This window comes from Monodelphis domestica, chromosome 3, assembly GCF_027887165.1.
Source record: "Monodelphis domestica isolate mMonDom1 chromosome 3, mMonDom1.pri, whole genome shotgun sequence".
NCBI lineage: Eukaryota > Metazoa > Chordata > Mammalia > Didelphimorphia > Didelphidae > Monodelphis > Monodelphis domestica.
The window spans coordinates 264,589,845-265,166,560 of record NC_077229.1 but is presented as its reverse complement, the minus strand read 5'-3'; the positions used below and the strand labels follow the sequence as shown (position 1 = coordinate 265,166,560).

General features: G+C 35.6%; 3 protein-coding genes, 2 long non-coding RNA genes and 1 pseudogene across 59 annotated transcripts; 2 read left to right on the top strand and 4 right to left on the bottom strand.

The window, feature by feature from the left end:
* Positions 1-2,989: 2,989 nt before the first annotated feature.
* On the bottom strand, positions 2,990-4,644 carry LOC100015208 (protein kinase C zeta type-like; annotated as a pseudogene).
* A 62,952-nt stretch (positions 4,645-67,596) lies between these two features.
* AKAIN1 (A-kinase anchor inhibitor 1) lies at positions 67,597-166,126 on the bottom strand. 7 transcript variants are annotated; one of them, XM_007487666.3, is made up of 6 exons: positions 129,160-129,606; positions 92,337-92,419; positions 90,819-91,036; positions 71,128-71,288; positions 70,355-70,427; positions 69,131-69,665 (listed from the first exon to the last, which is right to left on the bottom strand). In XM_007487666.3, exons 3-5 carry the CDS (start codon positions 90,844-90,846, stop codon positions 70,380-70,382), a joined length of 237 nt encoding a protein of 78 aa, XP_007487728.1. In that variant the 5' UTR covers positions 90,847-91,036; positions 92,337-92,419; positions 129,160-129,606; the 3' UTR covers positions 69,131-69,665; positions 70,355-70,379. The 7 variants fall into 7 exon arrangements, with proteins under 7 accessions (XP_007487731.1, XP_007487728.1, XP_056679720.1 ...); XM_007487669.3 differs by lacking the exons at positions 69,131-69,665; positions 92,337-92,419; positions 129,160-129,606 and adding exons at positions 67,597-68,756; positions 104,087-104,570; XM_056823742.1 differs by lacking the exons at positions 92,337-92,419; positions 129,160-129,606 and adding an exon at positions 166,037-166,126.
* Positions 109,438-110,130, top strand: LOC103095406 (uncharacterized). Its single transcript, XR_464811.2, has 2 exons — positions 109,438-109,656; positions 109,940-110,130. It is a non-coding gene; the product is annotated as an uncharacterized LOC103095406 (long non-coding RNA).
* A 58,862-nt stretch (positions 166,127-224,988) lies between the features above and the next one.
* On the bottom strand, positions 224,989-284,796 carry ZBTB14 (zinc finger and BTB domain containing 14). 3 transcript variants are annotated; one of them, XM_056823737.1, is made up of 4 exons: positions 235,695-235,988; positions 234,482-234,581; positions 229,243-229,327; positions 224,989-227,637 (listed from the first exon to the last, which is right to left on the bottom strand). In XM_056823737.1, exons 3-4 carry the CDS (start codon positions 229,243-229,245, stop codon positions 226,294-226,296), a joined length of 1,347 nt encoding a protein of 448 aa, XP_056679715.1. In that variant the 5' UTR covers positions 229,246-229,327; positions 234,482-234,581; positions 235,695-235,988; the 3' UTR covers positions 224,989-226,293. The 3 variants fall into 3 exon arrangements, with proteins under 3 accessions (XP_056679715.1, XP_056679716.1, XP_007487733.1); XM_056823738.1 differs by lacking the exons at positions 234,482-234,581; positions 235,695-235,988 and adding an exon at positions 284,778-284,796; XM_007487671.3 differs by lacking the exon at positions 234,482-234,581 and having other exon boundaries at positions 235,695-236,081.
* On the top strand, positions 235,629-276,711 carry LOC130458386 (uncharacterized). The gene is made up of 2 exons (XR_008917674.1): positions 235,629-235,761; positions 276,247-276,711. It is a non-coding gene; the product is annotated as an uncharacterized LOC130458386 (long non-coding RNA).
* On the bottom strand, positions 284,718-527,907 carry EPB41L3 (erythrocyte membrane protein band 4.1 like 3). 47 transcript variants are annotated; one of them, XM_056823691.1, is made up of 26 exons: positions 527,641-527,907; positions 460,499-460,701; positions 446,071-446,268; positions 396,603-396,707; positions 395,326-395,368; positions 390,527-390,602; positions 387,435-387,653; positions 386,953-387,040; positions 384,789-384,941; positions 381,317-381,414; positions 380,218-380,393; positions 377,072-377,292; positions 366,850-366,903; positions 364,465-364,500; positions 364,239-364,304; positions 363,554-363,745; positions 358,884-358,958; positions 358,395-358,487; positions 356,757-357,491; positions 356,120-356,239; positions 354,737-355,138; positions 353,385-353,516; positions 350,416-350,514; positions 349,736-349,816; positions 319,695-319,802; positions 284,718-284,891 (listed from the first exon to the last, which is right to left on the bottom strand). In XM_056823691.1, the coding sequence occupies exons 2-26, from the start codon at positions 460,688-460,690 to the stop codon at positions 284,799-284,801; spliced, it is 3,855 nt and encodes a 1,284-aa protein (XP_056679669.1). In that variant the 5' UTR covers positions 460,691-460,701; positions 527,641-527,907; the 3' UTR covers positions 284,718-284,798. The 47 variants fall into 47 exon arrangements, with proteins under 47 accessions (XP_056679669.1, XP_056679673.1, XP_056679674.1 ...); XM_056823692.1 differs by lacking the exons at positions 284,718-284,891; positions 319,695-319,802; positions 356,757-357,491; positions 527,641-527,907 and adding exons at positions 346,774-347,859; positions 349,357-349,473; positions 524,082-524,287 and having other exon boundaries at positions 354,737-355,135; XM_056823694.1 differs by lacking the exons at positions 284,718-284,891; positions 319,695-319,802; positions 356,757-357,491; positions 364,239-364,304 and adding exons at positions 346,774-347,859; positions 349,357-349,473 and having other exon boundaries at positions 354,737-355,135.
* Between the last annotated feature and the right edge of the window lie 48,809 nt (positions 527,908-576,716).

Genomic DNA, 576,716 nt, shown 5'->3' with positions numbered 1-576,716 from the left:
CATGTGTCTTGGAGTTTGCAGCCTCAGCATTTGTTTTCCTGGAATTGATCTATGTAATTTGGGGGCACTTTGTTTTCTGTGTTCAGAAGTTCTGGTCAATTACCTTATATAACTTTTGACTTGTTATATTCTTCTGGAAAACCTATAATTTTAGCTTGTATCTATACATCCTATGTATGAGAATATTTTGTTTTGCTTGTACAGAGTCAGGAACAGAATCAAGAGAGAAATGAAGTAACGAATATGGCTATCCTGAGTTCCAATAACAATTGACCAATCAGAAAAAATGAGCGACAGAGAAAATGGATTTTTCCAGCTAAGAAGGCTCATTGGATAGATAAATGCTTCTTCCATGTTGAAGGTGGCAGGAAAAGAATTCTGGAAAGTCTGAAGCAAAGCAATGAAGTAGAGGCATATAATTGACTAAAATACACAAAGAATATAAGATTCCACTGTGCTTTTTGTTAAATAATAATGTGAAATTTTGATTTTGATTTGATTCAATAGAAAAAAAACTTTTAATAATTCCTTTCCAACAAGCTGTGTAAAAACATCACACTAGATTTCTAAAAATAGAAAATAGCAAATATACCTTGAAAAAATGAACCTCAAATTATTATTATCAAAGAGGCTTGGATGCTTGCCACAAGTGTGTTTCATGGTTTTGAAGGTTGTCTATTAGGTGGTCTAAATGGAAAAGAGGTTTCCTATAGACAGTGAAGTCCTCCAGGTGTATCTATTTAAAGATGACATAGTAATTTTTTCAAGACTTAAAATTCATAAGAATCTCCTTAATGAGAGCCACAATCACACAAAAGAGTTTGCCAGAAGTAGCCACATAGCAAAACCTATTCAGTAAAAGGATACAGTTAACTGGCAATCTTTAGATCTGGCACATACTTAGTGCATATAAATTTCCAGTAGTATCAAATTCCAATGAAAATAGGATCTCTACCTACTGCATATTAATTTAGAAAACCGCAAATTAACATTAACCATGATATATATTGTATTTGATTTCTTTTAATAAATATTTCCCAATTATATTTTAATTTGTTTTAGGCTACACTTGGCAGTTGTGTAGGCTGCTTTGATCATGAGTTTGAGAACTTTGTAACTTAGATGGATTCAATTTGTAGATAATAAACTAAGACTAGAAATTGAATAAGAGTAAGGGACCTATATTGCCTTTGATAAACTGTATAGCACTTTGAATAACTCTAAGCTTCTTTCTGAAATAAAAATTCATTTTTTTCACCAGTAATGTTTTATTATATTTTCTGAATTATATGTACACAATTTTTTAACATTTGTTTTCTGTCATTCTGTGATACAAATTCTCTCCTTTCCTCTCTCCTCCTTTCTTGAAGCCATAAGCAATTTGACATAAGTTACACATGTGCTATATTATGGAATGCGTAGGTCAATATTGATCATGTCATAAAAGAAAACAACACAAATTGAAGGAAAAGGTCATGAAAAAAATAAAATGAAAAATTGGTATGCTTCAATTTACATTCGGACTCCATCAGTTACTTCTCTGGCAATGGATAGCATTTTTCATAATATGTTGTCTTGAATCATTGTATTTCTTATAAAAACTAAGTCATTCATGATTGATCATCATACAATATTGTTGCTACTGTTTATGATGTCCTCCTAAATCCTCTTACTTTACTTACCTCAGTGGATTGTATCCCATCACAATCATTTGCCACAACTTGTTTAGCCATTGCCTAATTGATGGGTGTCCCTTCAGTTTCCAAGGAGGGTATCTTAAAGAAGCACATGTTAGAGCAATGTGATTATATTTTGAGACCTGGAGCATGAGTTTGGATATGTTCAAAATTGAACTGTAGAAATAATCCAAAGTTATAGAGAGATTGCCCCCCCCCTTTTTCCCTAAATGTCTTAGTTCTTGTTGTCATCCATTGAACTATACTGAATGATAGTTTTAGAACCTGAAGAGACACTGTGACCAACTAGACTAACTCCATTTTTTCAAAGATCAGAAAACTCACAGAGGCTCACAGAGGTGCTGCTATAAGGGTTATACAGTATGGTACAGTGAAGAGTATTGACTCTGGCATCAGAGTACATGAGTTCATCTTCTGCCTTTGATACTAATACTCATGTAACCTTGGAAAAGTAACTTATTCTCCTTTTGCCTAAATTTTAAGGTGGAGGGGAGGGTATAATAGATGGTCTTTAAGTCCTAAATCTATGATCCTATGCCTTTATAATATGTTATTTGAACTTATCAAATCCAAATTTAGTATTTTACCCATTGCACCATGCTACCTTACCACTTTAAATCCGTACAGAATCCCAAAAGACTTATTTTCCAGTTTAGTTGAATTTATTCATTAGAAATACTTAAAAATCCTTCACTGTGTTATTTATGGACTTCAGTTTGGGACTTTGGTATTCCTCTTCCCCTATTGACATTATTAACACAATTTATCATAAACTCCATACACAAAGAAACATAATACTTTTTTTTACTTCCTCTGTATTGAAAATAATTTTCTACCATAATAATACTAAAATGTATCCTCATGCATTGAAATTATTCTTCTAATTTTTCCAAGAAATTTATTTCTAGAGGTTCAATGCTACTGCAATATTTTATTTTTTAGAGTGCTACATTAATTCTCTTTAATTTTCAGTCATTGCATTATTTTGTTTTGTAGAAAGTTTCCACCTTCAAAGTCGTTTGAATTTTCCTTTCCTGAGGATGTAATGAACATGAGATTCTACAGTGAAGCAGAGGAATGTACATATTCCCTCAGAAAAGAAGCCAGTCAGGTCAGTGCCCCAATGCTTAAAAATCAGTGTTACTTTAAGGAATACACCCACCAAAATCTGTTTTCTTCTTTGATTTTCATCAACAATTTTAAAAATCATTGACCTCTACTAAAAACCTTACAGCCTTGCATGTACATACTGAAGTTAGGGATAAATTTAAAAGTTTATTCACGTAATTTGTTCACAATGGAATGCCATCACCTGAGATTAGCTGCACAGGTTCACTGATGAACTGTGCATTGAAGTTTTCCAGACCATAATCATTGGTTATCTTAGAGTGAAATAGAGGGAGATCTTGCTTCTTCTCCAGCAGACCCCAATCTATACTGTGGAGGAACATGTGAGACTTGATATCTGAAAATTCCATTTGTTGTTGGCAGCTAAACCTCTTTTTAGGATCCTTATTTTAAAATACTTTTAAAATGAAAGAAACTTTGACAGAGAGAAATCTTGGGATTTGAATAGGCTTCTCAAAAAGAACTTGGAAGGGGTAATCTTCAGTGTTCAAGTCTGGATAATCGGTGATTATATCAAATGGCAGTCTTCCTGCCATCATCTCAAACATCAAGGGGCAGGAGCCCTCCAGTCCACACTGTATCCATATTCTTCTCCCCTTAGTATTTCAGGTGCAATATAACTTGGTGTCCCACAGAAAGTGCTAACCATGTCTCCTGGGTCCAATCCTTCCCTGTGCTTGTCATAATCTATTAAATTTATGTGATCTTCAGCATCCAAGAAGAGGTTATCTAGTTTTAAGTCTCTATAGATAATTTTTCATTTGTGGATGAAATCTAGTGCAAGATGTATTTCAGCAACATAAAACTTGGTGTGCTCCTCTGGAAGCTTTCTTGGAAGGATGAGATCCTCTCTATTTGCATACTCAATGACAAGGAATAACCAACTAGTAATTTGGAAGCAGGAGTGGAGACCAACAGGGAATGGGTTACCAGAAGCCTGTTCACATACATGCTTCTCTGTCTGCACACAGTCAATTTCTTTGTCATCATGTACCAAATGTTTTTCACTACATTCAAGGCATAGATCTGGTCATTCTTTTTCAATGGCAGTATTGGCATAACTTCCCCAAGCAATAACTCTGATTAAATCAATGTCCTGCAGCCCAGGTCCCCAAGATATTTTAATTCTATCCATTCCATTAATACCTGGCTTCCAGATCCCCAAGATATTTTAATTCTATTCATTCCATTAATACCTGTCTTAACATCCTCAGAATCATCTTGTAAGGCTACCACGTTTCTGGGTTTGATGGAATATATAACCAGTTCAGGTGTTTCTTCAGATGAAGATCATCTTCATCATTTTTATAATTTATTTGAAGTCTTTGGGAAGATATCACCAAATCCATATGGCTTTTGCAGGTCAATGGTACAAGTATATGATACCTATATAGACCCCATATCATTTCACTGCACGAGCTACAGTACAGCTCTTCTGTTAAAAAGTTTGCCTTGAAAAGAAGCCCACTCACTCAGTAGAACTTCCCCCATCTTCTAGCGCCCCCCCCCAGCCAATCTTCACCTGGGCATAGCATTCCTGGCTTCTCTAGGATGCTCAGAAAAACATGATGAGTCCTTCATCTCTTTATTGACAGTACAGGTGAAAAGCTTCTTCCATTTCTATCTGAGATGATATGGTATATGACTCACCTTCATAAGCAATCCATTTTAGGATAATCTGCTACAGTTGGTATAAACTACACATTTCTCTCACTTCTTTGCAAAGTTCATCAGAGGTGGTCAATTAATCCAGGTTTGTTTTTAGCCTGTCCCCGTTGTGATGTGCTTTGATGCTGATGGTCTCCTGGCCCACATTCATCTTGGACCCAATCCTGCATTAATCCCAAGTAGCTGAGTCTGTATCCTAAGATACCTGGCTCCCAAGGGGCCACCAGCATAGGCTTTAGTGCTTGGGGCTAGGGACCAGGGCTCAGAACCCAGGCTGGGGACCAGGAGACTCTTCTCATTTCACCACAGGGCCCACTCAATGAAATAGGAACACCAGGGCAGAAACACCTCCCCAAAAAGGTATTCCTGGGACCAGGCATTGATTATGCAAGGACTCTGAGCTGATCTTACAGAGCTTCTTATACATCTTAAATATATAAATTATTAAATACATCTTAATTTTATTGAACAACAGGAAGAAACTCTGTTTCTTATATAATTAGCAGTAAAATGTTTCATAACATCTCCAATAGAATTAAGAATCACAAAATAAATTTTCCTATTAAAAATGATAGGTCCAAAATGGAGAAAATAGTCATTGTGAAGCCTGAAGCTGTGATATAATATGAGATCTTTTCTAATAGATAAAAGTTTGAGAGGCGGCAGTAGTATAATGGATAAAGAGCTGGTCTTTACTTCAGGTAGATTTCTATTCAAATTCTGTTTCTGACACCTACAATTTTTGTGGTGCAGGACAAGGGACAACCTATATCACTCAATCCCCAAGGAACTTTTTAAGGCGTGCTCTACAGTTCTTTTTACAGAGGCAAAGAATTGGAAAGCCAGGGGATACCCATCAACTGGTGAATGGCTGAATAAGATATAGTATATGATTACAATGAAATGTTATTCTGTAAGAAATGATGAGCAGGAGAACCTCAGAAAAACCTAGAAAGACCTACATGAATTGAAACAGTGAAATGAGGAGAACTGGGAAAAGATTGTCCATAGTAAAAAACTTCTATATAATGAACAATGTTAGTTATTCTCAGCAATACAGTGATCTAAAACAATCCCAAAGAGCTCTTGATGAAGAATACCATCTGCTTCTAGAGAAGGAACTGATGCAGTTTGCTTTCTTTCTTAAAGTTTTTTTTTTATTCCTTCTACCAAAGAATTAATATGAAAAAATACTTTATATGGTTGCACACGTAAAATTTATCTGAGATTGCTTACCATCTGTGGGGAAAAAGGGAGAGAATTCAAGAGATTCAATATTCTTTTTAAAGTTTTGAAAATCATTATTGCATGGAATTGCAGGAAAATTAAATTAATTTTTTAAAAAGATTAATTCTTTACCCACTATTCCACTTAACTTCAGATATGGTTAGAAAACAGCAGAATATAGAACTATTATATCCTGACTACAATCTGGAGTACTAGCTACCCTATCTGGTTCTAATTTATCTGCAAATTAGATAAGCATGATGATCAATTTCAATAAACACAACATGAAGGACCTGACATTTTTCCTGAAATATGACTGTATCTGCCCCATTCATGGACAACAGTTCCCATATTCTGAACTGAGTTGTTATCTAACATAATGAGACATTCTAGAAGTATATGCTTTTTAATTCTAAGGAGTTTAGACCATGGATTTTTTAATTCACTTTTCATAAATTTTGTTAATTCTTATATATTAGGAAGAATTACTGTGAATATCTGAGTCTGAGGTCTGGATCAGAAATGCCATCTAGTCTACTGCTTTTTTCATTTTCTTTGTCCTTTGGAATCCCAAAGAACGACTTCCTTTTCTGCAGAATTTGGTTAATAAATGAAGGAGAGAAGGGTTCTTTTCCAGTGGATGTAACTGTCCCCCTGTAGGGGTTTGGGGAAGGGCTGAAGTCTGATGGATGTCCCCTTAATTAGCTATTACCAATTAAAGATGTTTGGGGATGGTCAAAAGAGGGGCTGAATAATTATCTCCCAAAAATCTATTTATCAACTCAGGTTCACCCCTGGTCATGAGAGAAAACCATGTCATTTTATTGGTTATGATGCTATCCTATCCAGTAAACCTGATATATTATCACCCCAAAATCAGACTCTAGAGATCATTCTAATCAGAACAGAATGAAAGAGTTAAAGAAAGCATTTTGATCTTGGAGTATTAAAAAACACATTAATATAGACTATTGTAGTATATATATATGCATATATATATATGTATATATATGCATATATATATATGCATATATATATATATATAAAGTAATAAGGTAATAAGAGTTCTAAACCACGTGCAGTGGAAGACCATCATGTTGTATCCTGGCAAAAAGAGATATATTTGGATGTGACAACAGTACCAATGGATGCCACCCTGTGCTGGATTAATGTGCAGTTGTGATACTGGGGGTGGGGAGAAGGACACATGCCATATTAGGTCATGTGTCAGAGGACAAACTACAAACTTAAGAATCTAATTTTTAAAAATAAAGAAAATATATAATCATTTCTTGAGGGGGGAAACACTGATCATGTTGTCTAGCCAATGTTATACTATGTAGCTCAGTTACCTATTTTTTCATCACTACAATAAACCTCCCTACTTGTACCAAATAGAAACTAGTGAAAGGTTAGAAAAATAGAATACTGTCAAAGTAATGGAGTTTTACTCCTAAAAACAAACACTGCTAACAGAACCATTCCTAATAGAAATTCTTAGGGAACCTGCTTGAAGGAACAGATGAGAGTGATTTGTGAATATCTTATCATCTGTATGATTAAGTGACCATGGAGGTAAATAGTCTTCCTCAAGTCATCTTTGTTTCCTCTATGAAAATGCAATTTGCTCCAGCAAATTGATGGCATGCAAGTAAACTTCAGCCCAGTCCCAGTGGGAATGATCACATTCCACATCTGAATTAATTAGATTTCATCTCATTGTGCTTAATTTGCATGGTTCCTACACAGCTTGTGCTGCTATAGGGAAATCATGTCAATGTTTTCCCCTTGCCTTCACCTTTGAGGAATATTTTTGTAAGTGTTATTGCAAAGGTTCACTATACAGTTTAATTAGGATTACAATAAGAATGGCTAGTGCTAGACTGTTAAATGTCAGGATTCAACAATTTCTCATTAATGGGGAGCATGAAGTAGCAGCTACCCAGGATAGTCTCTTTGGCCTTAATCTGATGCTACACAACTCTCACATCCCAGAAGGAAAATATTAGAGCAATGAAGTTAAAACTGAGGAGAAAACAGACTAGCTCTTGCTCAAAAGGCTGAGAGCCACTATTATGGGGAAGATTATCTCTTAAATCAGGAAGATCATTCCATTTCTTTTTCTAACTTTCTAGGGTATTTCTTCTTTGTTTACTTCATGGAATAAAGTCTGTGAATGCCCACTTAGCTAGCACACCAGGTAAAAGGAGTCAGACGCATTAGCTCAAGAAAAATACAGAGCCCACAAGGTTAAAGCATGGATACATCAGTTTCCATTGCAATGAGGAGATAGGAATAAAAGTTGGATGAATAGTGGAACTTGGTAGGCTTATGAATATGCCTACTTATTCAAAAAGGAGGAAAATCTACAATGACATATGCTAAAGAAATAGGGAAAGGTAACAGTAGCTAGGTAAGCTAGGTATAGGATAAAGGTTCAAATCCTGGGTCCAAAAGTTGCTACCTGTGTGATTTGAGGCAATCATATAAATACATGGACTCAATTTCCTTAATTAAAAAAATTAAAGGTTTAAGGCTTGAGGAAGTCTAAGATATTTCAATAGGGATTTTTAAACAGGGGATTAATATTGTTATACTTATGCCTTAGGGAAAAATAATTTTTGGCAACTGTTCAGAAGATAAATAGAAAAAATGGGTAACACAAATCATTTACAACATTGAAAATGCAAAGCAACTATGTAATATTTATATGATATCATATTCATAAAATTCAATTATGCTCTTCCACCAGTTCATAATATCTATGGGGAGAGTGTTCAAACACCTAAAATTGCACATATATAGGGAACACATTTGACTGGGCAACTGACAAGTTTAGAATTATAGACATCAGTTTCTTCTTTCTATCTTGGGAACAACCTCTAAAGTTCCATGATCTGGTGAATATGGCTTTTGGGTCAAACAAATGCTTCCACTGCTAAACCAAACTGTGTTTCACTAACACCTCAGTGGACACAAAACCTCAGCTGAAGCTTCTCTGATTCTTTTCGTCCAAGTTTCTTTGCTTCCAAGATGTTCCTTTGCTCAGTTGGATTAATTCCTCGACAACCATTGCAGTTTCCATCACTTCCAACTTTAGACTTAGCAGATATCTTCAGCTAAAAGAGTATGGCCATTTTTTAAGGAAAAGGTAATGACCTATAACCTCAATTTGGCAAAATATTTTCTATTTCTACTTTGCTTCAAGATTCTTCTTCTCTACCACTTAGCAACAATAGGTGACAGTAGGAAGGAGTGATTTTCTGCCTTTTGGGCAACAAATCATAATAGAAAGCAGAGTATATTTTTTCTATTTCTTTTTCTGAGCAGCAGGTGGCAGAAGAGACATCATTATCTCTCTTTGCCTTATCAAGCGGCCCCAAATGAGTGATATTTCCTCCCAAGAATTATGGTCTCTTTTCACATGATTCTGAATTCTGTCCTTTGATCTTTGTATCTCCTATCTTCTTTTCTTGGTTCATGAGCATTTCTTTCTAAGTAATCCCTCCCAATTTTTCATCCATCTATAATCAGTTGTATCTTATCCATTTATCCTATAATCATAGAAAAATTCTAGTGTAGCTATTTCAACAATCATTTTTTTAAACCTCACCCTCTGTCTTAGAATCAGTACTGTATATTTGCTCGAAGGCAGAAGAATGGTGAGAGCTAGGCAATGAAAGTTAAGTGACTTGACCATGGTGGCTCAGCTAGAAAGTTTCTGAGGTCTAATTTGAACCCAGTACTTTCTGTCCCTGTGCCTGGCTCTCAATCCCCAGAGCCACCTATCTGTCCCCTGTTTCCCCAATTGTTCATCTAAAAATTCTCAGATTTTTTTCATATGCAAATCATTGAAGTAAACTATATAGTCCATTTGCTCCATTGTTCTACACTTTTTCATATGCAAATAAGCAAACACTTTCTCAAAACAAGTCCCAAGCTGGAATCAACTAAGCAACCACTTTATTTAGAACTCTAAAATATGCTCCAAACAAGTAATCTATCAAAGGCAACCCCTCTCCCCATTTATTGATAATTTACATAGAAAATTGTCAAATAAGCATTCAATAAGCATACATTCAATGAAACCAGGGAAATAAATAACAGATGATTCAAACTATTAAAAATTTTAAATGACAGCATAGCATCCACTAGGTATGAACTTACCCTAATTGCAAAACAGATATCCAGAAATGAACAGTCATCTTTGCCTAGCCAAACCTTAAAATAGATGGCAACCATCCCACATTTAAAACTTTCTCCATTGATATTCATTCATGGATATTTCTTGAATCATTTATTGTAGTAATTTTTATAAGAAAAAATATCTAAAGAAGAATGTAAAGTCAATGAGTAGGGCACCTAGGTGGCACAGCAGATAGAGTGCTGACCCTGGAATGAAGAAGATAGATTCCTGAGTTCAAACCCTGGGCAAGTCACTTACTCCTGTTTGCTTCCATTTCTTTATCTATAAAATGAACTGGAGTAAGAAATAGCAATCCATTCCAATATCCCTGCCAAGATATCCCCAAATAGGGCTAGGAAGAATTAAATACAAATGAAAACAACTCAACAACAATCAAAAAATTCTTGAGAATATTTCTTTATATATATATATATATATATATATATATATATAAATACTTTATATAATACATTGCATATGGTATTGGATTAATATAGGTTCATTAGTTGAATCAAATCTGGGCCAGTTAAATTGCATATACTAAAAGACAAAGAAATGAGCTAGATGACAGACACCCTATTATTTGATGGGGGGTTTTTTCCCTTCATGTTCCTTTTGTGAAAAAATATAGTTTGAAGGGCCAGCTGGGGGATTCAGTAGATTGACAGCCAGGCCTAGCTAGAGCTGGGAGGTCCTGGGTTCAAATTTTACCACAGACACTTTCTAGCTGTGTGATCCTAGCAAGTCACTTAACTCCCATTGCCTAGTCCTTACTGTTCTTCTGCCCTGGAACCAATACACAGTATTGATTTTAGAATAGAAGGGAAGGAAGGAAGGAAGGAAGGAAGGAAGGAAGGAAGAAAGAAAGAAAGAAGGAAGAAAGAAAGAAAGAAAGAAAGAAAGAAAGAAAGAAAGAAAGAAAGAAAGAAAGAAAGAAAGAAAGAAAGAAAGAAAGAAAGAAAGAAAGAAAGAAAGAAAGAAAGAAAGAAAGAAAGAAAGAAAGAAAGAAAGAAAGAAAGAAAGAAAGAAAGAAAGAAAGAAAGAAAGAAAGAAAGAAAGAAAGGAAGGAAGAAAGGAAGGAAGGAAGAAAGGAAGAAAGAAAGGAAGAAAGAGAAGAAAGAAAGAAAGAAAGAAAGAAAGAAAGAAAGAAAGAAAGAAAGAAAGAAAGAAAGAAAGAAAGAAAGAAAGAAAGAAAGAAAGAAAGAAAGAAAGAAAGAAAGAAAGAAAGAAAGAGAAAAGAAAAGAAAAAAATTTAATTTGAAAGAAGAGACACAATATAGACAAAGTACTCTTGCCTATGATACAACAGTGAAAAAATCACTTGCCTCTTGGAATCAAGTTTACCAAAAATTGTGCCTCTATGATCAGGAACAAAATTTTCAGTCTCCTCAATGTGGACATAACTGAAGACAAATACATTTAGTATTTGTGGATATAGCACAAAGAAATAAAGATTTCTTATTCAAAAAGCAATGGATAGAACAAGGAATAATGGGAAAAATGGAAGGTAGGATAGCACATGAAGTTGGCTGTACTAATCAACTATAGATATGAATGCCTAACTAACTGTGATCTTCAACAAGTGAGGGAAGATAACATACTATTGTATAAAGGAACAGTCTTGGAGTCAAAGGATCTGGGTTTAAATCCTGGCTTTGCTACCAAGCACTTCAAACAATGCCTAGCATGTGATATGTAATTAATAAATGTTTATTGACTGACTTAGTGTTTATGCCTTCCTTATCTCAAAATCATGGGTTTTGATCTCTAAAATCTCTTCCAAATTGAAATCTATGATTCTGTCACTTAATCCTTTGATGCCTCAATGTCTTTACCTTTAAAATGGGTATAGTAATATTTGTAATACCTATCTCTTGGGTTTTTTGTAAGGATAATACTTGGTAATTTTAGTGCTTTTTAAAAAAAGGGTGAGTTATTTGCCTAATTCATTGAGAAAGTGAAGAGACATTGATGATTCACTGCTCTGAATATAAGCATGAAGGCTCTAAGGGTGCTGAATATGTATTGCATTGCTCCAGAAACCAACAGAACTCCAAGGCTTGATGATTTATGAAGCCAATAGCACCACTCACTGGAGTTAGGGTTGCAAGTTTCAGCACCAGCTATCCACTCCCAAGCCTCCTGATCAAAGGGACACATGGAGAGATCGATGCCCTATATCCCTGAACAATGTTAAATGTGTTTTGAGACATCTACTAAAAAAAAGAATCATTGATGAATTCTGTATTTTATTTTATTTATCTGGACTGTTCTCTTGTGTACAACTTGTGAAAGGTCACTAGAGAATTTAAATCAAGCAAGTATTAAAATTGCCTTCCCCATGGAGGATATTTCCTTCATTTAGGAAAGAGAGATGGAGGTGAGAGAGACAGAAAGGAATTTGACTAACACGTGCTTACAAAAATGGTTGAACTAAAAACTTATTTTCATGACAATTTCCTAACCAACTTCCTAATTAGCAAAAGACCATTCCCCCTTCTCTGAATAGCGACTTTTTTTTTTGTTTTTACTTAAACATACTAATTGTTAAGTAAAAGAGTACATAGTAAGATGGTAGGTCACCTCCTAACTGCATGACTTGCTCCTCAGCTTTTTTTGCTGGCTCATCACCCATATCATGGCCCCTAACTGTGGCAATGTAGTTCTTCTTTATGGTTCTGGCATAGGTCTTTTTCCCCTTCTACTATCTCTCTTTCTCTGACTGTCTCTGTCTTTATGTCCTGTCTATGTCTCCATCTCTTTTTCTGGTTTGTTTATCTTTCTCTGTCTTTCTGACTGTTGCTGCCTGTCTGTCTGTCTCTGTGTCTGTTCATCTATCTCTCTCTCTTTTTTCTTCCTTGCTCCCTCTCTCTTTCCTTATCAGCTCTGGTGGATTTAACTATCATCTTTATGCAGACAACTCCAAGATCTGAATATCCTACCCCAATCTCTCAGTGAAGTGAATAAAGTAAGACTAGTGTTGCAAAAGCCAAGAAAGTCGAAGAGTAACCTGGAAGGGAATCAGGTTGACAGTGCCAGATGTTTGTTGCAGGTAGATCAGAAAGGATTAAGACTGAAACTGACTACACATTCTCCTTATAATCATTTGTAACCTGAGTTCCACACATAACCAATCTGCTGAGATAAATATTTTTAAGCTGCCCAACAATCTCTTGATTTCAAAATCCAGTGGTCCTTGTTCAGTTTAACTTTCCTTGACCTCTTTATCCATTTTCACACTGTTGATCACTGTCCTATTATATCCTCTGCTACAGGGACATCATCATCTCCTGAAGGTCTTCCTTTTTTTCTAACCATTACTCCTACCTCCTCATCCTCTTCCTATCTCCTTTTGAAGTTCCCAAAAATCTAAGCATTTCTGCTTCTCTTCCTCTCTTCTATCTATGTCTTCTTCTTTGGAAATCTCATTTATTCTTACAGCTTCGAATACTATTCATACAGATGTTCACCAAGTCTATATACTCAGCCCTGATATCTCTTCTGAGTCCCAGGTCCAAATCTCTAAATATAAACCAAATATCTCCATTCCCTCTGCTGCTCAAACTCAATAGGACCAAACCATAACTTATTATCTTTCACCTTAATCTGTTCCTTCATCCACCAATGAATTTTAAAAATGGATTAAGTACTTAGTACTTGCTGGACCCCTCTTCTGGTCCCCTACAATATTTGTGCCTTCCCTTTGAGAATGCTTACAATGGGTCCTGTAAACATCTTATATTTGCATAGTTGTTTGCTTGTTGTCTCCTTCATCATTCCTTAAGGTAAGCAGTCAGTGTTTTTGCCTTTCTTTATACACCCAGTATATCACACAGTGTCTACAGAGTGAGGACCTAATAAAAGCTTATTGAATTGATTTACCTTGTCATACCCTAGGGATACAAAGTCAAGAACAGAACAGTCCTTGCTGCCAAGGAGTCTATATTCTATCCAAGGAAATAATATGTGTGCACAGGAAATAAATATGAAATATATGAAGAGTAAATGCAAGGTAATTTTGGGTGCAGTAGGAGAGGAAGGGAGGATCCTGGCAGCTAGGGGGGACTCAGACTGGATTCAGGTTGGAGGATCTTATCTTTTTATGGTGGCAAAGATTTGGAAACAAGGGGAAAGGATGCCCATCAATTTGGAAATGAATGAATAAGTATGTGAATGTAATGAAATGCTATTGTGCTATAAAAAAGAATGAAAAAAATGCATTCAGAAAAATCTGGGGAAACCTCCACAAGTTGATGCAAAGTGAAGTGAGCAGAACTAGGGTAAGAGCAAAATTATAAGAAACATCAACTGTGAGAGAACTCTATTGAATATAAAGATTTAGCACAACCACAAAGACTCATGATATAAAATGTTATCCACTTACAATGAGAGAAGTGATAGACTCAGATTGCAGATTGAAGCATTTTTCTCTTTCTTTAATGGTCTATTTTTAGAACATGGCTAGTGTGGAAGTATGTTAATACATTTTGCATGATTATAATTGTAACTGAGCATTCGTGGCCTACTCAGTAGGTAGGGGAAAGGGAAAGAGAGATCCTTTGGAAAGACTCTAACCCTGACCTTGTAAAATTAGGAGAAAAGGCTTGTTCGCTCTCAGATCAAGTGACCTAAAGGGATCAAAGTCCTTCTTGAGGCTCAGAATGGTAGCGGCAATGATGGGGTGACAGGGACCTAGAAACATCGGAGTGTATTCACAGAGAAGGAACTGGGGGACAGCTGTGAGTACTGTCTTGCCTGGATCACTAATCTTTGTAGTCTGGTGCACCCTGTAGTCAGCACCCTGAGAGAGTTTTCCTTGGGTGCACACTCACATGTACACTCTCGTGAGCCCTAAAGAGGGACAAAAAGCATGCAGAGACTATTGATCTCCAGGTACTTTAACCAAAGTGAGAGCTGCTGCTTGTATTCACACTGTTTCCTTTACCCTTATCTGACTAAAAGTGGCTTTTACAGGGAGCTTATGGACTAAGTCAGGCAAACATAATCATATGAGTGCATTCAGACAAACACTAATTAGATCATGCTGTCAGAAAGCAAGCACTGGCCTATTTTATTTATCAAACATTTTGAAGCATCTACTAGGTGCCTTCTATATGTAAGGCACTGTGCTAGTTTCTCTGAGAGAGCACATAGAGGATTCTTTCTCTACTTTCTAGGAACTTTTTGTCAGAAAGTAGGGAGACATAAAAAGGTAAGAAAGAGTTTAAGACTGTAGGATTATAGATTTTAAAATGACAGTGGCCTTACCTAGCCAAAATCTCACATTTCACAAAAGAAAAAACAAAGATCCGAGGAAGTTCAGTTTTATTCAACAGTCAATCAATATTTATTAAGTTCCTAATTGATGTCAGGCACTATGCTAAGTGCTGAGGATACAAAAAGACAGTTCCTGCCTTCAAGGAGTTTAGGATGGAAAGGGGGAGACAATATGCTAACAAATATGTACAAATCAAGCCAAATACAGGAAAAATAGAAAATAATTATCAGAGGAAAGGCACTCTAATTAACATGGATAGAGAAAGGCTTAATGCAAAGGATAAGGTTTTAGTGGAAACTTCAATAAAGCTAAGGAGATTAGCGGATGGAGTGAAGAAAAGAGCATTCCAGGCATGAGGTACAGATGACAATGTATCTTGGATGGATGGGTAGATGAGTTGTGTTAAATTAGAGAAAATGATTCTCTGTATGTTATAGGGCAGGATCTTCACCCTTGAAGGGACGAAGGAACCTTGTGTTACCATTCAAATATAAAATTTTGACAGGTACAATCTCATTCCCTCAACCTCCAGGAAGAGCTAAAAATCAAGGTGAGGATTTAGAGAAGGAAATTATTACAAGCCATAAATAGTGAAGACATATGTTTGAGACCTGATAGAAGCCAGAAAGGCTACATAATTTTCCTCTCTGAGTTAGCAGTCTTGAGAACAGGTTTCTTTTCCACTTGCAGTAACTTTTTAAGGAAAAATTTAGGGTCCTTTTTGAAAATAAAGACCACATGAATGATCAATTGTGATAGGCTTAGCTACTCTCACCTATACAATGATCCAGGACAATTCTGAGGTTCTTAGGGCAAAGAATGCTATCCACCTCCAGAGAAAGAACTGTTGGGATGGAATACAGATGAAGAAATATGATTTTTCACTTGGTTTTTGTTTGGGGGTTTTGTTTTTCATAATTATTATCTTACAGAAATGAACAATAGAAAATGTGTTTTGTATGATCATACATGTATATCCTAGATCAAATCCCTACCAGCATCAGGAGGGAGTCGACAATTTGGATCAAATAACTTTGGAAAACTTATGTGGAAATGTGTTATTACATATAACTGGAATAAAAGAAAAGAAAATAAAAACCCCATGGCTAACCTTTCCTCTCCCTCTCTTCTCTTTATGTTTCTTCTGTTTCTCTCTTCTTCTCTTCTCTTTCCCCATCTCTCTCTCTCTCCTTCTGTGTCTCTATCTCTGTCTGTCTCCTCTCTCTCCTTCATACTTAGCACAAGGCTCTGGGGAATGCACTACAGAATAATAGCAGAAGTCTACATTTCTCTCCTTTTATAACTTCCAAACCTCTGGACCTAGGATCTTTATATCAGCATAGAGGAAACAAATAAACATATTTAATATGTAAGGAATATTGAGGATTAACTTCCAAATTAGATTTTCTACACATTAAAATCATTTTGGTAAATCAGAATTTTGTTTTTTTCTAAAAACATATAATTATAGAATTTCTATCATAAAACCACAGAATTTTAGATTTGGAAGTGTTTCAATGTCTATCTAATCCAACCCATACATTAAAAGGAATTCTTTATATAGCATACCCTATAAACAGTCATCCAGCCAGGCCTTAAAGACCTTCAACGAGTAAGAATCAACTATGAAAGATATTCTATTCGATTTTCAGGAAGCTCTAATTATATAAAGCCAAAATCTGCCTCTGCAATGTCTACTCAGTGTACCTAGTTCTTGCCTCTAGGGCCAAGATGTACAAGTCTAATCCCTCTTCTAAGTGACAGCCTTTCAATTACTTGAAGCTATTCTGTCCTCTCAAGACTTCCTTTCTCCAGACTAAATATCCCCAGATTATCCTATGGCATTAATTCCAAGCCCTTAACTAGTCTGGTTACTCTCTTCATATGCCTTTCAGTTTATTAATATCTATCTTAACATGTGGTATCAGAAGCTTTCATAATACTTTGGATACCCAGGCACAGTACAAGGAACCTATTTCCCCCTTATTCCTGGAGGTTGGGTCTCTCAGTGTGGTCCTGTCTGTTCTATAAACAGAGGTGTGTGTGTGTGTGTGTGTGTGTGTGTGTGTGTGTGTGAGAGAGAGAGAGAGAGAGAGAGAGAGAGAGAGAGAGAGAGAAAGAGAGAGAGAGAGAGAGAGAAGGAAAGAGACAGACAGACACAGAGAGACAGAGACAGACAGAGACAAAAACAGAAAGACAGAGACAGAGACAGGCAGACAGAGAGAAAGAGAAAGAGATAGACAGAGAGAGACAAAAAGAGAAAGAGAGTTCAAGGAGGTGAAAAAATACTCTGTTGACAAAAATACTTGGGATTTCAAGAAGACACTTAACTAGGGACTTGAGGGTAGAGTGAGGGATTAGAAGTAAATAACAATATTAGGCATAACAGATCTCTATTTTGTGTCAGGTACCAAAGAAGAGTATGAGGACTGGATTTGGTTTGGGGGCAGAGGTGAGGGGGGGATATTCTACCTTGTCAAGGAGTCAGCAGCCAAGATCTGCATGAGTTACTAAAGGAAGAAAAAAATGGCCTGTGTTTCATCCCTACTCTCTGTGATAAATGTATTAATTTCCTGTTTTCTTGGTAACATTTGTGCCCGGAATGGAATGATTTCAAAGGCATTTGACATACAACATTCCTACATTTAAATATATGTATATATATTACATATATAAGCATAAAGAGGATTTTGAGACAAGTACAAAAAATGGTTAATATTTTGTTAAAAATTTTATGCCAGTACTTTAGGTAAAAGCAGAAAAGCAAAATAGATGCCCAATAACTGGGAAATGGCTAAATAAGCTGTGGTACATGAACATAATTAAATTCTATTTGTCTCAGATGAAACAATAACTAGAACGTGTTCACAAAAGTATGGGAAGACATATAAACTGATGCAAAGGGAAGTGAGGAAGACCAGGAAAACAATGTAGGCAATATCAAAGGAAGGAACAATGACAAAATAACCAGTAATAGACAACTTGATCTTAAAGAAGAGATATAATACCTCCCATCTATTTTTGCATAAAGGAGCCCCTATGGATGAAGAACATTGCATAGGCTATCAGACTTGGCTGATAAATTGTTCGCCTTTGTTAGGCTACTTACCCCCCTCTTTTTATAAATTTGTTGTTATAAATAATTACTCAAGTAGTTGGCCCCAAGACTGGAGGTCCTAGGTTCAAATTTGACCCGAGACAAATGCTAACTATGTGAGCCTGGGAAAATCACTTAATCCCCATTATTCAACCCTTATCACTCTTCTGTCTGGGAACCAATACACAGTGTTGATCCTAAAATGGAGGGTAGAGGTTTAAAAAAAAGAAAAGGGAAAAAGGGGGGGAAACGATGATTCTAGATGGGAAAGAATGGATGGATATGTTGGGAAATGAGGATTATGTAAAAGTAAAATATAAAGTTAATTTAAAACACAAAAAATAAGTAGAGGAAGATGTGTGGGAAGGGAGGGAGTCCATGTAAACTAGAGATTCACCTGCAGATTCACTCTTGCAGTCACTGCCAGAATCCTAGGAGGCCAAAGAGTCGTGTTGGCAAGGCTTGAATACTATAGGATCAAAAAATCCAATGCCAAAGCCAATCCCAATTTAGATCAAGTTCGTCTGGCTTCATACCTTTTCAGACTACAAAGACTATCTCAGGTTGTTTGACCTCAAATCAAAGACAAAGGGAGCAGGGTATATAATAAAGGAAGTACCTGGAATCTAGACCACCTGAAATGAAGGTTCTAATCATCCCTTTGCTGCCATCTAGTTGTGTAACACTGGGGTAATTCGCTTTCCATCTGGGGATTACAGGTTCATCCCTCAAGTGAAAGGTAGATTGAATTAAATTCTAAAAATCTCTTTCTACTTGAGCATACTCTAAGTCTTCTGCTATGTAACTATTTCCCCAAATCTGTGATCTCATCGTAGTGGGTATTTTCATCCACAGCTCCTCATCTAGAGTGGTTCTTGTCTAGGTTCTCCTCCCATAGATCAGGGTGGAAATGAAAAAGGCAAGGAACGTTCTTGTAATTCAGGATCTGGTCACCAGATGACAGCATCCTACTACAGAGTTTCAGAGTTCTGCTTCCATTTTAGTAACTAACCCAACTATACTCATGAATTTAAGATTTAAGGCAAATGGGGCATCTCTGCTCCTTTTTCTGTTCTCATTTTCATGCTGTTGTTAATAACGAATCTTAGGGTCATATACCTAAGAGATGGAGAAACCTTAGAAACCAATGAGTCCAACCTCCTTGTTTTACAAACAAGGATGCTGAGGCTCAGAGAGAGATGATGACCTATCCAAAATCACAAGGGGAATAAATTTCAGTGATAGGATTTGAACTCATCTTCTCATGCCAGGACCAATGATCTTTCCCACTATATCCCACTGTCTTCCCAAGAAGTTTGTGAACATGATGTAATTTGTATTTTTTTTGTATTTACACAAAATTTTTGTTCATTCGTTTTTCAGTTGTGTCTATCTCTTTGGGACCCCTTTTGGACTTTTCTTGGCATAGATCCTGGAGGGCTTTGTAATTTCCCTCTTTGGCTCCTTAGACAGATGGGGAAACTGAGGCCAGCAGGGTTAAGTGACTTTCCCAGAGCTAGTAAATGTCTAAAGTCAGATTTGCATGAAAGAATTTGAGCCTTCCTGATTCCTGGTTGCAACTCTATCCACTGTACCCCATAGCTATCCATGTACACATATATAATAATCATCTAAATGTCAATAAGTGATTTGTCATGATGAGTAGTAATATTTTCTTGACTTTTTTTTTAACCCTCACCTTCTATATTAGAATTAAGCCTAAATATTGGTTCCAAGACAGAAGAGCAATAAAGGCTAGACAATTGGGATTAAGTGACCTGCTCCAGGTCATTAAACTAGGAAGTATCTGAGGCCAAATTTGAACCCAGAACCTCTCATGTCCAGATGTTGCTTTCTATCTACTGAGCAACTTAATTGCATCATTTTCAGGGAAGATGTTATATATTATTGCTTCAAGCAGGAGGTAGGGAGGCAACAAGCATTTATTAAGCACCTATTATATTCCATGAGCAGGACTAAGTGGTTAACAAATATGACCTCATTTGATCCTCACAAATACCCTGGGAAAGAGATGTCATTTTTATTCCTGTTTTAACTTGAAGAAACTGAGGAAGACAGAGATTAAACAATTTATCTGGTGTCCCAGAGCTAGTAAATGTCTGAAGTAGGATTTGAACTTAGGTCTTCCAAGTGCCAGGGATACTGCTTTCTCCACTACTGCCTCAAACAGGAGGTCTTGAATCTTCAAAGAGGTACAAAATCATTTCAAATCCCTTGACATTCAAAGGGAAAGCCAATGAGTGCATCTATTATATTTTTACTTCTGGAAACCATATTTTAAGAAGGAAATTGGTAAGCTAGAGAATGCCCACAGGAGAACAACAGTTCCTGCTCTATGAAGACAATATAAAGGAGCTAGAGATACTTAATAACAGTGGGGAAGGAAATGGCAAACTGCTCCAGTATCTTTGCCAAGTAAACAATGAATGAGGTCACAAAGGGTCAGACAGATGTAAAAAATAACCCAAAAAGGCATTTTAAGGGATGTCCGGGTGACTCAGTATATTGAGAACCAGACCTAGAGATGGGAGGTCCCAAATTCAAATCTAGACTCAGATACTTCCCAGCTGTGTGACCCTGGGCAAGTCATTTAACCCCTATTGCCTAGCTCTTTCTGCTTTTCTGCCTTGGAACCAATACACAGTATTGATTCTAAGATGGAAGATAAAAGTGTTTGGGGTTTTTTAAGGCATTTATATAGCACTATAAAGTTTGCAAAGCACTTTATAAATATTATATTTAATCTTCAGGAAAGCAAGGTCAGGGTGGGAGGAGGGAGAACAGGGAAAAATCTATTATCATTCCCAATTTACAGTTGAGGAAACTGAGACAGACAGAAGTTAAATAATTTGCCCAGGGTCAACAGTAAATGTCTCAGGCAGGATTTGAATTCAAGTCCCCTGACTCCAAGCCCAACAGGCTACTTACTGTGCTACCAACTGCCTCTCATATGAAGAGTAATATCAAGAAGGAGAAAGCACTTAGATCTGCTCAAAAAACAAAACAAAACCATAAAGGAGGTCGTAGTCCCAGGGTCAGTGCTCTCTGCACTCTTCTGCCTAGCTGCCATCCCCTATAATATATGTGACCTAAAGAAGAGGAGACCTGGAGTGTGGGAAGGGAACCTAATGATGATCTTCAAATATTTGAAGGATTCTCATGTAGAACTGTGATTAGATTTGTTCTGAGTTACCTTCTGGCATCCTGATTATTGTTTAACATTGATTCCTTTTTTTTTTAACCCTTACCTTCTGTCTTGGAGTCAACACTATGTATGGGCTCCAAGGCAGAAGAGTGGTAAGGGCTAGGCAATGGGGGTCAAGTGACTTGCCCAGGGTCATACTGCTGGGAAGTGTCTGAGGCCAGATTTGAACCTAGGACCTCCTGTCTCTAGGCCTGGCTCTCAGTCCACTGAGCCACTCAGCTGCCCCCTTAATATTGATTCTTAAGAAAAAATGGGCACCCACAACCCACTTTTAAGTTAAATGTCTCATTTTAACATGTCCTCATCATTCTCTTAAGTGTAGACATTAACAAAATAATTATTAATAATAATATATTATATAGTTTATATAATACATAATAATACATTAAATCCTGATTTGTGGCATTTGCTGTTTTGTGAGATGTAAATGTTCACACTGAAAATTTAACAATTAACTTTAGAGAGAGAGCAAGAAAGCTCCAATATGCCCCCTGGTCTGGTCTCAAATAAAAGTAAAATGTAAGACTGATGTTAGGAAAATTTTCCCAAGTTGGGGCATGGAAGTGGATTCCCCCTTATTAGAGATCTTCAATTAGAAGCTAGACAATTGATAGTAAGATATGCTGGAGAAAGGATTTGTATAATTAGATTTTCTCCCCAAGACTCTAAATCCCAACTTCCTATGTTCCTTCTTATATTTTGTGCTAATGTAGGAAGGATAGAAGTTTTGTGTAGGTCCATCCTCTCACTCTTGCTTTCTCTGATCACGGCTGGGAAAGCAGACTTTATGCCCAGCAGGAGAATATACACACATGGGTTTACGTTTTGTTAGATAATTATGTTTGAACTTCTATTTCTTTTAGTTTATTTTCTTTCTAGTTCAAGTGATTATTAATAAAATTTATAAAATATAATACTTGGAGTTTGAGGATATTGATTTAAATCTTACAGATTCTTTTCCAGGTATAGGTCAGAGTGATTGACCACTGAGATCTCTCTCACTTCTGAACCCCTGTGTTCCTAGAAGTTGCCAGGGGAGTTCAATATGTGTTCCATACTTTACCTGGGACATATTATGGGTGGGATGGGGGGGTGGAGGAATTAGCTGGTTACTCCCATTATAATTTTCAGAATTAAGGGAATCTAACACCATAAGAAACACCATGATGAGTAAAGGCACAGTCATGTTCCTCACTCAGTAAGAAGACCAATATGACTAGAGCAGTGAAAGCATTTGCATAAATTATAGAAAACACAATCAGCTTATCTTGGTGGAATGAGATAATGAAAGGTTTAGAATGCCAGGGGGAGGATTTTAGGTTTCAAAGAACCCCAAAATTAGAAGATAGCTCAGATGATGACTAATCTAACCCAAACCTAAACAAAAATTCCCCCTACAAATAAAAATAAAATTCATCTGGAAGAACAAAATATCATGAATATAACAGTAATCGATGAAAAAAAAATATAAAGATGGCTTAGCAGTACCAGATTTCATACTGTATTACAAAGCAGTATTCATAAAAACAATCTGATACTGCCTAAGAAATGGAGTTGTGGATCAATGGCATATTTTTAAAAACAAAATATTACAAATTTTTGTTAACACATAATTCAAGAAAAAAAACTAAAATTGTGAATTAAATGAAAATTGAATGTTAAAAAACCTTGTTTTGGTTTTAAGGATTACTACAAAAATAAATAATAAAAGAAATAGGCTTTGAGTGGTAATATACATATAACCCAGTGGGATTGCTTGTGAACTCTGGGAGGGGGAGGGAGGGGTCAAGGGAGGGAAGGGGATGGAAGGGAGACATGAATCATGTAACCATGGAGGGGAAAATGTAAAAATAAGATTAAAAAAGCTTTTCTACAAAATCCCAAACAAATGATCAATCAGTCTTAATTTGATAACTCTTACAATGATGGAGGTTTACTATCTATTCATGTAGTCAATATTACTTTTACACAGCTTTAATAGTTAAAAAGCTCTTACTTATATTGAATGGCAGTCTGGTTCTTTGAAACTTAAACTTTTTCAGCTCTCTAAGGCCAAGCAAAATCATTCTGATCCCTTTTTCACATAATACGCTTTCAGACCCTTGAAGTTGTCTTGTACCTCCTCATCACCAAAAACACCAAACTTCTTCCTCAGGTTAGTAATGAAATCTCCAAATTCCATCAGCTGATTATTATGTGATAAGGCTTTAATTCCTTCCCAGTCCTATTTTTACTTCTCTGAATGCACTCCAGCTTATCAACATCTTGTCTAAAAATTGATGCTCAGTAAAGAAGAATTAATAGTAAGCAATGATCCTCATAACAACCCTGAGAGGTAGGTGCTACTCTTATGCCAATTTTACTCTTGAGGAAAGTGAGTCAGATGGAGATTAAATAACTTGCCGGACTTGCACTGCTAATAAATGGCTGAGGTGAGATTTGAATTGAATCCTTCTTGACTCTAGACCCAAAGTTCTATCTACTGTACTACCTAGTTGCCTCTGATATACATAGTAACTTCAAGAAGGAGAGAGCACTTAAAACAGGGGGGAAATCCATGTACGAGTTAGCACCTGAGCAGAGGGCTTGGAAAGGATTTAAGATTATAAGAGGCAGAAGGAAAGGATTATACTGTGGACACAGGGTACACCAGCCCAAATTCATGGAATTGGGAGATGAAATATTTGTACACTGGAAACACCCAGCAGTTAGTTTATTTTTGGTTGGAGCAGAGGTTATAAGGAGAATGATATGAAATGTCAGGAAAAAATCTATTGGGATCATATACCAAAGTGTTTTAGATCCCAGGCTGAGCATTAGACAATTTATTTTAGAGACAGTAGGGACATATTAAAGGGTTTTGAGAAGGGGAGTGGAGTCATCTCTCATAACCAGAAAGTCATCTAATCCAAAACCCCCATCTTTACAAATGAGGAAACTGAGACTAGAGAAGTTGAGCAACTTGCCAAGATTACAATCCAAAAAGATTAGCAGATTTGAGGCTTTCTGGACTCAGGTAAGGGGCAGAGGTTAGAGGAAAAGGACAGTATATTAAGGGTGCAGATGGTGAGAAAATATATTCTTGTTCTTTTGTCCCTGTACCCCAAGCGTGCATACACAGAGACCACTTCAAGGTTATTATTTAACAAGTCCCCAATGTAGAGCACAGGCTTTTTTCTGAGTGCTTTATTACTGTGGAATCAACATTCAGCAATGATGGGGTTAACTGTGGTACCCATCCGGGCGACTGTAAGTTGGACAGCTTGGGATGGTAGCTGCTTGCTGGACCGCCTCTGCCTGGAGGGTGTTTGCTGACCTCTCTTCTGCTCTGTTTCCCAGCACCTCACCACGAATCTCAATGTGCTCTGCTGAGTTGTATATGGCTGACATTTTCTAGCCAAGCCCCATGTTTTTTCTCCTGATGAACAAATGTTGAATAGTGGGTGGATTTGTAAAGAATGCTTTCTGTCTGTTTGAATTATCCTTCTGGGCATATGGGCTTCTAGTTAGACTAACACAAGCACCTCCAATGGCTCCAAGTGGGGTTTGCTCAGTGGATAATCAGGGGTCTCTCAGACAGCATTTTCTAAGGTTGGCAGCATCTGAGACAGTCTCTTCTCTGAGGCTTCTACCAACAAAAATGTTGCTGTTATATTGAAGCACTAATGTCTTTCTATATAATAAGGTGCCCGAGGTGGTAGAAATTGCCAGGGTGGCAGCTCACAAGTGTTTCTCTGGCCATACTGGTCTTTGGGTGGAAAAAAATCTCCCAGGGAAAGGATTCTGTCCTTCTGCAGGAGTTAGCACATCACCAGACACTCTAATTTCCACAAAACACATACTGTGGCATTTTGTCTTTATAATGTAGCTAAAGAAAAAATTCAATTTGATCTCCTTTCCAAAAGGAATTGGACATTTTTCACTGTGTTTGTGAGAGTTTTTGGGCAGGAAGCGATCTCAGTGAATAGCACTGTAACGGAGAGCTCCATTCTGATTCTTTCAAAACATCCTTACCTTCTGTCTTAGTATCCATTCTAAGAAAGAAGAGTGGCAAGGGCTAGGCAAGTGAGGTTAAATGACTTACCCAGTGCCACACGGCTAGAAAGTATCTGAGGTCAGATTTGAAACCAGGTCCTCCCAACTCCAGGCCTGGCACTCTATCCACTGTGCCACCATGATACCACTATATTGAATTTTATATCCCAATTCCAAAAGGAATCATACATCTACAAATCTCCCCAAAAATAAAATCCAAAGCTTGGGGCAGACCAATTATTCTCATTTCTATTCAAACCAGAGCTTCTACAAAACAACTTCAAAGATAGAGGCAGATGTTTTAAATAGAAGGAAAGATCTCCTGGGAAAAATTATTTATCTACAAGGAAGTAAGTGCTCTCCAAGCATTCACAGATGGCTCTGTGTTGGTTGCCAACATCAAATCCTCCAAAAGCATTAGCTCCTAGACCATCAGAAATTAAACAGCTCTGGGAGAACAGCCAAAGCTGCTGGGTGGGTTTCTCGATGGCTGAACCACAGGTACTACCACCCAAAAGCCTGCTGATCTTTCACACCTAGCAAAAGCTTTCCAAATTTTCAGTCATTGCTTTATGTGATCTCAGGGTCCAACAAAGGAATGGTTTCATGATTCCATGGAACAACAAAAGACATCAAATACAACTTCCCAACAGAAAGGAAAGAAAGATAAAAAGAGCAGAAATTCATAGCCTTTATTCCATTACTAGGCTATAGTATTTCAGCCAGTTCAGCTGATTCAAAGTCAAGGCCTACATTTTATTTTATTTTATTTTTAATTTTATTTATTCAATTTAAAACATTATTCTTTGGTTACAAGAATCATATTCTTTCCTTCCTTCCCCTCCCCCCACCTTTCCACTACCCATGCACAATTGCAGTGGGTATTACATGTGTCCTTGATCAAAAAATATTTCCATGTTGTTGATGTTTGCTCTAGGATGTTCCTTTAGAGTCTGCATCCCCAACCATATCCCTTCAATCCATGTATTCAAGCAGTTGTTTTTCTTCCATTTTTCTACTTCCACAGTTTTTCGTCTGAATGTGGATAGTGTTCTTTCTCATAGATCGCTTCAGATTGTTCAGGATCACTGCATTGCCACTAATGGAGAAGTCCATCACATTCGATTGTACCACAGTGTATCAGTCTCTTTCTATAATGTTCTCCTGGTTCTGCTCCTTTAGCTCTGCATCAATTCCTGGAGGTCATTTCAGTTCCCATGGAATTCTTCCAGTTCATTATTCCTTTGAGCACAATAGTATTCCATCACCAACATATGCAACAATTTGTTCAGCCATTCCCCAATGGAAGGGCATCCCCTCATTTTCCAGTTTTTTTGCCACCACAAAGAGCACAGCTATGAGTATTCTTTTACATGTCTTTTTCCTTATAATCTCTTTGGGGTACAAACCCAGCAGTGCTATGACTGGATCAAAGGGCAGACAGTCTTTTATCATCCTTTGGGCATAGTTCCAAATTGCCCTCCAGAATGGCTGGATCAGTTCACAACTCCACCAGCAATGCATTACTGTCCCGACTTTGCCACATCCCCTCCAGCATTCATTACTTTCCTTTGTTGTCATGTTAGCCAGTCTGCTAACTTTTTTTGTGGTGGCAAAGAACTTGAAATTGAAGGGATATCCATCAACGAAGGAATGGCTAAACAAGTTATGGCATATGATTATAATGGAATACTAATATGCTATAAGAAATGCCATGTTTCAAAATTGAGACTTTAATACACTGCTTGTGGAGTTATGAATTGGTCCAACCATTCTGGAAGGCAATTTGAAATTATGCACAAAGGACTTTAAATGCCCATCCTTTGATCCAAACATACCACTTTGTACTTTGTACTTTGGGGCTTTGTACCCCAGAGATAATAAAGGAAAAGATTTGTACAAAAATATTCATAGCCACACTCTTTGTGGTGGCAAAAAAATGGAAAATGAGGCAGATTCTATTGATTGGGCAATGGCTGAACAAATTGTGGTATCTGATTGTGATGGAATATTATTGTGCTGAAAGGAATGATGAACTGGAGGAATTTCATGAGAACTGGAATGACCTCCAGGAATTCATTCAGAGTGAAAAGAGCAGAACCAATAGAATATTGTACACAGAGACTGATACATTATGGAACAATTGAAAGTAATAGACTTTTCTACTAGCAGCAATACAATGATCCAGGACAATCCAGAGGAACTTAGAGAAAGAACACTATCCACATCCAGAGAAAGAACTGTGGGAACAAAAAACACAAAAGATAAACATATGATTGATCACATGGTTTGACTGGGATATGATTAGAGTTTTGATGTTAAAAGATTGTTCTACTGTAAAAATGAGTAACATGGAAATAGGTTTTGAAAAATGATACATGTATAACCCATTGGAATTGTTCATCAGTTCCAGGATGGGAGAGAAATTTGGGGGAGGAGGGATCATGAATCATGTAACCATGGAAAAATATTCTAAATTAAAAAAAATTTTTAAAAAATTAAATTATACTGGTGAACTCAGGAGTGTTTCATATTTTATGCTTCTGGACAATTACTAGCTATATCCATTCAGTTTAGATTTAACTCAGCTCCACAAATTTTGAGTGCTTACATACTCTGAATGAAACACTCACCTCGGAACTTGGAAAACAAAATTGAAAAAAACAGCACAGACCCTGTCCTCAAGAAGTTTATAGTATAATAGGAATGAGTTGTGTCATAAGACTAGAATAGAGGACTAGAAATAAAGAACCACAGACTCAAAATTTAGAAGGCTTCAACAATTTTATCGATTGTCTAGAAAATCTTTCCATCTTTCCTAGTATATTGTTCTTTTTAATCCCTTCCTGACAATTCAAGTCTCTTCAGGTCTTTTCTTTATTTTGAGCCTAAAACACCGAATTTAAAAGAAAATTTATCACTTTCAGCCTCCTTAGGGCTTAAACACAAATGACCATAATAGTGCCCAAAAGGAAAATGGATCTTTTTTAGTAAGGGATGATTCATCTGACCTTTAGTGACTAATCAGGCACAAACTTTTAAACTAGAGTGTGCCAGTATATTAATACTAGACTGTAGAAGGGGATGTTTGTTCTGAATTAGAACACTAATCAAAAAGATCACCACTATTTCCCCATTCTCTGCTATTTCAAGCTTCCTCCCACTCCCACTTCCTACCCTTCACCAGGTTTCAATAACCCAGAAACCAAAAGAGTAAAAAATCTCATTTGACCTCATTGCTATTGCTAATATGACCCATATACAAATGTGGTGCCTAAAGATCTCTCTTCCCTGATTCCTTCCTCCCCTTTCCCTCCTTAGAACCTTTCTCCTACCTACACACACTCCTACCTATTACTCAGATAAGAACTCTGTTACTAAATCAAGGACTAAGAGTAGGAGAGTTACCCAGTTTTCTATAATAGAAGAGTTCACCAAAAATCATAGATCAAGATCTAGAAGGAGCATAATCAGGTAGTCCAATACACCCATTTTAAAGATGAGGTAACTAAAGCCCAGGGCAAGTCACAAATATAGCAAACATCAAAAACAGCATTTAAATTCATATCCTCTGACTCCGGGACAATTGATTTCTCTGTTATACCACACAACTGCCTTTCTAGCAGTTAGAGGGAAGGATTCAGGACTGTAAGCTTTCTGTTTCTGGGTGGCTTTGAATTCTTATGCACCCTGTGAATGAGTCAAAGATAGGACGCCAACAATTTAACATGACACAAAATTGTGTCCTTGAACACAGCATGAACATCTGTGGGTCATAAATCTTTAGGGAAGAGTTGTCATTTCAGAGCCTGTACCAGATGAGCATCCAGCTGGAGATTCCTTTTAAAAGCTTTCCCTCCTAGAAACCTAAACTTCAGAAAACCCAAAATATCAATGTCAGGATGTAAGATGAGAATGGTTGGGTCCAGGGAGTTGGTTGAGAGGCAGCTGTGTACTTTTTGGATTTGGAATCAGAAAACTAAGAGTTTGAATCCAGGTATACAGCTGATGGGTAACCTCTCTAAGTCTCAACTTCCTTACCTACAAAATGGAAGTAATATTGGTACTTCCTGTCTCATTTCATTGTACTAAAGACTGGATAAAAAGCATATATAAAGTAATTTATAAATCACAAATGACCATAAAAAGATAAGATTCTTTATTGAATCACATTCCAAATATTCTCTCAACTCAAATATGCTCTTTCTTTTCAGGCATAAGTGGTTTAAAATGTGGCAACTTAAATGTAAATTAAGTAGAGAAACCAAGTTCTCTATTGTAGCATAAGATTATGAGAGAGAAGTTGGATTCTTTGCTCCTTATAGAAGAAGAACAATTTTAGTCTACAATTCATTTCCTTTCTTGCCAAGGAAAATAACCAATGAATTAAGCAATATTTATTAAGCTAGTACTGTACCAATATCAGGTCCCATACAAGGTTCTGGGGACACAAAGACATAAATGATGTTTGGAGGTAGACCATTTGTGGAGGATGGCTAGATCAAGAGTATAATTACATAGGACTGAAGTATGGTGGAGAAGTAGATTATGGGAGATGAGTAAATTGAGGAACTGAGTGGCTGGAGTGTTTGAGGAAGAATCAATATGTATTGTTGAGGCACCCTAGTATGGGGGCAAGAGTATAGAAAATTTTTGAATCAGTTATTGAGCTCATTAAGGAACAAAGTGACCTGGAGAACTATAGATAACAGTTACCAGTACTTTCATTTGGTATTCTAATGAATAGTATGGACCTCAATGGAGCAAATGTTACTGGATGAAGGAGGTAGGATGAGAATATTAAAGTGACACCAGAGAGAAAGAAATGATTCAATTCTACTGCTTCAGCCAATGAATGAAGGAAAATGGGGGAATGTATGGTCAGTAATAGAAAGGGTAGCCAAAAAGGGTGTGTTATTTGGGGAGAACCAAGTTTCAGTGCTATCTAGATGAAAGGCGTGAGGGGGAAATTTAGGATGAAGGGAAGTTTATTATCTATGGAACAGGCATTCTAGGCATAGAAAGCATTGGTGGTATTTGGTTAAAACTGTAGGTTGGGAATACTGAGGGGAATGGGGAAAGTAATAATGTGCTGAGGGCAGGCAATAGTGTTTGGATGATGACTTACAGGGATTCAAAACCACTTGCATATGAGAGGTATGTTGTGAGAAAGTCCATCATTGAATAGAATTCAATTTCTTTTCCCAAAGGAGACTGAAGATTAAGTTGGAGGAAAGATCAATAACAAAATAAATGAAAATACAGTGCAACTTAGATAATGGGAATTTGTGGTTTTCTAAGCCAATGAATTTTCTATTTTAGTTTAACACTACTATTCTGAAATAACAGGTCTTTTTTCTGATAAACTGATAATGTCTCACAGATCTGGGACTTTGGAAGTAACTTTTTTGACCAATGTATAAAACAATATTCACTCTTATTCAGATATTCAAAGAGCACAAATTGGTTTACTTTTCTATCTGTATTTCCAGCAGTTAGTAAAGTGCTTTCCAAATAAAAGCTTTTAAATGCTTTATTCATGCAGCTGAATCTTATTAAATTCATTCTGATATCATAGCCTATAAAAAATATTTTTTAGAGTCTGAATAACTCACACATTAGTAATTCCTCACAGTTGTATGTTATCTGAAAATTTGATGACTATGCCACTTGTAAATAATAATCTATCATTAATAAAAATCTTAAATAGCAAAGGGCTGAGCTCATATTTCTGCCTCTTCTAGAGATATTCTTCATCCAAACTGACATCAAAGTATTCATGTTTATATAACTAGTTTAGAATCCAATTACTACCACCTGTCCCCATATTTATTTTTTTAAAAGAATAACATGGTAGACTTTTTGAAATTCTTTGCAAAAACCTAAGTGAAATATATTATGGCATTGTCCCAGTCTACTAGTCTAATAATTGTCCCAAAAAGCATACAATACAAGAGTACACTGGTAATGTTTAATAACCAACTCTCTGAAAAGGTAAGACACTTTTAAGTTTTAAGTGCATTATTATTTTCTCCATCACATTCTTAAGTCTAGATAATCATGAAAACAAGCAATTAGGCTCTGATTTATATTATTTGCTATTTCCTGAGGTATAAATGCTTATACTGAAAATTAACAATTAGGTTTCCCAAACCTATAGAAGCTGGCTCCAGCAATACCACTAAATATCTACCTATTCTTAGGACTGCTTAAAGCTAAATGAAATCTCTAGACATAATTTTGGCCAGCATCTATTCAAAACCACAGCTCTTGACCCAGGCCCCCTTCCAATATTCCCTTTCTGTCATACCAAATGAAAGGAAATACTAACTCCAACAGAGATGTCTAATTAAGCAGAATATCAAGATAAATAACAGAGGAGACCTGTCTATCCTCTCCCCACCCACTCACACATATAAGGAAATATTCCATTGAAAGACAAAAAATAAATAACCTGGGTAATGAATATTCTTTTGGTTGAGTGCCTAGCAGAACATTCCTCTGCCCCCAAAACTGTTGCTTACTCTGCTAATATTTAGCCAGTATATGTTTATCTTCTGGGCCTCTTCTGAATTTCTACTGTCAACTACTGACCCTCCGCTGAATTACAACTGAGGTTTCTCCTCTTTAAAGGAGTACTTTTGGGTTTTTTATAAGTACAGCCCATAACTGAGCACAATGAGAGTTGCTTAGGTTAAATATGTCTGTTGCATCGCTCTGGCAACTCTTCTAGATCCACTTGCTATTCAGATGAGAAAATATTTTCACTCTTCATGCCCAAGAACCATCATTACAGCCCTGCAGATTACCCATGAGGTGATAAGAGATAGGGTCAGAGAGGGCTGTGGGTACCTAGGAACTTCCTGACCTCCAATTCTACAGAAATTACTGTCAACCTTAAAGGAAAAGAGGTTAATCCTATTATGATCTGTTTGATTAAAAACATGCTGCTTCTCTGTAATCAGTACTTCCTTTTGTAGGAATCATTTCCACTCATAGTTTCCTTTATTTATACTGTAATAACATATTCTGGTACTCAAATCCAAAATATCAGTCTCCTTGTTTGTTCCTCCATCTTTTGATGGTGGTGTTATTGCAAGAAAATCTAGGAAATTAATAGCTTCTCTACTTTTGGAAGAGAAATTCAACAAACATTCAGATAATCATAAGCCTCCATCACAATTACATCATATTTCTGTGTCCAAGCTTATTATCTCATTTTATAAATTCTTCATCTATTTCCTCCTTCAACCCAGGTGGTCTGTAGCATACTCATATATTTCATATTTTTCCATTGATTGTAACTTTAAATGTGCTTCATTATACCTCTTACATTCTGGTTCCTAGGTTTTCTCATATGTATTATTATCTTATTATGTAGTATGTAGTGCAACTCTGAGCACTCCTCTTTAACCTATCAGGTTCCTTTCACACAAGGTGTACTCTTCCATAGTCATAGCACAATAATTCTACAGAGTACAAAATATATCTAGGTGGGAAAGTTTGCTCCCTTGCATTAGAGTATTTGGTTCATTTGGGTCATTAACTCAATAAAAATATTCTAACAATTTATCCTGATGCAGGAAGAAGTAAATTTACATGCTAATATTTTATAATCAGAGAACATTAATGACTTGATAAAATTCACCTTTATCCCAGATGCCTGGAAATTTCTTGGCAAGTAAATGAGTCAGAGAAAATAACTAACTGCCTAGATGGTCCAGAAAGGGGAAAGACTCCAAGGAGGCAAGATTTTTGATACCTTAAAGACACAGGGGAAGGAGAGAAAATAAGAGAGGGTGCTAAGGAGATAGAGAGATTAAAAGAGAGAACACTGAAATAACACATTATAGTTCTCTCAGCACTAAGTTAAGAACGTTTCTTCATAACTACTAAGGAAAAGCAGAGAATTGTTTAGGACTACAAACTTACAGTACAACATTGTTTTTCAATCCATCAAATCCAAACTTAAAATACCTTGCTAAAGAGGGCTAGAAGAATGCTTGGAGAGTGTGATTATATAGCATATAAAAGTCATAAAGACAGCAGGTCCAGATGGTGTGCATCCTAAGGTAATAAGTAAACTGGCAAGTACCCTCACTAAAGCCCTTGCAGTTCATTTCAGACAATTACAGTGAATGGAATATCATAGATTGCAAAGAGGAAATGTGTCTAAATTTTCCCAGAGGGGAAGAAAGACAGATAGTAAATCAGATGCAAAATGATAGAAAATTTGGGGAAGATGGGTGAAAATCTGTAAAGACCTAAGAAATAGTAAGATCATGAGCAATTAAAACTACAACTCTATTAAGAATTAATCATGGGAGACTAACTTTCATAGCTTTCTTTATTAAGAATGATTTCCTAATTTGGATACAAGAATTAACTAGGGGTAACATAAAAACTCTACTTAGTAAGAAATTGGTGTCAAGAGCTCTCTCGAGTTCCCAGTTCTGGTGGGAAGAGATCTATCTTTTAAGAAATGAAAAGAAAGATAAGCGATGTTGAGGAACTATTAGCTGGGGAAATTAGTGGCTTCACAGTGGGATTTTAAGCATTGATTTGAAGGTCACTTAAGACATAGAAAGCTGATGGTTATGGCCTGCTCTGGAATTGAGAATCTGTCACCAGAGCTATCAGATCAGCTTGTCAAGAATAAGTATGAATTTGATTAGTTATCTCTGGATCAGCTACAAAGGCAAACAGCGACATAAGGAGTCCAGCAATGAAATACATTTCTTTTGTAGTAATTTTGCCACATTTTTCTATATGACAGCATGATGTTACAGAAAGCACATTGGATTTAAGAATCAGAAGATCTGGAGCCTTGGCTCTCCCACTGACCCGGGCAAAGTCACTGATAATTTCTATCAGTCTTCCTTTATTCATGTATAAAAGAGAGGTAGACTGGATTATCCCCATTGCCTCTCCTAGCTTAAAAAGTCTATGATTTTGTATATCAACACAAAAGGACATATTCTGAAGGTTGGCCTGAAAATTGTCAGTAGTAAAGATCATAAAGTCTGGTACTAAATACTTACCAAAGATAATAATTCCTTCTAGAAGTGAAAGTGTCATAGTACTGCATAAGTTCAAAGGAAAGACAGCTTCTGGCCACTTCTTCCTTCTAGCCTTGATATGGCATCATATAATTTTAAGATTTCATGTTAAAGGTAGAGAAATGTGCCTTCTCTACTCAAGTATCAAGGTCACCTTAGTAAGGCAGCAGCTACTATATATAGACTCAACTAGACCAATTTGCTCTTTGGATGGCTTTTTAGCTTTTGGGGTTTTTTTCCCCTGATCTTAGGTGAATAAGAATTCCAGGACGGTGATTTCCAGGCATGGAGGTAACCTGGTGAGTTAGAGATGCCCAGAGGTCTAGGGCATAGATAGAGTGCTGCCCCACCCCACCCCCTAGACCCAGTGCTGTGCCACCCCCACAGACAGGGAATTTATATATAATATCCCAGACAGGGAAGAAGGGTGGAAGCACTCCCATTGGGCTTCTGGGAAGAGGAATGGGGGAAGTGAGAAATGTCTTCAGACTCATGGATGGGGAAGGGGAACAGCTCCACCCAAGGCCCTCTGGATTTCTAGGAATAAACTCTGGCAGGTGAATGTAGGTGTGCTCACAGAGAGGGCTCTGCGTGCCCTTTTTGGCAAAGGTGCCATAAGTCCACCATCACTGTTCTACGGTACTTCTAATCAGAGCTAAATGATAATAAGGGGAATACCTGGGACCTATTTTAAGTTCTTGGAGAAGACAACCACCAACAAAGGAACTGGCTCAAGTCTGGCCTATTTTAACAGAAGACATGTACTGGGAATTATTTGCATGGTGCAAAGATAAGGTAAAATGCAAAATTCCTAATCAGCAAACCCACAAGTTATTAAGATTATTTAAGTAGCAACATTCAAACTAAGTATAACAGGTCTTAACATTGTTACTTTTTTAGATTTGTCTTACTGCCATTACGAACATGTGAGTCTTTTGTATTTGAATATTTTTATGTGTAGAAAAAATACCTTCCTGTTATTGATTCATATTATTAATTGAATATCTATTATGTCCTGTTCAGAAGTCTTAGACTTGAGACTAGACCTAAGCTATTAGCAAATCATCTCTGAATCACCAAAGAGAGGTGGGGTTAATGACAGAAAGAAAATATGAGAAAAGAGAATTTAATCCCCTATCATTAGAGTCCAAGGTATTCCAGGTATAGACCACATTACAGAAAAGTTGCTAAGAAGTAGAGTTTGTATAATAACCACAGTCCTTGTGGGGTCTATAGAACTCTTTAAATATTATGCATGTGTATATACAAATATGATTATGTGCATATACATGTATATTATATAGAGATACATAGATACATAAATTCATTGATACATAGATAGGTAGGTAGGTGGTTATGTAGGTTGGTAGATGATAAATACCTGAAGTGAGATGGTAGCTGTGTGAATAGAGAGAAGGGTCAAATGTCAGTGATGTCATGTTGGTAAAAACAGCAAGCTTTGGCCACTTATTGGATCTGCAGGGTGAAGGACAGAAAGTTAATCCAGGAAAATAAACTTAATTATGAACCTGGAATTCCAGACAGATGATGGCATCTTGAATAGAAATAAGAAAGTTTGACAGTGGGAAGGTGTTAGAGAGAAAGATGAGTTCAGAATTACAGATTATGATATCTTTAGGACATGCAGTTTGAAATGTCTAATATGCAGTGGGCAGTCAAACTAAATCCCACAGGTGATACTAGAACTGGATACATGGAACTGAGATTCATTTGCATGGAAACAATTGAACTCATAGGAGCTGATGAGGTCACCAAGAGAAAGAATGTAAAGAGAGAAGAAAAGAGGACCAAGATCAAACTTTCAGGAACACTCATTTAGGAGTTGTCATGTAGAGGATCAACCAGCAAATAAGACTGGAAGTGGTCATACAAGTCTGATATGAACCAAGAAAGAGCAGCATTATGAAAATCTAAAAAGGAGAGGGTATCTAAGAAGGGAGTGTAGTCAACAAATACCAAAAACAGTAAATAGATCAAGAATAATTAGGACTAATATATATCAAGTAAAAATAAAAAGGTAATGTTGAGAAATGTTTGGGTAGAGGAATAAAATCATAAGTTATATAACAAAAGATTAAAGAGTGATTGAGGAGAGTGGAAGCAGTGGATGCAAACTATTTTTTCAGAAAGTTTTCCTGAGAAACGAGAAAAGATAGAGCTATAACTTCATAAAATAAAAAGGTCTGTCAAGATGTTTTTCAAGATGGAAAAACTGATATGTTTGAAGACAGCAGTGAAAGAAAGAAGTGTTATGGAGTTTTTGAAGATTCATGGGAGTGGGCATAATCAAGGGTGTAATCAGCTGGAGAAGATGAGAGTGGCTGGGATCAAATGTGGATGAAGAGAGACTGGCCTTGGCAAGGACTAGTGCCATCTATTTGTCAGAAACTGAAAAACAAGGAGATAATTTGGAGGGATTTTGAGATAGAAAGAATGGGAGAGACAGAAACTCACATCAAATATAATTTTATTCAGTAAAGATGAGAGATCATCAGCTGAGGATTGGGGTGCAAATCAAAAGAGAAGATAGTGGACTTGAGAAGCCAGGATTTGAAAAGGAAAAAAAAGAGATTCAGCATAACTTCTATAGAGAATCAGATTAGGAATCAACTAAGGAAGATTAAAAAGATTGCTTTGCTTCAGTGGCAGCACATTATCATTGAAGATCCTTCAAAAAGAGTCCAATTTTATCTGTAAGGATCTTGGACTTTTTGATTATTGCAGATGATGTAAATAAATGGTAAATTTGCATATCATGAATCAATAATATATACAGTCAATGAGGTTATGAAATATCTTCCAGCTTTATTTACACTTTATAAGAGTTGAATAGGTCAATTAAGTGGGGTGAAATCCAGAGCTGAGATATGGTGAGAGAATAGTGGCAATAGGAGTTAAAAGCAAGATATTTATGAGCACAGGGCACAAGTTTATAACTTTAAAGTTAAGCTACATTTTGATATTCCAAGTGCATTTTCCAGTACATTTACTTTTCTCCTCTTTTATTTGATAGTATTTTATTTATTATTATCAAAGCATTTAGCCTATTCATTCAACCTTTAGCATTAGCAGTATGACTAACAGCCAACATCACTGCGGGACATCACTAATTCACAAAGTTTATAACTGAAATGATTAACTATTTTAAATACATATTTTATTTCATTAAATATTGCCCAATTACATTTTTATTGTGTTATGTGGCATTTCTTTAAATATTTTGTGACACTGTAAGATTGCGGGGCAACCCTACAGACCAATGGGATATTGAAGACTCAGATTCCGCCTCCCTCCAGCCTCTCCCTCCCACTTTCAGTTAGGTTTCAGATGGAATCCAACTAAGATTCAGTAATGAGTAAGTTGCCTGATTTTGTTTGATATATAACTCACCCACTCTTTACTTATTGGAATAAGGGTTTATTTAACAAAGGGAAGGAAGGGTATTTGGATGGGAGAGAGAGTTTAGGGTTTCCCTGATCTTGAGTAGTCTTAAACAGAGAATGAAATGATAAAGTCCTAGATGAAGACAGGGCTAACAGGATTGAGGATCTTTGAATTCTTCTCCAAAGGAAAGTCAATAACATTCAAGGGCCAAAGAAAAAGTCAGCAACTTTCAGGTGTAGGGAGAGGAAAGACTCAGCAATCTCTAGGTGCCAAGAGCCAAGAGATAAAGAACCCAAACCTCAAGGCAGTTCGGATCTCATTTAACTGCTTCTTCTTGGTGACATTTTCTTCTGAAATGCTCCTTGATTGGCAGCTCTGTAAACTTGCACCTCCTTGCTTCTGTTTGCAGGATTTCCTCCATTTTACTTTTCCATAATGTTCAGTTTTTAACTTCAAATTCCAAATTCTCTCCCCTCTTCCTGCACCCTCCACCTTGATAAGACAAGCAATATATTGACTACATATGTGAAATCATGCAAAGTATAGTTATATGTTACTCATATTGCAAAAGAAAACACACAAAAATAAAGTTTTTTCAAAAAGCACTTTTCAGTCTACATTCAAACTTTATTCTCTCTTGAAATATTAGATAGCACTTTTCATCATGGGTCCTTCGGAATTGTCCTGAATCACTATCTTGATCAAAGCAACTAGGTCTTTCACAGGTGAACATATCTACAATATTGCTGTTAGTGTATGTAATATTCTCCCAGTTCTGTTCATTCTATTTTCCATCAGTTCATATGACTTGCTAAGGTTTTCTGAAACCATCCAGCTCATCATTTCTTATAGCACAAAATTTCCCATCACAATTATATACAATAGCTTTTTAGTCATTCCCCAATTCAGGAGCATCTCCCCATTTTACAATTCTTTTCCAAGACAGAAAAAGTTGATATGAATATTTTTGTACATATAGGTCTTTTCCCTTTTCTTTGATCTCATTGGAATACAGACCTAATAGAGGTATCACTGGGTCAAAGGGTATGCAGTTTTATAGCTTTTTGATGAACTATTGGTCAGAAATTGATGAGGGTGGAAAATGGCATTAGAGCATATTGAGTGGTCTAAGAAAGAAATGAAGGATGGAGGAAAATTAACTCTCAATAAGGATAAAGTACAGATGTAGGAAGCCTGAAGCACAGGGAGAAATTGAAAAGGTTAGATTAGACAGGGAAAGTCATAGTTTCTCATTAGAGAAATGGAACAATTTTAAGAAATGGCAAGATCTAGCATATAAGCATCTCTACACAGTTTAGGTGTGATAAAAGAGCAGGTCAAATGACTTATAGGAGTTGAGAAAATAGTTCAAGAGTTTGAGGGAGGAGCTACAATTCATGGGATTTGAACCTGGCACCTATAGGAAAATTTCAGGGAGTCTGCAAATTGCATTTTATCTCTTCTATGGCACTGTGAGCTCAGTGACAATAGGTACTATTTTTACCTTCCCTGGCAAATAGGAGATGCTGAATAAATGCATGTTAGTTCAATTTTTCAATAGTTTAATAACTATATTTCAATAATTACTTCATTGATGTAAATATATTATTCTTAGAACAGGTCCTCAGGATTTGCTGAACGTCCAAAGGAGTATGTAACAACAACAACAAAAAACCTTAATCATCTTTGATTGGCATAGAAAATAAAGTTCTATAACCTAAGAGCAAGAGTTTCAGAAGAAAGGAAAATTGTGAGCCAGGTGCTGTACTTAAGAAAAGGTTGGAGGGGAGGAAGTCAGTATATTGTTGCATATTGCTCAGTTGTTTCAGTAAGCCTTTGTGACCCCATTGTGTTTTTCTTGACAAAGATACTGGAGTGGTTTTCCATTTCCTTCTCATTTTATAGATGAGGAAACTGAGGCAAACAGGATTAAGGAACTTGCCTAAGGTCACACAACTTGAAAGTGTCTGAGGCCAGGCTTGAACTCAGGAGATGAGTCCTTCTGACTCCAGTCCTGACATTTTATCCACTGTATCACCTAGCTGCCCCAGTCAATATATTATAGCTGTCATAACACATATGTAGCTAACATAACTTAACATTTCAATAATTAAAATTCATTTGTATTTTATATCTCTTGAGACAGTTGTATTTCAGTATCCTAAAAGTCATAACTTAACTTTAATTCTGATCTTTGGTAATTATTTGCAATTTTAGATAAAATAAAGATTCAAATGGGATATGATAATAATTAAAAGGCACACTCTGTACAGTTTTCAAAGAATCTTCCTTGCCATTTCACAATGAGTCAGGCATTGTTAATTGTACAATTTTCATTTTCAAATGAGAAAACTGAGATTTATGAGAGGTTAAACACCTTGTTGAAGTGATATTGCTCACAGATGCTAGAGTTCAGAGTTAAATACAGTTATTGTGATGTGACATGTAGTATTTTGTTAATGAAATAACACAGAATCTCTCCTTCAATGACAGTCTGTTTTGAATTCTTTCAATTAGTTTTAATTTCTAGAAACAAGGATACCATACTATGCTAAATTTTAAAAATAAACTTAAAACATACATCAATACTTTAAAGCAAAACAGGAAGATATCTTATTAAACTTACCTAATGATATGCATCTAGAGTATATATTGAAGAAAAGAAATACTAATAGATAGATAGATAGATAGATAGATAGATAGATAGATAGAGCAACAAAAAGATCAGGCAGAGGAAAAAGTCTCCACTGGCAACCTGCATGACTGGATTCCAGTGAAGAGTGACAACGGGTGTTTTTTAAATTCATTCTGTTAGTTATTTCAAGAGCAAAACACTTATAGCAGCTAAAGTGACACTCATTGCTCTGCTGGAGAATTGAGTCAATATTGAATTAGAGACAAAGCTATTTCCCCCATTGATTCATTAAAACTTTATCTTCAAGTGCTGGTCTTCTGGTCAAGTATTTACCAAGACTGAATTTTCTCATTTCATCTAATCTAATAATTTGTTGTTGCAAAAAAAAAGATGCTATTTACCTTATAATTAAAGGGTACCCTTCTATTGAATATAATAGAAGGCAGCAATGTCTAATAACTTTAACAGTAAATAATGCTAACAATAATAAACAATAATAACACTTCTTATGGAAAGTTTAGTGATATCAAAAGATTATTTGGTCTCAATAATTATAATATTCTTAATACTTAGCAAAGAATAATAGAAAATGAAAGCAATGAGCTTGAATTCACAGACCAAACTTTAACAAAATATAAAGGCAATATTTTAAAATCCCTTGCTATTCTCTAGACAAGATATATCAAATAAAACCTGTTAAGGAAAAAAGTCATGGATTTTTATGTTTAAAGACTTACTAGTATGGTAAAATCAAGGATGAATAGAAAGATGCATTTAGCACAATTAACAGCTACACAATACTCATTTTAACATGTACTTTTGGAAAAACAAAATGAATGACAAAGGACTTGGTTCAAATTATATGGTCTATATCTCCAAGGCAGATATGGAAAAATTAATACATCCATAGATAGAGGGGGGGAAGAAGGTGGGGAGAGAGGGACAGAGAATTGATGTGTATTTTCAGAGTATATGATAATTGGGTATAATTACATTACAAAAATATTAATGGAACAGCATCACACAAGAGAGAAATAATAAAAGATTTTTTCAAAAGGTATATAATACTGAATTTATCAAAAGATATAAAAAGTAGCTTACCTATAGATAAAACATATTAAAAGGCTAAGATCCAAGAGTGGAATCAAAATATCCTCCATCGATGACATACCCATGAGCTTTACCAATAAAATTTTGAGAATGAGGCATTGAATAAATGGTTGAGTTACATGAATTTAACATAAAGAGTTTATGATGGCAACATAAAACTGTCATTGTTACCAAAATATTACATAAACGTTACCCTTAAAGATCTAGATATAGAGCTGCAAATATATTTGAAAATTTCAATAAATAAACTATCTGTGCACTAGCAGTGACAAAACCACTGCATATATATTGCTATGGTTAGCAAGCCTCTCTCCTGAAAGCAAAGAACTATAGCTTTCAGTTCCACTTTTTCCTAGCAACAATTCAATCTTTCAGTGGCTCTCTAGGTATTTCACAAACATTCAAATGAATGATATGAGGCTCTGGCCTTATTTTTTCTCACAGCAAAAAAAAATCTTCTCTTACCCCTTTAGGTTTCTAAGGGTAGCCTTGAAGGATTGGAGAAATTTCTTCCTAATATTATCATCAGTTCCTTCTCCTCCATTCTAGTGTGTTCTCCTTATTACTGAATGTCAAGGACTGATATTTCAGTTCCACTTAGCTAATTAATATTCAATAACTTTTACAAAGGAACATTTATTAACAAGACATAACATGAACAAATCTTACAAAGTACCCCCTCCCAAAAAAGAACTCATGAGGATCATACTTTCCCATCTATTATCTCAGTTCCTAGAAAGAATGCACTCACACATAAAGAATTTGCTATAAAACATCCTTTCTACCAAGTTCTTTTCCAAATATGATAAAAGAAAGTAAGATTCTTGTCTGTGCTATTGGTGGGCTTGATCAATGAGGTTGTTCTTCACTCTTTCAGTTGCTATATCACATGGGCTCCTGAACAGGTTTCCTCTGGCACTCACTAGTCTGATTTTTCAGTGTTCATGATGGTCTGTCTCTCTACAACATGGTTAGGATTTCTGAACTACTTACAAGATGTCTTACCAGATCCATGTCCACCAGATCCCTGTTAAAAATGAATGAATGAATGAATGAATGAATGAATGAAATAACATTTGTTAAATACTCACTATAAACTAGGCATTGTGCAAATATAAGCAATTGAGGGAGAGTTCTTATCCTCGAGGAACTAATAGTCTACTGGAGAAAAAAATTGAATTTATGTGGGAGAGAGAAAAGGAAGATGGCCAGAGTACAGGCAGCATGGTTTAAAAATGTCTTGGAAGTGATGTGGAAGCCTGATTCCAAGTAAGACAAGGCTTTAGTGTCATACTGGCAAACCCATGCCACACATGCAGAGGTTGGGCTGCTCCCTTTCCCCCCCCCCTTCACTGAGCCTGAGGACATTCTCCCATCACCCCCCTCTGGCCAGTAGCCCAATGGAAATGCTTCCTCCCTCACCTGTTTGGGGTAAAGCAGGGGGCTCAGAGTTGCAGTTTGTGCCCTCAGTCTCTAAAAGGTTTGCCATCACTGGCCTAGAGTCTCAGGGGCAGAGTACAAAATCTGACCATCAAAATTGGCCAAAGTCTTCATGATATCAAATACAGAAAAGTCTGTGTTCTTTATGTTGAACTTCAAATTAAGTCTAGAAAGGACTAATAAAATGCATGAATAACCTGATAACCCCAAAAGTCATAATATTTGCTAAGAGTTCTTCAGATCTATAACCACAGGGCTGCTCTTGCAGTTCATAAGTATGTTTTTTTCATCAGTATTCAACCATCATAGTTTTCTCACCTAAATTCAGTATAACTTGCCCAGCCATTACCTAGACACAGCTGATGCAGTATGGCCTCACTGGCCTCTTTGCCCAAAGAGAGAAGAAAGAATATGTAGAGAGGAAAAACTAGAGGGAGTGATGATGAGTCCATTAACTGCAATTCCTGACACCTATGAAATTCTATTGACACCAGCAATCTTTTTTATCTGATTATCTTTGATTGTAGTTTTCTAAAGGTGTCTGGGGTTTGATTAACCAGGATTGGCACATTTATACAAAACTTTATCTCCTCCTGTCTACCACAGTATAAAATTTTACATACTCTAAGCTCCGGCTTGCTCCAACCAATTGGCAAAGTTCTATGCAGGGCTGCTTGCCTAAACCTATCATGTGTGCTCCTCTTCTCTCAGAATTGAAAATAAAATCAGGACCTGCACAGTGGTCAGGTGATTAGACATATGAATCTTCTATATACTTTGTCTACCAAATCAATTTGTATGGCTTCAATAAACACTATAGTTAGGTCCACTGAGCATGACCCTTTGTCTCTATATCATAAATTCCTGGGCCATACTGATAGAATGAAGTTATCAAAGTCATAAAATTCCCTAATTTCAGATTCCCTAATGATAAAAAGAAGAGTTGGAGCTAGTTGATTTCTAAGATCCCTATCAGCTCAAAAATATTAGAATTCTGGTTATAATAGCTATAGTGTTATAGCATATAGATTATGTTCTGATTAAAACTGTGTAGATTTAATTCTGAAGTGAAAGACATAAATATTCAAATTACAAATAAATGTTAGAGTCAAATAACAGGTTTGGTTGTGGGTTGAAAGAGGTGAAAGAAAACTATCTGACTGTGATCTTTTTAAAACTTTATTTTAAAAAATCCCACCAGGGTTCCCTAGCTATAAAATTAACTAACCCTGCTAAACCCAGAATCTTCTCAGATTAAAGTTCATTCCTAGCTACTGGATTAGGACCAATCCAGTGCCCAAAAGTAGGGGGAGGGGGAGCATGTCACCTCCCTAGCATGGGATTGGTCCAACTCAAGACCAATCCCACACCAGAAAGTAGGGGGTGTGGTCCCTTCCCAGCACAGGATTGGTCCATTCAAGACCAATTCCACACCAGGAAGTAGGGGCCTGGAGCATGCTAGGGGATGCTGTTCCCCAGCCACAATATTTTAAAACCCACAGGTTTCAATGACTATTCCATCCACTCTGCTTCCTTCCCAGCAATTGAAGCAAAGGAAAATTAGAAAATATGACTTGGCTACCTCTTATAATATAAATCTCAAAAACTAAGAATGTCCCTCAATTTCCCCCCCCCATTCATTTAACAAAATATACTGGATCTGCAATCCTTGGAAGTTGAAGGAATAGGTAGTTAGGTGGTACAGTATATAAGGGTATTGGATATAGATTCAGGAAGGCTTGAGTTCAAATCCTATCTCAGACACTTACTAGCTGTGGGATACTAGACAGATCTCTTAAACTCTTTCACAGCCTTGGATCCTAATCCTTAAAATGGAGGAAAATAATAGCACTCACCTCCTAGGGCTATTGTGAGGATTGATTGAGATAATACATATAATGTTCTTAGTATATCTTAAAATACTTTATTATTACTAGCTGTTATTAATGATAGAAGTACTAGTGTTTTAATCTAGGTGAGCAAGTTCATGTTAATGCAAAGTGGCATGGTATTGGATAAGATTTAAAGTTGGAAGGAGTCTTAGTATTGTCCAAATTCCTTATTTTGAAAATATAGAAAATAAGATTCAAAAAGATAAAAATGTTCTGCCTAAAGTCAATCAAGTGGTATGTATATGAATTATCCATCAAGATTGGATCCTCTTTAGACTGCTGGTGATGCAGTAGTTAGAATGCTACGCCTGGGGTCAAAAATACCTGTGGTCAAATCTGGCCCCAGATGCTAACTAGCTGTCAGACACTGGGGGAGTCACTTAACCTCTGTCTGTCTCAGTTTCCTCATCTGTAAAATGGAGTTGACAAGATCAAATTATATCACATTTATAAGTGTTTAACACAGTGCATGGCACATGGCTTATTCTCCTCTCTCCCCCTTACCTCTCCATACCCCACTCCAGACCCTGATCTTTGACTCCAAATCCAGGAGACAGAAAAGTCTGGGAAAAAACCTAAATCCTTGTTGGTGGGGATAAGATACCAATTATCAAACTGAATGTTTTAATTAAACAGATTAGTTTTCCAAACTTCCTCTCATATCTGAGACACTGAGATCAGTTCCAAAAGAAAAGAGAGGAGATGAGCTATCCTGAAAAGATAGCATCATTCTATGTTACTATCAATATCCTCCAATTAGCATTTAAATTAGTAATATACACTCCAAGACTCATTAACACTATACTTTACAGTGGAGCAAAATGCTCTAAGCTCAATCGCCTTGAGTAATCATGATGTATACCTCCTATTAAATTAGCATTCAATCTTTTTAGAAAGAAGACTTTTTTCCACTCTTGATAAAATTCCTACCTCTACTACAACTTCTCCCTACATCCAACTGTTCCCTCAAATTAAACAGTCCATAAGAGGTACTCGAAGAGCAAGGTGACAAAGGGGATAGAGTGTTGGGACTGGAGACAGGAAGAGTCATCTTCCTGAGTTCAAATATGACCTCAGACAATTATGAATGTGCTACCCTGGCCAAATCCCTTAACCCTGTATACCTCAGTTTCCTCATCTGTAAAAATGAACTCAAAAAGGAAATGGCAAACCACTCCATAGTAAATAGCACAAAATTTTCCAAACTTCCTCAGGTATCTGTGATACTGAGATCAGTTCAGTGAGGAAGGAATTCTATGTTATTATCAACAACTTTGCCCAGAAAAACCCAAATGGGTTCACAAAAAGTCAGACACCACTAAAAGCAACTAAACAAGGAATGCTCATTGTGCCGCTTAACTACCAAAAAGAAATAAAACCCCAGTATGTTCCCCATCCATTCCCTATCTACTTACTTTCTGAGTAACAAACAACCATAAAAATTAGATTCTTTATTGAATCACATTCCAAATATTCTCTCAACTCAATTATGCTTTATTTTCAGGCACAAGTAGTTTAAAATGAGGCAACTTAAATTTAAATTAAGTTTTGTTGTTGTTTTTTTTTTCTTGCTGGACCTCTGATTTACTGTTTGGGGGAAGTCTAATCATGTAAATATGCATCTGTTCTGAGTTGCTCAGGATTCTGAGAAATCAAGGAACATACCCAGAGTCAGGCCATCAATATGTATCTAAGGCAGGCTTAATTAAATCCAGGTTGTCATACACAGAGACCATTTTCTATTCATTATGCTATGAGTTCCTCTCATTTAAATATTTAAGCACTTGTTTCCCCCCCCCCCATCATGAATTCACTATCCTACTGGAATCCTTCCATTCATGCGCTAGTTACCAATTGGCAATGAATACTTTTTAATATAAACAATTCATACCTCAGAATATTTTATTTCATTTCCCTCACAACCCAAATAGCAGCTATCCCTAGTCATTTAAAGCTAGATGTCACAAATTGATCATAACAAGCATTATCACTTTCTCCTCTCAGACTGCAAAGGAGGGATCCAATCAAGTGTTCTAATGCACTCACCCCATCCTTTATGAATAGAAAAATAAATATGTGTCAAGCAGATAAAGGGCTCTCTCTCTTTAATTATATTTAGTGGGCCTGAACCTCTCTATAGTCCACAAAATAGGATTATCAAAAGCTCTTCCATTCTAGAGTGGTCAGAGGCAATATTAAAAGGTAAAAGCTAAATATGTTACTAGGAGACCCAGAATATAAGATATTGAAAAGATTTTTTTACTTAAAAAAAAGAGCAAAGAAATTTAAGCTAGCTATTTAATTATGTCATCTTGTATTTGAAAAGAGCTTTTTCTTTCTCAAAGCACTCTTGTACATACTTTCATTGTTTTATTGTTTAGTTGTTTTTTTAACAATTCCCAACAGTTTTACTAAATAGTGAAATTTTATTCCAAAATCTTGGATCTTTACCTTTTTCAGATACAAGGTTTCTATAATCATTTTTGATGGTTTGCTGTATGTCTATTCTGTTCCACAGATCTACTTTTCTATTTCTTAGCTAGAACTAGATAGTTTTGAAAGTTATTGTTTTATAATATTGTTCAAAATTTGGTACTAGATTTTGACTAGACCTTAACACTTTTTCATTATTTCCTTTGATATTTCTACCTTTGTTTTTTCCAAATGAATTTTATTATGATTTTACATTCAACTAAATACTTTTGGTAATTTAATTAGGATGGCATTGAATAAGTAAATTAGTTTAGGTAAGATTGTAATTTTAAATATATTGACTCTGCCCACCATGAATAATTAATATGGCTACAATAATTTAAATCTGACTTTATTTGTATAAAATATTTTAGAATTATGCTGATATACTTTCTGGATTTGTTTTGGAATATAGATTCAAAGAATATTCTTAACCAGAGCATCAAAAGTGGAGCAACAAGGATAATGAGAATGCTAGAGACCATGTTTTTCCAAGGCTAAGTTGAGGGAATTGGAGTTCTATACTTTGGAAAAAAACAAGACTTAACATGAATATAGTAATGGTTTTCAAATGTGTGTGGTACTATCATAAAGAAGAAAAAAGAGTTGTTTTCCTTAGCCCTAGAATAGAACTATGAGCAGCCAGTGAAAACTGACAAAAGGAGATAGATTTAGAATTGGTATAAGGAAAAGCCTCTGAACAATTATTTCCATCCAACTATATTGTACAGTGGATAGTGCCAGGCCTAGATTCAGAAGGACCTGGGTTCAAATCTGGCTATCCTTAGATACTTCTCAGCTTGGTAACCCTGGGTAAATTATTTAATCCCAATTCCCTAGACCTTATTGGACCCTGTTCTTCTCTCTTAGAATTAGTACCGAGACAAAAGGTAAGGGTTGTAAGGAGGAAAAAGGAGGTTCTTATAAAAGGTTGGACTGGATTATTTAAAAATGAGGTGGTCATGAATTTAATTAATTCCAAAAAGATTTTATTTATAATTTATTTACAAAATATAGAAAGATTGAAGTAAGAAAATCAGAGAGAGGATAGGGTAAGATATCTAGCCTAAGCACTAAGTATTTTGCTCTGTCCCTGGCTCAACCCAGGCAGGGGAGAATTAGTCCATCCATAGTCAGAGGGACCTCAGCCCTTGTAGCCAAGTACCTGAGAATGCAGGGAGGCTCTCTCTAAGAAGATAGGTCTCTCCTGAGGATAGTCCCTGCAGAAATCCAGGGAAGGAGTCAGCTCTTTCACTCACCACATGTCAGTTCAAAGGGAGAGATTTTTTAACAATCTCACCAAGTACAGGGTCTCAGGTTCAGTCAGTAGCTTCTTCATCAGCCTCCAACTTGAACTCAGAACTCTAGAAGAAGACAAAGTCCAAATTGAACTATACTCAGGGAGTTATAACTCCCTTTTAAAGACACTTTTTTTGTCACTTCCTGTGCCTTCCCCTAATTTTACATCTACCAATCACAGTTGAAGCTATGCTTTAGGACTGCCCAGGGGCAGTCAGTTTGATTCTGATTCATCACCCACAATTGCGTATGTGAGTCACAGTCCTCCCCCACACAAGTGTGAATGGGGTGTTTGCACCTTTGTTGATTAAATCTAAAAATGGGTAGATCTCCCCACTCAACTTTTAAGTAAGATGTTTACACTTTTGGTGATTAAATCTAAAAATAGGCAGGGGTTACAATTTAATCTTCACAATCAGGGGAGAGTTAATTAATTTCATTTTCACAGTTAGGGGAGAGTTAAATTTAATCTTTACAGGGTTCTAAAAAAAGTTACTCATGTTCAAAATTGGAATGTACTGTCTCTGGAATAATGTGCTCCTCCTCAGGAATCATCATAAGAAGTTGGACGAGTATTTTGGGGAGATGTTGTTATGGAGGATTCTCTTCAGATATAGAGAAGATTAAGTAGTCTATAAGATTCATTCCAACTTTGAGGGATCACCATTCCCTTTTCTATCTCCAGACTCATTCTTAGATTTGATGACTCTGAGACTTCTATCTTGGCTCAATATAGGATCTCTTTTAACCCTCTTAAGTCATACCTTGAACCATTCCATTTTCCTACTCAGATTCTTTCAGAGAATGTTAAATCTAAAATTGACCATTAAGATTAATCAATTTTACCTCATTTTACCAATGAAGAAAGGGAGTATAAAAGATTAATTGATTTGCTGAAAGCTACTGTTAGAGCAAGGACTGAAACTCGGGTCTTTTGATACCAAATAAATTTCTCATTTAATGCATTTGTCTTGTTAATGATAATTCAGGAAAGACAACCTAATGACAATCTTGAATGAGATTTATACTTTTGATACATCTATTTATTTAAATGTTAAATATATTCCCCACCTAGTAAAAATATATTTAGAGAGGGAGGGGAAAATGACAGTACGAAGTGGCAATTAGAACTATCCTATTACAGAGGGGCAGCCAGAAGCTTTGTATCAATAAACACTGGGGTTTTGTGCCAAAATTCATAAATTATATTTCTTTTCCTCATACTTGCTTGCTGTATGCTTGTTAATTAAATTGTCTTTGTCTGCCTTCCTGGCAAACCCAGCCTACCTAAAAATGTGATGAAAACTGACAACCTCGACAATGTGTACCCCTCAAACACTGGCCAATTGAAGCAGGTATCAGATCAGTCTTCTGCTTATCCCTAAGGAGCAGCATTTACAAGAGCATATGAATGCTTCCTGGTATCTCCCAAAGTCAGACCCTCCATTGTCTCATTTGTGGAAGAAAAAAAAGGAAAATACTACCACCATTCTAATGGGACGTTGGGGTTAATAATTGATTGTGAACATTTATACCCTCTTTTTAATTAAGAAGCCTATTATTTATGGGAAAATAGTTTCTCCCCCTTTACTTAGCCATGTGTTTAAAATTTTGAATAATTGCTAATAGTAGTATATTAAGGCAAACTTCAAATGCTTGCAATGAAGATTTTCCTACCAAAATTCCCACCTATATGAGTTCCTGAAACTATATTGAATGTTTCCAAGCATAATGCCTTAGGTTCTTCATAGCTTGACTCATCTATCCAACTTGCATCCTGAGAGTCACTAGTTTTGAATGTTTTCTATGTCACCTCAGGAAAATAAGAGCATATTCTAAAAATGTTAATAATTCAAGAAAGTTCCCTTCACATTTACATGCAGAATCATAGAATTTAAAAGTTCGAAGAGATCTTAGTGGCCCTCTCTTTCAACTTACATATGTAAGGAAGACATTATAATATACCAGACAAGCAGTTGCCCAGTCTGTGCTTGAAGACCTCGAATTAAGGGGAACCCTCCATCTTCAGAGGAAGCCCATTCTACTTTGGGTAGTTCTAAGCATTGGGAAGTTATTCCTGCCATCAAGCCAAAACTGTCCTCTTGCAATTTGATCTAATTCAATGTTCTAGACTTGGCCCTCTGGAGCCAGACAGAATAAGTCTTCTGTTTCATTAACAAATAGTCCATCAGGCACTTGAAGGGACCTACAACATACTCTCCCTCTCAGACTTCTCTACTCTAGAGTAAAGTATCCATTTCCCTCGATCAGTCTTCATATGGCTAGAATTCAAGACCGTTCAGCATCCTTTTTGCTTCTTCCTGACCATTCTTCAACTTATCAGTGTTTTCCTAACCCTGCAGTTCTCCCAGCTGAATATCATAGTCCACTTGGGACCTGACAATGTTCATAAGTCTTTATTTGCCTCTCTACAACCTCAAATGACTTTGTATTTATATATCTATTCACATGAATCCCTATTCTTTTACCAAGCTTCTGACCCAAGCCTAACTTCCTATTGTACCTCTCCCCTTATAATTGCTATTATTTTATGAATGTATTTTTTCTACCACCAAAGTACTATTCTGCTGCTTCACGGTATGGACGCAACTTTGGTTTCTATAAGCTATTCCAATGAAGAAAAAACTCTAACAGAAGTAACAAATTTGTAAAGGCTTGGAATATTGGCCTGGTGATAACATTGCATTCTGGAAACCATAGTGGTTCTTTTAATGTGGCTTCATTGACAGAAAGCAGTCTCCCAAATGATAATGAAAATCATTATTTTAAGGTAAAAAGGATTAGACCTTTAGAAGAAGGATGATTTTAACTTTCTTTGCTTTTGAATCCTGAGTATGTATTACAGTGATGTGCAAAAAGTAGAATTTTAAAGATTCTTATTAGATTTTATTATTGCTGATCAAAATGACAGTGTTATCTATAGATACTTGTTTGTATTTTAAAACATCAATTAAATGTCTTCAGATTACACACATTTTCTGAAATGTGGAACAGAAATAGTGACATGCAACTAGTGATACTTTCCATCATAGAAAATAATAAATGGTCTCCAGTTGCAGGCAAATTAGATCTCTTTTTGCAGAAACGCTTAACTCATCAGGCACAAGTTGGTACCTACTGATCAAAACAAATCATAAATGTCATATTATGTGGGTGAGGTTAAAAACCACATATATGTTTTTCATTAAAGGTATATAATGCCATTCTAAGAATAGCTAATGGTCAGAAGACTGTCACTAGGTCATACAGTTTCTGAAATCTATGGAACACAGATTTAACATCCAGAAAACAGATGTCAAAGTTGATAAAAGAAAATGATTTGTAGTTCTTTCCCTGCAGAAAATCAATTTCTTTAGAGAATTGCATCTTGCCTATTTATTTTGTCACTGGTGAGGACTTTTTCTAGTTAGTTAAACTTCTAAATGAAGAAAAATAAATCCTATTTACACAAATTAAATTCATGTGCTCATTAGGTTAGAGATCCCTAATATCATGGTATAGAAGAAAAATAATTAGCTTTAGGGTTTGGAAGATGGAAATTCTGGTTCTTCTGCTATATCTAGCCATGTGGTCTTAACTAGTCATTTAACCCATTTCCTCATCTATAAAATATAGTTGGATGATATAATCTCTAGTGTCATTTTAGTGTCATGGTTCTAGAACTATTTACTGAAGCAAAATAAAATCTCTGTTTCCTGGCTTCCTTCAATTCCCAGCTAAAAATCTCAATTCTATGAGAAGTTTTTCCTATTGTCCTTAAGGCTAGTGTCTTCCTTCTCTCTACTGATTATCTCTAATTGATCCTATAAACATCTTGGTTGTTCATAGTTGTTTGCTTGTTCCCTATTAGATTGTGACCTTCTTGAAGGCAAAGACTATCCTTTACCTTTTCTTATATCCACAGAGATTAACACAGTGTCTGGTGCTTAGTAGGTGCTTAATAAATGCTTGCTGATTCAATGAAAAAATATTTAGAACCATTTCAAAATTTCAAAAGATGTATGATGTCAGGCATCCATCCTCCTTGCCTTAACAGGTCATTTCATGGGTACCCTTAGTCAAAATATACATTAAAAAATAACCATTTATTAAGGACCTACTAATGTGGTAGACACTGTTCTAAGTGCTGGGGAAACAAAAAGATGTAAAATATAGTCCTTAACCTCAAAGAATTTATAATCTAATGGGGGAAATAACAGGCCAATAAAATATATTAAAGCTACATACAGAAAAAAAACATGAAATAACTACTTGAGAAAAGGCATTAGAATTAACAGAGGTTGAGAAAGTCTTTTTATTTTAAAAAATAGTTTTTAGTTGAGGAAGATAGGGAAGTCACTAATTGGAATATTGTTAAAGGCTTTCTCCAGTGATATAGTCTTATCAAGTCCATGGTTATTTTCAAAAAGGAGGTTAGGCAGAAAACAATAAAATTTTACTATGTCAACTTTGAGACTGATTGTAAAGCATCCAATTATGCTTGGATCAGAATTTAATATCTTTTTTATAATTATTTATTTACTTGTTTGTTACATTAAAATCCCCAGGCATCTCTTTCCTTCTCTTCCCCTCCCTACACTTGAGGAGTAATTTGACAAAAAGATACATGTACATATAAAACTATGTTTTTTTTTCCTCTATTTATCAGCTCTTTATTCCCTTGGAATATACACAAGTTATTCTTCAAACAATATTTCCCTTGCTGCATATAATGTCTTTTTGGTTCTTCTTGTTCAGTTTTTTTTTAATTTCATGTAGGTTTTACTATGTTTTTTAAAATCAACCTACTCATCATTTCTCATGCTGCAGAAATATTCCATCACAATCATATGCCACTATTTGTTCAGTCATTCCCCAAAATAACACAAGATAAATCCACATAAATCATTAGCACTCTAAATGTCACCAATTAAGTCCTGAAAGAAGAGATAACCCATTTAAGATATATATTAAGATATATAAGATATAACCCATTTAAAATAACCATGGATTAAATATAAAATACTTATGAGTACACATGCCAAAACAAACCCAGGAATTATATGAACATAATCATAAGAAACGTTTTATACAAATAAAAACATATTTAAGTAATTGGAAAATATTCATTGTTCATGGATGGGCAGAGCAAATAGAATTAAAATGGCAATCCTACTTAAACTAATCTTCTTATTCAATGCCATCCCAATTAAATTTTGAAAATCCTTTATTAGACCTGAAAAATAATAATAAAATTCATTTGGAAGGACAAAAGGTTGAGAACATCAAGGGAATTGATGAAAAATATAAGGGAAGGGTGTCTATTAAGTATCAGATTTTAAACTGTATTATAAGTCAGTAACTATCAACTTATCTGGTACTGCTAAGAAATAGAAAAAATAGATCAGTGAAACAGAAAAGATATAAGATAAACATAATAATAAAATGTTATTTGTTAATAACGAAAATGTAAAAATAAAATTTTGTGTTTAACAAAAATAAAGATGCAAGCTTTGGGAGTAAGAATTCACTATTTGATAAAAATTGTTGAGAAAACTAGAAAGCAGCCTGACAGAGACTCTATATAGTCCAATATCTTATACAATTTACCAAGATAAGATCAAAATGGATAAATGTTGCAGACATAAAGGGAAGTTTCATAAGCAAATTAAAGCAGGGAATATATATTATCTATCAGATTTATGGATATGAGAATATGATAATACTTTACATATGAGAAGAATTATAAAGTACTGTGGATGTTAATTGGGTAATTTTGGGTACATTAAATTAAAATATTATATATAAATTCATATCCTAAATGTAATTTTATTTTTTCAGTTGACTTAGAATAATAATAAAGTCCAGAGTAGACTTTGAGATGTCCTTTCATTCTTTTTCTCTTATCTGCAAGACCAAAATATAACTATTCTAATGTAATCATCATCATATCTGATATTTATGTAGAATTCAAAGGTTGAATGCTTATCTTATAAATGCCCTTTGACATGAAAACTATGTATATTCCTATTTCCAAATGAAAAAAGAAGATAAAAGGAGGAAAGTCCAATGCCTTTTAAATGTCCAAGCCAGGATTTGAAGCCAATTCTCCTGACTCTAGATCCAGTATTCCCATTTTACCAAGTTGTTTGCCAAGGTAATTAGCAGAAAACACCTACCCTAAGGATATCTAGTTCTGGTAGCAGTTACAGATTCTTTTCTTAGCTCCATCCTTAAGATTGTTATCACAATGAAGATTAAAACAGAACATTGCTATGTCTTCATTTCCCAAGGCACAGGAAAATAAGTCAACCAGGGTGCTCAACAACAACAGCAATCATTTCTATAGCCTTTAAGATTTGCAAAGCACTTTATATGTTATTTCATTTGAACCTTACAGCAACCCTGGGAGGTAGAGCAATTACTGTTGATTGCTCTTTTACAGAGTAGAAAAGTGAGACTGAGAAATATTAAGTGATTTGCTGAATGTCACCTCTACTAAATGTTTGAGGCAAGATTCTAACTTGGACCTTCCAGACACCAAGTCTAGCACTCTATCCACTGTCACCTACTTATCTCAATACTGATAAATGCTATAGGACTTAGACCATTGAAAAAGCACAAAGATTGTCTTGCCAATAAAACTACAAAATAGTTATTTTATCGAACTAGGAAAAAAATGATAACAAAATTCATCTGGAAAAAACAAAAGATCAGAATATCAAGGGAATTAATAGGGGGGGAAAGTGTGAAGGAGGGTGGCCTAGGAGTGCCAGATCTCAAACTGTACTGAAAAGCAGTAATCATTAAAGCAGTCTGGTACTGGCTAAGAAATAGAGTGGTTGATCAATGAAATAGATAAGATACACAATATAGAGGCACAAATGACAAACCTAAAGAATCCAACTTTTGGTATAAGAACTCACTATTTAACAAAAACTGCTGGAAAAAATTAGAAAACAGCATAGCAGAAAATAGGTATAGACCAATATCTTACACCCTATACAAAGATAAGGTCAAAATGAATATAGGACACAGATATAAAGAGTGATACCATAAATAAATTAGGGGAACATAGACTAGTTTACCTGGCAGATCATTGGAGAAGGTAAGAATTTATGATCAAACAGGAGACAGAGAGCATTATAAGATGTAAAATGAAAAAAAATTTTGGAAATATTTATTTAATCAGTTAATTTAAAATATTTTCCATGGTTACAATATTCATGTTCTTTCCCTCCCTTCCCCCAAACCCCTGTAGCCAACACACAATTCAACTGGGTTTTAAATGTCTCATTGATCAAGACTTATTTCCATATTAATGATATTTGCACTAAGTGATCATTTATAGTCTACATCCCCAATCATACTCCCCTCGACCCATGTGATCAAGCAGTTGTTTTTCTTCCGTGTTTCTTCTCCCACAGTTCTTCCTCTGAATGTGAATAGCATTCTTTCTCATAAGTTCCTCTGAATTATTCTGGATCATTGCATTGACACTAATGGAGAAGTCCATTACATTATATTGTACCACAGTGTATCAGTCTCTATGTACAATGTTTTCCTGGTTCTGCTCCTTTCACTCTGCTTCAATTCCTGGAGGTTGTTCCACTTCACATGGAATTCTTCCAGGTTTTTATTCCTTTGAGCACAATAGTATTCCAAAACCAACATGTACCACAATGTGTTCAACCATTCCCCAATCAGAGGGCATCCCCTCAGGTAAAATGAATAATTTAAATTATATTGAATTAAAAAGTTTTTGTACAAACAAAACTATCATAAACAAGATTAGAAGGAAAACAACAAACTGGGGGGAAATGTATAATACATTTCTCTAATGGTCAAATTTCTCAGATTTATAGAGAACTAAGTCAAATTTCCAAGAATTCAAGTCATTCCCCAATTGACAAATGGTAAAAGGATATGAACAAGCACTTTTCAGATGAATAAAATAAAGTCATCAATAATCATATGAAAAAATATTCTAAATCCATCTTGAATAGATAAATGCAAATTAAAACAATACTGAGGTATTACCTCATACCTCTTACAATGATCAATAATACAGTAAAGGAAAGTGATAAATATTGCACAGGATATAGCAAAATTGTGACACTAAGGAATTGGTGGTAGAATTGTGAATTGATCTAACTATTCTGGTGGACAATTTGGAACTATGACCACAGGGCTCTAAAACTATGTGTACCCTTTGATCCTGTTATACTACTACTGAGTTTGTATCCCAGTCAGATTATAAAAAGGGATAAGACCTACTTATACAAAAATACTTTAGCTATTCCTTCTGTGGTGGCAAAGAATTAGAAATTATGGGGATGTCCATCAATTGGGAAATGGCTAAACAAATTGTGATACATGTTGGTAATGGAATACAATATATTGTGCTATAAATTCAAAAATAGCTGAAAATATCTACATTAATGGATGCAGAATAAAATAAGCAGAACCTGGAGAATATTGGTCATAGCAACAGCAATATTGTACAATGATCAACTGTGAAAACTTGACTACTCTCGGCAATGCAACAATCTGGGACAATCCTGAACGTCTTATGATGGGGAAAATTGTCCACCTCCAGAGAAAGAACTGTTGGAGTTGATTGGAAGCAGATCATAATATGCTCTTTCATATCAGTGTATTTATAGTTTTATTTTAGAGGTTTGATTTTCTATGAGTGTGCTATTACAATAATGACCAATGTTTTGCATGATCATAGAAATAAAAGTTTTAAGAAAAAGACACTTAAAGATCCATCATTTCAAAGATGAACAAACTGAGATCCAAAAAAGATATAATTTGCCCAAAGTCATAAAAGTTGGAGGTCTGATTCCAAATCCAAAATGTTTTCTACTGTCACATGTTGCAGAATGGTCAATAGTCAACTTGGGCAAGGGGAAATCATAACTGCCTCTGTACCTGTAGGAGTGTTAACTGTATCTGATGATTAAGTGTCCACCCTCAAAAGCTCCCTAGAAAATGCTGGCTAGGATTTATGAAATAGTAAATTAAAGGAAAAGGCCTTTTGGGGGAAGGTCATAGATTCAAGGAGGGGGTGGTAAGAGAATACATCTAGATCTTTGAAGAACTCTAAAAAGTAGAGGGAAGCATATGATTTAAATGGAAAATATCAGGTTAAAATTAGGTAGTCCCACTTCTGGGAAAATTGGAAGACAGTATGGAAGAGATTAGATTTGGATGAACAACTCACACCCTACACCAAGGTAAACTCAGAATAGGTGAAAGACTTGAACATAAAGAAGGAAACTATAAGAAAATTAGATGAACACAGAATAGTATACATGTCAGATCTTTGGGAAAGGAAAGACTTTAAAACCAAGCATGAGCTAGAAAAAATCACAAAATGTAAAATTTGATTACATCAAATTAAAAAGTTTTTTTTTTTTTTACAAACAAAACCAATGCAACCAAAATTAGAAGGGAAGCAACAAATTGGGAAACAATCTTCATTACAAAAACTTCTGACAAAGGTCTAATTACTCAAATTTATAAAGAGCTAAATCAATTGTACAAAAAATCAAGCCATTCTCCAATTGATAAATGGGCAAGAGTCATGAATAAGCAATTTTCAGATAAAGAAATCAAAACTATTAATAAGCACATGCAAAAGTGCTCTAAATCTCTAATAATCAGAGAAATGCAAATCAAAACAACTCTGAGGTATCACCTCACACCTAGCAGATTGGCTAACATGACAGCAAAGGAAAGTAATGAATGCTGGAGGGGATGTGGCAAAGTCAGTACATTGATGCATTGCTGGTGGAGTTGTGAATTGATCTAACCATTCTGGAGGGCAATTTGGAACTTAGCCCAAAGGGCACCAAAAGACTGTCTGCCCTTTGATCCAGCCATAGCACTTCTGGGTTTGTACTCCAAATAGATAATAAGGAAAAAGACATGTACAAAAATATTCATAGCTGCGCTTTGTGGTGGCAAAAAAAATTGGAAAATGAGGGGATGCCCTTCAATTGGGGAATGGCTGAACAAATTGTGGTATATGTTGGTGATGGAATACTATTGTGCTCAAAGGAATAATAAAGTGGAGGAATTCCATGGAGACTGGAATGACCTGGAATTGATGCAGAGCGAAAGGAGCAGAACCAGGTAAACACTGTACACCGAGACTGATACACTGTGGTGCAATCGAATGTAATGGACTTTTTCCATTAGTGGTAATGCAGTGATCCTGAACAACTTGGAGGAATCTACTATGACAAACATTATCCACATTCAGAGGGAAAACTGTGGGAGTAAAAACACCGAAGGAAAACAACTACTTGAACACATGGGTTGAGGGGATATGATTGGGGATGTAGACTCTAAATGATCATCCTAGTGTAAAAAACAACATGGAAATAGGTTCTGATCAAGGACACAAGTAATACCCAATGAAATTGCAAGTCGGCTGTGGGAGGGAGGAAAATAATGTGATTCTTGTAACCAAGGAATAATGTTCTAAATTGACTAAAGTAATTAAAAAAATTTTTTTTATCGATGACATGGGGAAAAAAATAGGTAGCCCCAAGGTGAGCATAATGGCACTAGGTTATTGAAACCATAAAGGCAAGGGAAATGACTAAAGGGAAAAGGTAAATTTTGTACCAAGAGAAGATGTTGGACATGAATTTTTGAAGTGCAAAAGAGAGTGATACCTTTATTGCTGAAAGAAAAAAAAAACATTTCTTGTGTGTGTGTGTGTGTGTGTGTGTGTGTGTGTGTGTGTGTGTGTGTGTGTGTGTGTGTGTTTTGGCTGTCCTAAAATTCCAATCCAATACACCAAATGCAAAGTACCTATTTCTGTCAAGAGAGTTTCTCTGTATCACTCTCCTATGAGTTCTATTGAATATATTACACTTCAGTTGATGATAGGAGTCTAAAATGGATTGGTGACTATAGGCCAAACAATAGTCTGAGGTAGGACAATTGGTATAATGGGGTTAGGGTGGTGAGGATTGAACTTGGAGTCAAAACAACTGGGCTTGAATCCAAAGTTCTGATATTTACTAGCTATGAGACATTAAGCAAGTCACTTATAACCCAAGACCAAAAAGATTTAAGAATTTTTAGACTCCAAGCTCATGTGAATCAGTAATTTCAGGTAAGAGCCAAGAAAATACATGGGATTTTAGACTGTATTGAGAGGCTTGGGTCTCAGGGAAAAGACAATGGTGATCCTTATACTCTGACTCATGCATGACTATGTTTGTTTGAGTATTGTGTTTAGTCCTGGGAATCATGTTTTAGGAAGGACAGAGGAAGGACTTTTGGTTTCCTGACATATACAGATAGATAAGGAAACTAAGGTTTGGGGAAGAGATTGATGTAACTGAATGCAAAGACATTTTTAAAATTCCTTTTATGTGCCTAGCACTCTGCTAAGCATTGAGGATACAAACAGAAAATCAAAAGAGTCTATTCTCTCAAGGAGTTCTCATATTCAAATTAAAGGAAGACAACATATAAAGGATGATTCATATTTATGTGTATTTCATGGCAAATAAAAAGGCTAGGTAATACTTTGCATGTTGGAGTGGTTAGAGAGCTAGCCATTAAGAAAGAAAGATATGAATTAAAGTCCTACCTCTGACAATAATCATTCACTCAACTTCTCAGTTGTGTCTAAGCAAATCTTTGACAAGTGTTCTTTTATTTTTTGTGTCAAAAGAACTAATATTGAAAAAATGTTTACATGATCAGACATGTAAAATCTAAATCAGATTTCTTATACCATCTCAGGGAATGGGGAGGGATAGGAAGGAGGGACATAGGAAGGGTGGAAAGAAGGAAGAAAATTTGGAACTCTGTAAAGATTAAAATTTAGGGGAGACTGAGGCAGGTAGAAATTAGTTTCTCTCTGCAAGGAGTATTATATTTTTAGAGTTGTATTTAAGATAAGGAATTTAAAAATATACAAGTAAGAGAAGCACGTGCTAGGTGGGCCAAGAGGCCCATTCAAATTTCACTCACATCATGAAACACATCTGCTCCTAAGCAGAAGTAGGAAAGAGACCTCAGTAGGCGGAGAACTCCTTTAAATAATAATTTGTGATCTCGCCCAGGTGAGAATTCAGTGCAATTACAAAGCATTCTGGGAAGTGAGCAAGGACTTCTGTGGACTGGAGTCCTGGATTCAAGTCTCCTTTTTTACAACTCAAAATTTAAGAAAAACAATGGTAAAAATTGTTTTCATGTGTAATTAAAGAAAATTAAATATAATTATAATGAATCTATTTTTGTGCCACAGATCCTTTTGTCTATGTGGTAAAACCTTTGAACCCCTTTATAAAAATGTTTTAAAATAATTTTTAAATATTAAATTTTAATTAGAGATGAGCAAAAATTAAGGGTTTTTTTCCCATTCAAATTTAAGAACCCTTTGAAATCTATCCACTCACCCTTGCAGGTTCATGGACCTTAAGTTAAAGACTGTCTGCTCTAAGATCATACCATGCAGAAAATTTGCCACTCACTTTTAGGAGAGATATTTTCCTCAGAAGTTCCAAATGCAAATGAAATCATAGCTCCAGTTTTTACATAAAAGCACATAAAGGCTGATGGAGTAGACCATGGCAAGTTTAGAATAGTGCCCCCTTTACAAAGGAGCAAAGGAGAACTTCAATATATAGACAAGATATAGGGGAGGGGGAGTTGGAAAAATTAACAAAAGACGAAGAAAAAACCTCACCTTAGAAAGTTATTTTATTGAGAGGGAAGATCAGAACACAAGCTCAGAATACAACAACAATGCCAAAACAGAAACATGTGAAGACTCAAAGGCAAGAGTGAAAGAGTGTCAGGCCCCAAAAAATCCCTGAAAGAACTTGAAAGAAAGTTTGTCTGTAATTATTTTACATGGAATTCCACCTGCATTTTTGTTAGTCGTATATTGAAATTCTAATGATTTACATATGTTTATTTTGTATCTTGTAGCTTTGCTGAAGTTGTTGTTTCAACTAGTTTCATTTATTCTCTAGGATTCTCTACATATATGATCATATCACCTACAAAAATGATAGTTTTGTATCCTCTACATATTTTAGCCATTTAATTGCTTTTTTCTATTTTATTGTTAGAGCCAGCATTTGGGGAATAAAATTGAATAATAGTAATGATAATAGACACCCTTGATTCACTCTAAATCTTTCTAATATCAAAGCAACCTTGCATTCCTGACATAAATCCCCCTTGGTCTTAGCACATGATCTTTGTAATATACTGCAATAATCTCTTTGTCAGCATTTTATTTAAGATATTTGCAACAATATTCACTAACGAAATTATCTATAATGTTCTTTCTCTGTCTTTGCTTTCTCTGATTTGGTATCAGCACCATAATTATGTAAAAGGAATTTGGTAGTAATCCTTTATTTTTTCAAATAGTTTATACAAAACTAGGATTAAAAATTACTTAAATGTTTGGTAGAATTCACTTCTGAATCCATCTAGTCCTGGGGATTTTTCCTTAGGGAGTCAAAGATGGCTCATACAATTTCTCCTTTTTTTTAACCATTGCATTTATTTGTTTGTTTGTTTGTTTGTTACATTAAAATTCCCAGGTATCTACCTTCCTCCCTACCTTCCCTACTGTGGATCTTGAAATTTCTCAGACTTGTGAATGTTAAAAAATTCCCCATTGGGGAATTTTTCATTGGGACAATTCCCTATTGGGACTATTCCCCATTTTAAACAGTGAAGCTACTTAGATCTAAAATGTGAGAACTCTACTTAGATCAGAAATGGGAAGACCTTTACTCCACCCATACTTAAGCCTGCTTTAGGGGAGAAAACTCCTTGCTGAACAATGAAAAATACTTAAACCCATACTTAAGCCATGCCTATTTTTAGAATTAATACAAAGGGGTGCTAAGTACCTATAAAGGTCAGGCAACTTGTGAACTTACAAGGAGCAAAGAGGAAAAAACTTACTCGGAGATTCTAGCCTACTCAGGTGTGGATTACTAAAAGGATTAGTCTACTCAGGTGTGAATTCAGAATGGGCTGTCCTTTGGAAAACGTCTACTGTGATTGTTAGATGGAAGAACTTAGGGGAGGTGACATAGGACAAAACCCCCTATATAAGAAAAGGACAGGCTGTTGAAAAGATATAGAGGTCTCTGATCAGTCTCTAAGGAGGCATTCAGATTCAGGATTGAGCTGGTGAAGTCAGCTGAGATGGAGCTGGCCTGGTGTCACCAGAATCCTTGCTTAGACAGATCTTGTGGTGAGTGATAAAAGACTGACTGATCTCTCTCTCTTAAGACTCAGGTCTAGGCCATGTTGGCTTAAGGCCCTTCATACTTATTCCTTTCTTACTCTTTCTCTCTTTCTTTAATTACTCATTGTATTATTAATTAAAGTCTCTATAAAACCCAGTTGACTTAGGTATATTCATAATTGGGAATATTTCCCTGATGACCACCTTAAATATTGATTTAAAACAAGACACTGTAGTGAAAATATATTTCCTGTGGTCAAAATTTACTCACCCACTCTTATATCTACTATAATTTATATTTTCCACTATTTTACTCACTACAGTTTACAACCTCAACCATTTTAACTCTTACAGTTAATGGCATCCACTATTTTAACTATACACTACACAAGAGAAAGGATCATTTAAACAAATAATTAAATCTATGTATAAAAACATGTTGTGTGTGTGTTAATCAGTTCTTTCTCTGGAAATGAATATACATAAGTTGTCCTTCAAACAATATTTCTATTGCTTTATATAATTTTCTCTTGGTTCTGTTCATTACACCAGCCATAATTTCATATCTTTCCATGTTCTTTTAAGTAGTCTGCTCCTCATTTCTTATGGTGCAATAGAATTCCACAACTATCATATGCTACAACTTGTTTAGCTATTCCCCAATGGACATGCAGCCCCTCAATTTCTAGTCTTTGTCTCCACAAAGAGAGATGCTAGATATACTTTTGATAAGTTTCCCCCCCTTTTTTTCCATGACCACCTTTGGAAACAAACCTAATAGTGGTATCAATTTCCTTTTCCAAGTTAGGGCTATTTAAATAGTTTATTTCCTCTTACATTAAACTGGGCAATTTGTATTTTTATAAATGTTTGTCTATTTCACTAAGAGTGTAAGTTCTACTGCTATAATATTGTGCAAAATAACTCCTAATAATTGCTATAATTTTAATACTAGTAATACAGTTTTATTATTTCTATTTAAACATAAAATCAAACAACACTGAACCTATTTTTATGAAACCAGTTCCTAGCTTTGCTTGTTAATTTCAAATTTGTTAATCTCTCCTTTAATTCCCAGAATTTCAATTTTGGTATTTTATCAGGGATTTTTAATTTAATTTTTGCTGGATTATTTTACTTGCATGTTCAATTCATTGATCTGTTCTTTCTCTTATTGATGCATTATTTAGACATAAATTTTCCCCCAAGTTCTGATTTTGCTGCACCCCCATTTTTTATTTTTGTCTCACTGTTGTCATTTTCTTTAATGAATTTTTTTTATTGATTTTATGATTTGTACTTTGAGTTACCCATTTTTTAGGATTACTTTCCAATTAACTTTTAACCTATGCTTCTTTGGCCCTTAATTTAATGTAATTTATTGCATTGTTATCTTAAAAGGATGCATCTATTTTTTTCTGTTTTTCTGCATATGCCTGTGAGGTATTTATTCCCTAATACATGATCAGTTTTTCTGAAAGAGCTACACACTACTGAGAAAAAATGTACCCCTTTCTATTCTTATTACGTTTTCTCCAGAGTCTATCATATCTAACTTTTCTCAGATTCTATTCATCAATCTCCTTGACTTCTTTCTTATTTATTTTCTGGTTAGAGTTATCTCTGAAAGAAAAAGTTAAGTTCCTCACTTATATTTTATATGCATGTATATGTATGTGTGTATTTATATACATTGTAGAAAGGAAAACTGAATCAGGATTTGGATTTCTGTCACTGAGGTGGAGACAGCAGTTGGAATTTTAGAGTAAAGATTGATGGACAGCAATGACAGTTGGTGGGGGAGGGGTGACTTGGAGAGTGACAGTTGCTCTTGACGACTCTCTTTCTTTTGGCCCTTGGACTGGAAGGAACACTCTCTCCCTGACTCTGGATAGTGGTACCTCTATTCCTGGATTTTCCCAACTGTGTGCTCTACCTGTATTCCTGTGATTGTGTCATCGAACAAAGGGATTTAAGGGGAAAGGTTTGAACTTAAGGCTGGTCTTTAGGGGCATTATCCTGAAGAGACAGGCCCAACCAGCTCTGAAGGTCAGAATCTTTTCTTCTTCTTGCTGTCTACTGCTAAAGACTTTGAACTTAAGAAATTTAGCATAGATTAGCATAGACAGGAATAAAAGAAATCCTCCACCAGGCTATGAGGCCAGGCCTCAGCTCAAGATCTGAGAAAGACTCAAACCCAATCTGGGGAAAAGTATAGGGAACCCCTCTTCCCTCTACCCTGATACTTTCCCAATCCAAACTTGCTATTAAATGCATCTTTATTTAAATAACCCCCAGTCAGATAAGAGAACTATCATTTCAGGGGAACATAGAGGGAACGGAATCTAAGGACAGCCATTCAACCATAAACAATACTTATTGGACCCCCCTGCCATGCAACCTCGGTCTGGGGGAAGGTTCGTCCCTCAGGATGGTCCATACTTACCTGCCTGGGGTATCTTCAACATCAATCAATAGAGAAGACATCCCCTCAACCGATCATAGTTGGCCCATTTCTCAGGAACCCCATTTTTAAAAGATAGCCTCTCAGTAGCATCCATATTCCCTCTATCCCTTCAAGTCCTCTATTCCCTGTTACAAAACCTTCTTTATCCTCTGTACCTCTTCAATCATCTGAAATTCCTTTAACTATTACAGTTTTTGTATGGAAATAGTAATTAGTATGGATATTACTTGTCTATGGTTTCCCCACTTATCCCTTTTAATTAGATCTATTTTTGCTTTGATTTGTCTGAAATTATGATTGGTAATCCCTGCTTATTTTTTTAACTCCAGCTGAAGCATAATAGATTCAACTCTAGCCTCATTTTAACTCTCTGTGTGTCTCTCAAGTATTTCTGGAAAACAACATAGATTCTGGTTTTTAATCCATTCTGTTATCCAAATTCCATTTTATGGGTGAGTTCATCCTGTTCACACTCACTGTTATGATTAGTGACTGTGCATTTCTTTTGGTCCTATTTTCTTCTATTTCTTCTTTTTTTAATCCTAAACTTTCCTCTAAACAATGTTTTGTTTCTGACCACTGCCTTTAATATGACCTCTCCTTTATCATCCACCCTTCTATTACCCCGTATCCCTCTTTTTTCCTTTTGGATAAATTAAATTTCTATTACCAATTAAATAGATATAAATGAAGAGATATACTAGATAGACAGATAGATAGATAGATAGATAGATAGATAGATAGATAGATAGATAGATAGATAGATAGATAGATAGATGTAGATAGTAGGCAGGCAGGGAGGAAGGGAGGGAGATATTCCCTTTTGGGGAATTTTAGATTTTAAATTTTTATTTAGATATGAGTTTCAAGCATTGTTGTCCCTCACACATAATTTTCCCCTCCACTGTAAATGTTCCCTCTTGTATGACTCTTTTATGTAAGATAATATTCCCCTTTATTCCTCCCCCTTCTCCCAGATCATGCCTTTTTATTGCCTATCATTTTTTTACATCATCCCAACATGATCAAATTCACTCTCACACCCTCTTCCTATGATGAATATTTCTGAATGCCTTAATATTATTCATCTTAAAAGGCATATATTTGAGTGTATATATACATATATATATATATAATCTTCCCATATAGAAAAGTAAACACTTTAACCTTATTGAATATCTTATTATTTCTTTATGTACTTTTTTATGTTTCTCTTGAATTTTGTATTCAAAAGTCAATTTTCTACTCAGCTCTTGTCTTTTCATCAGGCATGGTTGAACATTCTCTATTTTATTAAATATTCATTTTCCCCTCAAAGGATTATAATGTTTTGCTAGGTTGGTTTTTCTTGGTTATAGTCCCAAGTCTTTTGCCTTTCAGAATATCATATTCCAAGTTGTCTGCTCCTTTAATGTGTGATCCTCACCGTAGCTCTAAGGTATTTGAGTGATTGATTTCTGGCTACTTGAAGTATTTTCTTTTTGATCTGGTAGATATGGAATTTGTCTATAACATTCCTAGAAGTTTTTATTTAGGGATCTTTTTCATGTTGTGATCAGTGGATTCCTTAAATTTCTATTATACACTCTGATTCAAGGATATCTGGACAATTTTCCTTCATAATTCTTGAAATATAATCCCTAACCTTTCTTTTTGTTCTTGGTTTTCAAGTAATTTTTTAAATTATCTGTCCTCAATTGTTAGGTATTGTTTTTCTATGGGTTATTTCATATTTTATTCTTTTTTGTTCTTCTTACTTTGTTTATTGTTTCTTAGTGTCTTGCGGAGTTATTACCTTCTAAATTTCCAATTTCCCCCCTTGCCCAATCTAATCTACAAGGCATTATTTTCTTCAGTGAGTTTTTGTATCTCTTTTACAGTTGGCTAATTTTGCTTTTAGAGAGTTATTTTCATTAGAGAATCTTTATACCTCATTTTTCAGTTTTGCAAATTCTGTTTTTAAAGATTTTATTTCCTTTAGTATTTTGTGCCTTTTTTACTAAATGGTTGTCTTTTCATAATTTTCTCTTTTTTTACTTTAATTTTCATCTACCATTCTTATTTGATTTTGAAAATTATTTTTAGATATTTTGGGAATTCTTTTACAGCTTCTATCCAATTCACCTTTTTATTTGAGACCTTGCTTGTAGCTGTTTTGACTCCATTGTTTTCAAAGTTTGTGGCTTAATCTTCCTTGTAAAAATAGTGGAATTTTTGTCAAATTCTTATTTGGTGATTTTTTCCACCCTATTTCTTGATATGAAACATTTTGTTAATGTTCTATTTTGTTTCCCATGTGAGACAAGGGAACAAACGAAGGTGACTATTGTGTACTGCTATTTTCAGAGCTAGCTATAGAGAATTGGAAGTTTTCAGTGCTTCAAAGGTGGTATGATCTTGGAAAATGTTTAGTCATTTTTTTCCTGGTCTGAACTCCTATTCTTACCAGGAAGGGTCCCTGACCTCTTGTGATACTGTTCCTCAGGGTCCCTGATCCCTTGGGATTACAATCTCTAATGTTCCTTTAGGATCACTGATCTTTTCGGACCAGAAGTGATATTTCCCCTCAGTACTCCAACTCTCTCTTGAATGAAAGGGCTCTTCTTTGGATCTAGGTAATGGAGTTGCTAAATGGTATCTGGTCCTACATGCAGTGCTTGCACAACGGTCCCCTTGTACTCTCTGATTCACTGCCAGGTCTGTTTACCATCTCCAGCTTGAGGAGTTCCTGAAGCTATTGCTGGTTCTGTCACCACCATCTAGTCCCACTAGTGATGGAACATCCATGTGAGCTCTGCACTAATCTCTACCCCTATGTCACAGATATCTCTCTCTGACCTTATAAGTTGTCTTTAACTAAAAGAAAGTCTCACTCTGAGATATTTTGTTGGTTCTGCCACTCCAGAATTTAATTTGAGGCATTATTTTAAAGTTTTCTTGGGAGGTGAATGGTAAAAGAGCTAGCCTGAGTACTTCTCTACTCCTCCATCTCTGCCAAATGACGTTCTCTTGATAAGATAGCTTGGTGGTACATGGATAGAAAGCTGGGTTTAGAGTCAGGAAGAATAGGGACTGAATCTTGGCTCAACACATGTTTATTTTGTGACCTAAGGCAGTTTACTTAAATTTCTCATCTTCAGTTTCCTCGTTTTTAAAACCTTCTCAGCTTTAGTTCCTTCATCTAAAAAATAGGGATAGTAAAAGGGCCTTTGTCATAGAGATGCAGTAAAGGTCAAATGAAGTAACACATTCAAAATGCTTTTCAAACTTTCAAGTACTAGAAGTCTAAGTTATTAGGCTTTGTTGACAGCCTTGAGGAAATAATTGCCTTCTTAAGGTCATACAATAGTACCTAGGATTGAGTGTTGCACATATTGCCAATTCTTGTTTGTTGAAAAAAAGATAAAGTGGCTTCTTAGCATGTGCTCTCACCCATTTGGATTACCCTGATTATGATTGCTTAGGGATCCCTTTGCAGACTCCTGACACAGTAGGTTGAAATACTGCATCATAGCGATGACATTTCTTAAAAACAAACCATCAAAATGCTGCCAATAAGGACAAAGTATTTAATTACAAACAACATTCAGATACAGAGGTTTGAGCATTGTCATATTGAGCCATAGAGATGTTCCCAATTGCCTTGGAAACATGAACATAAGTACACATCAAACAGGAAAAGTGACTGATAGACTTAATTCCTAATAATAAGACAGACACTAACAGTATTTAAATGGAGATGCTTTCAGAGAAATAGATTACACCAATTTATTTTCAGGCTACAAGCACAGGCTACAAGCATTTATTTATGTGTATTTCCTCAAAATATTTTTATTTCCACTATGCAATATATTCTCACAGCACACACATCTTCCTATAGAAGTTCTTAAATTTTGACTACCACCCATTTTGCTATAAAATGTTGTGGATCTTTGGGTTGCAAGCTAAATTTAAATTAATCCTCTTTTGCTGTGACTTTATTCCATCTGTGCACTGTAGGAGACCATCTAACAGAGCGGAGAAGAGATTGTCTTCATTCTTCTGCTAGTATCTACCCCATCCATCACAGAAAGTATAGCACATTGGGATTCTGAAATCAAAATCTTAATATCAGTCACTACATCCTTCTGCAAAATCTCGGCTTTTCTAGTTCATCTAAACAATGTGCCATTACTATCAAGGGGCCAGGAATTGTGGTAGAGAAGTTTAAGCAAGGGTAAAGTAGCTTTTGTGTCCCCTACAGTTCTTTTTACCCCAATCACAGACTGTTAGAGATGGAAGGGACTGTAATCTTAATATTTTATAGATGGAAAAGCCATAGGGACTATGGAATGTTTTGCCATATCTTTAATGGCTTTGTTTGCTGAGTCACAAAGAGAAATTATTTCAGACACACATATACACTTTAGGTTACACAGTCACATAGGGTGCCTTCACAATTAAGTGTCCAGGCTTCAAAACACTGAAAAAGAATTAAATGACACAGGGGTGGAAAATATCCAAACAGGGTAGTTTTTATGAAACATTAAATAAAAAAATGCAACAGGCTTGTAGGTAGAATAAGCTTTCCCAATGTGAGTAAGGTATTAATGAAGACGTACTACCTAGAATTTCAATTATATCAAAGAGTATTTTTCATACCTTAGGGCTCCTCCTTAGAACATGGGCTGAGGGCCAGTCCTAAATAGAATTGCCTACTGTATAGGTAAACCTCATTTTTAAGTCCAAGAATTCTGGCTGATGTTCATGATGATAGTAAAGGAAAACAAACAAGAGTACCTCATGATCACAGGACCTGATTATTTCAAGACTTGAGATGGTGATAGGAATGCTTGGTGTCTCCAAAGGATTTCTGCATAGAAGAGGATAAATATCATCCACCACTACCCTGTGATTCAGAAGAAATTAGCTAAAGACTTGCTCTTGGGAAATCCCAACTGTCTTTTATAAATAGTGATTTTTAAAATACACTTTTACCCTAGCAATACTCTAGGCTCAGTAGGATCCACAAAGGGCTGCTCTCCTAGCATTTTGCTTTGTTTGCCTCTAACCCTTGAGAGCATCTTCCTTTAGTTTTCAAAGTAATCTGAAAAGATAATACCTCCCTTTCTCAAATCTTGTTTGTTTTATTTTGTTTCTGGTGACAGGGAGGAAGAAATTTGGGATTCCACATTAGTCAAAGTCACTTCCACACAGATGCAAAAAGGAAGAAGTGTGCAAAAAAAAAATAAAAAACTAGAATACTAAGCCCCAAGAAATTGTGCTTCAAACTATATTTGCAAATTCAATGTCACTTTTCTTCCTCTGTCATGTTTAAGAGAGAGGCACTGCCAAAATATAGACTTGATCACCTAATGCTCTTGATAGCAATACTCGTCATCTACTATGGAGGCACCCTACACCCCTAGGTGCTAATTGCGCTTTGGTTGGCTTTGTTAGTAACATTGCTGTGGGATATATTAGATTCTAAGAAGGCTGGAAATGGGGCAGTACTAAGGAAGATCAGGGTAGCTCTGTAATTTCTTTTCATGCTTATTCGCAAGCATCACCACCTCTAGCTGCAGCCCGATCCTGTTGATTGAGGCAATTCCTTCCTTTTTTTGTTGGATCTCCTGGGAGACTTGTTGTACAGCTCGAAGGATGGCATTTTGGACAATCTGCTTGCTGACTTTCTGCAGTTTTACTTCTTCTGATTCTGATCTAAGTTTATTACCTAAGAAATTATAACAAGGAAAAAGAAAAGAAGTTAATTCCAAAAGAACTATTGCCATATAATCACAATAAAAAAATATCAAATATCTATTATGTGCCAGGTGCTATAGACAAAAATGCAAAGAATAAAACTGTTCCTATCCTCAAGGAGCTTATATTCTAAAGGGAAGATGACAATTATGTTTAAATACAAGCAAAATAAATATGGATAATTAAAAAGTAGTTGAAATACAAGTTATTTACTCCAGAGGATATTCAGCTATTCATATAGGGAGGGGCTCTCACTTTTTCAAATATTATAAGATTAGGAAACCAGTAATTAGTCTATTCCTTTGGCATACAACCATCTCTATGACGTTAAAACAATGGTACTCTAATTTTCAACATATATAAAGACTTCAACTACTGGGAAAAGGATTCATTATCTGAAAAAACTGTTAGGAAATTAGACATCAGCATGGTAAAAACTAGATTTGGATCAATACTTTTGACATATAAATATAAGTTTCAAATGGGTACATTACCTTGTTACAAAATTAAAAACACAGAAAATTTAGAAAAATATGCAAAAAATTACTTTTCAGATCTCTAGATAGGAGGAAAAAATGTATAGCCAAAGAATAAAGAGAATCATGGTTGGTTACATAAAATTAGAAAGTTTTTGCACAAACAAATTCAGTATAGCTAAGATTAAGAGACTGTAAAATTAATTGGTAGAAATACCTTTGAAGCAATTTTCTCTGGTACAGTATTATTTCCAAAATATAAGGAACTGATTCAAATTCACACGAGTAAGAGCTGCTCCCCAATTGATAAATGACCTAAGAATATGAACAGGGAGTTCTCAAAAAAAATTGGCTTACCCATAACCAAATGATAATATTAATCTGTAAGTATTAAGTCATAGAATCTCAGAATTGGAATAGACTTGAGAAGCCATCTAGATCAGAGGTGTTGAACACGCCACTTACAATATTCCTGAGCAAAGCCTGGGCAGATTAAATGTAGTTAGAATTTGATTTTAATGTGTTGATAGAGCTAGGTGGCATAGTGAATAGAGGGCAGAGTCTTGAATCAGGAAGAACAAAGTTCAAATTTGATTTCATATACCTACTAGCTGTGTGACTCTGGGCAAGTCATTTGACTGTTTCAGTTTCCTCATCTATAAAATCAGCTGGAGAAAGAAATGGCAAACCACTCCAGTGCCAAGAAAATCCCAAACAGGGACATGGAGTTGGACATGACTGAAATGAGTGAACAATGACAACATTAATTTTAAGAAGAAATATATAAATAGGTGTATACATAAGAAATTATATAGAGTACATAAGAGGCAATCTCAGAGGAGAAGACATCAGCAACTGACAGGGGACCAAGGACTCAGGAAAACCTCCAGCAGAAGGTGAGATCTGAGCTGTACTTTTTTTTTCTAAAACCCTTGCCTTCCATCTTAGAACCAATAATGTATATTTGTTCCAAGGCAAAAAAGCAGTAAAAGCTAGCCAATGAAGTTAAGTGACTTGCCCAGGGTCACACAGCTAGGAAGTGTCTGAATTCAGATTTGAACCCAGGAATTCCTATATTTAAGCCTGACTCATAATCCACCAAGCCACCCAGCTGCCCCAGGGAACCCATTTCTTTATCCATTTTCCATAGCCTCTATGCCACCATCTTGGCTTCAGGAAGGCTCCATTAGCAAAATACCTGAAGGTTTCAAGCTTGTGTGGCCAACACCAGGTTAAATAAAGGCCTAAATTTAAACTCAATATTCTTGAGAGCCTAACAAGTTATTAATAAGAAGTCAGATAAAGATTCAGGCAGATACTTTCATGGAAAAACTGCTGTAGGACAGAGCTTTCACCTGAAGGTGAATTTGAGGGCAATGATGACAAGGTCAGAGCTGTAAGGAAATCTATGCTATACTTGAGGTTAGAACAAAGTTTTAAAGATCAGAGCTCTGCTCTTGGAAACAGTCTCATAACCGAGTTATATGATTGTTAAAACTAAAGTATCATAGAATTTCATATCTGGAAAGGACCTTAACGATCATTGAACGCACCCCCTCATTTTGCAGTGAGAGAATGCGAAGTCCAGAAAGGTCTCAAATAAAATACTTTCTCTGCAGTGTGCAGATGGGTTTGGGAGGAACAAAGAATAAAGCAAACAATAACAACAACAACTAGGTTAGCTCTTTAGTAATAGAGAAAAAAATTTGCTCAATTTTTCTTCAACTGCATGTTTCAGTGATATCAGCAAAGCCAAAACAAATTCAGATGGAGGAGGAGAAAGAATAGAAAATGAAAAATCCTCAAGGGCAGAAACTAACCTAAAAAACTACTAGCCCTGTACATGATGTGCAGATAACCACATGGTCCTCTTTTCATGGTCTTGGAAAATTGTCATGGAGATCAGTGATTTGTGTAGCAGTGTGTTGATACACACTTCATTGCAATACCTAAAAGGTAAATGACAACTAGGCAGAAAGCAGGACTATCTGTAAAAGGATCAAGGCAGTCACACCATTATGATCTACCAGAAGCTCTGGAACTGCTTAGATTTAATCCAAAGAATCAATGAAAAAATAACCTAAGATGATGTGTATATTCTATTTCCTAGCTGAAAATTATAGACATAATTTATTATATCCAAATAATTAGCCCTTCTATGGCCATTCACAGATACTCTTAAGAATGATAGATTTAATTGCATTTCCACTTTCAATGCCCTACATAAATGCATATAAGGAAAAACAAGCCATAGACAAAGGCATGAATTTATTCTTAACAACTTTGAAGTTCTTCTTATCCCCTCTCCCAGTATGTCATCATGGAACTGGCATACCATACTCACAAATTTTTCCCAGCAACAAATTTTCACCATGATCATCCACAAGTTCTCACAACTGACAGTATTAAAGACCTTGGTCAGGTCTCCACAGACTTTAGTTCTTCTCCTGGTATTTTTTCTAAAGTTATCAGGCAGTAAAAGCCATGGTCCTTTCTGAATCCCAGCTGGCTCTCAGATAGATGACCATTTTCCAAGTGAGCAATTAGTGAACAAAGGAAGATGAACAAAAATCTTGTCACCCAGGACTAAGAGACAGAGTCCTCTGATTCTTCACAGGACTGCCTGTTTCCTTTTCCTTTATAGAGATGGGCAATAGAGGCATCCTTGATGTCCTGGGAGAATAACTTTCTCTTGCTATATAACTTGAAATATTTCAGTCAGCTTCAGTGGAGACCCTGCCTTGTAGATAGATCTCTGCTGGGATAAAAGCAGCACCAGGCATTTTGCCAGTCAAGAGGAACCTAATGGCACTCAATAGCTCTTCTTTAGTTGATAGTTTGGCTAGTGATTTACTTCACCCTGAGGCATATGGTCAATGGTTTCACCATTGGTTGAAAGCAGTCTGTTGAGAATACTATGGAAGTATTCAGTCCATTTCTCCAGGATCATTGTCCTTATCACTAATCAGTGTAACCCAATCAGGGCTGAGTAATTAAGATGCACCAGAGGTCTTGCCCATAAATAGCATTAAGGCATCATAGAAGCAGTTTGGATATTGTTATATGAATTTCATCAACCTTCTTAATGAACCTAGAATCCTCCATCTCTCTAAACTTTACTTGCACTTTACTTCTGATTGAGTTAAAGGCTGCCTTCTTAGAGATAGACAAACCATCCTGCTGGTGAATCTGCTAGTTCAGATGAAGGACAATGCTTTCACACTTTCCTAGTGAGCAATGGAGTGAAGCAGGCCTGTGTGCTTGCTCCTAAGCTTTTTAGCATGAAGTTTTCCTCAACATTGTCAGACACATTCAACAAGTATGAAAATGGCATCAAGGTCAACTAACTACACTGCTGGTAAAATTATTTAACTTGAAAAGACTATGAGCCAAGACTAAAGTGGAAGGAAATTTGGTGCAAGACTTTTTGTTCATAGGTGATTGTGCACTCAATACAGTCTCTGAGACTGAGATGCAGCAGAGTATGGATGGATTATACCTTGTGCTAATTTTGTCCTGAAAACCAACACCAAGAAAACAGAGGTTCTCAACCAGCCCTACATAGAACCATCCATTATTTTTAAAAAATGATAAATTTTGAATGCAATGGATAAGTTCACTTACCTTGGCAGCATACTTTCCAGGGATATCCACATCGATGAATTTGATATATTCATTGCCAGATCTATCTTAGCTTTTGGGAAAATCCAAAAGAAAGTGTAGGAGAGAAGAGGCATTAGGCTGCTTACCAAACTGAAGGTCTTCAGAACCCTTGTGTTGACTTTACTATCATATGCCTGTGAAATCTGAACATTCTACCAGCACTATGTCAGAAAAATGAACTACTCCCATTCTGAATTATCTTAGGAAGATTCTGCAAATCATCTAGCAATAGAAGATACCAGAATATGAGGTCCTTTCTCTAGCTGAACTGCCAAAAGCATTCAAACTGCTCCAGAGAATTCAATTTTGATGCACTGGCCACATAGTGCAAATGACAAATGTATGTTTACCTATAAGGCTATATATACGAGAACTCTCACAAGACAAGCACTCAAAGAGAGGTCAGTAGAAACAATATAATGGCACTCCAAAGGTCTCTCTGAAGAGCGTAGTCATCATTGTGAGACATGGGAAATGCTGGCATGGGACCACCTACCATGGCATGCCAGCATCAAAAAAAGATGCTGTACTTCATTAAGCAGAATCACAGTAGTCACAAAGGAAATATGAGATGTACAAATTTAGAAATATTTCTAATGTCCAAATGTTCTAAGAGATTATCTGTGACAAACTAGTGGAAGAACCTCCCAAACTCATATTGGACTGATCAGTCACAGTCAAGCACACTATATCCTGACCCCAACATCATGATGTCATTGGTCCCCTTCAAAAACAAAGGACAAATAACAATCCCCTCTCAGGCAGTATGCTTGCGCTCTCTCTCTCTTTCTCTCTTCTTTTTTTCTTCTTTTCAATCCTTCTCTTTCTCTAACTTTTCCTGTTCCTCTTTCTCCTTAAACCTTTTAGGTTCACTTTCTCCCTCTCTCTGTCATTCTCTTTCCCTCTCTGCTTTTCCATCTCTCCCTCCCTCTTCCTTTCCTTCCCCACACTTGGCTTCCATATCCTTGTGTCTCTAAGGGGGCAGCTATTAGCTGCCACATAGTAAAATTAAAAATCATGTTATAATAATTTTAATGACTAATAACTCAATGTGTTTGCCTTCATGTTTATCTTCATTTTAAGAGACTAACAGTGTCTAGCTGGATTTCTGAAAAAATCTATAGAAAGTCAAGAAGTATTATAAGCAACAAGAATTGATATTTCTAGAATATTCTCAAATTTGTGAAGCCTTTATATAAATTCTCTCATTTGATCATTAAAACAAGCTATTGAGGAAAGATTTATGATGCTAAAGAAACAGAGTAGAATAGAGACAAAATGACTAACCTTGGAGCACAAGTAATCAACAGGCCAGTCTTCCTAAAGTCCAGAATTCTATCCACTACAGCATGTTGCCTCTCAAGAAAGATCCTTGAAGATGACCTTTGTTAGATACCTTAAATCACACCAGCTAAAGAGCTGTCCAACTGAAGTTTTACAAAAAGTCAGCCATATTATAGACTTTTTTCACTCCTGTTTCAGTTTAAAGCTAAGGACAGAAAAAATAAACCACTTAATGATTGCTAGAATAGCCAGGATGAAAATGAAATCCAATAGCTCTAAGATTGCCACTGCATCTTCTTCACACATAAAATGGGAAACACCTTGAGATAAATGAGCAACCAAAGTTAACCAAATGTAATTTCTGAAATTCCTTCAACTCTACTATAATATTGTTCCTATTTTTAAAAATCAATATGAATCTGATTGATTTGAATCAAATATGGATTCACCTGTAGCCTCATTCTGCTAATCTTCAAAGGAACTTTATCCAACTCTGAGGTCAACTGTTGACCACCACCCATATTAATAGCATTTATTTTCCCAAGAATTAAAAGCATTTTCACATTTATTCTCACACTTCTATGATGATACAGAGTCAATTGGAAGAAATGTAGTCTATTTTTCCTTATTTGGAAAATAAGCCTAGTGAAAGTCATATTTTCCCAATGGTTTTCTCAGCAATGGTAGAGCTAGAACAAGAACCATGGTTCTCCAAAAATCTTTGCTTATTCGATATTACAATGTTGAAAATTCCCATAAAAACAAAAAGTATAAAGGATTTTTTTTACACAAACATTCATGGAATCCTCCTGCAATGCTTCATCTCAGCATAATCTTATGCTTCTATATGTTTATAGAACATAAGATATGGCTGGTCCCAAAAGATGAGAAGACTTTGGTTATAAGCCCAGTCAGTAATGAAATTTATCATCTAAAGAGAATTCTGAGTAAGTTTGAAGAAGCATGTTATCCATACGTTTAACAGCAGGGGAAGAAATTTTCTCAGCCAAAAGGCAACTTGTGAACTCTTTATTAAAGGCAAGACAACCTATGATGATGAGGAAATCCTGGCAGTGATGAGATCACTCATCTTTCAAAATTCAAAAACTACCAAAGAAACCCTAAAATAAAAGTTCATGCCACCACTGAGGATGGCCAGTTTAGCAGAAAGCCTCGTCTACTTTTTTTTTTTTAATTTTTGTTTGTTACATAAAAATACCCAGATATAATTGTAATTCCTTCCCCTTCCCCCATTATAGAAGGCATAATTTGACAAAAAGATATAGGTACATATAAATTTATGTCTGCTTAATTCCATTTATCAGTTCTTTCACTAGAGGTGGATATATACTAGTCATTCTTCAAATCATATTTCTGTTGCTGTATATAACACTCTCTTGATTCTGCTCATTTCATTCTTCAATATTTCTTATAGGTCTTTCCATGTTTTTTAAACTAACCTACCCATCATTTTTCATGCCACAGTAGTATTTCATTACAATCATATGCCACAAATTTTTTAGCAGTTCACCAATTTATGGGCCTTCATCTTCTCCTTCCTCTTCTCTAAGTAAAAGAAATTGCAAAGCAGATGTTACTAGAGGCTAGCTGTTTTCATTTCCACAAAAAGAGAAGACAAACACGTCTCCTTTTCTCATAAATGGGACAATAACGACTATAGGATTTTTCTGTGAGACATGTTGGAATTTACCTGCATTACTTCCAGTTCACGGATGTGTAATGAAAACTGCTTCAAGTGCACATAGCACCTTCCAAGTGGAGAAGCTAGGGACCCCTGCTTCCAGGAAATACCTGATAATGTACAATGGAAGTGCCTTGGAGATACTGGAGAAGGTATAAGCATTCCTAAATGTCACTTTCTGACAAGCTCTTACCTGAAAATTTGCATTTATAAGAGCCTATAATATATCTCCACAGAAGCTGCCCAAACTCAATTCATCTTTTCTCCAAAATCTTTTTTTTAGATTTTCCCATTTGAGTTGAAGTATTATCCATGCTCTAAAATTTGGTGTTATCTTTGACCCTCTCAATCTCAACATTTCTAATTAACTTGTCAATTCACACTGATTCTATTTCCAAACTCTCTTCCATATCCATTCCCTTTCTGTTCCAAATTGCCTTCTAATCAGTCTTTGCATTTTTGGCACGTAAAGATTTCATGTGCTTTGATCAGTCACTATTCTGATTAAAAACTCTCACTTGTGGCTCCCAGTAGCTGCTAGCATGCAGCAGCGGCCACACCCCGGGCAACAGCTTCAACAGGCTGGCTAAACCTTGTGAGGGTAGCCATCGGGTCGTCGACCCCTGGTGAACCAGGGCTTTGCTCACCCAGCATGTGAAGACTGCTTCAGCAGAACAGACAGAAGAAACCAATAAGAAGGTTCAATGGCTGAGAGGGCGACGCAGCAAAGCACTGTGGAGTGCTCAAGGCGTGTTGGAGCACAAAAGACAACACGGCCATCCAATGCAGTTGAGGAAGTCTCCAGATGTAACGACTTTTCGTGCCACTGGACCCAGGCTTCCAATACCAAGAGAGTAGGACTGTCTCTGTGCACCGACTCTTCCACTTAAATCTCCTTCACGCACAAGTGTCTTTGTGCTATACTATATACTATTCTGATTAAAACTCTTTACCAGTTTCCTATTGTGTAGATTTAATATAAACTATACCCCTTATTCCTTTTGAAAACCCATTTTTGAGCCCCAGTCTTTGATAGAACACACATGTGTACTATGGGAGGATGAGGCCTTTGTTCCCTGGCCCCCAGGACAGGCTACTTTGGAGTTCCTTGTGACTCCTGGCCATTTGGAAGACTGAAATATCTGACCCAGACTGAGGTGAACTCTATCCAACCAGAGAAACCCAGGAGCAATATCAAGGGCTTTATAAGAGAAAGGACGGAGAAGGTCTCTTTTGGGGTGTTTGGCTCTTGGCTCACTTAGACTGGAGACTTTCTGGCACTGCTGCTTTTGGCTGGCAAATGGAGATTAATTCAGTTTCTCTTTCTCCTTTATTAATAAATAATTATAAATTAACCTACAGTCTCCAGAGAATTTTAATCACAATTCTAGTATATATTCAGTGAAGTCCAAATATCTTAACCTGACATTCAAGATTCACTTTCCTCTGATTTTATCACACACTACTCTGCCTGCTGGATACTAAATTCCATCTCTCAAACACCTCAAAAACATTTTGCCTTTCCCATTTCTGTGCCTTGTCCTATGCTTAGAATTCTCTTAAGCTATAATCTCTACCTGTTGAAATCTCAGCAATTATTATTCACTCAGCTCAAATGCTCTCTCCTCTCTTCCTCCTGTAATGTAAAATAAGCTCTCCCTAACCAACTTTCTTATAGTTGTATGTATACTTCTCTTGTACACTATTTTCATTACATGATCAATTCTGTAAATTTACTTTTCTGATTCTATGAACTTTATCAGCATGGCCATTTGTTTTTTCTCCCCAATCTTCCCTTTTCATCTCCCTTTTATGATTTATCTTCCCCATTTGGAATGTAAGCTCCTTGAGGTCAGAGATCATTATTCTTTTTGCTTTTATTTCTATCCCCAACAGTTAGCATAGTGTTTAGTACATGATAATGCATTTAATAAATGTGTATTGACTTGACATGTTATATTATCAAGAACTTAGAAGTATCATCATTCCACTTGTTCTGGCTCACCTGCAAAATTCCTAAGTGAACATAAAAAAGATTAAAATATAATTGGGTAATGTTTAACAAAAATAAAAATAAAATAAAATATAATGTTAGTTTGTGCTTTTCTAAGTAAATTTCTATTTGAGTTTGATATTATTGCTTTAGAAGTCTATAATCACCGTGAATGCAAGGAACAGATGAGATGTTCTTTCTTTTTTATATTTCCTAGATGCCTATCCTCAGTGTTCTGTATTCAATAGATGCTATTGAATAGACTTGTTATATAATTGAAGAGACTTGTTAACACAATGGATTATCTAATATTTACCTATGTAGTGTTTTTGTGAGAAAAATCTTTTGACCTGTTTTATTCATTCATGTGATAAATTGTATGGTAATGGGGATGAAGGGTACAACAGAAAATAATTAGCTGTCACAGTGGTGTCAGACTTAAATGGAAATGGGATCCCCGTAAACCATAAATAAGAATCCCTATAGTGTACATATTGATTTAGAAAACCATATACATACATACATACATACATATAATATACAGAGGTATGTGTTTATGTATATATATTTAATATTTTATTTACTCTGTCAAATATTTTCCAAATACATTTTAATCTTCTGCTTTTGGCCACATGTTTGTCATCTCTGAGCTATCGCCATTGTTTGGATGATCACTCAGTAAAGTGAGTATTAGTGAGTAAATTGAACTAATGTACAACAGGACAATATAACTCCAAATGCCCACTTTTTAAATGGAGAAAATTAAGTATACAGTGGTTTGGTTGAGAACTTTATACTTTTGCCAGCCAATACTCCCATGATCTCTCCCATATTAAGGTAAGTGTATAAAAAGAGTTAGGAGATGGGAGATTTTGACCTAACTTTGTTATTGTTAATCAGATTCTGTTGGATCCCTAGATGTAGTGGACTTTTAAGTTAGAAAAACTTTATTTTAAAGAAAAAAATCAATCTTAAGGAAAATGCTATTGCTATATTTCACAGCTGAATTGCTTTCTCCTAAAAGCCTTTCTTGCCAACGCTTTAAAGAAAAAAGAAAAGACTCAAAGGCAAAAGGTGTCAGATTCCCTCTTGACGTTGTCTATCATTTCCAACACACAGGGGAAAGAAATGCTTTCATTTGATGGGAAATGAAGTAGGGAAGATATTCCCCAAAGTGTCCCCTTATACATACTTCAAGTAACTTAATCAGTTGAAGAAAATGTATTATAATGGGAGTAAGGAGAATTTGGTAGAAATAAACCTAGGTATTGAAAAGATAAGGAAAAGGATCTGGGGAGCCAATACCAACTTTTCTAAGCTCCTTTTTCTAAATAATTTACTTTCATATCTTCCCAAATGATTCTTCTTCTCCCCTCCCTCAACTATATTCTAGATATAAGCTGGTGGAAAGAGAGTTAGGTAGACATCAACAGGAATATTCAATATAACAAAAATAGCCCAATCTGAGTAATGCAAAATCTTCACAGAATACCATTGGAAAGAAAGACATAAAAGATCAGCTGGTTGAACTCTTATCTGAATAGGAATTTCATCTGGTATCTAAAAAGATGCCATGAAGATTTGAAATGAAGACCAACAGAGAAGAGGAGGTCACTATTTTCTTTTTTTTAACCCTTCTTAGAATTAATACTCTGTATTGGTTCCAAGGCAGAATAAACATAAGGGCTGTGCAATGGAAGATTAACTGATTTTTTCCAGTATCACAGAGCTAGTAAGGCTGAGGTCAGATTTGAACTCAGGACCTCCTGACTCTAGGGCTATTTCTCAATCCACTTCACCACCTAGCTGCCCCCTGGAACTCACTACTTTCCATGATATGAAGTGTTACTTTTAGAAAACTGATTGTTAAAAAGCACCGCTCATTCATGCTTACTTTCCCTATGTGTAGTGTGTCAGTTTGGCCTATAGAAAGGAAAAGCAAGAGATGAAGTCATGATATACAATTAGAACAGAGATGTTATAGAAGAAGAGAACTGAAAATCAGAGAGAAACATGAGGGTACTTCCACTTGGTCCACTCACCTGGCTCTAAAGATAGGCTAGGCATGGTATGAATTTGTTGAAAATTCCTTTTAGTGACAAGAACGAAAAAAAAGACAGAAAAAGGCATGGGCCCTCAATTCACATCAGATCCTGAGACCAGGATGCATCTGGAGAAGGTTCCTACATCTTGAGTTCCCGGTTCTTTATGTTTTTCCCTGCTAGAAGTACATGTGTGAGATTTGTGTATTTTTGTCTACCATGCTTTCTTTGCCCGCTCAAAAAAAAGGAATTGCCTTGAGGGTTAAACAAATTGAACTGTACATTTCCTGAAAGTCCTTGGTTGATGCAGCTTACATATTTTCTAGAGATTCAGGATCTGGGAGATACTTTTAGGTAATATGATTAAAATTCTCTGCAGACTGTATATTAATTAGAAGCTGCTTTCATACCCACAAGCAAGCAGAGGCTGAGAGATAATCCAGTGTTTGCCAAGAATAAAACACTCCAGAGAAGAAAGAGGGTGGGATGAGTATCCAGCTTCCTCGGGTCCCTCTCTTATAATATAAAACCAGTTTTTGCCACTCTTCCTGGAACTCTGTTTAGACAGGCTTAACCTAGTTCGAGGTCAAAGTCCTCACTTTTGGTCATGCTACCAGTCCAATGGGAACTTCCTCCAGCCCCCTTCCTTATGTTAAGTCACCAGCATGACAGGTAATCAAAGGGTGGGGCTGATACTGATCAAAGACAGGTTTTCAAACAGAAAAAGGTGGTATAATTTATATTAAATTCATAACTAGGAAGACAAAGAATTGGAAATTGGAGTGATGTCCATCCATTGGGGAATTGGGGAATGGCTGAACAAATTGTGGTATATGTTGGTGATGGAATACTATTTAGCTATAAGAAATGACAAATAATTTCAGAAAAAAAGCTGAAAAGGTCTACAGAAACTGATGCAGAGCAACATAAGTAGAACTGGGAGAATGTTGTACACAATAACAGCAATATTGGACGATGATTGTCTGTGAAAACATGGCTACTCTCAGCAATACAATGATCTGGGACAATCCTGAAAGACGTACAATGGGGAATATTATCCACCTCCAGAGAAAGAATTATTGGAGTCATCTTTCACATCAATATATTTATGATTTTATTTGGAGGTTTGGGTTATGTGTGAGTTTGCTCTTACAACAATGACCAATATGGAAGTGTGTTTTGCATGACAATAAAAAAGGGAAAAAATTCATACTAAGATCAAAGCTGAGCAATATATTTTTAATGCATGGCTTTATCATTATGCAATTGTTGTATTATTTTAATTTATTCTATTTAAAGTAATCTCTATGGTATCTAAGAATGCCATCTGTCACTATGAGGAACCACCTCCATCATACCAAGACTGTGTGACAAGGGTTTACTGAAATATAGTAACTACAGAGAATAGGAGGGATTTATCAGAGCTGAGGGCTCAAGAGCTGATTCCATTTGATAAATCAATGCCCCCTAGATAGACAGTCTGCACTGCCCCTCACTTAGTGATGAATAAAAGGTTATAGACTCACAGAAAACTATAGCATTTGGCATTCCTGCATGGTGGTGTAGCTATGCACAACCAAGCAGAATGAATATGAGATAGCTAGCATCAAATTTTTCTTAAAGAATAGAAACAGTAATGTGTCTTTTATTGATAATGGTAAAGTTAGGTACCTTTCCCGTATATTAAGTCAAAAATCTCTCTCTTAGCAGGCAGCTAGACTGAACAATGGAGCACAAGACTTGAGAGTCAGGATAGACCAAAGTTCAGGATAGACCAAAGTTCAAATCTGGCCGCGTAACCAGCTGTGTGACCTAGACAAAGCATTTTTCCTCAGTTAACTTGAGTTCCCTCATCTGTAAAAAGGGGATAATTGCATCTACTTTCCAGAGTTGATGTGATGATAAAATGAGACAATATAAATAAAACATTTTGCAAAGTTTTAAGTATTATATAAATGCTAACTAGTACTAGTAAGTAGTAGTTAGGTCCCGGTTCTTATGAATAATGAATTCCCTAAAATGGTTGCACTATTCCAGTTTATACTGCATATTTCCATTGAGCTAGAACCAATTATCATATTTCACAGTTATAACTTTAAATAGTAAAAGTTTGAAAATGCACACATACTTGAAGGATCTATTATTTGCACTAATAAGGACCTAGCTATAGTTGACTTTCTAATGGTTGCTCATGGTTTTGCTATATGGAGCTAATTATATACTTAATAGCAATAATCCACATTTACAGAACAATTTAATGTTTACAAAAATCTTCTTAAACCTGTGATAAGTTGGGTCTTAATATTGTAGATAGGGTCTATTAGTGTTATTTGTAATGACAAAGCTGTTTTTACTGTGTGTTGCAAGCCTGCATTGGGATATTAAATATAAAGCTCTCTCTGGATTCTGGCTCCAAGCCAGACCATAGTGAAATATCCTCAGAAAGCAAGCACACCTAGATGAAGCATCCTCAGGCAAGTCAAACCAACAACTCCTAAATGACCACCTCTCCTCAAACCCAGGCAGACACAGTCCCCGATCTAAAGACCATGAGTTTCAGGAACTGGAGTGCCCTCTAGATCATTAACCCTTATCCCAGCTCAGCCTCTGCAGCATTCAGTAAGAGAAAAACACTTGTGGAGAAGAAATATATCACCAGAAACAGCCACTAACCAAACGCCAAGTCAGAAAAGCCCCAAAGTCCCAGGAAAAGCAATAAATCCCAGAATACCAACCTGCTAACACCTTATTCCTCCCCACAGCCATCATTATTAAAGGCAAACCTGGACAGGTTGCAGCTCAACAATTGCCTCCACAGGCACTACAGAGCCCATCTGCTCAGTAGATACAACTACTGAAGACCCAGAAGAGAAAATTCTTGCCACCAAAGTCCTTGACATTATCCAATGGCTCAACACCAGAAATTCATAGAGTTCTATCAGTGGAAATAATAGTAACTCTGACCAGCACAGTGAGCAGAGCATTCAACCTAGTGTTGGGAAGATCCAGCATCAAATCCAGCCTTACTAGTTGTATTACCCTGGGCAAGTCACTTACTCTCTATCTCCATCAGGTTGCACAACTGTAAATTAGGAAGAATAATAATGGCAGTTACCATTATTGTTGTACCAACCATATACCATGTCCCTCTTTGGATTTACCTATTCCTTCCCTTGCTTTCACTATGCCTTCTCCGTAATGAACAAGCTTGCTTTCATCTTGATTATTATTCTCTTTCTTTTTTTAAACATTTATCTTCTGAATTAGAATCTATACAAACTATTGGTTCCAAGGTAGAGGAGTGTGGTAAGGGCTAGGAAATTGGGGTTAAGGTAGAAGTCTACCTAACTCCTCCTATTATTCTCTATCACCCTCTTCCCTCTTCTGATAGTGACTAAGAACTGGCTATCTCTTGGTAACACTAAACCTTGAATACCTTTTTCTAGTACTGCTTGAACTTTCTGTCATATTCCCTCCCTTTGGTTCACTGGGAAGCTCTACTGGTATGAGAAATGAAATGTTCCTCGTTCTCCATTTGTATTTCTGTATCCTCTCTCCACCTCAATCACTCAACAACCTCACCTCCTTTGAAATCCATACTACTCAAAATTTATCACACAAATCATGTATAACCTATATCAAACTGCTTAGTCTCAGGGAGGAAGAAGGGGAGGAAGAAGGGAAGGGAGAGAATTTGGAACTTGAATTTGTTAAAATGAATGTTTTAAACTGTTTTACATGCAATTGGGAAAAGTAAATATTATTTTTAAATGCAACAAAAAATTATTATTCAATATAGATCCTCTGGACTGTTATCCATCAATGCCTATAGCATTCTCCTTCTTTCCCTTCAGTGCGTGGCTCATAGTCTTTCTTGAGCACTAGGGGACCTCAGCGTGAAAATATATATTTTGTTAAATGTATCTTAAACTTTCTGTTCTTTGATATATTCATTTTTCATGACCTACTTATACTTATTCACAGAGAAGTTTGATCATAATTTGATCTTACCATCAACCCATGAATGTTCTGCTGTATTCATAGATGCTGAAATGTTTTTATCCTATCATCATCAATCATATCTAACCAAGCTTCAACTTCCTCCTTCATTCATTGTTAAATGGAACTGGAAGAAGTCAGGAGACCATGCTAACTTGGTTCTACTACAAATTTATATTAAATAACCTCAAAAATGAAAGAAATCCAGAAAAAGAGGAAAGAAAATGACCCATTTCTTACTACCAAGGAGTTCACACTGTGAGGGAGATAACATGAAAATAATTATGTACAAATAATAAGCAGGCTTAAGTAATTTTCATTTTAGAGGGAAGGTGCTAGCATTAAATTGGATAAGAAGTTTTCTGTGCAAAATGTGATATTGTCATTGGGTTTGAAAGGAGATGAGGAGAGAAAGCAGTCTAGACAGTGAAAGGGCATGAAGTCACCAAGATTGAATATGTTATATTTAAGGATTAACAAGTAGGCTAATGAAACTGGATCATAGAGCAGGTAAGGTAGAAGAATGGCATGATAGGAAGAAGCCAGGTTATTATGTGCTTTAAATGCCAAGCTTCTAGAACATTTTTATATTTCATCCTACAGGTAACAAATAAGAAGTCATTGGAGTTTTAGAGAGGAGTATGATCAGACTTGCTTTAGGAAAATCAGTTTGGCTGCTGAATGAAGGATAGACTTGAACAGGAAGAGACTTGGGGCAGAGAAACCAAACAAAAGACTTTTATAATAGTCCAATGTGAAGTTATGACCTTAACATCATGATGCCATTGATCCTCTTAAAAAAAGGACAAAACAGCCAAAAAGGGGGAGACAGGATAGTTACTATAAGGGATAGTAATACTTTTAAAGAGGAGGAGAAAATGGTCCTACATCTGATGCTGCCTATTGCAAAATCTCTTAACTGTCTATATTAAACTCAACATGTCTAAAACTGAACTCATTATTTCTCTAAAACCCTCTCTTCTTAACTTCTGCATTATTATCAGGACTCTTAGTGTACTATTATCATTGGTCTTCCAGTCAGTTTGCAATCTAGTATCACCTTTCACTCCTCACTCTATCTTAATCCCCATTTCCAATAAGTTGCCAATTCCTGTTAATTCTACCTTTATAACATGTCTTGTGTAACTTTCTTCTCTTCCATATCTCTGCTTCTGAACCTCATAACTTCACATTAGACTATTATAATAGTCTTCTGTTTGGTTTATCTGCCCCAACTAACTTTCTATTATACCTAGGATAAAATATAAAATATTCCACTTGCATTGTATATATCTAATATGTGTATGAAGTTGTTTGCATGTCTTTTTGCCACTAGAATATGAACACTTTGAAGTCAGAACAGTGTTACTGCCATTCTTGTAGTCCAAGCCTTTAGCACATTCCTGGCACATAGGAAACACTTGACAAACGCATCGCTAAAGAAGTTGAATTACCATCTGCTTTGTCACTGAATCCCAGAAACCACTAGACTTTTCCATTGGATTTATAGTTAAAGCCTTCAATAAATCTTATCTTCTCTTCCTCTTAAAATATAATTTGGAAAATAGTGATTGCTACTTTTCTATTTGGATTCCTAACGTTTAGCACATAGCAAGTGCTCAATAAGTGCTTTTTCATTCATTCATTCAATAAGAAGTAAACTGAACCCTTTATCATATAAAACATCCCAGCATAGGGTTATACTATAGATCATTCAATGATCCTTTTCTCAAGGGAAAGAATAAGGAAATAGGAATGCCATATGACCCAAAATGGACATGGATCCTATCCTACACTTCCTCACCTGTCTAATATGGTTTTAACCAAGTCTCCTACAAAATAAGTCAATTGTAACATAGTCTCATTCTCTCTCTCTCTCTCTCTCTCTCTCTCTCTCTCTCTCTCTCTCTCTCTCTCTCTCTCTCTCTCTCTCTCTCTCTCTCTCTCCTTCCTCTCATCTTTCTCTTGCTCTGTCTCTGTCTCTCTCTTTGTCTCTGTTTTGTCTCTATTTCTCTGTCTGTCTGTCTGCCTGTCTCTCTGTCACTCTCTATCACTCTCTCTCCCCTACCCCCATCAGAGGAAGGATCCAATATAAAATAGAGGTAAACTAAGACATGACTGGTTATTTTTAAGAGATCAAAGAAACTTCCTTTAAAAGGAAAAATAGGTCAGTCGATCTGGATAGTGGGGACTGGGCATGGCAGATGTATCCCTTGTTGAGTCTTTTTTTAACCACATTTTTGAGGCTTCCATTTACCATCACTAATCCCCTGTGTCTCACTTCAGGCCTAAGGTTTGAACAAGCCATTACTACCATTGACCTTACACAAGAAGATGGGGAAAGATTTGTGTTTTTTTTTTTTTAAGAATGTGGGATCATGAGTTAAGAGACCAGGGCTCTGAGGGAGGGTGAGAGAAGGAAGCAGAGTCAGAAAAGTAAGCAAACAAATGGGAAAACCAGAAGTCAGTAGTGCTAGAGGGAAAACTAATTGGCTGTATAGGAAAGCATTCCCTGGACTCTTAGAGGAGGGGCTCTCCATATGTCAGTGGAGGTTAAAGGAATAGAGAGGAGTAAATGTCCTGTGTCTGAGTAGGAGGACACTTGCTCCCTACAGGGAATTGCCAGCTGGCTGGCTAAGCAGGGTGCTCCTCCAGCTCTGGCTGGCAGCAACTCCTTGAGGAGACCTCAGTTCCATGGCCTCTGCTGCCCCTCTGTGGCCACTGTTCCTGAGGCTGCCCTCTATTCCCTCCCTTTCAGGGAGCCTGTGATTTAGAAAAGATGGAGGTCTCTTCCTACAAAGTTGGCAGCCCTTTTTCTGAAAACAAAGCAAGGGTTGTGAATGACAGGGGAGGGTCAAGGCAATCCTCCTTATTAATGATGAGCACACAGATGTCTTGCCCATCACTTGGACATTTCATAAAGATTCTTGCTGATTCATCTTCCGAAGCAGCTCCAAACAGTGGGGAAAAGGTATAATATGGCCAAGGGGCTGCCTGACTCCATTAATATAATGATCATGTACCAATATTACCAAATAATCTTATATTGGAATAAATGATTCAAAATCAGTTTTGTTATCCACCATTCTCCCCCATAAGAACCTCTGCCTCCACTCCAACAGCAATATTGTCTTTAAAAAGGAACACAGAAATCAATACAAAAGGTTCATTTGCCACAGACACTGGGTCCCCCCATACATCCCTGAAAGTGAGGAGGGAAGAGAAAAGAGTAGCCAATAATCACTGTGACAAGTTGCCAAAACAGTCAAAGTTTAGTAAAAATTTCTCAAGAGTATCTCTTAATCAGTTCCAGGATAAGGCCATTGCACAGGGCACAGGGCAGCTGGTACCTCTAACTCAGTGCTTCCGGTTTATCTGTCTACAGAGATTTCTCTAATAAGAGAATTGAAAAAGAAATAACAAAAAATGGAAATAAGTTACTAACTCATGGTATAGAATGTAAGCTCTTTGAAAGCAAAGACTATTTCATTTTCATCTTTAATCCTCAGTGCCTGGCACATAGTAGACAATTAAAATCGTGTTGATTCATTTCAGTGGAATGCATTCTAGACTCAGCTTCAGATTTTGGTTCACATTCTAGGTCTGCTGCTTAAGCAACACTTACCTCTCTAGTCCTAGAAAGTTGAAAGAGTTGAAGATGTTCTCAAAAGTCACTCCCAGCTCAAAATACAAACTTTTAGGAACTCACTTCTCCAGATGAGTTTCCGGAATAGTAAGTAAAACATGACTGGAAGAAGTCGATTGCCTATATCCCATTTTTGCCCAAAGTCAGATTCTTCTCTGAACACATGTTGGCTCTTCCATTACAATGGAATCTCTGAGATCAAAGACTATTTTTGCCTTACTTTGTATTCACACCTCTTAGTTACACTAAAGGCTGGAACAGATTATGCATATAATAAATGCTTATTACCTTAAAAAGGAAATTTTAATGAATATAATAATACAATTTTAATCACCAAAGAAGCAAAATTTTTGGTTTATGGTTTTTAGGAGGACATATGGAGAATAAATGTCATTTTCCAAATCATCTAGTTCAACCCAATCATTCTAAAAATGGGAAAAGGGCAACTAGAAAAGGCAAGTGATTTACCTATGGCCACACACATAATTAGTCACTAAGGCTGAACTCAGACTTTATGACTCCCAGTTCAATGTTCTTTACAATAAACCACATTTCTTCTCTCTCACTCAAGAGGGGAGAAGTCATCTTTTAAAAAATGAGAATTAATGAAGAGGATAGGGGGAAGCTAAGTTGGCCAGCCTCAGAGATCATTTGCTTCTTTAAAAAAATTCATTAAGTGCATGTAAAAGTACTCACCAGGTTTCACTTTTGGCTTGGCCTCCATAAACTCACTTCCTATATTCTTATGTCTCAAATTTGTCTTCTTTCCTTTTCACTTTAGTCTCTGTCTCTGTATCTTTCTTGTTGCTTTCTGCACTCTGCCCCTTCCCCCAGGTGTATTAACTTCTCTGCTCTGATGAACTGTAAAGCATAGGACTCAATGGCAGATGGGGTCCTTCAGATACCACTAAAACCTGATATAGACAACACAACAGAGTAAGAGAATTGGGGGAGAGTAGAATTTTCAACTTTAAGGTCACTTTTAATCACTATTTTCAAAGTCGTTTACCTAAAAACCAAAAAGATTTCTCTATCCCTCCTCCCTCCCACCTCTTTCAGATCACTAAAAATTATAGAGTATATGCTAAACACCACTGATGGAGGTAGTCTCTTACTGAGAGCTTCCTTCACGGTTGAAATAATTGGCTTTATTTACAAATAATCTATTATCACATATATAACATACATATATTTACCTATGAATCTATGTATATGTGTGTATACTTTTTTAAATATGAATGACAAAGATGATTTAAAGTCCCATTTCAGGCTGTTTGCCTCAGGTGGTGAAGGTACTGGTGATTATTATCATTACTCCACCTCTGGGAGAACTTCATATATTCTAAATATGCTTGAAATTGGAAGATTAGCTTTTTTATTGTTTATAGAGATCCATAATCTATGAAATCTTTTAAATATGCTTGAGATTGGAAGATTTTTTTTCTTGTTTCACAGAGATGCATAATGTATGGAACATCAGGCTCCACTTGATGAGTTTACAAGGTTTAAGATCTTTATTCAGTGAGAGTGACGCTAATCTTTTGCATTTATAAAACACTCGATTTCCCAAAGAATTTTCCATTTTATTATCTTATTTATTAAATCCTCATAAGCAACTTGTGACACTCATAAAACAAGTTTTGCCACACACATTTGACAAGTGAAGAAACTAAGGCAAAGAGAACCAGTATGTGTCCAAGGTGCTACTTGGACATAGGTCTTCTTGTCTCCAAGGCCAACTCTCTATCTATCTCTCCAACTCCACAGGAAAATAATTGTGGAATTGACAGTCAGTTGAGTGGAAAGAAAAAGTAGTTACAAAAGTGACTTAAGGAGGTGGGGGGGGAGAATAATCTCAGAAACTGAAGGAGACCTCATTGATGCATCCATCCCTTGGGATATGTGTTCCGGCTTTTTTTACTCTAGCAGAGAGACTTCAGTAGGTAATGCAAAAATAGGGTGCTGGGCTTGTAGTCAGGAAGACCTGAGCCAAAATCCAGTATCAGATATTTACTAACTGTGTGACCCTGGGCAAGTCACCTGACTTCTTTTTACTTCAGTTTCCTCAACTATAAAATTGGTGAAATAATAGCAACTACCTCCCAGAATTTTGAGCATCATATTCCTAAAAGCAAATGCTTATTCCCTCCCATCCCTTCTATTCTCTTTCACACTGAATGCAATGGACCATGTAAAGCTGAAAGTAATCCTCACCCTTTGAGGGAAGTATTACTCTTTGCAAAGAGAGGACAGAGAATATTGGATCCACTTGAAAGGGTAAGAGAATCGAGGAACACCTGGGAAGAAGAGAGGAAAACATGGGACTGGGCACATTAGGAGAATCTATATGATACAGGAGATGGAAGGTGCATAAAGAAGCATTTTCACAGATACTCAGAGATCCTAGTTTCCTTTTCCTACTCCTTGGCTCACACTTTCCTCAAGGCCTGGTCTATTGACATTAAAAATGTTTCCACCTTAGGGAAAGCCTGAATGTTTATGCTCTGACTAGAAAAACAGGAAGCCAACTTAGGCTAACTAAGGGTGATAAGATTCTAGGTCTAGGGTTGGATGGGACTTTAGAAGCTACCCAGTCCATCCTACTCATTTTACAAATGAGGAACAAAGCCCCAGAGAAATTAAATGACTCACCCCGTCTCACAAGTTGTAAAAGTACCAGAGCCATGATAACAAAACAGGTCCTTGACTCCAAAACCAGTGCACTTTCTCTTGTACTTTCTTACTTCTTAAATAGGAACCTCATAGCTAATGTCATTCAGTCCCAACTCTTCATGACCCCATTTGGGGTTTTCTTGGCAAAGATACTGGAAGTAGTTTGCCATTTCCTTCTCCAGATCATTTTACAGATGAGAAACCTGAGGCAAACAGGATTCAGTGACTTGCAAAGAGTCACATAGCTTGGAGTTGTCCAAAGTCAGATTTGAACTCAGAAAGAAGAGTCTTTCTGACTCCTAGCCTGGTATATCTATTGTACCACCTGGCTGCAGAGGTAATGGAAAAAATCTACAGGAGGGAACCATGGAACCGAAAAGGATAAAATCCCGGGGATAGCCATCACTCATTGTACTTGACTTCTAGTCACAACCATACCTTGTGCCTGGGTGGCATAAGTATGCAATTATTTAGCTGACTGGATTAATATAAACAATAAAACAAAGGACTGAATCCTCCAAAGTCCAATTCTTGACTTCTATATTGATCAGTTTAGCTATATTATCACTTTAAATCTCCACTGTCCAAACATAACTTCTAATTATTTTTTGACAAGTGACCTTTAAGTATTTGAATGTGACCTTAACAAAAATTAGTGATTTCTAACTATCCTTTTGACCTTTGCTGAATTATAAATGCTAATCAGAATTCCTTTGCACTTTCTCATCTAGCCCCAATAATAGTCAAAGGCTTTTTTTTTTTTTTGCTAATATTTGTGTCTTCAGATACTGATTTCCTAAGAATAAAATAAAAGCTAAAGTAAAAGGCAAAATGAAGTTAGTATAATCTTAATCTTTGTATAATACAACAAAGAAGTGATTTACAGTAATGAGGATTTATTTTCTGCCTACTACATTAAGTCTTATATCAGGGCCCTAGAGTAGAAACGCTACAGACCCTATATATTTAGAGAGAATTCCTTAGTCAAAGTCTTGGATCTCAGGTGCCATCCAGTCTACAGATTTTTCTATTTTCCTTGTCCCTAAGAATATGTTCTTTTCACAAAGTCTGGCTAATAGGAATATTTTATAGTGATTATGTATTATCCTGTAGGGATGGGGAAGGACTGAGTGTGTGATAGACTACCTCCTCTTAGCTATTTACCAGTTAGAGTTATCTTAGGATGTTCACGGGAGGAGTTGAATAATAAGCTCCTAAAAGTGTGTAGATATCCAATCCAGGAACTTTGAGGTCTTTGATCATCAAGAAGACCAATGGCCTATGCCACTTTAATGGTTATGATGCTGACTTAACTGATATCCTTGCCCAAAAACAATCTCTCAAAATAATCTTAATCATAATAAGGTATAATATATTCCAAAAGCTTCAGCAGTCAGATACAGATGAAACTGATATGATTTCTTCTTCATGAATAAGTTCCTTCTTGTGTGTAAGAGGCTGCTTTTAGGAAAGGAGGGGGAGTTGGTCCCTGGAGAATCTGCTTTTTCAAAGAGGTCATTAATCCTGACATTCACAAGTCCCCATCTTCTGAGCTCCTCATCAATTATTAGCCATTAAGATTTAATTAACTCTTTATTTTTTTATTTTTATCTTTTTTTTGCATATACATGGTCACTGGGTAGAGAAGAGTAGACTCAGACTTTTTATAGAACACGTTTGGGCAAAGGATAAGCTCACAGTTCTTGATGATTGGAAGTCTATTTCTCCCTTCAACAATTGCTTATGAAGTTACCCTTAAATATGGTTCTCTTCAGGAGACAGCTAAGTAGTTCAGTGGATAAAGCGATGAGCCTGGAGTCAGGAAGATTTGAGTACAAATAGAGTCTCAGGTCCTTACTGTAGTATCCCAAACAGGTCCCTTAATCCACTGGAGAGGGAAAGGGCAAACCACTCACTCCAGTATCTTTGCCAAGAAAACAGGATTACAAAGATTAGGATATGATTGAATGACCACATAGCTCTCTTCTGGGTTCTTAGAGTAAATACCTTCATAGAGTCTTGAGGTTGCCTCTCCTTGGACTATTTAATTTATTCTCAAGGTATTTTCCAACTCCAACTTGAATTGTCTTCTGCTTACATAGTCTCACCAATGATGTGGTCAAAGAGGGAGGTGGGAGTGGAATCTCTCTCACACTCTCTCTCCCTCTCTCTCTCTCTCTCTCTCTCTCTCTCTCTCTCTCTCTCTCTCTCTCTCACACACACACACACACTCTCTCTCTCTCTCTCTTACACTCTCCTTCACCTTCCTTCCTGCTCTATCATATAGATATATAACAGTTTGCTTCCTTGAGGTACTCCTGAGCCTGGAGGTTCCTGATTCTGGATTACTTGTCTACTGGATATTTAACTTTACAACTGGCTTGGGTGAGTTTCATTCTTTCATGAGTCAAGAGATGTTTCTAATTTTCTTGGCTAATTATATTTTACAATAAAATGAAAATTTTTGGATTAAAAGACTAATCATCTCCTAAAGAGATTGCAGGGTATAAGCCATATTGTTTACATATTTAAAACTTCATCAAGTTTGTTGATTAATTAATTGGAAAAGGGTAGAAAAGCCAACTGTTACATAATGCAAATTTTTAGATTTTTCTATATTTAAAACTCAAATTATTTTATCCACTTTGCGGAATTTAAGGTATTCATTTGGAAGCCCTAACTAAAGATTATCGAGACAAACTTGCCAGGAAGAAGAAAATCAGAGTACATATTTCCAAGTTCTATAAACATGGTCAGGTGAACCAGTGCAAAACATTCACAAATAATTTTTAATTAGTTGGCAGATATTATGAGCATGTGTGTTAAAAAGGCTGAACAGGATGACTCAACATCTTTTTCATCCATCTGTTTTACTTATATGTATCACATTATGTACTGGGCAGTTTATTTTAAAATTCTAATTGCAAAATGATCTTTTAAATTGCTTTCAAAATTATGACTAAATAACAAATGGAAAGAGGAGAAAAATTTTAAATATTCTATAAGATGATTATTTGTGTTCAGAAAAGAGATTATTAGAAATTATAGAATTTTAAAATGTTAGAAATTATATATTCCAACTCTTCTGTTTTTTGATGAAGAAACTGAAACCTTAAGAGTTCTAGTGACTAGTGACTAAGAAACTGAAGCCTAGACAGTTGAAGACTGCACAACTATGAGATGTCATCTCATATACATCAGCCTATTAGATTGGCTAAAATGATATAAGGGGGAAGTAACAAACAATGGAGGGAATGTGAAAAATGGGAACACTGATACACTGTTGGTGGAACTTTGATCTGATCCAACCATTTTGGAGAACAATCTGAAATTATGCCCAAACATTTACAATTCTGTAATATACCCTTTGACCCATATATACTATCAATAAGTCTGTTTCCCAAAGTTATCACGGGGAAAGGAAGAGAACAAATATATTCTAAAATATTTATAAGCAATTCTCTTTGTGGTAGCAAAGACCTGGAAATTGAGGGAATGTCCATAATTTGGGGAATGGTTAAAAAAGTTGTGGCATATAATTGTAATGGAATACTATTCCAGAATAAGAAGCAATGAGCAGGTTGATTTTATTAAAAAAAAACATCAGAAGACTTGCACAAATAATGAAGAATGAAATGAGCTAAACCAAGAAAATGTTGAATACAGCTACAGCAATTTTTTTGAAGAATAACTGTGAATGTCCACCTCGGGGGAAAATGCTTATAAATAGAAATATGCATGTTAAATTTTACCTACATATGTAACACCATATCATGCATTTGTATGTGTTTTTGTCAAATTGTGCCATCTCTAGTTCAGACAGTAGAGAGATATGGAGAGAGCCAGCTTAGAATTTAAAATGTAACTAAAAATAAATAAAATAATAATACCTGAAAGCTATTGCAATAATCCAGGAATCAGGTCTTCTGATTTATAAACCAGTCCTTTTTTTTTTACTATACCCTGCTCCCATATCCCCACTCGCTTTTAATCTCCCAAATCAATGATAACTACTGGCTACCCAAAAAATCTCTATATCCCACTTCCCAAACCCCTTTCTCTGTCTGTCCCTTTCTTTGCTTTCTTACCTTGTCCTACCTCTACAATATTCTGCTCCAATATGAGTACCCCCTTCTACTATGCCCTTTAGGATGCCTACTCACTAATTTAAAACATCCTTGTATCTTAAATTTCATCTTCTCTTTTGCCTCATCTATTTTCTGGCACTCAAGGAGTTGAACAATTCCAACTTTATTGTAGCCTCTTTATTCAAATCTCTTCACCCTTTGTCAGTTAGGTCTCTCATCATGCTTTTCCAGAATCTAACAGTATTAATTCTCTGTACTGACATCCTTCACTCCTACTCAAGTGCTGCTACTAAACCAAGATGGAAGGAGTAGTGAAACCATGTTTTCAAGATTCACTACAAATTTATTATCTAATATCAACTTGTATCCCCACTTCAGGCAAATAATCCTTCTACTTCTCCTCAATCAACTCTCAATCTCATTAACCATAATGGCTGTTCAAAATGTCTCTTTCTCTCCTCAAGCATCCCAATGGCACCACTTCTATTTATCCTCTCAGCTAAGCATCAGACCTTATTCTACACCAAAAAAATCTTAAAGACCTTGCTAGGGGGCTCATTTTTCTAACTTTCTCATCTTACCTGTCTCTAATATCATGCTATGTCATCCTTTACATCAGTCTCTGATGAAATATTTCTTCTCCTTTCCAAGATCAAGCCTTATATATGTGTCCCTGATCTCAACTCTTCTTTCTCTAGGATATTGCCTCCACAGTCATCCTCATTTTCTATTTAATCTTCAATCTCTTTTAATCTACTTATTTTACTTCCATGTTGTCTATGAACACTCCCAAGTTTCCCCGATTATTAAAAACAATTCACTAATTATTATCATCCCCACTAATTATTGTCTGTATCTCTCACTTTCTCAGTTAAGTCCCATAAAAAGCTATCTACTTATAGAACATTTAAAATTTATGTCTTCTCTTTCCATTTGTTAGTTATAATTTCATGATTTAAAAGACTCAATGGCATTACAGGCTTTATCCATCATGAAGGTCAATGGCCTATTCTATTTCTGTTGGACATTGTGAAGATAATATCATTCACCTGCTGAATACAGTATATAAATCTAAGGAGAAAAACTTAAGACAAAGAGACTGGTTAGAAGACTACCAGGGAACCAAAAGAATGCTATAAATAGCAATAACAATATTGTAACAATGATTGATTGTGAAAGACAGATGCTCTCCTCAAGACAGTTAGCCATGACATTTCTAAAGAACCCATGATGAAAAATGTTAGCCATCCCCAGAAAAGGAACCAATAAACACTGAATGCAGACTGAAGCAAACTTTTTTTACTTTACTTTTGTTGGATTGTGTGTGTATTTTCTTTTGCAACATGGCTAATATGGCAATATGTTTCTCGTGACTTCCTATGTATAATCAATATCATATTGCTTTCCATATGAAGGATTAAGGGAGGATATGAAGGGAAGGAAAGAATTTGGAACTCAAAACTTAAAAGAATGAATGTTAAACAATTTAAATGTAATTGGGAAATATGTAACAAAATAAGTAAAAAAAAGACAATAAAGAAGACTATGGCGACAGTTCGACTGAGACAATATGAGGATCTGAAAAAGGGTGGTAGATGTGTAAGAAAGTTGGTGTATAATTGAAAATCTGTTACCCTAAAAAAAAGAGCTACATTTCCCAGGAGCCCACTGACTTCCTGTCCTTACATACTTCCTGTAGAGGATATTTGGCAAGGACCTGAAGGGTTCTACCTCTTTACTTCCTGTCCCAAGCTTGGTGGTGGTAAGGCGGGCTTTTGAACTGACTGATCAGTCATTAGCACGTGGTCTTTATTTTGTATCCCTCTTATTACTCTATTTCTGATGATCCTTTAATAAATCTCCTAAAATATATTTTTTTATTATTTGAGATTTAATTTTAATTTTTTACAAAGGGAAGTATTTAAGTATATTGAATAATCACCAGCTCCATTTGATTTTTTGCTATGCAAACATAGCCTCTAAGCCAATGTTAATATATCATCAAAATGTACTATATTTGGTGAAACAACTGAACACAAAGTGAACAACAAATTGGTGTCTAGGGACAGTATGGTAGTTTCTTAATACTACAACAAGATTATCTCCACAAAATGTTCTATCAAACTTCTTATTTTAAACCAATATATACTGTGATATGTTTGGGAGATTTCCAGCCAAGACATTTAGAAATTAACTAACAGGCAATGAGATCTGTAAAAACAAGCTCTTTTCCCTCCCCTCCCTTTCTGTTTGCCTCAGAACTGACTAGTGGCAAGGTCTGACTAATGGACAGCTGTTAACAATCCATAGGCTATAGAGAAGATGAATGAAATCACAAAGAAAGCATTCAAAAGTACACATAAAATCTCCTTTCTACTATACCCTGGATCCCCTCAATTTCTGTATTATTAGGTCATAAACTTCCAAAATTTATTCTAAAATCTATTCTATGACTTCTCCCAGATTAACTGAATGTCAGTCGAGTCAGGGTGCTGAAGAGAAGCTTTTTCAAAAGCAAGGCACTAAGGCTCTTTGCAAGACACCATTACAACTGACAACCCAGTCTTATACATGCTATCTTGAAATCAAGTATATAAACATACTTCCTCCTCAAAACTAGTCAAATAGGACTAGGGTATGTCACTCCTGGTTTATTGCCCAATCTGATATCACAGATCAAAAAAATGTTGCAAGTGTCCACCAGTGAACTTTCAAAAAATAAAACCAAGACATTTTGGCAAAAGCATTCATTTCTTCACAACTACTCCATTTCATTATCTACTGAATAAAAAAAGAAATGCCAAGAACCCCAAATAATTAATTTGGCTTAAATAATGCAGTATTTTTCTATGAAGCAAATATTTTTAACTTTTCCTGAATAGAATACTTCATAAGTAATTGGAAAACATTTAAAGTTGGAGGTTAAAAATGCTTTGAAGATAAAAGATATTATATTACATTTTCTTTTTTATTAAGTTTATTTTAAGATGAATAAGAACTTAGAAATTATAATAACACAAAGATGATCAATTAATACTCTTAATTACTGATTAGTGAGGGAAGAAAAATATTTTAATTATATGATTGGTACCCTGAAGGGCCATATTGGTTGGCACCAGCATACCTCATTCATTATGACTAATATGACTGATAATTATTAACAAATGACTAGCAAATAAAATTCTCAACACCTTACAGCAAGGAACTTTGTTGTTTTTGTTTTTCTTTTTTTTAATCAGTGTTGTTATTTTGGTTTATCATTCAAGGACCATATTAGCTAACTTCAGATGTACTCCTCACCAGAAGGTTGGCCAGTAGATCATGGATTCCACAATTTATGAAGATTATCTAAGGAATCAAGGGGTTATAATTTGCACAGATAGAGGGAGCACTCTCAATGATGAAATCATAGATTCATGAGTACTGAAAGTACTATTATCTAGCTAAGAGGTAAGTGGTTTCTTTGTTCTGAAATATTATGAGGGTAATAGCTTCTGCTTACATATAACTTTGGGATTTACAGAAAGCTTTGTGTATAATGTCCCATTTGATTTTTATAATAATCTCATGGGGTAGGAATTTTTTTAACATTCTTCTTTCTTACTTTAAGTTCTTAGTTTCTCCCTCCCTCCAGACTCTCCTTCATCCATTAAAAAGGCAGCCAATATGATACTCATTATACATTTGAAGTCATTCAAAACATATTGCTATATTACCCATGTTGCAAAATATTAAAAAGAAAGAAAATAAAATGAAAAAAGTTTCAATCTTGATTCATTTCGTCTTTTCTCTCTGGAGGTGATAGCATTTTCATCATGAGTTCCTTGGAATTGTCTCTGATCATTGGGTTGATCAGATCAGGTAAGTCTTTAACAGTTTGATCCTTATTAAAATATTACTATTACTGCATGCAATGATTCTGTTCATTTCACTTTTCCTCAGTTTAGTTCATATAAGTTTCCCAAGTTTTTTGAAACTATCTACCCTCATCATTTCTTTTACCACAATGGCATTCCATCACAATCATACATCACAACTTGTTCAGTCATTTCCCAATTGATGGGCATCCACTCAATTTCCAAATGCTTTGCCACCATTAAAAGAACTTCTATAAATATTTTTGAACATATACATCCTTTTCCTCTTCCTTCTATCTCATTGGGAAAAAATCTAGTAGTGGAATTGCTGGTCAAAGGGTATTCTAGGTAAGCATTTTTATTATTCCCTTTTACAGATGAGAAAAGTGAGAGTGTGATAAATGATCTGCCCAAGAATACACAGTTACTAGGTACCTTTCTAATTAGTCAGATATCTCCAGATAACAGCTAGCTTTTCATCCTCTTATTGTTAATAGTATTTATTTTTGTTCCTTTTCTTCATCTTTTCCTTCTTCTTCTCCTCCTACTTATTAAAGTTATCATTTTATTTTAAACCAATATTAATATTAATAATGTTGATAATAATAGAAGAGAGGGAGAATAAAAAGAAGTCCTCACTTTTTCAAAGATCAATGAATTCTCTCCACAATGACACATCATAGGCCCTCTATGACTTAATATTCAATGTTCAGGTATTGCTGCAGCCAAAAACTCATTACCTGCCAGCCAATGTAATGTGGTGATAAACCTTTCTCAAATAACTAGACTTGTCCTCAGGCAACAAAAATTCAGTCTGTTGCCATTACCAGCCATGTGTACAAAGACTTTCTAGATTGATAATGCCATCCAGAAACCAAACTCTTCAGCCTTCAAGAATCCTCTCCAATTTCATCTCCATATTATTATGAAGCATTAAAGTAGGAATTCAGTGGATATTCTTATTATAATAAATATTTTCATAAAATATATCTTTATCACAATTCAAATATTTATATATTTTATAACCTAGACTTGCTTACAATGTATTATAAGTATATTGCAGACACTGAATGAGTGTCAAAGTTAGAGAATGTTAGGTAGCATGAGGTACAGCAGGGATTCTTTGTTCCCTTAGATTCCTATGGTATCTGCAAAGACCTGGCGAGGACCACCAAACATTAGTTAATTGTGTCCTATTGATACCACTTATTGAGTTAGCACACCAGCCGGGACAATGCAACTACTCTACTCTCTCTTAGGTAATGAAGTTTCAGACTAGCTCTACTAAGAATGTCAGCTTGACATGGAGACCAGAAAACCAAGTAACATTCTACCGTCACAAGGTAATATATAATGGAGTAATTAAAAAAAAAAACACATTAATACCCTACCTCCCAGAAATACTTCAGTGCAAATGACGATGACATACATTAAGTTGAGTAAACTTCAAGTATGCATGAAGTGGCCTGATGACATGAATGTTTTAATTAGGCACCAGTACTATACCATAGCAAAAGTAGAAACAGATCATACAGGCAAGGGCATCACAATGCTTTTTGTCAAGAATATCTTTGGCTATACAACAATGAAGTAAGGCATTTAAAAATTTTTTTTCAATCCTAAACTAATCTAAAATTATGTGAAAGTAAACAGAAATTTAGGAGTTATTTAAATCTAAAGATGGGATAGCTAAAAAACTTAAAATCTTTATAAATCTAAACTTAGCAAAAACACTAGCAATGTTACCTATTAATGAAATGGATAGCAAAAATAATAACTATAATATCAAATGATCTTGAAGAGGAAATAAACATTCATCAAATGAAATTGTAAGAAACATTATTTTGAGTTTGATAGCATGAATCCAATAAACAAAAACTACCTCTATGGTCATAAAACCCCAAATGTGTTCAATCTTATTTAGTAACAGAAACTGAGTCAGGCCTGGTGAGAACGTTGACAGGTGGTACATGGGAATTCCAAGTGCTGTAGGCTTTTCCTTGGGCAGCTAGGTGGAATAGTGGATAGAGTGTTGAATCTGAGGTCAGCAAGACCTAAGTTCAAATCTAGCCTCAGACAACTTAATAACTGTGTGGCCTGGGCAAATCACTTAAACTCTATCTGCCCCAGTTTCCTGAGCTGTAAGATGGGATTAATAATAGTATAGGGTTATTGTAAGGATCAAATGAGATGTTTTTAAAGTACTTAGTACAGTACCTGGCAGGTGTTTAATAAATTATTCCCTTCTCTTCCCTCAAACATAGTAATTTTTAAAAGCCAGAATCTGCTACAAGATTTTGCAGATATTTCACAATATCCCACAATATTTCACAGAAGGCACATAGACTTTTGAGCATTATAGTATAATAGGATATGCCACAGTCATTGCCCTGATATGGACCACAGGTAGATGTATTTCAGAATATTCCTAATAGAAGGTATCACTTGTCCCCATGGCAGTAGCAACTTACAAAAATATTGAAAACATGCAGTAAGGCATTTTGGAAGATTCTTTCAATGTTGAGGCATTATACGTAGTAGAAAACTTACATATTGTGTTACCTATTTAAAAACAATGAAAAAGAAAGTTATGGAATGGAAACTGGAAAATAAAAGTAGGTCAGAAGTATTCAATATCCATAACCAACAATTTGAGGCCAAGCCAAAAGGTTAAGATATTACATGTAGTCAAAGCATCTCATTAAAAAAATAAACAATTTCATCAGTCATAAAATATACTTTAAATCTGGAGAAACAAAGAAATTAGAGGGAAAAAAGAGACTCTCTAAAGAGAATAATGTAGACATTTTCTGATCACATGTGATCAAAAGAAGTCCAACACAACAAAATTTCAAGATTGAATGAGAAAAAGAAAGCTTGTACACCATTAACATATTGAATGACTGAATGATGAAGAAATGGTAAATAACAACAACAACAATGAAACCTAGCTTCTCTACAAAACTTGAAAGTGGTAACTCTCAATGAGAGCCCTAATTATTGGCTAAAAGCCAAAGTGACACCTGGATTGCTAGCAAAGCACTTTTCCAGCATTCTCTGTGGTGAGTGTGACCCCATCAATCTTGACAGGAGGAACTACAAACATATTACCAAAGGACAAGAACACTCATGACCTCTCCAAATAGAGGCCAACTTTTGTGTACTTTACACAAAGCATTCACAGCCTGCCTCATCCCCCAAAATCTATATAAACTTTCAAGAAATCTATATTGAATGAGGAGAAAAGCAGGGATGCCCCACACTTTTAGGAGTGTAAAGATCAACTCATTATTGATTCAGTAACTATTGAACAAGCCACCCCAAAGCACTATAACATCCACTTTACCTTTATCGATTCTTGAAAAGTTTTTGACTTATTCCATCACTCCTGAGTTATTCACGTTCTCCAAATATAGGAAACAAATCCAAGCACAGTGAGAGTGCTAAAATATTCTAGGTCCACATGGGAAGCTTATTATCTATTTAAACCATGCCACCAACACAATAATGTCAAGAACAATCTACACAAAATAGGACTCCTGGGGACAAAGTTATGGTTGCTATAACTCCCTGGCCTTTAATGTAATATCCTCATTGCTAACTACAACTGAGCATGGCTTTAAGGCCAAAGACAGAGTAAAAACAAAAGGTCATATCAATCACTCAATGTGCATGTATGACATCACAGGTGGTCCAAGGGATAAGTGAGTGTCACAGGGCCTGGAGGCAGGGAGACTCATCCTCCTGAGTTCAAATCTGGCCTCAGACACACTAGCTGTGTGACCTCATGCTAGTCACTTAATCCTATTTATCTCATTGTCCTCATCTATAAAATGAGCTGGAGAAGGAAATGGCAAACACCTCCAGTGTCATTACCAAGAAAACCCCAAAGAAGATCTCAAAGGATAAGAAATAACTGAAATGACTGAATGACAACATTTGTAAAGCACGTATGTGTTAAGAGTTTGACTGTTATACTGACACTGAAGTCAAAGCTTAATAGGAAGAACATATTTAGTTCAACAAATACACTACCTATATATATATATATACACACACACACACACACACATATATATATATATATATGTTTGCCACAGTAAAAATATACATAGTGCTCTAAGATGTTAATGAAATACAAGACTCATCATTCCAAAATAACTATAGGAAGATTAATAACTCCTCATCAAAAAAGAGGAAGATTGATATATTCTCAGCATACATGATAAGCAGGTTAAAACTTAAAGAAATCCTTTGGGGAAGCTGTAAACATTTAGTATGTCAGAGTGAAATAAGCAGAACCAGGAGAACATCATACATACGCAGTAACTGAAACTTTGTAGGACAGATCAAATGTAGACTCTGCTAATGCAATGATCCAGGACAAGTCTGAGGGACTTTTGAGGAAGAATGCTATCCACATCTAAAGAAAGAATTATGGGAATAGGAATCCAGAAGGAAATGTGTGATTTATCACTTGTTTATATGGATAAATGATTTAGGGTTTGGTTTTAAAAGATTACTTTATCACAAAAATGAATAATATGGAAATGGGATTTGAGTGATAATATATGTATAACCCAGTGAAATTGCTTGTCAGCTCTGGGAGGAGGGAGGGAAGAGGTGATAGAGACAACAAGAATCATATAACCATGGGGAAAATTTAAAAAATTATATATATACATATGTATATATATAATTTCAATAAAATTTAGCATCTACTAGATACGTGGAAAGAGGAAACCAAGTTGCCGGAATTATACACAAGAATCTAGCTATCCTTCATAATGACAAATCTCTGTTTTGTCCATAGAAATTCAAAATTACCTTGAGAATTCAACAAAGAAACTATACCAGAACTAGAGAATCATTACAAATAACTTTGGGCCACACACACAATCACATAGAGACAATATTTGGCCTGTAAAAACATTTAAACCTACATAGAAATCACCATACCCAGTACATGTAATCTTTGAACTATAGGAAATGAGAAGGTTTTGAAAGAGAAATAATTAATAGGAGGAACAGGAAAAGATACCCATAACTCCCTTCATCCTGTTTGCTACTGCAATTTTCCCAAAGAAGATTTTAATAAATCTACAGAAGATTGCAAATATTAAAACACAAAAATCACTTTATTCATTTGTTCCACAATGAGCAGAATATTGAATATAAAAGAATGACAGCAAAATTGTGATGTATTTCATATAAAATCTATTTAAAGAGAAGAAGTGAGCAAGATAGCAATGAGAATGAGGAGGAGGAGGAAAAAGAAGTAGGAGAAGGAGGATATTGAGGAGGAGGAGGAGGAGGAGAAGGTCTTTAAGCCTTGAAAATTTCTTTCCTCATCCTGTAGATTGTGCAGTATTTACTATCATTTTAAAGATAAGAAAACTGGAACCCAAAGATGTATTCTGACTTACACATCAATACCCAACTGCTGTTGAACTCAAAACCTGAATTCACTTCTCCTGATTGATATTCACTGCTCATTCCTCTACACAGTTTGTCTGTAGATCTTGCCATAGGGAACCTGAAAACATTCTAAACCTTTTAGCTTTCTTTTACTCTCCCAATTGAACCACTGAAATCTATTCTCAGCTAATGCTTCACAGCAGTCTTTGGTATTAGAAGACAAAAATTCAAAGATGAAGCTTTGAAATCTGTGTCTAACCTCTCGACAGCTTCAAGATGAAGACTGTACATACACTGAAGATACAAAAACATTTCATTAGCCTCATCTCTTTGTCTGGCATATGTGTATGGAATGATCACTAAGAAAAAAAAAAGAATCATTGGAATATTTATCAGACTGGATAGGGATGCTTATTCAAAAATTGTGGGATTAAATGATGAGACTTATTTCACTATAATCAATCTGTCAATCAACAAGAATTTATTGTGTTTCCTATGTGTCAGGCACTGTGCTAAACACCAAGAATTCAACAAGGAGTAAACCAGCCTCTGCCTTTAAGAAACTCAAATTCTATTTGAAAAAAAAAAAACTGTGTATGGCTATAGCTGCATAAAATATGTAGAAATCAAATGTAGGTATAAGGAGGTTTTAAGTACAGCTGGTGGGACCATGAAAGTTTTCATTATTTCCTAGAATAGCATTTGAACAATTTTTCTCCAGTGTTTCATGAATGTCTTTTATAGACTTAAGAATGCTAGAGGGAAGGTGAGATGATGTGGAGAGAGTCATCTCTAACAACAGAAAAGCAGAAATCCTACTTTTCTCAACCATCCTTTGCCAAGAAGTCATGGGTTTTCACTCCTGAATGCTCCAACTAGATTTACCCCATGCCTCAAGCTACACTCCTCCTTAAACCTCAATAGCTATCTTCAATCAGCCAGTCATTTCTAATTGTGCTCAGCACTACCTCAGAAATAATTGGTATACAGTGCTTTAACTATAGTCAAGAAGATCTGATTAAGCCTCCTGAATTTTCACTCATATTATCATTAGCTGTATTACCCTGGGTTACATCCCTTAATCTCTTACCTTCAGTTTTGTCATCTGAAAATTGAAAATCATAGTACCTACTTTCTAGGATGCACATACACACAAAAATACACATACGTAGATACTTATACAAGTGTTTTGTAACCTTAAAGATCTATATAAATGTTAGCTATTATTATTTTTCAGGAATGGGATTGGCAATGAAAGTGTGTGGACAACCTTGGCCCTATTCTTAAATTAACTCAAATCTCATAGGCTATTGCTGATCAACAAGTATCATATTTGGTGAATAGATCCAGAAATACTATATTTGCAGACTATATAAACCTAGAAGGGTCAGCTCATACATTATACAACAAGAGTCAGGATAAAGTGATCTTGGCAGGCTAGCTAGAATATTTTCCTGAATCTAACTGAGATAAATATAAAGTATTACCTTGGTTTAAGTTTCAAAAATCAAGAGTTTGAGATTGTACTCATACAGAGAGTTGAGTATGCCACACAACTAAAAGGAACATTCCCTTTTCCTTCTGGATAAGGGCCAGTGGGAATACTAGACCCAGAGTATACTAGTACAACCTGTCTATTCTCTATGCATCCCAATGATAAATTAACGAATAACATGATATGGTCTAGTTACCATATTCTTAATATGAAGTTAATGCAATCTTTGGATAAATTGAAAAGCTCTTCCCTAGAAATGAAGTTGATAATCCTACAGTACTTTTCCTTTTTCAGGCCACATATGGAGTAGTGTGTTAATTTCTAAGATGCAAAGTTTTAGGAAGGACAAGCCTAAAAACATAATAAAGAAGGCTCACCAAAATGGTCAAGGGCCCCAAGTTATATAAGATTTCTCATATATAAAATACAAGAATTGTGGAGAGCCATCATCCCTGCTGTCTGACACAGACACAGTCTGGGAAAATGGAGACTGCAAAGCAGCACCCAGAAAATAAGGCACCCACAGAATCCCCTCTGTCTGACTTCTTTCTCTAACTTCCCTTACTAGTGGAATTGCTATGATTATTGTTCTCTCCCAAATATAGGAGAAATAATTTGAGAGCAAATACTTATAGGGTTAAAACACATAAATCCCACCTTAATCCCACCAGATTATTACACTAAAAGATTACATTCACAGAATTAAAGTCTAAAGATTGTAACCCATTAACCCCCTCCTTTCCCTTTCCACAGAGTTACATTCGCTCCCATTACAAGCCAAGCAAGTCAAGAACATAAATAAATAAATAAATGACTAAATGAAAAAACAAACAAACAAACAAATGAATGAATGAATAAATAAACAAATAAATGTCTAAGGCCAGACTTGAAATCAGAATTTTCTGACACCAGGCTCAGGATTACAGAATGACAGAATTTCAAAGAAGACAAAATTTAGATGGAAAATGACCACTCTCATAAAATATTTGAAGAGTCATCCTAATAGAGTAAAATTAGATTAGCCCTGTTTGCTTTTGAAGAACAAAACTAGAAGTAATATTAGACATTACAGAAGAAGTAATTTGAATCTAATATGCTGAAAATGGAATGAATTGTGCTGGGGCAGATTGACTAGGGCCCTATTTCTCTTTAAGTCTTCAAAGGAGAGTTTGGATAGTAATAACTGTAAAGGTCATAAAGTATTTGACTAATAATAACAATAACTAGCACTTATATAGTAATTTAAGACTTGCAAAAGTCTTTACTAATATCTCATTTTGTCCTCCCAACAACCTCAGGAGCTACATGCTATTATAATCTTCTCTTATAGACAAGGAGTCTGAGACAGATTATAAAAATGGTAACAGATATAAAGTATATGAGGATGTATTTGAACTCAGGTCTTCCTGACTCCTGGCCCTGCACTTTATCCTTTACACAAGGGGTCCCAAATTTTTTTATACAGGGGGCCAGTTCACTGTCCCTCAGAACATTGGAGGGCTGTACTATTAAAAAAAAAACAACCTATAAACAAATCTGTATACTGATGTCTGGAATAGTGGAGGCTGCAGCTCTGGCTGTGATGGACCTGTCACACCTTGAACAGGCTCATTACTGCCACCACTATACTGGGCAGCAGTATACACAGCGTGGAATCCCTTGCTCACCATGCTGACATCTTCCATTGTGCAGTCACATAATCCTTTGTGTGGTGCCTCATTCTCCTTCAGTTACTCTCAGAACAAGGCACCAGGCAAAGGATTATGTCACTGGAAGTAGTACTGTAAGTGAGCGACACCACATACAGTACTCCAGGAGCACAGGATGAGCTCCTCCTGTGCTCCTCTCACTGATCACCAATGAAAGAGGTGCCCCTTCCAGAAGTGCAGTGGGGGCCAGATAAATGGCCTCAGGGGGCCACATGTGGCCATAGTTTGGGGACCCCTGCTTTATACCACCTAACTATCTCTGCTCTTACTTGGTCCTTAGAACTACAATGTAAGGTAAATAATGCTGGATAATCCCTATGTGGCAGATGAGAAATTAAGGATCAGAGAAGTTAAACAACTTGCCCATCTTTACTTAGGTAATTGTCCCAATTTCTAATTAACTTCTGGTCCAACATGGTTTCCATGATGCCACACTACCAATGGATAGTCATTTGTTAGAAATAATTACATTAGAAATTATATCTAGAAACATAAAGATGGGATTAATTATTTGAGTGGATATTTGGATGACTTTGTAGCCAAAGTTCCTTCCAATTATGTCATTCTATATTTCTAGGAGGATAAACATTATTCTGCAGTCATTCGTCATTTACTCCTTAGTGGGAAAGAAGAAATGAAAATAAGTTTGAAGGTGATAAGAAGAGAACCTGAGAATCCTGGGTATTTGGAATGAGAAAAGAGCAGAATCATAGGGAAGAGAAGATAAATAGGAGACTGGAAATCCAAAATAAATTACCTAATTGACAATTTTCCCAGGAGCTGTCTTTCATATATAAAGATAACACTACCCAGCAGCAGAATATATAACTCCCTTAAGAATCCCTGACCTTCATCCTGCTCTGCTACATATCAACCCTCCAAGTATACCCCAAAGGCCACTGTCATTAAATACCAACATCATTAAGCAGGTATTCCAGGTCTCTGCTGCTCCTCTTTCTGCATTATCCTGAAAAAAGCTTAATGAAGGAAAAAGAAACAGGAAAGAGAATGTAGAGGGATGACCCAGGAAGCAGAAGAGGTTAGCTCTCTTGATCTCATCCTTATTCCAATTGTTATGGTTCTGGTACCAAACAATTTCACCCTAATCTCTTTCTGAGACTCCCACTGGTCCCAAACCCACCCCCACTTAAGAAATTCTGGATTAACTGAAAAACAGAAAAATGCCTTCTCCACAATTTCCATTTTTTAAAAATCAGGTTTCAAAATCATCCAACTATGCATCTTGCCAGGAAATAAATGAAAACTATATCATTAAAATCTATTCAAATTAACTGTCTATAATTGTTGCTGATGCTCGGCAGACTATATTTACCCTTCACCTGCAGCAATTCAGTGCTGTATTAGGGGCAAGTTTTAATAACTAGAGCTATTAGGAATCTTACCGGAGGTACAATTATACTAGTCAGCAAGCCTGGCACTGGCTCCATATTCCTAATTCACACATTTGGGATATTCAAAAATATTCTGATTTTAAACAAAAATATGGCCCATTATGCATTATGTGCTAAAATATGTTGTGCTGGTAACTTTGGCAGGAAGTCATCTGAGCATGTCAGACACACACAGAAAAACAACCTTTCAAATATGAGTACAAGTATCATACAAATTAGTGATTAAGATATTCCATTATAATCAGGCCTATTCTTTACCCTGATTTTAAAGGCTCACAGAGAATGAGATGTTCACGATTTACTCTGTTGAATTCTCCAGTGCGTCTGTTCTTCCTGGCATTGAAATTATAAGAAAAGAAACATTTGGTTCATTTCTCTTCCTCTTATCATATCCTGTAGTCTGAGCCTAAAAAATAAGTAGCCATACCTTTGGATTCATCCTTTTTTTGATCCCAGGCGATAATTTTATTAGCCATCCTTCATTTTTGCTTAGCCAAATTATATTCAGCTGTTCTATGATCCATTTAAAAATCAGTTTCTTCCATTTTTTTAATTGTTCTGGGTTGCTTATCTTATACCTCCACTTGACTGAGTTTCCAAGTGAATGGCAAATAGCCTCAGTCATTTACTGAGATTTTCATTGTAGCATTTATCAGCATCAATAAAAGCTATAACACTGCAAGGAAGTCTCCTTGCAAAACCTTTTCTGAAAGAAAGTGGCAACTAGCTAGTCCAATATTCTCTAAATAAAAGATACTTTTTGTGGGATCATTTGAAAAACTCTTATCCCTAAAAGTAATGGGGACAGAATATCTCTCTTCTTGTATAATATCAGGAATTGACTGGACACAACTACTTTCTCCTTTATAGGATCTGTCATTGACCCTGCAGATTCCTAAGAATGATTTTAATTCTGACTTATTATTCAGTGTTAAATGTAAATGAGACATGAATATAATTTCCCCAAGAAAACATCTTTCCAAACAGTTCTTGATGAAACTATTATAATTTCTCTAGTAGAAAGCAGGGGGAGGAGGGGAGAAGATGAATTATTTTTTGTCCTTTCCTTGACCTGTAATCCTTCAACCCCTTGGTTTGTTTCCAGGCCATTATCCCCTTCATGAGTTCCACTTTCTTCTCTTCCCCATCTTGACCCCTTGGTGAACCAATTTGACTTTACCCTGTTCTCTTTAGGTCCTTTGCACACTTTTCCTGTGTCTATTCTTGCCACACCAAGCCTTATCCTTAGATTACTCCCATCTCTGCTTGTGTTCCCAGCCATGTGCTGCTGAAAGAAGGTGAAGAAAATCCTGAAACAATTCTGACCTGAATCACAGAAAATTTATGTTATATAATTTCATCAGAGCCCACACTGGCTGAATGGATGTGATGACCCCTCTCCTTTCAGACAAATTAATTAGATAAGGAGCTTCTACCATGTGACTGGAATTTTCTTTAAAATGACTTGCTCTCATTCTCCTCAGTAGCACAAACCTTCTTGAGCTTTGGATAATTTGTGACCCAAGACTCACCGAGGCTATGGGTTCATGTTGAGTGGGCCAGACAAAAGGAATATTTTTACACTGTCTCATTACCTCTTTCTTCCCTCCATTGGGGAAGGTGCTGAGTGGGCTTTCCAGACATTATCCAAATCCATTCTTGGAACATTCCCATGATATCAGGAGCAGTTCGTTTGGATGTGGCAAGGGAAATCAATTAAGCAAGAAACCCAGTTATTCCCTAATGAAGTGGGCATTTCTAATGACACATAGCTCAAAAGAAGGTTTCTGAACATACTATATGTGGAATATTATGAACGTTCTACAAGTTAGAGTCAGGCACTGTGTAAACCATGGTAAACATTAGCAAAAGCCTTTGGCTGACATCTTCAAAGGAAACTGAAAGGTGAGGCCAGCAAAATGTTGGAGGCTCTGACTGACCACACCACATTTTGACAGTACTGAGTGAAATGAGTTGAACTAATTTTTTTGTCTAATATATATATATATATATATATATATATATATATTTCCCCCCTCATCAAACTATTATGGTCTAAAAAGCTAAACTCTCACTTCTAGTTATCCCTCTCTTGAACCTTATATTTTTTCTTATTTTTATTTTTCTTCTGCTTTAGACACTGTCTCAGACCTCTGGTCCCTTTCAGCTCCAATAATCTCAATTCCTGCTTCTTCATATTGACTTGTTTGGGCTGATTCTCCCAGGTCCTATCTGCAGAGGAATTTCATAGCTATGGTGGTATGCTCTATACCTGTAGTTCCCCTAGTTGTAGAACTTCCTTAAGTCATCACTGGGAAAACCAATCACCCAGAGCCCTCAGCAAAGGGAATTGTACAAAATACCCAGTTAAACTCACTAAGATGAACTAATTTTAAAAAATCACTGGATCTTTGAATTGAAAGGAAATTCTGAGGCTCTCTAGTCCAACTTGTATCTGTTCTGGAATGGTTTTCTGACCCTAGATACATCATAGGATGATAGATTTAAAGTGAGAAGAGACCTCAGAAGCCATATAGTCTGTGTTCAACTGGGGGCTAGGAAAAAGAGGAAAAAAAAACAAGTCTCCACTTGAGGTAGATCAATTCAGATTCCCAAGTAGTTCTAAAAACTACTTAAGGAAGTCTTTAGAGTGAATAAACAAGTAATGTTGGAAGATTTGCTGGATTCACATGCAAATGGACCTATACTATTACCTTTCCAAGCCTCCACACCAAACAGAGCTTGGGCATTTAAGTTTGTGCCTAACTGCAAACACAAGAGGTGAAAGACATGGTACCAGTGTTACCCAAGATAAGCACATGAAAAATTTCCTTCTATGGATTTATGATTCTACTCTATATTCATAACCTCAAGTTTAAATTGAATTCTTGTATATGAATGGAATAGAATATTATTGCACTATAAGAAATTAGGGAAAAGATCATTTTTATTAAAAGAAAGTTTATTTTCCCAATTACATATAACTTTCAACCTATGTTTTCTGAAATCATAGAACAGATTATTTCAAAGAGGTAAGGAAAGACTTGCATAAACTGATGCAAGTGAACTTTAGCATCAATATTACAAAAATTGAATGAATTACAAAAAAAAGAATGAATAATTCTGAAAGACTCAAGAACTCTGTTCAACTAAGTGGTCAGCTATGATCCCATAAAACTTATTAAAAAGGATACTGCCCAATTCATGGATTCAGGGCAGAAAGATTTTAAAGTAAAATGTAGAATAAGAAACATTTTTTAACACAACTAATAAAGAAATTTGTTTTACTTAACTATGCTTATGTGATACAAGAGTTCTGTATTTCTTTTATCCTTTTTTTCCACCTGTGGAGGAGCTGAGGAAATGGAAGTTAAAAACTGATGGTTATTAATCATTACTTAATATCATCTTCATTGCTGCCTGGTCATACCTAAATGTAGATAGATAGATAGATAGATAGATAGATAGATAGATAGATAGATAGATAGATAGATAGATAGATAGATATAGTTAGATGGATGGATGGATAGATAGATAGGTAGGTAGGTAGAGAGATATGGAGGATATGGGAACTTATTCCAAAATAAAATTATTGGTCCTTTAAAATATTTACATTGGAAATAGACTATGTTTATTGACATTTCTAAAAATTGCCACCATTTATACAGTCTGCCACATCTATGTATTAACCATATTATAGTATAAAGACTTCTGAATTGCAAGTTAGAACACTTAGTTTTGAATCTCTGCTTCACCGTTAACTGCATACTCATGAACAAGTCATTTAATCTCTTATTCTGAGCTTCCTCGTCTGTAAAATTGGGATAATAATACTTCCTACCTACTTTACTGGGTTGTTGCAAGGAAAGTATACTTTGTAAAACCTTGGGACACTATGTAAATGTATGTCATTTTATTCCCTTAGTTTTTTAATTTTTCATACTATTTTTAGATGATAAGATGCTGGAAGAATCAAGTTGTCTTTTTGTCTCTTTACAAGTTACTAGGAAGAAACAATTCAAAAAACATGGAGCTATAGTCAGGATCATATAAAATTTCGCAATGTCCAAGTAGAGGTCTTGAAATGATACTCCAGAAAGAAAAGGAGCTAGAATTACAAGCAAGAATAAACCAGCCAGCAAAACAGAGTATAAATCCTTTGGAGGGTGGAGAAATATTTAATAAAATAGAGAACTTTCAATCATTCCTGATGAAATTATCCAAGCTCAATAGAAATTTTTAAATTTAAACATAAGACTTGGGAGTGTAAAAAAGGTAAACATGAAAGAATAATCACAAGTAACTCAATAAAGTTATAACTCCTCAGAACTTTATCATTCTTCAGGCAGTTAGGAGTCTACACAGACAAGAGAGCATGAGTGGACAGCTAGTATGGAGATACATTGAGAAACAGGCCTAGAGATGAGATGTTCTAGGTTCAAATATGACCTAAGATATGTGCTAGCTATATGACCCTGGGCAAGTCTTCTAACTTCATTTGCTGAGCCCTTGCCCTTCTCTCTTAGAGTTGTTACCAGGATAGAAAGTAAGAGGTTTTTTTTTAAAAAGAAAGAAATGATACATGGTGAAGGAGTTGAGAGAATAGGTATATGAATTAACTGTTGGTAGAATAATGAACTAGTCTAATTATTATGGAAAATAATCTTGAGCTATGACCAAAAGCTATAAAAATACATATTTTTGACCCAGCAATACCACTACCAGGTCTATATCCCAAAGAGATCAAAGGAAAAGGAAAAGGAGCTATATGCTAAAAAATATAGCAGTTCTTTTTGTTGTGGAAAAGAATTGAAAATTGAGATGTTTATCAATTTGGGAAGGTCTGAGCAAGCTGTGGCATATAATTATAATGGGGAACTATTGTACTATAAGAAATTATAAGTGGTCTGGTTTCAGAAAAATTAAATGATGAAACCTATTTGCATTGATACAAAGTGAAGTGAGAAAACCCAGATCATTGTGCACAGTAACAGCAATGTTGTAATGATGATCAACTATGAAAGGCAGGGTTACTCTGAACAAGACAATTCCAAAGAGCTCATGATGAAAAAAAAAGCGACACAGAAAGAAAACTGATGAATTCTGAGTGCAAATTGACAAATAATATTCTCACTTTCTTTTTTTGTTTTTGTTTTTTTGTGTATTTCTGAGATAAAAAAAGAATACACAAAGTTTTTTGTATGAATGTCTCATCAAAAGATGCAGCATTTTGCTCTTATTACCATTTCTTCTCCTCTAATGATGCAGCAAACAAAAGCTCCATTGATCCAGAAGAAGGATCCCAGTTTGACTCTAAAATTGTTGTCAAAAACAAGATGACCGTTAATTATTACACCATGCAGAACAGAAGCAGTGACATGGAATTTGAAACCTTATCTATTTAAAAGTTCATTTAAGTCCGTTGATAAGTCAATCAACAAGTGTAGATTGAGAACATATTATGTACCAAGAACTATGCTGAATGTTGGGGATACAGATGTAAAAGGGCATTTTCATTTCTGCAAAGTAAAGGAAGGAGCATTCTTGTGAATAATGTAGCCTGAGACAGTTCTGAGAGCCTTAGAGAAAACTTCCCCTCAGAAGAACGATAGGCAGAAAGCAGCCCAAAGACACAAATCGCGTCTGCAGGTGAGGATGGCTGCGGTGCATTGTGGTCCATAGATCCCTTTTACCATGGCTGTTTACAGGGTTTTGAAGGATGTAGCTAATAAACTAGAAATCCAAACTTTTACAAAACGACGAGAAAAAAAATGTTGTCCTATTGGACTGTGTTTTCTAAGTTTGTCCACCTGAGTTAAAAATAGATCACTACTTACTTGTAAAGTGGCCTCATTGGAGGCGTCACGTGTTATAGGACGATACCCAGGTTTCAAGGTAGAGGAAAGACATCCGCAGAACTAAAGGGCAGAAATTCCTAAAGACAAAAGCCGGCAGTAGTGTTTGCTGCCCCCTGCTGTTTGAAGGACGAAGATCAGGGGAGGTTCAATAAATGGGAGCACTTTGTTGGTTATGTAAGTGTGTGAAGAGCTGACTGGCCTAATTGCTGACCTCTGTGTTGGCCCTCTACTGTCTTTTCTGGGCTGAGCAGAGTCCTAGGAACACACATGAAGAATCCTGCAAGTCTTCAGCTTAGAGGAATCACCTGCCATTGAAAATACCTTAATGATGCTTCCACATTGGTCCAAGGAATAGATGGGGAAACTTAATAGAGATCTCAGTATTAAGACTACTATTTCACTTAATAATGCTGCTTTCAATACTTAGTACCTTGCACATAGTGGGTGCTTCGTAAGGGAAAAGAGTAATATATATCCACCCCCTAGAAGGAATTTACTTAAATCCAATGCATGTGCAGATTAGGACATCATGCCATGACATCATCGACTCTTTTTGAAAATGAAGGATAGACAGCAACAGAGAGGCAGAGATGCTTAAAAGAAAATAGAACATACAAGATGTATATGATTACTTTAAAGGACCACCACCAGGAATGATCAAATGTGATAGACTTTGCTATTATCAGCAATGCAATGATCCAGAAAAATTCTGAGGGACCTATGAAAAAGAATGCCAAACAACTCCTGAGAAAGAACTGTAGGAGTAGGAATGCTGAGGAAAACATATGATTTATCACTTGTTTATTCGGGTATCTGATCTGAAGTTTTGGCTTTATGAGATTGTTTGTTTAAAAATTTTAACTTAAAATTTTTACTTAAAATAGATAGGTGTGGCTTAGTGGATTGAGAGCCAGGAACAGAGATAGGAGGTCCTGGATTCAAATCTGACCTCATACATTTCCTAGCCTTATGATCCTGGTCAAGTCACTTAATCACCATAGCCTAGCCCTTATCACTCTTCTGCCTTGGAACCAATACACAGTATTGATTCTAAGATGGGAGGTGTAAGAGTTGAAAAAAATAAATTATATGGAAATATTTTATATGATAATATATGTATAACCAAGATTGAACTGCTTGCCAGCTCCAGAGTGGGGACGGAAACAATTTGGATTTTATAACTTTGGGAAAACTTGTGGAAATTTGTTGTTAATTTTTTTGGTTTTGAAAAAAAGTGACTTAGCCAGGGTTACCTAGCAAATAAGATCTGAGACCGGATCTGAAATCAGGAAAACATCTACCTAAATGAAGACTCAGCAGTCTGTCCACCTCACTACCTCCCTGAGTGTAGTATAATATTGTACAGTATATAGTATAGTACTGTAAAGTGTAGCATAATATAGTACAGAATAATATTAGTATATTATAATACTGGTAATGTATAGCATAGTATGACATAGTTTAGTATCATATATTTAGTATATTATATTATATCATACCATACCATATTCATGTCACATCATTATATTATATTTCAGTGTATTGTATTTTATATTTTATTGCACTATATTGTATCATATCACATCTATTTTATTGCTATCCATCTATTTTATATTGTGTTGTGTTATATCATGTTATATTGCATGTGTAATATATATATATGTGTGTGTCCGTGCATGTGTGCATGAGTGCACACATGTAAAATTCCCTGGATGTGCATAGCCACAAAATGTACTGCACTTTTGGCTCGGTATATGTCCAGAAGTTACCTCGTTTATCAGCTGCTGCTCAATCATAGCTATTGGCCCACCCAGAAGACCAAAAACGACTATCTGAGAACTCCGATTTAATTTAAGTCTCTTCAATACCCTAGAAACCAACAATCTGCCATCCTAATTTATTAGTCTCTTCTGCTTTCTCTCCTAAGAATTAATTTCTCTGCTTGTTTTTGTTCTCTTTGTTGTTTGCCTTTCCTGGGCTTTGCCATATACTCCCAAGCTAAGTTTTCTCAGCACCTCCCTAGCAGACCCTACCCCAAGGTGGAAACTGGGAGCCCAAACCTTGCCTAACATCACAGTTAAGTAGGTAGAATGAAGCCCCATGCTTAATGAAGATTCTGGGAGCTGAAGAGAGAAGAAAACAAGACTTTGAGGTCCAACGATAAAAGCTGTCTTTAAGCCCTTGGTGGCAGAGGGACAGATCTTTCTTCATAGGGTTCCATTGTTCTACATCTCTCCAAAATATGGAAGGATTTCTCTGTCTGGGAATATATAAGGGTAGGTTTGAGGACTACACATGTGATTTCATTGCCATAGAGATCTAGTTAAGGAAATTCTCTATTCCTGCAGATCAGCACCCTTTGGTCAATTTATAGTCTTAGAGAGTTGCCTAGACTGCTTAAAAGTTAAGGGACTTGCCCAGAGACACATAGCTAGTAATGTGTCAGAGGACTAAGTCTCACAGGTTTTATGGCTAGTTTTCTTGAGATCCTCAAGAATATCTATGATACCTTTATGATAATGAAAGCAAAGTGGTATAGTAGAAAGAGCACTTGTTCGAGAGTCAGAGAAGTTTTGAGTCAAACACCAGCTCTTTAACTTAATGAGCGTAACTGTGATGTTAGATAAATCATTTAGCCTTCCTGGGCCACAGTTTCCTCATTTTTAAATGGGAGGATTGAGTCAATCAGTCGATAAACATTTATTAAGTATATGGATGTTCAAGGAGATCTGGCACCTTTGGTATTCTTTTCAGGGCTGCTCATGCATCTTTTGTGTTCACCTGGCATTCAATTCTTACCTGTGGCTCCAAAAAGCTGTAGATTGTGCAATAGCCCCACCCCTGCCCTACTCATTAGATGGACTAAAACTATACTGAGAGTCACCAATAGGCTGCAAACCATCAGTGAGTTGGGGGAGTGTCTACTCCAAGTAGGCAAAGACTTCCCCTGGTAGAATTGGCAGATGAGAGTAATTTTTTTTTGTAATAGCCATGAAAGCAGCTTAAATAGGCACTATGGAGCTTGGTTAGACACTGAAGACACCAAGGTTGTCCCAGGTCATCACCACCCATGTTGATTTTTTGTCTTGTCACTGGACTTCAATGACTAGAAGAAAGAGTGAAGTTGACAACTTTCTGCAACTCTGACTCTTTTAAATCCAATTCATGTATTAGTCAAAATTCATCAGTGATGTCATTGGTCCTCTTCAAAAATGAAGGATGAACAAGAATAAGTGCCTGCTACAACAAGTCACTGTTTTAAGTAGCTAGAATACAAAACGAAGCAAAAGGCAGTCCCTTCTTCCAAGTAGATTATAGTCTGATGGGGGAGAGAATACTCAAACGTATACATAGAATGCTATGTATAGGATAAATTGTAGATAATTGCCAGAAGGGAATTAAAAGGATTTGGGGAAGGCCTCCTGTAGAAGATGGGATTTTAATTGAAAATAAAAGGAATAAAGGATCACAGTAAAAGAGGTAGAGTATTTCAGAAATGAGAGTCAGACAGAGAATATTGCCCAGATCTGAGAGCTACAGTATCTGTCTGATGAACATTCAGGGAGTCACTGTCATTGAGGTAAAGAGCACATGATGAGAAACAAGATATAAGAAGAAGACTGGTAAGGTAGGAGGGGGCTAGTTTACAAAGGACTTTGAATGCCAAAGAGCATTTTTTATGTGATCCTAAAGGAGATGATAAGGGCCTGAACTAGAATGGATCAGATAATCTCTTCATTTACTAACAGTTCTAAAGACTATGATTCCTACTCTCCAAGAAAAAAAGATTCTAAAGAGAATATGAGAAAGAGCTGATACTAATTTCCCACTCCACACAAACACATACTTCCCACATGGCACTATATTTTGTATGTTGCTATGTCCAGAGAAGATTCAAGGATAAGGTTGGGAAATCTATAAGGATAGCTCCAGGGAGAAATATGGTAGAAGCATTTCCCCACTCATGCCTAGACTCCATGATTGTTTGTAGGATATTCTTACCTCTCCGCTGTCATCCAACACCCAACATTAGGAATACTTCTTTTTAAAATCATGTAATAATAATAATGAATGTTCTCATGTTGTCTATACAATCTGAATGACACTTTGAACTAGGAATTTAGGAAGAAGAAGTCTTACCAAATTAACACAATACTCCCAATCTAAGACTAGCACATCACAACCAAAAAGGGCATCCACAAACCAATTGGATAGACATTGAAGATACCAACTGGTCGGTCTGAATGGTTCTAGTCCCCCACCCACTGAAACCACTAGAATTTAACAATAATTTAGTAAACTCATGCTACTAAAAGCTTGGTATGCCCAATCACAATTTGATACTATAATAGAATTTCCACATACATGTCTCTTTAAGTATAATTCCTCACTTCATCCTAGGGTATTCTGAGCCTCCTCTTGAAACCTTGCCCCCTAGCTTTACAGAAGTTTTTGCTACTATGGGAATATTGTTGTTCAGCATTTCCTTGCAATGAATTTTAAAATTTGAAATTCAGTTGCCCTAAGTGTTCAATGCCAGACTCCCAAACACACTAATTCTTCTCTGACTCTTTGGAATTCCTAATACCATTACTTTCATTTTGCTACTGCCATTTTTTCTCACTTCTCACTCTGCCATTACTACGCCAAGGTTTAATGCAATGTCAGGACCTGGGGCCGCTCCTAGCACATGAAGATAATTATAATCATCTGTGGTGGATGAATAGAAGGCCATAGAAGCCTGGGGTCCCAGAACCATAGATTTAGAACTTCAAGGACCACAGAATCATAGATTTTGAACTGGAAGGGATCTTAGAAGCTACTGAGTGCAAGACTTTATAAGACCATTTAGTCAAATTCCTCAGTCTTATAGATGAGGGAATAAACTATATAATGAGTAAATGGCAGACACAATATTTGAACCTAAATTCTCTGACTCCACATCCATAATGCTTTCTACTCCACCACGAGGAAGCCCCTCGTTTTATGAATATGGAAACTGAGAACTGAAAAGAATAAGTAACTTACCCACAGTCACATAGAAACAGAATAGAAGAAGGAAGACTTCCATCTAGGTCTTCTGACTACAAATACAAGTACCCATATCAAAGGCAGAAATTCCTAGTTCCATATGAGTTCTGTAGCTAGCATTTCATTGTGGAAAAAGAGAAAATATGACCAACAGCAGATAAAATGCATATTAAATGAGCTATGTTACGGCATATTTATTTAGAGATGGTCACTTTAGGAAAAGAATTATTTATTGATATGATTGTGTTCTGATGAAGTGGTAAATTTACTTATTTTTAGGCATGAGTCACACAGTAATTACATCCATTGGGAACTCATTTCTAAATTCCCTTATTTGTGTGGATTAAATTCTGCCTATAAAATTATAATAAATGGCTTCTCATTTTAAAATTCCCCCAAAATTTAAATGGGAAGGCAGAAATGTCAGATTATAAATGTTAGAAATAAATTCTAAGGGAATAAAATTAACTACTTCTGCCTGGCAACAAAAAAAAATTGCATCCCATGAAGGCCTCCTGTCCAAATGTCATACGGTCACATCTCACTGAGTTTATGAGAGGTGACCAAAACATTGACTACTGCAGTAGAACTATTGCCTTCATAAATAGACTGTGGATATAGCTGGAGCATACCGAGCACTATCTTTACTGCCTAAAAAAACAGAAGACCTGTTCATTTATGAAATGGAGGCATTCAATGTTATCCTTTATGATGGTAAAATATTTAGTCTTTTATCCACATTCTTCTCTTCTGAAAGGAAAGTAAGGATTTTTTCAAAATGCAGAAATACTCAGTGTCAAAGTGTAGTAAAGGCGACTGTTTGATAAGGAAGGAGTCTGAAAGGCCATGAAACTGACCTCCTCAATGTCAAGCACTAAACCAGGTTCTCTCCTGAGCCCTAAACTAGTGCTCTTGCTTGTAGGCCATGCTGCTGTCTCCCAAGCAATTCTTGTGACTTTTCTATAATGTTTAAATATTAGTGAATCTTTGAAATGAATATGATTAAGTTTTTGCTTCAACTGCCTATGAGTGTAGATGTGGTTATAAGAAAAGATGACAAAGTGGTAGGTATGCCAGGGCCCAGTAGAAAGAATGGAAAATATTAAATAAGGACTAAAATATTGCCCTAATGATTAAAAGTGATTATATGATGCTTCCATCCCAACATTAAAGTATAGTAGGTGCTTTTATATTATCATCAGACCTTTTAAATTTAGACAAGGTTGGGGCTATTTAGCTCCATGAAGAAGCCATCTGCTTTCAAGCATGCAGATGCTAGCCTTTCAATTGTGACTTTATATGATTCATAACTTATTCATCCCAGGGTATACTCAGACATCTGCTTCATCATCATTTCAACTTGTCATATAAAGCTGAAAAGCTTTATAAACCCACCACACAGGTGACATAGTCAAAAGAATAAAGAAAGTCTTCTTTCATGTCACAAGAAAGGGGATAGATATGATATTCTTTCCAAAACAGGGGATACCAGTTGAAGCATAAACACAGAGTAATGATGCACTTTTAATCTTTTCTATTGTTAAATGTTATTTGGTACACCTTACACAGTGGAAGAAAAAACTTCCTCTCACTACTGGAAGTTCCACCATGTGTGGTGATGATGGAGTGGTATGGGAAAGAGAGTTGCTTATGGAATTCACTGAGACTTAATCCAAGGACAACATAAATTGTGAACTTTCTATGGAACCCTTATGGACATTTTGAAGCAGTCTCTGATTTCTTACTTGGCTATTGTCCCTTGTAGTTATTGTCTCAGTTTAAGTAAAGGCTAGTGAGAGGGAAAGATAGAGGGAAGGCTCAACGCCTTCTTTGGTTCTAAAGAACAGAATTTTATGTATTTGAAATCCAGAGGAGAAAATAGGGCCTATAAAAAGTAATTATGGTATTGTAGAAATAATGCTGAATTTAAAGTTAGAAAACTCTGTGTTTGTCAATTATTAGAGGAATGACTTGATTCTTTGAGCTACAGTCTCCTCATTTTTAAAATAAAGAATCAAACTAGATAACTCCTGAGGTAACTTCTACCTCCCTCTCTGATCTTTTAGAAAGAACCAGCTCTCTCCAAATCATTCAGTCCATTTGCCCTATCTCTAACTGCAATATGCCAATGCCATGTGCATTTGGTATCTGTTCATTTAATAATGGTTTCCAAATTTAAAAAAATCTGAAGCTGATGGCACTATTTCTAAAATGTGATGCCCATTACATGTTCATATTTTCTTCCAAAATGTAGTTTTATTCTGTGGAAACTACTCTCCCTGTGTGCCTCAAGATAAAATTGTGCTTTGTAAATAGTAATTATGAGTCTTGAAAATTCAGTAATTACAAGAGGAAAGAATCTAGACAGGCAGGACTCGATTCAATCTACCTTTAAAATTATCTTCTAACAGTTAAAATGTATTTGGGTTGACAGATTGTAAACCTTTCCTTAAACCAGTATGTGGCAGTTACTTATTCATCCAATGATCTCTCAGGAATTGGTGGGACTTGAACATAAATAGAGAAAACTATAGCTGCCTTGAGATAAATAAGACATTCTTCTAAGCATTTTTGACAGTTATCTCTGGTGGGATCAGTGTTAAATGTTTGGGGAGAGGGATGGAAGAAGCAATATCTGTCTACACACTTAATGTACTATTTTTATTTCCTTTTAAAAGTTTTCTGTAACATTGACTTCCCTAATTTGTACACAATATAAATTTCATCCTGTTTCCTCATTTGTAGAAAATTCTTCCCCATATCAAATAAATATATTAGCACAGATGAAAACTAAATAATTTGAAAGAATCTGTTTGTCAATCAACAAGTATTTATTGAGTCCCTGTAGGGAGCATACTAGATGCTGAGGGAACTCAGAATCTGAGACCTATAGGGTTGGATGTATCCTTAGATTTATGCAATTCAATTCAATTACACTAACATTTATTAAACATTGGCAGAATGCAAAGTTTAGATAAGTATAGTCATATACATCATAGTTTAGAAGAGGAATTGGTATATGTGTGTGTGTTTAACATATAATAATACACCCTCTACCCAAAACATGAATCTCAAGTATATAACAAATATTAGACATCATTTTTATCTTTAGGGTGCTTAAAATTTGCAATACACAAGATAAGAACCCTCTTACATAACAAATTCAAAATGATCATCTTTATCACTCACCTACTAAAATATCATATCCCTATGACACATGTATAATTTTTATATAATAGGATATCTGTGTTTTTTTTAAGTGTGAAAGAGAATGTGGTGAAGCATTGTCATATCCTCTGCCAGAAGTAAACCAAGCAACTGAAAATGGTGAATTCTTTTGCCTTTTGATCTGTGGCTACCCAAATTATCTCAGCTATCTTGCCAAATTTAAGCTTCACTCAGTATAAAGGAAAAAGAAAGACTAGTAACAGAACACAAGAAAATATTCTCAAATTGTTTTAAGGTTTTTATATTGATTTAGTCAGAGCAATACTGTATGGCAGATAGGTAAATGAACTATTATTAGTTTGATTTTACATATGAGCAAACTGAGGTACAGAAACATTTAAGTGGCATTATAAATCATTACAAGTATCAGTCAGGTATCCTGATTCCAAATGTAGCACTCTTCCCACTACTCTACATTAAATCTTGGAAGAGAAAAATAATTTATCTTTTCCTCCCTGTTCCATCATACCTTTTAATAATATCTATTCCAGGTGTTTTACATGACCACACATGTATAATCTATATCAAATTGATCACCAATTGATCACCAGGCAAGTGAAGGAGAGAATTTGGAATGCAAAAATTTTAAAAGAATATAAGAAAAGAGTTTCATATAATTTGAAAAATAAAATAATTTTAAAAGATAGCTACCATATGTTTCTGTTTTTTCTTTTGTTTTGTTTTCCTTTGTTTTGTTTTGTTTCGTTTTGTTTTTTACCAGTTACCTTGAGGGTGAGTGGTGAAACAAGTGAAGACCAAAACTTATACTCCAAATTACTCAGTTAAAAAGAGGAAAAGGAAAACCTAGATTCAAAGAACTATAGGCTCTAGATTCCCTTTTTAAAACAAATTATTATAGTATTGCCCTCAATGGCTTAGTAGCTCCTGACCCAATTTTTAATAGCTTATTAATTTATTACCCTACTGACCTTATAGTATCTAACACTCTTTCATTAATTTTTAAAAAAGTTTTTTAAGCCCTTGCTTTCTGTCTTAAAATTAATATTATTATTGGTTCCAAGGCAGAGGAGTGGTAAGGGTAGGCAATGGGAGTTAAGTGACTTGCCTAGAGTCACACAGCTAGGAAGTATCTGAGGCCAAATTTGAACCCAGTATCTCCTATCTCCAAGCCAGTCTCTCAATTCACTGAGCCATTTAGCTTCCCCCTTTCATTAATTTTTTTAACCTTGGCATGCACTTCCATTTACTTCTTTTTTAAAGTTTTAGGTGGGGAGTAAAAATGGATAATATAATTGAGGTAGCTAGTCATCTGTTCCTGCTCAAAACTCTACGATGACAGACTATGGGGAATGAAAAGTAACGTCATGAACCTAGAGACATTGCAATGCTGAAAGTCTGGCACAGTTTAACTACAATTTGCTTCTTTTTAAATCAAAAATAAAATCTATATTGGAAAGTATAACATTGGCAAAGTATTAGATTACAATTCAATCCAACAAGCAATTTTAAGCATCTGGTGGCAGGAACTGTGCTAGGTACGGTGAAGATACTAGGGATAAAAATTAAAGATGCTATTCTCAGGTTTATATTATTGAGGTGGGAAATAATACATGCAGACCAAGAGATACAAATAAATACACAATAATTTTAGGGGGGACACTAATAATAAGCAGTCTGATATCAGATATAAGAAAACTGGAAGGAAGCAAGAGAGAATCCCTTCTCAAAGGAAGGAGAGAGATGCATAGACCTCAGGGATGTCTTCTATATTATTCAGCTACCCCTTGGCTCAGTGATGCAGCTTGAGTCCAATACTATCACTATACTATTTCAAAGCACTGTCTTTCATCTCACGTCTTTTGGCTGCGCTTTGGCTCTGTGTCCTTCACCATAGAAATAGGAGGTGAAGGAGAGGGTGGAACATTCTAAGAATGGTAGATAACTTTGGAGAAGGACCAAGAACAGACATGGAACTCTAAGTATGAAGGGACAGTATAGTAAATTAAGTGATTTTTCTTACTGTGTTAGAATTGGAGTTGATAATCTAAAGATGATCTCAATCAACCCTCTTGTATGCAAATGAGGAAACTAAGGTTCAGAGAAATTAATGAATTTGCTCACAATTATTGGCAGAGCTGAGACTAAAAGCTAGGGCTCCTGAATCCCATTTCATTTTTCCCACTACCCTACTACCCACCCCTTCATTCTTTATTCTGCCCTCAAATTTTGTTATGAAAGCCTAAAATAGTTCTTAATCTTAGGTAAACTGACCCGATACACTCCCCCCCCAAAAAATTCTTTCTACTGGGTAAATGATCCTATATAAACACATTTGAACCCCTTCCTCATCTATACCTGATATTCTGGAACTGACCAACTAGTTCCTTTTTTCTCAAAAAAAGTATGAAAGAAACTGGAAAACTGGTACTGGAATTCAAGTTGCAGAATTTGTTTTGTTTTAAGTCTTTGAGTTGTCACCCACTGCCTACTTCAAAATTCTGCCCATCATGGTGCATTGGAAGGAATGCTGGATTTGAAGTCAAAGGACCAGAGTTTAAAATCCCAGTTCTGCCACTTGCTTCCTTTGTAACCTTGAACAAGTCACCTTTCTGGTTTTCAGTGTCCTCTAATATAAAATGAGGGTGTTGTATTAGATGACCTTAAAAGTTCCTTCAGATTATATGTACGATTTTTGGCTTTCAGAAGCTACCTAACTTTGAGATCAAATGAGTCACTGATGTCTGGGAACACCTCCCCCTTAAAATGGAAAAGAAATTGATGGCCCTTCAGGCAACAAACAGCTACCCTTTACCTCAATGACTCCAACATTAAACTCATCACTGCTTTCAGAAAAGTGTCTTTCCTCTCAGAATTTTTTGTCCCTGTTTTGGTTTTCCATTCTGAACTGGAGATACTGTGTCCTATGCTTTGACAAATGGGATAGGGGACATTAGATGAAACCAAATTAACTTTTCAGAGGTCTATAACTAAACAAAATTCCCTGAAAACAAGTCAGTGATTCTTGACTTGATCCTTGATAAACCCCACCCTTGTTGGGAAACACATATACATACATGCCACTCCAGAGTCATGCTATTCAGTTCTGAGTTTGTTTTGTTTTGTTTTTAAAATTGAGCCTGTTTTCTCCTAGTTAAAAAAAAAAAAAACATGGCATCCCTTCCTTTCTTTTCCCCTCACATTGGTTAACTTAGGAGTCTGGGTATGCATGATTACAGAAAATACAAACTGCCTTTTCAACTTAAAAAAAAAAAAGCCAAAGTTAGGATTCTCTACTCTATAAATCTCAACAGCCTCCTTAAATAATGTAACTACTTATAGAGGCCTATGTAAAAGATTTTACTGACTATATATCATATATAAAACATGCATATAAATATGCATATATATGTATCACTATAAACTAAAACTTTCCACCTCTGATCCCCACCCAGACCAAGCTTTACCTGGCTGAAAACCAACCAGGGTCTATGGTCTCGAATCAGCACGTGAGGGAGCTAACCCGAGTTGGCACACACGCATACACATATACATACATATACATATACGCATACACATACACATGCACACACACACTCACTCACTCACTCACACCTAGCCTGGATCATTGGTGGCAAATTCTGAGTCTTTGGTCCACTACTCTTCGTCCCTTACAGAAGCTAAACGATTTCCTTCCAGGCACCTCTCCCAAAGAACTGCAACAGCCTGTTTCGCCGCAGTAGCAGTCGCCAGTCGCTGCAGCAGCCACAACAACCTCTAGCCAGAGTTTCAGGTTCGGTTCGACCTTTTTAGGAATCTTACTTTTTTGAACAGCCCTTTCCTTCTTCCTTTCTCCCCTCCATTCCCACCCCCAGGCACTCCCGCCCTCTTATCCAGAACTCCCCCAGGAGTCCCCGACACTTTCCTACTCCTTTGGGGTTCTACTGAAGACAGCCGAAGCTGGTACCCCTGAGCTCCTTCCAACCACCCACTCTATCATCCAGGTACCCGATATCCTGGCAAAGTTCCCATTTTCAAGGTGCCTGACCTTTTACGGTGCGTGTAGGAAAACCCAGAGAGAAAAAGCTCTTGCAAGGAGTAAGAAGCTAGATTGTTGCTTCCGCTGTTGCTGCTGCCTAATTCAAGGTGGAAGGGGTCCCAGAACATTGTTAGAGAAGAGAAGAGACACACGGGAACACTCTTCCGAATCTAAGAAGATGGGTTGGAGAGGCCTCTTTTCTCCCTCTTCCTCCCTACCCCACTCCAAGTCTGGCCACTAGGTGACTCAATAGGTAAGGGAGTAACGTTACCTGGAGCAAACACCATGATCTCCTCCTGCAGCGAATACCCCAAGTTGGAGAGCAAGCGAAACCCAGAAGGTGAGGGGGAAAGAAGGGGCAAGTTGTAAAGACAGAGAGGGATGGGATCAGGGAAGACCAGAAAGCCAATGAAATAAGAACGCAGAGCTGGGCCTCTGGGACGGGGAACAACCAGAACCGTGGACAGCTCCACTGCCTTGCTGAGCCACTGAACCGGTCCCTAGCCAGGAACTGAAGCCTTTCTCGGCTTTGGTTGTTCCTTCCACAATGACCCGCTCTGGCGGCAGCGGCAGCAACGGCGGCGGGAGGCAGGAGGAGGAGGAGGAGAGAATGGGGGAAGGAGGAGGAGATCGACCCTGGGCTCAGCTCATTTCTTATTTCTGTGCCAACTCAGCGTACGTTGCTGCTCCAGGGAAAAAGTAACCACTACGTTTTCAACTGGAGGAGAAAGCAAGGAGAAAAGGAAAGGAAAGAGGAAAAGGTAATTGCCTATTCTCCCAGCAGGGGGACAGATAATTGCTTCTAATTACCTGCTGTCTTTGGCCCCCATGGATGCACACTGACATTTAGAATGGATTTGATTTTTTCATACTCAAACAGCTTTACTTTCAGAGATGATTTTGAGTTAGCAACTTGGACATGGTCTGGCTCTCTCGGGAAAATAAAGAAAAGAGGAAGAAGTCGGTAACTTTCAGAGTAAGTATGGAGTTTCTAGCAGAGAACCAAAATGCAAATCTAGCTCCAGAGAATATAATTTTTCTCAAAACAAATATAATATCACAATGATATGATGCTTTGTTCACAACAACCTTCTTGAATAGGCAATACAAGCATTGAGATTCAACAAAGTAAGCCATTCAAAGTAGTCCAAGGTCATGTTCAGGTAATTGGCAAAACTGGGACTCAAAACCAGGTCTGTTACTGTCAAGGCCACTTTATGCCTACAATACCGCCCTCTAGGTTGCCATCAAAGAATACTCATGGAATTGCAACAGGACTTTCCCTTGTCTCTCTTCCTCTGAAATGCACTAAAAAATGAGTGGACTCAAAAATTTGTATTTCTATTTAGACTATATTGATTTTCTCTTGACATTGAGAAGTCTATTTTGACTTGATTTAAATCATCTGACTTCATAGGCATTCATTTAAATCTATGGATCTTCAAATAGAAATTTTAAGGAGTCCATGTAGTTTCTAAGATCATGCTTTTGTAGTATATACATAGCACATAAAAGACTATAATAATACTGTACTATTTGATTCCAAATAATTCAACAATCACACAAGAGGGAACCAAAGAACAAAGATATCATCCCCATTTATAGAAAGCTCCTATCTAGTATTGGCCTGTGTATAGTATGATCTATCCATTTATGTGGTTGAATATAATTTTTATTTATATCTTTCCCTGTATACCTCACTTTGTCCCCTCCAAAACAATTATATTTTCAACTCAATAAAGAAATACTTTGGGGTGCCTATTATGAATGGTCTCATCCTAGATGCTATGGGTACAAAGACAATGAAGGAAAAAAATCATCTCTCCTCTCAAAAAGCTTGAGATCTTAACAGATTTTTTTAATAAACAAAAGCATAACCTGGAGGAGAAAGTCCTGGATTTATAGTTAGGAGAGAACTTGGTTCAAAACCTGTCTCAAATACTAGCCTATGACCATAAACAAGCCATTTAACCTTTTTGAATTTTGTTTTTTTCTATTAACTGGCATAATATTCATGATATTTATTTCACATTGTTATGAAATTCATCTGAGATAATTTATGTAAAGCACTTAGGCACTTTTCAAGTGCCATATAAATGTTTGCAATTAATATTATTTTCATCTAGCACTCCTCAAAGACTCATAACTCTAGAGCTGGAAGAGCCCACAGGAGTCATCAAGTCTAGACTACTCATTATACAGAAAAGGAAAATGAGGTTCAGGGAAGTTGTGACTTGCCCAAGTTCACACCAGCAAAAAGTATCCAAAAGTCAGATTGCTGAGAAATTACACGTTTCTTAATGTTTCAGATGTTGAAAAATATGTTACTCTATTTTAGAAACTATGAAGTAAACATTGTAAAATCTTGGAAAAGTGAAGTAGACTTTTGGAGCCTTTTAGACCAATTTAAAGTTATTTTATAGACAAAAAATATGAACTGATTCCCCCAGATTTGGAGGTCATAATATTGGTCTGACAAAAGTTTCTAAAGACTCTAATAGTACTAATCTCATTTATTTGGGTTGAAGCAGTAATTATACAGTTTTTTTTTCCTCTGACTTCATCACTTGAAGAAGTGACAAAAGTTCTTTTGTGAATTATCTTTGAATGGATTTTAGAGTTTCCCCATGGAACCCAACGCATTCTATGAAGAAATATGTTTTGGGAGGCTTAGAAAGCTTCTAGACATGAACCCCAAAGTGCCTTTTCCAAAATATATTTTTCTCTATCATTGCCAACATCTAAGCTATGAGGCGATGTGGTTATTCATCCTGTCTCTTACAGCTGGTGTCAGTAAACTCTGCTTTCTCCAATTCAACTAAGATTAGTTTAGGATTTAAATATTTTACCAAAGAAGTAAGGGGGAAAGTAAATGGAAGCAAAATGATGTGTAGAAGTTTGACATTTTTTAATTTTCAAAGATTCATTAATATTCTTTCATCTCTCCCTGCCTAAAAAGTTCTCGTCTAACCTGATGCACCAGACCAAATAAGTAGCCTGATAGATAATTTCTGTATCTATCCTTTCATTTTCTTTATTTCTAACTTATATCCTTGCTTAACCTAGGCTCTACCTGAGTTTTTAAAAGATAGTTATTTAAAATTAGTTTCATTTATTTCATTAAACATTTCCCAATTATATTTAAAAATAACAATTTTTTTAAATTTTAAGACCCAAATTCTCTCCCTCCCTCCCTCCCCCACCTGCCTCTCTCCTTGAGAAGGCAATTTGTTTTCAGTTATACATGTTAAATCATGCAAAACATTTTCATGTTAACATGTTTCAAAAGAAAACCCAAAATAAAACAATGAAGTTATTTTTAGTTGGCATCAACATTTTAAACTTACTTTTCTTAATTTTTTAAAATAGAATTTATTTCTAGATATCTCATACCACCCTTCACCCCTCTCTACTCCATAGAAAGGAAAAATAAAAATTTTTAAAAGCATACTTCATCCAGAGAAAGAACTGTTGGGGTTGTCGTTCACATCAATGAATCTTTAGTTTTATTTGGGGGTTTTGGTTAGGTATGAGTGTGCATTTACAACAATGACCAATATGAAAGTGTGTTTTGCATGATGATAAAAAAGAAAAAAAAATTTTAAAGCATTCTTTGATCAGCTTTTAGAGTTCATCAGTCCTCTCTCTGGAGGTGAATAGCATTTTTCAACATGGGGGCTTTGGAATAAGACAGTGTTTTTTAATACTTGAAACTAGCCTGTACTTCTTTTTTAAGCACACAAGAATCTTTACATCTTTCAAAGTCCCCACCTCCTACTGCACTTCTAAGCATGTAATAGGCTTTCAATCTGATGATGCTACCAACTTAGACATCAAAAGGTCTGCAGAGCAAAAATGCTGATATAGCTCATACCAAATACTATTTTCTCCAGCTAATTGGCTCCACCCATTTTTCTATTACATAAATCAGAGGTTCTCAAAGTTTGGTATGAGGTCCCTAAAAGGTGCCTGAAACTCTCAAAAGGTCATCAGGGTCAAAACTATTTTCAAAGTAATATTAAGGTGCTATTTAGCTATCCAAATGTTCCTTCAGTTTCCTACTACATAGCTGCATGAAGCTGGACTTTTTCATATAATTCAACCAAAACAACAGATTGCAACAGATTGGATATGGAAGTAGATAAGAGAATACAACCAACTTCTAATCATGTCAGATAATAAAGAGATTGTTTTAAAAATATATAACAATGTCATTCGTCATAATCTTGTGTTTTGAAAAATAGTTATTTTTCATAAAAATGTATTTATATTAATGTGTAATATGTTTATTATTCCAAATGAATTAATAAACATTTAAATGTTTTTCATTTTTAATTTCTAACATGGTAAATATCAACCACATAGACAAAAAGCTCTTTGTAATCCTCAAATACTTTTAAGAGTGTGTAGGGGTCCTCAATTTTTTAAGAATATAAAGGAATTCTGAGACCAAAAACATCGAGAATTGCTCATCTAAAGAAAAAAATCATAGACCCGATCAAGAAGAAGTGAATTTCATCTTACTGTTTACAAAGAGTAATAATAAAAATATTCCATTCATAATAAGAAAAGCATTGCTTACCCCAAGGTCTACTGCATTATTCTTCCTCTCTAATAAACATATCTTCAAGTTATAGTAGAAAGAATATTGTGTTTGGAGTTAGAAGACCTGTATTCAAAAATCCAGATTTGCTACTTGAATTATATTCAAGTTAAGAAACACACTCATATAGAATGCATGGTATTGAAGAGACACAACATTTACAGAGTTAAATAAATACAAGTGAAAAGGTGTATCTCAGCAGTACAGAAAAAGCAACTGGACCAATGGTTTCTTTCATATACAGAGCTCTCTTTGCTATGTAAGACATATTGCCTAAAACTTAGTCTTAAAAAAATTTCCTAGACCACTGAGAAGTTATTTGACTGGCCCTAGTCATAAAGACCCATTTCCCTTTGCATTACTTTGTAGAAATCTTTCCAGGTTTTGGGATGACCATCTTCTTTGTCATTCCTTATAGCATAGTAGTATTCCATTGTAATCATATACTACAATTTGTTCAGCCATTCCCCAACTGATGGACATCCTTTCACTTTCCAGTTCTTTGCCAACACAAAAAGTACCTCTAGTACTTTTTGTACTAGAAGTATGCTCATAGTACCACTAACAATGTATTAGTGTCCCTATTTTCCCACATACCTCCAACATTTGTCATTTTATCATTTCAGTCAATCTGAGAGGTGTGAGATTTTTATATCAGAGTTATATTGATTTTCATTTCCCTAATCAATAACTTAGAATATTTTTCATATATTTATGTAGAGCTTTGATTTCTTTATTCAGAAATTGTCATTCATACATTTTGATCACTTATCCGTTAGGTTCATATTCTTATCTGTTTCACAATGTTCCTTACATATTTTAGATATGAGGTCTCTATCCAAGAAACTGTATATAAATTCTTTCCAAGTTGCATGCCTTTTCTTCTAATCTTGGCTACTTTCATTTTACTTAACCAAAAATCTTCTTAATTTGATATATTTATAATTTCCATTTTCTTTTCAAAATGCTCTCTATCTCATGTTTGTTGATAAATTTTTCTCCTATCCATAAATATGATAGACAATATGTTCCTCATTCTAATTTGTTTATAATATTTCCCTTTACACCTAGGTCATGCATCCATTTGGATTTTATCTTGGTAAATAGTGTAAGATTTTGGTCTATATCTAGTTTCTGCCAAACTTCTTTCCAGTTTTCCTAATAATTTTTACCAAACAGTGAATTATCATTCAAAAACTTGGATCTTTATGTTTGTCAAACACAAGGTTACTATAATATTTTATGTTTTTTATGTCTATTCTGTTCCATGAATCTACTTTTCTGTTTCTTAACTAATCCCAGAGAATTTTGATAATTACTGCTTTATAATATAATTCAACATCTGGTGCTGCTAAATCTCCTTCCTTAATACTTTTTTAATATTTTCTTTGGTATTCTCGACCTTTTTGTTTTTCCAAATAAATTTTGTTTTCAGTTTTTTTTAGCTCTATAAAGTACCTTTTTGATAATTTAATTTGGATGGTATTGGGTTTGTTATCTATTTCCTCCTTAAGCTCCTTTAGTTTCTCCTCTAGAAATCTGAATGCTGTACCATTTGGTGCATATATGTTGAGTACTGGCATTTCTTCATTATTTATACTGACTTTCATCAAGATATAATTACCTTCCTTATATCTTTTAATGAGATCTATTTTTGCTTTGGCTTTGTCGGAGATCATAATTGCTAATCCTGCCTTCTTTGTCTCAGTTACAGCCCAGTAAATTCTGCTCTACCCTCTTACCTTTACCCTATGCATGTCTATCTGCCTCAAGTGTGTTTCCTGTAGACAACATATAGTAGAATTCTGGTTTTTAATCCATTCTGCTATCTCTCCAACTTTTCTCTTTTAGTCAGTCTTCCCCTTTTCCCCTCCCTAATGTTACTCTCCTTTCCATCCCCTCTCCTCTTATTTATTCCTCTTATTATAGTGCCTTTTAAATGAACTCCCAGCCTCTCCCTCCCTTGTATTGCCCCCCTCCCCACCAGTCCATTTATTACCCTTCTACTTCTCTATACGGCATGATACAGTTCTCTGCCCCCAATGGATCTGATTGTTCTTCCCTCACTGAATCAATTTCAATGTGCATAAGATTTAATTATTACATGTCACCAACCTCTTCTACTCTTCTCTTGTATTGGTCCTTTCCACCCTAATCCATACGCCTCTTAATGAAACATATGTTTACCTCATTTTATCTCTTTTTCCATTTCTCTTAGTATTATTCCCCCTAGTCTCAAAAGAAATAAGGCAAGAGCAAAACCTGTACCCTAATTCTTCAAAACATCAGCAAAAGATCAGACCCTCAAACCCAATCCAAAAAGACTATCATGGGTTAACTTTTACTTAGGTACATAATTCCCAGCAAAACCACAGCTACAGGCCAAGCCAAAAACTTTTCCACATACAAAAGCCTATTCTCATGAAGTCACCTATATAGATGTTAGTTGATCAAGGGCTCTGGTTTTATCAGACTGTAGCCTGGTCTAGTAGGCCTCAGACCTGATTCAGTGATATAATGCAATTTGACTGCTACTTTATAAATAAAAGGGTTTGAGTATTTTCACACAGGGAAAGGAAGGAGGGCCAAAGGAAGATTCCCTAATCTCTAAATCTCTAGTTCTATTCCCACCAAGCCTAAAAGACCCTTGTGGATCTATTTTTCTGTTTTTGAGGCTACTTACTGCTATACTGACTATCTATTAACCCAAAAATCCCAATCTAACTTTCCTGACTATTGGCCTCTCCAAATATTATAGGTAGACAAAATATAGTTTAGATTGCTTTGATAGGGTGAAGGTGAATGGCAGGGTCACCCTCAAGGGTCCAGCCAAGTGGCTGCAGCTTTCCTTGATGACAGACAGATATTCTTTTCTCAGGTTGAATCCTCAGTCTAACAGGGTGTATGGGGTGCTCAGGGAGGGGTAGTATCTCTGGTATGGAGGGCTTGTCATGCCCTCTTAGGTCAGCTCTCCAGCCTCTGACCCTCACCTGACCCCCAGCTCTCACTTGTGGCTCCCAGTAGCTGTTAGCATGGGGCAGCGGCCACATCCCGGGCAATGGCTTCAACAGGCCGGCTAAACCTTGTGAGGGTAGCCATCGAGTCGTCAACCCCTGGTGAACCAGGGCTTTGCTCACCCAGCATGTGAAGACTGCTTCAGCAGAACAGACAGAAGAAACCAACAAGAAGGTTCAAAGGCTGAGAGGGCGACGCAGCAAAGCACTGTGGAGTGCTCAGGACATGTTGGAGCACAAAAGACAACACGGCCATCCAAAGCAGCTGAGGAAGTGTCCAGTTGTAATGACTTTTCGTGCCACTGGACCCAGGCTTCCAACGCCAAGAGAGTGGTACTGTCTCTGTGCATCGACTGTTCCACTTAAATCTCCTTCACACACAAGTATCTTTGTGCACACTCATCTACATCACAGATGAAAGTGCACAAAAACAATCATCATCCTCAGTTACCGAGATATTTTTTACCTATCATCCTGTAATTTGTTACTGTACTGTCTAAATATACTTCTACTATATACCCTGATGATAATAACAAGTTTTAAGAGTTACCAATATCATCTTTTCTTATAGAAGTACAAATCATTTTAACTTATTGGGTCCCTTAATTTTTTTTCCTTTCTTAATTACCTTTTGATGATTCTCTTGAATTCTGTGTTGGGGCATCAAATTTTCTGCTTAAGTCAGGTATTTTCTTCAGGAATGCCTAGAAGTCTTCCATTTTTATTAAATGACCATACTTTCCCCTGCAAGAATATAGTCAATTTTGTTGAGTGGTTGATTCTTGGTTGTAGAACTAGTTTCCTTGCTTTCCAGAATATCATATTCTATGCCTTCTTGTCCTTCCGTGTGGATGCAGCCAAGTCCTATGTTATCCTAACTGTGGCTCCATGATATCTTCATAGTTTCTTTTTAGTAGTTTGTAGTATCTTTTCCTTGGTATGGAAGTTCTTGAATTTGGCTATAACATTCCTGGGCATTTTATCCTTTTATTCAAGAATATCAGGGCAGTTGTCTTGGATAATTTGCTGTAGAATGATCTCCAGGATTTTTCTTTTGTAATGATTTTCTAGTGGTCCAATAATTCTTAAATCGTCTCTCCTGGATCTTTTTCCCAGGCCCATTGTTTTATCAATGAGGTGTTTCATATTTTCTTCAATTTTTCATTCTTTTTATTTTGTTTTATAGACTCTTGCTGCCTTATGAAGTCATTTGCATCTAATTGTTGGATTCTAATTTTTAATGACCGAATTTCATCCCTGGCTTTTGGATCATCCTTTTCCTTTTTATCTGTTTTTCTTTGTAGGTCATCTTTCATTTTCTTTGCCTCATTTTCAAGCTGGTCAGTTCTGGCTCTCAAGAAACTATTTTGTTCTTTTAGTTCATATGCCTGTTTCCAGATAACCTGTTTTGCTTTTTAAGCTCTTTTCTCAATTGTCTTCAGCCTCTCTTAATTGTTTTTTGAAATTTCTTCCAAAAGCCTAATTGCTGGCGTTTGTTTCTGTGTTTTTGTTTGGTGTTCCTTAGTCCTCCTCTGTTCCATTTGTTCTTTGTTCATTATCTAGCAACTGTAATTTTTTTTCTGTTGTTTACTCATATTTTTCCTTCTTTACCCTCCCTCATTGGCTGTATTCTTAATCCTTTTTTTTATTTGCTGGATCTGTGGTGTAAACCTTAAAATTTCTTAGACTTATAAATGTTGGAAATTTCACCATTGGGAAATTTCATACTTGAAAAATTTCCTACTGATAGTCTATTGGAATGTTAACCCCCTTGACATGGGAGGGTCTTTCTCCTCCCTACTTAAGATTACTTTAGGACAGAAACCTTTTGCTAAACAATGGAAAGGGCTTTGACCTATGCTTAAGCATAGAACAGGAAATTCTTTGAGTCATGATTGATTTTAGAATTGATACAATAGAGATACTTGGAATGACAGAACCAGGTCTTGGAACTTCCAATCTCCACCCTGCTCAGGGTAACAGGATTTAGGAAGGGCTGCAGCAAAGGATCAAGATTTAATTATTTGAGAATATGACCTTCAACAGACATGTGCAAAGCCACAGACCTCTGGGCGGTCCTGGGTTAAGCTAGAGCCACTATTGGCACAGGGAAGACACGGACAGTGATTGTTAGATGTGAGAACTGAGGGGAGGGAACTTGGATGGTTTCCTTAAGGATAGCGGGGTCTGAGGACTGAGAGGAGGTTGGAGAGGTTGTGCTCTGAGAGGTTGTGCTCTGAGAAGCTTGCTCTAAAGGAAGCTGAAGCTGAAGGTGGAGGCCCCTGAGACTGTTTCTCCATTTTGGTCACGTGAGTGATAGGGACTGATCTCTTTTCTTTGCCTCAGCTATCTAAGGGCTTGGGCCTTTTGGCCCAGCCTAAACAGAGGGGGTATTTAAGCCCTATTCCCTTCTCTAACCTTTCTCTCTCTCTCTCTCTCTCTCTCTCTCTCTCTCTCTCTCTCTCTCTCTCTCTCATACCTTTCTTCCTCCTGTTTGTAATTAAACTCTGTAAAAGGTTGACTGCTAACTTGAGTTTTCATTAAGGAATTACATAGCTGAATTCCTTGGTGACCTTAAATTAATATATATATATATATATATATCAGTCTTTTAAAGTGAATTCCATGTCACAGTGGGTTTGGTCTTTTCTGTTCTAAAGGGGCTTCTTCTCTGCTCTGCTGATTAACTGGATTAGGCTGATGGAGCTGATCTCTTCTTCCCCAGATGCCAGCAGAAGGTGAAGGTGATGATGAAAGTGTGAAGGCTGAAGATAATTACTCTCAAACACCTCTCTCCATTTCTGACAGCCTCCTCCCTGCTAACTGCCTGGTCAGAGCCCTGAGCTGTGATGGTACCAAGGTACTCTGTCATGGTTGTAGCCTTCACCCTGGGATCCCAGTCAGCTGAATTCTTACTTAGGGTCTCATCACAGTAGGTAGGAGAGAGGTGTTGGAGATTGAGTTTTTCTACCCTCTGGAGGCTTCTTATCTGCAATATTGATAGACTGGATTAAACCAATTGAGCTGATCTGCAGAGCTGGATGTGCCCTGTTTTTCATGTCCTTCCTTGTTTTAATGTAGGAGCTGCTAAATCTTACGCTATCCTTATTGTGTCTCCACATTATTTAAATTGTTTCTTTTTAGCTGCTTGTAATGTTTTCTCCTTAACCTGGGAGTTGCAAATTTTAGTTGTTTCTGTGAATTTTCTTGTTGAGATCTCTGACAGGTGATAATCAATTAATGCTTTCAAATTCTACTTTATCTTCTAGTTCCAAAGCTTTAGGGAATTTTTCTTTAATAATTTCTTAAAGGATTGTGTTTAAATTCTTTTTTATAATAACATTTAGGTAGTCCAGGTGTCCTTATATTGTCTCTTCTCAGTCTGTTTTCCAAGTCAGTTGCTTTTATAATAAGATGTTTCCTATATTTTTCCATTTTTTTATTTAGTCTTATTTATTATTTCTTGTTTTCTTAAGAAGTTATCAGCTTCCTCTTGCCAATTCTAAGTTTTAATGAATTGTTTTCTTTGATGAGTTTTTGGATTTCTTTCTCCAGTTGATTGATCTATCTTTTATAATTTTCTATATTTTCTAGCATTGTTTTAATTTTTTCTAATTTTTCCTCAGACTCTCCTATTTGGCTTTTAAAGTCTTTTTTAAGTTCTTCCAATAACTCTTTTGGGATTTGTGTCCAATTGTCATTATTCTTTAAATTTTAGAAATAGATGCTTTAATTTCACTGTCTTCTGAATTTGAACACTGATCTTTAATTCGAAGCAGTTATGTGCAATTGGATTCTTTCTCTTTTGCTTACCAATTTTTTTATTTTTAATTATCAGCAGTGTATTTCTTAATTATCAATATAATGCAAGTGTCAGATTCTTCTCACTGTGTGTGGGATAAGATCTTAGGGTTTAGTTTTTGTTGGTATTCTCTGGGGGTCTTTGATATCTTGAGTCTTTTAATTTCTGTCCTGCTCACATATACCTCTTTATTGGCATAGCAATGAGGAACTTTGTTTTCCCAAAGACCCTTTGCTTATGTGTATTTGCCCTTCCTCTTCTATAGTTACAAGTTGATTATAGTAGACCCCACAATCTTCTCTCAGTCAGCCACCCACATAGTCAGTTGAATGAAAGGTTCCAATACTAAGGCTACAACCTACACAGTTGCCATCAGGTCTTGCTGCCTATTTATTTGGTCATTAGACCACCACCTAGAGCCCTGCCAGTTTCTTTTCCCAACCTCTTTTATGCATTAAAATCCTTGGGTAGTTTGGAGATCCTTCTCAGGAAAATATTTTGTTTTCATACAGTATTAATGGAAATGCTAAAGTCCAGTTAGAGGTCAATAGAAGTAAAGATGTAAATTTTTTTCCCACAGAATCCTTGAAATCTATCCATATGCTCCTTTGGTCCATGGAGCCCAGATTATGAACCCCACTGGTAGATTGCAATTGTGTTGATATATTTTTCTATGTATTGATAGGGAGGGATAGGGCTCTTATTCCTTGTTACTGATACTTACAAAGAACTGCCTCTAACAAAAATCAGTCTTCTTCTTTCTCCTGTAATAATCACTACAACCTGAGGCCAGTCTGGTTCCAAATGAGATCTTAAGGGCTTAGATCTAGGTGATTCCAAAGATCACAGATGTTGCAGATTTTTCCAGACTTTCTCCATGTCCTCTAAACTGGTAGTGCCCCATAATGCAGATTCTCAAGGCATTAGCCAGAGAACAGTTCTAGAGTAGTATAATATATAAATACAAAATTAATTAGATATAAAACTTAATACTTCTTTTATCCGTTTCTGAAATCTGACACAAGTCCTCCCAATTAATGGATGGAGATCCAAGTCAGCTGTAGAATTCTGATTCTATGAAGATCTTGAATGAATGAGAGAAAAAGCAATTATAAAGTACTTAGCATGTATACAGGACCATACCATGGACTAGCAAAACATATAGAAGAGTAGCACAGCCCCACCTCTCACATCTATATAATAGTAGGAAACAACACATAAAGAATATAGTCATGTTCAACTCTTTGTGACATCATATGGAGTTTTATTGGCAGAGATGCTGGAGTAGTTTGCCATTTCCTTCTTCACTATATTAAAGTAATCAGAGGTTAAATGATTTTTCCGTGGGCATACAGCCAGTGAGGGTCTGATGTTGGATTTAAACTTATGTCCTTCTCACTCCATGACTACTTCTCTATCCACTGAGTTATTCTTGGCTTATATAGGAGTGCTGAATAAAAATCAGATGTAAAAACCTTGGGGTACAGAAATAAAGCAGCTGGTTACATGTCTTTTTTAATGATACTTCCAGTAATAAAATCAAGTTAGTTTCCAATTCTGGACCATTCAAAGGGACCAAGGACTTCAATGGTGAGGATTTTCTTTTCCTGGTCTTTCTAGTTTTTATCTCTACAAAATTACCCTTTGATGGTAGCTGAGGAAGTGGAGTTGGCAGAGTTGTTTTTTTTTTCTATTTCCAGGCTTTTGAACTTACCTTCCTATTCATGTCAGCTGAAGGGGTTGCTCTCATATGTGATAGACATAGGGGTTAGCTATGAATACACTAGTTATCCTAGGGATTCCTGCTATTCCCAGGAATATTGACTATGGACTAGTCTGGTTTTTTTCTCCACCAAGGGTGGTGGTAGTTGTGGTAGTAACAATTGTTCAACCCCTAAAGTACATTTTAGGTTTATCTTACCCAATCACTTCTTTTACCATTTTCATCATACCTTTGTATCCAGCCATAATTTCTTTCTTCTCCTTCTCCTTTATAAGGCAGAGAACCTAAGTTTTTCTTATACCTTTGGCTATATTTAGATGTTTTCTTTGCTGCCTCATAGGTATTTTTAATGTATTAAGAATATTATCACATAGAGCTATCTAAATGTTAGCTATTGTTATTGTGATATGTCAAAACATAGTAATTCCAAATTGAACTGTTTCATTTTATAGATTTTTTTAAAAAATTATTACAAAGATTTAGAGTTGAAAGATGATTTTTGTTGCCTAAGGATGACTATGAAAATGCAAACTGAGGCAAAGGAACTATATTTGAAATAATATAAAAGGCAATGATAAAAATGAGGGAAATGTAGAGAGAAAATGGGAAAAATAAAATAAAAATGATATATGTGTGTGTATGCATACATGTAAAATAAATTGGGGTAGAGCAAATGGACATAACAAAAATGGGAAAGAATGAAATAAAAAGTTTATTAGAAGTCAGGAGGCCAGTGATAAAAACTCTGCATGAAGGAAGGAAAGGAGAAATAAAAAACAAACTCTTGAGCTTAAAAGAGTATAGGCTAAGAATTCTGTAGTGCCTAGGTTTGATAGGTGATAAAATGCATTGCTGGATTTTTAAGAACCCTGAAGGAAATTAGGAAAGAGATGATGAAATATTCACATTTTCCAAAAGGAAAACTAGCCAAAATTTTTAGACTAAATGAAATGTTTCCTCTTGAAAAGCTAACTAGGGAAATGTCAAAGTGAAAATTCTGGAAATCATTTCGCTTTCTTTAAAACTGGAGTAGAGAACTCTTTCCAGATCATTGACTCAGAGGGAAATTTTTTAAAAATTCAATGATGATATAGAAATCAAAAGGTATTTTTTTGTTTTCAAAAGATAATAAAAATACTAAATTCATATGATTTTACAATTTAAAAGAAGGAACATAAATATGGTATTTAATAAATATTTAAATTTTTTTCCATGTAGCCAATTTAAGATACAAAGATAGAAGTTAAAGGAAGAGTTAAAAGATTTTTTTAATTGATAGAAAGGATATAGATACAGGAAAGAAGAAACAAAAAAAATTTTTAATAAACTGAAGGGGAGCAGCTAGGTGGAATAGTGGAATGAGTGCCAGGTATAGAGACAGGAGGTCCTGGGTTCAAATCTAGCCTCCAGCAATCCTTATCTGTGACGCAAGTCACTTAACCCCTGTTACCTAGCCTTTACTGTTCCAAAAACTTCGAAATTATCCTTGAAACTAATACACAGTGTTTATTCTATATATATATATATATATATATATATATATATATATATATATATATATATATATATATATATATATATATATATATGTATAAGGGTTTAAAAAGCCTGGAAAGAAGTGACTAAAAAAAAAGGGATGAGAGAGAAACAGAAAGAGAATATGCAATAAATCAACACCTGTGAAAGATAAAACCATTTAAATAGAGAAAAGGGGGGAAACTACATTTTTAAAGTGCTTTAAATCAAATTGGAGAGGACATTCAAAGAGAAAAAATAAAGATTTACTAGGTTCTCAGGCTAGTATCTCTCTTGCACCATACTTCCCAGTGGGACTGAGAACTGCTAGATAAGTTATTAAAATTTTATCACTGCTCTTTGAAATACTGATTAGCTGATCAACTAGTGTTCAGAAATCTTAATGGATCTTTATTCATACATCAAGAAGTTTTATTTTACAGTGAAAATCTCCCAAGTAACCCTTGGGTGGACTTATTCTGTTCTTCATTGAATGTTTCAAGTACTCCTCTAGGTGGAGATTTAGACACTAGACTTTTACTGTAGCCCAAATCAAAGCAGCATCACCTGATTGAATATTTGTAAATTAAAACTAATCTCAGAGTCAGCACTGCTTTAAAGACCAAACATTTTCTCAAATTATAATTATACCAGATTTCCATAAAAGTGGTCTCTGAGTATGCATACCCTAATTAAAGCATCTTCACTTAAACCAGAGTGAACTACAGTGTTGTTATCTTACCAGATTTATTGATTCTGGGCTGGGAATTATTTTATTTTATTTTAGAGGTATAAAAATTGCATTTTTATGGCAACAACCAGATTCTTATATCATCAGTTTAACTGGAGACTATTTTGGATTTAAATATTATATACATTTCATCTTACTTCACCCTATCCAAAAATCTATGGTTTTTCTTGATGTAGGCACTTTCTCCTACACTACAAATCAAACCCCTTCATGGTTTCATGACTCGTTGCCTTCTATTAGTCAAATCCTATGGTAGCCAACATGCTGGAGCCCCTTTCAAATTGAAGTAGGCTATTATCTGAATTGCTATCCATGTCCTAGAATAAAGTTGAAGCAGGGGTGTGCTGAAGTCAGCTCATGTCAGGTACAGACAATTGATAGATTTTCTACACGGACCTTTATGCCTCATAAATCTGCAATCACTACAAATTGGGGATTGGTTTGTTGTTTTGTAGGCCTAGGTTAACCTTGTAAATATGTCTTGTGTCCATTTCCTCCACTGCCACCGAGAACCTTGTTGGTAAATATTTATGAGCACATCCCTAACTTTTAAAACTTTGCTTCTATAACTCTGAGCCAGCCTAGCCACAGTTTCCCTCCTCCTGGAATCATGTTTCAGGAACCCACAAAGCCCTTCATGATGTTAGGAAACATCAAAGTAGAATCTAAGTGTAGGATATTATCTTTAAAATGACCATAGAAAAGATCAAAGAATTTCATCAGTCTAAAATCCTGCATTTTAAGGAACCAAGAATTCCAAGCAGATTTTCTAAATGCTAACCACAGAATCCTTCTGGGAGGCAGAGAGACTGCCAATAGTAAACACTCAGAAAAGCTTGTATTTAGCAGGGGAAGGCTTCCCAGTGTACATCATTATGAATGTCAAAGCAATGCACAGACTGCTTTTCATGAAAGTTAGGGGCATTCAAAGACTCTAGACATCCTCTTTCCTCAGCCCTGTATTCTTATTTGGTGTTTACAAAACCCAGAAGTATGATACTGTTTTACCTGGTAATTTTACTCTGGCATTAGATAAAATTGTAGGTTGTTGTATTTCATACATTTCAGTCATGTCTGACTCTAAAATACTAACTGAAAGAAGAGGGAGATTACTGAATGATTATCAGTGAACTTTAAAAAGTCATGGCAACCTACCCCAAAAGATAATCTGTATAGTGAGTGTGACCCTGAATTAGTGTTTGATGTCTTGGGACTGGAAGAAGTGACTGGACTTTTAATGGTTACTACTGGCTGAGGTATTTTTCCCCCTTACATTTCTGGAAGGATCATCCCCTTATATCCCCTTTTTGAGTCCAGTGATGATGAAAGAAGGCATTGATGCTGAACTGGGGACCTAGATGTCTGTGGCTGAGTTTTCTCCAACTCCCCTGAGTGCTCAGTGATTACATAGGACTGTTACAGAGATGTCCTAGGTCAAGACTAAATAGTAAATAGGAATTCTATCAGATGCAATTCATTCTAATCCTCCAGGTTCAGGGCAATATAATTGTTCCCTTATTTCTCTGGGTGTAAGATTCATTTGTGCAATTCAGAGTAAATGATTTTCATTTTCATATCATTTTGTGTTGTGCTAGTTTTCATGGCAAGAAACGATTTTCTAATATGCTAATCAATATTTTGATTTTCTGTCTTCTAAGTTTTTATATATATTTTTAATTTAACTTTTCACTACTGGGATTATGATGTATTTTTAATTGAATGAATAATGTAGAAATGAAATTGAAGTAATATTGTAGATGAGAAAAAAATAGCCATGGCAAATGGCACCACAATTCTGAAGACAGACAAATATCCCAGTTTATGTTTTGAAATAATGAAAAGAGTGAATATTTTAAACTATGGATTAGTGAGACTGGTGAAATTCCCCCTAGGGTTTTGTCTTTGGTCCTATACTATTTAATATTTTTATAAATGACATGTATGATAGGGAAAATGGAATGCTTATCAAATTTTCAGATAACAAGAAGCCAAGATAGCTAAGATATTTATCTCAGAATAAGTATTCTACAAAGCTTGAGAAGTGGAAACAATGGACTGAATCTATTAAGACCATAAACATAGTAGAATAAACTTCAGAGAACATTTAGCACAGCCTTAGGAGCCATGTGAAGAAATGATGAGAGGCAGGAGGGTGAAAATGAGGCAGAGGGAATGGGTAGAAATAAAAAAAGGTAGAGAACAAGATAGAACAAGAAAGAGATGGATATTAAACAATGAAAGCCTTAAATGCTATGCTGAAGATTTTGGATCTCTGAGTAGATAAATGATTTGCTCAAGGTAATAAGAACAAGAGGTAAAATCTGAATCTATGTCTTCTGACCCAAAAGCTAGTAAAGGCCCAAACTGTGGTTTAAAAAAATTAAATATAATGATAATATGGCCAAACAACAATTCATATGAAAGAGTCTGAAAGTTTAGGGGACTGTAAGTTTATCATATGTATCAATAGAGTAAATATAGCATCAGTAAAGCTAAGAATGTATCTCAGATTATATTAATAGAGCATCTAGAATTGCAAAGTGATACTTCCACTGTACTCTGTTCTCTGACTATATCTGAAGTACTGTTTTTAATTCTGAACACTAAAATGTAGCAATTATATTGACGAACTGGAAGAGGGCCAGGGGAAGGCAAATAGGATGTAAGAGGATAAAGAATTCTAACATGAGGATTAGTAGAAAGAACTTGTTTAATCGTGCTGACTCTTTGAGGTACTATTTGGGGGTTTTCTTGACAAAGATTGGAGTGATTAGTCATTTCCTTCAATAACCCATTTGACAGATGACAAAACTGAGGAAAACAAGTTAGGTGATTGGTTCAGTCACCCAGCTATTAAATGTCTGAGATCACATTTGAACTCAGGTCTTCCTGACATCAGGCCTGGTGCGCTGTCCACTGTATAAGGAATTAGAGGTGTTCAATATGTAGAAAATAAGATTTAAAGGGCAACAAGGTAATGATCTTCAACAATTTGAAGGGATGACATGCAAGAGAAAGATTGGAAGCTGAAGGTTGACCCTATTAGTTAGAACTAGCAATAAGGGGCAGAAGTTGCAGAGATACAAATTTCAACTTGGTGTAAGGGAGCACTGCCTAATAATTAGAGTACACCCTAAAGTAAAATCGGTTGGCTCAGAAAGTAATAATTTCACCCACAATGGAGAACTTCAGTCAGAGATTAGTATGACTATTTGTCACTGGGGTTGTAGGAATATCCACTAAGTACAAATTTGGATTAGATGAGCTCTGAGGTTCCTTCCAATTCTGAGTTCATAATTCAGTACAGAAGAAATAGCTAAAAACGCCAGACTGAACATTTGAAAAATCCATTTTCATATGAATCAAATCTGATAGGAACTATATTACAGTAACAAGTTCAAGGCATGTAAGATTACAAACTTTGGTGTTCTTTTCTTTGGGCCTATTAATTCTATAACTCCTGGAGAATTTCAGCCAAACTCCATTTTCTAGTGGAGTCCCACAGTCTAAAAATGAAAAATTTCCATTTACTCAATTCATAAAACTATTAAATGTAACTTAACCAAACATTTTCAGGTTTGTACTTTATCACAAGATAATAGGTTATTTTCAACTACTTCTGGGTAGCTTGTCGTACCTTGTTGTGGCTTGTCATGGGTAGCATGAATGTACCAAACAAAAATGACCATTTGCATGAGGCCAAGTCTGGATGTTCATACTTTAACACATTGATAACTTCAAAGATAAAGTAAGGATGGATCTTTTATATCAGGATTGCTGAAAAATAGTGAGTTCGGTCCTGAGCCTTGGATCTTACTGATTTTGTGAGCTTCTGGGAGTATCAGCTCTTTCTTGGAATTTGTCAAAAGAAGAAATTGGCTCAAGACTAAGGCTTTCCTTTTTTTACCACTACTTCAAAGAATAAGATTTTCTGAGGTCTTGACCAAATGTACTTTCCCATATTCACATGCCATAACCAAAACTGGATGCTTGATCCTAGCATTCTCTTCCTATGTCCTTTTTTGTCCCTATCTGCCACACATTATAGATTCAAAAAGTTCATAGTCTAGGTTTATCTACCAGGAAAGGTAAAATATAAAACTTCAGAAATAATGCATAGAGTAAGATAATTTGAAAAGTACATGAAAGAAAACTATTCAATCCCGGACAATGGTAGTTAACTTCTGAGATAGGTGTTGAGGTCGTGTATGTGTATATACACACACAGCACACACACACACACACACACACACACACACACACACAAACACAGAAAAACACAATCTTTGCCTTAAAGATTATAAGCATCTGAATGAGAACCCAGAATTCTGATGCAATATGATACAGCTAAAGAACATTTTTTCCAAAAGGTATATCAATAAATAAACATTAATAAAAATCCAAATGGAGGACCACATACCAAAAGAATGGCAAAGGTAAGTCAATCATGAATGATTTTCTGGGCAAAGCTAGCTTTGGGCTATACTTTGAAGAGGGTGAAGGATGGATATTAGTGCAGAATAATAAAAAAAGAACTACAGACAAAGAGGCTGTCATGAAAAATGGTGAGAGGCTGGGAGGGTGAAAATGAGGCAGAGGGGACCAGTAGGAATAAATGAGAACATAATAGAACAAGAAAGAGATGGATATAAAACAATGAAAGCCTTAAAAGCTATGCTGAAGATAGTGAAGTTTATTTTTTTAACATTTTGTTGTAGTTCAATGATTTTTTAAGGCATATATCACTTCATAACTCCATTTGGGGTTTTCTTGGCAAATATATTAGAGTGATTTTCCAATCCTTGTTCTGGCTCATTTTCAGATAAGGAAACTGAGGCAACTAGAATCACACAGCTATAATTGTCTGAGGTCAGCTTTGAACTCAGATCTTTCTGACTCCAGAACTGTATGTCTACTGTACCACCTGACCTCATTAGTAATATAAGGTAATTTTATCCAGAAATTCAAGTATTCATGCAGTTTGATATTTGTCAATATAATCAGTTAGATTTATTTTAGACCAGATGACTATTCTTTATCTTATCACTGTCAAGTGGATCAGAATTAAGCAAAAGATGAGAAATGAAAGTCTATACAGGTTTTTCACTTACTACAATAATATATATTACCAGCGAGACATACATGAGGACTAAATTAGCTTGGTCAAAATGGAGTTTGTTGGAGAGCTCATCAGTCCCTAGACAATTCACGTGAGACACTACAGAGAGCTTCACATTTAGCTGACTCTCTTTTCTCTGGCCAGCAGTTGCTTTCTCCACAATTCTTTGCTGATTCAAAATCAATAAACATCCACTAAGTGCCAGGTGTTTCTGGGGAGACCAGCTTTAGCTAAAACAATGTCCTTGCCGTCTTTCTCTGAATGCTGCTTTTGACAGCAGCTGTCATAGTTGTAAGTGGTGGTGGTTAGGACTTCCTGTCTCCATCTCTTTTTGGCATGAAGAATGTAGGCAAAAGATGTATAGATACCATATTGATCTGAGAGTGCTTCATATAGCTCATTATATCTAGGCTGATTCCAGCCATGCTTCACTTGACTGCCTAGCTATGTTCTCAGTAGCATCTTTGCTGACCAAACCAGACACTGTGCCCTGGAAGATTTAACCATTTCATGTCTGGAATTTCTACCCTAGAAGTGATGGGATCCCATGTTGATTGATGAGTGCTTGATGTAACAACCCATTCTATTTAGGCAATCTCAGTTATGCTTTACCTTATACCTCAGTCAAATTCTTGTTCCTCTTCCCCTGCTGAAACCATCTATGATAGAGCTACCCCCTCAGACACTTACAAGTTGTATTACCCTTGGTGAGTCACTTCACTTCTTGGTGCCTCAGTTTCCTCTTCTGAAAATGGAGTCAATAATAGCACCTACCTCCCAGAATCATGGGAATCTAATATTTGAAAAGTGCTATGTAAATTTTAAAGCTCTATGTCAATGCTAGCTATTATCATTATCAGTATAATTATTATTATTACTAGAAAGTGTCTATCTGTTTACTCGGTATGGTTCCACTCATTATTCCTATAACTTTCTAAGCCAAAATCTTATTAAAAGCCCTATATGGAATTTAATAGAATTTAAGCTCCTTGATGAGAAAGACTATCTTCCCTTTATGAGGGATATTTGTATTCCTCAGTGCATAAAATAGTCAATGCTTGGCACATTATGTTTGCTTGATAAACGTCAATTTGTAAATGCACTGTGGCAATTAAGACAAAATTTCAGTAAAAAGATAATTCCTGGGTATGATTGTTCTGTGTTTTATTCTTTCCTGGGTACTTAGTTTTTGTATCTGAGTTAGCTGTAATAATGTGGAAAGTATAATTTGAAATCAGAAGACCCGAGTTCAGACTAGCCAGGACTTTAGGGCCCTGTTGCTAAGATCTAAAACAGCTTAATTTAAGGAGAATCAAAAAGGGTTTTTACTCACCCGTTCTTGCAGCTGTAATTTTGAAGTCAAGTTAAAAAAGAAAACAAAACTGACTGATAGGCAAGTAATAAAGCAAAGAGATAAAGGAAAGAGATTTCACAGAAGTCTTTTGAGGGTTTCTCACCAACTTCGTGAGGTCGCCATAAACTGTGAGATTTAAAATGGTTGAGGTCTTAAACTGTAGTGAGTTAAAATGGTGGAAGATATAAATTGTGACAGATATAAGAGAGGGTGAGTAAATTTGACCGCAGAAAATATGTTTCACTACAGTGTCTTGGTTTTTCAATCAAATATAAGGTGGTCGCCAGGGAAATATTCCCAATTATTCAAATACCCAAGTCAATTGGGTTTTATAGAGATTTTTAATTAATAATATAATGAGGAATTAGAGAAAGAGTAAGAAAGGAATAATTATGAAGGGCCTCAAGCCAATATGGCCTAGACCTGAGTCTTAAGAGAGAGAGAATCAGTCAGTCAGTCTTTTAACACTCACCACAAGGTCTGCCTAAACAAGGATTCTAGTGACACCAGGCCAGCTCCATCTCAGCTGACTTCAACAGAGAGCCTTCCAGCCAGAGACTGTTCCAAAGGGCCTTTCTCCAGAGCCTCTCTCAAGAGATTCTTCCCAAGCGATCCTCATCAAAGATCCTCCAAAAGGAATTCTCCAAAAGGATATATCCTCAAGAGATTCTGCTTTTTCTTATATAGGGATTTTTCTCCCATGTCACCTCCCCTAAGTCCCTACATCTACCAATCACTGTAGAAGCTTTCCAAAGGACTGCCTATCTAAATTCCTGCTAAGTCAACCAATCTCCTCAGTAAGTCTGAATCAGAAAAAATGCTGCTGTGTCGGCCAATCTCCTCAGTAAGTCTGAATGAGAGAAAACACAGCTGAGTCAACTAATCTCATCAAGAGAAAACTTGCCCGACCCTTGTAGGTACCTAGCATCCTATTGTATCAATTCTAAAAACAGGCCTGGCTCAAAGAACTCCTGGCCTTATTATAAGCATGGGCCCAAGTACTTTCATTGTTTAGCAAGGAGTTTTCTCTCCTAAAGCAGTCTTAAGTATGGGTAGAGTAGGGGTCCTCCCATAGCAAGGAGTTTTTTTTTTCCCTAAAGCAGTCTTAAGTACGGTTGGAGTAGAGGTCCTCCCATTTCTGATCCTGGCGAGTTCTCACATCAAAATGGGGAATGTTTCTCAGTAGGGAATTTGTTCCAATTAAGAATTCCCCAATGGGGAAATTTTTAACATTCACAAGTCTGAGAGATTTCAAGATTTACACCATGTTGTTGCTGTTGAGCCATTTATTAGATGTGTCTGGCTCTCCCCATATGGGGTTTTCTTGGCATAGATAACCAGAGTGATTTCCTTCATTTTAATGAGAGAAGTAACTGAGGCAAACAGAATTAAAGGATTTTCCCAGGGTCACACAACAAGTGTCTGAGGTCCTGTTTATCCTCAGGAATATGAGTCAACCTGACTCCAGGCCCAGTACTCTACCCTCTGCACCACTTAAATGCCCTCTTGGTTGTGTGTCTGGGTTTATATTTACTATATGTTTGTCTCTATACCACCTGAATTGTTCAGTTTTTCTATCCGTCCAGTCCTCTATGATAGAAATTCATTCAGAAAATCAACATTTGTATTGCCATGTGACCCTGGACAAGAAACAAACTCTCTGGATCTCAAAGTTTTCTCTAAAATGAGTGGGTTAGATTAGATAATTTTGAAGATCCCTTCCAGATTCCTATGACACTATGTCCCATAACCTCAGGCAAATGTTTTAACCTTTCAAACTCCATTTAAATTCAAATGAGATCGATACAAATGCTATCAAGATAATAGAGTTGCTCTAAGAATATTATTAGTTAATGCATTTATAATTACAAAGCACTATATAAATGGGAGTTGCTATTATGATGAAAAGAAAAATTGTTAGGATGTTGAAAACCAAATTATGTTTGCACAATAATAATAACGTTGATGATTGTTAATGGCTTTTCTCCTTTAAAAGGATTAATTTGACTAATTTCTAATAAAATGCAATTTCTTTCCTAGATATTCTGACTATTAATTTTACCCAGAAACTTAAGAAACTGGGTTACCTTTTGTTTCTGCAAACTACTTAGCAAACAGTATCCTGCTTTGGGACTATTTCAGAGAAGAGGGAAGGAAATAAATATGAAGGGCAGTAAATGTGTCATCTATCCAAATGACACTGAAAACTCCAATATTTCTTTTTTTTTAACCCTTACCTTCTGTCTTGGAGTCAATACTTGACTCCAAGGCAGAAGAGTGGTAAGGGCTAGGCAATGGGGGTCAAGTGACTTGCCCAGGATCACACAGCTGGGAAATGTCTGAGGCCAGATTTTAACCTAGGACCTCCCATCTCTAGGCCTGGCTCTCAATCCACTGAGCTACCTCGCTGCCCCCAAAACTCCCATATTTCTAAAAGAAGTTATTTAAACACATCAAAGTCAGTTAAAGGATCAGAGCAACTAACTACTTCATCTGGGTAAAAAAGTTTCAGTCAGACATAAAAAGGAATTTAATAATAATAATAATTAATATTATATAGAGCCTTAACATTTTCAAATCACTTTGGAAATACTTTGACCATTACCAAGAAAGATTTGTAGGGAAATTCGCCCTCCACAAAAGTATTAGTGGCATTCAATAGGGATTCTAAAATAGTGCAGTTGATTTGATTGAAAAATACAAATAAATAAATCATAAAAGTCAAAAGCATCATCCAAGAGATTAAATGAACTAAGAGTAAAGTGGTGAAACTGTTAGCCAAAATGGGCAAGCTAGTATTAGAATGGCCACTGTGCCAAAAGACTGGATTATTGACCACTAGAATCCTAGCTTTAACAATTGTTCCATGGAATAAAATGGGAATTATTAACCAAGGAATGTCACTTCCATATCTGTCAAGTTAATGAAGCCAACAATCCCTGAACATTAAAAAGGATGGAAGGAATAAAGACAGTATTAACAGTTTACTTTTATATGGTACATCAGCTTTCACAAAATGTCATCATTGCCACAATCCTGTGAATGAGGTAGTGGAAAGTTTATTACTCCTATTTTATAGATAAAGAAACTCAAGGTTAGGGAGATGTCAGTTAACCAAGATCATATAGTTAATTACAGATGGTGTTAGAACTTGAACTCAGAAACAGGACAGACAAAAAATAAACAGCAGTAAAAGATTATAGTAATCTTTTATTTTAGCAAAAATATCAATCCATGTTTTGGAAATAAGAAGTCACTATTTGGTAAAAATTGTTGAAACAACTAGAAAGAGGTTAGGCAGAAACTAGGTATAGAACAATATCTTACACCATTCACTAAGATAAAATCAAAATGGATAGACATAAAAGGAGATATCATAAGCAAAAAAAAAACAAACATTATCTATCAGATTTACAGATATAAGGGGAATTTTTTTTTCAATTTTATGAAAATAAGATCCATCCCCCAATTGAAAAATGGGCAAAACACTGGATAGACAATTACCCAAAAAAGAAATCTAACCCATGTATAGGTATATGAAAAATGCTCTAAATCACTAGTGATCAGAGAAATGAGAACTAAATCTGTTCTGAGGTATCATCTCCTATCCATCAAAGTTGTTAAAATTACAAAAGGGCAAAATTATAAGTGTTGGAGGGCTTTTAGGAAAATGGAGACACTGTTGGTGGAGCTGTAAACTCATCCCACCATTTTGGAAAACAGTTTGAAATTACACCAATACAGTTATAAAACTATGTATACCCTTAGACACAGATATACCATTGCAGATTTGTTACCCAAGGAAATCAGGGGAAAAGGAAAAGATCCCATAGATTCCAAACTAGAAATTGGGGGGATGTCCATCAATTGGAGAAAAGCTAAAAATTGTGGTATATGATTGAGTTGGAATATTACTGCACCATAAGAAATGATGAGCAAGCTAATTTTAATAAGACTTGGAAAGAACTAAAAAAATAACTTGAACTCAGATCTCTTCATCTATAGTTAAGCACTACTTTTACTATTGAATTCTAGAGATAGTTACATGTTTAAGGAGTATAGTGAATTTTTGGGTGCTGGACTTATCAGGAAGTCATGGCTTAAAATCCCACCTCAAATACTAGTTATACAACCCTAGGCAAGTCACCTTAACTCTTTTTTTCATCTCCAAATGAAGGAGTCAAACTCATTAATACTAAGGGTCTCTGTAACTCTAATTGTATCATTCTATAAGGATCACCTCCTAATTAATATATGGTCAGTCAAAAAGGGAGAAGAAGGTGAAAAGGAAAGGAAACAAACCTACCATGTAGTGTGCCAGCCACTGAGCAAAGCATTTTACATATATTATTTGAAGCTTATTTGATCCACAAAACAACACTATTTAGTAGATATTATCATGATCCTCATTTAACAGTTTAAGAAACTGAGACAGGCATAGCTTAAGTGATTTGTCCAGGATTACACAACTGCTAACTAAGCATCTGAGACCAGATTGGAACTCAGGTCTTCAGGAACAGAAAAGTAGGCACTTGAATCTATAAAAGTGTCCCAGTAGATCAATCAATCTACACACATGTATTATGTCCCTACTATGCAAGTATGATGAGAATTTTTTTTCCTGAACTTAAGCTATATTTTCTGAGGGAGATTTATAGAATGTACAGAAAGAAATGAAGAGCTTAATAATAATAATAATTAATATGATATTGTTTTAAAGCTTTTACAGTACTTTAGGAATACATTGATCTTTACCAAGAAAGATTTTTAGGGAAATTCACACACACAAAAAGAATTTCTGGGAGGGCAGGAAAGGAGAGAAGGCTTTGGCACCTATGCAAATCCTAAAAGAAGGCTGAGGAAGCACAGCTACAAATAGTGGTCTAGGGTGGGTAGTATCACTAGAGTGGTGGGGAGAATGCTGAGTTCTTTCTCTACAGAAGTTACAGCCATGGGTGAAGGCTTTTGGAGACAGGCTTGGAACAGGGATTGTGGACTGGGGCTGGGGGTGGGGAGAAGGGAAGCTGCTATTCTCAGGACAAAAGGGTGAAAGGACATGTACATTTTAAAGGAAAGCTAAGGATATCTAAATTAAAGCCCTAACCATCACAGCCATCCCTAGCAAATGGGAACAGTTACACTAGGCCCCACATCTTAGGAGATGAGAATGGGACTAGCAGGCAAAGCAGATAAAATCTTCCTCATTGACTAATTCTACCCCAACTATTTAAAATCACTCAATTCATATAGGCTTTCACTACTTCCTTATAGAACTATAGACATGATTTAGAATTAGAAGGAATCTCTGAGATATTTAGTCTAGCTCTACAATTTACAGAGGAAGAAAATGAGGTCCAGAGAAGTTGTGTCTTGCTCCAAGATTTCATAGCGAAGAAATGATGGATCTTCCAGTTCTTGAACCCAGGTCCTCTGACTCCAAGTTTGGTCCCATTTGCCCTCTACTACAATGTCTCAACTTTAGCCTTAACCAACCCTTTTGTTCTTCTCCTTTATTACTTCATTCTAATCTTAGCCAGATTTCACTTGCACAAATGTCTTTTAGCAGATAAAGGATGTCCCTACACATCACTCTGAATGACCTTACCTAATCTTATGAAATTGATAGTATGGAAAGTGATGAGACCTTCCTGTAAAATACATCCTACTATCATTCTTAGATATGGTCTAGAGAGACAATTCATTAGTCCTGGTGTGGCACTTTGAAAACTACTCTTAAGAAATTGGGAATTCTTAAATCGTTCATTATGAGTTACTCATTATAAATAATTTAAAATTATTAGGAATTAGGAATCTCTATAAATATGCCAATTCTCAGTCTCAGTAGTAGCCAATGCAAACCTACAGTCTTCCCTATCAGAGGCAGGAGTGTGAGTCTCTAGGTATGGTTTTCCCTCTCTCTCTCTAGTTCCCTTTCTCTCCATCTGTATCTTCTCTTCCTTCTAAAGCCAAGTGTAAGCATATAGCCCAACTGTATAAATTGACTATGAATAAATCAATCATCCTCAATGCCAGGGCCTGCTGAACCTTGTCATATCAATCAGCTTAACTTGTCATTTCTCAGGATCACTAGTCATTGGCTTATGCTCATAAAAAAGGCAGAAAAAGATAGAAAGGAACTCAGAGTTCAATCTCAGGCTCAGCTATACAAGCAAATGTCTCTTGCTGCCATACACTTCAACTGAAAACCTCCATTGCTGCCAGATGAGGAAGAGGGAGAAATCCCCTCCAACCCCCTCTTCCTAGAGGTCCAAAGTAGAAAAAGGAACAGAATATAGACCCAAGGCAGAAAGTCCAAAAGAGAGGACTGTCACACTTAGAGGCTCCAAAGTTGGTAATTTTCCGACCCCAATCCATCTTTCTTACTAGTCAGGCATAAATCTTCAACATTGCCCCCCACCCCAACCACAAGGATCAATCAGTAGTTCTCTATGTTAAACTAATAAGGCACCTCTTTCTCAACAAGGGATCCTTCACCTCCCTGTTACCAATGAGCTCAGCTCCTTTTGGAAGAAATATTGGGAGGGGGAGAAGTAAATGCAAAGCATATATAAATTAATTTCAAGAACGAGAGAACACTAAAGTCAGGAAATGATCAAGAAAGGCTACTTGTAAGAGTTAGTACCTAGAACTCTGCTTTGAGGAAATTAAGAATTATACCAAGGAAAGGGAAGACTAGAAGGAGGTCTACCTATGCAAGGATAGAGTGACATGAAATGGAATGACAATCATCATCCAAAAAAAGCAAACTTGCTTGATTGGAAAATTGAGAATGTTTCAGATGAAATGACTGAGTTACCATATGTACCTAGTCCACACTAGAGTAGACCTACCTAGTGACACTCTCTTGTCTGTGGTAAATATACATTTTCTACTTGAATGAACCTAGAAGTTCTTTTCTTAGGCAAAGTTTGTTCATCTTTATCTGTGTCCCAAGCAGTCATTTGGCAGTCTGGAAACATCAATGGGCCTTTTCTTAGAGCAAGTTTTTTTTTTTAATTCAAAATTGAGGGAAATATTTAATTTCAGTTAGTGGTTACTAAAAATAAAGATGTATTGTTTTCCATCCATGTTCATGGATGCCCTGAACTCTTTTCACCAACCCCATTTCCTGACTTAGAAAGTTTATTACCTTCCTATATTCTTGTTCTTAGAACTGAATAGACTTTCTCTACCAACATGAAATTACTAAAAGTAACAAGAAGTGGAAGTCCATGCAATGTTGTGAGTAATTAGTTCACAAATTCACTATTGCCTCAATTATTTCCCTTCAAAAAGAGAAGAGAAAAAAGAGGTACATGGAAGGGGAGATGTATGAGGAACAGGAGAGGGATTTCTACTTCCTGGAAAGGCTTGAATAATTATATTATCTTTTGAAGATATAACCTTTCTTTAAAATATTCTTTATCTTTGTTGAGATTCATTTATTATTCTTTGTGGACTTATTTAAGGTATTTTACACTTACTTAACTCAGCATCATTTCATTGAAATAGAAATATAAATTAAGTCAAATATTATCTGGAGTGTTCCTTGAAGCCATAAAATTAAACTTGTGGTGCTCCATACCTTTGAATTAGAAATTCTTGAAAGGTTATTAGTATTGCAACTCTTGCTTCTTAGGTTCATTTAATTTGAAAAGATTGTTATCTAAAGCTACTGATGACTTCTGAGAGTAGCAAATTGTCTCTCTATGTGAAGTATTAAGCTGGAGAGTTTATATTAATTTTAACTGGCAGGTTGAAAAGTAAGCATAGACATCTCTAAAATATGACAAAAATGGCCTTGCCATCCAAAATACCAAAAAGTTTATCAAAATGTGTCACACATCATCCAACTATATATTCTCCAAGTTGTGAGGAAAGTGCTTTTCAAATTTTAAATCCTTATCTGAATTTGAGTTGTTTTTCCTTGCTTTATAGAAAGGAGTTTCCCACTGAGAAGGATCTCCTTGATGTGGTAAGAACAGGTTGTTGGACCAATCTGGAAAAGTTAAAAGATGAGACCTTTGAGTTTCCTTTGAACACATCTCCCCACAGAATATGTAAAGGGAAGTGGAAATTATTCAGTGATTTGTATCGATGTTTAATGCTGCCAAATGTCTATTATATTTGTCAAAAGTGTAGGCTGATTCCCACATGGAGAAAAAACTGTAGGAATTTGGGGTATCTCTTCCCATATTTCATATAGTTAGGGAGAATAGAGTATTTCTAAAGGGAGCAAAAATAGGATTTTAATGGAAAAATGTTGGGGGGATAATCAAAGGAAAATTTGCCCCATGAAAACAAGATGCTGAAGAGCAAAGTATGTTACACAGAAGAAAAGCTGTGTTGGGTGGGGGGGGGAGGAGCAAGAGGACAAGTTGTACAACTTGAGTCTAAAAACAGATTTGAAACTTTCCCTGAAGAGGAAGGAGATGGGTACTCGAAGGGAAGAGAAGCTTGTTATTATCCACAGATTGATATACATACATTATCAGAAGTTATCAAGAGAGAGGTTGGTCATTCAGAAAAGATTATTAGGAAAAAAAGAGAATATTAGAGTGATTCCTTGCTAATATGCTAAGGCATCCATATGCCACATATAACAATAACAATAGAGAGTTTTGTTGTCTTCCTTGAGTTTATATTCGAGAAATAACAGAGAAACTCCCAAGATTTATTAAAACAGATAAAAATGTCTGGTGATTCTCAAATTACTAATATGGCTAAAAAAAGTGAGACAGAGTAGTGATAGGTATTTGATTTGCCCAAATGTCTGCTGAAAGTCTCTGCCAAAAACAGAGAAACTAATAATGTCTTGACTTTCCTCAGTGATTTCATACTTCAAAATGTAGAAGAAATGATAGGGAAATTTCTATTCTACAGCTGATTCTACTAAGAAAAATAAATTAGATCCTTTATTATAAGTGTTGGGAATTCTAATAAGAAATGGCCATTGCCTCCTAGAGTTGATGAAGTAGATTAAATCCAGGCAAAATGTATGTACAAGAATGTTCATAGCTGCGTATTTTGTGGTGGCAAAAAATTGGAAAATGAGAGGATGCCCTTCAATTGGGGAATGGCTGAACAAATTGTGGTATATGTTGGTGATGGATACTATTGTGCTCAAAGGAATAATAAAGTGGAGGAATTCCACGGGAACTGGAACAACCTCCAGGAAGTGATGCAAAGCGAAAGTAGCAGAACCAGAAGAACATTGTACACAGAAACAGATACACTGTGACACAATTGAATGGAATGGACTTCTCTACTAGCAGCAATGCAATGATCCAGGACAATTCTGAGGGACTTATGAGAAAGAATGCTATCCACATCGAGAGAAAGAACAGTGGGAGCAGAAAAACCAAAGAAAAACAACTGCTTGATTACATGGGTCAAGGGGGATATGATTGGGGATATAGACCTCAATGAACATCCTAGTGCAAACATCAACATGGAAATATGTTCTCATCAAGTACACATGTAATACCCAGTGGAATTGCATGTGGGCTATCGGAAGGGCAGGGGCAGGGGAGGGAGGAATAGAATATGATTTGTAACCAAGGCATAATGTTTGAAATTGACCAAATAAAATTTTAAATTTTAAAAATTAAAAAAATAAAATAAAATTCCCCCCTTAGCTTACCACAGCCAACATGCTTACTGCAAACCAAAGAGCTAAAAATAGAACCACCCACTCAATTTATCCTGTCTACAGGAAGTATGTAATGACAGGAAGTCATTGGGTTCCTGGGAAATGTAATTCTTTTGCAGGGTAACATTTTCAATTATACACAAGGCTAGAAGGAAAATAGAAAGTTGTGTGTGGGGGTGGGGGTGGTTTATAAACAGTCTTGGATAAAGATCTCATCACAAATATATAGAGAATTTTGTCAAATTTATTTTCCAAATATGTGACTCATTTCCCAATTAATATATAGTCAAATGATATGAACAGGCATTTTTGGATAAAGAAATATCATATAGCCAAATGCTTTAAATCATTATTGATTAGAGAGAGATACAAATTAACTTATCATTTTATATTATTAAAATAAGATAGCCTATTATATCTACTAAACTTGCAAAAATGATAGGAGAAATGCAGAATGTTGGAAGGAATATAAAAAAATTGGGACACTAATACACACTATGGATGAAACTGAACAAATCCAACCATTTTGGAGAACAACCTGGAATTATGCTCAAAGAGTTATAAAACTGTATACTCTTTGATTCAATAATACTGCTATTAGGTCTATTTCTGAAGTTAATCAGGCAAAAAGAGAAATAACATATATGTCCTAAACTATAGCAACTCTCTTTGTGGTCACAAAGAATTGGATATTGAGGGGATTTCCATAAATTGGGGATTGAATAAACAAGTTGTGGTATGTGATTGTGATGGAATAATACTGCATTACAGGAAATGATGAAGAGGTTGATTTTAGAGAAACATGGAAAGACATGAACAAAATAATGAAGAATAAAATAAGCAGAACCAAGAGAATATTGTATCAGCAGAAGCAATACTATTTGAAAAAATAACTAGGAATGTCCATTTCCAGAGAAAAACAGATAAATAGAAGTATGAGTGGCATGGTTTTACAGATATATGCATACACACACATATATCTTTGTCAAATACTGCCTTCTCAAGTGTAGGAAAGGGAGGAAGGGAGGCAGGTGGACAGCTCAAAGTTTAAAATGTAAAAAAAAATTAATGAAATAAAAAAAAAGATATTTATATGGATGGCTAAAGAACTCTCCAAATAACAAATATTTGAGATGGAAGTAATGCCAGCTACCAAAAGAGCTAGGAGAATGGCATGGTCCTATGATAAATTTGTCAGAAACACAGAACGAGCTGACACTGGTAAGAAATGACAACAAAAATGGGAATTTTAAACTGTATTGGGGGAAAGAAAAGATCCAAGAAGGAAAGGGCCACTGCCTAGGCATTATGGGAAAATGATAATAGCAGAGAGTAGAGTAAGCATCTCAATTTGTTTTTTCCTTCCATTTTCTCTTCCAAAGAAAATGACCTTGAAATTGGAAACAACAGACAAAAAATGACGAACAAGAATTTAATATACCTGCTAAATTAAAAAAAAGAGTAGTCCATGATAAATTTAAGTAAACTGGCACAGATAAATTATGTCCTTTCAGACTGATCACTAAGGAACAGTCAGTGATATTTGAAATATCAAGGAAAATTAAAAAGATATCATATGATTAGGGAAAGATAAATGTCTTTAATTTAAAAAAAAGGGAAAAGAATAGTCTGCAAACTATAGATCAGTGATCTATATTTTCATTCCTAGGCAAAGTCTAGAACTTTTCATTAAAATGACAATTGAAAAATATCTAGAAAAGGAAGCAGCAAATACAAAGAACCAGTATAGCTTCATCAAGAACATCAAGAACATCTAATTCATGCTCTTTGTTAAAATGGGATTACTAAACCAGTAGTTGTGGATATAGCTTACTTAAATTTTAGCAAAGTTCTGATGATGGATTGTATGCTTTTCTTCTGTAGAATATGTAAAGATGTAGACTAAGTGATAATACAATTAGATGAATTCAGAACTAGTTGTATAATTGTATTCAAAGAATATTTGTTAATAATTCACTATGAGTATAGCTAATCTCCATTGGCTATGGCCAGGAAGCAATACTTGACCTTATACTGTTTAACATTTTTAGCAATGACTTGGATAAAAACAAATGGCACTCTCATCAAATTGGCAGGAGAAACAAAGCTTGGAGGATTGTGTAACATGCTGGATGATATAATTAAGATCCAAAAGAATCTTGACAGAAAAAGCATTAAATTGAATAAAAGAAAATATAATTCAAAAAGGATAAATGTAAAGTCTTACACTTGGCTATGTAAAATCATCTTCAGAAGAATAGGATAGTGAAGGCTTGGTTAGACAATCTAGGTTAGTGTACTGTCAAAAGATGAAGAAGTGTCCTTCTACTTGTCAAGGGAGTCTCAAACTAAGAATGGTATATATTTAGAGAACATTTTAGTACCTTTGGGGAAATATTGGATTTAATTAAAAAGGGAAGGAAATTTGTTTTGAATAAATGTGTCCCTGTATTTTGTGTGATTTTAATTTTCTGTGTAAAGAAAAACAAAGACTAACTTATAACCAGTATGTATTATCTTCAGGACATTACAAGAAACTGAAGGCACTTTTACCTATAACTCTAGAGACCTAAAAATGATATATGTCTTCAGTATGACTTAATAAATTGACTCCAAGGTTTTTTAGTTCTATTGAATGAGATTTCATTTTTATATGATTTCCTATTAGATTATATTATTGCTAAATACAATTTAAGATAATTTTTGTAGATTTATTTCATAAATGATTACTTTATCAAAGTTGTCTCAATTATTTTTGTTAATTCTCAGGTTATTTTTAAGTAAACCTCCATGTCATCTGAAAATAGGTATCATTTTGTCTCATCTTTGATTCTCATTATGTCTTTCATTTCTTTCTCCTATCATATGTGACCACTACCATTTTTAGAACTATTTCTATAGGAAGAAGGGAACACACCTGCCTTACCCAAATATTTATTATAAAATCATTTTAGTGTTTCACCATTTCAAATGATACTAGTTTATGGTTTATGATAAAACATAGGTTTTGTCATATTAAAATGGTCATTTTATTATTTATAAGATTTTAGCATAAAGGTGAATTTGTAAAGCCTTTTTAGTTATATGTTTCAATAATCATGTAGTTTGGGAACATTTTTATTTTTAATATAATAAATTATGTTAATTGATCTACTGATGTTTAATAATCTTTCTATACTTAGTATAAACCCAACTTTAGTTTATATAGTGTGTTCAAAAAGTCTTAGTGTAGATTTAAGCTTTAATAGTTTAATAAGCTTTAATAACATAAATCTGAATTATGACTTTCAGAATATTATGGTTGTATGTGTATTTAGTATTTTTGCTTGAATTTTATTTAAGATTTTTTGCAACAATATTCCTTAATGTTATATAACTGATTTATAGTTATCTTTCTCTCTTTTACCTCTCTTTGGCTTAGATAATAATACTATATTTGAAGAGGGAAAAGAATTGGTAATTTTCTTTCTCAGTTTTTACAAATTTTTTTTAGTTTAGGTATTGATTAGTTTTTTAACACTTGATATCATTAAATTAATGTAAACCAAGTTCTCATCCCTTCAGTGGTTATTACATGATTTGTTAAATTTCATTTTACATTAATTAGTTTAATAGCTCTAAACAATATGTTGTCAATGTGGGGGTATTATGTTTTCTATAAGTAATTGTAGGATCATAGATTTGGAGCCAGAAAGCTCATTAGTGGCCATTTAGTTCAATTCTCCTACTGAGACCAGAAATGTTAGATAAGCTTCTAAAGGTAGTATAGGTATTATATAGCACAGCTAAAAGTCAAATCTATGTCTTATGATATCAAATCCAGAATTCTTTCTATTGTATCATACTACATTTTTAAAAAATTCTGTTTTTCTCTCATATGTGTGCAACATGGGTACTAAAGATTCTTTTTTTCTTCTTTATGTTGGCTTCACTTTACGTTGTTAATTTTTAATAATTGTTAATTTTCCTTCCTCTTCTTTTTGATCTAGTTAGCTAAAGGTTCATTATTTTTTACTGTTTTTCCAAGAATCATTTCAGTTTTGTGGATAATTTTTTATACTAATTTTGTAGTTTTCATCTAATTCTCTTCTAATTTTAAAGAATTCTTCTTGTGTGCTTATGTTGTGTTCGATTATTTTTATTTCCTAAGGTTTTTTAAATTGCAAACTCTAGTTTACTAATCTTTTCTTTTTTCTTATGTTTTCAATCTTAATGTTTCTTCTATTAACAGTGTTAGCTACATACCAGAAATTTAGGTTAATTTTCTCATTGTCATAATTCCCTTTTCATAATAATTATTTGTTCTTTGTTATATTATAAAATGATTTGTTCTTTGGCCTACTCATTATAAAGGATGTCAATAAGGTACCATTTAGATTTGCATCTTTTGGTTGTGTCCTCTGTAATAATTGTTGATTTCTATCATATTCTGTAAATGATATGTTTAATATCTCTTCTTTTTATTTATAATTATATGGATTCTTTCTCTAAAGGTAATACTTGCCATAATCAGTTTTTCATAACTTGTTTATTTTTGTAATTTCCTTTTTGTTTAAGTATGTTAGCTTTATTCAGTTCTGAGAGATAAACATTAGGGTCTCCATAATTCCTGTATTATAATTAGCATTGTCATTGTTCAATTATCTAGTATTATTATCTATCTTTTTTCATTTCAAAGAACTTTTCCAAATTAAGATACTATGTCATTGGTAAATATATATTTAGTTCTAAAATAGGCTTATTATCTATGACTCATTGAAGCATAATATAAATTTTCTATTTATATGTCAATATTATAGTTTTATTTTTTCTAATAGTATGATTTTCAGTTTTTTATTCTTTTATATATATATATTTTAGATTTGATTTTTTGTAAAACAGATTGTTGATTTTTCTTATCTATTCACTGTTCTTATTGTTTAGGATCATTTAATCCATTTATATTTAAGGTTGTGATTGTTAGGCTTGTGTTTTCTTCCATTGTTATTTTTTGTTGATTTTTACCCCTTGCCTTTGTGTCAATATTTTGTCCTGAAATTACTTTCACTTGAACTATTTATAGGCTATCATATTCTCCTCACTCCTTATCCCATTCCTAATTACTTCCACTATTCCAAAATGTTTACATTTTTACTTAAATTCTTAATTTCTCTTTGTTTTTGTCTATTTCTCCCTCCTTTGTGCCTCCTCTTTATCGACTCACTTAAATCAATGTTTCACAATGTTCATTTTTTGTTTCTCATCTAACCTCATATTTTATGTTACCTTTTCCACTAAGTTTTCCTTTGTGTTGTTTTCTTCATAGTTTCGTTTCTCTTCTAGTGCATCCTGAATTTTATTTTCTGACCCATTATCCAATAACTGAGCAGATTAACTTGCAGGGGGTTGGGAAAGAATCCAGAGGGTTGCTACTTCTGGATGAGAGAGGTGGTTGGATGTGGGGAAAATGACAATATGGGTATGGTAAATAGGTAAGTAAAGTGTCCTGGTCAAGAGGTGATTTAATGAAGCATGAATGGTCTGGGGAAATGGGCCTCAACTCATCTATATTCCCATATTTATATGACGCTCATGTTCAGATATGCATCTGACAGATGATTTTTCACATTCCTTACTTGTTGATGTTATTCCAGGCACCAGCTGCATTAATGTATACTGTCTCAAATGCATTTCAGGAAGCAGGAGAACAATCCCACAGGAACATCTACAACAACAACCACACACACACACACAAATGCTTAAAAAGGAATGCTATTTTAGGCACACAGGCTTCTCCAGTTATCATGTTCCTACTATAGTGGATTCGCATTTTTAATGTGACACCAAAAAAAAAATCTCTTTCTTGACTTCCTACTCAAGGATCTCTGAAAAATGATCTCAGGAACACGAGTGAGCAAGTAAGAGAGAAAGAATGCAAAAGAGACAACAAAAACATCCGTTTGAAAATGTGGGTCTGGTATCACATCCTTTGTCAGAATTCCTGTTATGTAGTTCAGACAGATGATTAATTCCCTTATTTCTCTCTGGATTTTTTATTGGTTTCAATATCGCATCCACAAGAACATTGCCTACCCGATATTCCTGAACTCTATTTTTAAATGTGTGCAGTCATGAAGGGAACATTTAGGTAGAGTCTCCCAAGTGCCTGCTTTGCTCCTCTCTGGGTCTTTGCTTTATCTAAAACATTCCCCCCACCTTCCTATTCTGTTATTGAATCCCTAACTTTCTTTGAAGTCTCTGATCCACATGAGCAAGTCTATCATACCACATTGTGGGCATTTGAATAATCACATTAGCTCATATAAATTGGAGGTATTCTGGTCTATATACCCTGTGACCAAACATCATAGAATATTCTCATTTGGAGTACAGCTAGAGGCTCTCTTTCTGGGTCTGTCATGTATATTAAGATACACATAATTCTTGGAAACTCTAGAAATAAGCCTATTCAATTTAAAAACCCATGGAAGATGACATTGGTCCATTAGATTTACTCTGGGGACCAGAGACAGGACCAGCAGTAGATTTGAGCTTGAACTTGTCCATTGCACAGACCAAAGCCTCTCAAACCAAGCATCCAGGCAGGCCAGTGACTGCCAAAATAGTCAGAGTGGTGGCATGAAAACTGAAATAAGCCTTAAAGACATTCAGAGACTGAGCTGAGAAGCCAGAAGGTGATGCTCAGACCAGGAGGAATCAGTATCAGGAGCCAAAGAGACCTTGGGAAATAAAAAAAAAATTTTTGGCCCTGGTCTCAGGCTAAAGGATTCCATGTCAGTTCACAAGATAAAGTTTGTGCTCTACATTTCACATTATTGTCCACCCTCAGTTTCCTATAAATGTATACCTATTTTATGCCCTATTTTCAAGACTCCTCTAATAATAATAACTGAAATTTATGTATTGACAGTTCCTGTCAACAACTTTCTCTAAAGAAATCTGTATGTGGCAGGTATCAAATATGTTGTGAAGATATTTATGCCAAAAATTTAGTGTATTCCATATGTACATGGACCAGTTAATTTTACAAAGAGATAAATTCTGTTCTAGGCTACAAATTGATCTACTCTTGGCCACCTCACTCACAAATATATGCTTTTATTGGATCAACATCCAATACAACCAATTATCCAATACAACCACTACTGGAAAAAAATCCCAAGAAAATTTCTGTTTGATGGGGGCCAATAACATCTCTGTGTAGACAATTATCATTATATATTGCTATGACATTATTACCAAAGGAGCTGTGATTTCACCAAAGTGGGGAAATACAAGTGTGCAAACTCCCCCTACACACACATACCAGCAAAGCTGCTTCTATTCTTAGATTCTCGGTCTTTATATGCTAACAGAAATGCTTAGAATAGAAAATTTCTAAGGTTCCATTTGAAAATTCTATAACTCTATAATTCTGTTTCATGGACATTATAGCATGATAGACTGAGTCTATAATGTTCCTAGTGAAATGACCTAGGCTAGGATAGTTTTTTCAGGAAAAAAGTATTATCCAAAGCAAATCACTTATTCTATTCAATCACTTCAATTCATTCAATCAAAAATCAAATCACTAGTCTATTCAGTTCTTGAAAATATATAGAAATGAAAATGATACTTTCCTGGGTAAGTCATTTTGGTATTTTATCATCCTGTAATACAAGAACTTTTTCCAGTGTAGAAACTTGATCTGGATGACTATCTATTATGCTGATTCTGAAGGGGAAGTAGAACAGTATTTTATTTTATTATTTTATATTTTGATATTGCACTGGGTAGTTTTTAATTTATTGTATAATACACAGTGCCCTGTTTTGTTTTAAAGCTTGGTTTTGAATTTTTGAACTGACCCAATTTAACCTAGCTCACTACATTTTCCTATTGATTTAATTTTTCTGTGACCTTGTAGCTCATTGGAATGATTACTCTCTTTTGCCACAGATCATAACTAATTGATAGCTTAGGGGTATTTCTCCATTAATTCTGTAAATTTGTTTTTAAAATAGAAAGCATAAAGGCTTTTATCTGGTTTAATATTTCATAAATACCAGTACAACACTCAAGCTATATTATCTCTCTGTCTTATTACATGAATGGTCCAATTCCTTTTCTAGTAAGAGACTTCAGTGATAATATACTGCAGCTTACTTATATCCATTTGTCTTTTATTGCCCTTTGGGTCATCTGATACTTTAGAGATTGTAGTATCCTATGATTTATTGTGACACAGAATCACTAGGAAAATAATAGTGCTAAAAACAACAAAAAAAGATGGACTTTTATAGAAATGACCAGCTTGGTATCATGAAAAATATAAGAATACTTATTTCCATTGTTCTATAACTCACTGTCATATAGTATTACCATTCCAAAAAAAGATTTGGCCATAGGACATAATACAGTTAGATGAATTCCAAAATCTTTGAATAACTAGACCTAAAGAATTACCATTAATTATTTGACATCAACTTGGAAGTCATGAGGATCATGCCAATAATCTTCTATAGATTCTGAATTATTTCACATTTTTCTTACAATTTAGATAAAGGCAGAGATGATATACTTATTTTTTAAACCCTTACTTTCCATCTTATAATCAATATTGTGTATTGGTTCCAAGGCAGAAGAGTGGTACAGGCTAGGCATTGGGGGTTAAGTGACTTGTCCAGGGTTATGCAGTTAGGATGTGTCTGAGATGAGGACCTCCCATCTTCAAGCCTGCCTTTCAATCCACTGAGTTACCCAGATGCCCCTGAGATGACATACTTATAAAGTTTATTAATCATGCAAATCTAACCTTGAGAGGCATAGGTAACATATTGGTTGATAATCAAAATTCAGAAAATTCTTGACAGGTTAATGCTGGGAAAAATGTAATGAGATGAAATTTAATGGAAATAAATGTAAAGCCTAACATATGGAAGTCCAAAATGTCAACTTCACTAAGACAAGTTGGGAGAAATATAATCATACAGAAAACAAGCTAGGGAATTTTTAATATGAATCCCAGTGTGTTATAGTAGTCAAAAGAGCTTTCAAATTTACAAATCTAATGGGAAAGGCAACATGCAACCAAATATTTACAAAGAAAACTACAAGTAAAATAAATAATTAATATAAGGGAGGCACTGAAGTTATGATCCCTAGTATTTTTACTCCATTTCTATTCTTATTTAACATTACCTCCACCAATATATTCTTACTTTATATATATATATATATATATGTGTGTGTGTGTGTGTGTGTGTGTGTGTGTGTGTGTGTGTGTGTGTGTGTGTGTGTGTGTGTGATTTAGGTATTTCCTGATCAATAACAATATATATATATATATATATATATATATATATATATATAGTAAAGGGTGAAATTATGGTTGAGACTAAAAAAATCTAAATTTAAGTGGTCGCCAAGGGAAATCCCAAATAATAAAATCAGCTGCCAAATTTTATGGTGATTTAATTGATAGTGGAGAAGATTAAGAAGAAGGAAGAAGAAGAAGGAGTAGGGTTTTTTTTTTTCTCTCCCTCTCCCCCAGTCTGATTAGTATCGGACAGGGAGATCAGGAGATAAGGGAGTAAGGGTTTGGAGTATGAAGGAGGAAGGAATCAGCCTGACCTCCAAAGGGGCTCAGATAAGATGCCTGAACCTGAAATCTGCTCCAAGGAAAAACTTACCACCCAACACTCCAAGATGTCGGAACGCTTAGCACACTGCCAGCCAGAGTCTTCTCTCCAGGGCAAGAGGAAGGGCAAGGAAGTGTCGTGTCTTATATGGACATTTTTACATTATTTTTCTGCATCTAATCTGTACCAATGAGGACTTAGCTTGACTTAGTACAGCCCAGAAATCTGTCCCTTTTTTGCACATGTCTGTTGAAGGCCATCTCCTCAGTTAATTAAATCTTGAGTTTGAGGCAGACCTTCAAAATCTTGTTAAACTGAGTAGGGTGGAGAATGTAGAGTTTCCAAGACCTGATTCTGTTATTCCAAGTATCTCCATTGTTATTGATCAGGAAATAGCTAAATCACATCTTCTAAAGAATGGTCTGATTCAGGTGGAATAGTTTTTAAATATATATATATATATATATATATATATATATATATATATATATATATACAATTAGACTATGACTTATTTCTGGATCTCTATATTTTATCATCTACCTTTCTGCCTTACTATATTATCTACCAAAGATGGAATCCATTCCTTCTTCATCTCTGTCTCACAAAATTTTTATTTTCTTTCATGACTAAGATGGGTTACTATCACTTCCATAAAGTATCCTTGATACCCTTATTTGTTAATGTTCACTTCCTTTTCACATTACCTTCCATCTAATAATGTGAACTAGAAAGATTGCAGGACCAAGAGTCAGGAAGATCTGGATTTGAATCCTACCTTAGATTCTAACTAGCAGAGGGATAATGGGCAAGTCATTTAACCTTTTTTTATTTTAATTTCCTCTTTGATTAAATAAGGACAATAACCTCCAGGGTGGGGGTTGTTGGGATGATCAAATGAGTTAGAAAATATAACACTATGTAAACCTTGAAATACTATATAAATGCTAGTTTTAATAGTAGTAGTAGTAGTAGTAGTAGTGAGATACCCATGTTCATAATGTATTCCACCCTCCTCTCCCAGTAGAATATAAACTAGGAGCTTCTATTATATTCTACTGATACTGAGATTAACTGTAGATTTCACTTATTTTTCTAAATTTTGCCATTTAACCAGTTGTTTCAAATTCATTTCTTGTAAGAACTCCAAAAGTGGTGTCATGTAGAGAGTGCTGTGCTTGCAGTTATCCTGAAGTTATTTCTAGTCTTCCATCAAATACTTATTAGATGGGTTACAACTTCTCTAAGCATTAATTTCCTCATTTTTGCAATAGGGGCACTAGATTCTGTGAGATAACTTTAATCTCCAAATCTATAATCATATGAAGATAATATTAGTGCCAGCTCTATAGAATGGCAGTGCAACTATCATTTCAAGGTCACCTGCAATTTATTCCTATTATAAAGTTGGAAGCAACCTTAGAAGTCAATCACTTAAAGTTCTATGAAATGCAAGATATTACTTGTATAACATCAGAACTTTAAAATTCTAATAATCTACCAATTTCATCATACTTTGTTTGCCTTCCTCTAGTAATTGGTAGTTATCTGTTTCTATTTCCAAATATATAAAATGGGAATAATAGCATTTGCACTACCTACTTTACATAGTTGCTGGAAGGAAAGAAATTTGTTAACTTTGAGGCATTGTGTTATAGTAATAGTAGTAGTAGTAGTAGTAGTAGTAGTAGTAGTAGTAGTAGTAGTAGTAGTAGTAGTAGTAGTAGTAGTTGTTGTTGTTGTTGTTGTTGTTGTTGTTGTTGTTGTACTAGCAGTAAAGCTGTAGTAGTAAAGATGATGATTATCATTATCCTTATTAACCTTATAATCACTTTGTAAAACTGGCTATTCTCTCATTTAAGATTCATAATTATCAGGAAGTACTTTCATTTCAATTGTACTAACTCCAAAATTGTTTCCCTCTAACTTGAACAGATTGGTTTTAATTCTTTCCCTGAAAAATAATTCTATTCCATCTTACAGATGACATTCCTTCAAAGGTTTACAGAAACTTATCAGACCATCAATATATATCTATATGTGTGTCTATAGAGAAAACTATATCTATAGATATGTTGGTGGATATAATAAGTGTGCCAGATATGTTGTCTCTCTTGATATTATGTAATATTTTTTATGGATAGGGATTGTATCTTTTTTTCTTTGTATTCCTAGTGCCTAGCTCTGTCTTTGATACATGGCATGCACTTAAAAATACTTGCTGATTGATTGAATCTTAGCCTACTTTAGCAAACACAATAATATGTACTGTTGGAAACACCTTGAAAAATATTTTATTTTCTTCTCCTAAAGAATTATAGACCTAAATGTAGAAAATAGAGAGCATCATTAACCCCTCATTTTACAAATGAGAAAAATGAAGCTAAGTGACTTTCCTAGCATCAAATAGCTAGCAAATATATAAGGTAAAATTGGAGCCCAAGTTTCCTTTCTCTAAGTTCAGGGCACTAACTACTCCATTTGTTGTACCATATGCCCCTGCTTGTTTACTGCTCAATAGTGTTATAACTACTTAGAGGATGGCTGAGATTATTTGAAAACTTTTTTCCCTAAAATGATGCTAAAATGATGGATCAAATGGCAGCATTCTTGGTCAAGTTCATAAATCTTTATGTGTAGTCCCTCAATAATAGGGGCAGAAGTTCCTTAACTCCTTCTGGGACTAATTCTCATCAAACCATCTTCCCCCAGCAACCTGATTAGTTCCAGTAAATATTCTAGGACCTTCTTGCTATCTTCAGATAGACAAAGACTTGTAGGAACCTTGTGCTGGGTTTACCACATTCCCAGAAACATAAACACACACACACACACACACACACACACACATATGTGTGTGTGTGTGTGTATATATATATATATATATATATATATATATATAACCCATATATAAGGGTGGACCTTGTAGAATACACATAAAAGATGCTTAAGAAAGAGATTCTCAGCACCATAGCAAAAAAAAATTCCTATTGATCCTGGCTTTGCAGCCACAGAGACTTTGTCCTATAATATCCTCCCTTATTGACTAAAAAAGGTAGCCAATCAGATCGCCTCTGTCATAGTCATCCATGATTCCGCTAAATATAATTCCTAGGCTAGCTGCATCAGCACAATAGAAGAAAAGGAAGAGAGGGCAATTATTGGTGAGAATGCATTTATAGCTGTACCACTGGTATGGGGCTAGTCTCTTTACCTTCTGAGGCTGTAAGCCCTGTTTTCTCCCAGGTTCTCCACTGAGACAATCACCTCCTTTCATTGGCTGGGAAACATGGTGTAGCCAAGCACATTTGAATTTGTCTGAGCACACATGAATTTTGGACCTTAAAAGCATTTCACCACTATCTTCAACTGATATGGTCATTTCTCAGCTGAGCTAATGGGGATGCAGGAAAGTCACCCAATAACAGCCACTGCTAGTTGATAGGATACAAGCAATTCCATCAGTCTGGTTACATGGCTTTTAATGGGAAATACAGAAACTATGTGCTGCTGATCATTGTGAACTAGTCTATTGCTATTATGTAGGATCACACAGAAGCTCTGAGCATGTCTAGTATGAGACAGAGAAGCAAGCTTCCATGTAAGATGTTCAACAGTCAAAGTGCCCCTGGTTTTTCATCCTCAGAGTAGGTGTTGGTCAACTCAATCAGACAACAAATTTCTTTCTATGTTTTTCTTTTCAAACCCTCTATCACTTTGCCTCACTATCGAGGACTACAGTCAGAATAGCAATATAATTGGAATGAATGGATGAATGAAAAAGTATATAATAAATGCTTACTTTGTGCACAGCACTTGTGGAAAGGAAAACTGAGATTGAGCAGCCATTGTTTGGAATGTGACAGGAGGGGGAGTGGCAGTTGGAGTGGGAAGAAGAGGCTTATGGGAGAAACTCCTAAAAGGAAAGGTCTTTGCCCTCTGGCTCTGTTGATAGAGGAGCTAGAACCTTGAGCTCTAGATCCTAACCTGTGGAAAAAGACTTGACTCCATTCTTCTTACCCATAAGAAGAGAGAATATTCCTGAATGTTTGAGTATCAACTAGAGGAAGAACAAAACAGCTGCTGCTGAAAGGGACTGATCCTTTAAACTTCAAGGGGTCACCCTGAAGATCTTTTCCATTCCTTGACCTTCCCAAGAAGGACACTTGCCATCTGTTTAGTTAGGATAGAAGCAGTGATTAAAGAAGAAGGAGAAAGATAAGCTGAAGCTGAGCCATTTTGGCTCAGATGAAGAAGAAGCAAAGACAAACTGTAGGGTCTCCTATTCCCACAAATCTATCCCCTTTCTTTTATTACTAGAATTATTAAATCACTTTATAAAATAGAAACTTGCAATCAGATTCAAATTGAAGGAAGAACAAAAAAGAGAGAGAGTGGTGGGCTATGCTAGCCATTTAGCCTTGGCTAAACAACTAAAGCCAACAGTGACAGTCTGCCTGCCAAACAAGGGGGACTTCTGGGGTTTCAAATACCAGTCAAGCCTTAAAAGAAGTAAAATCCATTATTCCCCAGAAGTCAACTCATTGAGACACTGACCCTGTGATCCTTAACTTACCATTACCCAGGGGTACCTCTCTTGTGGGTTGAATGTGAGGAAATTACAAACATCGTCTCTTAGCCCCAGTGGGTACCTCTCCCTTTACCTCACCAACCCTCCATATTCCTTCTATCCCTTCATATCCTCCATTCCTCATTACAAACCCTTCCTTAGCTCCCATACCTCAATCCTTACACAATGAAGATATAAATTGAAAAGCAAGATGTTTTTGACTTTCAAGAAGCTGCCATTCTAATAGAGACAACACATATGAGAGGTTTAAAATACCAGTCAAAAAACTAAAGTCATCTCAAAAACTCAAAAAGAACAGGCCAATAAAAATATATATTTCTGTTTCTCTCTGTTAAAGATCTTTTTAAAAGAAAAGCAAAGTAAAAATCACATCAAAAGTCATGAAAAATGCATGGCCTACCCTTTATAGTTGCAGCAATTCCAAAATGATCAGGATAATTAAAGAAGATAAGGGAAAAGGTACAAAAAAAGAAAGACCAACTAATGAGCACATTTCAAGTAAATTATTTATTTCCATGAGTTATTGATGACTTTGTAATTCTTGAATGCTGAGAGAATCAGAGTAGGAATGAGTTATGAAAAGTCATCAATAGCAAATAGAAATAAATTATGTAGCATCTATAATTAGTTAACTGAATATCTTAGACTAAAGAAAAAGAATAATGATGAAGAAGAGAAATAGAGAGAGAAAGAGGTAAGAAAAGCAAATAACAACTTTATATCTTTAACCAGAATTTAGAAAAATTATGTAGAAAATAAAAAATAGAAAGTTTCCAATAGCTATTCTAAATTATAGACAGCAGCAAAACCTGTTTACGAAAGCATTGGAGGGCATACCCACACCAAAATGAGTAACTACTCTGGAATTTAAATTGCAATTCAAATTAACAATTATTGACTAAGCATTTACTCTAGGTCCAACACTATTCCTGAAGTTGTGAGTGGGATATAGAAGTATATATCATACCATGCCTCCAAGCTTAAGCTTGGCAAGTAAGAATGATGTCTGAACAAGTGAGGAAATAAAAGAAGGTTGTAAAAGAAAGTACCAAGTTGAATATAATCCATTGTAGAATAATCTTATATTTTCAAAGACATGATCTCGTAGATATGCATATTTCCTCCATCTGTTTGGATCATGATCAATCAATGACTGTTTGACTGTTTATCCAATATGATTCTCATCTAAGTTGTGTTTCAAAGGTTCTCCTAGAGGATCTAATCTCTATAGAGGTATGACTTTCTACATGTTTGTCTACCCTTTCTTTGATTCTCCCTTTAGAATCTTCCCAAGAATGAAAGAAAAGCCTCTTGATCTATAGTTTGTAGGCTTTCTTTTCTTCCTTTGAAAACAAGAATATTTAGTCTTTTCCAAACTGCTCCCATTTTCTTTCTTTCTTCTTTTCTTTTTTTTTCAAATCTTAATCTTCTGGCTTAGAATCACTACTGAAGATTGGTTCTAAGACAGAAGAGTGGTAAGAGCTGGGTAATTAGGGTTAAGTGAATTGCCCAGGGTCACACAGCTAGGAAGTGTCTGAGGACTGGTTTTAAATCAGGATCTCTCATCTCTGGACCTGGCTCCCTATTCATTGAGCCTCCTAGCTGCTCTCTTCTCCCAATTTCCAAGATTTTGCAAGTACTAATAGTAGCTCAGAAATGGCATCTACCTAATAATATAGTTCAGCTAGGCAAGATAATTTAAATGCATAAAGCAAAATTAGGTACCCTACATCCTTGTTTATCTTGAGTATAAACTGCCTTTAAGTAATTTTGGTCTGAATGACCAAAGTAAAGGTGATCATCCTTGACAGAAAAATCAAAATAAGAATTAAGCACTTAGCCTTCTCTGTTGTCAGTTATCACCCCGTGCACCCCCTCAAGGATCCTGTTTTTCCTTTGATTCTTTTTTCTTCCTATATATGCATATATAAAGAGATATTTAAATATACCAATACATTTTAAAACTTTTGAGTCATCCTTAGTTTTCCTCCTCATGCTCAGCTCATTCTGAACTTCATGCTCTTAACACTTTTCCTCTAGTTGATGTCTTTGATTCTGTATTATGTACATTTCTTTTAAAAATCTAAGTTGGTGATAAATTCACCCTATATCTATATTATTTTCTTCAGACAAACATCATTTTCCACTTAATCAGAATTTTTCACATTTTTGTCTTTGGAATTTAATTGTTGAGAATCTCTTCCTGGATTAACTTAGAACATGTTATCCTAATTGTTGTTGGTTGTAATTATTGCTATTTTGTTTGCATCTTTAGTTGTCAATTTTGTTGTTGTTTTCAAAGCCTTTGAAGTATGTTTTCCTGGAACTTCTAATGAATTTTGGACTATTCTTGCATTTACTCTCCTTTTTTGTCATTAATTCCAAGGACAAATGGTCACTCCTACAATGCCATCAACAATCCCATCTTTTTAAAAGGGTAAAATGACAAATGATGGAGGGGATATAGAAAAATGGGTACACTATACTATTAGTGGAACTGTGAACTGATTCAGTCATTTTTGGAGAGTAATTCGTAGTTATGCCCAAAGAGTTTTAAAAATTTGTTATCTTTTGATCTAGTAATGCCACTATTAAGTTTATTCCCTATGGTGATCAGGAAGAAAAGGAAAAGAACCTATATATTCTAAAATATTCATAGCAACTCTATTTGTGGTGGCAAAAGCCTAGAATTTGAGAGGATGTCCATCATTTGGGGAATGGATATATGATCTATGGTATATGATTGTGATGGAATACAACTCTGCCTTAAAAATGAAAAAGTTATTTTTTATTCAAGATTACTTATTGGTATAATTTTCAATAATCATTTTCTGTCATTTTGATATCCATGTTCTCTCCCTTCCTCCCATCGTTTCATTTCTCCAAAATGACAAGTAATATGATATAGGTAGTATATGTGTTGTTATGCTATACATAATTCATCATGTTATGGAAAAATGCTTATTGATTACACTAGGGAAAAAGTCATGGAGGAAATAAAGTGAAGAATGACATGCTTTAATCTGCATTCAGACATTATCAGTTCCTTTACTAGTGGTGGATAGCCTTTATTGACATAGGTCCCTTGGAGGTATCCTGGACCCTTGCATAGCTAATAATAGTTAAATCATTGATTTAATCAGTTGATTATTGTACTTTATTATTGTTACTGTCTACAGCATTCTTCTGGTTCTGCTCACTTTTCTTTTTATCATTTTTTTTCACTTTAAACATTATTTTATTTGGTCATTTCCAAACATTATTCATTGGAAACAAAGATCATTTTCTTCGCCCCCCTCCCCTTCCCACAACCTCTCCCATAGTCAACGCACGATTCCACTGGGTATCACAAGTGTTCTTGGTTCTAACCCATTTCCATGTTGTTGGTATTTGCATTAGAGTGTTCATTTAGAGTCTCTCCTCAGTTGTATCCCCTCCACCCCTGTAGTCAAGCAGTTGCTTTTCATCGGTGTTTTTACACCCATAGTTTATCCTCTGCTTGTGGATAGTGTTTTTTAGATCCCTGAAGATTGTTCAGGGACATTGCATTGACACTAATGGAGAAGTCCATTACCTTCGATTGTACCACAGTGTATCAGTCTCTGTGTATACTGTTTTCCTGGTTCTGCTCCTTTCGCTCTGCATCACTTCTTGGAGGTCTTTCCAGTCTCCATGGAATTCCTCTACTTTATTATTCCTTTTAGCACAATAGTATTCCATCACCATCTTTGTATCATTTTATGTAAGTCTTTCCAGGTTTCTTTGAGAACATCTTGTTTGTCATTTCTTATTGAGCAATAGTATTTCATTACAATCAGTCTGAGGTCATAATTGCTACTCCTACTTTTTTAATCTATGAAAATGATTTAATTTTTTCCTTCATGTTTCATTTTTCTTCATTTATTTGTTACATTAAAATGCCAAGGCAACTCCTCCCTACCTCCTCTTTCCTCACTAGAGAAAGTATCATCTGACAAAAGATACGTGTAAATATAAAACTACATCTAATTATTTCTATTTATCAGTTCCTTTGCCAGAGGTGGACAAACACAAATCATTCTTAAAAGAAATTTCTATTGCTGTTTATAATGTCCTCTTGATTATACTCTTTTATCTCTTCATAACATCATTTAGGTCTTTCCATATTTTTTAATTAATGTGTTCTTCTATTCTTATGGCACAGTAATATTCCATCACAAACATATGCCACAAATTCCATTGATAGGAATCTCTTCAATTTCCAATACTTTGTCATAAGAAAGAGAGCTGCTATAAATGTTTTGGAATATACATATTCTTTACTTTTTTCTCTAATCACCTTAAGAAATAACTAATAGTGGTATTTTTTGATCAAAAGGTATATACAGTTTTATAACTCTTTGGGCATAATTCTAGATTCTTCTCCAAAATAATCATAGTTCCACCAAAAGTGTATCACTACCCAAATTTTTCTATATCCCCTCTAATATTGATCATTTCCCTTTTCTTGTCAGCCAATTTTATAGATGTGTGATATCTTAGGATTGTTTTGATTTGCATTTATATAATCAATAATGATTTAGAACTTTTTTCTATATAGTTATATATAGCTTTGATTTATTAATTCAAAACCTCTTTGTTTATATCAGTTGACCAACCTTCCTTTTTTAACTTTGGCTAAAGCATAGTAGATTTTGTTCTAGCTCTTTGCCTTTACTCTATATGTGTCTCCCTGCTTTAAATATGTTTCTTGTAGTATATTGTTATAAACAAGTTAACTAAAGAAAAAGGAAACTCCTACATAAAATAATGAAAAGGGAAAAAATCAGAACCAAGAGAACATTATATACAACAACAAAAATATTGTTTGAAGAATGGCTTGTATATGCCCATCTCTAGAGAAAGAACTGATAGATACAAGCAAAACATAGTTTATATAAATACACACACATGTGTGTGTATTTATATATATATATATGTGTGTGTGTGTATACATATATATGTGTGTATATATATATATATATATATATATATATATATATATATATATATATACATAATCTCTCTGCCAAATGATGCTTTCTTTAACATGGGAGAAGGCAGGTGTGAATTTCAAAAATACTCAACCCTGTTCAAACCATTCTTTAGAGGATGGGATTTGGCTATTTCCTGATCAATAACAATAGAGATACTTGGAATGAGAGAATCAGGTCTTGGAAACTACAACCTCCACCCTACTCAAGGTAACAGGATTTAGAAAGGGCTGCAGCAAAGCTCAAGATTTAATTATTTCAGAATATGACCTTCAACAGACATGTGCAAAGGGGACAGACCTCTGGGCGGTCCTGGGTTAAGCTAGAGCCACCATTGGCACAGGTGAGACACAGGAAGTGAGGTAGAGGAGAGCAGAGGAGGCTGGGACTTCCTATGTGGAGGGAGAGAGGTTTTTGGAGCCTGGTGCTTACAGTGGAGGCCCTCCGACTGTTTCTCCATTTTGGTCACATGAGTGATAGGGACTGATATCTTTTCTTTGCCTCGGCTATCCAAGGCCTTGGGCCTTTGGCCCAGCCTAAGCAGAGTGGGTATTTAAGCCCTATTCCCTTCTCTCTCTCTCTCTCTCTCTCTCTCTCTCTCTCTCTCTCTCTCTCTCTCTCTCTCTCTCTCTCTCTCTCTCTCTCTCTCTCTCTCTCTCTCTCTCTCTCTCATACCTTTCTTCCTCCTGTTAGTAATTTAAAAAAAACTCCATTAAAGGTTGACTGTTGACTTGAGTTTTCATTTAGGAATTACATAGCTGAATTCCTTGGCAACCTTAAATTAATATATATGTCTTTTAATGTGATTTCCATATCACATTGTAGCTGACCACATGGGAGTCTAAAGAATTCTCTAAATAAACTTCTGAATTTTCTTGCCTTTTTACTCTACCTTCTCATCACTTAGTCCCTTTTAACAGCTAACTCGGCTTAAAGACACAGCTGCTAGAACAAGTGAGTATAAAAAACTTCTTCTCTCTTCTTTTTTCTCCTTAAGTTAAATTGGAATCAGCAGTTTTTCTTTTTCTTCCCTTTAATTTTAAGGGGCAGCTGGGTGGCTCAGTGAATTGAAAGCCAGGCCTAGAGACAGAAGGTCCTAGGTTCAAATCGGACCTCAGATACTTCCCAGCTGTGTGACTCTGATAGTTAGATAGAAAACAGCTGTTTTAAATCTCAACAACAAGACCCTAAAGTCCTGGCTGGGAGAGCTGTTTCTAAATATCCTTTCCCTTAAGGAACAACTTCCTAGATTAGAAAAAAAACCTGTGGAAAGTTTTTTGCTTTCCCCTGCTCCCCAACGTGTTTTGTGAAGACTGTTAGAGAAATAATTTATATATATATATATATATATATATATATATATATATATATATATATATATATATATATATATGAGTACTACATTCTTTGACATTTATATGGCAGATGAAGAATTAGGGGCATTGAGGAATTCAGGATACCTCCAATTTTTTATATTAATATGTACTGTCATTTTTGTACTCCTCAATACTGTATTTAGAGATGCTAAAATGAAAAAAAAACTGAGGATAAAATTCAAGCCCAATTAGAAGATCTAAAATGTTTCTTATAGGATCAATTGGCAAACACTCACTCTACCAGAAACAGACCTGTTTCTGAACCTTTGAATGAGAAAATTTTCTTCCCTGAAATAGAGATGGAAAAAACCTTCCCTATAGCCCAGTTAACAGACTGCTTCTCTTGTATAGTGCAAATCTTGACTGAATTTAATCCCCAAAACCCTTCCCCTGAAATCCCAGTTTCTTATGTTCCCTCTCCTACAGAAAACCAAATTCGAAAGCAAAGGATATCTCGTCCTAGAGAAACCTGTCCTTGTCAAACTGACCCACAGGTACAAAATTCAACTAGAGGCCTGTTTCCTCTAAGAGAAGTACCTGAAATAGGAAGGAATGGGGATGTGGTGACTTTAAGACATAGGATACAATTTGCTCCCCAAGAAATAAATGAATTTACATGAAATATCCCCACATATGAACAAGATCCCTTTCTAGTAACAAAAAAGATGGGAGACATAGTTTTTCAGTATAATCTGTCTTACAAGGACGTTGAGAACTTGCTACAGGCTTTTTTAACTGAACGTGAAAAAAATAAAATAATTGCTCATGTCAACAAAACCCGGGGGCATAATGCAGCACATTGGCCATCTCAGGATCCCGAATGGGACTATAACAATCCTGAGGATTATCTACAACTATACCTTTGTAGAGAGGCCATCCTCATGGCAATGAAGGAATGTGCAAACAATACAGATAAGTGGATGGAACTTGAAAAACTTAAGCAAAAGGAGGAAGAAACACCCTCCAGATTCATGGATAGAATAATTGAATTTGGGGACAGATACCTGGATTGGGACCTAACTAAAGAAACTAGCTTAAGAGAAGTTAGAAGGATCTTTGTCAATAACTCTTGCAAAGCAATTAAGAATTATTTTAGAACACAATGTCCAAGATGGTCAGAGATGGACCTTGAAGAATTGCAAAAAACAGCTATATATGTTTTAAAGAGAAACAAAGAAAAGGAAGAAGAAAATAATGATGACATGGAGGAAATGAAGAAAAAATGAGATGTGTAATACATAGGATAACTAAATTGGAAAGTGGGCATGATAATGAACCAACGACAATTGCCCCTCTCCAGAAATCTAATTATCAATCCATTACCTGCCACTTCTGTGGGAAGAAGGGCCACAATACAGTACAGTGTAGAGCTTTTCTCAAGATTATAGGAAGGAATACTCAGTTTAATAAAGACTACAGAAGTGATAATTATAGAAATAAATATAATTATGACAATGAAAACCACAACTTTAAGAAAGATGACTATAGGAATGGATATTGGGAAAATGATAACTCAAATTAAGTAACTCCACAACAAAATATAAAAAATGGTACTCGTGGACTTCCGGGTAAACATGGCTGCAATCTAGATGCCACACGCTTCCTCTCCCCGGCACTGAACGAAATAGGCTACATCAAAGGAGCATAAAAATCACCTTTGGAGGAACAAAAGGACTCCCCAGTACCCCCAAAGAGGCGAAGGTATGTGGGGTTTGAACATTTCCACACTATAATATGAAGGAGGAAAAGCTTGCACAGAAATGTGAACTGAGCCTCCCTTCCCCCCCCCACCTCCCTGACCAAACCAGAGTGAGCTACCAGAGCTCTCACTGGGACAGCTAGTGAGTGGGGAACGTCTCTGTCTGGGGGGGGGGGGGCACTCCAGGGTCCTTGGGATCTGGGGACTGCCAGGAAAAAAAACATCTCAGGGAGGTTTCACTGGAGAATCCTGCGCTGATCACAGGGGGCCGAGGGAGCCTTACTCTGGGCAGTTGTGCTGAACATCTGGGTGGAGCTAAACACCAGGGGCTGACCACACACTGATTATCTGGGTGGAACTGAACACCTGGGCAGTTTGGCTGTGATCGGGGCCCAGCTCTCTAAGAAACCTCAGAGGCTGGGAAGAACTAGTCTGAGGCAACCTAAATTCACAGAAAACCTGCCCATATCACCCAGACCCTAAACCAAAAAAGAAAGTGGAATAAAACCACCAAAGGGATGGCCCAAAATCAAGCCTCCAGGAAGAAAGGGAAAAAGGTGACTATTGAAAACTTTCATAGTGGGAGTACCCAAGGAAAAGAAGAGAATGACAATGAAATCCAAAAAAAATCATAACATGCCTCCAAAAAGGAAACTATCAACAAGCTCTGGAAGATCTCAAACTGGAGCTTACCCAAAAGATGGAAACCTTCTGGAAAGAAAAATGGGAGAAAGAGATCAGCAGTCTGATAGATAAGACTGCACAATTGGAGAAAGAGCGGGAAGCATCCTATAGAAAGGCAGACAAAGCTGAAAAGCAAAACCAGTCCCTAATGACCAGACTTAAGCAACTCGAAGAAAGTGAGATCATAAAACAGCAAGAATCAATAAAGCAAAGCCAAAAATTAATGAATTAGAAGAAAACATAAAATATCTCACGGAAAAGGTCACAGGCATGGAAAACAGAGAAAGAAGAGACAATCTCCAAATTATCGGTCTCCCAGAAAAACCAGAGATAAACAATAATCTCGATGATATTCTACAGGAGATTATTGAAGAAAATTGCCCACACGTTATGGAGCAAGGGGCAAAATAGAAATAGAAAGGGTTCATAGAACACCCTCTATACTAAATCTCCAAAAGACAACCCCCAGGAATGTAATTGCCAAATTCAAGAGCTTCCAAGAAAAAAAAGAAAATACTACAAGAAGCCAAGAAGAGGAGCTTCAGATATAGGGGGGCTCCCATAAGGATCACACATGACTTAGCGGCTAACACACTAAGAGACAATAAAGCATTGAACACGATATTTAGCAAGGCAAGAGAGCTGGTTCTCCAACCACGAATCAACTACCCAGCAAAACTGACTATATACTTCCAGGGGAAGGTATGGACATTCAACAAAATCGAAGATTTCCAAGCATTTGCTAAGAAAAGACCAGAACTTAGTGGAAAATTTGATATCCAAGCACATAAAGCAAGAGAAACATGAAAACATAAATATGAAAGAAAGGGAAAAGGAGATAAATCTTTTTCTTTAAGTAAAACTCTCTTCTATAAGGACTAAATTTACATCAAATTATATATATTAATATATGGGGAAAATGTTTTGTGTAACTCTCAAAAATTGTATGCATCATAAGAGTAGTTAGAAGAAACATGCATAGGGAAAGATTGGGGCATTAAGAAGATTTGGTGAAAGTGGGGGCAAAGAAAGGAAAAAGGAGGGGGGAACCACGATAATACTAAGATTTACTTCAAAAAATAGGGGAGGACTTAATATAATACTCTTTCCCATATAAAGATACACATGGGAAGGGGAGGGGAAGAACTCTCATATGAGGAGAGGAAGAGAGCCTGAAGTGGAATTACTTAAACCTTACTCTCAGTGAAATCAAATCTGAGAGGGAAGAACATCTAGATCCAGTGGGATCCTGAATTCTATCTTATCCAACAGGGCAAGAAAAAAAGGAAAATTAAGGAGGGGGAGGGGAAGGGAGCATAAAAATGGAGGGGCTAGAAAGGGAAGCATATAAAGAGAGGGGACTAGGAGGACTGACCCAAAGTAAATCACTGGTTCAAAAGTATATAGCTAAAGAAGAAAGGTCAGAACTAGGGGAAGATATCAAAATGCCAGCGAATCCGCAAGTGACAATCATAACTTTGAATGTGAATGGGATGAACTCACCCATAAAATGTAGACAATAGCAGAATGGATTAGAATCCAAAACCCTACCATAGGTTGTCTTCAAGAAACACACATGAGGCGGGTTGACACCCACAAGGTTAGAATTAAAGGATGGAGTAAGACCTTCTAGGCCTCAACTGATAGAAAGAAGGCAGGAGTTGCAATCATGATATCCGATAAAGCCAAAGCAAAAATAGACCTGATTAAAAAGGATAGGGAAGGTAATTATATTATGTTAAAAGGGACTTTAGATAATGAGGAAATATCACTAATCAACATTTATGCACCAAATAATATAGCACCCAAATTTTTAATACAGAAACTAGGAGAATTGAAGGAGGAAATATACAGTAAAACCATATTAGTGGGAGACTTGAACCAACCACTATCAAATTTAGATAAATCAAACCAAAAAAATAAATAAGAAAGAGGTAAAAGAGGTGAATGAAATCTTAGAAAAATTAGAGTTAATAGACATATGGAGAAAAATAAATAGGGACAAAAAGGAATACACCCTCTTTTCAGTACCACATGACACATTCACCTCCAATGAAGAGGAAATTAAGGCAATCATTAAAAACTACTTTGCCCAACTATATGGCAATAAATATACCAACCTAGGTGATATGGATGAATATTTACAAAAATATAAATTGCCTAGACTAACAGGAGAAGAAATAGATTTCTTAAATAATCCCATATCAGAAAAAGAAATCCAACAGGCCATCAAAGAACTTCCTAAGAAAAAATCCCCAGGGCCTGATGGATTCACCAGCGAATTCTATCAAACATTCAGAGAACAGTTAATCCCAATACTATACAAATTATTTGACATAATAAGCAAAGAGGGAGTTCTACCAAATTCCTTTTATGACACAAACATAGTCCTAATTCCAAAGCCAGGCAGGCCAAAAACAGAGAAAGAAAATTATAGACCAATCTCCCTAATGAATATATATGCAAAAATCTTAAATAGGATACTAGCAAAAACACTCCAGAAAGTGATCAGAAGAATCATTCACCATGATCAAGTAGGATTCATACCAGGGATGCTGGGCTGGTTCAATATTAGGAAAACCATCCACATAATTGACCACATCAACAAGCAAACCAACAAAAATCACATGATTATTTCAATAGATGCAGAAAAAGCCTTTGATAAAATACAACATGCATTCCTATTAAAAACACTGGAAAGAATAGGAACAGAAGGGCCGTTCCTAAAAATAATAAACAGTATATATCTAAAACCATCAACTAATATTATCTGGTTGGTTCAAATCTGCCACTAATATGGTTTTACAACCATGGTTTGCAACTCCTGCCTTCTTTCTATCAGTTGAGGCCTAGAAGGTCTTACTCCATCCTTTAATTCTGACCTTGTGGGTATCAACCCGCCTCATGTGTGTTTCTTGAAGACAACCTATGGTAGGGTTTTGGATTCTAATCCATTCTGCTATTGTCTACATTTTATGGGTGAGTTCATCCCATTCACATTCAAAGTTATGATTGTCACTTGTGGACTCCCTGGCATTTTGATTCCCTAATTCTAACTTTTCTTCTTTAGCTCTAACCTTTTACTCCAGTGATTTACTTTAAATCACTTATCCCCTCCCTTGATATGTTTCCCTTTCTAGCCCCTCCTTTTTTGTTCCCTCCCCTCCCCCCTCTCCTTCCCTCCTTTTTTGTTTTCCCTCCCCCCCTACCCCCCTTAGTTTTCCCTTCTTCCTACCCTTGTTGGGTAAGATAGAATTCAAGATCCCAATCAATCTGGATGTTCTTCCCTCTCAGAGTTGATTTCCCTGAGAGTAAGTTTTAAGTAAAAACTCTCTTCCTCTCCTTCTTATAGGAGTTTTCTTCCCCTCCCCTTCCTATGTGAATCTTTGTGTGAGAAAGATTATTCTATTTGGTTTTTCTTTTCCCCCTATTTACACATTACATTTTCCACATATTAATATATATAGATTGATATAAATGTAGTCCTTATAGAAGAGAGTTTGAATAAAAGAAAACAATTTTCTCCTTTTCCCTTTCCTTCATATTTACCTTTTCAGGTATTCCATGCTCTTTGTTTTTCAGTATCAAACTTTCCACAGAGCTCTGGTCTTTTCTTTGCAAAAACTTGGAAATCTTCTATTTTGTTGAATGCTCATACTTTTCCTTGGAAGTATATAGTCAGTTTTGATGGATAGCTGATTCTTGGTTGAAGACCCAACTCTCTTGCCTTTCTAAAAATCATGTTCCATGCCTTATGATCATTCAGAGTAGAACTTGCAAGGTCTTGTGTGACCCTGATTGGCATTCCTTTATATCTAAATTGTCTTTTTCTGGCTTCTTGTAAGATTTTTTCTTTTGCTTGAAAGCTTTAGAATTTGGCAATTACATTCCTGGGAGTTGTCTTTTGAGGATTTAGTGTAGAGGGTGTTCTGTGAGCTCTTTCAATGGCTGTATTGCCCCCCTTGTTCTAGAATCTCTGGGCAATTTTCTTTGATTATATCTTGTATTATGATGTCGAGTTTGCTGTTTATTTCTGGCTTTTCTGGTAATCCAATTATTCTCAAATTATCTCTTCTTCCTCTATTTTCTAAGTCTGTCACCTTGTCAGTGAGATATTTTATGTTCTCTTCTAATTTCTTGATCTTTTGGCTTTGCTTTATTGCTTCTTGCTCTTTTTCAAGATCATTGTCTTCCAGTTGCCTGATTCTGACCTTTAAAGCCTGGTTTTCCTTTTCAGTTTGGTCAAACCGGTTTTGTAGTTGTGTGAATTCCTTTTGCATTATTTCCCACTTTCCCAGCCAGAAGGCTTCCATCTTTTTGATCATTTCCGATTCAAATTCTTCAAGAGTTTGTGGAGAGTTTCCATTTCTTTTGGAATGTTTCGGAGCATTTGTTTGTGTTTCCTCTTCATCTCCTCTGTATTTTGTATTTTTGCTCCATAAAATGTGTCCAAAGTTGCCCCCTTCTTCTTGTTTTTCTTAGTGTTTTTGAGGTTTTTGGTGCTTCTGTGCTGTTTGCCATCTCTATCTAATTTGGAAGGACTAGCTCTTCCATCTGTCTGGTGTTCAGAGGCTTTAGCCCCAGGAAAATTGTCCATTCTTCACAGCTGTTTTGTCTTCCTGGGGAAGCCAGGAATTTGCTGGTGTTTCCGTGTTACTGCTCTCCTCAGTTCCCTCCCGATGCTTCTCCGTTGCCTTACTTCCACACTCTGAGCCTGGCTTGGCACTGTCAGCAAGGTATTTCAGTGCCTTTGCCAGCCAGAAGACCCTGCACTCTGAGGGGGGAGGGGCTGTGGCTTCCCGGAGCTCTGAGGGCTCCTGATAGGAATAACTTCTGCTGGGTTGGACTGAGTATGCCCTGACACAGGGACCTTCAGTGAGACTCAGATAGAAGGATCCAGCCAGGGGGCTACAGGCTCCCCCCAGTCTCTCTCTGTTTCCCTGCTGTCTGTGTTGGGTGCCCCCGTGACTGGGTCAGGTTGTTTTCAGGATGCAGCCTTCAGAATAGCCGGCCCTGAGGTCCTTTTGCCAGCTCTGAGGTTCCCGCTGCTGCCTCGGACTCAGCGCTCTGGGTTGGGGGTGGAGGGGGATGGGTCCTTGGACCTTCCTTCTGCCTACCCCTTATATCTGAGTGATCTAGGTTTCTGGCTTTTGGGGGGGGGTCATACCTTTTGATCCAGGTCCAGGAGGAGGGTTCCCAGGGTCTATCCTGTTGTTCGTTTTGAATTTCGGTGCCCTAGGAGCATACAGTTTGAGATCAGTAAGGAAGGGTTTTCGGAGATCTAAACTTTAGCTCTGTCTAAGCTGCCATCTTGACCAGAAGTCTCTTCACCAACTCTTAATGATCTTCATGAGGTCAAGTTTGCCTCCTTGAATTAGCACCTCAAATTATTCTAGTTGCCTAAATTTGGACTCTCGAGGAGATGTTTGAAGCCATAGATTTTACTATTGACTCTTTTCATGGATTTTATTTTGCTATGAACTTGTAGGTTTTTCAGTTTTCTTTCATACTCCTTCCTTGTTGCTATTCTCTATGGCAGTGTTGTTGAATATTTTAGAGATTGCATGCCCAAACTGCACCTTCAACACTCCTATGAGCCCCACTTCCCCCCCATTACCCCAGAGAGTGGAGAGAGGAAAGTGCTTACAATGGGCTGTTGGAGACAGGAATGGGGCAACCAAAAAATGTCCTCAGGCATAGTGGAGGGGAGAAATGGAGCAGCCCCTTCCAGCACACTGGTACTTTTGCCAACATGGTATCTAACTTGAGAGTATGTATATATATATATATATATTTAAAGAGAGAGAGAGAGAGAGAGAGAGAGAGAGAGAGAGAGAGAGACTATCTTCTTCTCCCCTTATTCTTTTTATCTTAAAGCTCTTTTTCTTAGATTTAAAAGAAACCCTGAAAATTCATTTTATAAACTTGTACTGGATATTCTCCATATCTGGCCAGGAATTTGTCATCTCTAATATTTTAAGTTATGGTATAAAAATCTAAACACCATTCTGAGACACCAGTTTTTAACCAGCTCTTCATTTCCCAAATAATTTTTTTCTCTTCTGTATCTATTACTTTGCTTTCAATAAAATGGATTTATTTTACTTGTATTTATTTATTTATTAAATTAAAAATCCATTTTCTATCCCTCCCACCTTTCCCCACTATGAAATAAAAGAAAAACAAAACCTGAGTAAAAAATGGAGTTAAGGAAAATAATGGCTTCATCGTCTAGGACTCTGAGTCCTCCACTTCTCTTTCAATATGTGGATAGCATGCTCCTTCCTCAGTCCTATGAAATTGGATTAGTTATTGGGCTCTCAGTGTTCTCAAGTCTTTAAAAGTTCTTTGTTTTTTAATGTTGCTTTTTATTGCATTTTTTTCCAATGCTTGCTGAGTACTAGCACTTCCGTATCCTCAATAGCATGCCTATCTCATCAAAGACATGGGAGGACAGGAAAGGCAAAGATCATCAGGTTACCCCAACTTTGGACCTAGACATACCTTAAAAGAAGGAGAATGGTTTGAACAGTACTGTCAAATACTATTCACTTTTAATTGACCATAAACTCTGTCCCTTTTCACTTTTATGTGCTGGTTGCATGAATTCTGGCATTAAGGAAAACAAACAAACAAACAAAAAACACTGATATTCTGTCTAGCTACTTGCTTGTGCCTCCACAGTTCAGTTGAATGTGGATAAGTTAGGATTCAGCAGATCAGTGAAGGATGAGTTGGATTGGTGAAGATGGCAGAACAGTATTTCTTAGGTATGCAACAGCAAGGTGAACAGAACTGGTAGATGGAGCTACTTGGCAGCTGAATTTCAGTGCAATGGTGGGAACATGTTTGATCACTCTCCTTCAGTTTTTTGTTGATGTAAAGTTCTGTTTCACTTCGCTCTTCCATATATAAATGTTACTTTCTTTTTAAGAGTCCAATGGAATGTTGAAGAAAAGTCAGGATGTGCTGACAGTTTTAGAGTTATAGTCCGAAAAATGTCTTGTTATAAAGTACTTCTGTGTTTTTGATGTTTGATCTAGTAGGTTCTATGGGGATCAGAAGGAGTAAGTCTTGAGAAGAGACTATTGCTATGGCTTGAAAGAAGCTAAAGACAGAGTGAAAGGACATGGAGATCTTTTTTTTCTGATGAGTCTATTTTATCTTGCAGAGAGAGTTTTTCAGAAAAGACTTTACTTATGAGTAACTGTGAATGACTTAGCTAGTGTATTCCTAGCAATACAGTGAGTGATCCAAGCCAATTCCAAAGAATTTTTGGTGAAAAATTCAATGCACCCCAAGAGAAAGAAATGATGGAGTCTAAATGCAAATTGAAGCAGATCATTCTTCACTTTATTTTCCTCATGCTTTTAAAATTTCTTCTTCCACATGATGCATATGAAAATATGTTTGTATGATAGCACATATATAACCAATATCAAATTGGATACCATCTCAGGGAAGCAGGGAAGGGAGGGAAAGAAAGAATGTATAACTTAAAATGTTAGAAAACAAATACCAAAAATTTGTACATGTAAGTGGGAAAAATAAAACATTCCTGAAGGAAGAAAAGTGGGGTAGTGGAAGACTACTTATCTTGCGAGAAACCAAAGATTTGAGGATTATTTTACAAGTGAAGTCATTTGCTCTTATGCTGAGTTAACCTCACTATCTTAACCTTTCTTTTTTTTTCATTTGAATAAATTTATTTAGTCAATTTATAACATTATTCCTTGGTTACAATAATCACATTTTTTCTTTCCTTCCCCTCCATCCACTCTTCCTGCAGCCATCATGCAATTTCTTTGGGTATTATATGTGTCCTTGATCAGAACCCATTTCCATGTTGTTTTTTACTCTAGGATGTTCATTTAGAGTCTACATCCCCAACAATATGCCTTCAACCTATGTATTCAAACAGTTGTTTTTCTTTGGTGTTTTTACTCCCACAGTGTTTTGCTTGGTTTTAAAGTCTTTCCTTTCCCAAAGATCTGACAAGTATACTATTCTGTGTTCACCTAATTTGCTTATAGTTTCCTTCTTTATATTCAGGTCATTCACCCATTCTGAGTTTATCTTGGTGTAGGGTGTAAGATGTTGATCTAAACCTAATCTCTCCCATATTGTCTTCCAATTTATCTTAACCTTTCTTATAGAGTCTCAAAAATTGTCAATAATTATTTATGCCATCAATGATTGCCTTTGTTGATAAATTATATATATTCAATAATTTTAATACTTATTTTTCATAGGAGATGAAGGAACTTAATATATAAAACTACATGAACATTTTATTTTGAGGAATCAGTCAATCAACTAGCATTTATTAAGCATACACTATGCTGTGTACTGGGGATACAAAGAAGTATGAAAAACAAAGCCTCTATTTTCAAAGAACTCACAATCTGAAAAAGGTTCCTTTAGTTTATTAAATAAATAATATTTAATGAAATAGAATAGGAGAGGTTTTTAGCTAAGTAATTCATGAGAAGATTACAATTGTATTATTTAATTTGGAAAACATCCAAACACTCCTCTCCTTGTATTAATCTAGAACTCAGGATGCTAAGATGAAATATACATAAAGAATCAAACTGCAGGTGACCTACAAGTGAATGTGGCAGTCTCATTTGTTTCTATTCCGGATGCAGACTACCTTCATCACCAACAAACTTCCAATTAACTGAGATAGAGAAATATTACATTCAAACACTACCTCCTAGCAGAGAATGACAGGTTCAAGTTGACTAGTAAAACATATATTTCTGGACATGACCAATGAGGGAATTAATTTTGCATGACAATGCATATTTGTTGCCCCAGATCTTTTTCAAATGAACCTTTGTCTAGTCATGCATCCCACATAATTTGCTTCTGAAGTTGTTATTGAACTCAAACGAAGGATTTCCCACTTGTTCCTGATAAATTTCATCCTGTTCCATTCAATACAGCATGCCAGCTTGCCAGAAACATTTTAGATTCTTACTCTTCCATCCAGCAACCTTCCAAGTTTTTTTTTGCAATCTGCAAATTTAATAAGCATATTATCCCTTCCCTTCTCTAAGATGAAAATGTTAAGCACACGAGGTGTAGATTAAATCCTGGGGATCATTCTTCCGAGTCCTCCTTCCAAAGTCCATAGGCAATCAGTAATAACTACTCTTGATGTCTGATTGGAGTCAAATCAAGCTAATAGGAGTAGGGCTTAGCCCAACTCTTTGACTGAGAGGAGAATATGAAAAGATCTTTTATTTTTCCAAATGATTTGCCAAAAATTTGGATCAAAGAAATGTATGCAGTGTATTAAAAATGAGCTGGGTAGCTCAGTGGATTGAGAGCCAGGCCTAGAGATGGTAGGTCCTTTGTTCAAATCTGGCCTCAGATACTTCCTAGCCATGTGACCCTGGGCAAGTCACTTAACCCCCATTGCCTAGCCCTTAATATTCTTCTGCCTTAGGACCAATACTTTGTATTGATTCTATGGCTGAAGGTAAGGTTTAAAAAATTTTTTTAAGTAATCATCAAGTGGAAACTAAATAAAATGCTCAAGTGTGTGATCAAAATGAAAATGTAGAGATTTTTAAAAATTGAATCTAATTTCTCTGCTATAAGAAACTCCCAGTGGAGAATATCCTTACACCAGTTCAGATCAGCACCTGCTCTTCAACTTATATTCTTAACAAGTTACCTTAGACACTGAGAAGTTAAGTGACAAGTCATTGGTCATACAACCAACATATATATATGTTAATATAAATGAGACTTGAACCTAGATCTTCCTGATTGAGATTGCCTCTCTATTCATTATGCCATGCTATATCAAAATACATAATTTTGAACCATGTTCTCAAAAGTAAGAAATGAAAGTCATTAAACACATTAAGAGGTTTTATTTTTAATATTCTGATAAATAGGAACTGATAATTTGTGCTAAATTCATCATTTTTCCAATTAATGAATATTGTCATCATTTTTACTTAACCAGTTTCATTATTGCCAATTTATTTCAAATTACAATGTACAATCATCACCTCAAATATCATTTTTGTATTTCAAAATGAACACTATTAATATGATAATTGTCAAATGAAAAAATCAGCTTATCAGCTTTGATGAATATCTGGGTAATTACTCTTAATTACATATATTATTTCCTTACAATTAAATATATCTAAACAATTGTAGAACTAGCCAATAAGTAAATAAACATTTATGAAGTGCCTACTAAGTCTCAAGCACTATGCTAAGTGCTAGAGATACAAAGAAAGGGAAAAGAGTTCACTCTTCTCAAGAAACTCACTGCACCTTTGTAATTTTTAAATGTCCATATTCACACATCTTAAAGATACTGAAAGGTAACTTTCCAAATGTGTCAACAAGGATTTGCTTCAAAAAGGAGTCTCTTATTGACAAGTTTCAAACTGTGCTCTAAAAATAGTCCCAAAAGTTTTCATGTAGCTTTCAAAGTTTCCTAGCTCACTTCCAGAGTATTGCTTCTACAGTGAAGAATTATTTGTATAACTTGTATTTATGAGATAGGATTGCCAGAGGCACAATTTGGTACAAATTTATACACTTCCTTCTCCTTAAAGACTAGGACTATTTCCATAGCACACAAATGCAAAAAAGCAGAAATAATGAATGCAGCCTTCTCAGATCACAAGGCAATAAAAATAATGATTAGTAATGGTACATGGAAAACCAAATCTAAAACCAATTGGAAATTAAACAATATGATACTCCAAAACCGTTTAGCTAAAGAAGAAATCATAGAAACAATTAATAATTTCATCAAGGAAAATGACAATGGCGAAACATCCTTTCAAACCTTTTGGGATGCAGCCAAAGCGGTAATCAGAGGCAAATTCATATCCCTGAAAGCTCATATTAACAAACAAGGGAGAGCAGAGATCAATCAATTGGAAATGCAATTGAAAAAACTCGAAAGCGATCAAATTAAAAACCCCCAGCAGAAAACCAAATTAGAAATCCTAAAAATTAAGGGAGAAATTAATAAAATCGAAAGTGATAGAACTATTGATTTAATAAATAAGACAAGAAGCTGGTACTTTGAAAAAACAAACAAAATAGACAAAGTACTGGTCAATCTAATTAAAAAAAGGAAGGAAGAAAAGCAAATTCACAGCATTAAAGATGAAAAGGGGGACAGCACCTCCAATGAGGAGGAAATTAAGGCAATCATTAGAAATTACTTTGCCCAATTATATGGCAATAAATACACCAATTTAGGAGAAATGGATGAATATATACAAAAATACAAACTGCCTAGACTAACAGAAGAGGAAATAGAATTCTTAAATAATCCCATATCAGAAATTGAAATCCATCAAGCCATCAAAGAACTTCCTAAGAAAAAATCCCCAGGGCCTGATGGATTCACCTGTGAATTCTATCAAACATTCAGAGAACAATTAACCCCAATACTATACAAACTATTTGACATAATAAGCAAAGAGGGAGTTCTACCAAACTCCTTTTACGACACAAACATGGTACTGATTCCAAAACCAGGCAGGTCAAAAACAGAGAAAGAAAACTATAGACCAATCTCCCTAATGAATATAGATGCAAAAATTTTAAATAGGATACTAGCAAAAAGACTCCAGCAAGTGATCAGAAGGATCATTCACCATGATCAAGTAGGATTCATACCAGGGATGCAGGGCTGGTTCAACATTAGGAAAACCATCCACATAATTGACCACATCAACAAGCAAACTAGCAAGAACCACATGATTATCTCAATAGATGCAGAAAAAGCCTTTGATAAAATACAACACCCATTCCTATTAAAAACACTAGAAAGCATAGGAATAGAAGGGTCATTCCTAAAAATAATAAACAGTATATATCTAAAACCAACAGCTAATATCATCTGCAATGGGGATAAACTAGATGCATTCCCAATAAGATCAGGAGTGAAACAAGGATGCCCATTATCACCTCTACTATTTGACATTGTACTAGAAACACTAGCAGTAGCAATTAGAGAAGATAAAGAAATTGAAGGCATCAGAATAGGCAAGGAGGAGACCAAGTTATCACTCTTTGCGGATGACATGATGGTCTACTTAAAGAATCCTAGAGATTCAACCAAAAAGCTAATTGAAATAATCAACAACTTTAGCAAAGTTGCAGGATACAAAATAAACCCACATAAATCATCAGCTTTTCTATATATCTCCAACACAGCTCAGCAGCAAGAACTAGAAAGAGAAATCCCATTCAAAATCACCTTAGACAAAATAAAATACCTAGGAATCTATCTCCCAAGACAATCACAGGAACTATATGAACACAACTACAAAACACTCGCCACACAACTAAAACTAGACTTGAACAATTGGAAAAACATTAACTGCTCATGGATAGGACGAGCCAATATAATAAAAATGACCATCCTACCCAAACTTATTTATCTATTTAGTGCCATACCCATTGAACTACCAAAATACTTCTTCACTGATTTAGAAAAAACCATAACAAAGTTCATTTGGAAGAACAAAAGATCAAGGATATCCAGGGAAATAATGAAAAAAAAACACATATGATGGGGGCCTTGCAGTCCCAGACCTCAAACTATATTACAAAGCAGCAGTCATCAAAACAATTTGGTACTGGCTAAGAAACAGAAAGGAAGATCAGTGGAATAGACTGGGGGAAAACGACCTCAGCAAGACAGTATACGATAAACCCAAAGATCCCAGCTTTTGGGACAAAAATCCACTATTCGATAAAAACTGCTGGGAAAATTGGAAGACAGTGTGGGAGAGACTAGGAATAGATCAACACCTCACACCCTACACCAAGATAAATTCAAAATGGGTGAGTGACTTAAACATAAAGAAGGAAACCATAAGTAAATTGGGTAAACACAGAATAGTATACATGTCAGACCTTTGGGAGGGGAAAGGCTTTAAAACCAAGCAAGATATAGAAAGAATCACAAAATGTAAAATAAATAATTTTGACTACATCAAACTAAAAAGCTTTTGTACAAACAAAACCAATATAACTAAAATCAGAAGGGAAACAACAAATTGGGAAAAAATCTTCATAGAAACCTCTGACAAAGGTTTAATTACTCATATTTATAATGAGCTAAATCAATTGTACAAAAAATCAAGCCATTCTCCAATTGATAAATGGGCAAGGGAAATGGATAGGCAGTTCTCAGATAAAGAAATCAAAACTATTAACAAGCACATGAAGAAGTGTTCTACATCTCTTATAATCAGAGAGATGCAAATCAAAACAACTCTGAGGTATCACCTCACACCTAGCAGATTGGCTAACATAACAGCAAAGGAAAGTAATGAATGCTGGAGGGGATGTGGCAAAGTAGGGACATTAATTCATTGCTGGTGGAGCTGTGAACTGATCCAACCATTCTGGAGGGCAATTTGGAACTATGCCCAAAGGGCGACAAAAGAATATCTACCCTTTGACCCAGCCATAGCACTGCTGGGTCTGTACCCCAAAGAGATAATGGACACAAAGACTTGTACAAAAATATTCATAGCTGCGCTCTTTGTGGTGGCCCAAAACTGGAAAACGAGGGGATGCCCATCAATTGGGGAATGGCTGAACAAACTGTGGTATATGTTGGTGATGGAATACTATTGTGCTCAAAGGAATAATAAAGTGGAGAAGTTCCATGGAGACTGGAACAACCTCCAGGAAGTGATGCAGAGCGAGAGGAGCAGAACCAGGAGAACATTGTACACAGAGACTAATACACTGTGGTATAATCGAACGGAATGGACTTCTCCATTAGGGGCGGTGTAATGTCCCTGAACAACTTTCAGGGATCCAGGAGAAAAAAAACACCATTCATAAGCAAAGGATAAACTATGGGAGTGGAAACACTGAGAAAAAGCAACTGCCTGAATACAGAGGTTGAGGGGACATGACAGAGGATAGACTTTAAATGAACACTCTAATGCAAATACTATCAACAAAGCAATGGGTTCAAATCAAGAAAACATCTAATGCCCAGTGGACTTACGCGTCGGCTATGGGGGGTGGGGGGGAGGAAAAGAAAATGATCTATGTCTTTAACGAATAATGCTTGGAAATGATCAAATAAAATATATTAAAAAAAATTAAAAAAAAAAAAGACTAGGACTATTTCAATTCTGTACTTGTTTCACAGCCCTTTGCACAATATCTTGCAAAAAATGCACTTAATTACTGCTCATTTGTATTGAAATGGAAGCATGAAGCCTCTAATTAGATAGTAAGCAAAATGGAATAAGGACTGAACTTGGAGTCAGAAAGGCTTGTCTTAGAATCCAACTGCTGACGCTGTGACAATGAACAAATCTTTTGAAATCTCTTGTCTCTGTCCCTTTATCTATGAAATGGGACTTACAAAGAGTACTGGGTACCTGCTTTTCAAGGTTATTATAAAGTTAAATGGAGATAAAATACATAAAATCACTTGTAGAAATTTAAAGCATCTTATAAACATCAGTTATTCTTCTATCCCAGAAATTATTGGGGAAAAAAACCACTTGGCACATAGTAGGCACTTAACAAATGCTTGTTGACTGCTTCTTGGTCATTGTTCATTCACTGCCATTCTTTCTTGGAGGTAGGATCATAGAGAAGATCATCATAAAGCAAATCATAATTCTCTTTCACAATGGTATAATTGAGGATGATTTCCTCATTAAAGACTCAGCATACCAAAAAAAAAACCAATTATATATAGTCAGTAATATGCCATCAATCAACAATCATTTATTATACTAAGAATTCTGTTAGGTGCTAGGAACACAACAATAATAAACAATTCCTGCTCACAAGGAGATTTCAAAGAATAAAATTATAATGCAATCCATTAAAATGTTGAGATCTTCAAATGCTCAAATAAATTTGCCTTTCTAGATTTCTCTGTACTTGTGGTTGCATTTCAAAGTTCTTACTCAGCACTCATCTTTTCATAAGACATGTTTGAAAGTTCTCTATTCCATTAAAAACATATTTTCCCCTGTTTAAGTTTTCTCAATGGGTTTTTTTTAATTTATCTTTGTTTTTGTTTCTCTTCCTAGAACTCAGCACAGTAAAGTGCTTAACAAGTGTTTGGTGACTGACTAGCTCAGTTTTCAGGGTAAATTTTTTTTGGTTGTAAGTCTATGTAAGTCTAAGTCTAGCTAGAAGCTGAAAGTTCTTATATATCCCTAATTGTGGTTTTTTGATATTTGAATTGCTTCCTTTTTGGAAGTCAAAATATTTTTTATTTGATTTAAGAACTCTGAAGTTTGGGCAAGACATTCCTGGGGTTTTTTCTTCCTGGGTTCATTCCATTAGGCGTTTGGCAGATCTTGCCTTCTGGTTCTAATAGATCTGGGAAGTTTTCATTTATGTTTTTTTGAAGTATTTTATTTAACCTATAATCATGGTCTTAAGGGAGGGAGTCAAATGATACTTAAAATTTTTCTCCTTGATCTATTTTCTAGGTCAGTTAGGTTTTATGTCAGCTTGCATTTTCTTCTATATTTTTTAATCTTTCGGTTCCCCTGCACCCTGCCAATATTTCTTGCTGTCTCATGAATTTGCTGTTCTGTTTGTTGTATTCTCAATTTCATGAAGCCCATTATTTGATAAGGTTTACCACTTTCTCTTTAAGTATTTATTTTCCTTCCAATTGTTTACGCTAGAGATCTTATTTTATTTTTTTATCTCTTGTTTTACTTCTAAGTATAACATGGTATTAGAAGAAAATCAGTATTTTCCTTCAAGTCACTGCTTAACAATTGTTATAGGTACTTGTTTATTCCTTTAGGGCATCTCTAGATCTGTAATAACGTTTTCATATTGGTTGTTTTATTTACCTTTGTGTTGCTCCTCTTTCTAGTTTTAATTCATAACTTGAAGCTTTGTGCCAAGGCCAGTTTCTAATACTTGCTGTACTTTTGGGTAGAGTGATAGGCCCTATTTGATCTCATCTTAGATCTTCTAGTTTCCTGAACTAATCCTCCACCTCCTCAAGTTATATCCCACCAGATCTTTGAGACTCCAGAGTGTTAAATCTTCAGAACCCTCTATGGCATCTCACAATAGAGAATTAGGGAGATGTGTCCAAATTTGTTACTAAAACACTCTGGCCACTGACAACCTTCAAGGCCTCCAAGGGCATATCCCTGGGGCTTTCTAACATCCATGGGACTTTCTCTAGTACTCCACTCTTTCTATCTCAGACATGCTTATCTCTAGTCTATCTCTAGGAGGTTAGGAGGCTACCGATTTGTTTGAATCGAGCTTTGACAGTGGTCCATTCCCTAGACCTGTGGGCTTCTGGCTAACTTTTAGAGTAATTCCTCTACTGAAGAAGTCAACTTACTCTATTTTCTCAATGAATATCTTAATAATCAATATCTTAAAACTGAATAATGATTCAATATGGTACAAATTTCAGGTTTTTTCTGGAGTAGGAATATGGGAACTGAACTATTTCAGTCATCTATTGAGCTGTTTTCTGAAGGGGCTTCTTATACTGTTTTAATTTCAAAGTTGTTATTAGCCACTAGATTGATCCTATTCACAAGAAGGACCAGTTAATAAGTTATCACAGGAAAACTCTGGAAATTGTTTGTTCCACCCAATGCCACAAGACATGGGAAAGAGGGAAGAGTGATCATGTTCTCTATAATTCTCATAAAACCATTTCCTCTAAACTATAGCCTTATTTATTCATAAATGGAAGCTATCTTCCTTATTAGTCTAAAGAAGTGGTCTTCATATTGAGGTCTAGATTCCTGTGGAGGCTATTTTCTGACCTGAAACAAGAAGACAAAAAAAAAATGGATTGCATCTACAACTTCCCCATGACAGCCAATCATGAGTTTTGTTTGCAATATAGTTATACCTGCCTTTTATCTATTATAACCTACTATTATCCCAATTACACCTCATCTCCTCCAGTGGCTCCAGCATTCCCCCTTCTGAATCTAGCATTGGTCTCTCAGTGATATTATAACCTAATCCTGAACCAAGCATTCACAGCAGCAACTGAGCAGGTACCATGAAGAAATCCCTACATGTATCACTTTCTAACTGGGCCACTGAATTTCAGTGAATTCTTATCCCATGAACTTAGTAATAATATGGAGTCAATCACATAAACATGAACCTTTAATTATAATTACAGAATAACAAAATAAATATCAATAAACATATGTATATGTATATATGCATATGTACATGCATACATTCTTATCTTTCATTTCCCAAAAGACTAATGATATCCTGAAGTGATGGATTTAATTGGATTTAAGTGATGCAGAGTTGTTCAAAGTTGTCCTCACATTTTCTTACAGAGTCATCAAAGTCCAATAGGAAGACAGAAGCCAAGATAACCGGTGATGGCCCAGATGCAGTGGATGACCTCCATGTCTCCAATGTTTAACCAAGGCCCAAGTGCTCCACAGCACCTGCTTCAGTTGTAGTTAGGACTATTGGAACAAATTGTTCTCATCTGCCCATTCCACCAGGAGAAGTCTTCAGATGTTTGAGCTAGGTAGTCCCCTGACTCACTGATGGGTTTGATTACCTGTTGATTACCCTAAACCCAATTTAGCTGATCTGCCCAAGATGGTTTTATTGGGATGTTGCCACTGCATCTATTATAACTTCTTAGAGACACATGTGAGATTTTGGGTGAAAGGTAGACACCAAAGTATGTGTTGTCAAAAGGTGAGTAGTCTAATGTGAGGGCTTCCTGAGTCTTTTTCAGGGCTGCTAAACCAGAATGATGGTACCCTAGATTTAGAAGTAGGAAATACTATAGGTCCTCTATCAATGCTCCTCATTTTATTTATTTATTGGGTTTTTTTAATATATTTTATTTTCCCAATGGCATGTAATAATTTTCAACAAATACTTTCTGAAATTATAAGATCAAAATTTATTCTCTCCCTCCAGATGCCCCTTCCTCCTAAAGACAGTAGGCAATTTGATCTCAGCTATATGAATGTTCATATAAAAACCAAACACCAAAATAAAAACACAAATAAACTAAAGTGCAAAATAGTATGCTTTGAGAGCTGCATTCCAACTTCAACAGTTCTTTCTCTGAAGATTGATAGCATTTTCTGTCATAAGTCCTTCAGAACTGTCCTAGAATTCAAGTGCCCAGAGGGTAAATTCAAGCTGTCTGTGAGCCCCTACCTTACCCTGAGAGAGCTGAGGGAGGAAGTGCTCTCTTTAGGCAGCTGGTCAGAGGAGTGGGACATGCAAAAAATGTCCTTGGGTCCTGGGAAGAGGATAAACAGAGCAGCTTCCCCAAGTGCCAGCTCTGCACATGTGCCATGTCTTTGCCAAGGCTGTCTTAGATCATTGTTTTGCTGAGAGTAGTTAAGTCTTTCACAATTAATCATCGAACAGTATTTTGCTGACAGTGTGTCCAATGTTATGTTTCTTCTTATTTCACTCTGCATCAGTTCATGTAGGTCTTTCGAGCTTTTTCTGAAATCATCCTGCTCCTCATTTCTTATAGCACAATAATATTCCATCACCACCATAGACCACGATTTATTCAGTCATTCCCCATTTGACCAGCATATTCTCAATTTCCAATTCTTTGCCACCACAACGAGCTTCCATGAGTATTCTTATACAATTAGAGTCTTTTCTTTTCTTTTTTTTAATCTCTTTGGGATACAGACCTGGCAATGACATTATAGGATCCAAGGGTATAAAGAATTGTATACTCCTTTGAATGTAGTTCCAAATTACCATCCAGAATGGTTGAATTAGTTCATAATTCCACCAACAATGCATTAGTGTCCTAATTTTGTCACATCCCCTTCAACATTTATCATTTTCCTTTACTAATATGTGGAACACTTTGATAGGTGTGGGGTTGGTACCTCAGAGTTGTTTTAATTTGCATTTCTATAATCAAGACTCATTTAGAACATTTTTTCATACAATTACAGATGACTTTGATTTCCTCATCTGAAAACTACTTGTTCGTTTGACTATTTGTCAATTGAGGAATGACTTGTATTCTTATAAATAAATAAATACGTTCTCTATATAGATGAGAAATGAGACCTTTATCAGAGAAATTTGCAATAAATTTTTCCCAGTTCATTATTTCCCTTCTAATCTTGGTTAAATCGGTTTTGTTTGTACAGAAATTTTAATTTCATATTGTAAAAATCATTCATTTTATATCTCATAATATTCTGTATTTCTTATATGGTCATAAATTCTTCCATTCTCCATAGGTCAGCAAAGTAAATAAGGTATGTTCCCCTAATTCATTGCATTACCTTTCATATCTAAATCATATATCCATTTGGATTAATATAACAAATAATATAATCCAATATTAATTTTCATCATTTAGAATAGGGAAGGAGGGAGGAAGTTGTTAAGGATTTTGAATGTGAAACATAAGATAAAATACTCCATATCAGAACTCCAGGAATTTGTATTGGCTGTCATTCATGCCTGGAACACTCTTACTCCTTATATTCAATCAACTTCTTGGTTTCTCTTCCTTTGAATCCCTTTTAAAATACTACCTTCTAGAAGAAGTCTTTCCCAAACCCTCTTAATTCTAGTGCCTTTCCTATGTTGATCATTCCCAATTTATCCAATACATATACCTTGTTGGTACATAGGTGTTTACATAGCTCTCTCATTACCCAGATCTCCTTAAAGGCAGCTGGTCTTTTACATTTCTTTGTATCCTCAGTGCTTAATAGAGTACCAGGCACATAGTAGGTGCATGCTATTTATCATTTGTTGTTATTGTTGTTGCTTAATCCTGTCCAACTTTTCATGACTCCTTATGCTGTTTTCTTGGCAAAGAAACTGAAGTACTTTGTCTTTTCCTTTTACAGTGGATTAGGCAAAGGGAGGTTAAGTGACTTAATCAGGGACACTTAGCTAATGAGGCTAATGATTGCCTGAGGCTGGAATTTTAATTCATATCTTCCTGATTCCAAGCCCAGCTCTCTATCCATAGAGCCACCTACCTGTTTTTATGGACTAACTGAATAATCCTGGAGAAGATAGTGATCCACAGGAATTTATTCAGTGGAGGTTGATATGATGAGGAGGGATAATCTGGTTTTAGATTATGAGGGACTGAACCAGACTAGTAGCAGTGTCAAAAGGGAAAATGGGGTAAATATGAGAAATGTTATAATGATAAAAAATGAACAGGAATTTGCAATAGATTGGCTATCTGAAGGGAAAGTGATGAATCAAGAATGACATCTAATTTGATAGTCTAGGTGACTGGGAAAATGTCAATACCTACCTTTGCCAGGAATGGGAAAGTTAAAGTTAGGAATCACAGAGACTTTGGAGAAGGGAGGAGAGCAATGAATTCAGATTTAGAAATATGTGGAGCATAAGATGTCTATGCAATATATAGTTCAAGACATACAACAGGCAATTCAAAATGCAAAGCTGGAGGTCTGAAGAGAGGTAAAGGCTAGATATGTAGGCTTGAAATTCTTCTGCATAGAGTTTATAACTGAATCCATGGGAGCTAATGAGATCACCAAGAGAGAGAGTATAGAGAATGAAAAAAGGGTTCAAGGCAGATCCCTAGAAGGGACCTAATAGTTATCATGTGACCTAGATGAACATCCAGCAAAGCAGACTGAGAAGGAATAGTCAAGGAAGTAGGAGAAACAGAAGGCAGCCATAAAAACCTAAAGAGGAAGATTTTCAAAAAGAAGAGGGTGACTGTGTCAGAGGCTACACAAATTAAGGGGAATGAAGAGGAAACAAAATCATTAGATTCAGGAGTTAAGAAATCATTAATAATGTTAGAGAGAGCTGTTACAACTGAATGATAAGGTTGGAAGTCAGGCTACAGGGAGTTAAGAGAGTGAGAGGAGTAAAAGAAAAGTTACTTTATTCTTTTTTAATTTAATTTGCTTTTTCCATTTGAATTAGTTTATTTAGTCAATTTAGAACATTATTCTTTGGTTACAATAATCACATTATTTCCCTCCCTCCCCTCCACCAACCCTTCCCAAAGCCAACACACAATTTCATTGGGTATTACTTGTGTCCTTGATCTGAACCTATTTCCATGTTGTTGCTAACACTAGGATGTTCATTTAGAGTCTACATCCCCAACCATATCCCTTCGACACATGTATTCAAGCAGTTGTTTTTCTTTGGTGTTTTTACTCCCACAGTGTTTCCTCTGGATGTGGATAGTGGTTTTTCTCGTAGGTCCCTCCAAGTTGTTCAGGATCACTGCTTTGCCACTAATGGAGAAGTCCATTACATTTGATTGTACCACAGTGTGTCAGTTTCTGTGTATAATCTAACAATTATACTCTTCTATATTTGCCTAATTTGCTTATAGTTTCCTTCTTTATATTCAAGTCATTCACCCATTCTGAGGTTATTTTGGTGTAGGGTGTGAGATGTTGATCCCATACTGTCTTCCAATTTTCCCAGCAGTTTTTATCAAAAAGTGGATTTCAGTCTCCCAAACTGGGAACATTGGGCTCATCATAGACTGTCTTGCTGAGATCCTTTACCCCAAGTCTATTTCACTGATCCTCCTTTCTGTCTCTTAGCCAGTACCAAATTGTTTTGATAACCACTACTTTATAGTATAGTTTGAGATCTGGGACTGCAAGTCCTCCTTCCTTTGCATTTTTTTTCATGATTTCCCTGGATATCCTTGATATTTTGTTCTTCCAAATGAACTTTGTTATGGTATTTTCTAATTCAGTAAAAATGGTTGTTGGTGGTTCAATGGGTTTGGCACTAAATTTTGGATAAGATTGTCATTTATATTATATTAGCTTGTCTCACCCATGAGCAATCAATGTTTTTCCAATTGTTTATATCTAGTTTTAATTGTGTGGAGAGTGTTTTGTAGTTGTGTTCATATAGTTCCTGTGTTTGTCTCAGCAGATAGATTCCTAAGTATTTTATATTGCCTAGGGTGATTTTAAATGGAATTTCTCTTTCTAATTCTTGCTGCTGAAATGGGTTGGAGATATATAGAAATGCTGATCTTATGTGGGTTTATTTTGTATCCTGCAACTTTGGTAAAATTGTTGATGGTTTCAACTAGCTTTTTGCTTGATTCTCTAGGATTCTTTAAGTAAACCATCATATCCACAAAGAGAGATAGCTTAGTCTCCTCATTGCCAATTTTATTACATTCAATTTATTTTTCTTCTCTAATTGCTACTGCTAGTGTTTCTAGTACAATGTTAAATAATAGAGGTGATAATGGTGTTTCACTCTTGATCTTATTGGGAAGGCTTCTAGTTTATTCCCATTGCAGATGATGTTTGCTGATGGTTTTAGATATATACTGTTTATTATATTTAGGAAAGGACCTTCTTTTCCTCTACTTTCTAGTGTTTTCAGTATGAATGGGTGTTGTATTTTATCAAAGGCTTTTTCTACATCTATTGAGATAATCATGTGATTTTTGTTGGTTTGCTTATTAATATGGTCAATTATGCAGATGGTTTTCCTAATATTGAACTATCCTTGCATTCCTGGTATGAATCCTACCTGGTCATAGTGAATAACCCTTGTGATGACTAGCTGGAGTCTTTTTGCTAGTATCCTATTTAAGATTTTTGCATCTATATTCATTAAGGAGATTGGTCTATAGTTTTCTTTCTTTGTTTTTGATCTACCTGGTTTTGGGATCAGTACCATATTTGCATCATAAAATGAATTTGGTAGAACTCCTTCTTGGCTTATTCTGTCAAATAGTTTATATAATATCAGGATTAGTTGTTCTTTGAATGTTTGATAGAATTCATTTGTGAATCCATCTGGACCTGATGGCTTGGTCAATTTCTTTTTTTGATATGGGGTCATTTAGGTAATTTATTTCTTCCTCTTTTAGTCTAGGCAATTTATATTTTTCTAAGTATTCATCCATATCACCTAGATTGCCATATTTGTTGCCATATAATTAGGCGTAGTAGTTTTTAATGATTGCCTTAATTTCCTCTTCATTAGAAGTGAAGTCTCCCTTTTTATCTTGGATACTGTCAATTTGGTTTTTTTCTTTCCTTATTTTTAATTAGACTGACTAGTACTTTGTCTATTTTGTTTGTTTTTTCAAAGTACCAGCTTCTAGTCTTATTTATTAAATCAATAGTTCTTTGACTTTCAATTTTATTAATTTCTCCTTTGATTTTTAGGATCTCTAATTTAGTCTTCATCTGAGGATTTTTAATTTGTTCACTTTCTAGTTTTTTTAATTTGCATGCCCAATTCATTGACCTCTGCCCTTCATAATTTGTTAATATATGAACTCAAGGATATAAATTTGCCCCTGAATACTGCTTTGGCTGCATCCCATAGGTTTTGAAAGGGTGTCTCATCATTGTCACTTTCTTCAATAAAGTTATTAATTGTTTCTATGATTTGTTCTTTAACTTTAACAGGTTTTGGAGAATCATATTGTTTAATTTCTAACTAATTTTTTATTTACCTCTCCATGTACCCTTACTAATTATTATTTTCATTGCATTGTGATCTGAGAAGGTTGTGTTTATTATTTCTGCTCTTTTGCATTTGTTTGCAATGTTTTTATGCCCTAATACATGGTCAATTTTTGTGAATGTACCATGTGCTGCTGAAAAGGTGTATTCCTTTTTGTTCCTATTTTTCTCCACATGTCTACTAACTCTAATTTTTCTAAGATTTCATTTACTTCTCTTACCTCTTTCTTATTTATTTTTTGGTTTGATTTCTCTAGTTCAGATAGAGGAAGGTTCAGGTCTCCCACTAGTGTAGTTTTTCTATCTATTTCATCCTTGAGCTCCACTAGTTTCTCCTTTAGAAATTTGGTGCATACATGTTGAGTACTGATATTTCCTCATTGTTTATACTGCCTTTTATCAGGATGTAATTACCTTCCCTATCTCTTTTAACTAGATTTATTTTTACTTTGGCTTTGTCAGATATCATGATTGCGACTCCTGCCTTCTTTTTATCAGTTGATGCCCAATAGATTTGGCTCCATCCTCTTACTTTCACCCTATGCGTACCTACCTTCCTCATGTGTGTTTCTTACAGACATCATATGGTAGGGTTTTGGATTCTAATCCACTCTGCTATTCGTTTGAGTTTTATGGGTGAGTTCATTCCATTCACATTCAGAGTTATGATTACTAGCTGTGCATTTCCCAGCATTTTGATTTCTACTCCTGGCCTTGCCTTTTCTTCTTTCACTATTTCCTTCTACACTAATGTTTGTTTTTAATCAGTTCCCCTAGTTCCCACTCTTATTTTACTTCCCTTTCAACCCCCCTCCCTTGTTGTCCCCCCCTTATTTTCCCTGTAGTCTTTCCAAAACTACCCCCCCACCCTTTCCCTCCCTTACACTGCTTCCTTCCCCATCAGTCTGTTTGTTACCCTTCTACTCCCCTATAAGGTGCAAATCTATTCTCTGCCCCAATGGATTGGATTGTTCTTCCCTCTTTGGGTCAATTTCAATGCATGTAAGGGTTGAGTATTTCCTATCTCCAACCTCTTTACCCTTCCAGTGTATTGATGTTCTCCCCTCTCCCACCATGAGCTTATTTGTGATATATAAATTTACCCCCATTTGTTTCTTTTCCCATTTCTTTTAGTATTAACCTCTTTTTTAAGCTTTAGTTGTTGTGTGTATATATATATATATATATACATATACATATGTATGTATGCATGCATGCATATATCTATTTACCTATTTCTGTCTTGTCCTTTCATCCTATACAGTTTGTCACTGTTCCCTCTAAGTGTAATTCTTCTAGCTGCCTAGGTGAAAACAACAGTTTTTAAGAGTTACCAATTACCTCTTTTCTGATAGGGATACATAACATTTAACTTATTGAGTCTCTTTTAAAAAAGGTTTTTTTTGTTTCTTTGTTTTGTTTTTATTTTCCCCCTCTTTTTTTAATTACCTTTTGATGATTCTCTTGAGTTCTGTGATTGGGCATCTAATATTCTGCTCAGGTCTGGTCTTTTCTTGACAAATTCTTAGAATTCTTCTGTTTTATTGAATGACCATACTTTACCCTGTAAGAATATAGTCAGTTTTGCTGGGTAGTTGATTCTTGGTTGTAGACCTAGTTCCCTTGCTTTCCAGAATATCATATTCTATGCCTTTCGATCCTTCAGTGTGGATGCAGCCAGATCCTGTGTTATTCTCACTGTGGTTCCATGATCTCTGAATGACTTTTTCTTGGCAGCTTGTAATATCTTTTCTTTGGTCTGATAGTCCTTGAGTTTGGCTATAACATTTCTGGGTGTTGTCAGTTGAGGATTAAGAACAGGAGGGATCTTTGGATTCTTTCAATCTCCACTTTTCCCTCTTGTTCCAGAATATCAGGGCAGTTTTCCTGAATAATTTCCTGTAGTATTATGTCCAGGCTTTTTCTTTTGTCATGGTCTTCTGGTAGACCAATGATTCTTAAATTGTCTCTCCTTGAACGATTTCCTAATTGTCTGTTTTGTGAATGAGATGCTTCATATTTTCCTCAATTTTTTCATTCTTTTCATTTTGTTTTATTGTGTCCTGCTACCTTGTGAGATCATTTGATTCTAGTTGTTGTATTCTGGTTCTTAAAGCCTGGATTTAATCCTGGCTTTTTGGTCATCCTTCTCCTTCTGGTCTGATTTTCTTTGAAGGTCATCTTTCATTCTCTTTACCTCATCTCTCATCTCCTTTGACTCATCTTTCATCTTCTTTGCCTCATCTTTCAGCTTCTTTGACTCATCTTTCATCTCCTTTGCCTCATTTTCAAGCTGGTTGATTTTGGCTTTCAAAACACTATTTTCTGTTTCCAGATGACTCATCTTAGTTTTTAAATTCTTGTCCCAGTTGTCTTCAGCATCTCTTAGTTGTGTTTTGAATTACATTTTGAGTTCTTCCAAAGTCTGTGTACAATTTGCTGGGATTTCTGTTTTATTACTTGTATCCTCCTGTGTTCTTGGTTCATTGCCTGTGCAGAAGCTGTCAATTATAATTTCTTTCTTCTTTTTCTGTTGTTTTTTCATATTCACCCTTTCTTTGCTCCATGTATTTGTCTGTGCTCTTGCTCATCTCATTTTTTGTTGTTGTTTTTGGGGCTTTCTGTCAGTCTCCCCTCTTGGAGCTTTGTCAGATCTCTCAGTGCAACCTCTGGGGGAGGAGTGTTGTAGTTTGCCCTTCCCTGTTCTCTGGAGGTTTTTGATTGGATTAAATTCCAGCAGTTAGTGTTACAGCCTAGGCTTCCCTGAGTTCTGAAGACTTTTGATGGGATTAAGTTCAGCTAGGTTGGGCTAGGTGTGCTCTGAGACCAAAAATCTCCTGGAAGGTGGAGCAGAATGGAAGATCTCCACGGCTTTGACCAGGCTGTCGGCTCCCTCTCCAGCTCTTTCCCCAACATCTGTGATTGATGCTCCGAGTTTGGCATTGCCCTGCCCACAAGGTACACCAACCAGACCAGCTCCTTTGCCCGCCCAAAGGTTTCCACTGCTACTGGAGGCCCAGCACTCTAGGTGAGGGGGGGATGGGTCCTGGGACCTTCCTTCTGCCTTCCCCTTTAACCTGAGTGTTCTCAGATTCTGGCTTTTCGGGGGGTGGGGGTGGGGGCATACCTTTTGAATTAAGTTCAGCAGTAGTGTTCCTTGTCTCTGTCTTGTTGTTAAGTTTGATTTTCAGTCCCCTAGGAGCATTCAGTTTGTGATTGGTAAGGAAGGATTTTCAGAGGTCTGAACTTCTGCTCCTTCTATGCAGCCATCTTGACTCTGCACAAGTTACTTTATTATTCATAGCCTTCTTAAGAGATTAAACCACAAAAGGGAGAAGAGGAGGAGAACCATAGTGGATTTGAGATGAAAGATTTATTAGAGCTGCTATTGTGAATGGGATAGGAAATTAATTAGGGAGATGTAAAAGAATTGCCTTGCCACAGTGAGAGCCTAACTGAGATTATGTGACAAATTTTGGTGAATTCAGTCAGCACAATTTTGTAATTTTTCTCTAATTCTATTCAGCAACATATGTAAGGAAGGAAGGCAGCAAAAGGTGAGGGTGATCTAGGACCAAGGTTGAGCAGGGTAAGATCAGTAATAGGATAAAAGGGGCAAGGGAGTTGAAAAAAGAGGACAAAATAGAATTGAACTGGTTCATTAAGTGATCTTAAGTGGAAAGGGAAAAGGATAAAACCAGTGCATGGAGTAATACCTTGGAGAAAAGGTGAAGGATGGAGAGATTGGAGGTCACAGGGAAACAAAGAATAGAGGAAGAGAGAGGTGGAAAGACAATAGATTGTGGTTATATAAGGGTATTTGAGAGTTCATGATTGTGGAAGTGGAGCATTTGCAGGTGATGACAAGATCAAGGGTATGTCTGTTTATAGCAGAGGTAGGGTGGAGGAAAAAAAAACAGGTCATGGGGAATGCTTAAGTTTAAGAACTGCATCAACCTGAATTAAAGAGAATTACCAAAGTAGCAATAATAAAGGGTCTTTGAGTCAAGAAGAGAGGGAAATCTTGGGTGCCTCACAGCACCAAGGTGGATGGATATTCAAGAGGGGTACTCAAGAGGGGCAGGATTAAATGGTCTCATGGGAAACATAGCCTGGAGAAGCTGTTATATAAGATGTTTCACATCAAAACAGAAAGTTCAGCAAAAAGGTTAAAAGCAACTGGGAGGGGCATCCTGAGTTTGAGGAGGTGAAAGGGTTGTATGATCACTCTCAGTTAACTTGTGACTCTGGAAATGGGACAAAATTAGCTAGTAGACAGCAGCTACATTCAACTAGAAGGTGAAGATGTTTGAGGGAGCATCAATATGCATGTAGGAGTTTCCTAGAAAGAGAACAAGAGTAAGGGAAACCAAAAAGACTGAGCCAATCACTGAATCCATTGTGGAAAGAAGGGAAATGTCCTGGAGGTCAGTAGAAAACAGCTGCCAGAATTTTGATTGAATGGTAAGTATGGTTTGAATGAATCTCAAAGGATAAGTTACTGAATGATTGTGGCAGAGGATAATCTTAGAAATGGTAATGGACACAAACGGAAAACAGGGCTTTTAAAGCTCTTTGTATTCTGGCATCTTCCTGTTTTTCAAGTCTAAAATCCTCTTCCTCATCTAAGCCTCCTTGCTTTCCTTGGATTCCTTCAAGACTCAGCTAAATGTCCACCTTTTGCAAGAAGTCTTTTCCAGTCATCCTTTTCTATGAAACTACTTCCCCTACCAATTTGTATACAACTTGTTTATATACAATCTTGTGTACATCTTGTATGTGAATTGTCTTCCCCACTAGATTAGATGCTGAGCTTCTTGAGAGTAGTCTTTGTTCTCCTTTCTGTGTATCCCCAGTCCTTAGCAAGGTGCTTAACACACAGTCTGTACTTAATTGATTGACTGAACACACTTTGATGTGAGGTCCAGGACTCACTATTGAAAGTGCAACCAGGGGACAGCTGGGTTGTTCAGTGGATTGAGAGCCAGGCCTAGAGGCAGGAAGTCCTAGGTCCAAATCTGGCCTCAAACACTTCCCAGCTGTGTGACCCTGAGCAAGTCACTTGATCCCCCCCATTGCCTAGCCCTTACCAGTCTTCTGCCTTGGAGCCAATACACAGTATTGACTCCAAGACAGAAGGTAAGGGTTTAAAAAAAAAAGAAAGAAAGTGCAACCAGTCCTAGAAAGGCAGTGAGAGCCAGAAGATAAAATGAATGAAAAAAAAAGTAATGATTTATGATGAAAGTAAGTTTGTTACCTATTAAGCATGCATTCTAGAGATCATGGTGGAAGGGATGGCTAGCTTTAAAGTGTGACATTGAGGGGTGAGTATTGGGTTGCAGGGGAGGGGGAATGGAAATAAGAAAATAAGTTGGGGGATCGGGAAACAAAATTTGAATAATGAAAGCTGGAGTTTCAGAAACATAGAGATTTTGATAGAGTTTGACTTAATCATAGAAAAATAAATTCATGATGATTTGTCAAGATTGTTAAATTCTCTATTGCCCAAATGAAGTTAAAATTCCTCATCCTAGTGCTTAGGGTAATCTGGCCTTAACCTACCTCTTCAGCCCTATACCCTACCTCTCCAACAATACAAATGCCTTGCTTTTGTTATGAGCATTTTAAATTTCCTTTTTATTAATCTTTATTCTTTTGAGATTCAGGACCATTTCTCCTTGTTAGCAAGTTATCAAGCTGAACCCTATTATATCCCTGACATAAGAGGGATTTAGTACTTCCTTAAGTAATTTAAATCGTTTCCCCTGGCTCTGACTGGATAGTTATCTTTGTGTCATGTAAATCTCCCCTTCTAAATTAGCCAATTATACATTTGAATATTAAAATTACCTTTTAATATGTAATGGAGGCTGTTTGTCTAGCTCTGTTTTCTGAAAATATTATGAAATCACTATATGTCATAAGTTATTTCTCTGACTCTGACATAATTTTACTCTATAAAAAGTTTCATTAGAAAGCTAATCTTGGCTCTGGGTTATTTTTCTGAGCTCTGAACTTGTGCTTAAACATAAGAAAACATAAATTTTAACCTGGACTCTCTGCATTGTTATAGTTATTTGGCAGTAGTTACCTGTCACATGAACCCTATAGGACCAGGTTGGTGAACGATGTCTCAGAACATGCCAGAGGGGGTTGATCCTTTTCCCCCTCTCCAACCATGTCTGAAGTGTGTGAAGACATTGATCACATGATCCATCTCTCTGCCCAGCAGCCCAATGAGAGTGCTTCCTCCCTCCCCTGTCTGGCATAAGAAGGGGGTGTCAAATGTAGCATGAGAGTTGTGGTTTGGGCACTCAGTCTCTAAGGTATCTAAAAGATTTGGCATCATTGCAATATAGGAATATTTTTCTTGTAAAACCTCAACCAAATAGACTAATAAATTCTAGTCAAAAAGATTTTTGCAATCACATAATCTCCCAAACTCATGTTTTATCTGATGTTGTATCTGAATCCTGGCCCTCCTATTCTTATTTCTGTCTGAATCTTACCTATTTATCTAACTTCAATTCAAATATTATAATCTGTACTAAAATGCTCCCCTATTAAACAAAGTATTCTCTCTCTGCATTGTTCTTATTATCTATACAGTTTTATTATATATTCTACACTCTGTTGACATGTTCTATTCTTGCTTAAATTTGCATGTTAATGTCTTGTCTACCCAAATAGACCCTAAGATCCTAAAAGACAGGAACTGTGTTTTGTACATCTTCATATTATTCCTAGTGTCTTAATAAAATAGTATTTAGAACTGGAAGGAACCTTAGAGATCCTCTAGTACCCCCATTTTGCAGATTAGGATAGAGACCTAGTTAAGCAACTTGTCCAACTCCTAGACCTATTTGTTATCCATTAATTTATAGATATTTGATCATTACATTTTAAAATTTAAATTAATGTGAGCTCTACCCCATTGTAATAATGGGCTTGAAAATCTTCTGCACTCACAATATAAATCCTAAGAAAACAACCTTACAGATTATTTTTTTTCCAATGGCAGCAAAGCTTATACTCAGCAAAATAAAATAATTATGCAAATGACTATGTAATCTGCATAGCTAATGCCAAGTCAAGAATCATTTATTAAGTGCCAGCACCACTAGGACTTCAAATAAAAACAGAAAAGATAGTCCCTGACCTCAAGGAGTTTACATTCCAATAAAGAAAGACAACATAAAAAAAAAGCTGAGGATGGGGGAAATGATGAAGATAGTTAGTTGGCTGAAGTTATGGTAGAGAAAGTTCAGTGAATCATGAGCAAAGCCTAGAGTGGAATGAAGACTTGGGTGGTCTGGACTTCCTCCTTAAAATGACAATTCTGGGAGAAATCAATCAGAGAGAAAATCTGAAAGGGCAGAGGGTACTTCCAATAGGAGCCATTGAGGAGGTGTCTCCCTATTTCTCTCCAATGTGTTGAAGAATAAACTAATATTCTTTCTGCCTTCTTGCCTCCACAAACTTGGTCATATTTCTTATGATCAACATTGGTGATAAATTCACCAGTAATTTTCAGTAGAAATTAGGAAATGTGCTCCTACTACCAGCCCATTTTTCTCCTTAACAAATGAGTCACTATGGGTTCAATTCTTTTGCTCCTAAATTAACCTTTCTTTGGGTTTTACTTCTTCAATAGCAGCTCTTTTTGTCTAATTTCATCCTATAATGGTCCAGGTGAACCATCCTGGGATCATGATCTTTTTTAAGCTTTAAGAGTTAAAAGTGATTTCGCTCTTTGCATTAATGGTAGACAGAAGATGGGGAATAGGGATAGGGGGACTAGGGAAAATGGAGATTTATATTTATCTACAATTGAGATTTAACATGAAGCCAAAAGCAATGAGAAAATAACTAAGGATTCACAATGTGAATTTTATATTTACTCCACCCTGCTTAGTCTTTAGAATTCTAGTAACCAGGAATGTATACACCTCTACTTAAGGATTAACTGTTGGGGAGGATGGCCTGTGACCGGCATGTGTTAACAAGTGACAAATCAGAAAAAACTGACTGACCCCCTGGGATGTCCTAAGTGTAAAAATAGACTTGAATCCAGGACTTCAATCCCCAGAAATCCTTGTTCCACTTCCCCATCTCACTGGGTTCTCACCTGGGCCGAGAGCAAAATCATCATTTAGAGGGTCTCCGCCCACGGCGGTCTCTCTGCTTCTTCTCTTCCTGGCTCAGCTGGCAAACAGATGTGTCTCATGATATGAGTGAAATTTGGGTGGGCCTCAAGGCCCACCTAGCATGTGCTTCTCTTGCTTGTATTTTCTTTAACCCTTGACCTTTAATAAACCTCATAAAAATAATACTCCTTGCAGAGAGAAACTAATTTCTATCTGCCTCAGTCTGCCCTAAATTTTAATCTTACAGTTTTGGCAACCACTTCAGAAAAGTGAAATATCTCAATCTTCTGATTCTTTTCTCTACTAAGTTCAGCTTTAAGAGCTAGTGCCTAGGAATTTTTTTGATCCACATTTCTCTGGCTGAGGTTTTTTACCCTTGCAAAACTGCTGCCCATTCCAGCCATTAGATAGCTCACAGGCTCACTCCAGACCTGTTGCATTTGCCTCCCACCTGGCCCCTGACTGCTAAGTTCTGCCTGGCTGTTTCTCTTGCTGCTGGTCCTGACCTCTCTCTCACTCACCCGGTCCCTGTTTAACCCAGATCTCGACCACCTGGTGACCTGCCTGACCAACAAACTCTAGCCTTGGAGCAGATCCACTCACCACTCTACCAGCTGGTAACAAATGGGGGTATTGGTTCCACGTGGGTGGATTGGAGGTAGGAGGGAGAGAGATGAGAGGGAAAGAAGAAAGGTTTTTTCAAGCAGGAACTTAAAAGCAATGGCTATTTTACAAGGATATCTTTTAATTGCATTGATCCTTTTATTGACTTCACCTGCATGTCAAGGAAAATATTCAGCTCTGTATAACCTTTTAGCTTTGAGAGCCAGGCCCAGAGATGGGAGGTCTCTGGTTGAAATCTGGCCTGAGACACTTCATGGACGTGTGGCCCTGAGCAGATCGCTTGGACCTCATTGCTTACCCCTTATCAATTTGCCTTCAGACAATAGACATTTAAATGGATAATTAATATTTTTTTAAAAAATACCACACACATCAAAGAAATTTAAAGAGATGAAAGGCTATATTTTGAGGCATTTCAGACTCCAATGATTTATAAAAAAAAAATCTGTATTTTGTTGCATTTTACTGATTGTTTTGTTTAAGATATAACTTTGTGATTTTAAGTTCATATATTACTGCATTCAATATTATTCTGTTACACTCAATCATTTTAGTGTACTGGGTTAACTACTGTTAAATTCTGTTGTTTTTCCCCTATAACTGTGCTGAACAAATATTATTGGATAAACCCATATATGAAAAAACAGCCTTTCTATTTTTGCCTTTGTAAATTGTCACAGAGGAGATAGATGGACTTCATCAGAACTGGTTACACTTGCTATAACAACCTTTGGGAAATTTAATGTGCTAAATATCTCAAACTGATTTTAAGGGTTTTTAAACATGATTTTTGGAATTTTTTTAAACAATCTCTGGTTATTTTTGCCTGCCCCTAACACAAGGTATAAGGCTAATTCTAGCTGAAGTGAAATACAATTATAACCCCCAACCTTCCTTCATTTCTAAATATGTGAATGGAAGTTGGGGCAGTTAATCTCAGGGCATTTGTACCCCTAAATAAGCCTCCAAAAAAGGAGCACCTCTTTATTTATATTCTTCAGCTCACTATTTAACTTCCACCAGAATGATATATAAATTTCTTGATTATGTTCTTAACCCAAGATGAGTTTTACTTTGTTTAAAAATATGTTTATTACCAAGGTTGAAAGATTTGCTATGATTATAAAAACTTGTGACAAATATCCATCAATTCATAGGTTTTAAAAAATGCCATACAGCAACTTATGTGAAACATGATAGTGTGTTTGTTTGCTATTGTAATTAATTGTGCTATTGAGAATTTTGGGGATATTGATATCTACATATTTGTACTACTGTTCTTTAAAATTGAAAAATGTTACCTTGTTCAATTCATTTGCTCATACTTATGGAGAGGAAATGGATCTCATTTTTGGTGAGAAAGTCTTGTATTCTATATTTTCTTAGCTGACACAGCATGTCAATGATTATAAACTATATTTTCTAATTTTTAAAACTCCTTTATTATATTTTTCTTGCATGTATAATATACTTTTTCAGTTTTTATTATTTTTCTCTCCTTTTTATAGTTGAAGCACATGTCATCAGCAGTACGATTTTCTTTAACTTTTTGATTTTTTAGTACTATAAGTTTAAAATAACATTTGCTAATGCATGCCCAAAAAGCTAGAGACTACAAAAATGATGCCACTAATTATTTTAAAAAAATTATGGGACTTTGCTTAATGATTCTATCTGATTCCAGGACAAGATATACACACAAGAGCCATTTCACAGAGCCATAGAAAAGCCAATCCAGGATGGATTGATGCACTTTTAGGCCAATACAAAGGTCTTGAACCTAGTATGAAAACTCGAGGTTACTGTGTTTATCATTGCTAGACATAGGCTTTCCTTGTGTCCACACTCACCCTGAAAATACTCGCAGACGAGTATCCCTGAAACCTTGACTCCAATAATCTGGTCCCCTACATAGTGTGTTACCTTTCTATAGTTCTGGCTACTGACTGGGTACATGAATCATTGCTTAGATCATTTTGATTGGGCCCTGATTCAAGGACCTGTTATAGATTTATTTTTTCTTTTTACTTGGAATTTTTACACATAAGACTTTGATAGTCTATATTTTCATCCAGAAATTTTTCTTTTTTATTTGGATTTTCTGATATCTTTTTAATATCTCTTGCCAATTGATTCATATACCTCATACCTCAGCCATGCATCCCTAAGTAATCCTGAATTTTTCAATCACCCTCTTAATGGGGAAATGTAAAATATCATTATTTAAATTGCAATGTTTAAATTCATTTTGAGAAGAATTTTAGGTAAAGAAAGATGCTACCTCTCTGAATCCAGAAACTGAACTTTTGAAGAAGACACCATGAAGAAGCCTCCAGACCACAAGCTGCACAAGAATGAACTTTGGGTGTAGTTGATTGAACATTTATTTGTATGTATACTTTCATGCCAGAAAGGGGACTTCCCCCATAACTGGCTTTTTGTCAGTGTGTCCAGCAATTATTGGTTTTGTTCTTTTTTTTTCTCTTATCCTCAAATTGTTGTAATGTTTAAATTGATTATGTTTTCATGATCCTTTTTGGGGAAACTTCTTTCCCCAATAATGATCAAACATGGGAATGTAAAAATAGACTTGAATCCAGGACTTAAATCCCCAGAAATCCTTGCTCCACATCCCCAGAGTGCTTTGTAATCTCACTGGGTTCTCACTATTTAGAGGGTCTCTGCCCACGGTGGCTCTCTGCTTCTTCTCTTCCTGGCTCAGCTGGCAAACAGACGCGTCTCATGATGTGAGTGAAATTTGGGTGGGCCTCATGGCCCACCTAGCATGTGCTTCTTTTGCTTGTATTCTCTTTAACCCTTGACCTTTAATAAACCTCATAAAAATAATACTCCTTGCAGAGAGAAACTAATTTCTACCTGCCTCAGTCTGCCCTAAATTTTAATCTTTACATAAGCCAAGCTTAAGCCACCATTGGTACATGTGAGACACAGGAAGTGAGGTAAAGAACTGCCTTTATATTTGGCATCACTTCCTGTGAGAGTGCCTCTTGGAGGCATTGGGAGCTTTTGGTGACTTTTGGCGTTCTTGTGGCTTTGGTGAACTTTGATGGTAGAGTTTACTGGGAAGAGCTCCGTAGCGTGGTTTAGGTGAGGTGGTTTCCCTGAAGGACCTTGGTGAATGGTGTAAAAATGGAGATTTTGAACCCTAGACTTCAATCCCCAGTGAGAAGGCTGACTCCCCTTTTCCTTGACCTTCTGAAGGCACTATCCTCCTAGGAGGCCCCTCATCTTGGAGGAGGCCTTGTGGCTGGAGTCGAACTAGATTTAATCTTCTGAGAAAGCCTTTTGGCTGTGGCCTCTGAACTCCCCTTGGCTTAAGCCAAACCAGAGTGGATCTTCTACTCTTTCCCTCCCCTCCTTCTTAATTACTTCCTTCTATTGTAAATAAACCACCATAAAATCCCATGCTGACGAGTATTTCATTGGGATTGAATTTAAATCCCTGGGGACCACTAATATAATTGTCTCAACCCCTCAATTTACCCTTAACAACAAGAACACAAATTTAGAGACTAAGAGATACATATTAAAATCAATGCAACAAGAAATCTAAGGATTAATATGAGAAAAGAAAAGGTCAATAGGCAGAAGAGTTGAAAGGGAGGAAAAGACGAGGTGATGTGTATAAGGACAAGCATTTGTAGAGTTGGTTCTATTTTTTAAACTCTTCCTAAATCATAGAAAGGAAGTAGCCACAAGGGGGTCAACCACTTATTTGCATTACCAAGCACAAAATGGAAGTAAAGAATCCTTTCAATTAATTCTGACATTTAGGAATAGGAACATCATTAACAAGTGGAGGGAATATTTTAAAGTTATTTCACTCTCTAACTTAGAGACAGATTTGGGCCAATGTTTCAATCAGTTAATTAATTAATTAGCCTCCAATTTTATTGCTATCAAAGAAAAAATATCAATATTGAACTCTGCACCTGGGGCAAAGGTCTGCTAGAATCAACTTTATTTTTTATTATCCTATATTCATTTCTAGTTTAGACACACTTTCTACCCCAACATTATTTGCAGTACATTTATAGCAATCTTGAATAAGAAAAAGATCATAAAGTTCAGAAGTCATTATCAATTCCTTCCTTGACCATTCCCCTTAAGTACAGAAAGGGCTTTCTTCCTATGATCAATAACTTAATCCTTAAATGATGAAGTGGAGTCTGCCGTTAGGTCAATGGAACTAATTGTGCGTAATAATCTTACCTTATTTGGAGATGAGTTAAGTTTGATCAATGTCCCTGAACTTTAGCATTAGTTCATTACCTTTAATACATGATCAAACAGAAATCTGGAAAGGGTTATTTCTTCACATTTCCAGTTGAATTAAAAATTATTTTCATTTGTCACCTTGGGCAAGTCATTAAATTGTTAGTTTCCATGGCATATAAGCACATAATGAATGTTTGATATCTACAAAAGAGGTAGTGCAAGTTTCTGGGGTTCCTTTCAACTCTGTATTTTTTTTAAAATACATATCTTGTATTAATAAATTCAGAGACAGATTAGATGTTTAGAGAAATTCTAAGGCTGCTAGGCATTATATTTTATTGGATCCATCTCTCTATTAAAAACTTCACAATTTAATAGAAATGAAGTCAAATGATTTTTTCTTTTGCTTTTGACAACACTAAGAGGATAATTATTCTAGAACAAGTTCAATGAAAAAATATATTTTCTAAAAAATCACTTCTATAGGGGGCAGCTGGGTAGCTCAGTGGATTGAGAACCAGGCCTAGAGAAAGGAGGTCCTAGGTTCAAATCTGACCTCAGACACTTCCCAGCAGTATGACCCTGGGCAAGTCACTTGAGCCCCATTGCCTAGCCCTTACCATTCTTCTGCCTTGGAGTCAATACAGTATTGACTCCAAGACAGAAGGTAAGGGTTTTAAAAAAAAATCACTTCTATTATCTGATCTGAGATTAAAACATAATCAGTCCAATTTCTTATATTTTCTATATGATAAATGCGATCCTGACTGAAATTCTGAGGCACTACAAATTCCCATCATTTTTTTAAATGCTTTGAAAAAGACTGTTAATTAGAATGTATTCACCAAAATATGAAAGGGTATTGATATTTCATTATTTTAAAAAAAGAGAAGAAAAAGGATTTTCTCCTTAACCTTCAGTAAACCAGAATATTAAACTAATCAACAGATCTCCATTCTCCTGGAACATTTTAATTAATAAATGTTTCATTATTTTACATTGAGCTCAGCTACTAAAATAAAACTGAACAATACGTAGTATTCCAATCACTTTGTTTTAAGAGAATGTTCAGAAAAGGAGCAACTCACTTGCCTTTGTTTTGTGGCATATTTGTGCTAATTATTTTAAATGATTCATTATTAAACCTCAAAGGATGCTTCCTATTGTTCTAAGCTTGTTCTTATTTACAAAGTCAAAGAGTATCCAAATAAAATCACTGAAGCAATGAAGTTATGTCTATTTGTAGCATAGGAATCCCCCCCCATCCCCAAATTATGATCAAGAATTCAAGACAATGACTTTTATTGCTGTCAGTGATAAGCTATTAGGGAGGGAAGGATCAACAACTTTAACTCAGAATGGTGCAGAATAGAAAATGATCCCAGGAAAATATCAACACTTCCACTTGTTTTTTTTTTTTCTTCCTGTAGTTCTTGGCTAAAGATAAAACAGAATTGGAGGAATTACTAAAATAATCTAAAGAAAAAATTTGGATTATCAAAAAATTTTAATAGTGGGATGTTCAGATTGAATTTGACACACTATTTTTAGAAATCATAACTAGAACAAAAATAGTATTGAATGTTATTTTGATCACATCACACTTAAATAATATATACAAACTGGCTTCCTTTTCTCTATAGTGTAAGCCATCAATTGCAGACTGCATAGTGCAGTGGAAGGAATGTTCTGTAGAATACAAAAAAAAATTTGTCAATAATTGTGACATCTAAAAGACTGTTTCCTCACCTATATAACAGGGCTAATTATAGCTTTAGTATTTACTTCATAGGGTTACTGAGATGACCAAATAAGATATCTATAAAGCACATTTAAAAACTGTAAATAATTTTTTTAAAAGAGGCTCAGAGGATGCTATAAAAACAACAGGAAGTTAGAAGACACTCAATCTTAGGGGCATTACTTTTAGACAGAACCAAACTATCCCTACCTCACAATACTTTTCCCTAACTCCAATCTGAATGCATTTTATTTCCTCTCATTGTTTGAAAATTGCAGATTCATATGAATCTCATTTTGTAAATTTTTATACATATATATTTCTAAAGATATCTTTTTATGTAATCTCTCACACACACATACACACACACCCCTTTGGGAAGCTGCCACACATTTATATTAATTGGTCAAATCAAATTGGATTGTTTTTCTACTAACACTCAATTGAGACTGGCACTAACTAACTAAGGGAATTCTTTTAGAAGAGGACAATACAGCTCTTAGACAAACAGTGTAAGGAAGAATGTGGTACTACAGCCTGAAGTTTAGGGTAGGATGAAATTTAATAATAGTATAGAGGTTGTGAAGCCTTGGACAAATTTTACCAGCATCTAACATTTTGGCAATTTTGTTGCCCCTTAATTCTAGGAACTGTTACTTGGGTTTAATATTATCATTCTTAATACTGAATCAGCTAGATCTATGCACTAATAATTTTTATGGAAATTTTTTATTTAATAACCAAATTGGCTTACACATGAACTTTGGATATAGTTGTACATTTGTAAACTTGGAGTTGCCTAAATTTACACAATTAAAAAGGCAATATGGTGATGTAGAAAGAGCACAGAATTGGGTGGACTCAAACCTTAGCTCTACTATCTAGTATCTCAACTCTTCAGTCTAGTGTCTAGAGCTAAAAGGTACCGGTAAGATCATTTGGTCCAAACCCCATTTTTTAACAAATGAGGCCCAGTGAAGCTAAATGACTTGTCAAAGTTACATATGTAATAAGTGTCAACAAAGGTGGGATGTGAACCCAGTTCTCTTGCTAGATTCAGTGTTTTCAAATGATTTGAACACAAGTCTGGAACTTCTGCAGGTTTCTTCATTTGTAAGACAAGATTGATTTGGGTCAGATCTCTTAAACATTCCAGTTCCAAATCTTATAAAGAACCATCTCCTCTCTAATATTTTTACTTTAAAACAAGTTGAGGAGAAATGTATTCAAGCCTCATTTGGCTGTCAACCTCAGAATCCTTTACTGATAGTATTCTTCTTAGTCCTATTTATTTATAAAGTGACAAAATTAATCGGTAGCTAAGTTGAGATCTTGAACCTATAAAAATACTACTCAAATTCTTCACCATACAGATAAATAACTAAAAGCGGAAGAGAGTAAACCATGTGTCTGAGGTCACAGATGTAAGCAGAAGGCAGGAACTTAAGATCTCCTAAAAATTTCATACTCATAAGATGGAAGCTTGAGGCAAAACTTAACATTATATTGGTAAGGAAATGACATAAAAATGATTTTTAAGTAACATAGAGGTAATGTCTAAATGCAGAGAATGTCATTTTAGCTTGAAGATAAAGCATTGGGAATTCAAATCCCATACAACTATTTATTATGTGACTTTGGACATGTCATTTTTCTGTTTTCTACAAAAATGAAGGCTTTAGCTTAGATTTCTGAGGTTTCTTCCAGTTCTAACTACTAAGACAAAGAGTTCAGGAATAGTAGGACTAGACAGTTGTGTAACTCCAAATCACTATTGACCTAAACTCAGCACTGAAGCAATCTAACAAGCCTATGGCCTGATCTAGAACTAAGAAACAGCCTACTTGGGGAGGGAGGAGTCGAAGGTACCTACCTTTCCTGTTACCTCCCTTATAATCCCCCTCATATGAAATCACCCAAGCAATAACTGCTCTTTCAACACATAGAATTTTATAGAAAATCTTATACATATATTACACCTGGATTTTTACACAAGAACCCTATAAGATAGGCAGGAAATATATGATTTTATTTAAAATTTTAGGAAATAGAGAAATTAGGATACCTAGTATGTGGTAGTATATCTAGGAAAAACCTAGTATTTGTATGTAGGTCTTCTGACTTCAAATCTAGTGTTTTATATGTTGCCCAAACTATCTTCTTCAGCCAGTCCAAATTGTGCCAAATTGTGCAAAGCGAAAAACAAAACTGATTACAGTAGTGGCTAATCAATAGTGTATAGGAAACATGTATTTTTCTTCCCAGAATATGTAGAGGGACAAAATAAAACACAATGATAACAGAACCCCAAACTAAGTTTCTGAAACACTGAAACCAAAAAGTTAAACATTCTTTGTTTAAACATGGAAAAAATGGCCCTATCAAAGTTATATCTAAAAAATTATTTTATTTTTACCTTGCTCTAGTGAGGAAGATCTTAAGACTAGTTATTTGTTGCCCAATCATAAATGATTCCTATAGAATGGAAGGGACAGCAGAATGTCGTGGACAGAGCATTAGACCTTAAAATGAAGGTTTGGACTCAGTAGGCTCCAATATTTTCCCAGTTCTACATCTCTGTTCTCTAACCTCTCTCAGCCTGCTTCCATATCTACCAAATAGCACCTACCTCAAAAGTTGGTTGTGAGGTTCAAATGAGATAATGTATGTAAAGTGCTGTGCAAACCTTAAAGTGCTATATAAATGTTAGCCTTTATTATTAGAAGAAAATTTAGAAAGTATGATAGGGCTGCTTTCAGTAGAGAATAAACATTTTTGTGTAAATAAATTCAATTATTTTTAAAACAAAATAAAATATTTTGCCAATAAATACATAAACAATTTCCCTTTTACAATGCTCAACTAAATTTATGAACTGAATTTGACTTTTTAATTTATTCCATGACTGGTACTATTATAAGTTAACTTAGGAAATTAAGGTTTAAAAAAAAAAACACCACCACAAAATGAGAAATAAAAAATGTTAAATTTTCCTAAATTTTTAAATATTAAAAAATAATTAATGTTTTATTATAGAAGGTATTTCAAGCTATTGCTGGAATTTTAAAGAGTTTTTAAAGAAGGTGGTAAAATGAATGATATACACTGAAATTGAAACAAATTTCATAATCAGAATCTGCTTAAAAGCTATTCTCATTTCTAGGTAAAAATGCAAGCAGTGATGAAGCAAATAGAAACACTTTGTCTGGCAGCTTTTATGTTAGTCATAAATGTTTGGTGCAGACATAAAATGTATTCTAATCAAATGTGCAAAAGAAAGCGCAGCACTGTTCATATTTACCTGAAATATGTAACATTGAAAATTCTATACAATTTACAAACTGAAAATAAAAAAAACTTTTATTATTAATTTACATATTCTGCAACTTTGTGGCTTCTTGACTAGGCATATCACGTCCAGCAAAGAGTTTAATAACTTGATGTAATTCTGATGAGCTATACAAATGTATATAAAGAAGTGCATTTAGTTCACTCTTCTTTCAAATATTAACAACTTTATATTAAACAGTCTTGTTCTTAAATTGTTTTTTAAAAATCTAATTCAAAATCAATTGCAATTATTGAATCTGATGAAAATTGGTAGGCAATTAATTACACAAAAAAAATGTGTTTCCAAGAGCCATATTATTCAGTTGCCATTATCCATCACAACATTCTCTTACTTTTCAAAACAAGAACGCTTCACATAGAAAGAGACACCTCAAAATAAGAAGGCTATAAGAACTTGGCCTCAAGAGAACAAGTGCTTACTATCTGGCCATAGCAATAAACAAGTGGGCCGTACAGCCTGCTGTACAATCTAATTCAATGTAAGTATGAAGGTAGAGAAGGAAAATCAGGTTAAGTGAGGGAGGAGCAACAAAGTGATGAAGAACCCTCACCACGAGGCAACCACTATCTGGATTTTACAGAAAAACACAGGGGGGAAAAGACACAAAACTTTACAAAATGCATAAACGAAATGTGAATATCAATTTGTATTGTCATGACTTCTACAGATATGTTTTGATTGCTCAGTCCAAGGTCAATCATTTATTTTCTGCTTCAAAATGAAGTTTTATACTTGGGCAGTGCCTCCTATAACATGTATATCTCCCCCCAACAGCTACTAACATGGATCTCTGAATAGGGAAGGGGCTTCATTAGTGTTCCCACTGTTGTTTTTCCTAAGGAATAAAAATTTGCTTTGACCAGCAGTCACAAAAAGTGATTAAGAAATCAATATACCCAATTATTCATTCTGTATAACACACTCCAATTGCAGTAGGAAGATAGGAATTAAAAGAAAGCTTTTTGTTTCTTTTTTTTTTACTTCTATGACTTATACAAGAGTTCTCAAATTAAAACCATTTTAAAAATGAACAGCAAACTGGCGATATACTACAATCTGATACGTGCGACAGTAAAACCATTTGGTCAGAATTATGAGGAAATATTTCCCCAAAGTTTTTAAAGCATCTAACCAAGCACCGTCTTCAGTTTAATCACAACTATTCACAATTTCCACAAAAATACAGTGACTAATCTTCAGAAATTCATTTGTGACCAGTTTAATCTTAAAGTCTATGCAGTAATTGCCTGTTGGGTTTAAAGAGTCCTGTTTCCTTTGTCCCCTGATGAACACACCTAACTACAAGCAATTGTTTCAAGCTGTTGCTCTGCCTCGGCCGCCATAGCAGCTGCCTGCAACTGTTCAGTCTCACTCTGGATGGCACTAGTGGGGACCTGTTTCCTCTCACTGTGCATATTGTTCTCATGGCGTTTCAGGTCGGATGCCTTGGCAAACGCCTTTGTACAGGAACTACAAACAAAAGGCTTTTCCCCTCTGTGTCTTCTTTCATGATCTTTTAGATGGGACTTGTGTTTAAAGGCTTTATCACACATGTGGCATGCAAAAGGTCTTTCATTACTATGAACTCTCTCATGTTTTTTTAAGTCCGGGGCACGGATAAATGATTTCCCACACACTTCACAGCTATAAGGCTTATAGCCAGTGTGGATTTTGAGGTGTTCTTTCAAGTGGGCCTGAGTGGTGAAGCCTTTGGTACACATTTCACAAACAAATGGTCTGTCTGCTGTATGGAGCTTTTCATGCTTTCTCAAACGGGCTTCATCTGAAAATGTCTTTCCACATGCTTGACAGGCAATCTGTTCCCGGTGACCATAGAGTAAGTACTCAAATTTCATGTCACTGGTGGCTGTTGTCCAGCCTGGGGTCTGTTCATCCTTCACTTCACTTATGCCATCATTAAATGTTAAACCCTGAGGAGTTTGGGACCCCAAGTCTTTTGATTCTGAGGTGTCCATAGATTCTACTTCCTGGCCATAGCAATTTACTTTTCGAACTTCTTCACTCCCCAACTCCTTCAGGATTGCTTCTTGAACCCTAAGTGTGGTTGTGGGTGACTTACCATCCTCTTGACTTGGGGGAGTCCCTTCCACAGTGTCATCGGAAGGGCTATCATCCTGATCTCCAATCTCTTCTACTTCATCATCCTGATTGTCAGTAGATTCTCCAATGGGGCGGTTTATTTTTAAGCAATACTTGTTTTTGGCCTGAGTGTTATTTTCTTCAGGACTAGATACATCCCGCTTCTGAGAACAGAGTTTATCCAAAAACCGGATACCAAGAATCTGACCTGATGACATCATTAAGTTGACGTCTTCTTTTTTTACAGAAATCTTTGCAGTATACATGTAATTCAAAACTTCTTCAAATATGTCAGAACGAAGGAAATCTATCTCTATTACAGATGAGCTATCTACTTCCAGCTTCTTGAAAAGCTTTTTGAAGTAGGTACTGCATGCAGCAAGCACACATCTATGTGCCCTGAACTTCACGTCTTCTACCACAATAGCAATATCACAGAATTCCCCTTCCAGACGTTGCTCATTTAATGTTTTCAGAAACAGAGTTTTATGATCATCATCATTATATTTAATGGTTTCAGACATACTGATGAAAAACTCCTACAAAAAAAAAGGGAAAAGTCTAAATATTATCAATGAACGAAACAGTCTGGGACATGATAAAATAAGATAAACTTTAACCTGGAGTTTATCTTTTTTTAATAACTATCACTATTATAATCAATAGAAGAGACTGTTTTAAGAGATGAAAGAAGGGCTAATAACCAAACTTTTTTTTAAAAAAGATTCCAGTTTCCTATTTATTAAGGATTTGACTAACTATAAGATGATTTCAAAAATGCTGGGTAGATGTTCTATGACAAATTTATGAGAAAAAAATAAAATAATAAGACAAAGAGGAATCATATACTACACTGGGAGTAGCATCCTTATAATACCCAGGTCTTTCTGAATCTATGACCATAGTCTATAATGAAGTTAATTCACTATATTTGGAGCTCACGTCTTAAGAGCCCAACCCAGTGACTGGTCAGTAAGAAGCCCAACTTGGCTTATTCTATTCAATTGACCACCCTAGACACCAGACCATGCTTCAGTATCCCTAAAGTTATCTTACTATCTACTAGTCTTGGAATTTGTAATCTTCCTTTCAAACTCTGCCCTGCTTCCAGTTTCCTCATCTCCAGAACAAAATTCCCTTCCCTAGTGACCTTTCCCATTTATGTATTATCTTTTCCTATTAGAATATTAAGTTCTCTGAACTTAATAATTAGGAATGATCTCCTTTTAAAAAATATTTATATTGCCAGGGACAAGAATAGAGTACTTGGCACCTAATAGACACTTAGTAAATGTTTTTTCATTCTAACATTCATTTACTCATTCACCAAAGAGTATGAATCCTTTAAAGTATTAACATTTTATGAGACACCTCCATAAACAGAATATTAAAATAACAAATTCAAGGACTAAGGATGGGGATCTCTGGCTTACAGAGTAATCCCATAGGTCTATATCCATAACACCACTACAGTCAGTTGTTAAACAATTAACACTCATTGATTTAAACTGGATATTAACTTGATATTAATTCCATGGGAAAAAAAGAAAATTAAAATTTGAATACACTGAAGAGAGCCAGAATTGTATGGAGTATATCATTCTGGTATTGGTTTCAAGTCTAGTGAAAATTGAGCATATTTAAGCCTGCAAGGATAGAAATCCAGAATAACCCTGGGGCAGATAAAAAGATTTTTAAAGACTAGATGAAGGCTTGGAAGAAATGTGGTGCCTCTTGGGTATATGCCGAAACATCAGACATCTATATCAAAGTGTGACTGAAATATACAAATGTGCCTGACAAACATGAGGAATAAGTAATAGATGTTTGTCTTATGCTTTGTAATTACTACAATATTATTTTTCTGTATGTATTCCTAAAAACTTAAGGGTAGAATGAAAAAATCCAACATTTTAACAAGTACATTTTACTAAATCCTATGATTTCTTGAATCTCTTCAATTTATTTTCTTCAAAACCATTCTGACTTCCTTTTCATTCCCCTCAGAATCAGTACGAATTATATTTTCTTTAAACTAAACCCAAAGCACATCAACGCATGATTTATATCTAACACATGTTTTTAAAAAATGCAAACATCAAATTAATATATGGAAATTTCACTGAACACAATTAAATATTTACCATGAACAATTTAGGCAATTATCTTAATGATTTTAAACACCAAATTCTTCCGATCAGAATAACTCTGATCAGTGATACTCCAAACCTGAAAGAGAGAAAAAAGAAGGAAAGAATTACCAAGCTCTCGATTTCTAAACAAAATATACTCTATGTTTCTTAAGGGGAAAAAATATTTTTAAATGTGACAGGTTTAAGCCCACTAAGAAATTATTGGAGCAAATGAAGTCTACCCATGTTTGGGACAGTTTCAAAGGAATAATAATAACACTGAGAAAAGGATATGGAATCATTCTGAGTAGAGGTGCTTCAAGCACTATAAATCTAAATGGAAATGGGACACAGTATTAAAGGCAACAAAAGATGGATAGTAAGGAGTTCAGGCCCTGGATGCAGGCAGGCTGAGACAGTGTTACATGTTTTATTGCTTTATCTAGATATATAATTCAAAATTTTAAAAAATTGTATTCTAGAGATTAAAAAGTACAAATATAGCATAAGCCAAATGAGTTAAACCTCCAGCTAAAGTAAGGTTTTATTTAGTATTTTTAATAGAATATATATTCTATACTTTTTCTTCAAAAGTTTGTATTTAAGGAAGGTGATAAATCCCTAGGTTATTGAAGAATTTATTGCATTTGTTCTAAGAGAACATTAACCAAACAGAGTTCAATTTCAAGAAACAAACTTTCACAAGAAATTTTTCTATGGACCTATTCATTTAAGTATCCTCCCTTTAACACTTTCAAAATCAAAATGTTTTTCCTTTGGCTCTTATCACTGTCTTTGTATATTACTCCAATTTGGAGGGGTTTTGATTTGGAGTTTTTGGATTATATGATATTTCAGTGTCCAGTACTAAAGTAAACCTGATCTACATTGGCTATGATTTTGAAGACCCCAGGTGTGTCTCCTGACTCATTGGCAGACTCAAAAGAATCTACCAGATTGTCTGGCTAATCTAGGTTATCACCTAAGGACCCAGATGTAGTCACAGATAGCCTCCATCCTGAAAAAACCCCCATGATCCTTTCTCTATCTCTTTCTGCCTTTTATGACTAAATTTTAAAAGGCCATTTACAAATGGTGCCTCCATTTTCTCCTCTAACTTTCCTTAATCCCTTACTTTAAACTTAAGGCTTTCAACCTTTTAATTCCATAAAAACTGCTCCCTCCAAAGTTACTAATGATCTATTAGCTGACAAATCCAGTGGCCTTTTTTCAGTCTTCATTCTCCTTCACATCTATGTCATCTTTGATACTATTGATCACCTTCTTCTTGAAACTTTCTTTTCTCTAGTTTTTCATGACACTGCTCTCTCCTAGTCCTCTTTGTAGTAATCTGACTATTCCTTCTTAGAATCCTTTGCTAGACCCCATCCAAATCATGCCCTCTGAAACCACAGATTTCCATAGGTTACACTCTCTTCTTCACCCTCTATATATACTATATATTCACCACACATTTGGTGACTTATCAGCTCCTACAGATTTAATTACTATCTGTATCCTGTTGTTCAGATACTTCAGAAATTGTCATTTCCTTGCATAGCTCATTTGACAGATAAGAAAACTATAGCAAATAGGGTTAAGTAACTTGCCCAGGGTCACACAGCTAGTATGTGTATGAGGCTAGATTTGAACTCGGGAAAATGAGTCTTCCTGTCTCCAGGCCCTGTACTCTATGCACTGCACTAACTAGCTACCTGATTCTCAAATCTACCTATCTTGCCCCCATCTTTTTACTGACCTCCAATCTCACATTTCCTGCTATTTTCAGACTTCTCAAACTCAAAACTGAATTCATTATCTTTCCCCTTAAACTCCACTGTCTATTTTCCCTATAAATGTAAAGGGCAACAGGCTCAAAAATTAAAGGTCAGTCTTAACTTCTCACTCTCTCCCCTCCCATGCCAATTTATTAGCAAGGTCTATCAATCCTTTTCTCCTATATGTCCTCTTCTCTCCTTAGAGTGTCACCACTGGCACAGGTACTGACACCTGTACTATTGCAATAACCTGCTGGTGGGTCAGCCTGCCTCAAATCATTCCCCATTCCAATTCATCTCCATTCAATCATTAGAATGATTTTCCTAGAGTGCAGGTCCCCACCATGTCACACAGAACCTCAACCTCAACTCAACAAACTTTAGTGATTCCCAATCACCTCCAGGATCAAATATGCAAATTCCTCTGTTTGGCATTCAAAGCCCTACATAACCTAGCTCCCTCCTAACTTTTCAGTCTTCTTAGGCTATACTCTCTGCCATATTTAAGCCAGCAACACTATCCTCCTGGCTCTCTTAGCTCCAGGCATTTTCTCTGCCTGTCTTCCATGCCTTGAATGCCCTTTTCTTCTCCACATCCTACTTCCCTGGATTTCCTTTTAAGTCATAACTAAGATCCTAAATTCCATCTTCTACAAGAAGCCTTTTCTAACCCCTCTTAATTATAATGCCTTCCCAATGTAATTTTCTATTTATCCCAAATGCAGTTTGTCTACATGGATATTTCCTGGACATTGGTCTCCCCCATGGAAATTGTAAGCTTCTTGAGGGCAGGGGCCATCTTTTGCCTTTTTGTGTGTATTTCTGTCTTGGCAAAATGCCTATTACATAGTAGGTAATTAATGTTTGACTAACTACCACAAAAAATCTCATCTACAGCCTTATGGAAGGAAACGATTATAACATTTCTGACTCCAAGAATTATCCTCCCACAGGACAAAAAATATTCTAATCCTCACCTTAGTGTGGGAACAAACTTCCTGCATTGTAGCTACAGTAGTCTCTCTTGGAGCCTGAGTTTTCAGTTAAGGGCACAGGAAAATGACAAACTTGGCTTTAGTAGTCATAGCAAAGAATTAGAACAGTTAACATATAAGGTGAAGGTACTTGGAAAGAGGATAGCAGATCCCTCTTTAACCATATTTCCATGAAGATATTCCAGTTGACATAGAAACCTCCTGACAGGAATTGCCTTAAAGGCATTACCCTGGACAGAACAGAGTACTAAATAAATATTGAATAATATTGAGTAAATATTGAAAAATAATAAATACTGAATAAAGGTTTGAGTGGAATTGAGCCACAAAGCATGTAATTCAGGTAAACTGAAATATTCCTGGTGAAAGACTCTCTATCTACTATTAACAAGTAGGAAAGGGCACAGGTCTATTGAAGGCAAAAACATAAAATACTAAGAATTTCTCCACCCATCCTCACTAATTTGAATATTCCCTACATTGATGAAAAGATATTATCTAATCACCTATACCTCAGGGCTTTCCCAGCTTTGAAAAGCCAATGATTCTAAAATCAATCAAAATAACATTTTCAGTTTCATTTCCAAAGGAGAAATGTCCCTTTAAAGCAAGAGTTCTTAGCCTGGAATTTATGAATTTGAATTGAGAAAAAAAAAAAGGTACTTGAATTTCAATATAATTGGTTTCCTTTGTAATCCTCTCTATTATTCTAAGAAGAGGTCCTTGGACCTCACCAGACTGCAGAAGTCTATAAAGCAAAAAAAAAAAAAAAAGTTAAGAAAGCCTGCTTAAAAGGAATTTGAGGTCACTGAAAATTGGTTTAAAAAGTGTGTGTGGGGGGGGGGAGAGTAAGGGAGGTGTTAAATATCATTCCACAGGAAGCTCCTTTCAGCTTAAAATCCTATGACAAATTTCCAGACTCTGTCTCTGCTCAGAGCCCCTATCAATGCCTGACAAACCAGATGGCAGATGGGCTTTCCAGAAATCAAGAGCCCATATACTGTCTTTTTAAATAGTGCAGAAATGACTAAGGCCTAACATGGATAATTCTAACACGCAATAGAACATAGCTAAATTTGTCCTCTCTTCATTCAGCTAATTTGTGTAGTATGTATAGCCATTGAGGTGGGATTCCTTTTTTTTCTAATCCTGGCTCTGCCATTAATTTGCTGCATGATTTTATTCCAGTTTATTCTGTTTCCTCATCAGTCAGAGGAATATGGATTGGACTAAACAGTCTCTTCCAACTTTGAGACTTTAGGGTTTGACAAAATAATATATAGTTTTCCTTTCAGTTTCACCCTGCACAGGTAGTCAAATTCTTGGAAATTCCCAAGTAATGTGCAATTACTCAGGACTATAGAGTGGAAAGTGCAATGATCCTGGAGTCTGAGTCTGGTTCCACATCTGTGTGATGTGTGTCTATGTGACCTGGGGCAAGTTAATCTCCCTTGGCCTTAGTTTTCTTATCAGTATAATAAAGCATCTGGACTAGACTCAAGATGTACTCAAAGGGTCCCTTACAGCTCTAAATCTCATTAAAGAACTGGATTCAGATCCTGCCTCCAATACTAGATTTATGACTTTGGAAAAGTCACTTACCACTCTGAGACTGAATTTCCTCATCTGTAAAATCAAGAGGATTGTCTCAGTGACCTCTAAAGTTCCTTCCAACTCTAAATCTATCATTCTATGAATTAATATCTCTTAATTATTTGCAGATATGGCTGCCTAGATGAGAAGCAACATGGTCTAAGATGCATATGAGAGTTGGCTTTGGAGTCAGGGAGTTCAAGTGTCACTTGTAACACAAACTGGAATTGGGGGCCCAAGAGCAAGGCTCTTTCTGCAGTGACTCCAGGGTAACTCTTAAGATTCCAAGAGATAAGAGAGTACAGATTTCCATAAATGAAGGAAGTTCTTCACACTGGGCTTTCTACACAGAAGAAATCACAAGTAGGATTTTTTTTTTAAATGCCTATAGTGATTTACAACATTTCCAAACTAATCATTCACTGTCTAATAAAAGTTCTGAATTCAATAAGTAGGTAATAAGATGCGTCTCGGGAAAGGGTGCTCTACCTGGGTTCAAATTCCTTCTCTGACATTACAGGTGTGGCATAAAGCACTTAATTCTTTTCAACTATAAAAGGAGTCAGACTAAGCCCCTTCCAGTTTCTCTATGACCCTAAGATTTAGTGCACTTCTAAAAGTTGCGCCAGTGTGTAACAGCCTAGTGGACATTGATCATTGTCCCCAGAGAAGAACTGGATGGAAACCTGGGCTGAGGATGCTGCAAAAATGTGGCCAGAAAAAAAATAAAGGGGTTAATAGCTCCAGTTCCTTACTAGTGATGAGAAGTAGCAAGTTCAGATGTTCTCTCACTGTAGTTCTTAATTGAGCTCATTCAGAATTTCCCAACTGTAACTACAGTTACCCGCTGAGAAGAGGGGAAACTGGGGCAATATCTCAACTTACAGAAAGAAATCGGCTCCAGCAGTGTCCTCGGCACAAGTTCTGTTTCGATGGCAAAAGGCTTCCCCCACCATTCGCCACTGTCACCCTACAATATCGAGACCTGAAAATAGGGGATCCCAGGGAGGATATGCAAGACTCAAGTAGCTTCCAAAATTAACCTAGATTTAGATCTAATTTTCCCCCCTACTAGATCTACCAACAGAGACAGGGCAGGGCTAAAAAAGGCCCTCGGCATTCGTTTTGAAAGAGAAGCCCTTTTCCGGCGCACGGAAAAACGTATATCGAGTTCATAACTTCCGCTAAAAAAATGTGGCAGAAAGAAGTCTGATTCTTTTTTATTAGGGGTGGAGAGAGGGAGGGAGGACGGCGGGAAAGGACAGTTTTCAAGCCGCCTAGACCATTGCACAAGAGCAAAATAAGGTGAATGCACAGTGCACAGGATTGGGGGGCGGCGGCTCCCGCGCAGTCAGCCTGGCTGCGGTGTATGCAGAGTAGCCGCGGCAGCAGCAGCAGCAGCCAGTGGCGCGCGGGGACGCCTGCCCGCGAGCCCAGCCGAGAGCTCGCGCCCCGCGCACTCCCCGTCCGGCTCGCGCCGGGTCCCCCCTCCCCCTCCCCGCGGCCGGGAAAGGGGGGGGGGGGGGGAGGGTCGAGGAGCAGGGAGCGGCCCCGCGCGCGGCAGGGGAAACAGGCACCCGCTCGGCCGGCTCCGGGCACAGCTCCCTCCGCCGCGGGGGAGGGGCGATCCGCCTGGCTCAGCCATCCCACGCCCAAAGCAGCCACTCCGGGCCCTAGATGCAGACCCTCAAACAAATGAGAACGGGGACCGTAGGGCCGAGGCAGAGGCGGGAGCGGAGCGTCGGTCCCCAGCGTGCAGGCCCTCCCGCCTCAGCCTCCTGCCCCGATGCACTGTGGTGGTGCGAGCCGCGGCGGCGGCCATGAACTCTCCCGGAGCGGGAGCTGGAGCGAGAGCGCGCGCCGCCGCCGCCCGCTCGTCCGCCCCGTTGCAGCCCCGCGAGAGCCGCGCCCGGCCTGCCCGGGCCCGGGCCCGGAGCCGCGAGCTGCTTGCACATCCCTGGGCGGGCACGCGCTTCAGCCGGGCCGCCCCCGCCACAGCGCTGCACCCTCCCGCCCGCCGCCCGGCCCCCCCATCCGCGTACCCGCAGTTCTCCCCGCACCCCTCAGCCCCAGGCCCCGCCGCCCAGCCCGCGCTTACCTGCAGCCCAGCACCGCCAGGGACCCTTGCCCGTACGCCCGAAACACTGAGGCCTGGGCGTGGAGAGGTGGGCTCAGGGCTATTGGGGTGGCTGGATGGGCAGTGTATTTTTTTTTTAGGGGGAGACGGCGTGTTTTTTTGGAGTTGGGGGAGGGGACGGGGTAGGGGGGAGGGGAAAACTGTGCACGTCCCTGGTGATAGCTGCCCTCCAATTCCTGCACGAGCACAGAATGCCGAGCTGGCCGTGAACACCCCCACCACCATCCCCCCGTTCACCTCCCCCCACCCCCACCTCCCGTGCATGCGCGGTGCGGGTTGGGAGAGAGCGCGCTACCGCTTTGCGCAGGCACGTAAGCTGAAGGAGCTGTTAAGAGTTCGGTCGCCAAAGGGTTAAAACCAGGAACCTAGCCCCCCCCCTTTACTTCCTAGGGCTTCACCTGCGCACGCGCACGCACGCGCGCGGGTAGTGGCGCGCTGCGCGCGGGAGAAGGTGGGTGGGGAAAAGCCGGAAAAGCTGGGGGCGGGGTCCGCGAACAAGGAAGGCGCGCGAATACTGGGAGAGAGAAGGCTGATTCTTCCCTTTCTTTGCTAACTCAGCTGGCGGCCATACGCTTTCAGGTCTCGCGCCGGGCGCCGCTCATCTGCTCAGGCCGCGGTTTCGCGCGCCCGGTCCCGGGCGAAGCGCCGGCGACGCGAGAGAGCGGGCGGCCCCGTGCTTGTGCGTGTGCGTGGAACCCGCTTCCCGTGCACGCGGGAGGGAGATCGAGCCCCAGAGGCGCGCGCGCGGTCTAGGGCGCGGGTCTGCGGCTTTAGCCTCCTGGTACTCTAGGTTCTAGTTTCTCCCCGCTAAGAAGGAAGGATTTTCGCGCCTGTTGTATGGCAACTTTTGCCTTTTGGGGCGGGGGGGAAGGTGCCCTTTTAGTAACCTGGTATCAACTTGCATCATTTTTTCTAACCAACTCTGCCCCATATAGTTAAATGACTTGTAACAGTTAATTAAAAAAAAAAAAAAGAGCGGTATGTTTAATTAGTACTACTTGGGGGCTCAAGACCCAAGTGAAGTATCAGAAATTCTGGGACCAACCTTGAACATCATAGAGTATAGGACGGGGGAGGGAGGTGAGTAGGGATGGGGTCATTTCTACTCAAGTAAAGCCCACTTAGATAGTACATCCCACTCTGCTGCACTCCATCCACTTCCCTGGTCACCATCAGTTTTCTAGAAAACTCAAGGCAAGAAAAAAATCGACTGGCTTCCATTTGATCCTACGGATAGGGAAGTCTTTCCCTAATAAATGTCGCTGTTATACAGTATCCCTGCCTTTCCCAAAATAATGTTTCAAAACTGTGCCTTGTCTTTCTTGAATGATATATAGAGTCATCTCCCTTCAGTAACTCACTGTCATGAAAATATATTTCAACTCCAGAATAAAGGCTTTGGAGATTTTTTTTTAATCCAACCCATACTTAGTAACATTTGTAAAGTATATGCCAGGCACTTTACGATTATATTCTCATTTGAACTTGGTGAGAAGGTGCTTTATTATCTCCATTTTACAAATGAAGAAATTGAAGCAAAAGAGCTAAGTGATTAGCTTAGGGTCACTCTGCTAGTGGCAGGCTGGATTTGAACACATCTCCCTGACTCTAGGGCCAGCATTCTATCCAGTTAGCCACCTTTCTATCCCTAAATGGAAATTACCTTTTTTTAGCCTTTTGGGAATTAATTTTGGGTTCCACTTAAACTCAAAATTAAAAAAAAAAAAAGTACCAAAAAGAGCTTTCTAAGCTCCCTTATTCTGTTGTAAAGAGGTGTCATTTACTTTTCTGAAGTTTCAATCATTGTTCCTAATTTTGCACTTGGGCTAAGCAGAAGTGTAATACTGTTTTTATATGACAGCCCCTCAAATACATAAACTTTAATGGCTCTCTTCTTTTCCAGACTAAACATTTTTAGTTACCAAGAACAATTACTGAATGAAATATTCTGAAGTCTCACCTTCCTGGTCAGCCTCTTCAAGTCAAAGCACAAACTTGTCAACCTCTTTCCTAAAATGTGGCCCCTCACAAATCAACACAAAACTCCCATTTTTAGAAGAACTATAGCACTGTGACTTCAGTCACTCTGGATACCATTGCTGGAGGCCAAAACAAAAGGCCTAGACAAAATTAGTTTGTCTTTACTAATATAATAAATGAGTGAAAAGTTTTCCCCAAACATTTCTATAAAATAACAATCACTATGGGTTGTTATTGTTGCTACTGAGGTAATTATAAAAAGTATATTTGAACAGTCAATAGTGAATTCATCTTCTTTTAGCTATACCTAGAAAGGCAGAGGATTTTTGTTTGTTTTTAGCCTAAATATGCTTTGGAAAAAAATGTACTGATCACTTATAAGAAACAATTTGTACAAGGAAAATTGCTTTGGATGCAGGTGTATTGAGCAAAAGAAATCTTTTTCATTGGCTTTTATATATCTGGTGATATCTCTAGACATATGTGCCTAAAACTTTAAAAAGTTATAGTTACGGTAATCTTTAATAACCAAATCTCAATGCTTTGGTTAGTGAATTAATACAGCTCCTTGTCACCTATATAGATAAATAAATTCATAGGATCATAGAATTAGAGATAGAAAGGATATTCACAGCCGGTCATTACCATAATTTTACAGATAAGTAAACCGAGACCCTGAGAGTTTAAATGACTGGTCCAAAGTCACACAGTCAATGACTAAGGTAGGTTTTTAGCCCAGTACTCTCCCATTCATTCATTAAATAAGTGCCTCCCAAGCTGGTTCCTAACAGATGGCTACATAAATGACATTCAGTTTATAATGTATAGTAATTTAATGAGGAATCAGGAAAAGGAGCTAAACTTCTGATTTCTTTGGTGTTAGGAACTTGTTGATGATGAAACTTATTACCTCTTAAATTTAAAATCTTAAAGTTGCCTGGTGTACCGAGAGCTATATCAAAGCCTGGATATAAATTCAGGGCTTCCAGGCTTTGAGGCCAGCTTTCTATCAATTACACCAGACTGTCTATCTTAATTAAGCTAACCTTGATTCAGTTAAGTATTTGTTGTACCTTGTGTTACCTCTCATATATTTCCTCAAACTTTAATATACTTTGGGAAAAAAGGATCTAAAAGGCCCACTCTCTTAAAACAACTCAACTTTGGTAGAATCAATTATATTATTTGGTTTTCTTCATTAAACCTTAAAATTGTATAATTTCTTGCTTGATTCCTGCCAACACACACATACATAACCTTAGCTGTTACTATATAGATTTTTAATAACCCTTGTTTTGTATATTTTAATAATCCTTTATAAATATGCAAACTAAAGCTTAGGGATTCCTCTTCCTTTCAAAACAAGTTATTTATTTTTAATTAATTAATTTAGAATATTTTTCCATGGTTACATGATTCATGTTCCCTCCCTCTCCCCTTTCCTCCCCCCTCCCGTAGCCAATATGCAATTCAACTGGGTTTTACAGTTATCATTGATCAAGACCTATTTCCATATTATTAATATTTGCAGTAGAGTAATCATTTAGAATCTACATCCCCAATCATATCCCCATCAAACCAAGTGATCAAGAAAATGTCTTTCTTCTGCATTTCTACTCCCATAGTTCTTTCTCTTGATGTGGATAGAGTTCTTTCTCATAAGTCCCTAAGAATTGCCCTGGATCATTGCACTGCTACTAGTAGAGAAGTACATTACATTTGATTGTATCATAATGTATCAGTCTCTGTGTACAATGTTCTAGTTTTTCTCCTTTCCCTCTGCATCAATTTCTAGAGGTCTTTCTAGTTCACATGGAATTCCTACAGTTCATTATTCATTTTAGCACAATAGTATTCCATCACCAACAGATACCACAATTTATTCAGCCATTCCCCAATTGAAGGACATCCTCGCATTTTCCAATTTTTTGCCACCACAGAGCAAGGCTATGAATATTTTTGTACAAGTCTTTTTTCCTTATTATCTCTTTGGGGTACAAACCTATCAGTGGTATGGCTGGATCAAAGGGCAGGCAGTCATTTAAAGCCCTTTGAGCATAATTCAAAATTGCCTTCCAGAATGGTTGGATCCATTCACAACTCCACCACCTGTGCATTAATGTCCCAATTTTGCCATATCTCCTCCAACATTTATTACTTTCCTTTGCTTTCATATTAGCCAGTATCTCAGAATTGTTTTGATTTGCATTTCTCTAATCAGGAGGGATTTAGAACACTTTTTCACATGCTTATTGATATTTGCTCAGTCTTAAATTCTTTCCTTTCCCATAGATCTCACAGATATACTATACTATTATGAATTTTAGATTTACCCCCCTCCCCTGCGTAGTCTAACAAAACATGAATGTCTACACCCCTACTTAATGATTAAGTATTGAGAAGGATGGCCTATGACAGACATGTGCTCGCAATTGACAAATCAGAAACAACTGACAGCCCCCTGGGCTGTCTTAAGTTAAGCTTAAGCTATCATTAGTACATGTGAGATGCAGGAAAGTGATGTAAAAACGGTCTATATATTTCGCATCACTTCCTCTCTCAGCCTCTTTTCACGGAGAGGTGAGGTGACTCTGGCAATAGCGCAGCAGTGTGCTGAGCATCTTGGCATCTTGGTGTGGCAGCAGCTGTTGTCCGGGTTTGGCGGTGAGAGTCCTTGATTCACTACTGGAGAAAGCTTAGTAACCTAGTTCAGATGAGGCTTCTTCTCTGAGCTCTCTCATAGTTTAGGCTGATTCCTTTCTCCTTTACCTTCCAAAACACTATCCTCTTAGGAGACCTCTAATATGAAAAGACCTCGTGGTGGACCCCTGGCACAGGTTAGGCCAGAGAGATCCTATTCCCTTTTCCTTCCTCTTCTTCTTAATTCCTTCCCTATATATTCATTAAACCATCATAAAATTTCCAAACTGACTTGGGTATTTTATTTGATATTTTCCCTGGTGACCAATTAAATTTAGATTAAGTCACAACCCTAAAATTTATGCTTACACTATGTTCACCTAATTTACTTTTAGTTTCCTTTATATTTAAGTCATTTACCCATTCTGAATTTATCTTGGTATAAGGTGTAAGATGTTGATCTAGATCTAATCTCTCCCATACTGTTTTCCAATTTTCCCAGCAGTCTTTGGCAAACAGTGGGTTCTTGTCCCAAAAGCCAATATCTTTGCATTTATCATATACTATCTTGCTTAGGGCATTTATGCCAAGGCTATTCCATTGATCCTCCCTTCTGTCTTTTAGCCAGTACCATATTGTTTTGATGACCACTGCTTTATAGTACAGTTTAAGATCTGGTACTTCTAGGCCCCCATCTTTCACCTTTTTTTTTTCATTATTTCTCTTGATACTCTTGATCTTTTGTTCTTCCAAGTGAACTTTGTTATAATTTGTTCTAATTCAATAAAAAAGTTTCTTGGTAGTTTGATAGATATGGCACTGTAAATTAATTTGGGTAGGATTGTCATTTTTATTATGTTAGTTTGCCTACCCATGAGTAATTAATATTTTCCCAATGATTTAGATCTAGTTTTAATTATGTGGAAAGTGTTTTGTAGTTGTGTTCATATAATTCTTGTGTTTGTCTTGGCAGATAGATTCCTAAGTATTTTATATTGTCTAAGGTGATTTTAAATGGAATTTCTCTTTCTAACTCTTGATGCTTAGTTGTTTTGGAAATATATAGAAATGCTGGTGATTTACTGGGTTTATTTTGCATCCTTCAACTTTGCTAAAGTTGTTGATTATTTTCATTAGCTTTTTAGTTGATTCTGTAAGATTATTTAAGAAGACCATCATATATCATCTGCAAAGAGTTATAGTTTAGTCTCTTCATTGCCTATCTTAATCCCTTGAATTTCTTTTTCTTCTATAATTGCTACTGATAGTGTTTCTAGTAAAATGTTAAATAGAGGTGATAACAGGCATCCTTGCTTCCCTCCTGATCTTATTGGGAAGGCTTCTAATTTAACATCATTGCAGATGATACTTGCTGATGGCTTTAGATATATATACTGTTTACTGTTTTGAGGAATGGCTCTTCTATTCCTATACTTTCTAGTGTTTTCAATAGGAATGAATTTTGTCAGAGGCTTTTTCTGCATCTATCAAGAGAATGATATGATTCCTGTTGGTTTGGTTGTTAATGTGGTCAATTATGTGAATGATTTTCCTAATATTAAACCATCCTTGCATTCCTGGTATAAATCCCACTTGAACATAGTGGATAATTCTCATGATCACTTGCTGGAGTTTTGGGGTTTTTTTTTGCTAGTATTCTATTTAAGATTTTTGAATCTTTGTTCATTAAGGAGATTGGTCTATAGTTTTCTTTCTCTGTTTTTGACCTGCCTGGTTTTGAGTCAGTACCATACTTGTTTCATAAAAGGACTTTGGTAAAACTCTTTCTTTGCTTATTTTGTCAAATAGTTCTTATTGTATTGGGATTAGTTGTTCTTTGAATGTTTGATAGAATTCACTTGTGAATCCATCTGGCCCTGGGGGTTTTTTCCTTGGGAAATCTTTGATAGCTTGTTCAAATTCTCTTTCTGATATGGGATTATTTAAATATTCTATTTCCTCTTCTGTTAATCTAGGCAATTTGTATTTTGTAAATATTCATCCATTTTACCTAGATTGCCATATAATTGGGCAAAATAGTTCTTAATAATTACCCTAATTTCCTCTTCGTTAGCAGTGAGATTTCATTTTTCATCTTTGCTAATGTTAATTTGATTTTCTTCTTTCCTTTTTTATTAGATTAACCAGTACTTTGTCTATTTTATTTGTTTTTTCAAAGTACTAGCTCCTGTTCTTATTTGTTAATTCAGTAGTTCTTTTCATTTTAATTTTATTAATTTCTCCTTTGATTTTAAGTATTTCCAATTTAGTTTTTATCTGCGTATTTTTAATTTGTTCTCTTTCTAGTTTTTTTTTTTTAATTTGCATGCCCAATTGTAATGGGGAAATTTAAGGCTTCTGGGAGAAGGTTATAATATAGTAATGGTTACAAATGTGGCTACAAGATTTATATAATATTTAACAATGGCCGCCAAGGAATTTACTTATGAAATTCCTAAAATGAAACACTCAAGTCAGAATGAGGTTTATGGAGGTTTAATCACACTGGGAGTAGGGAAAAGGTTAGGGAGAGAAGGAGAGAAGAGAAAAGGGAAAGAGGCTACTCAACCTCTGACCAAGGCAGAGGGAGTTTTAGGCCTAAAGGCCCAGGTGGAAAGAACCAGTCCTTAACTCACGTGACCGATCTGAAGGAAAGCTGTCTGCGGGCGTCCTCTCTCTCCAAGCTCCTAACACCAACTCCCTCTAGCTCTCTCCACAGGAAGTTCCACCAATCTCAGAGGCTGTTCCCTACCTCTCTTCCTGTGTCTCACAAATCCAATGGTTGGCTCTAGCTTGGCTTAGGACAGCCCAGGTGGGCAGTTAGTTATTTCTGATTTGTCATTGACTAGCGCATGCCCGTGTAGTGTGGGTGTGCACAATTTTTGGGTGCTAGACCAAAATGGAGACTTTTAAAATTCACAATCCCCCCTGATGATGATTGGGAGACTAGTCTCCCCAATTGATCACTAAACATAAGCATACTGCACCCCAAAAATTTCTAACTATATGTGTATACAAAAATTTTTTCTACCCACTAAGAGGAAAATTATAATAGTTGTAAATATGGGGAAATAGAGGAGAGAGAAAGACAGCAAACCAATGTTTTGCTGGGCGCATTGACAAAAGCCAATTAGGGGGCAGTCCCCTTTGGCATAAGAGTGTACATTCAAAGAATGTTCAATCAACCACACCCCAAGGTTCATTCTGGATCTTCCTGTAGTGAAAAGGTTTAGATATCTTTCTGCAAACAGTTCATTCTCTGGATTCAGTTAGTTAGCAAGCTTCTTCTCTGGAGATTTCTCTCTCGAACAAAATTTAAATCTTGGAATTGATGAAATACAATCCCCCCTGAAGAAAGTGTTGAAAAAACACTGAGTCCAGCTGAGGATTCAAGTTTTAGTTGTGGGGGTGTGTGAGTTAATTCAAAAGAAAAACAAAACAAAATGAAAATAAAATAAAAAATCAAAATCAAAAGAAGAAAAAGGGAAAAAATTAAGGGAAAAAATATAAACCCTTTATATATGCATATTTATATTAAAGAAGAATTCAAAATCAGTATCAAAAAGCAAAAAAATCTATGTATACAAAATTTGAGAAAGCAAGAATTAAATTTTTTTTCCCCACAGGCCCCTGTATTAGGGTCCAGTTAAGTAATTTCTAATCCCACAAGTCTGTAGGACAGAATGCAGCATATTTTACTTCCCCATTTGCAGCCAAGGCTACAGGAAGTTGCCATACTATAGGAGAGAAAAAAAAAGGACCAGATTCTTATTTTATATCTAGGGAAGTGTCATTCCCTCGTCTGATTTTACCTTCGTTCTCAGGGATGGATGGAGCCAGGATGGTAGCCAACCTTAGGTACTTGTCTGTAGGTATTTTCACGAAGAGTGTGGATACAGGGAAGGCCTACATCTTAACGTCTGTCAAGTGTCGCAACCCCGAGTCTCACACTAGGTTCAAGTCCTTAGTATTGGCTTAGAAATGCATTAATCCTACCTGGATTGGTCTTTTGATTTTTAGACCTGTGAGCTCTTTTGGCATTATCCAGGTTATATCTGTGCTCCTTGTTTGATCTCGTTCCTAGAATCAGACACAAACACTAATCATAGTCCCACAACAATTATCAATAAATGGCAGGTTCCCATAGTCTAAAGCTGTTTGGGTGCGTATTAATAATAACAACAAGTATATATATTTAAACTAATATTGTAGAATAAAAATTAATATTGATCATATGTACCTTAAGTACATAGAAATGAGAAAAAGGGAAAAAAATAAAATAATGTAAAAATAATAATAAAATAAGGAAAAGAGAAAAAAAGGAAAAAAGGGAAAAAAATTAAATTTAGGAATTCAATGTGTCAAAAGCAGAATAAAACAGTTCCACTTGTCAATGGGTAGTTATCTCCAATGCATGTATAGGATACAGTCAATCAGTCTCAACAGAAGATGCTCTCTTTACATGAGAACAGTGAATCCAAGAGTCCTTTTCTCCAACCTTTATAGATGTTGGAGTAGTTAACAATATTTGGAATGGTCCTTCCCAGGAAGGCTGAGTTGCTCCTGTACGCTGGAAGTTCTTTATATACACGTTGTCTCCTGGGTTCAGGTTGTGAAGTGAGAAGTCTAGTGGTCCAGCTTGTACTGCAGCTCCGGATTCATGTAGCTCACGCAGTTTGTGCTGTAATTCCTGTATATAGGAAGCAATAGTAGTATCTCCCCCTAATAGCGATGTATAAGCCGGGGAGAAAGGCTTAGCCTGTATAGGCGGATGTCCAAAAAGCATCTCAAATGGTGAAATATGTAAGTCTCCTCTAGGCCTGCTTCTAAGATAAAATAGGGCCAGAGGGAGAATTTCAGGCCATTTTAAATGGGTCTCAGTGCATAATTTTCCAATCATAGTTTTAAGTTCTTTGTTCATCCTCTCAACTTGGCCTGAACTCTGGGGGTGATATGGAACATGGAATTTGGGAGTTATTCCCAAGCAAGAATATATTTGATTTAAAACAGAATCGGTAAAATGACTCCCTCTATCGGAGTCAATACGTGCTGGTAGGCCAAAGCGAGGAATAATTTCTTTTAAAAGCACCTTAGCAACAAAAGCTGCTGTGGCTCGGGCTGTAGGAAATGCTTCCGGCCATCTGGTCAGTTGGTCTACTATGACCAAACAAAATTTATATTGTCCAGCCTTTGGCATCGTTATAAAATCTATCTGCAGGTGCTCAAAAGGTGTGTAAGCCAGAGGACGTCCACCAAAGGCTTTACCACGAAAGGCATGTTGGTTATATGCCTGGCAGGTAGGGCAGGATGAACACACTTTAGAGGCTATGGTAGTTATACCAGGGGCTATCCATACTCTCTTAACAGAGTCCACGATGCCCTGGGTACCAAAATGACCATTTTTATGAATAGATTGGCAAATTTGGTTATAGAAACTTCTAGGGAGCAGGGGTTTTCCTTCAGATGACACCCATACTCCATTAATTTGTTTTGCTTTAAATTTTTGTTTCCATTTTTCCACTTCCTTTTCATTATAGGAGAGTGATAAATTTAAATTATCAGTGGTTGTTAATGTTAAAATTAATCCAGGTCCTTCTATGGCTGCTAGTTTTGCAGCGGCATCTGCTCGGTCATTTCCTCTAGAGACAGGGTCTGAGCCTCCTGTATGGGCAGAGCAATGAACTACAGCTAGGGCTTTAGGCAGTTTGAGAGCAGAAAGAACTTCATTAATAATTTCTGCATTAGCTATGGATTTTCCAGCTGAGGTTAAAAATCCTCTCTGGAGCCATAGCATCCCGACTGAGTGACAAATGCCAAAAGCATATCTAGAATCCGTATAAATTGTTGCCTTTTTATCCTTGGCAATTATACAGGCATGTTTCAGAGCTATGAGCTCTGCTCCTTGAGCGCTAATGTTAGAAGGTAGTGAAGCTGACCATTCAGTGGCAAATTCTGAGACTACGGCAGCTCCAGTGTAACGTATGCCATCCCTCATAAAAGAGGAACCATCGGTAAATAAGATCAGATCTGCATTGTCTAAGGGAGTGTCCAAGAGATTATCTCGAGGCTTTTCTGCCATGGACACTAATGTTTCACAGTTATGTAATGGTTCTCCTGAAGTAGGTAAATCTGGAAGCAAGGTGGCAGGGTTAAGAGTTGAACAGCGTTTCAAGGTAATATTTTCACTATTTAATAAGGTTATTTCATACCTTGTAATTCTCTGATCCGAGAATGCCTGTGTTCTATGTTTTACCAATAATGCTTCAATCTCATGTGGGCACATTATTGTTAATGGACATCCCAATACTAAATCAACGGTTTTTGTTACTAGTAAGGCTGTAGCAGCTACTCCTCTAAGGCATGGTGGTGCTCCTGCTGCTACTGGGTCTAGTTGGGCAGAATAATAGGCAATTGGGCGCTGAGAAGGTCCCAAAGTCTGAGTTAAAACGCCTGAGGCTACTCCTCTTCGCTCATGTACATATAAAGTAAATGGCTTGTTGTAATTTGGGATGCCTAGAGCAGGGGCAGATAAGATAGCCTTTTTTAGCTCTGATAGAGCTGACAGGTGTTCAGGCTCTAATTTGAGGGGTTCAGGGACTACATCCCTTGTTAGTGCTATAAGAGGTTTAGTAATTTCCCCATAACAAGGAATCCATTGTCTGCAAAACCCTGTTGCTCCCAGAATTGCTCTTAACTGTTTTTTAGTGGTAGGAGCACTCAATTTTTGAATATTCTCAATTCGCTTGGGAGAAATAGAGCGGGCACCAGCTGTCAGAATGAACCCCAAATATTCTACTTTGGGGAGACACCACTGAACTTTGTCCTTCGAGATCTTATGACCTCTTTTGTGCAATTCCAAAAGAAGGTGTTTGCTATCTTCTTGACATGTTTTTGCATCTGTTGAAGCCAAGAGTAGATCATCTACATATTTGATTAATTTGCTATTTTTAAATGTTATATTGTCTGTGTCTTGGCTCAAAATTTGCTCAAATAAGCTCGGACTTTCGACATAACCCTGTGGCAGCCGACACCAGGTATATTGTGAGCCCTTCCAGGTGAAAGCAAAAATATGTCTGGAGTTTTCATGTATTGGTATTGAAAAAAAGGCTGAACACAAGTCTACTACTGTAAAGTATGTAGCTGTGCTAGGAATAGATGAAATAATAGTATGTATGTTAGAAACTACGGAGTGTCTCTTTATAACGTGATTATTTACTGCCCTTAGATCCTGTATAAATCTATAGATGTGCTTGCCATCGGGCCCTTTTTTTGGTTTTTTAATTGGTAGGATGGGCGTGTTGTATTCAGATTTGCAAGGGATTATTATTCCCTGTTCTATTAATGAGTTAATAACTGGTGTAATACCCTCAATTGCCTCCTTTGAGAGGGGATACTGAGGGATAGAAGGAGGTGGGCTAGATTTAGTTTTTATCTGCACAGGAACAGCAGATTTAAGCAATCCTACATCAGAAGAAGATGTGGCCCAAAGAGACTCAGGTATATCTTTAGGTATTTCGAAAATGGAAGGCTCTTTTGCGTCCTGGTTTTCCGAGAGAAGTACAGGGAGTAATTTTAAAGATTCCTCTGGTACTTCTAATGATAATGAGCCATCTGGGGAGCAGGTTATTGTGGCTCTGAGTTTGCATAGAAGGTCCCTCCCCAGCAAATTTAAAGGGGAGTCAGGCATCAAAAGGAAAGAGTGTTGTACCTCTAGGGGTCCTACAGACACCATTCTAGGAGGAAGTCTTTTAACTCTTTGGGTTATTCCTGATACTCCCATTACATTCTCTGAGCCAATAGAATAACATTGTAAATCAGGTTTTCTCTTCAATACAGACCAGGAAGCTCCGGTGTCTAATAGACAATCATAATAGGTGTTACCCACCTTTAAGGTAACATGGGGTTCATTAGTATGGGGAGGGCAGTGGATAGGGACAACGGGTAGTAGGACATCAGGGTCCGGGAAATCAAAGGTTGTATCCTCTGATTCCTGTGCCCTAGCCCCCCCGGGCACCATCATTGTGTTTGGGATATTCCTTGGGCACCCCCCTGAAGGGCACCTCTCTGAGAGTCATTAGTACCTCGAGTAATTTTTGGACGAGCGCCATTTCTCATATATTGTTGAGTATTATCATTAAAATTTTCTTCAATTTGAGCATTGTCATTAATTTCCCAATTCCTATTTCTATAATTCTGGTTTCTAAAGTTCTTATTTCTATATTCATTATAGTTATTATTTCTAAAACTATTATTAAACTGTGTATTCCTTCCAAACATCTTAAGAAAGGTTCTACATTCCATCATTTTGTGGCCCTTCTTCTCACAGAAGTGGCAAGTAATGGATTGATAATTGGATTTCTGGAGAGGGGCAATTGTCGTTGGTTCATTACCCTGCCCACTTTCTAATTTAGTTATCCTATCTATTAAATATCTCATTTTTTTCTTCATTTCCTCCATGTCATCATCATTTTCTTTCTCCTTTTCTTCGTTTCCCTTTAAAACATATATAGCTGTTTTTCGCAATTCTTCAAGGTCCATATCTGACCATCTTGGGCATTGTGTTTTGAAATAATTTTTAATTGCTTTGCAAGAATTGTTTACAAAGATTCTTCTAGCTTGTCTTATACTACTCTCTTTAGTTAAGTCCCAATCTAAGTATCTGTCCCCAAACTCGATAATTCTGTCCATAAATCTGGAGGGTGTTTCATTTTCCTTTTGCTTAATTTTTTCCAGTTCCATCCACTTATCTGTACTGTCCGCACATTCCTTCATGGACGTGAGGATGGCCTCTCTACAACGGTATAGTTGTAGATAATCCTCAGGATTGTTATAGTCCCATTCGGGATCCTGAGATGGCCAATGTGCTGCATTACGCCCCCTGGTTTTGTTGACATGAGCAATTATTTTATTTTTTTCACGTTCACTTAAAAAAGCCTGGAGTAAGCTCTCAACGTCCTTGTAAGACGGATTATACTGAAAAAATATGTCTCCCATCTTTTTTGTTACTAGAAAAGGATCTTGTTCATATGTGGGAATATTTCGTGTAAATTCATTTATTTCTTGGGGAGTAAACGGTATCCTATGTCTTAAAGTCACCACATCCCCATTTCGTCCTATTTCAGGTACTTCTCTTAGAGGAAACAGGCCTCTAGTTGGATTTTGCACCTGTGGGTCAGTTTGACAAGGACAGGTTTTTCTAGGGGGACAAGATCTCTCTTGCATTGGAATTTGGTTTTCTGTAGGAGAAGGAACATGAGAATCTGGGATTGCCGGGGAAGGGTTTTGGGGATTAAATTCAGTCAAGATTTGCACTACACGAGAGAAGCAGTCTGTTAACTTGGCTATAGGAAAGGTATTTTCCATCTCTATTTCAGGGAAGGAAATTTCCTCATTCAAAGGTTCAGAAACAGGTCTATTTCTGGTAGAGTGGTTGTTTGTCAATTGATCCTGTAAGAAACTTTTTAGATCTTCTAATTGGGCTTGCATTTTATCCTCAATTTTTCCTATTTTATCTTCCATATTTCCCATTTTATCCTCAATATTTCCTATTTTATTCTCAATATTTCCTATTTTATCCTCAATTTTTTCTATTTTATTCTCAATATTTCCTATTTTATCCTCAATTTTTTCTATTTTATCCTCATTTTGCTTTATTTCCTCCTCATTTTGTTTTATTTTCTCCTCATTTTGTTTTATTTTCTCCTCATTTTGTTTTATTTTATCCTCAATTTGTTTTATTTTTTCATCTCTAAATATAGTATTGAGGAGTACAAAAATGACAGTACCTATTAATATAAAAATTTGGAGGTATCCTTCATTCCTCAATGCCCCTACTTCTTCAGCTGCCTTATAATTGTCAAAGGATATAGTACTCATTTTTATATGTATATTTTGTAATTTCACAAAGCAAGTGGGGAGCAGGGCAAAGCAGCAAACTTTCCACAGGCTTTTTCTTTTTACAATAGGTGGCTCTGAGTCTACAACCCTATACAGGCTAAGGGCCTATTGTATTGTAAATTCTCCTTCTTTACAAAGTGTATGTGGGTGGGTCCCAGCAATCTTCTTTGGCCCTCAGGCTAAAGCCCCTATGACCATGTGCTATCTTCCTTGAGCAAAGCCCACTTAAATTTTTAAGACTAGAAAGGCCAGGAAACAGAAAAAAAAATTGGTTTTAAGTTAGCTCCCTAGCTGTATTCAGCTGTTTTTTGCGGGCTAGGAGCTCCTAAGAGCTCCTTCTCCTGAGGTTCCTCCTTGCTTAGTTGATTAGGTAAGCCTGGCCTGCCTCTCTCTACTGAGCCACCTCCTTAAAGTAAAAGGAGACGGAAATGAGAGACAAAGAGGAGAAGGAAAAAAAAAATCCTGTTGACCCCAATTTAACTTAAGGGGTAAAGGGAAAAGAGAAAAGGTGTTTTATACTCACCTGTTCTGGCAGCTGTGTCTTTAAGCCAAGGTATTTGGTAACAGGACTGAGGGAGTGAGCAATAAGTGGGTTGAAAAGGCAAGAAAATTCAGGAAATTTATTGAGGTTCTAGAAACCTTCCAAGCACTAAGGCAGGGCCAAGAGCCAGAGGGGGTAGCCGGGGTGGGATTTCTCCCAGGTGATAGTAAGGAGATCAGAAGACTGATAAGGTTCTTTTTCCCGTAGTGGTTAGCCAAAACTGTAATGGGGAAATTTAAGGCTTCTGGGAGAAGGTTATAATATAGTAATGGTTACAAATGTGGCTACAAGATTTATATAATATTTAACAATGGCCGCCAAGGAATTTACTTATGAAATTCCTAAAATGAAACACTCAAGTCAGAATGAGGTTTATGGAGGTTTAATCACACTGGGAGTAGGGAAAAGGTTAGGGAGAGAAGGAGAGAAGAGAAAAGGGAAAGAGGCTACTCAACCTCTGACCAAGGCAGAGGGAGTTTTAGGCCTAAAGGCCCAGGTGGAAAGAACCAGTCCTTAACTCACGTGACCGATCTGAAGGAAAGCTGTCTGCGGGCGTCCTCTCTCTCCAAGCTCCTAACACCAACTCCCTCTAGCTCTCTCCACAGGAAGTTCCACCAATCTCAGAGGCTGTTCCCTACCTCTCTTCCTGTGTCTCACAAATCCAATGGTTGGCTCTAGCTTGGCTTAGGACAGCCCAGGTGGGCAGTTAGTTATTTCTGATTTGTCATTGACTAGCGCATGCCCGTGTAGTGTGGGTGTGCACAATTTTTGGGTGCTAGACCAAAATGGAGACTTTTAAAATTCACACAATTCATTGACATCTCCCCTTTCAGATTTTTTATGTATGCATTCAGGGATATACACTTTCCCCTGAGTACTACTTTGGCTGAATCCCATAGGTTTTGTTATGATGTCTCCTCATTGTCATTCTCTTTAATGAAATTATTAGAGAATCGTATTATTTAATTTCCAATTAATTTTTGATTTGCCTCTCCATGTACCTTACTAATTATAATTTTATTGAATTATCTGAAAAAGTTGCATTTATTATTTCTTTTTTTTGTAATTGTTTGAAATATTTTTATGCCCTACTACATGATCAATCTTTATGAATGTACCATGTGCTGCTGAAAAGGTGTATTCCTTTTTGTCCCCCTTTTTTTAATCCATATATCTATTAACTCTGATTGTTCTAGAATTTCATTCACATTTCTTACTTTTTTCTTACTTATTTTTTGGTTTGATATATATATATATATATATATATATATATATATATATATATATATATATATATACATATATATATATATATCTGATAGAGTTCTGGTCCCCCAGTAGTATAGTTTTACTGTTTATTTCCTCCTTAAGCTCCAATAGTTTCTCCTTTAAAAATCTGGATGCTATACCATTTGGTGCATGCATGTTAAGTACTGCTATTTCTTCATTATCTATACTGTCTTTTATCAGAATGTAATTACCTTTCCTATCTCTTTTAATCAGGTGTATTTCTTACTTTGACTTTTGTCACATATCATGATTGTGACTCTTGACTTCTTTTTCTCAGTTAATGACCAATAGATTTTGCTCCAGCTTCTTACCTTTACGCTGTGTGTGTCTATCTGCCTTATGTGTGTTTCTTGTAGACAACTTTTGGTAGGATTTTGGTTTCTAATCCAGTCTGCTCTCTGCTTCCATTTTATGAGTGAGTTCATCCCATCACATTCAGAATTATGATTGCCATCTGTGTATTCCCCATCTTTTTTATTTCCTCCCCTAGAGTTGCCCTTTCTTCTTTCGCTATTTCCTTCTATACCAGTGTTATGCTTTTAATCATCCCCCCTATTTCCCACTCTTATTTTAGTTTCCTTCCCATCCCCTCCCTTTTTATTCTCTTCTTATTTATCTTTAAGGTGTATTAAATTCCCTCCCCCCTCCCTTTCCTCCCTTTTGATATCCCCCACCCTTCTCTCCTCCTTGGTTTTCCCTCTCAACTTCCCTGTAGGGTAAAATAGAATTTTATACCCCATTGGATCTAGCTGCTCTTCTTTCTCAGAATTAATTCCACTGAAAGTGAGGTTTAAGTATTACCTATTACCACTCTCTTCTTCTCCTTCTTATAATAGTATTCTTTTCCTCCACCTCCCATCCTCTTCCTTTTTATCCCCATCATCTCTAACAGATGAGAATATTTTATTTTTTAAAACCTTTAAAGAACAGTCAATATTTAAAATTAATTTATTTTTGCTTCCTTCTGATTTTGCCATAGATTTTTCTATTTCTGGAAAACATAACTACTTCATTCTTTTTTTTTTACTTTTCCTGAATCATTTCTTTTGGTGATTTTTTCCTATCTAAAACTGTTCTAAAATTTGAGATTATTCTGAATTTCAGTTATTATCCTTTCTCTGTTAACTATATAAGAAAGATAAATTACTTGAGGAGAAAAAATGATTCTATCAATGGTCTCTTTTTTAGAGGTGCATTTAATCTTTTAAAGCCACTAGTCTCTTTTTAATAATTAAAACAAAATTTTTCTCAGGGGTCTTTAGACAGAAACTAATATTGTAGATTCCCTGTACTTAACTTTTTCTAATGTATGAAGTAGTTCCCTGATTAACTTTATTGACTGTTGTATGGTCTAATCTTTGTGCTAGTTAGCTTTATTCTGTTCTATGAGAACAAAATATACTCCCCAGTTGTCTTTTGGAAATTCATTACTGGAATTTTCACCTTAACTCCTGCAAACTGGCTCAGATGATAAGTAAATGGGAACTGCTAGTGTTAAAGGAGCTATGTAAAGTAAAAAATGTGATGTGGTACAAGTAATATAAGTTTGGAATTATGCAAGAAAAATTACTAAAATTATTTATACTCTTTGACTTAGCAATCCATCTTTAGACAGATGCTACAAAAAGAAGTGAACTACTGAAACAAAGAAATAATATCTATAACCAATGTGATAGAAAAGAATTCAAAACAAAATGAGTAGTTATCATTTGGGAGAATAGGTGAAAATGTTTTCCTATATGAATATTATATAATGGAATATTATTGTACAACATAGAATTTGAATGTTAGAAATGTAGAGAAACATAGGATGGTTTGAATGACCTAATACAGAAAAAATAAGTATACACAAAAGAAAAATATATATAATGACCAGAATATATACATAATGAATGTGACTATAATAGATCACTAAAAGTGAAAAATAAAGCTTCTGAGCAAAAGATTCTGAAATATATCTCTTTCTTCATGATTAAGAGGTATGAAACTACCGGTATTGAACACTATATACATTATCAAACATTTTCATTGTGTTGGGCATTTTTGCTGACTTTTTCTTCATTTCAAGGAGGATTAAGCGGCTATTGTTTCTAGAACTGACTCGTCAAAACAAAAGAGATCAATAGCACTAATTTTTGCAAGAAAATATGTGATTCTTGGACAGCTATAACTTGTAGTTTTTGCTGCTGGAATAAATTTGGAAGGTTCACCTGGGATACAGCTGCCAATGAGAAGGAAGTCTCTCAGTTGATACCTGATATTTCTGTCCTTCTAGAAGTCTGGCCACAGCTAAAAAGAATGAGTGGGAAAAGAAAAGGAAGTGGGAAGGTATAAGGGTGTAGCAACTAAGACAGAAATAATTCCTGGAAGAGGTACCATAGAGTTTCTAAGCTGCTGAAGGAGGAACAATTGTGCCTCTCTTAAGCAAACTAGTAAGAACAATGGTGGAAGCACATCATTTATAGTATGGTGTTATTAGCATCCACTGAATTTTTCTTTTAAACCCTTACCTTCCATCTTGGAATCAATACTGTGTATTGGTTCCAAGGCAGAAGAGTGGTAAGGGCTAGCCAGTGGGGGTTGTGACTTACCTAGGGTCACACAGCTGGGAAGTGTCTGAGGTCAAATTTGAACCTAGGACCTCCCATCTCTAGGTCTGGCTCTTAGTCCACTGAGCTATCCAGCTGCCCCCCACTGAATTTCTTACTGAAGAATAAAGCTCAAGGAGTCTCATCACTATGTATCTATTGAATGTTACTGGTTTCATGAAAGTCTATATGAGAGAATGGATTGATCAGCATAAATCTGTCATGAATGGGGAAACTAATCAAAGTACTAGACTTACTAATGGTAAATGAGTAATAGCTTCATTTGAGTCCCCCACCCTTTTTTTTTTAACAAAAGAACAACCTTTTGGCCTAACTAAATGTCTATAATTAATTATCTTTCTAACAAGGCTCACAGCAACTCTAAAGTTACTATGTTTTCAGAAATGGCTAACACATTTTTAAATATTGCAGATGTATTCAATTCATGACTCAGTTAATCAGAAAGGCATGACAGAGTGGACAGAGTGCTGAAATTAATGTTTAAATCTAGCCTCAGACACTTTCCAATTCTGTAAATCAAGCTATTTATTTAACTTCTAAGGTTGAGTTTCTCCATCAGTAAAGTGTGGAAAATTGGACATACTATGCAGAGTTATGAGGATCAAATGAGAAAACTTATGAGGTTTGTAAACTTTAAAGCACTATAGAAATATAAGATGTCACTATTAATCACTTCTTAAATCAGATGAAAACTATTATTCTTCAACTACCTGGTATTCAAGGTCAAGCAAGCCCTGGCCTCCTCTGGAAACCTTCCTGATAATTGAGGTCCTCATTTATTTCTTTGTATTTTTTGTGCTTTGCCAATCTGCATCTTACTACATGCTATTCTAGCCTCAAATTATCTGCCTATTTTAATGAATGAATACATGAAACTATCTTTTCTGTGTGTGCTGTCTCTATATCTCTGTCTCTACACACATACACACATATGCCCTCCTAAGAACTGGTCTGTATCATCAAGTGCCTATTGGACATAGCTAACAGGATATCTTTTTTTTTTTTTTTTTAAACCCTTACCTTCCGTCTTGGAGTCAATACTGTGTATTGGCTCCAAGGCAGAAGAATGGTAAGGGCTAGGCAATGGGGGTCAAGTGACTTGCCCAGGGTCACACAGCTGGGAAGTGTCTGAGGCTAGATTTGAACCTAGGACCTCCCGTCTCTAGGCCTGGCTCTCAATCCACTGAGCTACCCAGCTGCTCCCTAACAGGATATCTTTTAAAGCATCTCAAACTCAACATATCTGAAGCAAAATTCATCTTTCCTCCCAAACCTATTTCTATTCCAAACTTCCTCATTTCTTTCTTCCTGTTACCCTGGTTAATACCTCAAATTCATCCTCAGCTTCTCTCTTTTAACTTCTACATTCAAGCAGATGCTAAATCTTGTGGAATTTTTTTGGGGGGGAGTCAATCTGCATGCATTTAGCAACTGTTTATTTTGTGTCAGACTTCATGCTAGACATTGAGAATATGACAAAAGATTAAAAAAAGTCTTTACCCTCAAGGAGCTTAAATTATAACAAGGGAGACAACATTTAAATAACCAAGTATATTCAAGTAGATAAAATATAAATTGTGAAGTTAATAGCAGTTGTAAGGGGCCAGGAAAGCTTCCTAAGGATGGAGCAATTTGAATAGAGCATTGAAAAAACCAGAGCATTTTAAGAGGCAGAGCTTTCCAGGTTTGGGGGATAGCCAGTGCAAAGAAACAAAAATGGGAGATAGGATCAAGTTTGAGAAATAGTAAATACTCCAATATAGTTAGAGCATAAAATTATGGAGGAAATTAGAGTATAAGAGAAAAGGTATAAAGGGGCTAGAATTTCATTATCTTTCATCAATAACCCCCACTACTGATTCTATGTGTTAGGGTCTTCTTGACTCTGATCTAGCTCTTTTACTCCATACTATTCTGGTTCAGGTCTTCAACATCTCTCACTTAGAGCATTGCAAAAATCTCCTACTTGGTCTATTTTCCTTCAGATCTCTCCCTGATCTATATTCCATTATTTAAAAAAAGAAAACACCTTACTGGTATCTTTTAGTTTTACAGTGTGTTATTCAGGGTATTTATGGCAGTCTAGTGTTGTCTAGTGAGTATTGGGGTTTACCTAGTCCTTTTCAGGACTTTTGTCTTCTCCAAAAAGCTGTAGCCAGAACTTAGCAAAATCATCTCTGCATTCCAAATAAACCAGGTTGAGGAGCCTGGCCTCAAACCTATCAGTGAGTCAAGGGGTGTCTAGGTATGTGAAGATTTCCTTCAATAGAAGGAGCAGATGAGAATATTTTTTTGAGTGGCCAAAAAGATAACTGAAGCAAGCACTGTGTAATTCTCAGAGCTTGATTAGATATGGAAGAAGTCAAAGTCATCCACTATATCCCAAGCCATTAATGGCCAGTTATCTTGACTTTTGTCTTGCCACTGGCCCAAGTCAAACAGTGTTTTTCAGGGTTAGGAACATAGACAAATCACATAAGTGAATAATGAAAGGAGAAGTTCAGGTAATGGTGACTGGATCTTGTTTGAGATACAGAGGATATTAGAAAGATAGTGATACAGTATATACAAAAGCTGTATCATGGAGAACTTGCTAGCCAGGCTGAGTGTGAACATTATAGACAAAGGAGAACCACTGAAAGCTTTTGAGCAGGAAATCGACCTGATACATTGTACATTAGGAAGGTTACTTTAATATAATTGTCCATGCTGTCTCAGAGGGCCCCAAGGGAAACCAGGTTGTCCAATGAATCATCTTTTCAGTGACACACACCTATATAGATAATTAGCATGTATCTCTGAGGATTACCCAGAAAAGGTAGAATCTTTATTTCTCTTTTCATTTCCTTGTTTTTCACTGTCCTCTGATCTTGTAGGCCTCTAGTGTAGAAGCTAGGTGGCACCATGGATAAGAGCTCTAGATTTAGAATCAGGAAGACTTCAAACCTGGCCTCACACATTTACTGATTGTGTGAGTCTGGGCAAATCATTTATCTTCTCACCCTCTGTTTCCTCATCTGTAAAATGGTGATAATAGTAGGTTTGTTATACAATTCAAATGATATAACACATGTGAAGCACTTGGTAAACTTTAAAGCAACTATTCAGGCCCTAGTTAGTAGAGGTATAATAGAGTGTCTCAGGCAGGTCTTTAGAGCTAAAATAAATCTTAACACCATTACTAGTATGGGCAAAATTATCAGCTCTGTCTGTAACTTCAGGTCTGACAGCAAATCTAAATTTGTAAAGTCCAATTGCTTGTCAAACAGGTCAAGAAAATCCTGGATGACAAATCTTGTGAAATCTTGGAAGGCACAGGAAAATGAAGACATATTTAGAAAGTAGTAATGGACATCTCCAAAACTTTCAAAAAATATCTCATTTACATGCATTACTGACTTGGCCTCACTTTTCAATATCAGTAATTTAGGCATAGGCACCTCAAGAAGTTTCCTCATCTTCAAAAGAGGGAAATATCTATAATTTATGTCTTACATATAATTTATGTCTTAATTACCAGGTTGTTGTGGGGATCAAATGTATATATATACTAAGTTCTTTTCAACTTTCATAGTGGCATGTAATCAGTTATCATCATCATTATTATTCCAAATGTAGCATTAGAACATTCCACGATAATCTAGATATGGTACAACAAGAGCAGTGTACAACAAAACTATCACCTAGCTATTAAGTTTAAGACATATACCTTAATCTCTAGCTCTAATCCAACTGGCTACATTATTAATGAGAATCTTTCTAACTGGAAGATTGAGTCATTCGTTGAATTTTTGAAGTTGCAAGGCCTTATAGGGGTTCATCTCTCACCCCTTCATTTTACAGATGAGGAAGCTGAGCAGCGCTAACTTAAAGATGTGTGGATCATTTTCCTTGAGGAAAGATGGCCTCTGGATCCAAAATGTCAATATTTTATTAATTTTAACTCATTTGATTCCATCTGTGCCATCATATTGCAGAAGTTGTGATTGGTTTTTTCCATTTTTTTCTTATTTAAATACTCTTGGCATATAGGATAGCATGTCCCATGTATTACTCCTTGAAACCTTTCAATTATTCTTCTGCCTTGGAGCATTGAGGACAGTTTGGTCACTTTAGATTACACATACAATTCCAGATTAGATGTACCAACATCCTTCTAAGCAGTAACAAGTTTCTGATTTTGCAATTTGAATTCCAAATTCAATCTTCTATCTAAATTCCTTTAGAAATATACACCCAAATCCCAATGAAGTAAAACTCCTTTTTCTATGACTCAGGCTGCTTATTCATCATTCTGCTGGTTCCTTGAAGCTGTCATCAGAATTGCAATAATTAGTCTATAATGTTTACTTTCTTTGAAGCTTAATAGCATTTGGTTCATAGTTCGCTGCAGGAAACATACATGCAAAATCTTGTCATCTCTTTGCTTCAGAAACATGTCAATTTACCAAAAGTATTAGCAAAGCATGGCAACATCTATATTTCATTTTTCAAGGTAAAAATGGCATACAAACTTCAGATCCACTTTGCTAGGGCTTTAATAAGCTGAAATGTCTTTTTGGTCCTTTCTGCTAGTATAAGACTTTAGTCTAGTGAGTTTTACTTTTTCTGTGATTAAACATAACTACTAAAATAGGATTTTAATTCTTAATCAGAAGCTTCTAACTTCAAATAAGTAAGACTGTGACAGCTGGTCATGGACATTTAAATCAAGAATTGACCACATCACTCTAGTTTCACTTTCTTCTTTGTCACAAAATGTTTTACTCAAACCCAAGTTTCAGTTTTCATTTCCGTGGGCAAATGGACAAAGATTGTCTGCTAAATGAAGTTTTTCCTTCTTTAAGCTCATGTTGCTTTATCTAAAGGTGAAACTGATCCCCTTTCTTTCTAGGAGGCAAATGGAATTCAATGGAGCAAAAGATTTCTCAGTAGGGAATCACTAACTTTTCTTAATTCCTGGAGTCACTATTTTTATAAGGAATGATATAGTGATGAGGAAATATAATGTAGAGGAAAGAGAATGAACTAGACAATCAGAATAGACCTGAGTTCTAATCTGATTAAGCTTGATCAAATCATCTAACCTCTCTGAGGCTGAGTTTCTTCATCTATAAAATGGTGATAGTAATACTTTTATTATCTATACCTTACGAGGTATTGTAAAAATATTATAAATCATAAAGCATGTCATTAATCATGATTATTTATAAAGCCTTCTACAATCTTTTAACATTTACATGAGTAATTTAGAATTCTTTATTTCAGAAAGTTCTTTCTTTTTTCTTGATGTTATTCAGTTCAAGATAATGCAGAATGGATCCAGAGGCTTGTTTTTTCCTAACATTTCTTTCATTTAAAATTATCTAAACTCAATAGAGAGAAATACCACTAAAGTATAAACCTTATCTTGTAGCATGTTTAAGTAAATAAAAAAAATAGCAAGGCAAAACATTTTCAGTGATTTAAAATGCTAAAAAGATATGAATTCCAGTATTTCTCAGTTATAGGTGTGGTAACATGAATCCAAATTAATAAATTTGATGTTACTACATTTAGACTGCAGAATATGGAAAGAGGTAAATAGACAAAACTCAATGTTAGCATTTTCCCTTATATTTAGTTGTTCAGTTGTTTTGGTCATGTTCTATTCTTTGTGATCCCATTTGGAATTTTCCTTCTCCAGTTGATTTTACAGATGAGGAAATTGAGGCAAACAGGGTTAAGTGAGAAGCCCAGAGTCACACAGGTAGTAAGTATCTGAGGCTAGATTTTAAATTAGTAAGATGAGTCATCCTGACTCCAGACTTGGCACTCTATCCACTATTCCACCTAGCTGCTCATTTTTTCCCCTTATGATTCACTTATTTGATTCTTTTGAAATATATATTTTAAAGAACTATCATTCTAAGGAATACTATTTAAATAATTTAAGATTAAAGAAAAAGATTAAGAATTACTATCACATACTTTTCATAAATTTTGGGTTGCAAGTAGAATATAAAGGTCTTTACGAAAATATTCAAATGTTTATTATGTAATAAATACTGGGGAAAATGCTGTTGGGAATACAAAGAGGAATCAGCTATAATCCCTGCGTTATAGGAGTTTGCAATCTAGTCTAGAAAATAAGATATATATATGTATATATATATGCAAATGGTTATAAAACAGATTAGAATGTGACATGTCCCATATGAGTTATACAGTGGAATTAGGTAAATATATATTATTCTTAGATTTCAAAAGGTAGTCATATCTATAAAGCAGATATGATGGTGATGGAAGTACCTGCCATAAAATAAGTATATTTCACTTATTCCTCTTTGTATTTTTCTGATTATATATTGTCTGTAAGGATAAGTCAATAGTATAAGTCATATCACCAACTTCATCTTTTTCAAAAACATTTTTATAAAAATTAATTCCTCAAAAATTTAGGTCTACATAGATTTCTACATATCCACAAATTTCCATTGGTACTCAAAATATAATTATTGATTTAAATCCCTTACATATGCCAATTCCTTCTTTCTTAATTTTCATCCAACCCTAATCATATTCCATACCTCCAAAAATTCTATACACAACTTCAAAAGTCAATTTTTAAAATCCAACAAGAAACCTAGAGAAAGAGTTAGCTATCTGGAATAGGATGATAATATTCATTATACGTGATAGATAGGTAAGGAGAAGAAAGAAAGAGTTGGAGTAAATGTTTCTTTAGGATTCTATAGTGAAAGGAATAGGGAGATGAGGTGGGGGGAAGGGAAAGGCTGAAGGGAAATGACAATGGAAAAGTAAAGTAAGTGATAGCTCTGAAGAATAAATAATGTAACAAACCCTCCCTTTTCAGGGCAAAGATTTGGAGAACAATGTAGGGGATGCATGTTTTTGTTCAGTTGCTTTTCACTGTCTCAAGAAAGAGTTCATTCTGGATCTAGTGGAAGGCAAAGAAATGACAATTAAAACAAGTATCAGTAGATTATTTTGATAGAATGAATAATAAAAGGAAGAAAAAGAAGAAATAATGAAATGAAAACAAGAAGTATCAGTAGAATATTTTAATAAAGAGAATGAAGAAATAATAAAAATAAAGGAAAAGGAATACACTTGTCATATGGTGAAGTAACTAGGTGGCATAGTAGATAGAATCCCAGTCCTCAAGTCAGAAAGACTCATCTTCCTGAGTTCAAATCTGGTCCCAGATACTTATTAGCCTTGAGCCAGTCACTTAACTTTGTTTCCCTCAGTTTCTTTATCTGCCAAATGACCTGGAGAAAGAAATGTCAAACTATTCTCATATTTCTGCCAAGGAAACTTCATATGTGGTCACAAAGAGTTGGACACAACTGAAACAACTGAACAACAAATCTTTTATAAACCTTAAAGTATTAGCCAAATGTTCAGTTACTCTTTATGCTCATTCAAATTTCTTTTAGACCTTAAATGCATGAAATTACATACAGATTTATAAGAATATTTCAGCTTTTGGCATACCAAGAATTTTTCAAATCAAAATGCTACTAATGTAGCACAGGAGTTTGTGGAGCATGAAGAAATCCATTACTAATCTGAAAGGAACATTTTTGTGGTAAAGGGTAAACTACTAGTCTTAAATTTTTATATTTCCTTTTATCTACAAGTGTGAAAGCTTAGTAATTTTAGTGAAAGAAATGAGTCAGAACTGGTGGAGTCTCTACCAATCTGTACTGGAAAATCAATGGTTTTGTTGCTGCATATTAATGAAATTACCAATGAAAATATACATTTCCCTTCTCTTTTGTGTCTAGAGTTGAAATATACACATGCCTATACATATAAATGATGTAGTACCTATTTGTTAAGTTCTATGTTCTCTGTCATGGAAGAGTAGTATAATATAGAAGATTGGCACAGAGAAGGACAACAATGTTGCTACATTATTACTGGAGTAAATCTCAGTGTCAGGTAGTCGTGCTAAAGATAATACTTAAAAGATAGTAACCAAGCTATATTAAATAACTTCACACTGAGTTGATTTAAATACAAATAAAAGTATCAGGGTATATCAATGCCCTCTAATACTATTTTAGAGGAGAAACTATAACCCTGGCAAAAGATCTGAAATCAAATGCTGCCTCAGACACTTAGTAGTTTTGTGATCCTAGATAAGTCACAACCTCTCTTAAGATCAGTTTCATCATCTGTAAAATGGGGATAATAATTGCACTTACCTCATAGGATTATTGTGAAGATAAAATGAGACAATATATGTAAAATGCTTTGTAAACTCCAAAGCCTTATATAAATATGTATTATTCATATTATTATTACAATGCACAATATATTTTGTAAGTTGAGATGCTTTTATCAGTCCTTTCACAGTAACATTGTTTGTTTAGTTTTTATTAAAAAAAACAAAACAGTTTCTTCCACTCACAAATTAACTCCAAATACTTTTTGGTTGTAGTATGGTGACTTTAAATGAGAATAATGTGTTATGGGATGTTTGGGTGATACATGTTTTTAATTTTCATAAAAAGGCCTAGGTTGCTTTGCTTTAGGCACTTACAAATAAATAAAGACATGGAAGTTTCATTTTTGGCACCATGGTGGAAATAAAATGTGCATGGCGATTTACTTCCCCACCAAGAAGAAATTACTTGAACATGCTAATCTAATAATAGCAGAACCTGTTAGCTATATTCTTGTGAATAGAATCTTGTAGAGGAAGACCTCTTTCCTTCCGAACAAATCCAGTCCCAATGTCACCTTGTGCCTTTCTGGCCTCAGGAAAGCATGCAACTCTCCTAATATACTTGCCAGATACAGTAAGAAACAACTTTAGCAAACAGAGACTGTGCTAAGTATTTCAAAATTGCCTCCAAAAGAACCTTTTATTAGAATATACAAACAGAGGAGGCCCTTAATCTGATTCCTTTCAAGGTAAATCAAGCCCTCTAGGCCTAGACTAGTTTAATTGGGATCATAAAGGCAAGAGTATTAGATTCTTCTTTCTAAAGTTGGCTGCTACTGTTTTATTTTTAAGTTTCTTTTTTTTCCCTTTTATTCTGAACTAAAAAAGCAAAAACAAAATACATCTCCATCATACAAAAACCAAAAAAGTATTCTATACAAAATTTCAAAATCTTTAAAAAAAGAGGATTTAAAAAATTCTACATTATTTTCAAAATTGCCTTCTGTGCTTCCTTCAGAACTTCCTTCTATTCTATTCTGTATATTTAAATATATATTACAATGACCTTTTTTTTTTGCATCATTCTTCTCCTTCATGCCCCCAATTAGTGGAGAGTAAGAAAGGGGGAAAAATCCTTGTAACTAATAAGGATAGTCAAGCAAATTGAATCCATACATAAGACATGCCCAGAAATGTCTCTATCTTATGTCCATCACCTCTGTGTCATTAGTAACATGCCCTATCATAGGTCCTCTGGAAATATGGTTGCATAATTCTTTAAACAGAGTTCTGAAGTTTCAAAGTTGTTTTTCTTTATAATGTTGAACTTGAATGAATTTTTCTGTTCATTTCAACCTTTATTAATTCATAAAATCCAGGATTATCTAAAATAGTATCTTTTGTCTTTTTTCTAGCACAATAATATTATATTCATATGCAATGTGTTCGGCCATTCATTTTTTTTTATTTTAATGCAAAGCGCACTTCCATATTTGTCATTGTTGTAAGATCACACTCATACATAACCAAAACCCCCCAAATAAAACCATAAATACACTGATGTTAAATATGACTCCAACAGTTATTTCTTTGAAGGTGGACATTATTCCCCATCATAAATCTTTCAGGATTGTCCCAGATCATTGCACTGCTGACAGTAGTCACGTTTTCACAGATATTGATCATTCAGTATTACTGTTATTATGTGCAATGTTCTCTCAATTCTGCTTATTTTGCTCTGTATCAGTTCCCACAGATTTTTCCAGATTTTCCTGAAATCATCTTGCTTATCATTTCTTATAGCACAATAGTATTCCATTACCAACATATACCACAATTTGTTCAGCCCTTCCCTAATTAATGGACATTCCTTCAATTTCTAATTCTTTGCCACCACAAAAAAAAAACACCTATAAATATTTTTATGTAAATAAGTCCTTTCCACTTTTTTGTAATCTCTTTGGGATATGGACCCAGTAGTGGTGTTACTGGATCAAAGGGTATGCATAGTTTTGTAGCCCTTTTGGTACAGTTTCAAATTACCCTCCAAAATTTTTGGATCAGTTCACAACTCTACCAACAATGCATTAGTGTCCCCATTTTGCCACCACCCCCAAACATTTACCACTTTCCTTTACTGCTATATTGGCCAATCTGATAGACCTGAGGTGGTACATCAGCATTGTTTTAATTGGTATTTCTCTAATCAAGAGTGATTTAGAACATTTCCATTAGATTATTGATGGCTTTGATTTCTTTATCTGAAAATTGTTCTGATCTTTTGACCATTTATCAAGTGGGCAATGACTTATATTATTATACATTTTACTTAGTTCTTTATAAATTTGAGAAATTAGAACTTTATCAGAGACATTTATTATTATTTAAAAATTTTCCCAATTTATAGAGATCCATCTAGCAGTCTCTCTGAGGGTCTGAGGCTATCTCTGTCTAGGTGTGGCGATCCAGTTGAGTAATGGAGATGAGAAACACTATGTGTTCAGACCCACACAGTGCTCTGCCATAGTGACATGGTTCATTTATTATATAGGTTTTTAGGTACATACTTCTTTGACACACAATCAATTTTCTGCATATGTGACATTCTACATTCTGATTGGATATTATCAAATCACCTAAACAACACTTTTGTGATGTTACTACAACAAAGAATTCTGTGATCATTTACTACATTTGTACAACACTCTGTGATGTATATGAATAATGTGAATAAATGTATGCAGGCAAGGCACCCGGTAAAGACAGGATCCCAACCGAGGTGTACAAGGCCTTAAATGGAAAGGCGCTCCAGGCATTCCACATAGTGCTGACCAGCATATGGGAAGAGGAAGACATGCCCCCAGAACTCAGAGATGCCTCCATCGTAGTCCTATACAAGAACAAAGGCTCATGAGCAGCCTGTGACAACTACAGAGGCATCTCACTACTCTCCACTGCTGGAAAGATCCTCGCCCGTGTTATACTCAACAGACTCCTGTCATCTGTGTCGGAGCAGAACCTGCCTGAATCACAATGTGGCTTCCGACCAGATCGTAGCACCATCGACATGGTCTTCACAGTGAGGCAAATGCAGGAAAAATGCCTTGAGCAGAACCCGAGTCTCTACATTGTCTTCATAGACCTGACAAAGGCATTCGACACAGTGAACAGGGACGCATTGTATGTGATCCTTAGCAAGCTCGGTTGCCCAGCAAAATTCGTCAAACTGATCCAGCTCTTTCATGTCGACATGACAGGGAAATTCCTATCTGGTGGAGAGACTTCCGATCGCTTCAACATCTCCAATGGCGTGAAATAAGGCTGTGTCCTCGCTCCAGTACTATTCAACCTATGCTTCACCCAAGTATTAGGACATGCTGTGATGGATCTAGACCTGGGTGTCTACATCAAATACAGACTGGATGGCTCACTATTCAATCTTCGCCGCCTGACTGCAAAAACAAAGACAACAGAGAGACTCATCCTGGATGCTCTCTTTGCAGATGACTATGCTCTCATGGCCCACCAAGAAAATCATCTCCAAACCATTGTGGACAGGTTCTCCACCGCAACAAAACTGTTTGGCCTGACTATCAGCCTCAGCAAAACAGAGGTGCTGTTCCAACCTGCACCAGGGAGGCCCACTAACCAGCCGTGCATTACAATCGACGGCACGCAGCTTTCTAATGTCAACACCTTCAAGTACCTGGGCAGCACCATCGCCAACGACGGGTCCCTAGACCATGAGATCAATGCCAGGATCCAAAAGGCCAGCCAGGCACTCAGGCAGCTGAGCTCCAAAGTCCTCCAACACAGAGGTGTAAGCACTGCGACGAAGCTCAAAGTGTACAACGCAGTGGTCCTCAGCTCGCTCCTGTACGGTTGTGAGACATAGACACTGTACCGGAAGCACATGAAGCAGCTGGAGCAATTCCACCAACGCTCTCTCCGGTCAATCATGAGGATCCGATGGCAGGACCGAATCACCAACCAGGAAGTCCTCAACAGAGCCAACTCCACCAGCATCGAAGTCATGGTCCTCAAAGCCCAGCTACGATGGTCTGGACACGTCATCCGCATGGACCCACAGCAAATACCAAGACAGGTATTCTACGGTGAACTGTCAGCTAGACTCAGGAAACAAGGTCGACCAAAGAAAAGATTCAAGGATCAGCTAAAGTAAACTTGAAGTGGGCTGACATTACACCAAAGCAACTAGAACTTGCTGCCTCTGTCAGAAGCAGCTGGTGAACCCACATTAATTCTGCCACCACCTTTGAAGATGAGTGACATCGACATCTTGCACTGCGCGTGAACGCCGATACCAGGCCACAACCGCACCTCCTGTAACAACTGGCGTCCCATGCCCCATGTGCCACAAACTGGTATTTTATATTGTTTAGAGCAATTTAAAATGGAACTTCTCTTTCTAACTCTTGCTGCTGAATTTTGTTAGTAATATATGGAAATGCGGGTGCTTTATATGCATTTATTTTGTATCCTACAGCTTTGTTAAAGTTATTAATTATTTTAACAGTTTTTAAAATTGATTCTGTAAGTATACCATCATATCATCTGCAAAGAATGCTAGTTTCTTTTCCTCATTGCCTACTTTAATTCATTCAATTTCTTTTTCTCTTTTTAATGCTAAAGTTTGCATTTTGAGTATAATATTAAATAATAGTGGTGATAATGGCTATCTTTGCTTCACCCCTCATCTTAATGGGAAGACTTCTAACTTCTTCCCTTTGCAGATGATACTTGCTGAAGGTTTTATGTAGATACTACTTATCTTTTTTAAGGAATGACCCATTTATTTCCATGCTTTCTAGTGTTCTTAATAGGAATGTGTGTTATATTTTGTCAAAGGCTTTTTCTGCATCTATTGAGATAAATGTGATTTTTGTTAGTTTGGTTATTGATATGATCAATTATGCTAATAGTTTTCCTAATATTAAGGCAACCCTGCATTCTTGTTGCAAATCCTGCCTGGTCATAGTGAATGATCTTTGTTATATATTGCTATATTCTCCTTGCTGGTATCTTATTTAAAATTTTTGCATCTATATTCATTAGTGAAATTGGCATATATTTTTCTTTCTCTGTTTTTGTTCTTCTTGGCCTAGGTAACAGTACCATATTAATTTCATAAAAAGAATTTGGGAAGATTCCTTCTCTGTGTATTTTCTCAAATAGTTTATATAGTATTGGGATTAATTGCTCTTTAAATGTTTGATAAAATTCACTTATGAATCCATTTGGCCCTGGGAATTTTTTCTTAGGGAGTTAAATGATGACCTATTCAATTTCTTTTTCTGATATGGGATTATTTAAGGATTCTACTTCCTATTTTGCAACCCGGGCAATTTTTTTTTTTGGTAAATATTTCATCTATTTCCCTTAAATTGTCATATTTATTGGCATATAATTGGGCAAAATGCCTCCCAAAGATTGCTTTAATTTTCTCTTCATTGGTGATGTTCACCCTTTTCATTTTTGATACTTATTATTTGATTTTCCTATTTGATTTCTTTCTATTAATTAAGTGGTTCTTTTACTTTCAATTTTGTTAATTTCTTCTTTAAATTTTAGGATTTCCAATTTAGTCTTTAAATAAGGATTTTCATTTGTTTTTTCTAGGTTTTTTAGTTGCAAGCCCAGTTCATTGATGTTCATTTTCTCTTTTTTCATTGATGTAAGTTTTTAAAGATATAAATTTCCCCCCACGTACTGTTTTGGCTATATCCCATAAATTTTATATATTGTCTCCTCATTGTCATTCTCATTAATAAAATTATTGATTGTTTCTATAATTTGTTCTTTGACCCACTCTTTTTTAGCATTAAATTATTTTGTCCCCAATTAATTTTTTGATTTATCTTTCCATGGAGCTTTATTGATTATATTTTGTTGCATTAGGATTTGAATAGGATGCATTTATTATTGCTAGTTTTCTTCATTTGGTTGTGAAATTTTTATGCCTTAATAAATGGTCAGTTTTTGGGTAGGAGCCTTGTACTGCAGGAAAGAAGGTATATCCCTTTCTATTGCCAGATCTCCAGAGATCTATTAGTTCCAACTATTCTAAGATTTTATTCACTTCCTTTACTTCTTTCTTTTTTTCTTTTTTCTTTTTTTGGTTTAATTTATCTAGATCTGAAAGGGGGAAGTTGAAGTCCCTCACTAGTATTGTTTTATTGTCTATTTATTCCTGAAGATCACTTAATTTCTCTTTTAAAAATTAGGGGCTATACCATTTGGTGCATATATGTTTAGTATTGATATGACTTCATTGTTTATAGTACCTTTTAGCAAGATATAATTTCCTTCCTTATCTCATTTAATCAGATCTATTTTTGCTTTAGCTTTGTCTGAGATCATGATTGCTACTCCTGCTTTTTTTTAATTTTAGATGATGCACAATCAGTTCTTCTCCACCCCTTACCTTTACTCTATGTGTGTCATTCTGCCTCAACTGTGTTTCTTGTAAACAACATATAGTCTGATTCTGGTTTTTAATCCACTTTGCTATCAGCTTCCATTTTATGGGTGAGTTTATCCCATTCACATTCACTTTTATGATTACTAACTGTGTATTCCCCTCCATCTCATTTTCCCCTTTTGATCTTGCTATTTTTCCTTTTACTCTGTTCCTCCTCACCAATGTTTGACTTTTTAATCACCACCCCTCCTTCACCACACTTCCTCCTCCCTTCTATCACCAATATCTTCCCTTATCTTAGTCCCCCTCCTACTTCTCTATAGGGCAAGATAGGATTCTATACCCCAATGAGTATAACTGTTATTCCCTCTCTGAGGTAGTTACAATAAAAATAAAGTTTAAGCATTGCCCATCACCACTGTCATCTTCCCCTCCACTGTAATAGTTTCCCACACTTCTTTATGTTATATAATTTACCCCATTCCATTCTCCCTTCCCTTTTCTCTCAGTGCAATCCTCTTTTTCACTCCTTGATTTTTTGCATATCATATCATCCTAATAAGCTTACTTCCCTACACTGAGTATACTCCTTCTAATTGTTATACTACTAATAAGAATTTTAAAGAATTATAAATATTCCCTTTCCATTTAGGAATATATGCAGTCTGACTGTACTGAGTACCTTAACATTTCTCTTTCTTATTTGGCTTTTTAGGCTTAGGTCTTATGTTTGGACTTCAGATTTTATGTTTAGGTCTTGTCTTTTCCTCAGGAATGCTTAGAGATCTTCTATTTTATTGAATGACCATTTTTCTCCCCTGAAAGTATATACTCATTTTTTTCTGGCTAGGTGATTCTAGGTTGTAAAACTAGATCTTTCACCTTCCTGAGTATCATATTCCATTCCTTCCAATCCTTTAATGTGGAAGCTACTAAATCCTGTGTGATCCTGATTGTAGTTCCATGGTATCTAAATTGTTTCTTTCTGGCTACTTGCAATATTTTTTTCTTGACCTGGGGGGCTCTTGAATTTAGCTATTATATTCTTGGAAGTTGTCCTTTGAGGATTTCTTTCTGGAGGCAATCTGCAGAATCTTTCAATTTCCATTTTATTCTCCTACTCAGGAATGTCTGGGCAGTTTTCTTTGATAATTTCTTATATTATGATGTCCAGGCTTTTAATTTTTTTTTTTCTGATCATGGCTTTCAGGTAGTCCTATTAATTCTTAAATTTTCTCTCCTATATCTATTTTCCAGGCCTGTTGTTTTTTCAATGAGATATTTCATGCTTTCTTCTGTTTTTTTTTTCATTCTTTTGTTTTTGTTTTATTGTTTCTTGATATCTCATGAAATCTTTAGCTTCTAGTTGGCCAATTTTAATTTTTAAAGAGTAATTTTCTTCTATCATCTTTTGAGTCTCTTTTTTTCAATTGGCTTATATTTTCTTATATTGCTTTCATATCTCTTCCCCATTTTTCCTCTTCTTCCTTTTCTCTTGATTTTTTAAATACTTTTTGAGCTATTCTAGAAAAATTAATATTTTTATTTTGGACTTTGTGTTTGTTTTGCTCTCGTTGTCCTCTTCTGTGTCTGTGCCTTACACTTTGTTTCCATAAAAATTCTCTATAGTTGTTTTTTTTTTTTAATTTTTGCTAATTTTCCCATCCTTAATAAAGGTAGACTCTGTTCTCTGGGAGGTTAGGGCACCATCTTGAACTTCAGTCCTACATTGATGCTACCCTTAGGCTTATTTCTGGGTTTCTGCTAGTTTCAGTTCTTCTAAGATGGTATGGTAGCCTGTGGGCTGAGACCTCTGAGAGAAACCTCCTACAGCTGATTTAATTAAGCCCTGAAACTGCTGATAGCTCAAATTCTAGCCTGAGGCTTGGATATAGACTTTTAGTCTTACTCTAGGCTTGATCAGCTCAGGCACACAGTTCATAGCCGACAGCCCTGCCTTGGGGCTCTGCCTTGAGCTTTTGAGATCCCTGGGGACTATCCCTGCCTGGGACCAGGGCACTCAGCTTCTGGTTTACCAAAAGCTCCAAACTAGGATCAATGTCTCCACCACAAGCCTGGGTTATGACTCTTGGCTTTGTCCTAGGCCCACACAGATCAAACTGAACAGCACTGATTGGCCTGTTCTGGAATTCTGGACCTCACAGCAGGTTTGCTTGGAACATTAAGGAATATGTGTTGGGGTTGGGCCACTGGATCTCAGGGTCTTGATGTTGGCTTGAGCCCAGGTTCAGAACTTGGCAGAGTAGATATTGGGAGAGGAGTGAGTTTGCTGTTGGCTTATTCCTTACTCCTTTTTGTAATCTCTTGTGCTCTCTCTTACCCCAGTGCCCACTATGTTCTCTATCTTTCAGGTTGTTCTTGTCTTGAAAGTTGGGAACTTGTATATATTTCCCGTTTGTTGCCTAGTCAGTTTGCACTTCTTAGCCCATCACTGAAGTGCTCTCTTTCCTGAAGTGAATAAACAACTGCCTCATTTTACTCCTACCTTCTGATCCTAGGTTTTGTTTGAGTGAGTGGGATAATTATCATTTTTGAGTGGTGTGAAAATGGGATTAATTCTCCCCTGCCCATTTTTTAGATTTAATCACCAGAAGCATATATACATCACTTAACTGTAAGTGGGGGAGGTCTGTGACCCACCTGTGTGAAAGTGGGTGATGAATCAGAACCCACTGACTGCCCCCTGGGCAGTCCTAAGCAAAGCTTTAGTAGTCCACATAAACTAGAAGGAAAGCACAGGAAGCGATGAAAATGCCAAGAACTTTGTGAGGAAGTCTTTCTCCTTCAACTTAACCTTGGAGGAGCTCCGGAAGAGGACTGCTTCTATTAGGACTACCATGTGGATGAGTGAGAAATGCTGACTCCTTTCTCTGGTCTGTTCTGAGAGGCACTAGTTTCCAGAGGGGCTCATTTTCTGGTGACTAAAACCCTTGTTTAATTCACCCCTAGTCACTCTGGCTGGGGCTTCTGGAGCCCTGCTAAAGTAATGCCAGGACTTGAACAAAATATTCTAGTTTGTTAAACTATATTTAGTACTCTGCCCTCTTTCTCATTTCTCTACTTTTGCCCTTTCTATATTTTATAAATAAATTGCTAAAAAATCATTTGGAATTAATTAATTACTGGCGACCACACTGACAAATTTAGTCCAACCCTTTAACTTTAACCCCTTACATTCTGGCCTTTACAGTGGGGCACTTGTCATCATTTTTCATCTCACTCATGCCCACTCTCCAATCCCTTTTTCCATGTATGTATATTCTTTTTCTCACATATATTACTTTTGAAAATTGACAAGTACTACCCCCTTCTCCTAGTCGTGTCTAGTATATCCCTTTTTAAGCTCCTTTCTCTTCCTCCTCTTAAAAAAACATCAGAACAAAATCAATCCAACCTCCTCATGTTTTTTTTCCTTGACTCCCTCAATACTCTTTGAAGACAGTAAGGTGTTGAAGGCTATATGTTTTTTCTCTTTCATTAGAACGTTGGCAATTTATCATACTATGGCTCCTCATAATTGCTCAAATAAATTTATCATTCTCTATTTATCTAGATTTTTGTGTTTATATTTCAAAATTCCTATCTAGCTCAGGTCTTTTCATCAGAAATGCTTGAAAGCCCACTATTCCATTAAAAATCCATTTTTCTCTTTTTAAGTTAAGCTATTTTTAGTGGTAATTCTCTATCTTCTGACTCTTGGAATAATGCATTCCAATACTTTTTTGACTCAAAGGACAAAAATTTTTCCATAAGAACTAAGTGGAAATTCCTTTTGTCCTTTGCATCTTGTTTGCACGTTTTATGGAGTTGAATTTGCACAAATTTTATAGTGAATCATGCTCTCTTGTATATATTCAGCTATGCAACTTTAGTTCTTAAATCAAGCCCCTCCCCCCTTGTTTTAAGCCAGGCCCAGGTTCTATTCCCTGCTATACTTATGGTAGTCTTTGGGTGGTTTTATCTTGAATTCCCTGAGTACTTGTATTTGCCTATATCCATTGAGATTTTAGTCTCAGGTGAAATTCAGAGTTTTGAATCTTTAAGACTCTATCTTTCACCTCATGATAGAGCATTAAAGGATTTAGAGCTCCTGAGTCCGGACTTTCCAGGTCTGAGGAGTACAAAATAATACTGGTCCAGCAAAAATTTTAAGGGTTCCTTCCAAAACTATTTCCATTGGCTTTCTGGATCTTATTCTGGGTCTTTAGGATTACCTTGGGGTTTTCTGAGAGGAGTCCTTTACTCTTGCTGCCTTCAGACAAAAAGAACTGTAGACCACACCTATACCTGACTCTCTTAAGAAGCTACCTGATGCTAAAATTAGCTTTGTTGGCAGGGACTCTGTCTGATTTTGGGAAAAACAATTCTAATGTGGAAGATATCACTCACTGTAGTTTCTCACTTAATTTCTTGACAATTATTCAGTTTACTATGAATGTGGGAATTTTTAATGGAGTCAGTATGTGGGAGCTGGGTTGCTACACTCCTATTCAAGCAGTCATCTTGACTAGAAATCTCTGTTTTTGTCATATGTTTCTTTTCTTTTTTTTTCTTTCTTAACAATATTCCAGCAAATACACCTCTCCATATGGAAGATGCCAAACAGCTTGCATCTGGGAGAATTATAATAATGAAGAAAAGAATTATCTTGAAGAGACAGTGGAATAGGAGTAGATTCTGTAATTCATTCCAGTTGGCTAAGCACGTGATGGAGAGGAGCTCCTTGGACTGCAGAATCATTCATGAAGACCAGTCAAGTGCAGTTACTTCTTCTTTTGCCTTAGTTCTTAGGGGATATCAGTAAATCTTTTGCCCTTAGCATTTGGGAAAGAGAATGGAATGACTGACTTTGGGAGTTTTGAGAGCTCAGGAGACTGAGCAATAGGGAACCAGCAATCACAGATTTGAATGAGTATTGCATCCAGCCCATATTTCCATACATATTTCCCCTAATATGCCAAGGATATACATCAAGGATGCAATGGCACTTAGGATTTTTAGACATGATCCCCATCATCTCCAGTCTCCATAGGGAAACAATATTCATCAGGAATTCATCAGGGGAACAATATTCATCATCGATATAGTCTCAGACATCTATCAAGTCTGAGAGGCACAAAATAAATATTGCTGTGACTTTTTGTGCTGCCAGACCAGGAGCTATATCCAGGAGGCTGAAGCCAATCAGCTTGTACAAGGAAAGTTTTCTCAGGAAACATGGAAGATACATCAGGAAGCCATTGGTCTCATCAAATACCAGCTATTATCTGCAGAATCCTAATAATCTTCTAGAGGACTTTCTACCACTTAATGACTAGACAATCTTCCAATATAGATAGTACTAAGGGAAGGAAAGGGTGGGGGGAATCAATCAAAACATAAACATGCAGTCTAAGCTTTTCCCATTCCCAATGGAAGTACTAAGTCTTAAGTTATTTACAGGATAGTCCTTCTTGTTTGAGCAATACTAAGGAGAAAGAAAGGAAAATAAACAGAACAAAAATATGAAGGTATGCAAAAGCCAGAAGTTTGACTAAGCCTTTCCTTCCTCCTTCAGAATGACTGTCTCAACATATCACAGCCTGCTCTGTGTGATGATTGATGCCAAATCTTTGAAGTTCACAATAGGACTCCAAATGCAAAGTGGTGATGATGAATCAGAGAAACACCAAGAATATCAGAACCACAGTACAGATGATAACAACTCTAGTATAGTTGTAGATGTTTTGCTTGATGTGAAGTGGTGATGATAAGGAGGATCATTTAGATCAGGGCTTCCCCATGGACACTGCTGGCACATTCAATAATGCTTTATCCTATATCAGGGTCATCTGTGTAAAGAGACTAAATGGTCATAAACCACTTTGATGCAATCTATACTGAGTTTTAAGAGCTCTAAGTTGATATTGAGGGTCTCCCTGTACTACCATCTATTCAGTATTCTCTGGTCCACCTGCCAAATCTCCTCCTCCTGAAAGCTACATCCAGGGATTAATACAAAATCCTTGCCCTCTTAGAGACCCCATTTGAAAGGATGGCTTCCATCTCCCACAGTGTTTAAATAAGGATTATTGCTCACCCCCATCCAATGACATAGAACTACCACCAAGCCAACTAAACAATCTCTTTTGGTTCAAGTAAATACACATTTACCATAGATATGTAGCAATAATTTCAACTCTCTCATGCTATTAGAAATCAAAATAGTTTTCAACAATATTACCTCTTTGTCCCCCAAGGCTTTCTTCAGTAGTTTCCTGAAACATTACAAATGAAAGGAAGTCAATTTAGGGGTACCTGAGCTACATCTTTAAGGTAAACAGAACTCTCTGTGAAGGCAAATATCTCAATATGCTAAGGCAGCTTTGTGCTGGAGAAGGAATTAAAAAGGTTCAGAGAGGACCTGACAGAACCATTTCCAAAAACAGTTCCTTTTTACCAATGATGCCCTCCTAGGCATCCAAGGAACTGCTGGAAAAGGGAACCCTTCTCTTTCCAGAGTAGCATTAAATTATCATCAGTGTGATTTCAGAGAGGTTAGATATCTGGCAGGAAGTCAGATGCATTTTAATGATCAACCTTCTTACCCTGAGAAGAGTAAGATATTACTACTTGAGGACAGGTTGGAGATCATTTAGGTTGTCAATAGCTGGCTTGTCCTTGTTGAGAGGGAACATTTGGTCCTATGCCTAGTACAACAGCATTACAACTTGAATTTCCAAATTGACACTTGCACCCACTCTCCAACCTCTGCTACTCTTCTCATGGTTCCAACCAGGTTGTTTAGCATATGTCTCTAATGGGTGCTGACATACCCACAAACAACTATATGAATAATGAGACATTGGCATAATTCATTTTTTGATCCTAACACTAAAGGAGAGTCTTTGGTTGTCTAATCCTGTGCTTTTCAGGCTCCAGATGATTTGACCAGATCAATGCCCAGAAACTAATGAAAATGAAGATCTTTTCTACCCCATCGCTCAAAGCTCTCTCGAGCTTGGAGTAAAGAGGAGTCACTTGGAGGAGAGACTGGAAGACAGACACTTGAGGAGAGACTGGAAGACAGACACTCAGACTTGGCTGTGGAACTGGACTCCTGGAGGAGCTCGTGCAGGAGACCTAAGATGAAGACTAAAAAGCTCTCCTTTTAGACAGTCACCATGGTGAGTGAAAGGCTGACTTAGTTTCCCTGCCTTTCTGGAGGTGTGAACCTCTGAGAAAGGCCCATCATCTTGAGACTCATTTCCCTGATTAGGACCTTAAAATTTCTACCTGGTTCTGAGGAAGCAGAGCTCTCTCACTCTCTCCCTTTATCTCATTCATTAATACCTTCCCTCTATTGTAAATAAAACTACAATAAATTCCATTTTACTTTAGTAATTCATTTTGGGATTTAGAAATTAAATCCCTAGTGACTACCAATTAAATATAATCAGTCCAACCATATAAATCTAACACAATCATGATTTCTAATGAAGGCTTCTGTGTTTTTCATATCTTGTTCATCTTACTCCTTGCTCCACCTATCAAAGAACCATCTAGAATCATTCAACCCATGATAGGCAATTCTATATGATCTTGTGGCATTTGTTCAGAAGTAACTAGGGGCCAGTTAGACTCAAGAAGTTGTTCTTCCAAAGCAGTATAGTAAGAAGGTTTATTTCTAATGCTGTATCATTTTTAAAACATTTCTAAATAATGTTCTATATAATTTTATAATTGAGGCTTGATCTGTGCTTCAAGTCTCTTTCCTCATTCCTTTGTTTTTACATTCTTGTACATTCCCTACCTCAAAGCAGCTTCTAAAATTGAGATGATGGATCTTGAGATTATGAGTCCCATTTAGTCTAATAAACAAGAACTAGATTAGGCAACAGGACAGCATTTTTGCATCCTACATTTAAATGAATTGAAGGAAGTCATGCTTAACCAGTTGTAAACTGATTTCTTCATCTAGATATTAGAATCCTATGATTAGGAATATGATTTTCCATCATCATTATGGAGGGGCTGTAAATTATTAAGCCCACTTCCTCATTAGGTATTCACCAATTAGAAATGTCTTAGGCTATCTAGGGAAGGGCTGAATCTCTAATCCTCCTAGGAAGGGTGGCCTCTTCCACTATAATGTGACAGGATGAAGGTGTTCAAGAATCACTAAGGAAGGATGGTTAAGATATACTGAACTTCTTTCTAAATGAAAGTAAACTATTTCTGACTAGTCTCAGCCATAGGAAGAGAGAAAAGAGCATAGCAAGGTTGATAGCCTCATTTAGTTCACTCTGGGCCTGGGCTGCCTGGCTTACATTGATAAATTCAGGAATAGCTGTAGAGCTGACAACTTTGTTTAGGTCCCTGTAGCCCTCTGTGACTACCAGGTATGATCTGCCTTCTTCACAGGCAACACAGGGTTGTTTTTTATTTGTTTTGTTTTTTGATGATTTTAATTTTATTTGGTCAATTTAGAACATCATTCCTTGGTTTCAAAAATCATTTTCTATTCCTCCATCCCCTCCCCCCCTTTCCCATAGCCCACATGCAATTTCACTGGGTATTACATGTGTACTTGATCAGAACCCATTTCCATGTTGTTGATGTTTGCACTAGGATGTTCATTTAGAGTCTATATCCCCAATCATATCCCCTCGACCCATGTAGTTGTTTTTCTTCGGTGTTTTTACTCCCACAGTTTTTCCTCTGAATGTGGGTAGTGTTCTTTCTCGTAAATCCCTCGGTGTTGTTCAGGATCACTGCACTGCCACTAATGGAGAAGTCGATTACATTTGATTGTACCATAGTGTATCAGTCTGTGTGTACAATGTTCTCCTGGTTCTGCTCCTTTCACTCTGCATCAATTCCTGGAGGTCCTTCCAGTTCCCATGGAATTCCTCCACTTTATTATTCCTTTTAGCACAGTAGTATTCCATCACCAACATATACCACAATTTGTTCAGCCATTCTCCAATTGATGGGCATCCCCTCATTTTCCAGTTTTTTGCCACCACAAAGAGTGCAGCTATGAATATTCTTGTACAAGTCTTTTTCCTTATTATGTCTTTGGGGAACAAACCCAGCAGTGCTATGGCTGGGTCAAAGGGCAGATAGTCTTTTAGCGTCCTTTAGGCATAGTTCCAAATTGCCCTCCAGAATGGTTGGATCAATTCACAACTCCACCAGCAATGAATTAATGTCCCTACTTTGCCACATCCCCTCCAGAATTCATTACTTTCCTTTGCTGTCATGTTAGCCAATCTGCTAGGTGTGAGGTGATACCTCAGAGTTATTTTGATTTGCATCTCTCTGATTATAAGAGATTTAGAACCCTTTTTCATGTGCTTATTAGTTTTGATTTCTTTGACTGAAAATTGCCTATTCATGTTCCTTGCCCATTTATCAATTGGAGAATGGCTAGATTTTTTGTATAATTGATTTAGCTCTTTGTAAATTTGAGTAATTAGACCTTTGTCAGAGGTTTTCGTTATGAAGATTGTTTCCCAATTTGTTACTTCCCTTCCAATTTTGGTTACATTGGTTTTGTTTGTACAAAAACTTTTTAATTTGATGTAATCAAAATTATTTATTTTACATTTTGTGACTTTTTCTAAGTCTTGCTTGGTTTGAAAAATCTTTCCTTTCCCAAACATCTGATATGTATACTATTCTGTATTCACATAATTTACTTATCGTTTCCTTCTTTATGTTCAAGTCTTTCACCCATTCTGAGTTTATCTTTGTGAAGGGTATGAGGTATTGATCCAAACCTAATCTCTCCCACACTGTCTTCCAATTTTCCCAGCAGTTTTTATCAAATAGTAGATTTTTGTCCCCAAAGCTGGGATCTTTGGGCTTGTCATAGACTATCTTGCTGAGGTCACTTACCCCAAGTCTATTCCACCGATACTCCTTTCTGTCTCTTAGCCAGTGCCATATTGTATTGATGACCACTGCTTTATAGTAAAGTTTGAGATCTGGTACTGCAAGGCCCCCTTCCTTTGCATTTGTTTTCATTATTTTCCTGGATATGCTTGATCTTTTGTTCTTCCAAATGAACTTTGTTAAGTTTTTTTCCTAATTCAGTAAAAAAGTTTTTTGGTAGTTCGATGGGTATGGCACTAAATAAGTAAATCAGTTTGGGTAGGATGGTTATTTTATTATGTTAGCTCATCCTACCCATGAGCAGTTAATGTTTATCCAATTATTTAGATCTAGTTTTAATTGTGTGGAAAGTGTTTTGTAGTTGTGTTCATATAGTTTCTGTGTTTATCTCAGCAAAAAGATTCCTAAGTATTTTATATTGTCTAGGGTGATTTTAAAAGGAATTTCTCTTTCTAATTTTTGCTGCTGAGATGTGTTGGAGATAAATAGAAATGGTGATGACTTGTGTGGTTTTATTTTGTATCCTGCAACTTTGCTAAAATTGTTGATTATTTCCTCTAGCTTTTTAGTTGATGCTCTAGAATTCTTTACGTCGACCATCATATCATCTGCAAAGAGTGATAGGTTGGTCTCTACATTGTCAATTTTAATACCTTCAATTTCTTTTTCTTCTCTAATTGCTACTGCTAGTGTTTCTAGTACAATGTTAAATAACACAGGATTGTTTTAAGGGGACCTAATGTAATGAAGTACTGCAGCTTCCTACATTTCCATCATAAGAGAAGTATCTATTGCCCTTCCCTTTGTATTCAATGGTGCAAACTCTATGGGATAATTTATGTAACAATGAAGGTTCACATTGTCCCTGCCTACAGTAACATGCCTAGCAGTTGCTGAAAGGGTCTGCACAAATACTGATGTATTGTGTAGTATCCCATTTGTTCCATGAACTGCCTGGTATCCTCCCCTAAATGATCCAAAGGTGCTTTCCTCTAGGTGGGCCATTAATTTCTTTCTTATCAATACTAAGTTTTAGGAGACACACCCAAAGCTAGAGCTTTACCAATCTTTGCTTAACTTTCACTAGACAATCAATCAATACCTTCATGGTTGTATGGAAGGGAGAGACCCATAGCTAAAGGCTGAAGTCATTCAGGTGGCGTTCTATTCAGAAAGTGGGAACTAATTGCTTCTGACATAGACAAAAGAAGGTTAAATGATGGATAGCATCAGCAAAATTCCTCCATTCCTTATGACTCCAAAAGTAGTTTAGTTCTTTCAAAACTCCCAGCTGTATAGTCAGAGCCATAGCCACTGCCCAGGAATTGTGTAAATAAATACTTTCTCCCACTCACCCTTTCAAATTCATTTCACTACCTGCTATGTAGCCTATACCTCTTAGCACTAAAAGAACTTCCCATAAAACCCTACTGCTTAGGATCCTTTGCTTAGTTTGCTTTCCTTAGTTTCCTAGATTAATGCCTATAACCACTCAAAATGAGCAGACAGGATTGTCCCCCAAAAGCAGGATCTAATTTCCCCTAATTAATCTGATCATAAGGAATAGCTGACTGGGACAGTGGGGCCGGGATGGAGCTTCCAACCTCATTATTCTACCAAAACTCTCCAAATTTTCCAATGACCTTTTTCAGTTCTCATTCTCTTCAACCTCTATGCAGCCTTTGACATTGTTGATCACCCTCTTCTTGATACTCTCTTCTCTCTAGGTTTTTAGACACTGCTTTTTCCTGGCTCTTTTCTTACCAATATGACTATTCCTTCTTGGTCTCCTTTGCTGAATGATCATCAAGATCTTGCACTCTAATCATTGGTGTCCTATAGCATTCTATTCTGGGACCCTCTTCTCTTTTTCTTCCATACTTCTTCACTTAGGGATCTCATCAGCTCCCATGGTTTTAAATGCCATTTCTATGCTAATGATTCCCCAAACTTCCTATCCTGCCTAATCTCTCTCCAGACATCTGATCATGCATCTCCAACTGCCTTTCAGACATCTCAAACAGAATATCCAGTATATCCTTTAAATCTACTCCCCTTCATATAATCCCTATTACCAAAAGAGCATCACCATCCTTCAGTCCTGCAGACTTCACAACCTAGGAGTCATCCTTGAGGATAGTATGGAAATGGAAAACCCTACGGATGTTATGGGAATAGGCCTAATCCCAAGTCTCCTAAAACAGAGAGGATCTCCTTAACAGAGTAATAGTATTAGAGGTCTATAAGGAAAGAAGAAAGCTATCTTTCCTTTATCCAATAGGTTGATAAAAAGTCTGTTTATTTCACTTCTGCATCTCTTGAATAGGCCTCCTTTTCTCCTCTGACACTGCTATTGCTCTAGCACACACTCTCATCACCTCCAGCCTGGAGAATCACAATAGCCTGTTAGTGGGTTTTCCTAACTCAAATATCTCCCCACTCCAATCCTTCCTCCAGTCAGACACCAAAGTGATTTTCCTAAAGCATAGATCTGATCAGATCACTTGCCTACTCAATAAAATCATTGGCTCCTTAGGATCAAATACAAAATACTATTTGATGTTAAAAACTTTTTCTCACCTAGTCCCCTCCTACCTTTCCAGTCTTCTTACACCTTATTCTTTGCCATAAACTCTTCCTCCCATCAACACTGACTTCCTTGCTTTTCTATGAATAAGACATTCCATCTCTTGGCTCTAGCTATTTTCTTTAGCTCTGACCCACACCTGGAATGCTTTTCTTCAACACTACTTCTGCTTTCCATGGCTTCTTTCAGATCCTAACTAAAATTATATCTTCTTTAGGAAACCTTAATGAAACCCTCTTAAACCTAGTGCCTTCCCTCTTTTAATTATTTCCTATTTATCTCATATATAGCTTATTAATAGATACTCCTTTGTTGTCAGCCCTATTATATGGTGAGTTCCTTGAGACCAGGGAATGTCTTTCAGGCTCTTTTTGTATATTCAGCACTTAACACTGTGCCCATCACCTAGAAGGAACTTAATAAATATTTATTGACTAACTACCCTCCATACCATCCTTTTCCAGCACTGAGGCAATTGCTTCATGTGAGTGGGGGCCTACATTCTGTTTCATTCAAGCAGTAATCATATACCACTAGAAGAACCTTGAACGTGGGGTTTTTATATCTGGTCACTCAATCACTTCTACTGTGTTTACCATTATGTTTACTATAAAGCCATCTTATCCCATTTACCAACTAATATATTAAATGTTAGGGTCAGCCTTGACTCAGGTCAGTACCCTGTTATTTCAGGTTTAATGTTTGAACAGAATAAGATACTCATAAATCATTCAAATGTTAGTAAGCAAGTCTACATTGCTCCAATATAGAAACAGTAGCACTAAACTGAGATGGATATCTCTTCCTACCCCACCCTACCCTTGCATCTCCTCATGGATGCTTTCTGGTCAGCAGAGCAGGGTGTGCTTTTGGTGCCCTTTGGTGACCAAGAAGTCATATCAATCTGCTCAGAGCTCCTCAGGAAGCTATATAAAGAGATATGGAGTTTGAACCTTAGCCACCTAGCCAATTGAGTCCCTAGAACAATTTTGTCATCTCTTAAGGGGAGGGAAAAACTAGCTTAATCCACCCAGGATGGGGATCCTTGGGAAACAGTGGACTTATCAAAATGTTCAACCTGCCTTGCTATGTCCTCATGCATTGCCACAAGAACTCAGGACCTGGGAAATTCTTGTCTGCTGGTTAGGCAGATATCCCAGAATTTTCTGATTCTGGAGGACCTTATATGTGACTTAGACTTTTAAACTGAGAAGCCTTAAAAGCATGATTGTTGAAGATGCTATTCTGTTACTGATAGGAGATGTGCCATAGTGATTGTCAAAAGCAAAGGAGAATGGACCTGTTAAGATTGTGGGTAAAAGTTGGGACTGGAATTTTGTTACTGACCCAGGTAACTAAGAGGATTGGTGATGGATTTCATCCCAGCTAACATTTTCTCCCTATCCAGGAAATTTTATGTCTACTAAGGGAGAAATATTCTCCTGCTTTAACTCCTTCCTTTTCTTTAATCTCTTGGAGAATAGGCAAATCCCTTTTATTCAGGAAGGATTCCCTTTCATTGCATATATTATTTAAAACTTATATGTAATGGGTGGACTGGCCAATAAGGGCCCATTTATAAGAGAATATACAATATAGTCTTACTGCTACTAATCCTCATGGAGGCATGGTGAGCCTAATTCTAGAAACATAAGGTAGAAAAGTCTTTCCATGAGGGAGAGAGCAGATACAGATTTACTCTATTTTCCATCAGCTTACAGCGTAGTGATGAAAATTCTCTTATTTGGCTGCTGGGAAAGAAATAAAAGTCCATTGTTGAAATACTCAATACTCTGGGTGCTGGAGAGGTAACAATAATGGAACTAGCAACATCTTGCTGCCTTCCATGGATGCTTTAATCTCTCCACACAGTTGTCAATTGTGTAGCCATGAACTTGTGGTGCCTCTGCTTCTGCTGTCTCTTTGGGATTTCATTCTTTTAGAATCTTTGATAAATTTCTATTTTAGAATGAATAGACCTGGTTACAAACTTATGATCATTAAAAGGTCAGTAAAATTATCAAAAGAACCCTTCAAAGGGCAACTAGGTGGCTCTGTGATTAGAGAGAACCAGGCTTAGAGGTAAAAGGACATGGGTTGAAATCTGGCCTCAGTAACTTCCTAGCTGTATGACCCTGGGCAAGTCACTTAAATCTAATGGCCTATCTCTTACTCCTCTTTTGCCTCAGGACTAATAGTATTAGGTAAGGTAATTAGGTAAGTATAAGGTAAGGAAGGTAAGGGTTTTTTTCTTAGTACCCTTTATCAATCATACAAGGTAACAGCAATAGCCAAAGCTGGTGAGGAGCCAACCTTGAGGTACAACCAGTTTGATATAGAGCAGAAATGACCCAACTTGTTAATCACCATGCCCTGCAAAAAAGGGAATGACTTGTCCATTGCTTATGACACACCCTAAAATGAACTTTGTTGATGCAATGTGTTGTAGCAACTATTTAAAGTTTGATCTGAATCTCTCCAGGGACTGAGTATGTAGAGGAAAGGATGTTACTAGTTTGGGATTTTGTTTTACTGTGATACTTGCTATATGTTTTTAAAGTAAATATCCCATTATAAAAGCTAATTAATGTTTACTGGACAAAGATATTGGGGGGGATGTTAGCTAGTAATTGATGTCCGGAGGAACACACTGTATGAGAAGTTGGGAGAGAGAGTTCTAAAATCCCCACACCTTTCATCTTTACCCCCTATAATCCTGAGGAAAGTAATAGCCAACCTTTGAGGACTTGACTTGCTAATCCAAGTGTGATTTGGGAGAATAAACCGAGAGCCATGCACTACATTTATAAATCTTAATTGCCATTAATACTGTTTCTGCTAGATAGTTTGAGCAAGAAGAAATAGATTTTTTGGTTTTGCTTAGCAAGCTACTTAACTGGAGGAGAGAAGAGACAAAGAGAAAGTCTACTGTTATTTTCCTTAAGTATTGTGGTATACTAATGAGCCTTTTAGAAATACCCAGGTCCAGCAAAGATATCCCTAGGCTTTCTTGTGGAATCCTCTTGAACTTTTGGGAGAAGCACACCCATCAACAATGGTCCAATGGATGTAGGTCAAAGATAGGAGGCCAAGCTGAAAGAAGAGAGATAAATTCATATACTAAAGGATCTGTTCTTGCTTATGGCAAGTTCAGATTTCTGTGGTACAGATTTAGTATTTATAACAACTATTCAAACCCTCTTAAAATACACATTGAATTAATAACATTTTTAGGCACCTTAGCATAGAAAAGTAAAGCATTTCACAGAAGGAGAGGATAGGGAAATAGGGAGCATTCTCAAGGGAGAAAAAGAATTTCCAGATTTTAAGTGGAAGGATTTATTATTAAAAAAAAAAAGAAAATATTCCCTGTTCAAAGGAAAGAGACAAAGGTAAGAAATCCAATTCTTTCATAGTTATGAAAGCAGGCCTTTTAGAAAAGCTGCAGAGTCTCTTAACCAAGAATAACAAATAGTTAAAATGGTGGATAATATCATCTATTCTACCGTATCCTTTCAGAGCAGTTGTATCCTTTTTAATGTTCTGTCACCAGAGATAGGTGAATTTCTTTATTTTTATTCTATCAATATGTAACTACATAATTATGGTTCATATTTTTTCTCACAACTGGAAATGGGAAAACTCTAGGCTGTAAAATCCTGGTTTTATGGGGACTAACTTCCACATAGCAACTTGAGAGAAAAGCCCAGCCTTAAATGGAGATAGAAAAGTGAGGATTTCTCAGAGAGGCCATTGATCTGACTTGAAACAACAAACTGCTATTATAGTCAGCTATAGAAGGCTGTCAGCATTTTGGGGTTTGAGGGTTTATTACCTCATTTATTCATTATTTATTCATTAGTTCTTTTATGAGCTCCCTCTTGTGGTTAGCTATATAAAACAAAGTTCCTCTTGTCGATATCTTTGCTTCTTCAATTTATAAAACAAGAGAATGTAAAACAGAAGACATAAAGGAGGAAAGATGAAATGAACAGACCCAGGCTATCCAGATTTGGGAATAATGATTAAAACAATCTCTTAAACAATTACTTGATAATGCCAAATTCATCTGGCTTTTATTAAGCACCTGTTACACAAAGATCACTCTTGTAGGTGCTGGAAATACAAAAATTAAAAATAACATAATTCCTGCCCTGTTTACAATTTGGTAGAGGGAGAAGTCATCAGAAATAGAGGTGGAATGGACCTTAGAGAGCTTTAGTCCAATGCCCTCATTTTATAGTAATCATTTATGAACATGTAACATTCTTTCTGAGCTACTCCCCTTGACATGCTCAAACGCCTATAGCTTGGCTCCCCAAAAGGGAGATTACTCAAGGGTTCTAAAGGTAATCTTTTGGGTTCCCTGCTACTACTAGGACTATAGCTCACAAGCCACCAGCAGTGTGCTTCTTACCAATAATCAGGCAATACATAGCCCTTTGTTTTTGTTGTTCAATCATTCAGTCATGTCTGATTTTTTTGTACATCATGAACCTTAGCATTCGAGGCCCTTCTATTCTCCACTCTTTCCCAGCGTGTGTCCAAGCTCCTGTTCATTGTTTCCATGACACTATCTATCCATTTCATCCTCTGCCTTCTCCTTCTCCTTTTGTTTTTACTCTTTCCCAACATCGAGGCCTTTTCAAATGAGTTCTCTCTTCTCCTTATATGGCCAAAGTACTTAAGTCTCAAGTTCAGTAACTGACCTTTCAGGGAATAGTCTGAATTAGTTTCTTTAAGTATTGACTAAGTTCATTTCACTATACAAAGGACTCACAAAAGTCTTCAGAAGCATCAATTCTGAGGCACTCAGCTTTCCTTGCAGTCCAGCTCTCACAACCATACGTTACTACAGGAACAAACACAGCTTTGACTTATAGAGACCTATGTCAGCAGGGTTATATCTCTGCTTTTCACTCTCCTTAAGGAGCAATTTTTTTTTAATTTCATGGCTGCAGTCACCAACTGTAGTGAACTTTAAGCACAAAAATATAAAATCTGACACTGCTTTCATTTCTTCTTCTATTTGACAGAAAGTGATGGTACCAGTTGCCATAATCTTAGTTTTTTTCATTGTTAAGTTTCAAGTCTGCTTTTACACTCTCCTCTTTCATCCTCATCAAGAGACTTCTTAATTTTTCTTCACTTTCTGCCAATCAGAGTGGTATTTTCTGCATATCTGAAATTGTTGAGATTCTCCTGGGAACCTTAATTCTCACTTTTGATTCATCCAGTCTGGCATTTCACAAGATTTAAGTTAAATTAGGTGATAATATATAGCCTTGTCATACTCTTCCCATCCCCCCTCCCCAATCTTAAGCCAATCAGTTGTTCCATGTTTGGTTCTAACTATTGCTTCTTGACCCACATACAGGTTCCTCAGGAGACAAGTAAGATAATCTGGTAATGCCATATCTTTGAGGACTTGCCACATTTTGTTGTGATCCATGCAGTCAAAGGCATTAATATAACCAATGAAGCAGAAATATATAGATATAGATATAGATATATTTTTTTCTGGAACTCTCCTGTTTCTTCCATAATCCAACAAATTTTGGCAAATTTAGTCTACTTCCTCTGGCTTTTGGAAAATCAGCCTGTTCTTTTGGGATTCTTGGCTTATATACTGCTTAAGTGTAGCTTGCAGAATCTTAAAAATGTTGCTGGTATGTGAAATGAGCACAGTTATTGGCTAATTTGAACATTCTTTGTCATTGTCCTTCTTTAGGACTAGAATGAAAACTGATCTTTTCTAGTCCAGTGACCACTGTTGAGTTTTTAAAATTTGCTTTTAACAGTATCTCCTTTTAGGATTTTAAAAAGCTCAACTAAAATTTGGTCACATCCACTAACCTTACTAGCAAAGCTTCCTAGGGCCCACTTGAGTTCATTCACTAAGACAATTATGCTCTAGACCAGTAACCACACCAGTATGTGGAACACTTTAGGGATATTAGGATCTTTCTTTTATAGTTTTTTTTCTGTTTATACTTTTTATTTCATTTATTCATTATTAACTTATTTTTTTGTTGTTTACATTAAAATCCCCAGATATCTCTCTTCCTTCCTCCCCTCCTCCACTAGAGAAGGTATCATTTAATTTTTAAAAAAGTATATATAAACTATATCTTGTGTGTTTCTATTTATCAGTTATTTTTTCTGGAGGTAGACATTCACAAGTTATTCTTCAGACACTAATTCTTTTGCTATATATAATGTTCTCTTGGATCTACTCATTTCACTTTTCATAATTTCATGTATGCCTATCCCTGTCTTTTTAAAAATTAATCCGCTCATCATTTCTTAGTGAGTCTGAATTGCTATGTTTCTGGTTACTCTTTCCTATGTATGTCCTCTTTCCTGTTACACATTCTCCTACAATATGGACAAAATGAACTGAATCAGTGAGGGAAGGACTTCTTTCCCCAACTGTCTTTTACTCGGACTCCAAGAAATTAGTCTGGGGATTTTTGTCTCTCTTCTGTGATATTCATCGTCCTCAGTTTCATATTACAGAGATGAGTCTCATGGGATACAGGAGTTTTAGCCATGATGATCTTAGAGCCTGCTAGCATTACAAGAGGAATGATGCATCTAGCCAGTCCAGCATGGAATCCCCAAGAATCCAAGGTGTCTGGGACTCAAGTCTTAGGAGTGTTAGCCTTGGAAGTGGAACTGTGATCCACAGGAACTGAGCTAAACTATAATTTTAATCTTCTTCCCCTTTCCAGAGACTAAGATGGGATAAATGAAAGAGTGGATTATTTCTCCCATGTGTTGAAAAAATAAGTTTTTTATATTTGTAATTATATCCTTTGCAGTAAATATTTCTTTGTAAAAGCTAATATCACTTTACTGGCAAAATGGAACTGGGATGCAGGGAACCACACTGCCTATACTCTTGGGGAACGCCACAGGTGGGACCTATAGCCATTTCAAGAAAACCTAGAAAGTATTCTGCTTTTCCCCCTTAAGGGTAACAGAGAACGGGGGTGGGGGTGGGGGGGTAAAATAGTGAAATTTAATATAATTGACCTTCAGGCAATGGGACCCTGGAGAGCCAATATTACAGAAGTCAGTAGCAAACAGAAACCAGAGAGATATATAAATTAAACTATGCCAAACATGGGGGGTATTTCTAGCATAGTAAACAGGGAATAAGGACACATTTGAAACAGCAACTCTTCAACCTACTGGCTTTTCCCCAGTCTTTTTCTCTTTCTAGGTATCTCTCCCTCAAGAGAAGCCTAGAACCATAGGTATCCTTTCTCACAGCTATAAATGAGAAGGCCAAGATTTTTCCTCTTCCCAGATCTCTCCAACTCTTCCCCTCATGAAGCATAGAACATACAATAATGATTCTTTCTACTACTGAGGAGGGTCTCATGTAATGTTAGGCTCGAGTTCTGGCTTATACCAGGAAGTATAAGTTCCAGTGTAATTGTGTGATGGAGACAGTATATGCCATAACAAGAACAAAATTACAAATAAAAAATATGTCCTTGGGGAGAAGGAGATGGGGATGTGACTTGGATGGAGCATCTATGGTAGTTTTCTGAAGGATAGGAAAAAGAGTAGGTGAAAGGCTATGGCTAATTTTAGAAGCACATGTTGAAACTGAGTTTTTTAGTTCTCTTCTACATGGCAGCTACTAGGGAGAGACTGCCCTGGAAAGAGTAATATAGTTTACAGGTCTGAGTAAGAGATGGAGTGCTGAGCTGGTTTCTAATTATTGGACTTTTTTTTTGTATTAGAGTTCCATAACTTTAAAGTGAGGGGTGTTTAGGTGAGGGTAGTCATGTGATAATGCCAACTTCTTAAGAAATATTGTTGGTAAAAGAAGCTATGAGTTGGGGCCACCCTAAAACCACACTCAGAGGAGGTATTTCCATAACGAGATATGAGAGATATCCCCAAAAGTATCTATTATTAATCTGTTGAGAATTTTTGGAGGGTCTGTGATCTCCTCTCTCGTGCCTTTTTTTCTTTGACTAAAACATCACTTTTTCCCCATGTGTTCTTTCCTATGCTGAACTCAAAGGACTCATCTTTCTCAGCTCAATTAGTTGTAGAAATGTTATTATAGATTCATATATCCTTTCATCTCGACAGATCCTAGACCATATGGCAAACTATGAAATGCAGTCACCTCCAGCAAGGAACTAATGTAATCTGACAGCTCCTCAGAATAACCCAAGAAGGACATTGAAAACCATCCTTCTGGTTAAGACTATGGTGGGAATTTGGATAATCAGAGTGGGCTTAATTTTTTTTTTTTTTCAGAATTAGAATTTAGGCAACTCGTGTGGAGAAAAAAATCATAGAACTTTTAAAAGAGTCAATATAATTAACAGTTTGGATTAGTAACACCAGCCCAAGTTTTAGTTACCAAGAAAATAATGAACACAAAAATGTTCTCATAGTAATACTGTCTACCCTAGGAGTATGAGTCAAGCCTAAACTCCCAGATGAATAGCAGGTCTGAAGTCCAACCAAAAAAAACTTAGATACTTGATACCAGATACTTGAATTTCTCCAGGATCAGTCGGTATAGAATATCATCTATTTTAGAAGGAAAACCAAACCTAGAGTTTTTACCTTGGGCCACTGGTGACCTAAATCTTAAGAATGGTTCAAGACTAGACTAGGAAGGTAGGTATATAACAACTCAATGTCAATCCCTATTTCTGGGGCTACATTTTTTTTCTTGTCATTTCACATTCATCTAGCATCCTATCCTGACCCTGGGAGACTAGAGGCTCAAACTAGAGTATTATTTCCTCAGCCTCGCTCTTCTAGGGCAGAGGTTCCTGAGTGATTCTTGTTGGCATTATCCTTCTTCCTAGGTGAGGGCCCTACTTCTCCAAGTTGTTTAAGAAAGGATATGGCCTCTTAAATTCTTTCTCAATCCCCTGAAGGGTCAAAGGTTGTTCTAAAATGTCTTCTTCATTCTGGGCATATGAGGCTCTAAAAAGCCATGAAAACTTCAGTTGTATCTAGGAATAGAAATTTAATATTTAGGGATTACTCCTCCAAGAGCCCTGAGTTTTTGGTTTATTGTTATTTTTACTTCAGGGGTAGCTAGGTGGCTTAGTGGTTAGAGGACTGGGCCCAGAGTCAGGAAGACCTCAACATAAATCCAGCCTCAGACACTTACTATCCTTGTGACCCTGGGCAAGTCACTTAACTTCTATTTACCTTAATCCACTGGAGAAGGGAATGGCAAACCACTCCCATGCCTATGCCAAGAAAACCCTACAGACAGTATTGGCATGCTATAGTCCACAGGGTCATGAAGAGTCAAACACGACTGAGCAATAAAAATTTTTACTTTATTTTGGAGGCTTCTTATTCACATATTTAGACTTTGGGACTTGTGTGATTTGAGAAGAACTAAATCCATGTGAAGATAGTGGGAATGTCATCTTGGAAAACCTAGTAAATCATCCATAGAGGCAGGACAGCTTGGTCTCAAAATGTCACAAGACTAATTGCATAATATTCGTATATTGAATCATCCTGTAAATCACATGAACTGTCCCCCGGAGGTTACTCTTCAAAGGAAAAAACAAGGAGCACCACATTTAGCGCCATCCTGGAATCAATAGAGCATAGATTTGGAGTCAGGAAGACCTGGGCATAAATTCTGCTCTAGCCATTTACCTCGTTTTATAGCCACTTAACCTTACTCACCTCTAGTTCCCTCATCTTCGAAATGGGAATCATAGCACCTCCCTCACAGGGTTGTGGATCACAAGAAATATGTAAACACTCGTGTAAACCTTAGACCAGTGTACCAAAGTGAGTTCTTTTTATTTTGTGTTATGTTTCCTGTGCCACTAAAGAGATAGCATTAAAGCTAAAAAGGCTTAAAACCAGTGCTTTCTGATGACATAATGTCCCATGCTGGAAAACATCATACCTTCTCTCATCTTTATTTTTATATCCCCAATTGACCTCTTTTTACTTAACCCCAACCACAGGAAATGCCTGCATCTATCCTCTCACCCAACTGGATGACTGACAGTAAAGCCCAGATTTTTTAAAAAAAATTTATTGCAGTGGGATAAAGACAATCTGTAATTTCTGTGACCTACTTCAATGAAAGTTATCATGCCATTAAAATATATATTTACATGTGAAAATTTAGCAATCTTTAAAAGAACAAGGAGAAAGGCATAGTGTGACACAGGAAATGAAATGACTTACTTGAGCCTTGACCCCTGAAACAATTAACATTAAAAGCTAATTTGTTTACTGTTAAATGATTCCGGGGCCAGGAAGCTATGAAATGTGCTCCTACCTCTTTGCCCTCATTTCTTTCATTAGTCTAAAATTGAAACTGAGCATGTGAGGAAAGGAAAAGCTATGAATTCTAGCTGATGTGTATTATGAAATACTTTCATGTTACAGGAAAATTAATGATTAAACAAAAAAGAGACCTGTGATTTCATCGATGTATTGTTCTCCCAGTAAGAGATTTCTTCTCACAGAGTCAGTCTATGCCTCCTCTGAAACGGAGAATCTTAGAGAGTTCATTAAGACTCGGAAAGCCCATGTCTTGACCAGGAACAACCCAATGAGTATAGCGATGGCAAGAGTTGAACCCCAATCTCCCTGACCTTGAAACCAGGACAACGATCTTCCATTACTTGACCTTTCTAAAATCTAAATTCCAGAATAGAAATTTACTGATATTTCAGCCAAAGTAGGAAGGAAAACTTGTACTGACAGAAGTGTCCTTTATATAAATCTATTTGGAACTCTTCCTGTGAGGTTGATTGGAATTTAGCTCATTACTCATGCAAGCACATATGCACATACCCAACTCAGCTATCCCACAGAAAAACAGACTTATTTACTTTGTCTGTTGGTTTTGTCTATACCCAAAAGAAAATTTTTCTATTAAAAAAACCCCTTTAATACATTTAAAGGCATTAACATGTAAAATAGGAAAGAAAAAAATAGGCTATACAAAACTATAAGCTGTCAGTTCCAGAGTTTTATCCAGAAAAGTCATCTGCTTATACTTCTGCACCTGATCTTTTAATCATGGCATGCAAAAAGAGGCAATTGCAATATCAGATTCGTGATTTGAAGACTTCTCTAATTAGCAAGCTTTCCAGGGTGATTATTGCTCACAAAAATTCAATGCTTGATCAAATAAGGAGAGGCAAGGTCTTTATTTCCAATTAATATTGAAATATTCCTTTCAATGTATAAAGACATGATTCTAAGCAGGAAGAAGAAAATATTCCAGGGTAACACACAGAATCAATCCTGAAGTTTTTTTTTTCTTTATTCTTATTTGCAATATGGGTCCTCAACCCTGAGATATTGGGGGTGACAGTCCCTTTCTTAAAAATTTCCCTAGTTTTGGCTTTAAAAGATTGCACTATTACAAAAATGAATAATATGGAAATGGGTTCTGAGTAATAATACGTGTATAACCCAGTGGAACTGCTTGTCAACTCCAGGAAGGGGGGTGGAAGAGGGGAGAGAGACAACATGAATCATCTAACTATGGAAAAATGTTAAAAATAAAAATAAAATAAAAATTATATTTAAAAAAATGCTTTCCCCAAACACTATCTGACATCTTAAGTGTACTGTGATTCTTTGTAGATTCTTTAGGATGCACTCATGAGAGAAAGATTACTTTTTTAAAAAGAATTTCAGAGGGGCAGCTGGGTGTCTCAGTGGATTGAGAGCCAGGCCTAGAGACAGGAGGTCCTAGGTTGAAATCTGGCCTCAGACACTTCCTAGCTGTGTGATCCTGGGCTAGTCACTTACCCCCCATTGCCTAGCCCTTACCACTCTTCTGTTTTGGAGCCAATACACAGTATTGACTCCAAGACCGAAGGTAAGGGTTTAAAAGAAAAAAAAGATTTCACTAGGACCTAAGATAAAATAAAATGACTTAGGCACTTTAAAATTAATAAATTATAGAGATGGGAAATATTATGTTAAGATATGCAGAACATCATCATAACAGTACTTAGCCATTGACCTTAACTATCATTTAGGCCCAGAATGATTACATGGACTATTACCATGCTTTCTTCCTCATTTTCTGACCTGACACTCAGGTCATCTTCCTCCTCTACTTCCCACATGGACGTAGACTTTGCCCTTGAGACCCTGCGATCCCAGACTCTGATAAGTGAGCCTTCACCTAATCTTGTCCATACCAGACCTACATTTTCTAGCTTTTTCCAAAAATCAAGTATGTATGCATACTTCCTTCTCTCCCTTCTCTAGTTTTCTAGCTACCACAAGACTGTAAGTTCCCTGAAGGCAGAGACTGTCTTCCTTGTTTCCATTTATGCCACCAACATGTTTTCAGTGCCAGGCACACAGTGAGCCCTACATAAATATTTTTTATTCATTCATGTAGTCATGACAGAGATGTTGCTTTCCTGTCCAATTCTTGATTCCTTTCATCTTGAAAAATTCAGAACTTCTCTTGCCTCCTACAAAGGACTGATTTCAGACATTTTATTATATATTTTTTTATTTTTCTATTATATATATATATGTATATATAATATATAGTTATTATAGATAAAGAATAAAGTGACTCCTGGCAATTTCAAGCCCACAATTACACCTTTTCCACCTGTTCCAACACAGCAGTCCTCTATAGTCATTAAATCTGATGGATTTGTCCATAGGGAAGCATTCACCCAGAGGCATAGGTATTCATACAGCATGTGTCCTGGCGCACCCTATGGTGACTATGGACATTGGCCTTCTATCAATGGGAAGAAATGATTATACCCTTGCTCCTACCCTGGGGGTTGCAGGAGGGCCAACAGTACTCGCTTGCCCCAGGATATGCTAACAAGCCCACCATCTTCTCTGACCAGACTCCTTTATACTTTGACAGTACCCTTTATACATGACAGGGGGGTAAAGTGGAGGGGGCCAGGAAGATCTAGATTCAAGTCCTACCACTGACACATGGATCCTGGGCAAGTCACTTAAACTTTCAAACCTCAAGTCAATTCTCTAAGGCTAATAAGTTTCAGATAAGGCACCAACCTATCTTCTTAGAAGGCATTTCCTCAGCTAGAAGTTCCCTATAACAAAAAAAAATTGCAGGTCTAGTCCTAATCTCTATTTTATGACTATATTAAATATGTGACAATGTATCATATAATTTCTACCCATCTATAGAGGGATGGCACCATTTTACCACATGACACTATCTATAAATGATAGATAAGGTATTTAGGTGGTACAGTGCATACAATGCTGGTCCTGAAGGTAGGAAGACGTGAATTTAAGCCCAGCCTCAGACACTTAGTAGCAGTGTGACCCTGGGTGAGTTATTTAACCTCAGTTTCTTTAATTATAAAATGGGGGTTTATAACAACACCTACACCTCATAAGGTTGTTGTGAGGATCAAATCAGTTAATATTTGTAAAGCACTTAGCCCAGCACATGGAAATAGTAAAAAATATATAATGTTTGTTTCTTTCTTCATTTTTACTTGAAGACTTTCTCTTGCAACTATTGAATATTTTTTGGTCAAGTAACTGAAAAAAATACATACATCTATACTATGTTTGTATGTTGATTGTAAAAACAAATTTTTATTTTATGTGTCACATAAATTATGTTTCTATCATTTACAGCAATAAGAAAAGTATCTTGCACAGAGTAGTCAATAAATGCTCATCAATTTGGGTTTATTTTCATAAAAATATTATACAAGCTCATTTGCATATCATTTTTTAAATTATACTTTTCTTTTTCAGAGTACCTGTAGATATAATTTTTAATAATCATTTTTGACATTTTGCAGTTAATGTCCCTCCCAAAAGATGGCAGATAATATGATATACATTATACATATGTTATCATGTAATACATATGTCCATATTCATCATGGTGTGAAAGAAGACATGTCAAATATACAAAAAAATACTCATGAATGAAATAAAGTGAAAAAGAGTATGCTTCTATATATGCATTCAAACTATCAGTTTCTTCTATGATGGTGAATAGCCTTTCATAACATGCAACTCTTGGAGTTGGATTGATAATGGTACATAAGGAAATATCTTTTTCTAAAGTTTCTTTTTAAGGTCAAACTAAGTGCATGGATTTTTTCAATGCGATGTCATCTATCAGAGTGGTTCTAATGCATCAATGCCAACTTTTCTTCCTGAGTAATTCTTATACATGATCTCTTGTAGCTCTTACATAGAGGAATTGTCCAGTGCACTAGAAGCCTTTCTTTAACCATTTTAATATTTTGTGGATGTCAGTACCATAATTGGACTGTCCATTTAGTAGGCCTAAGTCTCATTGTAAAACCATCTACTTTCTTTGCTGGTCAGAAGTTGCCATATTTTTAACTTTTTCATTTATAAACAAGTCATTTTTTGTAATATGCTGCAACTGTAAACTCATTTACAAGTTTATAATGTAATATCACCTGATTCATATGAATGTTAAAAGAAGTAATTCTGCAATAAATACTAATAACAAAGAGGAAAGGTAGTTATCTTTATTTGTAATCATTAGCTAGAAAGCTCCAGAAAATCATGAGGTATGTAATTGATACAGTTCTCATTTCTGAGATACATAAGGACTTTTGTCAAATTTAAAAGAATAAGAGGCATTCCCAATGTTTAAGGGATAAGAACAGTTTTCAAAGGAAGAATTCTAAGCTATCAATAGCTTTATGAGAAAAAAGTGCCCTAAAGTACTAAAAGAGAAATCCAAATTAAAAGAACTCTGAGAAACCACTTAGTATCTATCAGATGTTACAGATTGGCAAAGATGTAAAAAAAAAAAGTAAAATAAATGCAGAGGGGTCATGGGAAGGTACATTAATGAACTCTAGGTAGAAATATCAACTGGTCCAGCTGTTCTGGGGAGAATTTTGGAATTATGTTCCAAATGCTTGGTGATGCCACTAGCTCAATTCCCCAATGAAACCAAATAAAAAGGAAAAAGATGCATTTGTACAGAAATATTCTTAGCAGCTCTTTTTGTGATGGCAAAGAATTAGAAACTGAAGGGATGCCCATTATTGGATTTTGTATAAAGGAATTATGGTATATGAATGTGATGGACTATAAGAAATTATCTAAGTATAGTTTCAGAGGAATCATGGTAGTCTAGTATGTGAAGTAAATTGAGCAGAACTAATATAACAGCCAATAGCAACAATATTGTCAAAACAAATACATTTGAGTGACTCAGGAACTCAGATTAAAACAATAACGAAACACAATTCCTGGAGATTTATGATGAAATATACTTCCTATCTCCAGATACAGAAGAGTTAGACTTAAAGTACAGATTGAAGCTTTTGTTTAATTTTGTTTTTTACATACCAATTAGGGGATTTATTTTGCTTGACTAATATGTTCATAACAGCTTTTCCTTGCTTTCTCATTAAAGGTGGAGAGAAAGGGAAGAAAGAGAATTCAGGCCTGAAAATAAAATAATTAAAGAATTAAAGGATAAAATAAATGTTAAAGACCATATTAATATTTTTGAGAGATAAACATAGAGTGACGGTAAGGGACAAAAGTAGAATATACTATGCCTCAGCTAATCCAGAGAAGGAAGTGGTAGTAGTCATGATCTCTGACAAAGTTGGGGCTAAAATGGATATAATTGGATGGGATGAACAAGGTAAATTGTTGTTGTAATATTATTTTAGGGAGGTTACTATGGATAATGAAACATTATCAGTACTGGATCTATATGCACCAAGTGTTATAGCACCCTGATTTTTAAAGGAAAAATTAAGTGAAATACAGATGGAAGTAGATAAAGTAATAATAATGGAATACTTTAGTTTTTTTTTTTCCTCTTAAATCAGAGAGATGCAAATCAAAACAACTCTGAGGTATCACCTCACATCTAGCAGATTGGCTAACATGACAGCAAAGGAAAGTAATGAATGCTGGAGGGGATGTGGCAAAGTAGGGACATTAATTCATTGCTGGTGGAGTTGTGAACTGATCCAACCATTCTGGAGGGCAATTTGGAACTATGCCCAAAGGGCGATAAAACACTTGTCTGCCCTTTGATCCAGCTATAGCACTGCTGGGATTGTACCCCAAAGAGATAATAAGGAAAAAGACCTGTACTAGAATGTTCATAGCTGCACTCTTTGTGGTGGCCAAAAATTGGAAAATGAGGGGATGCCCTTCAATTGGGGAATGGCTGAACAAACTGTGGTATATGTTGGTGATGGAATACTATTGTGCTAAAAGGAATAATAAAGTGGAAGAATTCCATGGAGACTGGAACAACCTCCAGGAAGTGAGGCAGAGTGAGAGGAGCAGAACCAGGAAAACATTGTACACAGAGACTGACACGTTGTGGTACAAGAGAACGTAATGGACTTCTCCAATAATGGCTTTACAATGTCCCTGAACAACCTGCAGCCATCTACGAGGAAAAAAAAAACTATCCTCAAGCAGAGGACAAACTGAGGGAGTAAAAACACGGAGGAAAAGCAACTGCTTGACTACAGAGGTTGAGGGGACATGATGGAGAGACGCTAAATGAGCACCCTAATGCAAATACCAACAACAAGGAAATGGGTTCAGAGCAAGGACACATGTGATACCCAGACGAATCACATGTCGGCTGGGGGGGGGGAAGAAAAGAAAATGATCTGTTTCCAATGAATAATGTATGAAAATGACCAAATAAAACAATGCTTTAAAAACTAAAAAAAAAAGTAGATAAATATGACCAAAAAATAAATAAGAAAAAAGTTAAGGAGATGAATAGCATCTTAGATAAGATAAATAAGAGATCTCTGGAGAGCCCCAAATCCCGGGATGAGGTTAATAGTTGACTTAAGCCTACACACAATGGCTTTAGAGAGTATAAATATTCTGCCAAAGTCTTACCCTAACACTCAAAATACTATGGAGATAATTCTGTGCGGTTGTGGCACTGAAACAAAAGTTCCACTGGGTATGTTCAAGCTGGAAAAAAAACAAACAAACTTGTTTTGAAAAAAGCCTGGTCCTGGCAAAAGATTATGTCTGCCACCTAAGGCTCAATCTAGCAAAATATGGTCCCAGTAACATATATGTTAACTGAGAACCAGAAGGGCTAAATTGATCAAATTAAATGTTAATAGGAACATGGAAAAAACAGGCCTAATATTACATTGCTAGAGCAGCTGTGAATTTTACTTTTAGAAAACAAAATCTAATTATACATATAGAAAAGCTGTTCATACTTATTGACCTAGAGATTCCATTACTAGGAGTAGACTCTAAGGGCATTATTGAGAGGGTCAAAGGCTGTGTTTATATGAAAACATTCATGGAAATTTTGATTATTATAACAAAATAACTAGAAATAACACAAATGTAATGAACTGGAGAAATAGCTGAATAGGTTGTGATATTTGAATGTAATAGGTTATATAATATTATAGAAATCATAAATATTGGCAATATAAAGGAAATAAGGGAAGTATATGAAGAGATGAAAAGAGAATAGGAATAACACATACCATGATTACATTAAAAAAATAACAGCCACAAAATCAAGAGAAAAAAGTATCCACATAAAACAATTCCAAAGGGATTGCAAAAGCAGAGGATGTTTATATATTAGCATATATATATAATTTATATAGTTTTAAACAAATGTAAATAATGTTGAGTTCAGGGTCTTGCACATAATCTTTTTTATGCATTTGTTTAGTCCAATGTTTTGTGGTGGTGGTGGTGATTAATTTTTAAAAAATGAAGTCATTATAAAGAAAAAAGACCATAGTAGTTTTTTTTTAATGTAATAATATGGAAATAGATACTTTTAACAACTATAGGTTAGGGAGAAATTTTTAAAGCACAAGAAGATGCCATGAATGGAAAAAAATAATTTTGATTACACAAAGTTAGAAATGTTTCACACAAACAAAATCTATTCAAGTAGGGGGAGAAGCTGTTGAGTGAGAAATATTTTTTTACTTCAACTATCTATAATATTTATGATACCTAGGCAGTTCACACTGTTACATGAGACCAAATCTAATTTGCCAATAAGGACTCAATTAATATACAATCTGAAAAAGAATCACAATTCTCATTAACCATATAAGCTCATACTCCTGATCAATAATAGCACAAGATAAATTAAAACAACTCTTTTGTTTCACCTCCCATTGTAAAACTTGCAAAAATTGTAAAAAATGTCTCTTGGGGGAGGAGCAAGGCTATGAGAAAATACAACTATTAATCTAACCATTATGGGAACTAATTTAACATTCTGTAAGTTGTCACTAAATTTCATATTCTTTAACCTAACAATCCCACTACTAGGCTTCTAACCATCTAAAAGTAATAACTAACTTTTGAGTGTTTTCAAGCTTACAAAGTAGTTCATAGACATTTTCTCATTAGACACCAAATATGTCATTGAGAGAAAGAAATTTCTTATACATAACAAAATATTCAAAGGAGCACTTGATAACCAACAAAACAAAAAAAAATGGAAAATGGTTGCCTATAAATTGAATAAAGGTTAAACACACACATATGTAATATTTTTGCTTGTAAGGAAATGAAAAATATGATGAATTGAAAGAATCATCCCAGGTCTGATATGAGATGAACATAGTAAAGAAAATTGAACAGAACTAATGCCTACAATAATGCAAATGATAACAAGTAGGCCAGCTATGATCCATTCTAATGAACAATCTTATCCTGAAGAAGTGGCAAATAAACATATCTCCTTCCTCTCACTAAAGACAGAGGAAGAATGGATATAGAATTTGGTTATCACTATCAAAAATGGTGTTGTGATGACTTTGCTTAAATTTTTGTCAAGGTGATGGTATCAAAACAAAAGGCAACAAACTCCTCAAAATGAACTTTTGCAAAAGAAAGCAGCTTGGAATCAAATCTGCCTAACTCTTTCTCGCTACAGTCCCATATATGCCCACCTCACTGTCCTTTTGCAGAGTCTCCAAGATATATCTTCTGATGGAGTAAGTAATGAGCAGTAATAAAGCTGCTCATTCAATTGCATGTCATAATCTGGGCAACATGTATGCTTTCATTAAGTTTTCCTATATGTGTTACTAGACATTTCTTTTGAGAAGCTATGGATCTAACTGAAAAGACTATGTTTTCTTTCCAGGTTCAATACAAAGAACACAATATCATATGCAAACTAAAAGATCCATGTAGAGAATCTCACAAACTATAAGAAATCTATCCATTTCAACTTGCATAGGGTCTCCTCAATGATGCTTGTGCATAGTTTTGGAAGGTATATATACCTCCCTATTTTGTTTCTGTTTGCTGAATATTCAGGGGACCATTCAACAAAGTTACCTCTAGTTCCATCTACCATTTTGTGTTGATCCTAATTATATGCACATACACACCCATACATATTTTTGTGTAGCATATTGAAGAACTTTAAAGGTAGTGTTTTGCTATAGTAAATGACATGTTTTTAATAGCCAGCAACAGAAAAGCAGAATGGGTTCTGTATTTGCATAAATGGTGTGGCTGCAAAGATGTAGTCTACTATAAAATAGCATTTGTAAAAGCTGCCTTTTATTAAAAACTCTTTGCTTTGCCAATGATACATCATCAATGTTTCTCATATTTTCAACTATAATCTTCATTCTCAAATAGATTAATTTCATAAGGAATTTCTACAGATAATAAAATAAGCTTATGAATCAGTGGTTATCATCATATTGAAAAGTAACTTGCCTTAACATCTCCATTTAAAAAACAATTCCTATCTTTCCCTTTTTCAGATATGTTGAGAACCATTCTCTCAATACCTACCTTGATCACAAACCTCCTCTGTCTATATTTGGTATAGTCTAGTAACTCATTCCATCTTTATTTTCTTTATGGTAACTTTTCCTTTATCATGCATCACATTAAGGAAGATGGTGTTAAAAGTCCAGATGTGGTGGTCCCAGCATCATTGATGAAGCAAAGACATTGCAATAGAAACATTGACATCTCCCATTTTTGTCTGTTGTCCTCTTTTCAATTTCATCCTTAAATGGACTTAGGATGATCTAACTTAATTGGATTTCATGTCAAGCTTTTAGGAAATTCATTTTCTCCTCTGTTGCTTTTCATTTTAATGAATAGATAAAGCTATACTCTTGCACTGTTATCCTCCCATAAGATTTTTAAAAATCAGTTTATATCCTACATTGGTTTGTCTTTGGCTGTTATGATTCCACTTGACCAAGAAAGCAAATGTTTGCTGATAGAGATAGTTTGTGAACTCTTTCAGCTTCCTCATTATTAGAAATGTTTTACCCTAGTTATATTGCCAAATATATGGAAGATGGTTAAGTTTAGAGGAGATGATAACTAATTGTTTTGTATATGTTGAGCTTATTATGTTCATAGGACAGGTAAAAATGCAGGACTAAGGGTATGTTCAACAAGATGGATAAATAGTTATTTTCCTCATACCTTTCTAACTCCCCTCCCTAAAAGAAATTATTTACCAGATATAGAGTAACTAAGTCAAATCTACAAAACAAGATGACAGAAACACTTTTTAAAGTATTTATAATATGTGTACAACATATATTTATGCTCATGTATTTGTGTATACATGCATGCTTAAACATATATGCATATGTTTATATATTTATACATATACAGAAATTTTTTACAAAGTTTTCTATGTGTGAATGTATAAATACATACATACATGCACACACACACATATATATATACATATATATATACATATATTATACACAGATAAAACAAGGCAATTTAAACACTTAGAGTAGTGATGGTGAACCTATGGCAAGGGGGCCAAAGATGGTGCACAAAGTGCTCTCTATGGGCACTCAGCCACCCTCCCCTGCCAGAGTTTGTTACTAGAAAGGCAGAGGGACTCAGGTGGAACTGCTCCCCTGCCTTTCACCACCACACCTCTGCCCAGCCAATGGGAAACTCACAGGCAGCAGAGCTGGAGGGGAGCAGAGTGTTCAGGCCACCTCCTTCCCCTTCTCTATACTCGCTGAGGACTTTCTTCATTTCACTCACCCCTCAGCCCAGCAGCCCAATGGGAGCTCTTCCTCCCTCACAGTCCTGTGTGTAATACAGGTGGGGGCAGAATACCCAGCACTTGGTGAGGTTGCACGGGCAAAGCACTTGGTCTGGGGAGGGTGGGATGAGGGTGGGGCCTAGTTCTCTGTCTCTAAAAGGTTTGCCATTACTGATTTGGCACTACCTTAGTACTTTCACTCCATTCCACTCTTCAAACTGGACACAAATATATTATGGATACAAATGATATTATAAACGTGTATTGTAAAATTTGGCTGGGAAATTGGTCCCTCTGCACCAGTGGCTTAAGCTTAATTTCCTCACATCCCAAACCCCCTTAGAAGTGGCAGGATATTGATTCTGGCCATACACTTAAAGGAGTAGAAGATTAACTGGTGTACATGAGGGAAGAAAGATGGAGGCAGCTTAGAGTATCTATTCCTGAAGAAACATTAATTGGCCAACCAAGTTGGCAGTAGTCTTATTATTATTCTCAACTGAATTTTCACTATGGGTAAGGACGAAGCCTAAACATCCCCACAATTCTACCTGAGAACACTGAGGACACAGCTTCAGGGTCTTTGTAATGTTGGAAAAGGGAGAAACCATAGAATGAACAAGGAAACCAGTTGCAAAATTCAGGGAATACAAGGAAAAGCCTAATATATATATTTTTAAGTTCAAGGAAGAAATTCTTAGTGAAATCCAGCCCATAAGAAAATAAGCAAACAGAAGTTGAAACCCATCAAAAATCTAAAGCACATCCAGATTATTAAAACCAAGAATTAAATGTACTTAGAAGGACAATGACCTGAAACTCCTTTTATCAAAAACTCCAGGGGCAGCTTGGTAACACAATGGATAGAGTGCTTAGGTCTATAGTCAGGGAGACTTGGGTTCAAATGTGGCCTTGGATACTTTCTAGCTGTCTGATCCTGGGCAAATCACTTAACCTCATTTGTCTAGCCCTTGCTCTTCTGTCTTAGAGTTATTACTAAGAAAAAAGGTAAAAGTACTAAGAAAAGGAAGGGAGGGAGGAAGGAAGGAAAAGAAATTAACATTCCAATGAACAATTTTAAAACCATAAATTATATATGTAAAGCTCAGAAGACAGAATGAGCATTTATTTCAAAGAAATAGAAGCTCTGAGAGAGAAGACTGCTAACTGGGAACCCACAAATGTGGAAATGGAAGAAAATTTGGCAAAAGACAACAATTTTAAAAGAACACACGAATATTGGACAAGCCAAAATGTATAACCTAATAATAAAAATAACAACAGCAACATTTATATAGCATTTTCCATATACCAGGCACTGTGCTAAGCACTTTACAATTGTTATCTCATTTTATCCTTACAGTCCTGGGAAATAAATGCTATTATCATTCCCATTTTACAGATGAGGTGATTGAAGTTAAACAGATGTCAAGTGATTTGCCCAGGGTCACACAGCTAGTAAGTGTCTGTGGCTATATTTGAATTCAGATCTTCCTGACTCCAGGTATGGGGGTTCTGTCTATTGTACCATCTAGTTGCCTTGAAGAAAGCATGTTGCAGAGTTAACTGAAGGATTATAGAATACATGAAAAATAAAATTTGAAAAACAAATGCTATACTATAGGAAACAATACAAGAAAATGTCCCATTGTTTTTAATATAAAGTACTGATGACTGAATATATATACATACATATATATATATATATATATATATGTCACTGCCACTGATAAAACCTATAGAGGTCAGGTACAAGGTTCTATTCAAAATGCCCTTCCATTATTCTATAGACAAGGATTTCCCTAAGCATTTTGACATCAAATTTAGAATTCTCACAACTCTTTAAGGCCATAGAATTTTTCTATGAGTCACTTGGTTAAATGTACACTATCATTTACATGTTGGGAGAAGCCTGAGTAGTGAAGAAGACACATTAACAAATTTCATCTTTCATTGGTTTATCAAATCAGTCAACTAGCATCTCACCAGAAAATTGGGCCCTAACTCAATAGGGGGTTGGAACAGTTATGATGAAAATTTCTATGTTAGCAAAGCTATGTAATCTATCTATCTATCTATCTATCTATCTATCTATCTACTCCCTGGGCAAGACAATTATAGAAACTAGAACTCCCATTGCCAGTTGGCTCCAACAAATGTATTACACATTTTAGATTCTTTCTCCATATTTTTTTTTACTAGTAAACCAATAAGTTTTCTTAATTCAAAGCAAAGGATTTTATGTGATCTCACAGTAAAAAAAAGGATCATAGAGTTTCTACCCCCATAAACATTGAGCTTAACTTCCCACAAATATGCACAATTTCTTTGGGAAGATTATGCTTAGGATATTGTTGTTTGTCCTTTTTTTTCAGACTTTTATTTTTTGCTTTAGAATTGTTATTCAGTATCTGTACCAAGGTAGAAAAGTGGTAGGGGCTAGGAAACTGGGGTTAAGAGACTGGCTCAGAGTCACACCACTAGGGAGACCTTAGGGCCATGTTTGAACCCAGAACCCTGCAATCTCCATGCCTGGCTCTCTAACCACTAAGACACCTAGCTGCCCCTTGTCCTTTTTTTTTTGAAGGGAACTAATGACACTAGGAGGTAATGTTTTGACTTGTACATGAATTGGATTTAAGTGAGGAAGAGTTGGACAAAGTCATCAGCCTCACTACCAATCATCAAAATTCAATGTCAAGACAAAAGTCAGGATAACTGACAATGGCATGGGATATACAGCAGCCACCCACTGGTAAACCACCTTGGCAGATGGTCTAAACTGGATTGAGGATACCCAAGGGGCCACAAACTCATTGGTGAGTTAGAGGAATGTCTACCCCAGCCATGTAAAGACATTTCCCAGTAGAATGGGTGGATGAGAACAACAGTCATGAAGGCACATGTGGAGTTCTTAGAGCTGTCAGAATTGAATATGGCAAAGTGTGGGACACAGACATGCAGTAAATATATACGGCCAAGGATTCTACATGAAGTGGTGTCTTTAGGACACATATGAAGGGTCAATTAATGCCTTGAACACTGCAGAACTGTTGGTATTTTCTAGTGATATCCTCTCTGCTGGGCTTTCTCCCTACTTGACTTTTCTCTCCTCTCCTCCTTACTAAATGTTTCTATTACTTGTTATGGAGTGTCGCGTCTCTGTTCCATCTAGTCTTTAGTTATCCGGCTATATTTAGGGTCCTTTTTTCTGCCTAATATTTTTTAGGAAAGACTGTCATTAGTAAACAGAGATTTCTTGGCTTAATCATTGAGGGCCACTTGGCACTGTCTTCTTTTACTGGGTCATGCTATGGTTATTAAACCTTCATGGTGGATGGGATTGGCAGGGGAGGTTTCTTTTCTGTCAGCCTTCTCAGTCAATGGTGATGAAGCTTTTCCTCAAAGCTAGGGTACCCATAGAAGGTAAAAGAAGCCTAAACTAAGCCCACACCTGCTCTTTGAACTCTCCTTTGAACTATTCTCCCTCCTACTGTTTTCCCTGAATCTTTGTTTGAATCTCATCAGATTTATGGTTAGAAATACATCTCAGTTCCTAATTCTTTATCATGCCTCCATAGGAGAGACAAACATCCTCCAGCTTCTACTTCTAGGAATGGAAAGAAGTGGAGCAAAACCAGGATAAGGAAACTTTTCAACTGTGTTCTGAACGCAGCTTAGGTGGTGTAGCATAGAGTGAGTCATGCCTGGAGTCAGGCAGATGTGAGTTCAAATCTGACTTGAGACCTTCTGGGAAAATAATTTAATTTTTCTTTGCCTCAATTTTCTCAATTACAGAATAGGAATACTACCTGCTTCTCAGAGCTTAGCAAAGTGCTAAGTATATACTAGATGCTGCCTTTATAGAGCATATCTCTTTCCCTTCCTCCTTCCATCAAGCAATCTATACAGTTGACAATCTTGTTTGATAAAATTGGGAAAAGAAATTTAAAAGTGCCACCTCTGTCCTGTATTTTCCCAGAAACAACTCATAAGCTAGTCTCTCTCTCTTTCTCTTTCTTTCTCTCTCTCTCTCTCTCTCTCTCTCTCTCTCTCTCTCTCTCTCTCTCTCTCTCTCTCTCTCTAACTGTCTCTTTCTCTACCTTTATTTCCTCCTCCTCCTCCTCTTTCTCAAACACACACACACACACACACACACACACACACACACACACACACACACACACCCCTCTACATAAAGATAGGATGCTGTAGCCAAGAGACAAAAGCTAAGAACCTAGACTCCTCCAGCATGGTTTGCTGGAAAAGAACCACTTCTTTGGATAGGAGTGATTTGAGGTAGTTTACTTTATCATATATATAAAGCCCTCCATGTGTCTGATGATGTATCAATGACTACATTGATAGTTTATCATTTATGACAATAATACTAACTTGTGAGACATTGAGAAAAAATTCAAGACATTTGCCTAGTCAAATATTTTGCTTTTGTGCCTGGCATCCTTATAGCAGTATGGTTGAACCAGAGATGAAGTACTTTTAATATTGATGCATTCTGCAAATTAATTCTCTTTGTACTTTCTCTGTATACAAATCCACCCCTTAACTCTCTCAAAAGCCCCTCAATTAGAGAAAGAGAATATGAATTGCAAAACCCAGTGGTTCCAAATATTATTAAATGAGAGTTAAAAATAAGGGGAAAATAGTATCCTTGCTGACCTGATGCTCACCATCTGAAATGAAGGTCATTGTCATCTTCACAAGCTTAAAATACCCTCATATTATATAATTTTAAATTATAAATTGAATTAAAACCTAAAGCAATGGATATATAAAAATACAGATTTTTAAGAGTGAATAAAAATATAATTTGAAAAGTAAAATCTTAATGTGACTTCTTAGAAGAACCAAGTCTTAAATATAAAATTTTGTGTATAGTGATGTTTCTATGTAAAAGAAAATTCCACATTAATTAGGGCTATCAAGGGCTAATCTTGTCTGCTAATGTCAGATAGTTATTTTCAATTCTGCATAGATTGTTTTGTTAAATGCCTAATAGGCATATAATGCAGCACTGGTAAAATAAATACTTGTATGGATCTGTGATCACTTTGATTTTGTTGTTCTTTCCAATGCTACAGATCATAGCTTATCAAACCCTGTCCATTCTATACAACTCTTGATCATATCTTCTCATAAGCACACTATAGGGTGTTTACCCAAGAGAATATAAACTTTTTCCACTTCCTTCCGATGTCACAAAGACACCCATAGAACACGTACATTGCTTACCTGGCATCCCTCACCCATGCCACAAAACCATCTTTTCTCTTTTCTGTTATATATTTCCTTACTGAAGTCATTTACTTCTGCTCTTCCATGAAGTTGTTTTTTTCTGTTAGATGTTGCCACTTACTCAAAATTACAACATGCTTTTCCATTTCTCTCTGCATAAGACTAATTTTCTGTTCTTCGAACACTGTTTTATTTTGTGACTTATACTTAATTTTGGTTGTTGATACTCTCTGTGTAAAATTCTTGTCCAATAGTCAACAAAAAAGCATACTATTAGAGGAACCAAATGCTCTCTGAGCATTTTCACTCTAAACAAACCAGAAGAAAGAAAGAAGCTGAAGCTAAATGGGAGGATGTTTAATAGGTATTCATTTATCAGGGTGGTAAAGAGAGGAGATGGTTATTATACTAGTAGAATATTAGTATTAAAAAGCTGGACTTTTATTTCTGGAAGAAATCTGGTGTCATGAAGGAAACTTTATAGTTTCCTGAAGGCAGTCCAGTCTTCCCTATCTCTCCTATTTAATTTTCAGTCTAATTTGTCCATCTTTATGTACTGAAGAATACTGTGTGGATATTAGATATGTGATTTAAATTTTTTATTAACCTTAAATTTCTAATAGGCCAGACAAATTTTACGGGTACTCCTGTATTTTAACCTTAACAAACATTCCTTCACTATAACCATTCTCAATGTCTTATATATCAAATTTTCATAAAATTTGAGGAATTAAAGAATCTTCAGTGATTCTATTATCCAAAACTTAATTTTTCAGATAAAGAATTCCAACCCCCAGAGAGGGTAAATCTGAGATTATACAAGTAGCTCATGGCAGAGCCAAGACAAGTTCTCAACTTTCTTGATTCCCAAGGTTCTTTCCACTCAACTACATTGCTATTTATTCATTTGCAAATCACATGATAAATCAATCTCCTCTAGTGTGAATGAAGGAAAAATTGTTAGATCAATTTGTGGGTATGGAGAATAGCATATGAATAAGTCATGCTAAAGAGGGAACTTGGAAGAGAGTCAATTAGTAATCTCTGAAAGGAATTATCATTAAAACTATAATTGCACCTTTAGTTCTCAATTTCTAGAGATTAAATAGTGTTCTATTTATAAACTATGTGAATAATAACAGAAAATTCATGCATTATATAAATATAGAAATCAAATTACCATTCTTATCATCACTGTAATCCTCCAAAGAGAAAGATAACTATGCTATTTCTTTTCATTTTTAGATTAAAAATCCCACTAAAGAACTCTAATAATTTTTCTTAAACAAAAGTACAAAAAGCAGTTTTAATGCCAAGATTAGTTAATCCCACAACTATTTTCCAAATTAAGCCCCCTGTTGTGAGAATTGTTATTAATAGACTGAGAACCTTAATCATTTAGTCATTTCATCAAAGAGAACAGTCATTCAATCCATCAATATTAAAAAGCAGAGTCAGAAATAGAAGTAAGCAAGGTAAGCATCTGTCTACAGTGATACTCAGGAAGTACAAGAAGAGACACAAAAATAACGTGCAAGAGAGCATGATGTTTGGGGAAGTGCTGTACAAGGAGATGGATCTGCTAGAAAAATATAGCTTCTTGTGTTCCAAGAAAATGATGATGTGTCATTAGGAGAAAGAGCAAAGTGATAATCAAAGGAAAAAGAGTGGACTTCCTTCAGGGAGGGCAAAGGTTAAGTTGTATAACACAAAGAAATATTTAATGTACTCGGCATAGTTGTGAGGTTTCCTTCAGCTTTGTTCATCAGAGAAGGGATAGGGGAGATAGATGATAATGTTAGTCCAGGACTGAGGTTGTCAAGAGAAGAGAAATGATAGGACAAGAGGATATGAGATTCAAGAAGAAAAAGCAGTGTAGGGTTGAAATGGCTAAATACAAGACTTATGTTGCAGAGGGAGGAAAGTAAAGTCAGAGTGGGATGGTAAAATACTGAGGGATGGAGTGACTGATGAGCTTGATGAGGGCAAAGAAAAACTTAATCATAAGGGGAAGTGTAATGACAGGAGGTTAGCTCAAATACAGGAATGTCAGAGTTTCTAATAAGGGAAGCAGAGAATTTGCACAGAATGGCAAGATCTAGTAGGTGACTATCTTATGGGAGACTGAGGTGGAATGAAGGAGCAGATGATGGGACATAAGAAAGTTGCGGAATTTGGAGGATAAAGAGATTGAGGGACCATCTAACATGGATATCAGAGTCTCCTAATATAAGACCAGGAGTTGGAGAGGAGAAGAAGATAGTGAATTAGGAAGTTAACTCTTCTTAAAAATATTTTATTCTCCCAATTCCATGTAATAACAATTTTCAACATACATTTTCCAAAATTATAAGATTTAAATGGGCACCTTTATTCATTTCCCTCCTCGCTCCTGGAGATGGTAAGAAATTTCATCTAGGTTATACATGTATTATGTAAATAATATATTGGTCATTGTTGTAAGAGAATATTCTCATAAACCCGAAACCCCAAAATAACAACACAAATAAACTACAGTGAAAAATAGAATTACTTGGTCTGTATTCCAACTCTTATATTGGAGATGAATAGCATTTTTTGTCATAAGTCCTTCAGAATTGTCCTGGGCCATTGTATTGCTGAGAGTAGTTAATCCTTTCACAGCTCATAATTGTACAATATCGCTGTTGCTTTGTACGGTGCTTTGGTTCTGCTTATTTCACTTTGTATTAGTTAATTTGGTTTTTCCAGCTTTTCCTGAAATCATACTGCTTATCATTTTTTAAACCACTACTGTGTATTGGTTCTAAGGTAGAAGGGTGTTAAGGATTAAGCAATGGGGGTTAAGTGACTTACCCAGGGTCATATAGTTAGAAAGTGTCTGAGGTCAGACCTGATCCTAGAACCTCCCATCTCTAGGCCTGGGTCTTAATCCACTGAGCAACCTAACTGCCCCCTGATCATCATTTCTTAAAGCACAATCGTATCCCAGCACCATCATATACCACAATTTGTTCAGTCATTACTCAATTGATGGGCCTCCCCTCAATCTCCAATTTTTTGCCACCACAGAAAGATCTGCTATAAACATTATTGTATGCATAGGTCCTTCCCCCCACCTTTTAAATCTTTTTGGGAGATAGACCAAGTGGGGTTACTTCCCCAGTTTTATAGTCTTTTAGGCATAGGTTCAAATTGTCCCCCAAATGGTTGGATACATTTACAACTCCACCAACAATCCACTAGTGTCCCAATTTTGCCACATTCCTTCCAACATTTTTCACTTTCCTTTACTGTTTATGTTGGCCAATCTGATAATTGTGAAGTGGTTAGATAGTGAATTCAAAGAAAGAAAGGTGATTGACACTGTAGCTACCATAATATAGATTGGGTGGACATTTTTGATTGAATGTATTTGAGAGGAGGAAAGGTCACTGAGTGAAGAAGCTGAACTGAAATCCTGAAATGGCCATGGAAAACAGTTCTGACTACTCCTTAACCAGCACATTGGAAATGGGATGGTAGTGTGAGAGAAAGCACAATTAGTGATGGAGATGTGAGCTAGCAATGTGTAGTTCTAACAAGAGACTGCAGTCTAAGTGAAGGATAAAAATTAGAAAAAGTGTAAGAGAAAGAAGAACAGGATGAAAGGAAGTTTGTTAATTATAGAATGGGAATTCAAGGAAGTAGAGTGAAAGGGATATAAGTAGGACTGATTTGAAACATGGTTGGATTAGAATTGAAGGGAATGGAGATGACCAAAACAGAAGGAGTGGGCTGCAGACTGTCCTCCTCAAGTGGCTGTTAATTAAGCATTACAAAAATAAGGAAAGAAATGGAAACCACAGGAATGGCAGATTAGCACTGAAACTCTGAAAGTCTTTAAGAGTTGTTAGAGAGATTTGCTTAGCTTATTTGAGGAAAATCACAAAGCAGAGAGGGAAAGCATGGAAAAAGTATTTTAATGATAATCCAAAGAATGAGAAACAAAATCAATATTGTTATAAAAATATACTGCAGACCACATGGAAGGGAGAGAAGAAATGAAGATTTTAGCAAAAAGAGATCTCAAACCTGCCATAGAAACATGATGTAGATGTAATGGAGGAATACCATCTGGGAATTTGCTAGACCTCTAATTCTCTACCAAAAGGAAAGCATCTGTTACAGTCTTGACTTATCTAAATGATTATATTTCAAAAGATAAGAGGAAATGGTGAGGGGAACTGCTAAAAGCTCAATTCTGAATAATAAATAGAAATGGGTTTCTGAGGGGAAAGCAACAGGAATGTCATCTTAGAATTCTTGGTTGAAGGCTAAGAGAACCAGGCAGAGTTAAAGGTGTAGCATAGATTTGGGGAGAGCAAATTTTTAAGGGTTGAGAAATAGATTTGGGAGAAATCTACAACCTAAAATTGAAAGAGAAAGCTGATTTCAGATAAATGGCTAGTGCTCTGGGATCTTACATATCAACCAACCTATATTTTTTTTAAAAAAGCATATGTAGAAGATGGAAATAAAGGCAAGTTAAAGAGAATCAATGCAAAGGAATCTCCTAGCTTTTGAAAAATAGTGTCAGGTCCCCACCTGGGGAAAAGGACTGGGATAAGGGCTGACAAAAACTGCTGGGAAAACTGGAATGTCATTTGGTGGAAAGAAAATAGATATAAGCCAACCACTCTCACCACCTTCAATCATTTGATCACATTATTCCCTATGTTTGGAAAGTCCATCCTGCTATTTCAACCATTTGGAAGAGTATTTCAAAGCCAATTCCTCCATGAAGCATTTTCTCCTTGATAGACATGATCTTTCATATATCAAAATGAGCATGATACTCTTCATACCTCATGCTCTAATATTATAATCTTTAGTTAGTTTTTACACATCTTATTTTATATTCTTGAATATTTGATTATATGTTGAATTTTTTTTGCTAGACTAAGATTAATAAAGCTAGGCAAAGGTATTATTTCTTAATTATCTTTGTCTTCCATAGTTTAGATGACAAATGTTGACTGAATAAATGGTTCTTGACTAAATGAATGTTCCAAAACAAGGAATGAAAAAGAACTCAAAAGGGTGAAACATTGGGCCCAAACTTTTTAACAAGATATCCTTTATATATCTATATAGATTTGTAATTTTTTGGTGCAGGGAACTTCTGGCATGGATATTTCTTCCATCAAAGAAGATTAGCAACTTATTTGTAACTTCCTGTCTTGGAATTTTGATTTTGCTTGAGGACATCAATGTCTTATTGGAATTGGTCATTTGTCCAGATATTCTGGAGAGCAAAGTTGAGTGACTTTTCAAACATAATTCCAAATTGCTTTCCAGTAATACTACTCCTAGGCCTAAAATCCAAAATAAATCAAAGAAAGGAAAAATGACCACTGTTTAGAAAAGATATTTATATCAGTTTCTTCTATAGTGTTAAGGAACTGGAAATTAAGGGAGAACTCACCATTGATAAGCACATTTTGAATTTTCAAATATTTCAATGAATAAAGTCATTTTGTTGAAGATATGTAATTGACTATTCTTGTGCCATTAGAAGTGATGAGAGATAGTTTCAGAAGAAATTTAGGAAGACTGGTATGAACTAATGCAAGGTGAAATGAATACAATCAAAAGAACAATATATACAATGCCAACATTATAAGGGTTCAAAAAAGACAAGGATGGTAACAGGCCTAGTCTACTCTTCACCAGTCATTTCATTTACAGAATAATGGATTCTTTTCTCAATGTCCAGTTTTCAGAGGATAAGCACAAATTGGTCACATGGAATAATGAGTAGCACGCTCATTGTGAAATTAGGAAGATCTGCTATCTGTCAATGATATCAAATTGTGGTGTGACCATGGACAAGTTACTTAAGCTTTTGGATCCTCTAAAAATGGACCAGATTATAAGTTGGGTTGCTATCAGCCATGGTAGCACCCATTAAAATTACATTTGCTTAATTTATTAAGATAAGGACACTGGAAAATCTAGAGTATATTTGGAGGAGAGTGAATTGACAAACAGTTTGAAGAACTGGGACGCAAAGTCTGGAGAAATAAAGACTTGGAGGAAATAATAGCTATACAGTGGGAAATATTTATATAGAAATATCAAATTAGCTCTGTGACTGCCAAAGAGGGAAGAACTAGAACTAATAAGTATAAGTGATAAAGATGCACATTTGGGATTCAATATCAAGAAAAACTTTTTAACTAGAGTCACTCACAAAAATAGAATGGGTTGCCTTTTTAGATACTTTTTAGAATTCCCTGCCACTCTGTGTATTCTTACATTACCTAGACCACCACCATTTATTAGAGATGTTACCAGAAGAGTCTTGCATGAGATATTCACAATCTGGACCTAGCTACTTTATCTTCAGGAAGCACTATATGGGAGTTTGCCCACAACTACTGCTTATCTAAAAGATTTGATAGTAGGGGTGGTCAAAGATCTGGTCTTAAATATTTTCTCCTTGAGAGATTTAATTTATATATATATATATATGTAAATATATATATGTGTGTGTGTATGTGTGTGTGTAACCATATACATATATATATGCACATATATATTTCTTTGACATACTTGTTATCAGATTTTGATAACCCTTGTTTTGGCTGTGAACTACTACTGTCAGCTGTCTCAGATCCCAAGACCTGACTGTATCACAATAACATGCTAACATTCCATTTTGCCTCTGGCCTTTCCCAGACATTTATTTACAATTTGGCCTTTGGTTTTTCTACTACTATCTGCTTCTTTTTCTCTTCTGCTGTCTTTTCATGAACTTTTTCTCAATGTACATCTTTATTTACTGCCTTGTCCCAGTGCTCATACTCCAATGTATTTTGTTCCACAAGATCCACCAGAACCAAGGGAATCATTTGGTAGTCTCAAGCCTCTCTAAACCAAATCCATGAACCAGGAGAATATTGTACACAGAGACTGATACACTGTAGTACAATTGATTGTAATGGACTTCTCTACTGGCAGCAATGCAATGATCCAGAACAATACGGAGGAACCTAGGAGAAAGAACGCTATCCACATTCAAAGGAAGAACTGTAGGAATAGAAACACAGAAGTAAAACAACTGCTTGATCACAAGGGCTGATGGAGACATAGTTGGGGATGTAGATTCTAAACGACCACCCTAGTGCAAATATCAATAATATGGAAATAGGTCTTGATCAATGACTCATGTAAAACCCAGATGAATTGTATGTCAGCTCTGGGAGGGAGTGGAAAGAAGGGAGGGAATGAACATGAGTCTTGTAACCATGGAAAAGTATTCTAAATTAACTAATTAAATAAAATTTTCTCAAGATAAAAAAATAAAATAACCCCAATCCATGGATAAGACTAGAGAGAAAAATACAGATAGGAAGTTGGAAGAGATCAACAACAGCAAACTCATGAATTTCTGGCTACTTGTGCAGCTTATAACCCCTAAAGTGATAAAGAAGTCCTTTGTTTCTTTACTTAATTGAATTAACACATCTTTCTTTGAGAAAAGAAACCATTTTAGATGGTAGTAGTACAAATAGATGTTATAAATTTAAAAAACAAATATACATCATCAGACAAGATGATGTCTAGATGATTTGTGTATAGCTTTGTAAGTTATTCCTAGTTTATGTGCCTCATCTCAGCTGCATAAGAATCATCTCTTCCCCTGAAGTGACCTCTAAAGGAACCAAGGCATGATTATTATATTTTATATTGTAATGAACATCTATGACCTCATTTAGGTGAGCTAAATAAAAATCAATATTGTACCTCATTAAAACAGTGCCATCCACTATGACCTATCATCTAGCTAAGATATGTTCATCTTATGGACATTATCATTTGAGAATACAGGGCTCTTCTAACATATCATTCTAATACTATCTAAAAGGAAATGAGTTTATTCCAACATGTTTTTTTCTTGATGAGACCATGTGATCACTTTCTTATTGCAACTTCCTTTTCTTTATTTTCACTAATCATCCCTTTAATAATACATTCTAAATACATTCTATAGCTAAAGTTGAGCCCATATATTCCTCTCTTTTTTAATTAGATAGGAAATTTCCATTTCTCCAATTCTATAGTGCCTCTCAGGTTCTCTATAATCTTTCAAATATGTGTAATTAGCTCAGTGTCTATCAGCACTCAGGATATAGTTCACCTGGGCCCAGTCACTTGACTTCTTCAAAGGCAGCTTAAATGCTCTTTGACTCTGCATTTACTTATCTAGCATTTTGAGTCCTTTTCAGTCAACACTGCAGTGTTCCTTTCAGCACAAAGAATTATACTTGTTAGAGAAAAGAGAAGGTAAAAGAGTTGCACATAATAATTCTGCCTTCTCTCTTTTATCCAGGATTACTGTCTCATAGACTCCAACCAGTAATCCTAGCCATTCTTTATTCCTCTTCTTTAGTCTAACTTTAAAAATCTACATCATCTTGTTGACCTCAATATTCCATCAGCCTGCCCCATTTAGAGATTTAACTTGTTAGATACTCTTCTTATTGAACCATTCAGTGCATTTGTATCCATCTTCCATTGCTTGTCCTTATTCCCACCTTTTGTACATCTTTCATAAAGTATAAGGTCAATGAGTTCCAGGTATATTATCATTATACTATATAGATAAGTCTCTCATGTTTTCTTATTGGAATTGTTTCATTATGTGGCTTCAGAACTTGGTTCTAGCAACAGGAATTTCTCCAAGGTAGTAGTGAAGACTGCCTGCCTTAAAGGTCATTCAAAAATGGCATATTTGTAAGTTCACAGTATTTGCATCTGGAAAAATACCCTCGTTAGAAGCTAAGCATCATTTTACATATAAAACGACAGAAGCACAGAAGTGAAATGTATTGTTAAATGACAAAATAAAGTAAGTACCAGACCATGATTATCTGACTCTAAATAAAGATCTATTTTATTATACCAAAGCTTCCTTTTGCATGTTTGTAAATTGATGAAGAATATCTTTATTAGGGTTTGGTTTATGATTGATTTTAAGCTAGGAAAGCTAATGAAATAGAGAAATCTGGTTTGACTTTCTTTTTCTACAGGTAAATAATCATACCAAAGGAGTTGGACTGATAAATAATAAGGGATGGAATGCAGACAAAACTGGAAGGAAAGTAGGAGCCAAGGAAGGGGGATTTACAACAAGTCTAATAAAGAGCTCATTTTTTCTAATATATAGGGGACTGAGCCAAATTTGTAAAAATAGGAGCAATTCCCCACCTGATATGTCAAAGGATATGAAGGTAATTTTCAAGAGAAATCGGGGGTATTAATAGTCACATTAAAAATTCTAAATCATTAATCAGTAGAGAAATGCATATTAAAACAACTCTGAAATACCCCCTTCATACTTCTTAGACTGTCTGGCATGAGAGGAAAAGGAGAAAGACAAATGTCGGAGAGTATGTGGGAAAAAAGGTACATTCATGTATTTTCAGTGGAATTGTGAACATTCTAAAGAACAATTTGGAACTATTCCAAAAGAGCTAGACACTGTGAACTGATTGAACAAGCAATACTGCTATTAGGTCTATATCCCAAAAAGATCCAAGAAAAAGGAAAAGGATTCACATGTACAAAATATTTATAGCAGTTCTTTTTGTAGTGGTGAAGAATTGGAAATTGAGGAGATGGTCATCAATTGGTGGCAGAACAACTTATGATATCTGATTGTGATACAGTTCTATTGTTCTATAAGAAATGACAAAGGATATTGTTTCAGAAAAGCCTGGGGACACTTTTATGAACTGATGTAATGTGAAGTGAGCAGAACCAGGAAAAAATTGTATATAGTCACAATAATTTTGTAGCAATAATCAATGTGAAAGACTTAGCTACTCTGATAAATACAATGATGCATTACAAATCCAAAAGATTTGTTGTCATGTTTTCATGATGTCAAGATGAAAAATACTATCCCTCTCCAGAGAGAGAACTGATGAACTCTGAATGCAGACAGAAACACATTTGGCTTTTTTTCACTTTCATTATTTTTTCTTGCTTTTGAGGACAATGTGGCTAAAGGAAGAACACATTTTTCATGACTTCTCATGAATAATGGATATTGTATTTGCCTTCTCAATGGATAGAGGAGGGGCTGTAGGAGGGGATCAAATTTGGAATTCAAAATTAAAAAAAAATGAATGTAACAAAAATAGAAAGTATTTTTAAATATAATCATGGATGGAAAAGACACAGAGAAGGTTCAGATACCTTCCATAAAAGTTATTGAAAGTTTATAAAATTAGACCTGTGATAAGAGATGATGAAATTGCTTAGTCTTAAATTGAGAGAAAGATTTAAAAATATTTATAAATTTGAATATTTCTTACACAGAAGAAACTGCCCAGTAGTCTTCTATTTCCCTGAGAAAGGGATAAAAAGAAATAGACATAAGCTTCTGGACGAAGGATTAAGTAAGGTATAAAACAGAATAGCCTAAGAGTAAGTTATGCTGAATATTCAGATATGTTGCCAGGAGTATGCTGTACTTAACAGGAGGCCTTAATAAAGGCAATTGCAGAGATAGAATTGTATTTCTCTCACATAGTTTGGTGTTTTTTCCTTCTAAAAAGTGACAAAAAGGATAAGTAGATAACATATCAAAATATATTCCCACCTTCTGCATCCATATGGAAGATTTCTTCCAACTCTATGGTTATTTAATATTTACTTTCTAAGTGATGCTCAGGACCTGAGTGATGACTGAATCATGGACAGTTACAGTAGCCAGTAATACTGGATTAACTAAAATATCTGCAAAAGAGTGGGCATTTATAAGATCACAGTGTTATGCAGCTGAAAGGCAATTTACAAGTTCGTCAACTCGTCTTTCCCTCTATTCATATAGATCTGTCATAAACTATTTCATGGGTCACTCAGAAAATTAGATTATGGAATTCCCTTAGTAACCCTTTTCTAAAATGAGCTAAACAGATGAATACCAATTTTTTTTTCAGAAACAACTGACTTTTTTATGAAAAGGTCTAATATTAAGCTAGGTCTAGTATTGAAGAAAGACAACAAATACCCAAAGTCAAAATTATATGAAAAAAAACACTGTTACTTGGATGGAACTAAAGTATAATTAAATAAATACTGAGAAAAGAAATGGCCCACAGACTGCATTCCTGATAATGCTACATGAATGGTGGAATGATTTTTTCTTCTTCAAAAGACATGCTGACTTTTAGTAATGAACTCAATCATTTCATCCACTGCTGGGAAAATGTTTCCAGAATAAAGCATTTGCTATTAATATTTCTAAGCTACTTACTGCTCAAGGTTCTTATTTTTGAAAAGTGAAATCCCTGTCACTTCATGAATATGTGAAATCAAACAACATGTTCAATGATTTGACAGGCCTGTTCTTGAGTATAAAATCAGACACAACAATCCAAACAGATGCTAAAAATAACTGCACAAATAATGCCAGCCTCTAGCTCTATGAGTTATAAAAAGTTACCAGTCGTTTCTAGACTAGAAAATATTTTGAAGTAATTTTGAATTCAACACTCTTATGCAAATCATTAATAACAAAAAGCATAATGCTCTTGAAGCAGTTTCATCCATACCTTCATAAAAGATGCAGATAGCAAATTTCCAAACGTTGGCTGATAAGTAAATTTGAAAAGTGCATCTATTTCACTTGCTTGGACTGCAAGTAAATTGTCCTTTTGCACCTAAAAACAAACACAATGCAAAGTGGAATACAGATGACTTTCAGCAATTTTGTCATTTTTTTTGTTCATTGTAAAGGATGTTTTCAATATAGGTCAAACTCCATTCCTTCTTTAAGTGGTTGGGGTTGTATTATTCGGCAAATTAAGACTGAATATTAACCAATAGGATGATATCAATATTTTACAGGCATATATTAAAAATAATGAACTTCTAAATATTAAGATAATCATGGCCTCAACCATGATCTTGTTTCCAAAAGAACACAATGAAAGCTGAATACTCAGTCACTGTGAAACTCTTCTCTTTTATCTTTGTGGAAATTTCACTGGCCTTGGCATGGAATATGAATACAACACTAAAAGGGTCAGTGGTTTTATCAGTCTCAAAATCACTTTATGACTGGTTGGGTGATTTTTGGAATTGCTATGGTCAAAACACTGAATAATCCTGTGTTCCAACTGGTGATGAGCCTTTGCAAACTGAACCTAAGCTGGTCCCCAAATAACAGATATACAATTCACTGCCAGGCCCAAAGCTGAAGTAGAACTTTTGTGGAGATGTCACAATGACATAAAAAAAATAAGTACTTTTCCCTGAAAGACATTCACATACTACATTGTCTTAGTAATCTTCACAAAGTTTCAAGTAAAAGTCACAAAGAGCTTTATTTTATTAATAAAGGCATCAGGCAAGATCACATTGATAGTAAAAAACCACAACAAGAACCACTAACACTTATTTGGTACTTTAAGCAAGAGATTGAATGATTCACTCAGTCACATATCTAGTAAGGGCCATAATTGGGATTTGAGCCCCTCTTTCTAATGTCCAGCACTTTTTGACTACACAAGGAATTTTGGTTTAGCTTCATTTTAATAATTGCAACAAGGCTACACAACTTGGATGAACAATGGATGGGATAAGGGAAAATGCTAGAGGCCAGATATGGTATGTCTATACGTATCTCTCTCTCTCTCTCTCTCTCTCTCTATCTATCTATCTATCTATCTTTCTATCTATCTAATGCAGCATGACTGGACTACTGCCTCATCAGCACCTATGTCTCTGCATTGGTTCTCTTGTTTCATCAGTATGTGGTGACTGTAGTTCCCCCAGAGCAGTCCTAAAATAACGATCCTATTTAGCACTTAATGGATTAAATTAGAAAATTATTTGAAATAACTAAGATAATGACAAGAGGAGACATGCTATTTATAATAGCTCAGGGCTTTAAAAATTACTGGCTTATAAATTTTAGCAATTGGGGCTGGGACAGAGGAGTGATAAGCTCAGAATGAGCTATGGTAGTGGATGGGTCCTGGGGTGGGGGGAAGAGGGCTTTATTAGAACTACTTTGTGAACAAAAGAATAATTAAAGAAGAGCTGGAGCCATTGCTCATTTACATAGGATCATAATAAGGGGCATGAAAACAGAATTTCTCAACTCATATTTTACTTCTATTTTCTGTGCCTATGAGAATCAGTTTTGAAAGAGTTGAGATACAACAAAAACAAACAATAGGGAAAAGGGAGTTGTTACCCAAGCTAAGTGAGGAGATGGCAAGAGAGTACTCATTCACTGGCCCTCAAAGATATCGTTACCTACTTAAGAGAAACTATAATCTTTAAAGGACAAGAAAACATGATTGATAATCATAGAAAGATCACAGAAAACCGATGTCAATAAGTTTAACTTCAATTACTTGTAGTATTGTAGAATAAATTATTAAATGAATGGTTTGTGAGTTTTTAGAAATGAAAGCAGTAATGACTATGGGCCAGCTTTATTCAGAAAAGGTCAAGCCAGACTATCCATTTACTTCTTGGAGAAGGTTACTAAGACTGATTGATAAGGTTTTGATTGACAGAGTTTATCTGGATTTTGGCAAAGTATTTGCTTTTCTTATGCACAAGATGGGGAGATATGTTCTAGATTACAACACAGATGCATTCGGAATATGATAAATGACTGAACCTATAAAGTACCATTAATGACTCAATGTAAACTTGGAAGGTGTTTTCCAGTGGAACAACTGAGAGATCTATTTTTGGTTCTCTGTTAAAATTTTCATTAGTAATCTTAGACGAACAAAGATATGATGGGAAGCTTATTAAATTTGAGAATGACTTTGGTTTAACATGTAAGATGACAGAAAATATTTCTAAATGGATATCAATAGCACAGAATGATGAGCTGGATCCAGTAGGATGGAATTTGATGAATACAAATACAAAAATATGCTTAGGTTAAAAAAATCAATTTTTAAGTACAATATGGGGGGGAAGTATGAATAGATGCCACATTAAAAAGAAGTCTTGGAATTTTAGTTGCCTGAAAGCTCAATACTTTTCAAAAATATCTATAACAATTGAAAAAAGTAATGAAATCTTAGGAGAGGCATAGTATCTAAAGCAAGGAAGATGATAGTACTGCTATATGCTACCCTGTTAATATTACATCTGAATGCCGAAGTTAATCCTGGTTTGCATATTTTAGGGAAGATATTGATAAATTAGAGAGTAAACAGAAGACAGTGAAAAGTATGACAATAGATATTGAGATCATGTCATATATAAATTATTGAAGGACTCTAGATGTTTAGCCTACAGAAAAGAAGTTTTGAAAAAGGTTGGGGTTGTTACATGATACCTGTCTTTAGGTATTTGAAAGGTCATCATTTGAAAGAATTTATATTCATTCTGTTTGGCACTAGAGAAGAGAACAAAGAGAAGTTTCAAAAATTTCAGCTTGACAAAAGCAATGAACAAAAATTCCTAAATAATATAGGAATCCAAAAGAGAATGAGAATGTTTTAGGAAAATATTAGTCCAATCAACAATGGATTTCCACTAATGGGGAATGTTGCATAAAGAATTTTTATTTAGGTACAAATTGGATTAGTTGTCCTCTGAAATCTTTTCCCACACTGAGATCCTTATTAGATTAGAGAAGATTAGATTCGATTAGAGAAGAGAAGGAAGAATATTTACATAAACTTAACACTTCAATCAATACTGGGTACGAATGGCAAGTCAGCTGGTTTTTGATAATGTTCAATATGTAGCGTGTGAAAATATATGGAAACTAATTAATTAGTCTCCAGGGAGTGGTACATGACTAGAACAATGTCTGACACATATAAGGTGCTTAATGAGTGCAGGTGAATTGATTAACTGCCTACAGGTACTCTTTTGCAATTCTCTCTAATTTACTGTTCATGGTGCTGAAAACTGACCACCTGAGAGAAGCTGCCAAAAACTCAAGTTTCCTCATGTGTCTTAATGTGTATCCATTGTCATTCTTCTGCTGTTCCAGGACCCCCATGTAAAAGTACAAAGAGGATATTTCAGATTCATTCCAATTGGCTTACAAGTGCTTTACCACCTATAATTCATTACTTGGGCTCTGGGTGCACTGGACTCTCCCTGCATGCTCTCCTTTCTCATATAGAGTCTATTGGGAATCTAAAATGGGAACATTCATATCTGCAAAATATGTAAGGGCTCACCAATCATAGTCTTAAAAATAATATTATTTTCTTTAAAAAAAAAAACAAACCCTTTACTTTCCATCTTGGAATCAATACTAAGCATTGGTTCTAAGGCAGGAGAACAATAAGGGCTAGGCAATTGGGGGTTAAGTGACTTGCCCAAGGTCACACAGCTAGGAAGTGTCTGAGGTCAGATCTGAACCCAGGACCTTCCATCTCTAGGCCTGGCTCTCCATTTACTGAGCCTCCTAACTGTTATTACTATCTGAACACGACAAGAGCTAGAGCTTCACAAAGAGATTAAAGGATGATCAGAACAAATCAGCTTCCAAATATCTTGTTTTTATGTTCCCACTCAAAGCCTACTGTAGGGATGAACATAGTCTCCTAGGAATCACTACCTGGACACATCACACCTTGCAGTGATCTACAAAATTTCAACTTACATTGTCTTATCATTCTTTAATCACAGAATCATAGATTTAGAATTCCAAGAGATCTTCGAGGTTTGTTTGGTCCTTCTCAAATGATTGCCCAGGGGTCTCTGATACCTTTTCAATGAGCCCATCAGATCATTACAAAGAAATTTCAGTTACCAGTAGGGAAAATATTATAAAAAAAGTAATGCAAGTAAAAGCTCTAGGTGGGGTACAGGGTGTCCTCAAGATCTATAAGAATATAAAGGGGTCCTGAGATCAAAAACTTTGAGAAGTAATGAATTATCGTACACTTCCTGCATTGAGCAGATGAAGAAACTATGGCCAAAGAAGTTCAGTAACCTGGCCTTGGTATCATAGTTTATTGGGGCATGTCGGAGAGGCATGCATGCAAAGGACATCATCTGTCAGTCAAAATTTTTGACTACACTTCAATGCAGAGGCTCCCTCTATCATAGTGTAGAATGACTACTGGTTTTCTTAATTCTCAGGAAGAATTCAACAAATGCTCCACACTTGGCCTCAGGAACCCAGGGAAAATATTTCATTCAGTTTTATACTGTCGAGTCAAATGTCTTGATGTTCTTTTGTAACCTATGAATTAATTTTACAATTTCAGACACTTACTCCAATGGAGGCATCTTCTACTTAGGTTCTCCACCTAATGAGAGTAACACTGAGGCATAAGCATATCTTTTTTTTAAACCCTTACCTTCTGTTTTGGAATCAATACTGTGTATTGGTTCCAAGGCAGAAGAGTGGTAAAGGCTAGGTAATGGGAGTCAAGTGACTTGCCCAGGGTCACACAGTTAAGTGTCTGAGGTCAGATTTTAAGCTAGGACCTCCCATCTCTAGGTCTGGCTCTCAATCCACTGAGCCACCCAGCTGCCCCCACCATAAGCATATCTTAAGGATTTGAATGGATAATTTTGTAGATGATGCTGAACAATCTAATGAAGTCTCCTCACTGTAGGTAAGGGGCATCCAGTAAGCAGACATTGGAATGTGACACCACACTTCTTGAGGGCTTACAACTTCTCATCGTCACACAGGGCTATGCTTTATGATCTCTCAGTAAGTGTTTGCAGAATTAAATTTAACTGAGTTGAAGGGAGGCTTTCCCAAAGGATTCTGGTTGCTTTGTAACATCGCCTAGCCCTTACTGCTCTTCTGCCTTGAAACCACTACACAGTAATGACTCTAAAGGTTTTTTTAAAGCTTAATGACAGATTCTGGGAAACAGATAAAAAACTACACAAAGAAACAATTATTTTAGTTACAATTCCTTAGCCACATGAGGTAATGGTAGTGACTGCTCTCTAGAAGACTCAGGACAATAGTAACAAAACAGCAACAACAAACTCCTTGGCCTGAATGAAAGAAAGCAATTTGTGAAACTTGCATTATCTTCAATTATTGGTGAGTTTATTAATAACTAAGGGAACTTTGAAAGTCCCTACTACCTATGACTTAGTAAGGATTTTTTAAATTCTCAAATAAAAATGAATGAAGTCATTTATTTATTTTTTCTTAAAACCTAGGGACAACTCAAATATGCACCATAAGATAGTTCTGGGCACAAGGGCAGTATTTCTATAATAGTGTAATCCAAGAACAAATAAAAGTTGTTCTATTTTTCTGCTCAAACTTTGATTAAAAAGGAACCAAACTGATCTGAACCTTCAGGTAACTACATTTGTTATTTTTGTTCTCTTGCAATGTTAGGAGAAAGAGAAAACTGATAAATGCACAAGGTGATGGAAGAATAATTTAAAATATATTTTTAAAACTACTTTCAAGGTGAATGTGCATTCATGCAGTCCAAAGGTCTACAACTCCACTTACAAGGCTATACAAATTCTCATTCATTCTTAAAATAACCTGCAGGCATCAAGATTTTTAATCACTGAAGAATAAGATGAGCTTTACTATGTTTAGGTTTCCAAGGTTACAAAGTGGTCTGAATTCAACCAGATTTTCAAAAACAGTGCTAGGAACAAAATGTTTTCTACTAATCCTTGGTTTATCAGAATTTAATTCACAAATGCAAATTCTCCAGAACTCATAGGTTTAAAATGTTTTTTTTAAAGAGAAATATTCTTTTATTTCTGTTAAATTGAATATACAAATTATTTTCTTCTCTATGCAACCAACTATTGCTTGTAACTACAATTAAAATTCACATTAACAAAAAAGCATATTAGATGGTAAAAAGACAACATTCTTACTGTGAAAATGTATAATAATATATAAAATTTGCATGAGGGTTTTTTTTTGACTCTTCTATATAAGGATTATGCTCATTAAAGCCTTACAGTTCTTATTTTGGCTAAAACATTTCCATTATAGGAATAATTTCTTGATTTGCTTCCTTTTTTCCATTCCATAAGGCAATTTACAAATCCCTGAGCAGGAAAGGCTGCTATACTATACCTCCACTTGACCACCTAATGAGCGAAATTAGTCTCCCATATACCATCATTGGTTTTATGTTGTCTTTAGTGTAACAAATCAGCTAAGCAACAGCTGCCTCATTTCCTGGGAAGGAAACATTACCACCCCTTCTTAGAGGCTAGTTAGGGCAGTGGATATTTGAGTAGTTAGAGAACAAGAGAAAGATGACTACTCTCATCCATGTTTTCCCTTTTAAAAAACCACTGTGCTATCGTTGAATTTTCTTCAGTGTCTATTCATGATTTTATGACCAAACCCAACTCTCACCACTAGCAATGGACCAGGCAGGAACAGCCTTGATGAAGGATGCAATCATCGTTGTTTGCTTGTTTGAAAACAAGAGATGTCCCAAATAGGCGTCAAACAGTAGTAAAATAGGTAGAAATATGTATTTTGTATAAAGCCATTAGTACTTCTTGAAGCCACAAAGATTGGCAAACATTTTTCTGAAACTTAATCAGATACAAACTTGGAAGCTGGAAAGAAGGCCTCCTCTGACACCTTTGCTCACTTAAAGTAGAACATTTCAGCTTTGGAGGTTCTAACTCAGGACCAGAAGCAAGCAAAATCCCTTTCTGATGGCTTATCTGGCAACACTAAATATAATGGAGCTCCACAACCAAGAACCCTAATATTGCAAATTAAACTAGGTCTCCAGTGACCGTGTTCTCAGAAATGAGGTAAAAAGTTCTAATAGCAGCAACAATGTGCACGGCTTAAGCACCATAGCTATTTTAAAGCTAGACTAGTAAATTAGGCCTGTGTATGTATGGGGGTCTCCTTTCTCTGGAACTGGTGTCAGCACAGGATTTTGAGAACAATTTCCTTATTTAAACTGCCCTCATTAAATACTCATTAAGTACTTAATGACATTTCTTCTGCAACCCTTGAGTCTTCTGAAATAGGGCTACCAAGGATGATTCATTAATAAAAATGTGATTCTTCTTGGGAATGAAGCAGTATGGGATCTGTTAGTGTTGTCAGAAGTAAAACAGTCATTTTCTATATCATTTGATGTCTGGATAAAGCCACGTGGTGAAGGAAGGAAGGACTGAATTGAAAAGGACCGTAAGGATAATATACTCCACCCCACCTCATTTTACCAAAAAGGCAACTTGAGCACCTTGGCTATTATTTTCAAAGTATAATATACTGGTATGAACATTCTAATTAAGAATTTCATGTGTGTTCAGCCTAAAAATTGAGTCAGAATAAGACTATATATATATTGATTCCATTAAACTCCATGCACACACTGTGTGTGCATGGAGTTTAATGGAATCAATCTGGCATTTGTAGGCAATCCAGTTTAAAGAAACTACCAAATAGCTCTTCGATCAGTCAATTAAATGTGTTAAACCAGGTAGGGAAAGTCCTTAATAAATTTGAAAGGAATGAAGGTCACTGTATTAAATGATATGATGATACCTGTGAAGTGTCTTGAGAATTGCTGAAGAGACTCAGTCATGCTTTGTGGGATAAAAAAGCAAGCCACTTTAGTACCCTATCATTCAAGTTCAGGGACAACCCAGAGGAGAGAACAATCTAGCATATTTCTGGAGAGAGGAAATTGTTTGGGAAGGGGGAAGAGGAAAAGAGCTTCTGTCCCTCTCCCCCATACTTAACCAGAGACTGAACTTGTGAAATTAGATTAAATTAAATTAAATCAAATTCCCATGAACAACCAGAATCTCTACAATACACACTGATCAAAATGTCTGAATCACTTTTGGAAGAATTGTGAACTGGCTCAACCATTCTGTAGACAGTAAGAATCTATGGCCAAAGGACCATAAAGGTATGCATACCCTTTGACCCAGCAAATCCACCACTAGGTCCATATTCCAAGGAGATTAAGGGGAAAAAAAACCTGTCTGTGCAAAAATATTAAGAGCAGCTCTTCTTGTGATGGAAAAGAAGTGGAAATTGAGGGGGTGTCTCAGTCAGGGAATGGCCAAACAAGTTGCAGTATAATAAATATTATGATAAAATACTACTTTGCTATAAGAATGGATTACCCCTGAATATTTATATGAATCAATGCAGTGTGGAGTGAGAAGAACCAGGAGATCATTTTTTAAAATAATATTTTATTTTGTCCCAATTACATGTAATAACAATTTTAACATGTTTTTCAAAATCATGAAATATAAATTATCTTCCTCCCTTCCTTCATTTACTCCCTGAGGTGGTAAGTAATTTGATCTAAGTTATGTAAGAATGATCATACAAAACATATCTTCATATTGGTTATGGTAGAAGCGAATACTAATAAAAACCAAAACTCCAAAATACTAAAAACACACAAATAAAACAAAGTGAAAAAATAGTATGCTTTGATCTTCATTCAGACTTCATCAATTCTTTCTTTGGAAGTGGTTAGAATTTTTCGTAATAAGTCTTTCAGAATTTTCCTGGATCATTGTACAATATTGCTATTGCCACAAACAATGTTCTTCTGGTTTTACTTACTTCACCCTGCATCAATTCATGTAGGTCTTTCCAGTGTTTTTCTGAAATCAGCCAGGAGATCATTGTACACAGTAAATAGCAGTATTGTTATGATGATCAGCTATGAAAAATTTAGATGCTCTGATCAATACAACCATTCAAGACAATTCTGAAGGACTCATGATGAAAAACACTATCCATCTTCAAAGAGTGAATTGATGAATTCTGACTGCAAAGTGAAATGTAATGTTTCATTTTCTTTCTCTTGCTACATGGCTAAAATGGAATTTTTTTGCATAATTTCACATATATAAGTGATAAAATAATGCTTGCCTTCTCCATGGGTAGGGGAGGAAGAGAATTTTGAACTCACTTTTTTAAATATCAAAAATAAAGATAATAAAATTAAAAAATAAAGAAAAAAGAAAAATGTTATTTTGGTAAAAAGGGAATGTCTGCATAAGGGTCTAAGGATAAACTAGGCACACAGAGGAAGGCACATTCAGGATCCTAAAAGGATCCCAGATGAAAGTTTCACCATACCTATACAGAATTTCACAAGCATGCAAGAAAGAGGAAGAAAGGACATCCAGCAAAAGGAATCTTTACATCATAAGCTCTAAGTTTGGGCCCACTTTCCCTAGGGCTCTCTCTATATATATACTTGTGGAAATTTTCCCTAGTCTATGGGGAATGTTTGTACTAACTTTTCTTACTATGCAATCTCATTTTTATTCCTTTCTGAAAAAGTCATTTAAGTCTGATTTGTTCATTGATATCAATTACACCCAATGAGAAAGGATATCATTGTGTGTAGGTGGGGGTGGGGAAGTTATGAGCTACAGTATTAGAAAATTGGCCCCAAACCCTAGGTGTACCCCATTGAGAGGGGGAGAAAAAATAGCTATTACCTTGTTGGGGGCCCAATTTTCCAGTGCCAGAATTTGGGAGAGTAGTTCCAGAGTCAGTGGATTCACATGTAAATGTACTATTTTATTTTTGTTTTTGGTTGAACAATAGATAGAATATGATTTTGGAAGAGTAGACATTAGTAATTGGGGTTGGAGATTAGGGAGATTTTATACAGGTGATACAAGCTGAGTCCTGAGGAAAGTTAGGAATTCTAAGAGGTGGATATGAAGAGTGAGAGTATTACATGTATGAGAGAACCAGCAAAGGGACAGTGATGAGAAATGGAATGCCATGTATGAGCAACAATAATAAATACCGTTTTATCAGATTGTGGAGGGAAGAGGAGTACTTTGCAATTAGGCTAGAGAGGGACATCAGATCCAAGCTGTGAAGGACTTCAACTGCCAGAACAATTAATATATGAACGTAGATAAGGACTCATTGGAAATACTGCGTAAAGACATGGTCAGCCATGTGCTTCAGAAAATCATTTTGTTAGCAGTGTGAAAGATGGATTTATGTCAACCAAAAATTAAGGCAGGGACACCAAAGTTCAAGTGAGAAGTTATGAAGGCTTGAAATAGAGTGGTGGCCATAAAAGTGGAGAGGAAGGAAAGAACTTAAGAAAAAAATATGGAGGTATAAAGCAAGTTACATAAAACACTGCAGCCTTTCAATGCATGTCTTGGGTCCTGCCTTGTCCAGATGCATACAAGAAACTTTTTGTTTTAGACAGAGGGTGGCTGCTGTCACCCACTATAGCACACCCACTATAGCAATCATTGGTTTTGTTCTCTTTTCCTTTGATCCCCAAATTATTGTAATTTATAAGTTGGTTATATTTACATGATCCATTGTGGAGACTAGTTTCCCAAAGGATCCTAGGGGGAATGGTATAATTAGAATCGGTCACCCTAAAAACTACGATCCCCAGCAAAGCTACAAAAAACTACCAACTCCCCCCAAAAAACCCTACAAAACTACTGCCTTATAAAATTTTGTTCTCACTATTGCCTAATGTACATTCTCTGAATTACCTTTCTCTGTCCTCTTGGTTGTTCCTCTCCCCCCTGCAGAATATTGGTAGAAGGGAACAACTAACTCACAGATTTTAGTACAGTGCCTGGTCTATAGTAGGTGATTAATAGATGTAGAATTACCAATTTATTGTCTGTTCTATGTTGCCTTTCAAACACAGTCATTGGGATCTACTTACTCAGTAGATAATTGCATAGATTAGGTCCTGAGAAACTCACTGTCACACATAAGGAAGAATTATTATAGTTAAGCCAGATATACATACATACCTCCCCAAATATCGGTACATATATCTAACATCCTTGACAAATAATGCCTATTAGAGAAACTGAGTGAATTGTGCAAAGGAATTAAACTTTCATATTCCACTTTGATATGTGGAGAAAAACAAAAGCTTTAAATAATGAAACCACCCTAAAGGATATTGAACTTTTTTGAACTGGACTTTTGATTTCATTGTTATAAAAGTTCTTATAGTAATAAATATTTAATAACAAATAATATTTACATTAATAATAACTAATATTTAGTAATAAGAGTGCTTACTGTATGTGAGGCACTATGCTTAATGCTTTACAAATATTATTTTATTCTTACAACAACCCTGGGAGGTACATGGTATTATTATCATCCTTTTACAGATTAGGATACTGAGGAAAACAGATTAAGTGATGAGCAGTATTATAAAGACAGCAAGTATCTGAGGCTAGATTTGAATTTAGGTCTTCTTGACTCCAGGTTCAGCACTCTATGAGCTGCCTCAATTCCTAATGAATAATCTTTGCTCTACCAATGCAAATCTTCCTCCCTTCCAAACGTTCCCATAACCATTAAGGGCACAGTATCCCAGAGTCACAACTTTGGTCTCATGTTCAGCTCTTCACTCTCAGTCTCCCTATATCTAATCCATTGCTACTACCTATTGATTTCACCTTTTTAAACAGTTTTCAGATATTCTCTCATCTCTCCTCTGAAATTGCTACTGCTGTGGTATAGGCCCTTATCACCTCAAATCCGGATCGCTGAAATAGGTTGCTGGATGCCTTCCACAAGTCGTTCTCTGCTCCAGGCCTTCTAGCATTCACCTGACAAAATGGTTTTCCAAAATGAAGACTGGGCCATGTCACACCCCTACTGAATAAACATCAGTGACTTCCTGGGGCTCAGATATGAAATGCTATTGGCATTCAAAGCCCTTCATTATCTGCTTCCCACCTCCAAATTAGTTTTCTAAAATCTTACCTTTTATAAGAATCCTTTCCCAATCCCTCTTAATTCTAGCATGTGATTATCCTGTATGTAACTTGCTAGCACATTTTTGTTTGCATGTTGTTTCCCCTTACATTGTGAGCACCTCAAGGGAAGAGACTGTCTTTGGCTTTTCTTTGTATTTCAAGCCCAGCATTTAGCACAGTGCCTGGGACCTAATAAGTGCTAAATAAATATTTTTTGTCCCACTGACTGGCATTTGATTTACAACTTATGCTCTTAGAGAGTTACCCAGAGAACTAAAAAATTAAGTGACTTGCAAAGGATTACACAGTCACAAAGTATGAAAGGCTGATACCAAACTCTAATTTTACTGACTCCAAAGCTCTAAGTACTATGTTACACTTGGTCTTTTCTCAATACACAGACAAGGGAAGAAAGGAAGAAAGGAAGAAAGGAAGGAAGGAAGGAAGGAAGGAAGGAAGGAAGGAAGGAAGGAAGGAAGGAAGGAAGGAAGGAAGGAAGGAAGGAAGGAGGAAGGAAGGAAGGAAGGAAGAAAGAAAGGAAGAAAGAAAGAAAGAAAGAAAGAAAGAAAGAAAGAAAGAAAGAAAGAAAGAAAGAAAGAAAGAAAGAAAGAAAGAAAGAAAGAAAGAAAGAAAGAAAGAAAGAAAGAAAGAAAGAAAGAAAGAAAGAAAGAAAGAAAGAAAGAAAGAAAGAAAGAAAGAAAGAAAGGAAGGAAGGAAGGAAGGAAGGAAGGAAGGAAGGGAGGGAGGGAAAAAGAAAGAAGATGGGTAGATATAGACAGATGGATAGATAGACAAATTTACATGTAAAATTTGGCCTCAAACACTTATTAGGTGTGTGACACCAGATAAGTCACTTGACTCTGTTTGCCTCAGGTTCTTATCTGTAAAATGTGCTGGAATCATTGTAGTATCTTTGCAAAGAAAAACTGAAATGAGGTAATGAAATCTCATACACAACTGGAAAATGACTAAACAACAAAAGATATAGTTTTCTGCATAAGCATATATAATTTCAAATATAATATATACAAATACTATATTTGCACATAAACATATCTTCATTCCTAGTTATAATAATGGTTCCTTTGTACACTGACCTCTTTACTTTACAAAAGACCTTTCTCATTATGGCCCATGTGGCCAGTTCATTTATTACAAGTGGACAGAAAGGTTTTACCATCATTTGTGTCACTATCTCCACTCTCTGAGAAGTCAAGTATTCAAATATGAGCTGCTTCAAAAACCAGAAATTAGCCATTACTGAGCTAAATGAACTGCTAGTCTTAATACAAAGAATAAATTGTACGTGGTGTTGAGATGGAAAGGACAAAGAAGATGTTAAATAAAGGATAAACCCCAGGAATTATAGAAGACCCAGGCATACATAGAAGAAACCTACACTTGGGACATAAATTAAAATTTTCTTGGAAGAATGTTATCTTTAAAGTATATATCATGGCATGATCTTAAAATTACATTTAAATTGTACTTAAAAGATACCCTTGAAAACCAAATGTAGCTCCAGAACTGTTAATATACATCCAAGGAATAGCTTATTCATCTGCCAGGATCAAGCATAAAGAGTTACTAAAAATACCTTCATTATCTGTACTAGAAACTCATCTATCACCAGTGCTAATTAGAGTGTAACTAAAAACCTCTGAGAGTCTGCAGATCCTTCTTTATATCTGAAGATAGCAAAGATCAAACTTGGTGCTTTTGAAGTTCTCTGGGACCCCATTTCCCCCCAAAATTCTCATCTCCTCAATATGTAGTCTCTGCCCTCTAAATTCCAGACAAATTCATTATTACTGAATATACTCTCAAAAATGAACATAGTAAAAGAATACAAAATCCCTTAATTCTCCAGAACATTTTGACTCCTGCTTTTACTTTAAATACTGTAGAAATCCTCATTTATATATTTATCCTCAAACTTCATAAAGCATCTTTAGAGGAAAAAGGCTAGTCACTTTCAGAAAGACGGCCCTTACTCCAAAAAAAAGGAGGCAGAAGGTTGCTAGTATTTACTATACTTGCTGTCTGATCTGTATATATTCAGGGAATTTTCAGGAGACTAAATTAAATTGTAATTTTATTGCTGTAGCTAGCTTAGAAAAGGAGTACATGAAAATTGATTGTCATTGTAATTGTGCCTACCAAAACTGCTCAAAGAACCTGACAGGTTTTTATCCAAGACTTTACTGTTCCGAGGCAGAGTCAAGATGGTGGCCTAGAAGGAGCAGAAGTTCAGTCCTCTGAACACCCTTCTTTACTGATTACAAACTGAATGCTCCTAGGGGACTGAAAATCAAACTTAACAACAAGACAGAGCCAAGGAACCCTACTGCTGGACTTAATTCAAAAAGTACACCCCCACCCCAAAAAGCCAGAATCCAAGAACACTCAGGTTTAAGGGGAAGACAGAAAGAAGGTCCCAGGACCCATCCCCCTTCCCACTCAGAGCTCTGAGACTCCAGCGGCAGTGGGAACTTGTGGTGCTTGTCTGGACGATGTGCCTTGCGGGCAGGGCTGTCCCATGTTCAGAGCATCCAACACAGACAGCGGGGAAGGAGCTAGAGAGGGAGAATAGATCTGGCAGCCTGGCCAGAGCTGTGGAGATCCTCCATATTTGCTCCAGCTTTCCAGGAGGTTTTGGACTCAGAGCACACCCAGCCCAATTAAGCTGAACTTAATCCCATCAAAAGTCTCCAGAACTCAGGGAAGCCCAGGCTCCACACCCATCCTCATTGACTGCTGGACTTTAATCCAATCAAAAGCCTCCAGAGGACAGGAAGCTCAAACCCCCAACAACCCTCCTCCAGAGACTATACCGAGGGATCTTCTGTTAAAGCTCCAAGAGGGGAGACTGACAGAAGCCCCCAAAACCAAAAAAAAATGAGAGGAGCAAGAGCAGACAAATAAGGGGTGTAAAGAATGGGTGAATATGAGCAAACAACAGAAAAAGAAGAAAAAAATTACAATAGACAGCTTCTACTCAACAAACAGAACAGAGGGGTAGAGATCAGCAAACGATAAATCAGACATCCCAGAGAATTGGATACAGGCTGTGAAAGAACTCAAAACACAATAAAGAGAGGCTAAAGGCAATTGGGAAAAGAACTTAAAAATTAAGATAAGTCATCTGGAAACAGAGGCACTTGAACTAAAATGAAAAAATAGTGTCCTAAAAGCCAAAATCAACCAGCTAGAAAATGAGGCAAAGGAGATGAAAGATGAGGCAAAGATGAAAGATGATACAAAGGAGATGAAAGATGAGGTAAAGAGGATAAAAGATGACCTTCAAAGAAAATCAGACCAGAAGGAAAAGGATGACCAAAAAGCCAGGGATGAAATCCAGTCTTTAAGAACCAGAAAACAACAACTGGAATTAAGTGACCTCACAAGGCAGCAGGACACTATAAAACAAAAAGAAAAGAATGAAAAAATTGAGGAAAATATGAAGTATCTCATTCACAAAACAGACGATTTAGAAAATCGTTCAAGGAGAGACAATTTAAGAATCATTGGTCTACCAGAAGACCATGACAAAAGAAAAAGCCTGGACATAATACTACAGGAAATTATTCAGGAAAACTGCCCCAATATCCTAGAACAAGAGGGAAAAGTGGAGAATGAAAGAATCCATAGATCGCCTCCTTATTTAATCCCCAACTGACAACACCCAGGAATATTATAGCTAAATTCAAGAGCTATCAGACCAAAGAAAAGATATTACAAGCTGCCAAGAAGAAGTCATTCAGATACCACAGTGAGGATAATGAAGGATCTGGCTGAATCCACGCTGAAGGACCGAAAGGCATGGAATATGATATTCCAGAAAGCAAGGGAACTAGGTCTACAACCAAGAATTAACTACCCAGCAAAACTGACTATATTCTTACAGGGTAAAGTATGGTCATTCAACAAAATAGTAGAATTCCAAGCATTCATGAAGAAAAGACCAGACCTGAACAGAAAATTTGATGTCTAAGCACAGAACTCAAGAGAATCATCAAAAGATAATTAAAAGAGAGGGAAAAGGAAAAACAAAACAAAACAAGAAAAAAATGTTTAAGAAACTTAATAAGTTAAAATGATATGTATCCCTATAAGAAAAGAGGTCATTGGTAGCTTAAAAACTGTTGCTATCACCTGGGAAGCTAGAAGAATTACACTTAGAGGGAAAAGTGACAAACTGTATAGGATGAAAGGACAATAAATAAATAGGTATATAGATATATGCATGCATAAATACATATATATGTGTGTATATATATGTATATATATACAACTAGAGCTAAAAAAGTGTTTAATACTAAAAGAAATGGGAAAAGAAACAAATGGGGTACATTTATATGTCACAAAGAAGCTCATGGTGGGAGCGGGGGAGAACATCAATACACTGGAAGGGTAAAGAGGTTGGAGATAGGAAATACTCGACTCTTATGTGCTTTGAAACTGACCCAAAGAGGGAAGAACAATCCAATCCATTGGGGCAGAGAAGATTTGTGCCCTATAGGGGAGGAGAAGGGTAACAAACAGACTGGTGGGGAGGGAAGCAGTACAAGGGAGGGAGAGGGTGGGGGGCAATTTTAGAAAGACTACAGGGAAAATAAGGGTGGAATAAGAAGGGAGGGAGGTAGAAAGGGAAGTAAAATAAGGGTGGAAACTAGGGTAACTGATTATAAACAAACATTGGTGTAGAAGGAAATAGTGAAAGAATAAAAGGCAGGGCCAGGAGTAGAAATAAAAATACTGGGAAATACACAGCTAGTAATCATAACTCTGAATGTGAATGGAATGAACTCACCCATAAAATGCAAACGAATAGCAGAGTGGATTAGAATCCAAAACCCTACCATATGCTGTTTACAAGAAATACACATGAGGAAGATATGCATAGGGTGAAAATAAAAGGATGGAGCACTGTTCCCCATTGATGATGCTACCTTTGAACAAATATTCTGGTGCCTTCCTATGCCCATAAAGATATTTATTGTCTGTAGTAACCAGATTTTCATAATATATTGACTCCCTGGTCCTGCTAAAATTTTACCATAAAGTGTATGGCCAGTATCCTACCTCCATGACTTCTCCCAGGTCAATCAATTCATTAAGAACAAAAAGCTTTCTTAGTCATCATGAGGGGGAAAATTGAAGAAAAGAACATATAAGAAATGGAAGTAATGGTCCCTGCTTTCTAGGCATCAATATATGTTTATTATCTACTAGGGGCAAAGCCTGGAGTACAGTACCCTCGATTTGTCCTTGAATGATGGGCAGAATGATCAAAATGAACACTAAAAAAAGAATTGACTATAACATAAAATACAAATAAGAAGCACTCTACTTAGGACAAAATATTAACAATCAGGATAAATATTGGTGGGTAAATTGGTAACCCTAATTAGGGTTTGGGGCATCACACATACCCCTGAAATTCTTTTACATGTGTAAGTAGATAAAATGAATACCAAAGGCAATCAGTTAGAGGAAACATAAGAAAAATTTTAGTTTAAAGATCATATTTGGAATTGAGGAGCAACAATTTTATTTACTTTGGTGAATTTATGGTATAGAAACCTTCTAAAACCCCTTTAAAAATCGTGGGACTACTTGACAAATCCTATGCTGTTTCCATGTGTTTATCCTCAGCCCCACCCCACTTCCACACACTGTCTGTAAGGTCCTCCCAATCATGGGTCCCAGCATAATCATCTCCTCCCCTTCCTCAACTGAACAATTCTAACAAGGCATTGCGAAAGATACAAATGCAACCAACTTTGATCTCAAATTTCCAACCTTTCTAGGGATTTAATCTATTTGACAATATTTGACATCACAAGAGTCAAAGTAAAGTATAAATTTAATTGCAACAAGAGTTTGGGTGAAGGATAAATATTGGTCAGTGAATGCTTCATAGATGTGTATAAAATTGAATTAAGCCCTGAAAATTGGTAGGCTTAAGATACTTGGAAAGGAGGAAAGACATTAAAAAAGAAGGAAGTAAGAATGCTTAAAGCATTCAGAGATTAATAAAAGTAAACTGTCATGAGTGAAGCAGGAAATTTTTGTAGAAATGGTTAGAGATAAGATTGGAAAGGGCAGTATCATAGAAGGCCTTGAATGCCCGGCTAAAAGTTTTGTTTTATCCTGTAGTTGGTGGGAAGCTACTTAACTTTTTAAACTGGGGAAAGTTATAAAGAAAATAGTATTTTGGGAATATAAAATTTGCATCAGTGGGCATTCTTGGTCAGAGGAGAAGACACTAGTGGCAAGGAAAGGAGGCTATCACAACAAACTAAGACAGAAGATCATAGTCTTATACTAGGTATAGAAATGTTAAAGGAAGATCAACAAAGCTTGATGAGGGTGAGTATAAGACAGGAAGAATTAAAAGGTTACTTTAAGTTTTTACTCCTGAAGGTTATCTTCTTGAGAAGATTTCCCCCATGAACTTATAAAATAACACACTGGAAAGTCCTCTCAAGTTATACGTTCTACTTGTGGAGAAGCAGATCAGCCACTAACAATGTAGATAGACTCCCACTACCAATACCCCAGCTACACCAGAGGGTGTATCATTGATAGACTGAGGACCTACTTATAGTCATCAGAAGGAATAGTTGGAGATATCCTTACTTTCCTTAAGCCTTGGGAGAGGTATATAACTGATAAGCATGAGAAGAAGCAGTTTAATGGAGGGGGTCCACCTATGCCTGAGCACATCAACAAGAATTTATGTGGTTAGAATTTGAAACCCTGTCATCATTCAAAAACAAAATAATCTAAAATATTCACAGACTTCTCTAATGCTAAACTAACCAGTCATCCCTTTATTACAACTTCTGAGATTTACAACCAAAATTTTTTATTGATCTTTCTCTTTAACTTACAAAAAGCAGCTTTTAACACAATTTAGGTTAAGAACCATTTACTGGATATCTACTATGTGCAAGGCTCTGTGCTAAGCATGGAGATATTTTTTTAAAAAGCCCCCCCACCCCAAATATCCCCTTCTTTGAAGGAATTTCCAGGCTAATGGGGAAGACAACATGCAAGTAACTATATACAAAGGAAATACATATAGAATAAATTGGAGATAATCTTAGAGAGAATGTATAATTATGAAAGGCGATCAGGATTTTATCTAGGATTCAAAGAAAGTTTTCTGACTTTTATTATTGCCACATTAAGGTAAATGGTGTTTATTCTAGCCAGTGGCTAAGTTTGGACAACTTTATCAATCTGAGGTATTTAGGTATAAAGCAATGAACATCTGAAGAAGATAACTCCAAGTGATAAAGAATGTCTATACCTAAGATCCATTTTTTCTTGTTTTGCATGAGTCTATGATATCCTTCTTTTCCCTTGAAAGGACAGACCACTTTCTTCAGAATCCACTTCAGTTTTTCCTCTAAAACTTTGGCCTACTTAAAAGAATCACAACAAAAATGATTTTTTTCCCTAGTTTGAGTATTGGTGTTTTTTGAGGTATTACTGACTTGAAAGGTTGTTTTCTATTTTGTTGCTGACAGAGGGCACAAATCAATCTATTGAATCCAATTTTAGCTTTGGGGAAGGAGTCTCATTTGCTAGAGAGGAACTCTTCAGATAGCCACTTGATGGTGCTAAGAATGTTGAGGAGGAAGGATTCAAAATAAAATTCTGTAATATTTTAGCTTTGTTTTCCACATTTCTTTCCAAGTATCTTTCATCATATCTTCCCCTCGATGAGATAGACTACCTAAGAATAGGTCTTAGAACCAATATATTTCAACAAAATGGCAAAAACACATTTTTTTCTCCATGTGAAGAAAATTGATCTTGATAAGAATGTATCTGAATGATCACTTTCTACACAAGATTTACAAAGGGCTGAGAATATGGTAGGGTTTTGATCCCTCTTAATAATATGCTAGATTTTCTGTGAAGTTGTATGGTGTTCTGCTAGATAAGGCAAATGCACACATCTAGAAATTTTGCTTCAGCTATTATTAAGGAGAAATGGAAGTTTGGGGACAATCTAATTCCACATAGTAAGGAAATGCTAAAGTAGCTGCAGATTTGGAGAAATAAGGAGTTGAACTGAACAATCTGCCTGAGATGCTGCAGTGAGTCCAGTCTTGAGCCTAGGAAAGGAGTTCTCACAGTCATTCTGAAGGTGCCCGCTTTATATTATTGTCACACTCAGGAGTACCAACAACAAAACCAGCTGCATAGTTACAAAACCATGGCTAGAAGTGCTATTTCAGGGCTATTCAAAAATTAGAATTCAATCAGGAACTCAATATCTTAGTGACCTTTATTCTTAAAAGGGTAATTCAACTTAATCACATTTATATTCCTTCCTTTCCAAGTTGAATCTCAATCATTTTTATAGCATTTTATAACATAAGTCCCAGATATGGGGTAAATTTACTTGATGAGGCCACTAACAGGCATATCTATAACTACCTATTTTCAATATCTCTTATCTATCTACTTATCTGCAGTTCAAGTTGAATATATACTTACAGCACAAACTTTCAAATTAGAAGCAATCTGAGGTCTATAATCTAGGCAGGGGTTCTTAACCTGGGGTCTGAGGACTTTGTTTGAAAACTAATTGAGAATTTATTTCAAAATAATTTGTTTCCTTTAATATAATATGTATTTCATTTTATGCATTTAAAAAATGTGAGAATTGGGTCAGCTAGGTGGTACAATGGATAGAGTGCTAGTCTTGGAATCAGGAATATTTATCTTTATTGGTTCAAATCCAGTCTCAGACACATATTAACAATGTGACTTGTGTGACTAACTGTGTTAACCTTGTTGGCCTCTGTTCCTTATCTAGGAGTTGGAGAAGGAAATGGCAACTCTCTCCGTGTCTTTACCAAGAAAACTTCCAAATGGGATCATGAAGACTCCAGCATGACTGAAAAGAATGAACATTGTGGGAAAAACTTCTACAAATGTTACAGAAAAATTAACATTTACTGAATTCTAAGGTCTCTATGGATTACAAACAAAAGGGGCACTGATAATGACTCACTAAATAAAAGGAAGGAGCAATAGTGAACCTAGACAATATTAAAGGGGAAATTTATGCTTGAGATTTCCAAAACCACCTCCCAGGGGATAGATTTTCTTTCTTTCTTTTTTTTTTAATCTTGACTTGTCTTAAAATCAACACTAAGTATTGATTGTAAGGCAAAAAATCACTGAAATCTAGGCAATTGGGGTTAAGTGATTTGTCCAGTGTCACACAGGTAGGAAGTAACTGATGTCAGGTTTGAACTCAGCACCTTCTGACCACAGGTCTGGCTCTATATCCACTGAGCCACCTAGATGTTCTTGGTGAATAGTTTTTCACTGTGATTTATTATCAGACTGAAGGACAACACTTTGAAGACCTGAAAGTATATGGAAATGGTTTTAAAAGAACACAGTTCAAGGAGAACAAAATCACACAAAACCCCATTACTTAAACTATCTTTATTCCCCTTTCCATGACAGTGCCATCTTCTCAATCTCACTGTAGTTCAACACTTCAATCCCAGTTATCTAGGATTATCATTATATAACAATTAGCTGAAGTCATCAACAGGCAATGGCTGAGACTAAATTAATTCTACTGAACATGGAAAAAATGATGACAGTTTTTTATCTAAGCTGCAGGTGATGGTAGTTCCCTCCCCACCCCACCCCCATCCAGCACTTTTTGAAATCTTGCTACCGATTTTATCTGATAACATTTATTAGTAGCATTTACCTCAAAAGTACAAGAGGTGAGAATGCATTTGAAATAAGTAAGAGGGGGAAATAAGTACCTTTTCACTTTATAGTTAAGGAATAGAGAAAAGTAGCCTATGCTACTTTATAATAGGTACCTTGGAATTTTTCTTTAGCTACACATACATTTAGAGAACATTGATTTAAGTTGGTAGATGTAGGGTAGCAGGTTCCTGAGATGCAATGATTTTAATAGTTCTTTATTGTAATATTTCCAGGAAAACTGAAAGAATAACATATGGCTTCTTTAGCATATTGTTCCTTTGTGAACCTAGACATGGATGTTAGAGATCATCAGGGGAAGACTTTTTCTTTTTCATATACTAAAAGATTAACTGTATTTTTCCTCTTTGCTACTTCTGTTCATGTAATCAAAACTTTGTACTGGTTTCCAACTTAACATAATGCTGTTTTCCCCATTGGAAATCATTAGGTAATGGTAGAAGTTACTGATACAGCTAGATATAATAATTTCCTCTATATCAATTATAGAAAAGGATCATTACACATAGAGACAATATAGCTGCCATTTTCTCTCTAATGAAATAAATGTACAGATATTGCTTTATAAGTTTAAAAGTCATTATCATCATCATTATCTTCCATGTGGTCAGGACATTCCATCAAACAATGGGATATGAGCCAATTCTATTAATAACACAGGAAGATCACTGAAATAGCCCTTGATATTTTAAAGAATAGTTAAAAACTGAATTCTTAATAATAGACCTTAAAGTAAACCTATAGCCAACAAGCTAGACAGTTAGCATGCATTTACAAAGTGCCTGCTATATGCCAGGCATTGTGCTAAGACTTGGTTGAGCCAAAGAAAAGCAAAAAACCAGACCCTGCCCTCAAGAAGCTCATTATTTGGTGGTGGAAACAACATGCAAATAACTATAAGCAGACAAGATATATGCAAGGTAAACTGGATATAATCAATATAAGGGAGGAAATAACTTTAAGAAGGATCATGAAATGCTATTTGCAAAAGAAAAGAATGCAATTTTAGCTGAGTCTTGAAGGAATCTAAGGAAGTTAGAAGGTACAGATAAGGAGGGAGATTGTTCCACACAGAATGAGAATGGCTGGAGTCAGGAGATGGAGTGTCTGGTTTGAAAAATCACAATGAGACTACACAACCAAAAGTAGAAAAGCAGAAATATTAATAGCATTCTTTTACAATCATAATGCAATAAAATTACATTCTTTTAGGGCAGCAGTGAGACTAAAAACTAATTGGAAACTAAATAATCTCATTTTCAAAAATGAATTGATCAAAAAACAAATCTTAGAAACACTCAATGATTTCATTAAAGAGAATGACAACGAGGAGACAATATACAAAAATTTAAGGGATGCAGCCAAAGCTGTACATAGGGGATATTTACATGTCTAGATGACTACACCAATAAAATAAAGAACAGATCAGTGAATTGGGAATGCAATTGAAACAAAACTGGAGGAAGAACAAATTAAACAACAAATTAGAAATCTTGAAAATCAAAGGCGTGAGATTTAAAATGGTTGAGGTCTTAAACTGTAGTGATTAAAATAGTGGAAGATATAAATTGTGATAGAAATAAGAGAGGGTGAGTAAATTTGACCGCAGAAATAGCTTTCACTACAGTGTCTTGGGTTTAAAATCAAATATAAGGTGGTCGCCAGGGAAATATTCCCAATTATTCAAATACCCAAGTCAATTGGGTTATATAGAGATTTTAATTAACAATACAATAAGTAATCAAAGAAAGAGAGAGAGAGCAAGAAAGGAATAAGTATGAAGGGCCTCAAGCCAATATGGCCTAGACCTGAGTCTTAAAAGAGAAATCAGTCAGTTTTTTAACACTCACCACAAGGTCTGACTAAACAAGGATACTAGTGACACCAGGCCAGGGTCCTTCCTCAAAGAGTCTTCCAGCCAGAGATTGCTTCAAAGGGCCTCTCTCAAGAGCCTCCAGAGCTCCTACCCCAGAGGGACAGAGTCCCTCAGAGGAGCTCCTCAAGGAACTTTCCTTCAGAATGAGAGTCAGAAATCGAGCTCCCTCCTCTTCTCTGAGCTCTTATTTTTAAGGGCAAAATCTCCTCTGTCACCTCCCCTAAGTCCTTACATCTACCAATCACTGTAGATGTTTCTAAAGGACCGCCCATTTTGAATTCACAGCTGAGTAGTTTTAATCTCTTTAGTAAGACAGGAAAAAATGCTGCTGTGTCGACAAATTTCATTAAGAAAAAACCTCTGAATAAGTTATCACCTTTTTAGGTTTAAGTAGTTTACAAGTTGCCCCACCTTTTTAGGTACTTAGTATCCCATTGTATTAATTCTAAAACAGTCATGATTCAAAGAACTTCCTGTCCCTTCCATAAGCATGGATCAAAGTACTTTCATTGTTTAGCAAGCTGTTTTCTGTCCTAAAGCAGTCTTAAGTAGGGTGGAGCAGGGACACTCCCATAGCTAGGAGCCCCCACACTCAAGTAGAGTTCTCACCATCTGCTAGGGAATTTTTTTAAGTAGAAGATTCCCCAATGGGGGAAACCCCTAACATTCATAAGTCTGAGAAATTTTGAGGTTTACAAAGGAGATTAATAAAATTGAAAGAGAGGAATAACAAAGAAGTCATTGTCACTGGCTTGCAGAGCACATGAGTGTATGTTTGGATGTAAGAAGTAAGAGGACTGAAAATGTTGTAAGAGGTAAAATTACGGAGAGCTTTAAAAGCCAAACAGATAATTTTATATTTGATCCTGGGGGGAATAGGTAGGAATTTGAGTTGATGCAATGGTAGAGATTTGGAATGAAATGGAGACATGGCCATATTTGGACCTTAAGAAGATCATTTTAACAGCTGAGACAGAGCTGACCAACCAGCAGGCTATTGCAATAGTCTAGACATAAAGTAGTGAGGTTCAATGTGGAGAAAGACCTTTACAGATTAGGAAAATAGGAATGTGGGAGGGGGGGAGGAAAAGAAATATATTGCCTAGTGCATGATAAATAATTGCATTTTAAAAGGGAGTCATCATTGGAAGACAAATATTTTCCTAGGGCTTTAACATAAAACCTGGATATAATGTAGTTCTTCATGCTTATTACTGCCCGGGCTATTCTATACCTTAAAAATATACCTACTAAATGCAGTTTCTCTCTAAAAGATCCTTTTCTTAAATTATAGCACCTATACTTCTGACTTACTATATAATATTGGTAGCTACCTTCCTAGTAAGAAGTTAAAGATAGACAAAAGGAATCATGAATCATACCATCAGAGCATTGGGAGGGACCCCAAAGATCTTCTAAGTCACAGGGCGAAATTCCCTTTACACCAACCCTGAAACATGGCAATATTGCTGACTGATCTTGCCATCTCTTTGTGGTGAGATCACATTAAAAAAACTAGTTTCCTAGTGGGTGATTCAAGAAATATTTTACTTGTATAAAAAATAGTCTATGTGCCTTGCTGAAGGAAGAACTAGAAATGTGTTTTTTTTTTCCTGAGAAACTATTCTAACATTGTTCAAATTCCACACCAGAAAATAGCTTCTAACTTCTTTGTGAAGGTATAAAACTCACAAGAAGTATCACTAATGGCAGAAAAAAAGATTGTTAGAAAAAATATCACAGTATAATTTCTATGGTTTTTCATTTTCTTCTCCCCCAGTATGAGGAATTATTCAGGATGAAAGCTTTTAGAAGGAGGGAAGCAGGGAGGAACACAGTTACCTGAAAATTTTAATGTAACAAACAAAAAAAATTTAAAGTAAAAAATGGAAGAACTAAAATAAAAATAGCTAACCCTAACTTTGCTAACTTCATACTATAAAAGCATCACAAAGGAATTATTATTTTGAAAATATTACCTGAATATATTTCCTATCTTAAACATATTTTGACTGAAGCCTAAGAATTTGACCACAAAAGTCACATAAAACCCAATATTTTGGTTCTTTAAAATTATTTCAGGAGATAATGCACTACTCTTGAATACATAGTATAGCATTAAAGAATTTCACTTTGGATGGTAGAATTTGGATGTGTTGGGAGGTCTTCCAATTTAATTTTCATGAAGGATGTACTAATTCAGAGATTGTCAAATGAGTAGCTTGCAGAAGTGAGTCAAAGAAAATGAGAAAAGGCATTTTGTTAGGTGACTCCCTTGATAATAAATGATATACATCCTATTACTAAGTACAGAGACAAATGAAGACAAGAATGCCACAATGGGGTTTAAAATGGCGACATCTTTATGATCACAGATGAGACAGATCTCCATGCAGGTAGTCGTTGGGAGGTAATGTGATGTTTCCCACAGGTCCAGTGCTGATTTACCTTACTAGAATCTTCTAGTGGTCATAACTGCATTTATGATGATTCAATTCCTCAATGGCATCCATAAGAGACTGGGAATTTCCATGGACTGGCAGCCAATCAGTTTCTTTTGATGATATTTGGTCTCTGGAAGAGGGTGACAGAAATCCTATCCCTCCAAATAACCAACACACTCATATGGTTCAATGCAACTTTTCTTCAAAAGGTATCCTGTTCTTTGGGCAGAATAATTTAAAATTTCTGAACACTGAGTAGAGCAGAAAGTGAAGGCAGAAGGTTAGCACTAATTTAAATAGCCACTGGCATGGGAGTAGATGCATCAAGGAAAGGCTCACATTACAATCACACAAAACTGTGTAAGTATGTCGAATTCATCATATGGAGAGCGTATACCACTTCCATTTGTTTAGTTAGGAAGCTGATGAAAAATGAAAAGAGTAGACTCTCCATTTTCTTGAGGGCCTCCTCACTTGTTCCCCCAAAATTATTCTAGAGATGCTGCAACTTTCTTCATTCAGCATTGGAAAGTGAGATTCCATGATAGATTTTTTTTTGTCACTTCAGTAAGACTACACAGAAAACAAAATGAGTGAACATGCTTTTTTCAGAGCACCTTTAACAAACCTTGCAATGAGAAAAGGATTTTCATGCTTTCCATTCCATTTTCACTCTCCTCCCCTCTACCCCCACCACAATACCTCAAATGGTCTGAGTGCTGCCGTGTGGTCTGTTGAAAGACAAGACACCTATATCATGTAGATGAATGAGGCCTTTGATGTCATGCAAATCCTACCCTCGTATTCAACATACAGAATAGTAAGATTCTTAGACATAGAACGATACAGTTTTGAATGCATTTACCACTTTTATTTCACTATGCAGAAACATACATTCACCATGTGTTGTGATGCAGTTGACAGTGTGATGGAGAATAGAACTCTTCAATGGATATTTATAACTAAACACTCAATAGTTTACAGTGGAAGTTCTGTACAGTTTAAGGCTTGGCTCTGAACTAGATTATTATAAATGTTGACCAGGTTTTGAAATAAAACACTTTTTTTCCTCAAATAACAAGGGGAAAGTCAATAAAAAAAAAACAATAGGGTCATTACAGAGTAATAATTTCATAATATAAGGAAAATACAAGTTTCCTCAAAATAATGACAATTTATAGATTTGTGACTTGTTAAGGGCAAACGGGAAGCTTTCTGGATTTAATGCAGAACAAGGCAGACAAGAGAATGAAAATCAAGTCAAAATACTAAAATCATGACTACCCCATAAGGTATTAAATCAGATATACAAAGCACATTTTGTAAGCATTAAATATTTCCATAGGATTAGGAATTCATCATTTTATAGGGGAATAGTAATAAAACCAGATGAAACAAGAACAAGATTCAAGTTGTTTACTGAATAAACTGTGTTATTGGCACATCTAACGTGTGATAAAACATTATACAACGTACCTATACAGCTTCTAGCATTTGAGGGTAATTTTCATTTAATTTGTAAACATAAAAGGTTTTTGCCACCTAACAAATTATAATTTTGTTTAGACTTTAATAATAAACTGTGAAAGGCATGAATTGTTTATGTGTTACATGAAATCACTGTTTATATTGTTGGTTATGAACGTGCAGTATAGCTGAAAACTTAGACATTTTGTAAAAATTAAAAATGCTGCTCTTTTGCAATTTTATCGTTGCTTCATGCAATATCGGTTTACTGATGCTGAATCAGATTGCTCTATTATGGGAAGATCTCTCTGCCAGTGTCTTTATTAACAGTCAAGATCAATTCTTCTGGACTGAAATTTTCCATGGACAGATACAAGTCAGTCAGTCGGGTTAGAACGGGGACTCCATATAGGCTCTGGTGTTCCTAATGGTGTGCATGACTGGATTCATATGCAAGCTAAATTATTCCTGCAGGAAAGAGATTTGATGAGTTAATTATTTATTTGAAGTCACTGGAGAGATTTGCTCCAATGGGGGTGGCAAGAGAAATGTTTCTCAGGTTATTAAACACTTCCTCTGACAACAGATAACCATATCATTCCAGTACACGCAACTGCTGATGATATGCTTTCTCTTAAAGAATTAATACAATGCCACACAAGTGGCTGTACTCACTCCACAACGCCTGTTTCCATCGTCCAAAATTAATTAGTAGTCTGAATATAGTGATCTTTAGATTTCTTTTTTTTTCTGAAGCAGGAAAATAACTTTTTAAAAGAGATGCCACTCATCACACTATGTTTCTTATAATAATGCTAGAGAACATAAATATATACTTAGGTTTGTAAGATGTTTTTCTAAAGTTAAGAGGCCATTATCTAAAACAAACTTCACGAGCAGCTCAAGTGTTGCATTCAGCATTCAAAGCAAGGCATTGAGGGCTCTTGCATAGCGGGTTAGTATGCATGACAAATTTGTGCACATACAGAAGATAGAGTCTAATTATGATGCTCACCAAAGAAGAGGTAGAGAGACATGCCTTTTTGAGGAAGACATGATGCAAAAAGGCTGCATTGCTGCCTCACTTGGAGACATAATGCCATACTAGCGCACACACACACACACACACACACACACACACACACACGCCCACACCCCCACACCCCCAAAAACAATTCTGAAAGATACAAGAGACAGAAGATATCCAAACTGCAAAAAACCTCTTGACTCAATGGATAGAGAGCCAGGCTTAGAGACAGGAGGTCCCAGGTTCAAATCTGGTCTCAAGACACTTCCTAGATGTGTGACCCTGGGCAAGTCACTTAACTCCCATTGCCTAGCCCTTACCACTCTTCTGCCTTGGAACCAATACATAGTATTGATTCTAAGATGGAAGGTAAGGGTTTAAAAAAAGCCTCTTGGGCTTTCAGAAGTAGTAGTGCATCCTGAGCCAGAACCAAAACAAGTTGGAAGGGAAGTCTATAGTCAAGTAATTTTGCTGTCTACATTTCAGGGAATGGTCCTAGAAAAATGAGACCATTTTCTTTCCATAGTTATTTACAACATACAAATTGCACCTTTCAGAACAAAATAGTCTTTGTTCTTTTTAGATGGCACAATAAAAAAGAGTTAAAATTTTGGTAATTAAAAAGAGCGCATGAAAGCATAGATAACAAGAGATGGCCAGCAAGATCACCCAAGCCAAAGCTGTTCTCTTCTTGATTCTTTAACTGGCAATAAGAATTAGGTCTCAGATTCTGAAAAAAGTAAATAAAGAATGTACTGATCTGAAGTAAATCAGCACCCCCGAATGTGAAACCCTTCATAGTCTTGGTATCCACCATTTGAAATGCCAGTGAGAGAAACAAGAAAAGAGAGGTGCATTAAGGTGAAGAATGAGAGGGAAGTGTCCTGTGCCACATGCCAGCCTAGGCAGAGCCTAGGATGTTTGTCTATGCCTCTTACCTGGGGTCAGTCCTCTCCATCTTCTGGTGTGATCTCTGTCTCTTTATGTACCACTACTTTGGTCACTGACATGTCAGGGTGCTGCTCTTTGGCCTCTTTAATTGCCTGAGCCAGCGCCTATCCCCAGGAAACCACAGAAGGGCAAAAACAAAAAGGAGGTGGAACATGCATGATCAGTAGCCAGGTGAAAATTCATGAGATATTTACATAATTTATAAATGAGGAAAAATGATTTAGATATGAATTATGCCATCATTCTTTGAAAAGTTTATCCAATATAGTTTTTTTTTTTCAGAGAGCATGCCAGAAGAAATAGTATAGGACTATCAAATCTCTTTCTAGTCCTCTGCCCAGGTATTTTCTAGCATAAGTACGCTACCTGGTCATGGTCAATGTCTGCATCTCCCGTGATGACTATTCGCTTTTCAATTCTTGTCTCTGAAATGCCTCCTTTCACAGTCTAAAAGGAACAAAGGCACACACTTCATAAATTTAGGCATAAAAGAAATAACTCACTTTTTTGCAGAAGAAAAAAGAACCTGAAAATGCTGAGAACAGTTTAACATAGTTTGCACTTCAAAAAATAAAAGAGTATTAATGAAAAGATTTTTAAAAGTTAGGGTTAGAATTGAGGATAAGATAGGGGCTGGAGCAAGTAGCAAAGTAACTAAGCTACTTTCAGAGTAGCAAACATTTAATGAACATTGAGAACATATAAGGAATGAGACAACGTGTTAAGTCCACAAGGATGATGTCTGTTTTTTTGTCTCCTAACATAAAGTAGACATTCAATGAAAGGTGAAGAAGTGGGGATACATTTTGTTAGCAATTCAATAATCTAGTACACAAAAGTGCCCAGTGATGTTGGTTAAAACAAAAACAAAGAAAACACACACACACACACACACACACATGAGGAAGGGCTCTACAAATTGGAGGGAATTTATTTTAAATCCACTGAGCTTTAGACAGGTTCAATCTTCAAAAAGAAAAATTGCTTTTGGTAAGCTTTCTCTCCTTCCTACTCCAAGAAATGCCACTTATTTGCTTATCACTTACTTTGGTGATGTGTGTGGTGGTTGTAGTACTGGTTGTTTCTGATGTGATTGTTTGTGCACTCATCAATACACCTGGTTCAGAATCAGCACTGGAATCAACCTACCCCAGAAAAGGGAGGGAAGAAAAACCACACCCCAAGTTAATAAAAATACATTTTAAAACAATTTTATCTGCATTACTGAAATGATGAAAAAAGCACCAACATTCAGAAATAACTAGGGATTTAGAGAGCTAAGGAGGGGAAATTTCTTATCTTTTCCTCTATCGCTTTAAGAGAGAAGAGATATAATTTTTTTTAGTCTCAAAACATATTGAGGATAGGCAGACTATCACAAAATCAAAAGGCTAACACCAAAAGGGCCTTTAGATATCATTTAGCACAGGGGTTCAGAACCTTTTTTGTCTGTGACATACCCCTCTGGCACTCTGGAAAAGTCTACAGATCCTTTCCCATAAAGTTTTTAAATAAAATAAAATACACCAGATTACAAAGGAAACCAATTATATTAGGTGTCAAATATTTTTTAAGAAAATCCACCAACTTGAATCTAAAATATATATAAAATGAATATAAATATATATATATATAAATATATATAAAAAATATATATAAAATGAATATAAAAGCCTTTATAGTCCAAAATCCCAATTTTACAGATGAGGAAACTGAGATCCAGAAAGGTTAACTAACTTGATCCAGATCATACAGATGATAAATGACAGGTCTGTATTTGGATTCTAATTCTCTGGTGTAATAGAAAGCACACTAGTTTCAGAGGAAGAAGACTTAGGATGAAATCTTAGCTTTTCTCCTCAAGAATTATGCCACCTTAGATAAGTCATTCGAAATGGATAAGCTAGAGATTTTCCAAAGGAGAAGCAGCAAGATGCTGCTCATTATATGAGGGTCAATGAAAGGAAGAGGAAATTTTTAGTCTGTAAAAGAGAAAACTCAGGGAATACATGATAATTATCTTCAAAAATATAAAAATATAAAAAGCTGTCACATGGAAGAGCAATTGTTCTATTTGGCCTCAGAGGTCAGAACCAGGAGCAGTGGATGAACATTGTGAAGAGGCCAATTTAGGGTCAATTTGGGGAAAAATTTGTAACAATCAGAGCAGGCCAAAGTAGAATGGGTAAACATCAAGAGGGAGGAGGCACCAAGATCAAGTCAGAAATTGATATTTAATCTCAAAATAAAGGGTGATACCATAAACAAATTAGGAGAAACAGAAAAGTTTATGTCAGTTATGGATAAGAAAGAATTCATAGCCAAATAAGACAGAGGACATTTATGAAAAATAAAATACATGATTTTGATTACATTAAATTAAAATATTTCTGTACAAACAAAATCAATGCGACCAAGACTGGAAAGGAAGCAATAGAATGGGGAAAACATTTAGAGCAAGTATCTCTGACAAAGGCCTCATTTCTCAAATATATGGGGAACTGAGCCAAATTTATAAGGATACAAAGCATTCTGCAATGGATAAATGGTCAAAGATATGAATAGCAAGTTCTTGGAAGAAATTAAAATTATTTAGTCATTTGAGGAAATGCTCTAAACCATTACTAATTAGAGAAATACAAATAAACCAATATGAACAGAAATAAAAATGATGAATCTTGGAGGGGATGTGGGAAAATTGGGATACTAATGCACTGCTGGTGGAACTGTGAACTGATACAACCATCCTGTAGAGAAATATTGAACCACATCCAAAAGGGCCATAAAACTATGCATATCGTTTGATCCAGCAATGCCACTACTGGATCTGTACATCTTCTTGTACAATTGTACAATCTTCTTGTACGAAAGATTTTAGCAGTTCTTTTTGTAGTGTCAAAGAATTGAAAACTGAGGGCAGGGGGTTCCATTGATTGGGGTGGCTGAACAACTTGTGGTATGTGGTTGTAATGGAAAACTATCGTGCCATAAGAAATGAATAACAGGATGAGTTCAGAAAAACTTGGAAAGACTTTTATGAACTGATGCAAAATCAAAGAGAAAGAACCAGTAGAGCAGTAGATACAGTAAAATAAATATTGGGTGATGACCAATTGTGAAAGACTAAACTATTATCAATAAAACAAGGTTCCAAGATAACCCCAAGTGACTCCTGATAAAAAAAATACTATACACAGCCAAAGAAGGAACTATTGGAATCTGATTGCAGATTAAAGCATGCTACCCTTCACTTTATTTCCTTTGCGAGTTTCTTATTGTACATGTGATATGTATATGTGATATTGTATATATTAATCTTCAGTCATGACATGGGAAATATGGAAATATATATTGCATGAAAGCACTGGTATAACCTATATCAGATTATTTACCCCATTGGGGGAAGGGAGAGCATCTGAATTGCAAAATGTCAGAAAACAATTATCAAACATTGTTTTTACATATAATTGAAAAAAATAAAATTCACTTGAAAAAAAAGAGGGTATTGGCTTCTCCTCTTTGGAGGTCTTCTGATGATCACTTTCCTATATGTTGGAGTGGGGTTTTTTCATGTATGGTTTGCGCTAATTGGCCACTAAGATCCTTTCCAGCTCAGTTTCATTATATACAAAACAATGTAGTTGTACTAAATGATTTTCATAGTCCCTTTTCCTACCAAACTTTATGACTATGACTCCAAGTGCAGTGTTCAGTGCTACTATCCTTATATCCTATTTGGGAAAACTACACCAGTGTCATGCTCAAAGACCTATTTGAGTTACGGAAGGATAGGCAAGCCTAGCTGTTATAGTCATGGGCTCTACTATAAGTAATGATTACATTTATAAGAATTTTTTTCAGTTTATCAACATTTATTGATTATCTCTGGATAACAGAATGAAGTTTGGTCTCTCTAACTGTTATCTGACAATCAAATTCATAATTACAATACATCTTAAATTTAGCTAAAATATAGTAATAAAAAGAATGGCTTGGCCTCTCTAGTGTGTGTTACCTGTGATGATTCATATGTTATGGTTTTTGTTTCAGTATGAACTACTGGCACTTCCTTGGTTGCAATTTCCAGCTTTACTCCTCCTGGGGAGACACTGCCAAAACTTATGGTTTCTGTCTTCACAGATGATGACTGTATCAGTGGGAAACAAGGAAAGTGATTATTATAGTTTAGATACACAAATTTTTTTTCTTTTTTATGATAGAAGCATTACATTAGTATGGAATATATGTATGCTGTGTTACATGAGAAGCAAGGAAGACAGGAGACACACACCCACACACCACACCCATGTAGGGCATTAGAATCTCCTGGAATTCAAAGGCATTCTTTACTTTTGTTAAAATGTTGCAGGTGAAGAAAACTTTTTGAGAAAAAATTCTAGTGTGTTTTCCTCCTTTCCATTTCTGCTGTAGTAGAGTAATAACACAACCCTGTTATCTAGTAATTTTCTTTTTGAAAGTAGGGTAAGAAATCATCAGCCAGTTCATTAATACCAAAAAGGAATCCTGTAGAAGAACAAAGTTGAAGAAATAATTGTTTACTGCAATTTTGGCATTCAGCACATGGGAATTTATATTTCTTGATTCATCCAAATAAATGAAAGAAAAGAAAAACCTCTCAAATTATCAAAATATTTTTTGGTTGGATCATCCCTTCTATGTCAAGAATAGCAAAAGAGTGAGATTTCAGAGCTCCCGGCACTCTAAGGGACTATTGGTAGTATCTGACTTTCCCTTTTTTTAAACCCTTCCACCTTTTGTTCTAGTAACAATTCTAAGATAGAAAGGCAAGGACAAGGCAAAGAGAGTTAAGTGACTTGCCTAATGTCATACAAGTAAGGAAGTATCTGAGGCCAGTTTTGAACCCTGGTACTCACAACTCCAGGCTTGGCTCTTTATCTACAGTACTTCCTAGCTGCCACCTACTTTTCTATAGCACTTTACAAAGGGTTTCCTCATGACGATCCTGTTGTCATGAGCTAAGGGGGAAAATTACCATTAGCTTCACTTTAGAGATGTGGAAATGGCTTGGAGTGGTTAAGAGACCATTCCACAATTACAAGAGCTCGTGAAGTGACTCAGTCAAGACTCAAAACCTGGTCTTCTGATTCCGAGACCAGGGTTCTTCCCACTTCATCATATTACATGTTGCTAAAGATGGAAGCCAGCAACAGCCCCCCATAACTGCCATGCAGGAAGGAAATTGGAGGAGAAACATACTGCACTTTGCAAAGAGAGAGAACCAAACTGAACTGCATATGCTTATTTCAACTCTCTGAAGGTAACAATTTCAGGACAGAATCAATCAATTTGCTATTAGCACAGAAAGGTCTGTCAACCATTAGTTACCTCAAACTGAGGTTTTGATTCCAATGATTCCGAAATGAGGGATCTTGCAGTCTGCTCCTCCTCCTCTCGCTCATGAGAAGCAGTGGCAATCTCTTCTTGTTTGATTACAGCTTTATCAGCCGCCTCCTCCTCCTCCTCCCTTTTCTCCTCTTTAGCCCCCTCAATCAGAGCGGAACCCGCCTTCCCGGTAACATTAGAAGCCACAGCAGATACTGCCTGAGCTCCAGCATCCAAATGAGTTCCAGCCAGGTTAGAACCATCCCCACTTGCATGCACATTCATCACACGTCTCTCCTCCACCACCACCGTTTGCTGAACAACCTTCTCTGAGCTAAGCTGCTGGTGCTGCTCGGTGGATTCCTTCTGTATTTCACTGGGCTCCGTCTTGGTTTCTGTGCTCTGCTGGGGAAAAAAAAAAAGATTTTGATGTCAGGATGCCTCTTCAAAAACAAACACAAAGAAAACAGAAGCCACTTACCCAGCTGCCTAATACCCAAGTTAAAGGCTTAACACTGGAAAACAGATATTAAAAAAAAAAGCATAAATCATTCCCAATTCCATCTCGTTTACCTCCTCCCCTTCCAACCTTAGTTTAAGCTCCCAACAGAAATGTAGGCTATTACTTCAGAATATGGGCAACAGAAAAGCAAAATACACTATTTTAAAAAAACATATACATTAAAATAAAAATGTTATAGCATATTCACGTGAATATCAGCAGTCTAGGGTTGGATGCTAAGTCAAGTAAAAAAAATAAAAAGAAATGCCACAGGATTTCACAGTGTGAAAGCTTTATTAATTTTATTCTACTTTATTGGAGATGAGTGAAAGCCAGAGGATAAGCAGAACCTAAGACTGTTTTGATGAACCTATGGTCCATGTGCTGGAGCATGGCAGAGTGGCAGCTCCCCTCTACCTCTCGCACCTGAGGACATTTCTCCCATCACCTGCTCCTCTGCCCAGCAGTCCAAGGTTCACATGTGATGTGGGGGTTGCAATTTGGGCTCTTGGTCTCTAAATGGTTTACTATCACTAAATGGTTTACTATCACAGGCCTAAGAATTTTAGGGCAAAGTAGCTTGCATACACACACAGATACATATATGTGTGTGAGTACGTATGCCACGTGTCTGTCTGTCAAACTATATTTCTATACACATAGAGTGTATGTATGCATAATTAAACATACACACAAGTCATATATGTATATGTACACAAATACATATTCACACCCCATGCATGTGTGTATGTATACTCACTGTGTGTGCAAAGCCACCTATATGTATATACAAATATATGAACACATATACACAAGGCAAGAAGGATACAAAGCAAGAAACAGATATACAGTCAGAAAAGTCAAAAAGGGAAGCAAATGGCCACCTGAACCCAGTTTTGTGAAGAAGTAGTAACCCCTCCTATGAACTCTGTGGGTTTTCTTGCAGAGTCTATTAAAGTGAAGATATCTGAGCCATCCAAGATTTTTTCACCGGTGGACTTAGTCTGAGTAAACAAAGAAATGAAGAGTCAAACACAGGACAAAAACGTTCACTCACAGACACATTCATCCATGTTAATTTAACAAAGCCATAGGCAGGAGGGAAAAAGGAGGAAGGAAAGGAAGAATCTGAGAGCCTGAGGTCAGGAAAAGAAAAGAATGGGAAATAAAATAGCACAAATCTGTAGTGAACTCTAAGCTTTTCTTTTTTAAAAGCCAAGTTATTAGGATTGGGATGGTGCCGGTTTAAGCAGACCTTTCTCTCCCCATTTTCTTTGCAAGCCACAGCAGCAATATTACACTTCTGTTACAGGGAATTTGAAATAAAAGTGCAAGGCTGAATGCCTACATTGGACTGCCATCCTTATTTAATGATGAGAAAATAAACAAGCTGGGTTGGCTGTTGTCAACATAAAGTCAAGTAGCAAGAGAAACTGAAAGGTTCAGGGTAGAAGGGTATGGCTCCAAAATAAGCCATGCTTTAATCTTTAAAATACGAGACATATAAGAGTCACTGGTTACCACTACTCGGGATGCAGACGACTCAGTGACATAATGAGCAGTGGCAACGGTGAATCCTGGCTCCTGGGAATACCTCCACTCAGATGGGCTCTTCTCTTTGCGAGCAAAGAACCCTGCTCTTAAAGCTTCCTTGTCTGGGACTTGTTCTATTCCAGTAAGCTGTATGCTTGCCAGAGTTGTACGTAATTCCAAATCCTTTTCCAGCTTCTGGGTTTTCTTCAGACTTTCTTCATCTGGACTTGGTAGCCGGGATTCAGCTTCCTTTATGGGGGCCAGAGACTCGGACAATTTCCTTTTCACGATCTGCACCTCAGGTCCTCTCTTGGCCTTGTCATCTGAGATGGCTTCTAGGACCTCATATTCGGTCATTACAGGGATGATTTTCACAGATTCCTTCATCCCTCTCTCAAATTTCTGAAGGGCTTCAAGTGTGGAAGGTTCCCCTGCTTTTTCACCTTCTTTAGCTTTCCCTGTCATGGTCACGATTTTTCCAGAGACAGTATCATAAGATTTTCCTAAAGTGTATGTTTTCTGTTTGCTCTCTTCTTTCCATTGCATCTCCCGTGCTAAGTCATCAAAACTCTGCATTTCAATGCTGCTGGATTTTAACACGTCAGCAGGGATGTCACCAGTTTTACTGCTCACAGTCACCACTTTGTAAGTGACCATTCTTTTTGAATCGCCATCAACTATCTCAGTAGGTATTTTGTCTACAATAACCCAATCCTCTGTGCCCTATATTTGAAATATAAAAGCTAAATTAGAATGTCTGTTCCTCCATTTTTTTTTCAAATAAGAATCCTTTAAGAAAACTAGAAGAGCTATTTGAAGACATAACTACCTTCACTTCTGGGGTTTCATACTATACCACAAAATGGCAGGTAGCAACACTGTCATTTGATGAAATCCTTTCAGGTGAAAATTATTGACTGTAAAGGACATGCCTCTCCTTGACACTCCAACCTTAAAAAATCTAATGGTAAATATGACTAAAGGTAGATATCATTTTTGTGCCAAACAATTGGGCATTCTTTTGGCTCATGAACACACTGCATTATTTATAGCTTTTTATTTGTGCTTTTAAGGCCAGCATGAAAAAAATCAAAGGTCTTTTTTGGTTAAAAATATTCTAGAAAAAGTCTCAATGCTTTCTTTTTGCTCCCTTCAAGTAATTGCCAAAAATTCCACCAAGCTTGGAAAAAAGATGTCATATCCTTAGCAAATCTCTCTGCCTCTTTGAGACCAACTTAAGAGTTTCAAAGAAAGTCTATAAATAGTTTATATTTTGTTCATTGCTAAAATCTCTTACAAATAAGGACAACATGAATTTTTCCCAATTTGGTTACCATGTGGCCCACTGACTATTCATTTTTTATCTATTCTCCTCAGTTTTATGAAGAAGCCAAACTTCTCTAGGATAAAACTTTTTATGAAAGCAAAGGACTAATAGGATGCAATATGGCAGCTATTGAACTTAACAGTGAGTGTACTATTAATATGGCATGTAATATCACATTTGCCACTGCCTAAAACCTAAATTAGGTTAAAATATAAATGTGTGTATGTGAGTATGTATATGTGCATATATGAATCATACTTGTCTAACTGTTGGTAATACTTTAAGGAATTAAAATTAACCTCTAGGGTTGATGGGACAGTTTTCTGCAAAATGATCTGATGGGAAGAAACCATAGTGCCGGCAGAATCTCTTTCCTGCAGCTTCTTTAGTTCCTTTGGCAAATGGAAAAACCAATAAGAATTGAGAACTATCATTGTTAATCAAGATCAGCAGAAGAATACCATAAAAGGAATATATATCAATCACAGTCGTTTTCAAAGAAAAATGGATTAGAAAAATACATGCTTGGTAAATCAAAGACACAGATATACACTCACCTAAGGGGAGGAGGCATCAAGGAAGAATAGGTTGACATTTGCTAATCACAATAGTTAGAGGCTACCCTAATTCCCCTCCCCCAGGATCCAAACAGAAAATGGCACACCTACCTTCATGTACTAAATATGGTAACTTTTCAAAGGAAAATGAAATCTCAAGACTAATTCTAATGAAACTTAGCTGTGTCAAAGCAATTCCATCTTGAAATTTCCTGTATGTTTGTTTTTTACCTGAGACTCAAGGAATGAAGAACTTCCCTGCTGCAAAAATATAACTTTTTCAGATATTTCTCTTTCTTCTTTGGTCTGTTTGAATAAAGGGGGTTGGGTTGGAGAGGGGGAAGTAGACAGTTTCCAAAAAAGGAAAGTTAGGAAAAGAGTTCTTATATTTTGCAGTATAAATGCTTATCTAGTATTCATGCATTTTTCCTGCAGAAACAGGTTGTTTACTTTGTTAATTGATTTGAAGAAGAAACAAAGAGAACTAAAAAGAAATTTAATAATTGCCAAGTAAATGATTTTGTTCTTATTCCTCTGACAGAACACATCGACTTTTTACCTTCAAGCTCCTTTTTTCTCCTGCCAGTTTCTGCCTTTGTGAATGTGCAACTAGCTCTCTGTCATTTATATAGTTTTGGATATTAGTTTTATAAAAGGGAGTTAGCAGAAAAGTCACTAAGTTAATATAGAAAGAAAAATGCCAAAAATACAGGCTTATTTTAAAAAATCAACAAACATTAATTTTTTCATCTCTTCTTAAGCTGGTTTGCATTTTTGCCAGATGAAATGTCTGTGTCTTGAGAGGCAGTTGTACATCATAAATTTTTAACAGCAACAACAATATAAACCAGTTATATCTTTTCCCCTAAATTTATATCCCCTCAAAAATTTAACAAAATACTTGAAGTTGGTGAGACTTATTTGGTCTTTTTAATGACATGGTGAAAGTCATGTTTTATGTTGTTAGTCCAAAGATTTCTTGGAGAAAGGCCAGCAGGTAGTAATTGCTTAAACATGGCCATCCTAGAAAAGGGAAGATTTCTTATAAACTAGTTTAAAATTACATTTTCTTAGAAGATTGCTAGTCTTTCTTAGGGTGGGAGTGCTTTTTATGTTGAAAAGAATGAAAAGCAGCCACATTCAACATGGATTTTGTTATCTTTTCAATCAATGTCTAACAAATTATAAAAATGTGAGGAGAGATCAAAACGAAATACACTTTTCAGAATTAAGCTGGTGGGTACTAAGAGGGAGTTTTAAAAAGCACTTCCTATTCACTGAAGTGGACTATGATGGCTAAAAATAAGAGGTAAACATGATTCTCATGGAACTAGGTATTTACCATCAGGTAATGTCAGCAATGGATCTAAAGGTGTTTAATGTAAAGGTAGCAAGTTAGAGGGAAAAAGGTATATAGATTTTAAAATGTGAACTCTAAATATAGTCAAATTAATTACTCAAGATAAAGGGAATAAAAGAGATGCAGATGACTTTTTCTTTTTAAATAGATCATCTCAGCCTTGGCTTCAGAGGACAGTCAATTCAATTCAACAAATATATATTAAACACTTTTGTGCAGAGGATTTTGCTACATACTAGGGGAGTTACCAAGTTTAGATAAGGTATGGAATGCCTGCCTTTGTGAAATTCTAGCTGCAAGTTCTGATACATATATACACAATTACATTGCAAAAATAATTTGTAAGTATTCCAGAGATATGCAAATAAAGCTCCATGTGAGGTATAAGGGGGGGGATGTTATTAAAATTAGTGGTGCATGTATGATCAGTAATGGAGGGAAGATCAGGAAAGACTTCCAGGAGGAGGGCTTTGAGTTTCTTAGGCACATATCTCAATCCTGTCAGTCACTCATATGTAGATTCCTATTCGATAAAATAATCTATCTCCTTTATTCCTTCAGCCTTACTTTTGGTAGTTTAAGAACTGGCTCAGTAATTTGGGAGTCATAATCTGTAGTTGTAACAGATAATTAAGTCAGTAATCTACCCTCAGAAAATTAATAGAAGTGGAATTTAAGAATACTTTGAAGGACCACATTATTTTATGAACTGACAGATCTGTTTCTTCTGATTAAGGGTTATCTGAAGGAGATTAGACCCTTTTTATGAGAAAAAGAAATTCACAGATATGTGATGGAACAATACAATTGATCTTGTATTATCAAGAATGGAACAAAATTACCTCTGTTAAATCTACCCTGTAGCAAGAAGATCTGAGATAGATCTGCTACTGTGGGCAAGTCAAAAGAGGACTGTGAGGCCCCTAGAATTAAATGTAATGGCATAAGTAACAATGTACTTTCCTTGAGAGTAATGATTGTTTACTTTTTTTTTTTTAGTGTCTGCATCCCCAAGTGCCTAGCATACTGCCTGACACATAGTAAGCATTTAATAAATGCTTTGATACATATGCAGAACCAGCCCTGTTAAAAAAGGAAACAAATTCTATTCCCAACCTTTTTGTTTGTATTTGACAACCTCATCTTTTACACTCTTCTGCCTCTTCTGCCCTTCTTTCTAAACCTGGTACCTATTCTAAATTTTGATCCAAAGGAGCTTGCTTTATTGGCTAGATTTCAAGTTTGAAAGTACTCTCCAATGGAAGTTCAATCTAATAATAGATTATATATTACATTTTAAGGAGACTTGCCATTTTAAGAGGTCTAAAAGGAATAAATCTTTAATGGAATTTTAGACATTCTAAAAAGCTGTAGGAGAGCTATTTTTGTGTAGAAGTCCCTGTGCTGAGAATCTCTTCATTTTATGCCATAGGCAGGTGATAGGCATCATTTGACCTATTCATAAGGCTGACCCTCACAGATGCATACTTAATCTTATTCCAAAACAAATATCTTTCCTGTCATTACCAATTGTCTTATACTATCCAATTGGCCATCAATACAGATATTTACGACTCACAAAGGATGTTTTATTTGTTTCAGTTCAAATCACAGCTTCAGATTACATAGGAAGGATTCTAGATTCTTTGTGGGAATACCTTTTACTTTTACATAGATGTCTAATATGCCACAAATCGTTTCAATGTCTAGTCTCTTTTTATGCTCATGATATCTCTTAAGGAAAAGATTTTTACAATGATTTGATCTGGGTCTGATTATGATTACTTGGTTATGAAGCAGTGCTCAGTTACAAGAAATAGGAACGATCAGGAAAACTTTTAAGCTATTTAAAAACATCTTCCAATGAGTTTTCAACATGCAGTATATTGATTCTTCCTATTGAGTTTAATAAGAATAGATTCTCAATTTCTGTCTGTGCAATCTCTGTTTAATAAGAGTGGTTCCAGTGCCCTGTATCCATATGGTCAAAAAGTTTCATCTTTTCTGAAAAGTAAAAAACTCTCATTACTGCTGGAAATCTAAAAGGGTCAATTTTATATATTTGGAGTAAAAAATATTTCCTATACAGAGAGTAAGTGCTCTGAAAACCTTAAGATACTATAGAAATGTGAGTTACTATTGTAGGACTATCAAAGCACCTGTACTACTATACACTTATTCTATTTTTAAAAATATTTGACCCTCAAAAAAGATTTTAAAATATTAACATTCTCTTCTTTTGAATACAACTGTATTTGCGTGATCAAGGTCATCACACATGTCAATCATAAACAAAGCATTCAGGCCCCCAAAGTCCTACCACTGCCCCATGATTGCTGTTCTTTTAACATATTTTTTTAATATAGCCAGAGGTTTTTAAGAATGAGGTTGATATCCTGTGTGGGAGAGTTTAGGCTACAATTAGGAGAGTGAGCGAAATGAATTTCAAAGTCTCTTCTATCCATTTTCCAATTTATTTTCTGGTTTTTAAAGCAGATGAAGGGCTAGAAGTTCTCCATCCCCGAAAGAAAAAGGATTTAAAAAATGGGTTTAAATTTTGGCAGAAACTTGAACATACTAAAGAAGAGTTTCTAGAGTTATCACAAAGCACAAGAAAAGTGACTACGGAATCTCCTATCTAGGTTCCTGTTTGAGAAGTTCAAGGTTTGATCTTTTGGGGATGGAGAACTTCTAACCCTTCATATGCTTAAAAAACAGACAAATGATTATCTGCAGATTACTGAAACCAGAAGATTTTTTTCAGCATATAGATCAAGACTCTGAGGAAGGCAGAGTAGCACAGAAGAAAGAATATTGCCTTTGAAGTCAAAGAACAGACCCTGGTTTAAATCCTGCTTCTGATGCTTAATACTTCTACAATTTGGGGTAAATAAATCCTATGAGCCTCAGTTTCTTCATATGTAAAATGAAGTAGCTGCACTAGATAGATAGCTTCTGAGGTCTTTTCAGTTCTAAGACTATGATCCTTTCACAGGTCATTACCTCCTTCTATGGGCTGCCTTTTATTTTACTTCATGTCACTTGTCCCTGAAACAAATGAGGAGAAAGACTCAAAAGTTTGAGAGAATTCCTTAGCTGTAAGGAGCAAGAAATCATTCTAGAAGAAAATTGGAATCTCATTTCACATTATAGTTTTCTGGATTTCTATTTTTAATTAATTAAAATAGTTCTTTGAGTCCTTTCTCTTCTATGGTAGTTTATTGTCCATTCAGCTGTCATTATACCTAATATTTTTAATATATACTTTCTTTTATTTTGTCATTCTGTCCTCCACACACTGTTTGGTTCCAAAGATAGCTAATCCTCTGGAAGCCTCACATGTTGAAAAGACTTCTGTGATGCTGTTTTCAGTTCATGCAACAGACAGTGGGTGAAAACAGCTCAATCAGCCCCTGCTCAGCTCAGTCAGCCTGTACTCAGACCCTACTTAATTCTCTTTCCACACTGCAGAAGAACAAGTAAAAGGAAGCAAAAAAGACAAGAAGAGATGACACTTGCAACCGAAAGATGAATCACTGACCTCTTCAGGCACAAGTGGTTCAATCATCGGGGCATCTTCCTGTCTCATAGCAAGCCGCACTGGAGATGTGGAAAGTCTCTTTTCCCATTCATTAGTCACGGCAGTTTCTGTAGAGGTCTCTAAAAAGGTTCTTTTCAGCTCACTAATGTTGGTCTGATGTTTCACCAGCTCTTCCTGATTTTTATCTAACTCCTATATATAAAAATCAAAGAAAGAGAAGCCCAAACCCAAAGCATTACACCTCATTCTCTTTTTGCCCCTACCTGTTAATAAAACTAAGCATTCAAATGACAACACAGTTAGTAGAGAATAATTTTCAAGTAGCACTCTTGGGCACTGGGTTCAAGACACTGCCACACACACACTGGTGAAAATGTGGTATTTTTAAAGGCAATGACAGAAGAAATCTAGATCAGATGGAATAAAAATCAAAAAAGTCTAAAAGGTAAATTGTGAAGAGCAAGATGGCAAATAATCAGAGAGAATTCAAACATATGCACACACACAGAGATAAAAAAGAAGGCATCTATTTCTAATACAGAATAAAGGTCACAGGAAGCTAAAGAGATATACCTAATTTATTAGCAGGTGGGAGTACACATTTCATGCACCATAGTGAGAGTCCACAGGTAGACCACTGAGAATCACCACACACATACATGCACTGGTATATACCAATACCAACCTCTAACATAAGATTACTATGTTTGATATACACATTTTCACCCTCTATTCGCTTAATCAGACTATTCTGAAAAAAGTGGAGAAGAAAGGGAAAGGTAAGGGACATGGTAGTCAAAGGGAACAAATTGCCATCATCCTACATCAATAACAGACTAACCAACTACATAGCATGCTGAGAGATTCAACCACCACACCTTAGAGTACACATTCACTTTTTCATTTTCTACCTGTGCCTTGAGGTCTGCATCTTCCTCCTGATCCGACTGTCAGCATCAAGAAAAAGTGGAAAATAAAGTCTTACCAAGACAAATCATTCTAAGACTGAAACAGATGAACTTCACATTTGTGCTTCATAGCTCTACTGCAGAATTTCCATTATAAAAGTCTCACACATATATATTAAGAGAATGACTAGGAAAGAGAGAACAATGATGTCCATTTCTTCTAAGTATGTTTGAAACATCAGTATCTTGATTTCCAAGTATGAGAAACAGGCACATTTACAGTTAAGGCTAAGAGCAAGAAGCTAAAAGGCTGTATCCCACAAGACTTCAGGTTGAACCTATTGAAGTGTGCCAAATGACTTCTGTAGGTAGTGGTTCACTATCATTTGGTGTATCACTAATGAAATGACAGCTGAGATAAACCAGGGTTATGTGCAAGGACCACATCACCCTGAGAAGTTTAATCAGGACTGTATAGAACAAGTTTAAAATTCAAAATAACCAAGTACATCAATTTGTCAGATGAAGCTCCAGTATAAATCACACAAAAGAGAAACAATGAAAATTGCAAGCATAATTGCACACATTAATATGACGATTAGAGTATATGGAGCTGGTGGCAGATTACAAGTTGAGTGAGTCAGAGAGAGCACAATATTCATTCATATGTCCTTAGACATATCATTTAACTTCTCTGTGCCTTAGTTTCCTTATCAATTAAGTGGTGATTGCACCACCTGCCCCACATGATTCAAAAGATGTTATGGAAATATTTGAGGTAAGATGGGGATAATAATACCCTTAGTACCTACCGCCAACAGATTTGGGGAAGATAAAACAAGATAGCATATGTAAAGTGCTTCATAAATTTTAAAGAGCCATTTAAATGTCAATGAATATAATGATAAATCAATCAATGATCCTTAATTAAGAACCTACTATATACCTGATACTGGAGATAAAGAGAAAGAAATTAAGTTGCCCTAATTTAAAGAAGATTATAATGCAGATTAAAGCTAAAGGCATTATGCATATACCCTGTATATATACACATGTGTATATATGTATGTACATATGTTTCTTATGTGTGTAGACAAAATTTGGGATATATTATCCATGACATACTATTAAGGTATTTTTATTACACTTAGTAATTTTAAAAAAAAATTAAAATATATTTAGAAAAAATTACTTCAATCTGTTGATCAGATTTTATTGTATTATTTCTCTCAACTCAATCATTTCCAAATATTCAAGTTTCACATCTGGAAGCTTCTCTATCCCTCAACAACTAATCATATTTATAGGCAGTTAAAAGTTTACAAATTTCTTTCTTTACAATCATCCTCTGTTAGGTAGTATACTAACTTTTTTTTAAAGATGAGGAAATGAGGCTCAGAGTAGTTAAATAATTTGTTTGTAACTACGACTAGTAATTCTTTTTGCTCTCCAGAACTGCCTTTTTATAATACATGTTATTTCTGAGGCAGACTTAACAAAAAATTCATCTCAAGCTGGCTCATCAATTTTAAAATTATTTTAAATTAAATTATTAAATGAATTTCAGATATTTTAGGAATAGTCCCAGCTTCCTCTAAGAATCAATGAATTGTATAAATATATTAGTGAGATTCTTTAAAAATAGAAAATTCAATTTACTCATATGCAGATATCTAATGACTTCTTGAGAAAGCATGCATGAGTAAAAAACAGTTGTCACTTTGGAGGAAAGTTTTAATAAATTACCATTAAATCAATCTTTCCATCATCAGAGTATAATACCATTGTAATAGAATATATTAATTTTGGAAATGAAAGTTTGTTCCCTTTGATTGCCATATTCTAACAGATAAAGAAAATATGAATGATGTATATGGGCTGTTTTGGGTTTTTTTAAAGAGTTCTCTTTCAAAAATGTATGCTGGGTGAGGGAAAAAATGAAAAATTACTGAAATGGATTTCTGTTCAAAAAAATTCTTAGGCTAATCTGTCAATTTCCCTTTTTAAGCAAATGACTTTGGCATGGGCTCATTTTTAAAAATTAGATTTTATAATTTAAAAAGGAAAGTAAGTATCATTTAAATTTCTTAAACTTACACATATCTAGTTGTTTCAGAGGGGAAAATTGGCTGAGGGGAAAGGATAGTATAAAGAAAGCACCATGACTGTTCTTTTTATTAGCTATCAACACGATTTTTAAACTTAGAACTTAAGTTTTAATTAGTATTTTCAGTCCCCTAATTCAGTTGAAATTCATCTCATTTACAAGCAAAGCAGTAAAAATGAGCACAATGTCTAAAGTATTCATTATAGGCAGAGTTATATTATATGTCACATTTCCTTAGCTAACAACTGTATACCATAAGTGTCGGTAGTTACTATACCAACCTCAGTGGCAGTGGTTTCACCATCAGCTGCAGTATCCGTCTGTTCACTGTCAGTCTATTGATTATAGCAGTAATCAAGGTCCAGAAGGGAGGCAGGAATAGAAAATAAACACATTCTGTCAAACAGGGCAGGTCACAACTCAAATAGGTCCATCTCTATGACTGTGACCTTCAACATACTACACCTTCCCAATAGTATGCAGCTTTAGGCAAAAATAAAAGAAAATCATAACTAGGTTTGATCAACATAACAGACTCAGAGGAAGACTCAAGGTAGACATAGCATGATGCTTTATTGTTGTGACTATATTAGCCAATCTGAACTGTCTGAGAGGAGTCTCTAAAGTATTTTTCTCTGAAGGAAAGTAATTTGCCCTTTCTCTCCCATTTTTTTCTTTAACTAAACCCTTGAGAAATCTATCAAATATTTCTGTTTAATATATTAAAGGTTGCTCCTTATATATTTAGCTTACTAGGAGTTGAGAGGTGAAATTTTTCATACAATAGTTTTAAAATGCTACTATAACAGTCACCTAACTTTCAGCCCCTCATTTATACAAATTTATTATTTACACTTATTTATGAACCATTAGGCTGTCTGCATTACCAATAAGTCCCTATAGGCAGATAAAAGTAACTCAAAAGCTCATGTAGCATTTGTGCAAAAATGTCTTTCACTTGATAAAGATAGTTGCTATTGAATGTTTTCTAGATAATATATATATATGTATATATATATATATATTTGCTTCTGCTTTTTTCCAAAATGTTAAGTATATTGAACTATATTCTTAAACATGTCATTCTTATAAATACTGTACAAATAAAGCAGAAAAATAACATCTAATAGATATGATAAAAACAAAGCACAGCATTCTACAGTCTAGACTGGACCTAGATTGACTTAGATGTATTGTTAGACTTAGTGGCAAGTTCTAGACTGGCTTAGAATTAGTTTTAGGCCCAATATTTTAAATTGTACAATTATAGGTAGACTACATCCTCATGAAAATGACAAGACACAGGCCTTAATGTAGTACAATGAGCTCTACAATCTTTTAAAGAGATTTTTATTTTAATAACTATCTATCCAAACATTAAGAAGAGATTTGCTGATCAAACAGTCTCAGCTAGGACATGGAATAACTGAAGCTGGGGCAATCCAAATATTTGGATGTCCATTTTAAATTTTCTAATAGGAGTACAAAAAGGACACAAATCTTGTTTTTGTTTTTGTTCTTACAGAAGTTGTTTTGTAATTGGAATTATTTTAATTCACCTTTGGATAGATCCATTTCTTACAAACAAGTTATAAAACGTTTAATGTCTACTAACTCTAAATTTCTATGTCTGGAGAAGTTTAAAAATAGCTTTCTTAGAGTGGATAATAATGTTTGTTCAGTGGGATAGAATTCCAATGTATATTTCTCATCCTGAGAATCTTGGACAATTAGAATTAAATATGAGTGTATTGGTCCCTTCTTTATATTTACCACTAAGGACCAAGTTTGTAAAAAATCATTGAGTTGTAATGATTAGGGGGAAATGATAGCCTTGAATAGTGGAGTCTAAAAAATGGCACATTCTGAAAGGAACCTAAGTTTTCATATAAAGTAAGTATATCAACTACTTCCAAGTGTATACTACTAACTTCAAGGAAAATAGTTTCTTTTTTCAAGAAGATAATGAATACTTACTTAAACAATTTATTTACATTATGAATTTGCTTAGTAAATTAATTTTTCATAGGTAGTACACAGATTAAGAGTCTAAGCTGTCCAAACTTACACAAATTCCAAATTAATAGAGCCCAAATTAATGAAGTTTTATTCTATTTCAGACATTATTTACATGTCAATTGGGGTAATATATAGTGACATGATTTTTATAATAAAACACAATGTCTGTACATCTTAAAGTTCTATTTATTAAACTTAACAATTTTAATGTCTTTATTTAAAGTCTTATAGCTATACAAATTGCGCTGAAGAATCTCAAGGGGTCATGTGAGGCAATTTCCTCCTCCTTGTGTAATGAGATCTGATCTGAGCCTAATGCCTTCCTGATTAAATCAATTCTCCATACACGGGAAATCTGTCCTTTCTCTCTTTTTCTGAACTTTCTGGAACCACCAAAGAGAAACTCTTCAGTTAATAATTATCTTTAAAGGAATTCTGTGTAGATGGGGGAAAAAAAAACATGTAGTTAAGCGTCATTAACTTTAAAAAATGTAGTCAATGATACTATAATTTTAAGGCATCATAATGGACATTAGTTGATTACATCAAATAAGAAAATTATGGAGTAGAAAAAGGCCCTAAGAAGCAACCTAATCCAGATGCTTTCACTGAGGAATGTTTAATTGATTAGAATTTTGTGGAATCTAGAAAACATTATGGATGATGTAGGTGAATTGCATAATGCTGATTATTTTTACTTGAGGAGTGGAATAAACTTAAAATAAATATTCAGTCTCATAATTTCATATTGAATACATGACCCTGCTAATAAAAAGAACCACATTCAGGAAGTAAGTTAATGCCCCAATACAAATTTAATGCCACTGAAGAATGACTGAATATATGGATAGTTCCATATGAAAGCAAAGTTTTATCAAAAGAAGATGGTTAAGTAAACTCTTCAGTTGCTAATTTTGATTCATTAAGTTTGGAATTTTTAAACCTAAAAAGATAGCTATGTGCTAGAAAGCTTCAGTCACATGTTCTCTCATTTGCAAAAATCAACTGCTGTGATTTGTTTTGCCAATGTAATGCAGACATGCCCAAGTTTAACATAAACTCATGCACTGTTTACAAGAAGATGTATACCCTGGATTAGGCACAAGATCTGTGTAGTTTCCTAAAGAAAAGTACAATGTTTTGCATAAGATTGCAAAATTTATACCAAAGCTAATATTAATTCCTATGAGTTATTTCTAGAATCAATTGTAAATTAAAGTGTTGTAAACTGACAGGCATAAGCATATATTTCATCTACTCCTAGCCTCATTAAATGTTACTACAATTGCTGTAACTAATGCAGATTTAAGGTAACTCTTAAAGGGAAGATATGGTGTTTAGGTAACAGAAGTTCTTCATGGCTAGAAACCCTAACCAATACATTTTGTTAATTTCTGATCTAGACATCCAAGAATTACTTTCTTTTATGTGGCTTATATACAGTGTTCTCCTTCATACTTAGCAATCTAAACTCTTTCCCTTCTCCCAACCTCCCAAAACCTCTACCAAAACACACAAACTTTATGCTATCTGTCTGTTACTGAGTATATTTTAATAAAGAATATATGCACCACCCGTTATAATTCTATATGCTCTTAGGTGAAATCTAAATCGATGTATTTTTAAAAATTGAAAAGACTTTATTTCCTCATCCTGTGTTGCCTTGACTTGGTGATTTATCTAAAAAATATGTAATGCATATGATACACACATATCTATTATATATGTACATATATTCAAAAGAATATACATTACTTAACATAATATACATAAATATGTATTGTGTGTATTGTATACATTCTCAGGAATATTTCGGCTATCTGTTGCAATAAAATCTTTCATTTTATGTTCATGCGAAAGCTGGTGTCTAGGGAGGAATTTAAAAAGAAAAAACTAACAGCCCAATGATTATGTTTAATGGGGTTTTTCCTCTCTTTTTGAGAATGAAATTTACTACAGGGCTTCTGTATAGAAGGAGAAAATGTAAGGCCAAAAGGGTAATCTGTTAGTTGTCCAGCTAATTTAAGTAGCTTTTGTCTCACCCCATACTATGTTTAGACCACAAGAAAGTATTCCAAAAGGAATCATAATTCTTGGAATGCCTGATGTAGAGGTTCATTTCTAGAAGCTCTAGAACTCACCAATCTACTGAAGCTTCACTGGTTGACTCTTCTGGGGTGGTCTAGATTTTCCTGATATTCTCAGTGTGTGTTTGGGTATGTGCATCCTGACTCCATCACCGAGTGAAAAAACTTGCTTATTTTACTTGTCTGACACAAAATACATGGGGCTGATCTCGCTACTCCTCAAGCAAATGACATCTAAGCTTTTAGTTTCAAGTGGTCCATCACAACTCTCTTAATGAAGTATGACTGGCAATGAGCATGTAGAGTTCCTCTCTTTATGAGCTCTGACACTGCTCAAATTTAGTGTCAATGCTAACTCCCTCAGAGTCAACACTCTTCACTAGCAAATCAGAATATTTCCCCACAACATCAATATAAAAATGCTTTAATTTCATACTTATTTTACATGTAATTTATCTTCCTTGGTAGAATTTTCCTGATATTTATGGCTAAATAAGAAATCTTAACGGGAATTTCAGGACTGATTTAATATTTATATTGCCAGGTGCACAGTGCCTTGGTGACTGGAAAGATCTCTTAAGTTCAACCCAGTCTGTGACAAAACACAAGGTGTTGTGCCTAACCCTGGGGACCATGCTATACTCTCAAACACACAAAACCTCTTAACATATTGGCACAGACAATAAATGAGGCTCTGAAAGTAGGACCACTATCGAAGCAGCCGTCTAACATTATTTCGGACTGAAGCACTGAACACAAAAAAGGAAGTGTGTTCTATGCCGAGGTACACACCTCTTCCTCTGAACTGTCACTCGGGTCATTGTCTAGTGAGGCGCTCAAGGAAGCTGCCTTGGGCTCCAGGTAGCAGAGGCACATAGCCAGAGGGAAGGAAAGAGTGAGGGCATACGGCACTGAGAAAGAAGCGGACAGCAGAAAGAAAAAGATGAAGAGGAAACAGGGCACAAGCGATGGAGAACGAATTGGGAGGTAATGCTGCAAGTTTGCAGGGAGGAAATTGGTTTCAGAAAGGTTGGGGAAAGAGAGGTACCCATCATCATCGAGAAGAGAAGGAAATGACTCCGGGAGTTGCAAGGAGAAGGAAAACAGCGTTGCGCCTTTGCAAGTTTGTTGTTTGTAGCTAAAGGCCAGATCTTGATCCCCTGAGTAAGCTTTCCCTTTCCCACTAGAATCCAAGTCAGGCTCACCACGGTTCTGCCCAGTGTCTTTGGCTGGCTCACAACCTAACGCTTTTTGAACATTCTCCTTACATCTCCTACGGAGTGTTGTTGGAGATGCAGTGGGACCATTATGTGAGGATGGTGAGAAGGAAAATGAATTGTTGCCAAGCCAAGGTGACTGATGAGAGAGAGAGGGAGAGAGAAAGAAAGTAAGAGAAAGCGGCAAAAAAGGTGCAAAAAGGACAAAAAGAAAAATAGTAATTAGTTCATTTTCTTCTAGGAATAAGTATAAAATTATAAAACAAGAATTTTAGCACTAGGGTAGTTTACAGAATTAAAAAAATTATTCAAGCTGTATACCAAAATTGTCATGAATGGCTAATAGCTACAAAATTAAAAAAACAATAACATATAAACAATATATTTGTTAATGTCTATGAAGTTTTATATATAACACATAAACATACACATATTTTTAAAAAATGCAACATGCATATCTAGTCATGTTCAAATCTAGATTTTATGGAATTCAAATGACTACAAAATTTCTGCCAAAACAGATTTTAAAAGTACTTTCATTATGATATGGACAGCATAATATCAGGAAAGGTTTGGGGGTCTGACAACAGAAATAATGACAATTTGAGATACCAAGACTTTCAAGAACTTTTGCTTGATCTCCAGATAAGAGAAATGTTGCTGATATTTCAGCTGGTTAAAAAATAGAAATAAATCCTGTTCAGGCACAAAATTTTCACCATCATTTTCATTGAGTTGTCAATCAAGTGAGCTACTAAATTTTACATTCCTGGCCTCATTCCTCTTGGAAATGAAAGGCTAGTATGACTTGGTCACTATAGCAATATAAATGAATTTCTACCCAGTTAACTAACAATATCCTAAATCAGACTTTCCAAAATTGCCTACAAAAAAAAGGTGTTTGATTTTTTTTTGGTTCCTGTAACTATAATTTGAAATGAAAACACCACCAAACTTCTTTTAAGAAATTAAGTATGAAAAATCAAGTCGTAAAATCTGCATAAGAACATTTCTTAAGATTGGCCTGACTAGTAGAATGGTTAACCCATCAAAGCATATTTCTTTCCCTTATCTCCAGTCATTATAAACTTGGTGAGAATAGGCATTTTTATGGATGGCTTCTTATCTTAGATTTGTCCAGAGTTTCCAATGAAAGGTAAGACTCAACTTTATTGCAACATGTCTGGCAACCTCATCCCATTTAATTATGATCTTAGAAGTTCAATTTGTTGTTCAACACAAAGGCATCACCCCCTCCCCACAATATAAATCTCATTACAATCTAGTGGAATAAGCATTGCTCATGGTGACTGATTGGATAGAGTGCAGGGCCGGGAGTCAGGAAAACCTCAGTTTAAATATAGCTTTAGATACACACTAGCTATATGACCGTGGGCAAGGCTTGTAACCTTTGTTTACCTCACTTTCTTCAACTATAAAAGAGACAATGATAGTACTGTTGTGAGAATTAAAAGAGAGAATATCTGTAAAACAAGTACTTCACCCAGTGAGTGGTACATATTAAGCTTTATAAAAATAATTTATCTAAATCTCATTATAATCTGGTGGAATAAGCAATGCTCTGCTCTGAGGCAGCTAGGTTGCACAATGGCTAGAACATTAGGTTTGGAATCAGGAAGACTTCTTCATGAGGTCAAATCCAGCCTCAGAAACCTACTCTCTCCATAACCCTAGGCCAGTGATGATGAACCTTTTAGAGACCACATGCCATGCCCACCCACCCCAACTGAGAGATATGTGCAACCCCCATGCCCCACTCTTACTCCATACAGGGGAAGGAGGAAGCACTCGTATTGGGTAATTGGGCAGAGGGGTGGAGGAAGTGAGGAATGTCTTCAACACATGTGGAGAGGAGTAAGGAAGTGGCCCAAGAACTCCCCTCCCCTCTACCTCTGCCACATGTGAGCTGCCCACCTTATCCCATACAGGAGGGAGGAAGAATTCCCATTGGGCTGTTAGGCATAGAGGTGGGTGATGTGAAAAAATGTCATCAGGCACAGTGGAGAGGGCCAGAGGCCCTATGCCTTTCTAGTAACAAACTCTGGTGGGGGACAGTGCACATTCCCACAATGAATGCTCTGATGAATGCTCTGCATGTCCTTTTGGGCACACATACCATAGGTTCACCATCACAGCTCTAGACAAGTCACTTATTCTTAAGTTCATTAATTCCTCAGCTGTTAAATAAGCTAGAAAAGGAAATGGCAAACCACTCCAGTATCCTTGCTGAGAAAAACCCAAATGGGAGTTAGACATGACTGACCACCAATAACAATAACAATTTTATTCCTTTCCTTTCTGGGAATCTTGAAACCATAATTCTAACTCTAGTTTTACCTTATTGAGAACTTGAGGAAAGATTAATTTCTTTGCACTTCAGTTTTACTATCATTAAAAAATTATCTACTTCTCTTTGTCTCAAAGGAAGATTTAGAGCATGATGAAATTGGGCAAGAAGCTCTTTCAAACAATGAATCATCTGATGTAGTATTGTTACTGGTATTTCATTCTTCATTGAAAAACTACCATTGGCTCCTAAAAGATTTGAGATATAGTCCCTTTTATATGCCTATGTTTTTGTGAATGTGTTTTTTAATTGACAAATAGGAAAAAAAAAAACCTCTAGGTAAAGCCTGTGACAACTGAAACAGGCCAAAGGAAATAACACTTTGAAAACAAATTAGTAATAATTTTACAAAGAACTACCAATTTGAAAGTGACTTCATATATGCTAAATATCTTTTAATTATCAAACTTTTTTAGTACAAAGTTTTTTACTTGTGTTCAATTCCATGATAGAGAAAATCGTGTCATCTTAAGCACCCAGGAATGGTACCTAAAACAGGAGGTATCTAGTAATGGATAAGAAAGCCATGTTTGATTGCAGTGGTCTCTAAAGGAGATCTAGGTCAGGGCAGTGGCAGACTTTTTATTTCAGGCATTTGAGTCTTCATCTCAAAAGGCTTTGAGAGTAGGCTACATCTAACACAGCTTCCCTTACTACATCTAACACTGCTTGCCTAAGAGACCATTCCCATAAAAGGAAAATACTTATTGATGCATTTTTCATGTATGTGACACTATTATTAATGAATTAGCATTCATTTTCAAGCCCAACACTATTAATGGTAATGACTTTGAGGTTCTACTTAGGAACAGGTGCATAACCTGGATGTGTAAAGCCCATTTATAATGTTCTGCCTCAGGCTTGCCCGTTAAATTCAGGGAAATGTAGAGAGCTGGGAAAGCAAGATGTCTGGAAACTGGGTCATTCGGGCAGAGAAGCATTTTCTAGCAACTGTGAGATAATTTGAACTTCTTTTATTTTTTTCTAAGGTGGGGAGTTAGAATGATGATTAAACTAATGCCTCTGAAAACTGATTAATAGTCTGGCATCAAGGAAGTATTCCCAGAATGCATTTTGAAGTACTTTACAAAGCATCTTCATTAGAACAACTCTGTGAAGAAGCAATGTAGCCATTATTTCCATTTTAAAGGTGAGAAAACTCAGGTTTGGTGGTGAAGGGGGCAGAAGAATGTGCATTATTACTATCATGCCTAAGGTATACAGATATTTTTAATAAAGCCTGTGCTATAGAATAACAATTAAATTCCTGCTTTTCCTACTATGGCATATGAAAACAAAATCTCACTATTCATGAAAAATATTTATAAATATGTATCTATACAAAACCTATTTTCTAATACAAACAAGCTTCTGAATCAAGACCATCCTTCTTCCTAATCTGTATTAGAGTACCAGGTAAAAGAAGTGATCATTGGCCTACAGAAAGAAGCCTAACCTTTTCATTATTGGGCTTAAGATTACCTGTATTTTAGATAATTATGTTACCATCAGGGTTTACATCCCTTTCATGAAATTTGGTGTAAAAATATTTCTAAAAATAAAAGTCTGAAGCATTATTTTAAAAGTGATAACTAAGAAGTCAAAGGATGGAAAGGACAAGTAAATGGGTTTAAAATTCAGGATCAGTCCATGTTTGGGGTCCCAGTGCTCAGTAAAGTGCTTTCTAAAGAACATATGGCAATGAAGCTTTGTAAGAGAGGGTTAGTGTGCTTAAGGTCTTGGGTCAATGACAATGTCTTAGAGGGCAAAAGTGTTTCATCTGAAAAGTCTAGGCTTCTTTTAGGATATATAGATTTGTCATGTTTATGATGAATATTGTTTTTATGATGTTATTGTTATTATGATGAATGCATTTCAGCCACAATTCTAACAGTTCTCATTCAAGTAACACATTAAAAAAACACCAGATTTTGTGGACTGATTTATATCAGAAATGGATATAATCTGCTGCTACATGTTTTTGTGAATATAATTAGAACTTGCTTTAAAAACCTTTACTATAAGTGAATAAATAGAAGGTCAACCAAAAATAATTATTCAAATTGTATTTGAATTGTACAGCTGCCATAAACAGCATGAAACTATCAAAACAATTAGCATAAAACTAGACACTGTTATTTAACTAGATTTCCTAAATTTTTAAAAAAACACTAAATTATTAATTACAGATCAATCCAAATGAAGATATAAAAAGTTAAGTAAACTATCTAAAAATTTTGTTGTTGTTCAGATGTTTCAGTTATATCTGACTCTTTGTGGCCCCATTTGGAGTTTTCTTGGCAAAGACAATGGAGTAGTTTGCTATTTCCTTCTCCAGCTCATTTAACATATGAGGAAACTGAGGAAAATGAGTTAAGTTACCAAATACATCTAACCAGAAGAATGACAATTTTGTACCTTTGTTAATAAAAAAAAAATATGCCAAGTACTGGGAGAGGAATATGGGGCCAGAAACAAATTGAAGAAAACAACTGTTTAGTTTAAATTACAAAATCAAACAAAATCCCTAAATTGTTATCCTCACATTATTATAAAATAATTTTTAGAGGCATTCTCAGGATAGCTGTTGAAAGTCTTATATAGAACCTCAGTTTTTTTTAAATGAATTGTGTCAGAAACAAATAAGAATTGTAAAAATAAGTTAATGAATAAAGCTGACAACATTTATGTAACCAATGCTGAAATGTGTCCTCCCATGACTTAACACATTCTTCACTTATTTCCTCTTATAATGACTTGGTAGTCCCCAGGACAGTGAATAAAACTACAAAAGAAGCCTTAAAAAATCTACCTTTGCCTCATGCCGTATTGCTGAGACTGGAGTGACTTCTTCAGTCTTTTTCCTCTTGTCCTCTTCCTCATCATGCTCTTCTTCTGCCTTTTTCTCCGGCGTCACAGTTGTTATCAAGTTGGTCTGAGAGATGCCCTTTGTTGTGGTGTACTGGCCAGTACCAACCTCTGCAGCAGACATAGAATCCTTCATGTATATTTCATGGTTTTCATTCACTGATGCTAAAGGCAAATAAAAAATCTGAAATAGTTAATTCTGTATTGTACAAAAAAAAGGCAAGTTAACAATATCACAATTATTTTTTTTTTACTGCATGTCAGAAAGCTTGGAAATTTGGCTGATGAAGTTTGCTCAGTGAATATTTAAGCCTAAGGGCACAAATAGCTTTTCGATATTTTGTATACCCACGTTAGCAAATTCTTTAAATGCTTAACACATGAAATAATCTGAATGATTTTAGCAAATCCCCATGCTCACTGGTAAGTAATAATTTAAAAGAATGAGCTCTGAAACTCTAAAAGTCCAGAAGCAATTGGAAATACAGGAGGAAAAGCCTCAGTTGACCCCTCCTGTAAGTTTGTTTACAGACCATCAGATATCAAGCAGCCACCTCCTAGAGTTCAGTCCATTCAATGCTAGAAATTTTAGAGGACACATTTGTTTCAATAACATGGCCAAGATTTGGTGTTAAGATGGTAAAAATATTTTTTAAATTATATTCTTGGAAATATATTTCATTAACAAGTACTATATAAATACAATTTCTCCAAGATACTTGGAAACATGATCCCAAAATATTAAAGCCATCATGACCATTAAACACCACTATCTAGCCAGAGATGAACATCACAAGTGGTAAGTGATTAAATGAAGACTAGAAACATTCAGATCTCCATTGCCATGTAACCTTATGGCAAGGAGAGGCATTGCAGGCATTTGTATTGCACTGGGGGAACATGACAGGTGCTAAATGGAAGGCATGCAAATGCAATGCATGCAGAGCATCTAAGAGTTAAGAAACATCCTTTTATTATTGTGAGAATGTTTGAACTAAAAAGACCCAATGAAATTGCAAAAATTTAATACTAATTATTTTAAGGCTTGAAAAATAACATAAAATTGATCAACACTTAACAAAATTTGTCTCCAAATACACAATAGTTAAAGAAAAAAGAAAAATGAACTGCAATCGGCATTTGATTTAAAAAAAATTTTTGAAACTAAAACAAAAGAGTGAAAAGGGATTCTTACAATCCTTGTAATGGCAAAAGCACTTCACTAAAGTTTTTTCTTTTTTTTAAGTTCACTTTACCTCACGTTGTGTATACCTAAATCTTAAAGCCCCTCTAAAAGGTTTCAAAAAGTTTCTTTAACTCAAGATATGTCCCTGGACTTATCTTAAATACAATACAAGTAAGCAAAAATGCAATTTATGCTTCATCATGCAATCCCCAGCTTGCAATCAGCAGAATCCCAATCCATGAGAGACAAGACATACTAACATCATTTTTGGGCAGGGAGAGGAAGAGATAGGATGTTATTAGCACATATACTTGACAAAGTTTTTCCCTTTCATAGCAACGAACATCATACCAAAATCATTATGACAACCACATTCAAAACAAACACATTTTCTTAAGAAGAAACAAGACAAATATAAAATGGTAAAATAAAAATTTTAAAGACATGGCTTTAATAACATGAATTTCTTAGATCTTTAATATAAAGTAGCTAACTCAGAGTCAGAGTCTATGATTAAAAAAAAAAACAAGTGAGACTATTTGGGTAAGCAGAGAGAAGTGGGTATTATTAGCTAGAAAAAATAGGGATATTCTAATCTATATTCAATTATTTCAACTGCAACTTAGGAATAGGTTTGTGTTCCAAGAGTGCAAATGTAAGTTGATTTTTTGAAATGTGAACATGGAAATATGGACAAAGAAACAATGCTACCAATGGTGGCCTAATGTATCTTGAAGTAGAATATCAAAGCCAATTTTACCAATAACTGTATCTGAACTACTTTGAATTATCTATCATGGATAACATTGTTTCTAGGTGGAAATGCATTCTGAGAGTTCCTCAAGGAATATATACAATACATCTCCCTTTCTCAGCAGTTGGGCGGAGAGAGAGGGGAAAAAATGCCGAGAGGAAGGAAAAGTACCTATAATATGTATAATATATTATATAATAAAAGGAATTTAAAAAACAATCTTATACCAGTAAAATTTTACCATATATTCATTGACTTAAGTTTTAGTAGTAGTTAATGTTTCTAAGTTTGGATATTAAGGAATTCTTTTATTAACAACAAATCAAATTAACTTCAAATACTTAATGTAGTTTCGATAGTAGACAACAAAGCCTAATATGATCATTTTTATCTGTCATTATTAGTCAATTATAAAAACTAAATTATATTCATTACTTAAAAACAAGATACATGTAATAGTATTTACTTTCTGGAACTATCAATAGACTTGTTCCAAAGATTTATACAATGTTGGTCTGTTGGCAACTTTACCAATATGACTGGTATATTCATATATATCTATATCTATCTATCTATCTATCTATCTATCTATCTATCTATCTATCTATCTATCTATCTATCTATCTAGCATTACAGTACACCTTTCTCTTGAATTTCCTGAGTTATTATTAAAGTCTAAGAGGCATTATGGATAGAGAACTGGCCACGAAGTCAAGAATATCTGAGTTTCATTCATGCCTTTAATACCTATTGAATGTGTGACACTGGACAGATCACTTAGCTTCTTCCCTACAAATCTATAAAACAATAAATTGCAACCCAGGTACACAGATGTGCATTGGCAGAGAGAATTTCCCTATACCAATGAATTCACAGGTGCAGAACAATCCCATCCCTCTCAAAAAAAGGTTAGTCCACCATGGAAACCCCATAATGGGTTCCTCATTTCCTACAACACACTGTGTATATTTTGATCTATGTGAAACTGAAAAATATTAAAATTGAGGCTGCAGTCACCCAGCCATACACAACAGATTTTTCTTTTATCACAAGATGAGGAAATCTGAGTTTATAAAAAGCGCGTGACTCTTGGGCCGATCTTGATCATAACAGGTACTAATTATGAAGTGAGTTAATCAATTGCTCTTACCGCCATCCAGGCTGCGGGACATTGTGTACCGTTTGCTGGAAGAGCGCTCAAAATAAGGTGCCGGTCGGTCTATCAGTGCACTAGCTCTCCTTGTTTGGGCTTGTGTTCTGCCACTATAGCGGAATTTGGATCCCAAGGTAAGGAATTTTTTTGGTGGTGCTTCTGGTAATAGGAGCCTACGAAGTATCAAGGAAAAATAATTATTAAGAATTCTGTCATCTTTCTTTATATATCTGTCTGTCTCACACACACACACATGCCCACTTATGGAAAATGAAATACTACAGATTCTTTTTCAGTTTCAACAAATTATTCTGTAAACATCAAGCTAAGACTACTGATTTGATTAGAGAAGTACAATTAAATCCTAATGTAATTTTTTTGAAGAACAAAAAGCAATTAGGTGATATTAACGAGAAAAAACAGTTATTTCCCCAAACACGTCAGGTTTCATATACTGTTTTTGGGGCAGAGATTCCTTCTTCATTATGTGAGTAAGAAGGAGATATTGAAATGTAAGGTAGTGGTGGGTAAATTTCAAAGAACTACTGAATTGGGGTATAGCTGGGTAGCTCAGTGGATTGAGAGCCAGACCTAGAGGTGGGAGGTCCTACGTTCAAATCTGGCCTCAGACACTTCCCAGCTGTGTGACCCTGGGCAAGTCACTTAAACCCCCCATTGCCTAGCCCTTACCACTTTTCTGCCTTGGATACAATACACAGTATTGATTCCAAGACTGAAGGTAAGGTTTGTTTGTTTTTTTAAAAGAACTACTGAATGGAATGAATATTCTGAAAAAAAAAAGAGTTAGTATATAATAGAAAAGAAAAAGAAAAAGTTTCTAGAAATAGTGTCAAGGAAAAGGTTTGGGTATGAACTATAAAAAGCTGTAAAAGTGTCAGAAACTTAAGTATAAAAATGTACATGAGCCTGTAAACTAATTAAGTTTCTAAACCACTAATTTAAGTTGTAGAGAAATGCACACTTCTGCATGTTAAATATATTTCTTTCTCCAAGAAATCTTCTCTGGTATAATTAATTGCTTATAGTTTGTTTCTTAGCTTAAGCATTTTACAGATATAAAATAATTTCTACTTACCTGAAAAATGTGTGGTGTTCAACACACACTTTCCATAAACGCTTCGCAGCCCGATGGTTTGGCAACTTAAACCCAATGGTGCTTTCAAATTGTTCAAACTAGGTGAAGAAGAAAAAAAAACACAATTGAACGCTGACTTTTTAAAATACAAAATGTGTATACAATAATTTTATAACATGTAATAGCCTTGGAAATAGTTTGAAAAGATCTTTAGAATCCTCACATACTTTTATTTAACCCCCCTATATATATAATAATGTCTCTTCTATATTTTGTTTTTAAGTAAGCCAAATTTCAAAGGAATACTTCCTCCTTAAAATAATCTTCTTATGCAGAAAGCTTAGAGGACCTAAAGACCTTCCTCCAGCAAATATTCAATTTTACTGTACACAAATCATAATTTTACATTGTTGGGTTTTCCCCCTATCTTTGTATCCTTAGTGTTTAAGCATTGAGTGAATGCTTTTTTGGCCAAATATTAAGCTTGGGTATTCTCTTCTTACAATCAGTTTAGAAAGCCCAGTTAAAGTATATAGTCCAATTCCCTAAAAGTATTTGTCTAGTCAATGAATAAAATTCCTGAGAGTTCTGAGAAATTCTTTAATTGCATTCTTTGCCCAACAACATATATCTGGCTGATTTGGTGGTTCAATTTGAATCATCTTGAATTCTTGCCAATGTGAATTTTTTTGGTCTCTATTTTATTTAAGTTCAAAGTTATTTTCTTTTGGTCCAAAATTTTCATAGTTTTCAGCACATGACTCAGATATCCTTTGGACATTTCACTGAAATTTTTTTTAAAATCTTCCTGTATCTTGATTTTATTTTGGTGTTTGCTGAATTCAATTGATGATGCTACCTATCAAACCACCAGGGGGCAGTAATAATAAACATTAATATCTCTCAGACTAAGCAACCTGTCACCACCTTTTTACCAAATACATTTTTGGAGTGTCTCTACCCATTTCCATATCTTTTTTACTACTCAAATACTGTGTTTCTTTCTGATGAAATGGACCAATATCAAAGTGAGAATTGAGGGTTTCTTTGATATTAGAATTTACAATTCTGAAAACAGAAAATTACTAATAAACCTTAAATTTTCACTTAGGTATGTAATTATAATTCAAGATGAGAAACTGAAATTCAAGGGTGGTGAGCAGCTATAAAGTGAAGTAATGATCACAAGCAATTACCAATTTATCATTGTGTCACAGGAAGATAAAGGTATTTCAGGATACTTATTTCCTTTAAACACATAATTAATTTACTAGAACAGAGGAATTCCAGAGGCATAATATATTTAAGTTTTAGCATATGCATAGGATAGATGATTGTTTAGTCAAGTAGACTTAGAAGCAATTGACTCATGGAACCCCAAATAGTGATTAATAAGTTACAAAATAGAAGAGAGTTTCTATGAATGCCATGAGATTTCTGACCTTGGCCCAATTCCATTCAATTAAGAAAAACTCTAATTACTAGGATGAAAGATAGATAGAATGGTTGCCAAATCACCAAATAACACAAAGTTCTAAGGAATCACTAGCATGATATATTTCAAAATTGGAATTGAGAAAGTTCCTGATGGGCTGGAATGATGGAAAGTCTAGTATGATTAAATGATAGTGATAATAGCTAGTATTCATAGAGTGTATATATATATATACACATATATATTCATATAGTACACGTTACATATGTTATTTCATATATACACAGTCCAAAAATAAAATCAAATAGTGGATAAAAGTTATGCCTAGACGACAAGTCAAGCCGAATTGTTAGTGGACTACAAGCACTATGAGAGCCAATGACATAGCATCATGAGGGACTAAAAGTGATCTTAGCCTGATCAATATCATAGTTTTCAGAATGCTCTATATCCTAGTAATACTACATCTATTATATTTGATCATTTTAATGACAAATATTTTAGGGAAAACAAACTACAACATATCTGAGAAAGTGGCTAAAGTGGTGAAGAGACTTAAAAATCATGTCACAAGAGACCATTCAAAGAAATAGTTAGCCTAAGCCTAGCTTTAATACAATTCAGGAATTATTTATTAAGCAAAGACTATTGTATAAAAATGCCATGCAATGGAGGTAGTAAAACAAAACAAAAAAAGGTAGTAATCCATGTCTACAAGGAGCTTATATTATCTTTGGTCATGGCCAGGACTGGGATATAACAAGTACATAAATAAACATATATAAAGTAATTTTATGACAGAATGAGCACTACCATCTTGGAATGGGTGGGGGAGGATGGGTAATGCTTTGCATTGAAGGTGACACCTGAACTGAATTTTCAAGGAAGATAAAAATTCTGAATGGAATTAAGATTCTAGGTGGGTAGTTAGGAGGATAATCTAGATAGAATGTGGTCTAGAAAGAAGATCGGATTGTAGGAAGCAAGAAGACATGGTCAAATCCCATCTCTGGAGTTAATTATTTCCATAATGAACATGGAGTTTTAGATTCTGATGAAGTTTCTAGGTGAACATACCTAAAAGGTGTGAAACTAGAGTTGAGGAGTGAGAGATATGGGTTGAATAAACATCTGAGCTTCAAATGAGTAAATATATTGAACTCAACTGAGTACATAAGATTAACAAGATTGAGACTATTAATAAAAAAGAAAGGGGGGGCAAAGGGCAGGGACATTTATGATTTAAAGATCATGAAGTGAATGAAGGTTCAGTACAAGAAAATATGAAGTGGTCAGATAGGTAGGAGAACTAGGAGAGAGTAGTATTATAGAAGCCAAGGAAAGAGAAAATGAATAGGAAGAGGAGGTGATTGGTGGTATAAAAACCTCCATAGAATTCAATAAGAATGAGGGACAGGAAAAGGCGGAGTTAATAATGAAACTTTTAGAAAAATCAGATTGATGGAGAAAATTCAGAAAAGATATCAGAATCACAAAATGGCTTTCTGAGTATTTAAATGACTGTCATATGGAAAAGAAAGAGACTTCCTTTACTCGGCTCTAAATGATAGAATTAGAAGAAATGTTTAGAGATTACAAATACTAGAGCTACATAAATGTGGAGTGGGCTGCCTCAAGATATAATTGGTGTCCCATCATCATTTGTCTTCAAATGAAAAATGGATGTTTCTTATCAAGTATGCTGTTAAAGAAATGTTTGATTGGAGTTGAACTAGATGATCTCATAATTCCCTTTGAACTCTGAGAATCTTGTGAGGCTATGAAAAAATCTTATAAACAAGTTGTGCCGTAGAAGTAACAGTACACAAGAGAATGCAAATGAAAGGAAATATTTAACTTATTTCTGATTATCAGAACTTCAACAAATTCTTCTAGGTATTTGGATATATATATATATATACATATATATATATATTTATATCAACAATGAAAGCTTTTGAAAAGCTTTAATTAAGTTTGTCCATCCCATGATATCAAAAACTTGCCCAATGGAAATGCTAATATATATTTGCTTACCTCCCCTGGTCTGATTTTTATGTAAAAATTGTTCCTTTTGTAAGAAATTTTCAGAACTTTTGGCCAGGCAAATCTGTTAATTCGGAGTCTGTCTCGATATATCAAAAGACCACTTGCACAAACTCCTAACATAATTTCTACTCCTTCTGAGTCCTGTAGGTGGAAAACAGCAGAAATAATAAACATACTGTGTTAGTTTTTTTTTTTCCTTTTCATCCATCTAACATAACCATATAGCACTGTGGTGTATTATTTACAAAGTGCTATCCCATAAATCATCTATTTAATGTTCCATTCAATCCCTATGATGCAGTAACATTCTCATTTGATCCTTAGACAATTCTGGGAAGTGGATGATTTTATCATTGCTATGTTACAATTAAGGAAACTGATGCAGAGGTAAATTGACTTCACATAGCTATTATATACTAACGGATGGATTTGAACTGAGGAATTTCTGGCTCCAGGTCAATGTTCTGTTCACCTACCTGCATAATAGTTGATGAAACATTATATTATCCATTTTATGAATGAGGAAATTGATATTCAGAGAGAACAAGTGAGCTGTCCAATGTACCAAAGTTAATGCATGGGGGAACTAGAGGTGGGACCCAAGGTTTTGGAACCCAAATCTAGCACCCATTTTCATTATACTACAAAATTCTTTCAGAGGATTAATTTATAATTTAGTCCCACAATTAAATTTTCAGCATAGATTCATGTATTTGAGGACATTCTCATTAGAGAAATCCTGCATATTAGACTTTCAAGGTAAACAGTCACAAGCATTTACTAAGCATTCTGGTGACTCACTAGAAATGCTGGCCATATGGACAAGGGGGTGCTGGACTCTTGTGAGGGATTTTAATAAGTGTTAATTCCCCACTGAAAGGGCCAGGATTAGGCACTACAGCAAATTATACCAGTTTTTCTACCCCAACTTTTTTTTCTACAAATAAAAATAATAAACAAAAATAGCTTGGAATAGGAGGACAATTTTTTTTTAAAAAGCCATTCTGAAGTACATGAGGAAGATAACTTTACTGATTTTTACCATGGTGATGGATAAGTAACTATATGTAAGAATCTTAGATCATTTTCATCAATGGTTGACAGTTATTTCCTCCAATCCTTTAATAGCATAAAGTTAAGGTCCTTTTCCAAGATGGTTGTATCATCTCAATTAATGACCTTCCTAAAATATGGAGCCCATAATTCAATACAATTAATCAATCAAGCATTTAAGTGCCTAACACATGTGAGGCAATGTGCCAGACACAAAGGACCAAGGCAAAGGATAGGGGAAGAATTTAATTCTTCTCCAAAAAATGAAAAGGAGTAAAGTTCCAAAGAATGATACTTTGTAATATTCTTCTGGAAAGAATAGGAAAAAAGTTAGCAAAGGACACAGAGTGATCTATAAGGTGGAAAATAAATAAGGAGCGTATATTATGAAAGGTAAATGAAGAAGTGGTGGTCAAGAGTTTCCATTTTGTCAAAGGTGTCAAGGAAAGCAAAGAAAAGGCAATTTGATTGGCAAATAATAGGTCACTTAGAATTTAATTTCACTAAAGTCATGAAATGGAAAACATGAAACATTAGAAAACAATACATAAAAAAATTCCCCAAATAAAATCTTTTTCAATGTGTTGATATTTTATCTATTATATTTTTACATTTACTGTCAGTAAATCCATAGCCAATTAATATTTATCTATAAAGATATGGATATGTTGGTATACACATCTGTCTGGTTATCTATCATACAGCATATTACAAAAACTAAGCATGTAAGATCCAAACATAGAGGGACTATGCTAAAAGTTTGGCCTTGCCCAAGAAAACACATTAATTGAATAATCATTCTAGGCAACTAAAGTCATTTTATTCCTGAGGAAAGCTTGAAAAAATACTGGCATAAATTTATAATTATGTATTTTTTCAGTTTTAAAGTATAGCTTGATTTTCTGTAGTTTTCCAAAAATAAGAGTTATTGCTTCTCAAAGAAGAGCTAATTTTTCCATATTATATCCTTCAGTTCATTAAAATGCATTTAATTTGAATAGGGCAGGGGATGATAGCCCATCTTATGAGCCTAATGTTTGGTTCCTGATTTTGCAGGGGAGCAGTCTGGGGAAAGAGAAGTATGAATTAAAATGTCAACCTTGGCATGATGTAGATCAACTCCATACATTGATAATTTTTTGGCATTCTCTAAGAAATGCATTTCTGCTTCTGCTGGTGTCATTCCCCTGAAGAAGAAAGAAACCCAAAGTTTAAACATGGTCAATAAATGAGAAGTCTTTTCTATGAACGTAGCTACTTGGCCATCTGCTAAACAAACCATTATCCAAGGCATTAGGTCTTTCCTATACAATTCAGGGTAGCAAAATACATTCCTAGACTGATAGGAGATGTTCTGAAAACATAAGTAGAATGAGAAAAGAATTTAAGAAAAAAATTCAAATTAAGTACTTTCATATTTTGAGTCAGAGATAGTATAGACATAGTTCATTCAGCCAAAGATGACTAATTTCCTGGGGGCTGGAACTACATTTGTCTGGGAAATTAAAGAATTTATCTGGAAACTATTCCCATTCTCAATGTGAACCTAAGTAAAATGCTCTAAGTATTTTGACTACTCACCTGTGGCTCTTGTGTAGCTCAATCACTTTATCTTCCAGTTCTTTTGTGTGGTTTGGTGCAAAACGGAATTCACTAACATAATCACTTCCACATTCATCTGGGTCATAGTCGCCAAGCTCAGACTGGACAGTATAGGATCCCAAGAGGGCAAGTGTAACAAAAGAACATGGCAACCTTCCTGATACTATATCATCTCTCAGCTGCAAACAGAGGTAGTATCTTCCAGAGACAAGGAATAAAAAGCAAACAGTTATGGTGACTGAAGGAATTTTCCACTGACCATTACATTTCTCCCCTCATATATATATATATATATATATATATATATATATATATATATATATATACACACACACACACATATATATATATATATATATATGTTTATACAGTGTCCTAAAACAAAGAGCAAATGTCTACGTTATGTTAAAAAAAAAAGGCCCAGAGACAGAAGGTTCTGGGTTCAAATTTGACCCCAGACACATTTTAGTTATGTGACCCTGAACAAGTCACATAACTCCTATTTCCTAGTCCTTACCATTTTTCTGCCTTAGAACCAAAACACAGTATCAATTCTAAGGTGGAAGGTAAAGGTCTAAAATAAAAACCCATTAGAGAACTATTTAATCATATTTTCTAAAATATACAAACTATCCTAAAAATATTCTAGTATGTTGATGAAGATCAATGCTTTGTTGAAAGTAAGTCAAAGTCATGCTTTGGTGTCAGGTTTGACTTCAATAAATGCAATGGAGGATTATTCTTTGCCCCTGAGCAACTAAGAGTTCAAATCATTGACAACAACTCTACATGATTCCTAGAATTTGAAGAATGACATAATCATAGACTGTGTTTCAAGAACAATTTGTGAGTGTATTTGCACATGGATTAATGGAATTAGTCTTACTACAAAGTATAATCAAAGAACCTTTGAATTAGCTGCACAGAGGACACTAATTGAACAGTTTGACTAAAGCATATATGTACTGAAGGAATCATATGAAATGTTTCCACTTGTTTAGTCATTTATCAGAAATGTCCAACTCTTCATGACCACATTTGGAGTATTCTCAGCAAAGATATTGGAATGGTTTGTCATTTCCTTCTCCAGCTCACTTTACAGATGAGGAAATTGAGGAAAACAGGGTTAATTGACTTGCTGAAAATTACCCAGTTAGTGAGTGTCTAAGGCCAACTTGAAGTAAGAAAGATTCAGGCCAGATTCATGCACCAAATAACAGCCATTGTTCCTCTAGTATCTCCTTAAGGAATCCATTGATCTGTATGAACACACTTTATAGAAATATTTGTTTCCTAAATATAATTAATGATTGGTTAATAGGTTTTATTTCATTAAGGACATCAAAAGTCTTACTTGTGACTCCCTGACAACATTTATGTAGCCAAAAACAAATGTAAATCACCACTTATGCTCTCAGTTTGCAACATATCTACTTTAATATCATTAACTTTCATAGTATGGACTTCAATCAGGGTTTTGAATGAACTTCCTAAAGTCTAAACAGATATATACTGATGTTCTGACATTCTAAACACTTTAAGTTTTAAATTAGAAAACCTTTTGTTTTGAATTTGCCATTGCAAATGTCTCTGAGTAATTTGACCAAGGTAAAATGAATATTTTTAACACAGATTCTCTTCTTATTTTAAGATTTATAAATACAAAATCACAACAGAATATTTCTAAGTATTTGATACTATTGCCAATATCATTGATTTCCAGAATAATTATGTAAGTAAAACTACATTGTATTTTTATCCACAAATACTGGAGTGCTAATATACATATTGATCGGATCTTCTCTCTTGGGTGATTTAAGTATTAATTTTCTTAGAAATAGATGATTAGATGAACTTCTAATATCTCTTATAGATTTGTAATTCTGATAGTCTGCTTCTACATATCTAGAAATTGGAAAAGTTGGTGTTACCAGTATTCTTCATATAAACCATATTTTTAAAAGATTTTTCAATATTTAGATATACTACATAAATATTTATCAAAAGATGCAGTAGAATTATGGATTCCTTCTCAAATCCAAATTTAACAATGTCACTAGCCATAAATCATCTGACCTTGTATGACTGCTCCAATTTGGCTATTTTAAAGCTAGTTTTTAATTTATATTCTAATTTATCCATGAAATGAAACTCTTCTCTGATTCTTTGCATTCTGGATGGGAAATCCAAAGTATTCAGCTCTATCTGAAAATTCCACAGAGATTCTCCCATCGGCAAGAGATATTCATCAAAAAGTATGTAATTACTTGTAAGTTGCTATTAGAGAATAACAGAATCATGGTGGTCCAAAGTTACACAAAACTTTTGAGGGTGCAAATCTAAATTTGGAAGGAGACAGGGCAGAATTGTCAAATAAAGCAGAGGGATTAAGCAAAAGGACACTTGCTCAATTTCAATATTCATTTATCATTCTGGAATAATTCTTGAAGTAAAATATTACTCTTTCTTTCTAGAGGAATGCTGTTTTTTTCCATTTTTTCAGGGTGATCAAAATAGTTTTATTATTTCAGGGTTGGGGGAATACAGTATGGAATGAAAATACCTCATCTGACATATTTTCTTTAGATCAGAAAACCTATTTTATAGCTGTCAGGCGCTTGTTTTATTCACAGTATGAATTGCAGCTTTCCAAAGAAAAATACTTCTTGATTATTTTTTGTCTCTTTTTTTTAATCTATGAACATGTATACTAAAACAAAGGCAAGAACATAAAAATTAAAGTCTTCCTAACCCTAGTGTAGCAGTATTACAAGTCAGCTCTACCATATATATATCTATATATATCTATATATGTAATGTTGTATATTATAGTACTTATATATTCTACCAATTAAAGCAGATAATGGTATCAAAGATTTAATGGTGAACATTCTTCATCTGTGACAATGTTATCATTTGCTCTTTTTTTTATCAACCAGCTGCCATCAGTTTGTCAACCAAAAATGGCTGATTTAGTTTATCTGAAAGCAAAGTTGTTCTCGAGGGAACTTGGGAGGAAGATCTATCCTCCCATTTTGCCTGACATTTTCATATTTATTTTTTTCAAATACCTGGTGATATCTTCAGATAGTTGGGCAGGGTCTGGCGGGTAGAATTTCACATTAAATGAAAACTGCCAAGCACCACCTGCAGAAAAACAGAAGTTCACAGAATTTCTTTCCATTTATAGTTCCAAATGTTACCAAATTAGCATCTATTCACAGCAACTACATTTAGAAACCTGTAGATTATTCATGAAAAAATATGGACAGGAAAGTTAACTCTTTAAACCTCAGGGACTTTTTTGATAGTTCTAATCTTATCCTCAAATTTTTAATAGCATAATCTAAAAAGAAATAAAAATTACTGCCTTGAGTTTTATGCTTTAAAAATCTTTGGGGAGTTCAAGGGGTTCTTAAACTTCTGTGTGTGATAGTCCCCTTTGTCAAACTGTCAGAAATTATGGATACAACCCTTTTCAGAACAATGATTTAAAATGCAAAAATACATAGGATTACAAAGGAAACCAACATATTGATATACAGTTATGGAAATAATAATATATGCTGTAGTTGACAGACCCCTTAAATTCCATTAATAGACACCTTGGGATTCCTTAGACTTTGGGTCAAGAACTTTCACAATAGTTGATGATATAGGCAAAGGAAATCAGTAATGACATCACATTGTAGAAAGTATTTGGAGAAAAAAGAGACAAAATATATGGAAAATTCTCAAATTGAACTTTGCCTACCAAGTGGTATGTTCTGTATTGAAACTCACAAAAAACATAGGATCTGTGCCTTCCTAAAGACTGTGGTCTAGGGCAATAGTTCATATCCAGATATGAAATGGAGGCCACTAAGCAGAAATAAGGATCCCTGTGAGTTAAATGTTGACTTGGTTTTAAAATGTAATATTATCTTTATTTTATTGTATTCACAATTACATTTTTAATATGGGCTGGGCTGTACTTGGGAGTATTATGGGCCTCATGTGACCTGTTCTAGGGACACATATATTAATTAGATGTGAATATTACCCTTTTACATTCTTCCTGGGAAGGAAGGATTGGCAATACTCATGTTGAGAGATTAGAACTTCTTGTGTAAGGAATGTGAGTTTTGAATAAAGTGATAAAGAGATTTGGCAGGAGAAAGAAAAGAATCAGGAATATTGAAAAAAATAGATTCAGAGACAGAAGTAAAAGGAGGGAAATAATAGGAGAAAATGGTCTGGTTTGAAATAGATAAGTTGAAGTTGATGAAGATCATGGGATGGTTCCATGTTATAAATCAAAGGTTTTATGTTGAAAAATATTATCGTGTATATAGGTATGCATGCATGCATATATGCCTGTATACACATGTTAATGTGTGTAGCTACATAAAGTTCACAATATTGTCAAAGGTATCCAAGACATATAATAACTTAGATATAGTTTCATTCTTTGACAGCAATGCACATATATGTGTGCTTCTATTGACACTAAGCTGATTCAAAACATTTGATTGTACCTCATTAACTAGGTTTCTTTCAGTGTAGTCCTAGATTTTATTGCATATATATATTTTATTTCTCTCTTCTGTTATGTTTTTAATTCTCATGTTTTTAAAGTAATGTTACTCCAAGGATATATACAAAGGTAGTTCACAGAGAGCATACTTCAGTGACTGTTAAGGGGGTATTGCAGCTACTGGCTGGAGAAAATCAAGTATTCTCAAGGATCATTTGAACACTGAGTTGTATGTAATGAAAGGAAAGTGCAGTTGAAAATGGTAAAAAAAAAGACCCAAACTGACAAGCTACTGCTGCAAAAAAAAAAAAAACTAATTAAAATGTAGAAATCAAGCAACATAATCTTCAGAGGAACTTAACAGATTGAAGGGTTTTCTAGTGATCCCTCTACAGTGAAGTGTAGAAATCTTGAAGTTCAAAGAACAAGAAGATTAATTTTAAAAATAGGTGCTAATCATTACTCTGAAAAAAGTGTCCCATATGCAAGACAATATAAAGACAAAAATACTTAAGACTGTCAAAAGATATTTTACTCATATAACTCATTTTTCATTCAAAGCTATGCCAAAATCAGAAATATTTATAAATCTGTAAAATCTATACAACCTCATCATATTACAAACCCAACCAAAAAAAGTGTTTCAGGGACTTCTTTATTTTTATTGAGTTTGGAAATCTTGTACTCATGGAAAGAACAATTAACTCTTATAAATATATTATATACTGAGAAATAGAATTGTTCTAGAATAAAAGAAATCCCTACATGGAGATAGAAAACTACACTATGACTTCAAACCATAACACAAAATGTGTCTAAGAAGTGTACTGAAAATCTATGTGTGTGTGTATGTATATGTATATGTATATGTATATGTATATGTATATGTATATGTATATGTATATGTATATGTATATGTATATGTATATATATATATATATATAGGTTGTGGGTAGCTTTAGAAAAATAAACTGAGTATCAAAGAGGTGCTTGACATGCAATGTAAGAAAAGTATTGCTTCATTATGAAGAAATAAAGACTATTTTGCAAAATCTTGTGAGCTCAATGTCAAATTCTGTTATTTAAACTAGTGTAGCAAAAACACATTGAATATTTAAATGTTTTCTAAGAATATAAAAAATTGCATGCTTTATTTTATGATCAATACATTTAATTGCTTTTATTTTGCCCCAAGTAATCATATATTGAATACATGTACATGTATAGACACAAAGAATCACAGAACCATCTAGCTGGATTTTAAAATAGGGGAGGCTTTAGTAAGACAGAAATAACATTATGTAAACAAGAATTGTTATAGATAATTTTATATAGATCCATTTTATACAACTTTTTTCTACCTTCTTATGAATGGGTTAGAGAGGATCATTTAATTTTCTTCAAAATGAGCAATGTACATATATAGTAATATTATAGAATGGAAAAAGTCTGATAGCCCATTCTTTCCTTTGGCTCTAAGAACAGATAGGAGACTGAATTTTAAAAATTATATAAAAAATACAATTCTAGCAAAAAAGGTCCAACCAAATTAAACTATTCAAAGAGACTTTCTGGTAATAGTATCATCTTATTATTTACTATATATTGTTTTCAAAGTACTTTGTAATTATTAATTAGAAGAGCAATTATTATATGTTAACTATGTGAATACATGTGACTGTGCACATATTATGCCATGAACTTTTATGCTGCAAGGTGGTGTTTTAGAACTACAGAAAAAGTCTCTGAAAAAATATTCATCACCTTATGTTTTCACTGGGACTCACCAAAGCAAAAAAAAGTTATGTTTTCACTTATTTATCACAATGGCAGCCACTGGCATCAATCTCAATTAGTCTATTTTTGTCACACTATTTCTCTGATGAGTTACTGGTTAGGGAACACATTAAATCAAATTTAAGTGTGGGTGAAAGGAGGTTTAATTGTATAAATTATCAGAAGGGCCACCAAAGCCAAAAGATTTAGCTTTGGGGTGTTTTGTTTTCTTCCTTCTTGAAGTAACTTCCATGGTTTTGCTGAAGTAGAGGCTTAAAAAAACCAAACTTACCTTTCAACATAGAATCAATATTATAATTTGATTCTAAGCCATGAGTGATAAAGCCTAAGCAATGGGGGTTAAGTGACATCTCTAAGGTCACACAACTAGGAAGTGTCTGAAGTCACATTTGAATCCAGAACCTCCCATCTCTAGGGCTGGCTCTAAATCTATTGAGTCACCTAGCTGCCTCCTTAAGTAGAATTCATGCACAGTTAACTAACTATTCATGGCTTATTGATTTAACTTTATTTTTTTAGTACTTTGTGCATTTTTATATGTCAGAGTAACTTACTCCATAGGTAGTTAGAAAAAGCTATTTGTTACTTCTAGTCATAGTAACTGTTGAGAACTTCAGAGAAAATGTGGGGCTTTTGACTTGAATCCATTTATTTATTGGACTCCATGAAAGAAAGGCTAAAATATGTGAATAATGAAAAAAACATTTCTTTACTGGCCTTTAAGGACTAATAAAGGAGATCAGCAGACAAAAATTATGATGACATATAATCATATTTCTAACATCAAATTATAATTTCCTTTTGCTTGACTTCTATATTCTTATAGTAGCATTTCTTTTAAGAAGCCTATCTATAAGTTAGCTGCTTCTGATGATCACTAGAAACCATAATGTGATAAATAAATGTACAGAAGAGGTTTATAAATTATTTTGTGTCAATGGACTCTTTAGAAATATGTTTTTAAGTTCAGAAGATAAAATATATAGGATCCCAAAGAAAACCAGTGCACAGATCTCAAGCTAAGAACCTCAGAGTATCAATTTCAGTAGTAGGTCACCCTCTCAAATAATATAACATGTATTTTACAAGCTATAAAATGTCATATAAATATGATAATTATTAACATCAACAGAGAAATGAAGGAGTACAAAAATACTTATATTGATATTTTCTTTCACTAATTTCCTGAAAATAATTTTTTCCTAGATTTAAATGATATATTTTTAAGAAAGCCTTTCCTGAAATGCAATGGATTTGGTAGTGAAAATGAAACGAGAAGTTTTTTTTTTTTTAACAGCATGCTAGAAGTGCAATTCATTAAATAAGATATTAATAAACACCTAGGTATACACAATGGTATTCACCACTAGATGAAATTCAATTAGTGAAAATAGAAGTGATAAGGAAGGATTTGTGATTTTAGCCTCTCTTGTATAATACTGTTTGTAACTCCCTTTGCATGGGAGCAATCTCATATTCATTAATCACCAAAATTCTTTTCTCTCATGAGTTATCTCTATGTTCTTTCCAATGGTCTAAAAAACATCCAATACTTACTTCGAATCTGTTTTTTAATTTCCTTAGCAGGGTCAAGCCAGTTCTGAAAAAGAAATAACATTTTGAAATTTAATCAGAATATTAAAGATAATTTGGGGATCATTAAGCACACACATTCTTTCCCATAGTGCTTACTTAGACCACTACCCCCAATTGATGCTGCTTCACCTCTTATCAGTCCTTAGATGATTCTAGACACTTGTCTCAGGCAATATTTATGGACAGAACTTTTAGACAAATTATTTTCTTTTACATCTTTTTTCAAAAAATGATTCTACAGTCATTGATTTTAAGGTGTCAATCTAACATATAAATCAAAAGACCATTAGAGGAGGGTTGGTCTGACCAAACAAATAACTTGATGAAATCAGATCCATTCCTCTATACTTTGAAGAAAAGCACCTTCAACAAGTTAGTGACTTTCCCAGGTTTCTCAGCTACTAAAACATTCCCCATAGAGGTTATTTTCTACCTACTCTCTGTGAATCTTGTATATTCCTATTTATAGGTTGTCTTCCCCATTAGAGTGTAAACTTCTTGAGGTCAGAGACTGTTTATTGCCTTTCGTTATTTTCCCAGCATTTAGCACTGTGTCTGGCATATCACAATCTCTTGTTAATTGACTATTTGATCTAAATATCCACCTGGGAAAAGTATTCATTTTAAAGATGGTTATGATTCACTAGTTTTCTCATTATTCAGTTGCCTCTGACTCTTCATGAACCCATTTAGTGTTTTCTTAACAAAAATACTAGAATGATTTGCTATTTCTTTCTTCATCTCGTTTTAAAGATCAGTAAACTAAGGCGAGCAAGGTTAAGTGACTTGCCTAGAGTGGTGCATCTAGAAAGTGTCTGAGACCAGATTTGATGTTAGAAGGTTTAGTTTTCCTGATTCCAGGCCTAATCCTCATCTACTGTACCACCTAGTTCCCCTTCATCTATTTTAACTTCCTCATTTTACATTTCAGGAAACCCAAAGGTTGATGGCTTACTTAAGATCTCACGGATTAACACTATTAAAACTCTTGAGTCCAGGAATTTTCAGAACAATAAAGTACTAAAGCAATTAAGTGACATCTGGTAAGATAGGGTAAAGAGTAAGAGTAGGAAAAAGTTGGAAGAAATTCAGAGTACTAGGAACTCAAAAGATAGTAAACAAGGGAGAATGTAGCCCATAAAACATGTGAAATCAGTGAAACTCAATGAAAATGTAGCTCAGTCTCAAAGCATTCCCTTTGCTCTTAGAAACAAGGAAACTCTAAATGGATAATTCACCTTTTGGTTTTCAGTGTCCCGATATGTTAAACCAAAGTAGTCTTTTTCTAACAGGTTCAGATGTTCACATACTTTATCGAATAGCACTTGGCCTCTGGAACGTTTCTGTGGGTAGAAAAAAAAACAAGAAAGCCAAGTTCTTTCTTAAATATTATTAGTCACAAAAGATTGAGAAGAAGATTGCTAACGCAGACAAAAACACTTTCATCTCACTCTTTTCAAAAGGACTCATCTGCAGTGGGGTAAAATTGACTGTGCCAAAGAAAGACTCCTGGAAATATTTAAAAGGCAGAGTTAAAGATGTAAATTATAACACTGCTTTCTAAATCTTCATTCACAGATATGATCACAAGTCTTATGTTGGGCAACTAAAAGAGTCCTAAGGAAGTAAAGTAAGAATGACTAAAGGATAAGCATCTAAAAATAAAAGTCAGGTATACTACCCCAAAGACTAATGAGCCTTCCTCTTGAAAACTAAGCCCCACCAGTCCAGGATAGCTCTAAGGACAGAAAACCTCACTTTCTATTGGCAGGGAGTTCGATCATCAACTAGCTGCCAGTTTTTCATGCCCCCCCAAACCCCTAACATGAATTTGCATGAATCCCTAAACCATGATCTGCACAAGTCCAAGGTCACCTGTTTCTCCCCCAATATCTACTCCTGCTTGACTCAAATCTCTATCTATAAAAGCATGGTGGGAAGAGGTTTGAAGATTTTGAAATCTGTTTTTACTGGGCACCCCAGTGAACTTGATATGTTTCCATCTTCCCTGAATAACCATTTATATTATATTTTCCCTTAATAAAGCTTGCTTTCCTTAATTTCTCTCTTGGTTCTTGCCTCATACTATGTTGTCATATAGTACTCCACCCCCTCCTTGTAGTGTACCCTAGAACCCAGAACCATGCAAACTATATAAAGAAAGAGTGGTAAAGAAGGTCCTGGGATGTGGAAAACAGGCTCAGATATTGATGGATCATTTGTTTGAGTCATTTTTTAGTCCTGTCTGACTCTTTGTGACCCCTGCAAGGCAAGACTTTGGTCTACTGAAATCACCAGATGGGAGTTTAAATTATTGACCACTCTTTCCAAAGCTACCAATGATCTCAACTGCCAACTCTTTTCTCAATCTTCATCTTTCCTGACCTCTCAACAGCCATTGATACTCTAATTGTCCTTGACAATCTCTTCTTTCCAAGTTTTCACAACATTGATCTTTCCTTTGCTGAATCTTCATCCAGGTCTTGCCTTCTAACCATGAGTCCATCCTACAGAGTTCCCTTCTTCTCTGTCTAGACTGTTTCACTGGAAGATTTCATCAGCTCCCAAGAATCATCTCTATGTTGATGACTCTCAAATCTATTTATCCAGTCCTAACCCCTATGCTGACTTCTAGTCTTAAATCTCCACTTGCTTAAAAAAAACTAAACAAAAAAACCTCTAACTTGATGTCCTGTAGAGATCACAAATTCAACATGTCCCAAACTGAAGTCCTTATCTTTTCTTACACCCTCTACCCTTTCAAATCTTCCTTCTATCAAAGGCACCAGCATCTTCCCATTCTCCCATGATCACGAAACATCATCCCTGACTACTTTTTCTTACTTCTTTTATTCACTTCATTGCCAAAACCTGTTGACTTTTATCTCCATATCATGCTTTACATACACCTCCTTAACTCTTCTATCACTGCTTGGTACAGATATTTATTAATCCATATTTGGACTATTGGAATAGCTATTGAGGAGCTCTGTTATCATAAGTCTCTCTTTTCTCTGACTCATTCTCCACTCAGCTGCCAATGTGATCTTCCTAAAATACAGGCCTATCCATGCCATCCTATACTAAATGAATCCCAGTGGTTTCCTCTAGGATCAAATATAAAATCATCAGGCTTTCAAAACTCTTCATAACCTTAGTCCCATATACACACCTTTCCAGTCTTCTCAGATTTTACCATTCCTCCTCACCCCACATACAACTACTCTGTGGTCTGGCTTCCTTGTTGTTTCTTGAACAAAACACTCCATTTTAAGACTAGCCATTTTTTAATTTCTGGCCCTTACTTAGATAGAAAGTTCTCCCTCTTCTTCTGGCTTCCTTCAAGTTCCAGCTAAAATCATGTCTTCTATATAAACCCTTTCCTGATCTCCACATATTCAAGGTTTTCCCTCTGTTGGTTATTTCTAAATCATGTTACATATTGAATGTTTGTATGTTTTCTACCCCAAGTACCTGTCTCCCCCTCCCCCAAAAGCAGGGGCTATCTTTTGCCTTTCTTTGTATTACCAGTTTTCACTACTGGTATATAGTTGGTAATTGCTAAATGTTATTAAATGACCAGCAAGTTGTATGATAGCAGATATGTAACATGATTCTAAAATAAAAGCATTACTCATTTGATTTGAATGAGTGGCATCAAAATGAAACATTGCTAGTTTGAATTTCATAAATATATGATATAATAAAATGATGACCATGCAAAGGATATTATGCAATAGTAATTATGCTGCAAATTTTAATAAAATTTCCCTTGAATCATAATTATTTAATAAAACATAATTTATTATATGTAGGTTAAATTTGGTTGAAAAGAATTCTATCTTCTACAATATATTGCAAGAAAAAATAAAGACAAAAATTTTTCCATGAACATAAATGCATCATTAGGCTGAAATGAAAGCATTACTCATGGATTTGAATGAGTGATGTGAAAACTAAACATTACTCATTTGACCTTCATAAATATTATGAAGTCAACATGTCCTAGTATTTGATACATACATACACACACACACACACACACACACACACACACACACACACACACACACACACATATAATTTATACTGAAGGAAAGCCAGGAAACAAGTTTTCTTTGTGTAACATTTCCTATATCACTAAAGTTAAATAATCATAAAGGGAATAATCACTAGATATTTTAAGTATTGTGATTCCTATAGCCAGATCACCATTAGAAAAGTCAACATCACCTTAGTAACTCACATTTAAGGTTTAAAAAGAACGTTTCTCCCAATAAAACCTTGGGACAGATAATACTAGTAGTATTGCAATGAATTCCAAGTGTTGTCAAGCATTTTATCCAGAATAGCATATCTGAGAAGCATCTGCCCTAGGATGCTTGGTTCCAAGTCCCACACTGCTTCCACTATATGGTGCTGTCTCTGCATTAAATGAATATTATAAATCTGACAACTGGGTATACATTTGCAGCCAGTATTAGAAAAAAGTTATAGGGGGGAAAATTGGGGGAAATCACTTTCCTAATCATAAATTCAATGATAAATTTCACTATTAGCACAATACTTGTATAGTCTAGAAAAGAAATGGTTATTCTTTCTAAATTGCTGTCATCTCCTACTGAAAGGAGTGCATAGGTCATATACATAAATTTCTCTATCAAATAAAAATAGTCCAAGAAAGTTAATTTCACTTTAAAGAACCTGATTCTGTTGTAGATTGCCTTCACCACAAGTTTCACATGGATTGGTTTATTGCTTTCCTGTTTCAGATAGATAAGATGAAGAAAGAGCAGCTTAACTGCATGAATCAAAATTTTTTCATATTCTTGAAATGAAAGGTATTAGCAACTGAGCAAGTGGAACTATTTTTACTTTTTCCTGGAGGCTCAGCAATAAGTTGGACACCCACTGCAGCAAGCACAGAACATCTGTCCTAATAATAGATTATGTTTTTACTCTCAAGTCAAGTAGTTTGCAGAGTCTCAGGATTTCCAAAAGCTATGCTAGTTTAAAGTATAAAGTCTGGTAGGTCTATCTAAGCCAGATTTCCAGAAGTCAGCTAGCAACTCATGGCTGACTATGAACCTTAAGTTGAGGCTGGAAACAAGATATCCACAAAGGGTTGGACACGAGGTGATAAATTCTATGACCACAGGAATTCAGAAAATCATCTCCTAAGATACCATACAAGGGAACTACAATTGGTAACAGCCCAAGACAATGAACAATATTCAAATGCTATAAAATGGAAGCTAGATAGGAAATAGAAATAGGAATAATTCAAATATTAACCATACTTCCCTCTCTACATCCCTCACAGACTATCAGGCATTGAACATTTATAAATTGGACATACTAGAAGAATAGCTTGTCCAAAAAGTTAAAGGAAGCTTTAAATGAATTGATTTATTACTCTCATTTGTCTCACTTAAGGGGAGCTGATTTGTCACTAATCTGCTTTTGTTATCAGTGTCATCATAAGTTTAGTATTTGAAGAATGAGAAAGAAATTTAATAAGGTAATTGAATACAAGGTTAAATAAACCTTTCATTTGCCTTCTCTCATTTTTCCCAGCTGCTACAATTTTCACCACCTCTTCCAATATGTGCCAATAGTACAAAACTGAACTCATCTTCTTTCCCCTAAACCAGTTCTTCTTCCAAACTTCTTGATAGCAATAGCTATTAAGGGAACCACCAATATCCCAGTATTTGGCATCCAAATATTTCCTCTGTCTTTCTCTATGCCTAGAATATTTGCTGTTTTCCTTCAAGCCCCAACTAAAATCCCACCTCTTGCAGAAAATCTTTCTTAACCCCTCTTAATTCCAGTTCCTTCCCTATGTTAATTAATTCCTAATTGTAGTACATTGAACATGCTTGTTGTCTCTTCCATTAGATTGTGAGTTTCTTTAGAGGTAAGGCTATCTTTTGTCTTTCTTTGTACCCCTAGAAGTTAGTTTAGTGCCTGACACATTAGCTACTTAATAAACACTTGCTGTCTTACTTATTAGTATCCTATGCTGTTCTGACCTAATGAGTTTTATGAACCAAGAATATATGATTGTGTCTTAAAAAAAAACAAAAATGCTTACCTTTCATCTTAGAATCAATACTGTGTATTTCTTGCAAGGTAGAAAAGCAATAAGTATTAGGTAATGGGGGACCCAGGGTCAAACAAATAAGAAGAGTGTGAGGCCACATTTGATCCAAGGACCTCCCATTTCTAGGCCTGACTCTCAAACCACTAAGTCACCTAGCTGCCTCTTCATGTCCTTTTTTAATTTTAAAAAAGATCACATTTTTTTCAGAATGCAATTTAGTTTGGTCCTAGTTTGTTTTAAGCTTCTGGTGTCAATTTTCAGAGCTATGTCAAGAGGCAGAATATAGCATAATGGATACAGAGCTGGACAACTGGAAAGATCAAGGTTCAAGTTCTACCTCTGATACCTACTGGCTATATGGTCTTGGGGTAGTCACCTAAGCTCTCAGCAGTCCAGATCTCTCTTTAATCCTCTAAACATATTCTAAGATGCAGAGACCGTACTGACTTATATTGATGAAAAGTTTCTCCCTGTAGGAACTTCCTTTTATCAATAAAATCACAATTTGTAGAGAGTTCCCTCTTCCCTCACAACTATCTAATATTACTTCATATTATTTTCTCCTTCACTCTAGGTGATCCTTCTCTTTGCACAGGTCACTCACTACATTTAGCCTAGTTCCCATTTCCTCACCTCTTCTCCAGCATAATGACTCCATCATTATCCTCACTCACTAATTTTCCTCTGCTAGTTATAAAGATATTCATTCTCCCCATACTCTTAAGTAACCTTCATTATATCCTACCATACCTTTTAGTTATTTTTCTGTATTTCTCCTCCCCTTTTCAGCTACCTAAAAAAGGGTACCAATACATAGAACCTCTACTTCTCCTAATATCTAAAATCTAACTTCTAACCTCATAATTCAACTGAAATCACTCTTTCCAGTCTTAGTACATCTTATTTGTCTCTGTAAAAGCTATAGTTTAGCTATATTGGTCTACTTGTTGTGACTAATCTATATTGCCCTTTTCCCCAATTCTGTGTCTTTTCAGTAATTGCCTCTCATTTCTGGAATGCTTTCCCCCCTTTTACTTTGGTCTCTCAGAATCCCTAAATTCCTTCAAGATTCAACACAAATGCTATCTTCTGCAGGAGATTTTTAGCACTCCTCAAGCAACGAGTGCCTTCTCACTAGACTTAATTTTCATCTACTCTGTATTGTATTATATATATTCCTTCTTATGCACATGGCATTTTCCACATTAGACGGCAAGATCCAAGAGGGCAAGCAATGATCTACTTTTTCTTTGTTTACTTGGCATTTACCATGGTACCTTGTACAATTAACTGCTTATTAATTAGTGTCCTAACTGGTTCATATATTATGTATTGCTTGAGTTATCTTTGGGGAGATTTGGAGTTCCACAGCACAGAGGGGTTGGAATACAGGCCAAAAAGATTTATTTGGTTAGTATCTAACTGTAAAATATTGAGGTTTATGTATAAGCAGTTAAGAAAACTAACTGATGGTATTATCTTGTTTGAACTATGCTAACCCTCAGTGAACAAGCAAATGGCTTAAAAAAGAAATTAATGGGAAGAAACTTTATCCTGAATACTAAAACTCATAATACAAGCACAAGTTAACATCATGAAAATGGAGTAATTGATACTTCTCATTATACATGGACTTTTTTTCAGTTACAGAAGCAAAAAGAATGATCATTTAATTATATCTAATAAGGTTGATCAAAAATGTGAAATTAAAACAAAGATAATTTGGAATATGGACTCACATCCACTATTATTAAAAAATGAAGCCCACTAATACATTAGCTAGTGATAATATAAAGATAGCATGATAAATAAAATTCTTAACAAACAAGCTGTTTCAAAAATGTTATCAGAATATCACTAATCAGTCTCCTATCTGCACATTTAAAAAAAGAAAGAAAACTGTTTTTCAGTCTTTAAAAAGGTCTTCCAAATGAGTCTAAATGTGTCCCAAACCTATTTGTTAAAAAATAAAAGAAATCATCAACTAATCACTTTACAAGAACAAATAATTGAGATAGGGAAAGATGAAAACATATTGGGTGAATTTCAACAAAAATCACTAAATAATAGATGTATATGAGTGAAAAATAGGTATCAGAATTTAGTAAGCATGGTAATGATGAATTTCTTCCATTTATATCTTATTTATATTTGTGAAATATTTTTAAAACCTATCATAGCCAAAAAAACCAAAATATCAAAATGGACTGAACTTAGAAGCAAACTTTCCAACTGCTTTATCAAAAATAATAAACTAACATTCTCATAAATAATGAAGCTTATCCACATTTTCACAAGAATACTAATATTTTGGTGATATAAAAAGTTGCTAGTGACAGTTAAGTATTCATATATAATGCTTATAAAATTATGTTACTGAAATACTACATTTATGAAGTCATCATAAAGAACTTCACTTTAAAAAACTGGCAAAAATAGTTCTTATTGGTAAATCATAAATTTAGTGATAGCATAATTGACACAGTATGCATAATGGACATGCTTTTAATCTGCAACTTTATTTAAGGTGAACTCCATTGAACAAGATGTCTCTTCTAGGATAGGCTGATCATTTACTATTTTATCACCATGTTGTTTTACTCAGACTTGGATAATCAACTCTTTCCCATCTCCATCAGCCTCCTCTCCCATCTGATTTGAGGGTGGAGGGTGGAGGTTGGAACACTTAACTACCCTCAAAGTTTTTCTTATAAAAGAAACAGATCTGGCCTTTCCTCTCTATTTCCCATTTGAAGTTCTGCTTTGTTTGAACTCCATGGAACAAGTGCCACCAACCTCCTGCTGCATCCTTTCTTTCCAGGCTCCTTTTTTGTGTTTTCTCTAATTAAATCATTAACTTCTTGAGGTCAAAGTCTGTTAGCACAATGTCTGGCTTACAATTATTTGTAAGCTCCTTAATAATTATTTGTTAATTTAAAATATTGAATTATGATTGTACCAAAAATAGAAATGCACCACATTTGCTGCTTCCTAACACCGTTAGTGTCAAATTACCTAAGAGTCTTTATGTTATATGACAATCCAGTGGAAGGAGAACTAAGGAAATATAATTTGGAAGGAATATTTGTTAGGAACTCTAGAATCTACCACTCAAGAGTTAAAGAGCTCATTTTAAACTTAAATGTAATGTCCTTAGTAAAAACATTTCAGTACTTTCACTGGGCTAAAAAAATTAAACTCAACTAGAGTTTTATTTAATTAGCCTTTGGAAAAAAATCCTTTCAAAATTTCTCTAAACTTGGGAAGTTTAGGGTGACAAATATGAAATAATATGGATTTCTTTTTTCTACATAATGGCCTTTCCTGACAAAAGTTGATATGGCTTGCTTAGGGAAAAAAAATCTACTCTTTACCAAAATGCATTCATAGAAACTGTCCTAAAAAACTCTACAATGTTAACAATAGAAAAAAATAATTTTCTCCCCTGGGCTATTTAGTTAAAAAACTGATATAAATGTAAAGTTGTTTATTTTTGTCCCTGGATAGTGGTAACACATGGGCAAAGTTAAATATTTTTCTCCTTAAGGTTTTCTCCTTAGGGACAGGCAGAGAATAAAGGCTGAAAGAAATTTTACAAACATGATTATAAATTTAGTGGTAGAAAGGAACTTAAGTCAACCACTTCCTTTTACAAATGAGGAAACTGAGAGTAAGGATGGTGAAATGATATGCCCAATGTTACATATGTATTTAGTGACAAAACAGGATTTACAAGATCATCTGACTTGAAGCCCAGAGCTCTGTCCATGGTACTAAATATATGTTTCTTTCAGGAATCTTCAGGTGAATGCACAAAATGGTGGGGAGAGAACATGTTGACGAGAGCAACCACAATAAAGAACAAACCCAAATTCTAGGCTTATGCAGGTCAGATATCTGTGAAATCACACATAGTCACACAACCAAACCCAGTTTTAACCACGCCCCGTGATTTTTTCCACCAATGTTTTATTTTATTGTTTTAGCATCAGTCATCAGAGAGGTCTATATTATACCAGCGGCTCATCATTTTAGAACAATATGATTTTCACAGACAGAAGTAGAGTTAACATTTTCTCATTCTCACCTAGTAATTCATTCACTTACTCAGACAGCAGCATGTCTGTGACAAATTAACTGCAAAGGAATACCACAGAGCCTTAGAAAACCTGCAATAATAGATTAAGGAAAATACACATTTTTAAGTTGCCTTTGATGTCAAGGCCAAGCAGAATAAAGCTCAGGGGAGAAACTATCTATATAAATGGAAATACAAAATTAGAAGACTTAGAGGTGAAAAAGAAAGGGGGGTTTCAGAAGTTAAAGGAAATTTACAAGCATGTCGAAAATTAAGTTTGGGAAAAATCTTAGTAAATGCTATCATTTTAGAGGGTCCTGAAGAAAATTGGGGTCTTGCAAAATAAACTTCATTAAGAACTGACACACCATGAGGCAGGAGATATTATAATACTTGATTAGATTAAACAAAGCATTTCCATGATAAAAATGGACATTTCTCTAAAGCTTTAGGCAAAACATTTGACAGAATTTAAGTGGAGTGATGGGGGTAGAAGGCAAAGATCAAGGGGTTGGGAAATAAGAGGATAAGGATGAGCATAAAGAGAGAGTAAGTGTCGATGACTAAGCATGTGAATCCTAAGCATACATTTTTAGTCTTGTTCTATTTAGAGAGACATGCCTGGTAGTGAAGAGAAGAGAGGTCTTCTGTTGTTCAGTCATTTCAGTCATGCCTGACTCTTCATGACCGCTTTTAGGATTTTCTTAGTAGAGATAGTAGAATGTTTGCCATTTCCTTCTCTAAATCATTTTATAGATGAAGAAACTGAGGCAAGCACAGTTAAATGATTTGACCATGTCACACAGCTAGTAAGTGACTCAGGGCCGGATCTGAACTCAGGCAGATGAATCTTCCTGACTCCAGGTCAAAAATTCTATCTACTGTATCACCTAGCTGACCCAAAAAAGGGTCTAGGGAAGAGTTAGTTTAATATGAAGAACCTTGTTGTTTGTAGATAAAATGCAAAATAATCAAAACTAACATTTTCAGTACACTATGCCAGTCACTGTGCTAAATATTTATGATAATTATCTTATTTGATCCTCACAACAACCCTGGGACATAGATGCTATTATTATCACAATTTTACAGAGGAGGAAACTGAGGCAAACAAAAGATAAGTGATTTGTCTGGGATCACATAGACAATTGTCTAAAGCCAGGTCTTCTTCATTCTAACACTTTTCAACTTCATTCCAACACTTTACCACTGAGCCACCTAGCTGTCCAGTAAGGAGCAAAAGAAAGAAGACTACAATTAAGAAAGGAAAGCAAGACACGAAAGAAAAAGAAAAGATAAAATCAAGGCAGCAAGTAGAAGGGTTGGCTTTGAAAAAATTGAAGAAAATTTTGAGACAGAAACAGGAGAGGTGAGAAGCTGTAATGAGTTAATCTGTTAATACTGATTTAGAAAGAGTGATGATAAAAATCTAATAATTATAACATTATAAGTCTATCAGCTGAATTCTTAGAATAAAAATAAAATGTTTTAGCATGTTTCCAATAGAAAATCACTTGTGTAATGACTTTTGAAATGCATTACAATAAGATCTCTGACATATATATGTATATATATATATGTTTGTGTGTATGTGATATTTTCATACAAAACTGATTCTTTTGAGTTTTGATTTCATCAGCAGTGAAATATAGCATAGAGCAAACAGTGTGAATCTCTCAGGACTAACACAAAGACATACGAAGTTTCAGAGAAAAGATACTGAGTCTAGTATAGAATTTCCAGAAGAAAAATAATAATGTTTTCAAAAAAGTGTTAGGGCCTTTTGCTGGTGTCAGCCACTCTCATCTCCTCACTCCAAACCCCTAATCTCCAGGCACTTTTAAGTACTGTATTAAGAAGGGATCCATTTATCCCTTTTTTCTCTGCCATAGACCTGAGGGATTAGTGCAACGGTTCCCCTCCAGTTGCTACCACTAATTCTCTACCTGCCTTTTAAAAGTGTTTCATTGATGTTCTTTTCTTTTTCTAAATCAGTCATTTCTCAATGGTTTTTCCCTACCCAAAACAACCACAGTCTTCCCTTATGACAACTAAGTACAAACCAAACAAATAAATGTATTATCTATGTCTACCAACATATGCCTCCTTCTTCCCCTAGGGTGCATCTCCTTTCTGCTAAGAGGTGGGAAGCACAATTAACCATCAGTACTCTAAAGTCACAACAGGATCCCGCATTGAACAGAGTTCAGAAGGCTTTCAATGCTTAGCTCTTATACACAACTGCCACCATCCATTCTTTCAACTTGGCTCTCTCTGCCTCCCAAGCCTATTATTGAAATATTCCTGCAGAACACACAGACTTCTGACAAATTCTAAGAGTCTCCATTGTTAAGTACTGAAAAGAATAAAGTGAAATTGCAAATCATAAAAAAAAAAATCTACCATCATCCCTGTTGTCAGATTCAACACTAGAAGGTAGCAAGATATACACCATTCTGGGTTCAGTAGGTGAGTGGCTGTTGGGCAAGGAGCAAAGGACCTTTTTAAATCATAATTTTTAGTAATGCATATATTTTCTTTTTAAAATATATTTCTATTAATTTCATTAAATATGTTCTAATTATATGTTAAAATTATTAATATTTGTTAAAAATTTTTAAGTTCCAAATTTTTCCCTTCCTTCCTTCACTCCTTGAGAAGACAAGCAATATAACATTAATTATACCTGTGAAATCAAATGAATATATTTCTAATGCCCAAAATTTCTACTATCCAAGGTATATAAGTACTTATTTTATAATATATCAAGACATATCTGCTACCACAAATGCTTAAATCTGCCTATGAAGGAATGGGTTGGAGAAGGTGGGAAAATATATCGGAAATGAAAACAATGTTAAAAAAAGATATGCAAAATGCAGACGTAACAATAATAAAATGATGTTATTAACCTATATTGAGTGGTCAAGTCCCCTAAAAATCACCAGATCTCTTTCATAGAAATTAAGGTTTAGCCTCATCTTCTTTATTTTGTATTTATGAAGATAATTTCTGAAACAAAGTGTAACACTTCATATTTATTCCTGTAGCCATGAGCTGTAACTTGGACTGGCTGGCAACTCTTGCACAGACTAATCACAAGTCCATGGATCATGAAAAGTCAGATAAGACTTAACAACTGATCAGTAATATATATTAGTATATTGCTATAGTGAGGAAGAATAGGTCTATTGGGGTGGGGTGGGAAGAGGTAGCATCTCAGAATAAGGGATGAATGATTTCATCTTTCTGAGCCTAAGGGTTATGTCTCTCTTTGCAGTCTCATCACAACCCCAAAAACAATTAGGAAACTCCACAAGCTTTATAACTTGAACCCCCTTCAAACCCTGAGCTTCATTCAATTTAGTGATCCAATATGCTTCAAAAATAAAATACTGTCAGAAAATGACTACCAAGAGAACCAGACAATACGTTTTACTTACTTATTTACAAAGAACTAACTAATGTGGCAAACTTAAGATTTACCAAGTGTCTTTTACTAACTATTGTTTCATGTGAGATATGATCCTAATTATAAACATCACATGGTTCAGAGGGTTATTCCAATCCAGGTTTGTGAATAGGAAAGAGCCTTGATGAAACATTTGGTATCTGAGAGGAAGTTTAGTGGAAAAGTTGAGTCATAAAGAGAATCAATAAAGAAGAGATATGTCCTACTTTTTCCCTTAGAATAGAAAAGAATAGAACAGAAATAGAATAGAAAGATCATGAGACTGAAGTCTAGACTTCTTAGTTCTAGGTTTTGTAAATGAGCTGGGTATCTATGAATGAATCAAAGCCTTTCTGTACCTCAGTTTTCCTCATCCTGATGGAGACCCCTTCCTGATATTTTATTCCATGATTTCATGTTTAGAGGTAGCATGAGAGGGCAGCCTTTGGGGAAAGTTACACATTCCATGGGTTGGCTACTCCTACAATGGGAGAGGCTGTTGCTAGACAAAGATTATAATATATGATCATAATCCTTAAGAAGATAAAAGCAGGTAGCAGAGAGACATTGAAATTTGGCCCCTTTGGCTCCAGACATGGTATCATTTGTGCTTTTAAGCCTTTGTCTTCTTCTTATCACTGACCATTCTGCATGTGCATAAAAGCTATTTAAGGAAATCGACTTTTCTGGCTTGAGTCACACCTCCCCTTCCATGTTCATTATCTCTCTTTAACTGAAATACAAACTCAGGCTTCAAAAGGACCTCAGAGGTTCCTATCTGAACAACATTCTATCCTATGAAGTACTCAATGTGTAGTCATCCAGTCTTTACTAAAATACCTCAATTGAAGGGGAACCAAATACCTCCCAAAATGACAAATTTCACTTTTGAATACCTCAATTTGTTGAATAGTTTTTCTGTATTTAAAGATTAAACTTTCTCTCCTCAGTTTCTACTCATTTTCCCCAATTCAACTTCTGGAGCCAAGAAAGACTAGTATAATCCCTTTATAAGCAATTCTTTGGAGTATTTAGGTAGCTAAGTGAATAGAGATTCAGACCTAGTGGTGGTGAGTTTTGGGTTCAAATCTGGGCTCAGACACTTCTTAGTTGTATGACCCTGGCCAAGTCACCTAACTCTAATTACCTAGCCTTTACCACTATTCTGCCTTGGAACCAATATACAATATTGATTCTAATATGGAAGTTAAAGGTTTAACCTAAACATAATTAGGAGCCACTAGAGTTTAGTGTGCAGTAGAGAAGCCTGGTTAGATCTGAGCTTAAGAATGTCAATTTAGTGGCTGTGTAGAGTGAATATTGTCAAGGGCAGAAAACAGAGGGTATGTGACCAATTAGGTGCCGTAATCATCTAGGCAAAAGTAAATGGAGATCTAAAGGGGAGTGATGGCTGTACTGGTTGACCTATGGTGTCAGATTTCAAGACTAAAATAAGACTTGAAAATTGACTGGATATAAAAGGTAAGGGAGAATGAAGAGTTGAGGATTTCATAGGTTGGAAATCTGGAGGCTTGGAAGTACAGTCTCCATGAAAGAAAAAGAGAAGTAAGGTATAGGGTGGGATAGAAGGAAAGAACATGATTATGAATTTTGGAATGTCTGAGATTCCTGTAATAGGATGCCCAAGAGTCTGGATGGAATCATGATGGGTGACAGAAACTCAAGAGAATTGAGGGTTAGAAGTGCAAGTTAAGGAGTTGTCTAAAAAAAGATGACTGAGTCTCTTGGAGATGATGAAATCACAAAGTACTTACAGAAATAGAGGAGAGTCCCAGAAAGAGCTCCATAAATAAGTGAAGGAGCATAGGTGACAGGCAGTAAAGGAATATGAGGAGGGGTAGGACAGATGAGACAATAACCAAGAGAAAGCAGTATCATGAAAACCTAGGGAGGGGACATAATTAGCTGCCAAATGCTGCATTAGTTAAAAAAGTATAAAATTAATTTCTAAAAATGAGAAAAGAGTCTATTAGATTTATAATCCAGTAACAATCGGTATACCTCAAGAAAGTACGTCTTGTAAACTTGTGGGGTCAGAAGCCAGTCTAGAAGTGAACGGGAGGTTAAAGAAACAGACATCAGTGTAGATAGCTTAATCTAGGAATTTATTGCTTATTATATGAGCACCTGCCATGTCAAGCTGCCCTGTCTGGCTCCAGTCCACTTTTTTAGGTTTATTGCACATTACTACCTTTCATGTTCTCTATGCTCTACCCTCACTGACCTAATGTCTGTTCCTTATGCACATGCTTTCCAAAGATCTGTCTGTGAATATTAAAATTTGCCTCATACTGCTATTTGGTATCTGTGTGACAGTGGACTATTCATTTACTTGGCCTCAATTACATCATTCTTTAAATGAGGCATTTGTAATCTCTTATCCATAAGACGCTTGCTAGTTTAAAAACCTATGTCCTTTTCACACAAGTTTAAAAAAAGTTTCCCTTTAGGTTGTTAGTGGTCTTATTTTGCTTATAATCTGCTTCTTCTTTAATTTTAGTATTCTTAGTGTCTATTTCAATTAGGAATTTGGTGTTCATTATAATTATACTATGGCAAACAATAGCTTTTCATCTAAGAATGCTTCTCAGTTAGCAATGCTGCGGACTTCATTTTAGTTTCACAACACACATGAGATTTATGCAAAGGATGATCTGCTAATATTTCTTGCTGTTAATCTATTAAGGATTCAAGACATTAAGCTAAAGTGTGTGTTCTCAGAATCAAGTGCATGTTGTCCATGTAAAAAGGATAGTAGAGGAAAAAGAAGACAACTTAAAAGGAAATTAAAACTTAAAAACTGAATTACTCTGTATTCTCTTAATGGTTAGTTTTGTGTGAAAACTTGGCTATTCTCAGCAATGCAATGCAATGAACTTGGATAAGTTTGAAGGACTTATGCTGGGGAAAGTTATCCACCTCCAAAGAAAGAACTAGCTCTGTATCCTAAGAATCTATGATTTCTCACATAGATTTGCAGCATTATCAGCTAACATGTCAGTATGTAACATATTGATGATCAGAAACAAAATGCACAAGAAGTATTTATTTTCTAAAAATAATCGTACTTTTACTTGACTATTTTAAATGGAAATTGAATGGAGGAAGAAAAAATGAAGTTACTGCAGGTATAACATATACATCAAAAATGCAAATGAATGTTGGATAACTTTTTTTTTTACAATTACATACCCAATGATGTTTTCAGAGTTTAGTTGGGTTGTTATATAACAGATTGGATTAGTCTTTTTAATTCAGAGAACATATTTGAAAGGGGGGAAAAACCCTTTCCTACTGTTTAAATATTCGGTCCTTCAGATTTGCTCCTTGATGTGTATTATGTTAACCATGACAAAATAATATTGAACATATAATAACAACAGTGCCTTTAGAGTCATCAGCATCAATTATCTAACACTCTCGGAACCAGAGTTAGACCCATATGCCAATTGTGAGTGACATATCCTATTGAGGACAACCTGCATTAATACTGTTTGAGCTCACAATCCTAAAAAGCCATTACTAATCTGAGGGGGGGGGGCAGGAATGATTGCTAAATACTGCTAAGAAGATTGATGGACTTCTAATTCTGGAACTGGAACAAATAGGAATGTGTCTTCTTTGTTAGAAGGCAAGTCCTAGGGCTAGCACTGAAATACCAAAATATTTAACATTATATAGGCAAAGAAACACAACCATATCAGAATATTACTTCTGATAGATGAGCCATAGGAAAATGCAATGCAAATGCATTAAGAAAGAGTAAAAACTGTTTTTTTAAAAAGATATCTGCATGGTATTAGCAATGTATACTAAATCTCAGGCACAGAGATCATGCAAATAAAGGAATTGTGCATTTTTTCATTAAAATAATATTGACAAGATGATGTGAACACAAAAAGCATAAACCAACTTTTAAAAACTGTCCGGCAAAAATTTGCATTTGTTTATTTGGAGGAGAATTTAAAATGAAATCCATATAAGGAAATAAAATATTTAAAAATCATTCTGACTAAAGTCCCTTAGGCTGAGATGATAGCTGCTATGACTTGTATTCAGTAAATATATTGTCAAGGCACCAAATAACAACAAAATATAATCTTAAAGTATCCTGTATTAAATTGTGAATTTAGATAAAATCTCTAATATTATGGATTATGACTTCTCCTTTATCTTTGTGTCCCTAAGAAGAAATTTATCAGTCTACAGTAACAATTTTTAAAATGTATCAACACTAGAATTTGATAGAATACTTTGCTTTAGAGTAATTATTAAAATTATTCATTTACCTGACAGTATCAGTCTCACAAAAGCACTGGGCTCAAAAATGGGTTAGCATGCTACAGAATTAATATTCCTTAAGAACTATAAGCTTCTTTATATAGTTTCTATTTATCAAATGCCATGGTCAGAGTTGGCAATGCATCAGCTCTTTGTCACTCATACTTGAAAAAGGCAGCAAGGAAGAGTAGGCTGATTCCAAAGTCTAAGTGTCACTTTGAATGTCTTTTTACTACACCCACTTTAGGAAACAAACAGACCATTATAATAAAGCACATACATGGCCATCAACCAGGTTATTTCATTTCTTGATAAGACATTTCCATTGCTCAGAATAGTGCATGCCTTAATGTTTAATCTGGGCATTTTAATTCACCCAATCCAAAGCTATCTCTGACCTAGATTTCAGGAAACAATCACTAGGCAAAGTAGTACTAGCAAAGTAGGGCACCTCTGACAACTGAAACAGCATGAAGTATCTGTTCACATTCACCAGATATAATTATCTATCTACTATCAATAGTCCTCTCATTCAATACCACAGAAAAATGAAAAAAATCTTTTATTGACTAAAATTTTCTTTTTGGCAAATAAAAGTCTCATGACAAAATTCAATAACCTCCTCAAGAATAAACTACAAAAAAAATTCCATCGCTTATCTAACAGGTTATCTAACCTTGCTCTGGAAGTAAGAAATAATGAGGGAAGATCAAAAGTGTGCCCGCTCCTATTTGATAGAGAAGAAAAACAAGATTTGGGAAGATTTTTCTGTGGTCCCCCTGTTGGGGAAAACCAATAGGTTACAGAAAAGATAAAATGTCCTGCAGAAAAGCGAGGAGGGTAGGTTGTTACATTCTCCTCCATTTCAAAAATATTGTCTGAGTATTGTTCTTAATGAATTTGTTTAGTGTCAGTACAGCAGATAATTATCTGAATTGTTTTTTCTTTAATTAAAAAAATTCTCTGGAGGTGGTTGCTCTTTCAGAGCTAATTTTATGTGAACAGTGCTTTTAAGGCCTCAAATTTAAGACATATTAATTCAAAACTATTCATAGCATTCACCTTGAGCTTCCCAAAAGAATGGAGGGGACATACTACACATTTGTTATTCCCCCATGAACTAATTTTTATTATATCTTAGATTCCATTCATTTCAGATAATTAGATCTTTTACATAATCAACTATAGAAAAGTAAAGTGAAGATGCAAAAATGAGAGAACAAGCAAAGAACTGAAACGGGTATGAAAACTAACCAAGGCAATTAAAAATTAATTTCAAATTTTGTCTCCATTTATATCACTTGAGGAGGGCAAGATGATCCAATATAGGGAGCACCATGGTTTCTGCATCTGTTCCTAATGCATTTAACACTTCAAATATATGTGTGTGAATGAGCACACATGTTTGTATTTGTAGACACACTGTCACACATCTGATGATATTTTGGGGATTTCATTTATAGTGCATACCTTTTAAGAACAGCACTGAGTAGTAATTAGTAAAACAACTGAATTTTTGAAAACACTCTGTACCTTCATAATATTCTAATCAAAGTATATTTTACCTAATGATATCAATATGTCATCATTGATGGTCATCCTTTGTTTTCAAATAGGATTGATATCACAGGGTGATGTCTTGTGTGTGAGATGGATTTTTCTGAGGCAGAGTTGCACAAAGTCATCAGTCTTATTACTCTCTAGTCCATCTCCATCAAAGTCCAGTGGCAGGACAAAAATCAGGACATCCGGCAATGGCCCAAGATGCAATGGATGACTTGGCACCTTCGAAGTCTGACCAAGGTCTAAGTGTTCCAAAGCATCTGCTTCAATTGCTTTCATGAACATTAGAACAATGGTTCTTATCTACCGATTCTACAGGGGGATGTCTTCAGCAACTTGAAGTAGACATCTTCCCTAACTCACCAACTGGTTTGAGACCTGTCATTTACTAGTTAACTTCAATTTGGTTCAGTCCATCTGCCAATATGGCTTTACTAGGGGATGTGGCCACTGCCCAAGCTACAGGTTCGTGGATCAAAAGGTAAAATTTGGGTGAAAAGTGACCCCTGAAGGTAGATGAGCAGTCCTGAAAAGCACTCCTCCTACCAGAGGTGCTAGTCTCCTCTAACACCCTCCATACCCAGCTAGATTTTATTTGGTGGAATAGATATCATCATCAAGCATGTACTGAATATCTACCTATCTACAATTGAATGAGCTATTTATCTTTGTTTACTTTATCAACATGTTAGAGTGCTTTATTTTACCTGCAGACTCACTTGTTTTCTGTCATTCATAAGAAGTATATGATCTCAAGGGATTCTTATTACCCAAAATTGGTTTTCAGCTACAGTTCTTTATAAACAGTCTAGTCACAAAGTCACAGTACTGATGGAGAAAGGGAGAAGAAAAAGGTATTGTAAAATTAGGTCCTACTAATTGAACACTGATAAATTATTTTCGATAGAGTGAAAGGAAGGGTCCGTATAATAAGAAAAGACCTATTTCTTCCTTCCATGTCTATTTTTTAAGTTATTTTGTTGAACATTCACAGCCTAAAGAACCCTATATTTGGTAATACAGGAAATATTCTAAATACACACAAATATCCGTCTCCTTTTGTATAAGAGCTAATATATAGTGAATTATTATTTTTTTTAACCCTTACCTTCCATCTTGGAGTCAATACTGTGTATTGGCTCCAAGGCAGAAGAGTGGTAAGGGTAGGCAATGGGGGTCAAGTGACTTGCCCAAGGTCACACAGCTGGGAAGTGTCTGAGGCCAGATTTGAACCTAGGACCTCCCATCTCTAGGGCTAGCTCTCAATCCACTGAGCTACCCAGCTGCCCCCATGAACTATTATTTTTAAAGCATTAATAACTAAATTGTGTTTCATTTGGCTTTGTTAATAAATGTGCCTCTGTACTGAGGGTAGATCAGAAAAGTAGATAGGAGCATAAAAGAATTGGCAGCCACAAAAATGAAAGGAAACCAAGAAAATTTCTCTTTGACCCTTTCTGTAATATTCTATAACATACAAAAGTATGAGTTGAGTATCTCAATAGAAGTAAACTACTTCCCTATTCACTATAGCCCTAAGCTGACTCACATTTTATTTGACAAGCACTAGAAAGCCAGTAATGGTGTGTGTATAATTATTCTCAGACTTTATCTAAGCTTATAAAACTCCCACTGATTTCTGACAAGATGGCAATAGTACCTTTGCTGAATTTGCTGTCTAATCTCAATTTTTCTACTGTCAGAAAAAGCATATGGGCTGCCTTTCTAGGCCCATCTTCTCAGTCTTGGTAATATAGACAATTGATTTATAACTATTTACAAAACATTATCATCTAAATAAAATTGTCTGACAATCAACAACCCACAGTAAATAATTTTTATATTCAAGCTAAATAACTTCCTCTCGATTTTTAACAAAACTATTCGCCTCTTTTTCTAAATGAGACTGAAAAGAATTACCAAGATAAAAAATTTCAAAAACCCTCAATTTTGAAGACAAAAACTTTGAAATGGATAGGTGAGGGAAGTATTAAAGTCAGTTTTTAAAATGACAAACACAAGAGAAAAATAACCTCAAAATTTTAGTCAGAACTTCCAGGTAAAGATGGCTACTGATAGACAAAACCAAAATCAAATAAGCGAAAGAGTTACACAGGAGGACACAGCACAGAAGGTAGACAATGTCAGGGCATTTCCACGCTAAAAGGGGGCAAAATTTCCCCCACCAAGGGGCCAGATCACCACCCCTCCCCCATTTCACCTACCTTTCCAGAGTCCAAGAGAGCACATGACAAAATTCTAAGTTCTAGAAGGGAGGCTGGCTGAGATCAAAACAGGCTTACCTCTAAGAGAAATGACTCAGAAAACTGGGAGGCTGAGGAAACATGGAGATAGGGCATGGAGCTTGGGCAGAGAGGGTAGGTTTACAGCAAAATGCCACAGAGACATGAAAAATAGACTCGGGGCAAAAACCTCTCCAGTGCTCAATACAGAGATTTGCCTATATTCCACAGCCAGTCCTCTGCAAGGCAATCTTTAAGTTCTTGGGGGCTGGAGCTAGCCCTACAAACAGCTAGACACTGTTGAGGATTGGGGGAAAATATCCTTAGGGCAAAAACATCTCCAGAGCCCAATACAAAAATCACCCACTTTCGTCACTTAGACATCTGACCAAGAAGGAACAAAGCAATGGCCACCAACTCCCAGGAACTAAAATCCACAAATAAGAAAAAAAAAGACAAGAAGAAAATGTTGATCATTGATAATTTTTATGCAGAAAAAACCCAGAGTAAAGAGACAGCAAAAGATGACTAACAATTAAACACACCCAAATGTTAAAAAAAAATGGAAATTGGTTACAAGTTCTTGAAGACTTTAAATCCGAGAATGTTAGAAAAATGCAAGAGATGTGGAAAGAAAAGTGGGAAATTGTCCAAAAAGAAAATAACAGTTTAAAAGACAGGATCTCCCACTTTGAAATTAAAGCACAGAAATCCAAGGAAATAATAAGCAAATTGAAGACCAGAAATGACATGCTGGAAGCCATGAAAAGCAGGACAGATCAAAAGTGAAAAAGAAAATAAAAAGATCTTAGCTGAAAACCCAGTCATTTAAAACTAGAATTGGGCAAGTAGAAGCCAGAGCTCACAATACCCAAAGAATTAATAAAGCAAAACCAAAAAAAATGACAGATTAGAAGGTGAAACAAAATATCTCACTGATGGGATGGTTGACCTTGAAAATAGAAGTTGAAGAGACAATTTTAAAACCATAGGCCTACCTAAAAACCTGGGGGAAAAACAGAAACCTTGATACCACACTACAAGAAATTATCCAAGAAAACTGACCTGAGGTTCTGCAACAAGAGGGCAAAATAGACATTGAAAGAGTCCATAGGTCACACGCTACACTAAATCCTCAAAAGACAACCCCCAGGAATGTAATTTCCAAATTCAAGAACTTCAAAGCTAAGGAGAAAATATTTCAAGAAGTCAGAAAGAAACAATTTAATTATCATGGAGCACCAAATTACACAGGATCTGGCAGCCTCCATGCTAAAATACCACAAGGCTTAGAGTATGATATTCAGAAAGCCAAGAGAATTGCGACTACAACCAAGGATCACCTACCCATCAAAACTGACTATATACTTCTAGGGTAAAGTATGGGCCTTTAACAAAATAGAATACTTCCAAATATTTGTAAAGAAAATACCAGAACTAAACAGAAAATTTCACATCGAAATTCAAAAATCAAGAGAAACATGAAAAAGTAAATAAGAAATAAAAGGGTCCCTTTTTTTGTTCTCTAAGGGCCTCACATGAGGCCAAATATTGTATATTCTTATATGGAAAAATGTTATTTGTAACTTTCAAAAATTGTATTTACTATTATAGTAGTTAGAAAAATTATCCATAGGTAGAGATTGGAGTACTAAGTAGTTTAAAATAATATATTTAAAAAAATAAGAAAGGAAGAGGGGAATGACACCAAGAGAAACTTGATGAAATAAGAAAATTAGGATAACCTATTCAAAACAAAAAGGCACATGGAAAAGGGAGGGGAAGAATACAACTATAAAAAGGGGAGGAAAAGAGTGCTAAAAGGTAATACTCAAACCTTATTCTCAGTGGAATCAATTCTTAGAGGAAAGAGCATCTAGATCCATTGGGGCATTGAACTCTATCTAACCCCATAGGGAAGCTAAGAGGGGAAAATTAAGGGGGTGTGAGAAGGAGAGTTAAAAAAGGGGGTGGAGGAAAGAGGAGGAAGGGAATTTAATAGAATAAAAAAATAAAAAGGGAGGGAGTGGGAAGGGAGGGTTGGGAGGAAAGTAATTCAAGGGGGGGGAGTATGTGTGGGGTAGCATAAAAAGAACCCAAAAGAAAATTAAGAGAGGAAAAGAAGGGAGGGGGGAAAAAGAAAGTGAAATAAGGATGAGTATTAGGGGGACTGATTATAAAACAGAATACTGTGTAGAAGGAAATAATGAAAGAAGAAAGGGCATGACAAGGAGAGAAAATCAAAATGTTGGGAAACACACAGGTAATAATCATGACTTTGAATGTGAATGGAATGAACTCACCTGTAAAGCAGAAGCAAATAGCAGAGTGGATCAGAAACCAAAACCCTACCATATGTTTTCTACATGAAACACATATGAGGAAGCTAGATATACATAGTGTAAAAGTAAATGGATAGCTCAAAATGTATTAGGCATTAACTGAGAAAAAGAAGGCAGCAGTCTCAATCATGATATCTGACAAAGCCAAAATAAAAATAGATCTAGTAAAAAGTGATAGGGAAGTTAATTACATCCTGATAAAAGGGTGTATAAACAATAAGGAAATATCAGTACTCAACATGTATGCACCAAATATCATAGCATCCAAATTTCTAAAGGAGAAACTAGTGGAGTTCAAAGATGAAATAGATAGAAAAATTATACTTGTGGTAGAACTGAACCTTCCCCTATCAGAACTAGATGAGTTAAACCAAAAAAATAAATAAGAAAAAAGTAAGAAACTATGTACTAGGCATGTACTAGGGCATAAAACATTGCAAACAAGTGCAAAAGAGTAGAAATAATAAATGTAACCTTTTCAGACCACACTGTAATAAAATAATAATTAGTAAGGGTATATGGAGAGCAAATTAAAAATTAATTGGAAATTAAATAATGATATTCTCCAAAATTGGTTAAAGAACAAATCATAGAAATAAGTAATAATTTCATTGAAGAAAATGACAATGAAGAGACATCCTATCAAAATCTATGGGATACAGCTAAAGCAGTACTTAGGTGGATGTTTATATCCTTGATTTCATATCTTAAATTAGAGAGGGCAGAGTTCAATGAATTGGGCATACAAATTTAAAAATTAGAAAGTGAACAAATTAAAAATCCCCAGATGAAAATGAAATTAGAGATCCTAAAAATAAAAGAAGAAATTAATAAAATTGAATGTAAAGCAAGACTAGAAGCTCATACTTTGAAAAAAAAAAATTAAATAGACCAAGTATTGGCCAGTCTATTAAAAAAAAGGAAAGAAGTAAACAAAATTGACAACATCCAAGATGAAAAGGGAGACCTCACCTCTAATTAAGAGGAAATTAAGGCAATCATTAAAAACTATTTTGCCCAATTATATGGCAATAAATATGGCAATCTATGTGATATGGATGAATATTTACAAAAATATAAATTGCCTAGATTAACAGAAGAAATAGAATACTTAATTGACCCCATACCAGAAAAAGAAATTGTACAAGCCATCAAAGAAATCCCTAAGAAAAATCCCCAGGACCTGATGGATTCACAAATGAATTCTATCAAATATTCAAAGAACAGCTAATCCCAATACAATACAAACTATTTGACATAATAAACAAAGAAGGGGTTCTACAAAATTCCTTTTATGATACAAAAATGGCACTGATTCAAAAGCCAGCTGGTCAAAAATAGAGAAAGAAAACTATAGACCAATCTCCTTAATGAACATAGATGCAAAAATCTTAAATAGAATACTAGGCAAAAGACTCCAACAAGTGATCACGAGGGTTATTCATTATGATCAGGTAGCATTTATATCAGGAATGCAAGGATGGTTCAATATTAGGAAAACCATGCACATAATTGACCCTATCAATAAACAAACCAACAAAATAACATGATTATCTAAATAGATGCAGAAAAAAGCATTTGAAAAAATACAACACTCATTCCTACTGAAAACACTAGAAAGCATAGGAATGCATGAACCTTTTCTGAAAATAATAAAAATGTATATATTTAAAACCACCAGCAATCATCATCTGCAATGGGGATAAACTAGATGCATTCCCAATGAGATCAGGAGTGAAACAAGAATGTCCATTATCACCTTAATTATTTAACATTGTACTAGAAACACTAGCAGTATCAATTAGAGAAGAAAAAGAAATCGAAGGTATTAAAATTGGCAACAAGGCGACCAAGCTATCCCTCTTTGCAGATGATATGATGGTCTACTTAGAGAATCCTAGAGAATCAACTAAAAAGCTAGTAGAAATAATCAACAACTTTAGCAAAGTTTCAGGATACAAAATAAACCCACATAAATCATCTGCATTTCTATACACCTCTAACCCAACCCAGCAGCAAGAGTTAGAAAAGGAAATTCCTTTTAAAATCACCACACACAGTATAAAATACTTAGGAATCTAATTAAATAAAATTTTAAAAATAAATAAAAACAACAAAATTTAGTCAGAGGAAGGCTCATTACTACCTTATTCAAATAATTTACTTCCAAATTAAACTTTCTGAAAACTTTGTGTGTGTTCCATACCCAGCCCATAGGGAGTTATGAACAGAACATTATAACAAATTGTATAATATTTCTATATTGGAAAAATTGCCAAATCATAATTAATCAATAGTTAATTTATTCCAAATGTTTTATATTCCCAAATTAGAGCACAATATGAATACTGGTGTGAAATCAGCTCATCATAATGTAATAGGATTTAATTGATAGTATAATGAAATGATAATGTATTAATTAGGGCATTGCTGGCTCAAACTATTCCCTAAGTTCCTAATTTACACAACAGGATAATTTTACTTACTATTAAATTTCTTACTTACTCCTAGCTTTAAATGTCAGTAACTTGTCTTAATTTTTCTTCTTTTTATCTCATAAACACAAGCTATGATCTTTGCAAACAACGAAATATGTAATAGCAGTATCAAGGAGTATCAGAACTGATATATATACCTTTAAGATTTCCTAAGAAAAATACTACTGTAAAGGATAATTCATTTTATAGCAACTTTAAATGGGTCATCATTTAATAATTCATCCTATAAAATAATGTTATTTTTATTATGGAATATAGTACAATCCATTTACAATCTATTTTAAATACTAAAATGTCCTTTAAGGTAATTTTTAAAAAAAGGTTGGGAAAGAAATTCTGACTCTAAATAGAATCCTTATGTTAAAACAAGAAAGTCAAAAATTTTTACACAAGCCTGGAAAATGTATATAATGGTACCCAGCTGACTCAGGTATGGTTTCAATTGAGTCTTCTATCCATTTGCTACCAGCAGGCACACTTGCTATACTCTATTTTTATGTTCCTTTAGTATTATTTTGGTTAACCCCTCAATCACAAACTATATGAAGTCTAATGCTGGTGGACTACCTTATCCTCACACATAATAATGATATCAAAATTTCACCTTCCTAAGTATAGCCCTTGTCTTAAAAAAAATCTCCAACATTATAAGAATGGTTTTTAACTTACATAGGATCAAGGGAAGAATGGCTTTGACCAATAAATAGTATTATACCATAATAAAATTAATATGGTATATATAGTATAATATAATAATATACTACTACATGTAGTATATACTACATAAGAGTATACTATCTAATATAATAATAATAATATAGTCTAAACAGTATAATATAATGTTTTTGTTGAGTTGTGTCTGACTTTTGGTGATCCCACTGGCCACACCTATCTCTGGGATTTTCTTGGCAAGGATACTGGAATAGTTTGCTATTTTCTTCTCCAGTGGAACCAGGGGATCCTTTTTTCAGGCAAATCAGAGGTTGAGTGCCTTGCCCAGGGTCAAATGGCTAGAAAGTGTCTGAGTCTAGATTGGAACTTGGGTCCTCCTGACTCCTAGCTCAGAATACTAACCACTGAGCCATCTAACTGCCTCCTATGTAATAATTATTATACAGTATTATGCAATAAATTATACGATAACCAATTCATCTCTTATTCTAAAAAACAAATCAATGAATATGCCCTTCTGATTGCATCTCCATGTTGTAAAGAGAGCATTCCAATTCCAGTCCCAAAACAGAACATTCAAATTAATTGAAGGAACTAAATAAATCAAAGAATGAGAAAAAGATCTTGATTCAACTTTATAAAAGAACTAAAAATCAGGGTCAATTTAAATTTTCTTATTTCTCTATGGGATAGCAAGAGTGTAGCTTAAGATGCCTTTGAGCAAAGGAAAATTATAACAATTGTAAAGCCTTAACTTAAGGAATTTGCTAGAGGCAGGTAGAGCACTGAACCTGGAGTCAGAAAGATCTGAGTTCAAATTCTGCCTCAGGTTACTGTGGCACACTCAGCAAGTCATATAATCTCTGTTTGCCTCAGTTTTCTTAACTAAAATGGGGTAAATAAGTAGCCCCTTTCTCCCAGGATTGTTGTAAGGACCAATGGAGATATTTTTATGCACTTAGCACAATGCCTGGCACATAGCAGGAGTTCAATAAATGCTTGTTTCCTTCTTTATTTGCTATCCTGTAAGCATAAACGAAAATGTTCTAAAGATTTAATATAAAGCAAATGTGATTTAGCTTTTTCTAATTTTAAAAACAAATGTAAAATAGTTGATTACTAATGGAAAAAGACAAGTAACAATCTGGTGTTCTACCAAAATGTAATTTTGAGTCATTCATAAAATTTTCATGTTTTTTAACTGACTCCATGAGTTTAATCAGATATCTTGCCTTCTTTTTACTTTGTTCATGTTTATTCATATACTTTGATACTATTGTACTCTGATACATAAGACTGGTTCTATTCATCATTATCAGAGAAATATCAAGATTCAGCTTGTCAGAATATCTGCAGAAAATATGTAACACCAAAAATTGTTCAATTGATTCTCTCAATCCCCCACCTCCCACACAGTTAAGGGAATATCGAAATCATTGCCCATACTGCAACCCCCGTCCCTGATTCCCAAGCTGAGTGGGCCTAGAAAGAAATGGAAGAAACATTACTCTGAACTCTGAAAACTTCAAGGAATACTAAGAGTGTCAGGATAAATGTCATCTAGAGCTAAAGGCTATTAATGACTTGAAAAATATTTATCAGATATTTTAAATCTAATTGTTTACATCATTGAAATATATTAATTGATAGGAATTCTTTTTTTAACCTTTACCTTCTGTCTTAGAATCAATATTGTGTATTGATTCTAGGCAAAAGAGGAGTAAGGACTAGAAAATAGGGGTTAAGTGACTTGCCCAGGATCACAAAGCTAGGAAAAATCTGAGGCCAGATTTGAATCCAGGACCTCACATCTCTGGACCTGAATCTCAATCCACTGAGCCACCCCACTGCCACAATACAAATTCTTAGCATATTCAATAGGTATTGCCTTTGGAACAAATAAATTCACAAAATAAAATTTAGCAACTAAAAGAAATAACAAACACCTTTTCTCCCAACAACTCGATCAGCTAAACAATAATCTTAGCCACAGGACAAATTTTGCAATATAGGTCTCTCTATTTGATCAACATGCATTACCTCCAGGTTTAGGAAATCAATCTATATTCTTTCAGTCCATAACACATAAAATATTTAAAAATAATGAAAACACAAAAATACATGTAAATGATCTTTTCTTCCCCACCTGTATTTTTTAAATATACAAATTATATAAACAGGATTATACTGAAAATATTATTGAGAAGTTTTTCTTCTTATTTTCCTACAAAAAAGCAGCAAGGTAGCCTGAATGGCAATAAACAATAAAAACCTTTGAAACAGAGTTCCAAACCATAAATATCTGATATTTGCCAATATGATATAGGAAAAATATTTCAAACTAAAAGACATAAAGCACCAATTCCCTTCAAGAGAAAAAAAAAAAAGCCTAGACCAGACTGCCCTCCTCATTAGAGTTAGGACATAGCAGCTTGGCTAGCATGATCAATTTTACAGCTATTTATTCTTTGCATAGGAATATCCTTTTAAGTTGACTTAGTGTGGTAATTTTTCCCCTTTGACTGTTTTCCTGAGGACTACCATGCTCTCCTACATAATAGCAAATGTTAAACAGATAAATGATTAATTAACAAATGAATAAAGGCAAAATTTGGACATTAATGCATTTCTGGTGGAGTTGTGAATTGATCCAGCCATTCTGGAGGGCAATTTGGAACTATGCCCAAAGGGCAATAAAAGACTGTCTGCCCTTTGATCCAGCCATAGCACTGCTGGGCTTGTACCCCAAAGAGATAATGGACAAAAAGACTTGTACAAGAATATTCATAGCTATGCTCTTTGTGGTGGCAAAAATTGGCAAATGAGGGGGTGTCCATCAATTGGGGAATGACTGAACAAATTGTGGTATATGATGGTGATAGAATACTATTGTGCTCAAAGGAATAATGAACTGGAGGAATTCCATGTGAACTGGAAAGACCTCCAGGAATTGAACATAATGGACTTCTCTACTAGCAGCAATGCAATGATCCATGATGTTTCTGAAGGATTTGAGAAAGAACACTATCCACATTCAGATGAAAATCTGTGGGAGCAGAAACACAGAAGAAAAAAAACTACTTGATCACATGAGTCAATGGGGATGTGATTGGGATTATAAACCCTAAATGATCACCCTAGTGCAAATATCAATAATATGGAATAGGTTTCGACCAAGGACACATGTAAAACCCAATGGAATTGTGCATCAGATATGGGAGGGGGATTGGGAGAGAGGAGGGAAAGAAAATGATTTTTGTAATCCTGGGAAATGCTCTAAATTAATCAATTAAATAAAATTTAAAAAATAAACTTAAAAAAGGAATCAAACTAATCAACATGCATAAGAGGGTAAAGTCAAGATCATTCTTGGAATCCTCTATAAATATTTAGCTATAAATCTATTTTGCAGTTTTAAATACTAAACTGTCTATCAAATTCCCCTGCAACTATCTACAACCTATAACTTAATATAACAAAAGTTTCCCAATACTACTGCATTTTGACTTTTTGTTTTTTTAATCAAGTATGAAAAAGTGATAAGAAACAGCCAACAAGGGCTGGACCAAAGTTTCTGGATCACAGACATTTTCCATAGATTCATATACACTAGTCTTATTGTTATTTTTACCATAGAAAAGTCTTTTTGATCTCTAATGTTCAGTTTAGTACAGTATTTGAATTACTGTTATCTAACTGGTTCTTATGATGGGTCTTTCCATTTAACTAGGGCATATGTTAACTACTTAATATGAAATATTAGAAAAAAATTCCACCCACTTAAAACCTCTTCTTTACTATTTAGGCTATCTCTATCCAGTAAGATCATATGGTTAGACCAAGTCCAATTCTATGATAGAAGAAAAAGGGAGGATCACATTTGACATTGACATGGGAGGCAAATACCTCTAGCAAAGATTTTATTAGTATAAATTTGGCACAGGGGATGAACTGTGTGTTAATAAATACCATTTTGACTTTATTTAATAGCATAGTAGACCTTGAGGCCCAAATTAGAGTTCAAATGTAGAAAAATATTTGATTTTCTATTTCTGTTAGTCTGTCAATTTCATTGGTGAATTCTCTCAAACTGGTGCAGTTCAAATGGGTCCTACGCCAAGTTTTCTGAAGGCTTCTTTTCATTTCCTCCTGCTTTTTCATTGCCTAGAGGATTGATATAACTTGTAATCTTCCACCACCTTCATTAGTTAAAGCTTAACAAATGAAATTGTATTTTAATCCAACCATGCTTTGGCTGACATGTCTCTGAGCTTGGCAAGAAGATCAAGCACTTTCTAGGTAACATGTTTGTGATTTCTTTTTGACCTTTTTACTGTGATTATTGCTGTGCATCAGGAAAGGTCAATTTGAAACTATAATAATTTTCATAATATTTCATTTTTATCTCTTTTAGTAATTTAATGTGAATTTTGACCTTTGTTCTGAGTGGTTGATGGTCTTACTGCTGAGTGATCAGTCATTTCCTATTACTATTTAAATCATTTTCTTTTTTTTTTGTGATCTAGTTGAGGGCTCATCATGTTTACTGTCCTTTAAGTTCTTTCTAGAAGAAAGTATTCATAATATAGTGATCGAAAACCTCTAGAAATATGGAAAATCTTATTTTCCAAAACATTTTCACCATCATTTTAACTGCCCACCTTCACAATGAAGCCACTGAGAATTCTCCCCCCTAGTCAGACTAAATCAAAAATACTCTGTTTAGTCCAGGGAAAAACACTTTAGGAAGGAAATTAACAAGTTAGAACTTTAATTCTATTATTATTAATAATAATAATCATCAAAGAAAGCACTTTGTGTTTGTTCCCTATCCTTAAGTTTAGAAGGCAAGAACTGTGTCTTATCAAAACTTTATTTTGTTTTTCTACAGAGCAGTTAGGTAATTAATACTTGTTGGGTTGACTCATAAGTCAATCCTGGTACTGTGCTAATCACTGAGATACTAAATACTGTATATCATATCATATTGCAATGCCTGAGAAAGCCCACTCTTTAATGAGATGGTTTAAACTCAAAATTTTTCTTTTTTTTGTATTTCATCTTCTATTTCCCTCTATGCAACTGTCATACTCATACATTTGGTGCAAGAAGCAATATCATTACTAGTTTTGAGGGCCAGTCAGAACAAGTATTATTCCTGTTTCATAATTGTTTCTAATTAAAGACAATAACCATACTTTCCTTAATTTTTTTCTTCCCCATGCTAAAATTTCCAGATCTATCCACTGGGAATCATTTGCCATGTCTCATAATACTGGCCATGCCCTTTTGAAATTGTTTCAGTTTAGAGAGTGCAATCAAAAAATTTTCAGAGAAACAAAAGGCCTGGAAACTCAAGAGAAACAAGTAAATAAACGAGAAGAAATAAAAGTGTAATATTATTATTTAAAACATCAAATTCCAATGTAAGTTTTCAATAGAAATTTTTTTTCAAAGGGCAGGAGGGTAGGCTCAATGGATATGGCACCTGGCCTCGAGTTGGGAAGACTTGAGTTCAAATCCAGCTTTTATACTTATTATATGTATGACCCTGAGAAAGTCCCTTAGCCTATGTTTACCTCCATTTCCTCATCTGTAAAACAGGAATTATAATAATAGAATCTACCTTTCAGACTTGCTGTGAAGATCAGATGAGATAATAATTTTAAAGTACAGCACAATGCCTGGCACATAGAGCTCATCAATATAGTGTTCAATGAACTAAAAAACATATCTTAACTTGAAGTACAACTATTAAAAATTAGATGAGAACTAGACAAAGTCATTTTCATATTTATGGCTAGAAGAATATTATTAACCAAAAAAGGGTCATGGATATTCAAAGAAGTTCAAATATATAACATATAATTTATATGAAACTGGAAAAAAATCTGCACTAAAAATCAGTACAACTAAGAATATAAGGGAAATGAACAAGTGGAAAAAATTCCTTGAGTCAAGTTTATTGCTATTCAGTCTCTTCTTGAAGACCCCAATTATAAGAAAATCATCATACTGTTATAAATTCTATATTAGAATTTTCTGTGTTTGTGTAATGCTCATTTCTAACTTACAATCTAGTAGAAGGATAAGACATAAATAGTATGCACACCAAGTATTATTGTGTTGTGATTTCTCTAGTATTGAAAGTTTTCAAATGAAAGCTTCTTGCCAACCCTTCTGGAGTATTATAGGAAATTTTAATCTGCTATAGGCTATAGTAAATGACCTCTGACATAGAGGATTTTCTAATTTTTAGTTTTATACTTCTAATTATAATAAATGAAAATAATCCTTGAACTTAAAGAAAAGATTAATTTTGGCTAAAAGTAATGATTTTGCTTTACAGTGCTTTTCAAATAGTGACTATAAAAAGTAGCATTTTTAAATGTACACAGATAACTTGATTTTTTTTTCTTAGAAATTGGAAATTATGAACCTTTACATCCTCACATTACAAAATTTTGACACTGAATCAACCAAGAGAGAAAATGAGCAGTGTGTACCAATTCTTGGCACTTCTTAAAAGCAAATTACTAGATAGGCAACTGATAATGCCTACACTAAGGGCACTAAGGCTATTCACTATCAAGTTGGTATCCACCAGAATATCTCTGAGGGACAGACAGTAGGGAGCATGTGCCAGTCAACAAACCAAGAACACTACTTCCCCCAGACACTGACAGAAACAATCCATGATTCTGCTCCCAGGAGCACCAGAAATAATACATTCTTGTTAATAAAAGCATTTAACATACAAACAACAATGAAATTAAAGAAGGTATACTGGCATATTGCCTTGACAAGGCTTCATGAGTCTCTTTGCATCTGCTCTACAATGAAAGCCCTTCCACATATGTTGTCTCCTCCTCTGTGAGCTCCATGAAATGAAGGACTATTTCACTTTTCTACCCATATTCCCAATACTTAACACAATGCTTGGCACACCATGATGTGCTTAGTATTGGTCTTGTGAACTAATTAACCTAAGAACACTAGCATACTCTGTCCTAGTCCCTTCTGGTTGGCTCTTCCCAGTCTCACTGAGGGATGATGACTGCAATAGAGTCTGTTACAACTTGTAGACTGGTGAAAAAAAATGTTAACAAGGTTGCCATTACCTCAGGCCCAAAATAGTTGAGATTTTAAAAGGGGAAATATGTAGGTGAATAAACATTGGACATGTCCAACTGCAAAGTGGTTGATCTGTGTCAACAAAAGATGGTCGATTGTTTTTTCCATTATTAAAAGAAATTGATCTATAGATTTTAAACAGCATTTAAATAAAAATGTATCATTTAACAATGATACAACTCAATTTGAAAAACAAGTTGAGAATGTGGGCTCTAAGGAAAACATCGCCAACTTGAAGCTAACTTCCTTTTAGCTAGTTGATTGTTTTAGGTTTACTAGAATTCAGTGTCCATTTTCCTTTAGACATAGATGGATATAGCCCACACTCTTCATTAACAAAAGGATAAGCTGAGGCTAAAAGAGTTGAACTGTCCTGTCCAACATCATATAAGATGAAAGAGTTAAGATTTTAAGTTCTTCAGAAGGCAGCAAAGTGCTACCAAGTGCCATCAAAATATATACATGATTTATAGAAACACAATTACAAAACATTCTGCAGCTATAAAGGGAGACAAATAATTATGTTTATGGTTCTGGTTGGGTTGAGTTAATATAAGGAAAATGATAATATTACCTGAATTAATATATATTTAGTTCTATATCAACCAATTTGCATTGGAAATATTTTTTAAAACTAGACAAAATTTACTTGGTAAGAGGTTTATAAGTTCAAAAGGGGAAATGTGAAAAGGAAAAAATAAAGTCTAGGATTTCTAGGACACAAACTATACTATAAAGCAATAATCACTAAACTACTTGGCTTTAATTTTTTTTTAAAGAAACGCATATGTAGTCCATAGCTGAAAGCCCATTCGCTTAAGTCTTTAGATTGGTGGAGAATGATTACTCAATCCTCTGTGGTAGAAGAAATAAGGTTGGTGAACAGTTGAGAGAGAAGACAGTCTTGTCTTCTAGTTTATTGATGAGGACAGGAATTGATCTACTCATTCTAGATATTAAGCTGAAATTATGAAACTAAGAATACATAAATTATTTATATTAAACATTTTACAAAAAAGTGAAAAAAGGAACAATGGTTCAATATAGTCTACATAAAATATTATATAGTAGCATCTTTGTAGTAGGAAAGAACTGGAAACAAAGTAGGTACCCATAAATTAGGTTACAGGTACAAAACTAAGACAAATAAATGAAATATTATGCTGTAATAAATTACAAATATGAAGAATTCAGAGAAATATTAGATTTGTATAATTGATATATTGTGAAATGAGGAAAACTGATATATACAATATACAGAATGACTCAAACAATATCAATGAGTACCATGCTTGGAGTGAATCCAATACTGAGTAATGAAAACACCAATGAAGATCTGGGGAATGAGAAATGAAGCATACTTCATTCTTCTCTTATGGCAGGAAACAAGGTAAAGGAAAATGCTGTCTACATAGTTCTGTGTGGCCACCTTCTTGGATTTTTAAAAAACCCTTCCCTTTCATCTTAGAATCACTACTGTGTAGTGGTTCTAAGGCAGAAGAGCATAAGGGCTAGGCCATGGGGGTTAAGTGACTTGCCCAGGGTCACACAGCTAGGAACTGTCTGAGACTAGACTGAACCCAGGACCTTCTTTTTTAAGGCCTGGCTCTCAACCAATTGAACTACACAGCTGCCCCCAGGATATTTTTAATTTTGTTTAACAGATTTGTTTTATCAAACTGGATATTGTGATTGTCCAGAAGGAAAAAAAAAACATTTAAAAGCCATAAAAACTGCTCTAACCACAGTGTCACCAGATACATAGTAGACTTAAGGAAAGCTTGTTGACTCATGAACATGTAATTAATCATGGCTTTCCTAATTCCACAGAGTAGTACTAGTACGGTTCCAAACTGATGCAACCGTGGCACTATTCTTTGTTTTATGTGCATCAGCTATTTGTTATTTTACATTTTGTACGGAAAAATCAAGACTGTCATTTTGTTAATAAGAACATATAATATGCCTCTTTTATTACAGTCTTATGTATTTATAAAGCTCAAGAATTCTTTTATAGGCATAGCTAAGCAGCACAGTGGATAGAGCACTTGGCCTAAAGTCAGAAAGACTCATCTTCCTGAGTTCAAATCTAGCTTTCCATACTTACTAGAGGGGCAATACTGAACAAATCACTTAACCTATTTACCTCAGTTTTCTCATCTGTAAAATGAGCTGCCAAAGGAAATGGCAAGTCACTCCTAATATCATGGCCAAGAAAGACTCAAATCATCAAAAACAACTGAATTATTTTACTACGAACCAATTAATTCTTCACATAAAGAACTATTCATGATAAATCAAGTTGAAGTATCAAAAAAGGAGATAAATTATTTTAAAATTGATTTACTAATAAAATGAATAATATAGAAATATTTTTTGCATGATAATACACATTTATAACCCAGATCAAGTTGTTTACAATCTCCAGGAAGGTGGAGGAAAGGGAAAAAGGGGGACAATTTGGATCATATAAGTTCAGAAAACTTAAGCAGTCAATTTTTATCATGTATAATTGGTAATATGAAATATCTTTACAAAAAATTGGTTTACCGTTGTGATCTCCTTTCACAATGACATTGAAACAGCCTCTTGATTGGTCTCTTGCCCCTCTCCAATCCTCCATGTAGCCATCAAAGTGATAATCCAAAAGCACAGACTTGACGAATCCCTCCCCTGCTCAGAAATGTTCCCATTGCTCCCCTTTTGCCTATACAATCATGGACAAATTCCTTTGTTTTAAGTATAGATTCCTATGATTCATCTAACACCAGCCTACATTTTTTAGGTATGTTACATGTTACTTTCATTCACAAACTCTATATTCCACCTAAACTGGCCTACTTTCTGTTCCTGTACCCTGACAATTCATCTTGATTCCTTGTCACAACCCTTGAATAGATTTTTCCCATCCTGAGAATCCCTAGATCCCCCCAAAGCTCATGCACTACCTCAAACATGATGCCAGTTTCTTAATGTATGTGTATTGACTGATCTCACTCATCTACTAGAGTCTGTGCCCCTAAAATTACTTTTAATTTGCCATATATGTAATATATGTATAAATTCTTTGTATTTACTTACATATGTGCATGTTATTTCCTTGGATAGAAAATGTAAATTCATTGAGGATAAATATTGTACATTTTTCTTTTTATATCCCCAAACACTCACATGATTCCTGGCAAAGAGAATTCCTGGAATGCTTTTCCCATCCTTCTTAATTTTAACACCTTTCCTCTCATAATCATTTCCTATTTTTCTACATGTAGTTTATACATATTTGTTGCCTTGCTGTCTCTCCTATTAGACTGTGAGCTTCTTAATGCAGCAACTTTTTAAACACATATTTTTAATGCCAAAAAATTCTATTCTCCATGACACACAGTTATTTGTCCTGCAATAAGGAGCCTGGTCTACCTATAAATTTTTTATATATGACATGTCATCTCCTCTCTTCATGCCTTTTCATTGGCTAGACCTCCTGTCTGGAATGCTCTCTCCCTCCTCACATCAGACTCTTGGTTTCTCTGGCCTCCTTTGAGATTCAGCTTAAATCCCACCTTTCCACTTGTCGCTCAGCTGCTAACACTTTCCCTCCTAGATTATCTTCTGTTTACTCTCTAAAGATGTAGCTACATTCATGTTTTTCTCTAATGAAACATGCAGCAACTCTCTTTTGTCATAGCAGTGTTTAATGAATGGTACATAATAGGTACTTAAGAAATTCTTATTAACTAATTAATTGGGATGCAGGATATGATTAATACATGTTTGGTTCATTATTTTCTAAGTAAACGTGGCTAATTTAAATGCAAGTATTTATGTGTGTATGTAGACACCCATATATGTGTGTGTGTGCATGAGGCACTGTGCTGGGTGAGAATACAAATCAAAGATGATTGTGATTTAATTAATGAGCTAATAAGGTCATTAATGAATGCCTAAAATGTAATAAGGATAAAAGGCATATACAAATCCTGATGATTTAGAAGGGTCTCTCTGTGTGTGTATACATACGTGTGTGTATAAGACTCTGTACTATTTGAGGATACAAAGATAAGTGTCACTTAGTACATCATTAATGACATAACAATGGAATAAGAGGGGAAAAGACATACAAGTTCATCAGATGATTTAGAATTAGGGGTGGGTGTTAGGATTAAGTGGGTATGTGAAACTCCATCTATGAAGACAGATTGATACCTGCCCTGACTAAAAAGTATTAGATAATTGAGAGGTTTTGATTTGCCCGATATAGTACAATAGTATAAGCTAGCTGGATAGCTAGAGGATGCAGTGGATAGACTGCCAAGCTTGGAGTCAGGAACACCTGTTGTCAAATCTAATCTCAGATATTTATTAGCTATGTGACCCTAGTTGAGTCATTTAACCCTATTTGCCTCAGTTCTGTCACCTGTAAAATGAGCAGGGAAATGAATGGCAAACCACTGTAGTATTTTTGTCAAGAATAACCCAAAATAACCCAAAATAAAAAGTATAAGTTAGCATGGCGTCTTGAATTCAGAGCTTCCTAACTTCATTCTATATACCTGATTTGAACTATTGATTCTCTACTCACTACACCATGCTACTTCTCTTAGAATGCTTTATATGTGAAAAATCTCCCTGTTTAAACACCAGTCAGGAAAAAAAGCTACCATGATTCCAAATAATATAATAAAATGTCGTTCAAAACAAATTACTCCAAGGGCAGGGAGGTGCCTCAGTGGATTGTGTGCCAAACCTGGAGTCAGGAAGACCTGAGTTCAAATCTAACCTCAGACAATTCTGAGCTGTGTGACCCTGGGCAAATCACTTACTCAACTGCCTAGCCCTTCTAGCTCTTCTGCTTTAAAAATCAATATTTAGTATCAATGTTAAGGTGTAAAGTAGAGGTTTTTAAAAAAATTGTTCCTATGAAGTACTAATTAAATGCTACCAAATCTTTTAAGCTCACACTTTACAAATTAAACTTTTAATTCTGAACTTCATGTCAAGTCATCCCAAAGGAAATTTAGGTAAATTTTTAAAAAGAAAGCCAAGTTATTTATGAATTGATGTAGCACTCAACAAAGCACCTGGCACTTAAAACCGAAAGTCATTCAAGCTTTGAAAATTAAAGCCCAGAACATTTAAATTAGCATTTTAATGTAGTTCAGAGTCTTACTCATTTGTGTTTCCTGACATATATGCGTCAATTCTCAACTTTGTTGTGAATTTAAAGTGTTTAGGCTATATGTGCACTAATTACAGAATATTAAAGTTAATTACTTTTTCTAAATGAAAACCTGTAGACTATAGCAATCACTTCCATCAAAATGATGTGTCTTTATTAGTCAAAAACTTAATGAATACAGATCAAGATGATTCCTACACCCCTGGGCAGTAGATTTAATATTGGAGATGTTAAGGAAATGAGAGTGTATTTTAAAAGGCTTAGCATGTAAGCATTCCAATTGTTATTCCTAAGTGTCATTAGAGAAGGAAATAAAGTTAATTGTAATTTTCTCTTCAGTCTTGCAAATTCTTCATTGGTCTGATTTTTCAAGATTAAGAGGCAGTTAGAAAAAAGAGACCTTGCTTCAATTGATAAAACATTTCACCTATGAAAGGATAGGTGCCCAAAGTAGCAAAATGTATGAAATTAAAATTCAGGTAATTTCACGAAATCAAAACATAGTGCTTGCCTATATAAGAGAAGCTTAATGAATATCTACTGAATGAATGAATGAATGAATGAATGAATGAATGAATGAATGAATGAATTCAGTGGGTTTGGACAGAAGTTTGTTTTTGCTGTCCATGTTTTTCTGGATTATGGCTGTTCTATTAGCTGTTCAACCAAAAACTTCAAAAAGAACTGGAAAGAATTTTAATTAAGCTCTTACAGGAGATGGAAAACACGTAAATGGAATTTATTTTTTCCATTCACTTCCTTAAATGAAACAGACAAAATAGAAACACATTTTCTGAACAGATAATTAAATCACCTGCAAGACAAAGCACAAGGTAATTGCCTTTATAATCCCTTTACTGCATATTCTAAAACAAATCACAAAATTTTATGCACCATGGGCATCTAACCCTAGACAGTCCCCAAAGACTAACTGAAATTGGTCTCCAGAAATATGGTCCATTCAAATTTCAGATACACCCCAGGTGAGAACCAGATCTTATTCACTGCTTACTGTCTAGATCTATTACATACAGAACCTGAAATGTGCCTAAACTTGAGTCATATCTACAACTAATTTAGCCTCTCTAAGGTCCACTGACCTACCAAATAGACTCCCTTCATTCTAGTTAAATTCCAATTGTTCTGGGTTGCTGATTCACTCTGAATTTTTTAAATTCTGGTACCCAATAAGAATACAGAAATATTATCTAGTACATGACTGAAAGTGGTTTATTTTAAAAGATTTTCATGGTTTTTTATCAACATTTCATAATGATTTCCCACTCTATTGTAACAGAAAAACAAAATATATCCAACAGGATTTTTGTCCAACAATGTGTACTATTTTCTGTCCTATGAGTGTCCCAAACTTCTGCTATGCAGAACTATGTTTCACTATCAGTTCTCCAAGAATTGATTTTTCCCCTACAGAAGATTCACCTTCATTTTACTGATCCTTTCACTTGTACAACTATTCTTTCACATAGTCTTTTTAAAATTCTGTCCATTTCACTCTTTATCAGTTAATGCAAATCACTCCATGCTTCTGAATTCCTCACCGTCATCATTTTTTACTGTTCAGTAATATTTCATTATATTAATATGCCAAAGTTTCCTATATGATTTCTATGAATATTTTGCTAAATAACAGACTTGTTTCTGACTTCACAAGCTGAAAAGTTTAATTACTTTTCCTGAATTATTTCAAATTAAGATGCAGGGTGGCCAGACTATTTCATTGCTTCATTATCAGTGCGCTTGTGCCTCTTTTTCCACAGCCTGTCCAACACTGACTGTTGCCATCTTTTCTTAGCTTTACCAATTTTTTCTCTGTGCAGTGAACATTCAGAGTTGTTATATCATCATTTATAGTTTGTGATTCTTTTCATAAACTTTAACCAGCTATCAAAGTGACATGGCTCCAGAAATCATATGTCTGCATTAATTTCCCATGCATTAAAAAGTTTTCTTAATTTAACATTCATTTCTTTGTTTCTCCCTCCCAACTTCCCTTACATTGAAGAGGTGGTGGGAGAGAAGACTTTCCAAACAAATATGCATAGTTGAAATAAATAAATTCCCACAAAAGGTTTTCCCAAAACTGTGTTTCAGCCTATATATTTAGTCAATAACCTCTCATTCAGGAAGTACCTTAGTTGGATCAATAATTATCATTTAAAATCATAGCTGATTATTCTCTTGATCAGAATCAAGTCATAAAATTATTCATTTTTACAGTGTTTTTATTGTATGTTTTTCCCTGTTTCTGCTTCATTCTGAATATGTTCTCACTAGTTTTCCCAGGTTTCATTAAATCCATTCCCTTCATTTCTTAGGGCAAAACATTTTTCCATTATGTTTGGATACCATAATTTGTACAGTCATTTCCCAACTGATGGGCACACAGTTTCCAGTTCATTTCCCTGCCCTACTGCCAACACCACCCCCAACACAAACACAAACACACACACACACACACACACACACACACACACACACACTGCTATAGCCATGTACATATAAATTCTTTTTCTCTTTCTTTAACTTCTTTAGGAAATATGTCTAGCTAATGGTATCACTGTGGCATTGGCATTCCTAGGTACTTTAGGTATCAGACTTTTATCAGCAATGTTTGAAATTATTTTCTCAACTCTCTAATTTTTACCTTTAACACCATCTTTGATAATTTGATTCATGCAAAACATATTCATTTTATGTAAAGTGTTCCTTTTTTATTCCTTTATTTCTCATTTTTCTTGAGATCTTAGAATTTTTCCAAATGAATTATATTTGACTAGTTCTATAGATAATTGGATTAACATATCACTAAATCCATTAATTAATTTAGGCAACATTATCATCTTTATTGTGTTGACATAGTCTACACTTTAGTGAGGACTGTCTCATTATGACCCCCTTCACTTCTGTAAACAGTTACATAAATTTCATACAGAGAAATAAAAGAGTACAATTGATAGGGTGCTGGGCTTGGAATCAGAAGTCTACACTAACTCTGTGACTCTAGGTAAGCCACCTAGCCTGGTTTGCCTGTAAAAAATGAGCTGAAGAAAGAAATGACAAACTATCACAATATCTTTTCCAGGAAAATCTCAGATGGGGTCATGAAGAGTCAGACAGTACTGAAAAATGTCTGAACATCAACAAAAATCTCCTATATGTCTTGGAAGACTAACTCCCAGGTAGTTTATACATTTTGTAGAGCCTTTGAATGGGATTTCTCTTAGTTTCTTTCTGGATTTGTTACTACTACACTGAAATGCTACTAATACTGATGGATTTATATTATTTTCCAATACTTTGATGATGACATTAAAGGTCTCGGTGTCTTCAGTGATTACCTCAAGGCTTTTACAATTCACCATAATGCCATCTACAAAGAAAAATTACTTACCCTCTTCTTTCTCATTGCTTGTACCTTTGCTTTTAAGTCTTGTGCTTATTGCTAAAGCTAATGTATATAGATAGAATGATGTAAAATAACAGTGGAGACAGTATCTTTGCTTTTACATTGCATGCAAAAGAAAAAATGTCAGTGTTTCTTTGCTGCAAATAATACCATCTTCCTGAGAGTAAATAGATGCTTTTGATCATATTAAATATGGCTATTTCCCTGCCTATTCCTATTAGCTGGTTTTACATAAAAATGAGCTATTGTTTGTCAAAGGTTTGTTTTTCTTCTTTGTTGAAATAATGTAGTTTTTGTACCCCTGATTGAATTGCCTTTTAAAAGTTAAAAATAATAATTTAATAGAAAAAAGGAAGAGAAGGAAAAGAGAACAAGCATTTATATTGTGTCTACTATGTGCCAGAAAACATGCTAACCGTTTCTAAGGCTATCATCTCCTTAGATCCTTACAACCACCCTGGGAGACAGGTGCTATTATGGAGCTGAGGCAGAGGGTAAGTGATTTGCCCATGTTCACAAAAATGGTAAATTTCAGGAAATGAATTTATACTTCGTCTTCCTGACTCTAGTATTAGCACTTTTTCCACTGGTCTATCTAGTTACCTATGAAAAAGATAAGCTTTCAACAGAAACAAAGAGTCTCTTACAGCATGGCCAACTCTTGAGAAGCAAATAATTGTTAAACCTTCTGCTACAGCTGTGTATAGCTTTTATTCTTCCTCCAATGAAGCCACTAATTTGCAGAAACTAAATGCAACCAAGTTCCTATTTTATCTTCCTACAAGTGCCTTGTAATTTCAATATTTGTATCTGGAAATAATTTTCCATTAACTAACAGGAGATACTCAAATAATTAACTAAAATAGAAGATCTCATATTATTAGCAAGGAAGTCTGCTAAATCTTCCTGAAAGATACTGGATTAAGGCAGCTTGCTGCTTATGATTACAGAGAGATTTAGAGATAAAAGTGACTTTAAAGACTGTCTAGCATATGCCGTTTTAATTTTATGAATACAGTCATAAAGCAAGTGGTAGAGTCATTTCTCAAACTATAGGCTTGTGATTCCTAGGGTACTGTTTTATTTAAATCCGTTTTTACTGAGTTCTTTTGCTTTTTGGATGACCATATTTCCTCTGTTGTGCCCTTTCTCCATGCCAAAGAACAATTCCATATAACAACTAACATTTTTAAAAATAAAGAAGATGAGGGGGGAAATCAGTTTAATCAATATATTTAAGTAACATAAAAATATATACAATATACAACACTTGCAGTTATCCCAAATCTATCAAGGGATAAAAAATACTTTCCCATTTCTATTCTCTTGGGCCATGCCTATTTTATATGACATTTATTTTGCTATTTTTTCTTTGGGGTTATTCTTTCATTTTAAAAAAATTTTATATAGTCAATTTAGAATATTATTCCTTGGTTAAAAGAATCATATTCTATCCCTTCCTGCCCTACCCCAAACCATCACGTAGCCCATGTGCAATTCCACTGGGTATTACATGTGTCCTTGATCAGAAGGCATTTACATGTTGTTGATGTTTGCACTAGAATGTTCATTTAGTCTATATCCCCAATCATATCCCCCTTGACCCATGTATTCAAGCAGTTGTTTTTATTTGGTGTTTCTACTCCCACAGTTTTTCCACTGAATATGGATAATGTTCTTTCTCTTAGATTCCTCCAAGTTATTCATGATCACTGTGTTGCCACTAATGGTGAATTCCATTACATTCGATTGTACCACAGTGTATCAGTCTCTGTGTACAATGTTTTCCTGGTTCTGCTCCTCTCACTCTGCATTAATTCCTGGAGGTTGTTCCAGTTCACATGGAATTCCTCCAGTTTACTATTTCTTTGAGCACAATATCCTCTCCTAGTTCTGTCCTTTCTTCTTTTGCTATATCCTTTTAAACCAGTGGTTTTCTTTTAATTGGTCCCCCTAGTCCCTGCCCTTAATAAGCTTCCCTTTCTGCCCCCTCCCTTTTTGTTTTCTTCTTGTTTTTTTCAGGTTCTATTAAGTTCCCTGCCCCCTCTCTTTCCCTCCCTTTTTGTACTCTCTGTCCACTACCCCCCCCTTGGTTTTCCCTTCTTATTTTCCCTGTAGGGTAAGATAGAATTCAATATCCCAATGGATCTAGATGCTCTTCCCTCGCAGAATTGATTTCATTGATAGTAAAGGTTAAGTATTACCTATTAGCATTCTCTTCCTCTCAATCTTATAGGAGTATTCTTCCCCTCCCCTTCCCATGTGTATCTTTGTGTGATAAAGATTATCCTATTTATTTTATTTCTTCAAATATCTCTTTGTGCCATCTTCGATTCCCCCCTCCCTTTTTCTTTTTCTTTTGCATATCATCTTATAGCACTTATTATTCCAATCTTTTCCTGTGAATGATTCCTCTAATTACTATAATAGTGAATATAATTTTTGAGTTACAAATAACATTTTCCCCATATGCTAATATAAATAATTTGATCTTATTGAAGTCCTTAAAGAAGAAAGTTTGAATAAAAAACATTTTCCCCTTTTCCCTCTCTTTCTTATTTATCTTTTCATGTTTCTCTTGATCTCTGTTTGGACATCAAACTTTCCACTTAGTTCTGGTCTTTTCTTTAAAATACTTGGAAATCTTCTATTTTTTGAATGCCCATACTATTCCCTTGGAAGAATATGGTCAGTTTTAATGGATAGATGATCCTTGGTTGAAGACCCAATTCTCTTGCCTTTCTGAATATCCTGTTCCAGGCCTTGTGGTCCTTTAGTGTAGAAGTTGCCAGATCTTGTATAATCCTGACTAGTGCTCCTTGATATCTGAATTGTCACTTTTTGGCTTCTTGTAAAATTTTCTCCTTAGCTTGGAAGCTCTTGAATTTGGCATTTACATTCCTTAGAATTGTCTTTTGAGGATTTAGTGTAGAGGGTGTTCTATGAACTCTTTCAATGTCTATTTTTTCCTTGTTCAAGAACACCAGGGGAGTTTTCTTGGATAATTTCTTGTAGTATGATGTCAAGATTTCTGTTCATTTCTGAGTTCTCAGGTAGACCAATGATTCTCAAATTGTCCCTTTGTGCTATTTTCTGATCTGTCATCTTTTCAGTGAGACATTTTATTATTTCTTCTATTTTTTCAGTCTTGACTTTGCTTCATTAATTCTTGCTGTTTTGCTAGATCAATTGGCTTCCAATTGCCTAATTCTGGTCTTTAAGGACTGGTTTTCCTTTTTGGTTTGGCCTATCCTGCTTTTCGTGGCCTCCAGCTGTTTCTCCAATTGGGAGTTCATGTTCTTTAAACTGTTTGATTTTTGAACTATTTTCCATTTTTCTTGCCAAAAGGCTTCCATCTTTTTGATATGCTCCAATTTAAATTCTTTGGGAGCTTGTGGACAATTTCCATTTTTTTGTAAGGTTTTGGTGCATTTATTTGTATTTCCTCTCCTCTTTTTTTCCTCTGTAGCCTAGGTTTTTCCTCCATAAAAATTATCCAGGGTCAACCCCTTCTTCTTGTTTTTCTTGGTGTTAGGAAGTTGTTGTTCTTGGGCATTGTTTGCCATTACTATGGTGGTTTTTCCTTCCCTTGATAGTTAGAAATCTGAGTGAGATGGGCAGGCTCTCTGTGTATGTAGCTAAGGACCAAGGATTTTGGCTGCGGCCGGCTCTCAAGTCTCTGTATCTTCTACTCTTTGCTTCCTCGGTCTGTGCTATCTCCCTGCCGGTGCCCACAGTCTGAGCTCCTCAACCTGCTGGGGCCTCAGGTCTAGCTGATCTCAGGGATAGGTCCTCTGTGGTCTCAGTCAGCTGCCAAGGAGCCAGAGGTTCCCCTCACTTGCTCCAGAGGTACTCCTCGCTCACTCAGTGATTCTAGCTTGTGCTGGCTCTGACTCTGGCTCTGTAGTTGGGGTGGGGGAGGGTGGATCAGTTAGCATTTTGTTGGAAGCTTTTTCATCCCCTTCTGGTGTGGAAATGTCTTAATCCCACATACCTTCAATGCTGCATGCTACTGTATAGTATTTTAATTGAGATGTTAGCACAAAAAGTCATAGAATTCTAGGGGATTCCTAGCAAGAAAGGTTTTGCAAATTACCAATTTTATATTGTATAACACATTTTGTGGTTTATTTAATGATTATTGTATTAAGAAAAGTTATGTTACCAGAATAATGTTTTGTTACAAACAATTGCATGTAAAAAAGCATATTTTCAACAATCTCTAGAAAAAATGAGCATTTTTGGTCACAGATTCAGTGTATCTAACATTTTCACTTTTCACCTTTGTACATTTTGCAGAAACAACACCTCCACATACATTGCGGGCTTGATTATATTATCATTCAGTTCATAGGATTATCAATTTAGAGGTATAAAGGATCTTAAAGTATATCTGGTCCAACATCCTTATTTAACAATTGAGAGGTCCTCAAGTATTAAGGCAACTTGCTCAGGATCATCTTACTAGTACATGGCTGGTATTTGAATCCAAATTGTTAAACTCCAAATCCAGTGATCTACCATTCTCATAGCTACACAAGTTTAAGTTTCTATAGCCAGAGTAATGTGTTTAACAAAGACAGTGAAAGATACTGTTTTCAAGTTAATCTGAAGCAGATATTAAGAAATTGCACTGTGCTGGGAGAGTCAAGAGTCAAAGGTTCTGGTCCCAGTGCTGTGACTAATTGATTGTGTGATCTCTGACATGGTCATTTAACTGACATAAATGCAGGATTTCTATGAAAATTAAGTACAAGCGCTGGGCAATTATAGTCTTTATGAATGAGAACAAATCCCTGAGATTATTTAGTCCAAGTTTCATTTTATATTCAAGGAAACTGGGAATCAGAGAACTTGACTCACTTGGCCAGGATCACATAGCTAATTAGTGACAGACCTAGGGACAATCTATAGGCACCAACTGCTAGTCTTTAGATCTTTATATGGTACCACATACTTCAGTAGATCCTTCTGGAGCTAGGATTCTATAGCATCAAAAGTTCAAACAAAATATTACAACACAAAAAATCTTCTATCATTTTGATTCCTGAAATTTTACTATGATGTTTAACTCAAAAGATAACCACCTCTTTATTTTTCATCTCATTTATTTTTTCTTAGCAAAAATATCCATATTTTGTCCTCACCAAATAATTATTTTCTACCTCTGAACAAGTTAGGGAATGAATAAATTAACAAGCTTGTAAAGCCAATTTTCTTCTTTCCATAAATTATTGCTTCTGAAGATATAGAAGTGCAATAAAATTTAGTTTAACCAGAAAAGGAACCCAAAGGAGACAATTTCCCTCTATAACTAGATCACTTATTTAACCATATGAAAAGGTGTGATAAATAAGATATCATGTATTGCATTCATCCAGCACCTCATGGTATGCAGTATTACATTAAGTAGAAAGTACAGGAACAGAAGTCATCTCCATAGGACATGATAACAGAAAATCAGATAACAGCATATTTCACAAAGACATGTTAAATTGAACAGAGTATCTGAGAAGACTCCTGCAGGAAAGGAATTTCTCTAGTATTCAAGTGAATAACTTTGATAATTTCCTTCAGTTTTGTGCACCAACCTTGCATACATTTATGCACTTAGTAACTAAGGAAAAACAGTGGCAAAGAAAAGTAGAAAGCTGAATTGCTTATTGCTAGGGATTTAGCATGCAAAAGCATTCCATCCATCTCTTGTTTAATAGAAGAGATGTATCCCTGAAAAGGTCAATAAATGTCTTCCTAGTCATCTCTGAATATGCCAGAAAATCATGATGTTTAAAAGAAATAAAGAAGAAATTTGAACTGGGATATGATAAAATTCTATTTAAGAACTTTGTGAGCTTTAAAAAAAAATCTCACATTTAAAGAAAAAGGAACTCAAAGATCATTGTCACTACTATTCAAAATAATACTAATATAAAACTTAATGAACCAAAAAATAATGGTCTGAACATGAAAATTTAGTACATATAGTATGTAGTGTTATAGCATTACTCTGTGGACACTACAGTTACTGGGATGGTTCAAAAATTATTACTCTGTCTCAATGGGAAATAGTTGACCTTCTTCTATAATCTTTTTTAGAAAATAAATTTTCCCATAACAACAAAGTAGTCCCTAATGAATCCATTTGAATTTTCTCCCCAATACAAATTTAGAATTGATAGGAGATATCCTTATAACAGACAAATGGGGGAGGGATTTGTTTGATTTTTTGCATAAAGTAGGAAACTTTCAAACTGGAAGAAAATGTCTTCTTAGGGAATATCATGGTCACTTAGGTTCCAGAAGAAAACTTATGTATGCCTATATTTTCTGGTGACAAAATAAGCATTTAATTTAAGTATAACCCTCAATCTAGGAGTCAAGAGGATCAGACAAATTCACAGTTAGCCATAAAGGATGTTCTGCTACAGGGACATTTAGAGCCCTGGGACATACTTTTAACTTTGGTAACACACATTTATTTTGGCATTAATTTCAAAGACATCAACATTTGTCAAGGGTTACTAAATCACCCAGATGAACAAAATCTGTTAATAAATAGAATACCACACACTGAATAAGCATCTGGCATAAAAAGTTTTCCTAAAGACTAAAAGATATTCCCATTTGAAAATTCCTGAGATCTGGGAATATTTACACTTAGGGGATAATAGTTCTTTTAAAAAAAAAACTCGCCTTCCATTTTAAAATCAATACTAAGTACTGGACCCAAGGCAGAAGAGTGGTGAGGGGTCAGCAATTAGAGTTGAGTGACTTGCCCAGGGTCACAGAGCTAGGAAATGTTTGAGGTCAAATTTGAATCCAGAACCTCCCATCTCTAGGCCTGACTCTCTCTCCATTGAGGGGATAGTAGATGTAAGAATTATGTCCTTTCCATCTCAGTTTCATTCTAAATAATTATTTTGCCGTTGTCTACTATAAAAACAAAATAAAACATTGAAATATATTGTGAACCAATTCAAGAAGAAAGATAAGATATAAAGAACTGTCAGAATCAATAAAGGCAGCTACCCCATTGCTTGTTATCATGAATGCCTCTTAACTTGGAACCACAAAATCTTTATATTGTAATCCACTACACAACTCAGTTTAAAATAAGATGACTTATCCTTGTATGTGTTTACAGAGAAAATCACAGACAAGTCCTTCACTGACTTGTATTTTTTGTCTGTGCAAACATATGAAAATGTTTCAACATTTGAGAAAAGGACATTTGTAGGTCATAGCCTAAGAAAATTTACATGTGCAGAATTATGGCAGAATCCTACCATGTAGCTAGTTAGTCCTGACCATGCAGTACTCAGATGGCAACAAACTGTTTACATAAAATGCAACTAATTAAGATATTAGAACAAGTTAATTATCAAAGTTTACCAATGAGTTTCACTATCGAGTTTTAAATGGCCTTAAAAGATGAAAATTCAAGCTTCTTAAAAAGAATCTTATATACTAGGTTAAACTATTTTGTGGACTGCTGGTTTTTAAGTATGTTTCAGAGCAATAACTAGATCTCATAGTGTAAGTAAAGAAAATGCATACAGGTACTAAATCCGCAAATTTATATAGTTTGCTTGAATTCATATAATCTATACTTGTTCTCAGTAAGTTTTTTTATTCTTTGTCCAAGAATCTTTGACCAAAATGTCCCTTACGACCCAACTCCCATCTCCCCAAAAAACAACCCATAACAACTTACTTCAACATCACAGAGATATTCTGTCCCATCTAAAAGTATCACTTTGCACTGCATATTTTTAGGCTTCTTAACAATTTTCAAAGGAGATCGAGAGAGTTTGCTGCAAGAGGATTTCTGAGAAAGTTTATCGTCTTCAAACTGCTGATACTCAAGCTGTCTTGAAGCTGTAGCAGCCAATTCCTCTTCCTTGTCAGTGACCTGTGAAGAACAAAGAAGTTTTAATTGCAATACAAAAAAATAAATATCATACTGCATTGCTCAGGCAACAAGAAGGTATGTTAAGAACTCCCCCCCTCACACACACACACAGATAGATTTAAATAGACATATGATTTTACTTAAAGTACTTACACTGGCAAAATTTATCAATAATCATTTTATTTCAAGGAGGAATCCTGAAATATACAAGAAGAAAAGAATGAAATGTGAATCCTGGCCTTTTCTTTCTCTTTTAACCCTTATTTTCTGTCTTAGAATCAATACTAAGTATCGATTACAAGGCAGAAGAGAGGTAAGGGCTAGGCAACTGGGATTAAGTGACTTGCCCAGGGTTACAGAGCTAGGAAGTGTCTGAGGCCACATTTGAACTCAAGTCCTCTCAACTCCAGGACTAGCTCTCTATCCAAACACTGGTCTTTTTCAAGGTATTATGTGGTAATTAGATACTGCAGGACCCTAAAATAAATATTATTTATTTATATTACTTTATTCTAACTTTATTCACTGTAATTTCATAATATATATTTGTTACACATGCATATACACATGTACATACATATAATGTGCCTAATATACACATATATTTCACTGTGTATTCATACATGATGTACAGGTTTATACATATTTATGCATATTACCTACTATAAGGGTATGTGTATGTGTACACATACACACACAGAAACATATGCAAGCTCCTCGAAGACAGAGACTATTTATTTTTCTCTCTGTATCCTCAGTGGCTGTACCATAGTAGATGCTGCTTACTGACTATCTTAGTCATATCTATTCCTATATATATAAACATGCTAACAAACTTTCTATGTAAAAGAAACAAAGGAAAATAAAGCTGAAAATCTAATCCTTTCTGTAATTTTATCAATATGGAAATATCTGATGACTCAAAATTAATTCAATATACTCAGCCCCACTGAAATTCATCACAAATTAATCCCCCAAGTCTGCTTCCCTTCACTATAATGAGCCAGCATGAGAATGGATCAGATCTCTTCCAAAGCTGCTTTCAAATAAAAACAGACCAGTCCAGACTAGATTCACAAGGGTACAGGAAGTCCTACTTCAACAACAAGATTCTCCTTAAATCCCTTAGAAATCCCTTAAATCCCAGAGATTCAATACAACTCCCTTAAAAATGCCTTCTTTCTATTCCCTATGCATCAAAATGATAATCCCCCCACACACACACATCCAAAAAACAAAAAATCTACCTTAACGGAGGCCAAAAAGTTTATGCCAATCTTTCTAGTATACATGCTAGACAGGCCAGAGAAAGAAAGAAGTATCTCAAGTTTGATATGATTTGGGGGAATATTCAGAAAATTCTTTTGCAATAATCTTTCAATATCCTGTTCAATAAAAATGTAGCTTAATGAAAGTCACTGTAGTGGCCACTTATCATTGCTCTGCTTCAGTTTCTCTTAGGCTCTAATTTAAACAACAAAGATCCATGTTTCAGTGGCAGGACCTAAGCCTTCTCTCTCTCCTTTTTAGAAGTTATCTCCTGCCTTGTACTCCTATCAGACTGTTAATACATCTAGTATTTTGTCCAGGGAGGAGCCCTAAGGAGTCTATGAGAAAAATATGATGTGGGGCAGCTTGGTAGGCTTAGAGGGGATAGAAAGACATGCCTGGGTGGTCAAATATGGCCTCGTATACTTTATAGCTCCATGACCCTGGACAACCCACTTAACTGCAACCACTCTTTTGCCCTGGAACTAATATTTAGTATTGATTCTAAGATAGAAGAAAAGAGAGAGAGAGACAGAGACAGAGAGCCACAGAGAGAGAGACAGACAGACAGACAGACAGACAGACAGACAGACAGACAGAGGAACAGAGAGACAGAGAGAGAGAGAGACAAAGACAGAGACATAGAGAGAGAGACAGAGAGAATGGGAAGGGAGAGAAGAAGGAAGGAGATCAGTTTTCTAAATTGGTGAGGAGAAAAGAAAATGGAACACCACTTACATCAGAGGAATACTTAGCTGGAGCACTGTCTTCACCTAAAGAATCTGTGTCTTGCAGCTCAGTCCAAATGTCTCACTATAAATATTCTGGCTTCAGAGCATTAAAATAGCAACTCAAAAGGTCATAAAAATGTTAGCTTTGTTTTGGCCTTGAGGTAGTTTAAGAAGAAGTCTGGGGATCTTGGAATTTTTTTTTACAATGATACCTATAAGAATGAGTAGTGACGGCAAATTACTCACAAATAATAAGCTGGTTTAAATTGTCCCCTTAAACACTTTCCTTTCATGCCAGCAAATGTGAAGTTTTATATTTCTACTACCCAAATAAACATACCTCTATGAAAATATTTTAGGATATATTTAAGTTTCAAGACCAAGGTTTGCCCTTTTGAGAAAAGAGTAGGCTTTTAGGGATACCAAAGAGGCCAGTAGTCATTTGATACTTTTGCAGGGAACTAACAGGAATAGAAATTACGATGAAAGATGCTTTTTTTTGAGTGGGATAAACAATCCATTATAAACCGAACATTGTGAGGTAGCTAAGTGGCTGAGCGTATTGAGAACTAGGCCTAGAGATGGGAGGTTCTGAGTTCAAAGATTCAATATAACCTAAGACACTGCCTAGCTGTGTGATCCTGAACAAATAATTTAATTTCCATAGCCTAATCCTAACTGTTCTGCTTTGAAACCAACATTAAGTTTTGATTAAAAGAGAGAAGGTAAGAGTTTTTTTAATTGAATTAAATTAACATTGAACTTTAACATAAATAATTAAACATGCTTAGAAACTATGTTGAATATGTTTTCAGTATAAAAATATCCTAAATATTTTTCAGTCATTTTCATTAATTCTATATCAAGGTTCTTTGCCAGTTATTCTCATTCACCTTTTCACTTAAAATATGGATTATAGAATTACATACATATACACATAGTTCTTATTTTAAGGTTACAAATAGAATGTAAACTATAGACTATATAGCTTATATATTAAAATATATATAAGGTCCCTTATAAAAAAATATACCCTAATGTTATGCTTTTTCTCATTTTCCATTATTTCATAAAGATATTTTTAAATTTCTTTGTTTCTTAAATGTATTGATTTAAATGATAATATTCCATTTCATTAATGTCATAATTTATTTGATTATTCCTCTACTGATGAACATTTGTTTACATTTCTTATTTGTTTCTGGCATATAATGATGATATAAGAATCTTTGAACAGAAAGTCCATCTCTTGTTGTTTCTGACAACACATTCTGGATATTCCCAGGACTGTTATTAATGACTCAAAAAGAATGATTATTTTTAACTTATTCCATACTACCCTTCAAAAAATCATCCAAGTTTGCAACTTAACCAGCAATGAATGAGAATAGCTATTCTTCCACAACCCCATTAGCAGTGATTTGCTTTCCATTTTTATAGGAAGAGCACCAGTCCTTGTCATAACTGGCCAACTGAGCCTCAGCAAGGAGCAGCCAGTTACGTAAAGAATCTATAAAAAGTTAGCTCCTATGACTTGGGAACAAAAAAAAAGTACATTTACTGGTATCTTTCCTAAGGCAGAGAGTTGGTCTCCTATAAATGTTCAGCTTTATTTCTCATTTCAAGGTTATGATTATAAGAAGTAGAAGGGAGCTTTTATTTATTTTCTCATTTCTCCCAGTTCGTGCATAAACGTGGATATTTTTCATGCCTAACAATTCAATTGAATGCCAAGAAGTTTATCCTATTCTGTTAGAAAAATATTTATTAAGTGCTTTTTATGTGCAGGATATGAACTTACTTTGTGCAGAGGGTTATACAACCTTTTTAGAGAGAAGCATACAGTAAGGTACAAAATTATCATATCCTATGATTTTATTAATTACATTTTAGGAATATATCTTGAAAGTCTATTGTCAAAACAAACACCAATTTTCTATTCAAAGTCTTTTATAATGACATGTGAAATCATAGAGATACTAACAAAAATGTAAACAACTTAAATGCCCAACAGTAGGGGAATTATCAAATAAATTAATGAAATAGAATATTATAATCCATTTAATACCAGGAAGACTTAGTTCTTAGATAATTTTAGATAAGACATTGCCTTGCCTTCAGGGAATTTAATCTAGTTGGGGGAGAGGGAAAGAAATAAGTATGTAAATAATATTATAACACTTGTTACAGAGACTTAATATGAAGGTGACATTTTGAGGGCTGATACGGGGTCTGTTTTTTGTTTTTAAACTATGATTAGTAGGAAATGAGTCTTAGCAGAACTCTTGTGAGAAAACCAAGACTAGTGAACATTGCATAAATTCATGTTTTGGCTTAAGGGACCACATTTGTTTACTTATTGTTAGACTGGCCCTTCCTTCTGAAAATGCTCCTGAACTGAGAGCAAAAGGTGGCAAGGGAATAGGAGCCACAACTGCATGTTTTGATAGGGCACAGAGATCCAAATCCTAATAGGGTATGACATGAGTCTGTTGGTAAACAATGGCAATACCAACAGTCTGTATGGGAAAAGGTTCAAAGCAATGATGAAGGAAGGGGCAAGCCAAAAAAGCAATATCAAATCAGGAAAGACCTCTGATGGAATGTCATCAGTGATACTATCTGTTGTCTATGGATGAGTCACTCATTCTCTCTGAGACTCAATTTCCTCATCTGTAAAACAGGAATAACTGTCTGTTGTGTCTATCATACAGGGTTATTGTGAGGCTATAATTAGGTAATATTCATAAGATGCTTGCTAAATTTTACAATGCTTTATAAATGCCAGCTACTGTTATTAATGAGATAGTCTAGTGTAATGGATAAAGAATTGGCCTCAGTGAAGATGACTTGGGGTTAAATCTTTCCTCTGTCAGCAATGGAATATAAGATTAGTCAAGGCAAACCCTTAACTTTAACTGGTAACATTATAGAGAAGGCTGTGACTTTCAGTGGTAGAGAAGTTCCTCACCAGCAATTCCCATGTCCGAAGAAATCACAGGTACAAAAATAAAGCTATAGTAATACAATAAAGTTTGTATTAAATCAGATCAGGTACCACCTCAGCTACTAACCACAGGATTTTCTTAATCCTTCCAGTTTCTCAACTATTGGTGCAAATTATTTTGTAGATATTTTGTATTGAATTATCTTTGCACATACTGTTTCCATCCCAATACAAGATAAGGGCTTTGAGGGGAGGAATTGTTTCATTTTTCTGTTTGTATTTCCATTGCCTCGTCTTATGTCCAATACATAGTATACACTCAAAATTGCTTTTTGGGTTTCAGGCAGCCCAGGGCAGAAAGAGGGCTGAACAGAGTAGCAATGAGGCTTTTGGGAAACGAGAGTAGTAATAGGCTTCTTACATGTAAGGTCAAATCATTGGGGATGAGGAACCAATAAGATGGAAGACACAATGAAGAGGCACATCGGCCTTGCTCCACTTAGATGACAGAACAACTATTTTTTTTCCTTTCATGAATATTTAATTTTTCCTGATTATGTGCTGAAACAATTTTAACATGATTTTTCATATTTTGAATTCCAAATTATTTCCTTTCCTTCTCTTCTTCCCTCTTCCCTGAGATGGTAAGCAATTTGATATAGGTTATACATGCACTCTCATATGATATATATTTATATATATATCACAACATGAAGATTTCACCCACTCTTAAGTATCAAATGGAATGTCAGATGCTGGCACTTTCTAAAGACTACAGGAAACCTCAACCCTAGCTGCTCTTTAATCCTCAGAGTATTCAAGTCATGATGGGGAATCTCTAAAAACATTTCATCCATCCTAAATATTGAAAGAAGATGGTTACACATTTCCTCCCAGATATGTTGCTGTTAATATTAGGTAGAATATAAATTCTTACAGTTGGCTTCTCCTATTTATTTTTAGCTCAGTTTAATCTTATACTCTTATGCTGTGACTTCCTGAGTATCTCACTGATACAGTCCCTCTACAGGTTCTCAATATTTGTGGGTGTTTTTGAAGTAATATATGTACTAAACTCTTGTACAAGCTTAGTCACTATGCCAATTGTGTTACATTCTTTGCCAAAGTTCTTTCCAAGTTTACATCATCACCATTTTATGATTGTCTGAATCCTTCACAGGGTTCTAGTATGGTGGATTTAAATAAAAAATTTTAAGAAATGCCCTGGCAAAGAAAACAACTTTTAGATATATATTCAAAGATACTCTCTATCCTCTTCCCATGAATATTTTCTCATTTCTGAGTTTTTAGGATATTAATCTCTCTTGGTTCTCCTCCTATTTGTCTGGCTGCTTCTTCTTTCTCTGTGGCTAGATCAACACCCAAACCCTATGTCTCCTGACTATAAGGCTCTATCCTGGGATTTCTTTTTTCTTTTTGTACCTTTCTCTCATGATAATTTCATCAACTTCTAAGATACAATTACTCTTTCTATATAGATCACTCCCAGATCCATATATCTATCACTAGTTTCTGTCCTGTCTCCCAGTCTCCCATTACCAGCTGCCTAATGGACATTTCAAACTGGATATGCCATAAACATCTCAAATCCAACAAGTCTAAAATAAATCTCATTACCTCTTCCCACATTCCTCACAACCCACCTCCAATCCTAATTTCCCTCTTCTTACTAAGGTCACCATCATTCTTCCATCACTGAGGTTTACAATTCTGTGGCTATTTATCTTCAACTCTTCCCTCTCCTTAACCCACTGTCAAACCAGTAGCCAAAGGTTATCAGTTATATCTCCACAATACCTTTCACATTCATCACTTTCTTTCTACTTATGTCAAACCATGTCACGTACTATATTAACCAACATTATCATAATAATTCCTGTTCTCTCTCTGTTTTTGTCTCTCTGTCCAATTCCTCTGCCAAAGTGAGGTTGCTAATGACTATGTCCTTTTTTTCCTCAAGAAACTCTAGTGGCTGTCAACTTGGATAAAATGCAAACTAATCTTTGGAGCCTCTAAAGCTCTTTACAATATGACTCCAACTGATCTTTCCAAGTGTATTATTCCTCTTCCATGAATTCTACATCACAGCCATTCCATCCAACTTGAGATTTCTCATAACATTCCATTTCCCATCCCTGCCTTTGTGCAGGCTGCTCCTCTTGTCTGGAATGTACTTTCTCTTCACTTTCATTCCTTAGATTGCTCAGCTCCCTTCAAAGGTCAGTCCAAATGTTTGTAACCTTTACATAAAGCCAGATCCCATCTCCTTCTCCAGTGAAATGACAATGCATTTATTTTGCAAATATACTTTTATATTTATTTATATATATTAGGGGTTTTCTCTCTCATAGAAAGTAAGTTCCTTGAGAAAATGATTGTTTCAGTCTTGTCTTTGTGTCCCCAAATCTCACTGTGTGGCACACTTTTGTTGTTTCTCAGTCATTTTTTAGTCATGACAGACTCTTCATGACTTCATCTGGGGTTTTCTTGGCAAAGATAGTAGAGTGGTTTGCTATTTCCTTTTCCAAGTCGTTTTTCAAATGAGGAACTGATGCAAAGATGATTAAGTGACTTGGCCAGGGTCCCATAGCTAGTAAATGTCTAAGGCCAGCTATACTCTCATGAAGATGAGTTTTCCTGATTCCAAGTCTGCTATCCACTGTGCTAGCTAGATGTTCATATATAGTAGGAGCTTCATAAATGCTTGTTTAATAACAGGTTAAGGATTGAGTTGCAATTTCTCAAACAAAAATTTTTAAGTGAATAACACTCTCACTATAATGTTTTAATACTTAAAAAAGAAAGGACATGAAACACATAATATAGGATCATGGATCTAGAGCTATTAAATCTGAAACTTGGATACATGTTGAAATGGGCCTTTACACATAGCATATACATAAAACAATTAGATCTTTTAGTCTCATCTATGAAACAGTTAGGACTTTAGAAAGTAGAAGATTTATAGAAATCTACAACATAGACCAGGATCCTACATAATTTATATGCATATTTTATATGCATATGAGCACATGTAAGAGCATATAAATATATATGTGTGTGTATCCATACATGTGTATATATTTGTTATAAATATACATATATACCCACATATATTAAAATATATACACATATGCATGTCTATGTATACATACACACTGTTCTCACTTTATATAGATTCTCATTATGCAAATTTACCTTATTGTAAAGAAATGTGCATTACAAAAAAAAAAAAGAAGGAATGTGGACTGGATTGAGTCTCATAGAGAAGATCTGTCAAATGAGGATCTAATAGAGCTGCTAGCTACAAAGATAGCAAAAGAAGAAAGGGAAGCTTCAGAACCTGAAGTCAAACCAAAAGGGTTTTTGATGAAAGAGTTGACAGAAGTATTTCATCATGCTAGTTAATTTTTTTCTCGTACCGAAAAGATGAATCCACATTCTCCAAGATTTTTTAAAGTTCAAAGACTAATGGTGGATAATATTGCTCACCATTAACAGCTATATAAGGAAAAAAGAGAACTACTGCCCAAACATCTCTGAATAACTTTAATGCCACTAGTAACAAAGGCTAGGTGCATTGGGTGGGAAGGAAGCCACAAAATACACACCTATGTAATTTTACTGTACAGTACTATGCAAGCTTTATCATTATTTTTACCTTTCTTTTCCTAATTCTATTTATTATCATGGTACAGTATTTAATATGGCTGCACTTTTAGTTCATTCTATGAATTGGGTAAAGGTATTATTTGGGGGATGCCCTTGTTATATAGGCTAAGTGAAATGGATTAATAGGGATTAATTCATATTATATAAAAGTTGGTTTATGTAGTGGTCCGAGGAAAGTCCACTTATGTAAAGTGAGAATTATGTGTCTGTGTTTATGTATTTACATGTATGCATTTAAATATAAAATCATATATATATATATATATATATATATATACATATATATAATTTAAGTGTTTATGGAGAAGAAGGAGCTACAAAAAAACTTCCTACTTGATATCTTCTTGCCTACAGCTTGGCTGGACTAGATACTGTGACAGAGGCTGGCACTAGAAAAAAGTGCTAGGCTGAAGAGTATTTGAAATTGATCACCTCAATGGGGGAGGGGCCCCAGGAGTGGAATCCAGAGGAGGAGAAGACTCTGGCTGAGAGAGCAGTGAGGCTCTCTTGGTCTTGAGAAGCTGAAGAGAGAAGGCGGGAAAAAGAGTTTCTCCATAGGGATACCCACTTTTCCTGCTGGTGACTGGAAATCCTTCCCCCCAGCACTTCCCAATTGAAGGGACTTCTGAAGAGAAACCTGAGCAGCTCCTGTTCTCTAAGTCTGCAGTGAAAGCAACACTGCTTGCTATTAGAGTCCTGTCTCTCATAGATTTTGTTATTATATAGTTTTCCCTGATAATATGCATTTTGACCTTTCCCATCTCTCTTATTTTGGGCCCCGTTCATAGTGATGTTTCATCGGGCAGTTTCTTACTATGTATCCTTGATGAGAACACAAAAAGCAAATCCTGGTATCTCTTTGCACCCTTTGTTGACTTTGGGATATATGCACCTTTTGCTGACTTTGGGATGTATGTCTCTACTGTGAGGTTTGTCTGTTAAATGTCTTAATTGTAGCCAGGTTCTTAACCTCCTCTAATTCTTTCTGCCTTAATATTTCAGAGGTTTCTTGGAGCTTTTTCTTTAGATCATTCTTTTCTTTTTCTTGATCTACTTTGTTATCATGAAGATAGGTGGCAGTCTCTAAGTTTATTAAGTGAGATGGTGTCAAACTTAGGGCAATATTTCCTGAAGAAATCCCTCAAGTGCTTATCACAACCCTTGAGAAATTGTCTCCTCACATGTACTTCTGATTCTTTTGAATCACGGTTAAAACCTAACAGTCCCTCAGTTTTTTTGGATTAGGTGATCAATAAATGTGCTTGGATATTCATTTTTTTCTTGGGATAATCTGTCAAATTTTCCCCATGCATTGGGTCTTTCTGACAATTGCTTCATTCCCTGCAGTAGATCCTCACAGCATTTTCTTAGATAAGCCATTGATCTTGGATTAGAAAAATCCAGATCCTCAAAAACTTCTGGCCAGCTTGTGAGTGAAGAATCTTTTCTAGTTTGCTCAATAAAATATTTATGTTCCTAGGGTGTAAAAAGTTCAGATAAAAGAATTTCTACATCCTCAAAATCTGGTTCATAGAGGCAAAATGCTCTCTTTAGTTCCTTAATTGTGAGATGAGGCTCTAATAAAAATTTAGGCATATGTTTACGTAAAGACTCTAAGTCATGGGTGGTGAATGACTTCTGAACTTTTGCATGTAAGATGCCAGAGTTATCAGTGACCTAAGAAATATCACGCAAAGGTATAATCTTTTGAGCCTTTGATGCATTTGCAAGATTATTAGCAGATGCATTAATTGGTGCCTGTATGTTATTGGAAAGGTCATTTCCCCCTACTGCACCTAATGGGGTCCCAGTATTAATAGTAGTAACTACATCATCCTTATTAGTCTGTCCCATCACGTCCCTAGTCTCCTCATCGGTTCCCTTCCCCATGCCTTGTTTTCTCTGCATGTAATCCTGGCACATCTCATTTATAATAGGGATCTGACCAAACAATGTCTCTAATCTATTATCAATGACTAAAGCATGTACAGTTTTCTTTTGGAAGATCAGGTTGGCACCAGCTTTGATATTCTTTAGGATGTTAGTCACTACCAAGAACACAACATAGACTTGGAGTATGATTTGCCAGAGGTAATTTACATCCAGATAATTCATTGGTAACTGAGTCCATCCCATAGTCATATTGGTTAATGTCCCCAGATCATTGTCTATCATCCCTGCCACTGTATTATAAACAATACAGTAACCCCAATAAATGGCAAGTATTCCTAGCCCAGAAGACCACGGTATTAGTTCTAGCATGTGTCCCATTAGATCTTTTCAAGGCTCTAATTGCCAGGAGTTAACAGTTAGAAAATGCTGATTGTTCCCACATGCTTTGCTTCTAGCTAGATAGGATCCAAGATGGCTAGATCCTATCACTGACAGCCCTAGTACAGTTTCCCTTTTACAATAGACTCTCTCCCTCAGTTTTGTAACTGACCAGAGTGGCAGTTTGTAACTGAATTGTTCTCCCCTCCACAGGAATCAAGATGTTTTTGACCCTGTGTGGAAACTGCTAAGCAGAGTCAATGACAAAGGCTGCTAGCCTCAGAAGTTGTAAACTGACAGTTGATGACAGTCACTAAAGATTTTTTTAAATAAATGGGCTTCTTTTAAATCCAGGGTGCCAACTGTATTAAAAAAAAGTTTTTATGTCCTATTCTATTTCAGTTTCATATAATAATTTTTGTTTGGGAAAGATGCTCCAACAGCATCTTGGATGTTTCTTGTCTACATTTATTGGGGTTCATGCACTTGTCTCAGTTTTGTTTTTCTTTTCAGCCAGGGCTTGTCATTATGGCTTAGGGGTTTTCCTGATTTGATTAAGGTAACTTCATGGATTGCGTGTCAGATCTTATGTCTAGTACCAGTGTGAATTCTTATAAGGTTTCGTGTTGTTTGCTACCCTATAGAGCTCAAACCAGTCCTGGTAACAAGTTCTCTATCATATTACTTCCAATTCAGTATCACTGTCCTCTAAGTCATATTTCTTACAAAATTCTTCTTAACTATTGACTCCTGCAATATACAATATTTCTTCTACTGATAAAGAGTTTCCTATGTTTTCAATTGCTTCATCAGAATCAGAATAAATTGTTTGTTCCAAATTCAGATGTTCACTATGCCAATTTGTGTCCCATTCATCTAAATCTTTGTGAACTTTATCATAAATCTTAATGTATGCATAGGGTTCCTGTTCTTCATCACTATTTTGTTCAACTATTATTGTACCATTTGGTACTGTATCATCTGGGTCCGAATCTGACTCTTGGTCAGATTTCTGTACTCTCTAGGTCTTTCATTAACTTTTGTTCAGTGACCCATTGCAATTCTACATCAGGTGTTGTTAAATCAGGTTTTGTGTCTTGGTCTGACCGTATTTTGGTGATTTCTATATTTCCCAATTCTTTTTTCTAGCTGTTGACCAGTAATATGCTCTAATTCTGTGTTATGTGGTGACAAATTTGATTCTTATGGGTTTATTGCTTCCTGCGGATCTGCTATTATGTTACTGGAGTGAACAGTTTCTACCATAAATTTTGGATCAGGTTCGTATTTATCTACTCCCTCTTGTGAATCTGTTGACATAGAAACCATTCCCTCTTTGGTGGTATCTTGTGGGAATGACTTCAATACAGATCCATCTTGCCCTGTATCACTGAGAGGTTTGTACTTTTGTTCTACCACTTCTGTCCCAAGATAACTTTGGAGTCTCTTGTAAATTAGCTATTATGGTGTTTACATACACAGATTTCCTATTATCATCTTTGCTTTCTTACCCCGGGGTTTGTAATGGACTTGTATAACTAGTAGATGTTATAGTGCAATCTACCATCCCCTCTATAGTTATTCTACCCTTATTCAATCCACTATTATTAACTAGCTCTGTATCACATTGGACCATTGCTCTCTGTGAGCTAACAGCTTGCTCAGAGGAAACGTTTGTGTTTGTGTTAATTTCAGTTTGAGAACTGCTTGGGTGATGTTTCACTATCAAAGACTATTCTATTCCCACTCGCTTAAATTCTTCTTCAGCCTCTGGTTCAGGGAATAGACAGTCATTGGAATTTGGTATTGATCTGTGCTAAGCCCATCCCCAGAATTGGTGTTTTTGAGTGTTATAGTATTTCATGGGTAAAACTCTTCAGCTTTTGGATTTAAGTTCATTCTCCCCTCATTTGTCTTTCTTTCCCCCTTAGATGTATGAATGTATCAGCTCCAAAGTCTCTTGTAACAATGTCTCATTTGACTATCTTGTCAGAATGATCTGGATACTTAAGTTGATGTTTGAAGATTTGCTAGCTCCATTTGATTTTCTGCTGTCCAGATCCATTCTGCAAGCTTAAATATTTTCCAAAAATATTTTAATCTGTTCCTTGCTTTTCTCCATGCAGTTCTGTGTGCCCATGTGTTGGGAACCATAAATGTCATGTTTCATGTCTGCTATTATCTGTGCAATTTCACTCTCCTTCTCAATTATAGCTTTTTGTTTTGTACTTAAGTTACTCCCCTTGGCATCTTGCCCAACTATCTATTTTTCCACCACTAAAATTTTAAAGTTTTCTTTTTCCTTTCTACCATTTCCCTTTTTTACCCTTTATGCTTATGCCCTCATGTTTCCACCCTGGGGTATCTCCCAAATTCGTCTCTTTTTCACTAGATAATGCTAGAGCTTGGCATCATGTAGTATAATGATTATTTCTCGCTACAACTTCTGAATAATGGGGTTTTGCTCCAGAAGCTATTGCTGCTTCCATGGATTTCAGGTCTGGAGTCTCCTGTTCTCTAAGTCTGAAGTGCCTACAGCTTGGCTGGACCAGATACTATGTTGTAAAGGACTCAATTCTTCTATGCCCAGAACTTCTGAACTGGAGCTCCTCTGTCCTGTTGCATATTTGTCTCACTTGGCCCATTACATGAAGCCATGCTTCACTTTAACCTACCTTAGCCTACCCCAAACTCCCTGATGTCATTGAATTTTGCATGTACAACTGCCTTTGAGACATCTCACAATGAATGTCCAATAGATATTTGAAACTCAACATGCCCAAACTAAAACTCATTATCTCTCCACTAAATCCTTCCCCAGCTCCTAACTTCCTAATGATTGCAGAAAGGTTGTGAAATCTAATTTTTTTGAAGGTTTTAAAAATAGGATATATTTTTATCTCCTGGAGATAGAGAATAAACTTTGGTCCCTAATAGTTCCTTTTATTTTAAGTAAACCCTTACTTCCTGTCTTAGAATCAATTACTGTGTATTGGTTCCAAGGCAGAGGAGTGCTAAGGGCTAGGCAATGGGGATTAAGTGACTTGGTCAAGGTCACAGCTAGGATGTGTCCAAAGCCACTGAAACACCTAGCTGCCATAGCCTCATAGTTTCTAACTTTAAGATATCAAGCATCCTATAAAATATGGAAAATAAGCACAATAAATCTTCTGAATTGATATTTTTGTAAGGGAAAAGTTGACCAATCTAACCATAACCCCTTTTTATTTGCTGAATAACTGGAAGATATAGTGTGGGGAGCTGGCTGACAAAGATGAGAAACTTTTGAGGACCTGCTGTTTATTAAATTGAGGCTGACCTCTTTTTTCACTGGGGTGCTATGTGCTGCTGCTGCAGAGAACTGCTCCAATGCCTGCTGTTGTTCCTCCCTGAGCGGCTGCTCTGCTGGCTGCTGTTGAGCCCCAGCTTGTCCCTGCTGTCCAGAGGCTTCTTCGTGCTCTGGCTCTTGGTCCTGCTTTGATTCAGAGTCAGATCCAGATTCTGTAGTCATGATTGATGGTTCTGCAAGAAAAGAAAGAAAAACCAACTGCTCAATACAATTTTCTCCACACTGAAATACAAAAGGGAATATGAAGATGTGACACAATTATATTAGAAAGGAAAAAAATAATCAAAGGAGAAAATGAATTAATACTTAATATTCAACATAGTGTTCTGTTTCTATGGTTTACCAATAGACTGACTGAATTTATTCAATGCATTACAGTCATTTACAGCATAAGGATTGTGAGCCATGAAAACTGCAAGTTGAAGACTAACCTACAGGGAGAGATTACACTGATGAAGATGATTATGATTTTTGTTCCTTACTAACTTTTTGCAATAAAATAGTCATAACCTAATATTAAAGTAACCAATCATCATAACTAAACAATTAAATTATTCATTGAACTTTCTTTGAAACAAATTTGAGGTATCAGTCAAATCCGTAATTGCTTATGAAAGTATCTTAACTTGTTTCCTCTGAAACTTCTTTTGCTAAATCAATTTTGAATTGTCCTTGTTGGGACATATAAACGGTTAAAACCTGGCATATTTTCTGCTGAATCAAAGTTAGTTGAACACAGCTTTCTTCTTCCCTTTAATTGATTCTCAAACCACCCACTCACTGTACATCTGCATTATTCCTACCTCCAATGGGTGTAGTACAGGATTATTGGCTCTATCCCAAAGATCCTCCTATCCCATAAACCAGGGGTTGCAAGCCTAGGTCCAAAAACTTTTAAACATATTTTGATAATTGGATTTCCACATATGTAGTTTTCTTTGTAATCTTGAATCTTTTTAAAATTTTTTAACTTTATTTGGCCAATTTCAAACATTATTCTTTGGTTACAAAAATCATATTCTATTCTTTCTTTCCCTCCCCTCACCCCTCCAATAGCCGGCGAGCAATTCCACTGGGTATTACATGTGTCCTTGATCAAAACCTATTTCCATGTTGTTGATGTTTGCACTAGGATGATCATTTAGAGTCTACATCCCCAATCATATCCCCCTCAATCCATGTAATCAAGCAGTTGTTTTTCTTCTGTGTTTCTGCTCCCACAGTGTTTTCTCTGAATATGGATAGCATTCTTTCTCATAGATCCCTCTGGGTTGTTCAGGACCACTGCATTGGCACTAATGGAGAAGTCCATTACATTTGATTGTACCACAGTTTATCAGTCTCTGTAAATTTTTCTCCTGGTTCTGCATCACTTCTTGGAGGTTGTTCCAGTTCCCATGGAATTCTTCCATTTTATTATTGCTTTGAGCACAATAGTTTGAATCTTTTATACTATGAATCTTAAAATATTGTTTAAAGAAGAAACCTACAGGTTTCAGCAGAAAGCCAAAGGAAACCATGACACACACACACACACACACACACACACACACACACACACACACAAAACTTAATAACATCTGCATGAAATAGTCAAGTAGTGAATTAATGCCAAGGCAGACCTCAATTCTCCCCTGTGGATTTTAAGTTCTTTAGATTCAAACCTAAAACTTAATGGGAAATGATATTTTAAATGTAGTCATCACTTTTCAGTCTCTTGTAAAGCTAGTTAGTCCCTTAACCTCTCTAGACCTCAATTTGCCCATCTTGAAAATGAGGTTAGATTTCATGATCTCAAGATTCCCTTACTCTCCCATAGATATATGAATAGAATTTCAGAGTTGGAAGGGACCTCTTACAGTTCAATTTATCACCAAAAGGAATCTCCACTAAAACATTTCAAACAAGTGGATATCCAGACTGTAGCTGAAGAGCTCCAATGAGGAAAAAAAAATCTACTTTTCTAGGCAGCCCATTGCACTTTGGGAAAAATCTAACTACTACCTAAAATGTGTATATATCTGTTATAAAAAAGACCTAAAAAAAGGTCTTCCTGATATCAAACAAATTTACGTCTTCACAAGTTCTACCTATTCTTCCTGCCTTTGCCCTTTTGGGTCAAATACATATATACAACAAATCTAACCCTTCCTTCATATGACTTCTCTTTAAGTACTTGAAGGTAGCAATCATACTTTCTTAAGTTTTCTCTTCTTCAGGTAAAAGGTTCCTGGTTTCTTATCTTGACTTCACACAACATAGACTACAGACCCTTCACTATCATAATGGCTCTATTCTGGATTGGTTTAGTTATGTCTTTTCTATAATGTGGCTTCCAGAATTATATCTGCTCTTTCTGATTAGTATTCTGATTTGAACAGAAGACAGCAAAAGAGGAAGACTTTAGCTTTCTTATTACTAGATGCTTCTGTCCCTCTCAATGAAGTTCAAGATCACATTAATTAGTTTTTTTAGCTGAGACATCACAGTGCTAACTCATATTGAATTCACAGACCATTGATATCCCAACATATTTTTCCTATATACTAACCACACCTCCCCTTTCTTGACAGAAAAATGTTATATTATTATGAGAGAATAATGATTGTATAATTCCATTCTGAACTAATGACATCACCATATTTACTTGCATAAATCAAAAGGATTATGATCTGACCAATGTGAATACATATTCCACTGACACGGTACATCTTCATACATAGGAAATTACAGTTATATGCCTTTATTACACAACCTGCTTTTTCTATTGGATAAATATGCCCAACTAAATAAATGTGTATTTAGCCCAAGTCCCACAAAATGTACCAGATTAAACCTCAGAAGAGACAGACCACAAAAATTTTAATAAAATCTGCCTACATTTCATTGTATGTGTAATTTTTTCCATAAAAAATTTATAATTGGAAGTATGATCTGAGTGCATTTTGCTGTAGGAAATGTTTTGTTCCTTTAGATAAAGAGATGAATGTTCCAGAACTTTGGAATTCTTGCCCATGCACTTAATCACACTAAAATATGTGCATTTTGTTTTTGCATCTCTAACCAAGGTTACAATAAATGTACTGCTTTGAATGGAACATTAAAATTCTTTAAATTATTTATGTAAAATATAACCTCTAAGAACTTTATAGAAAATTTCCACTAGCTCTCCCAAAATTTAATGCTTACAAACCTCCTTTGTAGAGAATTAGACAGTATTCAATAAATTTATTTTGATTCAATTCAAATATCAGTACTAGACCCACTATGAACAAATTGGGAAAGGACTGTACTACACCTACCACCTCAATGTAATTAACATAATGCCCTGTGCCCCATTACCTTTATCAGGTGAGAGCATTAATGACAGTCAATCAAATGTGTCAGCTAGATATAAACAAGTCCTAAACACCTTTATTGAATCTATAAAAAGGTATAAATTGAATATGAGGATTGAAGTGCTTTTAGCCATTGAATGCCCTAGACAAGGGTTAAGATCAATTGGTGGTTGCATAAAGGTATTGGCAGTAATCTGATAATTAAATATTTTTAAAAGGAGGAGGAGGGACTATTCCTGGCCAAAGAATGGGAAAGTTGGCTATTACAAAAACGTCCTTCCTACTAACAAGCTGGACCACATCAAGAAGAGGATCTATTTGAGCAGGTATGGAAGAGATTATACTCAGGCACTAAAAAGTGTGTGTGTGTGTGTGTGTGTGTGTGTGTGTGTGTGTGTTTAATCTAATGGTTCCCAACTAATTCAAACACCAGATTCACACTCTTCCCATTCCAGGAATTGTCTACTTTCTATTCCTTGTAGACAATATTCCATTTCCTATCTCTGTGCACAAGATGAACTCCATGCCTGGAATATTCTCCCTTCTCACCTTTGCCTCTCCAATCCCATCAAAGCTCAACCTAAGTGGCACCTCCTCCATGGACTTATCCCTTTCCTTATCTCCATATCCTAAATGTTCTACATCATAACTTTGTACATATTTTGCATATATTTCATGTTTAGTATACGTTATTTACCTTGAGAAAATGTAAGTTCCAGGAAGACAGGGACTGGGGCAGAAATATTTAGTAATAAATTAACAGAAATAAGATCCAGGAACAGAAACAATGACAAAATTCCTTACTTTTGTGTCCATGCCTAAATGCCATGAGCAGGAGTAATAAATGAAATTTATCTTATGTATTCATTTTATCTATTTTGATCCAGACTTGTTATTTTACTGATATAGGGAGTTTTCAGTGAGACAACTCCTTCTATCACTGCATATCAACAAGTAATTATGTAATTTATGGTTCTGGAGACTTGCCACAAAGCCAGTCTCACAACCAGAATGTTGTCAGGAGCTGAACACAGGTCCACCTTCAAGACTATGAGGCTGATTCTTTATCTAGCTCAGCACATTGTCTCTCAGAGAACCTAATACAAGCAAATACATACAAACACATGGATAACACTGAGACCACGAGATATGATTCCATGACTGAATTATTAAACATTCATCTGGAATTCATGAAATATGAATGGATCTTATTTAAAAAAAAGATTATGTGAAGTAGGAATGGTAGGGAAAATATATAAATATATTAGATAACATTTAAAATTATATTAATATTCTACATATTTTCAGAAATTTACTTGTAGCATGGATCTACAAATAATAATGTCATAAAACATTTCTGATATTTTTTAACTTTTTTAAACAAATGAGAGATTTGCCACCTATTTTCAGGATCTGGTAAGATTTTTGAAAAATTCAATATGTGATTACTTTTCAAATAGAATCAAATGCCATAATAGAAATCTCTTTATTAACATGGAGTACTTTCGATTTCAATACTCTTTGTATCTTAATTCTTTTTTTTAAATGGCAAGAGCTGTTAGTGAGAATTTCTCTTAACAATTTGACCTCAGAGCCAAGAGACATTTCTGATGCCATTGTGATTGTTCCCCTAATCCATCATTTTCAATTTGCATCTGCCTTCAGAATAACTTCACAGCTACTGCCCAAGGCAACAATTCCTGCAACATGCAAATTGAATCAAAACATAAAATTAAATATGGCCATACATATGACTATCAGATCTCTCAAAAGGCAGTCTTCCAAATACTTAGTATAATCACATACCTATTAATAATATTTTCAATCTATCCAAAAGTTTGTACATTCTATAACACATAACAGCAACTATTACGTCCTTTTGAACTGTTTTGATAAGATAAAACTTATCCATTGCCCTCCAATATAAGCCTTTTGAGTACTTATTGTGCTTATAAAGTAGTGCTAATGCACCTGATTTATACATACATATCTAATTCAATTTCAAAAAGCTATTCACTCTTTCATCTTCCATTCCCATCCATCACTGTAGCAAGCAATAAATTCATTTTTACATGTAGTAGTCAGTGTAAATATAATGCTTCCAAACACTGTATTTTTTAGAAATGCTACCTTTTGTCTTTATAGTTAAGAAACTGCATTTTTAAAAGTTCTTTTTAAATGGTTTAGTTGTTCTTCTGAATTAAGCTTCCACAACATTACACAGTTATTGTTCTCCTTTCTCAGTCTATTCTCTCTCTTCTGTTGTCTGTATCATTAGCTTTTCTTCTTCCTTCCAAATGATTAATTATGGCTATTTTCTAAGACTCACTTCTAACTTCCTTTTTTTCTTTCTTTGTATTTCTCTCTTTTGAAGGAGATTATCTGTTCATGTGGTGGTAACTATCACATATAAGGAAAATGACTTCTAAAGTAATTTGCCCAACCTTCATCTCTTCGAATTTCATTATTTCCCTTTACCTACAGGTCCTCTCCACTTGAAAATCCTGCAAACATTAGAAAGAGTTCAATACTGAATTTTGGTGAATTATTTCCTTTATAACATTTTCATCATGCTAATTCCCTGAACAACCAATATTGCTCAACTTTTGTACTTACTTGATTTGGCTTTTAGGACCCTTTACCCAATTGTACCTACTCAATATTTCTCAGAGTCAATCTGAATATGTTCAATTGCTTTATTTTGTATGTCTGCATATTGAATTCTTCCACTAGACATATCTTCTTCCAGTTTGCAAAAGAGTTTCCTTCAATTATGTTATTTACTTCCTTCAAAAAAGTGCACAAGCTCTACCTCCTTTGTTAAGTTCTCTACTCAGTAATTGATTAATACATTCATACTCAGTTTTAACTAAAGCCAACTCTCAATTTTCTGGCACTAATGGAAGAAGCCTTATCACAGGTAATCCCCAATAACAGATAATCAAAAGTCATAGGTATATGGGTCCTTTAAATGTACCAAAAGATAATGACTGATCTTATTCCCAGGCACATTTAACTTTCTAAATATGTGTGTCAAGGAAGTTTATCTCCTGCCCCTCCTGAGTAACCTGTCTATCAAACATTCCTAACATAGCAGAGTTGTGCCAGGTTTGTGTCCCTTTACATTCTGTGTGTCAATAAAAGTCAGGGCTTGGGGGAGAATCAAGAAAGAATCAGGGGAAACCAGAAGAGAAAAAAGAAGGAAGAAGTCAGAGAACACAGCAGGCAGGTGAGGGGGGAAAGAGAAAAGAGACTGGCAAGCTAGACACCACATGGTCAGGTTACTTATAGGAATGATTGTCTACCCTCCAATAAACTTTATAAAACATATATCTAGGTAGAAATATTATTCCAATTCTTACATATGTTTTGTACAGATGAAGTAGGAATAGATGGCATTTGAGGGATGAAGACTCATTCTGTTTGAAATGTGAGTTTAAATTCATTATACCTCTCTTGAAGTTACAATTTTTAAAAAGCTGTAAAAAGTCAAGATATTATTTACCATCTATATGATTATTTTAAATTTAATGTATTAATACTTTAAAAGTTAGTATTCTAAGCTAAAAAATGATCTAATGACACAATCTCAGAGATGTAAAAGACCTCAGAAGTTATCTAATCCAATCCTCAATAAAATAATTTCCCTGGAATCCAAGAGACAAAAGAGCAGGAATCATTAACATTAGAACAAGGAAGGTAGACTGAGTTGATAAACTCTAAAGGTCCTGTCACTCACTACCTGGAGCCCCAAGAGTGATGCCAAGAGGATATCAAGAGCTAAAACGTCAACTGATAAATGGTCAAGAGACATGAACAGGCAATTTTCAGATCAAAGTCATATTAAAATGCTCTAAATCACTAATGTTTAGAGAAATGTGAATTAAACACCTCTGAGCTACCACCTCACATCTATCAGATTGGCTAATATGACAGAAAAGGAAAATGACAAATGTTAGAGGCAATGTGAAAAAAATTGGGACACTAATGCACGATTGGTGGAGTTGTGAACTGATCCTACTGTTCTGAGAGCAATGTGGAACCCTGGTCAAAGGACTGTAAAAATTTTGCATACCCTTTGACTCAGTAATACCACTACTACTACCGTAGCAATACCATGTCTAGGTTGGTATCCCCCCAAAAATCAAAAGAATAGGAACTATATATACAAAAATATTTAGGACAGCTCTTTTTGTGGTGGCAAAGAATTGGCATTGAGGGAATGCCCATCAATTGAGGAATGGCTGAACAAGCTATGGTATAGGATTGTGATGGAATAGTACTATGCTACAGGAAATGACATGCTGGATAGTTTCAGAAAATCCTGGAAAGACTTGCATAAACTGATGCAAAGCAAAATGAGAAGAACCAGGAGAAAATTGTACATAGAAATAACAATGACTAACTATGAATAACAGCCATTCTGATCAATACAATGATCCAAAACAATTCCAAAAATTTATAATGAAAAATGCTCCTGACCTCCAGAGAAGAAAGTTATGGAGTCTGAATGTAGATTGAAGCCTATTTTTCTCACTTTACTTTTCTTGCTATTTTTTGTAACATAGTTAATATAGAAATATGTTTTGTATGCATTCCCATGTATAATTGATATCACACTTCTTGTTTTCACAGGGTGAAGGAGAAGTGGAAGGGAGTGAGAAAATTTGGAACTCAAAAAAAATTTTAATGAATGTTAAAAATAAATAATTTATATGTGTGTGTTTACACAAATATTTACATATATATGTATATATGTGTGTGTATATATATATATATATATAACATATGTATGTATTTTAAAAGAGCTAGAACTTGCAAGTAAATGCACCAAGTGAAGACTGCAGCATGAATATCAACTTGGACTCATGGACTACTTGATTGGGTGAGTGAAAAGGCTGACTCCCTTCCTACTTTCCTAAGAGACTAGCTTCCATCTTGGAGGAGGCCACGTGATTACTCACTAATGGCCCTCCTGGCTGAGGACTAGTATAGGTGTTTTCTCCAACCTCTTTCACATTTGTCTACTTTATTATTTCCCCTCTATTTTGGTAAATAAATTGTGTCAAATGAACCTCTCTTTCAAATAACCTTATAAGGGTTGAGGGCACCACCACTGTTTCCATCACTAATATTCACAAATGGTATTAGCATTAAATCCTCACACTCACCTACCCACACACATAGCTATTCCCCAGTAATCAAGTCCTATAGTTCTACCTCCACAACAACTCTCCAATCTATCCTTTGCTCTCTATTCAGACGGCCACAACTATAGTTTAATACCTCATCATGTCTCACCTAGACTATTACAGTAATCTCCTAACTGGTCTTCCTGCCTCAAGTGTCTCCCATTAGTTTTGAAAGTAAAATTTCTGAAGAGCAGTCTTATCTCATCATATTCCCCTGCACTCAAACTCTCCACTGGCTCTCGATTCACCCTAGAACCAAATTTCATTTTATCTCCATATCAACTTTTTTAAGTATTTCTTTTCGTCTGTTTGATAAGATTTTAAATATGGTATATAGATATATGATATGTGTGTTGTATATATTTTGTATATCTTTATATATGTGGTTTAAATATAGCATATTTATAACTTATAAATGAGGAAATATACAATTATTGATGCATACTCAACATTTTTAATTAGATTAACAATCAAAATTATGTACAAAAAATAGAGATAGATGAGAATATTTCATGTGGTCTCATTAAGATTGAGACAGAGTTAACTGTAGAATTTCCTTATGTCTCTGCAAGTTGACAGTTTTAATATTCTCTGCCTAAATTTTACCTACTTTCCCTGTTAATTTTCTGGGTTTCTTATTCTGTCTTGGTTTTCACTAAAGAAAAGGTGGCCTTTGGGACCAGGAGTTCTTTGAGGGAACCCAATTTTCCCAGACAGTGCTCTAGGACATGTGGAAGCATTTAAATAATGCTCACAGTAGGGACTTGGAATTCAGAGGAAAAAGTTATTATTAGATTTCTACAGGCTAAGAATGAAAGAGGGAAAGGATGCAGCTTCCAAAGGTAGCATTCTGCAAGTGTAAGTAGAACCACAGCAGAATTCTCAGTCCAATTTAACTAAAAGATAGTCATCAGCATGCATTTAAGGCTTTGCTCTCTTACAGAAAGATTTATTTTAAACAAATTATGTGAAAGCTGAAAAAAATCAACCTTCATGGTTCCCACTTATAAAAAGGTTATCTCAATCTTCTGACAAATAATTACTTTACTAAGCCAGTATCAAACTGACAAGAAAAGAATCTCAAGATGCTATAAAATAATTGTAAAATTTAAATCTGTATGATTTATGTGCAAAAGTAAGAATTCATAAGTAAGCAATGTAATTTTTCATTATTGGAATAAATGGATTTTATTTATAGTGTCTACTTGCCAGGGAAAGTAGAAATAAACTGACCAAAAGGAAAAGAACACTGATTTATTTCACTTATATCCCATATAACTTCATGGGGTGGGGTTTGGGGAGTCAGGTTCATAAAATTCCAACAATTCTGAAGATCTGTATGCCTTTTATGAATTTCTGTAACATCTAAGAATGAGCGAATATTGTCCAATGATGAAGAAATTAGTAGGTTCTTCCTGTTTCTAGAAATATGACTTTCCTTTAGGATTGCCATCTTAGGAAGTAAAGGAAAAAGCAGTGGTGGGGCTTGATCATTTGCTAGAATAAAATAAAGGAAAAAATCCAAGATTTTTATATTGGAACAAGTTCAATACAAATTGTCCCTTTTGACGTAAAATTCATTCATTTATTTATTCATTTACTTATTTATTTGTTTATTTATTTTTAAGCCCTTACCTTCCATCTTATATTGGTTCCATAGCAGAAGAGTGGTAAGGGCTAGGCAATGGGGGTCAAGTGACTTGCCCAAAGGTCACATAGCTGGGAAGTGTCTGAGGCCAGATTTGACCATAGGACCTTCTGTCTCTAGGCCTGGCTCTCAATCCACTGAGCTACCCAGCCGCCCCCTGAAGAAGAATACACTTTAGAGGGAAGATAATGAAAAGTGTTTTGGACATTTTGTGTTTAAGATGTTAATGAGACATCCATTGGCTATATCTAATGGATAGTTATTGATATGGCATTAAAGGTCAAGGGACAGATGAAGGATTAATTTGTAAATCTAAGAGTAACTGACATACACCATACTATCAAGGTGACATGCTTACTGAGAGAAGGTATATATAGAGAAAAAGAAGCCTACAATAAAGTCTGGGAGGACATCACTTATTATTATTTCTATATATGAGGATTCAGTCAAGGGCACTGCTGTGTTCATAAGAATCCAAAGATAAAAGCACTGCTCAACAATGACAAATGCTTGTAATTAAATCAAGGACACCTATTGAACCACTGATCAATGATTATAAGAGAGTCTACATAACACTAATTTCAGTCTGCTCCTATCTCAGAAGATTTATCTCAGTTGAACAAAAGAAGAAAATAAAAGAAATTAGTCCTTTAGTGCAAAGCCACAGAGATATAAAAATATATTCATTCCTCCTGACCTCTTTCCTTAATACATTTCCCCCCCTTACTTTTTCCAGAGAGCTTAGAACTAGTGAAAAGAAGAGGTAAATCAGGATCAAAAGAAAAAATAAGCAAAGAGGAAATTTAGCACAGTATGCCATGTTCTAGGTCTATTGGCCTTTCTTTTTTAATAAACTACAATCTCCTGGAAGCTATAGGTTGGGGTTTGAAAATAGAAACATTTTGAGGGGCAGAAGGAAATGAGAATCACCAACATAGAAAAAGAAGAGCAGATCAGTTACAAGAAACAAAAAAGAGAAAAGTTGACAGGAAAAACAGAAGAATTTAGTCCAAGGACAGAAACGCAAAGAATTGCAATAGAGAACAGAGGAACAGGAGAGTTTGAAGGGATAGTAAAGTATATAGAAATTACTTGGAAATGCTTACATTGACCAAATATGCAAATGCTTTAAAAGCCTCAGATTACTGAAATCAATTTCCATTCCAACTGCTAGAATAAAGCATGGCATAGCAAAGAGTGTCTGTCAATATATCAGGCATATACAGTCAAGAGGAGGAATGAACAAATGTAACAATACAATGTTTGAGAACGGGTTTGGATTTTGGGACAATACCTCAGAATTTAAGAATGATAGGTCCTTAGTCAGGAAAAGAGGAAATCTATAATGAAAATTGGTAGAGGGACATTAGACTGAAGTAAATTGTATCAGAAGGGCTTTAAAAATGAAAAAGACTGGAGAATAGAGTTGTGGAGTGAAAGGGGGAAATGGCATTATATATATATATATATATATATATATATATATATATATATATATATATATATATACACATATACCAAGCTGGATATCACCACACATAAAAAGAAAAACACCAAGAAAGACATCAAGACATTCACCAGAAATAAAAATCAAAGAAAAGATGCAGCATGGGAATCTCTCAAGAACTATGTTTGAAAAACACAAAGAAACAATGGAGGTGAAGGTTATTTGAGGCAGGTAATTTCTCTAAAGAGACCAATGTGAATGCACAGGGAACCCATCAACCAAACTAATTTTAAAAATGAGATAGAAGAGTGAGGCAAGAGCAAGCATCAGAGGATGTATACAATGATGAGGCACAGTGCTGAAAAATAGTGTCAGAAGCATTGAAGCTGAGAATGAACTGAAGCATGGCAAAGAATGCTAATAGCAAGAAGATGCTTTTTTAAGTTAGACTGAGGAAAAGTACATTTAAAATGGATAGCAGCACTGGTCAGCATGAATGGGATGAGGAAGAGATGGCAGAACTGCTCAATCCTTCTTTTGTTTCTGTTTAGGAAAGACAAAGAAGAGAGAATACTACATGTAAACTATTACCAGTCACTGACTTTGATTTCCATTTCTGTTCAAATCTATTGCAAGTTATTAAAGGGGGAGTTAGTGAACATGTGAAAAAAGAATTGTGTTCACAAAAATCAGCATTAATTCAACAGAACCAGGTTAGACTGGCCTTATTTCCTAAAAGAAAGACTGCTAGGTTGATAAGATCAGAAGAATGTTATAGCTATATGTTTCAGCAAAGTGATTCCCAAAAACCTATCATTTTTGTGGAAAATATGGAGAGATGTGGGTTAGACTATAGATGGGTAAATTTTAAAGCAGTGAGAATTTCTAACTCAAGAAGTAGTCAGTTATTCATAAGTCAACGATCAATTTGGAAAGATTTCTCCAAGTGAAGCACCTCACGGCTCTGCCCTGGACCCTGTACTAGTTAAAATTTTTGCCAACAACTTGGACTAAGAAATAAATGGCATGTTTATTGAATTAGCACAAAGCTGGGAACAAGCTAATATAACAGAGGCAGCAATGTGAGGTAAGGGTAAGAGTGGAGAAAAACCTAAATTCACATTTGACCTCAGACACCTATTAGCTGTGCAACTCTGGACAAGTCACATAACCTCTCTTAACCTTAGTTTTTTTTGTCTGTGAATTAGAGATAATAATAGTATCTCCTTCCCAGGACTGTTGTGAGGATAAAATAATATTTGTAAAGGGTTTTGTAAACCTTAAAACACTATATAAATGCTAGCTATTATGTTATTTTTACTGTAGATGATAGAGTTGATAAATAAAAATATCAACAGTCTATAAAGATAGATGGATAAGACAAATAATTATAATAAAAATAAATGTAAATTCATGCAAGGGTCTAAAAATCAATTCCACATACACATTTTAAGAAAGTCATATGAGCACCCTAATGCAAATACCAACAAGGAAATAGGTTCAGAGCAAGGACACATGTGATATCCAGACAAATCACTTGTTGGCTAGGGGAGGGGTGGCGGGGGGGGAAGAAAATGATCTGTTTCCAATGAATAATGTATGAAAATGACCAAATAAAATAATTTTTTAAAAACTAAAAAAAAAAAGTCATGTGAAAAGCTACATTTGAAAAAGATTTGGGATACTTAATAGTCAGAAATAATGCCTTCTCTAATCTGTTAGCAGGGTTACAAAACAATTCAGAACAGATTTCATTATAAAGTTCAACTAAAAGACATTTAAAAAGTGAACACTCCAGAATTACTATGAAGTAAAACTACACTGACTAGAAAGAATACGTCATATCTTCACTTGTAATCCAAGGAAAAAACCTATGATTTGATGCAATCTTTATGATGAGAGGCAGCTGTGACATGTCTCATGAGGATGAAAAGCTGTTGTTGGAACCAAGAAGCCTTAGATTCAAATTTTGCCTCTGGCATGAAATGGTTATGTTCTCTTAAACAAATCACTTCACATTTATTTGCTCTGGCAACTCTGATTATAATTTGCACAAAAGGTGCTGACCTGCCTTGTTAAGAGTCGGTTTCCTTATCCAGGAGTTCCTTAGTAGTAATAGTCTCTCAGGTCCTTATACCACTGAAATCCCAAGTCTAGTTCCTATCTCCAGGACAATAAGAATGAAAGGGATATGTCAATGACTTGCCCTTGCTGCCCATGGATGAGTCCTTCATGTATGTTGTATGCTAATGCTAATATGCTAATATTATCATGCTAATATAGAAAGAACAGACTTTCCTTACAGAGGAGGGGCTGGCTAAAGGCAGTATTGACTTCTTCACTCTATTAAGATTTCTTTAAAATTTCACTGATACCAAATGCAAGAGTAAAAAAGTTCCCAATATTGCAAGAATGCCAGAAATGCTTTGTTTCATCACAATCATTCCAAGAGTATATTTCAAAAAGCAAGAGAGTCAGTAGGTCGCTGAGGGGAAACAATGCTTAGGAAAGTTTTCAAAGGACCAGGAGTCCTTTCAAAGTCACTTAGGAAGGCTGGATATAAGTGAAGACCACTACTTCTAAAATTGGAAGGAAATTGACTAAATTCTATCCCATGGACATATGTGCTGCTCCAGAGAGAACCTTACACCATGAAGACTGAGGACCCTGAAGTAGGGCAAAAATTCAAAGAAACAAAAAAATGGGGCAAGTTTTAAATCAGCATACTTTTCAAATGGAGTATAAATTTCTAATGAGTAAATTATATATTATCTATAATATTAAAAATCATCAACACATATATACATAGTTTTACATGGAGAGCAATAGTTGGTTTCACTCTGGAAGAATTTAATTTTGTGGTTGATTAGTAAATACTAGCTCCAACATTCCCAAAATAGGAATCAGGAACAGATATTGGTGCATCAACAATAATATAGTTTTTAAAAAGTTATTTCTCCCCAAAAGAAAAACAATTATATTCACAGAATATAAATTATATCCCTGCATTATATGTTCATGAGAGCCAAACTAACAATAAAATAAATAGGCTATCTTCCAAACATAGTAATTTAAACATCTTCGTTGACTCATCAACAATAATGCTATAATTTTTTGTATGCTTGTTGTTTAGTCATTTCAGTCATGTCTAATTCTTTGTGACCCCACTTGGGGTTTTCTTGGCAAGGATACTAGAGTGATTTACAATTTCCTTCTCCAGCTCATTTTACAAATGAGGAAAGTGGGGCAAAAAGGGTCAAGTGACTTTCCTAGGGTCCCACAGCTAGTATCTGAGGTCAGATTTGAATTTAAGAAGATATAAGTCTTCCTGATTCCAGGTCTGGCACTCTATCCACTGTACCACCTATCTGCCCTAATGCTATAATAGAGAGCTTTTATGCTCCCAAAAGGTGAGCAAAAAATGACCTTTGAGATTTCTTCTAATGCCAGGATTAAATCATCAAAATCTAAAATTTCAAAAATCTATTTCAAATTCATATATATGTATATATATGTATATACACATATATATTTATGTATGTATGTATTTCTATTTTGTGTCCATGTACGGAGAATAGAACAGATACTATTAACAAGAACACAACATGAAAGAATTTCTGGCACTTTCTTTACAGATGTATGTAATTGCATATTATCAGGATAATAAAAAGTTATGATTTTCCTCCAGTCTTTTGAGAATGAGCCCTAAAAAATCATCATAAGAAGGAAACACAGGAAAATCCCATATATGAATCATTTAATATTTTTTCATTATTAGTAACTGTTCATTTTCTATAGGAATTTTTAATAGAAAATAGCAATTACATATATTTTAGAGTGAGTATAGAGCAAAGCATTTGGTATTGCCTTTATGTCTTTTATAAATATATTTATATATAAATAAATTAAACTTTACATATTAAGTTTCCGATAGAAAAAGTAGCAGAAACACTATTAGTAAATAAGTATTGTATGTCAAAAACTCAGCTTCTCAAAACTGTACTAATTAATGAGTTTTTCTAACAGTGAGTATAATTTAATGACTTGATATCCTTAAAGGAAAAAGTAGCTAAGTCAATTCCAAAATAATCAAGATTGAAGTTTTAAATAAAAATTAAATCAAAAGGGAAAAATAGAAAGCACTGACAAAATACAAAAGAAACATGTTTAGTATTTTTTCCAAGGGTAATCCTGGATGAAGTGTTTCTGAATGAACTAAATATAACATCTACTTCATCCACTTCTCAGGAAATGTACATGGTATGACTAGAATGTCATTCAAATGCAGTACACAGACAATGTCAAACTAAACTAAAACCAGAAACATCTACTGCCTTTCAGAATGTTAAACATAAAATGTTACATGATGCTCATTAGTGTTGTTTTCTTATAAGAAAAAACAATCTTTTCTTAACTGGGAGAATAATTATGCAAAGCATTTAGATTGTAAGACTGGAAAGAAAGATTATGCATCAATTTTGCTCTTCCATATATACCAATATGACTTACTCTTGACCTGTGACCCCAATTTTGAAGACATTAGGTCTACGTTAGATGCTATTCTATAAGATCAGATACAGAGGAGCAAATGGACTAAGGGAAACAGAATAGGTCTGGGAGCCAGGACACCTAGCTTTAATTCCAGCCTCTGGCACACTTTGACATGTCCTGGGAAAATTGGTACTTTAGGCATCTACAAATATACGTTTCCAAAAAGGTGCCAACCCAAGAAAGAAAGCTCTTGTTACTAAAGTTCTTGGTACTGTCAAATGACTTGACATCAGAAACTAATGTAATTTTATTAATGAGAATAGCATTAAAGAGGGGCAGCTAGGTATCCCAGTGCATAGAATGTTAGACCCGGAGTACGAAAGACCTGGGTTCAAATCTAGTCTCAGGCACTCTCTAAATGTATGACTGTGGGCAAGTCACTCAACCCTTATTGCCTAGCCTTTACCACTCTTCTGTCTTACAATTGATACTAAGACAAAAAGCAAGAGTTAGAAAGGAAAGAAGGAACATTAAAGAAAAGGTATTATTACCATCTGTTTTGACCTATACTCACCTTTTAAACTGACTTGCAGCTAAAATCTTCCATACTTGTTGTCTCTCCTACTAAAATGTAAGATCTTCAAGAACAAACTATCTTACTTTTCAATTTGTATGCCTAGTACCTTGCACAGAACTGTGCACAGAGTAAAAACTTAATAGATACTTCATTCTTTCAGACATACACTTACTCTAAACCAGAGAAATATCAAGTCCAGCCCCTAATTCCCAATGAAAAAATACAGTCCCATATTATTCAAAACTCCCCAAGTTTACTTCAATCACAATCCCACTCACTGCCTCAAAAACCAAAGTTAAACTTTATATATTTTATAATTTTAGTGGATGTCCGATTCCTTCAGTGGTCTGTGTTTAACTATACCCATGATTTTATCTAAGTCCAGGGCTCTCAGGGAGGAAATTCTTCTACCAATGCAGATCTACACTTTCTCTCACAATTATAATCAGAGAGCTACCATGGCATGTAGCTGTTAAGTGACAGATGAGGCACCAGTGAGCCTGGGACCTAGGTGTTCCTGGCTCCAAGACCAGATTAGAAGCATTAGGACACATTGCCTCTAATTTCATGTTTGAAAAAAAAAGCACTAAATTAACAAACATGACATCCCTATTTAGTTACTTTACAAAGAAAATAGTGGAGGCATCTAGGTGGCAAAGTGGATAAGAGTGTTAGGCCAGGAGTCAGGAGGACCTGGATTCAAATCTTGACTGAGACACTTCCTAGCAGTGTGACTCTGGACAAGTTACTTAATCCCAATTGTCTATTCCTTGCTGCTCTTCTGCCTTATAATTGATATTAAGATGAAGGTCATAAAAATAAATAAATATAAAGAGAAGTTTTAAATGTATGCTAAGTATAATTGTACCATTAAGATTTTTTTTATATTTTAATCCTGAAAGATAAAATACAAAAATCACTGATACTTCTGGGCAGAGAGTATTACCACCATTTAATGGATTTCACATAACTACATATTAATAATATAGAAACAAGGTCACACAGATTTTCAGAGTTGAAACAGTTTATGCAATTTGTACCCAAATAAGAATCCACATCTAGAAAAATTAATGGAGTCTGAACGCAAACCAAGGCATACTAACATTTTTGTTCAAGTTTTCTTCCATGAAATGATTAATATGGAAATGTTTTACAAGATTGCATGTACATAGTCTATAATCAAATTACTAATGTATAAGGTAGGGCAGAAGAGAGGAAGGGAGGGAAAAATATGGAACTTGCTTATTTTAAATGCCAAAATTTGTTTTACATGCATTTAGGGGAAAATATTGTTTAAAAATTTTTTAAGAATGATGATCTCAATGGATAGGAAATTTACCTCCTGAAACAATCCATTTTAATTTTGGAGACCTCTAATCATTAAGGAAGCTTTAGTTTACTAAGAAGGTCCAAACCGGTATCTTTGCAACTTCCTTGCTCTTAGTTCTTTCCTCTAGAGCCAAACGAAACAAGCTTCATCCCTCTTCCACATGACAACCTTTCAAATACTTTGAAACACTGAAATTTGCCAGTGGAGAGCTTAAAAATGATAAAAAAAAAAAAAACATTCACTGGCAGCACTAGCTATAAGCCTGCCATTGTGTCAGGCAGTAAGTGGGTTTGTCAGTTTGAAAGGTGCCATTGAAAAAAGCAAAAAAGAAAGGTGAAGAAGAAGTTACTACCATCCAATCCACTGTTGTCGTCACCTTTTCTGGATGCAGACAAAACAAAGCACAAAGACATCATTACCTTCCTCCAATTCCCAATGCACACACATGATTTTCTATTATCAGTCAAATATGATACTACCCTTGTCAGAAACAAGAATATAGACTAGACAAAGTTCACTGAAAAGCTTTAACCCAGAGAAACACTAGGAAAGCGGGTGAGCTAAATGGGGTTTAGATTTAGTTGTCTGACATTGAATTTGGAGCTAGAAGGCCTGTGTTCCAATCCCATCTCTTTTATTTACTGTCTGACCAGGGCTAATTCCCTTCTCCTCTAAGTTTTTTCATCTGTAAAATAAGGGATTGGTATGATTTGTCTTTAAACAAATTCTAGTTCTAACATTAAACCCTAATGACAGATAAAGTAGCAAATTTGTTTGATATGCGAGTGCTGATATAATCTCTTATTTCTGAATCCCTCTAGTATGTTTTTAAATTGGGGAGTGTGGTAGGGGACCTCAATCTCTAACTTCATTGGTGTAAGGACATCCCAATATGGAAAAATCCATACCTCCCCCAATACAGATCTTGGATTCATCTGTAGCTTATAATCCTAGTGAGTTTTATTAAAGGACCCCAAAAGGTCAAGTGACTTACTTGTGGTCACCCAGCCAATATGTGTGAGAGGCAAGTCCCGCTGACACTAAGGAAAGCTCTCTATCCATTATACGAAAGATGGTGAACTTATGGCACTGGTGCCAAAGATAGCACAAGGAGTACTCTCTGTGGGCATTAGGCTACCCTCACCCCCTATTCATTACAAGAAAGGCAGAGGGACCTGAGTGGAGCTGATCCCTTCCCCCTCTCCACTGTGTCTGATGACATTTTTTCACATCACCCACCCCTCTGTCCAGCAGCCCAATGGAAGTGCCCATGGGGTAAGGTGGGTGACTCACAAGCAGAAGAATTGCTTGAGCCACTGCCCTCCCCCCCTTTTTTATATTCACTGAGGACATTTTTTCTCTTTACCTACCCCTCTGCCCAGCAGCCCAATAGGAGCACTTACTCCCTCTCATGTGTGGGGTAAGGGGGGACAGGGCATGCCGAGCATTCAGTGGGAGGTAGGGTATGACAGAGGCTGGCACTAGAGAAATAGTGCCAAGCTGAAGAGTATGTGAAATTGATCACTTCAATGGGGGAGGAGCCCCAGGAGTGGAATGCTGAGGAGAGAAGACTCTGGCTGGAGGAGTGAGCAGTGAGGACCTCAGTTCAGAGAGGTGGATAAAGACTTTCTCCTGAGGGTTACCCATTTTTCTTGCTGGCGACTGGAAATCCTTCTCCCCATCACTTCCCAATTGAAGGGACTTTCTGAAGAGAAACCTGAGCAGACTTTACCTCACCTCTTGTTGCTCAGGGGTGAGTCAACCTGACTTTCTCTCAGGGGACGCAGGCTGCCAAGGCCTGAGTTCCCCCCAAACTCGAGGAGGAAGGAAAAGGATTTTAGATAGAGACAGGGACCACCTTTTCCCACATTTCTTTTCCCATTCTTCCCTGCCCGTTATTCCTTTTGTATTACCTGATTGAGTTGACATTAAAAGTTATCTGTTCCCCAAGCTGAGTGTGAGTGAATGGATCAAGGGGAGACCTTTTTCGTCTCGAGTAGTGGAGCAGGGACAAGAGGGACCAGAGTGAATTGGGGAGAGCATCTTTAGCTAAGGAGGGAAGGCAGAAGGGGGAAAATCTTCAAATCCCCTCTCCTCTCTCTGAGCCAACCCGTTACATCTGCTGTCTCCCCTGTACCCTGTTTTAAGAAGGGGGGATTCTTCTCTCTTTCCCCCTCTCCATACCTATTAGCATGACATGTGATTTAGGGTAGGGGGTGGGGATGGGGCCTGACACTGTTTCTAAAAGGTTTGCCATCATTGCACTATACCATGAAGCTTCTTACAATATTAAAACTTAGGAACACTTGAATCTAGATATTCCTGACTCCAATCTATTACTATATTCATTATACTATGTTCTTTCTCTTTGTAGCTTAGTAATTAACCACTTATTTTCTTTTGAGTTTTGGGTTCTTTCCAAAAGTGCATGTTTATACTATATGATAGTCTACTAAGTGTTTAGTAGTCTAAAAAGTCATCTAAATATGTATATACCTTATTTTAAAAATGCTTTATTGCTATTAAAAATGCTAATCATAATCTGAGTCTTCAGCAAGTCATAATTTTTTTGCTAGTGGAGGGTCTTGCCTCAAAAAACCTTTATTTTACTTTCATCATCAATGAACAATTTTTTGTAGTAACTGATTAAATCAGTCATTAATTCCTTAATGGCACAGAGGTGCATTTCTTGGAAAATGTTTAAAAAACAGTGCCTCTAAAGAATCACAGGATATTAGGGCTGGTAGGGAAAGTGGAAGCCATCTAACTTCTTTCCATTAAAGAGGGGATCTTGATATTCTGAGATCACAAAGCTAGTAAACTGAAGAGCAAGAATTAAGCTCATCTCTTTCGACTGATAACCAGAAGAGGCCACTTCATTCTCTCTCTATCCAGCAGCTTTCTTTAAAGGTCAAAATAAAATATTCACAAATCTCCATCCCTTTGGTGACCACCAAAGCATGTCTTCCCTAAAAGTGCATGCCATTTACACCTTACATTTAAAATATTTTGTAATTATTGCTAGAAGAGACTACCTGTGCCAACAAAGACTCTCTCAGCTAAAGCCAGCTCAGTAGATATAAATAGCAAGATCATTGGTGAAGATACATTCTAATTACACAAGCTGGAGTTTTAAAATACTGTTCTTAAAACAACTAAGCTTCTCCAAGTTGTGTGATCCTGGGCAAGTCACTTAAAAAAAAAATCACAAAACTAAGCTTCATATGTGGCATGTGTAAATAGGAAAAGCACTCTACATTTGGAACAATAGAATCACAAATTTCATGCCTGAAAGACTTTGGAGTATTTAGGTCAGCCTTCTCATTTTATACATGAAGAAACAAAGCACAGAGAGGTTCCAGTGTCTTACCTATCCTCACAAAAATAGAACTGGCAGAGGAATTCAAGACCAGGTTATTTTAACATAAAATTCAATGCTCTTTCTACTCCGAAGACTTGGGCTTAATTTCTGTCTCTGTCACTGAAGTAACCCTAGACAAGTCATTTAAACATCCTTGGATCTCAGTTTCTTCATAAAAGCTTACCTCAGAAATATTGTAGATTCAGTTCCAGACTGCTTCAATAAAGCAAATATCACAATAAAGTGAGTCACACAAAATTTTTGGTTTCCCAGTGTATATAAAAGTTATGTTTACACTATACTATATCCCATTAAGAGTTCAGTAATCTAAAAAAGTGATCTAAAAATGTACATACCTTAAAAAATACTTTATGGTTTGAAAAAAAAAAGAAAGTGCTAACCATCATCCGACCTTTCATTGAGTCATAATCTTTTTCCTGATACAGGATCTTGCCTCAATATTGATAACTGTTGACCTAGCAAGAGGGTAGTGGTGGCTAAAAGTTGATGCAGCATTGGCAATTTCTTAAAATAAGACAATAGCAAAGTCTGCTGCATTGACTGACTCTTCCTTGGACTTGATCACATAGAGACCACTGTAGGATTATTAATTGACCTAAAATTTCAATATTGTTGTGTCTCTGGGAATAGGGGCCCAAGGAAAGGGAAAGAGAATGGGGAACACCTGTCAGTCGAGCAGTCAGAACATATATATTTATCAAGTAAGTTCAGCATCTTAAATTAACACAATTAATGGCACCCCCAAACAATGACAACATTCTATCAAAGATCCTTGATCCCTGATCACCATAATGGGTATAATAACTAATGAAAAGTTTCGAATATTGAGAGAATTACTAAAATGTGACACAAAGGCATGATGTGAGCACATACTATAGGAAAAATTATGCCAACAGACTTGCTCACAATAGGGTTCAAATCTTCAATTAAAAATGCCCTAACTGCAAAGTATAATAAAGTATAGTGCAATAAAACAATGTAGATATATATTAAATAAAATGACACTCTTGAGCTAGATACTCTTCTCTTTCAACTCTAGGTCTTATTTATTTATTATTTAATTAATTAATTAATTAATTTAGAATATTTTTCCATGGTTACATGACTCATGTTCTTTGCCTCCCCTTCTCCCTCCCCTTCCTGTAGCCAATATACAATTCCACTGGGTTTTACATGTATCATTGATCAAGACCTATTTCCATATTACTGATATTTGCAATAGAGTGATCATTTAGAGTCTATATCCCCAATCATATCCCCATTGAACCATGATCTAGATCTGATTTAAAAAAAACAACAACATAAGACAATGTATTAGGGTAAGACCACAAAGGACCTTAAATGTCAGGCAAAAAAAATTGCAATTATGTGGTAATGCTCCATTTTTAATCATGGCAATTTTTCTTTCCAGACATTGTCTTATAACCCTCCTTGAGAGCAAGGACAGTTTTCCTGTTTGTATTCTCAACACTTAGCACAATGCCTGGCACATGGGAAGGGTTTCATAATTTTTTGTTGAATGACTGGCTATATTGACCAAGATAGCTTACACCCTTCAACATACCTTTTACCTTCATATAAACATTCATATGCTCTGGTAATCTGTATTGGCTAATCTAACCAAGAAATAACAACCCCTTTGTCACTACATAGCTCTTTAACATATATGTCTTAGATAATTACTAGCATGACTGGGCAAGTCATTTAACTTCTGTCTGAATTGTTTTCTTCATCTGAAATATGGGGATAATAAGAATTTAATTCCTAAGACTGTTGTGAGAATAAAATAAAATAACATATATAAAGTACTTTGCAAACTTTATTGTAATTCATTTGTGTCCAACTCTTCAGGACCTAGTTTGGGGCTTTCTTGGTAAAGAAACTGCACTGATTTGCTATTTCCTTTTATAGCTTATTTTATAGATAAAGAAACTGAGTCAAACAGGGTTAAGTGATTTGCCCAGGTTCACACAGCTAGTAAGTGACTGAGGTCAGTTTTGAACTCAAGAAGATGATTTGTGCTAACTCTAGGCTCAGCAATCTATCCTTTGCACTACCTAGTGGACCTTTATCAACTTCAGTATTATGTAAATACAAGCATTCCTTCCATATCAACAGGGGTTAAGGTTGTAAAGCTTTGCAATCTAGAAAATCTACATAAAAATTTTTGGGCTCTCATTTTGTACCAGAGAAATCTGAATTGCTTCTTTTTCTTTTATGGGATATTTACAGAACCTGCCTCACAGCTTTTAAACCTGGCTCTCATTTCTCTTCTTGGCTGATGTATGTCCTCTGAGGCATTTTTCCCCCAATATAGGGCAATGACATAAGCATTGAATATCTTTTCTGATTTGTAGGCTTTCTCTACATTCATTTTTTTTCAGGGTTTCAGGAAACTCTCTAGCTACCTCTTGATCAGCAGATGTTGCCACTATTTGATGAGTTTCTGAATTTCTAAACTTTTTCTGCTTCATTATGGCTTCCACAAAACTCTCCCCAAATTTACATTTATATTTCTTATGCCAACACAGGCCATATTGAAACCAGAATGGGGAAAGTAACAATATAGAAGAGATACTTGTATTAGTTTGTTGTGGTGCTTGTTAACCAAGTTGCACTCATTTAACTGTGTCTATAATAAGAAAACCATGCCTTCAACCTCTAATCTCCCCCATTGTCTCTTCTCTCCTAGTAATAGGGATTAATGTTAATTAAAGTGGTAAATTTTGAGCTACATGATCTTACTGGTTGTTATAGCCATCTGGGTAGGTGCTAATGTACTTTCAGGTGTCTGCTCAGATGATAACATACTTTCTTGAACTTGGAGATTATATAACCCATTTTGTTTTTCTTAATACTTCTTTCCTGTTCCAATCTGTTATAACACTGTAACATTGCTAATGCATACTAATGAAACTTTTTCAGATAAATTGTTTCTGATCCCCTTGCCAATTTTAGAGGCCATCACTTTTTCTACAAACTTACTTAGTAATGTTTCTCACTGTAGCAAGACAAATTAGAAAGAAAAAAAAACTCTGCAATTGTTTCTTTTTTTCTCTAGAACAAGAAGAAAGACAACAAAGGTCCAGACAACCTCTGCGTATCTTGGAGAAGAATCTCCAGATCCAAATAGTAAACAGACTCTTCTGGGAGAAATAAATGATTAAATGGGAAACAGTTGACTTCCTCTTCTCTACAAAGAAACTTGTCTATTAAGTTGAAACTAAAATGACATCAGGAAGGAGACAATTTGAGGAAGCTACTGCCATAGCAACCAACCAGCCATGAACACTTTTTAGTCCTTTAGTCAACATGCTGCAAAGGCGCAAAGGAGACTTCATGACCTAAAGTTCCATCAAAACATATGTTGTAATCATTCCAGCTGTTGACTCAGCTCTACTGGAATGAACTCTGATTGCTAGTTGGGTTTGGCCTAAGGAAGAACAAGGTCTTCCAGTGTCCATTCTTTGTAAATATGGTTCTTTATTCAAAGGCTGTAAATCCAGATGTCTGATATTGACCTCCTCTGTCCTAAGATGTAGGAAATTATTCTTTTTTCCCTCTTAGAAGACATACAATACATGTTATAATAAATAATCTCAAAGGTTTCATCAGCGATATCACATGAAAACTACTACATACAAAATATATACAGGATAAATTTGAGATAATCAATAGAGGAAAGGAATTTAAAGGAGAACAGAAAAGATTTTTCAGGATTCTACTGAAATAGTGAAGAATAGTCAAAAGTCCTTACATCAGTCAAGCACTAATGAACCTACTTCTCCAAGAAATAATTGTCTTTCAGTAAGAAATTAGAAAAGATTGCTTGCTTCATGCCCTTTTTTTTCCATTCCTTAAGACATTTCTCTTTGCATATTCTGGCTGCTCTACTCAAAGTAATTTTTAGCATCTGTCTAGGTCAGGACTGGACTAAATTCAGTAGCATAGAAATATGACACAAAATTTTCAAGTTTGAAAATTATCAACTTCAATTTTTAGGCAATAGACCAAACTCATTCCTTGATTTTAAAATCCCCTAACTGAAAATTTCACATCTCATTCATTGAACCTGAGGAATGCTTTTGCCCATGAAATTGGATTTGTCTTTTATTTGCCCTCAAAATAATCTTTCTGAAAATGTATGCTCCCCTCTTTAAAGAAGGTGCTTTCATTTGCCATATCATGGCATTGTGCTAATTAAACATTAAATTTGGATGCAAAAGAAAAGATTTGTCCTTGATACTAGGCATTTAGCTGCATTAATATTCACAAAGTTATTTTAATATTATTCTAATGAATTTGTTTCTTAGAAAAACTTTAAAACTCCATCATAGGACTAGTCTTTGTGAGAACAAGAATACAGGGAAAGAGCACAAATTTCAGATTTAAAAGTGATAAGTTTAAAATTGAAAGGAGAAGTTTTTATTATCTTCTTGCTACTCACAATAAAAAATTCAAAAATAGCAAGCATACTTTTTTCAGTATGTATCTTCAATAATATGCTTATATGAAAATACAAATTTAAGTGATATTAATCATATTCTAAAATCTTTGCAAAAGATAGGAGAAAAAAGATGGGAATTTGGACAAATGTTGTATAAAAGAATGAAGTCAATACTTGGCCTTTTCAGAAGCATTTTGGAAAAAACACATTTTTTTGTCCACCTACAGTTTTAAGGTTGGTCATATTCCTTTTTTCATAATTAACACAATCTTCAGACTAGTTTAGCACTATAAATCATTTGTTCTTACTTTATCTTCTAAGAAACATTTTAACAAGGCCTTCCCCCATCTCTTTTAGAGATTTAGGAAACTTAATACCATTCTGATATAAAGGTGTTTCCTTTGTTTGGAAACTGTAGCTTTATAGATATGGGAAATTCCTAATGGAGAACCTTTTTTTTTCAGACTGTTAACCTCTGTAATTAGAAGTCTTTTTAAAAGTTCAAGTTGAGGTTGTATAGGTAGCTCAGTAGAGTGAGAACCAGGCCAAGAGATAGGAGGTCCTAGGTTCAAATCTGACCTCATATTTTCTAGCTGTGTCACTTAACCTCCATTACTACTCTTCTCCTCAGGAAGTGATACACAGTATTGATTCTAAGACAGAAGGTAAGGGTTTAAAAGAAAAGTTTAAATTCAGGTGAACTAGGTGTCTCAGTGGATTGAGAGGGTGGCTCAGAGACAGGAGGGTCTGGGTTCAAATCTGCACTCAGACACTTCCCTAATTGTATGACCCTTAGTGAGTCACTTTAACCTAGCCCATATTGTTCTTCTGCCTTGGAATAAATGCATAGTATTGATTCTAAGATGGAAAGTAAGGCCTTTTTAAAAATATTTTTTAAAGTTTAAGTGATATGTACAGGGGCATATTGGCCAGTATCTGTCTGTCTGAACTTGAAACCATATGTTCCTGACTTTAAGGCTTGCCCTACCTTCTCTACGTCCACTATCCTCTGTCAATTTTAGATATCAACATTAAGAGGTGAATAGGAAAAAATGAAAATACAAACAAACACGAATAAATAAATATTATAGAACAAACAAAAACATACCTCAGTAAGGAATAAGGGAGCAGAACAGTCCAGTGGAAAAAGCTTTTGACATGGAGAAAGCTAAGAACTGAGTTTGTATCATAGCTGTGCCAGTTACTTATTATCTGTGGCATCTTACACATCTTATAAATTTACCAGGTTTCACTTTCCTCATCCATAAAATGAGGGGGTTGGAAAAAATAATCTCAAACTCTAAAGTTCTGATCCATGACCCTAATAGCTTGTTTACTTCCCCATGCCCCAACTCAAAACCCCACATTTTTATTAAATTAGTTTGAAGAGTGTTGACATATCCATCTTCTGATGAAAGAAGAAAGAATCAAAATTCAGTATAAAGAAAGATGGCTACAAATGTAATAGTCAGAGAGGGAAAGAACCATTCTAAGCATATGAGTCTTTTTAAAAGCACCAATTCTAGACTCTGCTCCTTACAGTATAATTCTGATCATCCACCAAATTTAAGAAATAAAATAAAAATTTTCAATGGCTTCCTATTGCCTAACACATTAAGTTCAAATGCTTTGGGCTTTGGGAAAAGTCATTTTGTTTTCTAAAGTTTATTTCCTCACTTATCAATTGAGGATGATAATAAAAGCATTATCTTTCAGAGGATTGTTATAAAGACAGCCCTTCCAAAGCTGGAAGTTGAAAGCTGTTTCCATCCATATTTCAAGTTTTCTCCTACATGTCAACCCAATTTGTGCTCCAAAATACCTTGATTTCACCGTCCATGATGCCCAACCTTTAAGTTGGAACTCCAAACAAAAACCCTTTAGTATGCCAATCTATGATGTAGTAATTAAGTCTGTAGGCCAGCCCACAAAAACCATATAACATATAACATGGCTGTTAACCTCAAGGCCACAAATTAACAAATGTATTTTTGGAATCTAACCCAGAATCATTCGGTGGCTGCCAGTATTCTCAAAACTACACACACCTTAAATACTACAGTTATAGAACTTTTAAATGTCCACAAAGTAATGATACCATTTTCTAAATTCTGCAGTCCAAATGAAAAAAAATGTCCATGAAACAAAAATAAAAACCATAAGATCCCTTTCTCTTCCCACCAATTATCAAGGGTTAATTATAAGAAAGGAAAGCAGTTACTGGAGGATAAAAAATTCCCAAAGGTTGAATTTGAGTATGGCACATGTCTGGCTGCTCTCTGGGTATCTAAAAACTGACTTCTTATTAAGAGCCTAGGGGGGAAAACCCAACAAAAGTAACAAATGTTACTCAACTCAAATTTTATTTCTTTCAATAGGCCTTTTCTGATACCTACTTCCAGCAACTTATCCTCCTATCCCCCCCAAAATCTATAAGTGTTTGTTGTGGGGACTGGGGAGGGGAATGAGTAAATATATATATATATATATATATATATATATATATATATATATATATATATATATGGGTGGGTATATCTTACACTTTTCTGTTCATATTATGTATCCCTCCCCATTTAGAGTGGAAACTCCTTCTGGGCCAGCCAGTTGGTATTTGTATTTCTCAATGCAAAAGCATATTTAGAACTACTTTTTTAGTTCAACTAGAAATATTAAGAAAAAGATCATCTCTAACCTCAAAACCCTTCCAAGACTTTTCCCAGTTTGTACCAAGAAAAAGGGGTCTTTTTGGAGTAATGGGTTAAATGCGAAAGCCAAATTTAACTCTTATCTAGAAAATATCATTGCATCTTTTATATTCAAGGTTGAATTATTGCACTATTTAGTGGCAAACTCTTATGATCCCTACTATAGGGGTTGTCTGAAATACAGGGTGTCTTAAAGTTTAAAGTAGATGAGGAGTTGGCAGGGAGGTAGAGGTCAATGAGTAGAGGTTGGATTTCTAATATGGTCCAGATAGAGAGTTCCAGTCTCAATGAAAGTGTCAATGGAGGGAAGGAGGGAAGAAAACCTTTTTAATTTCTTGAGGGGAATGATTCAAGAAGTAATTAATTTTGAGGGATGCTATTCCTAACTGTATTTTAAGATATTATGATCTTTTCCATAACCTCTAAATGTTACCTTAGGCACTTAAAAGAGTACCTAGCACATTGCTGGTGTTTCATAAATTCTTGTTGACTTGACCTTAAATTATCTTTGGATATAGTAACATTTGAGGGCAAAAAAAGACTAGGTCATTTTAAACATTTTTTTCTGTCCAGTCTAGAAATGTTTAAATATAAGAGTAACAATAAATTGTATTGTTTATGACAGACTTGTTCCTAAAATGAAGAATGTGTTGCTATTTTTTTTCTTCAACACCATCACATAGCAAAGGTCCTGGCATATATTTAGGTGTTTAATAAATGCTTCTTTTGGTTGATTAAAGTTCATTGAGTTGGTTTACCAAGTATAAATATTTCCTCAAGTGGGGAGATAGCAACATGATATTAAATCTAGATTTAAAATACAATATAATATAATTGGAAATACTGACAAATGTATCAAGATATCTATATAATAGTTAGATTTTACAATATGTCACAGTGCTCATGGGGTACAAAAACTATACATTATCAGATTTGGAAAGAGCCTTAGACTTGATGCAGTTCAGTCTATGTTTGAACAGCAATAGCTTCTATAACAGTGATCGTGAACATTTTAGAAACCAAATGGCCTCCCTAAGCAAGTGCTGTGCCCTGCAATAATCCCCCCAAGAGACCCTTTCTTCCTCCCCTTTCTCTAGACAGGGAAGGAAGTGTCCCTATTGGGCTTCTAGAGGAGAGGGGGTTGAAGTGAAGACATTCATAGAGAGGGGGATGGGAGAGGCCCAAATGCTCCCCTCCCCTCCTAGCTCTGCTGCATGTGAAAGTACTCACCAATGGGCTGCTGGACAGAGGTGTGGTGAAAAATGTACTCAGCTTGTGGAGAGGAAGAAGGAAGCAGCAAATTCCTCCGCCTTTCTAATAATAAATTCCGGCAGGTATGACTTTGTCCTTTTTGGCATGTGTATTATAGATTTGCCATCACAGCTCTATAATATTCATGAGAAATCATAATGCAATCTTTGCTTGAAGACTTCTATTGGACGAAAAAACATTACCTCTACTCACTTCCTATCTATAAAATATTCCACTTCTGGCTGTTCACATTGTGAGTTTTTCTTTTTATCTGTCTCAATGCAACTTATATCCATTGCCCCTAATCCAGTCCCTGGAGTTAGTCAAAATAATTTTTGCACCTCTATTTTATGAGAGTATTTTGAATACCTAAAAATAGCTAATCATGACCCTATTGAGTATCCTCTTCTTCAGGCTAAATAATCCCCAAACCTTTTACAGCATGACTTCAAATTCCTTGAACATCTAACTTCCTCTGAATGAACTCTAATTTTTCATTGTTCTTTCTAAAATATGGCATGTAGAATTAATTAATCTAGACATGGAATAAGCAGACGATTACATCCCTGGTTCTAGCAAGTACACTGTCATTCATGAAGATTAAGGTAGTTTGCTTACTGTATCAAACCAAGCCTGTCATTCACATCTAGGTCATATAGTCTTAGGGGTTAGAGATAGAAAAGATGGATTTTTATGTGAATAGTAGTATGGCCATATGTCCCCAAAACTGTACTTGTGACATTGGAATTTTTTTTAATTCCAAGTTAAATGTTTTGCATTTGTTTCTATTGAAATGTCACTTTATTAAATTCATATTCTAGTTTTTTATGGTCTTTATGAACCCCAACTCATTGTAATGTATTGTCCTTTCAAGCTTCTTATCACCAACTTGATAAGGATGTTATCCATGCAATTTAAAAAAATATATCAAACAGAATAGTGCCAACAAAGACAAGATCTCTGTTGGGAAGAAATTGAGACATAATGACCACTTTTTTGGTAAACTCTTACATTCTGTCTTAGAATTGATACTATATATTTGTTCCAAGGCAGAAGAGCAGTAGGGCTAGGCAATTGGAATTAAGTGACTTGCCCACGGTCAAATAGCTAGGAAGTGTCTGAGGCCATTGAACCCTGAACCACTTGTCTCCAGGCCTGGCTCGCTATCCACTGAACCAATTAGCTGCCTACTTTTTAAATGAGGTATAATTTACCATCAGTTTCAGGGATTTGTATATATTTAAACATAATCTCACATCAGTAACATTTTGTCTCAATCAAATTATCTACTATGAAAACAGGGTAAATTTAATGTCATATTCATCATTAACCTATGCCAAAGTTTTCCAAAGAAAAAAGATTTTGGAATTGCCAACAATTTCTTTACCCAGCCCTATAACCTTCCTGAAAGCAATATCCTACTCCTCTAATAAGTACCAGAGTTATTTTGACTATGGAAAATATTGTTTAATTTGAACAATTGCCAACCTCTAATATTGGAGGAAGATGATGTCTCATTTCTGTATTGTCTATGTGCTTCCTATTTCCCATTGTCAGTCTTTTGGTGATTTTACTGTTCACTGGTGCCTATAAATAAAAAGGAGTGTAGGAAAAAGGCAAGTATGAAAATTTCAGAACTATTAATTCTGATTCTCATTATTAGCTCCTTAGAAAAACTGAGTGCAGAAGAATTTGTAATAGAAAGTTAAAGTATATTTTTGATTAATTCATTTGTATATGCTATACTTCCATCACATTAGCAAAGCTAATAAAATTATCAAGAATTTCTGTTCTTTCAGGTCAGTGAGGTGGCTCAGGAGAAAGGAAGCTAGGCCTGGAGAAAGAAAGTCTTAGATTCAAATCTGACCTCAGATACTACCTAGCTGTGTGACCCTGGGCAAGTCACATTGCCCAGACCTTACTGCTCTTCTGCCTTGGAAGCAATACTTGGTACTGATTCTAAAATAGAAGGTAGGTATTTAAAAAAAAAAAGAAATACTGCTCTTTCCACCTTTATTTTGCTTTGGTTGAGCCTCATTTTTACTTGGTCATACACACTTATATTTTTTTTATTATTATTTACAAGAGGGGCTTTGCTCAAATTAAAAAAAAAAACACTTATTTTTCAACCATGATTAGGATATATCAAGGAGGAGGGAGTGATTAGTAGTGTCAAAGGTTGCAGAAGTCAAAGAAAATGAGGATGGAGAAAAGGCATTGGGTTTGGCAACTAGAAGATCATTAGAATCTCTAGAGAGAGCAATTTAGTAGAAATGATAAAGCCAGAAGACAGACATTACGGGGTTAAGAAGAGAGTGAGAGAGAAACTGGAGGTGACTTTTGGAGACTCTTTTCCAGGAGTTTAGCTACAAAGGCCAGATGAGATATAGGACGAAAGTGGAAATGGAAAGATCAAATGAGGGTTTTTTTGAATATGAGGTAGACATGGTAGGCCTGTAGTAAGACAAGGAGATAGAAAATAAGGAAAAGAGCATGAGTTACAGCTTTGGAGACAGGGCGGAATGGGAGCTCTTGAATAATCAGAGAGGTAAGCCTTAGTGAGGAGTAAAGCCACTTCATCACATGATATAGGAGTGAAGAAGATACAGTGGCAGAAAGGATCTGAATGGTAGTTGATAAGGAAGAGTGGAGAAGAGGTTACATATGATTTCTTAGTTGCCAAATGCAACCTTTTTTCAGTCTTTGTTCTCCTGAATCTCTGCAGACTTTGAAACTGCTGATCACTATCTCCCCTGATACATTCCTCTCTGTTTGCAGGACATCATTCTTTGCTGGTTCCCTTTCTATAGTTTTAACTGCTGTCTTTTTTGCAGAACCTATTTCCAGATCACACCTACTAGGCACAAGTGTCCCTCAGGGCTCTGTCCTGGGTCTTCTTTTGTTCTACCTTACTACTTCACTTGGTAATCTCATCAGTTTGCATGGATTTGATTACCATCTCTGTGCTGATGATTCTCATATCTACCAATTCTACCCTAACCACTGTGCTGACTTCCAATTTTGCATCTTCAACTGCCCCCTGATACAAATCAAATTAGATGCCCAGTAGCCATGTTTTTTTTTTCCTTTTTTTAACATTACTTTTTTATTTGGTCAATTTCAAATATTATTCCTGGATTACAAAAATCATTTTCTATTCCTCCCTCCCCTCTCCCAACCCCTCCCATAGCCGACACACAATTCCACTGGGTATTACGTGTGTCCTTGATCAGAATCTATTTCCATGTTTTTGGTGTTTGCATTAGGATGTTCATTTAGAGTCTACATCCCCAACCATATCCCCTCAACCCATGTAATCAAGCAGTTTTTTTTCTTTGGTGTTTTTACTCCCACAGTTTTTCCTCTGAATGTGGAAAGTGTTCTTTCTCATAGATCCCTCCGGGTTGTTCAGGATCACTGCATTGCCACTAATGGAGAAGTCTATTACATTCGATTGCACCACAGTGTATCAGTCTCTGTGTACAGTGTTCTCCTGGTTCTGCTCCTTTCACTCTGCATCAATTTGTGCCTGTTGTTCCAGTTCACATGGAATTCCTCCAGTTTATTATTCCTTTGAGCACAATAGTATTCCATCACCAACATATACCACAATTTGTTCAGTCATTCTTAACCTCAAGATGTCTTATCTTTCCCCCAATCTTTCCTTCCTTCCTACCTGTCCTATTAATGTAGACAGAAATGCTATCCTCCCAGTCCCTTGGGATCAAAACCAAAGTGTGGTCCTTGACTCCTCATTATCTCTCATCACTTCTCAAATAGAAGCTGTTTATAAGGCCTATCCATTTCACCTCTGCAAAATCTCTTGAATACATCCCCTTATCTCCTCTGACACTATCAACACTAGTGAGGGCCCTTATCATCTTATGGGTGGACTACTCCAATAACTTGATGGTGGGTCTGCCTGCTTCAAGTCTCTTCCCACTTTAATCCATTATCCATTAGGCCACATCAGGTCTGATCATGTCACATACACACCAACTCAGCAAAGTCCATTGTCTCCCTATTGCCCATAGGATCAAATGCAGAATATTCTGCTGGGCATTCAAAGTTCTTCATAACCTAGTCTCAGCCTATCTTTCTAGTCTTACACCTGCAACCCCAAACATACTGTTTGATCCAGTGACAATGGTTTCCTGGCTTTTCCACAAACTAGACAGTCCATCTTGTGGTTCTAAGACATTTTCTATGGCTGTCCCCCAAGCATAGAACACTCTTCTCTCCTCCACTCCAACTACTTCTCTGATTTCCTTTCAAATCAATTAAAATCTCTCCTTCAACAACTCCTCTTAATTCTAGGACTTTCTCTCTTGATTATTTCCTATTAATCTTGTATATAGCTTCCTTTGCATATATTCCATTACATATGTACTAATAATTTGCATGTTGTATATATTCATTTGCATTTCCCTTGCCTAGAAATTCACATATTCCCCAGTTCTTCATTTAAAACCCTAACTCTCCTGGATTTCCAGCCAAAAAGGTACAGAGTAAATAAACCTACAAATAAAAATAATGTATTTCATTTGGGGAGTTCTATGGTGAAAAAAATAATGAATAGGAGTTGGCCCTAATGATCTTTGGAAGTTGTTCTATTACATATATACATACATTTAATATTATTAATTAATAATAATTATAATTAAAATGAATATATTATATATGTTTCTGTGTATCTTGTGTGTGTGTGTTTATGTAAATATACCTTAGAGGTATATCACTAAAGGGGCTAGTTGTTGACCAACTCTACACACAAATTAATTCAGATAATTTTTGTGATACTATACAAACCAACTTGAATTGAATTGCATAATGAAGATAGGCAGAGTTATTTTCCATGAAAAAAAAGTTAACAAGGAATCAAAAACATCTCTCTAGCATCAGAAAGAGGAGAAAGGAAGAGTAAGAGTACTTAGACCTTGGTAGTTGAGAATAGAGTCCATGTCACTAGATAGAAAATGAACTTGCAAGTCAGCAAGATCCTCTTACACACAACCATGGGGGAATGAAAGGAAAAGGACAGGAATTACACAGGACAAATGTAAAATAGGTAAAATGGATGTAAGGGACTATACATATCTTAAAAATTACATAAACAAGTCCCATTGTTCCAAAACTTTAAGTGAAAGTTGCATTTAATCTACATTATGCCCTGTTCACATAGTAGGGAGACATCAACATTTAGTTGCAGGGTTTGGTTTTGTTGTTGTTGTTGTTGTTTTGTTTTTAACAAGATTATAATATATTCTACTCAGAATTTATAGACATAGTTTTTGTTCTTAACAACTACCCACTGTGTAACTAGAATTTTGTACCCTTGGACTTTATCTTCCAGAATCCCTTTCCTTTCATCCCCAGGTTATGTTCTTAAGTTGTATAGATAAAACTTTCTGTAATTCCACCCTCTCTCTTCTTCTCCTGCTTTTCAAGGTCAGGGTAAACTCCTCTTTGCTCAGGCTAATCACTTTCCTCTACTTCAAGTGATTATTAATAAATCTTATAAAATAATGCTTGGAGTATTGGATATCAATTTTTAATCTTATACCACTAAATGTGTAAAGCAGTGAGTGGGCTTTGGAGATGACGTTTACAATTTTATATAGTATTACTTAACATTTCCATATAGGATTACAGAACGTTACCTAGGAAAAGCCATCAGAGATCATTCAGATCTAACTCTTTATCTAATAGATGAGCAAACAGCTCCAGAGAAGATAAAAAACCTTGACCAAGGTCATCACATAAAATTAAAAACTGAGAATAGACTTCAATATGACATAGCAGAAAAAATACAGGCATTGAAGTCAAGAGGATTGGAATTGAAATCCCTGTTCTACCACTTACTGTTTATGTAACCATGAGGAAGTCACTTCAATTCTGTGTCTCATCTATAAAATGATGGGATTGAACTAGGTTACCTCAGTATTCCCTAGAGTCATAAATTTATAATTTCCAGAGGCTGGTGTTCTTATCTCAGCATATGCTCATTGCAGCCACAATAATTTCATGAAATTGGATTTAACAAGTTTTTATTTCTGCTTTCTTGCCATCATGATTTTTCCTTCTTTTAACCATATATTCATTAGAACTCAGAACTATGAAAGTAATAATCAGAAACCAAAATACATGCACATCATCACTTTCCCCAATGCAGATTTAATTTATCATAGGTCAGCATAAGAATTAAAGTGGGAATTTGTGAGAGTTTTGCAGAAGCTGCTTCAGACAGGAGAAGGAGGCCAGCAGATGACAGATAAAGTTTAGAAGCTTTAGAAATGCAAAAAATATATATTTTATTAAAAATATAAACATATTTTATCTTTTAATATCATATAGTTTGCAAAAAGAACACAAAAACCAAAACATTTTACTTTAATTTTCCAGATCATGTGGGCAGAGGGCCCCTAACCCCTGCACCATGGAAATGGATACCTGTATGTTATTGTAAAACTACTTTTAAAAATCTGCAGAAATAGTAAATATAAAATACATCTGAATGCAAAAATATCAAAGTATAATGCATTAAGAATTATAATTTCTATTTTCATAGAAGATACATAATTTTTATAATCTTTTCTAAGTGACACAGTGGATACAGGACTAGGCCTGGAGTTAGGAAGACTACTCTTCCTGAGTTCAAATTTGACCTCAGACACTTAACTAGCTCTGTGACTCTGGACAATCACAACCCTGCTTGCCTCCATTTCCTCATCTGTAATATGTGCTAGAGAAGAAAATGGCAAAACACTTTGCCAAGAAAATCTCAAATTGGATAATCAAGCATCACACACAACTGAAAAATGACTAAACAACAAAGAGACATTTCCTTCCAAATCCTATGTATGTTCCTAGACTAGATTAGAGGGTAGAGAAAGAGCACTAAATTTAAAATTATAATTGACACAGTGACACAAAATGTTAAGTATGAATTTTATTCTTAGAATCTATGTGGACATAAACTACAAATAATTATTACTATAGAACACAAAACCGAAATTACACACTCACAAAACTGAAGGAAAACTCTAGCATTTTCTCAGCATGTCTTGCATATTAAATTACAACTCTTTAACAGTAGTACAGTTGACACAACACATATGTAATGATTATTTCTGTATGAAACACTTGTTATTTTTTCCTCTTACAACTTAGCTAAAACAGAATGCCAGAACAACTGTTAGAGGACATGCTTCAGAATTTGTCACAGCAAGAGTTATTTTTTCCCTTTTTGCCAGATATAAAAATAAAAAAAAAATAAATGAATACATTTTCAAATCAGGAGCCATAATACAAAAATCTACGCATATAACTTTTTAAAGTGTATTTAATTCTCTGAATTTAATATCACTTACTAGAATATTTTCAAACTATGTAATTTCAGAAAACACAATATAGTTTTTGCTCCCCACAAACAGTAAATATATATGCATTTTAGTCAGTCCTCAAGTTCTTTTTTTGATCTCTCTACCTCCAGAAGATAAATCTCTCTCTCTCCCTCTCTCTCTCTCTCTCTCTCTCTCTCTCTCTCTCTCTCTCTCTCTCTCTCTCTCTCACACACACACACACACACACACACACACACAAATGCTGACCAATAAAGATAAAGTATTATGCATCACGTGCCAGTTTTAAATTAAGGAAAGTTAAACAGAAAGTTAACCAACTGAAAGCAACAATATAAATCAGACATTCTATAGAAAATCTAGAAATCTGTGATATGACATTCATTTAAGAACTAGTATGTTCATTCTTGTTTTATTTTAGTACCAAAGGGTGTTTTGGGTTTGGTTTCATTTGTAAAGCAGGGGGCACATTCCCCAAATGGTATGATTTTGAAAAGAATTTGGGATTCCCCTGTTCCCAGAGCTAAGAATGCATACAGAGAACAGCTGCACCTATAATTAGTGTTTTTATACTCCAAATTCCAGGTGCAAAAATATTTATTTTCTATGTCATCTTTAAAGTCATGCATACACAGGTGCTGATATTTAATGTCTCATAGAGAGAATAAAGAAATTATTCCTGGCCAAAGAAAGAATATACATGTTCTCTTCCTCACACTCCTCTGTGCCCAGGGTCATAAAATGACTTACTATATAAATCTTTCATGTAAGAACCCAATAGGTTGACTTTTCTAAGTGTCAAAAACCAACATATGTTGGGCAGTGCACTTTACTTGTATACTCTATGTGCTGGGTCTTTTTGGTGCCTAAAGCAAAAAGCTGCCATTTATATTCTCCCCTTCTGCTAACACTTTCCTTAATTCCTAAGGGGCTTCCCAACCTATAATTAAAATTTCCAGCTGCCACAGCATCTTTTCCTGGAAAGTTCCCTACTGATCTCTTGCTTTAGAATATTCTTTAAAGATGACTCTTTCAAAGGTACATCATTGGAATCAAGATACTCAACAATCAGGTTTGAGATGAAATATTTAGTCTTCAATCAAAGAAACATGCAGAAATTTGCACCATGATCAAATTTCCTCTATATAATAGGGTATTATTGTTTTTGTTGTCCTTCAGTCATTTCTCAGTCATATGTGATTTTCCAAGACCCCACTTGGGATTTTCTTGGCAAAGGCACTGGAGTGATTTGTGATTTCCTTTTCTACCTCTTTTTACAGAGGGGGAAAGTGAGGCAAACAGTTAAGTGACTTGCTCAGTGTTACACACTAGGAAATGTCTGAGGCCACCTTTGAACACAGTTCTTCCTGACTCCAGGCCTGGCACTCTATCCACTGTACCAGCTAGCTGCCCCACAATAAAGAATATCACATGTTAAAAGAAGTGGAAGCCAAATATGGAGTAGTAAATAATGCTGGAATCATCCTTGTGATTTTCAAAGGAAATTAAAATAATATGACTGTAAATAATCTCTCTTGTCCTCAAACTAAGGGAGTTGAGAATAATTAACCAAATATCAGATACTATTCTTTAGGAATATGAGTTTAATAGATCGATAGAGGATGGATTTGAGTACGGTGACTCAAAACAGAAAGATTACTTCAAAAGCATTATTTGCTTTTCCTTAGATAGCAAAAGGACTAATTTGGTAATGGTTTCATCAAACTAAGACACACCCAGAAGCAACAGAGGATTTAAATACAGATGAAATTACCAGTATCTTTCATGGTAAAATTGCCATAAACAAGAAAAATCATAAATGAGCAAGAATGTAAAACCTATCCTCCAAACCACTGTAGACAAACTTTCCATCCAGAGCAGGATGCATACAAAGTATCCTTCCTGAACGCAAGACCAGGGAAACCTAATGGAATAATATTGATGATGTTTTCTCTAACTTTATAAAACTGTGGAGGAGAACTACAAGTGAATATTCCAGGAAAATGATACTTTAGTTTTACCAGAATGAGATCTTTCACTATTTTTATTGAATCTAACAGGTAGCACACACTTTCCTGCAATCTTATATGGCAACCTGAGTAAATGTTTTGCAGAATTTCTCTACTAAATCTTTTCCCTTGACCTATAATTTTGAAAAGTCATGTGAAACTTTTACTTAGTTGCAAATCTAGTAAAACAGACAAGAATGGAAAAATAGGTGCCGGGCTCTCTATAAATATAGCATAGGACTGTGAATTAGTCCAGTAGAAATAGCTGTGAATTCAGTTATAGAAGGAACTGTCTGGAGTCTGAATACAGATTAAAACAGACCATTTTTCATTCTTTCTTCATCAGTTTTTTTTTTCTTGTGCTATATGTATAATCTTTCATGCCATGAGGAATATGGAAATATGTAACATACAACAGCACAGGTATAACCTATGTCAGACCATGTATCTTCACACAGAAGAGAGAAGGAAGGAAGAAAGGGAGAGAATGTGGATCAAAATTGTCAGATAATCCTTGTTTAAAATTGTATGTAGGGTGCAGATGGGTGGCCCAGTGGTTTGAGAGCCAGGTCTAGAGAGGGGAGGTACTAGGTTCAAATCTGGCCTTAGATGTTTCCTAGCTGTGTGTCCCTGGGCAAGTCACTGAACCCCCATTGCCTAGCCCTTTACACTTTCCTTCCTTGGAAGCAATACATAGTATTGAGTCTAAAACGGAAGGTAAAAGTTTTTTTTTTTTATTGTTTCTACATGTAATTGAAAAGGAAATAAATGAATAAGAAAAGATCCCCATGAATTAAGAATAATGAAGGAGATGATCAGGGACCTGTTGGATTATGCTGTAAAGTTGAGAGAACAGGGATAACACAGCTAAAAAAAATCCATTTTGAGGAATACGCTTCAAGAGATCAGGAAAATGACAAGAGTAGGAAAAAGCAATGTAGCAAAAGGATCATAGCACAGCATAGCTCTGTCCCATCTATCTATAAAATGGTTACTAACAAGGGGTAAAATATTACTAGCCCTTTGGAAAGTTTAAAGTGCTTTTGAAATACTAGCCATCATCGTCATCATCATCGTCGTCATCATCATCATCATCATCATCATCATCAATTGCTATTATTTCTCCAACAAACACTGAGAATGAACACCATACATGGGCAATAGGTAAATCCGAGAAAAAATCATAGTGGACCATTTCCCAGGCCAAGATTGCAAATTCAATCCTTAGGCAAGTGATTATGGAAGGAAATTTGGATCAGGCATGAGGTCGCTCTCTTGTCTCTGAAACTGGAATGATATTACCTTATATGGGAAAAAAAACAGGGATGGGACTAAGTTCTCTCACTTTGACCTTACAACCAAATCACAGGGTCAGGCAACAGAGAATGACTAAGCAATAGGGGTTGTGCTTCAGTAGTGCCTACCTCACTGTGATTCTGAACTTGGAAAGTCTTCCAGTTACCTGACAGGGGGTGGTGCCAACAACTATTTATTGGTTCTAAGGCAGAAGGGCAGGAAGGACTAAGCAATAGGAGTTAAGTGACTTGTCCAGAGTCACATAGCTAGGAAGTGTCCATGATCACACTTGAACCTAGGGCTTACCAACTCTAGGTCTGGCTCTTAATCCCCTGAGTCACATAGCTGTCCCCTATTATTTATCTTTAATGAAGGAGATGACATGTGTCCTCTCAGAAATCTAATGTTATTAGTAGCCACAAATAAAATTAAGCAATACAGAAGAAAGGCTATGATTCCCTAATAATGGGTCATTTATTTGTTCATTCTACTCACTCACTCTAATTTTCAACAACTTATATAATAAAGAGATTTTTAAAATGTTAATGATATACATTTAAGGAAGAAAGAGGGAACTACATTCCTGCTATAAGCAAGTGCCTATTTTACCATGTAAGGAAAAGATTCTCAACATGTCTGCTATTTCCACCTTACGTAGCATAATTAACCAAAACCTGCAGAAGCTAGAATTCATACAGTGACCTCACCTTGGAAAAGAGGAAAATACTTTATTGAAAGTCTTCAAATATTACCTCATTCAATCTACAAGAAAGAACACTATCCACATTCAGAGAAAGAACTCTGTGGGAATAGAAACACAAGAAAAACAACTGCTTGATTACATGGGTTGAAGGGGATATGATTGGGGATGTTGACTATAAATGATCACCCTACGGCAAACATCCAACAACATGGAAATAGGTTTTGATCAAGGACACATGTAAAACCCAGTGGAATTGTGTGTTGGCTATCAGAGGGGTTGGGGGAGGGGAGGGAAAGAACATGATTTTTGTAATCCTGGGAAAATATTCTAAATTGACTAAATCAATTAATTCAAATATTACATCATCTCTGTTAACTGAACAGGTGACATTGGTTATGCTTAGAATAAAAAGCATTGTATTAATACCAAGTATAGCACGATATTGTATTACATGGATGTAGATATTGTTTAGTCATTTTTAGTCATGTCTGATGCTTTGTGACCCCATTTGGAGTTTTCTTGGTGAAGATATTGGAGTTGTCTGGCACTTCATTCTCCAGCTCATTTGAAATATGAAGAACTGAGGCAAACATGGTTAAGTGACTTGCCCAGGATCATACAGCTAGCAAGTGTCCAAAGGCAGATTTGAAATCATGAAGATAAGTCTTCCTGATTCAAAGCCCAGTGTTTGATCAACTGCACCACTTAGCTGCCCAAACATAGATATAGTTAGGTCAAATCATGTTTTCTGATTGTTGCTGTTTGTCATTTCAGGACTTTCCAATTCTTTATGACTCCACTTAGGGTTTTTTTTCTTGGCAAGAACACTGGCCATGGTTTGCCATTTCCTTCTCTGGCTTTCAGATATACAGCACCAATATGTCAATCAAAATCGAATATGTAATGTTAAATTGTAACATAGTAATTGCTTCTTGCACCCCAAACTCTATAATTCCTGCTGATTCAGTAAAATAAATGTATTACATATGTTGAAATCTTCTGTGAATGAAGGTGAAAAAGCAACGTATAATTTAATGAAAGCCAGGGGGTGGGTTGGGGATTTGTCTTCAAACAATTTTTCCCTTCCTTAAACTGCATAAAGAAAATCAGAGATTGTTCTTTAAGCAACAATCTCTGATTTTCTTTATGCAGTTTCCTACTGTTTTGAGGGGTGGGGGGAAGGAATCCAAGTTAAAAGGAAGATAATCTAATGGAGTTCCAAGATCTACTTTCAAGTTCAGAGTTGTATAATCTCTCAAATTAAAACCAAAATTAAGCTCTACAAAATCAAACTCAAAACTGGGCCATAAAAGAGTGAGTTTGTCTCACTATTCTTTCTTAACTAAATGCTTACACAAACCATGAAACCACCCAAACAATAACAGCTTCATGTATTCAACTTTTCAGGAAGAATAATGGAAACTAAAAAGGTTTTGATTCTTCTGTACAAGAAACAAATTATACCACTTGGAAACATGTTGTACTTGTTAAATGTTAAATTTATTTAATACATCAGTCAAGAGTAGAAACAGAAATGGAAAAGTCAACAAAAACATATTTACGCACTTAAATAAACCACCCAGACAAATTAGGCAAACATACAGGAAATCTTAACTGAAGGATGGAATTCTCTCCATATAATGTCACCCAATAACAATGATGTAAAGCTTATGTGCTGTCCACTAAAGTCACATTACAATAATGAGAGAGACAGTATAACTATATAAAAAGGCTTTCTCTTCAAACCACAGCTCACAACTTCAACTAATGCTGGGGGAAAAACATGCATGGTTCACTGTGAAGATGTCACTCTTATGAAATTAAGCTGAACTAATCCCTACAGAGTTTCACATCTATATTTTCCTCACCGAAGTATTGCTATTTATTTGTGTTTAAATTTTATATCAGTACAGCTTGAGTTATCTTTTGACGGAGGAAAAACTTCACAGAAAAAATGTATCACATTGATAATGTGAAGAATTAATCATGCTAAAGATTTTTTCAAGATGTTTGTGGATACATTTGTCTTTACGTCACATTCATTTCCAAATTCAGTTCAGTTGTTTTTCAGCCATTTCCAACTCTTTGTGACTGGATTTGAGGTTTTTTCTTGACAGAGACACTAGTGGTTTAGCATTTTCTTTTCCAGCTCATTTTAAGATGTGGGAAACTGAGGCAAAAAGGATTAAGTGATTTTCCAAGGTTCAAATAGCTAGTAAGTACCTGAGGCCAGCTTTGAATAAAGAAAGATGAGTCTCCCTGACTCCAAGCAGGGTGTTCTATTCACTGCACCACCTAACTGCCCATTGATCCATAGTTACTATTTCCAAATTAGATAGCAATAAGTAGGAAATACTGTATTAAGTATATATAGGGCTGAAACATTTTAAATACACCATTTCTCAAGTATATGCAAATATTGGTCTAGTAGATGTTTTCACTAATGTTGTTACTAAGAAGTAATGTTACTTAATTGTTAGACGGCTCAACATGGCTTCTATCCATTGGGCGATTTAGCTTCCCATCACATATATAGTAGATGCTTAATAAATGCTTTCTGACAGATAAACAAATCTCTTCTCCAATCCTTTCATCAAGTAAATGTTTTAATAAATATCTTAAGAGTAAAAATAAACAATTTAGAAAATTAATCAAAACTGACAATGTCTGACACTGTATACTAAATTCTTTCTACATCCATGGACCCATCCACCTTTAAAATAAAGGAAATAAAGCACATTATCTTCACCTTTTTCTAAGCCTAAATTTGGTTATTATCTATGTTTCTTATCTTTTTTTTTCATTTGGATCTTTCCATTTACATTGTTATAATCATTATGCATATTATTTTCTTTACCCTACTTCCTTTTTTCATTTATACAATATTAAAAAAGGAGTAGTGTTAATAAGTATCCTGGGTTAAATTCTCATTTATCATGATTCTTGGCTGGAAACATAAAAAGAAAAAAAAATAGCCTTCTAGTTTAACCCATATTTGTATGGGAATTCCCCTAACAAAAAAAAGAACCCTTGGATACAAGGTCAGCCCATTCCACATTGGGGGAATTCTATTTTTTAGAAAATCCCCTCTACACATCATATCTAAATGTGTCTCTCTACAGCTTTTATATTTTACTTTGGTTATGTTTTCTAGGGTAAGAAGAACAAGTACAATCCTTCTTCAATAAAATAGGCCTTTAAATGTTTAAAGATATCTGTTATATCCTCTCTCAACCCTCTCTTTTCTAGGCTAAATATTCTTAGTGCTTTTAGGTAATCCTCATATGAATTGGCATCAGAAATGTGCTGGAAAATGTTTAACAATAGTTCTCCAGGGGGAAAAAAGTATGTATGTCATGTTTAATCTACATTATTCATGTTTTCTCCATCACCAGACCCTCAGTTTCTTCATCTATATAATGAGTATTACAGCAAATCTATGAACCTATGAACTAACTGACTTTGTCTGGAGATTTAGTAGATATTTTCTTTTCCAGTTAAAGATAATTGTTCATGGGTTGAGTGGCATCACCCCCTCACCCACCCCCAATCTTTAAAATCAAATTATAGGGTGGTGAAGATAGACAATGGCAGAGGAAGGGAACCAACCTCAGCTACTGAAAAGAGGCAAACAATAGTATGTACAACATTCCCACCAAAAATACCAAATTATGTGGAAATATGAGTATTTGTTTGATATATACATGCATAGATTGAAGAAAACTGAATTCACTGTAACTCTAAAATTAAAAACAAGGAAAGAAATTGTAAATAGCACTTGCACTATCTCACTTGGACCTCTTCTATATTGAAATCACATTCTTTGTCATCAATACTGATTCTGAGTTTTTTAAAAAAATCGTTTGTCACTCCTCACTACCCTAAGAATTCTGCACTTCCATACAAATCAGTAATGAGAACATCTAGATATAATTTAATAAAATATATCATACTGGGTATCCATCAATTGGAGAATAGCTAAATTCTGTTATACAAAGAAAAACAGAATGTAATTCATAGTGAGACAGGGCATAATCAGTTCGATAGAGAATTGACCTCTTAACCAAGATTAAGTCCTGCCTCTGACACCTACTGGCTGCCTGATCCCAGGGAATTCATTGAAATTCTCAGTGGTCCAAGAAATTCTCTGATACTAAATAAGAAGGGACTGATATGCATTGGCACAACAAACTTGTCCTTATTTGGAGGGTCTTTATCCATGAAATCAGATCCGTGTCCTATTCCTATTAATCAGTTTAGATATGAAAAAAATAAAATCCAGAAAAGTTGGGTTTTTCACAGTAACAGGCGATAGCCTAGAGTAAGAACAAGAACATCAACACATTGTCCAATGTCTTTTTCCATTTTGCTGCTACTAATAATGGGCTTAATAAGTGGTACATGAAATAATTCACTGAGGCCACTAATGGAAAAAAATCAGCAGTGTTGATTTATGTAATCTAGATGTATGTATATGCCACAAAAATTTCACAGGCTTCACAATATTGAGAGCTAAAAAAGACCATTAGTTTATTCCCAGACCTTCATTTTATAGATGGGCACAGTGAAGCATAGAATTAAAAGGACTTGGCTGAGATAATACATAATAGTGTCAGATTTTGAATCTAGGCCTGGTCACTCAAAATCAAATTGATTCTTCCACTGGACCATAGTATTTCATGATAAAATTTATGCATGAATTAAAGAATCTGAAACTGTAGAAAAATTCTCCAGCATTAAAGAAAAAGACTCAGGGGCCAGGTTTATTTTCCTAGTTAGGTTTCATGAGATAATGGCTGCTGCTGACAGTACTAATAATGGTAATGAATAAAAGAATATCATTTTATCATTTCTACTAAATCATAACAAATAAAGAATTTCACACGACAAAAATAGAAGGTTCTTTACTGTTCCATAATATTACAAATCAAAGAAATATGTCCAAGGAAAAATCTATTACACAAGATAAGCTACTAAATTTTAAAACTTATAAATGAAGCTTTGTATTGAACAATTTTCCCTAAATTATGAATCAAGAAACACATTTTACTAGAGAAAGTCCTGAATATGAAAATAAAATGTAGGAAATTTTTTCCATTTGGAATCAAATTTTTATAATTAATAACTTCCAATAAAATCATGAAACAAAAGATAAAGATGAAATGTCTTCTTTCTAATTGCCAACACTTTTCAAGGCTGTGGGAACTATCATTTATCTTCAAGTGAAACCCTACTTTAAAAATTCTAAAACTGCACATGTAGTTCTTTATTAATGACAAAAAGGGCAGGGTGGGAGGATAAGGGGTTGGGGGGTTATCACTAAAGACTGTAAAACTTGACAGCCATAATTTCTGTTCAAAGAAATCTCACTCATCCAGTATGTTGAAGTGGCAAATCCATTGGATTCATAGGATATGTATTCAAATTCTGGCTCTGCTATTTGCTATTTGTGTGAACTTTTCAGATTCTTTCACTTTCCTAGGCATTAGGCATCATGGTCTTTATCACTGAAATCAAGTAGTTAGCCCAACAAGCTCTAAAACCTATAAAACTTAATCACTTTTGGTGTATGTGTAAACATATAAGTTAGACATTAGACATTTCAATTTAAATAATTTAGATATAATAGGAAATTACTATTATTGATTCATAAAATTAAAAATATCATCCCATTTTTAGCAAGTATAGCTGCTACTGGAAAAGAAGATAAATATTTCAAGGGGAAGATGGGAATAAGTTTTTATATACTGCCCCCAATGTGCCAGGTATTGTGCTAAACACCTTAGTATGAATATGATCTCAAGTTTTCCTCACAATAATCCTATACGGTATTATAATCACTGCCATTTTATACTGGAGGAAACCAGAGCAACAGAAATTAAGTGATTTGCCCAGAGTCACACAGCTACTACTTGTCTGAGACCAAAGTTGAATTCAGGTCTTCCTGATACCAGACCCAACACTCTACTTCATCAAAGTTGAGTACATATTCCAGTGAATAAAGTGAAAAGATGCCATGGAAAACACAAAGCAATACAGGGAAGTAGGAGCTAGGAGGCACATACTTAAGTCTTAGTTTTGCCACAAATTGTGAGGTACTGTGCATATCACTTTATTTCTCAAATATAAAGCAAAAAGATGGGCCTAAGATAGAATTTTAGGAATTTTTGATAATGTTTGGTTGTGTGTAACTTTGGCTTAATAAAATATTAGTAGAGAAAGTAAAGTAAATTTTTAAAAGACAGATTCTCCTAGACACAGATAAAATATATAATACAACAATTATAGAAAAGGAAGTAAAAATATAGGTAACAATAGGGGATGAACAAAGGTTTTAAAAAAGCATAGTGTACAGATGTTATGTAGTTCACACAATGTCATTTGACAGATTGGTGAAAATACAGTCATGATTAAGTATAAATATTAACATAATCATGAGCCCTGTTCAGAGACAAAAAGGGGATTTCAGAAAACATCATAAACATTTAATTTTAATTACAATTAATTTTAAATTTTAAGTTTTAAATCATAAATAAATAAATAAAATTTAAAATAAAAAACAATTAATTTTAAGAACATCTGCTAGTATTAGGGTTATTTTTCTTCTTTTTCCCAAACTTATTAGTATTCATTAATTTCATTTATATGAAACATACATTTAAAGTGATCCTCTTTACAATAATTGTCAAAATTTTAAATAAGTTCACCAATTACAAACTGAATTCCAGGTACAATTTCAATGATATCCATCTCAATAAGAAATATATGTCATCATGGATTCCATTTAAATGGTTTCCTTGGCCAGTGTAGACAGACTGAGAATTGGAGGAGGTGGAGAACTAAGGAAAGATGAAGTCTCTAAATGGCTCATTTCCAAAGAGCTGCCTGAAGAGTGAAACACTATTTCTACAAAGGGAAACCTCAATAAATCTCTTGGCAACACTTAAGCAGTACAGAAATTTAAAAAATATGAAGGAGAAACCTTTTGTTCTTAATTTAAACTGAAAATCTAGCCCTAGGTCAAAATGCAGATTTCAGAAAGTATGTCCCCTAAAAAATCTAAAAAGATGATACTACTTATAACATGTACATGACAAAAGAGAACAAATTCAATTTCCAAGAAGAATGTTTGATCCTTCAGGTTCAAGAAATACTTGAACCTTATCCAATCACATGTACGTAGAGAATGATTACAACTGATAAAAGGATAACATTTGCAGACTTAGAATTATCTGTTTCTTCCATAAAACCCAATATAGAATTTTCAAGTATTCTATAACATGACAATGAATGATGGGATTAATTAAATTTGTTGTCATGCTATATATATGAACATTGACCCTAATCAAAGAGAATATTTGTTATGAAATAGGTGTGTTTTGGATAATTACCATTTCTAATTCATGACACTGAGTTTATTATCCTTTAGTTATAGCCATAAATTTCACCTTTTCAAACAAGTCAGTTACAAAGGAAAAAATATTTTTGCCTAAAAATATCAGAGATATTTTTTTGCACTTCAGTCTTCTGAAGTGTGTTCTTTTATAAACTTATTTCTTAAAGCACTATGCCCATCTGATGTGAAAATATTCATAAAAAATTTGGGGAAAGATTTTTCTGAAATAACGAAGGAAAAAATCAAGATCTGAACAACAAATTTAGGCGTGGCTAACTTGTTGCAAGCATTTTTAAAGATACAACATTATTATATTGATATTTTCCCAGTACTTGTATAGGCATACATATATCCATGCATTCACATATAGACCTGTGTTGTGGGTCTGTACATATATATGTATATGAAACTGAGGATTGTATTTCTAATTCAATCACAGTTATAAGCACATGTATGTACCAAATGCAAACTTCCATAGTAATTTAAAATGCAATTACACTCCATTTTTCAAAAGTGATATAAATTAATCATGCATACAAGGAGCCCCAAAGTATACTTTTTTCTAGTTCATACAAGTCTGTGATTTCATTAGTGCATTGAATTCCCTGTATGGAGACTCTCCGAAAACATTTTAAAAACATATTTTTTATAAACATATAGAAAAACATCTACAAGTTATTTTTCCATTTTGCAAACAAGCTTTTTAGCATTCATTAATGTATCTGCTATGAAACATATGTGACTACATTTGTGTAATTTATATTCTACATAGCTAGTACATATCAGATAAAAGATTCACACTAGAGTCTTCTTGATTTCTAGTCCAACCCTGATTTTACTATACCATAAAGTTCTTTTTAGTGAAAGAAATAAAATTCCATTATATCATAGCTTTGGCCTAAAATGTATTCATTATGGACATTTAACAAGCATCCAATTAATAATCATTTTGTTGGTTTTCTGTGAAAATCTATAAAGGTTGTTTTTCTTTCTGTTTGGGAGTGAAGGAGGTGTTACGAAAATTTTAATAACAGTTTATCTAAGCCAAGAAAGATCTTCTTTTCTCTCAAAATAATATAGTGGGAAGGATACTAGATTATGAATCAGTAAATTAGGGTTTAAGACCTAGTTCTAATTCAAATCCTGAGACCCTGAACAAGGCACTTTATCTCTCTAGTATGTCATTTCTCATCTATAAAATAAGATTGTTGACTAGATGGACTAATCAGAGGTATTAAACTCTTGGCCCAAGCAGCCTGGAAAAACTCCAAAGTAAATCCAAACCAGATTAAAATATAACTGAGAAATTTTAATAGAATAAACAAAAATACAACAAAATACAGATGATGTCAATTTGTGGTTTTCTGAGTCAATACGTGGCCTGGAGAGAGTTCTTTCTATTTGAACACTCCTGATCATATCTGCCTTCCTGATGGAACTTTCTGAATCTATAACATTTTCTAATAGCAAGCAGAGGCTGTATGATCCACTGTATAGACAGTAGATCAGCCTTAACCTATGTGAATCTCAAAAATTCTCAGACCCTACTTCATAAGATTTGGTTAAGACCATTCCCCATTTAAACAATGAAGGTACTTGATCAGGAATGTGGGGACTCTACTTCACCCATACTTAAGCATGCCTTAGGGGAAGATAAAATTGTAAACTCCTTGCTGAACAATGAAAATACTTAACCCATACTTATAGTAAGGCAAAAGCTCTTCAGGTGTGCCTATTTTTAGATCTAATACAAAAGGGTCCTAAGCACCTATAAAGGTCAGGCAACCTGTAAACTTGGGAGTGGCAAAGAGGTGAGAACTTACTCAGAGGTTTTACTCTACTCAGGTGTGAATTACTCAAAAGTTTAGTCTACTCAGGTGTGGACTAAGAATGGTCTGTCCTTTGGAAAACGTCTACTGTGATTGGTAGATGTGAGAACTTAGGGGAGGTGACATAGGAGAAAATTCTCTTTAAAAGGAGGACTCTCTCTGAGAGAAGGGGGTGGAATAACATTGAGCTGGCCAAAGCTGAACTGGTGTCTCTCTGAACACTAGAATCTTCCTTGGACAAATCTTGTGGTGAGTTGATAAAAGACTGACTGATCTCTCTCTTAGGGCTTGGGCCTGGCCTGACCTGGGCTGGCCTAGCCCTTTTCTCACTGTTTCCTCTTATTCTCTCCTTTTCATTAATTCCTTAATTTGTATTAATTAAAATTTCCATAAAAACCCAGCTGACTTGGGTATATTTCATATTTGGGAATTTTTCCCTGGCAACCACTTTATATTTGATTTAACTCAAGACAATATCTTGAAACCATATTTCCGCAGTCACAGTTTATACCAACCACTCTTTTAACTGTTACAGTTTACAACAAACACTACTTTAATTGTTACAGCTACTATAGGTCAATCAATCAATAAGTATTTATTAAAAATCTCCTGTATGCCAGGCACCATGCTAAATATGAGGATATAAGAGAGGAAAAAGATAGACCCTTGATGCATATAATTCTGAATGTTAATCAATGCTGATAGTGTTTCCATCAAGAAGAAATATTTTCTTTGAATAAGACAGATATAATGTCCTCAGCTTTTACCTTTTCCATCATTTTATTCAAAAATTAACTCAGCATGAATATCAGATAAAGGCCACCAGGAAACAGTAAGATACTTGCCCTTCACTGGAAAGTTATAAAAATAATTATCAGGCCTCTAGTGATATCTTTTTTTAAGCCTCAAAAACCCACTGACAAAATTACTAAAATGGGAATAAGATGATATGCAGGCTAGGGTCACTAAAGAAATAATAAAAGCAAAAAAGCAATTGGATAACATTGTCAACAAAGTATTTCTGAATTAGTCAAGCCCAATATTACAATGGCAATGGATAGGGTCTGCCTAAACTTCCAAGTTGATAATAATAATTGTCTAAAAGGGCATTTTTAATGAGTTATTTTATGGACTAAGGAAAAGCAAGGAATTAAGTAAAGGACAACAACCTCCTAAGTAATAGTAACTCAATCAACTGGAAGACAAGAAGGATAATATCTAGATCATTTACTAACTTGTGAAGAGCACACTCAAACAAGAAGTAAATGTAAATTTGGGTAGAATAACCAGGAAAAAAACCCATTCTGCTAAAAATTCATTCAATCAAATCTAATTTCAAATTATTTTACTGATGGAAAAGCAGAGTTTATGCAAATAGCAAACTTTGTATTCTAGAAGAATTTCCTGCAGCAAAACAAATGGAAAAATCATCATTCATTTTTGTTTAATGAGTCCCTACCTTTTCACAATCTCCTTGTTATTTACTTAGTTTCTAGCTAAAAAGCTCAAACTTAAATACCACTATGATTTTTTCCATAAAATACAAATAGTAAGGATGGGAACAGAATAAACTCTAATAGTTGTGTTATTCAGTTTCAAATTTTACTGGGTGGTTCAAATTTTAGGTGAGCAGTTGGTGCTCACCTAAAACAGGAATGGGAACACTGGGAGAGGTCATTTTATATCTCTAAGAAAAGTATTAAGTTCAAGAATGTTACTTCTTGGAGACAGGAGGAAAAATTACCCTTATACTCTACTGGCAATAGAGAATTACAATTCAAAAGTAAAATTGAGGTAGCTAGGTGATTCAGTGGAAAAAGAGCCAGGCCTGGAAACAAGAAGTTCTGGGTTCAAATGTGACCTCAGGCACTTCTTATCTGAGTGACCTTATGCAAATCACTTAACCCCAAATTGCCTAGCTCTTAGCACTCTTCTGTCTTGGAACTGGCACTTAATACTGATTCTGAGACAGAAGGTAAGGTTTTCTTTTCTTTTGTTTTAAATAAATTGTGGGTACTTATATATAACAATGCTCATTTCATTTAATGGTTTGCCTCATTGGAGTCATTAATCATTATGGCAATGTAACCACTAAGGCAGAAACAGAATCCCATTTTCTATTTTTTAGCAGCAAAAGAATGCTAACAAAACAAAAAAGATCATGTCTAAAATCATATTTTGAATTGACTTTAATGAAACTGTTTAAAGATCATTTCCCTTGAGTATTCAAAAATATTTTTCTATGTATTTTCACAATTCATCCATTGAATTTCCCCACTCTTTTTGTGTGCTAAGTGTAAGTGCTTTAAAAGGGAAATAATTATTCCATCTCCCAAAGAACTATGTATTTAAGATTATTCCAAAATAATTCCTATTGTCTGCTGTCGCTGCCTACTTTTTCCTTTCTTCTGTATCCTCTAGTGCCTAAATGTTCAACCTTTGAGCCACTATGAAACTGTACTTAGTCAATATTATAATAGATACTTCTAATAGTCTCTGACTCATGAACCCATTAACCCCAGTATAATCAGGTGGCTCAATGAATATAGAGTGTCAGACTCATCTTAATGAGTTAAAATCCAGCCTCATATACTTACTAGCTTTGAGACCCTGGGCAAGTCATTTAACTGTTTGCCTTGGTTTCCACATCTGTAAAATGAGTTAGAGAAGGAAATGGCAAACAGCAGTATCTTTGCCAAGAGAACCAAAATAGGATCACAAAGAATCAGACACATCTGAAATGACTGAACAACAACAATTATTCCAATATGAATTCCCATCAAAGGCAAATAAGACAATCATGGAAAGCAAAATTCCATGTAAACCAGAAAAACACATCTGAGTCTTTTTCTCTGAGTCTCTTTCTCTTTAAAAAAAAAACCACCAAGAAAGAAAAACATGGAAAAACCTTTATCATATACATTCATGTGACTGAACCCATTGCAGCTCTCAGAACAACCCCTTAGCAACACAGACAAATGGTAATGTTTAAGCATTGTCACCTTCTGGGTTCAAATCATATAATTTTGGTACATAAAATGCATTGATTGTTTAAAAAGTATTTATTGGAAAAACAAATACATGCATGATTTAATCTCTATTCTATACCTCACTTTCTATGGGATAAAGCTTGATTGGCTATCATTCATTTATCTAGTAAGAATTTGTACCAAGTACTTTCAATATCTCTAATTGTGTGCAGGTACTGCTGGAAGACACGTGAAAGAAAGGGCATGCTTCTCTTTTGTGAGTGACTTACACTCTAACTGCAGAGACAGACAAACTATTTATATCAGCCCATGAGAGGTTACAGAGGTATAGGAGGTTAGGTCCAGAGGAAATGGTGAAGTTTCTGAAGCTTTTTCACAAAAATTAACTCCTGACCTTCATGACAACATTGTCAGGTAGGCAGGACAAGAATACAATATTACAGATGGGGTCCAGAAAAACAAAGTGACAAGGTCACATATCTTATAAGTAACAGTCTCCTTGAACATTCCATTACCCCCACAACCTCTTGAGAACAACATGCATGCCACAAGTGAAACCATGTACTGGATGAGGTAATAACTAATCAAGTACACGAGAGTTTAGGGATCATTCTTGACCCTATAATTTATTAAAATACTTTTTAAAATATCGACATGATAAAATGTGACATTTCTGGATGATCACTCTGATAGTACACACAGGATAAACTGGAGCCTAAAGAAATTCTGGACAGGAAATCATTATGATGGATAGAGTACTAGACTTGGAGTCAGGACAACCCAAGTTTAAATTCTGTCTCAAACAATAAATTCCCTGAGTAACCCTGGATAAGTCATTTAATCAGTCTCAGGCTTCTTTCCCTCATCTGTGAAGTGGGAACAATAATGCTAGAACCACCTCACAGGATTGCATTTTGAGGATCACATTAGACAGAAAACAAAACACCATTTTGTACAGCTATTTATAAACTAAATATAAAACAAAAGTAGATTGGGGTGGTGGAATTTAAAGGAAACTGAAGAATTGGTGGGCTACATTGTGGAAAATGGAAAGAGGAAGAAAAAAAATATGACTCCAAAATTTTAAACTAGCAAATGTTAATAGAAATGAGAAAATTAGGAAAGAACTGATGCTTGAGGGTGGTGATTTTAAAACTATCATGAACCTAATGCATTAGGTCTGTGCATGCAGAAAAGCTTCAGAGTGTATAGGGAAAGAAAAAGAACACATTACTATTATCTCCAGTGTCTAGATTATGCTATAGCTGAAGACAAACAACCATAATAACAAACTGTAATTCTGTTTTCCTCGTTTTTCTAGTCTTTCCTCCCAGGCCTATTTGGTGGCATTTTGTGGCTTCCCTGCATCTTTTTCAAAGTGCATCTTTTTCAACACAAGTCCAGAATCTTAGATGTGGTTAGAGAAAACAAAATGTTAATAAATGTGCAAAACAAATGAGCATGTTCCTCTACCATTAACATTCATTAGCACATTAAAAAAAATAAAAATGCAGCAACACCCCAATAGAGCAACAAAGCTTTCAATCTCCTCCACATCTTCAACTAACAAGCTGAATGCTACAATATTTTCAGACTCCTTAGGAAATATTAGTATATCGTTGTAATCTTTGTCAACAGGATTACTTTCTCATTTCTGTAAAAACTTTGCCTTCCTATTCTAGCTATTTGCCTAATACCAATAACAAACATTATTCACAAATGTTATCTGTCAAGTCTTGATGTTTATCTGACAACATGAATAGTTCAAATTAAGACACTTCCCTCAGGCTTAACAAAATAAACATTTGAGAAGCTTAAAGACCAAAGACTAGAATTCTTAAAGGCTAAGAAATTCTTAACATGGGGTTTGGGGAACTTTTAAAAAATATTTTTATAACCATTTCATAAAAATGGTTTCTTTTAAAGCCTATGCATTAAAAACAATTCAAGAAGGGGTCCATAGGCTTCATCAAACAGCCAAGGAAGTCTAAAATATGAGAAAAAAAACTCTAAGAATTTTTTCTACATATTAAAAGAAGGCATTCCATGTTTTTACAAAACTCTACTGGCATCTGAGATCCAAAATAAAGAGTTATACTTCATCCATATCTACTATCTCCTCATCTAAAACATGAGGTCAATAGATACCTTTATTTCATTTAACAAATGAAGATCAGCAACTTTCCCAATATTGTACAACATTCAAATGAGAGGCAAGGGTCAGATAAATAGGACTCTTAATTTCCCAATACACTACTTAGTTCGCTAATAAAAAGCACTCCTCCCAAATTAAAGTTAATGAATTTGAAATTGCCAAATTTCTCTTTCTGACCATAGGGCTGAAGATTGGTGTTTTTGTTGTTGTTCTCATCAGATAGATAAATAAAGAATCTCAAGAGCCAGAAGGAATTTCAGGGTCTACTATTTCAATTAGTGCCTGAATAGGAATCTTCTTCAAAACATGCATCAAAAGTGAGTGTTCAGCTTCCATTCAACTGGCACCATGACTGGAAACTCACTACCTGACAAGAAATTAATTCTGCTCCAGGACATCCCTAATTAATTAGAGATGTTTCCTCAGATCAAGCTTCAGTCCGTGTCCTGGTAATTTCCAGTCATTGTTCCTATTTATTTCCTCTGGGGCCAACCAAAATAAGTATACTTATTGGCCAACTAATGCAGCTCATTGCTACATTGGCTTTTTTTTTTAATGCCTTCTAACACTGTTGATTCATATTGTACTTTCATGGATCTAAACTCATCAGGTCATTAACATATTTATCACTGTCTAATCATGTCTCCTCTCTTGAACTGTTGAGTCAAAATGTAGGACTTAACATGCATCTTCATTCAATCACATCTAATCATTTTGTTTTTTATTTCATGTATCTACTACCTATTCGAATTGTATATAATACATGCATTAAGTAATGTTTTTCTAACTTGATTTTGATGTGAACCATTCATGATTCTAGTTAGTCAAAAATTTTTGGGAATTTGATTCTATCATCCAACATGGGAATCCATCTTCCAAGATAGTAGCATTCACAAATTTAAGCATTCATTTAAGTCATTGATTAAAAAAAATGTTGAACTGAAGAGATCCTAGTACAGATCCCTAGGACATGTTAGCAGAGAACAATTAAAGTTGACATCAATTTATTAATGACCTCTTTGGGTCCAGTCATTCAACTACCTCCAAAGCCATCTAACTATACTATAATTTAGGCCACCAGATTGAGAATCTGTTATATGTCTTGTTCCAATTCAGGCATATCACTGTATGTTTACAGTATTACTTTTTATCTAAATTAGTATAGAAACCTTGTTTAAAATGAAAATACTGTTAGTTTGTCAAGACTGGCTCCAAATCAAGAAAGAGCTATCAATTTGTCAACCCTTTGTAGAATTGAGTGAGGCAAGGTTTCACACACTTTTAATGATCAATGCTTTCCTTTCTAAGAGCCAACAAATCATTTCTTTCTTTCTTTTTTCTTTCTTTCATTCTTTCTTTTTCTTTCTTTCTTTCTTTCTTTCTTCCATTCTTTCTTTCCCTTCTTTCCTCCCTCTTCCCTACCTCCCTCTTTCCTTCTCTCTCTCTCTCTCTCTCTCTCTCTCTCTCTCTCTCTCTCTCTCTCTCTCTCTCTCTCTCTCTCTCTCTCTCTCTCTCTCTCCCCCTCTCTTTCAAATATTTTTCCATGGTTGCATTCATGATTTTCCCTCCCCCCTCTCAGAGCTGACAAGCAATTCTACTGGTTTATACATGTATCATTGTTCAAAATCGATTTCTATATCACTCATATTTGCAATAGAGTAATCTTTTTAACACTAAAACCCCAGTCATATCCCCATTGAACCATGTGATCAATCACATTTTTTTTCTTCATAACAAACCATCTCTTTAATATTTAAGCTGACAGTGACCTTGGAAATCTAACAAGTCCCTCATTTCAACGGATGAAGAAACTAAGGTAAAAAAGTTCAAAGCTATAATAGCTTTCTTAAAACACAATTTAATGAGCACATTAGTAGACATATAACCCACCCTTTAGAGTGCAATATTCACACTATGCAAGAATCTTCATCATACAGACTACAAATAGTAAATTATAAGTACACATTTCAGAGTCAGTTTTACTCACATCTGGTTCCTTAGTCCTAACCTATTTTACCTTCAATCAACTCTCTCAACTACTTGAAGGGGGCAGGGAGGGCAGGAATTCTCTTTGACTTAGATTTGGATACAGTCCAAAGACTGGTTTGAAAATATTCTCTTTTCAGCTGTCTAACATCGTGCTGTTCGAGCTAGATGTGTCTGTTCCTAGGATCCCTTAACAAGGACTTCCTGAATCATCTTCTAACTTTAGGTCCCTGCTATAGGATGATGTTCTGTGAGTGTCTTCTTTTTGAATTTATTTTAATTTCCAGGTAGTTCTTTTCCTTTAGCATCTTGGCACAACCTCCCCCCAACCCCACCCTCTCTTCTACTTCTGTTACACTTCCTACCCTGGAGTCATTGCTCTGTCTCCAAGATCACAGGATCTTTATTTTACAAGGGGATCTTGACTTTAAAAGGGGCTCCTGAGTTCACCTTGTCTAATCCCCCGTTTTATAGATGAGGAAACTAAGGTCCAGAGTGTTTAAAGATCACACAGATAGCAAGTGGCAGAGTCTTGGATATTAGCTTTCTCATGTATCCTATTTCCAAGAGTTAAGCACTATTGCTCTTTAGAATTCCCAATGTCTAATCTAGGACAATTCTGATGGACTTATGACAATGCTATCTGCCTCCAGATAAAGAACTTTTGGAATCAGAATGAAGACCAAAGCATGCTTTTTTTAATTTGGGTTTTTATTTGGGGGTTTTGCTTTTATATGATTATTCTCCTATAAAAATGAACAATATGGAAATGTGTTTTGCATGATAATACATGTAATCCAGATCAAATTGCTTACCAGCTTCAGGAGTGGGGAGGGAAGGGAGAAAAGGAGACACTTTGAATCCTATAACTTCAGAAAAATTATGTGGAAATGTGTTATTATATATAACTGGTAAAAATAAAATATCTATTTAAAAATAAAATAAAATTTCCATTGTCAGTTATGATATTGGGAGAATCATCTTCTTGGAACCTCAATTTCCTCAATTTCAAAATGAGCATATTAAACCATATAATTTGCCAAGTAAAGCTGATGTCTGCCATTCCATGACAAATCTATTAACAATATGATAGCTGACTTTAAGTGCTTAAAGACCTTCATGTGAAAGATGGGCCATATTTGCATTGCTTTAGCTCCAGTGGGACAGAATTAGGAAGAGGAGTACTTATAGAGTTATAGAGACGGAGACTTCAAATAATAATAATGATAATAATAATACCTTTCTAATACTTAAATACTTATTTTACCAAAAGTAGACTTCACTGCTTCATGGAGTAGTGAATTACCCCTTCAATCTGAGGTCAAATGACCAATTCTTAGTCAAATCCAATACTCCATAGGCTTCTGAAACTCAAAATGTCTCAAACAAAACTCATAATCTTTCTCCTCCTAATTTTCCCTTCTTCCCAACTTCCTTATTACTTGCATCACTTGTCCTTGCTGATGGGGGAAGTAGTGGTCCTTCATTTTGGAAAAGGACCAAACTCTTTGAGGCTCATAACTACTCTTTGATTCCCCACTATCATTGACTAGACATATTGAATCTTGCTTCTCCCTTCACAATATCTCATGTTATACATTTGTTTCTTCTCACAACCGCCACACTAGTTTATACCTTTATTGACCTCTTGACTGGACTATTGCCATAGTCTTCTAATTGGTCTTCCTGTCTCTTGTTTCTCTCCTTTCTCCCATCCATCTTCCACAAAGTTCCCAAAGTGATTTTTCCAGGTTTTATAGAGTCAAACCATGCTCAATAAACCACAATGACTCCTTATTTCTTCTAAGATATAAAATTATCTGGGCATTTTGAGCTCTTAATAACGTGGTTCCTTCCTCCTACTTTCAAAGTCTTACTACAATTTACTCTGTCCTTCATTCACTCTACAATGCAGTGATACTCATCTAATGGTTGTTCTCTGCACACTCCATTCTGTCTCCTTTCTCTGTACCCTTTTTTGCTGGCAGTCTTCCAAGCCCAGCCTGTCCTACTATCTTACATTAATTTCATCATTTCATGACATCACTCAAGTCTCAGCTCAAAGCCTACTTTCTACAGCAAGCTTTCTGGTCTCCTTAGTCACCAGAGCTTTCTTTCTACTCTGTAAGCATCTTACCTATTTATTTACATGTTGTTTTCAAATACTATGTAAGCTCCTTGAGAGCAGACAATGTTTATGTGTGCTTATTTTTCTTTGTATTTTATTCCCAATGCCTATAATATCTGGCATAATGTAAACGTTTAATGACTGTTTCTTGGTTGATGGAAGTTATGATTACCCAGATGGCTTCTAAGGCAGTGGGTATTAATCTTTTTGAATCATGGAACTCTTTAGCATTCTGGTAAAGTCTACAGATTTCTCAGAATTATGTTTTTAAAATTGCAAAATAAAACACATAAGATTACATAGAAACCAATTCTATATATTTTAATTTTTTTAACTTCACAGATTCTGCCTGCCTCAGGTTAAGAACCCCTGCTGAACCCCTATTCCAATTCTGAGACTGTGTGAACTATAGTGTCCATAAGTAATAGATGTTAATGCAAAAAAAAAAGAGGAGGGAAATATTATTTCAATACACCCATAATCAGGGAAGGAACCATTATCATGAGACCTTTTACTCGCTCTGTTACCACTGCAATGATTCCTTTCTATCTTGTGAACAGACATACCCAATGGAGCACCAGAATCCCCCCCCCCCTTCCTTCTCCTTAAATCCTGTCAGCATCAGTCCCAGTTACCTAACAGAGGAGTGTTTTACCACACTTAACAAGGGAAGGAGGACCTCTGCTATGAACATTTCCTACCCAACTGAGAGATTGTATAAGAACCCAAACATTACTCCTTTAAAAGGGAAATAATGAGAGACAGACAGACAGACAGACAGACAGAGACAGAGACATAGAGAGAGAGTTATCCTCACTGACTGCTCTTCCAGTTTTATTGGCCATTTCTCTAAATGGCCCATCTATCTGTCTTTGGTTCTCATCACTCCCATGGTACTCTCCTCTGCTCTATGCCCATTTTTATTTCACAAGGCCTCTCCTTTTCAAAAGTTTTCTTCTCCACTCCTCCAAATACCTAAATTATCAGTGATAACTAGGGGAAAGGGGCTTCAATTTAAGAAGCTTCTGTTTCAGCATCCCTCTCCATAAATGAAGATCCACATTTTCTAAAATTTAATAGACTCACAGATTTGCATCAAGGTTAAATGACTTGCCAGTGACTAGATTGGCAAATTATATAAGTCTGAAGCAGAATTTGAAGCCATGTTTTTCTGATACCAAAATGGTCACTCTATCCACTAAATCCAACTAAAGCCTTGATAAAGTGACTGACTTCAATTTTGCTTCATCATTTATTTGGTAGAAGTACAAGTAAGGAAAAAAATAAACCAAACGTTTCAAAGGAAGACAGAGGCCTGGATGAATAGCACCCACTCAAAAATCTTCACTAACTCCCCAGGGTCTACTCAATAAAATGTAAACTTTTTAGCCTGGCATTCAAAGCCCTCTGCAGCTGAACCAGCCTACCTTTCCAGGCTTTTTTCACTACTCCTCTACTCATTCCCAAAATGAGCTTTATGCTTCTTTCAGTCCCTCAAATTCTCCCCCCCCCCACTTTGCTTATGTCATCTTTAGTATAATTTAAGGGACAGAGAAACTATCGGTCTACAATTTGCCAGTGTTCATACAACTAAAAAAACATAATTCATCTGTACCTCAGTTTCCTCGGCTCTCAAACAGGGATACTGCTTCTGACTGATCTTTCCTCAAAAGGTTATTGGGAAAAATACAATAAAAATGACTGTAAAGTGCTTTGTAAAATGAGAAATCATATATAACTTTTTATCTTTTCCCCCCTTTTGCCTCATCCTAAATCTTTGTCTATTAAAATTCCATGTTTCTTTCAAGCCTAATGCAAAGGATCTCTCTCTTCCCTCACCTCCTAGTCAAGTTTCCCTCATCTGAACCTTCTTGGCACTTTTTTATTTTTAACCATCGCATGGCATATGAAGGTAACTGTCAGGGTACTACAGTTTTTCATATTTTTTCCTTATTCCTAGTTTGTGAATCCCTTGAAAGCATACATTTAACAGTAACATAGTCAGGGAGAGAAAAGTCAATTTGAAAAAAGCTACAAGTGCACAGAACAATGTTCAAAATACTTAATTCTAGAAATATAAAAGGGAAAAAATTCCAGATTTCCTACTACTGAGGGCTATTTAGTGAAACTACTGTGATTATCAGCAGTGCTGATTCTGTTCTCTTTTTCACAGTCTCTCTTTATAACATCACCTCATTTTTTTTTCTTCTAGGATCTCTCTCTGTGCTGATACCCACTATAACACCAATTAGGGCTAGAAAGAGAAAGACTTCTATCCATGAATCTATTCTTTTTTCTCCCCTGATACCTGCACTGTTCTTTTCTCTCATATGGCAGAACCTCCAGCGCTTGCCTAATTTACAGCTGAGAACATAAGTAGTAAGCTCATTACAAAGAGTATTAGGCCATTAAAACAAAACAGCACAGATGAGTTCAGTAATAGAAATCTGAAAATGAAACACGAGTAAAAATAAATGAACCTTTTTAAACATTCTCTTTGTGGGGAAATACATGTAGAAAGAGCCTCAGTTTCTATTCAGTTCAACAAGTACATACAAATATGTGCTTCTGCCCATGTTAAGCACCAGGGCCTTGCCCTCATGCAGCTCATAATTTATCTGGAGGAAAGAGGGGGGGAGGGGAAGAATACTTAAAGCCATTTGGCTTATTTCCTTTGTTTTTAAATCTAACACTGATCTTTTTCCCCTTAAGTGAAGAACATAAGAACTATGTATCAAAATGCCAGCATTCTAGAAATTAAGTTGTCAGCTTTTTCTCTAGACTACGACTACAAAAGAATTACGGGGTTAGAGCTAATGAAACCTTACACTTGAGCACTGTGCAATTTCCCTAATCATTCTAAGGTCTAAAAATGTTCCAAAGAAAACCCAACCATTAGATTTGCAATTTTCTCTCTTTAATTTCACTTTCTTTCTTGTTGGTTTCCTATTTACACTTTTGCTTTTGAAATCTGGGTCCAGGTGGAGCTGTGCATTTATAATATATACACAGAAATGGCATGTACTCTATATCGATATTGATATAGGGATATACACACAAACATACACAACTATATGTGTGTATATACACATGTGTACATAAATGCACATGTTTATTATTGTATACATACACATATGTGCATATACATTAATATGTATTGTGTATGCTGGTATACATCTTGTATAAGGGGTCACTCTAAGAGGAATCTTTTTTTTACAACTTGCAGATTTTCTATAATTAAACAAAATGCTCATAATCACATTAATTTTTTAAAAAATAAATATCTTAAAGATGCCTGATTTCATCAGTCTTCTAACTTCTTGTCCATAGAACTGATTATGAAAAATGTTCATTCAGAGTAGAAAATCCCACAATGGCAATTCCTGCATTAAAATTTTAAACTAAAAATGCTTAATCTCTAAAGTAATTGATAAATATAATAAAATACAAGTGGAAATCAATCTCCTATACAGGGAGCAAAAAAAAAAATGAATCTTACTTAGAGGATTTCCCAGGTTTTTCACCTTGTCAATTTAAGTTCTATAACTTTAGTAAAAGAAAATGAAACCTCCAAGGACCACAAGAAGACCCTTCCCTGTTCAAAGATGTATTATTTATTGAGTGAATTAACATATCTTCTAGTTCAAGAACTTTTAATAAAAACACTAATTCTACTGCACTTGAAGAAAATCAGGAAAGGTGTTTGATCACCTTATAGAATGGAAATATCTGCTACATTATGCCTTTTGTTCACTTGTTTTCTCCCTACATTTTAGAATAGTGATTCCCATTATCCCATAAAACCCCTTTCTTTTTTTTTTATTCTGTGAAACACACCCTCACATGCAGGTTTAAATTTATTTCTACCTTTCAATTCTTTGAAAAATACCTTATGGTGCAGTTCAACTTGAAGTATGGATAGTCTCATTCATTTAGCAGACAAAGTTGAATCTATCAAGATGGTTCAGACAGTCTGGTTTTCCCTGCCCCACCCTTGTTTCCTTTGAGCCATAGTGATGTCACAACACAGGGCAGTGCAATGACTTCACTGCTACAGTTCTCCTGGCTTCTGATCACACAATTCTTTGCAGTCAAGGCAAATCAAATAACAGAAGAGCTGTCCTTCTTTCAGAGTAGTGTTGAATATCTGACACATTTCCAACAGATTAGTAGCTAGCCTTTAAAAGAAACATATGTAACAATTGCAACACTAAGAACATCTCTAAATGAAGTGGAGCTGAAGATGAAGGTTTTGTGGTTTTGAAGATTTCATCTATATAATATATTATATAACAGTGAAAACTAGGCATTGAAGTGTTGAATGACAGAGATAAGATGATCAGGGCAGATTTCACAAACAAGCAACTTTTTTTTTTCTTCATGATGTCAACTTCACACAGAAAACACACTTTCAATTACTCTTCAAGCCACTCAGAGTTTTCTTTTCACCATCAGGAATGTCATTACTGATATGCAAATTTTAATTCTTCTTTTAAACTTCAAATTAAAAGGGCAAGAGTATGGTCTTACTGTGCCTAAGAAAAATAATACTTAATGCTGCAAATGCCTTCAAAATCTAATCTACCATATGTTAAATATATAAGGAGATGTCAAGAAAAGGCCATATTGTTTTTTTTTTCAACCTACAAATGAGACAGTATATGCATGGATCTCTCATCTAGCTAGGCAGATATTCCTTTGGAACATGTTTTTTTTTTAAGTGAACTTGGTCAAATATATCTAAAAAGTACCTATGACTACATCATCTTACATCCAGGATCTAACAGTTCAACATTTGAAGAATTTTTGCACGAGCAAAGTTCTATGTATCACACACACAAAAAAAGAAGAAAATCTAAGGAGTACTTTTAAATCAAAATACATGAGGGAAACCCATCACTAAGATAATTAATATATTAAAATATTTTGTCTTTGATCTGAGACAACTCAGTCCTTTTTATTAAAAGTGACTATAATTCAAAATTGGAACTTTTTACTTGTTCAACTAGGAAATAATAATTTAAAAGGCAGTTTTAATTTTGTGAAATGATTTGCACACAGGATTAGTATTTATGCTAGACAAACTATATTTGACAACATGAGCACCCACATTTTGTTTTTCATCATCATCATCAAAAATGGCGATGGACACTCTAGAATTTAAGTTCCATAACTTTTCCAGAAAACAAGGTATTGTTATATCACTCTTCTGGCCAATTAAGCTAAGTAAATTAACAGAAGTTAAAGTTTTGTCACCATCCTGTAACACTAAAAAAAAAGTTTTAAAATTTAAGAAAAGCTCATTAAAAACCAAAATGAAAAACTCATTCTTAAATCCTAACAAATATTTTGTATTTGTTTGATTGGTTGATCAAAAGAGCTATGTTAAAACTATGACCAGATACAGTTAGCTCATCAGAGATGGCAAAACCAATTTGGTTAACATCCCGTATGTTATTATTTTTGTTTAATTAACACGTTTAAATCAATATTGAGTTCAAAGGAAATTTTTAATCATGTGGCATCAAGATACTGCAAATAAGGAAGTTGTTTCTTCAACTAAGTATAACTTCAGTACTCCTGGCTATCTCAAATAAAGAAATAAACTGTTTAGAAAAGACAGGTAAAACGTCTGCAAAGGCAATTTAACAAGACAAACGTAAAGCAGCAGAAATTCTAAATAGAAAATAATGAAAGCTTTGGATGAACAGAACTAAGATTTCCTGACACCCACCCCCCACACACACACACAGTATCTCCATCCCGGACGCCTGTCATTAATGCCATCTGTTTTCCTTTAGCATCATTTCGTCCTGTCAGTAAAGAAGGTTTCCCCAACTTAACTCCAAGCATCAGTTGAGCAAAACCTTAGGAAACCTTTGATTTGAAAATGCCCAAAGCAAAAGAAACACCGCGCTGCCACTGCAGAGGACCAGTTACAATTTACTATGTAACCACACCCACCGCATTGCAGAAGCCCTGGACTTTGGTGGGGAGGTAGTGGAGAAGGGTGCAAGGGATGTGGGTAGGGGCTATAGGAAGAGAAATCCCAGGCAGCAAAGCAAGAGCTCCATTCACGAGAAAATACCCCCTCCCCAGCTTTACAAAAATGGCTATGAACAAACTAAAATAAAATGGCCAGAGCTTTCCCCCAACCCCCACTCGAACCCTGCTGCACAGCCTCCTTTGCTGCCTGTCTAGCCCGCATGCAGATCGCAGCCCAGCAGTCTGTCAGGTAAGCAATGCAGCATACAGATACCCGACTCAGATGCTCTGGGGTGCAAGTCCCAGCTCTGATCAAGTTAAATTGGGGGCAGAGGGGACGGACGAAGTCAGGAGAAGGGAGGAATAAGGGACAAGGATTTACCCAGGTGTCCAAACCAAGAGCAAACCCTTTTAGACACTCGCTCCTCCTTCCCCTTTCCCCCCTACCCCCCCCCCTCCCAGCTGGGAATGCAGCATTTGCCATTAGTCTCAGGGAATCATGCCCTAGTTAAAAGGAAGGAGGGAAGTTACATAAAAGCCAGAAGGTTGTGCTTGGGCGAGGGGGGATGCTTTGTGCGCTACCTACCTTATCCTGACCTCAAATCCAAAGCAATCCCCTTGGTGTCCCCTCTGCACAGTCTTACATCGGGCGCGTCTCTGGTGCCGCGTTAGCAGGGGGCAAGGCGCAGCGAGCAGAACACGCAAGCAGAGATTCCCCCCCACCCCACCCCTTCGCCTGACAAACCGCTGCAAGGAAGCGGGGCATCTGGCATGGAGGCCCCCAGGAGAGCTGCAGAGGCAGCTGCGTTGCATCGTTGTCCTTCTAAGCGGGCCAAGGGCTGGTCTAAGAGGAAGGGCCGGCTTGTAGGAGGGGACAGACGAAACCCCGTCCTTACATGCAGGACTCCCCCTCCCCAGCTCGTCTCCCAATCCCTACTCTCCACCCACCACCAAGTGTTAACTTTAAAAATGGCGCCTCGAAACAAGAATTTAAAAAATAATAACAGTAATTCATATAAAGAAATGGAAAAGAAGACTGTATTTTAAAAACTCCCTCGCTCATTTAGGGCCTCCAAGAAAACCAAGGCTGGAGGCCAGCTATCCTGCTCAACCCAGGGTCCCTGTTCCCTTCCACCCCCCGCGCCATCTCTGCAAAAAGAAAAAGGAAAGGGAGGAATGTACCTTGGCGAACAGGGGCAAGAATAGCCAACAGCTGCCGGCGCCAGAGAAGGAATCAGGGTCTGGGGCCCCGGAGGCTTCCTGCGAATCAGAGAGGGGCTTACAGTGGCGACGGTGGTGGTAGCGGCAGCAGCAGCAGCCACAGCCACGCGTCAGCCACCCCGCGCAGCCCAGCTCAGCTCAGGACTAGTCTCGGACACATTTCCAGCAAATCAGGAAGGTGGAGACTCCCTTCGGATGCGTCCCCCTCCCCCTACGAATCACAGCTAGGAGAGAAAAGTTACCTTTCGGATCTATAGTGCGTCCGGGACTTGCCAGGTTTGGGGGCAAGCAGCCAGTCACTACCCCCTTCTTTCGGTCAGTTTCGACTGCCAGACCAAATAATCCGGAGTGTTTTGTAGAACCAGCCAAGAGAGGAGGATGGGTTTTCTTGCCCCCAGTTCCCTCCCCTCCCTGTCCGCCCCCTCCTTTTGCTGGAGATGCAGAGGCACCCGGGCACACACGCAAGGAGATATCCAACTGAAAACCGACGTCGATCCTGATCCACCCTCCTCAAAGTGGAGGAGTGGTTAAGCCTACAGTACTTTAGAAGAGTTACAATGTAACAGTTTTCTCCCCTTAGGAGTCTATTTGAAGATAATGCCACTGCAATGACTATAATTTTGATTTCTATTATAATTATTTGCTTTGCAAAAAGACAGACTCTGGGTTTGACTTGGAATGGTCTTGAGAATTAAGTCAGTAAGAGCGTGTGTGTGTGTGTGTGTGTGTGTGTGTGTGTGTGTGTGTGTGTGTGTTTTGGGAGGAGGGAGAGGAGGAGTGTGACTGGTTTGCTTTAATATTCAAATGTAAGAAAATTCAAAATTACCTTTAGCAATCGAGCAGGATGCTGCAGTTCTTGGGAACCCTATCTCCTCCCCATATTTAAAAGTGTGCCTTCTTGATTCCCAATCCCTTTCGCAAAACTGAAACAATTACCGAAAAGAAGTGCTCCAGTGACTAGGTTTTGAATTCTGATTCTAAGGGTAGGGAAAGAATTTGGCTCAGTGGAGACAAGCTTTTCCATCTGTCAACTACCACATATTCATTGAACACCTATTAGTCTAACAAACTGAAGGTTTGTGGAAGGTGCAGAGCATAAAGAAGTCCCTGAGAAGGAAGTTAACATATAGGTGGACAGATAAGACAGCCTATGAAACAAGCATACTATTTTCCAATTTAGTTTATTTGTTTTTATTTTGGTTTTAAATGAGTATTGTCTTACAACAATGAACAATATGGAAATGTTTTCCATGATAATACATGGATAAACCAGGGGAATAAAATGAAGACATACCCACATAATAGCAGAGAAAGCACCCTTTTATAGTCATTGGGAGGTCACAACCTCTCAGTCACTCACAACTGGAACCTCTCTAAGTCTGTAAATTACAAGTGAGTTTAAAATCTACATTCATGGAGAATGTTTGGAATTTCCCATCTCTGTCTTGGACCCTAAAAATATTCATAAGTACCCACCTCCCATGACTTTTGTAAGCTCAAATGAGAATTATATAAAGCGTTTTGCAAAACTTTAAAACTATTCATTATTAAGTGAAAAGAATAAATAAATACTATAGGAACTCAAAGGAGGGAAAGAAAGACTGGCAGTGGGGCAATCAAGTAGACTTGCTTTGCAGAGGAGGCAGGACTTGTTATAGGCCTTCAAGAATAATTAGGGGGTGTTTAGTGAAGTGGAGGGGAGGGAGGAGAGACACTTGTAAATAAACTCTATAAAAAATTCTTTTTAGGTAGAGCATAGGGCATTCCCTATGTATGATAGATAAGGAGAAAGATAAGAGCAAAGTGCACATAAGGGAATATCCAAGGCATGAGAATTATTGTGGCAGACTGACTGAAGTAGAAGTAGAAAAGGCTGATGGGAAAAGTCGTGAGATGAGCAAATGTAATAATGAAAAATAGGATGATAAAAATGGAAGTAAGGTATCTAGGTGGCTCAATGGATGGGGAACCATGTCTAAAGACAAGACTTGGTCACAGGTGCAAGTCTGGCCTCAAACACTTGCTAGCTATGTAACCTTCAACAAGTCACTTAACTGCACTGCCTAGCCCTTACCACTCCTCTGCCTTGGAATTAATATCTTCTATTGATTCTAAAATGGAAGGTAAGGGTCGTGTTGTTTTGTTTTTTAAAGCAGGTGAAAGCCAAATTTTGGCAAGCTCTGAATTCCAGATTAAGGAATTTGAATTTTCTAAGGTAAGCAATAGGAAATTGCTGAAGGAGTATGAATAGGGGAACGCTATTATTAAAATAGTGTTTCAGTAAAATTCATTTTTGGGGAATGGGGTTTTTTTTGGCAAAGGTATAGGAATAGTTTGCCATTTCCTTTTCTGGCTCATTTTACAGATGAATAAAGTGAGGTATAAACAGAAGTGACTTGCCCAGGGTAATACAGTTAGTAAGTGTCCAAGGCTAGATATGAACTCAGGTCTTCCTGACTGTGGGTCCAGTACCATATCCACTTTGCCATTTAGCTAGCGAATTTGTAGAAGAAAATATTAAAAACCAGGAGAATATTGAAATGGTGTAGATCCGAGTTAATAATGTATGACAGGTTCTCTGGGCATGAAGAAAAAAAGGTAGATTTGGATATAGATATAGTGTATTTGGGGCAATATCAAGGAAACTGAGAAATTATAGAATCTTAAGAGATGAGATATAATCACAGAATTCTAGAAAGAGAACATCAGCTTGGAAATCATTCACAAGTAAGCCCACATCTATTTTTTTCACAGCAAAGGCCATTGACTTTTCATCAAAAAAAAAAAAAAGGAAATTGAACTGCTGTACATGGGGGAAGAGGGAGGACTCAGCAAGAATTGAAGTATGTAGTCCTCTTATTGCCTACCTCCAACTATCCATTGATAGAGTGCTGGAGTTGGAGCCTGGAGGACCTGAGTTAAAATAATGCTCCAGATATTTACTAGCTTTGTGTTTCTGGGCAAATCATTCAATTTCTTTTTGCCTCAGTTTCATCATCTATAAAATGAGGATATTAATAGGGCCTATCTCCCAGGGATATTATGGGGATTGAGGAAAAAATGAAATAATATTTGTTAAGTGCTTTGCCAATTTTAAAATGCTAGCTATTAATGCTGTTTTTTTATTATTATGATGTTGCTATTAATACTACTATATCTCCTTCTTAGTAATTCATTTTGTAATAATAGGGGACAATGTCAACCACTCATCCCTTTATTATTCATATCAAGAAAAAAGTGATGAAATTCAAACTAATTAATTTCTTTACTCAGCAGCTCTGCAGAAATATTTTTGAGTAGAGGGGGATGATAAGTAACTGTATTAAATGGAACTCAAATATCTTTCTGGGTTTCTTTCTCCTATTATTAATTTATAATGACTGACTGTTATCCAGAATACCTGTGTGTGGGTGGAGTGGAGAATCCAGAATATGTGAATTTCTTTTCCTTTTTTTCTTAAGACCAAACATTTGCCTCTTAAGAAGTGGACTTGAGCAAATTGCATTGTTTACAGTAAACACTAACTTGGCATTACTATTCTAGACAGACAGATGGTTTCACATTTTCATTCATTTCTTTGCCATATTTATGCTAGTTTTTTATTGAAAACAAACTGTTCTTACCATGATTCATAAATCTTGGCCTTGCTGAATAACATATCATCTAGTTATGGGCCATATTCAATTATTACTATCTATTGTTGAAAAGAAATCCAAAGGACTAGGCATCATTATTATTATTGTAAAGTTAAATCTATTCTAGAAAACTTATAATAGTCATAAGAAAATGTTGAGTTAACATATATATTGCTTCATTATTGCATAAGAATAGCAGCTACCATTTCACAAAGTGCTTTACAATTTACAAAGGATTTCTCCTTTATAATAATAATAGTTACCATTGATATGCCACTTAACATATATTTATTGTTGTTCAGTCATTTTTCAGTCATGTCTGACTATTCATGACTTCATTTAGGGTTTTCTTGGCAAAGATATTGGAGTGATTTGCCATTTCCTTCTCAAGCTGATTTTACAGACGAGGAAACTGAGGTAAACAGGATAAAGCATGTTGTCTAGGGTCATGCAATTAACAAGTTGGGGCCAGATTTGAACTCATGAAGATGAGTCCTCCTGACTCCAGACCCAGTACTCTAACCACCGCACCACTTAGCTGCCCCAATACATAAGTTATCTGGTTAGATTCTTACAACAATGGAAGACAGTTGCTATTGTTATCCCATTTGACAAATGAGGAAATTGATACTCAAAAAAGGGGCAGCTAGGTGGGTCAGTGGACAGACCCTTGACTTTGGAATTGGGAAGAAGTTCAAATCCTGCCTCAGTTATGTACTAGTTGTATTACTCTGCAAGACTTTTAGCTAGCCCTTGTTTGCCTCAGTATCTTCATCTGTAAAATGAAGATAATAGCAGCTACTTCCCAAGATTGTTTGTAGGAATCAAATGAGATGGTTTTTGTGCTTATCACAGTGCCTGGAACATAATGAACTCTATAAATATATTAGTAATGAATTATTATATAGTGTTCTTTTATTGTTATATGATATATATATACATATATATCAAATGGTGATAAATAAATTAGTGATAAAAAGGACCCACTTGTACAAAAATATTTATAGCAACTCTTTTCCTGGTGTCAAAGAACTGGAAACTGAAGTTGTGGTATATGCTTGTAATGCAATACAATTGAGTCATAAGAATTGACGAACAGGATGAATTCAGGAAAAAAAACTCTAGAAACTCATACAAAGTGAAGTAAACAGAACTAGGAGGATACTGTATATAGTAACAGAAATATTGTACAATGATCAACTGTGAAAGATTAAACTATTATCAACAATGCCAGTTTCTAAGATAACCTCAAGGGATTCTTGATGAAAAATGCTGTGCACAGCCAAAAAGGAACAGTTGGAGTCTGATTGAAGATCAAAGCATTCCATTTTTTTACTTGATTTCCTTCATGAGTTTTTTTTCCCCTTGTATATGCAATGTGTGTCTTCTATCACAGCATGAGAAATATGGAAATATATATTACAAGATAGCATTGGCATAACCTATAGAGGACTATTTACTGCCTCAGGGAGGGAGCAAGAGAATCTGAATCACAAATTGTCAGATTAAATTGTTTAAAATTATTTCTATATATAATTGAAAAAATAAGTTTTTAAAATATCAGTGATGATTATTTGATGGTAGTGATGGTAGTTTGCTAATGATTTGCTTTGCTTATACAGCTAGTAAACATTTGAGGTAGGATTTGAATTCATCTTCCTGATGCCAAATCTTGATCTTTATCCATAGTAACACCTAGCCACTCTGTATAATATATTGTTTCATCCCTACACACTAGCCCTGTAGGATAGTGCAAGGATCATTAGAAGAATAAATGTCTTATAGTAGACAGATGCTGAACTTGGAATTGGAAAAGCACAGGATTGAAACCTCCTTGTAGCGTTTACTGAATCTGTGACTTTAGAAAGTCACATCCTATTTCTAAGCCTCAATTTACTCCAGTATAAAAACCAAGGATAATAGCTATATTGTGTATATATATATATATATATATATATATATATATATATATATATATATACACATATATGTTATTATATAGCAATTAGCCCCTACTTCCCCGGGTGGTTGTGAGGGTCCAATGACATAATGGGTGTAAAGCACTCTGTAAAACTCAACGAGGAAACCATGTGTCAGTTATTACCACTATCCCCATTCTACAGATTTTGAAAGGGAACCTCAGAGAGGTTAATTTAGGGTCAGCCCTACTAGAGAGTAGCAGAGCTAAAACTGAAACCAAATTTTCCTGTCCTTAAATTTAGTTCTTATGACTATACCATCCTTTGGCATTGGTTCTAAGTCATTTCTCTTTTAATTTAATGTTGAATTAAACTATTTACCATGGGGATTATATATAAAGAAATATAAAAGTAAAAAAACAACTGTCTATGTGGAATATTCCACATTGACACAACTATGACCATTATTGTCTTGGCTGGTTTAAAATGAACTTGTTTTTCTAGAGTAAGTTGACAAAGGAACTTGACAAATAAATGTACCAATAAAGCTCATTGCTTAACTTTCATCTAGTCCCACAATGAAGGGCTTTTTTTAAATGACAATGAAGAGAAAAATCAGCAATAGGGTAAAATAAAAAGATGGGATATAATGTAACTGAAATTAAGATTTCTTACTGAGAAATCTGACCCTAAACTTTCCCTTCAACACATATCAGTAAAATGATAAAGAAGACTAAGGATCATAGCAATTCTGTTCATTACCTAGGAAGGGAGTGGTGGCAGGGAAACTCCTGGGTATGGAAGAGTTTTTTTTCTTTTTTTAAAAATTTATTTATAATTTATAATTTTCCTGTTTAAATTTAAAATATTTTCCCATGGTTACATCATTCATGACCCCTCCCTCTTTCTTTCCTCCCCCTCCCGAAGCCAACAAGCAGTTCCACTGGGTTATACATGTATCATTGTTCAAAAGCTATTTCCATGTTACTCATATTTGCAGTAGAGTGATCTTTTAACATCAAAACCCTAATCATATCCCTATTGCACTACATGATTGATCATATATTTTTCTAACGCATTTCTGTTTCCACAATTCTTTCTGTGGATGTGGATAGCATTCTTTCTCCTAAAGAGAAAGTCCTGGATTGTCCTGGATCATTGCACTGCTGCTGGTAGAAAAGTCTATTACATTTTATTGTGCCACAGTGTATCAGTCTCTGTGTACAATGTTCTGGTTCTGCTCCTCTTACTCTGCATCAATTCCTGGAGGTCTTTCCAGTTCCCATGGAATTGCTATATTTCTTTATTCCTTTGAGCACAATAGTATTCCATCACCAACATATACCACAATTTGTTCGGCCATTCCCCAATTGAAGGGCATTCCCTCATTTTCCAATTTTTTTTGCCACCACAAAGAGCGCAACTATAAATATTTTTGTACAAGTCTTTTCCCTTATGATCTCTTTAGAGTATAAACCCCACAGTGCTATGGCTGGATCAAAGGGCAGACAGTTTTTTAGCACCCTTTGGGCATAATTCCAAATTGCCCTCCAGAATGGTTGGATTAATTCACAACTTCACCAACAATATATTAATGTCCCAACTTTGCCACATCCCCTCCAACATTTATCACTTTCCTTTTCTGCTATATTGGCCAGTCTGTGGAGCAATTTTTTTAATAATATATGTGGCTCGGGGGATAGAATGTTCAGCCTGGAATGAGGAATGTCTGAGTTCAAATCTGACCTTAGACATTTACTAGCTATGTGACCCTGGGCAAGTCCTGTTTGCTTTAGTTTCTTCCTCTGTCAAGTGAACTAGAGAAGGAAATGGAAAACCACTTCAGTATCTTTGCCAGGAAAATGAAAAAAGGGGTCACAAAGAGTCAGGCATAACAGAAACTATACATAATGTACTGGATTTGTGGTTAGAAACACTTAAAATTTTCAGGGCAGCTGGGTGGTTCAGTGAATTGAGAGCCAGACCTAGAGGTAGAAGGTCCTAGGTTCAAATATGACCTCAGACACTTCATACCTGTGTGACCCTGGGCAATTCACTTAACTCTTGTTGCCTAGCCCTTACTGCTCTTTAGTCTTGGAACCAATACACAGTTTTGATTCTGAGACAGAAGGTAAGGGTTAAAAAAAAAGAAAAAGAAATATCTAAGTTTAATTCCTGTCTCAGATACTTCACTAGCTGTTACCCTAAATAAGTCATTTGAACTTTTTGTCTCAGTCTCCTCATCTGTAAAATAGGAATAATTAAAGAACTTAACCCCCCAGAGTTATGATATAAAGTGTTCTCTAAAGCTTAAAGCACTATGTAAATAATAGCTAGTATATTTACATATAGACACATATGCAGTAAGGTATGGAATTGTTATTTTATTCATATAGGGAATTCTGAGATTATTTTTTCACATTTATTTAGGGGATTCTGAGGTAAGATACTCCCTCTACTAGTCAACTTCATAGTATTAGGTTTCCTAGAGTTTCCTAGAGCACTGAAAAGTTATGACTTGCCCAGGGTCACACAGCCAAAGGGTCACAGATGAGATTTGAATGTAGCTCTGAATAATTTCAAAGCTGGCTCTCTAGCCATCAGGCCATGCCACTACTAAATGTATGTATTATACACATATAATATGTATGATTCAGATAAATAATGTTTTATATGGATAACACATATAGCTATATATACCTTACATAGAAAAAGCTAACACATTGAATGTTTCAGTATCCAGTGATGAGGAATTTGATTTTCCTTTGCTTTCCTTTCCTTCTTTTCTTTCATTGCCTCTTTATCTCACCCATTTTGCAATCCGAGCATTGCTCCTTAGTACAGCTTTGACTATGTTTTCTTTTCTTTGTCTAGTTTAAGGGCTAAGAGAAGACATTCAAAGGATAAGAGGGGAAAGGGGCCATAAACACCACCTAGTTTTTTCCTTTCACTCTAGAGAGTAGGGGTTCATTACCTTTTATGTGTCATGGGCTCCTTTGTCAATCTGGTAACACCTATAGGCTTCATCTAAGACTAATGTTTTTATAAATAATTGAGGAAATACTAATTTTATTTAGAAGTTAATAAAAATAAATATATCCTTTTTCCTATCCCATGTTTACAGACTCCCTAAAATCTATCCACAGACCCCCACCCCCAGGAGTCTTTCATCCTAGTTGGAGAAATTGCCAAAGAATCCATCTTTGAGGGCAGCTAGGTGGCTCAGTAGATTGAGAGCCAAGCCTAGAGACAGGATGTCCATGTTTCAAATTTGACCTCAGATACTTCCTAGCTGTGTGACCCTAGGCAAGTCACTTACCCACCCACCCCCCACTGCCTAGCCATTGATGCTCTTTTGCCTAGGAAATAATACACAGTATTGCTTCTAAGACAGAAGGTAAGGTTTTTTTTTTTTTAAATCGCTTTTCAACATCCCAGACAGATGGTCATCCACATTTGTGCTCTATCCTTCAAGTTACTCTTATAATAATATTATATTATATCATGTCATTATATTATATCTATATATCTATAGATATATAGATACAATATATATTATATCAATATATTATATTGTATTATAACTGTACATATTGACTGTTCTGGAAAGAATATAAGTCCCTTTTAGAGATACAATGTTTTGTTTTTGTCATTGTATTCTTAGTAGCTAACATAGTGTTTTGCATGTAGTAGAACTGAATTATGGGACTGCACCCCACTCCCCATCAGCAAATTTGGAACATGTGGTTACTCCAACCATATGATGCTGGTTCCATCTGGTACTACTTCCTTTGCTAGCCAACATTTCTATGAGTGAGACAGCAGAAAATAGAGAAGATGAGGTTAGCTCTACAAAGACTACTATCTTTGCTTTTACTATCTATCTATACAGAAAAGGGAATTCAAATGTGATACTTCAAGGTCTTTATCCTCATGAGTGATACAAAAAGAATGAAGAAGACTCAAAAAGATTAACCCATGACTCAGAAGATGTATTGCAGGAGAAGAAAAATACTAAGAAAGCCAAAGCAAAGCAAATTTCTTTGAAAAAGCTAAAAGTGTTACTTAAAATAAAAGGCTTAAGGGGAGACTGAGAGGTAATTTTTTTCAAGCAATGAAAGAAAAGAATCAAAAGTGAGAAATAGATGAATAAATTAAAAGGAAAGAAGAGCAATTAACAAATTAAAAGAACATAGGGTAGGAAAGTAAGGCGGCTAGGGAAATAAAATTCAGTGGGAATAGACTAGCATCAAAGAAGTGAAAGCAAAACTCATTACAAAGACAAAATACTGAATTAATCCCACATTCACATAAACACACACACACACCCCACCACCATTATGCAGACTTACAACTAGGACTAAAGGATGAAAGTCAAAGGGAAATTGATTTTGATTTAATGTAAAAAAGAACAAACATCAGCATTATATAAAATAATAGACATATATTCAGTTCTTGTATTTAAAGATTTTTAAGCAGAGGCTGAGTAAGCTGGAGATGTGTAGAGGGCACTGGTCTTCAAAGTAGAGGATGGATAAAAAACCTCTCAGGTCCCCTACAGTTCTAAGATTCTAGGCTTCTTGTGTGGAGCTCAAATGAAATATTGGCTAAATGTGCAATATAGGCATGTGTAATATAGAAAAGAATTCTACGTACTCCAATCTAAATTCAAACCACCAACCAGCTAAGGATGATTTTACATCACCCCAGGAAAGTAATGTATGGGCTTAGCAAACTCACTCACTTGACAAAATATGTGCCCAGCTATTAGGAAATGACTGAACTGAGTGCGGTATACAAATGTAATAAAAATTACTGTGCTGTAATGATGACTATGAATAATTTAGAGAAACACGAGCAGATACACGATTGCCAAGACTGTCTGTTATATTTTACCTGACACTATTTTAATATTGCTTTTGTGCTTAAAAAAGAATTTTTCCCAAAAAAATTCTGATTGTTTTTGCTTCATAACTATTACCTTATTTGATCCTTACAATAACCCTAGGAGGTAGATGTTATTATTGTCTCCCTTTTATAGTTAAGGAAAGTGATCAAAATAGAGGTGCAATGATTTCTCCAGGGCATACAGCTTGTGGATATCTGAGGCCAGAGTTTTATTCAGAACTTCTTAACTCTAGGTTCTTATCCACTATGCCCCCAGCTGCAACTACAGAAATATAAATAACAAAAGATGGTTCTCTGGATAGGGGAGGAGGCATGTATTTTATGGAGAAATGAAGGAGATGCAAAAGCTAACTATATCAAGAAATTTATTTTTAAAACAAGTATATTCAATGTTAAAAAGAAAAATAAACCAATAAAATCAGTCAATAAAAATATAGTCAATAATCAATTTTTAAAAGTATTTATTTGGTGTTTATTATCTCCCAACACTATGATAAACCCAGGGGATACAAAGAAAGGTAAAAATTAATCCCTGCTATTAAGGACCTCACATTCTAAAGGGGGAGATAACATGAAAATAGGTAGGTACATTCAAACTATATGCAGAGAAGATGGGAAATAAATTCAGAGAAGAAAGTATTGGCAGCTGAAGGGGACTGTGCGGTAGAAGGTAGAAGTTGAGCTGTGACTTAAAGAAAGCTTGGAAAGCTAAGAAGCAAATGTGGGAAAACAGTGTTCCAAACTTAATGCAAAAAAGAAATAATGGATAACCATTAGGATTTGGATTAGGTTTAATAATGTGGAAAGCTCAAACCTCAAAGGGATGTTTACTGAATGATGGAACTATGAAAATGGCAGTGGGAAGCAAAAACTGTTCCAACTTGAACAGTATGATCATGGGTAGGGAGATATGATTGAATGTCCTACCTACCAATACAGGAAATAAAACAGAAGGCAAGTATTGTCATCAGGAGGGAGCCAGATCATGTCAGGTTAAATATAAGAGATGATGGTGGTACTAGGGTATTACAGTCAAGAGGCGTATCCCTACTTTCTGTTAACCATAAGAAAACTATAAGAATAATGCCGGTGGAAATCATACAATCGTTTTATTTCACTAGTGGGGGATGCATATTATGGAGGGATTTCATTAGGTATGAAGTGTCAAAATAATGCAAAATAACAAAATAAAATAAAATGAAAATTTTTAACTACACCAGTTTGAGGATAAAATAATGCTCACCTAGTAGATTCTGACCAATATCTATTAGTTCTTCCCAATTCAAAGAGAAGAGATATGTAGAAATTTGTTGTCAAAGAATCCTAAAATGTTAGAACCAGAAAAGATCTTTGGGACCTTCTAATTCAAATCTCTCATTCTTATTTTCCAGATAAAGAAAACAGATCCAAAGAAGAGACATGCCCAACTCAAGGTCAGGCCATCTGGTTGAGGCAGAACCAAGACTACTAACTCCCAGTTTCATTCAGACTTTTTTCTATTACACTAAAACTGCTTCCCTTGATCAAGGTAAGAATCATAACTTGTTTCAATAAAATTTGAAGTGCAGTGGTTCTCAGAATTTTTGGTGTAGAACCCATTTACACTATTAAAAAAATTAGTAATGATTCCCAAAAAGAGCTTTGGTTGATTTGAGTTATATTTATTGGTATTTTGTTGTTGTTCAGTTGTACAACTCTTTCTGATTCCATTTGAAGTTTTTTGGACAGAGATATTGGAATGGTTTGCCATTTCCTTCTCTAGTTCATTGGGCAGATGAGGAAACTGAGACCAACAGGATTAAATGACTTGCCCAGAGTCACAACCAAACTCAGGAGGATGAGTCTTCTGCTTCCAGGCCTGACACTATCCACTGTACCACATATGGTATTTACTATTTTCAAAATTAAATATCTTACTCTTATTATGAAAATTATTTTAACCTCAAAAACTTACTGAGACAGTCTTGGAAACTCACCCAGGAGTAGTTAAACCACACTTTGAAAACTTTCTCTAGAACAAAATAGAGCACTATTCCCTTGATCCATTTATAACAAAGAATGCTGGAGCCTTAAGGTCAAACTATGTATTTGCTGTGACATAAGGTATAGAACACAGTATCAGCACCCTAAGCTGCCTTTAACTTCCACCTTTCTTTCCATTTCAGCACATGGAAAACTAATCTACTTTAGCAAGTTAATGTAAATAATGATCATACTTTAAAATATCTTTACCTTCTTTGTTGGACTACTTTTAGGTTGGAGCTATCTTTGTAAATTAAAAAAAAAAAGTTTAATGAACTAAAGCCAACTGGTTGAGGCTTTTTATATTCAGGGCGATCTGCACCTGATTTACTTATTCTGTAAATCAGAGCACAAAGTCCTCAACCACAACAATATAAATAGGGACTCTAGATAAAGAGAAAATTCAAGGAAGAATGGATGATCACAAATTGCTGAAAAAGAAAGAAAGAAAGAAAGAAAGAAAGAAAGAAAGAAAGAAAGAAAGAAAGAAAGAAAGAAAGAAAGAAAGAAAGAAAGAAAGAAAGAAAGAAAGAAAGAAAGAAAGAAAGAAAGAAAGAAAGAAAGAAAGAAAGAAAGAAAGAAAGAAAGAAAGAAAGAAAGAAAGAAAGAAAGAAAGAAAGAAAGAAAGAAAGAAAGAAAGAAAGAAAGAAAGAAAGAAAGAAAGAAAGAAAGAAAGAAAGAAAGAAAGAAAGAAAGAAAGAAAGAAAGAAGGAGGGAGGGAGGGAGGGAGGAAAGAAGGGAGGGAGGAAAGAAGGGAGGGAGGAAAGAAGGAAGGAAGAAAAAGAAAGAAAGAAAAAGAAATTTAAGAATTTAGAAAGTGCCTAATTCACAGCAATGTGCCAACAAAATGCTGGCATATGTAAAAACTGTAGTAAAAAATGTTGTGACACTTCATATATCTAGACTAGCATTTCAGCAATCCTTCTAGTGCCAAAAGGGGGCAGGGTTGTGGAATACATCTTTGATGTTTTTCCTCCAAAACTTTTATATATTTACTGTCATATGGAAACTGGACAGAAACTACTGTTATATTTAGATGTGGAATGAGATAACAATCTGAAAAAGAAAACCATATTCTACTCCTAAAGCATGTTTAAAAAAAAAGTAAAGCAAATGCAAACATTTGGGGAAGTGCAATATATAGATAAAATGTTTTATAAATATCTACTGGGGGGAAAAAAGACTGTGACTCCTACAGTAGCTTCCACAAAGAGTCTTCAAAATCTCAACAGAGCTTTTAAAACGCATGCTGGATATACTTGTGCATCCAAGTGAAACCATGCAATTATGTATTCCAAAGTGAGAACTGATCTCATTGAGATGTGAACTGAAAGAGAACTGGATCAAGGCAGACGAGAATAATCTTTCTATACTACCTTGTTTGGACTTTGGAGAAATCTTTGACATGAGTCTTAGAACTGCTGGAGGGGTGAGGGCTGGGTGGGGAGGGGGGGCAGGTTGTGATCTCAGCCAAAATGTCCTCCTTGCTGTTCCCAAACTTGGTGTTTCTGCTTCTTGGTCTCCCCAAAGTCTTAAGAGCTCCTCCCCTCTCAGGGTCTTCTTCCTCTCAGAAGAGCTACTTTCCTTCATGATTAATCTCATAAGACATCTCCTAGCAAAAATCATCATTGTTCCTTCAAATGTTGGTGCTCTCTTTTCTCCTCCCTGAAATCATCCTGAATTTTTAACTGTACTGCCACGGAGCTTAAATATAAGGAAGGATCCTACTATTCAGTTCTAGTTCTAATCTGTCACTTTATATCAAGCCAGCAAACTAATTTGGGGTCTTGGTAAAATCTCCTTTTCCTTTTCCTTTTCTTTCCTTTCCTCTTCTTTTCTTTTCTTTCCCTTATCATCTACTGGTTCCAAGGGAGAACAGTAAGGGCTCAGCAAAGACTGGTAAGAGCTAAGCAAGAGCTGGGCAAGGACTAGCAATTGAGAATGAGTGTGACCCAGGGTCACACAATTAGGAAATGACTGAGGTCAGATTTGAATCCAAAACTTCTTATCTCCAGGTCTGGCTCTCTATCCACCAAGCTACCTAGCTATCCCCAAATCACTGATTTTCAAAATATTCACCTTACTATTGGGAGATTGCTGACCATGCTTAATCTCTGTACATGCAGTATAGTAGAGTGAGTTTGGCCAGGAGTCAGAAAAACTCATGTTCAAATCCTGCTTCATCTAGCTGCCAGTGAGCAATTCTCTGCCTCAGTTTCCTCAATTGTAAAAAGGAGAAATACTTCAGGCCTGTTTTAAGGATCAAGAGACAGAATTTATAAAGCACTCAGCACAGTGCCTAGAACCATGTTGGTGGACCCACAGCATGTGGGCAAGAGGAGGCTTCTCCCCTTCCTCTCTCCATGCACTCCTGAGGACATTTCTCCCATCATCCTCCCCTCTATCCAACAGCCCAATAGAAGCACTTCCCCCTTCCCCTGTATGGGCTAAGGGGGCAGCTCACATGAGGTATGAAGGTTGCAATTTAGGCACTCAGTTTCTGAAAGTTTTGCCATCCCTGGCCTAGAATATGTTAGAAATTTTAATAAAATTTTTTCCTCATATACCCCCTTTATGTTTCATCGCTGGGCTCTCTCCATTCCCTCCAGGTGAACAGAAGCTTCTTGAATACAGGGACTGTTTATTATGTTTATTTTGCATATAACCAGGACCTAGCACCATTGCACTTAATAAATAGTTGGACAGTACTGAACTAAAAAATGATCAAAGTATTTCAGGACTTCTTGGTTTCCATAATAATAATTTTCACTATTATGACAAGTAACTCTAAATGTTTAGAGATGCAGAGTGGTGGAGGAAAATGTTCTATATCAAAAAGTGTCATCACCCAGTTACCTGAAATTCCCTTTAAAGAACAATGAATTTTAAGGCTCATAGACTGTAATCAGAAACAACCCCCCCCCCTTGTGTTTTATTCAGTAATCCAGCAAAGCATCCCACCATTGGGTAAGTGTGTATAATTCACTGCACCATCTTGACCACTCTTAGGTATCTTCAGGGATGCTTTGATGACTATAAAGGAAGCACCTAAATGAGCCCATACCTTATTTTAGATTCTTCTCTCAATTTCCAATTTTAGCCAGACTTGAATACTAGCTGTTCCCCAGTCTTGTCCTGAATTTTCTATCACCACACATTTCTACGCATTTTCTCCCATACTTCCTCAGCTTTGCCTTTTTAAATCATTCTCCTCTTTCTAGGCTCAGCTCGGGTACCACCTCTTACATGAAGCCTTCCCTAAGCATCCCAATAAAAGTGTTATTGCCCTATTCAAGATTTCTTAGAGCATTTTGTCTAGAGCTCCCTTTTGTTCCTTTCATGTTCTACTTTTTTGTTGTACTTGCCTAGGGCCATATGATATATGTCTGAGCAAATAAGCCAGAAAGAAAGAACTGTATCATTTTCAACTTTCTGTTCACAGTGTCTAGCACTTTACCTTTTAAAACATTAAAATGATCATTGAATTGCACTGCTTAATTTTCAGTCAGAATAATAGGAAAGATTTGGGTACAACAATACCACCACCACCAAAATGCAGCAGCCCTCTGGGACATGGCCATTATGCTTAAGCAATGTTCACAGTGGTACTCGATTGTTTATTGATCCTTATTATCATTAATAACAATTTACTGAGTTGTGTATAAGAAATAATGAAGGAGATGGCTTCAGAAAAAGTTGGGAAGACTTAATATGAACTGATATTAAGTGAAGTGAGCAGAACCAGGAGAACACTATACATAGTAACAGCAATATTATAAAGATTAGCAACAGTGAAAGTCTTAGCTACTCTCATCAATAGATTATTCCACAAAATTCCAAAGGATTTATGATTGAAAAAATCACCCCCTGAGAACTGATGAACTTTGAGTGCAGATTAAAGGGTTTTTTCCACTTTATTTTCCTTACTTCCTTTTTTTTTGGCAGTATGGCTAATAATGGAAATTTTTTGGCATGACTTCACATGTACAATAGGTAAGGTATTGCTTGTTTTTTCAGTGGGTGGAGAAGAAGCTGAAGATTTGGAACAGAAATGTTTTTAAATGAAGTTAAAAAAAACCATTTATTTAGTTCCTGCTAGGTCTAAGCTACTGTACAATGCACTTATGATAATAGTAGTAGCTTTATCTCCTAGGGACTTCATCTATTCATTTATACCAAGCAAACTGGAGTATAAAATACATAGCTTGATGGTCACAATGTTTGACTTCAGAGGTGCAGCCCTCTACAGGTAAAGGAACAATAGCTATTCTACTATGGTGGTAGAGTTCAAAGTACTAGCCTTTGAACTTCATTATTTATTGATTCAAAGAGATTCTCATCATTACAGCTTTTCAGTCTTTCTTTTATTAACAATGTTGTTGACTCTTTAGATGTGCCTGTGATTATGTCCAGGGACTGAAATGAAAGGATACCAGAATAAAAAACATCTGTAGCATAAAACAGGATGGACAGTAGGGAAATCAAAGGTTTTTAGAGTACTCAAAAGCCTCATGCCCTTACATCATGCAGAGTTTCTGCAAGCAGAAACTGAGAAGGTCCTAGAAGAAACAAATACTGAACAATGAGGGTTTTGTTGTTATTTTGTTTGTTTTGCAATTGATGATCTCTTTATAGAAAAGGAAGCAATGGCTACCATCATAGCTCACACACTTTATAGATTTGTGACTAGATTAAAGTCTTTTTATCTCAGAGACTCATTTTCTCTATCTATGAAATGAGGATAATAATGCCTGTGTTGTTCTTTTGTCATATCCAACTCTCTGTGGCCCCCATATCAGTTTTTTTTTTTTGGCAAAGATATTGAAGTTGTTTGTCTTTTTCTTTTTTAACTCATTTTACAGATGAGGAAACTTAGGCAAACTGAGTTAAGTGATTTGCCCAGAATCACATAGCTCATAAGTGACTTGCCCAGATGTAAACTTAGGAAGATGAGTCCTCCTGCCCTAGACCCAGCACTCTATCCACTCTGCCACCTCACTGCCCAATACCAGAAGTCTTTATGTAGCAGGGTTATTGTGCAACTCAAGTGAGATATTGTCTCTCAAGTGCTTTGCAAACATTTAAAAGCACTATAGGCATCAGTCATCATTATTGTTATTTCAGTATCAGATATTGTGGCAGCCAGATCATTTACTAATTAAAAAAAAGGTTAAAGCAATTACCAAATTAGAAGGAAAAATAAAGATGAGAAGACACTGGTCAACAAGGCGGGCAAATCAACAAAAATAAGAATAGAGGTTATGACTACTACAATTTCTCAGGAAAGTTTGACTGATACAAAACTTTAAATTACATCCAAACAGTTGCCAGAATGAGGAGGGCAAGAGGCCGCAGAAAATGCCTTGTCCATCATGGGCTTAAAGTCCTTGTGAAGCAGGAAAATGTATGATCTGAGGCCAACAATGGCTTATAATAAAACTTCATTTGTAAAACATTAGATGGGACTATATACAGTATCATTTCAGGGAATAGTAAAAAGCATTTAAGGAAAAATAACAAAGAACATGCAGAGCTTTTGGCATAGGAAAGAGATAATGCAATTCATCCCAATGTAAGATTACATTAATAACCAATAACTCCAAGTATTATATTTTATAAGATTTATTAATAATCACTTGAAGTAGAAGAAAAAATAAATAGAAGTAAAACTGAGTAAAACTCTCCTGCCTCTCACCTCAACCCACCTCCACAAACTGTGATCAAGGAGAAAAAAAGGAGGGGCAGGGTCACACAAAACTTATTTCTAAATCTTAAGGACATAATGTGAGAAAGAACATGGGAAACTGCGATTTAGAGTCCTGGGGTTCTAATTCTAATTATACACCAAAATGGAAGATACATAACTTGAAATGGAACATAACAGCAGCCTTTATTAAATGACTAAACTTTCACAGGGGACAGTGACAAAATCACCACATTTGGATTCCAGTTGGGCAGTAAATATTTGTTAAGCACCTACTATGTGCTGGGTCCTGCACTAAGCCCTAGGAATACAATCAAAAGCAAAAGACAGTCCCTGATCTCAAGGAGCTCATAGTCCAACAGAAGTGGCAACATGATTATATAAACAAGATACACACAAGAAAAATCCAAGATAATCTAAAGAAGGAAGACCCTAGTACAGAAGGGGACCAGAATCTCATCTCTGCACCCCCATAAGTGGGATTTTAACTTGAATTTAATGGAAACCAGGGAAGTCAGAAGGTGGAGTAGGAAGAGTATTGTAGTTATGGAGGCATCCTATGAAAATGCCCAGAGTTTGGAGATGGAGTACCTTTCCTGAGGAATGAACAGTAACAAGACCAGTGCTACTGGATAACAGAGTATATAGAAAGGAGTGCGACATGAGATTACTGGAAAGGAAGGACAGTATTCTACTGCCTCACTACTCAATATGCTTTATGAGAAAGCAAAATTTATATTTAGGAAGATTAAATAAGGATAGAGATCCAGCCTGGAGATGACAAATCCTGGGTCCAAATCAGACTCTTCCTAGCCATGGGAATCTGGGCAAATTTCTACTTGTCTGCCTTTAACCAATACTTATTAGTAATTACAAGAAAGAAGGTAAAGGTTTTTTTTTAATGATGAAATAAAAAAGAGAAGCTAGGTTTGATCAAATCCATACAGAAATAATCAATCCATCCTAAATGAAACACAATTTAAAATATTCTCAGGAGTCCATTTTCAAGACATTTCAAAGGGGTGAAGATCCCAGAATGAAAAGGATGATTGAAGGTATCCATCCCCTGTCCAAAAAAAAAGTGCCCCCTGAGTCAGCTATTTCTATTTTTCCAATCATCTTAACCGTTATCCCTTTTTGCATTGACTAAAACTCTCCCACACTGTAACTTTCTCCCTGAATCTATGAGGCCACTTCTTTCAGATGTCACATTCTGCTACAGTGGTACCTGTTATAAGTATTCTGTGGCATTAAGGCCTGACCTGACCTATGAAATGAACCCAGGATATAGAAAATAGAAAGCCCTCTCTTCTTGGTTCCATTAGAGAATATTTCTGAGTCCAGTGGGAAAGAGAATGACCCTAACAAAAACATGGAATCGATTAAACAACAAGCATTTATTCAACATCTACTTTGCTGTGGTAGTAGTACATGTGGTACCTGTGAAAGTTAGTGGTGAGTGACTAAATGGATTGACTAAATTGTAGACAAAGTAAATGTATAGATGAGTATTTTTTTAAATTACTAGCCTACACTGCATCCTAAGAGTCAGGATATAACAAACTGTAAATTATAGATACGTATTTATATTCTACTTACATATTTAGTGTCTGAGAGAGACAGTCGGATTTATTAATTCTCCAAAAAGAAATAGCTTTTTGAACATTAAAAGCATTTTTCCTGCCAACATCAAACAGTCTGTGCAATTAATTAAATGATAGTTGCAAAAGTGAATATTTTCCAGGACAAATGTTCTATAAAAACTGCTACATAAGATATTACTTTTTGGCATGGACTCTTTAGCAAGATGAGTATACTATACATTTTCTTTAGAGGACTTAATGATCTTCAAATGGACAACTAGGTGGTGTAGTGGATAGAGCAGTGGGCCTAGAGTCAGGAAGATGCATCTTCCTGAGTTCAAATATGGTCTCAGGTACTCACTAGCCATGTAACTCCAGGCAAATTACTTAATCCTGTTTGCCTCAGTTTCTTCATCTGTAAAATGAGCTGGAGAAGGAAATGGCAAAGAAAACTGCCAATGAGGTTACGAAGAGTTGGAGACAACTGAAATGACTTAACAACAACATGATTTCTTAAATGGATGGCTACGTATTTAGTACAAGAAGGGATGGAGATACTTGAGAAATTTAATGTAACAAACAAATTTTAAAATTTTAAATAAAATTTAAATAAAATAAAGTTAGAATGAGTTGTCTCAGTTGTCACAATTAATGTGTTAGACAATACTTTCTGAGTAGTCTAGTCCTATTCTTTTTTTTATATGTAAAATCTTAAAACTTATAGCCAGTCCCCAATTCAATGAATTGGAGCAAATGACTGATTTCCCCCTAAAATACTGAGAGAATAAGGGACTCAGAGTTAGTTAGTGGGCAGTTAGGTGGCTCAGTGAATTGAGAACCAGGAGTAGAGACAGAAGGTCCTGGGTTTAAACCTGGCTTCAGACTTGTCCTAGCTGTGTGACCCAGAGCAAATCACAATACTGCTTAGCACTTACTGCTCTTCTACCTTAGAACCAACACACAATATGGATTCTAAAACAGAAGATAAGAGTTGTTTGTTTGTTTTTCTCAAAGGAGTTAATTACTTTCTAGGTAATTGTGTAGATGCACACCCTGCAACAGGATACTTCTTGCTTAGCACATAGTATATATTTATCAATTATTTATTAAATGCACAATATAAAGGCAAATATTGTGAAAGGCATACTGGGAGAAGCAGAATGACACACTAAATAGATGACTATCCTTCAAGAAGTCATAACATTGTTTGTTAGATTCAAATCTTAGGGATCTCCATCCCTTTTAGAAGGGATCTGAGAGGAGTCCAAACCCTTAAAGATGAGGAAACTAAGATGCAGATATTAAGAGATTTACCCAAGAACACAAAAGTTGTAAGTGACAAAGGTAGGATTTGAATCTGGGTATTCAACTCAAATCCAATGCTCTTTCCATTATTCCATGATACTTCCTAGATTCAAAACCAACTGAAGCAAGTCACAACCTCTTAGTGAACCTAGTCCTTAAGTTACAAAAGAATTGTTAATAATTGTTGGAAAAGGTGCATCGAGGTTGCTCAATGGATTGAGAATAAGGCTTAGAAATGAGAGATCCTGGGTTCAAATTTGTTCTCAGGCACTTCTGAACTGTGTGACCATGGACGAGTTACTTAACTCCAACTGCCTAGCCCTTATTGCTCTTCTGCCTTAGGGCTGATGCTTAGTATCAACTCTAAGACAGAAAGTAAATAATAATAATAATGATAATAATTGTTGGAGAAAATGTTCATATGAGGATATTCCCTATACTCATTTAATCACACATCCTGGGACCACCTTCTTCTCAAAGGAAAAAAAAATTTCAGTAGAGTATGCAGTTAAATGTTGTATCTTGTCCACCTTTCCACAAAAGTCGTCTTTTAATCATGTTATTGTTGTTCATTTTTCAGTTTTGAAAAGGACCAATGACATCACAAGGTAATGTCTTGACTTGAATGTAAATTGGATTTAGTGAGGCAGAGTTGTTAGAAGTTACCTGAATGAAGATTTCTTCATCGGTCCAGATTTAGTTCAACTTAATATGGACTTTGAATCTTAATCAAATAAAATATATCATGGTCTGTCAACAAAATTATCTCTTTGCAATACTAACAAAAATGTAATTTTCCTTTTCAACTATTACTCTCAAAACCTATTTTCTGAGCTAAGCCTTTTTAAACACGATTTTTTTATTAATTCCAGAAACAGTGTTTGTATAAAAGTGTGACTTACTGATATAAAGAGTAAAGAAACTCATTAAAGCCCAACCTAAAATAAGATTGGTGGGCTTGATTAATGGCATAGCAACAAACTGACAAGTGATGGAATGGAACATCTAAAATGTCTACTCTAATCAAGATTCTCAATCCTCTAGCCTGGAAAACGCTTCTCTAGATAAAGATTATTCTAGAAGAAAAATAACCTCAGGAGATGGACTCTGAAAATCTAAATTTTACTAATATATCCTCTTGTGAGGATTAAGCTTTTGATAACTTTGTTTTTAAATTTTAAACTGCTTCAAACTCATCTCATTCTGTGGTAAGAGACAACTGAGCTAATTAAAAGTCTCAGGTAAAGCACATGTTCAGCTAATTAAGGGGAATAAGAAAGCTGACTCTAAAATTTAAGAGCTCTCTGCAGGACTCCCCACCACACCATTTCAAAGATCCACACTATTTGTTTAGGAACATTAGCAAGAAAGGAAACATTTGCCCATTTATTGAAAGGAAATTAAATTGCAGGTGTTTTCTATGTGACTTGACTATTGTGTACAATACTTTACATATTGTTTTGCAAGAGAATAGGAAAAAGAAAAAGAAATCTTTAGTACTATTGCATATGTTGTCCTATGAAGATTTTACTAAGAGTACATAGGGCAATTTTTTCCTAATGAGTAATGATGCCTTCTAACAAAGAGAAATGATTGACTGTTGTGTATTATGAACAAGAAATGTGATTAGTGATAAACCTCTATTTTCATGTATGATATATAGCTGTTACTACTTTTAAAATCACAAAGCATTTGCTTTGGTGCCCCATAAAGACAATGCTTACTTTATTGAATGCCTGACTTATGAGCAACCTTTATAACAGGTACTTTATTAGTCAAGCTTGTTATAGTTGACTAATATTCAGGGTTGAAAAATTTCCATAAGAGCAGCTTAGCAAATTCCCATCATGCTCAACCAGTAATAGTTTGAGTAGGGGAGGAGGGAATCCTACTGTTTTTGTTCCAGAATCTCTGTAAAAACCCTCTGGTACTCTTGGAATAAGGACAACCACCACCAACCAAAATGCCTCAATGGAAAATATAAAAATTAAAACTATTGACTATGCCACAGCAAGGAAGTTTTGGAGTCATCCTTTGGACCACCCCTTCCCACCTCATTTTATAACTATGACATACAGAGAACAACATATGTCTATTACCAGAATTTTTACTAACCAAAACATTAATTAGATGGCATGGATATATTGTGTTTTCTGGTTAGCATAACACTTTATAGATATTATTCCCCTGTTTGACAGCTCTGTCACCTGTGTGACTTTGGACAAGTCTTTTTCACTTCCTGTGGCTTCCATTTATAAAATGAGGCAAATGGACTAATGACCTGTGAGGTCCTGCCCAGCTCTAGAGACATGGTCTATAAACAATCGAACTTCAGCACACCTTTCCAGTCTAATTTGACATCACTATCCATTCACACTCTGTATTCCAGCCAACTCAGTCTTACTGTTGTTCTTCACACACAACATTCTAAGTCCTATTTCCTTTGCATAGGCTATCTGACCCTATACCCATCCACCAAAACCCAGCTCTAGTGTCACATCCTACATGAAAACTTTTCCTGATCATCTCAGTTTCTAAATGCCCTTCATCAGAAGTTATTTTGTATTTACATAGATATGTACATATTTGCTTTCCCTGAAGGAAGGTAAGCCTGTTGAGGGCAGGGAATGTTTTGTTTTTATCCTTTTATTCCTAGACCTTAGAATAATGTCTGACATATTGCAGACATGTAACTAATCAATGCTTGATAATTGATTTCATGACCTCCTACCTAGAGATAAATACTTTGGAATACTCACCAATTCTTCCAAGAAGCAAATTTATTCAATGATTTTTAATTAAAGTAGCTTTTAGGAGAAAGTTCTTAATTTTTTATTTGAAGTTTTAATACATAAACCATTTCCCAGAGTATTACTTGATAGATTTGTTTAACATTTGTTTACAGTTCTTTTAAAACTCTTATTCAAATAGTACTTTAAGGTTTTCAAAGTGCTTTCTTCCTAACAACCCTCCTAATATAAGTATTTGTGTTGTTAATTTAGAGTTGGAAAAATTAAGGCTTGAAGTTAACTAACTTGTCCTGGGTTGCACAGCTATAAATGTCAGATCAGGAATGAACTCAGGTCTTCTGACTCCAAGAACAGTAAAGTAGAAATAATACTACTCTGCAGGGAAGTCTAAAATGTTGAACTGTTTAATATTGAAAGTGAGGAAACTTCTTAAAGGTAGATAACTGCTGTTTATGAAGTCTTATAAAGAACACTTCTATAAATACAATTTCACAAAATGCACCTTGATTATAACCTGCAGATTTGATTGGATCAACATTTGCTTTAACAGGCTAGAAAAACATTTTAGAAAATGTTTGGCAAACTGGAAAAAAAGGAATATTCAAAATTAGTCCTTCAGATAAAAAGGCAATCTAAAGGAAGAAATAATAAAACAAATCAGCAAAAGGACTTCTAAAAACAGAACATTTGCCAGATGCACTTAGAAATTGTTGGCACTTACCATGTTATTTCAAGGCATTGTGCTTATCAATTCTCCTTTCAATTTGGATTTGACTCTGACTTTCAAACACAAGGGGTACAACTAACCCATAAAAATGAATGACCATCCTTGGATTCTGAGGGTAGTATTCCCTGCCTTCTGCATAACTTGGTACCCTGTTTTTAGCTTCCCATTCCCATTATGTAAATCTTCCTTATCACACTTGAGCATGCACACTGAAACAGTCTCTCTTCTTCCTATAGGAAGACTTTTCAGTATGGCTAGATCTCCTGATGTTTCTAACATCAAAGATAGTAATATTAATAATATTAAGTAAAATGTATAAACTACTTCAGGTTTAGCATATGACGAATTATCTCATTCTCACAACTCAGTGTATCACAGGAACTATTATTATCGCCATTTTATAAATATGGAAACTAACACTGATAAACTCAATAAATTGCCTACAATCACAAAAACTACTAGTTATCAACAATGATGACTTTTCTTGATTCCAAATTTATCTCCCTATCTACAATACCATGATCTTTTTATTTTCCCAGTTGGAATTCAAAATTCCTTCCCCAAAGAAATGTTACAAATGATGGCCAGGTGTAGTTAAAATAGCATTATTAGTACAATAGGAGCTCATAGGAACATTAAAAATTTTTTAACATGTTAGAATGAAGTCTTTTAAAGTTTCTATGCCTCTGCTTTCTTAGAATATAGAAATCTTAGCTTCCTCACTTTTTTGGTTGTTTTTGAGGCTGTCTCCCAATTTCACTTAGGCTTTAAGGACAATGACATGGGTCCAATGTAACCACTGACCTCCACAATTTTTAACTTGGTCTGGTTTGTCCCTCCTTAGTCAGCCTGGTAGTCCCCTGCTCCCAGGAACTCACAGATTGGTGCCAGACTTAGTATGGACATCCAGTTGGCATAGTCCTACTACAAGTTAGAAACCTTGAACTCAAGTGATACACCAACCTCAGTCTCTTCCAGGAGCAAGGATCATAGGCATATTCCACCATGCTTAGCTCTTAGCTCTTGTAAAATATACAAAATATTTGTACTAACCAGATAACACAGTGGGGGAGACCTTTATAAAGTTTAAAGCCCTAGATAAAGTGAGTTATTATTCTTGGTTATAATTACACCATTGTTTGATGCTATATCAGCATCATTATCAACATCAATCATTACCCTGTGTTTAAATAAAGGAATCTCAGGGTGCAAGAGTCTGTCTCTGCATTTCAGGTACAAAAACTGCTGTGTTTTTAGGTAGCCCTGCACCAAAGTTCTTCTTTTATCTCTCTGTGACATGGAAAGGATGCTGGGTTACTATTTATTAGTAAGGATACATACATACACACACATATAATATAGGACACATCACACACACACACATACACACACACACACACATATATATATACACATGTTTGGCTTTTGTTCAGTCATTTCAGTCATGTTCAACTCTTTCTGACCCAATTTTGGGTTTTCATGGCAAAAATTCTAGAGTGGTTTGCCATTTCTATTTCCTTTTCTAGCTCATTTTACAGATGAGGAAACTGAAGCAAACAAGGTTAAATGACTTGCCTAGGGACATCCAGCTATTCAGTGTCTGAGACCAGATTTGACCTCAGGAGGATGTCTTCCTGACTCCAGGCCCAACACTCTCTGCAATGGGCCACCTAGCCACTTATATGTATACATGTACATATTGGTATGTTTGTGTGAGCATACATACATATATATATATATATATATATATATAATTGCATGAAACTCAAGAATCCTAAATAGCCACCTTAACAAGATCTACTACAATTTCTCAAAAGATTTACTACAATTAACACAGGAAAAAAAATAAATGGACAAGGAAAACCTATTTGTCCAAATCTTTATGCAGTTGTAATGATTTATTATTAATCAATATGTATCTATATAAACATATATTTATACATATGTGTGTTTAGAATGTGTAGTTATAATTTTGTACCCCAGGACTCCATTTCCCAGAATCTCACTTTCATTCTTATGTTTTGGAGATAAAGTTTCTGTAATCTCGCCCCTCTTGCACTCTTCTGCTAACATAGTCGGGAAAAAACTTCTCTTTACTCAGGCTTTTACTTTTTTTTATTTCCTCTACTTCAAGTGATTATTAATAAATCTTATACAATATAATACTTAGAGGTATTGGAAATGAATATTAATCTTACAAGAACTATATAGATTATCCTGTCTATCTGTTTCTCCCTAGATCTCTATCTATATCTCTGTCAATCTCCACCTCCATTGGTATAAAGATATATTTTTAGATACATGAATATCTATAGATATATCTTCATTAAATAATGTAGATGGAAAATTTGCAAGGCCCAGGACCAAAAGAGAAGGAGATAGAGAGATAGATTCCATGTGGGAAATAACAAAGTACTTTCAAATATCCCAAGTTGTTCCCTGAAATAAAAACCTATCTTTTAAAATTCTATTTAATGGCTAAAAATTATGGAGTGCTCCTACTTTCTAAAGAGTCAAAATTATATGTCACCTAATGGGCAATAGAGATATAAAAATGATTGTAATTAGGGTTCAGCATATTCTCAATGATGCATCTAAGAAGGGACATGAGATCAATCTATCATCTGAGAGATTCGTAACTAAAAAGGGAGCTGGACTGGATACACAGTGAAATTAAGAAATAATGGATAGATGAGTAAAGGGCCATACAAAGAATGTTAAAAGACCTAGAAGAACTATGCATGGTGGGAAGATCTTCTACTGAAGACATCTGGGAGGGCAAAGACAAAATTGATGAAAGAATTCTAGATAAGTTTTGAGGTTCCATCAGTAGAGAGATGTATCCCTGTGGATGACATCTCATTATAGGGAAGGAGGAGGAAGAGGAAGAAGGACCACACTAAGTCCAACTTCCTCCATTTAAAGATGAGGCAATTGAAGTTTGGAGAGATGAAATATATTTTTATTTGTTTTGGTTTTTTATTTTATATTCATCCATATTGTTCATTGTTATAAATGAATAATCTTGTAAAGCCAAAACTTCAAAGCACAAAACCAAATAAACAACTGAAAAATCATATGCTTTCAACTCCATTCTGACTCCAATAGTTCTTTCTCTGAAGGTGAATAGCATTCTTTGTCATAAGTCCCTCAGAATTGTCCTGGATCATTGTATTGCCCATAATAGCTAAGTCTATCACAATTGATCATTCCATAATATTGCTTTTACTTTATATAATGTTCTCCTGGTTCTGCTTATTTCACTCTGTATCAGTTCATGTAGGCCTTTCCAGCTCTTTTTGAAATCATCCTGTTCATCATTCCTTACAGCACAATATTATTCCATCACAATATTATTGTGCTGAAAGGAATAAAGAAATGGAAGAATTCTATGTGAACTGGAATGACCTACAGGAATTGATGTAGAGTGAAAGAAGCAGAACCAGGAGAACATTGAACACAGAGACTGACACATTATGGCACAATCAAATGTAAAAGACTTTTCTACCAGCAGCAATGTAATGACCCAGTACAATCCAGAAGAACTTGTGAGAAAGAATGCTATCCACATCCAGAGAAAGAACTGTGGGAGCAGAAATGCAGAAGAAAAACATATGCTTGATCATATAGTGCGATGAGGGATCTGATGAGAGTTTTGTTGATAAAGGATCACTCTACTGCAAATATGAATAACATAGAAATATGTTCTGAACAATGATACATATATAACCCAGTGGAACTACTTGTTGGTTTTAAGAGGGGAGAGGAGAGAGTGGGGAAGGGGAGATTATGAATCATGTAACCATGGGAAAATATTCTAAATAAAAATTAAAATAAAAAAAATATTATTCCATTACCATATAGTACCACAATTTGTTCAGCCAATACCCAACTGACAGACATTCCTTCAATAGAAATGAAATATCTTGTACAGGTTCACAAAGGTATAAGTCAAGGAGAGCTGCATTTGGAATCATAGGACCTGGTCTCAAATTCTGACTCTGAAACTTTCTACTTGTGTGGATATATGACTTTGAGAAGTTTCTTAACATCTCTGAGCCTTTGTTTACTCAATAATAAAATGAGTGAGCCAGATGATCTAACCCCAAGTTTTGTTAATTATAAATATATGAACGAAATCCTTCATTCCAAATACAAAGTACTTTCCAATGAATCATGGTTCGTTTTAATGTGTAAACTCTGGGGCATCTGTTCTGATTGCTCTGAGGCCATCTTGCTTGCTTCCTGGTTCCTGACTGTGTTATAGATCTCTGACATCAAATAGCTGAGTTTCACAAAGGTAAGACATAAAATCTAATTTAGATCCTTTATGTGCTAAATAAGTTGGGGTGGGGCTAATTTCAAATTCTAAAAAAATGTTTCAAATACACTTTAGAAACGAAGTTCATCCATTAGCTGGAGACTGCTGTATTCACATTTTTTTCCTTACTCTGCTATTATAAAAAAGATGAACATCAAGGGTCAAGGTGTAAACACAAATCATTAGGGAAAACGTGTCCTTGACAGCATTTTCTATCTGCTCTTGTAATCATTGAAACATTTTTTTTATTGAATGGATATTTTACCACATTTTCTCTCATGCACTAATCATTCAAATATCAATGCATTCTCTCTCTCTCTCTCTCTCTCTCTTTCTCTCTCTCTCTCTCTCTCTCTCTCTCTCTCTCTCTCTCTCTCTCTCTCTCTCAAAGGATCATACAGTAAAGGTAATAAACTTGTGCATGGTTTTAAAATATATTCCTATGTTCTACCTTTATGTGTTTAAGGTAAAAGTGATAAAGTCTTTGTAATATTCAATTACATACTCTGTGAAATATAAATGTAGTAAAATTGAATTTCTTCCTGAAAAGTATCAGTAAAAGTGATTTAAAAATTTGGTCTAAAATTACTTAACTTTGAAATCTGACTATTAATGGTAAATGCAAATGTCTTTTTTCTGCCAGTGGGCCTATCAAAAAGATTTTTTATTGAATAGAACATTCCTCCTCCCAAAGCAGGAAAACCAGAAAATTCTATAAATTCATTTAGCTATATTCTGAAGGCAAAATATGTCTGTTTCAGGCATATGAATATCATTTCTGGACTTTCCTTTTTCTATAATTTTATCATTATTATTACCAAGCACAGAACTCTTAAGTAGTGAGCATTACTAGATAGCTAATTAGAATCCTAAACTATGTTTTAAGGGAGACCTATTTTCTGTTAGACCTAATTGCACTTCCTTTACTGTCATCCCATTTCTAGGCATTGGAACTAAATCACTGAACAGTCTGTTCAAAAATAAAATGTTGCCTTAATTCTTTTTGCATACATAACCCCACCCTCAGGTTGGTTTGATGATCTCCTGAGGAGCAATACTCTGCAGAGAAACTGGATTCCTGATTGGCTGAGAGATAGGGGGGAGAGAAGAGGAGGAGGAAAGTCGAGAGGGGGGGGGGGAAGCTGGTATTCCAATATGTCCCTTGATTCCCAGTACCTATATCACAATAAATTAAGAATGGGCTCATTAATGAGATTGTTTGCTCACCATTTCATCTCCTAACTCTTAAGTACTTTGTCACCTAAACTAATCTGTATGGCTTTCCTGATTATGATCTTACTTGATTAAACTGATTAATGTGTTGCTTGTTATCTCGGACTGTCTTTTGCATGAGAATCTTAGGACAGGAGTGGGGAGGGAAAGTTGAGCTGGCAAGATTAAACTGTTACCTTCCAGGACTGGGATATAACTATTTCCCACCCCCAAATAATTAGAGAAAGTGGCTTTTGTCCTGAACCCTCAAATGTTCTATATCTTATGTGTAAAAGATAAATAAAATTCTTACTTGATACCCTGCTTAAAGATAAGACAAGGAAAGAAAGAGTAAGTATACGACTACTATCATTCTCCTGTTCACTACAGTGGTGAAAATCTAGTCTCTTCAGAAATATATCTAATCTATCTCTCCATTCATCCATCCATCCATCCATCCATCCATCCATCCACCTTTGTATATGCATACAAATATACACATGCATACACATATATCTAAACATCTATGAATATGTACCTATAGAAAATCTTCCAAGCCTTCACTAAAACCTTTGGGACATTCTGTGTCAATTCGTTAACTTAGTCAGGGCAGCCTACATTAGATTCAAGGGAGGAAAAAAAAAAGAAAATCTAAGTGTCTTCATCAGTCCCTGTGACACCTTCATATTATAATACTACTGATAAAGAACAATGGAGTTGTTGTTGAGTTCTTTTAGTTGCCTCTGACTCTTCATGACCCCATTCTGGGATTTTCTTAGCAAAGATATTGGAGTGATTTGCCATGTCTTTCTCCAGTTCATTTTATAGATAAGGAAACTGAGGGAAGACGAGTTAAGTGATTTGCCCAAGTCACACAACTAGGAAGTGTCTGAGGCCAAATTTGAAAACAAGAACATGAATCTTCCTGATTTCAGGACTGGTACTCTATTGTGCCACCTAGCTGCCCTTGAAAGAATAATAACTGATATTTCCATAATGTTTTGGTTCTAAATACACTATCTTTTTTTGTACTTCTCCACCACATTGAGAAGTAAGTGATAATGATCAATTCATTAGACAAATTCAAATGAAAGACTGGTTAAATGATTTGTCCATGGTCACAGAGCTAGGTCAGTGTAAGGGTTTGGACTTGAACTCAAGTCTTTCTTCACTTTAAGTTCAGAACCTTTCCTACTATATTGTGCTGACTCTAAATAAAAATGAGAAACATAATTTATCCTAAATGCTCATCATTATTAGTTTGTGTTATGTAAAGATATCCTGGGGAACTCATTTAACGTCACTGTTTTTTAAACAATTCTCTAAGATTCTAAGTTACAGACAAGGTGCCAAAGTCACACTGATAGAATATTTTCCTCTACCAAAGAAATCACAGGTCTATCTAGTCCCTTTTCCCTTTTTATGAAGCCCATATTTATCAAGAATTTGTACAAAAATATATACTAATTTACATCTCCATCCTATGCTTATATACTTCAGATATTATTCCTGAAAGATCTCAATTATATTTTCAATCCACACCTATAGCAATTGCTAGAGAGAGGGAAAGAGGATAAATATTTGTAGAGGGAAATGTGAGAATATTGTAGATTTAGAGATAAAAAGGCCACCGAGTCCATCTAGACCAACTTCGTAATTTTATAGATGAAGAAATTGAAAATTCAAAAGTCTTCAGTCTTGGAACCAATACTTGTACTGATTCTAAGACAAAGGGTAAGGGTTTTGTTTTGTTTTGTTTTGTTTTGTTTTGTTTTGTTTTGTTTTGTTTTGTTTTGTTTTAAGACTCATAGAACTACTTTAAATACCAGGGGCAAGAATTGGGATTTTAGATAGAGAATAAATATATTTTCATAGGTGGAGAAAAAATTATTAAAAGAACAAAATAAAAACAAAAACAAAAACTTTGATGATATGCAAGCTTCTTCTCTAGATCAGGAGTCAAACTCAGGGCCAGGCCAAAACTGAACAAGATTAAAACGCAATTAGGAAATGTTTAACAAAATAAATCAAAATATGATAAAGCATCAAAAATGTTAATTTATATATCACTCACCTATTTCTACTTGAGTTTGACATGAGGTAGCTTACGTTTGTTAAAACATGTCTCTGCAACTAGATTGCAAAGTCCTCACATCTGAGAATTTTTAGGCTCCATATCTCCCAGAGTAACTAATACAGTAGTGAGAACACACAACAGGCATTTAATAAATGTTTGCTGGCTCAACTTGAGTTTAATTCATTCTTTCAAGAAGAATAATCTGTCCTTTGAAATATTTTGACTATATTTCAGAGATGGTAAGGAAAGCCATCTGTGATTCCCAGAGGCTTTCCTTTTCAATAGAGTATGTCCCCCCAGAATTGTTCTTTTTCTTGATTCACAGGGGGGAATTTGTGTGGTGCTATTAGGAAGATGGCAGTATAATTGAAGTCTATAGCACAACCATCCTGAACTAACAGGTAAATAGCAACAGATGGGCTACCCTCTGTGCAATGAGCTGCATTCAAGTAGTCTAAGCTAGACTGAAATTAACTGACTTCAATTCAGCTATCCTAACAGAAGAAGCTGTGATCAGCCCTGCAGGTTAGTTGTGATAAAGAATTAAAGAATATCCATGATCTTTTCTTGATGGATATAGAGAGAGTATGTGGATTGTATGACTTGGAGCTCAAAGAGAGCTTAATATTAGCTAATATTACCCAGTCATTTTACAGATGAGAAAATAGAAGTTACAAGAAATTAAATGATTTCTCTAAGGTCAATCAGGTAGTAAACAGCAAAGTAAAAATTTAAACCCAGGTCCTCTGGTTTTTCCCCCATAACAAATAGCTAACTAGATGAAATATATAAAAAATCCCAATAAATCAAAATGTTTCAAATGAGTATAACCAATGTAAGCTACTTTTCAAACATTAAAGTGCTATGTAAATGTTAATTATTATTATCTTCATTTAGGCATTCATGAAATATATATATATATATTATATAGCTATGATTCATGTCTGTCTAATTTCAGATGGGAACTTCTTTAGACTGTATAAAAAAAGCTCTTGCAATTATTTACATTGTATTTACAATTTTTCAAAATATTCTAAAAATATGATCTCAAAATTTTCCTCTCATGGGGGCAGCTGGGTAGCTCAGTGGATTGAGAGCTAGGTCTAGAGACGGGGTCCTAGGTTCAAATCTGGCCTCAGACACTTCCCAACTGTGTGACCCTGGGCAAGTCACTTGACCCCCATTGGCTAACCCTTACCACTCTTCTGCCTTGGAGCCAATAAACAGTATTGACTCCAAGACGGAAGGTAAGGGTTTAAATTTTTTTTTCCTCACAACAACATGGGAGTGGAGGTACTATTATTATCCCCATTTAACAAATATGGGGACACAGAAAGCTGCTAGTGACTTGACGAGGGCCAGACAGCTAGTGAGTTTATAAGGCCAGATTTGAACTCAATTCTAACCAACTACAAGTCTTGCATGCAGCTTAGATCCTTAAAGAGGGCTATTGACTGCTTCCCTGTTTATAAAGTACACCCCTACACCAGGTCTACCTTTCCTTCCCTTCTCTCTTTTCAGAGAAGAATTTTAGCCCTGTATTGGCCCTCTTCTGATTTATATTTCTCATTTCACCCATGACATTTGGGTAATATTCACGATTCCTACTTCTCTTCCATTCTGTACCCCCTCTAGCACATGTACACATCCTTATTCTGTCCTCTATCAGCAGGCAAATCCAAGTATGGCATGAAGAATAAACACTCAACCAGAAGAATAATTCTATTAAACAGTCTGACTACTAAAGCAATTCTTCTTACATGCCTGTCAGAAAGCATTTTTCATTGAATATAAGTTGTTGAGATCAATGAAGCATCATTACTTTAGGCCACCAACAGGGGAATGAAGTTAGCTTTGTTATGGAGAGCCTTTATTAAGAGAGAAATCATAAAAAAGGTATATACATAGACAGGAGTTGCCTCATGTCTTTCAACCTGCCCTCCAGTAATGAGGCTGAGGGCTGAAATGTCCTCCATTGATTGAGGAGCATGAAAAATAATGACTTTGAAAATTCCACAAACTAAATAATAATCTCCTAAGTACTAAAAATTGATTATAGCCAGTAGGTGAACCTGGGAAAGGAGCTTTATAAACTCCATAAGCATTAGCCAAATGTGTACACAGTGGAGGCATCCCTGTCACTGACACCTTTAAAATGGGAAGGCTTATTTTAGGTGCTTAGTTTCAGTCTAAGGGACTGGTTTATCATTCCTTACATCACACTACCTGGGTGGATTTTCTGCTATCTTCACTCTTGCAAATGGGTACCCAGAAGCACTTTCCACCTCATCTAGCAACCAAGCACCAACAAATTCTCATGCTTTGTTTGTATTTCAGTTCTTCAACACTGTTATGTTTGCCAACAAGAGAAAATTAGCTGCATAGATTTTAAAAAATTAAGGCCAGGTAGATTGAATTTGGGTCAGAAACTGTTAAGACTGAATGAGATAGAACATAGAGCCGAGCAGCTTCAGAACACTGCCAACTCCATCTATTAGGCATGTACATCTAGGTATCAATAATAAAGGGTATCCCTAAAATCGTACTACACTTTTAAGCTTTTATTAACATAAAACTATACTGAGACTCTTGAAACACCCTGCATTTTCACTTTGTAATTGTGTCTAGCAAATAGGTTCTCCACATCTAATACTGCGGGGATATGTCAAAGACATACCACCTAAGCCAATGGTCCCCAACCTTATGGACTTCAGACCCTGGGGGGAGCCATGGAATTATTGCAATCATCCATGAGTCCCTAGGCATACCAGCCATTCTAGTAAATGCCTCAGTGAAATATATACATTGATATATTTAGGATGTGTGATTTTGTCACCATGGCAACTTCTTCAACAAATAAAAACCCATCTATAATTGATAGTCCACAGAGAGTTGTCTGAGGCTCAGAAAGGTCACATGTTTTGTCTATGGTCAGACAGTTACTAAGCATCAGATACTCTAACCAGACATACTTCAGCAGTGTTTAAAACTTACAGAGCTCTGCTCCCAGGGGAAAAAATAATTCAAAATGGGATGTCATGAGATGGTGGAGGGGAATGGAATAGGGAAGGAAACAGTACCGTGACCTCAAATATTCTAGAGGGCTCTTAAAAAATCCTTACCTGCTCTCTTAGAATCAATACTGTGTGTTGGTTCTAAGATAGAAGATAGGTAAAGGCTAGACAATTTCTAGGGGCTATAAGCTTGAAAGTGTCTGAGGCCAAATTTGAACCCAGGACCTCCCATATCTAGGTCTGGCCACCTAGATGCCCCCTCTAAGTGGTCTTATCTAAGATTTTGAAATTTCCCGGTGCTGTGAGTGCACACTCCAGGAGAGGTAGAATAAATTAGTACATAAGCATTTATTACACATCTACTATGTTCAAATGCCTACTATGTGCTTAGAATTAAGGATACAGAGAAAGAGTAAAGCATGGCCCCTTTTGTCAAGACATTGAAATTGTAATGAGGGAAACAACATACAAACAACTCTACATGACACATATATCCAGGGTAATGGGGAGGAGGGGAAAAGGCAATGGAATGATGAGGAATAGTGGGATGGAATGACGAGGTCAGAAACTGGATTGTAGGGACTTAAAAAAGAGAAGGAGCAGAATCATCTCTAGTAGACAACCTTCTCAAAAAATTTTGTCACAAAGGACAGAAGAAGTATACCGGATAGAAGGATCAAAGGAAGGCTTTTTAGTTCTTTTAAGGATGGAGGCAATATGAGCATAGGTTTAGGCAATAAGCATGCAGTCAGTAAATGAAGATTGAAGATTAATGAGAATGAGGATGATAAAGGCACAAATCTGCTAGGGAAGATAGAACAAAAGAAATCAAGGGATTTACTTGTCAAGGAGAAGGACTACCATATCTTCATGTGATAGAAATGTGATGAATTTGACCCATTACTAGAATATTATATTCCAAAAGGCAAAAGATACAGGCTTACAACTAACAACAATTTACTGTATATTCTGAGTATATATGACAAGGGAAAGAATATATATTTATAGGAATAGTGAAAAGACCAGAACTTAGTAGAAATTTTGAAATTCAACCAGCAGAGAAATCTAGAAAGGTAAATGCATTTGAGCAATTTGAAAGAGCAGTGACAGACTGTAGCACAATCAAATGTAATAGTCCTTTCAACTAGCACCAATGCAATGAGCCAGGACAATCCAGAGGAATTTATGAGAAAGAACGCTATCCAGAGAAAGAACTGTGGTAGCAGAAACACAGAAGAAAAACATATGATTGATCACATGGGTCGATGGGGATATGATTTGGATTTTGATGTTAAAGATCACTCTACTGCAAATAGGAATAACAAGGAAATGGGTTTTGAACAATGATACATGTAGAACTCAGTGGAAATGCTTGTTAGCTCTGGGAGGGGGGAAGAGAAGAGGGATGGGAAAATTATGACTCATATAAGCATGGAAAAATATTCTAAATTTTAAAAAAGAAAGGGCAATGACAAATAGTGATAGTTGTGCATCTATCTGGCTGTATTGTTTAATGAACATTTCTCTTTCTTTCCATGAAAAGAATGAGTCATTTGATAAAGATTTTTTGCTAAAATCAAGGAAAACTATATGACCAATATGCCTCTTATCTACTACTTCAGTACACCTATTTAATAAAAGAAGGAAATAAGGGTACTATAAATATACTATAAATACTATGCCCTGTTCTTAATGAGAAACTAGAGTGGTTCTTTGTAATTGATGCTTCCCTTTTTAAATGTTCACCAACCATCTCTTCAGTACATTTTCTAAATTTTTTTCAGGTATGAAAAGTCAAGCTCATTGGCTTGGGGTTTACAGATTCTCTTTTCTTTCCCATTTTGACAACCCAGATAACAGATGCCTTTCTCCAATCTCATATTACCTCTCGCATTTTCTATGATTTTTAAAATATCACTGACTAGCTCAGCAATCCCATCTGCCAGTTCTTTCAGGCACTAAAGATGTCATTCACTAAATGACTTTCATTCAGTTCATCAAGGGCAGTAATTTAAGTGTTCTCTTACTATCTTTTTGCTTATCTAGGGTTTCTCCTCGTTAGTCATTTCTCTTCTGTCCGATCTAATGTAAAGGTCAGTCTCCTTTGAGTATAGACAGCAGAATCCAACAATACAATACGTTGTCTACAAGAAGCAGACTTGAAACAAAGGTTCACTCAGAATTAAAATAAGAAGTTCAAAGAGATTTATTTTATGCTTTAGGCAAATTTTCAAAAGTACGAGTAGCAATCATGATCTTAGACAAGACAAAGGTAAAAACAGAATCTCCCCAAACTATGTACATGTTAAAAGTCCCTTCCTTAAGTGCCTAAATGAGAAACCACCTTCTCTTCCATGAAGCCTTCCAATACCCTTGCTAGAGAGTCATGATCTAATCCTCCTCACATTTCTCTTGGAATATGACTTGTATCCCTCCTTTGAATGATCACATTCTGCCTTGTTATTTAGGTATATGAATCTCCACTCACCACCCCCACCAAAACACCCCATCTTAGACTATAAACTTCTTGTGTGAAGGGACTGTTTTGATTTCCCATTAATGTGTACCATCACTAAACAGGGAGCTTGATACAATAAGGATTTAATATTTGTTGAATTTTGACCTAGCAATTCCCTTTCTTTGGCTTTTGAAACAACATACTCCTCATCCTTAACCCTAATCACCACTTCTATCTCCTTTTCCTTTCTTAGTCTATATTCTCTCTTTAGGCACCTCACGCACGTCCACAACTTTATCAACCACCACTCTCTATGCACATGACTCTACAATCAATGTCCCTATCCCTGATCTCTCTTCCAAACTCAAGACCTTTAGTTCTCTATAAACATCTCCACTGAGAGGTCCTACTAGAACCTCCAACTCAATATGGCTGGTACTGAGATTATTAGCTCTTCTCCTTAGCCTGCTTCTCCTAACAACATGATTTATTTCCATGGCATCACTATTAACTCAATCTTCCATGTTTGAAATTCTAGGCTTATTTTTGTTTCCTCCTTTTCCCTCTCCTCTCATACTAAATGTAACATCAATTCCATTTCTATAACCTTCTGTAACACTCTTGAACTTTACATCATCCATTCCCACCCTTTTTGAAATCTATCCATTTTTAAAACCAGTGACAAAAGAATTTTCTCTATGTATAGAACTGGTCATATTGTTCCTCTGTTCCAGAAGGAAGTACAAGTGCCTTTGCCTTCAGTTCAGGAAATTCCCTAATCAGGTACCACCTTAGTTTCCAACAACTCCCTGGCATAGCTCCCTGTCCTCAGTGGTATGGAAAATCTTAGCATCTTCTTATATATGACCTATACCAGTGATGGTGAACCTTTTAGAGATGGAATACCAGCCCCCCCCCAACAGAGTGCTGTGTCCATCCCCCGCCATAGGAGACATGGGAGGGAATAAGTACTCCCATTAGGTTGCTGGGAAAAGGAGCAGGTGATGAGAGGCACATATGGAGGGGGGGAGAGAGTGGTCCAAGTGCTCTATTGCCCTCCAGCTCTGCTCCCCTCTAGCTATGTGCCACAATATGAGCTATTCTCCCCTCAAACTTAGCTCCTCTCCAAACCCACAATAAGAATCACTTTTGCCACAGACACAACAGTCTGCTGTCTGCACTGTACCTTCATGCAGCATGTGAGCCTACCCCCAACATGTTACCCCAGACGGAGAGGGAAGAAGACTCCCATTGGGCTGCTAGGCAGAGGGGCAGGGCAAGTGAGGAATGTACTCAGTTGTGTGGAGGAGAGCAAATCCCTCTGACTTTCCAGTAACAAACTCTGGCAGATGACTATAGACATGCCACAGAGAGGACGCTTTGTGTCCTTTTCTGTCACATTGTGCCACAGGTTCACCATCACTATGCCCCTATGGCTTTGTTCACACTGTTCTCTCCTTTCAACTCTTGGAAGTCCTATCCATCCTTTATAGCCTAGTCAAATGCTACCTCTTCTATGAAGAAGAGGAGGGAACATGTCACAGAGGAAAGAATACTGGATTTAGTGTCAGAACATCTCAAACTTGCCCTGCCATTGCTATTTGTATGACCTTGGGTAATTCATTAAACCTTCTGGGGCCTCAGTTTGTTCATCTATAAAATGAGGGTATTTGATTAGACAGATAACCTTTTTAGGTCCCTTCTAGCTCTAAATTTAAAACCCTATGATCTTTCCTTAATCCCATAAATGATAATGATCCCCCACACTTCACACCTCACACTTTGTTCTCACTTTCCTAGTCCCTTTAATATTTTATATTATTATTAATGTATATATATACATATATACACATATACATATACCTGTATATATAAATAGTATATGTACTATTTCTAGATGATAAACTCTTTGAGGTCAGAAACTAAACCTTAACTAATCTTATATCTCCTGGAGTTTCCAGATAAAGGTTAAAATGAAGTGTTTAAATTTCATCAAAAGAAAAAGGCCTTGATCTCCAGGGACAAAAACACTAATGATTTAATTCCCTTAGAAGATAAAAGACTTCAGTGAGCCTAGGAACAAGGCAGTTCCTAACAAGCCCTCCCACTCTAGTTCAATATCTATGACTATAATATTTGGAAGGGCAGGGAGGTGGCATGGTGGATAGATAGAATTCCAGTCTGGAATCAAGAAGACTCTTCTTCCTAAATTCAAATCTGGTCTCAGATATTTACTATTTCTGAAATCCTGGGCAAGTCATATAATCCTATTTGCCTCAATTTTCTCATCTGTAAAATGAGCTGGAAAAAGAAATGGCAAGGGGAAAAAAGATACCGGAGCGCAGTGTCTTTGCCAAAAAAACTCCAAAAGAAGTCTCACAAAGTTGGACAGGAATGAAATGACTGAATGGCAACAAATATTCCAAACTGGTTCCTTAGACTATAATCTCTCCCTTTTCAAAATGCTACAAACAAGTAAAGTACAAAGTATAAGTAAAACTTTTAATGTGCTGCTATATTGCCTCGCCAACTCAAAGACATTTATCTGGCTTCTAGAGCAAGAATAAGCAAAATTAAGGAAAGGAGCAGACAACAGAGACCATTATGAAGCCAGAAGAGAGGGAAAAGGCCCTGATACTGAACTCAGCAAGGAAGTGAAGACAAATTTTGCCATGGGTAAACCGGTTTCCACAGGATTCCTTCAAGGCTACTAACAATCTCAATTTTATAAAAACAGGTCAGGAAGTAGGGTGGGAGGAAAACTTCATTAGGATTTTTAAATTGTGTTATGTATTTGGAAGTTATACATCTTTTAATATCTATTTTTAAATCATTGCTAATTCAGACTTTTCAATGATTGGTAAAATCCTTCTTCCAAATTACTAAAATGAGTAAGATTTTGAATGTTCTCAGCACGGGTGCCAATCAACGTATATTTATATTTCCTCCTTTTTGAATTCATTTGAGGTGATTCCAGCAAATGCATTAGAAACAGGAAAGGTTAAAAAATTTTAATTTGTATCCATAAAATATGAAGTAGGTCTCAATCCCATTACAGGGCACCAGAATAAATTCTAACTAATTTTTCATCTCAGTTAAAACCTACCCATTTTCCAAATCAGAAAACTACAATTCATAATGTTCTCATTAATTTCAATAATTAGGAAGAAAGTTCATTTGAATTAGTTAAATATGTATTGTGGAATATTTTAAGGGATGTTATTTTATTGCTTCCAAAGATATACAAACCTTTTTTTGCCTCATCACACTAAGGAGCTGACATTTTTTTTCTTAAAGCAATGTCAACAGAATAGGTTCTAACTAAGTAAAGACCCAGCAAGGGAATGGACTTATCTATTTGAGACAATAATCATCAAAGGATTAGCCACTCAGTGATCAGTTTTTTAAACAGAGCAACTCATGAAATGTGGAGGGGAAATAGCTGTTTTGAAATAAATTATTAAAATGACTATATGGAATAAATAAATATACCAAAGAAAAGTTGCCTAGGAAAGGCTCTATTTTAATATTTTGAACATAATAGCATGATAATAGCAGCTCAGACAACTTCCTAGCTATACAAGCCTAGACAACTTACTTAATCTCTCATTTAACTACATAATCAGCCTTAGTTTCCTCCTTTGTAAAATGGGGATAATCATAGAACCTATATCCTAGGGTTGTTGTGAACATAGGATGACAGAGGAGTTGTAAAGCTCTAAACATTAAAGCACTATATAAATGTTAGCTATTTTAATTAAGTTCTACAAATATTATAATTATTGCCATTTTGCAGATAAGGAAAAGAGTCTAAAAGAGTCTACATAACTTATCCATAGTCCTACTCCTAATCAATGCTAGAGGATTTGAACCTAACTCTCTCCAAAGTTGGAATTCCAGAGCTTTTAACTAACATTTGAGAACTCATGAAATTATTTGTAGTTTTTTTTTTAAAAGTGTGTGCCTACCAAGTGCTGGCTTCTGTTTATAATCCAATTAACTTTGTATGCAAGTCAAGTTCTATAGTTCTTGAAAATAGTTTGTTCTTTTAAGTGGGTAAATATTCCTGTAACAATCTTTTTTATATGATTCACTCTTCTAGTAAGCTACATAACTTGTTATTTGCAAGTTTCGTAAGTCAAGGTTGGAAATCATCACATATATTGGATTCAAATCAATTAACTTCTTAAAGCATTTGCTTAATATTTACTTTGGGCAAGGCACTGTGCTAGGGTCAAGATATGCAAAAGACAAAAAAAGAAATAGCCCCTGCCCTAAAAGAACTTATATTCTATTGATATATGCTCTTCTTCCTCACTGCCTCCATTTAAATTTCTCTGGTTTCCTTTAAAACTCACCAAGAGCTCCCCTCTCTTCTCTTCTTACTCATCACTCAGATTCTACTCATCACTCCTCCTTCATTCTTTTCTCATGTGATGAGGCAGCCCTTCTTCTTGTCACAAAAACTGCTCTTCACGCAAAAATGATCTCATTCTATCCTGTCTTCTCCAGCCTCATCTCTCATCTCCCCTCTCTCTATAGTCTTCCATCTCTTTCCATCTACTGGTCTACTCCTCTAATTCTTGCAAGCACACTCATGTCTACCCATTTCTCCAAAACCCTTTACTTGAACTACCCATCCCCTCCAGTTATACCTTGCCTCTCTTTTGTGGCTACTCCTTGAAAAGATCATCCACAATTGGTACCTCTACTCAGAACGGATCACTCCACTATTCAATAAAGTCTAGTGATTCCCTTTTACCTGCAGGATAAAACATAAAATCTTCTGTTTGGCACTGAAAGCCTTTCATAAGATAGCTCTTTCTTCTTTTTGAATTATCTTACCTCCATCCTGATACTCTACAATGCCATGAAACTGTTCTCCTTGCTATATAATCTCTCCTAAATTTGTGCATTTTCAAAATTGACTGAACTCTGCCTGGAATTCCCTCCCCACCCCCCAACTCAATCTCCTGGCTTCCATCAAATCTCAGCTAAAATTCTACTTTCTGCAAGGATTCTTCTCCAATCTCCCTTAATATTGCAGCCAAGTGGTTCAGTGGATAGAAAGCTAGGTCTAGAATTGGAAGGATCTCAGTTCATATCTGGCCTCAGACACTTCCTAGCTGTGTGACCCGGGGCAAGTCATTTAACCCCAATTGTCTACCCCTTACAGACATTCTGCCTTGGAACTCATATCAATTCTTAAAAAAAAAAATAAAGATATTTTAAAAAGAAAATATTTTAAAAGAAAATGATATTTCAAAAAAATATTAGTGCCTTCCCTCTGAGATTATCTCAAATTTAAATTTTAGTCAGCAAGTATTTGTGAATTCCTTGAGAACATTGGTCATTTTGCCTTCTTTGTATCCCCATCACCTAACAAAACATCTCACATATAGTAGGCATTTAATGAATACATGTTGACTTAACTGGACTGGAGGCAAAAGAATAATGCAAACAAAAAGTGTGAAAAAATAGGCTAGAAAATAATGTAGATAAACAACAATGATTTTCTTGTCTTCAGGAATATAATGATCCAAGATGACTCCAAAGGGCCTATGATGAAAAATGTTATCCACCCTCAAGTGAAAGAACTGATGGAGTCTGAATGCAGATCAAAACAGACCATTCTTGACTTTTATTTTCTTCATGGTCTTTTAAAAATGTATTTATCTTCTTCCACAAAAAGACAAAGATGGAAATATGCTTTTTATCATAGCACATATTTAACTAATAGCAAATCCCTTACCATCTCAGGAGGAGCAATAGAACATGGAACTTGAAATGTTAGCAAATGAATACAAAATTTGTTTTTAATATGTAAATGGGAAAAACATTATGTAATTGTACAAAAAAGTTTCTTAAGAATAAAAATAGGCTAGAATCTACTTGTAAGGAATATTAAATGTCAAACAAAAGGAATTATATTGTCCCACATAAGAGAGACATAATGGGGTACAAGAGACTACCTTAAGATTCAGAAGCAGTTGAGCCCAAATCCTCCCTGAGATAATTATTGACTTGACCTTGAATTAATGATTGAGTCATTAAACCTTTCTATGTCTTACTTTCCTCATCTGTAAAGTGATGGACTTAGATTGATTATAATCTCCAAGCTCTTTCCAACTCCAAATCTGTGCTCCTATATACTTGCATTTTCTCCAAAAGGTAATACAAATCCATTGAAACTTCTTGAACAAGAGAATAATGTGGTCAGATTTGTGTTTTACAAATGCCCATGTCCTAGAATTACATAGTCAAATAGCTCTAAAGCTCCTTGGGAAAAGATGATAAAAGAAACACATAGTATCTCTATACAAAATTAATCCATACAATATTTATTTAATATTTCCAAGATGCTGCGTAGATATACTCAAGCTGGATATAAAGTAAAATGTCTCTTTATTGGCTTAAGAATAAAAATCTAGTTTGTATGCTGTAGTCAAAATTTTGGCTCCCTAGACGGAATGTAATCAAATTAAGAATGCAGAAATTTTCACAAAATTATTCAAAAGAAAATGTAATATCATAGCGCATGAATAATATGAAGATAATGAAAATTACATGGTAATATACTATTTCCCAACTACCTATTTCTATTTAGTTATTTTCTTTTAAAAGGCTAATGGTAGAGAAGAGATAAGTAGTATCTTCACACTAGAAAAAGGAAGACTCTTCTTCTCAGAGGTTTGGGGATTCTTTTTTCTGATGCTACATATTTTAGCCACTGCGTAGGACTCCAGAAAGACCATTTTTAAGCCAGAAGCACAGTCTGATGGATATTTATGTTATCTAATTATAGTATTTTGCCAGACCCCAAACAGGAACTTTTTGTATATTTTGGGGGTTAAGACAAAGAATTATTTTAATTTGGTCTTAGGCACATCAGTTCCATGCAGCTATATCCAATTCACTGACCAGGCTAAAGACTCCTTCCTCAGGTAGGTGATTGTGGGAAGTGGGGGGAAGGGAGGGACTGACAAAAAATTCAAGAAGGCAGGAAGTTATGGTTCTGTTAGAATTATACAGATCTGGATACTATTAACACCTAAGACTAGTATGTCCTCCCATTGAGCTCTTCTATAAGTTACTTGAGGTATTAGGCATAAAACATATAAAAGGGAAGAATAATAATATTGCAAGATTCATAAGAGCTATATCCTTGTTAATAACTTCTCATTCTTTCTCTATTTTTCTATATATATCTATGTTATTGGTTAAAGGACCCTGACAGATAGGGGATGTCATAGGTGCAGACACAGAGACAGAAAGGAATAGGGCCAGAGTTGGTGATAGAAGTGCATAAAGGAGAATAGTATGACAGAAATTGAAAAGGTACATTGGAACGAGATTGGAGTAAACCTTGGATGCCCCAATAAGGAAGCATTGTATAATTTGAAAACAACAACTTTATTTAGAGGCAAAGGACTGGCCAAGGCATAGGAGAGAGAGATTTGGCATACTGCTGTTAAGAATACCCAGCATTTGGGGCAGATGACCTATATGAGAAACCACCTGGCTAAAACAAAAGGCATAGTTAGCCCGTTTGATTAAATATGCACCCTGGAGATCCTAGCTACACAAAAACCTTCTGCCCCTAAAAGGAAACATTTCTATGCACTACCATTTCTATTTATATAACTTGCTAATTAGCAATTCTTCATGTCAATATTTGCTGAAATTCTTTCTGCTAAGATACTCAAAGGACCAGTAAAGTCACAGAGCTATTCATAAACATCTCCTGACTGAAACATAATAGCTTCACTTTGACTTACTGATACATCTTGTCCCTCTGAAGGTTGAAATAGCATCTGTATTTTTTTAAAAGGAGCTAGGTTATAAATTGTTTTTGAGATTCTTTACGAACCAGATATGGCTGATGTTTCACTGGTCTTCTATGTTGATGGTTGATGCTAGGGAAAATTAATTACAGCTTGTGAATTATCATGACCAAGTATCATTACAAGACATGCCTTGCCTCCGGAGAGTAGACAAACTTTGTTTAAAGTCACTCCTTAAATCGTAGTTGCCATCACAACTGAAAGCCACTTTCAAACTATCTTAATATATGTCTCTAGTGCAAAGAAACCATATAAGAATGAGTATTCTTCTGGACTTTCATGGAAAAAGAGGGACAAAGGGAAAGGTAGAATAATATTACAGTCAAACTCCATCTGTTTTCATGTCCAAGCTTTTCATTGCAAAGATGAAAATAAGAGCTTTAAACCAGAAAGTGAGGGAAATGAAAGTGACAGAGTAGAAAAGTGATGAATAAAGAAGTTCTATTAAAAGAGTTTTAGGTATCTTGTAGCAAAAAAAAAAAAAATCCACAAAAGTTCCCTGCAAAACAATGCTATTTAAATATATGTTTAATATACTGGCATATATTTATTAAAAATGTGCACCACAACTTAATGTATATACCACATTTAGAAGTATAAGAATTTTAACTCTAAGTCCTAAGAAGAACTCCAAAGGTAAAAATGATAGATGAAAAATAACATCCTTGAGTGTAATAGTTTCAAAATTACTCTAGGATTAATATCACATCTTTCATTCTTCAATGGCCATGAATAAAGGGAAATTCACAGAGATACTTGTGATCATTTTATCAATCTGTTCCACATCTTATCCCTCCACACTTTACCATTTCAGAGTTCCATATATCCTCCTCAAATACTCCTTGATATCAAGGGTAGCAAACAATATCAGGACTTATTGGTTAGGGTTTCCTATCCTGCTATGGGGTGGGCCAGCCTCCCACAGGGATGGGGTCTTGGAGGTGGGATGGTGTCAGCAGAATGATGGATGGGACACAGCTTTTGCATTCAACCCTCAGCACAGGTTTCACAGGATAAACTGCTCCACTTTGGCTGGCGCCTGGCTTTATTTTATACCCTCATGATCACACATTTACTTGGCACACAGTTTCATTCTCAACATACATGTTTCCATAGAACATAACAACAGACAGGAAACCTAGGGAGATAGTCAACAAAACATTGTTGCTAAGTGCAGGATCAGAGGGTATAATCAACATGACCCAGATATAGATTGGGGAATTCAGAGCACAGATTTGACAGAAGTTTTTATCCCTAGAAAAGAGGGTCCTATCTAAGTGGATATATAAGAATCCTTAGGTTTAATTTTGTAAGTGAGATCTCCTAGTAATATCCTGGGGGGATAGAGTGGGACATCTGTATTAACCCTACAAGCATGTTGCTCTCATGTATTTTTCCTGGGGCTAAGTAAGAATAATAATCATAGCAATTCCAATAATAAGAGGATGTTAATAAGGAAAGTCACTTATGGGGATTTCAGTGATGTTTCCATCCTTCCTGGGGCTGCTTTGCAGTTCCCGGTTTTCACATGTGACCCTGTCAAACATCATGGTCTTTTATGGCTCCCAGCACTATCCTTCTGCCCATTTCCACTGTATCTTCTCTGGATTACTGTATAGTATATTACTGAGAAGGTCAAGTACATAAAAACCATAATTTGGCATCAAAGAACCAGTGATGGCCTAAAAGCTTAAGGGTGACACAAGTCAACCAAATTACTTTTTTTTCCACAGTTTTCCTGGATCTAATAGTTGGGTAGGGATCATTTCCCAGAATACTTCTCTATACAAACAGTAAAGAAACAACTTCCCATTACAGTGTTGATTTACAGCTAGACTTAATAAAATACACACACACACACACACAAGCATTGGTCAGTGTTGGAAACTGTTCAACTTGGTCATTGCTCAGAACCAGTACAGCCTGAGCAGAAGGATAAAATAATCATTTTATCAAGATCACACTGACGCTCTCCCTATGGCAATTCCTTTGAATTACTTCCAAAAGAACTGGGCCCCTTTACATTGCTATAGCTCCTAAAGTATGATATTAACAATTGATCTTTGTTCATCACCTACTCATAGAAAGGTGGGGGTGTGAATCTTAAAATTTCTCAGACTCAACATTTGGTTAAGGCTATTCCCCATTTTAAATAATGGAAGTACTTGATCAGGAATGTATTGGAAATTTTACATTACTCCACCCATACTTAGGAATACTTTAGGGGAAGATAAAGTTGTAAAACTCCTTACTCAACAATGAAAAAGTCCCTAACTCATACTTATAGTGAGGCCAAAACCTTAAGCTAGGTCTATTTTTAGATCTAATACAAAAGGGTGCTAAGTACCTATATAGGTTAAATTAATCACTAGAAGGTCAAGCAACTTACAAAGGGCAAGCTTAGCAAGAGGTATGAAGTTTTAGTCTACTCAGGGAAGGTGATTAACAAAAGAAGATGTGAATTAAGAATGATCAGTCCTATGGAAAATGTCTACTGTGATTGGTAGATGTGAAAATTTAGGGGAGGTGACATAAGAGAAATTTCTCTTTAAAAGGAGTTGGCTCTCTCAACTTAGGGGGAGTTGGATCTTGGACTATTTGGAGTAGCTGGGCCTCTGAACTTAGTTGGAGTTTTGATTGGGGCAAAATCTTGTGGTAAGTGGATGAAAGACTGATTTAGTTTTCTCTCTTAAAGAGAAAGGCCTAGGCCATTTGGCCTAGGCCCCAGGCCTTTTTCTACTATTTCCTCTTACTCTGTCTCTCTCCCTTCCCTTAATTCCTTCATTTGTGTTAATTAAAATCTCCATAAAACCCAGCTGACTTGAGTATTTCATATTTGGGAATTTTTCCCATGGTGACCACTTATTTTTGATTTAAAATCAAGACACTAAAAATTATCTTTAAAGTTTTGGCAATTCCAAGTCTTTTTTTTTTTTTATAACCCTTACCTTCCATCTTGGAGTCAATACTGTGTATTGGCTCCAAGGCAGAAGAGTGGTAAGGGCTAGGCAATGGGGGTCAAGTGACTTGCCCAGGGTCACACAGCTGGGAAGTGGCTGAAGCCAGATTTGAACCTAGGACCTCCTGTCTCTAGGACTGGTTCTCAATCCACTGTGCTACCCAGCTGCCCCTGGCAATTCCAAGTCTTGAAACCCATATTTTCGTGGTCACAGGGGCCATCTCCACAAAGCAAATGGGGAAAAACCCCATGGAGCAAGACTGCTAGTCAGATTTTCCAAAGGCAATGGACCACTGGTATTCCCTTTTCCACAAGATAAAAGCAAGCTCCCCTAAAAAACTAAGATTATAGAAAATTAGAGCAAGGAATGCCTCAGAAGTCATTTAGTCCCATCTATTCACTTTACAAACAAGGAAACTGAGGCCTAGAGATGTAAAGTAATTTATATTAAGTAAAAAAGCAAATCAATGACAGAGCTGGTACTTGAATCAACCTTCTGCCTCCAAATTCCTCCTTTTTTTTTTGCACTGTATCATGACCATTAATTTATGAGGAGTGGTCTGATCCTATCCCAAAATGGCTTTCTGAGAGCAAGCAAAATGATATGATCCTGATGATGGGAAAGTAGATGAGCATCTTTCTACCCCTTACCTTCAATTTAGTTGCCTCATATAAAGTTGGGGTTCTTATCCTTTTTTTGTCACAGATTCCTTTGATAGTTTAATGAAGTCCATGGACCCATTCTCAAAATCGTGTTCTTATATGCATAAAATGAAAGGCATAAGAATTCAAAGGAGCCAAATTCTATCACAAGACAGTAATTAAAATGTCTTTTTTTAAAGTTCATATCAACATATGTCAATATAAAAACCTGTGGCAT

Excerpts from the sequence above, each read along its gene's own strand:
- AKAIN1 (XM_056823742.1), bottom strand. The coding sequence starts at position 90,846 with ATGGAGGCCAAGCCAAAAGTGAAACCTG. Across the intron at positions 71,289-90,818 it reads CAAGCCAAAAGTGAAACCTG|GTAATAAACTTAGATCAGAA; the intron begins GTGAGTACTTTT and ends ATAATTTCTTAG. Across the intron at positions 70,428-71,127 it reads GGATCGGGCTGCAGCTAGAG|AAATCCTTTGGAGACACCAA; the intron begins GTGGTGATGCTT and ends TCTTCTATGCAG.
- EPB41L3 (XM_056823691.1), bottom strand. The coding sequence starts at position 460,690 with ATGACTACAGAATCTGGATCTGACTCTGAATCAAAGCAGGACCAAGAG. Across the intron at positions 380,394-381,316 it reads GAACACCACACATTTTTCAG|GCTCCTATTACCAGAAGCAC; the intron begins GTAAGTAGAAAT and ends GATACTTCGTAG. Across the intron at positions 353,517-354,736 it reads AATCAAAACCTCAGTTTGAG|TCATCATCTGTGAAGACAGA; the intron begins GTAACTAATGGT and ends CCACTGATACAG.